Source organism: Haematobia irritans, chromosome 1 (genome assembly GCF_050003625.1).
Source record: "Haematobia irritans isolate KBUSLIRL chromosome 1, ASM5000362v1, whole genome shotgun sequence".
In the NCBI taxonomy this organism is placed as follows: domain Eukaryota; kingdom Metazoa; phylum Arthropoda; class Insecta; order Diptera; family Muscidae; genus Haematobia; species Haematobia irritans.
The window spans coordinates 177,937,977-178,417,219 of NC_134397.1; the positions used below are offsets into that span (position 1 = coordinate 177,937,977).

Genomic DNA, 479,243 nt, shown 5'->3' on the forward strand with positions numbered 1-479,243 from the left:
AATGTGCAAAATTTCATCGAAATCGGTTTAGATTTAGATATAGTTTCCATATATATGTATCGGCCGATTTTCCCAAATTTGGCCATAAGTCCCTTATTTATCAACCGATCTTACTCAAAGTTGGCCAAATCTAATTTTCTATAGTACTTACTAAAAAATCATCGGTCCAGTTTTATCTATAGCTCCCATAAAATTACCCCAAGGTAATCTCCTGTAATATCAACCAAACCTGCAAAATATCATCCAAATCGGTTCAGATTTAGATATAGCTCCCATATATATCGCTCGATTTTCCCAAATTTTGCCATAATACTCTTATTTATTAACCAATGCTACTCAAATTTCAAAGTTTTATGTATTATCCAATCGTATTTAGACTTACATGTAACTCTTACATAATAATATTGCCCGATTTTCATGAATTTTTATTTATTAATTAATGGAGCGATTTTCTCTTTTTAAAAATGGACTCTATATTAGTTATATACTAACTCTGTAGGAGCAAAATCAACTATAGCTACAACTATATATAATATCAGACATTTCTGTTCAGATTGTGTCCACACTCCCATAAAAATGTACACGCAAAGAAAAAAAAAACGTTTGGAAAACGTGTACCGAAAACGTTTTTCTTTTGTAAGAGTTTTTTGAATTGCTTCGAAAATTTTAAACTTTTATCACCAAAAAAATTCGTTTGTTACAAAATTTTTATTTTTTTAATAAAAAAAGTTATTTTTGAAACAACAACACAGTCCATTTCGTTTATATCAAACACTGTTCTTTTCTGACTTTAGGTCTTTAATAAGACACATTTTACAGTTCAAAATTTAATATACTACAATGTAATGTTGAAAATTTTTTCGGAATCTTCCGAACATATCTGGAATATATGTAAAAAAAAAAAACAAGTATAAACGGCCGTAAGTTCGGCCAGGCCGAATCTTATGTCCCTCCACCATGGATTGCATTGAAACTTGTACTAAAGACTGGCATCCACAATCGAATTACTTGGGTTGCGGTAACACTAACCGAAGGCAAGGTTTCTTAAAACTTCTTAACACCGTTTACTCAATTGTAAGTTAGTCCATACGGAGTATATATTAAACAAAAAAGGTCGATTAAATACTATATAATTCAGTTTGACAAAATTTTCTATAGAAATAAAATTTTGACAAAATTTTCTATAGAAATAAAATTTTTACATAATTTTCTATAGAAATAAAATTTTGACAAAAATTTCTATAGTAATAAAATTTTGACAAAAATTTCTATAGACATAAAATTTTAACACAATTTTGTATCGAAATAAAATGTTGACAAAATTTTCTATAGTAATAAAATTTTGACAAAATTTTCTATAGAAATAAAATTTTGCTAGATTATTTTTGGGGATCGGCTATATATAACTATAGACGGCTATGGACCAATTTTGGCATGGTTGTTAGCGGCCATATACTGCACAATGTACAAAATTTCACCACGTACCAAATCTTAACCGGATCCGATGAATTTTGGTCCTCTAAGAGCTCTGGAGGTCAAATCTGGGGATTGGTTTAAATGGGGGTTGTATAATTAAGACCGGCATGGACCAATTTTTGCATATACTAACACCACGTACCAAATTTCAACCGGATTGGGTGAATTTTGCTCTTCCAAGGGGCTCCGGAGGTCAAATCTGGGGATCGGTTTATATGGGGGCTATATATAATTATGGACTGATATGTACGGTCTTCTAAATTCATGCATGGTTGTTGGATACCATATACTAACATCACATACCAAATTTCAACCGAATCCGATGAATTTTGCTCTTCCAAGGGGCTCCGGAGGTCAAATCTGGGGATCATTTTATATGGGGGCTATATATAATTATTATTATTATTTCGACCAATTTTTGCATAGTGGTTAGAGACCATATACTAACACCATGTACCAAATTTCAGCCGGATCATGTGAAATTTTCTTCTCTTAGAGGCTCAGCAAGCCAAATCTGGGGATCGGTTTATATGGGGGCTATATATGATTATGGACCGATATGGACCAATTTTTGCATGGTTGTTGGAGACCATATACTAACACCATGTACCAAATTTCAGCCGGATCGGATGAAATTTGCTTCTCTTAGAGGCCTCGCAAGCCAAATCGGGGGATCGGTTTATATGGGGGCTATATATAATTATGGACCGATATGGACCAATTTTTGCATGGTTGTTAGAGACCATATACTAACACCATGTACCAAATTTCAGCCGGATCGGATGAAACTTGCTTCTCTTAGAGGCCTCGTAAGCCAAATCGGGGGGTCGGTTTATATGGGGGCTATATATAATTATTAACCGATGTCGACCAATTTTTGCATGGTTGTTAGAGACCATATACTAACACCATGTACCAAATTTCAGCCGGATCGGATGAAATTTGCTTCTCTTAGAGGCCTCGCAAGCCAAATCGGGGGATCCGTTTATATGGGGGCTATACGTAAAAGTGGACCGATATGGCCCATGTGCAATACCATCCGACCTACATTAATAACAACTACTTGTGCCAAGTTTCAAGTCGATAGCTTGTTTCGTTCGGAAGTTAGCGAGATTTCAACAGACGGACGGACGGACGGACGGACGGACATGCTCAGATCGACTCAGAATTTCACCACGACCCAGAATATATATACTTCATGGGGTCTTAGAGCGATATTTCGATGTGTTACAAACGGAATGACAAAGTTAATATACCCCCCATCCTATGGTGGAGGGTATAAAAAACTTTGGTCGAAGCAGGAATCGAACCCACGACCCTTGGCATGCAAGTCGGACGTAGCAACCACTGCTCCACGGTGCCAAACTAAATGTTTGTTTCTGTTAAATAAACTTTGTTTATTCGGTTCGTGGGCGCCGCAAGTTATGCTATATAAATATAACTTATATGGATATTTATCTATTGATGACCATAACAGGTACATAGCTCAGTGGTTAGTGTGTTGGCTTACAAAGTGCATGGTCCGCGGTTCGATTCTCCGTCCAGGCGAAAGGTAAAAAAAAATTTAAAAATTTATAAAATCGTATAATTTCTTCTACATTGTTGGTATTACAGGAAAAGGTGTTGAGAACTAAAAAAACCTCGTGGATGTGAGAAAGATGTCAGGGAAAATGCAATTAGCAAGAAAACAATGTTTTTTTTGAGTTTGTCTTTATGAAATTGTTTTTACATCCTGGAAAAGAATAAACGTTTATCACAAAATTTATATACTTTTCTTCCAAATACACTTCCTTACAGCGAAAAGCAAATGAGAAACGAACTTTGTTTGTCTAAAATTTCGTTTGGGAGGAAACAATTATTTTTTTGCGTGTACCCCTTAATGTTCTTAAATGTGGAAATGTGGTTTATCTCTCAAACTTATACCAACGTTACCCCACAAATGCTTATGTTTACTAATTCAGTAGGGGTGGTTTAGGGTATGATAATTTAATTAATTTACTTTTTTCTAAACTGCTTCTAATCAAAATTTAATAACGAAAATGGTGTTGTTATATAGTCGGTCCATAATTATATATAGCCGCCATATGAACCGATCCCCAGATTTGGCTTGCGGAGCCTGAAAGAGAAGCAAATTTCATCCGATCCGGCCCCATATGAACCGATCCCCAGATTTGGCTTGCGGAGCCTCAAAGAGAAGCAAATTTCATCCGATCCGGTTGAAATTTGGAACATGGTGTTGATATATAGTCTCTAACAACTATGCAAAAATTGGTCCACATGGGTTCATAATTATATATAGCCGCCATTATAGACCGATCCCCAAATTTGGTTTGCGGAGCCTCTAAGAGAAGCAAATTTCATCCGATCCGGTTGAAATTTGGTACGTGGTGTTAGTATATGGTCTCTAACATCCATGCCAGAATTGGTCCATATCGGTCCATAATTATATATAGCCCTTATATAAACCGATCTCCATATTTGACCTCCGGAGCCTTTTGGAGGAGCAAAATTCGTCCGATCCGGTTGAAACTTAGTACGAGGTGTTAGTATATGGTGTCTAACAACCATGCAAAAATTGGTCCATATCGGTTCATAATTATATATAGCTCCCATATAAACTAATCCCCATATTCTACCTCCGGACCCTCGTGAAGGAGCAAAATTCATCCGATCCGGTTGAAATTTGGTACATTTCGCTAGTGTATGGCCGATAACAACCATGCCAAAATTGGTCCGTTTCGATCTATATTATATATAGCCCCCAAATAAAACGATTCCCAATTACAGAAAAATCACGATTGCCATAGAAAATGTTGTCAAAATTGTATATTTCTAGAGAAAATTTTGTCAAAATTTTATTTCTATAAAAAAATTTGTCAACATTTTATGTCTTTACGAAATTTTGTCAAAATATAATTTCTATACAAAATTTTGTCAAAATTTTATTTCTATAGAAAATTTTGTCTACATTTTATTTCTATAGAAAATTTTGTCAAAATTTTATTTCTATAGAAAATTTTGTCAAAATTTTATTTCTATAGAAAATTTTGTCAACAATAACGATTGAAGATTGAAGAGAAGCCAACAATAACAAACAAAACGAACATTTTATTTCTATAGCAAATTTTGTCAGACTTTTATTTCTATAGAAAATTTTGTCCGAATTTTATTTCTGTAGAAAATTTTGTCAAAATGTTATTTTTATAGAAAATTTATGAAGTTGGAGAAAAATAAATCTTCCAATATATCAAGAATTCTACCAGTCTACCAATTAGCAAAAAGTCTGCCATTTTTGGTAGACATATTTCAATTCTGGCTATATAATTACCGCACAAAAGATCATATCGGTTCGTAATTGTTTCTTCCCTATATATACCGGTCAAAAACTGAATATATACGTATTTCATACATATTTCGACCTTTCTTTTGTCTAATATATATCCCGCATGGACTAACTTACAATTTAGAAGATGATGTTAAGAAGTTTTAAAATGCCTTGCCATTGGCCGCAACCCAAGTAATTCAATTGTGGATGACCGTCTTTAGTAGAAGTTTTTATGCAATCCATAGTGAAAAGTACATAAGATTCGGCCTGGCCGAACTTACGGCCGTATATACTTGTTATATGCCGACATGTTCAGTGTAGTGGCAATTTTTATCAATGGTGCATACGACATTCTTGTATTCTGGTGGTACTCAAATGTTGGCGCTTCCATTCATTGGTAATGAATATCATGTATGGGGGCACTCCTTCAAAAAGTACTGTCACTTGCCCATACCGTTATGTAGAACTTTGGATTCGTTGTTTGTACCACAAATTCCTTTCTAATTGGTTATGTCGTTAGGAATTACCAATTGAGAATAATAATTGAGCTAAGCTAAAGAGTGATACAAATGTTTATTTGTTAGTTTGTTTTATTTGAAGTTTAATGGTAGAAAAGTAAAACATTAAAAAACTATGAACTTTATTTTAATTATATTTTCTTAAAAAATATAAAATGAATTTTTACTCTACAGTTTTCAAAATTTTTCGAATAATATATAATGCACTTTGATTTGGAACCGCACACTGAAAAAAATATTGTCGTGAGGTTAAAGATTTCATGTCTTTAAATAAGGTCAACTTGACTTTAATAATTCAGAAAAATTCTTTAAATTTAATGAAATTTGTTGTCTTTTTGCATATTGACTAACAGGTTGGCTGATAAGTCCCCGGTCTGGCACATAGATGGCGTCGCTAGTATTAAATGCATATTATTTTTATATAGTACCAACCTTCAAATGATTCGTGTCAAAATTTGACGTCTGTAAGTCAATTAGTTTGTGAGATAGAGCGTCTTTTGTGAAACAACTTTTGTTATTGTGAAAAAAATGGAAAAAAGGAATTTCGTGTTTTGATAAAATACAGTTTTCTGAAGGGAAAATATACGGTGGAAGCAAAAACTTAGCTTGATAATGAGTTTCCGGCCTCTGCCCCAGGGAAATCAATAATAATTGATTGGTATGCAAAATTCAAGCGTGGTGAAATGAGCACGGAGGACGGTGAACGCAGTGGTTACCGACGAAAACATAAAAAAATCCACAAAAGGATTTTGAATGACCGTAAAATGAAGTTGATCGAGATAGCAGAGGCCTTAAAGATAACAGCAAAAAAAAATTGGAAGTTCTTCTCAAGACACAACTTTAAAAGAACTTCCAAGAATGTCCTCCCAAAGATGTTCTTTATTTTAAATGCACAGGAAGTTCATTTGAGTAAATTTTTTATAACTCTCTTTTTTCATATTTTTAATGGAAAATTAATTTTTTTTTTATTTCAAATAGGTTAAAAACAGATTAAGAATTATTAAAATGGTACAAAATATTTAAATTTAGCCGAAAAAAATGTTAAATCCTTTCTAGAAAAATTGCGAATTTTTGAAAATATTTGATGGCAAACGTTCCAGATAAGCGTTATAATGCATTAGAAATCATAAAAAATTTTAAAAATGATGATTTGTCAAAATGTCACAAAATTTCTTAATTCACATCCAAAATACTGAATTCACCTCACACCTTAAGAAGTGATGCAAATTCAGTGCAGCGGCTGTTGAAATGGTGGACATCCGTCTTATGACAAGCCCATGTTAAATTCATCGCTTCTGCGTCAATTTGGCACCACTTCCGGATCCAAATAAAACATGTTCATTACTTTTTTGGCGACGCTTTTTTTGCTGGGATATCAAAGGAACGTGTTGGTCATATCATTCATCAATATTTGGATATGCGGAAGCTCTGTGCAAAATGGGTGCCGCGCGAGCTCACATTTGACCAAAAACAACAACGTGTTGATGATTCTGAGCGGTGTTTGCAGCTGTTAACTCGTAATACACCCGAGTTTTCCCGTCGATATGTGACAATGGATGAAACACGGCTCCATCACTACACTCCTGAGTCCAATCGACAGTCGGCTGAGTGGACAGCGACCGGTGAACCGTCTCCGAAGCGTGGAAAGACTCAAAAGTCCGCTGGCAAAGTAATGGCCTCTGATTTTTGGGATGCGCATGGAATTTTTATCGATTATCTTGATAAGGGAAAAACCATCAACAGTGACTATTATATGGCGTTATTGGAGCGTTTGAAGGTCGAAATCGCGGCAAAACGGCCCCATATGAAGAAGAACAAGTATATACGGCCGTAAGTTCGGCCAGGCCGAATCTTATGTACCCTCCACCATGGATTGCGTAGGAACTTCTACTAAAGGCTGTCATCCACAAACGAATTACTTGGGTTGCGATAACACTTGCCGATGGCAAGGTATCGTAAAACTTTTTAACACTGTCTGCTAAATTGTAAGTTAGTCCATAAGGGGTATATATTAAACAAAAAAAAAGGCCGATTAAATACGTATATAATTCAGTTTGACAAAATTTTCTATAGAAATAAAATTTTGACAAAATTTTCTATAGAAATAAAAACTTGACAAAATTTTCTATAGAAATATAATGTTGACAAAATTTTCTATGGAAGTAAAATGTTGACAAAATTTTCTATAGCAATAAAATTTTGACAAAATTTTCTATAGAAATAAAATGTTGACAAAATTTTCTATAGAAATAAAATGTTGACAAAATGTTCTATAGAAATAAAATGTTGACAAAATTGTCTATAGAAATAAAATGTTGACAAAATTTTCTACAGAAATAAATTTTTTACAAAATTTTCTATAGAAATAAAATTTTGACAAAATTTTCTATTGAAATAAAATGTTGACAAACATTGCTATAGAAATAAACTTTTTACAAAACTTTCTATAGAAATGAAATTTTGACAAAACTTTCTATAGTAATAAAATTTGACAATTTTTACATGGCTGTTAGAGGCCATATACTAACGAAATGTACCAAATTTCAACCGCATCGGATGACTTTTGCTCCTCCAGGAGGCTCCGGAGGTCAAATCTGGGGATCAGTTTATATGGGAGCTATATATAATTATGGACCGATATGGACCAATTTTTGCATGGTTGTTAGAGACCATATACTAACACCACGTACTAAATTTCAATTGGATCGGATGAATTTTGCTCATCCAAGAGGCTCCAGAGTTCAAATCTGGGGATCGGTTTATATGGGAGCTATATATAATTATGGACCGATATGGACCAATTTTTGCATGCTTGTTGGAGACCGTATACTAACATCAGGTACCCAATTTCAAACGGATCGGATGAATTTTGCCCCTCCAAGAGGCTCCGGAGGTCAAATCTGGGGATCGGTTTATATGGGGGCTATATATAATTATGGACCGATATGGACCAATTTTTGCATGGTTGTTAGAGACCGTATACTAACATTAGGTACCAAATTTCAACCGGATCGGATGAATTTTGCCCCTCCAAGAGGCTCCGGAGGTCAAATCTGGGGATCGGTTTATATGGGGGCTATATATAATTATGGACCGATATGGACCAATTTTTGCATGGTTGTTAGAGACCATATACTTAGACCACGTACCAAATTTCAACCGGATCGGATGAATTTTGCTGCTCCGGAAGGCTCCGCAAGCCAAATTTGGGGATCGGTTTATATGGGGGCTATACGTAAACGTGGGCCGATATGGCCCATTTTCAATACCATCCGACCTACATCAATAGCAACTACTTGTGCCAAGTTTCAAGTCGATAGCTAGTTTCGTTCGGAAGTTAGCGTGATTTCCACAGACGGACGGACAGCCGGACAGACGGACAGACGGACGGACGGACGGACATGCTTAGATCGACTCAGAATTTCACCACGACCCAGAATATATATACTTTATGGGGTCTTAGAGCAATATTTCGATGTGTTACAAACGGAATGACAAAGTTAATATACCCCCATCCTATGGTGGAGGGTATAAAAAAGTGTTGTTCCGCCAAGACAACGCACCGTGCCACAAGTCATTGAGAACGATGGCAAAAATTCATGAATTGGGCTTCGAATTGCTTCCCCACCCACCGTATTCTCCAGATCTGGCCCCTAGCGACTTTTTCTTGTTCTCAGACCTCAAAAGAATGCTCGCAGGGAAAAAATTTAGCTGCAATGAAGAGGTGATCGCCGAAACTGAGGCCTATTTTGAGGCAAAACCGAAGGAGTACTACCAAAATGGTATCAAAAAATTGGAAGGTCGTTATAATCGTTGTATCGCTCTTGAAGGGAACTATGTTGAATAATAAAAACGAATTTTGACAAAAAAATGTGTTTTTCTTTGTTAGACCGGGGACTTATCAGCCAACCTGTTACTTGTATTCTCCGCTTCTTTGGCTCGGAATCAATACCAAATTTTTTTAAAGTTAAGACAAAATCTTTGGAACCGGGCGTGCTTTTTTCAGTGCATAGTAATAAAGATTATATCATATGTCTGCATCTATTGTTCCCTAGATGAGGTAGTAGCATTAAGAAAATTCTTAGTTTTATTATTGTTAGTGACTTAACTTTAAAAATTATCTCCAACTTGAATATAAATTCAACCAGACAACCTCATTGGCCACACAACTAAACGATGCATTCTCATTCTATTGACCACAAACTGCAGTATTTTTATGGTTTATTTCAGTTTGAAGGCCATGAAACTATTAAAGAGCCGGGTGATTTCTGCATAAACATGAGGAAAAAAAAACGAATATTCTCAAGTGTTGAGTTTTTAATAACTCGTCGATGTTGTTGTTCAATTATTCCCTATTGCTGTTGTTGTGTTAAAGTTCAAAAACCTTCAAAGAATCTCTAATGAAAATTGCACTTTTATGAGGCCATTCTTCCCTAAGATGTAAATTAATGCCTTCTGGATTGGTGAAGTATGCACCATGCATTCCTGGAGGTAATAAAAGGGCATGGAAACTATTTTTAAATGCTAACCATAAACACAAGAGATTTAGCTGCAATGAAATTGCCATTTGAGATGGAGATGGCTGGCTATTGGAATTGATTCTAGTTGTGTTATTATGTTATAAAACTTCAACGGCTATATCCTCTCAAACATTAAAATGCATTAAATATTCAGAGGAAAAGGAAGGAATAGAAGCGAAGAGATCCATAAAGTTGCACACGCACAATAGGATGAAAAAATATTCTATGATCCCACATCATTAAAGTTGATTGGAATTAGCAAAATATATCAAAAATCCATGAGAGAGTGAAAAAATACTCAGCAAAAAAAACCTACCAAAAATAGTTTTGATCCCTAACATGTGAAACTGAATACACCGAAAAAAAATTCGTAGTTAAACTAACGCTAAATTTAACTTTTTTTTATTTTACAAAAATATTTGTTTGTAGTTAAATTTTATTATTATTTTCGAAGTTTTCCACAGCACAATGGAATTTTCCTTAAAGTACCTCTAGATTTCAAATTTCAAGCAAATCGGGTAAACATTGGGGCTTCCATGCCGACAATAAGTTAAATCGGGGGTCGGTCCATACGGAGGCTATGTCGAAACATGGCCCATCTTCGAACTTGACCTGCTTGGAGACAAAAAACCGAGTTTGTTCAAAAATTCTGCAATATAGCTAAAGTTGTAGCGTGATTACAACAGACATCCATACCGACAGACGGTCATTGTTATATCAGAGTAGCACTTTTGCCTCTGTGGGCATATTAGTCCAAATCGGGCGAATGATATATATGGGAGCTATATCTAAATCTGAACCGACTTCAACTAAATTTTGCACAATTAACGATACTATAAAACGTACTCCTTGTGCAAAATTTCAAGCAACTGAGGGCAAAACTCTGGCTTTTGAGGCCATATAAATCCAAATCGGACGAAAGATATATATGGGAGCTATATCTAAATCTGAACCGATTTCAACTAAATTTGGCACAATTAACGATACTATTAAACGTACTCCTGGTACAAAATTTTAATCAAATCAGGGCAAAACTCTGGTTTTTGAAGCCATATAAGTCAAAATCGGACGAAAGATATATAGGGGAGCTATATCTAAATCTGATCCGATTTCAACTAAATTTGGCACAATTAACGATACTATTAAACGTACTCGTTGTGCAAAATTTGAAGCAAATCAGGGCAAAACTCTCGCTTTTGGGGCCATATAAATCCAAATAAATCTGAACCGATTTAGCTGATATTTGGTAGTTTTGACGGGACTGACAAAACATTCAGATGTACAAAATTTGAAGAACGTCGGTTCATAAATACGTGAATTATGATCAAATCGGTGATAACTATATATGACAGCTATATCTAAATCTGAACTGATTTTTTCCAAAATCAATAGCGATTGTCTTCTACCCGAAGAAAGACGTTATGTCAAATTTGAGGAAGATCGGGCTTAAACTGCGACCTGTACTTTGTGCACAAAATTACATATACAGACAGACGGACGGACAGACAGACTGACATCGCTAAATCGACTTAGAATTTAATTCTAAGCCGATCGGTATACTAAAAGATGGGTCTATGACGATTATTTCTTGGCGTTACATACAAATGCACAAACTTATTATACCCTGTACCACAGTAGTGGTTAAGGGTATAAAAATAAAATAATTAACGCATCTTCAAATCTAACCAGCAGGCAATTTTTATTAAATATTGTGTTAAAAGATTTTTTAATTTATTATTTTCGCTACACCGAAAAAAAGTAAACTATTTTCTAGGAAGAATAAATTAACTCCTGTGAAACCGTTATTAAAGCCAGGGAAATTTAATATCTTGCTGTACTTTTTAACTGCAGTTCACAAAATTAGACCCTCTCACAGAAGAAACAAGTAAGGAAAGTCTAAAGTCGGGCGGGGCCGACTATATTATACCCTGCACCACTTTGCAGATACCCTGCGCCACACTGTGGAACAGGGTATTATAAGTTAGTGCATATGTTTGTAACACCCAGAAGGAGACGAGATAGACACATGGTGTCTTTGGCAATAATGCTCAAGGTGGGTCCCTGAGTCAATATAACCATGTCCGTCTGTCCGTCCGTCCGTCTGTCTGTGAACACATTTTTGTGATCAAAGTCTAGGTCGCAATTTAAGTCCAATCGCCTTCAAATTTGGCACATGTTCCTAATTTGCGTCAAAATAGAACCCTATTGATTTTGGAAGAAATCGGTTCAGATTTAGATATAGCTCCCATATATATCTTTCGCCCGATATGCACTAATATGGACCCAGCAGCCAGAGTTTTCTACCGATTTACTTGAAATTTTGTACAAACATAACACTTAGTCGTATAGTCAAGTGTGCAAAATTTGATTGAAATCGGTTCAGATTTAGATATAGCTCCCAGATTTAGATATAGCGCCCGATATGGACTAATATGGTCCTAAAATCCAGAGTTTTGGCCCAATTTGGTTGAAATTTTGCACAGGGAGTAGATTTAGCATTGTAGCCATGCGTGCCAAATTTGGTTGAAATCGACCCAGAAGCCAGAGTTTTATCCCGATTAGCTTGACATTTTGCACAAGGAGTAAAATTGGTAGTATAGTCATGTGTGCCAAATTTGATTGAAATCGGTTCAGATTTAGATATAGCTTCCATATATATTTTTCGCCCGATATGGACTTATATGGCCCCAGAAGCCAGAGTTTTGGCCCAATTTGATTGACATTTTGCACTAGGAGTACAATTAGTAATATAGTCATGTGTGCCAAATTTGATTGAAATCGGTTCAGATTTAGATATAGCTCCCATATATATGTTTTTCTGATTTCGACAAAAATGGTCAAAATACCAACATTTTCCTTGTTAAATCGCCACTGCTTCGTCGAAAAGTTGTAAAAATGACTCTAATTTACCTAAACTTCTAATACATATATATCGAGCGATAAATCATAAATAAACTTTTGCGAAGTTTCCATAAAATTGCTTCAGATTTAAATGTTTCCCATATTTATACCCTTCACCACTACTGTGGTACAGGGTATAATAAGTTTGTGCATTTGTATGTAACGCCAAGAAGGAAAAGTCTGAGACCCATCGTTTAGTATACCGATCGTCATAGAATTAAATTCTGAGTCGATTTAGCGATGTCCGTCTGTCTGTCTGTTGATGTATTTTTGTGTGCAAAGTACAGCTCGCAGTTTTAGTCCGATTGTCCTAAAATTTGGTATAGGGTCCTGTTTCGGCTCAAAGACGATCCCTATTGATTTTGATCGGTTCAGATTTAAATATAGCTGCCATATATATTTTTCACCGATCTGGTCATAATTGGCGTGTATATTAACCGATCTTCCTCAAATTCCGTACATCCAAATATTTTATGAGTCTCGAAAAACTTGCAAAATATCACCCAAATCGGTTCAGATTTAGATATAGCTCCCATATATAGCTTTCGCCCGATTTACACTCATTTGCCCACAGAGGCCAATTTTTTGCTCCGATTTAGTTGAAATTTTGCTCAGGGAGTAGAATTAGCATTGTAGCTATGCGTGTCAAATTTGGTTGAAATCGGTTCAGATTTAGATATAGCTCCCATATATAGCTTTCGCCCGATTTACACTCAAATGACCACAGAGGCCAATTTTTTGCTCCGATTTAGTTGAAATTTTGCACAGGGAGTAGAATTAGCATTGTAGCTATGCGTGCCAAATTTGGTTGAAATCGGTTCAGATTTAGATATAGCTCCCATATATAGCTTTCGCCCGATTTACACTCATATGACCACAGAGGCCAATTTTTTGCTCCGATTTAGTTGAAATTTTGCACAGGGAGTAGAATTAGCATTGTAGCTGTAAGTGCCAAGTTTGGCTGAAATCGGTTCAGATTTAGATATATCTCCCATATATAGCTTTCGCCCGATTTACACTCATATGACCACAGAGGCCAATTTTTAACTCCGATTTAGTTGAAATTTTGCACAGGGAGTAGAATTAGCATTGTAGCTATGCGTGCCAAATTTGGTTGACATCGGTTCAGATTTAGATTTAGCTCCCATATATATGTTTTTCTGATTTCGACAAAAATGGTCAAAATACCAACATTTTCCTTGTTAAATCGCCACTGCTTAGTCGAAAAGTTGTAAAAATGACGCTAATTTTCCTAAACTTCTAATACATATATATCGAGCGATAAATCATAAATAAACTTTTGCGAAGTTTTCATAAAATTGCTTCAGATTTAAATGTTTCCCATATTTATACCCTTCACCACTACTGTGGTACAGGGTATAATAAGTTTGTGCATTTGTATGTAACGCCAAGAAGGAAAAGTCTGAGACCCATCGTTTAGTATACCGATCGTCATAGAATTAAATTCTGAGTCGATTTAGCGATGTCCGTCTGTCTGTCTGTCTGTCTGTTGATGTATTTTTGTGTGCAAAGTACAGTTCGCAGTTTTAGTCCGATTGTCCTAAAATTTGGTATAGGGTCCTGTTTCGGCTCAAAGACGATCCCTATTGATTTTGATCGGTTCAGATTTAGATATAGCTGCCATATATATTTTTCACCGATCTGGTCATAATTGGCGTGTATATTAACCGATCTTCCTCAAATTCCGTACATCCAAATATTTTATGAGTCTCGAAAAACTTGCAAAATATCACCCAAATCGGTTCAGATTTAGATATAGCTCCCATATATAGCTTTCGCCCGATTTACACTCATTTGCCCACAGAGGCCAATTTTTTGCTCCGATTTAGTTGAAATTTTGCTCAGGGAGTAGAATTAGCATTGTAGCTATGCGTGTCAAATTTGGTTGAAATCGGTTCAGATTTAGATATAGCTCCCATATATAGCTTTCGCCCGATTTACACTCAAATGACCACAGAGGCCAATTTTTTGCTCCGATTTAGTTGAAATTTTGCACAGGGAGTAGAATTAGCATTGTAGCTATGCGTGCCAAATTTGGTTGAAATCGGTTCAGATTTAGATATAGCTCCCATATATAGCTTTCGCCCGATTTACACTCAAATGACCACAGAGGCCAATTTTTTGCTCCGATTTAGTTGAAATTTTGCACAGGGAGTAGAATTAGCATTGTAGCTATGCGTGCCAAATTTGGTTGAAATCGGTTCAGATTTAGATATAGCTCCCATATATAGCTTTCGCCCGATTTACACTCATATGACCACAGAGGCCAATTTTTTGCTCCGATTTAGTTGAAATTTTGTACAGGGAGTAGAATTAGCATTGTAGCTGTAAGTGCCAAGTTTGGCTGAAATCGGTTCAGATTTAGATATATATCCCATATATAGCTTTCGCCCGATTTACACTCATATGACCACAGAGGCCAATTTTTAACTCCGATTTAGTTGAAATTTTGCACAGGGAGTAGAATTAGCATTGTAGCTATGCGTGCCAAATTTGGTTGACATCGGTTCAGATTTAGATTTAGCTCCCATATATATGTTTTTCTGATTTCGACAAAAATGGTCAAAATACCAACATTTTCCTTGTTAAATCGCCACTGCTTAGTCGAAAAGTTGTAAAAATGACGCTAATTTTCCTAAACTTCTAATACATATATATCGATCGATAAATCATAAATAAACTTTTGCGAAGTTTCCATAAAATTGGTTCAGATTTAAATGTTTCCCATATTTTTTTACTAAAATTGTGTTCCACCCTAGTGCATTAGCCAACTTAAATTTTGAGTCTATAGATTTTGTAAAAGTCTATCAAATTCTGTCCAAATCGAGTGATATTTAAATGTATGTATTTGGCACAAACCTTTATATATAGCCCCCAACACATTTGACGGATGTGATATGATATCGAAAATTTAGATCTACAAAGTGGTGCAGGGTATAATATAGTCGGCCCCGCCCCGACTTTAGACTTTCCTTACTTGTTATGTTTTATGTTTATGTTTAACCTAACCTAACCATAAACAATTGAAACGATCACAGCAAATAGTCTACATAACTGTTAAGGGTCAACAGTGACTATGAGTACATTTTTATTCACAACAAATATCCAATCTGTCAATCTTGGATTATACATCTTCAATTGGCGTAAAAAAGTTTGAACATTGTTGTCCCTGGTACACACAAAAGTTTGTTTTTCTGATTCAATCACGAAATTAATTGATCCAATTAATTTTTTAATTGAAATGTCTTCAATCACGAAAATGATAGTATCAATCACAGTTTTAATTGGTCATAGAAAAAATTCTTGATTAAAATATTAATTGATTTCATTAGCAAATTTCAATTAATTTTTTAATTGATTCAATTAAAAATTTAATTGATGTTGATAGCCAAACTCAATTAATTTTTTAATTAAGAAATGTAACTATTTTCAATTATTTTCTGAATTGGTTTTTATTTGGATTAACAATTGATTGTTTGAAATACGTTTTTAATTAAAAATTAAAAAATATTCATCACTTTCTTTAACTGACTTAGTCTTCCGAATTTGATTAAAAAGTTAATTGTATCAATTAATGTTTTAATTAAAAAATTTTTAAATTTTCAATCATCGACTTAATTGACTTAATATTTCTATCTTGATTAAAAAGTTAATTGTATCAATTAATTTATTAATTGAACATTTTTTCAACTTCAATTAACTTTTTAATTGGAAATATTTTGGTGATATTTTTTTCTGTGTACAAAAACTGCCTAGCTAACATTGAGGATTTTACTGGTTGACATAAGATAGGTTTTTCAAATTCTTGTGTGCTAGAATGTGAAGTTTTATAAAAAATTGCATACTCATCGAAGGTGTCACTCAAGTAAATACTTGACCTATACTTGGCCATGGCAATTGGAATGCTTATGGTCACCATGATTATGTCAATAGTGATTTTCTATAAGCCTTTTGAAGTTTATAAAATTATGTTTTTTTTTTTTAAATTTATTGGAAAATTTCTCCTGTCACCCAATACTCTGTCATCTTGCCTAGAGTAAGTAACATGTCATCTTGAGGTTTCTGTTGTTCAAAATATGAAATGTAAGAAAAATTATGGTTGTGTGGCTAACTTCAAGCTGATAATCATAGATGAAGAAATATGTCTATGTAAAGTTCGAAGATCTATTGGATGGGATAAAAGAGTCAGCTGTCCCCTTAGTATATGGAATAGTTTCTAGTTGAACGAACATCTGTCGCATTTGATTGTGGCCACAAACCACATGAAAAGATATGTTATAATGAAATGGAGCAGGACCAATTTGTTGTAGTCTGATTTAGGTTTTTGACTTAAAATGAAAGTAAACGAGTGGGTATTGTATGAATTTTACATTACTAGGGGAACGAGGGTGTACACACAATTGGCAAATATTCGATTGTTAATTAATCACTTTAGGCAATAATAAATGAGCCAGAGTTGTTAGGCTTACCACCTCTTTTCTATTTTATTATTATGTTATTTTAAGCATATCTTGTGTACACTGAAAAATTCGATTCCAAAAATGTATCTATCTAATATAGGTGTTCATCCTTTAGCAACAAAACAAAAATTATTCTCTGCCGCTCCATAATTAGATAGATCCTAATTTTTACTCTTCAGTGTCCTGAAGACATATTTTTGGTTTTATCAACATGATTTACGATAACTTTTTCCAGTACATAATTTCAACATTTAAATCAATTAGGAATTTCGATTTTGCTTTAATTTAATCTCAGTTCGGATGCTCTATTTCGGTTTATCTTTCATAGATACTTTCATTTTGAACATGTCGCACATCTGCAGTGTGTCGGTAATTCAATACCAATTGGATGACGCCGACTCCTAATGACAGCGGTTAAAAGTCAACACCAAAGGGCTGCGGGTTAGTGCTCTGAGATAATATTTCCTTGCATGTAAATTGGATACATCAATCTATGTTCATGTGTAAAGCAGTTTAAGACATTTCATGTCATCGAACTTTGATTATACAACATCATGTTATGGAAACCATTAACGCTTCTTTGAAAATTAGATTTAATAATTAATGAGCATAAGCGCATTTATACAAACACGTGACAGGGCGAGGGAGTCTTGTTATAGATTAATTTGTGCTAAAATTTATACACTGACAAGGCTGTTACAAAGAAACTTTAAAAGCAGGTATATACAGCCGAAAGATCGAGGTTGAATCTTAAACTGAAAAAATATTGTCGTAAGTCCAAAGATTTCTTGTCCTTAAATTTTGCAACCAAAGAACAGAAAAAACAAAAACAAAAAAAATTAAAAGAGAATTGTATCTTAATAGTATCCTTATTTCAATTCCACCCTTCTTTGGCTTGGATTCAATGCCAAAATCATTAGTGTAAAGACAAAATGGGGGCTATATATAATTATGGTCCGATACAGACCAATTTTTGGTTGGATGTTAGAGAGCAAATGCTACCAGTACGTACCAAATTTCAACGGGGTTAGATATTTCGATGCGTTATATACAAAGTGGCCAAATTAGTAAACTCACTATCGAATACTCTGGCAGTAGCCATACGAGTAAAGAGTTACATCATATACTCCTTTCAGTTAGAAAGTAAATTTTTTCCTTCAACTAGCTCCGGAAGTCAAATCTCGGGATCGGTTTTATTATGGACATATATTGACCAATTGTTACATGGTTGTTAGAAAACATATTCTGATATCACGTACCAAATTTCAACTGGATCGGATGAAATTTGATCCTTCTAGATGAACTGGGGGTCGTTTATATGGGGAGTCGGTTTACGGACCGATATAGAAAAAATTTCGGATGGTTTTTATAGAGCAAATGCTAACATTACGTACCAAATTCCAAAGGGGTCGGACGAAACAAATATTTTGATAAGTTAGATTGATAAATCCCCTATCGCATACTTTTGCAGTTGCCATAAAAAGATTTACATCATATTGTCATTTCAATTAAAAAGTCAAATTTGATCAAACCCACAAGCCGATTGGATAATATTAAAAGTCGATTTGAGGCGATATTAAAAAATATCAAGAATCGATTAGCCAAATTTGAAGATAATCAAAAGTCGACATCAAAAGGCGATTTGACGATTTTTGTGTTTTGCATCCATATATACGATCACATAGTGAGTCATTTTTTTTTTGGCGAAATAGAAGACCAAAAATCAATTTTCTTTCGTTTGGAATACGAAAGAAAGCTTTCGTTCGATATACAGGAACAGGCCATAAAAACGAATACATTAAAATTTGTTTCCTAAAATCAAGTACGCAAAACTCATGTTTAAAATTGTATCTCAATGGTATCCTTACTACAATTCTCCGCTTCTTTGGTTCGAAATCAATACCGAAATCGTTAGTGTAAAAACAAGTGGGAACAAACTATTTATTAAAACAACGCCACATTCAGACCTTGCAAAAAAAAAAAAAAAAAAAAAAACAAGTATATACGGCCGTAAGTTCGGCAAGGCCGAATCTTATGTACCCACCACCATAGATTGTGTAGAAACTTCTACGAAAGACTGTCAACCACAATCGAATTACTTGGGTTGTGGTATCTTAAAACTTCTTAACATCGTTTTCTAAATTGTGAGTTAGTCCATACGTGGTATATATTAGACAAAAAGGTATGTATAGGTAAGTCTACAAATAATTACGAATCGATATGGTCTTTTGCACGGTACGTAGAGAGTCAGAATTGATGGGGACTATATACAATTATGAACTTGATATGGACCAATTATTGTGTGATTGGGGATCGATTTATCTGAGGGCTATATATAACTATAGACCGATATGGACCTAGTTAGGCATGGTTGTTAACGGCCATATACTAGCACAATGTACCAAATTTCAAATGACTCGGATGAAATTTGCTCTTCCAAGAGGCTCCAAAACCAAATCTCGGGATCGTTTTATAGGGGGGCTATATATGATTATGGACTGATATCGACCACTTTTGGCATGGGTGTTAGATATCATATACTACCACCACATACCAAATTTCAACCAGATCGGATGAACTTTGCTTCTCCAAAAGGCATCGGAGGTCAAATCTGGGGATCGGCTTATATGGGGGCTATATATAATTATGGACTGATATGAACCAATTCCTACATGGTGGATGGATACTGTATACTAACATCACGTACCAAATTTCAACCGAATCGGATGAATTTTGCTCTTCCAAGGGGCTCCGGAGATCAAATCTGGGGATCGGTTTATATGGGGGCTATATATAATTATGGACCGATTTCGACCAATTTTTGCATGGGTGTATGGGGCCATATATTAACACCACGTACCAAATTTCAACTGAATCAGATGAATTTTGGTCTTCCAAGAGGCTCCGGAGGTCAAATCTGGTGATCGGGAATCAGTTTATATGGGGGCTATATATAATTGTTGACCGATCAATTTTTGCATAGCTGTTAGAGACCATATACTTACACCATTTACCAAATTTCAGCCGGATCGGATGAAATTTGCTTCTCTTAGAGGCTCCGCAAGCCAAATCGCGGGATCGGTTGATATGGGGTCTATATATAATTATGGACCGATGTGAACCAATTTTCGCATGGTTGTTAGAGACCATATACTAACACCATGTACCAAATTTCAGCCCGATCGATCAATTTTGCATTTCAAAAACCTGAACACCCCTCATTTTGAAGGTGTGTGTGTAGAATGTTGCTCCTATTTTGATTTTGGAATTCACTCTTCAGTTGTCAAAATGCCGTCCAAGCAAGAAGAGCAGTGTATCAAAATTTAGCTCGCGCATCGCGAAAATCCGAGCTACTCGCACGCAAAGCTGGCAAAATCGCTAAAAGTTGCCAAATCAACCGTTACAAATGTAATTAAAGTGTTTGGGGAACGTTTCGTCGACAGCCAGGAAGTCAGGATCGGGGGGAAATCGAAAACCGGAAGCCGCTGAGACGACAAAGAGAGTTGCCGGTAGCTTCAAGCGAAACCCTAACCTCTCTCTCCGAGATGCCGCAAATAAGCTGGGTGTATCGTCTACAACCGTGCATCGAGCCAAAAAACGAGCCGGACTATCGACTTACAAGAAGGTAGTGACTCCAAATCGCGATGATAAACAAAATACGACGGCCAAAGCGCGATCCCGGAGGCTGTACACGACGACGCTGACGTGGTAATGGACGACGAAACCTACGTCAAAGCCGACTACAACCAGCTTCCGGCACAGGAGTTTTATACGGCAAAAGGAAGGGGAAAGGTAGCAGATATTTTCAAGCACATAAAACTGACAAAGTTCGCAAAGAAATATCTGGTTTGGCAAGCCATCTGTACCTGTGGCTTGAAAAGCAGCATTTTCATAGCTTCCGGGACTGTCAACCAAGAAATTTACGTGAAAGAGTGTTTGAATAAACACGGTTGTTCCGTACTGTTTTGGCCGGATTTGGCATCTTGCCATTACGGTAAAAAGGCCATGGAGTGGTACGCCGCAAACAACGTGCAGGTGGTTCCCAAGGACAAGAACCCTCTCAACACGCCAGAGCTCCGCCCAATTGAGAAATACTGGGCTATTGTCAAGCGGAACCTAAAGAAGACCAAAAAACTGCTAAGGACGAGCAGCAGTTCAAGGCAAACTGGCTTTCTGCGGCGAAGAAGGTGTACAAGGTGGCTGTACAAAATCTGATGGCAGGTGTCAAGCGTGAGGCCCGGCAATTCGGATTTGGAAAAGCGAAAGCCTAACTGAATATTTTACCTGAATTTTATACTAATTGAACTTGAAAAAGAAATTTAATTTGATTTTTTTAAATAAACGATTTCACCGATTTACACGCATTTTCCCTTGACCAAATTTTGACCGTATCACCCTTTATATATAACAGATTGGCTGATAAATCCCTGGTCTAACAAAGAAAAACACATTTTTTTTGTCAAAATTCGTTTTTATTATTCAACATAGTTCCCTTCAAGAGCGATACAAGGATTATAACGTCCTTCGAATGTTTGGTACCATTTTGGTAGTACTCCTTCGGTTGTGCCTCAAAATAGGCCTCAGTTTCGGCGAACACCTCTTCATTGCAGCCAAATTTTTTCCCTGCGAGCATCCTTTTGAGGTCTGAGAACAAGAAAAAGTCGCTGGGGCCAGATCTGGAGAATACGGTGGGTGGGGAAGCAATTCGAAGCCCAATTCATGAATTTTTGCTATCGTACGCAATGACTTGTGGCACGGTGCGTTGTCTTGGTGGAACAACACTTTTTTCTTCTTCATATGGGGCTGTTTTGCCGCGATTTCGACTTTCAAACGCTCCAATAACGCTATAAAATAGTCACTGTTGATGGTTTTTCCCTTCTCAAGATAATCGATAAAAATTATTCCATGCACATCCCAATAAACAGAGCGGACTTTTGAGTCTTTCCACGCTTCGGAGACGGTTCATCGGTCGCTGTCCACTCAGCAGTCTGTCGATTGGACTCAGGAGTGTAGTGATGGAGCCATGTTTTTTCCATTGTCACATATCGACGGAAAAACTCGGGTGTATTACGAGTTAACAGCTGCAAACACCGCTCAGAATCATCAACACGTTGTTTTTGGTCAAATGTGAGCTCGCGCGGCACCCATTTTGCACAGAGCTTCCGCATATCCAAATATTGATGAATGATATAACCAACACGTTCCTTTGATATCTTTAAGGCCTCTTCTATCTCGATCAACTTCATTTTACGGTCATTCAAAATCCTTTTGTGGATTTTTTTGATGTTTTCGCCTCTTTCGGGCGTCCACTGCGTTCAGCGTCCTCCGTGCTCATTTCACCACGCTTGAATTTTGCATACCAATCTATTATTGTTGATTTCCCTGGGGTAGAGTCCGGAAACTCATTATCAAGCCAAGTGTTTGCTTTCACCGTATTTTTCCCCTTCAGAAAACAGTATTTTATAAAAACACGAAATTCCTTTTTTTCCATTTTTTATCACTATAACAAAAGTTGTTTCACAAAAGACGCTCTATCTCACAAACTAATTGACTTACAGACGTCAAATTTTGACACGAATCATTTGAAGGTTGGTACTATATAAAAATAATATGCATTTAATACTAGCGGCGCCATCTATGTGTCAGACCGGGAACTTATCAGCCAACCTGTTACTTTATGGGGTCTTAGAGCAATATTTCGATGTGTTACAAACGAAATGACAAAGTTAGTATACCCCCATCCTATTGTGGAGGGTATAACAAAATGTTTGGAACTGGATAGGGTTTCTCTAAGTATATGGACACCAAGGGCTAGATCACCGCAGCAGGTGATTCTAAGTTGATCAGTTTATATAATGTGTGATCTACAACTAATATCAAATCAAAAACTAAAACTAAAATGTCGTTCTCAAGTTCTTATTTGATTTGAGGTGTTTGCTTTTGCATGTGCATAAAAACATACACTTGTACTAATATGTATGTAAATAGACTTAAACTTTATTCTGCAAAAAAAAAAAAAAAACAATAAAATTAATGAACTAATGAAATCATCGATTTGTAAATTCGTTTTGCTAGCTAACTACCATTACTTTTGTAACTTGGCCTTGAGGGTGCCATAGTTTCCAGAACATTGGTACAGGTGTGATTAAGAGCGAGCATAATCTTTGTAGCCCGTACCCTTGCATAGTACAACCAACAATGTGATGGAGCTTTGGTGCTAGCAAATATGCAGCATCTTTGTATCTAATGATCAATTGTCTGTAATTGTCTACTGAGAATTTTATTATACCGCAAAAGGTGTCGTTGAAGTAAGGTGGAGTTTTGAACATAATATCTAGGAGTTTGTATTCTATGAGAATACAAATTTATGAATTTCAAATTGCATTCCTTTTTGGTAAATGTTAATTTTAAATAATAAAAAAAAACTATTCGGAGTACATGTACATACATGTGAAGTTTGCATTCATAATACTCCAAGTCCCTCCTTGTGCCACTTAATTTTCCATTTCGAGAGTAAACAATAAAGTTGTTAAAGTTAGCTTTAGGCGGGCTATTTTTAAAGTTTTAACCAATTTCGCACAATGGAACAAAACAATGACACTATCACTAACAAATTGTTAGTGACACTATCACTAACAAATTGTGATGTATGCTGAAGTTAGTGTTGAATGTCAATTAGTTTGGTAATCACAACATCTCTTGGAAGAGAATGAATTCGATCAATTTTTTCAGATTAGATTAGTTCTACAATAAATCCTAGAATAAGAACTTGCGTGTACTCAATTTTCATCAAACATGTTTCAAGAGCAAAATGTTATTTTTGGACGGTGAGCATGGAACATTTTTGACGCAAAAAGTGCAAAATTTTCGACAAAATAACATTTTTGCGACAAACATATTACATGTTTCCCGTCCAAAAATAACATTTTGCTTTTGAAACATGATTGAAGTTATTATATTCCTTCTCTGGATGTAATATTAGGTGTAATTCGAGGACGAAGTGATTACTTAATTTTGCTGAAGCTTACCTATAATTATATCTGGTAATAGGAGTTTTTGCTGGGAAAGAAAAAAATGTAAATATTTTTTTTTACATTATGAAAAATATATGTGAACCTCACACATATACTCTAGAGATATTGTGTTACAATACAATTTCGTAAATGTCAGCTTACGTCGTCATTACTCTTTGAAAAGACAAGCGTTAAAAGAAAAGTGAAGAATTATAAGAACTAAGCGCTAGACATATGAGAATTTTTCAAATCTAATTATAGGTTTTTAACTTTTGACGCAACATTCACTCACCAACGGTTAATATTTAATTGTCGGTTGGTTCATGGGCGTTCAGTTTCGTGGGACAAATGGGGGTAACATTTGAAAGATCTACATCGATGTCCTGCTGAAAGAGGGCATAATTGCACCCTCACTGATGACAGTAACTGTCATTGCACTATGGCCGGAAATTGGAAATTTGTTGCAAAAATTATTTACAATCAATCTAGTATCTCCAAACATCGATATTTCTTATCAAAATCAGATGTTATCAACAAAAAGAGGGGTCTACTATAGAGGGGTCTGAATTATAATCCCACTAAGAATACCACAGAATGTAATCATATACACGCAAAAAAATAATTCTTTCCTCCCAAACGAAATTTTAGACAAACAAAGTTCGTTTCTCATTTGCTTTTCGCTGTAAGGAAGTGTATTTGGAAGAAAAGTATATACTTTTTGTGATAAACGTTTATTCTTTTCCAGGATGTAAAAACAATTTCATAAAGACTAACTCAAAAAAAAATTTTTTCTGGCTAATTGCATTTTCCCTCACATCTTTCTCATTTCAACGACGATTTTTAGTTCTTAGCACCTTTTTCTGTAATACAAACAATGTAGAAGAAATTATACGATTTTATAAATTTTTAAAATTTTTTTACCTTTCGCCTGGACGGAGAATCGAACCGCGGACCATGCACTTTGTAAGCCAACACACTAACCACTGAGCTATGTACCTGTTATGGTCATCAATAGATAAATATCCATATAAGTTATATTTATATAGCATAGCTTGCGGCGGCCACGAACTGAATAAACAAAGTTTATTTAACAGAAACAAACATTTAGTTTGGCACCGTGGAGCAGTGGTTGCTACGCCTGACTCTCATGCCAAGGGTCGTGGGTTCGATCCCTGCTTCGACCAAAGTTTTTTTTTTTTTTTTACATACATTCTACATATGTTCGGAAGATTCCGAAAAAAATGTTCAACATTACATTGTACTATATTAAATTTTGAACTGTAAAATGTGTTTTATTAAAGACCAAAAGTCAGAAAAGAACAGTGTTTGATATAAACGAAATGGACGTTGTTGTTTTTTCAAAAATAACTTTTTTTATTGAAAAAATAAAAAAATTGTAACAAACGAATTTTTTTGTTGATAAAAGTTTAAAATTTTCGAAGCAATTCAAAAAACTCTAACAAAAGAAAAACGTTTTCGGTACACGTTTTCCAAACGTTTTTTTTCTTTGCGTGTATGGAGTTTAATTAATGCTGGCCTATTTATAGCCTGCGCCACACTGTGGAACAGGGTATTATAAATTAGTGCATATGTTTGCAACACCCAGAGACGAGATAGACACATGGTGTCTTTGGCACAAATGCTCAGGGTGGGCTCCTGAGTCGATATAGCCATGTCTGTCTGTCCGTGAACACATTTTTGTCATCAAAGTCTAGGTCGCAGTTTCAGTGCAATCGACTTCAAATTTGGCACAAGTATGTTTTTGGCTCAGAATAGAATCCTATTGATTTTGGAAGAAATCGGTTCAGATTTAGATATTGCTCCCATATATATTTCGCCCGATATGGACTTATATGGCCCGAGAAGCCAGAGTTTTGCCCTACTTTGCTTAAAATTTTGCACAAGAAGAACAATTAGTACTATAGTCAAGTGTGCCAAATATTATTGAAAACGGTTCAGATTTAGATATAGCTCCCATATATATCTTTCTCCCGATATGGACTAATACGGTCCCAGAAGCCAGAGTTTTACCCCAATTTGGTTGAAATTTTGCACTAGAAGTACAATTAATAGTGTCGGTTAGATTAGGTGGCAGCCCGATGTATCAGCCGCACTTAGGCTATTCAGTCCATTGGTGAACTTCTCTCTTATCACTGAGTGCTGCCCGATTCCATGTTAAGCTCAATGACAAAGGACCTCCTTTTTATAGCCGAGTCCGAACGGCGTTCCACATTGCAGTGAAACCACTTAGAGAAGTTTTGAAACCCTCAAAAATGTCACCAGCATTACTGAGGTGGGATAATCCACCGCTGAAAAACTTTTTGGTGTTCGGTCGAAGCAGGAATCGAACCCACGACCTTGTGTATGCAAGGCGGGCATGCTAAGCAATGCACCACGGTGGCTTTAGTAGTGTAGTCATGTGTGCCAAATTTTTTTGAAATCGGTTCAGATTTAGATATAGCTCCCATATATATCATTCGCCCGATTTACACTCATATGACCACAGTGGCCTATCTTTTACTCCGATTTAATTGAAATTTTGCACAGGGAGTAGAATTAGCATTGTAGCTATGCGTGCCAAATTTGGTTGAAATCGGTTCAGATTTAGATATATCTCCCATATATAGCTTTCGCCCGATTTACACTCATATGACCACAGAGGCCAATTTTTAACTCCGATTTAGTTGAAATTTTGCACAGGGAGTAGAATTAGCATTGTAGCTATGCGTGCCAAATTTGGTTGAAATCGGTTCAGATTTAGATATAGCTCACATATAAATGTTTTTCTGATTTCGACAAAAATGGTCAAAACACCAACATTTTCCTTGTAAAATCGCCACTGCTTAGTCGAAAAGTTGTAAAAATTACTCTAATTTTCCTAGACTTCTAATACATATATATCGAGCGATAAATCATAAATAAACTTTTGCGAAGTTTCCTTAAAATTGCTTCAGATTTAAATGTTTCCCATATTTTTTTACTAACATTGTGTTCCACCCTAGTGCATTAGCCAACTTAAATTTTGAGTCTATAGATTTTGTAAAAGTCTATCAAATTCTGTCCAAATCGGGTGATATTTAAATGTATGTATTTGGGACAAACCTTTATATAGCCCCCAACACATTTGACGGATGTGATAACATATGGTATCGAAAATTAAGATCTACAAAGTGGTGCAGGGTATAATATAGTCGGCCCCGCCCGACTTTAGACTTTTCTTACTTGTTTTAACGTGCTGTAGAATTTTTTTTTAATTGGTAGGAATTGTTTTTTAATTGAGCTGTTCTATACGATCATTGAACTTTATATCACACTTAGATCATAACATTTTGGAAATATACTTGGTATAAGGAAAATTGCATGCAATCTATAAACTTCACTAAAAATTAGTTAAAATTAACGATGAACTCTTTTTTTCTGTGTACTCATTCAGAATTTTACAGACAATTACATAAACTGAAGAGCACCCTTTTGTATATCACATTTTATCAATGAGTGATGACATACCCCTTGTAAATGAAATCGACTATCGAATCCTCTTGCTAAAAACGCTACTGTTCTGTTTCCAAAAGCCCCTGGCGTCTGTGCAATTATTGAACTTCTGTATGGCTATGGAAGCCATAGAAATAATTCATATTTACATGCACATGTAAATATGAAAATATATCCATACTCGTATACTATAACATACCTTGGAATTTCTCTTTGATTCATCAGCGTCAGAATTTTTTTGTCTTGAAGGGATATTAAATATAAGCGATATAACCTCATTACATGATTTGCTCTTGGAACAGCCAGAATATATAATCATATAATTGTAGAATATATTTTAAAGGTTTACTGTGTGACAAATTTGAATTTGATATCTATATATATAAAATTCAATTTATGTTTGTTTATTTGTTTGTTTGTTTGTTTGTATGTACCGAGTTGGCTCCGAAACGGCTGAACCGATTTACTTGAAACTTTCAGAGATCGTAGGGGGCGTTCATGTGGTGAAAATAGGGTACCTCATTTTTTGACACCTGGTCGCGGAGGGGGACCTCCCCTTTGACGGACTTTGTGAAAATTGGACCAAAGTTGACCGATTTGGTTGAAATTTTCGTTGAAGATTGGGGTTGGCATCTAGACGAAGATCCGCTACTTTTTATTTCGATATTTGGTGGCGGAGGGGGGCCTCTCCTTTGTTCGACTTTTTTAAAGTACAGTGAAAAAACTAAAATTCTCTAAATTATCTGAGATTTACAGAGAACATGTGGTGCGGTTATGGAATTAATATGGGGTACCCGATGATTTCATATGTGGATGGTGAGACGGACCTCCCCCTTGCCCTACTTTTTGAAACATATGCGATTTGCTTGAAATTTTCATTGAATGTTGGGGTTGGCATGTAGACAAAAATCCGCTACATTATTTTTCGTTATTTGGTCGGGGAGGGGGACCACCTCTTTGCCCAAATTTTGTTTTTTTTTTTGAAAGTTCAAACAAAACTAAACTCCCCCGACTGAAATTTTACAGAAAAAATGGGTTACGAAATTTATATCAGGTTCCTGATTTTTTAATAAAAATAAGAGGGCATAGGGAGACATCCGCTTCTCTTAAGTACATACAGAGAAACAATTAAACTTTACCGAGTTACTTGAAATTTACAGAGGACTGGGGAGAGATCGTAACCTCCGTCAACCGTAATAGTTGATACCTGATTTTGTGATATTTGGACGGAAGAGAGGCCGCCCCTTTAGGCTTATAATTTGCTTGACATTTTCTGGGACGTTTACAAAAGATACGCTTTTCGACATTTGGTCGGGGAGGAGGTCCTCCTCTAAAACTACAAAAAAAAATTAAGTTTTCTTGAAATTTACAAAAGCAGTGGGGGAAGGTTATGAACGAAGAGGCAACCTTCCTTGCCCCACACTTGAAGGAAAGTTTCAAGAATTTTCAGGGAAGGTTAGGTGTGTCGATATTGTATCGGGGAAAGTGACGTCCCTTTAAAACAATAGAGCAAAATTTAAACATCTCCGATCTACTTGAAATTTACAGGGACGTGGTAGGAGGTGATTAAATGTATACATAATTTTTAAATTAGTATATGATTTTTCGATATCTGGTTGGGGAAGGGGAAAATTGAAATAAACTTTATCGATTTACTTCGATAGAATTTATAGGGACCATTGAGCAGTTGCGAAATTAATATAGGGTACGTGATAGTCCGATATCAGGTCGGAGTGGAGCGAAGGTGGGGAGAGGGTTCCCTTTTGTCCGTTTTTTTTTCTTAAATTGAAAGTAGAGGGTTGTCCGTAAATGGGAACTCGGTACATAATTTTATGATTTTTGTACAGGCTTCTGCCAGACTTCTTTCTAGTAAAGAATTTAAATTTAAATGAAATTGGCAGCCAACGTAGAGGGTGCATCATTTTCCAACATTTTAGCAAATGTTAATGTGGTAAATTTTTTTACTACTTTTGCTTTTTCCGATTTATTGGATGGGAAACAGTAATTCTTTGTATGTATTATAATATAGTGCTTAATTTTCAGATATGTTGAGGAGAAGGATACCTTTCCTTGACAATCCCCACTTAAAATTCACAAGAAATATAGAAGATTGTCCAACTACTTGAATACAGACCATTATTAAAAAAATTTGAAGGAAAGGGTACACCCTCTCTCGCCGTATTTGTACCTGTAAACGAAAAATCAAGTAGTCCGATTTGTTTAAAAGAATTGAAATCTTTTAGTTGACTAAGTTAATGCCAAATGTTCCTCCAAATACGCTTCGGAAGGCGCAGCTAAGCGGCCGGGTTACGCTAGTAATAATATAATAGCAAAATGTTATTATTCGATTCCATAAATATATTGGCCCTTTTAGTAAAATAGTTATATATGTACATCTCCAGCAAAAAAATTTGGAAGTTCTTCTAAAGGCACAACTTTAAAAGCACTTCCAAAAATGTTCTCCCATAGATGTTCTTTATTTTAACTGCACAGGAAGTTCATTTGAGTCAATTTTTATAAGTCGCTTTTTTCATATTTTTAATGGGAAATTTAATTTTGTTTTGTCTCAAATAGGTTAAACACAGATTAAGAATTAATAAAATGATACAAATTATTTAAATTATGCCGAAAAAATGTTAAATCCATTCTAGAAAACTCGCAAATTTTTGAAAATATTTGATGTCAAACAAGCGTTATCATAAATCATAAAAAAAATTTAAAATTTATTTATTTGTCGAAATATTACATATTTTCTTAATTCATGAATTTGCATCACTTCTTAAGGTATGGTGCGAATCCAGTGTTTTGGATGTCAATTAAGAAATTTTGTGATTTTTTGACGAATAAATAATTTTTAAAATATTTTTATGATTTTTAATGCATTATAACGCTTATCTGGAACGTGTGACATGAAATATTTTCAAAAATTCGCAATTTTTTTAGAAAGGATTTAGCATTGTTTTCGGCAAAATTTAAATAATTTGCACTATTTTATTAGTTCTTAATCTGTTGTTAACCTATTTTAAACAATACAATTTTAAATTTCCCATTAAAAATATGAAAAACGCGAGTTATAAAAAATTAACTCTAATGAATTTCCTGTGCAGTTAAAATAAATAACATCTTTGTAGGACATTTTTGGAAGTGCTTTTAAAGTGTTGCATTTAAAAAAAACTTCAATTTTTTTGCTGGGAGGTTATGACCATTCTATGCTTGCACTTGTGCTAAAAAATTGGGTCACAAAAATATATTTTTTACACCGAAACATATGAACAATTACTTTCTTTGTCTTCGGGGGAACAGCAAAAAAAAATCCGATATCTCCACAAATGGGCTAGCCATAAAAAGAAATATTAAGGAATATATTTAAATTACAAGGAGGGAATAACCAAAAAGTCCAGAATTAAAACAAAAATCGAGACAATAGTTGACCCATGAGAAACAGAGCAAAATCAATTGAAGATAATCGCAGAGAAGGAATATAATCACCTCAAACATGTTTCAAGATTCTAGCGGTATTTTTAGACAGGTAACATGGAACATTTTTTGGGCGAAAATATTTCTTGTTGTCAAACATAAACGTGGTTGCGAAAACACGTAATTTTCGAAAAAAAAATAACAGAGTTGCGATAAACATATTATATGTTCCGCAAACAATAACATTATTCTTTTTAAGCATGTTTGAGGTGATCATGGTTAGGTTAGGTTAGGTGGCAGCCCGATGTATCAGGCTCACTTAGACTATTCAGTCCATTGTGATACCACATTGGTGAACTTCTCTCTTATCACTGAGTGCTGCCCGATTCCATGTTAAACTCAATGACAAGGGACCTCCTTTTTATAGCCGAGTCCGAACGGCGTTCCACATTGCAGTGAAACCACTTAGAGAAGCTTTGAAACCCTCAGAAATGTCACCAGCATTACTGAGGTGGAATAATCCACCGCTGAACATCTTTTTGGTGTTCGGTCGAAGCAGGAATCGAACCCACGACCTTGTGTATGCAAGGCGGGCATGCCAACCATTGCACCACGGTGGCTGAGGTGATCATATTCCTTCTGTGGGCCATGGGTACATATTTCGATATATTGCATTCAGAAAGAAAGTTTTTCGTGATGGAATTCAAGCATGATAGTGAGATTGCTTCATATTTGACTAGAAACTCACAAGTGGCTATCGTTTGAGCACTTCAGCATTTAAATGCGAAATTGCTTTTTTCTCGTACCATTGCTAATTATCGTGATACTAGTAGTGTTGCATCACGTCAAAAAAGTTGATGACAGAACGGTTATAACACCAGAAATGATCCGAAAATTAAAGTCCAGATTTGATCAAAATCCACGCTGTAGTGGAAGAAAATTTGCTCGTGAGATGAACTATGGCGAGAACGTATGCAACGCATATGAGCAGATGAGCTAGCACTATAGCCATTGAAGTTCCATAAAGTGCAAAAAACTAAGACTGACAAGTGAAACTCCTCGCTTCTCCTGCACAAAAGTGGCCAGTTACCGAAGTTGTGGACGAAGAAAATGGACCCAATCATACGTGCCAAAGAAAATGTTCACCTTCGATTGGTCACCAGAACTCAAGCCCCACCGATGGAAATGGTATGGGCCGCTGCAACGGCCCATGGTCGCCCCTCGCTCGTATTCATCGAACGTGGGGTCTAAATAAATATCGAATATTATTAGGAAAATGTCCTAAAGAGAGTATTAAATCAGTAAGGGAAGGATCTCCAGATGACGCTTCCCTGGGAATCGGACAAAATACCACGGAGCCACTTTCGTTCAGTATGTGATGGCTTTGTCGACCGTTTGAAGGCCACAATCAATGCCGGATGTAGTCAATTCGAGCAAATCTAAACTGATTCTAAAATTTGATGCTATTTCCGACATCTTTGGTTTTTTAGCTTCCCTGTAACACAATGAAAAGACAAAAGTCCACGTCTGCTGTTGTTCCTTCACTGAAAAAAATATATTGTCCTGAGGTCAAAGATTTGAAGTCCGTAAAATATGAATGCATTTGTGCTTAGCATATAAGACGCATTTCTCTGATATAAAGTTGTTTTCTTGTCCAAAAGTCGATAAACTTTTCAATGAATTAGTTTTGTCCTTATAGTTAAGTGATTCGACTTAAATATGGGTATCTTTACATGAAAGGAAATGTTTGAATAAGGTCAACTTGATTTTAATAATTGAGAAAAATTCTTCAAAATTAATTAAATCGTCTTTAAATTTGTTGACTTATTGTATTTTGACTATAAAGCAAAAAATCATTTAGAACTAGGAGATGTGTTTCATTTCTTTATTTTAAAGACTTTTTGGACTTGAAACTTAGTATAATTTTTATTTGAAGAGTTTGAATTTGAAAATTTAACCCTACCTCAATTATTTATAAAGCTATATGAGTTTGTTCTGAAAACTTAATTCTTGAATTGTGACCAAATGGTCATACGAAACTAAACGCTATTTGGCCTGTAGCATCTGTTGAAGTGTTGGAAAAAAATAAAAAATGAATCTGAAATAATATCGGCTATAATTTTTATAACAGGTTGGCTGATAAGTCCCCGGTCTAACAAAGAAAAACACATTTTTGGGGGTTATATTAACTTTGTCATTCCGTTTGTAACACATCGAAATATTGCTCTAAGACCCCATAAAGTATATATATTCTGGGTCGAGTTGAAATTCTGAGTCGATCTGAGCATGTCCGTCCGTCCGTCCGTTTGTTGAAATCACGCTAACTTCCGAACGAAACAAGCTATCGACTTGAAACTTGGCACAAGTAGTTGTTATTGATGTAGGTCAGATGGTATTGCAAATATGGCATATCGGTCCACTTTTACGTATAGGCCCCATATAAACGGACTCCCAAATTTGGCTTGCAGAGCCTATATCAGAGAAGCATAGTTCATCCGATCTGGCTAAAATTTGGTACATGGTGTTGGTATATGGTCTCTGACACCCATGCAAAAATTGGTCCACATCGGTCCATAAATATATATAGCCCCCATATCAACCGATCCCCACATGTGGCTTGCGGAGCCTTAAAGAGAAGCAAATTTCATCCGATATGGCTGAAATTTAGTACATGGTATTAGCACATGGTCTCTAACAACCATGCAAAAAATGGGTCCATATCGGTCCATAATTATATATAGCCCCCATATAAACCAATCCCCAGATTTGAACTCCGGAGCCTCTTAGAGGAGCAAAATTCATCCGATCCGGTTTGGTACGTGCTATTAGTGTATAGGCTCTAAGAACCATTAAAAAATTGGTCCATATCGGTCCATAATTATATATAGCCCCCATATAAACCGATTCCCAGATTTGGTATGCGGATCCTCTAAGAGAAGCAAATTTCATCCGATCCGGCTGAAATTTGGTACATGGTATTAGTAAATAGTCTCTAAGAACCATTCAAAAATTTGTCCATATCAGTCCATAATTATATATAGCCACCATATAAACCAATCCCCAGATTTGAACTCCGTAGCCTCTTGGACGAGCACAATTCATCCGATCCGGTTGAAATTTGCAACGTGGTGTTAGTATATGCTAATAATCATGCCAAAATCGGTCTATAATTATATATAGCCGATCCCAAATCACACAAAAATTGGTCCATATCGGTTCATAATCATGGTTGCCACTCGAGCCAAAATTAATCTAGCAAAATTTTATTTCTATAGAAAATTTTGTCAAAATTTTATTTCTATAGAAAATTTTGTCAAAATTTTATTCCTATAGAAAATTTTGTCAAATTTTATTTCTATAGAAAATTTTGCAAAATTTTATTTCTATAGCAAATGTTGTAAAAAAATTAATTCTATAGAGAATGTTGTCAAAATTTTAAATCTTTTGAAAATTTTGTAAACATTTTATTTCTATAGAAAATTTTGTCAAAATGTTATTTCTATAGAAAATTTTGTTAAAATCGTATTTCTATAGAAAATTTTGTCCAAATTTTACTTCTATAGAAAATGTTGTCAAAATTTTATTTTGTCGAAATTTTATTTCTATAGAAACTTTTGTCAAAATTTTATTTCTATAGAAAAAATTCGAATTTTTGCCATCGTTCTCAATGACTTGTGGCACGGTGCGTTATCTTGGTGGAACAACACTTCTTCTTCATATGGGACCGTTTTGCCGCGATTTCGACCTTCAAACGCTCCAATAGCGCCATATAATAGTCACTGTTGATGGTTTTTCCCTTCTCAAGATAATCGATACAAATTATTCCATGCGCATCCCAAAAAACAGAGGCCATTACTTTGCCAGCGGACTTTTGAGTCTCCACGCTCGGAGACGGTTCACCGGTCGCTGTCCACTCAGCCGACTGTCGATTGGACTCAGGAGTGTAGTGATGGAGCCATGTTTCATCCATTGTTACATATCGACGGAAAAACTCGGGTGTATTACGAGTTAACAGCTGCAAACACCGCTCAGAATCATCAACACGTTGTTGTTTTTGGTCAAATGTGAGCTCGCGCGGCACCCATTTTGCACAGAGCTTCTGCATATCCAAATATTGATGAATGATATGACCAACACGTTCCTTTGATATCTTTATGGCCTCTGCTATCTCGATCAACTTCATTTTACGGTCATTCAAAATCATTTTGTGGATTTTTTTGATGTTTTCGTCGGTAACCACCTCTTTCGGGCGTCCACTGCGTTCACCGTCCTCCGTGCTCATTTCACCACGCTTGAATTTTGCATACCAACTAATTATTGTTGATTTCCCTGGGACAGAGTTCGGAAACTCATTATCAAGCCAAGTTTTTGATTCCACCGTATTTTTCCCCTTCAGAAAACAGTATTTTATCAAAACACGAAATTCCCTTTTTTTCCATTTTTTCACAATAACAAAAGTTGCTTCACAAAGGACGCTCTATCTCACAAACTAATTGACTTACAGACGTCAAATTTTGACACGAATCATTTGAAGGTTGGTACTATATAAAAATAATATGCATTTAATACTAGCGACGCCATCTACGTGTCAGACCGAGGACTTATCAGCCAACCTGTTATGAATATCCATTTATTAGAGACGTATACTCGTAGTAGAAAATGGTCTCAAAATTGTGTACCTGTGTGTTTATTGTTAAGAAATGTTATAAAAATACATTTTAGTGCCAGTAATATGAACAATATTTATAGCTTATCTAGATAAGGACCTCTACTTTAAAATAACATTGAGAAATAAATCGAAACTAAGTGGGGAGTTAGAGTTTGGTCTTGTTTTCGAATGTCCTCTGTAGTGGGCATCGGTAGTCAAAGGGTTAATTTGTTCTTAAAAGTTTTTACAGAAATATAATAGAATTTGAAGAAAAAAGCTGGAAAGACGAATAAATTATCATTTGTTTCCTAGAATCAAGTACACAAAACTCAAATTTAAAAGAGAATTGTGTCTTAAATGCGTTATTACTTCAATTTTTTTTCTTTGGCTCGGAATCAATACCACAATCATTAGTGTAAAGACAAAATCTTTGGAAAATATTTTTATAATTTTTTACCCTTCGGCGCAAATCTCGCATTTATTGAGGTCAAACTCATATTATTTCAACTTTTTTAGAAGCAGAAGAAGAACCTAGTAATAGAATTAAACGACGTGTTCATTGTATGTCGAAGTTTTGTCTTGTTAAAGAGTGTACGGAAGAATTTATTTATATTATTTAATACATTGGTGCACCGTGATCGAGTTTAGCCTTGGTTTCATTATAGGAGTTTTTCTTTAAACGAGATTTTGATTACTACCCAGCAAAAAAAGTGTCGCCAAAAAAGTAATGAATATGTTCTTTTTGGATCCGGAAGTGGTGCAAAATTGACGCAGAAGCGATGAATTTAACATGGGCTTGTCATAGGACGGAAGTCCTCCACTTCAACAGCCGTTGCACTGAATTTGCATCACTTCTTTAGGTGTAATCCGAATTCAATGTTTTGGATGTAAATTAAAAAATTCTGTGATATTTTGTCAAATAAATAATTTTTATAAATTTTAATGGATTCTAACGCTTGTCGGAAACGTTTGACCTCAAATATTTTCAAAAATTCACAATTTTTTCAGATTGGATTTAGCATTTTTTTTCGACAAAAATTAAATGATTTGTATCATTTTATGAATTCTTACTCTATTTTTAACATATTTGAAAAAAAAAGTTAAAATTACCCATTGAAAGTATGAAAAAACCAAGTTATAAAAAATTGAATCAAAAGAACTTCCTGATTTAAATATAGAACAGTTAAAATAAAGAACATCATTGGGAGTGCATATTTTGGAAGTGCTTTTAAAGTTGTGCCTTTGGAAGAACTTCCAAATTTTTTTACTAGGTAGTTTATATTTAATATGAAATTTTATTCGATTTTTTGCGAAGTTCTTATATTCAATTTGCATATTTCCGGTACCTGAAATACTAGGCTGATACATGTAACCTCACCTATATACTTTTGATTTTTCTGATTTTTTGGCAAATTTTTGTTGTTGATCCTATGACCTCTACATGCAAGGCGGTTACGCCTCACGAACGAGCTTATTTTTTTTCTTAGATTTGGAAAAAGTTTTTAATTTATTTCCCATAACCCATACTACATATGTTGTAAACTAACTACACACCGTCGAAATCAATCATCATACCGCCAAGAGTGAGTGCTATACCATATAGTCTGACAATTAAAATAAAATGTTTTTGCGGAAATTGTGTAGCATTTATGTTTTTAACGCTTGCGTGTTAATAATAGCTTTAATTATTCGTATTATCATCAAATGTGAATAGACTAAATAGCAGGAGATCTACGACTATGTGATAGATGTCCATGGTGCAGGTACATATATGTGCTCCATTTCACACCGTATGAGAGATTTTAGCGGTTATGCAATATTAAAACACCTCAAAGACATTTATGGAATGAAACTGAAATGTACCTTCGTACAATAATTGCTAATGAATGGATTTACGAAGAAAATTGTGAAATAAAGTTTTATCTTTTGACGCTGGATATCTGACAAGTTCTAGTTGAGTACTAATGCAAATGGTTTCAGAAGTATTGCAATATCCATTGGCTTAAAACAAAAAAAATATTTTTATTTCAATATGGTAATTCAAATAAGACAATGAGTGCGAAATCCGAGGTTCTGGACAGGATATTCGTCCAGAACCACGAATCAAAAGCAAACCTGAAGACAAACCCTTAAGCTTCGTGGGAATTAAGTGTGAGACGTCGTCATGTTGAGAACAAGATTCCCCAATTACGAAACATAGCAATGTTGTCAAGGCTGCATGTTCTAGATAATTTTCTCTGTACGAGGGTTGTCTTTTATATTACAGGATTAGAGAACAAAAACCAATATTAATCATCGAAAATAGCTTTATGGTTTTTTTCAAAATATTCTCCTATACACCGTGGTGCAATGATTAGCATGCCCACCTTACATACATAGGGTCCCCCACAGTTTCGACCGAGCACCAAAAAATTTTTTGGATTATCCCCCCTAGTGACATTTCTGAGTGTTTCAAAGCTTCTCCAAGTGGTTTTACTGTAATTTGGAACGCCCTTCGGACTCGGGCAATAAAAAGTAGGTCCCTTTTAGAGGTGTGCACGTGAGTAGTAGTTTACTCACGCTCACGCAAACTCACGAGAGAAAAATCATACTCACGCACAATATTTTTTGGTAGGACTCACGCTCACGCACACTCACGAAAAGAAAATTTGTATTCACGCACACTCACGCACGAAAACGTCGTGACTCACAAAAAAATACCGTGACTCACGAAAAATATCGTGACTCACGAATAATTTTATAATTAATTTACCTTACCGAAGTGTCTGAAAACATGAGCATTATTAAAATCGAGTGTTATTAAACTCGTAATATATCAGGTGTCACTAGAATTGTAATTGAATTTAACTCTTAAGCGTTTTATGTTGGTGAGCAGGAATATTGTCGTGAGTGTAATTCGTTACTCACGCACACTCACGAAGATATTATTTTCGTGACTCACGCTCACGCACGACATTTTGGTTTGTTAATCACGTTCACGCACACTCACGCTGTTATCATGAGCGTGACTCACGCACGAATCACGAAAATTTTCGTGAGTCACGACAATTTCGTGTCACGTGCACACCTCTAGTCCCTTTACATCGAACTCAACTAATAATCGAGCAGCACACAGTGATAAGAGAAGTTCTCCACTGTGGTATTACAATGGATTGAATATTCTAAGTGAGCCTGAAATATCGGGCTGCCACTATACCTAATCTAGGACCTATACACCAGAGAACGGCTGCGATCTACCGCAACCGACCAGTGTATTTAGTAAACACCAATATTTGAAATCTTAAAACACCAATTGGTAAACAAACTTTCAACCACCAATATCCAATGCAACCGACGACTGTCGGTGTTTGTTAGTATGAGTGTTGGTCTCTCCAAAACACCGTAGTAAAGCAATCACACAAATTGGTTACCATATCTCAGCAGTTTGGTATTCTCTTATTTGGTACTCTCTCAATTCTCTTGAGCTAATGCCAACTGTTGGTAATTGTTGTTGTTGAGTGCAATCGCACTTAAGTGCCACACTCGTTTTTTGTTTACCGAGCGTTGTTACGATATCGATTGGTTTAAGATTGCAAGACACTGCATACGAACATTGTTATATACCAGCGGTGTTTTTATTCTTACATTTGTATCAATGTAAAAGATCGCATGGTAATTGGTGTCTTACTCACTGCCACCGACATTTTGTGGGTAGGTTAGGTTAGGTGGCAGCCCGATGTATCAGGCTCACTTAGACTATTCAGTCCATTGTGATACCACATTGGTGAACTTCTCTTTTATCACTGAGTGCTGCCCGATTCTATGTTAAGCTCAACAACAAGGGACCTCCTTTTTTTATAGCCGAGTCCGTACGGCGTTCCAAATTGCACTGAAACCACTTAGAGAAGCTTTGAAACCCTCAGAAATGTCACCAGCATTACTGAGGTGGGATAATCCACCGCTGAAAAATTTTTGGTGTTCGGTCGAAGCAGGAATCGAATCCACGACCTTGTGTATGCAAGGCGGGCATGCTAACCATTGCACCACGGTGGTATTGCAATCTTTGTGGGTAAGATTGCAAGACGAAAGCCACCGGTTGCAGTTCTCTGCTATATACTTTTGTATGCATTTGAACCAATTGTCAAAGCTCTTTTGCCTTTCTGATTGAGGTATCATCAAAACATGCATTCTGAACGCATCAACCTTTATTCAGATGTCGAATATAAGAATAAATAAATACGGAAATAAAAAGATATCATTCGGTGCCAAGTCAGGACTATACGACGAATAACAGTTTAAGTCCACGTCGTCAGCAAGACGATAACATCCCTACGGGAAATGGATCAACTACAGGATCGGTACCGGACTAGTCCCTGGTGTTTATGGACCAGTCCCAGTTCTGGTCAAAACGTATGGAAGGGACCAGTCACTTTAACATGGTTTTGTCATTGACGGGGTAAATTTCCACTTTTGGACACGTCTTGGGACAATTTAGCAGGAGCAGGTCCTCAGGAACCAGTCCCGGACAAACTCTTAGAAATCTGTTTCATTTTGGACAACCGAATCGCATCCGAAATAAAATACTTTTGAAATATGTCGAACAATAGGTTACATTGATAACTTTATTTCACTAAATGTGTAGATCCAATAAGATTTTAATATCAAGCGAGTACGGAAATCAATAAATTACGACTATTTAAAAATTGCAACTAACTGGAGCACCGGTACCAGTTCTGTGATAGGTCCGTCAGTGGCAATTTGCACCAAATTCCCGTAGAGATTTAACTGTATAAACCATCTGAAACGAAGGTCTCATCAGCAGTTCCCAACTAGCTATTAATCGACAAATAAACAAGTTCCCGATCAAATACAAATCGACGAATACTTGACTTCCCAAACAATAACGAATCGAAGTACGAGCAAACATCTACATATCAACGAATGAAATAGTCTCCGTTCACCTACGAACCGAAGTTCTCATAAATTACCGAGCTACAAACCGATATTCCCATAAACTTTCGATCATCAACATTTCCTACATTCCCATAAATTTTCGATCATCAACAAATCGAAGTCTTCATCAAATACCGATCATGAACGAATCCGATGATCTTATCGATTACCAATCAGACGGACATTCAGTATCGATCATCAATGAACCGGAATTTTTCATCGAGTACCGGTTATCAACGAACCGAATTTCTCTCAAACTACCGAAACTCGACGTTATCATCCACTATCGATCATCAATGAATCGAATTCTCATCAACTACCGATCATCAAGGAACCGACGTACTCATCAACGAACCCAACATCTCATTAAATACCGATCATTAAGCAACTGACCAACGGAATTTATTACAACCTTCCAATTACCTACGAACCGAACTCCTCCTTCATCTCAGCGAAGATACCATTTCCCATTTATCCACAAATCGATGACATCCCGAATGTCTGCTCCCATGAGGTTTTGATCATATTAGAGAGATTATTATATATCACACAAGTATATTATAAAATAGTTTTAATCAATAACACCAAATTAATTAACATTTTACTTGAGAGAGATAAACACTTGTGTTCTCATTCTGAAAGTGGGTCCTTACGGAGACTCTGGAGGCGACTCAGTCAACGAGAATACTACGTTACATAGGGCAAATAAAATGCTGACTTTACGAGTTCCAGAATCCAGACTTCACAGCGGACGAAGACCTGAAGGCGACTGAGAATATATAGGGCAAATGGAATCCTTAGTTTCAGGGTTCGACAATCCGAAAACGACTAACGCTTTCTTTCAGAGAGCGGAGGTGTATATTAGGCGCCTGATATGGATTCTGACACCAAAATTAGGAATTTCCGTAGACATTCCAGGACAACAAAAACTGATGATATGGCTGTAGCAACCTGCAACCTCTTGTTGCGTGATTCCCCATGCGAAGCCACTAAACCCTCTTAACTCTATATAGATTAGATGAAAACTCTATCGCATTAGTTCCTCAATAGACATTTATGAATTGCTACACAAAATCTGTTTGACTGGACCGGAAATAACGCCTCAAGTATCTCATTTCGCCGTAAGTGTAATTATCATTTCACCGGCACTTGTCTCATTTTCCCTTTGTGGCCGCAACAATTAACATTTCATTACAAAGACGAAGACGACACCCAGCTCCGTAGACTTCACAGCGGACATGGTTAACACTAACCAAAAGGCAACTAAACACAAAAGTGTTTGTCGCCCCATTCTTTTTTTTCTGCATTGACAGACATGACAATGAGGTGAATGAAATGCAAAGCAATCCGAAGCTCAATTAATTTACATTCTCTCGAGTACACTTGAATTTATGTCAGTTTTTAGTTTTGGGGATTTTCTGCTGTTTCTGCTTTGGGCCTCGAGTTTCTTGGTGACTTTTGTTTTGTTTTGGTTTTAAGGTCATCACACCATTGGTCGTCACATCATCACTTCACTTTCTTGTAAGAAATGTGCACGTTCAGATTCGTACTTGTGCCGACTGGCTGGCATGTCACAAACTCTCGATGAAAGCGAACATGGGGTATATGGACATTGGGTTGGGATGGAGGTTTCAACGTGATTCTTTAAAAAGTTCAATGATAAATATGGATAATACGAAGATTTGAAACAAAAGGTGGCCGAGGACTATCACTTCATAACCGCTTCTTCGCTCATAGACCCTTTTCGATCACTCTGGGGATTGGGGATGTGGAACAACTTTTATTAGAAGCAGGGAATTTTTGTTGAGGTATCGTCCCCACTACGGGACCAAATATAGTGTGTAGAAGCAGTTAAAGGGGTAACTGCGATATATATCGACACACCTTTAGGTCACTTTAGGACAGTCTGACCATAGAACCCTAGTATTACTTATCGAACCGATTGTTACAAAAATCAAATGCAATAATATAACGGTACCCATAGGATGGAAAGTTCGACTTTTATATGGCCTTGGAGCCACCGTGGTGCAATGGTTAGCATGCCCGCCTTGGATACACAAGGTCGTGGGTTCTATTCCTGCTTCGAGCGAACACCAAAAAGTTTTTCAGCGGTGGATTATCCCACCTCAGTAATGCTGGTGACATTACTGAGGGTTTCAAAGCTTCTCTAAGTGGTTCCATTGCAATGTGGAACGCCGTTCGGACTCGGCTATAAAAAGGAGGTCCCTTGTCATTGAGCTTAACATGGAATCGGGCAGCACTCAGTGATAAGAGAGAAGTTCACCAATGTGGTATCAGTCTAAGTGAGCCTGATATATCTGGCTGCCACCTAACCTAACCTATGGCCTTGGGATGACAGTTGCAGGGCACTAAAAGCGATACTTGGAAAGATTCCATTATGGAGTGAGATATTGCATATTCTAAATGGAAGACCTTTGGAATACCTTAAGTTCTAGAAGAATAATCGATCGGCGAGAAGAACAGCGAACAAATGCTTAAATGCGGTGAAGACAGAATTTTATACTGCTCGTTTCAACTCAGGCGGTCCAATATACCTGTCTTTCCTACGGACATATACTTTTATCATACAAGTTAGGTTAGGTTAGGTGGCAGCCGGATGTATCAGTCTCACTTAGACTATTCAGTCCATTGTGATACCACATTGGTGGACTTCTCTCTTATCACTGAGTGCTGCCCGATTCCATGTTAAGCTCAATGACAAGGGACCCCTTTTTATATCCGAGTCCAAACGCCGTTCCACATTGAAGTGAAACCACTTAGGGAATCTTTGAAACACTCAGAAATATCACCAGCATTACTGAAGTGGGATAATCCATCGCTGCAAAAACTTTTTGGTGTTCGGTCGAAGCAGGATTCGAACCCACGACATTGTGTATGCAAGGCGGGCATGCTAACCGTTGCACCACGGTGACTCCCATATAGATAATAGTTTAGGAGAAAACTTATCTGACAAAAACAATTTCAAGTTCAGATGCGTTACCCATCATGAAGTCATAAAGATTAGGAGAGAGAGGACTGGATGATATTGATTCCAGGTTTATCTATTCACATATTTATATTCTGAAGCATACCATAATACCATATGAAAGCATGCAAAGATTAATCCTATACCGAAATCCAATTTTGAGTCTCGGCAAATTGTTATATTGTCAAAGGGTTTCGAAAAGAGTCGACATAAACAGATACACGATTACATTCTACGTAGCCACATGTTACCTGAAAGGCAAACCAGTTTCCCTAAGGATCCCATACATGCGGCCATTTTTCATGTAGTCCCGTTAGCCTTTAATAGGCTATAGCAAAAAGTAAATTGCAAATATCTTCTCTTCAGTTAACTTCAACTGAAAAATTTTCAACAATTATGTTAAGATCCTAACTGGCAGATAAAATGTGTAGGCAAGATGACATATATGTTGGCTGTTTTCCGGATTCACGGCATATTGAAATATACAGAGAAAACATCATATTTCCAAGCATATTACAGCACACCCTAATATATTAAGTATGCTCATACATACGGCCCCCTAAGTATATGTTTATGTCTTAAAGATTACTATCGTTCCGCATTTGCCGGTGTTGTTGGCGGTAAAAACTCTCAATGCCGGACACTTAAAATTCTATCGACATTTTTAAGGAAACATCAAGTGACAAACGCGTGACTAGCGAAAGTTGTTTCTCTGTCATTTGCAATGATTACTTCTTTATGGTTCTTTACACTTAAGCTGAATTTTGAGCCAATCTGGAAGACCTGTCGAATGACATACTTTAAAAATTTGTGAATTCTAAAAATCTAAAAATGTGTATTTATATAGCTCTGAAAGTAAACACTAATAAAAACGATGAGATTGGTAAAAATTAAGTAAATTTTTGTTTTCTAAAAGTTAGATTTTCTTCTTTTGCGGCAACTGCAACGACTCAAAATTTGGAGAAAATTTTACCAAAAAACTACCAAATAAAAACTTATTTTGCAAAATTGTATTTCTATAGAAAATTTTGCCAAAATTTCTAATTCTATTAAAAAAAATTATCAAAATTTATAATTCTATAGAAAATTTTGAAAAATTTTCAATTCTAAAGAAAATATTGTCAAAATTTTATTTCTATAGAAAATTTTGTTAAAATTTATATTTCTATAGAAAATTTTGTCAAAATTTTATTTCTATAGAAATTTTTATCAAAACTTTATTTCTATAGAACATTTTGTCAAAATTATATTTCTATAGAAAATTTTGTCCAAATTTTATTTCTATAGAAAATTTTGTCAACATTTGATTCATATAGAAAATTATGTCAAAATTTTATTTCTAAAGAAAATTTTATCGAAATTTTATTTCTAAAGAAAATTTTGATAAAAAATTTCTATAGAAAATTTTGTCAAAAATTTATTTTTATAGAAAAATTTTGCCAAAATTTTATTTCTATAGAAAATTTTGTCAACATTTTATTTCTATAGAAAATTTTGTCAAAATTTTATTTCTATAGAAAATTTTGTCAACATTTTATTTCTATAGAAAATTTTGTCAAAATTTTATTTCTATAGAAAATTTTGTCAAAATTTTATTTCTATAGAAAATTTTGTCAAAATTTTATTTCTATAGAAAATTTTGTCAAAATTTTATTTCTATAGAAAATTTTGTCAAAATTTTATTTCTATAGAAAATTTTGTCAAAATTTTATTTCTATAGAAAATTTTGTCAAAATTTTATTTCTACAGAAAATTTTGTCAAAGTTTTATTTCTAAAGAAAATTTTGTCAATATTTTATTTTTATAGAACAATTTTGTCAAAATTTTATTTCTATAGAAAATTTTGTCAAAATTTTATTTCTATAGAAAATTTTGCCAAAATTTCTAATTCTGCAAAAAAAAATTGTCAAAATTTCTAATTCTATAGAAAATTTTGTAAAAATTTCTATTTCTATAGAAAATTTTTTCAAAATTTCTATTTCTATAGAAAATTTTGTCAAAATTTTATTTCTATAGAAAATTTTGTCAAAATTTTATTTCTAAAGAAAATTTTGTTAAAATTTTATTTCTATAGAAAATTTTGTCAACATTTTATTTCTATAGAAAATTTTGTCAACATTTTATTTCTATTGAAAATTTTGTCAAAATTTTATATCTATAGAAAATTTTGTCAAAATTTTATTTTTATATATTTTATTTCTATAGAAAATTTTGTCAACATTTTATTTCTATAGAAAATTTTGTCTTTTTATTTTATTATTATATTATTATAGACAAATTTGTCCACATTTTTTTCTATAGAAAATTTTGTCAAAATTTTATTTCTACAGATAATTTTGTCAAAATTTTATTCCTATAGAAAATTTTGTCAAAATTTTATTTCTATAGAAAATTTTTTTCAAAATTTTATTTCTATAGAAAATGTTATCCAAATTTTGTTCTATAGATAATTTTGTCAAAATTTTATTTCTATAGAAAATTTTGTCAAAATTTTATCAAAATTTTATTTCTATAGAAAATTTTGCCCAAATTTTATTTGTATAGAAAATCTTGTCAAAATTGTATTTCTATAAAAATTTTGTCAAAATTTTATTTTTATAGAAAAATTTTGTCAAAATTTTATTTTTATAGAAAAATTTTGTCAAAATTTTATTTCTATAGAAAATTTTGTCAAAATTTTATTTCTATAGAAAATTTTGTCAAAATTTTATTTCTACAGAAAATTTTGTCAAAATTTTATTTCTAAAGAAAATTTTGTCAATATTTTATTTTTATAGAAAAATTTTGTCAAAATTTTATTTCTATAGAAAATTTTGTCAAAATTTTATTTCTATAGAAAATTTTGCCAAAATTTCTAATTCTGCAAAAAAAATTTGTCAAAATTTCTAATTCTATAGAAAATTTTGTAAAAATTTCTATTTCTATAGAAAATTTTTTCAAAATTTCTATTTCTATAGAAAATTTTGTCAAAATTTTATTTCTATAGAAAATTTTGTCAAAATTTTATTTCTAGAGAAAATTTTGTTAAAATTTTATTTCTATAGAAAATTTTGTCAACATTTTATTTCTATAGGAAATTTTGTCAACATTTTATTTCTATTGAAAATTTTGTAAAAATTTTATATCTATAGAAAATTTTGTCAAAATTTTATTTTTATATATTTTATTTCTATAGAAAATTTTGTCAACATTTTATTTCTATAGAAAATTTTGTCTTTTTATTTTATTATTATATTATTATAGACAAATTTGTCCACATTTTTTTCTATAGAAAATTTTGTCAAAATTTTATTTCTACAGATAATTTTGTCAAAATTTTATTCCTATAGAAAATTTTGTCAAAATTTTATTTCTATAGAAAATTTTTTTTCAAAATTTTATTTCTATAGAAAATGTTATCCAAATTTTGTTCTATAGATAATTTTGTCAAAATTTTATTTCTATAGAAAATTTTGTCAAAATTTTATCAAAATTTTATTTCTATAGAAAATTTTGCCCAAATTTTATTTGTATAGAAAATCTTGTCAAAATTGTATTTCTATAAAAATTTTGTCAAAATTTTATTTTTATAGAAGAATTTTGTCAAAATTTTATTTTTATAGAAAAATTTTGTCAAAATTTTATTTTTATAGAAAAATTTTTGCAAAATTTTATTTCTATAGAAATTTTTATAAAAACTTTATTTCTGTAGAACATTTTGTCAAAATTTTATGTCTGTAGAAAATTTTGTCAAAATTTTATTCATATAGAAAATTTTGTGAAAATTGTATTTCTAAAGAAAATTTTGTCGAAATTGTATTTCTAAAGAAAATTTTGATAAAAATTTTTTTCTATAAAAAATTTTTTTATAGAAGCACATTTTTTTCTATAAAAAAATTTTGTTAAAAATTTTTATTTCTATAGAAAATTTTGTCAAAATTTTTTTCTATAAAAAAATTTTGTTAAAAATTATTTTTCTATAGAAAATTTTGTCAAAATTTTGTTCTATAAAAAAATTTTGTTAAAAATTATTTTTCTATAGAAAATTTTGTCAAATTTTTTTTCTATAAAAAAATTTTGTTAAAAATTATTTTTCTATAGAAAATTTTGTCAATCTTGTCAAAATTGTATTTCTATAAAAATTTTGTCAAAATTTTATTTTTATAGAAAAATTTTGTCAAAATTTTATTTCTATAGAAATTTTTATAAAAATTTTATTTCTGTAGAACATTTTGTCAAAATTTTATGTCTGTAGAAAATTTTGTCAAAATTTTATTCATATAGAAAATTTTGTGAAAATTGTATTTCTAAAGAAAATTTGGATACAAATTTCTATAGAAAATTTTGTCAAATTTTTATTTCTATAGAAAATTTTGTCAAAATTTTTTTCTGTAAAAAAATTTTGTTAAAAATTATTTTTCTACAGAAAATTTTGTCAAAATTTTTTTCTATAAAAAAAATTTGTTAAAAACTTTTATTTCTATACAAAATTTTGTCAAAATTTTTTTCTATAAAAAAATTTTGTTAAAAATTATTTTTCTATAGAAAATTTTGTCAAAATTTTTTTCTATAAAAAAATTTTGTTAAAAATTATTTTTCTATAGAAAATTTTGTCAATCTTGTCAAAAGTGTATTTCTATAAAAATTTTGTCAAAATTTTATTTTTATAGAAAAATTTTGTCAAAATTTTATTTCTATAGAAATTTTTATAAAAATTTTATTTCTGTAGAACATTTTGTCAAAATTTTATGTCTGTAGAAAATTTTGTCAAAATTTTATTCATATAGAAAATTTTGTGAAAATTGTATTTCTAAAGAAAATTTTGATAAAAATTTCTATAGAAAATTTTGTCAAATTTTTATTTCTATAGAAAATTTTGTCAAAATTTTTTTCTATAAAAAAATTTTGTTAAAAATTATTTTTCTATAGAAAATTTTGTCAAAATTTTTTTCTATAAAAAAAATTTTTTAAAAATTTTTATTTCTATAGAAAATTTTGTCAACATTTTTTTCTATAAAAAAATTTTGTTAAAAATTATTTTTCTATAGAAAATTTTGTCAAAATTTTTTTCTATAAAAAAATTTTGTTAAAAATTATTTTTCTATAGAAAATTTTGTCAAAATTTTTTTCTATAAAAAAATTTTGTTAAAAATTATTTTTCTATAGAAAATTTTGTCAAAATGTTATTTCTATAGAAAATTTTGTCAGAAGTTTAGTTCTTTAGAAAATTTGGTAAAAAGTATAGTTCTACAGAAAATTTTGTCAACATTTTATTTCTATAGAAATTTTTGTCATAATTTTAGTTCCCCGAGTAAAAATAGAGAGATCTAATTTGATACGATTAGATATAAGCAGATCCAAAAAATGGTAAGATCTAATCATATCTAATTACTATGGAATTAGATCTGATCAGATCTCAATATTGGCCTAGATCTAATGTCTTAGATATAATCATATCTATCCTTACATATAGTTGGATCTTATGTTAGATCTCGTCACATATGGAATTATATATAATTATATCTTATTCTGTCTCATCATATCTGGGTAAATCTACTTAGATCTAAAGAGGCCAATTTTGAGATCTAATCATATCTAATTAGATCCACCAATTTTTACACGGGTCTACAGAAAATTTGGTCAATTTTATTTCTATAGAAAATTTTGTCATAATTTTATTTCTATAGAAAATTTTGTAATAATTTTATTTTTATTTAGTTGGAGAGGAATATTTTGTAAAATCCATTAAAACAATAAGAATTCAACCAATCTACCAAACAGTTAAAAAATCTACCATTTTTAGTAGATTTCTTTCAGTTGTGGCAACCGAAATTTTTTTTATTTTTCCCTCAAAAAATTCACCTTTCTTCAAGATAGGCAATTGTCCGACCGCATCCTTTTATCTGGGATGGGGAAATGTTCCTGTATTTTTTTAGCAAATTAATTGTTGAAAAGTACGTTGTCAAAACTTCTTCATCCCTGCTATAGATTCAGCAGCACTTGCATAAAGTGTCTCACAATTAACATTAATCGAAATTTGGAAGTGTAAACACTTGGCAGAACCATCTGGATCCTTGAGTGGGACACCAGCTGTGTTATTGAAAACACGTTTGCAAAACAAGAAAAAGGAATATGTGCTAATTAAAAAAAAACAAACGAGAAACTCTTTGATTTATAAATTAGGGTAAGTCAGGAATCCTAAGAAGAATTAGAGTGCCATTAACATGACCAATACTCCTCAATACAAATTTGGATATTTTTCTCTAGAGTTTAGTACAACCATAAGAAATTGTAGAGTTTTGAGTACTCCCATTTGTTGGGAAAGTATATTGCGGGGATCATGCTGCTCAACTGCTTGGATATGTGCACTTATACACAGAGTAGATATTTGCATATGCATGGGGTTGCCATGTTCTCTCCATTCATTCATTCATTCATGCATTGATTCATGTATTCTTCACTCAGACACATTTCAATTATTAATTGCTTCGAGAATGCAGTAAATTTCAATGAAAACGAAAGCAGAGGCAAACAAAAAGAAACCCATTAAGACTTTTCAACGACTTTCTTTGTCGCCACGCGAGCACACTCTTTCACTCCTCCCACATGCGTTGTAGCGCGGTTGGCATGCCGTGGTCATAGCCTATCTCTGTGGAAATGTATGAGCAGCGAAAGAATACAACCCCCTCAATGTCGTGGGCCTACAGTTAGATGCGCCTCATACCCGAAAAGACATATCAACCTTCTTCGTTTTCTCCATTGGTCTACCAATCTGTCTAAGTCTGTCATACCGGCACTTTTACCGACTGATGGGGCGTTGGTGGCTCTGTATTTTAGGAGGCATTCTTAATCAGCCATCCAGCCATCCATCCATACCAGCCCAGCACATAATAAATGAAGCCAAACATTTGGGTGGTGGTGGTGATGGACATCAGTGGGTTTTTTTGTAGTATGAATAAAAATCCCTTGTCACCGTTCACTCTCAAAAATGTCCCAGCTGCAGCTCCACCATGATACCATAGCGAAAATCTTTCCATGTCCGTCCATAGCGGCATAGATTTTTAAGTGCATACAAGTTGCGATGGCTTGAATACTTACTCGTCGTCATCGGGTTAAATTGCATGAGCTTATTTAATGGGTGCACCATATGGGGTGATAACATGGACGAATACTGGCATATTATGATCCTTAAGCCTGTGAAAAAATCGGTCCAAAACACACAAAAAAAAAAAACAAATTTTCTGATGAAATTAATTGATCCAATTAATTTTTTAATTGAAATGTCTTCAATCATAGAAATGATAGTATCAATTAAAAAAAATAATTGAAAGCCAATTAAAAAATTAATTGATCCAATTAAAAAATTAATTGATACTATTAATTTTTGTGATTAATTTTTGTTTCAATTAAAAAATTTGTTGAATCAATTAAATGTTTAATTGAACATTTTTTAAAACTTAATTAAAAAAACTTAATTTTAGCGAAAATTTTTTCTGTGAATGGGGGTCCCAAAAAATTAACCCCTCGAGTTTGCGTGAACACAAGTAATTCTAAAATTTCGTGATCACCTATCACACATATATAGGGTGGCTGGCATGTATTTCAACCAACTTTAGTTTGAAATACATGTCAACATTCAACCATTGAACAGAACAGACGTGTTTTTTAATATCGGATTATTTAAATTTTTTCGTAATAAGTACTTATTACGAATTTCAAGTGTAGTGGTGCATCAAGCCACCATGCAGTGAAATTCAAAGACATCCACTGGACTGCTAACTTCAAGGCCCAGTGGTCGGGTTTCGACTGAATTTACAAATTTGGACAAAAACCAAGAGTTAGGCCCAGCAAAGCAATTCCTTAATATGGATGCACGGAGTTCTTGAAGCTGGAAAAAGGGAACGATCGCCGGATGAACTGCCATCTTCCAAAAGCGATCAAAGATCGTTTGCCTCAGTTGCAAAGAACAGTCTTGTGATGGCTATTGTTAACGGGGGAGCAGTGGACGGTTTGGTCCCAAAGGACAAATTGAGAATGCTTTGGCTGGCGTCTACTCATAGGTGTTGGAAGTTTCCCGGCTCAGATCCTCGACTCCAAGAGGCTGGTTGGTATCAATGGCGATTTAAATTAATCGCATTTGACGACCAGAGGTCAAAGCTGTAAAGCTGTTTTGCTACTAATTGGTGAAGTTTAGGAAGGAGCTGCTCTAGAGTTAGCCGAGAAGAAATACATACCGGATAGACCTAGAACACATGCATGGATACCTGCAAACCCTCCTGATCCTGAATCTATTTTAAATAGACTGAAACAATCCTTTGTTTCTTATACCTTTACTCGTTTCCGTGATACTCGAAATCGAAATCTTCGCCGCATTGGTAGAAAACTTGCTCGTGAGCTGAATATATTGCGAATACGGATGCAAGACATATTGAAAAATGAACTTGGATGAATGACATTGAAGTGCACAAAACAGTTCGACTGGAAAGAGCCAAGTAGTTGCATCGCTTACAAGAATGTGGCCAGTTACCGAATTTCGAGTTCTCCGATGGGAAGCCATTCCAAATTGAGCAGTTTCCAAAGAGGTTAATTGCAAATTTACTCTTTCGATTGGTCACCAGATTTCAAGCGCTGTCGATGGTAATGATGTGAGTCACCGTAACGGCCAATGGCCGCTACCGCCCGTATTCATCGAAAATGTCCCAAAGACAGTAATGATTCCCTGGACAGACAAATATTTCGGTCGCAGTTCATGGACATTCCAACATGTCTCAGCACGCGTCAGCCAAGAATATTTTATGCTTTTCTCGTTTCTCATTTCTTCCGGAAAATGGCCAACAAAACCTTCGAATTTCAATCTGTTGGACTTTTGCGCCCGGAGCATTTTGGAGCGTAAGGTTGGCACTAACAAATACCAATGTATCGATCATCTCAAGACCGTGCTAAGCCGGGAATGGGCCAAGATACCGCAGAACCCCTTTGCATTACATATGAGCCCTGTACCGAAATACTGTTAATGGCAACTTTCCAAAGCAGACGCGATAGAACTCCTCCTTGGGATAGCGCCTCTGTTCGTCCAAATCTTCTAATATTTACTTGACCTAGAGTGGCTAATGTTTTCACTAGAATTAGACAGGAATGTTCCCTCAGTTTCCTTTAACCAGTTATCATTTGAAGGTTGGTACTATATAAAAATAATATGCATTTAATACTAGCGACGCCATCTATGTGTCCGACCGGGGACAACAACGTGTTGATGATTCTGAGCGGTGTTTGCAGCTGTTAACTCGTAGTACACCCGAGTTTTTCCGTCGATATGTGACAATGGATGAAACATGGCTCCATCACTACACTCCTGAGTCCAATCGACAGTCGGCTGAGTGGACAGCGACCGGTGAGCCGTCTCCGAAGCGTGGAAAGACTCAAAAGTCTGCTGGCAAAGTAATGACCTATGTTGTTTGGGATGCGCATGAAATGACTATTATATGTCGAAATCGCGGCAAAACGGCCCATATGAAGAAGAAAAAAGTGTTGTTCCACCACCAAGACAATGCACCGTGCCACAAGTCATTGAGAACGATGGCAAAAATTCATGAATTGGGCTTCGAATTGCTTCCCCACCCACCGTATTCTCCAGATCTGGCCCCAGCGACTTTTTCTTGTTCTCAGACCTCAAAAGGATGCTCGCAGGGAAAAAATTTGGCTGCAATGAAGAGGTGATCGCCGAAACTGAGGCCTATTTTGAGGCAAAACCGAAGGAGTACTACCAAAATGGTATCAAAAAATTGGAAGGTCGTTATAATCGTTTTATCGCTCTTGAAGAGAACTATGTTGAATAATAAAAACGAATTTTGACAAAAAAAATGTGTTTTTCTTTGTTAGACCGGGGACTTATCAGCCAACCTTGTTTAAAGAGAAGAGAAGAAGTTCAATAACGCCATGAAAATTCTAAGTGGTCAAAGGAAACTGAGGGAACATTCCTGTCTAATTCTAGTGAAAACATTAGCCACTCTAGGTCAAGTAAATATTAGAAGATTTGGACGAACAGAGGCGCTATCCCAAGGAGGAGTTATATCGCCTTATCAGCCAACCTGTTAAAATCAGGTTCAGTATGAGTTCCCCCTTGATTTTCTTGTCGTCCTTCCAACCATCCATACTGCGCTACACTCTTATATGTGAGCTCTGCGCCGAGAACTCTATCGACGTAGCCTTCCCTAAGTTCACATTGTCATTCCTTGTATCGCCAGATTGTTGGCTGTTTCGTTTCTCTTTATTCCGGTATTTTTTCGCACTCCAATAATGCTCATCCTATCGGCCTCATTCACGTTCTATTGTAGCTCGAACTTCCGTCTGCAACTGACCTCTGGTCCTGCATGAGGGAATGAAATCTTAATGTGTATATCTCTCATTGTTACCCGCAATTCATTTTTTTCTTGTGTCGTTCCACTCTTCAATTGAGTTAGAAATAGTCTCTGAAGTTTTATTGGCTTTGATTCGGGGTTGAAGTTCAGCACCAGCGTCCTCATAAGTTCCATTCACATCTGACGGTAATGTTGTCTGATCTCGAGAATCTCGTTTGTAATGTTCAAACTCTTTACTGGGCGGATATACTTCTATTCTCTGGGAGCCACCGTGGTGTAATGGTTAGCATGTCCACCTTGCATACATAGGGTCGTGGGTTCAAACCCACGAAAAATGAAGTTTCGACCAAGCATCGAAAAGTTTTTCAGCGGTGTATTATCCCACCTCAGTAATGCTGGTGATGTTTCTGAGTGTTTCAAAGCTTCTCTAATTGGCTTCACTGCTATGTAGAACGCCATTCGGACTAGGCTATAAAAAAGATGTCCCTTGTCATTGAGCTTAACGTAGAATCGGGCAGCACTCAAGGATAAGAGAGAAGTTCATCACTGTGGTATTACAATGGAGTGAATAGCCTAAGTGAGCCTGAAATATCGGGCTGGCACTATACCTAACCTACTCTCTGGCGAGCTATATCTACATATAAGTTGAGCCATGTTTCGCACCACCCCTATATCATACTAATCTTGGTATCCTTATTATCATTACCCCAAAGCATACGTCAAGAGCATAATGTAGGTTTTTCACGGCGAACATATAACATGGTTATCGCAACGTAGTTGTTTTCTCGGGGTTCTAAAACTGATTACGACAATTTTTATGTTTGTTTAGAAAATATTCCATGTTGCCTGTGTTTGGGGTGATCATATTCCACCTTTGGATGTACTTCATCTTCCGTTGTTACTATTATTGTATATACTGTCATGAGCTCAACACTAAGTGCCGGATCATGATTCCCCCGAAAGTTCCTGACAGTTGTCCAGTTTCTGCAGTTTCCAGGACTTCTTTATGCTTTGGTTACTCATTGTTCATACCTATACAATCCCAATTTGGTCGAATACCAAAAACTTGTTCATCATGTGATTTATTTAGTACCCAGTACTTTTTTCTATAATACAAACAAGGTGTGAGTGAATATTCGATTTTATAATTTTTTCGAATTTTACATTTCGTCCAGAAGGAGAATCGAACCGTGAACCATGCAGTTTGAAAAGAAATACACTATCAACTAGGGCATGTAGTTTTTTATGTCACCAAAACACACAATTATCGCTGTAGCCATTAAGGCACAAGAAACGCATACAGTCAAGCTGTTGTTGCTGTTCACACACAAACCGATTTAGAGAAACTTTAGTTAAGGAAAACAAATCACTTTAGTTCACTTTCACTTTCTTACAAAATCCAATAATTATGTAACAAACATTTTTTTGATGATAAAAGTTTGAAGTTTTCGAAGAAATTCACAAAAACGGTGACAAAAGAACAACATTTGCAATAACCAAACGATTTTTCTTTACGTATAATTTATTTCTTTACAGTAATGCTGGTTATCAAAAGGATTCATCATTAAGCTAAACATGGATTCTGTCACCACTCTTTAATAGGAGAGAAGTTCACCACAACTGACTCAATAACTCTCCGATGGGTAACAAGGTCCCAGTGGACTTTTTGAATTTTTATTCATGCATGCTATAGCCAAACGTTTCTTCTTTGCGTGTAGTTTATTTCTTCTCAGTAATGCTGGTGGTTTTTCAAAAGCTTCTCTCCGTGGTTTCGCAATTAATGCGACAGGTCGTCCGGACTCGGCTATAAAAAGAAAGTCGCTTGTCATTAAGTTAAACATGGTTTCGGTCACCATTCTTTAAGATTAAGCGATAAGAGAGTTCTCCACAATTGACTCGCCAGCAGCGTTGCCACAATGAATTTTTATTTTGGACCAACATTTTTCCAAAATTGGACCAAAATTCGTACTAGCGGACCATTTTTCAAAATTAAGTTAATACCATTTACAAATTAAAATTTTTTCTCGATAGAAAATTGTGTCAATTTTTTATTTCTATTCAAAATTTTTATTTGTATAGAAATATTAACAAAATTTTATTTCTATAGAATTTGTTTTCAAAATTTTATTTCTATAGAAAATTTTGTCAACATTTTTATTTCTATTGAAAATGGTTTAAAAATTTTATTTCTACACTCAAAAAAAGTTTACTTGGATCCAAAGATTTTGGCCTTCCCTTAAGGATTTTGGTATTGATTCCGAGCCAAAGATGCGGCTTCTTTAAAATAAAGACATTTTTTACGGACCTCCCTGGCTTTAAATCTAGGATCAAATAAATTAAAATTGGACACAGATCTCATCCATCGAGTTTTTATTTTCTTTTTGCGATATATTAATAAAGATATTTATGTACAAACAAATTCCATTTTCAAAATCCAAATTATGCCAGGTACTTCAAAGTAAAAACAGTTTTCTTAATGCTAAAAAACTTTAAACCAAAGATGCAAATCATAAAAAAATACGTCTTAGCCTATATTTGAAGCTTTTTTATCTTAAATTTAAAAATTCAAATATGTCAGTTAAATTAAAGACGATTTCTTTAAATTAAAAATGTTTTTCTTTATTTTAAGGAAAATTTACTTTACTTCAAATATCTACAACTTCAGCAGAGAGACGCAAAATTTCAAGATTAGTGTTCTAAATTTAATGAAAAAAATTTTTGAAGCGAGGATTATAAACTTTCTCTTAATTAAAATGTCATTGTTTTGAAGAATTTTGTCCTTAGCATTGCGTAAATTTTGAGTCCTAAAATTTACGTTGCATAATCTTCCATATTAGGTCAATATTTTTTTCAGTGTAGTATTGAAAGTTTTGTAAAAATTTTATTTCTATTGAAAATTTTGTAAAATTTTTTTTTTTAGGAAATTTTGTCAAATTTCATTCCTATAGAAAATTTAGTCAAACTTTTATTTCTATAGAAAATTTTTTCAATATTTTATATCTATAGAAAATTGTGTACAAATTTGTATTTCTTTAGAAAATATTGTCCAAATATTATTTCTATAGAATTTTTTGTCAAAATTTTATTTCTTTTGAAAATTTTGTAAAAAATTTATTTCTATTTATAGAAAATTAGGCAAAATTTTATTTGTATAGAAAATTTTGGCAATATTTTATATCAATAGAAAAATTTGTCAAACCTTTATTTCTATAGAAAATTATCGCAAAATTTTATTTTTATTAAAATTTTTACAAAATTTTCTTCCTATACAAAATTTTTCCATAATTTTTTATCTGTACAATTTTTTGAAATTTTTTTTTTCTATACAAAATTTTGCCAATTTGTATTTCTACAGAAAATTTTGTCAAAATTTTATTTCTGCAGAAAATTTTGTCAATTTTTTTTTCTGCTGAAAATTTTGTCAAAATTTTATTTCTATAGAAAATTTTGAAAAATTACCGATTTGGCGAAAATGGACCAAACTCAATCAAATTCCATTTGGTCCGACCATCGGACCAAATTTAAAAATGTATAATTTTTTGGACCAATTTTGGTCCGATCGGACCTCGCCAGTCCAATTAATTCTACTAACCCTCCAAATTTTTATACCCTCCATCATAGGATGGGGGTATATTAACTTTGTCATTCCGTTTGTAACACATCGAAATATTGCTCTAAGACCCCATAAAGTATATATATTCTGGTCGTGGTCTGGTCGTGGTGAAATTCTGAGTCGATCTAAGCATGTCCGTCCGTCCGTCCGTCTGTTGAAATCACGCTAACTTCCGAACGAAACAAGCTATCGACTTGAAACTTGGCACAAGTAGTTGTTATCGATGTAGGTCGGATGGTATTGAAAATGGGCCATATCGGTCCACTTTTACGTATAGCCCCCATATAAAGGGACCCTCAGATTTGGCTTGTGGAGCCTCTAACAGAAGCATATTTCATCCGATCCGGCTGAAATTTGGTATATGGTGTTGGTATATGGTCTCTAACAACCATGTAACAATTGGTCCACATCGGTCCATAATTATATATAGCCCCCATATAAACCGATCCTCAGATTTGGCTTGCGGAGCCTAAAAGAGAAGCAAATTTCATCCGATCCGGCTGAAATTTGGTGCATGCTGTTGGTATATAGTCTCTAACAACCGTGCAAAAATTGGTTCATATCGGTCCATAATTATATATAGCCCCCATATAAACCGATCCCCAGATTTGGCTTGCGGAGCCTAAAAGAGAAGCAAATTTCATCCGATCCGGCTGAAATTTGGTACATGGTGTTGGTATATGGTCTCTAACAACCATGCAAAAATTGGTCCCCATCGGTCCATAATTATATATAGCCCCCATATAAACCGATCCCCAGATTTGGCTTGCGGAGCCTAAAAGAGAAGCAAATTTCATCCGATCCGGCTGAAATTTGGTACATGGTGTTAGTATATGATCTTTAACAACCGTGCCAGAATTGGTCCATATCGGTCCATAATTATATATAGCCCCCATATAAAATATTCTCCAGATTTGAACTCCGGAGCCTCTTGGAGGAGCAAAATTCATCCGATCCGGTTCAAATTAGGCACGTGGTGTTCAGGGTGATTCTTTTGAGGTTAGGATTTTCATGCATTAGTATTTGACAGATCACGTGGGATTTCAGACATGGTGTCAAAGAGAAAAATGCTCAGTATGCTTTGACATTTCATCATGAATAGACTTACTAACGAGCAACGCTTGCAAATCATTGAATTTTATTACCAAAATCAGTGTTCGGTTCGAAATGTGTTTCGCGCTTTACGTCCGATTTATGGTCTACATAATCGACCAAGTGAGCAAACAATTAATGCGATTGTGACCAAGTTTCGCACTCAGTTTACTTTATTGGACATTAAACCAACCACACGAATGCGTACAGTGCGTACAGAAGAGAATATTGCGTCTGTTTCTGAGAGTGTTGCTGAAGACCGTGAAATGTCGATGAATGAAATGTCGCAGCAATTGGGTTTGTGTTATTCGACCACATGGAAGATTTTACGCAAAGATCTTGGTGTAAAACCGTATAAAATACAGCTCGTGCAAGAACTGAAGCCGAACGATCTGCCACAACGTCGAATTTTCAGTGAATGGGCCCTAGAAAAGTTGGCAGAAAATCCGCTTTTTTATCGACAAATTTTGTTCAGCGATGAGGCTCATTTCTGGTTGAATGGCTACGTAAATAAGCAAAATTGCCGCATTTGGAGTGAAGAGCAACCAGAAGCGGTTCAAGAACTGCCCATGCATCCCGAAAAATGCACTGTTTGGTGTGGTTTGTACGCTGGTGGAATCATTGGACCGTATTTTTTCAAAGATGCTGTTGGACGCAACGTTACGGTGAATGGCGATCGCTATCGTTCGATGCTAACAAACTTTTTGTTGCCAAAAATGGAAGAACTGAACTTGGTTGACATGTGGTTTCAACAAGATGGCGCTACATGCCACACAGCTCGCGATTCTATGGCCATTTTGAGGGAAAACTTCGGAGAACAATTCATCTCAAGAAATGGACCGGTAAGTTGGCCACCAAGATCATGCGATTTGACGCCTTTAGACTATTTTTTGTGGGGCTACGTCAAGTCTAAAGTCTACAGAAATAAGCCAGCAACTATTCCAGCTTTGGAAGACAACATTTCCGAAGAAATTCGGGCTATTCCGGCCGAAATGCTCGAAAAAGTTGCCCAAAATTGGACTTTCCGAATGGACCACCTAAGACGCAGCCGCGGTCAACATTTAAATGAAATTATCTTCAAAAAGTAAATGTCATGGACCAATCTAACGTTTCAAATAAAGAACCGATGAGATTTTGCAAATTTTATGCGTTTTTTTTTAAAAAAAGTTATCAAGCTCTTAACAAATCACCCTTTATATGGTCGCTAACAACCATACCAAAATTGGTCCAATCACACAAAAATTGGTCCATATCGGTTCATAATCATGGTTGCCACTAGAGCCAAAAATAATCTACCAAAATTTTATTTCTAAAGAAAATTTTGTCAAAATTTTATTTCTATAGAAAATTTTGTTCAAATTTTATTCGGTTCATAATCATGGTTGCCACTCGAGCCAAAAATAATCTACCAAGATTTTATTTCTATAGAAAATTTTGTCAAAATTTTATTTCTATAGAAAATTTTGTTAAAATTTTATTTCTGTAGAAATTTTTGTCAAAATTTTCTTCCTATAGAAAATTTTGTCAAAATTTTTATTTCTATAGAAAATTTTGTGAAAATTTTATTTCTATAGAAAATTTTGTTTAAATTTTATTTCTGTAGAAAATTTTATCAAAATTTTATATCTACTTTGTCAAACTGAATTATATACGTATTGGATCGATCTTTTTTGATTTAATATATACCACGTATGGACTTACATACAATTTAGAAGATGGTGTTAGGAGGTTTTAAGATACCTTGCCATCGGCAATCGTTACCGCAACTTAAGTAATTCGATTGTGGGTGGCAGTGGTTAGAAGAAGTTTCTACGCAATCCATGATGGAGGGTACATAAGCTTCGGCCTGGCCGAACTTACGGCCGTATATACTTGTTTTAAAGTTTTTTTTCTATACAAAATTTTGCCAAATTGTATTTCTATAGAAAATTTTGTCAACATTTTATTTCTACAGAAAATTTTGTCAAAATTTTATTTCTGCAGAAAATTTTGTCAAAAATTTTTTTTCTGCAGAAAATTTTGTCAAAATTTTATTTCTATAGAAAGTTTTGAAAAATTACCGATTTGGCGAAAATGGACCAAACTCAATTAAATTCCATTTGGTCAGACCATCGGACCAAATTTAAAAATGTATAATTTTTTGGACCAATTTTGGTCCGATCGGACCTCGCCAGTCCAATTAAGTCTACTAACCCTCCGATGGGTGACAAGGTCCCTGTGGACTCTTTGGACTTTTATTCATGCATAACTCTGTATTTTACCTGATCTCAACTCTGATATTTGTGCCAATTAGTAAAGGAAGTGATAAACCATCACATTTGAGATCATATATGCATGAATAAAAGTCCAAAATGTCCCCAGGGACCATATCAGCCATAGGAGGGTTATACGAATGTGGTTCAATGACGAATGAGAACTTCAGGAAAAACTCCTCAGATATAGCCAATTAAGGGTCAGATACATTAACCTGTAAATCAGTGAAGATGATACCATATTTGAATGAATCACATGAAGAATCATTGGACTAAGAAACAGGCATGTGGATTTTTGAGCACCTGAAGAGAGACACAGTATCCCACCATGTGGGACAACCTCTACCATTTGAAAATATTATAATAGACCAGTAAATCGAATAAAATCTCAATGAATTTCTACAAATTCTAAATGATGTTCAGCCTTAGGCTAAGAAAACCCAAGAAGCTGGTAAACACCTTCATACAATAGTTTCTGAATCTTGTAAACATTAATGTGGTCATGGGTCACTCATCACTAAATATCCATACTACGAAGCATTTCTATTGTACAGCCCGGCACCAAAGTAAAAGTGTGAATAAATTTACATGAGAATAGTCTACAACGAAATCAAAAGTGTGTCACCATGAAGGGAGGAGTAGTCATCCACATGTTTCTGTTATTTTTTGGTAGCTGGAACCAATGAAATTTATGGATGACGGTCACAATGCCTGAATGCCTATTCCATCAATCCAAAGTGAAAATACCCTATCTATCTATTCGGAGAGGTTAAATGTACAAACATTTTGTTATTGGGGCTTGTGTCAAATCCTCTAGGGGAGGAAGATAATTGTCAAACGACACAATGAAATCAATGCGGAAAGAAGCCAAAAATTGCTCGACAAAATCGTATACCGAGGATAGATGGATTTGGTGGAGGGGGATATACAATGCGAAAGAGAATGGAAAGACGGACGGATGGATATGTATGGCCGGAGCAAATATAAAAATTGTCAAGTTGTGTCGAAGTCTACAGTGTTGTTGCCTTCTTGGTATCTATCACTCATCGGGATGACTTGGCTGGTATTATTGTTGGACTCTTGTTTTTCGGCAGACTTATTCTTCCGGACATTGTAAAGGAGACTCAATGGAGACCAAGAAGTTTTTATGAACTTTTGTCGGCATTTGTCTTGCGTTTCTTTCATTTTCATGCGGCACAAACGAAAATGCTGCATGCATGCATGTTCCGCATGGCCCAAATTGCAAGGGATAAGATGAGATGGGTTGGGATGACATGGCACGGCACGGGTGCCTGGTCAGATTCACATGGATGTATTAACTCTTACAAGAAGATAGAGAGCAATAGACAACCATTGACACATCTGCTGGTTTATAGCCAACCTCCTTCCCTACCCTACCCAAAAACCGGGAGTGCAATACACATGGATATGAACATTTTGGCCTTGTGCCAAAAACTTCACAAATTCAAATGCCAAATGGAAAATGCAGAATGAAGAAAAAAACGCTTGAAACCATTCAGCTTTTCTCTTGAAAAGCCTCTCGATTGAAGCCATTTGGTTTGGTTTAACAAACGATTTGGTCACAAATGAATATTGTCGATATGTCAATATATCCATCGGCGATGATTCCCAGCTATGTATGCACGCAAAAGGCTTTCAAACCCACACCTGGTTTAATTGAATCTGAATAATTTATGGAGTTGGTTAAATTCAAATGTCTGCAGTGCTTGAGGCCAAATGAGAATATTATGGTCAATATGCAATTATCATCAATGGCTTCCATACACACAAAAAGAATAGAAAGTTCGAATTTGGATTGATTTCTTTGTTTGCATATTTTCTTATCACTCTAATGTGGCATTATACTTTGAGGTCGTGTTTTACTTTAGGAAGTTTTCATAGAAGGACTGTCCTCTGAGCGAGTTAGGTTAGGTTAGGTTAGTGGCATTCCCATATTTCAGGCTCACTTAGACTATGCAGTCTATTGTGATACTACAGTGGTGAACTACTCTCTTATCACTGAGTGATGTCAAATTCTTTTTTATAGCTGAATCCGAACGGCATGCATTGCGGTGAAATCACTTATAGAAACTTTGAAACGCTCAGTAATGTAACCAGCATTATAATCCACTGCTGAGAAACATTTTGGTGTTTGGTCGAAACTGCTATTGAGCCCATGACCTAGCATGTCCGCTAACCATTGGACCACGGTAACTCCGATGAGTGTATTAAAGGTTTTCTAAGTGTTTTCAGCGTGAAGTGAAAAACCGTCCCGACTCGGATATAAAAAAGCATGTCCTTATCATTGACCTAAACATGGAATCGGACAATGTCTAAGTGAGTCTTAAATAACGGGCTGCTACTATGCCTTACCTAACCTAAGACTCTAGAAAGCTTCATAGACAGCCATCTAAAACCCAGCCAAGCAACATGCTTGCTCGGAGGGCAGGTCTACTGAGACTGATTTGCAAGAACTTATCGGCTTTACTGAAGGTTTGCTTTCAGTCGGTGAACTTTAGCTTTTGTAGCCATTGAAGGAGCATTCAATAACGTCCATTCGAGTTCAATAAACAATTCATTGTGAACTCAACTCTAAATGAAGAGACGCATTTAAGCCACTATAGAGCACGCAAACATTTAAAGGTAACAGGTTGGCTGATAAGTCCCCGGTCTGACACATAGATGGCGTCGCTAGTATTAAATGCATATTTTTTATACAGTACCAACCTTCAAATGATTAGTGTCAAAATTTGACGTCTGTAAGTCACTTAGTTTGTGAGATAGAGCATCTTTTGTGAAGCAACTTTTGTTATTGTGAAAAAAATTAAAAAAAAGGAATTTCGTGTTTTGTTTTCTGAAGGGAAAAAATACAGTGGAAAAAAAACTTGGCTTGATAATGAGTTTCCGGACTCTGCCCCAGGGAAATCAACAATAATTGATTGGTATGCAAAATTCAAGCGTGGTGAAATGAGCACGGAGGACGGTGAACGCAGTGGACGCCCGAAAGAGGTGGTTACCGACGAAAACATCAAAAAAATCCACAAAATGATTTTGAATGACCGTAAAATGAAGTTGATCGAGATAGCAGAGGCCTTAAAGGTATCAAAGGAACGTGTTAGGTTAGGTTAGGTTAGGTTAGGTTATGTGGCAGCCCGATGTATCAGGCTCACTTAGACTATTCAGTCTATTGTGATACCACAGCGGTGAACTTCTCTCTTATCACTGAGTGCTGCCCGATTCCATGTTAAGCTCAATGACAAGGGAACTCCTTTTTATAGCCGAGTCCGAACGGCGTTCCACATTGCAGTGAAACCACTTAGAGAAGCTTTGAAACCCTCAGAAATGTCACCAGCATTACTGAAGTGGGATAATCCACCGCTGAAAAACTTTTTGGTGTTCGGTCGAAGCAGGAATCGAACCCACGACCTTGTGTATGCAAGGCGGGCATGCTAACCATTGCACCACTGTGGCTCCCAAAGGAACGTGTTGGTCATATCATTCATCAATATTTGGAATTCGGAAGCGCTGTGCAAAATGGGTGCAGCGTGAGCTCACATTTGACCAAAAACAACAACGTGTTGATGATTCTGAGCGGTGTTTGCAGCTGTTAACTCGTAATACACCCGAATTTTTCCGTTGATATGTGACAATGGATGAAACATGGCTCCATCACTACACTCCTGAGTCCAATCGACAGTCGGCTGAGTGGACAGCGACCGGTGAACCGTCTCCGAAGCGTCGAAAGACTCAAAAGTCCGCTGGCAAAGTAATGGCCTCTGTTGTTTGGGATGCGCATGGAATAATTTTTTATCGATTATCTTGAGAAGGGAAAAACCATCAACAGTTGCTATTATATGGCGTTATTGGAGCGTTTGAAGGTCGAAATCGTGGCAAAACGGTCCCATATGAAGAAGAAAAAAGTGTTGAGAATGATGGCAAAAATTCATGAATTGGACTTCGAATTGCTTCCCCACCCACTGTATTCTCCAGATCTGGCCCCCAGCGACTTTTTCTTGTTCTCAGACCTCAAAAGGATGCTCGCAGAGAAAAAATTTGGCTGCAATGAAGAGGTGATCGCCGAAACTGAGGCCTAGTTTGAGGCAAATCCGAAGGAGTACTACCAAAATGGTATCAAAAAATTGGAAGGTCGTTATAATCGTTGTATCGCTCTTGAAGGGAACTATGTTGAATAATAACAAGTATATACGGCCGTAAGTTCGGCCAGGCCGAAGCTTATGTACCCTCCATCATGGATTGCGTAGAAACTTCTTCTAAACACTGCCATCCACAATCGAATTACTTAAGTTGCGGTAACGCTTGCCGATGGCAAGGTATCTTAAAACCTCCTAACACCATCTTCTAAATTGTATGTAAGTCCATACGTGGTATATATTAAATCAAAAAAGATCGATCCAATACGTATATAATTCAGTTTGACAAAGTAGACATAAAATTTTGACAAAATGTTCTACAGAAATAAAATTTTAACAAAATTTTCTATAGAAATAAAATTTTCACAAAATTTTCTATAGAAATAAAAATTTTCTATAGAAAAAAAATTGACAAAAATTTCTACAGAAATAAAATATTAACAAATTTTGCTATAGAAATAAACTTTTGACAAAATATTCTATAGAAATAAAATCTTGGTAGATTATTTTTGGCTCGAGTGGCAACCATGATTATGAACCGAATAAAATTTGAACAAAATTTTCTATAGAAATAAAATTTTGACAAAATTTTCTATAGAAATAAAATTTTGACAAAAATTTTGACAAAATTTTCTATATAAATAAAATTTTGGTAGATTATTTTTTGCTCTAGTGGCAACCATGATTATGAATCGATATGGACCAATTTTTGTGTGATTGGCCCAATTTTGGTATGGTTGTTAGCGACCATATACTAACACCACGTTCCTAATTTGGACCGGATCGGATGAATTTTGCTCCTCCAAGAGGCTCCGGAGGTCAAATCTGGAGAACGTTTTATATGGGGGCTATATATAATTATGGACCGATATGGAACAATTCTGGCACGGTTGTTAAAGATCATATACTAACACCATGTTCAAAATTACAACCGGATTGGATGAAATTTGTTTCTCTGGGAGACTTCGCAAGCCAAATCTGGGGATCGGCTTATATGGGGGCTATATATAATTATGAACCGATGTGGACCAATTTTTGCATGGTTATTACAGACCATACAACAATATCATGTACCAAATTTCAGGCGGATCGGATGAAATTTGCTTCTCCTTGAGGCTCTGATACCCTAATCTGGGGATCGGTTTATATGGACGCTATATATAATTATGGACCGATGTGGACCAATTTTTGCACGGTTGTTAGAGACCATATACCAATACCATGTACCAAATGTCAGCCGGATCGGATGCAATTTGCTTCTCTTTGAGGCTTCTCAAGCCAAATCTGGAGATCGGTTTATATGGGGTCTATATATAATTATGGACCGATGTGGACCAATTTTTGCATGGTTGTTATAGACCATATACCAACATCATGTACCAAATTTCAGCCGGATCGGATGCAATTTGCTTCTCTTTGAGGCTTCGCAAGCTAAATCTGGAGATCGGTTTATATGGGGTCTATATATAATTATGGACCGATGTGGACCAATTTTTGCATGATTGTTAGAGACCATATACCAACACCATGTACCATATTTCAGCCGGATCGGATGAAATATGCTTATCTTAGAGGCTCCACAAGCCAAATCTGGGGATCGGTTTATATGGGGGCTATATATAATTAAGGACCGATATGGACCAATTTTTGCATGGTTGTTAGAGACCATATACCAACATCATTTACCAAATTTCAGCCGGATCGGATGAAATTTGCTTCTCCTTGAGGCTCCGCAAGCCAAATCTGGGGATCGGTTTATATGGGGGCTATATATAATTATGGACAGATGTGGACCAATTTTTGCATGGTTATTAAAGACCATATACCAACACCATGTACCAAATTTCAGGCGGATCGGATGAAATTTGCTTCTCTTTGAGGCTCCGCAACCCAAATCTGGGGATCGGTTTATATGGGGGCTATATATAATTATGGACCGATGTGGACCAATTGTTACATGGTTGTTAGAGACCATATACCAACACCATATACCAAATTTCAGCCGGATCGGATGAAATAGGCTTCTGTTAGAGGCTCCACAAGCCAAATCTGAGGGTCCCTTTATATGGGGGCTATACGTAAAAGTGGACCGATATGACCCATTTTCAATACCATCCGACCTACATATTTCGATGTGTTACAAACGGAATGACAAAGTTAATATACCCCCATCCTATGATGGAGGGTATAAAAACGAATTTTGACAAAAACAATGTGTTTTTCTTTGTCAGACCGGGGACTTATCAGCCAACCTGTTATGTGAAACAAACGACAAGAACCTAATGGGGGGGACCCAAAACGAGATCTGAACGAAGGAGAGTTAATGAGCATCGGTACAATCATTATAATTCTGACCCTGTACATAGAGTTGAAGTCAGTTTTTGTCCAAATGAAACTGAACTGAAAAGCGATGGAGAATGTAGGATGTGCACTAACTTTAGAGCAGGGATTTGAGAAAACTTAGAAAATATGTTGAGCAGTATGAAGTTATTCAACAAGTAGAGTAAAACAGAAAGATATTATTAGAGCCAAAAGCAGGCTTATGTACAAGGCCACTGAAATGTAATGCAATAAAGTAAAGAGCTAATTTTTTTATACCCACCAGAAGGGAAAAACCATCAACAGTGACTATTATATGGCGTTATTGGAGCGTTTGAAGGTCGAAATCGCGCCAAAACGGCCCCATACGAAGAAGAAAAAAGTGTTGTTCCACCAAGACAACGCACCGTGCCACAAGTCATTGAGAACGTTGGCAAAAATTCATGAATTAGGCTTCGTATTGCTTCCCCACCCACGGTATTCTCCAGATCTGTCCAAAGTGAGTTTTTCTTGTTTTGAGAAATAAAAAGGATGATGGAAGGGAAAAAATTTGGCTGAAATGAAGAGGTGATCGCCGAAACTGAGGCCTATTTTGAGGCAAAACCGAAGGAGTACAACCAAAATGGTATCAAAAAATTGGAAGGTCGTTATAATCGTTGTATCGCTCTTGAAGGGAATTATGTTGAATAATAAAAACGAATTTTGACAAAAAAATGTGTTTTTCTTCGTTAGACCGGGGACTTATCAGCCAACCTGTTATGTCAGCTGTCAGACAAGCGCTTTGGAAAAGAGTGCCACCTTAATTGGTTACAATACATATCAGCCACCCTGTATATGTCTGTCAACATAATGGGAAGGAGATCCAACACATTTAGCCTAAACTATATTCTACAAAAATGGATGTGCACAAAAATTTTTATTGGTAAAATGGGAAAGTCCCCTAACTTGTAATAAGCAGTGACCACTTGTAATGAGCACTCATACGACACAAAATAGGATCAGTATATCTTTTTCTTCCTTAAATTAACTGGAATATGGTCCTTTTTGGAATTACGAAAACTCACTTTGAAGTATCCGTTATTATTTGGATTTTTAATCTTGCATTAGGTTGTATGTGAATATTAATACACCGCGAAAGGAGAATGAAAATTCGATAAATGAAATCTCTATATCCTAATTGTAATTTTATTTATCCTAGATTTTAAGCCATTGTCATTGAGCTTAACATGGAATCGGACAGCACTCAGTGATAGGAGAGAAGTTCACCAATGTGGTATCACAATGGACTGAATAGTCTAAGTGAGCCTGAAATATTGGGCTGCCACCTAACCTAGATTTTAAGCCACATTGGTCGCTAACACAAATGTCTTTATTTTAAAGATGCTCGGAATCAATACCAAAATCCTTAAGGGAAGGCCAAAATCTTTGGATCCAAGTAAACTTTTTTCTGAGTGTAAAGTTTGTTATTCTATTTATTATTATAGACATGGTCTAGGGATATTCGGACGAAATGATCTTTTTATTCCATACACCACATTGATTAGAGCCGACACTGCAAGACTTTTTTCGTCCTTGATTGCATTGAATTATCAAACTACAATGCTATCTTAAAATTAATTACACTGTGTACTCTTTTTTTAATTTGTCCCAAAATATTTGCACTAGAAAGTCTCATGTATTATTCCTAGTTGACTTTGCGACATAGAATCAAATGGTTTTTGACTCAGCCAGTGCCTAGAGTGTCATATGACATTCTATTTCTTAAGCAAATATTTAAACTGCCAAAATATAAAGGAGAAGAATAACAATCTCTCCTATGCACCTTTGGTTGCAAGAATAAAAACAGGAAACTAAATGTCATCACTAACAACTAACGCTACCTTCCAGTCATGCTGGGGGGTATACTCACAGTAATGAACATTTCCTAGATGTCATCAATGTCGAAAGAGGACAATTGTATGAGTAACCCCCTCTTGAGGCAGTGTTGCCAATTTGGTGCTTTTAGCACCAAATTTAGTGCTTTTTGATTTCTAAAAAGCACCAAATTGCCTTTTTGGTGCCTTTTCAAAAAAAGCACCAACTTGGTGCTTTCTGGCATTTTCATTTAGTGCTTTTGGTGCTTTTTTTATTTTAAACAGTATTAAGTTTAATTGATACAAAAATTTTGATTAGGCTTTCAAGAGCCGAAGAAACTCAAATTTATTGCCAAATATAGAATTTGATTGTTATGAAGTTGGTATTGATTATTTTTTAATTAATATTGTTATTTAGGGTATTCTGTAGGAAAGTCCAGCGATGAGTATCGAATTTTTGAATTTGGTAAAGATGTCATTAAACACGTTTGTATTAAATTCACAAAAGCACGCACAACTGAAATAAGCAATAGACTCCTTCCATATATTAATATTTTGAAAGTTGAAAAACATCACTGATCAAAATGAATTGGACGAAAGCATTAAAACCGATCAAAGTGTATACTTGAATAGCGGTTCATAATGGTGAGTACTAAGTTCGAGTTTTGCCGCTAAAGTGAAAACTATATCAGTAAAAAAGGCATAAAATTATGCATATTTGCTGCAAATTTTATTATAACTTGATGGGGAATAGCCAAAAGCAAATTTTCACAAAGTTTGTATTCCTTAAAATGAATTATTAAAGAAGTTGTAATTGTGAAAAAAATGACTATTTTAGCAGCTAAACTCGATCTCAATACCCACCTTAACTTCTTAAAATTCAATTCACAAAAGTTCTATAGAACATCTTTGGAAGTTTTTTTTTTTTTTTTTTTTTTTTTTAGTAGAGCATTTAATTTTCGATTTTGTGGTGGAAGGTGGTATGTTAGAATTCATAATATATTTTTGGTGCTTTTTGGCCTTGGGGAGTTGGCAACACTGTCTTGAGGTATTGAAATAAACAAATCTCATTCTCTCTCTCTTAAATCTGCAAGAAATCACTGTGATACTCTTAGTTGGTGCATTGTAAACAGCAACTCCGCACAACCGGCCTCCTATGCTACCGGCAACACAATGAAAACAATATACACACATTCACTCACACTTAGGCGGCATAATTTTGTTTACATTTTCGAGTTGGGGGGTTCTCTTTTACTTTCAATCAGTGTTGTAGTTTTAGCGTTTATTGGATTTCCACAAAAAATTACTCAACTGACGTATATGATTGGAAATATGAAAATTTTGTATCTAAATTGCATATTAAACATAGACCCATTTCTTGGAATTTTAGATTTTAATTATATTGAGATATTATTCATTTATTTATTAAAAATTTATCAATAAAAAGCCGTAGAAATCCCTGTATTACAAAATTAAATTGAGGTAAAAATGCTTACCAAGAGGATGTGTGTCTAACGATTTACAGTAGATGACGGATATAAGAGTGAGAAAACACGAATTTTTTCTTCAGTTTCATTTAAGCATAGATATGGACACATGGAAATTCTTTCTTAAGGGAATGTATTAAAAAAATCCGTTTTGCAGAGAAAGAATTCTCGTTTTATAATGAGAAAATATTTTTTTAATTCTGCATAAAATAAAATGAAAACAAGTATATACGGCCGTAAGTTCGGCCAGGCCGAATCTTATGTACCCTCTATCATGGATTGCGTAGAAACTTCTACGAAGGACTGTCATCCACAATCGAATTACTTGGGTTGTGGTATCATAAAACTTCTTAACATCGTTTTCTAAAGTGTGAGTTAGTCCATACGTGGTGGAGAGCTAGTATTGAAATATGGGGTTCGCTTATATGGGGCCTATATACAATTATGAACTTTATATGGACCAATTTTTTGTGATATGACCGATATGGACCTGGTTAGGCATGGTTGTTAACGGCCATATACTACCACCACGTACCAAATTTCAACCAGATCGGATGAATTTTGCTTCTCCAAAAGGCACCGGAGGTCAAATCTGGGGATCAGTTTATATGGGGGCTATATATAATTATGGACCGATTTCGACCAATTTTTGCATGGGTGTTTGAGGCCATATATTAACAACACGTACCAAATTTCAACTGAATCAGATGGATTTTGGTCTTCCAAGAGGCTCCGCAAGCCAAATCGGGGGATCGGTTTATATGGGGGCTATATATAATTATTGGCCGATGTGGACCAATTTTTTCATGGTTGTTAGAGATCATATGCTGACACCATGTACCAAATTTCAGCCGGATCGGATAAAATTAGCTTCTCTTAGAGTACCGCAAGCCAAATTTGGGGGTCCGTTTATATGGTGGCTATACGTAAAAGTGGACCGATATGGCCCATTTGCAATACCATCCGACCTACATCAATAACAACTTGTGCCAAGTTTCAAGTCGATAGCTTGTTTCGTTCGAAAGTTAGCGTGATTTCAACAGACGGAAGGACGGACATGCTCAGATCGACTCAGAATTTCACCACGACCCAGAATATATATACTTTATGGGGTCTTAGAGCAATATTTCGATGTGTTACAAACGGAATGACAAAGTTAATATACCCCCAATTCTATGGTGGAGGGTATAAAAAGTTTAGAAATCAAGCTAAACTTTTCCAAAGATGCTTAGTTTCGTTAGGTATTCTTAGTTCGTTGTATCAATTTCTTATTGTTCAGCAGAATATCATCATGAGCAAATTATCTATCTATCAATCAAAGGCTTCGGTATTGTCGTTAGGAATTTTCCCGATAATATTCGACATTTATTTTGACCCCACGATTGATGAATATGATCAAGAAGCGATCATTGGCCCACAATATTATCATCGGGGGCGCTTGAGTTCTGGTGACCAATCGATGGTGTAAACTTGCTGCTGATCTCATTGTGGTGTGAATTTCGATCAACTCTGGCTTTTATTGAACAATTTCTGGTGTTGTTACTGTTTCTTACTATTCATTGGATGCGATGTAAGTCTGCCAGTATCACGGTAACGAGCAATGACACGAGAAATAAAAATATTATTCACTGGCTTTCCAGCCAAATATAAATCAAACATACTATCACGTTTGAATTCGACCACGTATAACGTTATTTCTGAATGCAATAGATCAAAATGCTTTTGTACTAACAAGAATAAATCGTCAAATTATAGCAACCGGAAGAAGCCACCTGTGTGATGTTCGACATATCTACATCACGGTTGATAAAGTTGACACTTTTGTTCTTTTTTTGGTACTTTTCGAGTAAACAAGTACCTCAATATCCCCACAATCAATTGTTACAATTTTTGTTAAATGCTTAAATTAAATTATGAACTCCAGTATGTTCTTCCTTCTTCAAAAGTTGAAGTTGTATTACCAAAATGCTGAGTAAACAGTTGATTCTGAGCAGTAGTCTAAGAGTTGGTCTTGTAAGTATTTTACTAAAATCGGAATCAAACACATTCGGCTAGAATCCCCATCCCTGATTCATATTCCAGTCAAATGTGTTTTATTCCGATTTAAAAAAAAAAAAACAAATTCTTAAAGAGCAACTCTTAAACTATTGCTCAGAATCAGCTGTTTTCTCAGCATTTTGGTAATACAACTTCTTTTTTTTGAAGAAGGAAGAATGGAGAGAGTCGAAAAGATCTTTTCGATTTATGCTTTTCTCACTCGCAATACTCCAGAGGCCAGAGTAACATAATTTGGACATTTTATAAATTACAGCATTATTCCAGGAAATACCGATGTCATAATTTAACCCATCACAATCTGTATATACATATAAGAAATTGCTTACTGAAACGAAATTTCCAAGCTGAGCTGGAAACCATGTTTTGGTTTGGCAAAACCACTTGATTATGGTTATTCTCTTTCATATACAAAAGGATCATACGTTTTTAAGTTTTAGGCAAGAAAGTACCTTTTGGCTTAAAAAAAGTACTTTTTTGAATTCGATTTTGTACTATTTTAACTAGAATATAGATCATCCCTGATCTTCCTATTCCTTTTCTTGTTTTACACTTATAACAAAAGATGTGTAAGAATTCATTATGGTAAGGCCGTTGAAAAAGAATATTGAATAGTTGCTGAGGCATAACCAAATTTTCTTATAGGAGTTATATTTGTAATAGAATTGTAATCTCGCGTGATTGCCAAATGGTTTTTATACCATCCACCATAGGATGGGGGGTATATTAACTTTGTCATTCCGTTTGTAACACATCGAAATATTGCTCTAAGACCCGATAAAGTATATATATTCTGGGTCGTGGTGAAATTCTGAGTCGATCTGAGCATGTCCGTCCGTCCGTCTGTTGAAATCACGCTAACTTCCGAACGAAACAAGCTATCGACTTGAAACTTGGCACAAGTAGGTGTTATTGATGTAGGTCAGATGGTATTGCAAATGGGCCATATCGGTCTACTTTTACGTATAGCCCCCATATAAACGGACCCCCAAATTTGGCTTGCGAGGCCTCTAAGAGACGCAAATTTCATCCGATCCGGCTGAAATTTGGTACGTGGTGTTAGTAAATGGTTCCAACAACCATGCAAAAATTGGGTGACATCGCTCCATAATTACATATAGCCCCATATAAACCGACCCCCCGATTTGGCTTGCGATTCCTCTAAGAGAAGCAAATTTTATCCGATCCGCCTGAAATTTGGTACATGGTGTTAGTATATGGTCTCTAACAACCATGCAAAAATTGGTCCACATCGGTCCATAATTATATATAGCCCCCATATAAACCGATCCCCCGATTTGGCTTGCGGAGCCTCTAAGAAAAGCAAATTTTATCCGATCCGGCTGAAATTTGGTACATGATATTAGTATTTGGTCTCTAATGGCCATGACAAAATTGGTCCACATTGGTCCATAATTATATATAGCCCCCATATAAACATATCACCAGATTTGACCTCTGAAGCCTCTTGGAAGACCAAAATTCATCTGATTCAGTTGAAATTTGGTACGTGGTGTTAATATATGGCCACAAACTCCCATGCAAAAATTGGTCGATATCGGTCAATAATTATATAAAGGCCCCATATAAACCGATTCCCAGATTTGACCTCCGGAGCCCCTTGGAAGAGCAAACTTCTTCCCATTCGGTTGAAATTTGGTACGTGATATTAGTATATGGTATCCAACAACCATGCAGGAATTGGTTCCTATCAGTCCATAATTATAAATAGCTCCCATATAAACCGATCCCCAGATTTGACCTCCGGTGCCTTTTGGAGAAGCAAAATTCATCCGATCTGGTTGAAATTTGGTACGTGGTGGTAGTATATGATATTTAACAACCATGCCAAAAGTGGTGCATAGCAGTTCATAATCATATATAGCCCCCATATAAACCGATCCCGTGATTTGGTTTTGGAGGAGCAAATTTCATCCGAGGGAGTTGAAATTTGGTACATTGTGCTAGTATATGGCCGTTAACAACGATCCCCAATCACACAAAAATTGGTCCATATCAAGTTCATAATTTTATATAGCCCCCATATAAGCGACCCCAATTTTCAATTCTGGCTCTCTACGTACCGTGCAAAAAGTCCATATCGATTCGTAATTATTTGTAGACTTAACTATACATAACTTTTTGTATAATATATACCACGTATGGACTAACTCACAATTTAGAAAACGATGTTAAGAAGGTTTAAGATACCACAACCCAAGTAATTCGATTGTGAATGACAGTCTTTCGTAGAAGTTTCTACGCAATCCATGGTGGAGGGTACATAAGATTCGGTCTGGCCGAACTTACGGCCGTACATACTTATTTATCACTGGTCTTCTTCTAAAAGCTTTTCGTATACAAAATATTTTTCCTATCAAAAAACACTAAAAAGGCATGGTGCTTCGTTAAAATTTCTTATATACGTTTTATTCTTATATGAATGTGTTTATATCCGTTACTTATTGTATCAATGTGAAATATTGAACCAATAATAGTTCCCATATTAAATAAAAACAAATACAAATTTAATATCCCTCAGACACCTAACCCAAAGTGAACGTCTAAAAAACTCTAAATTGGCAACACAGCCCCAACTAATTGGTTCTCTTTACGAATTGTATACTGGGGCCGAAATAACGGTGTTTATCTCTTTTATACTCAGAGCATACTAAACAAAATGAACCTTGCCTGCCACCCAATGAACGAATGAACGCTTCAAATGAATATCAATAAGCAAAACAAAACCAGAAAACGCAACAAAAACAACAACAAAATAAACAAGCCACTATTGCTGCATTCGGTTAAGGTGGGCTCAGTTCACTCATCCATCAGTTAGCATTGGGCTCTCGTGCGGTTTGGTAGTGACGACGCGGTAAAAACAGAATTGTTGTTAAAGCGTTTGATGCGGTTTGTTTGACAACGACGACAGTGAATAGAAAAAAGGCAAGCTATAATAAAAAAAGATACGTGCACCGAAACACCAATGGGCAGCATACGAATGCAGCGGATGTTTTTAAGGTGTTTCGTCCAATTCTGTGGAGAATGAATATCGAAATCGGAAAGAAGAGTGCATAAATTCATGAAGTAAAGAAAAATAAAAACAAAAAGATATCCCCACCAACGATAAAAAAAGAAAATACAACAACAGCAAATACAACTCAAGTGGAGTATCACAATATAATAATAACAACAACAACAAAAGCAGAAAAGATAAATATACAAATTTGTGCATATCTGCCTGTCTGTCAGTCAGTCAGTCTGAATGTTAGTGAATATTTGTGTGCGTGTATGTGAGTGAAGTGTATGCATTTTTGTGTGAAAACGAATAAAAAAGTGCCCAAAGAAAAAGGAGCCAAAATACTAACAAAACAACAACAACAACAAATATACGAATTTCTATCTGTTATGTAGAGCGCCTGATGCGTGTGAGTGCATATTAAAATTGTTTGAAAGTTAATGGTGACTACCTCCCTCCCCTAAGAGAGTGTAAATGAGTGGAGTGCATCCAACAGATTAATCGCTGCGTGGGTGTGTGCACCAATCATCATAATCTTCTCGAAGCAAGAAACAAAAACATCAACAACTATAGCCACAGCTGATACGAAATTAAGTGAAAATATCGAGAAAAAATTGTAAGCAAAAAATTTAAAGTTTTGTGTTTTTTGTTGAATTTTTTTTCAATTTTTTCTATAAAATGGAATTAATAGAATATTGAGAAGTGCGAAACAAATAGTGTAACCCATTTCTTGGAATTGTAATATGTCCATCTATGAATAATTGTGGTATTTCCAATTAGCCGGAAAACGTTAAAATACATAGTTGATGGGGCCACTACAGTTGTATGCTTTAGCAGTGAGAATGGACAATTATTGCCGGCATACAGACTCCATGTATTCATCCGTTCTCTTTGAGTTTTTTTTTTGTTTGTACGAGGGTGAAATGGTGGTGGATTACTTTAAGGAAGTGAAGATGTTTGTAAGTGGAATGAAATTGAAGATTGATTGCCAAAAGATAGGCACTTTTGGCAATATGAATTGGTTCCCATCTAAAATAGAGGGCGTCGTCTCTTTAATGAAAGAAAACATGAAAAGGCATAAGGAAAGTAAGGAAAGAATTCTTTTGACCTCTTCTATAGGATGACGAGTATACACCCAGAAAAAATGGGCTCTAATGCCAGTTGAACTTTATTTTAGTTTAGTTCATGAAGATTAGTTGATTTTAGTTAAATTTTGCACAATATGAGTAAATATTCCTTATTTGAATAATGTTTTGCTAACTTTAATGACGTGAACTAAAAATAAGAAAAATAGTTGTATACAAATATAGTGCACAATTTTACTACAAAATAAATTAGTTTATATTTTCCTAAAATGGCAGAAGTTTGCTTAAATTGAGTTCATAAGTCTCTAAAATGAGTAAATTTTACAAAAATTGTATCTGTCTAGAAATTCGTACAGCGCTAAAGACATTTTAACAATTTTTAAATCCAATTTTTTCTTTCAACATATGAAATTTTCTTAAACAACAGAAAAAATTAATTATTTAAAAAAAAAAATTCTTCAGTTTGACAAAAAGTATTAACTTATTTATAACATGTTGCAATTAGAAAACTATTTAAGTTAAAAATTTCTAAAATAAACCTAAATTTTCTTCCACGGTGGCTTCACTTTTTTTTGGGTGTAGTAACCATATTTGTATGGGGCCGTAGAAAGTATGTGTAATTAAAATTGAGCCAACGAAAAAATTTCGTAAAAATAATGAAAATGTTCTTTATTACTACACGCTCACAAAAAATCGCTTCTGTAACATATACTCCCAAACATATTTTGCTTCAAGCATATATATTTTTGGGTATTGCCCAAACATTTATATGTTTGATCTCTTCCAATATATAATATGTTTGAAAGCATATTGATCTAAACAATATATGTTTGGGTAGTCTAAGTTCCAAACATTTTGTATTTTTGCATCCAAATTCAATAATGTTGTCTTCCAAAAAACAATATGTTATTATGTGAACATATAATATGTTTGGAAGCATTTTGCACCCAAAAATATTATATGCTTAAAAAAAATTCTCCCAAACAATATTGTGCTCAAAATTTTATTTATTTATTTATATATTTACAATCATAATGAATTATGAAAATAAACAGGTAATATAGGTGCTAACAACATAGGTTTTCGACCTGAATGCTCAAAATTTTGTTTTTGCCCAATTGTATATTCCCCGACATCTTTCTCACTTCCACGAGATTTTTTAGTTTTTAGCACCTTTTTCTGTAATACAAACATTGTAGAAGAAACTATTCAATTTTATGATTTTTTTTATTTTAATTTTACCTTTTGTCGGACGGGGATTCGAACAGCGGACCACACAGTTTGTAAGGATCAAAGAAGTAGCTGATCAATTGCCCAAGGAAAAATAAAATGTTAATTTTGTAATAACAAGCAACAACCACCAACTTAATTCAATATCGCTCCCTGTTAAATAGCGCTCCAAGCTACTAAACACATATATGTTTATAGGCTATTTCTAAATTAATATATGTTTGCATCCAAGCATATTATATTTACAAACATTTTATGTCCCAAACATAATATGTTCTAACATATTAACATATATGTCCCAAACATGTTATGCTAGTTTATGAACATTATATGCTTGCACTCAAAAACATTGTGTTTAAAAAATTGTGTTCCAAACATATAATGTTTATAGCCAAACATATGAAAAACAGTCTTTTTCAACCGTGTATATACAGTAAAACCTCTCAACTTTGGACACTCTGAAATCCGGACATCGTTCAAATGTGTACAATTTTGGTGGAATTTTAGAACTCAAATTTTTTAACACAATATTTTTAAGTGCAAGCATATAATGTTCATAAATGAGCATAACATATTTGGGACATATATGTTACTATGTTAGAACATAAAATGTTTGTAAATATAATATGCTTGGATGCAAACAAATGTTAATTTAGAAATAGCCTATAAACATATATGTGTTTAGAAAGAGCATACTTACGGGAGCCATCGTGGTGCAATGGATAGGATGCCCGCCTTGCATACACAAGGTCGTGGGTTCGATTCCGGCTACGACCGAATACCAAAAATTTTTCAGCGGTGGATTATCCCACCTCAGTAATGCTGGTGACATTTCTGAGGGTTTCAAAGCTTCTCTAAGTGGTTTCACTGGAATGTGGAACGCCGTTCGGACCCGGCTATAAAAAGGAGGTCCCTTGTCATTGAGCTTAACATGGAATCGGGCAGCACTCAGTGATAAGAGAGAAGTTCACCACTGTGGTATCACAATGGACTGAATAGTCTAAGTGAGCCTGATACATCGGGCTGCCACATAACCTAACCTAACCTAAGAGCATACTCTCTAAGTCATGCTGCAAGTAAAATAATGGAAGCAACCAATTGGCGCCTTTAAAAATATATCCACATAAAGAAAATTTCATTAAATTTTTTTCAACCAGAGTATGCCTTAAGGTGAAACATAATATGCTTGAACAATACAATTTTTTTTGACCAATCCTGAAAATATATATGTTTGGAGCAAAATGTGTTTGGGTTATATGTTACAGAAGCGATTTTTTTAGGGTGTCGACAAAATATAGGTGTGCGTGAGTGTTCAAGTTTGAGAGGTTTCACTGTAATATAATTTTTTTGTGTCAATTTCATACCATTAATAAAAATGTTCATTGTTTTTGTGAAAAAGTTTCGTTATATCAATGAAAAATATCGTTAGCTAACTTTTAATTAAATTTTCACACGATCTAATTGTGTCCATCCGTTTGTCTTACAGTGATTCTAAATCCCTTTTTTTAATAATTCTGCAATTTTTGAATGGTTAAAGATATCAACATGGAAATAACATAAATTCAGAATAGTTTAGATTTATTCGAATTGGCTACGTTTGGCACGAAAAATGGCCTCAAAACGGCCGATAAAGCCATCATATGCTACACTTTTTTGTTCTGCAGTATTTTGGCAGATTACCTGTGATCATCTCAAGACGGCAGTCTTGGGGATTTTTGATGCCCCAGGCGCAAAAGTCCAACGGATTGAGATCTGGAGGTTTTGGTGGCTATTGTGCGGTGGAAATGAGGCGAGGAAACTCCTTTTTAAGCCATTCTTGCTTGACGCGTTACAAGTTCTATTGGAATGCCCATTGTTCTTAGGGTTTCAATAATGTCTTTCGAACAATTTCCAGATATTACTCGGCTTTTATTTTGATCGATGAATACGAGAGGGGAGCGAGAAATCGGCCGTTTCTGGTGGCCTTTGTGTTCATGTAGCCAATCGAAGCTGACCTCTTGATACGTATAGCATCCGCTCTCGCAATATATTCAGCTCACGAGCAAGTTTTCTACGAATGCCACGTGGATTTCGATCAAGCCAACCCTCGGCTTTCGATAAGCCAACCCAGCCCCTATCGAGAGGCAAAAAAAAAAAATAGTAATAGGGTGTGATCACGAATGTACGAATTTAGATTATATCCCCCTAGGACACTGTTTGGGAGATATGAGTAAAATAAGTTTTTCATATAAAAATTTAGATTTTTTCAGGATTTTATGGCAGTGATCACGAATCGTTCTTATCGTCCAGCAAAATAAGTTCTTCATATAAAATGTTTCTATATTTTCAGAAATGGAGGTGATTAAGATCTTATTGACAGAACGCCGATTGAAGGTGCGCAAGATAGCGAATATGATAGGTATTTAAAATGATCGCGTGTGTTCTATTCTGCATAGTTACAGTGCGATCATTTCAAAGCAATGTTTGACCGTATTGAATATGCCTTTCATATAACAAGTATATTTGTACAAAATATCTATGTCTGAAGAGAATTTTATAATGTGTTCATCCCTTAAGATTTGTGTTCGATACTTTAAAAATCAATAAAAATGTCACCTATCACATAAATTGTTTGCTGCATCAACTATAAATTGTAGTGAGTTCAATATATATATGATATTTTCTCGAAAAGATAGATGGCGACATTATTATACAATAAAATTGTAATTTGAATGGCGCCCAAACGCAATACGAGTATCTGTAACGTTACGTGGCAAGTGACAATACACGGTCTCGGGAGGAGCCAGGGAACAGTAAAACCAATAAAATGCACCGTTTTCTGGGATTCCTCAGATGTGATCCATTTAAACGATCCGGAGAATGGTAAAAAGAAAAATTAACTTTCGTCCACCTCTCTCTAAGCCACAGTTTCCACCGAAATATTTTCTTTTGTTTGTATGTTAAATAACTTTCGGACCATCCTAGTAGAATTCCCAATGGAAAGATCTAACCTAATTCTCCAGTTCATTGATAGTGCCAATTTTAAATGTGCTTCCACTCCTGTCATTTCATCATAATACGAGTATATTGTAAACTGATTTTATAGCCATAATTCCCTAAATGGTGGCATACGGCCTATAGCAGGAATCTTTCTTTCTTGCTGATGCTTGTATTGCCAAGTATTACAAATGCTTGCCCAGATGTATGACAAAGACAAACTCGTGAAAAGAACTTTTAAATAAAAAAAATATTTTTTTATGACTCATACGTGGTTTTTTGTATTGCCAATTTATTATTCATAAAGGTTTTTTTTTCACCATACAGGGGACAGTAGTTGATGGTGATGGCAAGACATTTCCAATGGAATGGTGGAATCGCATAGAGCATCTGTCAAGTTCTGCGGCACAACTTCATGCATAGATTTTTCCGCAAAATATTTGTAGGCCACACTAAGCTATTCAAAATTCTGATTCATCATCTTCGTCTCTATTCATTGCGATGTGGTTGTGCTGCTAATTGAACGATAAATGATTTTAATTAACAGATTTGCTCCATAAATACAAAGTGGAGATGGGACCGGATTGAATTATATTAGTGAGACGATGTGAAGAAATTGTTGTGCGTTTTTTTTTTTTGAGAGTGGATACATTTACATTTCTATCGGTAATGGAATTTAATTGAAAATCTATGAGTTTTAAATATAATAGAAAATAGTTGGAGCTTTGAATCCAAGATTAAATATGGAAAATACATTGTGCCAATAACATTATGTTGTTGGGCTTGAACTCATTAATTTTTCACCACGACAAGTTCGCAGACAAAAATATCACCAAAATATTTCCAAGTTAAAAAGTTGATTCAAATTGAAAACGTAATCAATTTAAAAATTAACAAACTTTTAAAACAAATTTTAAAATAAATTCAATAATTTTTTTTTAGTTTTTATATTTTCAAAATTTAATTATACCTATTAACATTCTTATTAATTAAAAATATTTCCAATGAAAAAATAATAATAAATTGTATTCGGAAATATTTGCTTTATACTATACATAGGTCCATTCAATTTCCAATCGGAAATTTCATTTAAAATTTTAAGAATTTTTTTCCTTTGAAGGAAAATTGCAAGTAAAAAAAATTAATTGGATCAATTAACTTCGAGATTTAACCATAAAAGCATTCTTTTTGGTGTTTTCGCATTTTCGAAGATGTTATGAAATTATTAAAATATTTTTTTTTTTCAAAGAACATGGTCACCATCTACACACTCACAAAAAATCGCTTCTGTAACATATACTCCCAAACATATTTTGTTTCAAGCATATACATTTTTGGGTATTGCCCAAACATTTATATGTTTGATCTCTTCCAATATATAATATGTTTGAAAGCATATTGGTCTAAACAATATATGTTTGGGTAGTCTAAGTTTCAAACATTTTGTATTTTTCCATCCAAATTCAATAATGTTGTCTTCCAAAAAACAATATGTTATTATGTGAGCATATAATATGTTTGGAAGCATTTTGCACCCAAAAATATTATATGCTTAAAAAAATTCTCCCAAACAATATTGTGCTCAAAATTTTATTTATTTATTTATATATTTACAATCATAATGAATTATGAACATAAACAGGTAATATAGGTGCTAACTACATAGGTTTTCGACCTGAATTCTCAAAATTTTGTTTCTGCCCAATTGTATATTCCCCCACATCTTTCTCACTTCCATGAGATTTTTTAGTTCTTAGCACCTTTTTCTGTAATACAAACATTGTAGAAGAAATTATTCAATTTTATGATTTTTTTTATTTTAATTTTACCTTTTGCCGGACGGGGATTCGAACAGCGGACCACACAGTTTGTAAGGATCTAAGAAGTAGCTGATCAATTGCCCAAGGAAAAATAAAATGTTAATTTTGTAATAACAAGCAACAACCACCAACTTAATTCAATATCGCTCCCTGTTAAATAGCGCTCCAAGCAACTAAACACATATATGTTTATAGGCTATTTCGAAATTAATATATGTTTGCATCCAAGCATATTATATTTACAAACATTTTATGTCCCAAACATAATATGTTCTAAAATATTAACATATATGTCCCAAACAAGTTATGCTAGTTTATGAACATTATATGCTTGCAATCAAAAATATTGTGTTTAAAAATTTGTGTTCCAAACATATAATGTTTATAGCCAAACATATGAAAAACAGTCTTTTTCATCCGTGTAGAGTTATGATCTTTAAGAAAATAGTGTTTTCTTAATTACAAGAACAAATAAAATTCTATTATATTAAAAAAAACTTTTTCGTACGCATAAAAAAACATAATTATAAAGCAGAGTAAGAATTAATAAAATGCTAGAAATATGTTAAATGAAGTCGAAAAAAATATAGTTAAATTGTAAATAAATTGCGAATTTTTGAAATATTTGTGGTCAAATTTAAAAAAAATTACCCTACGGGAAATTGGTGCAAATTGCCACTGACGGCTATCACAGGACTTGTACCGGTGATCCAGTTTGTCGCAGTTTTTAAATAGTCATAATTTAATGATTTCCATACTCGCTTGATATAAAAATCTTATTGGATCTACACATTTAGTGAAGTAGAATTACCAGAATAACCTATTGTTCAATATATTTCAAACGTTTTTCATTTCTGGTACGATTCGGATAACCAAACTGAAACAGATTCCTAAGAATTTGTCAGAGACTGGTTCATGAGGACCTGTCTATGGATTGCTACTACTAAAATTTCCCCGGGACGTGTCCTAAAGAACGAGTCCAAGACGTGTCCTAAAGTGTAAATTTACCCCGTTAATGACAAACCCATGTTAAAGTGACCAGTCCCTTCCATAAGTCTTGACCAGAACTAGGACTGGTCCATGCACACCAGAGACTAGTCCTGTACCTGTACCATTTCCCGTAGCGTAATTACACAAAATTTTTCAATTCACATCCCAAACGCTGAATTCAGATCAAGCCTTAAGCCTTCAGATATTGTTCTTCGAATTCTGCTGGCCGTCTGCTTTGAGGCGTATCTTCAGGATCATATGTCCGAAGAGGCTCCTTTTTGACTTGAGGTTGAAAATGCTGATTCTTTCCTCCTGAAAAATTACATACAACAGAATAGAAACTTTTTTCAAGTGACTATATATAATGACTTTCAAAAAGGCAAAGCCCTATAGACTGCAAGATGGTTGGATGTACAGCTGTTTCGGAATTACCACATTCCTCATCAGCATCCTCTACTTGCAGCAAAACCATCAACCAATTATCAGAATAAATTCGGGTAATTCACTCAACCCAAAGTGAACTACACTTGAACCTTCCGAAAAAAGGTTTGATAGTCGGCTACTGCCTAAACAAATTTGCAAGCATATCTTTCCTTTGCCAAACTCAAATCATGTGGTATCACAATGGACTGAATAGTCTTAGTGAGCTTGATACATCGGGCTGCCTCCTAACCTAACCTAACAAATTTTGACAAAATTTTATATAAAAAAAATCTGTACAAAAATTTCTATAAAAATAAAATTTTGACAAAATTTTCTATAAAATTAAAATGTTGACAAAACTTACTATAAAAATGAAAGTTTGCGAAAATTTACTATTGAAATAAAACTAAAATATCTGTAGAAATAAAATACTGACAAAATTCTTATAGAAATAAAATTTTAATAAAATACAATTTTCTTTGATAGTTTTTTTTTTGTAAAATTTTCTCCAAATTTTGGTAGATTATTTTTAGCTCGAGTGGCAACCGTGGATAAGACCCCTTTTTTTTGCAGTCCATAATCTGACGATGATAGCGACATAAAATCCGACCCGGCCTATTGTGATGTATTTCATTTGATGATATAAATCCATCCATACTCCAGAAAAAAATATTCAAGCGAGAATTATTCTTCCATCCGTAGTTAACTTAGCATAAAGTATCGAAACCAATTTTCCAATTGAATACGAATCGAATTTTTGTGAAATGTCGAAAATTAATTTATGGGGCCATAATTTAATTTGGGCTTTCTTCGATAAAATGCTTCTTCCATTTTAAAAAATTGTAATTATTTTTATCTCCAGGCGAATTGATGATGCATTCCAGAAAGCTTAGCATACCACCATAACCTTTTTCCAAACAGTTCAACTAATCATTATCAATTTGTTATTAATACATTTAAGCAATCAACAAATATCCCCTATTCGAAAAAGAAGTTCTAAAAGCACCATCTGTGAAAACAAATGAAACCAATTTTCATCCATATGGTTATGGTGTTCTTTTTTCTGCCATTCAAAACGGGAACAGTTCACACGTTAAGTGGGTCAATTAAAAACGTTTTATCAGACGGAAAGAAATGCTCGATTACAAAATTTTCGAAATGCGTCGACAGATTGCATTGCTCACAGATCATATCTGGATGAAACAATCACTAATGTTTTCTAATCTAAACATGTGTGCATTTCTTCATTGGCCATGGATGACTTCTAACATACAGTACAAATGAAAGCTAAATTAAATTTTCTGTTTGGTTAGTCTTTTGAACAAGAAGTCATATTATGTTTACCCTAGGAATGATCGATGAGTTGTAATAGAAAAATAAAGCGGATGAATACAAGTACACAAATATTGTTTTTTTTTACCTAATACGAAACACAATTTAATGTTTAGGATACAAAATTTATACAATATTATATACAAATGTCTTTAAAATAAAGAAATTTTAACTAAAATGAAAGAAAAACAAAATTTTGATTAGGTTAGATTAGGTGGTAGCCCGATGTATCAGGTTCACTTAGACTATTCAGTCCATTGTGATACCACATTGGTGAACTTCTCTCTTATCACTGAGTACTGCCCGATTCCATGTTAAGCTCAATGACAAGGGAGCTCCTTTTTATAGCCGTGTCCGAACGGCGTTCCACATTGCAGTGAAACCACTTAGAGAAGCTTTGAAACCCTCAGAAATGTCACCAGCATTACTGAGGTGGGAGGTTAGGTTAGGTGGCAGCCCGATGTATCAGGCTCACTTAGACTATTCAGTCCATTGTGATACCACATTGGTGAACTTCTCTCTTATCACTGAGTACTGCCCGATTCCATGTTAAGCTCAATGACAAGGGACCTCCTTTTTATAGCCGAGTCCGAACGGCGTTCCATATTGCAGAGAAGCTTTGAAACCCGCAGGAATGTAACCAGCATTACTGAGGTGGGATAATCCACCGCTGAAAAACTTTTTGGTCTTCGGTCGAAGCAGGAATCGAACCCACGACCTTGTGTATGCTAGGCGGGCATGCTAACCATTGCACCACGGTGGCTCCCTCATTACAACCGTATGAAATTTGCTCCTCCAATAGCATCCGCAAGCAAAGTACGGGGATCGGTTTATATGGGGGCTATATATAATTACGAACCGACATGAACCATTTTTTACGCGGTAATTAGAGAGCCAGACTTGAATTATGGGGATCGGTTTATATGGGGGTTATATACAATTATGGTCCGATATGGACCAAATTTTGTGTGATTAGCAGTGTTACCAGTATTTTCCGAGCTCTTGTCCCCAAAATGGATCGCTTTTATCCCCAAAAATCCCCAATTTAATTTAAAATTCCCCATAAAAATCCCCAAGAAATTTTTGGCAAGTTTTTTGAAAAAAAAAGTAAACGAATAGACTCTGCTGTAGAAAATCCGTACAAAATTAAAAATAAAAAACATTTTAAGTAAAATAAAAAAGTGGCAATTGAATGAAGATTTCAAAACACAAAGCCAGGAGACGGGTGCTCAAAATATCATCCGATACCAGCCCCCATCAGAGTTAATTAAAGAGTCATCGAGTCATCTTATGGAAATCCTCGCTCGAGAAATAAAAATGGGAGTTCGGTCAACATATAGTCAAGAAATAAAATTGACTTATCGATCAAAATGCGTTGCTGTCCGATATGAACTCTACTCTTTATGTGCGGGATATGGGATACATGTTCAAAATCAGTGATGTACGCATATGAGTCCTTATGAAATAATTTCACAATAGTAAAAAATTTCTTAGGAAAAAGAGTAAATTGTAAAGAAGCTCTTGGGCCACCCAAATAAATTCCGTGGAATAAAGAGGAGGAAAGTTTTTTTTTATATTTTTGAGAATCTCTGTACTTCATTAAGCCTTTTTTTAAGCATGTAAAGAATTTCATATAAACAATAGTTCTTACTGCGATAATTACTCGTATACTGAACAAATATCGAAAATTCCCCACAAAAATCCCCAAATTTGTGGAAATTCCCCACCAAATCCCCAAGTCCCCAACTCAAAAATTTTGTCCCCATCCACGAAAAAATATCCCCGATTTGGGGAAAAATCCCCAATACTGGCAACACTGGTGATTAGTACAAAATGCTAGCAAGATCAAATGAAATTTGCTTATCCAGTAGGCTCAATAAGTAAAATCTGAGGCTCGGTTTATCTGAGGGCATGGTTGTTAGTGGCCATATACTAACACAACGTACAAAATTTCAACCGAATCGGATGAAATTTGGTCCGCAAACAAAATCTGGGGATTAGTTTATATGCACTGAAAAAAGCATACACGGTTCCAAAGATTTTGTCTTTACTTTAAAAATTTTGGTATTGATTCCGAGCCAAAGAAGCGGAGAATACAAGTAAGGATACTTTTAAGACAAATTTCTCTTTTAAATTTGGGTTTTATGTACTTGCTTCTAGGAAGCAAATTTTAATTTTTCGCCTTTTCAGTTTTGTTTCTTCATACGCCATCAAAATCCTTTAAAAACGAGTTAACGACAACTTTATTTTCAAAATTAAGACTCGACTTCCAGTAGAAATTATGTCTTGTTTCAAATAAAAAACGTCTTTAAAATGAAGTGTTGAAAAACATGTCTTATATTTGAACGGTTTTTTGCTTTGTAGTCAAGATGCAAAAAGACAACAAATTCAAAGACAATTTCATTAAATTTAAAGAATTTTTCTGAATTAATAAAGTCAAGTTGACCTTAGTCCAAACACTTTTTCTTTAATGTTATGGTACCCATTTTTAAGTGAAATCACTTAATTATAACGACAATATGACTTCATTGAAAAGTTTATCGACTTCTGGACAAAGAAAAAAACTTTATATTAGAGAAATGCGTCTTCTGTGCTAAACAAAATTTGCATTCGTATTTTAAAGACATGAAATCTTTGACCTCACGGCAATATTTTTTTTCAGTGTGGGCGCTATATATTTAAGGACCGATATTGACAAATTTTTGCATGGATGTTAGAGGCCATATATTCGCACCATGTACCAATATTTCGATGTGTTACAAACGGAATGACAACACACAAAAATTTTTTTTCTGATTCAATCACGAAATTAATTGATCCAATTAATTTTTTAATTGAAATGTCTTCAATCACGAAAATGATAGTATCAATCACAGTTTTAATTGGGCATAGAAAAAAATCTTGATTAAAAAATTAATTGATTTCATTACCAAATTTCAATTAATTTTTTAATTGATTCAATTAAAAATTTAATTGATGTTGATTGCAAAACTCAATTAATTTATTAATTAAAAAAAAGGTAACTATTTTCAATTACCTTATTTGGATTAACAATTGATTGTTTGAAAAAAAAATTTAATTAAAAATTTAAAAAAAAATGTTAATCACTTTTTTAACTGACTTAGTCTTCCGAATATGATTAAAAGTTTATTGTATCAATTAACTTTTTAATTTAAAATTTTAAAATTTTCAATCATTGACTTAATTAACTTAATGTTTCTATCTTGATTAAAAAGTTAATTGTACCAATTAATTTATTAATTGAAAAAAAATTCAACTTCAATTAACTTTTTAATTGGAAATATTTTGGTGATATTTTTTTCTGTGAAAGTAAATATGGGGGATCTTATGGTGGATGGAATAAAATAATGATAATTGCGTCTTAATTGTATCCTTACTTCAAATCTACGCTTCTTTGACTCGGAATCAATACCAATCTCATTAGTGTAAAGACAACATCTTTGGAACCCGGTAAGCTTTTTTTCAGTACAGGTATTGGTTTATGGTATAAAAACCGGACTAGCTCATCGACGTATACATATATATAGGCGATTTTTGCATGAATTAGAATATGAATTAATTTTATTACTCGTTTGTTATCGTTCTCGGAATGTAAATATTGTATTTGATTATATGGAAAACCTGAATCAATAAAATACTTCTATTTGACCTTCTACAGACGGAGGGATGTTAGTCACCAGCTTCTGAGACTAAATTCAACAAAATCAATTCGAATAAACAAAACTTGGAAAAATAGCAAACGACAACACTGGATAATAGAGTTTCCCAATGAAAACAAAATAAACAAATCAACAAACATATGAAAGCATATATAGACATATATATTCTCCTGCTCCATCTCTCAGATATATTTGCATTAAACCATGCACACAAGACACGCATTAACATCTGGACTGAATCTCATTCACTTACTCTACTCTCCATTCACACATAGGCACGCATACATACACTCCCCATATGGACAATTGAAATCCATAGCCATACAAATGGCTCCTATTCAAGCAACAGATCTCCCTTTCATATATGTGCGAATGAACGAACGATCGTATGCATATTGAATGAATTATATTGTTGTTGCTGTTGTTTTTATTATTCGATTAACAACATCTTGAAGAATGACTTTAGAAACACTTTCCAAATTATAGTAACAATAACAATAACAACAACAACATCGACCCATAGGCAACAATCGCAAAGAGTGAAAGAAGAAAGATAATCAAACATCTGAATCTTTCCAACACTAATACCATCAACGCATATTATCGTCGTGAGTGTGCCGACCACATTTCGGAGGTATATTTGGAGATAGCGGAATTGAGATTTACTAAAGCGTCATAATCACAACAAAGTAAACCAATGAAAGAAAATTAGAGAAGGCACCTACTTATCTGGTTTTAATATGAACCGCGGCATCTTAAACAACAACAACAATTGAATCGCCTTAAGGCAAACATAGACAGTTGATTAAAACGAATTGAAAACATGTGTCTAAGTTATAGAGCGAAATTTGTATGGGATAATAAAGGAGAGATACGTTTATATAAGGGAATTCCTATTTTAATATTAAATGGTTGATAAAAATTACTTTAAAATATAGTCATAAATCTACTTTGCTAAAGGAAATTTGTTGTAAACAAACTTTGTATTATTTTATGAATATCGGCAGAGATCTGTAATTCTGTTGAAAAATTTTACTTTCAAATATCCGCTTTAGATTTTCTCGTCTAAAGGTGGTTATTGAGTTCGAGTTTAGCCGCTAAAATCGAATATATATCTATATAAGAGGAACAAAATTATAATTTTTTTCGCAAATTTTATTACAACTTGTTTGGGAATCTTCTGAAGTAGCTATTCAAAAGGTTTATTTGCTTTAAAATAAACTGTTAAAGGAAGTAACCGTGAAAAAATTGCTATTTTAGCGCGATAATGCGAACTTTATACCAACCAGTGAAAGAAAATAGGATGCAATAAAGCCTTTCATTATATCACGCAATTCGGATACAAAGTGGGGCTTATTTGTCTCAATAAGTCAAATTGGTAGATCAGGTTACATGGGCACTATACCAGGAGAATATGAACCGATAAAATCATATTAGGAATAACCCTGTGTGGATTCGACATACGTCAAAACTTCAAGAAAATTGGGTAAAAGTTGCGTCTGATATATCCCGATAATTTGATTTCTAACTGGCATAGATAGTTAGAAATCAAATTATCGGGATATATCAGAATATGAACAAATATTTACCATATTCAGCACCCCTATTTGTGGTCCTACAATACCTATATCTATTATTTTCAATCGTGTAAAAATTGTGTTGTCTAAATGCCCAATGTATATACACTGAAAGAAGAGTTTTTCTTTTTTGACGAACGAAATTCTAGACAAAAAAGTTTTCTTTTGGCTCTAAAAAATACCCAGCAAAAAAGCGTCGCCAAAAAAGTAATGAAAATGTTCTTTTTGGATCCGGAAGTAGTGCAAAATTGTCGCCGAAGCGATGAATTTAACATGGGCTTGTCATAGGACGGAAGTCCTCCATTTCAACAGTCGTTGCACTGAATTTGCATCAATTCTTTAGGTATGATCCGAATTCAATGGTTTGGATGTAAATTAAAAAATCCACCCAAAAAAAAAAATTAAAGTTTTATATGAAAAACTTATTTTGCACATATCTCCTAAACTAAGTGTCCTAGAGCGAAAAGGACTTTAATTCGTGCCACCCCCAAAAAATTGAAAAATCCACCCAAAAGCTAAAAAAAATAAATTTTTATATGAAAAACTTATTTTGTCCATATCTCCTAAACTAAGTGTCCTAGAGCGAAAATTGAATAATCCGCCCAAAACCTAAAAAAATTGAAATTTTTATATGAAAAACTTCTTTTGCCCATATTTCCTTAAATATGCGTCCTAGAGCGAAAAGGACGATAATTCGTGACCACCCTCAAAAAATTGAAAAATCCTCCCAAATCCTAAAAAAATTGAATTTTTTATATGAAAAACTTCTGTTGCTCATATCTCCTAAACTAAGCGTCCTAGAGCGAAAAGGACGATTATTCGTGACCACCCTCAAAAAATTGAAAAATCCACCCAAAACCTAAAAAAATTGAAATTTTTATATGAAAAACTTCTTTTGCCCATATTTCCTTAAATATGCGTCCTAGAGCGAAAAGGACGGTAATTCGTGATCACCCTCAAAAAATTTAAAAATCCTCCCAAAACCTAAAAAAAAAATTAATTTTTATATGAAAAACTTCTTTTGCCCATATCTCCTAAACTAAGCGTTCTAGAGCAAACAAGACTTTAATTCGTGCCACCCCCAAAAAATTGAAAAATCCACCCAAAACCTAAAAAAATTGAAATTTTTATATGAAAAACTTATTTTGCCCATATCTCCTAAACTAAGTGTCCTAGAGCGAAAAGGACTTTAATTCGTGACCACCCCGAAAAATTGAAAAATCCACCCAAAACCTAAAAAAATTTAAATTTTTATATGAAAAACTTCTTTTGCCCATATCTCCTAAACTAAGCGTCCTAGAGCGAAAAGGACTTTAATTCATGACCACCCCCAAAAAATTGACAAATCCACCATAAACCTAAAAAAATTTAAATTTTTATATAAAAAACTTCTTTTGCCTATATCTTCTAAACTAAGCGTTCTAGAGCGAAAAGGACTTTAATTCGTGACTACATCCAAAAAATTGAAAAATTCACCCAAAAACTAAAAAATTTAAATTTTTATATGAAAAACTTCTTTTGCCCATATCTTCTAAACTAAGCGTCCTAGAGCGAAAAGGACTTTAATTCATGACCACCCCCAAAAAATTGACAAAATCCACCATAAACCTAAAAAAATTTAAATTTGTATATGAAAAACTTCTTTTGCCTATATCTCCTAAACTAAGCGTCCTAGAGCGAAAAGGACTTTAGTTCGTGACTACACCCAAAAAATTGAAAAATTCACCCAAAACCTACAAAAATTGAAATTTTTATATGAAAGACTTATTTTGCTCATATCTCCTAAACTAAGCGTCCTGAGCGAAAAGGACTTTAATTCATGACCATAAATAATAAATAATTTTTACATTTTTTTATAATTGTTAATGGTTTCTAACGCTTGTCGGAAACGTTTGACCTCAAATATTTTCAAAAATTCACAATTTTTTCAGATTGGATTAAGCATTTTTTTCGAAAAAATTTAAATGATTTGTACCATTTTATGAATTATTACTCTGTTTTTAACCTATTTGAAACAAAAAAAGTTAAAATTACCCATTAAAAGTATGAAAAGCCCAAGGTTTAAAAAATTGAATTAAAATAACTTCCTGGGTAGTTAAAATAAAGAACATCATTGGGAGTGCATCTTCTGGAAGTGCTTTTAAAGTTGTGCCTTTGGAAGAACTTCCAAATTTTTTTGCTGGGTATTCATCATGGAGCCACCGTGGTGCAATGGTTAGCATGCCCGCCTTGCATACACAAGGTCGTGGGTTCGATTCCTGCTACGACCGAACACCAAAAAGTTTTTCAGCGGTGGATTATCCTACCTCAGTAATGCTGGTGACATTTCTGAAGGTTTCAAAGCTTCTCTAAGTGGTTTCACTGGAATGTGGAACGCCGTTCGGACTCGGCTATAAAAAGGAGGTCCCTTGTCATTGAGCATAACATGGAATCGGGCAGCACTCAATGATAAGAGAGAAGTTCACCACTGTGGTATCACAATGGACTGAATAGTCTAAGTGAGCCTGATTCATCGGGCTGCCACATAACCTAACCTAACCTAACCATCTAGAACTTATTTGTACGGTGATAAAAGTAAGCTGTGGAAAATTTCGAATAAATTAAATTTTGCGTTAGTTTAACTACCGAATTTTTTTCTGTGCATGTAGTGTCAAACGACGACGGCAATCGGATAACGATAGAAAGACACCACGCGTTTTATAAAAAAATCCTCTACCGTGACTCGAACATGGATTGCCTGCTCCATACGCATTAACAGTCGCCTTAGCACATTGCATTAGGCGAAACCGTGAACATTCCGTTTTGATTTTTCGTGAAAGTTTCTTTTCATTTTGTTACCGTCCTTTCACGAGCTCAGAACTTAGTTATTTCTAATAGTGTATGAATTTACAATATCTCAAAATTTCTAATCGCAGGCAAATCGGATAAAAATTGCGGCTACTATGTCCTTAACAAATATTTGTCCAGTGTGTCTATACTGCACAGAAAAAATTTTCACGAAAAATTTTCCAATTAAAATTTTAATTGAGTTTTAAAAAATATTCAATTAAAAATTTGATTGAATCAAAAAATTTTTTAATTGGAACAAAAATCAATCACAAAAATTAATAGTATCAATCAATTTTTTAATTGGATCAATTAATTTTTAATTGACCGTCAATTAATTTTTTAATTGATACTATCATTTCTGTGATTGAAGACATTCCAATTAAAAAATTAATTGGATCAATTAATTTCGTGATTGAATCAGAAAAAAATTGTTTGTGTGTGGGCAAATATTTATTTGACAGAAATCGAAAAAGATTTCAAGGCCACAGTCAAACCAATAAAAATTTTTAGCTAATAATGGGTACGTTGCATGGCGGTAAGAATATTTGTCAAAAACTGTATGCCGACATTTCAAAAGTGCTTCTCGAATAAAGTTTGACATGGATCGATACACACCATGTTCGGTATACCTATTTATAAACCTAATCTGTAGATCGATCGGCTAGATAAAAACATGGACCTATTCTTCTAGTTATCTTAAAATACTTCTAGTTATCGAATTTCAGGCAATTCGGATAAAAATTGTGGTGTTTAAACCTTTAAAAAAGTCAGATCGAGAGATCGGCTCATATTCGGCACACATACTTGTAGTCCCAAAATACCTCTACATTTCCAATTTCAAGCAAATCGGATAAAAAGTATGATATCTAAAAGCAAAAGAAGTCAAATCGGTCTATATGGCGGCTATACCAAAACATGGACCGATACACACCATATTCGGCACATCTATTTATGGTCCTAAAATACCTCTAGGTATCAATTTTCAGGAAAATCATATAAAAAATGCGGCTTCTAGAAGTTAAAGAAATCAAATTTGTAAATCGTTATATATGGGGGCTATACTAATACATGGACCGATACCCATTATATTCCGCGCAGCTATTTGTGCGTCTAAAACACCTCTAGATTTCCAATTTCAGGCAAGTCGTATAAAGATTACGCTTTCTTTAAGCCCAATACCTCAAATTGTGGTGTCAGTTTATATGGGGGCTATATCAAAACCAACACAGAAAAAAATGTCCGTAGTTAAACTAACGCTAAATTTAACTTATTTTTATTGGAAAAAAATTATTTGCTTGTAGTTAAATTTTATTATTTTTATCGAAATTTTCCAAAGCTTAATGAAATCTTACTTTTTTTAAGTATGTCTCAAAAAGTTTATGAACTCAACGTGAGTATAAAGTTCAATGACCGTACACATAAGTTCAATATGAACTAAAGCAAAAGAAGATTTTCTTACGATTCCCAAAAATAGTGAGAATGAACTACTGTATGGTTAAAATGGTCATGATTTGGCGCCAATGATTTTCTTCTTTACTTTTAGTTAATTTTTTCTTCTATGAGATGATGTAATTACGTGAACTGCAGTTAAAAAGTACAACAGGGCATTAAAATTTCCTGGTTTTTACAACGCTTTGTGGAAGTCTCAAAATGTGGAGTAAAATTTAGTTCAATTTTCGTGCGAGGTAGTTCATTCTTCCTATGAAACAGTTCACTTTTTTTCGGTGAATGTAGCCCAATTTCGAACTTGGCCTGTCTGCAAACAAAGCATGAATCTGTGTCAAATTTCAGAACGATAACGCCATTATTGAAGAATGTAGTGTGATTACAACAGACAGACAGGCAGACGGACATTGTTATATCGTCTTAGAATTTCTCCCTGATGCAGAATATATGTACTTTATATAGTCGGAAATCGATATTTTGATGTCTTACAAACGGAATGGCACACTTATTATACTCCCATCATAAAGCGTCTAAAAGTTAAATCGAGAGATCGGCCATATGGGGGCTATATACAAATGTGGACCGATACACATCATATTCGGCAGACATATTTGCGATCCTAAATACCTCTCCATTTCGAATTACGCTTTTAAGTATGATTTTTACAAGCCCCAATTCGGGAGATCGGTCTATATAAGGGATTCACATTTAAAAGAGAATTTTGTTTTAACGTCATCCTTACTTCAATTCTCCGATTCTTTGGCATGGATATCAATATCAAAATTATTAGTGTAAAGACAAATTTTAATTAAAAAATTAAGTAGATTCATTAATTTCGTGTTGGTATCAGGCATTTTTTTCTGTGTATAGACAAAGTTTTTTCTCTGAAACGATTTTATATAACACTTTCATTAATATTAGCAATATTTTTCAACCATAACATACTACCATATACCAAAATAAGTAGTAGTTATTATGGTGCCCAATTATCTATGTGACCCCAATTGCCAATTGACCTCCAAAGCAATTTGATATTTTGCCATTAAGCAATGCTATAACCTTTAACAGGTGCCAAAGAACAAATCTCAGAAACAATGAGAAAAACACTGCGCAAATGTGCATCACCTTTCGTTTAGAGACTCTCATATAATTGTGCTCTTCTGTTTTCTCTTCTTTTTAGATCAATGAAAACGAGTTAAACGCCTGAGTAACCAGTCAACGTCACAACTGGGACAATAAACGCCAAAAAGTAAGTCAGCATCTAAGAACCGATAGACCAAAAGGAGACCAGACCAGATCAACATTTCCACAAAAAAAAACGCAGGATTTCAGCCCCTTCCCCAGTCTCCAATCTAGCCATACGGAAGAATTCAGGACGGAGGGAGATCTGATTGAGCGAATGAATTTATTTGCGGGTCTTTGCAAGAAGAAATATACCAAACGAAACAGACAAAGAAACGGGCATTAAGCTAAGTGCTGAGTTGAGCTAGTTGAGAATGGCATAAAAAAAGCCAAGTTGTGGTCTAAATTTTGCGGCCAGTGTGAGCAAAGCAGCTAAAGCTACAATGAAACAAGTTTCTGTGGAGGCCTTTGTGTCAGCACTAACAACAACAACAGCAGCAGCTCTCACAGCGTTTTTGTATGTCTTCGCCTGCAACGAAAATCGTATGCTAAACAGAAACTGAAAAAAAGCAAAACAAAACAGAATCCCCTTCCCAAACAAAAAAAACGAAAACTCCAAAAACACCTCATTCAGGGGAGTCAGCCAGTGATCCAACCAACCAACCAACCATCCAGCCATCTAGCTAGCTAGCCAGCTAGTCATCCCGCCAGCCAGCCAGTCTGTCAATTAGCCAGTTTTCAGCCAAAACTAGAGAGATAACCAGCCATAATAAGACGAGAGTGTTTGGGGAGACAGCCTACCAGCCAGCCATTCATCCATTGTAGAAGTGACCTACAAAGACAGGTTTCTGATTTGGTTACTTTGGCACGTTACTACGAGTTGCTGTGCTGCTGTGATTGTGGTAAGCAACAAGAATCGTTTCCATCAGAGATCCACTTGAGGAGACCAAACAAATAAAACTACTCAGCTAACACAGTTATAGGAGAGAGTATCTAGCAAGGGGTAAGAAGAACAACGGCCTTATCATGGCAACCACAACATTTACAACAATGATACCTACCCCCTCAAAAAATCCAGCAGCCAAAAGACCTGGACCACCAGTGCCACCAAGACCACAACAGTCGAGTTTGTTGAGAACCCAAAGAGACTCTGGTGCACCACAACGTTCCACTAGCAAAGTGGGTCTAGAATCAACATCTCATGTTCTCAAAAAACCTGCTCCTACTCCTCTGGCGGGTACAGCAAGTGCTGGTAATGTTAGTGGTGCTGCTGCTGGCGGTGGTCGCACGGTTATCTATAAATCTCCATCTATGAATTTGCCAAAGCGCCAAGAAGAAACGCGTGAGAAACGCGTTGGCGATGCCCCAGTAACAAGTGTGGGTATTCCAAATCTTAATCCGCCAACAACAAAAGCAAATGCCATTACCCAAACAACAACAACGGCGGCCAGTAAATTGACAATGAATGGCACACAAGCCCCTAAACCCCCATTGAAATTAAGGAAAGCTCCTGATGTGCCCACATCTAAGGTGCGCACGCAACCAACAGTAACGGAAACTGCAGTTACTGCCAGCACCGCCACCACCAAGATTGGTTCTGAAAATCAGGAGGTTAATAGTGTTGTCATTGTCCAATCTTCACAGGGAGCAGTGACACTTAATCGCCATCACTCGATGAATACCCCTTCGCATAACAAACCCCCTGTTGGAAATCTTAAAGACAGCAGACTAAGTTTGGGCCGAGCAGACTTTGAAAGGGTGGGTCATAAAATCAATCTCAGCCAATTACAGCCCACAACTCAGCCCTTGCCAAGGCCAAGAAAAATTGTCAAAATCCCTGTGGCTACTTTGGATTTGGATGATACCAATTCGAATTGTACCAATAACTCCACATCATCATCAAATTCCCAAGGGTCTTTGTCCACCAACGCAACCACAAGCACATCCTCCTCCTCTTCTACTGGACTGGCTGTAAATCTTTTCAAACGTTCTAAGACAACACTGGATAATTTTACCTCACGTTCACACATCACCACAGTGACTACGGGCCAGACAACGGGCAGTTACCTCAGTGGCAAAACGGTGGAAATCAAAAATAATCTAAAGAATGCCGCCGAACGTCTATTTTCAGAAATTATGGTCAATCAACAGAAACATGGTCATGGCGGTAGCACCGATATGCATGGTCTGGCCAATATGGTGATAACCAAACATGAAAGAGCCATACAACATCAGACAGTAGGAATGATGGAAACTGGTCGCGATCATGGTCCAGCCCAACGTAATAATGTGACAGTGGTTACCACCTCAAATGCCAATGAGGATGCTTCATTGCAATTGCAAGACAATTGTACACGCATTAACATCACAACAACAGCACCATCTCCCAGGGTGGATGCAAAGCCACCCTCTCAGATACCAACAAGCCGTAGTGGTCTTATGCCCCATCCTGCGGTACAAAGGCATGCGGTATCGGCATTCAATTCCCCCGAGAAGAAATCTGCAGCCTTTCATGAAATGCTAATCTCTGAGTTGGCGGCAATGCGTACCAGATCATGTTCTATGGAAAATTTGCAAACAAAGACAAAAACCCAAATGACACATCAACCTCAACAGCCGCCGCCACCTCAGTTCCAATTAGAATTCAGCTCTAACCAGGCAAAGACAGCGAACAACGAGGAAAATCGCACCTCTTTGACAAAACCCCAAAAGCAACAGCAGCAAGATGACGATCACTCAAACCCTGAGGATGATATTGATGCCGATAATATTGAGGATGCCGATGGTGATGCCGATGACAGTCAGGACATTGATAATGTACTCAAAAAATCGTTGAATGAATCGTCCTCAAAGAACTCTCCCCGAAAACGTACTCCCTCTGGATGTTCTTCGGACAGTTCACCCTATGGCACAGAACGTTCATCTCGTATACGTACATCAGATTGGATAGAGGTGGGCGATAATGGCAAACAGGTAACATTGACCAGTTGTCATATTAGTTTGGAGGATTCTGGTTTGGAAGATGAGGAACGCATGGATGAGATGTCATCTTCGGGTGTAGGAGACTCATGGGATAGTGTTAAGGAGGCAGAACAACAGCAGCACCATGAACATCAACATCATCAGCAACAACATCAACAGGCTAAACGTAGTCGCAGTGTTAAAAGGTAAGGATTTCTAAAGATAAGCTTCCATAGTAAAGTCCTCGAAGATTCCTTTAGACCAGTTGTCAAGTAAATTCAGGCTCGTCGATCATGTCGAGATTTCTAGTTAAGGACAGTGACAGAGCGTCCTCTTCGCGCCAAGCCCAAACTTCACTATCATACTTTTCACCAATTCCTCAACTTCATGTGTCATGTCTGAATTGTCATGATTTTACTAATCGTCGTAAAACTCCTCCTTAAACTGGTCTTCTCCTCTTTGTCGTCCCCTCTGTATTAAACCCAGGTCTTCCCCGTTCATAACATAACATAAAATAACATTCACCATGTTTATCTCTTATAGCGCCATGACTTTTGGCTCTGTATTATCGATGTATTCCCTAAAATCCCACCAATCAATCCATGTTGTCAAAGATGTTCAGACTCGGTATCATACTTTCTCCCAAATGGAGCCTGTCTCCATTCCGTACCGCCATGTAATGGCTTTTATTGGCTTCATCGCGGCGAGGATTTTTTACTCGACCGCTACATGTGCCCAGCGAGTGACTCTTTTGATTTTGGAAATAAACAGAAAGGGTTTGGAAAATTCGATAGATGTGACAATAGATCTTAGCCGAAGTCGACAAATATGAACATGGCGACGTAGAATGTATGTATGCGCCGATGCATTATCATGGTGAAAGGATTTGGTTTTCTTCCTGAATTGGGGTCGATTCTTCTACAATTCAACGTCTAATTAGCCAAATAACCACGGTTGCCACACTTGGTAGAAGTCTACCATTTTCTATAGAAATAAAAATTTGTGAAAACTTCTTACAGAAATAAAATTTTGACAAAAAATTTCTAGAGAAATAAAATTTTGATAATAATTTCTATAGAAAAAAATTTTGACAAAATTTTCTATAGAAATAAAATTTTGACAAAATTTTCTACAGAAATAAAATTTTGACAAAATTTTCTATAGAAATAAAATTTTGACAAAATTTTCTATAGAAATAAAATTTTGACAAAATTTTCTATAGAAATAAAATTTTGTCAAACTTTTCTATAGAAATAAAATTTTGACAAAATTTTCTATAGAAATAACATTTTGACAAAATTTTTTAAAGAAATAACATTTTGACAAAATTTTCTATAGAAATAAAATTTTGTCAAAATTTTCTATAGAATAAAATTTTTACAAAAATTTTTTATAGAAATAACATTTTGACAAAATTTTCTAGAGAAATAAAATTTTGACAAAATTTTCTATAGAATAAAATTTTTACAAAAATTTTTTTATAGAAATAACATTTTGACAAAATTTTCTAGAGAAATAAAATTTTGACAAAATTTTCTATAGAATAAAATTTTGACAAAAATTTTATTATAGAAATAACATTTTGACAAAATTTTCTAGAGAAATAAAATTTCGACAAAATTTTCTATAGAATCAAATTTTGACAAAAATTTTTTTATAGAAATAACATTTTGACAAAATTTTCAATAGAAATAAAATTTTGAAAACATTTTCTATAGGAATACAATTTTGACAAAATTTTCTATAGGAATAAAATTTTGACAAAATTATACATAGAAAAAAATTTACAAAATTGTCTATAGGAATAAAATTTTGACAAAATTTTCTATAGGAATAAAATTGTGACAAAATTTTCTATAGAAATAAAATTTTGACAAAATTTTCTATGGAAATAAAATTTTGTCAAAATTTTCTAGAGAAATAAAATTTTGACAAAATTTTCTATAGAAATAAAATTTTGTCAAACTTTTCTATAGAAATAAAAATTTGACAAAATTTTCTATAGAAATAAAATTTTGTCAAACTTTTCTATGGAAATAAAATTTTGACAAAATTTTCTATAGAAATAACATTTTGACAAAATTTTTTAAAGAAATAACATTTTGACAAAATTTTCTATGGAAATAAAATTTTGTCAAAATTTTCTATAGAATAAAACATTTTTTTGTTTTGTTTTTGACAAACATTTTTTTATAGAAATAACATTTTGACAAAATTTTCTATAGAATAAAATTTTTACAAAAAATTTTTTGTAGAAATAACATTTTGAAAAAATTTTCTAGAGAAATAAAATTTTGACAAAATTTTCTATAGAATAAAATTTTGACAAAAATTTTATTATAGAAATAACATTTTGACAAAATTTTCTATAGAATAAAATTTTGACAAAAATTTTTTTATTGAAATAACATTTTGACAAAATTTTCAATAGAAATAACATTTTGAAAACATTTTCTATAGGAATACAATTTTGACAAAATTTTCTATAGGAATAAAATTTTGACAAAATTATACATAGAAAAATATTTACAAAATTTTCTATAGGAATAAAATTTTGACAAAATTTTCTATAGGAATAAAATTGTGATAAAATTTTCTATAGAAATAAAATTTTGACAAAATTTTCTATGGAAATAAAATTTTGTCAAAATTTTCTAGAGAAATAAAATTTTGACAAAATTTTCTATAGAAATAAAATTTTGTCAAACTTTTCTATAGAAATAAAATTTTGACAAAATTTTCTGTAGAAATAAAATTTTGACAAAAAATTTTTATAGAAATAACATTTTGACCAAATTTTTTATAGAAATTAAATTTTGACAAAATTTTCTATAGAAATAAAATTGTGACAAAATTTTGTATAGAAATAAAATGTTGACAAAATTTTGTATAGAAATAAAATTTTGACAAAATTTTCTAAAGAAATAACATTTTGACAAAATTTTCTAACGAAATAACATTTTGACAAAATTTTCTATAGAAATAAAATTTTGACAAAATTTTCTATAGAAATAAAATTTTGACAAAATTTTCTATAGAAATAAAATTTTGACAAAATTTTCTATAGAAATAAAATTTTGACAAAATTTTCTATAGAAATAAAATTTTGACAAAATTTTCTATAGAAATAAAATTTTGACAAAATTTTCTATAGAAATAAAATTTTGACAAAATTTTCTATAGAAATAAAATGTTGTCAAAATTTTTTAGAGAAATAACATTTTGACAAAATTTTCTATAGAAATAAAATTTTGACAAAAATTTTTTATAGAAATAACATTTTGACAAAATTTTCTATAGAAATAAAATTTTGACAAAAATTTTTTATAGAAATAACATTTTGACAAAATTTTCTATAGAAATAAAATTTGGACAAAATTTTCTATAAAAGTAAAATTTTGACAAAATTTTCTATAGAAATAAAATTTTTACCAAATTGACGTGACTCACCCAAAACCAATGTCCGACCACTTTGAAATAGGCCATATCAACTTTAACGGTAGCAATCATAGGAGAATATTCAACTCTTTGATTTACAGTTGTCGGTATTGCTCTTTTCTTTCTGTTTATGTAGAATAGAACAGAACAGGAGTTCGATTGATACTCAAAAACCTATCGCCCTATATATCTTTGGATTCGGGCCTCATGGGCTTAGTACTTAGTATCAGTGTGCTTTTTCTATAATTTCCTTGATGTTTTATTCGTGTCCAAAGATACTCATCGGTATTTCACGTTGTCAGTTACTCATATTGTTCCTGGGCTGGTTCCGAAGTTTTCTGACCAATGTTCATTTACTTCTCGATCACATTTGAAACTCTGTGTTTCCCTACATATATGCTGTCCCTGGGAGTCGCGCTGCTTTTGTTTTTTTTTTTTTATTGATCATTTGGATCAGGTGCCTTTAAAAAGGTTTCAAATTATTCGTCAGTCGGAGGCCACTCTGGATCGTATGGGCACTCAATGTTACGATGAACATTTAGAGGAATACTACCACCGCCAATCATCTCTTTACTAGCTTGTCCTTAAACTACACCACCTTTTGCGTAATCCTGCTTTTCGCCATTGTGTCTTCAGCATGAAAGCTGGTAGGCAGTCTTATAAATATTGAAGTCTTCGTAGTCGCAAAAATCATCTGTCAAGCTTTGAAACATGTGGAGCAGGCATGTCATAGCAAATAATCGTGGGGCATGGGTTATATGCTCATTTTGCAAACAGTCATGGGTTATTCTCAGGATTCATGAATATTTTTCCAGGAAGTGCAGTCACTACCTATATTCACTTACAAAGATTTTCGCAATGATACCTTCAGCAAGAGTCAAATCGACCTTGTCGATCTGTCGGTCTTCGAAGTTCCAGAACTCACCTTTACTGATATAGCCATGAATATCAACCTTGTTTATTGCCGAATATTTTATGGGTCTCTGAAGTAGGTATGCTAAGCGGTATGAGACCATGCAGTCCTATATGATGGTACTGTGTAGAGCTTCATTCTCTTTATAAGACGGTGGCTCATTTTGACAATAACGCGCCAGTGAAAATCAGTGTAATATCTTTATTGATATCTTTCACCTCTGTCTATATTTGAATATAGGGATTTGGACAGATATGCCTCCATTTCGGACATTTCATTAAACCTATCATGCTTAATATAATATGAAATGTTTTGAAAATTCTCCAGTTTTAAGGTTAAAATGTCAAGTCCTTAATGTACTAGATTTTGTAGTTGGATGAAAGGATAACTAAGAAAGGATAACTTTACATTTGTTTATCCCCGAAAAAACCTTTCGAATGAACTTCAGTTTAAAATTTCTTTCAGTTTAAATATTTGGCAGACGCATAGACGCATAATGTTTTTGCGGTACAGTAACAAAAAGACAACAACAGTGAATTTATCAAAAAAAAAATTTTTCCTCAATTTGTTTCACATGACATTCGAACACAGTGAATTGTGTATTATAATTATGGGAATTTAACAAGGAAAAAATTCTCATTGCGAGTGAAACGTGGGCGTGCGATTGTATAAAAATCATAGTACTGCAATTTTACAAACTTTCGAACGAACTTACGTACAACAATGACAACAACTCTTGCCACTTTTGTTGACAAAGATCTAAAAATGTAATTTTTATCTGTAATTAAAGTGCAAAACACATCAAAAATATAAACAAACGTTTGAGCGTAATGCATTTGATGCTGAAAAGCTTACCGTGGGTTTTAGAGAATGCACAGTAGGCCAAAGACAAAACTTCGTTCATGGAATTGTATTAAAGCATATATAAGTCCGATTGTATTCTATAAGGTACCAGTATACGTTATAGAGGTCTATTTCCTGTAGCACCCTGTGTCTTATACCAATCTTCTTATGAAATTCTTTAAGGTAGTTGCATGGGTAGAAAGCTTGACTTTAAGCTCAACATCAAAAAAAGGTGAAAAAAAAGTCATAAAGGGTGATTCTTTTGAGGTTAGGATTTTCATGCATTAGTATTTGACAGATCACGTGGGATTTCAGACATGGTGTCAAAGAGAAAGATGCTCAGTATGCTTTGACATTTCATCATGAATAGACTTACGATCTGCCACAACGTCGAATTTTCAGTGAATGGGCCCTAGAAAAGTTGGCAGAAAATCCGCTTTTTTATCGACAAATTTTGTTCAGCGATGAGGCTCATTTCTGGTTGAATGGCTACGTAAATAAGCAAAATTGCCGCATTTGGAGTGAAGAGCAACCAGAAGCCGTTCAAGAACTGCCCATGCATCCCGAAAAATGCACTGTTTGGTGTGGTTTGTACGCTGGTGGAATCATTGGACCGTATTTTTTCAAAGATGCTGTTGGACGCAACGTTACGGTGAATGGCGATCGCTATCGTTCGATGCTAACAAACTTTTTGTTGCCAAAAATGGAAGAACTGAACTTGGTTGACATGTGGTTTCAACAAGATGGCGCTACATGCCACACAGCTCGCGATTCTATGGCCATTTTGAGGGAAAACTTCGGAGAACAATTCATCTCAAGAAATGGACCGGTAAGTTGGCCACCAAGATCATGCGATTTGACGCCTTTAGACTATTTTTTGTGGGGCTACGTCAAGTCTAAAGTCTACAGAAATAAGCCAGCAACTATTCCAGCTTTGGAAGACAACATTTCCGAAGAAATTCGGGCTATTCCGGCCGCAATGCTCGAAAAAGTTGCCCAAAATTGGACTTTCCGAATGGACCACCTAAGACGCAGCCGCGGTCAACATTTAAATGAAATTATCTTCAAAAAGTAAATGTCATGGACCAATCTAACGTTTCAAATAAAGAACCGATGAGATTTTGCAAATTTTATGCGTTTTTTTTAAAAAAAAAGTTATCAAGCTCTTAACAAATCACCCTTTAGTACCACAGTACAAGGACTTGCACTTGCAAAAGGGCGAAAAAATGTAAAAAATAACCAAAAATTTTACATTGGATTTTGGTAGACAGTAACAACTATAGTGAGACTACGCGAGCTATTGGTGGGGCCAGAGTATGGCTCTCCATATAATTCCATATATGACACACATAGTTGTTTACATTCTGGGGATCTCATAGAAATTACATTTTGGACACCTAGAAAATAATGATACAACTACATACCGATAGTTCCAAATTGCACGGGCAAGTAAGTTGATATTTTCAGACATTGAACCTAGAATCAAATCCCTAGATTCTGATTTTGTAATCTCGCTATTGCCGCTAATCTATGAACAAGATGGCTAAGCAGTTCAATATGACGAGAGTTGCCTTTTATATGCCGTCATTCAGTAACCTTTGTGTTGTAATCTGGAACTGACACCTCCATCGTAAAGCTTGACTTTCTTGACAATGCGATGTGAGAGAGCACTCACAACGCCTCGAACAACTGAGTACTCAAACATCGATTTGATGGGACAACCGCCGTATAGTCCTGACTTGGACCCAAATTACTACCTTTTATTCCCATAGGTAAACAATAAAATTATAGCTCAACGTTTTTTGATATCTGAAGAAGTGGATGAAGCGTCAGAATCACGGTTGCCACTCGTGCCAAAAATACACTACCAAAATTTGACGAAAATTTTACCAAAAATCTACAAAACTTAAAAATAAATCTTTTTTAAATGTTCTTGGTTACAAAATTCTATAGAAAATTTTGTCAAAATTTTATTTCTATAGAAAATTTTGTTAAAATTTTATTTCTATAGAAAATTTTGTGAAAATTTTACTTCTATAGAAAATTTTGTGAAAATTTTATTTCTATATAAAATTTTGTTAAAATTTTATTTCTCTAGAAAAATTTGTCAAATTTTTATTTCTATAGAAAAATTTGTCAACATTTTATTGCTATAAAATATTTTGTCAAGTCTTTATTTCTATAGAAAATGTCAAAATATTATTTCTAGAGAAATTTTTGTCAAAATTTTATTTCTATAGAAAAATTTGTCAAAATTTTATTTTTTTAGAAAAATTTGTCAATATTTTATTGCTATAGAAGATTTTGTGAAAATTTTATTTCTATAAAAAATTTTGTGAAAATTTTATTTCTGTAGAAAGTTTTGTCAAAATTTTATTTCTATCGAAAATTTTCACAAAATTGTATTTCTATAGAAAATTTTGTCAAAAGTGTATTTCTATAGAAAATTTTGTCAATAGTGTATTTCTATAGAATATTTTGTCAAAATTGTATTTCTATAGAAAACTTTGTCAAAATTTTATTTCTGTAAAAAATTTTGTCAAGATTTTATTTTCATAGAAATTTTTGTCAAAATTTTATTTTTATAGAAAATTTTGTCAATTTTGTTTTTCTATAGAAAATTTTGTCTAAATTTTATTTCTATAGAAAATTTTCTCAATGTTTTATTTCTATCGAAAATTTTGTGAAAATTTTATTCAAAAATTTATTTCTATACGAAATTTTGTCAAAATTTTATTTCTCTAAAAATTTTTGTCAAAATTTAATTTTTATAGAAAAATTTGTCAAAATTTTATTGCTATAGAAGATTTTGTAAAAATTTTATTTCTATAGGAAATTTTGTCAAAATTTTATTTCTATCGAAAATTTTTACAAAATTGTATTTCTATGGAAAATTTTCACAAAAATTTATTTCTTTACAAAATTTTGTCAAAATTTTAGTTCTATTGAAAATTTTATTAAAATTTTATTTCTATAGAAAATTGTGTCAAAATTTTATTGCAATAGAAAATTTTGTGAAAATTTTACTTCTATAGAAAATTTTGTCAAAAATTTTATTTCTATAGGAAATTTTCACAAAATTTTATTTCTATAGAAAATTTTCACAAAATTTAATTTCTATAGAAAATTTTGTGAAAATTTTACTTCTATAGAAAATTTTGTCAAAAATTTTATTTCTATAGGAAATTTTCACAGAATTTTATTTCTATAGAAAATTTTGTCAAAATTTTATTTCTGTAGAAAATTTTTTCAAAATTTTTTTCTATAGAAAATTTTGTAAAAATGTTATTTGTATAGAAAATTTTGTCAACAATTTATTTCTATAGGAAATTTTGTCAAAATTTTATTTATATACAAAATTTTCACAAAATTGTATTTCTATAGTAAATTTTGTCAAAATTTTGATTCTATAGAAAATTTTGTCAAAATTTTGATTCCATAGAAAATTTTGTCATAATTTTATTTCTATAGAAAATTTTGTCAAAATTTTATGTCTATAGAAAATTTTGTCAAAATTTTATGTCTATAGAAAAATTTCACAAAATTTTGTCAAAATTCTATTTCTATAGAAAATTTCACAAAATTTTGTTGCCATTGACAATTTTGTCAAAATTTTATTTCTTTAGAAAATTTTGCCTAAATTTTATTTAATGATGGCTGAGCAGTTCCACACCACAAAATTATCTAACTTATTGGATAATAATATGCATCCATCTTTCGGCAATCTCATTCGTTTGTTATATCCTTAATGAGATTGATGCAAGTTTTAGTTATTTTTATTATATAATAATATTGCAATTCTTAATAATTCATAATTGCTAAAACACTATGGGACTTCTTAAATTCATGTCTAATTGAAAAAATTAGCAAATTTCAAATTTTCTTAAGCAATCTATTGAAGTCACCGAGTATTATGGAAATATGCAATGCAATTTTATGACGTATACACTATTATCCATATCTAACAAAACATTCACTTAACGTTTGTGAGTCTCTAATGCCTAGACATAAGCGAGTATGTGAGATGTAATTGCCAAGTAATATGTGGAAATATTCGAGTTTTATCATCAACATTTTTTTTCTTCCTATTTGGGTTTGATTGTTCGATGAAGAAAGAAATAATCTGCGGTTTTTTGTTTTGTATTTGCAATTTGTTGTCAGCTCATTGACACATTGTTGGATGGAAAATAAATAATATAAATATATTTTGAAAGAAACAAGCATATATTGCCGAGAGTTTAGTGGGGTCGAATAGTAGGTACCTTTTATAATGGGGTTTTCGTTAAATTCAGGATTTTTATCTTTGACATTTGTGTGCCTTCTATACAGTCGTATGTTTTTGATTTGAGGTAAATTTGCCTCAATAAAAACGATAACATTTTGGATTTAAAGAAAGACATTGTTTAGAATATGGGTATATGCACTTAAAAAAATGTGACCTAATATAAATATGGACATGCATTTTAAACAATCTTAGGCACAATTTTCTTTAAACTAAAAAAAAATCATAATTTTTACTTAAATTTTGTTTCATTAAATTTAGGATAAAATCATTGAAATTTACATCCCTACATTGAAATCTTTAAACAAAGGCAATTTTTCCCTGAATTGAAAAAATCTATGTTTTAATTAAATATTTAAATTAACTGAGATATTGCATCTTTGAATTAAAGATATAGGCTTAGAGGTATTTTGAGAATTTTGTATTTTTGGTTTTTGGTCTTTTTTGAAATTAAAAAAAATCACTTTATATTAATAGATAATTTGGATTCTTAAACCGGTATTTATTGGCGCGTGAATAATTTTCTTAACAGATCGCACAAAAAGAGTGAAAATCCTAATTTTAATTTTATACAGCCTAGAATAAAAGCTAGTTAATTTCCTAAAACAAAGCCGTATTTTTAAGGGATCTTTGGATCCAAGTAAACTTTGTTTTCAGTGGGAGTTCAATCCAATTTTGGAAAAAATCGAATTTTCAAATTTAAAATTTGAAATATTAGACTAATCGACTATTGATTTTTTTCTGAAAATTGAGTCAAATCGACTAATCAAACTTTGAAATTGGTTGTAATCGATTTTTAATTGTGACCAAAATCGTCTAAATGACTTTGTAAAATAAACTAAAATTCGAATTTGAATTGAAAGACGAAAGTGAATTAGATCATTTGTGGTGACAACTTCTGGATTTTTTCACAATTTATAAAAGTAGATTTTTGAACATTTCTAAAATTTTAAAAGGTCTAATTTTCGACTATTTCAAAATTGAAAAAGTCGATTTTTGGCTATTTCTAAAATTTTCAAAGTTTTTTAAAATTTGACAAAGTGAACTTCCTTCAAATCTTAATATTCGACTTAAGTTTAATTTTTACCAAAAATTTAAATTCAATGAAGTCGACAATTCGAACTTTGATAATGGCAACAATTGACTTTTTATAGTCACCAAAATGGACTAATAGACTTTTAACGAAAAAAATCGAAAATTCAATTTTGAATTTGTAGCAAACACACAAAAAAAAATATTTGTTCTGATTCAATCACGAAATTAATTGATCCAATTAATTTTTTAATTGAAATGTCTTCAATCACAGAAACGATAGTATCAATTAACAGTCAAATAATAAATTAATTGATACTATTAATTTGTGTGATTGTACTATTAAATTGTGTGATTTTTATTTCAATTATAAAATCTGTTGAATCAATTAAATTTTTAATTGTATATTTTTTAAAACTCAATTAAGATTTTAATTGGAAAACTGTTCTTGAATTTTTTTTTCTGTGAAGGGAAAAGTGTGGTGATAACTCATAACAATTTGCAACAGTCGACTTTTTACAAATATGGAAAATATTTGAATTTCTTATGATTCGCCATAAAATCATCTAAATCACGTTTCCCCTTCAATTAAAACTTTTGATTATTTCGTTAAAAAAAATGTTTGTAGATATTGATACCTAGGTACACAGAAAAAAATTTCACCAAAAAAATTTCCAATTAAAACTTTAATTGAGTTTTAAAAAATATTCAATAAAAAATTTAATTGATTAAAAAAAAATTTAATTGACACAAAAATTAATAGTATCAATTAATTTGTTTAATTGACCTCCAATTAATTTTTTAATTGACCTCCAATAAATTTTTTAATTGATACTATCATTTCTGTGATTGAAGATATTTCAATTAAAAAATTAATTGGATCAATTAATTTCATGATTGAATCAAAAAATAAAAATTTTTTTTGTGTAGGTTAGGTTAAATCAATCTAAAAAACCCAAAAAGTTAATAAGTCGATTTTTTTTGTTAGAAAGCCGACTTTTTTAAAAATTCAAAAAAAATGGATTTTAAATAGTTTAGAAATAGTCCAATTTTATACCCTAAACCACATAGTGGTCAGGGGATAATAACTTTGATCGGCCAAAAAATGTGCCCACCAGAAATATTGATTTTAGACCCTATAAAATATATACCGATCGACTCAGAATCACCTGCTGAGTCGATCTAGCGCTTGGTGTCCGTCTGTTCATGTATTTGTTGTTCACAGGATTCGGGTCGCAATTATTAACCGATTTGGATGAAATTTGGTACATGGTGTTTTTTGGGCACAAGGACGAACGCTATTGAATTTGGAAGAAATCGGATCAAATTTAGATATAGCTCCCGCATATATGTATCGCCCGATTTCGACAAATGGAATCACTTTGCGCTTTTTTACAAACCGATCGTCATCAAATTTTGCACATAGTAAACTTTTTCATCACCATTTAAGTTTGCAAAATTTCATTGAAATCGGTTCAAATTTAGATATAGCTCCCATATATATGTATCGCCCGATTTTGAAAAATTTGCCCCTAATAACCTTATTTTTGACCATAGGGGCCTCATTTATCAACTGATCGTACTCAAATTTTACACAAGGTAACCTTCTGTGGTATAAATCATACCTGCAAAATATTATACAAATTGGTTCAGATTTAGATATAGGTCCCATATATATACATCGCTCGATTTTGTCATATTTGGCCATAATACTCTTATTTATTAACCTATGTTATTCAAATTTTGATGTACTAGCTGATCGTATTTAGACTTAGATCTAGCTCTTACATAACAATATTGCCCGATTTTTACAAATTTGGATTTATCACCCACAACCAATTGACCGATTTCCTCTTTTTTAATAATGGGCTCAATATTAGTGGCATACTAACTCTTTAGGTGCAAAATAAACGATAGCTCCTAATATTAGACATTTCTGTTCACATTGTGACAAGACTCCCATAAACATGTACCCCCTTTATGTTCTTAAATATGGAAATCTCCAAAACCTGTACCAATGATATCCTAAAACCTATACCAATGATATCACATGCCTATGTTTACTAATTCAGTAGGGATGGTTTAGGGTATGATATAGTCGGCCTCGCCCGACTTTCTTCTCTACTCACTTGTTAAATTTAGAAAATGTAAAAAAAATTTTCAAATTTTACAAAAATCGAAAAATCGATCTTTGCAAATTTGGAATTGGTTCTACCAGTAGACTTTTTCAAATTTTAACAAGTATATACGGCCGTAAGTTCGGCCAGGCCGAATCTTATGTACCCTCCACCATGGATGGCGTAGAAACTTCTACGAAAGACTGTCATCCACAATCGAATTACTTGGGTTGTGGTATCTCAAAACTTCTTAACATCGTTTTCTAAATTGTGACTTAGGCCATACGTGGTAGAGAGCCAGAATTTAAATATGAGGATCGCTTATATGGGGGATATATACAATTATGAACATGATTTGGACCAATTTTTGTGTGATTGGGGATCGATTTATCTGAGAGCTATATATAACTATAGACCGATATGGAGAATGTACCAAATTTCAACTGACTCGGATGAAATATGCTCCTCCAAGTGGCTCCAAAACCAAATATCGGGGTCGGTTTATATGGGGTCTATATATGATTATGGACTGATATCGACCATTTTTGGCATGGCTGTTAAATACAATACACTACTACCACGTACCAAATTTCAACCAGATCGGATGAATTTTGCTTCTCCAAAAGGCACCGGAGGTCAAATCTGGGGATCGGTTTATATGGGGGCTATATATAATTATGGACTGATATGAACCAATTCCTGCATGGTTGTTGGATACCACATACTAACATCACGTACCAAATTTCAAACGATTCGGATGAATTTTGCTCTTCCAAGGGGCTCCGGAGGTCAAATCTGGGGATCGGTTTATATGGGGGCTATATATAATTATGGACTGATATGAACCAATTCCTGCATGGTTGTTGGATACCACATACTAACATCACGTACCAAATTTCAAACGATTCGGATGAATTTTGCTCTTCCAAGGGGCTCCGGAGGTCAAATCTGGTGATCGGTTTATATGGGGGCTATATATAATTATGGACCGATGTGGACCAATTTTTGCATGGTTGTTAGAGACCATATACTAACAACATGTACCAAATTTCAGCCAGATCGGATGAAATTTGCTTCTCTTTGAGGCCTCGCAAGCCAAATCGGGGGATCGGTTTATATGGGGGCTATATGTAATTATGGACCGATGTAGACCAATTTTTGCATGGATGTTAGAGACCATGTACCAAATTTCAGCCGGATCGGATGAAATTTGCTTCTCTTAGAGGCCTCGCAAGCCAAATCGGGGGATCGGTTTATATGGGGGCTATATGTAATTATGGACCGATGTAGACCAATTTTTGCATGGATGTTAGAGACCATATACTAACACCATGTACCAAATTTCAGCCGGATTGGATGAAATTTGCTTCTCTTAGAGGCCTCGCAAGCCAAATTTGGGGGTCCGTTTATATGGGGGCTATACGTAAAAGTGGACCGATATGGCCCATTTGCAATACCATCCGACCTACATCAATAACAACTACGTGTGCCAAGTTTCAAGTCGATAGCTTTTTTCGTTCGGAAGTTAGCGTGCTTTCAACGGACGGACATGCTTAGATCGACTCAGAATTTCACCACGACCCAGAATATATATACTTTATGGGGTTTTAGAGCAATATTTCGATGTGTTACAAACGGAATGACAAAGTTAATATACCCCCATCCTATGGTGGAGGGTATAAAAAAATTAATATTGTTTAAATGTTGTGCCCAAAGAATTGGTTACATAATCGTTCATATTAGATCAATATTTTATTTTTCGATTATTGCTTTAAAAATTGGTCGATTTTGGTCAATATTAAAATCGATTGTGGCAAACAAAAAGGAGACAAGCTGAATCACAATTACAACCCGATCAAAACGATATTGTCTCTATGGGATCGCTGGCTAATATTTCAATAAATTGTAAACAGAATGCTAAAGCTGGTATACTCCCATTCTATGGTGGAGGGTATAATGCCAAAGCAAAAAATTAAATAGTGCAGGGAAAAAAGAAACAACATTCAATGAAATAAAAAATTATGCAAATATTGTTTTTTTTTTTTCAGCAAGATTGTTTACTTGCTTTTTTGTTTTATTTTTTTTTCTTTCTCAATTTATGAATAATAATTACATTTGCGCCCAACTATGCGCACCATTGTGTATAGAATATTGTGTAATTAAGCCGCACACAAAATGTAAGACAAATGGGGAAAAGATAAAAAATGCAAAACAAACAAAAAAAAAATCGTTACATAGCCACTACAAAATAAGCCAAGATATTATTAAAGCTAAACCCAATAATCTTAGTTGCATTGACGGTTTCTTTGGTACATGACATATTTTTGCATTACTCGCCTCATTTCATTCACAAAGAAGGACATAAGCGATCGATCAGAAACAGGTAAGTCAGTTAAACATGAAAGATTTCTGGTGACAGGGCTTAAGATCTAAATTTGTTAAATTTTTTTTGTAATACATTCCCTCTGTAAGATGTTACAATGTTGTAGAGTAATACGAGCATCAGTTTTTTTGATATTTTGTTTGTAACATGAAGGTCTTGTACAGGTTTACAATTAGTTTTTATTTTTTTTATTTATATAAAAAATACAGATCTTCAATTTCATATGACATCATGAAATTGAAGATCTTTACTTTAATTTGTTTTATACATCGCTACAAAAAACCATTTTTATATTGTGGAATGTGGGATTACTTGATAAATATGGAGTACCGGAATAGTTGAGATTTTCTCAATACCATATAGTTAATTACAATTAGTAATTACATTAATAGAATTTTTAAATTTAAATGCAATAATTAATATTCCGAAGGGCTATTATATATACATATATGAATGCTAAAGTTATATTAGAAGGCTACTGCCTTTGGAGAATGAGTCACATGACTTTGGAAAGCTGAGGCATAGTTCATTTGAGCTCTGGAAAAAACTGGTCTTATTTGATCTTTGTGATCACCAAATTGAAAAATAAAATAAAGACTTAACATGAATGATTCTGTAAGATAATTTTCTCTGTTATTTAGCTAAACAGTGAATCGGAACATCACTCATTGATAAAAGAGAAGTTCACCAGTTAACATATGGTATCGCAATGGACTGAATAGTCTAAGTGAGCTTCACTATACCTAACCTAACCTAAGTTTTAGAATATGCAATTTAAATAATAAATAAATGCATTTTAATCATAAATACTAAATGAAAGATGATGCACAGTGGTGGTGTAAAATGGTTTAAATTGGGAAGACTAAAGGCTACGATAACCCTTTGACTACCGATGTCCACTTAGGAGGACATTCGTAAACGACCCAAACTCTATTTTCCCACTTAGTCCCGATTTATTCCTCGATGTTATTATAAGGTTGAGGTTTTATTCTAAATAAGCTACAAAATATTTTCCATATTGGTGAACTGGTGAAATGTATTTTTATAAACTTCTTTAAAAATAAACGAAAAATAACAGGTTGGCTGATAAGTCCCTGGTCTAACAAAGAAAAACAATTTTTTTTTGTCAAAATTCGTTTTTATTATTCAACATAGTTCCCTTCAAGAGCGATACAACGATTATAACGACCTTCCAAGTTTTTGATACCGTTTTGGTAGTACTCCTTCGATTTTGCCTCAAAATAGGCCTCAGTTTCGGCGATCACCTCTTCGTTGCAGCCAAATTTTTTCCCTGCGAGCATCCTTTTGAGGTCTGAGAACAAGAAAAAGTCGTTGGGGGCCAGATCTGGAGAATACGGTGGGTGGGGAAGCAATTCGAATCCCAATTCATGAATTTTTGCCATCGTTCTCAATGACTTGTGGCACGGTGCGTTGTCTTGGTGAAACAACACTTGTTTCTTCTTCATATGGGGCCGTTTTGCCGCGATTTCGACCTTCAAACGCTCCAATAACCCCATATAATAGTCACTGTTGATGGTTTTTCCCTTCTCAAGATAATCGATAAAAATTATTCCATGCGCATCCCAAAAAACAGAGGCCATTACTTTGCTAGCGGACTTTTGAGTCTTTCCACGCTTCGGAGCCGACTGTCGATTGGACTCAGGAGTGTAGTAATGGAGCCATGTTTCATCCATTGTCACATATCGACGGAAAAACTCGGGTGTATTACCAGTTAACAGCGGCAAACACCGCTCAGAATCATTAACACGTTGTTGTTTTTGGTCAAATGTGAGCTCGCGCGGCACCCATTTTGCACAGAGCTTCCGCATATCCAAATATTGATGAATGATATAACCAACACGTTCCATTGATATCTTTAAGGCCTCTGCTAAAGGGTGATTTGTTAAGAGCTTGATAACTTTTTTTTAAAAAAAAACGCATAAAATTTGCAAAATCTCATCGGTTCTTTATTTGAAACGTTAGATTGGTCCATGACATTTACTTTTTGAAGATAATTTCATTTAAATGTTGACCGCGGCTGCGTCTTAGGTGGTCCATTCGGAAAGTCCAATTTTGGGCAACTTTTTCGAGCATTTCGGCCGGAATAGCCTGAATTTCTTCGGAAATGTTGTCTTCCAAAGCTGGAATAGTTGCTGGCTTATTTCTGTAGACTTTAGACTTGACGTAGCCCCACAAAAAATAGTCTAAAGGCGTCAAATCGCATGATCTTGGTGGCCAACTTACCGGTCCATTTCTTGAGATGAATTGTTCTCCGAAGTTTTCCCTCAAAATGGCCATAGAATCGCGAGCTGTGTGGCATGTAGCGCCATCTTGTTGAAACCACATGTCAACCAAGTTCAGTTCTTCCATTTTTGGCAACAAAAAGTTTGTTAGCATCGAACGATAGCGATCGCCATTCACCGTAACGTTGCGTCCAACAGCATCTTTGAAAAAATACGGTCCAATGATTCCACCAGCGTACAAACCACACCAAACAGTGCATTTTTCGGGATGCATGGGCAGTTCTTGAACGGCTTCTGGTTGCTCTTCACTCCAAATGCGGCAATTTTGCTTATTTACGTAGCCATTCAACCAGAAATGAGCCTCATCGCTGAACAAAATTTGTCGATAAAAAAGCGGATTTTCTGCCAACTTTTCTAGGGCCCATTCACTGAAAATTCGACGTTGTGGCAGATCGTTCGTCTATTCATGATGAAATGTCAAAGCATACTGAGCATCTTTCTCTTTGACACCATGTCTGAAATCCCACGTGATCTGTCAAATACTAATGCATGAAAATCCTAACCTCAAAAGAATCACCCTTTATCTCGATCAACTTCATTTTACGGTCATTCAAAATCATTTTGTGGATATTTTTGATGTTTTCGTCGGTAAGCACCTCTTTTGGGCGTCCACTGCGTTCACTGTCCTCCGTGCTCATTTCACCACGCTTGAATTTTGCATACCAATCAATTATTGTTGATTTCCCTGGGACAGAGTCCGGAAACTCTTTATCAAGCCAAGTTTTTGCTTCCACCGTATTTTTTCCCTTCAGAAAACAGTATTTTATCAAAACACGAAAATCCTTTTTTTCCATTTTTTCACAATAACAAAAGTTGCTTCACAAAAGACGCTCTATCTCACAAACTAATTGACTTACAGACGTCAAATTTTGACACGAATCATTTGAAGGTTGGTACTATATAAAAATAATATGCATTTAATACTAGCGACGCCATCTATGTGTCAGACCGGGGATTTATCAGCCAACCTGTTACGAAATTTTGAGATCATTTTGCTACTGTATGTTTCTAGTAAAAATACATTTACAAAAACTATAGCTCATATTGTTCGTTTTTGTATTTTTTCCCACACTTCATAAAATATTATATGCCAAATAGCATTTATTTTCATAAGGCGATTCAAGAATCAAATTTTCAGAACAAACTCATATAGCTCTTGAAGTACTCAATATAGGTCCTCAAAATTACAATTTTTGTTCTACATTCTGTTAGTACAAGAAGAAACTTACAAAAGAAAAATTAAAGTTTTTGTCATTAGGTTAATTTCGGTAGTGTAAGGGTTAAAAAAACAGTGAACCCACGAGAAGGAAAATTTTAATAAATTAAAAAAAAAAAAATTGGCTAATTTTAGAAAATTTTAACTAAACACAGATAACACGCCTATTTCACAAAAATAAGAAAATATTTTTGGACATTCAATTTAAGAAAATTTATTGGTCATAACTATTTTTTTTTTCACTTGCTTTTTCTTTAATTATGTTGGAGTTTAAAATTGCACAAATGTCTGTCTAGTGTCATACGAAGTTGAAGATGGGTGCATAATTGGTAAAATTTTGTGAAATTCTGAACTAGTTTGTAGGAGACGCGAATTTAGTAAATCGTTATGCTTTAGTTCTATATAATTGTCTCCTTTTTTAGTTAACATACGCAAAAAAATGATTAAAGTCAATGAAAATTTATCAAAACATAATAACTCCATAAACTAAAATAGAATTAAATTGGCTTTATTTTTTTATTCTGGCTGAGTGTATGAAAATTCGAATTAGTGTATAGAAATTCGAATTAGCCAGCGATGAAACATGTGTACGAGTATATTCAGGCATGTGTAGATGGGTATCGGAAATTTTTCTTTTCAATAACTTAATAGTATCAATTCCCTTAATCTTCTTGTCTAATACTCGTAGGTTATGACTTATTTTGTGTATTTTGCATCTTTGGTTTAAAGATTTCTTTTTCAAAACAAAACATTTTTTTTAATTTGAAGTATCTGTTATAGTTAATTTGAATCTTTATATGAGGGTTACGGATTGGACAATTAAATAACAGCTCGCCCATTTCAAAACGATCCGTTCATGAAAGTGAATCAACACTCCGGATATTTTAAGACTTTTCTTGGTCAAAGACGAACAAAAGCCGTTCATGAAATCGTGAACGCCCATGGACGAAACCGTGAGCATTCCGTTTTGATTTTTCGTAAACGTTTCTCGTTTCATTTTGTTACCGTCCGTTCACAATTTTGAAACGTAATTTTTTCTATTGGTGTTAAAATAATCATTTCGCCCAAGAAATGGAACTAAATCGTGAACATTTTCGTGTGATTATTTTTTACTACTTTCGCCGGTGATTAACTCAACAATAATGCATCGATAAACATAATTTAATTTTTAGCGATGAAGCTTCAACAAGGGCCTGTATTAATGGATGGTATGGTGAATTAAACCGAGGTCGTAGTTCCCGGAAACTATTGACAAAATCGTATTAGTCGAAACAGTATACATTCAATGTTACATGAACATTTTACCGTCAAAGAAATTTGTTTGCGTTAAATCCCACACATATTGTCAATCACTCAAAAAAGGCTCGTGACAATTGCTCGAAAGAAATACTCTAAAAATACGATCGTGATCCCGAAAAGTTGCTTTCGCACAAAGCACTTCTAAGCAAATCGCCTTTTTTCGGAAAAACTGAACATGTCGCATTCGTACAACTAGCGCAACACTGAAAAAAATAATGTCTTGAGGTCAAAGATTTCATGTCATTAAAATACGAATGCAAATTTTGCTTAGCATAGAAGACGCATTTCTCTAATATTGATAAATGTCGATTAATTCACTTAATGACTCTTGAAAATCGAAGAACATATTTATCGCAAGTTTTCTTGTTTAAAATAATCTCTGGTTTTATTGATTGTGCTCAACTTCTTGAGTTAATTTCATTTAATGTACCCGCAAGATCTTTGCGTAGTAGAGCTTTATTTTATACTTGTATACACAAAAGTAATTATTCAGCAAATGAGCCTATTTCTCGTGCCTTAAATGAATTTAATAATATCTCCAATTGTTATGAACTTGATTTTAGTTTAAGTTTATCAAAGTATTTAGAAATTCTAGAATTCATATATTTTTGATTTTGATATATGTATAATTTTTAAGTTTTTTGTCTGTAAGGAATTCTTGTAACCTAAAGACAATGAATAAATAAATAAATAATAAAGTTTTTTTTCCTTGTCCAAAAGTCGATAAACTTTTCAATGAAGTCGTGTTGTCCTTATAATTAAGTGATTCCACTTAAAAATTGGTATCATAACATGAACGAAAAAATGTTTGGGCAAAGGTCAAGTTGACTTTAATAATTCAGAAAAATTCTTTAAATTTAATGAAATTGTCTTTAAATTTGTTGTCTTTTTGCATCTTGACTATAAAGCAAAAAATCGTTCAAATATAGGACATGTTTTTCAAAACTTTATTTTAAAGAAGTTTTTTACTTGAAACATAGCATAATTTCTACTGGGAGTCGAGTCTTAATTTGGAAAATAAAGTTGTCGTTAACTCGTGTTTAAAGGTCTTTGATAGCATATGAAGTAAAAATGATGAGAAAGCGAAAAACCCAAATTTAAAAGAGAATTGTGTCTTAAAAGTATCCTTACTTGTATTCTCCGCTTCTTTGGCTCGGAATCAATACCAAATTTTTTAAAGGAAAGACAAAATCTTTGGAACCGGGCATGCTTTTTTGTCAGTGTAGAAATAAAATTTTGACAAAATCTTGACAAAATATTGTATAGTAATAATATTTTGACAAAATTTACTATAGAAATAAAATTTTGGTAGATTATTTTTGGGGATCGGCTATATATAACTATAGACCGATATGGACTAATTTTGGCATGGTTGTTAGCGGCCATATACTAGCGCAAATTACCAAATTTCACCACGTACCAAACTTCAACCGGATCGGGTGAATTTTGCTCCTCCAAGGGGCTCCGGAGTTCATATCTGGGGATCGGTTTATATGGGGGCTACATATAATTATGGACCGATATAGAGCAATTCCTGCATGTTTGTTAGGGACCATATACTAACACCACGTACCAAATTTCAACCGGATCGGGTGAATTTTGCTCTTCCAAGGGGCTCCGGAGTTCAAATCTGGGGATCGGTTTATATGGGGGCTATATATAATTATGGACCGATGAGGACCAATTTTTGCATGGTTGTTAGAGACTGGAAGTCGAGTCTGAATTTGGAAAATACAGGACTTTGATAGCATAGGAAGAAAAAAATGCCAAATGTGCCAAACGTAGTGGATTATACTCTGGCGAAACCACTTTTTGACAAAGAGTTTGAAACTCTAATTCCCAACAGTGAGGCGTGGTGTACACGGACCCCGGGGAATAAAAGATATAACATATAGATTTCTACACTGATGGCTTCAAATTGGATGGACAAGTGCGTTTCGGAGTATATTCTAAAGATCTGGAACTTCGAATAGCGAAAAGATTACCTGATCACTGTAGTTTTTTCAGGCTGAAATATTAGCAATAAGAGAATTGGTGAATTGGCTGAGAAGTAATGCTCCAAGCAATATTGGCATTAATATATACTCAGACAGTCAACCTGCAATAAAATACTTTGACTCTGTGTTCCTCAACTCGAAAACGGCCATCGACTGCCGCAAATCTCTCAATGAGATGGCTGAGCAGCACAATATTCACCTAATATGGGTGCATGGCTATAGAAACATACCGGGGAACTGCGAAACAGGTGATCTAACAAGGCTAGGAACTACCTTACATATTCCAGGGGAACTAGAATCTGTTGGTATGCCTCTGGCTACCTGCAAGCTCTTACTGCGTGAGAAGGCTGTCATGATGGCAAATGTTCGATGGGAGAATTGCAAGGGTTGTAACGACACCAAGAAAATATGGCCCCATTTAAACTTAAACCGCACACTAGATATGCTAGTGTTCGCGAGACGCCAGATATCACTCCTGATATCTGCTATAACGGGTCGCTGCCTGATAGGCGAATTTGCAAAAACTATTGGTGCGAAGTATAATAACTATTGTCATGCTGTCATGATGCGAAGGGAAAAGGAATCAATAAAACACCTCTTGTGTGTGTGTCCTACATTTTGTGTAAGGCGTAAGCAAATTTTAGGGGCAAATAGCTTCAGATTACTGGCGGACCTGGAAAACGTTAACTTAAGCAGTTTGCAAATGTTTTTGGAACAATCTGGTTGGTTCAACAGAAGAAAATAATCGAAAAGGTTCAGCGGTTAAAACTAGAAGTACCCATATGTAAAAGGTACTTTTAGTAAATGTGGTATCACAATGGACTGAATAGTCTAATGAGCCTGAATCTTATTCGGGCTGCCAATATAACCTACCCTTACCATAGGAAGAAAAAAAGCTGAAAAAACGAAAAATTAAAATTTGCTGCTTAGAAGCAAGTACACAAAACCCAAATTTAAAAGAGAATTGTGTCTTAAGTGTATCCTTACTTGTATTGTCCGCTTCTTTGGCTCGGAATCAATACCAAAATTTTTAAAGTAAAGACAAAATCTTTGGAACCGGGCATGCTTTTTTCAGTATGGTCCACCCGCCATATACTCCTAACATTTCACCGGATGATTTCTTTTTATTCCCGTCCTTAAAAAGTAAAATGAGTGGTCAACGTTTTTCGACGCCTGTAGAAGCGGTAGAGGCGTTCAGATTTCGTGTTTTGGAGAACGGAGAACATGGAACATGTTTGTCCCAAAAATCTTATTTTCTCGCCAAAAATATACATGGTTGCCGAAATCAGATACATAATTTCTGAGAAAATAACATGGTTGCGACAAACATGGTACATGTTCCCCGTCCAAAAATAACATTTTGCTCTTGAAACTATTTTTGAGGTGATCATATTCCTTCTCTGGGTGTAATCCCTAAACATAGCTGAGTTATTATAGAACATGTACACCATACTCTCGTTATAACCCAAAATCAACTTTTCGATCTTTACTTTAAAAGTCGATTATCCGATAATTCGTTAATATATCTCACATGTAATTTCTTCAAATCGCAATTTGTTTTTACTAATTCCATTCGTTCTCGTCTGAACATGAGTTGTCAAAAGAGTGTGAGCGTCAAGAAACTTTCTCGCGAGTATAAATTTTCCATCGTGACTGTGCGTGAGTCATATAACGCTCACGTACACACCTCTATAATACATGACTTTATTGAACATTTTTGGTGACATTTTAACAACACTCACAAGCAAAATAATACAAAATTAAGAAAAATAGCATTTTTTTGCAAATTAATTTGTTGCGCATATTTAACTGACCACAAGCAAAGCAGGTACATACAAATGGAGTGGAATGTAGGTTTATGGCATTTTTCGTCATTTCGGACATACCGGTAGATTGTTTACCTTATCTGTGTCTCAGCACCAATACCTCGTTCTTTTAAACACAAACCAAGATACCAATCATTCTCCATATTGAAAACTTTATTTTATAATATGCTAAGTCGATTTAGTATGTTTATACAAATGCATGAATTTGTTAAAGGCTTCAAGTCTATCTGCAGTCCAAGAATGAAGTAAAACAGAATAATCCGATCAGCAAACAACATACAATTTGTGATTTAAGTTATAATGGAATTTCAAGCAAATTAAAAATTACGACATTAAATTAAATTTTTTCTTATGAAAAAAAACATTGAATATCGACTTGGTATACTACAGTTTGAAGGCAGCGATATGTAAAGCTTCCGTGACAGATTATAAAACTGGGAAAAAATAACTACTTGCTTTGTTTTCAAATTCGATATTTCTTCAAATATCATTTTATTCGTCACTTTGTTGATTTTGTTTTGACTTTGTGATTGTGATTCATGCAAATACTTCACTGAAAGCATTGCCAAACTCTTTGCAAAAAAAATTTAATTTTAAATTAAAATGACAATAAAAGCCTAGCTTTTTTATTTATCTTAGCTGTTGTTTGCTTAATTTTACTTTCGTGCTTATTACACATTACGATCGTCAATTTTTAATTCGCGCATTCACATCGAATCAATTCGAGCGTAGCTTTTTCTTTGTATCTGAGACTTTGGTTACCCCCCGTGGTATTTAGGGTACAGTAGGAAATTTTTAATAGTATTATTTGAGTATAAACCGCACACTGAAAAAAATACTGACCTAATATAAAGGAAAACACAACCTCAATTTTAGAACACACAATTTTCATAATATTAAGGGTAAATGTCTTTCAAATAAAGAAATTTTAATTAAAAGAAAATTCAAAACCTTTGCTTTATATTGTTCTTCATTAAGATTGGACACAGTTGCTACAGTTGGTAGAATTCTATTAAAAATGGTAGATTTTGTTTGATAGATTTGAAGAATTCTTGATGTTTTGGTAGATTTTGCAAATTATTCCTCTCCAACAAAGAGGTACTTCATTTGTTTATAAAATAAAATTTTGAAGTTTTAAATAGAAATGAAATTTTCAAAATTTTCTTTAATTTCTACAATTATGTAAAATATTTCTCTAGAATTAAAATGTTTACAAAATTTTTTAGACAAATAAAATATTTACAAAATTTTTTAGACAAATAAAAATTTGGCAAAATTTTCTATAGAAAGAAAATTTTGACAAAATTTTCTATAGAAATATAGAATTTTTACAAAATTTTCTATAGAAAGAAAATTTTGACAAAATTTTCTATACAAATAAAATTTTGACAAAATTTTCTATAGAAAGAAAATTTTGACAAAATTTTCTTTAGAAATAAAATTGTGACAAAATTTTCTATAGAAATAAAATTTTGACAAAATTTTCTATTAGAAATAAAATTTTGACAAAAGTTTCTAAAGAAATAAAATTTTGGCAAATTCTATGGATATAACATTTTGACAAAATTTTCTATAGAAATAAAATTTCGGCAAAAATAAAAATAAAATTTTGAAAAAATTTTCTACAGAAATAAAATTTTGACGAAATTTTCTATATAAATAAAATCTTAAGAACATTTTCTATAGAAAAAAAATTTTGACAAAATTTTCTATAGAAATAAAATTTTGACAAAATTTTCTATAGAAGTACAATTTTGACAAAATTTTCTATTAGAAATAAAATTTTGATAAATTTTTCTAAAGAAATAATCTAGCAAAAATTTTCTATTGAAATAAAATTTTGACAAAATTTTCTATAGAAATAAAATTTTGAAAAAATATTCTATAGAAATAAAATTTTGACAACATTTTCTATAGAAATAAAATTTTGACAATAGTTTCTATAGAAATAAAATTTTGACAACATTTTCTATAGAAATAAAATTGTGACAAAATTTTCTATAGAAATAAAATTTCGGCAAACATTTTCCATAGTAATACAATTTTGACAAAATTTTCTATAGAAATAAAATTTTGACCAAATTTTCTATACAAATAAAATTTTGACCAAATTTTCTATAGAAATAAAATTTTGATAAAATTTTCTATAGAAATAAAATTTTGACAATAGTTTCTATAGGAATAAAATTTTAAGAACATTTTCTATAGAAATAAAATTTTGACAAAATTTTCTATAGAAATAAAATTTTAAGAACATTTTCTATAGAAATAAGCTTTTGACAAAATTTTCTATAAAAACAAAATTGCGACAAAATTTTCGATAGAAATAAAAGTTTGGGAAAATTTTCTATAGAAGTACAATTTTGACAAAATTTTCTATAGAAATAAAATTTTGACAAAATTTTCTATAGAAATAAAATTTTGAAAAAATTTTCTAAATTTTGACAAAATTTTCTATAGAAATAAAATTTTGGCAAATTCAATGGAAATAACATTTTGACAAAATTTTCTATAGAAATAAAATTTCGCCAAAAATAAAAATAAAATTTTGACAAAATTTTGTATAGAAATAAAATTTTGACAAAATTTTCTATAGAAATAAAATTGTGACAAAATTTTCTATAAAAATTAAATTTTGACAAAATTTTCTATAGAAATAAAATTTTGACAAAATTTTCTATAGAAATAAAATTTTGACCAAATTTTCTATACAAATAAAATTTTGACCAAATTTTCTATAGAAATAAAATTTTGATAAAATTTTCTATAGAAATAAAATTTTGACAATAGTTTCTATAGGAATAAAATTTTAAGAACATTTTCTATAGAAATAAAATTTTGACAAAATTTTCTATAGAAATAAAATTTTAAGAACATTTTCTATAGAAATAAGCTTTTGACAAAATTTTCTATAAAAACAAAATTGCGACAAAATTTTCGATAGAAATAAAAGTTTGGGAAAATTTTCTATAGAAGTACAATTTTGACAAAATTTTCTATAGAAATAAAATTTTGACCAAATTTTCTATAGAAATAAAATTTTGAAAAAATTTTCTAAATTTTGACAAAATTTTCTATAGAAATAAAATTTTGGCAAATTCTATGGAAATAACATTTTGACAAAATTTTCTATAGAAATAAAATTTCGCTAAAAATAAAAATAAAATTTTGACAAAATTTTGTATAGAAATAAAATTTTGACAAAATTTTCTATAGAAATAAAATTTTGACAAAATTTTCTATAGAAATAAAATTTTGACAAAATTTTCTATAGAAATAAAATTTTGAAAAAATTTTCTAAATTTTGACAAAATTTTCTATAGAAATAAAATTTTGGCAAATTCAATGGAAATAACATTTTGACAAAATTTTCTATAGAAATAAAATTTCGCCAAAAATAAAAATAAAATTTTGACAAAATTTTGTATAGAAATAAAATTTTGACAAAATTTTCTATAGAAATAAAATTGTGACAAAATTTTCTATAAAAATTAAATTTTGACAAAATTTTCTATAGAAATAAAATTTTGACAAAATTTTCTATAGAAATAAAATTTTGACCAAATTTTCTATACAAATAAAATTTTGACCAAATTTTCTATAGAAATAAAATTTTGATAAAATTTTCTATAGAAATAAAATTTTGACAATAGTTTCTATAGGAATAAAATTTTAAGAACATTTTCTATAGAAATAAAATTTTGACAAAATTTTCTATAGAAATAAAATTTTAAGAACATTTTCTATAGAAATAAGCTTTTGACAAAATTTTCTATAAAAACAAAATTGCGACAAAATTTTCGATAGAAATAAAAGTTTGGGAAAATTTTCTATAGAAGTACAATTTTGACAAAATTTTCTATAGAAATAAAATTTTGACCAAATTTTCTATAGAAATAAAATTTTGAAAAAATGTTCTAAATTTTGACAAAATTTTCTATAGAAATAAAATTTTGGCAAATTCTATGGAAATAACATTTTGACAAAATTTTCTATAGAAATAAAATTTCGCTAAAAATAAAAATAAAATTTTGACAAAATTTTGTATAGAAATAAAATTTTGACAAAATTTTCTATAGAAATAAAATTTTGACAAAATTTTCTATAGCAATAAAATTTTGACAAAATTTTCTATAGCAATAACATTTTGACAAAAATATTCTATAGAAATAAAATTTTGACAAAATTTTCTATAGCAATAAAATTTTGACAAAATTTTCTATAGAAATAAAATTCTGGAAAAATTTTCTATAGAAATAAAATTGTGACAAAATTTTCTATAGAAGTAAAATTTTGACAAAATTTTCTATTAGAAATAACATTTTGACAAAATTTTGTATAGAAATAGAATTTTGACGAAATTTTCTATAAAAATTAAATTTTGACAAAATTTTCTATAGAAATAAAATGTTGACAAAATTTCCTATAGAAATAAAATTTTGACAAAATTTTCTATAGAAATAAATTTTTGACAAAATTTTCTATAGAAATAAAATTTTGACAAAATTTTCTATAGAAATAAAATTTTGACAAAATTTTCTATTCGAAATAAAATTTTGACAAAATTTTCTATAGAAATAAAATTTTAAAAAAATTTTATATAGAAATAAAATTTTGACAAAATTTTCTATAGAAATAGAATTTTGACAAAATTTTCTATAAAAATTAAATTTTGACAAAATTTTCTATAGAAATAAAATTTTTACAAAATTTTCTATAGAAATAACATTTTCACAAAATTGTCTATAGAAATAAAATTTTGACAAAATTTTCTATAGAAATAAAATTTTGACAAAACTTCTATAGAAATAAAATTTTGACAAAATTTTCTATAGAAATAAAATTTTGATAAAATTTTCTATAGAAATAAAAGTTTGACAAAATTTTCTATAGTAATAAAATTTTGACAAAATTGTCTATAGCAATAAAATTTTGACAAAATTTTTTATAGCAATAAAATTTTGACAAAATTTTCTATAGAAATAAAATTTTGGCAAATTTGTCTGTAGAAGTAAAATTTTGACAGAATTTTCTAAAAAAAATTGACAATAGTTTGATCAAAAACTTTTAAATAAAATGTCTATATATGTTTTTTTTTACTTCGAAAAATTTTAATTTTAAAACTGGAAATAAACTTGATTTTATTTCTTTTGTCTTTTTTTTTTTCTATATTCTAGTCCTTAGAAACCATTTTTTCCCAAATTTAGACTTCAAGTACAAAAAATTTGCTATGTTTCAAGAAACATCGTCTTTAAACTAAAGTTATGGAAGACATCTCCTATTTTTTGATATTCTTTTGCTGTATAGTCAAGATGCAAAACAACTAGAAATTTAAACACAATTTCATTAATTTTGAAGAATTTTTCAAAATTATTAAAGCCAAGTTGACATGGATCGAACACATCTATGAGGTCTATGTTTTAGGACGAATCACCTAACTATAAGGATGGAACGACTTCATTGAAAAATTTATCAACTATTGGACAAGGAAAAAAATTTATGCTAAGCAAAACTCGTCTCACGAAAATATCTTTTGAACTGATTGAACTTCAAAGAAAAAGTCTCTTTTTATGCCGAAAGTTCTCTAATGGTCGAAAGTCACAACGACAAAAGTCGAATTTAAAATTTTGAAAAAAGAAAAAATCTTGAAAAAGTTGAAAAGTGGATTTTTATTACAACCCCATGGTAAGATTGCATTATCTACTTATTAAGCTATTAATTTTTAGCGTAAATCAGAAAAAATCGCTATTATTCCAATGCCCCTATGCAAAACAATTTATTGACAGTTTATCGAAGGAATTTATATGGTAAAGGAACGCCTGACGCACTATCACACTTTATATCCACGTATGTCTTTCTCAAATTGCGTTTTTCTCATTGTATTTGGGGGTACTAATCTTTAGCTACGTGTTGATTGTAATCGCCATTGTCAACGCCTGAGATATCCAACATTTTTCATTCATTTTATACGAAATTATATGTACATAGATTACCAGAGATTAGGTCAAGTTTCAATTAAGGGCGCAATGGAACATCTCTTTCAATTGTCCATATGAGAATACAACTGATTTTATTTTATTATTTGCTTTCTTCAGTTTCCATATTCAATTGTAAGCTAAGATAAATTAGAGTAAATTCTGTTCAATAAATACACAAAAAACAATCCAATTATTTGTAGTAAACTAAATTAATTTAAATTAAATTAAAATAAATGAATAAATTAAATTAATATAATTTTGCAATTTATGGGAAGGAAGAATATGTTCCCAATTGTTACTTCATTGAATTTGGTTTAATTAATTAAATTAATTTAATACAATACAATTTAAATTAATTTGTTTTATTTTAGTTTAGAGTGTTTCTCTTACAAGTCAATGCGATTAAATTTCTTTAGTCAATTATAATTAAATTTATGAATGCCCCCTGAGTTATTATCGATTTATATGCCACAATTATTAATTAATTAAATACATTCTTTTTTCATTTCAGGTATGTTAACTAAATTGGTTTTAAAGGATTTTCGCTATGAAGGTAATTACACATAATAATATACCTCATGTAGTTCTTTCAGACTTAAATCAGTTTGAAGCAAAAACAATTGAATATTTTTTTGAAGGGAAGGCATTAATTGATGAACCGATCATAATTAATATTTATAAGTTTGCTCTTGAAACATGTTTGGCGTGATCATATTCCTTTTTTGTGTGCAAGAATTATGATTCGTTTTTAACCAATATTTCGGCCAAACAAAATCCATGTTTACCCCGTACTATAGGTTAGGATACACATACAAAACAATGCATTAAAATCTTTGCAATAGAGCAAAGACTAGACTTCACAAACGAATAATGATATTTTTAATAATTGAACGCTTGAATTATGTATAACGCGATTACGTTATTCATGCTTTAATTTGAGTTTCCTGTTGTTACGCATTTTAAAGCCTATTGTGCAAACTCAGCTCAATCAAAAACTCTGAATTGGCCAGTTACTCACTATCATACAAAACTGCTTTAATTCTATTTAAAGTGTTTAGTCGAAAAAAAAAAAAACAATCTTAAAAACAATCTATTGGTAGATTATATCGACTAGTTCAAGCTTTCTTTTCACCTTGAAATTTTATTTTAGACTCTGTATATTGCTAAGAGATTAGTTATCTATAACTTGAAATGTAACGGACCAGAATTAAACGGAAATAGAAAAGAAACTCCATACTCTCGCACATGTTCCATTATGAAACTCATAACATTCAAGCAATGACAAAAAAAAACGAACACAAATCTGTTAAGAAAAATCTGTGGAATTATGTGATAAATAAATAAAAATTTCATAACAAATTCAGACAATAACAAAAAGCAATCGAAGAAATAAAGCATTTATCTGCACGTATGAATGACTACGTTTAACGTTAACCTCCATAAGTTTTCAGTTCAGATATTCCATCGATTTCCGTTTCTTGTTTGTATATTGAAGTGGAAATGGCCTCAGGGGAGGCATGAGAAGGCATCATGTGAGGTGATGGTTTTATGCTTTCTTTTGTGTTAGAACATCTCGGTCGATCTTTGACTGCAAATACTGGCTGCAGTTTTTAGACACATCAATAATAATTCAAAGAGAAAAACAGAAGAAAAATGAAAAACAGTATAACCAACTTTTGAGCTATGACTTCTACGATTGAATTCAGTCAAAAGAATTCCCAATCGGGGATTTATTTGTTATTCAATTTTTAAAAGCACATATACTATTCATTTTGCAATGATTTACTGACCTATAATGAAATCGGCATGATATGAAATTAGTCTAAAATTCATACAGAATCCCAAATCAGCAAGAAAGTTTTGATAAAGTAGTTTGGTAAGGGGATCTTAGTGTATTAGTTCTTAGAAAAACTCAAATAAAACTGATTTTCCATAATCTTCTCATTCGTTCAATCTAATTTTCATTTATTTATTTATTTATTGTTGTATTACATAGGGGAACAAAATTGAACAAATTTTGTTCCCCTTTGTAATACTTCTTGGAAAATTCAAAAACAATGTAAAGATGGCTTAAAGAGAATATTGTTTGGGATTTTCGGATTTTTTTTTAATTTTTTATATGGTGAACCGTTTTCAAGTTATTCCAAAATATGTAGCGGAAGTTCCTTAATTTTGAACATAACGGTATATAACGGAAAAGTCGAGCTGATAGAAAAAAAAAACCAAGTGCAGATTTGAATTCAGCATCTCAAATAACCTTAAAAACAATATTCAGTTCCAAAACGTTTTTCAGCGGTGGATTATCTCACCTCAGTAATGCTGGTGACATTTCTGAGGATTTCAAAGCTTCTCTAAGTGGTTTCACTGCAATGTGGAACGCCGTTCGGACTCGGCTATAAAAAGGAGGACCTACTTTGTCCTTGTCATTGAGCTTAAAATGGAATCCGGCAGCACTCAGTGATAAGAGAGAAGTTCACCAATGTGGTATCACAATGGACTGAATAGTCTAAGTGAGCATGATACATCGGTCTGCCACCTAACCTAACCTAACCTAATATTCAGTTCTTAATAAACAGAACCACTGTTCCCTTGTGTTATTATTAACCGACTCAAATTTAATAACTGACTTAACGAAGAGAATTCTTTCGGTGTATACGCGCACCAAATTTCAATCGGATCGGATGAAATTTGCTCTTCCAAGACCGATCCATGTTTATGGACCGATATAGCCCATTTGCAATACCATTCGACCTACATCAATAACAACTACTCAATAACTACTTTCAAGTCGATAACTTGTTTCGGTTCAACAGACGGACGGACATCGCTAGATCGACTCCAAATTTCACCAAGAACCAGAATATATACCTACTATATGGGGTTTGCGATCAATATTTCGATGTGTTACAAACGGAATGACAAAGTTAGTACAACTCCATCTCATGATGGAGGATAATATGTTAAAAATTTGAGTTTCAAACATATAATTTTCACACCGAAATATATGAAAATCAATTTTTTTTTTTCGTGCGTGTACCCAATCTTAACTTCATAACCTTCACCAAGTCATCTGTGAATTTCACCTACATCGAAGAAGTTTATTTTTTCCCTGTAGTTTAAAAATGAACTTGGGCAAAAAGGAGGTTCACCTGCCCGACAAAATATCGAAAAATTAATTAGCAGATCTTTGTCTAGACGCCACTTCTAACATTCCCTAAAAATTTGAAGCAAATCGGAGTACTTTGGTCCATGGGAGCCGCCGTGGTGCAATGGTTAGCATACCCCCTTGCATACTCAAGATCGTGGGTTCGATTCCTGCTTCGACCGAACACCAAATAGTTTTCCGCGGTGGATTATCCCACCTCAGTAATGCTGATGACATTTCTGAGGGTTTCAAACAGCGTTGCCACAATGAATTTTTATTTTGGACCAACATTTTTCCAAAATTGGACCAAAATTCGTACCAGCAGACCATTTTTCCAAATTAAATTAATATCATTTAAAAGTTAAAATTTTTCCAAAATTTTACTTCTATAGAAAATTTAGTCAAAATTTTTATTCTATAGAAAATTTTGTCAAAATTTTTTTTCTATAAAAAATTTTGTCAAAATTTTATTTCTATAAAAAAAATTTGCCAAAGTTTTATTTCTATACACAAGTTTTTCAAAATTTTATTTCTTAGAAAATTTTCTGAAAATTTTATTTCTATAGAAAATTTTGTCAAAGTTTTATTCTACAAAAAATTTTATCAAGCTACTTCTCCTCTGTTGGCTAAGCTACACTTGTGGTTTAACATAGTCAATGCATGGTTTTAAGCTGAGATCAAAAACAAAAATAATGATTGAAGAGAAACCAACAATAACAAACAAAACGAAAATTTTTATTTCTATAAAAATTTTATCAAAATTTTATTTCTATAGAAAATTTTGTGAAAATTTTATTTCTATACAAAACTGTGTCACAATTTTACTTCTACAGAAAATGTCGTCAAAATTTTATTTCTGTAGAATATTTTGTCAAAATTTCATTTCTATAGAAAATTTTGCCAAAATTTTATTTCTATCGAAAATTTTGTCAATATTTTATTTCTATAGAAAATTTGTCAAACTTTTATTTCTGTAGAAAGATATCGCAAAACATTATTTCTATATAAAATTTTCACAAAATTGTCTTCCTATACAAAATTTTTGCTTAAGACCTACGTTTTATAGCCGAGTCCGAACGGCGTTCCACATTGCTGTGAAACCACTTAGAGAAGCTTTGAATCTCTCAAAAATGCCACCAGCATTACTGAGGTGGGATAATCCACAGCTGAATAGTCTAAGTGAACCTGAAATATCGGGCTGCCACCAGGGCTGTGGATTCGAGTCAATTTCACTCGACTACGGCTCCGACTCCAGCATTTCTTATTAGCCTCGACTCCGATTCCGGAGTCGACTCTAGGTGGTGTACCTAAATCTCATTTTAACACTATTCCAATTGTAATTTTAGGTGTAGTGTTCCAAAAATAGACCGATATAAAGGGTGATACGTTCGAAATTTGGTCAAGGGAAAACGCGTGTAAATCGGTGAAATCGTTTATTTAAAAAATCAAATTAAATTTCTTTTTCAAGTTCAATTAGTATAAAATTCAGGAAAAATATTCAGTTAGGCTTTCGCTTTTCCAAATCCGAATTGCCGGGCCTCATGCTTGACACCTGCCATCAGATTTTGTACAGCCACCTTGTCCACCTTCTTCGCCGCAGAAAGCCAGTTTGCCTTAAACTGCTAAGGACGAGCAGTTTGGTCCTCTTTAGGTTCCGCTTGACAATGGCCCAGTATTTCTCAATTGGGCGGTGCTCTGGCGTGTTGGGAGGGTTCTTGTCCTTGGGAACCACCTGCACGTTGTTGGCGGCGTACCACTCCATGGCCTTTTTACCGTAATGGCAAGATGCCAAATCCTGCCAAAACAGTACGGAACAACCGTGTTTCTTCAGGAAAGGCAGCAGACGTTTATTCAAACACTCTTTCACGTAAATTTCTTGGTTGACAGTCCCGGAAGCTATGAAAATGCTGCTTTTCAAGCCACATGTACAGCTGGCTTGCCAAACCAGATATTTCTTTGCGAACTTTGACAGTTTTATGTGCTTGAAAATATCTGCTACCCTTCCCCTTCCCTTTGCCGTATAAAACTCCTGTCCCGGAAGCTGCTTGTAGTCGGCTTTGACGTAGGTGTCGTCGTCCATTACCACGTAGTCAAACTTCATCAGCATCGTCGTGTACAGCCTCCGGGATCGCGCTTTGGCCGTCGTATTTTGTTTATCATCGCGATTTGGAGTCACTACCTTCTTGTAAGTCGATAGTCCGGCTCGTTTTTTGGCTCGATGCACGGTTGTAGACGATACACCCAGCTTATTTGCGGCATCTCGGAGAGAGAGGTTAGGGTTTCGCTTGAAACTACCGGCAACTCTCTTTGTCGTCTCAGCGGCTTTCGGTTTTCGATTTCCCCCCGATCCAGACTTCCTGGCTGTCGACAAACGTTCCCCAAACACTTTAATTATATTTGTAACGGTTGATTTGGCAACTTTTAGCGATTTTGCCAGCTTTGCGTGCGAGTAGCTCGGATTTTCGCAATGCGCGAGCAAAATTTTGATACGCTGCTCTTCTTGCTTGGACGGCATTTTGACAACTGAATAGTGAATTCCAAAATCAAAATAGGAGCAACATTCTACACACACACACACCTTCAAAATGAGGGGTGTTCAGGTTTTTAAAATGCAAAATTGAAAGAAATACGTCAAGTTTATATTGACCAAATTTTGACCGTATCACCCTTTAAGTACTCTATTTTATCATATGTGTTTATATGTCCAAAAGAACTCTAATTTTGAATTTTGATACGACTAGACAGACAAAGTAATTTTGTAGGGCTATCTCAAAATATGGGAAATTTCCGTATTTATTTATGGATCTCAAATAACTCTACATTCGAAATTTCTGACAAATATTATGAAAATTTTAGACTGGGAAAAACAAATCGGAGATGGGTTTATATGTAGGTGCTATATCACAAAATTGTCCGGTATGACCCATCTTCGAACTCGACATACCTGCCAAAAATTCAGAATGTTAGGTTCTACTGCTATATTGCCTTAAAATTTTACCTTTATCAAGAGCATATATAGGATTAAAAGTCGATAGTTTAATATGTTCAAAATGGACTATACAATTGATCAATTCAGCCATTATTCTAATATAACCTACTCTTTATATCACCATGAAATTTCACCCATATAAATACACTTCGAATGGCCTGAAATCCAGTACTTCGTTTTTTGTTTTTCGATTACAAACCCTAGTTGAATCTAATTTGTCGAAATATTTCTTTAGTTACAAAGATATGAAGTGTTTTTCAAATTTTGTTTCGCCGGAGTCGGAGTCGAGTAAAATTTCTACGACTCCGGCTCCGACTCTGATTCCAGCAAAATCTTCAAACTCCGACTCCAAGACTCCACAGCCCTGGCTGCCACTATATCTAACCTAACCTACTATACATATTTCCATTAGTTTTGTTGAGATCTTCCCAGTTCTCATTTACATGTTCGCAGATCGTACCAATCAATCCTCCAGAGCTCAGTGAACTTCATCTTGCTAAAGAGTTTACTGAAGGATTTCCTACATGCACTCATAATAATTGGCTGGTGATTACACTACCTATAATAATGGTGCGTAGAAGAATTAAAAACTTCAGCCACAGCGAATATAAATGTATTACCTTCGATGAGGGTGTAAACATCACTTAGGAAATACTCTATTACAATCATGTTATGGTAGTTCATGTTAGTGACCTTTGAATCTGTGGTCATACCAATTACAATTTCATCTGCCATGTCGAAGTGGTAATAAAATTTTTATTTGAGTTGTTGCACTTTGTTCGCTTGGAGTTGCTTTTATGTCCAAAACTAGTATTGTTGTTGTTATGATTGTTATGGTGTTGTTTTTGTTTCTTTTTGTTGTGTATTTACAACAAATTAACATGCAACTTCTCTCTCAACCATAACTCCGCCCAAAGTTTATCCGGGGTTCAGTTTAATTAACAATACGAACTGTGCGTATTCATTCATTTCATTCGGCATAAGAAAAAACTATGAAGTCCGGCCGCTAGCCATCATTTGTAGATTTATGGAAAAATGTAAAGTTTTTGTTGTTATTGTTGAATTTCCATGTCTAAATTATGACAATGGTCATTAATGGAGAATATTTTAACGTGTAACCGTTACAATTGTTATAGCCACTGACATTTCTTCTTTTGTTAGTTTGACAACTGATTGATGGTATTTTGAATAGGAGGGAAAATTGAAATCGATTTTGAAATCTTCGTGTGTGTTGATGTTGGATGGGGGTATTTGCAATGCTTTTTATAACCTCCACTATAGGATGGAGGATATAGGTACATTGTCAAAAAAAAAAAATCATGCAAACTTTTTTTTTGCAGCGGATATATATCTACTAAAAATATTTGAAGAAATTCTTCTTATTGCTTTAAGTCAAAATTGATTGCAAATGGACTTATACGTCCGTATTAATCGTGAAGATGAAATTTCAACAACTTGAACAAACATAGTAGGCACCATAATTAGGTACCAATCAACTCCCTGAAAATTTGTCATGAATTAATTATTTATTAATAACTCAATAAAAAAAGCGTCGCCAAAAAAGTAGTGAAAATATTCTTTTTGGATCCGGAAGTAGTGCAAAATTGGCGCAGAAGCGATGAATTTAACACGGGCTTGTCATAGGACAGATGTCCACCATTTCAACAGCCGTTGAACTGAATTTGCATCAATTCTTACCCTGTTATACAAATTCAGTGAATTAAAAAATTTTGTCATATTTTGACAAATAAATAATTTTTATACTTTTTATGATATTTAATGCATTCTAACGCTTGTCCGAAACGTTTGAATTAAAATATTTTGAAAAATTCGAAATATTTCTTCAATGGTTTTTGAATTTTTTTCGACAAAATTTCAATAATTTGTACCATTTTATTAAAGCTTACCCTATTTTTAACCTTTTTGAAACAAAAAAAAAAAAAAAAAAAATAATATTTACTTATTAAAAATAAGAAAAAAGCGATTTATAAATAATTGAATTAAAAGAACTTCCTGTGTAGTTGAAATAAAGAACATCTTTGGGAGTACATCTTTTGGAAGTGCTTTGGAAGTTGTGCCTTTGGAAGAACTTCCAAATTTTTTTGCTGGGTAAATTAAGAATTATGTTCTATTTACTTATCTCCTATACTAAAGCTTTCTTTCATAATTTAATATTTATTTTAAGCTGCAAAATTTTCACTTAGTGTTAGCGTATAAACTAGGGAAGCTAGACAAAGGAGCTTAGGCGTAGCTGAGATTCTCTGAGCCCATTATGGGAGTGGACTAAACTGGGCGGATAAGAACTTCAATTAGAGAAGAGGGATTTCAAAATTTAAACACTGTACAGCATATAATACGAGCGTAAAAGAAAATAAAAGAGTATTAGAGTTAGAGTTTACAATGGGTTTTAATGAGAGGATTTATGTGCCCATCGTTGTATGTTCTGGATATAAGTGGTCAAATTATAATTCTCTCACTTGTCACGAATTATCTTAGATTTTAATTAATAATTCACAATAGGACACATTAATTTAATTAGTCAAAATTAGTCAAGTATTATTAGTATCGCATACGATATTAAAACAAGTATATACGGCCGTAAGTTCGGCAAGGCCGAATCTCATGTACCCTCCACCATGGATTGCCTAGTAACTTCTTCTAAACACTGCCATCCACAATCGAATTACTTGGGTTGCGGTAAGCTTGCCGATGGCAATGTACCTTAAAACCTCCTAACACCGTCTTCTAAATTATAAGTAAGTCCATACGTGGTATATGTTAAATTAAACAAGTATATACGGCCGTAAGTTCTGCCAGGCCGAAGCTTATGTACCCTCCATCATGGATTGCGTAGAAACTTCTTCTAAACACTGCCATCCACAATAGAATTACTTAAGTTGCGGTAACGCTTGCCGATGGCAAGGTATCTTAAAACCTCCTAACACCATCTTCTAAATTGTATGTAAGTCCATACGTGGTATATATTAAATCAAAAAAGATCGATCCAATACGTATATAATTCAGTTTGACAAAGTAGACATAAAATTTTGACAAAATTTTCTACAGAAATAAAATTTTAACAAAATTTTCTATAGAAATAAGATTTTCACAAAATTTTCTATAGAAATAAAAATTTTGACAAAATTTTCTAAGAAAGAAAATTTTGACAAATATTTCTACAGAAATAAAATTTTAACAAAATTTTCTATAGAAACAAACTTTTGAAAACATATTCTATAGAAATAAAATCTTGGTAGATTATTTTTGGCTCGAGTGGCAACCATGATTATGAACCGAATAAAATTTGAACAAAATTTTCTATAGAAATAAAATTTTGACAAAATTTTCTATAGAAATAAAATTTTGACAATGATGAAAATTTTATTATGAACCGAATAAAATTTTAACAAAATTTTCTCTAGAAATAAAATTTTGACAAAATTTTCTATAGAAATAAAATTTTGACAAAATTTTCTATATAACTAAAATTTGGTAGATTATTTTTGGCTCTAGTGGCAACCATGATTATGAACCGATATGGACCAATTTTTGTGTGATTGGACCAATTTTGGTATCGTTGCTAGCGACCACGTTCCTAATTTGAACCGGATCGGATGAATTTTGCTCCTCCAAGAGGCTCCGGAGGTCAAATCTGGAGAACGTTTTATATGGGGGCTATATATAATTATGGACCGATATGGACCAATTCTGGCACGGTTGTTAAAGATCATATACTAACACCATGTTCAAAATTACAACCGGATTGGGTGAAATTTGCTTCTCTTGGAGACTTCGCAAGCCAAATCTGGGGATCGGCTTATATGGGGTCTATATATAATTATGGACTGATGTGGACCAATTTTTGCATGGTTGTTAGAGACCATATACCAACACCATACACCAAATTTCAGCCGGATCGGATGAAATATGCTTCTGTTAGAGGCTCCGCAAGGCAAATCTGGGGATCGGTTTATATGGGGGCTATATATAATTATGGACCGATGTGGACCAATTTTTGCATGGTTATTAAAGACTATATACCAACACCATGTACCAAATTTCAGCCGGATCGGATGAAATTTGCTTCTCTTTGAGGCTCCGCAAGCCAAATCTGGGGATCGGTTTATATGGGGGCTATATATAATTATGGACCGATGTGGACCAATATTTGCATGGTTGTTAGAGACCATATACCAACACCATACACCAAATTTCAGCCGGATCGGATGAAATATGCTTCTGTTAGAGGCTCCACAAGCCAAATCTGGGGATCGGTTTATATGGGGGCTATATATAATTATGGACCGATGTGGACCAATTTTTGCATGGTTATTAAAGACCATATACCAACACCATGTACCAAATTTCAGGCGGATCGGATGAAATTTGCTTCTCTTTGAGGCTCCGCAACCCAAATCTGGGGATCGGTTTATATGGGGGCTATATATAATTATGGACCGATGTGGACCAATTTTTGCATGGTTGTTAGAGACCATATACCAACACCATACACCAAATTTCAGCCGGATCGGATGAAATATGCTTCTGTTAGAGGCTCCACAAGCCAAATCTGGGGATCGGTTTATATGGGGGCTATATATAATTATGGACCGATGTGGACCAATTTTTGCATGGTTGTTAGAGACCATATACCAACACCATATACCAAATTTCAGCCGGATCGGATGAAATATGCTTCTGTTAGAGGCTCCACAAGCCAAATCTGAGGGTCCCTTTATATGGGGCTATACGTAAAAGTAGACCGATATGCCCATTTTCAATACCATCCGACCTACATCGATAACAACTACTTGTGCCAAGTTTCAAGTCGATAGCTTGTTTCGTTCGGAAGTTAGCGTGATTTCAACAGACGGACGGACGGACGGACGGACATTCTTAGGTCGACTCAGAATTTCACCACGACCCAGAATATATTTATATACTTTATGGGGTCTTAGAGCAATATTTCGATGTGTTACAAACGGAATGACAAAGTTGGAGGGTATAAAAATACCGATTACATACGTATATAGTTCAGTTTAACAAAATTTTCTATAGAAATAAAATTTTAACAAAATTTTCTATAGAAATAAAATTTTGACAAAATTTTATATAGAAATAAAGTTTTGACAAAATTTTCTATAGACATGAAATTTTAACAAAATTTTCTATAGAAATAAAATTTTGACAAAATTTTCTATAGAAATAAAATTTTGGTAGATTATTTTTGGCTCGAGTCTACGTCGTGGATTTCATCGAATTCGAACTAGCACCCGTCGAACCATCTCATGTGTTCTTGCAGTTAAATTGTTCCACCACCATGACGTTTGCCAACGTTATTAGTATCATTATATGGTGGGATACAAAAACAATTGTTTCACTTTGACGTTGACTACTATAAGAGTAGTTCTCCTTATGAAAATATTGTTGTTAATAGAACACAATTTTATGGCAATATTACGATCTCTATTTTCGAACATAAACACTTTTCGTTTGCTTTATTCCATTGGCTACATTTTTTTTTTGAATGGCTTTACAATTTAAACTCATTTAGAAAAAGATGTTAATACCCTCACTCCAATCTTTTCTTTTAACAAAAGAATTATGTTGTTTCATATTGTTTTTCCTCATTATATTTTCAAAATAAATCACATAAACTTTCTAATGAACTTCACTTGACTTTTAGCCCATTAACCGAAACTACAACAGGTGGTTTCAAAACTCTTCCCATCTAGAATTTTGGGAAATATCGAAAATCGAAAAGTCATTGATAATTACAACCATCAATCCAATCATCAAATGCGGTTTTGTTTATGTTCTTGGCTTTTCCTCATGTACTCTATACTTTATGAACATTAAAGCCTTAGACAACTTCCCAGGGAAGTACGTATAAGAAAAATCAAAGTGAGCTTTTGTTTAATCTCAGTTTACCACAAAGCAAAGCAAGCCAAACCAAGTGAAGGCATCAACTGTGGTTACTACAATGTTCCTTTGTTCTATTTTCCTCTTGTCTATGAAAGAAACATCATTATTCCCTGCATTGTGGCTGTCCATGAAAAATATACTTTTTTTTTGTGGAATTTGGCTTGAGTTGGTTGTTGGTTAGCTGAAGTTGCTGGAATAGAAATAACCTTAAGCGCGAGAACCGTTAAAGGCCATAAGTATACAAAAGCCTAGTAGCAATTGAATGCCCTAAGAGCCGTAATAGAAAACCAGAGAGGAGGAAGAGAAAACACCATGGCATAATCATCCATAAATGATGATAATGCAAAGATTTCTTCCCAATTAGACCAGTAGCGATAACTTAACGGAAGGCCTTTGATGCTGGGATCAGATCGATTTTATTTGCCATGAATAAGAATTGGCTTTTAACCACCTAAAATATTTAGTGATGGATGTTTATATGTATTTCTTTCCATTGGGGTCACGGTCTAAATTAAATTAAATATTTCACCGAAATACTTAACGAGGTTATTGAAATACTATCTTAAGGACCGTGTTTTGATATACAAAGAAGAATGGAAGTGACCTCTGGTGTTGAACGGGTCTTAATCCTTGGACCAGATCTCTGGAATGCCACATATGACGAAATGCTGATCAGACGATAAGGGCGAGAAATACTTATGAGGCTCCGTCAAACCATGATACGCTCGAAAGACTGGTTAGACTCGCATGGCCATGAAAAAGACCGAATTGTTATTACTAACAAGACAGCATCTACCTCTAGAAATATAAATGCCCTTGGACGACATGGTAATCCCAACAAGGCAGTCAATCAAGTACTTCAAACTATGGCTGGACTCGACACTAACGTACTCCAAGCAGATGGAGTACGCAACGGATAAAGCTGCTATGATAACGTCTGGAACACAGAACGGCTGCGATCTACCGCAACCGACCAGTGTATTTAGTAAACACCAATATTTGCAATCTTAAAACACCAATTGGTAAAAAAAAAATTCAACCACCAATATCCAATGCAACCGACGATCGTCGGTGTTTGTTAGTATGAGTGTTGATCTCTCGAAAACAACGTAGTAAAGCAATCACACAAATTGGTTACCCATATCTCAGCAGTTTGGTATTCTCTTATTTGGTACTCTCTCAATTCTCTTGAGCTAATGTCAACTGCTGGTAATTGTTGTTGTTGACTGCATTCACACTTAAGTGCCACACTCGTTTTTTGTTTACCGAGCGTTGTTACGATGTCGATTGGTTTAAGATTGCAAGGTGTTTTTATTCTCGTATTTGTATCAATGTAAAAGATCGCATGGTAATTGGTGTCTTACTCACTGCCACCGACATTTTGTGGGTAAGATTGCAATACGAAAAAAAGCCACCGGTTGCAGTTCTCTGGTCTCGAATGAGCAGACTGACGGCTAACATAGGAGGCCCTCTTCCAAACAGAAGAAGGATACTCGTGGATATGACTAACGGTATACTCCTCTATAAGGGATGTAAAAGCTAGTACAATTGTACTAAATTTGATACATTCCACTTCGCAAAAGTACAATTGTACTATACTGTCCTATTCGGTACAATTTGAAATATTCATAATCTGGAAAATGCTCTAGAGGCATAAAAAATCTACCAAAAATGGTAGATTTTTTACTGTTTGGTGGAATTCTCGATGTTTTGGTAGATTTTGCAGATTATTCCTCTCCAACTAAGAGGTACTTCACAAATTTTCTATAGCAATAACATTTTCTATAGCAGTAAAATTTGACAAAACTTTCTATAGAAACAAAATTTTGACAAAATTTTCCATAGAAGTAAAATTGTGACAAAATTCAATCCATACACCCAGAGAAGGAATATGATCACCTCAAACATGTTTCAAGAGCAAAATGTCATTTTTGGATGGTGAACATATAACATTTTTGTCGCAATCATGTTGTTGTGTCGGCAATTATATACGCGATTTCGGCAAGCATGTATATGTTTATTGAGAAAATAACATTTTTGCGGCAAAAATGTTCCGTATTCACCGTCCAAAAATAACATTTTGCTCTTGAAACAGGTTTGGGGTGATCACATTCCTTCTCTGCGCGTAGAAGTAAAATTTTGACAAAATTCTCTATGGAAGTAAAATTTTAACAAATTTTTCTATAGAAATAAAATTTGGACAAAATTATCCAAGAAATAAAATTTTGCAAAATTATTTTTTGTTTGGTATACCAACCTATAGGTTTTTGGTAAAATGTTCTCCAAATTTTGGTAGATTGTTTTGGAATCGAGTGGCAGTGAAACGAAATTTTGTACAAACGAAGTGTTATTTAATTTGTCGACTCTTTAATATGTCGTTGTTATTGGTACACGTTGCCATCGTTGTTTCCAACGAATTTTGTTTAAACTGAAAGAAACTACTCCAACAACAAAAGAAAACTTCGTTGGTCTAAAATTCCGTTTATCAGAAATTAAATTAAAATTTATGTGCGGTACCTTGATAGTGAAGTTATTCAACTCAAATTTCAAAAATATTGACAGTAAGCATTTTAGACCAACGATCCTATTGGCAAATTGCATCATCCATATATCTCCTTCATGATTCCAATGATTTTACTTTTCGGTTACTATATTTTTTTATTTTTATTCCCGTTGATACAATTTAAAAAAATTGACTTTTCATCGCTGTCCTTTATGTATATGAGATCTGGGCGTCGAACCTACACAGACGGACTAGAGCGAAAAAGCTGCTTTCAGTGCAGAGAAATGCAGCTCTGAGAATCACTTTAGCATACCGCATGGTATCGGGGGAAACCGCATTAGTAATAGCAGGAACGATCCCAATAGACCTCCAAGCGATTGAACGGCAAAAGGGTTTCGAGGCTAAACAACACGGCGCGATGGACTTTATACCTAACATTCAACCATGGAGGAACAACACAAAGGGCAGATGGACACACCGACTTATAACTGACTTATAGTTATGGCGAGAGAGAATATATGGGGAAGTGACGTATTACATGGCTCACATGCTCTCTGGCCATGGTTACTTTCGAAAGTATCTGCACCGTATGGGGAAATGCAGCTCAGAGAACTGTATTTACGAAGAAGAAGAGGTTACGAACGATGCCGAAAATGCATTCTTTATATGCAGCCGGTGGACAGAACGACGGACAGCTCTAAAAGACGAAATTAGACATGCCTCTCCGAGAAATATAATCGAGAAGATGGTACAGAGTGGGAGGAACTGGGAAGCCATAGGGCGATTTGTAACATACGTCCTCCGCAGGAAGAAGGTTCAAAATGACACTACGACATGAGTAATGTTAGCTTGAATCTGGATGTGGACTAAAAGGAGAGGTCACGGACGACGTGGGGTCCACCTTGAAGTAATGCAAAAGCGGTTCCGAGGTGGTAATCATATCTCGAGGGAAGAGGAATTGATTTTTAGCCGGTTAGCAATTGTCCAGCACATGGGTGTATAAAGCATTTTCCTACCTTTACCCGCAAAAAAAAAAAAATTAGATGAAATTGAACCAAATCTCTAGCATCTTTAAAGGCCCCACATTCTTAAACCCTTTATTGCCAGCCAGCAGCAAAAGCACAAATATTCACACTTTGGCTTATGAACTTCGGGAATCTTTGAATACCATGAATAGAAGAACAAACATAAAAGAATCACAGACTACAACGTCAAAACAAATTATGATACCAATACAAAGGAAAAAATTATTAACAGACAAATGGGCATTACAAACTAGAATTTATAACCCACTTGCCGCCTGAGAACTAAAACAAACAAAAATTTTAGAACATTACCACAGATGGAAAGTCTAACATTAGAGTGAATGAGTCGAGCCCAAAGGTAAAATACCAGCATTATTACCGTAAACGGTTACGTCCATTAAATGCTCATGTTGCCTGTGTGATAGGGTCTAGCTGACAGGCAGACGAAGTAACTGACAATCAAGTACTTATGTTAAGAACGAATTAATTAGAATCGTCAACAGTGTCTTTAACGGTTCCCAATGTAAGCTTCAGTGGGTTATGTCAGAGTCTGAGATAAAGGCAGAGGCAGTCAAAGCATTAGCGATAGACCAAGAAAATTGCTTGTAATGTGACCGACCATTATATGGTCATGCTTGATTTCATTCAAAAGTAGACATTTCGTTCCCACTATCATTATTCGATAAATGCTGCTTGAAATAGTCGTCATAATAAGAAATTTGAATTAATATAATGTGAAGAAGAAATATGGGCGGAACCGTTAAGAGTAATAGATGCCTAAGGAGGCATTACTATATTATAAAGACTTTTAGAAAATTTTAGAATTTAACTTTAGAATTTCGTGTTGCAAAACTTTGATATAAGCTTTCGGCCGGGATTTATGACCTTTCCTATGAACAGAGTCCAATGTGGGCTAGTGCAAATCCACAACTGTAATGTAAACTAAGTTTGCTTTGGGCTGATTTTCATACTACATTTTCAGGGGCTATATATGATTATGGACTGATATGGATCACTTTTGGTATGGTTGTTAAATATCATATACCAAAAAAATAAATATAAATATCATGTACCAAATTTCAACCAGATCGGATGAAGTTTGCTTCTCCAAAAGGCACCGGAGGTCAAATCTGGGGATTGGTTTATATGGGAGCTATACATAATTATAGACTGATATGGACAAATTCATGCATTGTTGTTGGATACCATATACTAACATCACGTACCAAATTTCAACCGAATCGGATGAATTTTGCTCTTCCAAGGGGCCCCGGAGGTCAAATCGGGGGATCGGTTTATATGGGGGCTATATATAATTATGGACCGATTTCAACCAATTTTTGCATGGGTATTTGAGACCATATATTAACACCACGTACCAAATATAAACTGAGGCAGATGAATTTTGGTCTTCCAAGAGGCTCCGTAGGTCAAATCTGGTGATCGGTTTATATGGGGCTATATATGTATGCACTGATGTGGACCAATTTGTGCATGGTCATTAGAGATCATATTCTGACACCATGTACCAAATTGCAGCCAGATCGGATGAAATTTGCTTCTCTTAGAGGCTCCGTAAGCCAAATCTGGGGATCGGTTTATATGGGGGCTATATATATAGTTATGGACCGGTATGGACCAATTTTTGCATGGTTGTTAAAGACCATATACTAACACCATGTACCAAATTTCAACCGGATCGGATGAAATTTGCTTCGGTTTATATGGGGGCTATATATAATGGGGGCTATATATAATGGGGGCTATATATAATTATCGACCGATGTGGACCAATTTTTGCATGGTGGTTAGAGACCATATACTAACACCATGTACCAAATTTCAGCCAGATCGGATGAAATTTGCTTCTCTTAGAGCAATCGCAAGCCAAATTTGGGGGTCCGTTTATAAGGGGGCTATATATAATTATAGACCGATGTAGACCAATTTTTGCATGGTTGTTAAAGACCATACACTAACACCATGTACCAAATTTGAGCCGGATCGGATGAAATTTGCTTCTCTTAGAGGCACCGCAAGCCAAATCTGGGGATCGGTTTATATGGGTGCTATATATAATTATGGACCGATGTGGACCAATTTTTGCATGGTTGTTAAAGACCATATACTAACACCATGTACCAAATTTCAACCGGATCGGATGAAATTTGCTTCTCTTAGAGGCTCCGAAAGCCAAATCGGGGGATCGGTTTATATGAGGGCTATATATAATTATTGACCGATATGGACCAATTTTTGCGTGGTTGTTAGATACTATATACTAACTCCATATACCAAATTTCAGCCGGATCGGATGAAATTTGCTTCTCTCAGAGGCTCCGTAAGCCAAATCTGGGGATCGGTTTATATGGGGGCTATATATATAGTTATGGACCGGTATGGACCAATTTTTGCATGGTTGTTAAAGACCATATACTAACACCATGTACCAAATTTCAACCGGATCGGATGAAATTTGCTTCGGTTTATATGGGGGCTATATATAATGGGGGCTATATATAATTATCGACCGATGTGGACCAATTTTTGCATGGTGGTTAGAGACCATATACTAACACCATGTACCAAATTTCAGCCAGATCGGATGAAATTTGCTTCTCTTAGAGCAATCGCAAGCCAAATTTGGGGGTCCGTTTATAAGGGGGCTATACGTAAAAGTGGACCTATATAGCCCATTTGCAGTACCGTCCGACCTACATCAATAACAATTACTTGTGCCAAGTTTCAAGTCGATAGCTTGTTTTGTTCGGAAGTTAGCGTGATTTCAACAGACGGACGGACATGCTCAGATCGACTCAGAATTCCACCACGGCCCAGTATATATATACTTTATGGGGTCTTAGAGCAATATTTCGCTGTGTTACAAACGGAATGACAAAGTTAATATACCCCCATCCTATGGTGGAGGGTATAAAAATGCGTCGTTTGTTGCATAGTGTAATCAACCTTGTAATTTTGCAATTGAAGATGAGTGCAAAATGAAGCCCCCATGCACAACTACACTTTTGGAAACCTTCCCTTTGAATAAACACTTTTGCGGAGGGGGAAAACGTTCTCAGGTTATGATAGTTTCATTAATTTATTCATTAATAAATTCGAGAGCAATAGATAAAATGACTTTATTTTCGAATTTGTCAATGTGGGAAGCATTGAATGAGACGGCGACATCGACGACATCAATAAAATAAAACTATGGAATTCCGCATAACAAAAAAATTTTAATAAAAAAAAAAAAAAAAAAACAATGAAGAAACAATAGATGGTGCGATCGCCACCTACACAATATTGTGTTCAAATCATCTTGAATTGAAATAGTATATAATCAAACGATAAAAATCGATCGCAACGCCTAAATATGTGGGACATTTGAAAAGAAATACTTTAGGGTGAAACAAACTCAACATTAAGGCAATTTATAATTGTACGATTCGATTAAGATGCATATTGAGATTAATGGAATTTATGATAAATTTGCAATTTATGATAAAATTTTGTGAGTCCATGCAAAGTTCAATATATATAGGAAAAAAAAACAAATACAAGTTGATATTGTATTTCAAGTGGCAAAATAGCAATTCAAAAATTTTCATAATAGCAATTAAATATTGCTTGACTATTATATGTTATTTACACCGAAGAAGAAACAAACCACAACAAACAGTGGTTTGAAATTTGTCCGTCTAAGTATTGGTTATTCGGAAGTTTGAGTTTGTAATTATTAACCGATTTTAATTAGGACGAGGACGTTGGGAAGACGCGTGCAAACACTGTTCTTTTGTTCCCATACATATGGTATGCATCATTCGTTTATCACAAATATTAAAATGTTCCGCATAATAATTTGTTGCGATATCACCTAAACCTGCAAAATATCAGACATATTTTTGTGAAAGAAAGTGCAAAGTAAGTTTTTGTTTTTGGTATATGAAAACGTGTTCTATTCTAATTATTCTCAAATGAATTTAATTAATTTGGTAGTGAAAGTCACGTCTTTAATTTTAACTTATTTTCATTTCATTGCTTTCTCAATATACGGAAATCGGTACTTAGACATATTTTTGCTATGAGTATTTGGTGAAGGTAAAATTCTTCTTCCACGATTAATTTAATTGCATAACTCTTTATAAAAAAAAACTTAAAGTTCTTGGCTTACATGTAAAAGTAAACGGGGAAGTGCATAGTTAGTTGTTTTCTCAGTTTTTCTTTTTGAACAACGTGATATGCTGGAATCATTCAACAAAATTTTGACGTAATCTTTTACTCCCACAATCGGTATGGTAAGATATCGTACACTAATAAGAAGATATATTTTGTCGTTCTCATTTACACTTTCTAGACGATTTCAATAATACACGTATTGTCAACTTAAAGTGTCAATCGGGAGAAATGTAATTTTGTTGGGGGTTCTATCACGTCTTTACATAGAGGTAGAAATAAAATTAGGTGTAGCACATTAGGCCCAAGCTAAGAGAATTCCCTCTACGAAAATGACTTTTGAGGTATACATGTTGAAAAATTTCAATTGATTTCTATTAGCTTTAAGGGCGTAGATTACTATTCTGAAGATTCCATGGGTGTAGCTGGGTTTTAAGTCTGAGAGGGGTCAATTATATTTAGATCCAATTGGAGGGTAAATTTTCGGGCATTTCTGGGAGGAGTTAAAACGCAAAATTGGGTATAGCATATTAGTCCCAAGCTAGGAGAATCCCTTTTACCAAATGCCAGAGGCGTAGGTCAGTTAACGAGGTCTAGTTAATGAGACAAATAGGGGGACATTAATGTATTTTCTAACAGCTAGGACTGAAAACTAATTTTTTAATTTTTTGTTTTCAAATAAAATCCAAAATACTGAAATAGCATCAAAAACTGATTGGTGGAGCATAGTTTTTGAAAAATTTCAATTGATTCTTTAATTAGCCTTAAGGGCGTAGATAACTATTCTGAAGATTCCATGGGTGTAGCTGGGTTATAAGGGTGTCAGTTATAATTAGATCCAATTGGTGGGTCAATTTTCACGCCTTTCTAGAAAGAGTTAAAACGCAAATGTGGGTATAGCATAATAGCCCCAAGTTAGGAAAATCCTATGATAAGCTCAAGCAAACTATTTTCGCTGGGATATTGTACTAACAGTGAATGGTAATTTCCTAAATGAAATTTGAAATATGATCTAGAGTTTCTCACTTCGCAATTAAGTACAGGTCAACCAATCTCCTTAAGTGGCATTGATATAATATTGGATTCATAGAAGACAAGTAGCTTGAAGCTAAGATCAATATTGAAGAACTTAATGATCAGAGAGAAGTACATCATCACTTTGGTATCACAAGAGACTAAGTGAGCCTGAAATAACGGCCTTCCCCTTTAATTGACCCAACCTAACCAAATATTCCAACAAACGTTGCCATAGATGTATACTCAGAAAGACAATGAAATCGTTAGAAATGGTGTTCCTCCACTCGAAAACGGTTATAGACTCGTGCAACTCTCTCATCGAAATAACCAGGCTGTTCAAATTTCACGAATTGCAAACTGGTTGGGTTTCAACGAATTGGATACAAAGTCGACTCATCGACTTTTTGAAATCTTCCAGTTCGTCCAATCGACCTTTAATTCCTCGAAAAATCGACTACAACCTCAAAACAAATCCCAAACATATTTTGCTTCAAGCATATGTTGTTCAAACATACTGTGTTTCACCCTAGGCCAGTGTTGCCAGTATTGCGGATTTTCTCCCAAATTGGGAATATTTTTTGGTGAATGGGGACGAAATTTTTGAGTTGGAGACTTCGGGATTTGGTAGGAAATTTCCACAAATATGGGTTTTTTTCGAGAAATCGGTTTAATCTTTTTTAACAAAAATTTATTTCTAAAGGAAATTTTTGCAAAATTCTATTTCTATAGAAGATTTTGCCAAAATTTTATTTATAGAAAGTTTTGTTAAAATTGCATTTCTATAGAAAATTTTGTCAAAATTTTATTTCCATAGAAGATTTTGTCAAAATTTTATTTCTATAGCAAATTTTGTCACAATTTTATTCCTAAAGAAAATTTTGTCAAAATTTTATTCCTATAGAATTTTTTTTTCAAAATTTTATTTCTATACTATATTTTGTCACAATTTTATTTCTATAGAAAATTTTGTCAAAATTTTATTCCTATAGAAAATTTTGTCAAAATTTTATTTCTATAGAAAGTTTTGTAAACATTTTATTTCTATAGAAAATTTTGTCAAAATTTTATTCCTATAGAAAATTTTGTCAAAATTTTATTTCTATAGAAAATTTTGTCAAAATTTTATTTCTATAGAAAGTTTTGTAAACATTTTATTTCTATAGAAAATTTTGTCAAAATTGTATTCCTATAGAAAATTTTGTCAAAATTTTATTTCTATAGAAAGTTTTGTAAACATTTTATTTCTATAGAAAATTTTTGTCAAAATTTTATTTCTATAGAAGATTTTGTCACAATTTTATTTCTATTGAAAATTTCGTCACAATTTTATTCCAAAAGAAAATTTTGTAAATTTTTTTCTATGTATAATTTTGTCAAAATTTTATTCCTATAGAAAATTTTGTCAAAATGATATTCCTATAGAATTTTTTTTTCAAAATTTTATTTCTATACTAAATTTTGTCACAATTTTATTTCTATAGAAAATTTTGTCAAAATTTTATTCTTATAGAAAATTTTGTCAAAATTTTATTCTTATAGAAAATTTTGTCAAAATTTTATTTCTATAGAACGTTTTGTAAACATTTTATTTCTATAGAAAATTTTGTCAAAATTTTATTTCTATAGAAGATTTTGTCAAAATGTTATTTCTATAGAAAATTTCGTCACAATTTTATTCCTAAAGAAAATTTTGTAAATTTTTTTCTAAAAATTTACAATTTTGTCAAAATTTTATTCCTACACAGAAAAAAATTTCACGAAAATTTTTCCAATTAAAATCTTAATTGAGTTTTAAAAAATATTCAATTAAAAATTTAATTGAATCAACAAATTTTTTAATTGAAATAAAAATCAATCACACAAATGAATAGTATCAATTAATTTTTTAATTGGATCAATTAATTTTTTAATTGACTGTCAATTAATTTTTTAATTGATACTATCATTTCTGTGATTGAAGACATTTCAATTAAAAAATTAATTGGATCAATTAATTTCGTGATTGATTCAGAAAAAATTTTTTTTTGTGTGTATAGAAAATTTTGTCAAAACTGTATTCCTATAGAAATTGTTTTCAAAATTTTATTTCTATATAGAAAATTTTTCCAAAATTTTATTTCTGTATAGACAATTTTATCAAAAGTTTTATTTCTATAGACAATTTTGTCAAAATGTTATTTTTATATAGAAAATTTTGTCAAAATTTTATTTGTATAGAGAAAATTTGGTCAACATTTTATTTCTATATAGACAATTTTGTCAAAATTTTTTCTATATAGGAAATTTTGTCGAAATTGTATTTTGTCAAAAAAATTTTTTTTTTCTATAAAGAAAATTTTCTTAATTTTTTTCCTATATAGCAAATTTGTCAACTCAACTCTTGAAATTTGGCATCGAATTTTAACGAAATAATGGAAAGACACTCTCCTTTTTTAGATGTTATAGTAATAGAGTAATGCATCGAATTTTAACGAAAAAAATTGAAAATTTGACATTGGATTAAATAAAAAATATAATGTAGGTTAGGTTAGGTTAGGTTAAAGTGGCAGCCCGATTAAATTTCAGGCTCACTTAGACTATTCAGTCCATTGTGATACCACATTTAACTAAAAGTAGTAAAATATAATGTAAATATTTCTTTTTAATTTTTTTCTAAAAATTTACAATTTTGTCAAAATTTTATTCCTATAAAAATTTTGTCAAAACTGTATTCCTATAGAAAATGTTTTCAAAATTTTATTTCTATAGAAAATTTTGTCGCAATTTTATTTCTATAGAAAATTTTGTCAAAATTTTATTCGTATAGAAGATTTTGTCAAAATTTTATTCCTATAAAAAATTTTGTCAAAATTTTAGTTCTATAAAAAATTTTGTAACAATTTTATTTCTATAGAAAATATTGTCAAAATTTTATTCCTATAAACAATTTTGTATTTTTTTTTGTTAATAGAAAGTTTTGTCAAAATTATATTTTTATAGACGATTTTATCAAAATGTTATTTCTATATAGAAAATTTTTCCAAAATTTTATTTCTGTATAGACAATTTTATCAAAAGTTTTATTTCTATAGACAATTTTGTCAAAATATTATTTTTATATATAAAATTTTGTAATGCATCGAATTTTAACGAAAAAAGTTGAAAATTTGACATTAGATTAAATAAAAAATATAATGTAAATATTTCTTTCGTAGCTCGGAGAAAAATATAGGTCATATATAATAATTTAAAAGGGATACGTATGCACAGATATACAACAGGTCAAAAATGCTTAATTTAAGGCGCCACTTGGTTACTTCCATTTTTTACTGGCAGCTTACTCTCTTGGTCTCTCTTATAGGACACATAACATATATGTTTATAGGGATTTCTATATATATATATATATATATATATATATATATATATATATATATATATATATATATATATATATATATATATTTGCATCCACACATATTATATTTCAAAAAATTTTATGTCCCAAACATAATACAGTAATCCCTCCATTTACGTCGTGAGTGGTTCGGGAATTTGACGAAATCACGAAATCACGAAAATGTTTCCAATTAAAATTTTAATTAAGTTTTAAAAAATATTCAATTAAAAATTTAATTGATTCAACATTTTTTCAATTGATACAAAAATGAATCACAAAAATAATAGTATCAATTATTTTATTAATTAACTTTCAATTAATTTTTTAATTGATACTATCATTTCTGTGATTGAAGACATTTCAATTAAAAAATTAATTGTATCACTTAATTTCGTGATTGAATCAGAATTTTTGTGTGCGTGTGTACTTCTTTTGTATACAACTTTTTCTCAATAAGGAAATCTTTCTCTCGTTTTTCAAAATTTAATAAAATTGACTTATTTTCATGAAGTAAACTAAAAGTTGGCTGTAGACATTTTCGTTGAGGTTTTTACGATTGAATTACTGCAAAAAAAAAAAGATTCCATACATAAAAACACACAAAAAATTGATTCCATATTAGCTTTAAGGCTATCGCTAAAATTGCATTCCAAAAAAAAAAAAACAGTGAAACCACCAGGAAGGACAATTTTGGTTAATTTTAGAAAATTTTAACTAAACTGTATTAAAAAAGCAGATGTCACACGGATTTCACAAAAATTTGTAAATATTTTCCTACAAATTCTATATAAGTTATTAGACATACTTATTTTTGTTTTTTTTAATTTGTTGAAGAAAATTGCGAAGTTTGAAAAAAACTTCGCAATTGCAAAATTCATGATAAGCGCATTATTGGTAAAATTTACAAATTTTAAGAAATTTTAAACTATTTTGTGGGAAACACGAATTTAGTAAATCTTATGCTTCATATGTGTATCATTGTCCCCCCTTTTTCAGTTCATTTAATTAACGTACACAATATTTAATTAAAATTAAGAAATTTTTCTAAAAACATAATTCCATGAATTAAAATAGAAAATGGCTTCACTTGTTTTGACTGTACTTATGCTCTCCTCCATATCATGCTTACAATGTGTTCCTCTCATGTGATTTAAAGCCAATTGAATAATCTGCCAAAAAATGCAATCATTTCCTATTTAATGTTCTCAAATTTACACCATGTGAGATTGACTTTACTGCTGTAAGAGATGTAAACATTGAACAAAATATTTTCGATTCCAAAACACTGTGCAACACTAAGAGACGCGTGATATGCACGTATGAATATTTCAACAAGACAAACACAAACGAACACATTTAGTTTATTGTTCCATCCGTTGCTTAAATAAAATTATGTGCAACATATAATTTGATCCAAATACAATAACACATTTCAAAAGTCGTAAACAGAAAATGTTGCAACACATCATCAACATGCAATTGTTGCACATGCGCTCTGCCGCAAATTTCAACGCATTCACTCTTACTGCTAGTGAGCATTGGCAAATAATAGCCGCCTATTTACCAGCTGCTGCTCTATTCGGAGACAATTAATTCGCTTCGACTGTAATCGCTGTTATCAAATTTCAAACTTCGATTCGTGTTTATAATTGGCAAACTCATTTATTTTACCAATATAATTTCTAGGAATTATCCCACTAAGGTGGAGTAACACTTGTTGATTTTTAGTTTTGTTTTCAGAAAATTCCTGTTATCAGAAATGAAAACACCAGCAATCATTGAAAGACATGGAATTGGAGTTGATCATCGCAAAGATCATTGAACTATGCTGGAGTTAAGTTGGCCAATATTCAAAGCAAAACATTTGTTTTGAAGTTTTTTCTGTATTTTCCAAGTTGGGACTATTTTTTGTTTTTTGTTACTATGTCTAAATTGGAAAGTTGTTGGCACTTGTAAATTTTCTATAAACTCCATTGAATGTTGGCGAAATTGTTGCTTAGTAGTTTATGAAGTGCGGATGAAGAGATCAACAGTGAGATCGAGTTTGTTTTCGTTTTATTATATCCATGATTTAATATGGGGAAAAAAGTGATACTCATAGAGTAGGTAGGTAGAGAGTATTAGGACACGGAAAAACTACAACAATATAAGCTTCATTGAGGAAAATTTACCAAAAATGATCTCGCATAAAAAAATATTTCCAATGTTTGAAAACAAACTTTTAAATTAACTAAATTCCTTATTATCACACACTAACAACAAAATGATGTATTCCAGACTGATCAATCGAAGTACTTTTTCCCATCTTTTTGGCAACATACGAATACAGCTACGAAAAACGACTCATCTTTTCACTCAAACCGCGAATCGACCACATTTTTTGCTTCTTCATAAGAACGAACATACTGACCAGTCTTGGCTATACGGTGGGTGGTATAGGACTTCCCATTTGAGTATAGTTTTTAGGGTTAGCCTTATGATTTTTGTTTCGCTTGGGATTGTCGTAATGGATCAACTTTCCAGCAAAAAAAGCGTCGCCAAAAAAGTGGTGCAAAATTGACGCAGAAGCGATGAATTTAACATTGTCTTGTCATAGTACGGAATTGCTCCATTTCAACAGCCGTTGCACTGAATTTGCATCACTTCTTTAGGTGTGATCCGAATTCAATGTTTTCGATGTAAATTAAAAAATTCTGTGATATTTTGTCAAATAAATAATTTTTATTCCACTTTTCATTCCTTTGCTCCTTTTAAAATTCCTTATGTGACCGCTGCCCTCACATATCATATAAAGCGGACAATTGTAACGACTGAAAATATGATTGAGGCCTCAAAATTTATAAAATCCAATTATTCATATTTTTATACCCTTCAACACTAACATACTGTTGTACAGGGTATAATAAGTTTGTGCATTTGTATGTAACGTCAAGAAGGAAGTCTGAGACCCATCGTTTAGTATACCGATCGTCTTAGAATTAAATTCTGAGTCGATTTAGCGATGTCCGTCTGTCTGTCTGTATATGTAATGTGTGCAAAATACAGCTCGCAGTGGTTCTCAAATTCGCTATTGATTTTGAGAAATCGGTTCAGATTTAGATATAGCTGTCATATATATTTATCACCGATCTTGTCATAATTGACGTATTTATTAAGGTATTTTTTTAAATTTTCGGACAGCCAAATGCTTTGGGGCTCTCGTAAAATATGCAAAATATCAGCCAAATCGGTTCAAATTTAGATATATCTCCCATATATATATATATATATTTCGTCCGATTCGCACTAATATAGCCTCAACAGTCAGAGTTTTGCTAAGATTTACTTCAAATTTTGCACAAGGAGTGCGTTTAATGCTATCGCCACGTGTGCCAAATTTGGTTAAAATCGGTTTAGATTTAGATATAGCTCCAACATATAACAGGTTGGCTGATAAGTCCCCGGTCTGACACATAGATGGCGTCGCTAGTATTAAATGCATATTATTTTTGGTGGAAGCAAAAACTTGGCTTGTTAATGAGTTTCCGGACTCTGCCCCAGGGAAATCAACAATAATTGATTGGTATGCAAAATTCAAGCGTGGTGAAATGAGCACGGAGGAAAGAGGTGGTTACCGACGAAAACATAAAAAAAAATCCACAAAATGATTTTGAATGACCGTAAAATGAAGTTGGTCGAGATAGCAGAGGCCTTAAAGATATCAAAGGAAGCTCTGTTCAAAATTGGTGCCGCGCGAGCTCACATTTGACAAAAAACAACAACGTGTTGATGATTCTGAGCGGTGTTTGCAGCTGTTAACTCGTAATACACCCGAGTTTTTCCGTCGATATGTGACGATGATACACTCCTGAGTCCAATCGACAGTCGGCTGAGTGGACAGCGACTGGTGAACCATCTTAGAAGCGTAGAAAGACTCAAAAGTCCGTTGGCAAAGTAATGGCCTCTGGTTTTTGTGATGCGCATGGAATAATTTTTATCGATTATCTTGGCAAGGGATAAACCATCAACAGTGACTATTATATGGCGTTTTTGGAGCGTTTGAAGGTTGAAATCGCGGCAAAACGGCCCCTACGAAGAAGAAAAAAGTGTTGTTCCACCAAGACAACGCACCGTGCCACAAGTCATTGAGAATGACGGCAAAAATTCTTGAATTGGGCTTAGAATTGCTTCTCCAGATCTGGCCCCCAGTGACTTCTTCTTGTTCTCAGACCTCAAAAGGATGCTCGCAGGGCTGCAATGAAGAGGTGATCGCCGAAACTGAGGCCTATTTTGAGGCAAAACCGAAGGAGTACTACCAAAATGGTATCAAAAAATTGGAAGGTCGTTATAATCGTTGTATCGCTCTTGAAGGGAACTATGTTGAATAATAAAAACGAATTTTGACAAAAAAAATGTGTTTTTCTTTGTTAGACCGGGGATTTATCAGCCAACCTGTTATTTTTCGTCTGATTTGCACTTATATGGACTCAAAAGCCAGAGTTTTGCCCTGATTTGCTTCAAATTTTGCACAAGGAGTACGTTTAATAGTACCATTAAATATGCCAAATTTTGTTGAAATCGGTTCAGATTTAGATATAGCTCTCATATAGATATTTTGCCCAATTAACAATTATATGACCACGGAGGCCAAAGTTATTCTCCCATTTACGTGAAATTTTGCAGAGATATGAAAATTACTATTCTAACTATACATGTCAAATTTGGTCAAAATCGGTTCAAATTTAGATATAGCTCCCATATATATATATATCTACGCCAGAGTTGGGGAAATATGGTAGAATGTTTCATAGTTTAGCCCGATTAATGGGATTTCCCTCCAATAGACTCTATAGTCTTCACAGAGAATATATTTAATGCCAGACTTCCTGCAGAACGGCTGAGTTTTAAATAAGGCTCCGACTTGTGGAAATATCGCCCGATTTGGACAAATAATATATAACAACCTACAATTGACCACTATTATTTTATTTATTTATTTATTTAAACATATCCTGTACACGCAAAGAAAAAAAAAACGTTTGGAAAACGTTTATCGAAAACGTTTTTCTTTTGTTAGAGTTTTTTGAATTGCTTCGAAAAGAATACACTTTTATCACCAAAAAAATTCGTTTGTTACAAAATTTTTATTTTTTCAATAAAAAAAGTTATTATTGAACCAACAACACAGTCCATTTCGTTTATATCAAACTCTGTTCTTTTCTGACTTTAGGTCTTTAATAAGACTCATTTTACAGTTCATAGTAAAAATTTAATATAGTAGAATGTTGAACATTTTTTTCGGGATCCTACGACCATATCTGCAATATATGTAAAAAAAAACTTTGGTCGAAGCAGGGATCGAACCCACGACCCTTGGCATGTAAGTCGGACGTAGCAGCCACTGCTCCACGGTGCCCAACTAAATGTATTTTTCTGTTAAATAAACTTTGTTTAATCGGCTCGTGGGCGCCGCAAGCTATGCTATATAAATATATCTTATATGGGTAATTGTCTATTGATGACAATAACGGCTACATGGCTCAGTGGATAGTGTGTTGGCTTACAAATTGCATGGTCCGCGGTTCGATTCTCCGTCCAGGCGAAAGGTAAAAAAAAAATTTAAAAATTTATAAAATCGTATAATTTCTTCTACATTGTTTGTGTTACAGAAAAAGGTGCTAAGAACTAAAAAACCTCGTGGAAGTGAGAAAGATGTGAGGGAAAATGCAATTAGTCAGAAATAAATTTTTTTGAGTTAGTCTTTATGAAATTGTTTTTACATCCTGGAAAAGAATAAACGTTTATCACAAAAAAGTATATACTTTTCTTCCAAATATACTTCCTTTCAAGGAAAAGCAAATGAGAAACGAACTTTGTCTAAAATTTCGTTTGGGAGGAAAGAATTATTTTTGTTGCGTGTACAACAAGATTAAAGTCTTATAATTAAAGTATAGGAATTTTAATAAAAAACAATATCCGTTATAAATGTAAAAAGCAAAAATGAATTATTTTTGCTTGTTTTAGGAATTCCGAACGTTAAAGCTGTTGCTAAACGATATTGCTTCAATTTTTTCTTGAATTGGTGACGAACGAGTGCAGTGTCATGATGAAAAAAACATGGCCCATAATTCTATTTTTGAGAATAATTGTTTCAACGTTTAATTTTTAATGCACCACACCACGAAAACTTTAAATTTGAACATTTCTTCCATAAGAATATATATAAAATTGGTTAACATTGAACTCCCGGCTTTATGTATTTGTTTGAAAATATATTTCTGTATAGCGTATATTTCCTTAAACCATAGACTGGCCGATTTATAGATTGGTAAGTGTCCCAGCGTTAAGGCAAAATTTGCACAAAAAAAACAATCGTTTTGAATATAACGACGACAACACTCTATCCTCATTAAGAGTTTAACAATACTCGCAAAAAAGGTAAACTCTTAAGTAACTGCATGAGCACACTTTTGCCAACGAATTTTGCAACAAAAAATCACCGTAGCAGTGTTGCCAACTCCCCAAGGCCAAAAAGCACCAAAAATATATTATAAATTCTAACATCACAAAATCGAAAATTAAATGCTCTGCTAAAAAAAAAACTTCCGAAGATGTATTATAGAACTTTTGTGAATTGAATTTTATGAAGTTAAGCTGCACCCTCACAAAAAATCGCTTCTGTAACATATACTCCCAAACATATTTTGCTTCAAGCATATACATTTTTGGGTATTTCCCAAACATTTATATGTTTGATCTCTACCAATATATAATATGTTTGAAAGCATATTGGTCTAAACAATATATGTTTGGGTAGTCTAAGTTCCAAACATTTTGTATTTTTGCATCCAAATTCAATAATGTTGTCTTCCAAAAAACAATATGTTATTTTGTGAACATATAATATGTTTGGAAGCATTTTGCACCCAAAAATATTATATGCTTAAAAAAAATTCTCCCAAACAATATTGTGCTCAAAATTTTATTTATTTATTTATATATTTACAATCATAATGAATTATGAAAATAAACAGGTAATATAGGTGCTAACAACATAGGTTTTCGACCTGAATGCTCAAAATTTTGTTTCTGCCTAATTGTATATTCCCCCACATCTTTCTGACTTCCACGAGATTTTTTAGTTCTTAGCACCTTTTTCTGTAATACAAACATTGTAGAAGAAATTATTCAATTGTATGATTTTTTTTTATTTTAATTTTACCTTTTGCCGGACGGGGATTCGAACAGCGGACCACACAGTTTGTAAGGATCAAAGAAGTAGCTGATCAATTGCCCAAGGAAAAATAAAATGTTAATTTTGTAATAACAAGCAACAACCACCAACTTAATTCAATATCGCTCCCTGTTAAATAGCGCTCCAAGCTACTAAACACATATATGTTTATAGGCTATTTCTAAACTTATATATGTTTGCATCCAAGCATATTATATTTACAAACATTTTATGTCCCAAACATAATATGTTCTAACATATTAACATATATGTCCCAAACATGTTATGCTAGTTTATGAACATTATATGCTTGCACTCAAAAATATTGTGTTTAAAAATTTGTGTTCCAAACATATAATGTTTATAGCCAAACATATGAAAAACAGTCTTTTTCATCCGTGTGGGTATTAAGATCGAGTTTAGCTGCTAAAATAGTAATTTTTTCACAATTACTATTCTTTAATAATTCATTTTAAGGAATACAAACTTTGTGAAAATTTGCTTTTGGCTATACCCCATCAAGTTATAATAAAATTTGCAGCAAATATGCATAATTTTATGCCTTTTTTACTGATATAGTTTTCACTTTAGCGGCAAAACTCAAACTTAGTACTCACCATTATGAACCGCTATTCAAGTATACACCTTGATCAGTTTTAATGCTTTCGTCCAATTCATTTTGATCAGTGATGTTTTTCATCTTTCAAAATATTAATATATGGAAGGAGTCTATTGCTTATTTCAGTTGTGCGTGCTTTTGTGAATTTAATACAAACGTTCTTAATGACATCTTTACCAAATTCAAAAATTCGGCACTCATCGTTCGACTTTCCTACAGAATACCCTAAATAACAATATTAATTAAAAAATAATCAATACCAACTTCATAACAATCAAATTCTATATTTGGCAATAAATTTGAGTTTATTCAGCTCTTGAAAGTCTAACTAAAATTTTTGTATCAATTACTTAATACTGTTCAAAATAAAAAAAGCACCAAAAGCACTAAATGAAAATGCCAGAAAGCACCAAGTTGGTGCTTTTTTTGAAAAGGCACCAAAAAGGCAATTTGGTGCTTTTTAGAAATCAAAAAGCACTAAATTTGGTGCTAAAAGCACCAAATTGGCAACACTGCACCGTAGGCAAACTCAATTTGTTACACTTGTTGCTGACAACTTGAAAGTATTCCTGGAACTGGAATGGCACATGTGCCAGTTAACATTACATACACTTATCCAACTGCCATACATACCGACTAGTGTTATGACTGCAATGAACTACATTGGATTTTATGAAATAAATTTTTGATTTAGTTTTCCTACAAAAAAAAAATGCCAGGTGATCCACTCTACGTTTATCGGTTACGTGTGATAATTATTTCGTTTTTACCTATCCATCGTATCTGACTGGTGAGTGCCTACACGGACTCTGGCGAAGAAAAACAAACGCTTTTCTGTTCCCATAACAATTGATGTAACAAAGTGACTCCTCCATTTATCCACAATATGTGGAGGCTGTATATGCATGCCACTGTCATTTCCTTGATTTCGATTTGTGTCACAAAGTTCACTTTGTAGCGGATGTAAGAAAATTTAGGGAATGCCACGAAGATAATTAAATGAAAATTTAGACCAAACAAAATCTGTTGCTATAAAGAGTTTTACAAAACGGGTTTTTGATGTTTTGGTAGATTTATAGAAATAAAATTTAAAATTTTCTATAAAAATACAATTTTGAGAACAATTTTTATAGAAATAAAATTTTGAGAAAATTTTTTATAGAAATAAAATTTTGAGAAAAATTTTTATAGATATAAAATTTTGACACAATTTTCTATAGAAATAAAATTTTGACAAAATTTTCAATAGATATAAAATTTTGAGAAAATTTTCTATAGAAATAACATTTTGAGAAAATTTTCTATAGAAATAAAATTTTGACAAAATTTTCTATAGAAAAAAAAATTTAGAAAAAATTTTCGATAGAAAAAAATTTAGAGAAAATTTTCTATAGAAAAAAAATTTAGAGAAAATTTTCTATAGAAATAAAATTTTGACATAATTTTCTATAGAAAAAATTTTCTATAGAAATAAAATTTTGTCAAAATTTTCTATAGAAATAAAATTTTGACAAAATTTTCTATAGAAATAAAATTTTGACAAAATTTTCTATAGAAATAAAATTTTGACAAAATTTTCTATAGAAATAAAATTTTGACAAAATTTTCTATAGAAATAAAATTTTGCCAAATTTTCTATAGAAATAAAATGATGACAAAATATTCTGTAGAAATAAAGTTATGACAAAATTTTCTAAAGAAATAAAATTTTGACAAAATTTTCTATAAAAATAAAATTTTGACAATATTTTCTATAGAAATAAAATTCTGGCAAAATCTTATATAGAAATAAAATTCTGGCAAAATTTTATATAGAAATAAAATTTTGCCAAATTTTCTATAGAAATAAAATGATGACAAAATATTCTGTAGAAATAAAGTTATGACAAAACTTTCTAAAGAAATAAAATTTTGACAAAATTTTCTATAAAAATAAAATTTTGACAATATTTTCTATAGAAATAAAATTCTGGCAAAATCTTATATAGAAATAAAATTCTGGCAAAATTTTATATAGAAATAAAATTTTGGCAAAATTTTCCATAGAAATAAAATTTTGACAAAATATTTTATAGATATAAAATTTTGACAAACTTTTCTATAGAAATAAAATTTTGATAAAATTTTCAATAGAAATAAAAATTTTAACAACATTTTATAGATGTAAATTTTTAACAAAATCTTATAGATATAAAATTTGGTCAAAATTTTCTATAGAACAAATTTGGACAAAATTTTTTATAGAAATAAAATTTTAACAAAATTTTATGGATGTAAATTTTTGACAAAAATTTATAGATGTAAATTTTTGACAAAAATTTATAGATATAAAATTTTGAGAAAATTTTCTATAGAAATAAAATTTTATAGATATACAATTTGGACAAAATTTTGTATTTACTATAGAAATAATATTTTGAGAAAATTTTCTATAGAAACAAAATTTTGACAAAATTTTATGGATGTAAATTTTTGACAAAAATTTATAGATATAAAATTTTAACAAAATTTCCTATAGAAATAAAATTTTAACAAAATTTCCTATAGAAATAAAATTTGGACAAAATTTTCTATAGAAATAAAATTTTGACAAAATTTTCCATAGAAATAAAATTTTGATAAAATCTTCAGTAGAAATAAAAATTTTAACAAAATTTTATAGATGTAAATTTTTAACACAATCTTATAGATATAAAATTTCGTCAAAATTTTCTATAGAACAAATTTGGACAAAATTTTCTATAGAAATAAAATTTTGACAAAATTTTTTATAGAAATAAAATTTTAACAAAATTTTATGGATGTAAATTTTTGACAAAAATTTATAGATATAAAATTTTGAGAAAATTTTCTACAGAAATACAATTTTATAGATATAAAATTTGGACAAAATTTTCTATAGATATAAAATTTGGACCACATTTTCTATAGAAATAAAATTTAGACAAAATTTTTTGTAGAAATAAAATGTTGAGAAATTTTTCTAAATAAATAAAATTTTGACAAAATTTTCTATAGAAATAATATTGTGACAAAATTTTCTATAGAAAAAACATTTTGATAAAATTTTCTATAGAAACAAAATTTTGAGAAAATTTTCTATAGAAGCAAAATTTTGACAAAATTTTCTACATTAATCAAATTTTGAAAAAAAAAAATCTATAGGAATAAAATTTTGACAAAATTTTCTTTAGCAATAAAATTTTGACAAAATTTTCTATGGGTACAAAATTTTTTTTATTTGGTAGTTTTTATGTAAAATTTTCTTCAACGTGTGGTAGATTATTTTTGAGCGAGTGGCAACCGTGATCGCAACACCGTTCATCTCAAACGAGTTGTGTTTACCCTTAATAATAACTTCTTCTAGTGTCAAAAAGAATAGTCTTTATATACTAAAGTCTTGTGTGTCTTAAACAACTATTTCTTGGAGCCACAAAAGAATTTTGTTTTTCCCCAAATTTTGTTTCAGGTAACAGAAAAAATTGTTTACATAGTTAATTCAAACTCCTTGATTTCCTGAGTTCTTGACAATGTTATGGATTAATGTCCATATTCATAATAACTTTTTGACAGATCATCGATGGAATTTACGCCGTGAAATTAGGTTTAAAGTTTCATGTAACTTTTTTTTAGAATATTGAGATAAGTCATTTGAACTCATTTACCATAAACCTATATTTGAACTAAAGATGCCCACAAAACATTTATGAATTTTTCCCTAGCTTTGAATTCCCTAATGCGAACTCATGCATAAAGATTTGAGAGTGATTTTTTATCCTTTGCTTAATATAAACTATTGGTGAACTGTTTTCATTTTGTTACTTTTATTTTTGGAAGAAAAAAAAAAACACTTTTGTTGAAAGCATACGAATACTTATTGATATGGGAAAACTTCCGGTGTGGGACCATTTACCACTTTTTGAGTTGAAATTGTTCAGCGGAGCTATTCATTAGTGTGTTGTATGGGGTATGGAATATTTGAGGTTCACACACATTTGACAGTGAATAATTTCCTTGCTTTAACCAATATTGATGGCTTTCGTTCGATATAAATACTGGTTTACAAAATACAGAAATAAAAATGCTTTTATTTGCAGTTGTCGAAATCTAAACTAAATCTTATACTTCGATATACACGCAAAAAAATACGCTTTCTTCCCAAACGAAATTTTGGACAGACGAGGGCGGTTCGGAAACTTCTTTGCCTATCAACGAAAGAGAATAGTTAGTTTTTCAAAAATATTTTTATTTTTCAATATAATCTCCTGAAACTTCAATACACTTAGTCCAACGCTATTCTAGCAATTCTATCCCTTGATTAAAATAGTTTTCCTCAAGGTCTTCTAAATAGTGGTTTACAACTGTAATTGCATCTTCATTTGAGGTAAAACGCTTGCCAGCAAGGATTTTTTTTAGATTTGTGAACAAGTAAAAGTCACTGGGAGCTACATCAGGAGAATAAGGTGGGTGGTCAAGCAAAATCAAAAAAACCTCAGAAACATGGTAGACGTGAGACATATACAGAGAATAGTTTTTATTTCAATCACAAATTTGATTGATCCAATTACATTTTAATTGTAATTGCTTCAATCACATAAACTATAATATCAATCACCGATCTCAACTAAACATTTCTTGAGTCATTTAAATATTTTATTGGTTTAATTAATTTATGGGATTGGTTTTTGGATTGGTAAAAAAACTAATTGAGTAAATTATTTATTTTGTTTATCGACTATTTTTACAATTATAATGAAGATTTATTGTGGATATACTATTACAATGCTAATTTAATCTTTTATATTGTTATTTCAGGTAATTTTCTGCACAATGTTTGGTTCTATATAAGTAATCTTGTTAAATAATCTTGTGTGGTAAGTAAAATGGTTCAGATTAAACTCGTAAAACTTCATCTTATGGTATCCAAAATTATAATCACAATTTTTAATTGTTTACCTTACCACAATATACAATAGATGAATGCTTCTAAGTGCCGAAGAATTGTTTCTTAAATGTGTAGTTACTTCAATTCTTCTTTTCTTTGTTTGGAATCAATACCAAATACGTTGGAACCGGACAAGTTTTTTTCAATGTAGGGAACTACGTTTTATATGATTCAAAAACTTTCCATCTAATGCATGCAAATATACATAATTTTCAACAGCTACTTATAAGAAAATTTTACAATTGACAGCATTGATACTTTAGAAGTATATATTTTCGAGATTTGGATACCTGAGACAATAGTGGTTATTTTTTGGTACATCTACGAATAACTGATTAGGTTAGGTTAGGTGGCAGCCCGATGTATCAGGCTCAACTAGACTATTCAGTCCATTGTGATACCACGACCTTGTGTATGCAAGGCGGGCATAACTGATTGCACATTATTTCATGGCCGAAGGTATGCTTGGGTTGAAGTACTTTCCTTCTAGGACATGCATATACACCATAAATGTAATCCGGAGCGATGCCAATTAATAAATGGTTATTACTTTTACATTACCTACGTATTACCGGGTAAGGAACGTTTTTTCTGGATATTTTAACAACCTTTGTAAATGTGTGATTAGCCAAAAATCTTCCAGGATTCGAACCCGGTCCCGAAGATGCGATGTGTTTCGTAATCGCCGACTGGTAATCGATAATTATTGTGAATGGTAACCCATTATTTTTAGAACTTTGGTAATGCTGAGAGTAGTACGATTTTGATTACTGGTGATGCCAAAGGAATGACTTTTGGTCTATACAGGTAAATTATTAATACTGGAGGCTTCATCTGTGGTTACCCATTTTTTCTGAGAACAAAAATGATTTTTTAATTCGACCTTTCTTAATTTCTTAATTAACCTTTGTAAACATGTGATTAGCCTAAAATCTGCCAGGATTCGAACCCGGTCCCGAAGATGCGATGTGTTTCGTAATCGCCGACTGGTAATCGATAATTATTGTGAATGGTAACCCATTATTTTTAGAACTGTGGTAATGCTGAGAGTAGTACGATTTTGATTACTGGTGATGCCAAAGGAATGACTTTTGGTCTATACAGGTAAATTATTAATACTGGAGGCTTCATCTGTGGTTACCCATTTTTTCTGAGAACAAAAATGATTTTTTAATTCGACCTTTCTTAATTTCTTAATTAACCTTTGTAAACATGTGATTAGCCTAAAATCTGCCAGGATTCGAACCCGGTCCCGAAGATGCGATGTGTTTCGTAATCGCCGACTGGTAATCGATAATTATTGTGAATGGTAACCCATTATTTTTAGAACTGTGGTAATGCTGAGAGTAGTACGATTTTGATTACTGGTGATGCCAAAGGAATGACTTTTGGTCTATACAGGTAAATTATTATTTTTTGAAACCCCGGTAACACTGGAGGAATCATTTGTGGTTAGTCATTATTTTATACCCACCACCATAGAATGGTGACAGGGGTATAATAAGTTTGTCATTCCGTTTGTAACACATCAAAATATCGATTTCCGATCATATAAAGTATATATATTCTTGATCAGGGAGAAATTCTAACCATGTCCATCTGTGTCTGTCTAGCTGTCTGTTGTAATCACGCTACAGTCTTCAATAATGAAGCAATCGTGCTGAAATTTGGCACAAACTCGTCTTTTGTCTGCAGGCAGGTCAAGTTCAAAGATGGGCTATATCGGTCCATATTTTGATATAGCCCCATATAAACCGACCTCCCGATTTGGGGTCTTGGGCTTATAGAAACCGTAGTTTTTATCCAATTCGCCTGAAATTGGAAATCTGGATGTATTTTGGGACCATAAAGAGGTGTGCCAAAAATGTTGAGAATCGGTCCATGTTTTGGTATAGCTGCTATATAGACCGATCTCACGATTTTACTTCTTGGGCTTATTGAAACCGTAGTTTTTATCCAATTTGCCTGAAATTGGCAATCTGGAGGTATTTTAGAACCATAAAGAGGTGTGCCAAAAATGGTGAGTATTGGTCGATGTTTTGGTGTAGCACCCATATAGACCGATCACCCGATTTTACTTCTTGGGTTTCTAGAAACTGTATTTACTATCCGATTTGTTTCAAATTGAAAATCTAGACGTATTTTAAGACCATAAAGAGGTGTGCCAAAAATGTTGAGAATCGGTCCATGTTTTGGTATAGCTGCTATATAGACCGATCTCACGATTTTATTTCTTGGGCTTATTGAACCCGTAGTTTTTATCCAATTTGCCTGAAATTGGCAATCTGGAGGTATTTTAGAACCATAAAGAGGTGTGCCAAAAATGGTGGGTATGGGTTCATGTTTTGGTAAAGCTGATATATAGACCGATCTCACGATTTTACTTCTTGGGCTTATAGAAACCGTAGCTTTTATCCAATTTGCCTGAAATTGGCAATCTAGAGGTATTTTAGAACTAGAGGTCTGCACAATTGCATTTGTAAATGCAGAGTACACGTGTACTTGCTACATGAGTACATCTATTTGAGAGAGTCGCAAAACAATTGGTACACATTTTAATGAACATCAAAAGCCACGAGTAACTTCTTGTTGCTACTCTGATGTCTTCACTACCAACAAACACATATTCCTCTTTCTCTCTTATTGAAGTGTACTCAGATTGATCACGTCGAGTATGTTGCGAGAACAAAACTTCATAGAGTACTCCATGTACCACGTGAAGTTTCAGAAATACAAGAAAACAGTTACTCTCCATAATATATGTTTTCGGTTTGATATAAAGAACGGAAAACGTTAAGGTAAGTGTGTGACATACATAAATATATGAAATATGTGACATACATACATATCTATGATTAATAATAATGGAAAGTTTTGCTTCGCACATAGCTAAGCAATACTTGTGGTACCACGTGAAGTGAAGAGAATCCATGTTGTACTTTTTCTCAAGTACTTACATTTTTATTGTTCCTTTTTTTCGGAACACATATTGTTTCGGATAAGTACTTGGTGGTATTTGACAAGCAAGCGTTCTCTTCACTTCACTACTTGCGCTCTGAGAGAAAGACAGTGTATGTACTATATTCGACAGCGAATTGCATACATGTAGTGAAAAGTTATTCGATGCAGACCTCTATTTAGAACCATAAAGAGGTGTGCCAAAAATGGTGAGTATCGGTCGATGTTTTGGTATAGCACCTATATAGACCGATCTCCCGATTTTACTTCTTGGGTTTCTAGAAACTGTATTTACTATCTGATTTGTTTCAAATTGAAAATCTAGACTATTTTAAGACCATAAAGAGGTGTGCCAAAAATGTTGAGTATCGGTCCATGTTTTGGTATAGCTGCTATATAGACCGATCTCACGATTTTACTTCTTGGGCTTATTGAAACCGTAGTTTTTATCCAATTTGCCTGAAATTGGCAATCTGGAGGTATTTTAGAACCATAAAGAGGTGTGCCAAAAATGGTGAGTATCGGTCGATGTTTTGGTATAGCACATATAGACCGATCTCCCGATTTTACTTCTTGGGTTTCTAGAAACTGCATTTACTATCCGATTTGTTTCAAATTGAAAATCTAGACGTATTTTAAGACCATAAAGAGGTGTGCCAAAAATGTTGAGTATCGGTCCATGTTTTGGTATAGCACCCATATAGACCGATCTTCCGATTTTACTTCTTGGGCTTCTAGAAATCGTAGTTTTTATCCAATTTGCCTGAATTTGGATATCTAGAGGTATCTTAGGGCCACAAAAAGGTGTGCGAAAAATTATGAGTATGGGTCCATATTTTGGTATATCCCCCATATAGACCGATATCCCGATTTTAGTTCTTGGGATTATAGAAATCGTAGTTGTTATCCAATTTGCCTGAAATTGGAAATCTAGAGGTATTGTAGGACCATAAAGAGGTGCACCGAAAATGGTGAGTATCGGTCAATCTTTTAGTATCGCCCCATCTCCCGATTTTACTTTTTGGGCTTATAGAAACCGTATTTTTTATCCGATTTGCCTGAAATTGTAAATATACTGGAATATTAGACTCAAACAAGTATATACGGCCGTAAGTTCGGCCAGGCCGAATCTTATGTACCCTCCACCATGGATTGCGTAAAAACTTCTACGAAAGGCTGTCATCCACAATCCAATTACTTGAGTGGTGGTATCTTAAAACTTCTTAACATCGTTTTCTAAATTGTGAGTTAGTCCATACGTGGTAGAGAGCCAGAATTGAAATATGGGCGTCGCTTATATGGGGGCTATATACAATTATGAACTTGATATGGACCAATTTTTTGTGATTGGGAGTCGATTTATCTGAGACTTATATATAGACCTATATGGACCTAGTTAGGCAAGGTTGTTAAGGGCCATATACTAGCACAATGTACCAAAATTCAACTGACTCGGATGAAAATTGCTCCTCCAAGAGGCTCCAAAACCAAATCTCGGGATCGGTTTATATGGGGGCTATATATGATTATGGACTGATATGAACCACTTTTGGCATGGCTGTTAAATATCATATACTACTACCACGTACCAAATTTCAACCAGATCGGATGAATTTTGCTTCTCCAAAAGGCTCCGAAGGTCAAATCTGGAGATCGGTTTATATGGGGGCTATATATAATTATGGACTGATATGAACCAATTCCTGCATGGTTATTGGATAACATATACTAACATCACGTACCAAATTTCAACCGAATCAGATGAATTTTGCCCTTCCAAGGGGGCTCCGGAGGTCAAATCTGGGGATCGGTTTATATGGGGGCTATATAATTATGGACCTATTTCGACCAATTTTTTTATGGGTGTTTGAGGTCATATATTAACACCACGTACCAAATTTCAACTGAATCAGATAAATATTGGTATTCCAAGAGGCTCCGGAGGTCAAATCTGGTGATCGGTTTATATGGGGGCTATATATAATTATGGACCGATATGGACCATTTTTTGCATGGGCATTAGAGACCATATACTAACACCATGTACCAAATTTCAGCTGGATCGGATGAAATTTGCTTCTCTTAGAGGCTTCGCAAGCCAAATCGGGGGATCGGTTTATATGGGGGATATATATAATTATGGACCGATGTGGACCAATTTTTGCATAGTTGTTAGAGACCATATAATAACACCATGTACCAAATTTCAGCCGGATCGGATGAAATTTGCTTCTCTTAGAGCAATCGCAAGCCAAATTTGGGGGTCCGTTTATATGGGGGCTATACGTAAAAGTGGTCCGATATGGCCCATTTGCAATACCATCCGACCTACATCAATAACAACTAATTGTGCCAAGTTTCAAGTCGATAGCTTGTTTCGTTCGGAAGTTAGCGTGATTTCAACAGACGGACGGACATGCTCAGATCGACTCAGAATTTCACCACGACCCAGAATATATATACTTTATGGGGTCTTAGAGCAATATTTCGATGTGTTACAAACGGAATGTCAAAGTTAATATACCCCCATCCTATGGTGGAAGGTATAAAAACTTGTATCGGATTTAGTTTTTATCGGTCCATTTGAAAAGGCCTCCATATAGGCCGATTTCACTTCTTGAGGGTATAGAAGGCGCACTGGTCATGAAAATTGCTTGAAACTGAATGTACAATTTCCAGATTTTACTTCTCGTAATCATTTAAATAATGGGGATGAAAATCTACAGATTTTAGATTTCAAATCAAGGCGTAATTTCATCAATACCTTGTACAATTACAAGAAATATTAATGATTTCTCTAAAACTCAAACAAAAATGGTTCTTATAAATCCAGAATCTTGTATAGTCTTAATAGGTAAAATCTTTAACTTCATCTTCGGGAAGTGTACTGGTTGAACTGCTCTGCTTGGTATAATATCTCTCTATCAAACCCCCCCCCCCTGAAATTTCAAAGGAAACCATAATATTTGATTAATGGTGGTGTGTTATTAAACGAACTTACTGCTTTATATACTTGTTCTGAGAACAAAAAGGATTTCTTAATTCGATGGCTTCTATGTACACAAAAAAATATAAACTGTTTTATAAGAAGAATGAACTACTTCGTGCGAAAATTGAACTAAATTGTATTCCACATTTTGAGATTTTCACAAAGCGTAGTTAAAACCAGGAAAATTTAATGCCCTTTTTATTTGCACTTCACTTCGAAATTACATTCTCTCATAGAAGAAAAAATGAACTGGAAGCAAAGAAAAAAGCATTGACGCCAACACAGAAAAAATATCACCAAAATATTCCCAATTAAAACGTTGATTGAAGTTGAAAACTTTCTCAATTAAAAAATTAATTGATACTATTAATTTTTTTAAGCAAACTAGAAACATTGAGTCAACTAAGTCAATGATTGAAACTTTTAAAATTTTCAATTAAATAAAAATTAATAAAATTAACTTTTCAGAAGAGTAAGACAGTTAAAAAATTATGGATATTTTTTCAAAATTCTTAATTAATTTGTTTTGAAGCTATAAATTTTTGAATCAAACTAAAAAGGATTAAAAATAGTTATGGAAAGTGTTTGAAATATGGTATAGCGATTAAAAATAGTTTCGTTTTTAATAAAAGTTTTGCAATCGACATCAATTAATAAACATTTAATTGAAATTTGCTCATGAAATCAATTAATTTTTTAATCAACTATTTTTTTTTATTCTTAATTAAAACTGTGATTGATACTATTATTTTCATGATTGATTTCAATTAAAAACTTAATTTTGTGATTGAATCTGAAAAAATTTTTTTTGTGTAAAGTCATAACCATTTTAACCACACACACGCAAATGTTTTTTCTGATTCAATCACGAAATTAATTGATTAAATTAAGTTTTTTAATTAACATATCTTCAATCACAGAAATGATAGTATCAATTAAAAAAGTAAAGTAGAAAGTCGAGCGGAGCCGACTGTATCATACCCTAAACCACTCCCAGTGAATTAGTAAACATAAGCATTTGGGGGGTATCATTGGTATAGGTTTGGGAGATGAACCGCATTTCCATATTTATGAAAATTAAGGATTAATTAAACCTTTCACTACGGATGTCCACTACAGAGGACATTCAAAAACGACTCCAAACTCTAACTCCCCACTTAGTTTTGATTTATTTCTCCGTGATATTTTAAAGTGGAGGCTCTTATCTAAATAAGCTATAAATATTTTCTATATTGCTGGGCCCTAAAATGTATTTTCATAACATTTCTTGACAATAAACAAAATAACAAACAACAAAAATACGTCTCTAATAAATCGATATTCATATAAAAACTATAGCCCATATTATTTCAGATTCGTTTTTGATTTTTTTCCATTACTTCAACAGATATTACAGGCCAAATAGGCCAATTAGTTTCGTATGATCAGTTGGTCACAATTCAAGAATTAAATTTTCAGAACAAACACATATAGATATATATAAATAAATAATTGAGGCAGGCCTTCCAAATTGCAATACTTTTTCTACTTGCTGTTAGTACAAGTAGAAACAGAGGAAAAATGAAAGTTTTTAACATGAGGTTTAATTCGGTAGTGAAAGGGTTAAGGAAACTCGAGCGCGGCCTAGCAGGTTCGATTGACACCTTGTGGTAAATTTGAGTAAGACCGGTTAATAAATAAGACCACTATGGTCAAAATTAAGGTTATTAGGGGAAAATTTTTAAAAATTGGGCGATACATATATGTGGGAGCTATATTTAAATCTGAAGCGACTTGGATGATATTTTGCAGGTTTGGTTGATATTACAGTAGATTATTCTTAGCTGAATTTAAGTAAGATCGGTTAATAAATGAGGCCACTATGGTCAAAAATAAGATTATTAGGGGGACATTTTTTCTACATACATATGAGAGCTATATCTAAATCTTAACCGATTTGGATGATATTTTGCAGGTTTAGTTGATACCATAGAAGGCTACCTTGTGTCAAATTTTAGTAAGATCGGTTGATAAATAAGGGTTCTATGGCCAAATTTAGGAAAATCGGGCTATACATATATATGGGAGCTGTTGCTAAATATGAACCGATTTTGATAAAATTTTGCAGACTTGAAGAGTGATGAAAAATAAGTGTTTTATGTACAAATTTGGGAAAATCGGGCGATACATATATATGGGAGCTATAGCTAAATCTGAACTGATATCGATGTTTTTATGCAAATATTGCTAGTATTATAAAATATTATAGTAAGCCCAGTTTTAGTAAGATCGGTTGATAAATAAGGGTTTTATGGCCAAATTTGGGAAAATCGGGAGATACATATATATGGGAGCTATAGCTAAATATGAATCGATTTGGATGATATTTTGCAGACTTGGAGAGTGATGAAAAATATTACTTTGTGCCGAATTTGACGACGATCGGAGAGTAATAAAGCGCAACGTTACCCCATTTATCGAAATCGGGCAATACATATATATGGAGGCTATATCTAAATTTGGTCCGATTTCTTCCAAATTCAATAGCGTTCGTCCTTGTGCCCAAAAAAACACTGTACCAACTTTCATCAAAATTATTTAATAATTGCGACCGGAATCCTGCAGACGGACAGACGGACACCAAGCTCTAGATCGACTCAGGAGGTGATTCTGAGTCGATCGGTCTATATTTTATGGGGTCTAAAATAAATACTCCTGCTAGGCACATTTTTTGGCAGATCAAAGTTATTATACCCTGACCACTATGTGGTTTAGGGTTTAATTAATTGATACTATCAATTTTTGTCATTGATTTTTGTATCAATTAAAAAATTGAATCAATTAAATTTTTTAAGTGAATATTGTTTAAAACTCAATTAAGACTTTAATTGGAAAAATGTTCGTGACATTTTTTTCTGTGCATACATTAGTTAATTCTTAATATTTCTTGGGAATCCTATGTACGGTCATTGATTGATACCCACGTTTAGTTCATAAAATGTTTGAGACATACACAGAAACACATTTCAGGAACATTTTTCCAATTAAAATTTTAATAGAGTTTTAAAAAATATTCAATTAAAAATTAATTGATTCAACAAATTTTTTAATTGAAACAAAAATTATTCACAAAAATAATAGTATCAATTAATTTTTTAATTGACTTTCAATTATTTTTTGAGTTGATACTATCATTTCTGTGATTGAAGACATTTCAATTAAAAAATTAATTGGATCAAATAATTTCGTGATTGAATCAGAAATTGTTTTTTTTTGTGTACTTAAAAAAAATGAAACTTTCATTGGGCGGTGGAAAATTTCGCAAAAAAAAATAATATTTAAATAAAAACAAATAATACTTTTGTAATAAAAATAAGTTAAATTTATCGTTAGTTTAACTGTAGACTTTTTTCGGTGTATATAACTGAAATCCAGTATCAGGGACAAAAAAAAAAAACAACCGGCTCTTTACACACAAAAAAATATCAATTAATTTGATTGTCAATACAATTAAAATTGTGTTTAAATTTGAGCTAACAACGTATTTTGTAAATACAATTACGATTTTAGTCACTTTAGCAACTAATTTTGTTATATCAACAAACATTTTGTTATATCAACAAAAATTTAGTTGAACTTCAAAATTTTCTGTAACAACAATTTATTGTTAGCTCAAAAATTATAATATTTTTTTGTGTGTATCCAATATCAGTTCCAAAAAAAATTTCTTTGATTTCGCAACCTATTTACCATACAACACCAAGAATCGAAGCCACGACTTTTATAGCCCTTTATCTAAAGGGTGGTTAAAATTTCAAGGGCCGATGTTGATTTTGAATAAAACACAAACTATTTAGGAAATTATTGTAATTTTATTTTATTATGATATATTGGTATTACTCAATTATGTATGGGACAAAATATTGGCCAAATGGGCGCTGCGACCTCGGTGGCACACTTTCATCCGATGGTCCAAATTTTCGATGACGCTGAGGCATAATGGAGGTTAATGTGCCGAATTATCTCATCCTTTAGCTCTTGAATTGTTGCTGGCTTATCGACGTACACCTTTTCTTTCAAATAACCCCAAAGAAAAAAGTCCAACGGTGTCAAATCACATGATCTTGGCGGCCAATTGACATCGCCCATACGTGAGATAACACGGCCATTGAATTTGTTGCGCAAAAGAGCCAGTGTTTCGTTAGCTGTGTGGCAAGTGGCACCGTCCTGCTGAAACCACATATCGTCCACATCCATATCTTCCAATTCGGGCCATAAAAAGTTCGTTATCATCTCACGATAGCGAACACCATTCACAGTAACTGCCTGACCGGCCTCATTTTGGAAAAAATACGGCCCGATGATGCCGCCAGCCCATAAACCGCACCAAACAGTCACTCTTTGTGGGTGCATTGGTTTTTCGACAATCACTCTTGGATTCTCATTCGTCCAAATGCGGCAATTCTGTTTATTGACGAATCCACTTAGGTGAAAATGTGCCTCATCACTGAAGATGATTTTCTTCGAAAATTGATCATCCACTGTTGCCATTTCTTGGAACCATTCTGCCCATTCACGACGTCCATGGTTCAAATTGAGTAAGTCTGAAATAGAGAAATGCCAAATAAAATTCGGAAAAAAACTTGGAGTTTAGGTGTGGTTCACATTCAACATTGGCCCTTACAATTAAACCACCCTTTAGTTTATTTTAGAATCCACAGAATCCACACAAAAATATAGAAATTGAGTCGCAGTCTTATTCATCAACCCATGGCTTTTAGTTTAAAAAATTATTTATAAATATATTTTTGCGACTTTAAATCCAGACATTTTTCTTGGTGCTATTATTAAATTATTTGCTAACCATATTACGCAAGAAATATTTACAAACGAAGATTTGAATCAATGCTACTTTTCACTAAAATCGATTTGATTTATGTTTTGTATAACTTTCTTTAGCCATAATAAAAAAAATATTCTCCTACTCCACAATGAAGTGGGGGTCCTAATCTACACAAACCATGTCAGAAACACAATTCAAGGTTAATATCAACCTATTATTGGTTTTTTGGAGTTTTGGTTTTTTATTTAATGAGAAATGTGAAATCTGTTTCATTTTCTTGGATTTGTTTTCTTTATTTTTTTTCATTAGACTACGAATATCACTTTTACTATTTAAATCAAAACTTTCGCTTTTTTGGTTTATTATTGAATAGAAGTAGAAATTAACAATCAGTCCATTATTAATCGTATCGAAAACCACGTTTCCTCGTAACAAATACTACTCACCATCACCCCAGTCTAGGGCGCGAGTTTAGTGAGGGTCACAAAGAGGCAGTCATTTAAATATTCACCAAGCATGACAATCATTTTAAGTTCTGATACTAGCCTCTGATCAACACATTATGGCGGTACATATCTATCTTGACCAAATGAAAATTTCCCTTTCATTTTGGCTTTCTAGTCGCACATTTGGCCAATCATTTGGTCGATCGATCGCTATGCCATGTGGAAGCAATGCGGCACGGGTTGACCGGCCAAGACAGTCAATAAAAAGAAAATACCTTTTTTGTATAGAAATCACTGTAAAAGATATGCATATTTAATAAAATATTTTTTTTTCTCGAGTGAAATGGCATTTAATGTCTTGCGTGTGTTAGTGTGTATAAAAAATTTATTGTAAACCGTAAACTTTTTTTGTTTTTTGTAATTTTTTTCTAGAGAAAGAAAAAGTTTTTTGAAGAAAAAAAAATTAAGAAGAAAAATTATATCAAGATTAAATGTATCTTATATGCGTATACATTTTTTTTAAGAATTTGAATATTAAACTAAACAATCAGTAAATAAGTTTTTGCTGTTGGAAACTAATATGCTTAATGGATTGACTACTATCTATAATTAGGATAGTTTAGAAAGTTATTGGGAAAAAAAGTTATTAATTTGATTTATTATTTTATCAATGAATTTATTAAATAAATAAATAATAAATAAATAAGTGATTTAAAAAACTATTTATTAATCACTAAAAGTGACGAAGGTCGAATACACCTACTACTAATATCACTTAATTTTAGTTATTTTAATTAGATTTAATGTAATTGAATTTATAACTTAATTTTTTTAGTCAACAACACTGAGGATCGGTCATTATTAAGCTCGCATTTATTAATATTAACAAATTTACTTCAATTTACGATAATTCGTGACCACCCCATATCTCCTAAACTAAGCATCCTAGAGCGAAAAGGACGATAATTTTTGACCACCCCCAAAAAGTTGAAAAATCCACCCAAAACCTAAAAAATTGAAATTTTTATATGAAAAACTTCTTTTGCCCATATCTCCTAAACTAAGCGTCCTAGAGCGAAAAGGACGATAATTTGTGACCACCCCCAAAAAGTTGAAAAAGGGCTTCAAGCGAAAAGGACTTCAATTCGTGACCACCCCCAAAAAGTTGAAAAATCAACCCAAAACCTAAAAAAAGTTTAAATTTGTATATGAAAAACTTCTTTTGCCCATATCTCCTAAACTAAGCATCCTAGAGCGAAAAGGACGATAATTTGTGACCACCCCCAAAAAGTTGAAGAATCCACCCAAAACCTAAAAAAATTGAAATTTTTATATGAAAAACTTCTTTTGTCCATATCTCCTAAACTAAGCGTCCTAAGCGAAAAGGACGATAATTCGTGACAAATTACTTCATATATTTTTTCGGTGAAATATCATTTAAAATGTATGTATAGCGTTGTATAAGTCCGTTAGGGTTCCGATCGAAAAATGTTGCATATTTTCCCTCTGCTAGTATCTGTCTTTGAGTCTTACAGACAAAATATTTTCAATCACAAAATTAATTGATATATTTAAATTTTAATTGATATTGATTTAATCACAGAATATTCAATGCACAGAAAAAAAATATCGCCAAAACATTTCCAATTCAAAAGTTGATTAACTTAAACAAAATTAATTGATCCAATTGATTTTGATTAATAAACTCAATTAATTTCTAGAATTAAAAGCGTGACTATCAATTCAATTACTTTTTTATGTGACTTTATGTTTTTAGTTTGATTAAAAAATTGATTGTTTGAAATAAATTTGTATTTAAAAATTAAAACAACTTCCGAGTTTGATTAAAAAGTTAATTGTATCGAATTTTTTAATTAAAAATTTAAAAATGTTCAATCAGTGACTTAATTAATTATTTATTCCAACTTGAATAAAAAGTTAATTGTATCAATAAATTGAAACAATTTTCAACTTCAACCAACTTGTTAATTGGAAATATTTTGGTGATATTTTTTTTCTGTGCATAAATATATAATTTAAGAAATTAGTACCCCAAAAAACGAATTCCTCCCCACAGTCAATACAGCAAACATTTTTAACTCAAAAAAACTGTACCCAGATATTTCCAAAATGTTTCTGGACAAAAGTTTGACACTCATTTTAGTCAAATATTTGTCTAATGTAACCATACCGTTACTGATTTTGTACAGAAAAGAATATTTCTTTTTTTCTTAAAAAAATGTATTGGGGATTTTTTTTGGAGAATTTGCAACTCTGGAGCTTTTGCACTATTTGGAGCTCCAATTTGGAGCTCTCATGACCAAGGTTTCTAGCACGTGGAATTCAATTAAATCTGGCTTATACCTTTCGTATCATTTCAAAAAGAGTTATTTACATTTAAATGATGGAGGACTCTAACTAGCCACATATAAAACATACTTGAATCTAACTAGCCACATATAAAACAATCACACTTGAATTCCATCACGAATAACTTTATTTTTGAATGCAAGAGATCAAAATTATTTTGTAAGCTTGTAAACAATAAAATGAACTGTGACGGGAATAAATGTTTCAGCTGTCAGACGAGAGGTTAAGAAATTATAGAAACCTGAAGTTGGTTCTAATACAAATCAGGCGCACTGTAAATCTAAGCAACTTTCATGGGAGTCTGCAAACACCACGAGTCACTATTGCGAGTTAATATTTCGAGCATCTTGCCGAAGTATAATCCGCTTCTGTCGGAATATCTGTCATTATTTATGAAACTGTCTTTTTTCCGAGCAAAGAGATAGCTCGAGTAGCATTAACGCCTTGCAAGACAAGATGAATTAAATGTATCCTTACTTCAATTCTCCGCTTCTTTGGCAATCAATCCGAATCAATACCAAAAACATTTAGTAGGTGAGGGTAAAGGGGCAGCCCGATTAAGTTTCAGGCTCACTTAGACTATTCAGTCTATTGTGATACCATATTAACTAAAAGTACCTATTAATTTTAATTTAATTTTAATTCTTTTTATTCATAATCGATAAGCCAACATTGGCCAAAATGATTACACAGTAAAATACTTCATGACACTACCAAATATTGAATTCAAATAACTTATTCTATAACAACCTACATTTTATATCTAATAAACTTATAACTAAACTGACTATAACAATCGCACTGCATCTCACTTACTCTAACAATCGAACTGCCCCTTACAGGAAAAGGATTTCAAGTATCTTCTATATATGCTAAAGGATTATAATAATAATAAAAATTATACATGAGCAAGCAATAATGATTTAAATTCGTTTGGAGAATAGGAAAATTTTCTTTCATTGTAAGGCACAATAGTATTCCAAAGCCTGCAAACGCGAACTACAAAAGAATGCTGCATTAGAAGCGTTGAGAAACGAGGGCATATTAAAGAGTGAGCTCTAGACGATGCTGAAAAAGAAAAACTTGATGTGAGATACCGTGGAACTCCGCTCTTCATAGCCCTATAAAATAACAACAAAGTCCGGATATTGACGAAATCGATGAAAGAACATCCTAAAAAATCGATTACATAGGAGGAAACGTGGTCATGTATGTGCAACCCATAAACGAACCGAATAATTCTATTGAAACAACGATTTAATCTTTGAAAATGGGTACCAGTAGTTCCAGCAAAAAGTTCAATACCGTAAATTATGTGTTCAACCGTTCAACCTTCTCGGTTATTTTCTTCTGTCGAACCAACCAGATTGCTCCAAAAACATTAGCAGACTGCCTAAGATACTGTTTTCCAGGTCCGCCAGAAATCTAAAGCTATATGCCCCTAAAATTCGCTTGCGCCTTACTCATACAAGAGGTGCTTAATTGATTCCTTTTCCTCCGAATCATGACAGCTCATACAATAGTCATTACTTCGTGCCAACAGTTTTTGGAAAATCTCCTAGGAGTGATTACTGACGTCTTGAGAACTCTAGCATATCTAGTCTGCGGTTTAATTTTAAATGGGACCATATTTGCTTGGCGTCGTTACAATCCTTGCAATTCTCCCATCGAACATTTGCCATCATAACAGCCTTCTCACGCCGTATGAGCTTGCAGGTAGTCAGAGGCATAGCAAAAGATTCTAGTTCCCTAGGAATATGTAAGGTAGCTCCTAGCCTTGCTAACGCATCCACTTTGCAGTTCCCCGGTATGTTCCTATGGCCAGGCACCCATATTACGTGAATATTGTACTGCTCAGCCATCTCGTTGAGAAATTTGCGGCAGTCGAGTTAAGGAACACAGAGTCCAAGGATGTTATTGTAGGATGACTGTCTGTGTATATATTAAGGCCAACATCTTTTGGAACATTACTTCTCAGCCAATTCGCCACCTCTCTTATTGCTAATATTTCAGCCTTAAAAACACTACAGTGATTAGGTAATATTTTCGCTATTCGAAGTTCCAGATCTTTAGAATAGACTCCGAAACCCACTTGTCCATCCAATTTTGAGCCATCAGTGTTGAAATCTATATATCATTTATTTCCTGGGGTCCCTCCCTCACTGTTCGAAATTAGAGTTTCAAACTTTTTGTCGAAAAGTGGTTTCGCAAAGTGTAATCCATTAGGCACATCTGGAATTATTTTGAGGACCGAACTGTGACTGTACCTCTTTTCCTACCATAGCTCGCGCAACCGCACAGCCGTTGTTATAGCTGACTGTTGGTCCCAAATATCTAAAGGCAATAGATGCAGCATGACATTAAGGGAATTTGTTCCTGTCTTACTGAATGCACCTGAGATACACAAGCACGCCATACGATGAACTATGTATGTCTAAACTTTCCGGCTGCTAAAGTGCCGGCCACCAGACTACAACACCATATAGCATTATAGGTCTTACTACTGCCGTGTATCAGGGATGGAAAATACAATTTTTAAGAATGTATAAAAAGGTACTTTTGTTTTTTGTTTTGAGCGAAGACTATTGTCAAGATTATTGGAAGATTATTGTCAAGAGCTCCTTTAGACAGAATTTTAAAGAAAATACAATTTTGTTTTCTTTAAATATTTTTGTTTTATATCCGTTTACAAAGACTACCGTAGTATTATAATCACGGTTGTCACAGTTGGTAGAATTCTACTGTTTGGTAGAATTTATAAATTTTCTGTAGATAAATATAAATAAATTTTTGACAAAATGTTCTATAGAAATACAATTTTGACAAAATTTTCTATATCAATAAAATTTTGACAAAATCTATATATATAAAATTCAATCTATGTTTGTTTATTTGTTTGTTTGTATGTTCCGAGTTGGCTCCGAAACGGCTGAACAGATTTACTTGAAACTTGCAGAGATCGTAGGGGGCGTCCATGTGGTGAAAATAGGGTACCTCATTTTTTTGACACCTGGTCGCGGAGGGGGACCTCCCCTTTGAAAATTGGATCAAAGTTGACCAAGTTGCTTGAAATTTTCATTGAAGGTTGGGGTTGGCATCTACACAAAGATCCGCTACTTTAAGTTACGATATTTTGTGGCGGAGGGGACCTCCCCTTTGTTCGACTTTTTTTTAAGTACAGTGAAAAAACTAAAATTCTCTAAATTATCTGAGATTTACAGAGAACATGCAGTGAGGTTATGGAATTAATATGGGGTACTTGATGATTTCATATATGGACGGGGAGGGGACCTCCCCTTTGCCCTACCTTTTGAAACTTGTAAAAAAATTATGCGACTTGCTTGAAATTTTCATTGAATGTTGGGGTTGGCATCTAGACAAAAATCCGCTACATTATTTTTCGATATTTGGTCGGGGAGGGGGACCACCCCTTTGCACGACTTTTTTAAAGGTACAGTGAAAACAAAACTAAACTCCCCCGAATGAAATTTTACGGAAAAAATGGGTGAGATTATGAAATTTATATCAGGTTCCTAATTTTTTAATAAAAATAAAAGGGCATAGGGAGACATCCGCTTCTCTTAAGTACATACAGAGAAACAATTAAACTTTACCGAGTTACTTGAAATTTACAGAGGACTGGAGAGAGGTTACGATATTAATAGTTGATACCTGATTTTGCGATATTTGGACGGAAGAGAGGCCGCCCCCTTTAGGCTTATAATTTGCTTGACATTTTCTGAGATACGCTACATCACTTTTCGATATTTGGTCGGGGAGGAGGTCCTCCTCTAAAACTGCAAAAAAAAATTTTAAGTTTTCTTAAAATTTACAAAGGCAATGGGGGAAGGTTATGAACGAAGAGGCAACTTTCCTTGCCCAACACTTGAAGGAAAGTTTCAAGAATTTTCAGGGAAGGTTAGGGGTGCTATTATCTACGGTGTTTGTCGATATTGTATCGGGGAAAGTGACGTCCCTTTAAAAAAATAGAGCAAAATTTAAACATCTCCGATCTACTTGAAATTTACAGGGAACGTGGGAGGAGGTGATTAAATTTATACATGATTTTTAAATTAGTATATGATTTTTCGATACCTGGTTGGGGAAGGGGAAATTGAAATAAACTTTGTCGATTTACTTCGATAGAATTTATAGGGACCATTGAGTAGTTGTGAAATTAATATAGGGTACGTGATAGTCCGATATCAGGTAGGAGTGGAGCAAAGGTGGGCAGAGGTTTCCCTTTTGTTCGTTTTTTTTTTCTTAAATTGAAAGTAGAGGGTTGTCCATAAATAAGAACTCGGTACATAATTTTATGTATTTTTCACAGGCTTCTGCCAGACTTCTTTTTAGTAAAGAACTTAAATTTACATGAAATTGGCAGCCAACGTAGAGGGTGCATAATTTTCCAACATTTTAGCAAATGTTAAAATGGTAAAATTTTTTACTACTTTTGCTTTTTCCGATTTATTGGATGGAAAACAATAATTCTTTGTATGTTACTATAATATAGTGCTTAACTTTCAGTTATGTTGAGGAGAAGGATGGATACCTTTCCTTGACAAGCCACTTTTCGATTTTTTTTTAGCACGAAGGATATGGTTCCCTAAGTTAACGCAAAATATTCCTACAAATACACTTCGCAAGGCGCAGCGAAGCGGGCCGGGTTACGCTAGTATTCTATAGAAATAAAATTGTAACAAAATTTTCTAAGAAATAAAATTTTGACAAAATTTTCTATAGAAATAAAATTTTGACAAAATTTTCTATAGAAATAAAATTTTGACAAAATCTTCTATAGAAACAAAATTTTGACAACATTTTCTATAGAAATAAAATTTTGACAAAATTTTCTATAGAAACAAAATTTTGACAAAATTTTCTATAGAAATAAAATTTTGACAAATCTTCTATAGAAATTTTCTATAGAAATAAAATTTTGACGAAATTTTCTATAGAAATAAAGTTTTGACAAAATATTTTATATAGATAAAATTTTGACAAAATTTTCTATAGAAATAAGATTTTGACAAGATTTTCTATATAAATAAAATTTTGACAAAATTTTCTATAGAAATAAAATTTTGACGAAATTTTCTATAGAAATAAAATTTTGACAAAATATTTTATAGAGATAAAATATTGACAAAATTTTCTATATAAATAAAATTTTGACAAAATGTTCTATAGAAATTTTCTATAGAAATAAAATTTTGACAAAATTTTCTATAGAAATAAAATTTTGAGAAAATCTTCTATAGAAATAAAATTTTGACAAAATTTTCTATTGAAATAAAATGTTGACAAAATTTTCTATAGAAATAAAAGTTTGACGAAATTTTCTATAGAAATAAAATTTTGACAAATGTTTCTATGGAAATAAAATTTTGACAAAGTGTTTTATATAGATAAAATTTTGACAAAATTTTCTATAGAAATAAAATTTTGACACAATTTTCTATAGAAATAAAATTTTGACAAAATTTTCTATAGAAATAAAATTTTGACAAATGTTTCTATGGAAATAAAATTTTGACAAAATTTTTTATATGAATAAAATTTTGACAAAATTTTCTACAGAAAAAAATGTTGACAAAATTTTCTATAGAAATAAAATTTTGACAATATTTTCTATAGAAATAACATTTTGACAAAATCTTCTATAGAAATAAATTTTTGACAAAATTTTCTATATAGATAAATTTTTGACAAAATTTTCTATATAGATAAATTTTTGACAAAATTTTCTATATAGATAAATTTTTGACAAAATTTTCTATAGAAATAAAATTTTGACAAAATCTTCTATAGAAATAAAATTTTGACAAAATCTTCCATAGAAATAAAATGTAGACGAAATCTTCTATAGAAATAAAATGTAGACGAAATTTTTTATAGAAATACAATTTTAACGAAATTTTCTATGGAAATAAAATTGTGACAAAATTTTTTATATAGATAAAATTTTGACACAATTTTCTATAGAAATAAAATGTTGACCAAATTTTCTATAGAAATAAAATTTTGACAAAATCTTCTATAGAAATAAAATGTTGACAAAATTGTCTATATCAATAAAATTTTGACAAAATCTTCTATAGAAATAAAATTGTAACAATATTTTCTGAGAAATAAAATTTTGACAAAATTTTCTATAGAAATACAATTTAGACAACATTTTCTATAGAAATAAAATTTTGACAAAATTTTCTATAGAAATAAAATTTTGACAAAATTTTCTTTAGAAATAAAATTTTGACACAATTTTCTATAGAAACAAAATTTTGACCAAATGTTTTCGTTTCGTTTTCGTTCTTCGACAGATAAAAAGCGTTCAAAAAAGCGAACTAGACCCGATTTCCAGGAAACCATGTGTCAACGATAATGTCAACACACTATTCTTGGACTAACTAATCTTCGAGCAATATTTACTTTTTCAGATGTTCCAACTATTATCCTAACTGCAGTTTTATTTGCTAATTTCTATATGCATATTTATTAAGATAAAACACCACAGATAAGAAAAAACTATAACCAACATAGACTTCTCTTTATTTCTGTTTACTTTTCAGCATTTTTTTCTTTTAGTTTTTTATTTTGTGTGGTTTCAACCCAACCATGCAATTTACTCCGGTAATCTGCTACGCAAATAAATGGCCATTGAACTTTTCCCTATAGTATTGCCAATGGAATTTGTTTACGAATCGAGAGAGGGAAGTCATACAATACAAATGACCCATATCTTTGGAGACGACAATGCAAAGCAAGACATACTACACCTCTGTAGCTTTTTTTTCTCCAAATCATTGCTGAAATGTATTTTTCTTTTGATTCAATATTTTTCCAATATTCAATATTGGTTCGTGAACATTATGACCTTCATGCATTTAGTTAGAGTGACAGAGAGACATCCATACAAAAAAAGTGTTAATCCTACCAGCAGAGTCATTTAATGCATTAACAATAATATTATTTATTTATTTATTATTATTATTTTTTTTTATTTTTTTTTTGTTTTGTTAATGTTTTTTGTTATTATTTTGTTGCGGTTTTCCTTCAACTCTATATCGTCGTCATTATTATCGCTACAATTGAGACCCAGTAAAAATGCAGGCAATTATTTTTCGTTGCCACCAAACTCTACCATACTTCTCTTTGGCTTTGTTTGTTTATTTGTTTTTTGAAAAACCCCTCCCATCATTATCATCACAGTAAAATTTAATATTGGTTTTGAATTGCTTATGACAGTAGTGGACCTGTTTCGACTGAAGTTAGCCTTAATTATATTCAATTGGTAGTTCATTGACAGTTGATGTTATGATTGCTAATGAATTTGGTATTTTACTTCGATATTTTGATATTGAAACTGTTGGAAAAATTCATATGTAGACTTTGCATTTTCTAATTCCATTACAAAAAGTCGTTTATACTGACCCCAATTGAAGCAGACGTAAGTTGTCAAGTACATATTTATTTTTCTTACTATGCTAATTTGACTAAGAAAATATCTTTCAAAAATAGTTGCTATACAATGACAATGAATGTGTTCTGAATTGTTAATGGGCAAATTGCATCCATTCACAAATTAAGGAATATAAAGTAAATTGGGATTGAGATTTTCGACTAAACGGCTTTTTATCAAAAAAATGGCAAAAATTTGAGAAACAATCAAAAATGTAACTTAAATAGATGAGCAAAAGCGAAAAGTTGAACGGGCGGCCAATGTAAAGCCACATAACAGTTTGGCAGATAAGTCCCCGGTCTGACACATAGATGGCGTCGCTACACACAAAAACATTTTTTTCTTATTCAATCACGAAATTAATTGATCCAATTAATTTTTAATTGAAATGTCTTCAATCACAGAAATTATAGTATCCATTAAAAATTAATTGAAGGTCAATTAAAAAGTTAATTGATCCAATTAAAAAGTTAACTGATACTATTATTTTTGTGATTGATTTTAGTTTCAATTACAAAATTTGTTGAATCAATTAAATTTTTAATTGAATATTTTTTAAACCTTAATTAAAATTTTAATTTCGTGAAATTTTTTTGTGTGTAGTATTAAATGCATATTATTTTTATATAGTACCAACCTTCAAATGATTCGTGTCAAAATTTGACGTCTGTAAGTCAATTAGTTTGTGAGAGAGAGCGTCTTTTGTTATTGCGAAAAAAATGAAAAAAAGGAATTTCGTGTTTTGATAAAATACTGTTTTCTGAAGGGGAAAAAATACGGTGGAAGCAGCGTTGCCGTTTTGGTCCGATCGGAACAAAATTGGTCCAAAAAATGTCTAATTTTTAAATTTGGTCCGATGGGCGGACCAAACGGAATTTGGTCCAAAAGATTTTTAATTTTTCAATTTATGAAATAAATTTGATAAAATTTATAAATATTGTCGTGAGGCCAAAGATTTCATGTGCTTAAAATACGAATGCGAAGTTTGACTAGCATAGAAGACATATTTCTCTAAAATAAAGTTTTTTTCTCTAAAAAAATGCTGGTGGCTTTTCTGAGAGTTCCAAAGCTTCTCTAAGTGGTTACACTGCAATGTGGAACGCCGTTCGCACTCGGCTATAAAAAGGAGGTAAGAGAGAGGTTCACCAATGTGGTATCACAATGGACTGAAAAGCCTAAGTGAGTCTGATACATCGGGCTGCCACCTAACCTAACCTTGTACTAAAGTCTATAAATTTTTGCAATGAAGTCGGTTTGTCCTTATTGGACATAAAATTGGGTATCCTAACATGAAAGAAAATTTCCTTGTACTAAAGTCTATAAATTTTTGCAATGAAGTCGGTTTGTCCTTATTGGACATAAAATTGGGTATCCTAACATGAAAGAAAATTTCCTTTTTCCTAAAGTCAAAATGGCTTTAATATTTCTGAAAATTTTTTCAATTAATTACATCGTCTTTAATATTATTGACAGTTTAGTAAAAGATATTTGTGACGTCAATGTGTCCTCACTTCAATTTTCTGCTTCTTTGGTTGGAAATCAATATCAAATCATTGAGGACATACGATTAATAATGCAAATTAGAACAGAAACAACAATTTTAAATGGCAACAGGTTCAATAACAATGGGTCAAAAATGTGTTCGCTGTGCAACACGCAAGAGAACGAAAATGTTCAGCACTTTATAGGCAGATGTCCAATTTTGAGGGAAATAAGAAAAACCTATTTTAAAAAAGAGATTTTATCAGATGATTGATGTCAACAAAAATTGACAACTAAAATTGACTTTAAAATTAGACCATTTCAAAAAGTCAATTTTTTCATATCAATCCTTTCTGATTTACTTAATTTTTTTAATAAAATCACTATGTACAACAATAAAATATTTTTTAAAGCAGGTTTCTTCGAAATTGGAAATTTGGTCCGCTGGAGGGAATTTTGGTCCGATTATGGAAAAATGTTGGTCCAAAATAAAAATTCGTAGTGGCAACGCTGGGTGGAAGCAAAAACTTGGCTTGATAATGAGTTTCCGGACTCTGTCCCAGAGAAATCAACAATAATTGATTGGTATGCAAAATTCAAGCGTGGTGAAATGAGCACGGAGGACAGTGAACGCAGTGGACGCCCGAAAGAGGTGGTTACCGACGAAAACATCAAAAAAATCCACAAAATGATTTTGAATGACCGTAAAATGAAGTTGATCGAGATAGCAGAGGCCTTAAATATATCAATGGAACGTGTTAGTCATATCATTCATCAATATTTGGATATGCGGAAGCTCTGTTCAAAATGGGTGCCGCGCGAGCTCACATTTGACCAAAAACAACAACGTGTTGATGATTCTGAGCGGTGTTTGCAGCTGTTAACTCGTAATACACCCGAGTTTTTCCGTCGATATGTGACAATGAATGAAACATGGCCCCATCACTACACTCCTGAGTCCAATCGACAGTCGGCTGAATGGACAGCGACCGCTGAACCGTCTCCGAAGCGTGGAAGGACTCAAAAGTCCGCTGGCAAAGTAATGGCATTTGTTTTTTGGGATGCGCATGGAATAATTTTTATCGATTATCTTGAGAAGGGAAAAATCATCAACAGTGACTATTATATGGCGTTATTGGAGCGTTTGAAGATCGAAATCGCGGCAAAACGGCCCCATATGAAAAAGAAAAAAGTGTTGTTCCACCAAGACAACGCACCGTGCCACAAGTCATTGAGAACGATGGCAAAAATTCATGAATTGGGCTTCGAATTGCTTCCCCACCCACCGTATTCTCCAGATCTGGCCCCCAGCGACTTTTGCTTGTTCTCAGACCTCAAAAGGATGCTCGCAGGGAAAAAATTTGGCTGCAATGAAGAGGTGATCGCCGAAACTGAGGCCTATTTTGAGGCAAAAACCGAAGGAGTACTACCAAAATGGTATCAAAAAATTGGAAGGTCGTTGTAATCGTTGTATCGTTCTTGAAGGGAACTATGTTGAATAATAAAACCAAATTTTGACAAAAAAAAATGTGTTTTTCTTTGTTAGACCGGGGACTTATCAGCCAACCTTTTACAGTGGTGAGCAAAACCGAGTGCATGTTTTCAATTTTTGCAATGTTTATTAAATAGAAAATCTTTAGTAAGGCCCACAAAGATTGGGTCGTTGATGACTGGTAACGACCTCCGAACATTACCGGTAATGACAAAGTCTCCAAAAACACCAGATCAAACAAACCGTAAAACATAGAGGGGGAAGCTTCATGGTATGGGGATGTTGACACACATGACTGTTGGTTAGTGATAAGGAATTATGCAAAAAGGAGACTACCTTATAATTGTGCAATTAAATTTGCCTGATTTTGTGGAGGTTTGTGCCAACCTTGAGGATCCAGTTGTTTTTCAAAAAGACGCCAAACCCAAGATTCACTCGGTTTTGCTCCCCACTGTATATACATGCAAGTAGCAAACAACCAGTTTTTACAAGAACATCAAGACTGATGTTCTTGTAAAAACGTTGCAAACATCACACGATTTCACAACAAATCCTCATATTCCATATATTCAATCAATACTCTTTGAAAACGTATTGGATTCAAATGTTTTTTTAAGCTTCTGCTATTAGATGTGTGTCATTTACAAGCTCATTTTAAATAACTCAAGTAAGGAAAATTTAAAGTGGGGTTCCAAATCTATTATACCTTGCACCCCTCTGTAGATCTCCACTCACAGAAAAAGTTTACTTGGATCCAAAGATTTTGACCTTCCCTTTAAGGTTGTTTGGTATTGATTCCGAACCAAAGATGCACACAGAAAAAAAATTCTGATTCATTCACAAAATTAATTGATCCAATTAATTTTTTAATTGAAATGTCTTCAATTACGAAAATGATAGATAGTATCAATGACAGTTTTAATTGGTCATTAAAAAAATACATGATTAAAAAATGAATTGATTTCATTAACAATTTTTTAATTGATTCAATTAAATGTTTAATTGATATTAATTGAAAAATTCAATTATTTTTTTTAATTAAAAGCGTAACTATTTTTAATCACTATACTATCAATCACTTTCTATAACTATTTTTAATCAATTTTTAGTTTGATTAAAAACTTGATTTTTTTCAAATAAAATTTTAATTAAAAAAACTTAATTTTTTAACTGACTTAGTCTTTCAAGTTTGATTAAAAAATTAATTGTATCAATTAATGTTTTAATTGAAAATTTAAAAATGTTCAATCATTGACGTAATTGAATTAATGTTTCTAGTTTGAGTAAAAGGTTAATAGTATCAATTATTTTTTTTTTTTTTAATAAAAAAGTTTTCGACTTCAATCAACTTTTTATTTAGGAATATTTTCGTGATATTTTGTTCTGTGTTCGGCTTTTTTTAAAATAAAGACATTTTTAGTGATTTATCTGGCTTTAAATCTAGGATCAATAAAATTTAAATTAGAATGCAGATCTCATTTATCGAATTTTCATTCTCTTTTCGCGGTATATTTGCAAAGCTATTCACGTATAAATAAATGCCAGTTTAAAAAAAAAAATCCAAACTACTGTAAGGGATACCTCAAAGTAAAAGATGGTTTCTTAATTCCACAAAAAGGGAAGGGAGAGCCATCCCCCTAGAGGTCTTTCTACGCTTATGATTACAACCATGATTGGACAATTTTAAATTGACTCATGGGACATGCCGCCGCTATCGAATGCAAAACATGTGTTATATACCGCTATTCCCAGTCAAGTGTTCTTTTTTTAATGGCCAGCATACATCAAAACATATTCAATGCATACCTCACACGCATAGTCCGCGCGATTTTATTTTTATAAATTTTTATTGATATTTTTATTTAAATTTTTCCGATATTTTGTGTCAAACACAAAATTTTATTTTCGACATTGAAACTATTTTTTCGAAATTAGTTCACACTATTTGTAAAAATATCTAAATTCATATCTAAACTAATCTGTCTTCTCCTCATTAATCTAAAGGTCATTTGGTAGCCCAGCCATAGAGAAAGGAGAAGACCCAACAACGCACACACTGCGCGCCCAGCGGTTTGCCATTAGTCCCCCCCTACCAAGAATTTATGAAAAGTTTATAGCCTATTTTTCACTGATGTGTCTCTTCGACCCACCATGGTTTCATTTTGGTTTATATGTCTATTTTATCGAGATACATTTCGTGTTGTGTTTCTAGATTGTTTTCATTTCAATGTTTGTATGATGTTTTCCTGTGACTTTCTTTGTTTTATTCTTTTGAAGTGCGAAGAAATGTTTCTTTTCTCTTCTAGACCAACCGAACCGAACAGTGTTGCCAGGATAACAGGTTCAACGAGATATGATGAGTTAGGTCCTATAATGAAAGGAGTCAGATATCGTATAAGAATGACATTCACTTCTTCTACCAAACAGGAAGAACTTACTCATAATGGACTTTAATAGTATGGCCTAACACGATAATTAAATTAATTTTAGAAAAATGTAAAATTTTGTCAAAATTTTATTTCTATAGAAAATTTTGTCAAAATTTTATTTCTATAGAAAATTTTGTCAAAATTTTATTTCTATAGAAAATTTTGTCAAAATTTTATTTCTATAGAAAATTTTGTCAAAATTTTATTTCTATAGAAAATTTTGTCAAAATTTTATTTCTATAGAAAATTTTGTCAAAATTTTATTTCTATAGAAAATTTTGTCAAAAGTTTATATCTATAGAAAATTTTGTCAAAATTTTATTTCTATAGAAAATTTTGTCAAAAGTTTATATCTATAGAAAATTTTGTCAAAATTTTATTTCTATAGAAAATTTTGTCAACATTTTATTTCTATAGAAAATTTTGTCAAAATTTTATTTCTATAGAAAATTTTGTCAAAATTTTATTTCTATAGAAAATTTTATTTCTATAGAAAATTTTGTCAAAATTTTATTTCTATAGAAAATTTTGTCAAAATTTTATTTCTATAGAAAATTTTGTCAAAATTTTATTTCTATAGAAAATTTTGTCAAAATTTTATTTCTATAGAAAATTTTGTCAAAATTTTATTTCTATAGAAAATTTTGTCAAAATTTTATTTCTATAGAAAATTTTGTCAAAAGTTTATATCTATAGAAAATTTTGTCAAAATTTTATTTCTATAGAAAATTTTGTCAAAATTTTATTTCTATAGAAAATTTTATTTCTATAGAAAATTTTATCAAAATTTTATTTCTATAGAAAATTTTGTCAAAATTTTATTTATATTGAAAATGTTGCCAAAATTTTATTTTTATTGAAAATTTTGTCAAAATGGTATAGAAAATGTTCTCAAAATTTTATTTCTATAAACATTTTTTCAAAATTTTATTTCTATATAAAATTTTTACAAAATTTTTATTTCCATATAAAAATTTTTCAAAATTTTATTTCTGTAGAAAATTTTTTTCAAAAATTTTATTTCTATTGAAAATTTTGTCAAAATTTTATTTCTATAGAAAATTTTGTCAATATTTTATTTCTATAGAAAATTTTGTCAAAATTTTATTTCCATAGAAAATTTTGTCAACATTTGATTTCTATAGAAAATTTTGTCAAAATTTTATTTATATAGAAAGTTTTGACAAAATTTTATATAGATATAAAAATTTTGACAAAACTTTCTATAGAAAATTTTGTCAAAATTTTATTTCTATAGAAAATTTGGCAAAATTTTATTTCTATAGAAAAGCTTGTCAAAAATTTATTTCTATAGAAAAATTTGTTAAAATTTTATTTCTAGAAAATTTTGTCAAAATTTTATTTCTATAGAAAATTTTGTCAAAATTTTATTTCTATAGAAAATTTTGTCGACATTTAATTTCTATAGAAAATTTTGTCAAAATTTTATTTCTATAGAATATTTTGTCAAAATTTTATTTCTATAGAATTTTTTTCAAAAATTTTATTTCTATAGAAAATTTTGTCAAAATTTTATTTCTACAAAAATTGTTGTCAAAATTTTATCTCTATAGAAAATTTTTTCAAAATTTTATTTCTGTAGGAAAATTTTGTTAAAACTTTATTTCTGTAAAAATTTTGTCAACATTTTATTTCTATACAAATTTTGGTCAAAAAAAATTTTATTTATATGGAATATTTTCTCAAAGTTTTATTTCTATAGAAAATTTTGTCAAAATTTTACTTCTATGTAAAATTTTGTCACAATTTTATTTCTATATAAAATGTAGGCAAAATGTCATTTCTATAGAAAATTTTGTCAAAATTTTATTTCTACATAAAATTTTGTTTAAATTGTATTTCTAGAAAATTTTGTACAAATTTTATATCTACAGAAAATTTCGTCAAATTTTTATTTCTATAGATAATTTTGTCAACATTTTATTTCTATAGAAAATTTTGTCAAAATTTTATTTCTAAAGAAAATTTTGTCAAAATTTTATTTCTATAGAAAATTTTGTCAAAATGTTATTTCTATAGAAAATTTTGTCAAAATTTTATTTCTATACAATTTTTTTTCAAAAATTTTATTTCTATAGAAAATTTTGTCAAAATTTTATTTCTACAAAAATTTTTGTCAAAATTTTATCTCTATAGAAAATTTTTTCAAAATTTTATTTCTATAGAAAAAATTTTCAACATTTGATTTCTATAGGAAAATTTTGTTAAAACTTTATTTCTGTAAAAAATTTTGTCAAAATTTTATTTCAATAGAAAATTTTGTCAAAATTTTATTTCTATAGAAAATTTTGTCAAAATTGTATGTCTGTGATTGAGATCAGGAGATTTTGTTAACCATTGTGCGGTAGCAATGAAGTGAGGAACCTCGTGTTAAGCCATTCTTTGTTGACGTGTACTAAATGCGATGGTGCTGAGAACTATTGGAGTGTTCATGGTCTGCGGCCGAAATGTTTGATTGCCCAATACTGTCTTTAGGACGTTTGCCCGATAATATTCGGTATTTAGTTTGACCCTACGGTCTATGAATACGAGTAGGGGCGATCATCGACCATGGTGGGCAATTGAAGATGTAAATTTTCAGCTGAATTCGTTGGCAAGTAACACGATCATTTTGTTTCTTCACGAGCTGCTCAATTTGGAATGTCTTCTGGTCACTTTCGTGCAAGCGAATTGTAATTGGAGAGCTCTTGCAATTTTTGAAAATCAATGACTTTAGTCCAAACTTTTTCTTTCGATATGTGTTGCATCCGTTCTCGCGATATGTTCAGCCCACGAGCAAGTTTTCTACCACTGCAGTGTGGATCTCGAGCAATACCTGGTCTTCGCTTTTGGGATCAGTGTTATTACCGGTGTTTTCCTAGTCGAACAAAAGCATTCGTTTCGGATATGAAAAGTTAGACATTATTTTCTAGGGCATCCTCTATTTTTCGCGAACTTCAATGCTGTCGTCTTTCATATTCCAAACAAAGACGAAAATACATACATAATTTGTCATCTTTTTCTTCAGATGTTAATGATCTCAGGTTGTCATACTCATACAGTTAATGACATCCACAAAATGGAACAAAAATATCATCTCTCATCTTCTATGAAATATTGCAGCAGCGGGTGCATTCGAACTCATATGACCCTATTACCTGTTGGACTATCTGGCAGCTCTGGTAATCAGAGAGCAAAAATTAATCGAGTACAAGAGAAAATAATTTCGAAAATTTCTTTGTCATGGGGTGGGGTGGGAGATCCCCAAACGTCAACACTAGGCCAAAATAAAAGGGGTGGAGAAAAAAACATACACACACACACACACATACGCATCATTTTCTTCTCAAAACATGATTTTCCACCTTATGTTTTTTGTTGTTGTAGTTGTTGGTGCTCTTCATAATTTCATTGTGCCTAATAAAAACTCAACAACGTCATAATGATAGTGGCTTGTCATGGCATGGCACGTCGTCTACAACGAGCGAAACGTGTATTTATTCTATAAATACCATTCGCAACAGGGTGTCATCGGCCGATGTCTTCTGGTCAGTTATCAGACGAGTGTCTTCTGTAAGAAAAATTTGTGACTTTGCAAGATATACGGAATTTTCATTTCCGTGGAACCCTCTGTTCATAAATCGGCGTGAAATTGAAATATCAAAAGAGGATTCATTAAGGCCTTGATGCTGAAAATAAGGCTACCAATTTTTAAGTGCACATTTTGGAAACGCAAACCCATACAATTTAAGAAGAGCGCTCCTGTAAACTACAGTAAGCACAAAATTGTCTTAATTTTTTTTAACAAAGAAAATAATGCAGCATAGCATAACTCATACACGCAAACATGTTTCAAGAGCAAAATGTTATTTTTGTATGGTGACCATGTAACATGTTTGCCACTAAAATGTTATTTTCTCGTCAAATATAACCTGCTTGCCGAAATCAGATACATGATAATAACATGGTTGCGAAACCTCTTACATGGTCACCACCCAAAAATAACATTTTGCTCTTAAAACATGTTTGATGTAATCATATTCCTTCTCTGGGTGTAGCCATTGTAAACAGATTAAAAAATCGACCTTTAGGTCTTTCAATTTGGAAAATTCTACCTTTCCAATATTCCGATATTTGGAAAAGTCGACTTTTCGATCTTTTGTAAGCAAAAAAAAAAACACTCCTCCCAAACGATATTGTAGACCAACGAACTTCGTTTGCAAATTTCTTTTCGCTGTAAAAAAACATTGTTTGTAAGAATAACATTTTTGTGATAAATGTTGATGTTCTTTTACCGTATATTAAACATTTTCATAAATAATAGATCAAAACACAAATTTGCTGGCTAATTTTTTATTTCCTATATTTCCATCATTTCTTTAATACAAAGAATGTAGTAGCAAATATGAAATTTCATAAATTACTTTTACATTTTACCTTTTGTCCAGACGGAAAATAGAATCACAAACCATTCGGACCATTTAGCTCTTCTTCTCACCAACATAAAAATCTAGCTATAGTAATCGGCACACCTATGTATAGAACAGTGTGTAATGCACACACAAACGCATTTAAGCAAACTTCGTTTAAAGCAAACAAGTAGCTGTAATTATATACCTCCGATGATCCATTTCTTACAAAAGAACAAGTTGCGTGTGATTTTTTTTAGATTTGGAAAACTCAATTTTTTCGACTCTTCGGAAATTTGGAATTATCCCCTCTCAGTAATGCTGGTGACATTTCTGAGTTTTTATACCCTCCACCATAGGATGGGGGGTATATTAAATTTTGTCATTTCGTTTGTAACACATCGAAATATTGCTCTAAGACCCCATAAAGTATATATATTCTGGGTCGTAGTGAAATTCTGAGTCGATCTGAGCATGTCCGTCCGTCCGTCCGTCTGTTGAAATCTCGCTAACTTCCGAACGAAACAAGCTATCGACTTGAAACATTGCACAAGTAGTTGTTATTGATGTAGGTCAGATGGTATTGCAAATGGGCCATATCGGTCCACTTTTACGTATAGCCCCCATATAAACGGACCCCCAAATTTGGCTTGCGAATCCTCTAAGAGAAGCAAATTTCATCCGATCCGGCTGAAATTTGGTACATGGTGTTAGTATATGGTCTATAACAACCATGCAAAAATTGGTCCACAAATTTCATCCGATCCGGCTGAAATTTGGTACATGGTGTTAATATTTGGTCTTTAATGACCATGCAAAAATTGGTCCACATCGGTCCATAATTATATATAGCCCCCATATAAACCGATCACCAGATTTGACCTCCGGAGCCTCTTGGAAGACCAAAATTCATCTGATTCAGTTGAAATTTGGTACGTGGTGTTAATATATGGCCTCAAACACGCATGCAAAAATTGGTCGAAATCGGTCCATAATTATATATAGGCCCTATATCAACCGATCCCCAGATTTGACCTCCGGAACCTCTTGGAAGAGAAAAATTCATCCGATTCGGTTGAAATTTGGTACCTGAAGTTAGTATATGGTATCCGACAACAATGCAGGAATTGGTTCATATCAGTCCATAATTATATATATAGCCCCCATATAAACCGATCCCCAGATTTGACCTCCGGTGCCTTTTGAGAAGCAAAATTCATCCGGTCATGGCTGAAATTTGGTACGTGGTGGTAGTATATGATATTTAACAACTATGCCAAAAGTGGTCCATATCAGTCCATAATCATATATAGCCCCCATATAAACCGATCCCGAGATTTGGTTTTGGAGCCTCTTGGAGGAGCAAATTTCATACGAGTCAGTTGAAATTTGGTACATTGTGTGCTAGTATATGGTCGTTAACAACCATGCCTAACTAGGTCCATATCGGTCTATAGTTATATATAGCCATCAGATAAATCGATCACCAATCACACAAAAATTGGTCCATATCAAGTTCATAATTGAATGTAGCCCCCATATAAGCGACCCCCATATATCAATTCTGGCTCTCTACGTATTGTCTAATACATACCACGTATGGACTAACTCACAATTTAGAAAACAATGTTAAGAAGTTTTAAGATACCACAACCCAAGTAATTCGATTGTCGATGACAGTTTTGCGTAGAAGTTTCTACGCAATCCATGGTGGAGGGTACATAAGATTCGGCCTGGCCGAACTTACGGCCGTATATACTTGTTCAAACCTCATCTAGGTGGTTTCAATGCAATGTGGAACGCAGTTCGGACTCAACTATAAAAAGTAGGTCGCTTATCATTGATCGTAAGATAGAATCGAACATCACTCAGTGATATGAGAGAAGTTCACCACTTGTGGTATCACAACGGGCTGAATACTCTAAGTGAACCTGATATATCGGGCTGCCACTATACCTAACTTAACAAATAAAAGTTGCTCGCATACGAAGCACTTCCAACCAAATCAACGCCTGTTTTTTCGGAAAAACTGTGCTAATCATACCCCTAGAGCTCTCACTCATCGTCTCGAACAACTGCATTTTTAAACACTCAAAACACGCATTTGATAGATCATCCGCCGTTTAGTCTTGACTTGGTACCCAATGATTTATTCCCGTACGTAAGACATAAAATGAAAGGTCAACGTTTTTCGACACATGAAGAAGCAGTGGATACGTTCAGAAAGCATTTTTGGAGATACCTCAATCCGAATAGCAAAAGTGCTTCGACAGTTGGTTCAAACGCATGCATAAGTATATAGATCCTAATGGAGAATATTTTGAAAAACAATAAAGTGATCTTCGATCATAATATTTGTCTTTGTTCTCTAATCCCGAAATATAAAAAAACAATCCTAGTTAACTAGGAGCCACTGTGGTGCAATAGTTAGCATGTCCGCTTTGCATACAGAGGGTCGTGAGTTCACTTTCGACCAAACACTAAAAAGTTTTTCAGCGGTGGATTATCCCACCTCAGTAACGCTGGTGACATTTCTAAGTGTTTCAAAGCTTCTCTAAGTGGCAATATGGAACGCCGTTCGGACTCGGCTATATGTCTCTTGTAATTGAGCTTAACATAGAATCGGGCAGCACTCAGTGATAAGGGAGAAGTTCAAAACTGTGGTATCACAATGGACTGAATAGTCTAAGTGAGCCTGAAATATCGGGCTGCCACTATACCTAACCTAATAAACTGTTTGTGATAAGTGTTAAGTCTTTTAAAGGGTGTCTGAGAACCATCGGGATATCATCTCAAAGAAGCACTCACTATTCACAGTTACGTTCGCATCATCTTTGAAGAGGTAACAATCATGCCACCAGCCAATAAACTGCACCAAACTGTGGCGGTTTCTGCATTGGTGGCTTTCGCAATGCTTCTGACTGATCATCACTCCCAAATCGACAATTCTGCTATTTCAAGGTTAAATTATAGACCAAACTGAAGATATTTGACAGTGAAACAAAACACTGAAACGTGCGTCAGCTTTTTAAACAGTGTTGTCAAAAAGATAAAAGCTAATAAATAACCCTTTGTATTAAATTTTAACAACGAAATAAGATGAGTCATATTTGCGGAGCAAAACTATTCGTTCTTCAAAAAAAGAAGGAAAAACTTGGAGTTAGAAATTTATACGATAGTCAAGACTGAAACAGTTAAAATACCATTTACTCATTGTAGAGAAATATGAACTATTGTGTACGTCATTTATATATTTTTTTCATTTTATTAAAATAAGCTAAAACTAATTAAAATAAGAAAATTTTTTCTCGCATTTTTGGATGTCGGGATCTAAAATAAATTTAAATCGGCTATTGAAATTTTCATTGGCTTTTTTCTGACGGTTCGATTTAAGGCCCTTTACAGCATTTGTGTAGCCCTTCTTTTCGCAAATGTGAACGTAACAAACAAACACACACACACACACACTCCCAAACTCTTGCCCATTATATTAACCCAAATACACAAAAAAATTATCGGAAGGAGAAACAAAACCAAAGAAACACAAAAAATACGTTTTTGCCAAAATATTTATTTTGTTAGCATTTTTTTTCCTTTAGTTGATTGTTAACCATCGACATATTCTTGTAGCAAAGAACAGTCTCTAGCTCTCAATATCGAACGACCGACCGTTTTTCTTCTTCAGCCAACGGGTTTCTAGCGATAAGTTCCGCGTGTCTCCACAATGTTTTGACAAGAATTTTAGTGAAATGTTTTACAGTTTTTTTTTTGTTCTTTCAAATTCATTCATGCAAAGCCTGCATTTTTAATTCATAATGCCAAAATGAAATTGCATTATAATAGTCAATATTTGAGTTAATTTTAGTAATAGTTTAGCTACGGTTTGCAGTATTGTTTTTGTGGGCCTTCGTTGGGCACCCCAGAACCCAGGTGAATATGAGTGAATGAGTGATTTTTTTTATTCCAATCTATCAACGATAAGTAGTAATTAACGAAATACAAAAAAAAAACAAAAATTAAATGAATTTACAAAAAAAATCCAATTTAAATTAAAATATCCGGTATCGATCATTTCCGAAACAAGCATCAATAATTAAGTGTTGTTTTTTTTAAGTACTACCACTTACGAAAAATAAAAATAATCGAAATAGTTTTCAACAATAAATTGAAACCTATCCCACGAAATTTATATTTCTACAATGAGTAAAGTTCTTATGTTCCCATAACGTGAATGTGTCTGTGTAATTGAAATACCAAAAATGTTTCACTCATCATTATAGTGCACTTGCCGAGCTTTTCACCCAAATTGTGTGTGCTGGCATACACATAATCAACAAAGAGTACCAGAAATCATTGAAATTCCATTGTTTTAATGAACCCAAAAAGTAAGTGCCCGGGGATAGTTGACACATTAAACAAAGCAAGTGATCTAAGCCCAATTTCACAATTTTTAACAAATCGACTTTTTCAAAATTTTAAAATTTCGAAAAGCCGAATAGTCGACGATAATTCGATTTATTACAATTTTTAATAAGTCCATTTTCGAAAAATTCAACATTTGACTTTTCTTTTTTCATTAAATGTCTATTTCTATAGAAATAAAATTTTGACAAATTTTTCTATAGAAATAAAATTTTGAGAAAATTTTCTATAGAAATAAAATTATGACAAAATCTTCTATAGAAATAAAATCTTGATAAAATTTTCTATAGAAATAAAATTTTGAGAAATTTTTCTATAGAAATATAATTTTGAGAAAATTTTCTATAGAAATATAATTTTGAGAAACTTTTCTATAGAAATAAAATTTTGACGAAATTTACTATAGAAATAAAATTTTCACAAAATTTTCTATGGAAATAAAATTTTTAAAAAATTTTATATAGAAATAAAATTTTGACAAATTTTTCTATAGAAATAACATTTTTCCAAAATTTTATATAGAAATAAAATTTTGACAAAATTTTCTATAGGTTAGGTTAAAGTGGCAGCCCGATTAAATTTCAGGCTCACTTAGACTATTCAGTCCATTGTGATACCACATTTAACTAAAAGTACCTATTACATATGGGCACTTCTAGTCTTAACCACTGAACCTTCTCTATTATTTACTTTTGTGGAACCAACCAGATTGTTCCAAAAACATTAACAAACTGCTTAAGTTAACGTTTTCCAGGTCAGCCAGTAATCTAAAGCTATATGCTCCTAAAATTCTCTTACGCCTTACACAAAAATTTTCTATAGAAATAAAATTTTGACAAAATTTTCTATAGAAATAAAATTTTGACAAAATTTTCTATAGAAATATCATTTTGCCAAAATTTTATATATAAATAAAATTTTGACAAAATTTTCTATAGAAATAACATTTTGCCAAAATTTTATATATAAATAAAATTTTGACAACATTTTTTATAGTAGTTGACAAAATTTTCTATCCAAATAAAATTTTGACAAAATTTTCTATAGAAATAAAATTATGACAAAATTTTCTATAGAAATAAAATTTTGACAAAAATTTCGATAGAAGTAAAATTTTGAGAAATTTTTCTATAGAAATAAAATTTTGACAAAATTTTCTATAGAAATAAAATTGTGACAAAATTTTGTATAGAAATAAAATTAAACAAGTATATACAGCACTAAGTTCGGCCGGGCCGAATCTTAAATACCCACCACCATGAACCAAATATTAGGGTTTCCTTTGAAATTTCAGGTTGGCTTGAGGACTTGAGGACACTTCCCTAAGATACATTTAAAGATTTCACCTATGAGGACTATATCAGATTCTGGATTTATAAGAACCATTTTTGTTTGAGTTTTAGAGGAATCATTAACATCTCTTGTAAGTGTGCAAGAAAATTATAAAATAACGTCTTGATTTGAAATCTTAAATCTGTAGAAGTAAAATCTTAAATTTTACATTGAGTTTCAAGCAATTTTCATGATCAGTGCGCCTTCTACACCCTCAAGAAGTAAAGTCGGTCTATATGGAGGCATTACCAAATGGACCGATAAAAACTTACTACGATACACGTTTTTGTGAGCCTAAAATACCAGAATATTTACAATTTCTGGCAAATCAGATAAAAACTACGGTTTCTAGAAACCCAAGGAGTTAAATCGGGAGATCGTTCTTATGGGGGCTAAAATATGGACCGATACTCACTGTTTTCGGCACACCTCTTTATGACCCGAAAATACCTCTATATTTCCACTTTCAGGCAAATAGGATAAAAACTTCGGATTCTAGAAGCCCAAGAAGTAAAATCGGGAAATCGGTCTATATGGGGGCTATACCAAAATATGGACCGATACTCACCATTTTCGGCACACCTCTTTATGGTCCTAAAATACCTCTAGATTTCCAATTTCACACAAATTGGATAAAAACTACGGTTTCTATAAGCCCAAGACCCCAAATCGGGAGGTCGCTTTATATGGGGACCGTACCAAAACATGGACCGATACTCACAATTTTTGGCACACGTATTTGTGGTCCTACAATACCTCTAGATATCCAATTTCAGGTAAATGAAATAAAAACTGCGGTTTCTATAAGCCCAAGAAGTAAAATCGGGAGATCGGTCTATATGGGGGCTATACTCAAACATGGACCGATACTCACCATTTTTGGCACACCTCTTTATGGTCATAAAATACCTCTAGATTTCAAATTACAGGCAAATTGGATAAAAACTTCGATTTCTATAAGCCCAAGACCCCAAATCGGGAGGTCGGTTTATATGGGGACTATATCAAAACCTTGGCCGATATAGCCCATCTTCGAACGTGACCTGCCTGCAGACAAAAGACGAGTTTGTGCAAAATTTCAGCACGATTGCTTAACTGTAGCGTGATTACAACAGACAGACAGACGGACATCGTTATATCGTCTTAGAACTTCTCCCTGATCAAGAATATATATACTTTATATAGTCGGAAATCGATACTTCGATGTGTTACAAACAGAATGACTAACTTATTATACCCCCGTCACCATTCTATGGTGGTGGGTATAAAAAATCTATAGGAATAAAATTTTGACAAAATTGTCTATAAGAATAAAATTTTGACAAAATTTTCTATAGAATTTTTTAGAAAATTTTCTAAAGAAATGAGAAAATTGTCTATAAAAACTAAATTTTGAAAAAAATTACTATAGAAATAAATTTTTGAGAAAATTTTCTATAAAAACTAAATTTTGACAAAATTTTCTATCGAAATAAAATTTTGACAAAGTTTTTCTATAAAACTAAAATTTTGACAAAATTTTCTATAGAACTAAAATTTTGACAAAATTTTCTATAGAAATAAAATTTTGACAAATTTTTCTATAAAAATAACATTTTGGCAAAATTTTATATAGAAATAAAATTTTGACAAAATTTTCTATAGAAATAAAATTTTGACCAAATTTTCTATAGAAATAAAATTTTGACCAAATTTTCTATAGAAATAAAATTTTGACAAAATTTGCTATGGAAATAAAATGTTGACCAAATTTTCTGTAGAAATAAAATTTTGACGAATTTTTCTATAGAAATAAAATTTTGACGAATTTTTCTATAGAAATAAAATTTTGATAAAATTCTTTATAGAAATAAAATTTTGACAAAATTTTCTATAGAACTAAAAAAAACAAAATTTTCTATAAAAACAAAATTTTGACAAGATTTTCTATAGAAATACAATTTTGACGAATTTGTCTATAGAAATAAAATTTTGACGTATTTTTCTATAGAAATAAAATTTTATTGTTGTTTTTTTTTGTTTTTTGATCTCAGCTTAAAGCCATGCATTGACTAAACTACAAGTGTAGCTTAACCAACAGAGGAAAAGTATGCTTGTCAAATTTATTTGGGCAAAGCCCTATAGACTGCAAGATGGTTGGATGTACAGCTGTTTCGGAATTACCACATTCCTCATCAGCATCCTCTACTTGCAGCAAAACTATCAACCAATTATCAGAATAAATTCGGGTAATTCACTCAACCCAACGTGAACTACACTTGAACCTCCCGAAAAAGGGTTTGATAGTCGACTACTGCCTAAACAAATTTGCCAGCAAATCTCTTTTCCTTTGCCAAACTCAAATCATCGATTTGTATGTATTTGGCTGGGTTTGTTTTTGAGCGTGCTTCCTCTATCTTCATTCGTTTTGTTTGTTATTTTTGGCTTCTCTTCAATCGTTATTGTTGTTTTTTGATAAAATTCTCTACAGAAGTAAATTTTTGACAAAATTTTCTATAGAAATAAAGTTTTAACAAAATTTTCTATAGAACTAAAATTTTGACAAAATTGTCTATAGAAATAACATATTGACAAAATTTTTCTATAAAAATAAAATTTTGACAAAAGTTTCTATAGAAATAAAATTTTGATAAAATTTTCTATAGAAATAAAATTTTGACATAATTTTCTATAGAAATGAAATGTTGACAACATTTTCTATAGAAATAACATTTTGAGAAAAATTTCTATAGAAATAAAATTTTGAGAAATTATTCTATAGAAATAAAATGTTGACAAAATTTTCTATAGAAATAAAATATTTTGACAAAATTTTTTTATAGAAATAAAATTTTGACAAAATTTTCTGTGGAAATAAAATTTTGAAAAATTTTTCTATAGAAATAACATTTTGGCAAAATTTTTTATAGAAATAAAATTTTGACAAAATTTTCTATAAAAATACAATTTTGACAAAATTTTCTATAGAAATAAAATTTTGACATAATTTTCTATAGAAATGAAATGTTGACAACATTTTCTATAGAAATAACATTTTGAGAAAATTTTCTATAGAAATAAAATTTTGACAAAATTTTCTATAGAAATAAAATTTTGACAATTTTTTTAATAAAATTTTGTCAATTTTTTTTATTAATAAAATTTTGACAAAATTTTCGATAGATATAAAATTTTGTCAAAATATTATTTCTATAGAGAATTTTATCAAAGTTTTATTTCTCTAGAAAATTTTTTCAAAATTTTATTTCTATAGAAATAAAATTTTGACAAAATTTTCTATAGAAATAAATTTTTTACAAAATTTTCTATAGGAATAAAATTTTGACAAAATTTTCGATAGAAATAAAATTTTGACAATTTTTTTTTTTAAATAAAATTTTGAAAATTTTTTTTATTAATAAAATTTTGACAAAATTTTCTATAGATATAAAATTTTGACAAAATTTTCTAAAGAAATAAAATTTTTAAGAAATTTTCTGTGGAAATAAAATTTTGACAAAATTTTCTATAGATATAAAATTTTGACAACATTTTCTAAAGAAATAAAATTTTTAAGAAATTTTCTGTGGAAATAAAATTTTGACAAAATTTTCTATAGAAATAAAATTTTGACAAAATTTTCTATAGAAATAAAATTTTGACAACATTTTCTATAGAAATAAAATTTTGACAAAATTTTTTATAGAATTAAAATTTTGACAAAATTTTTTATAGAATTAAAATGTTGACTAAATCTTTAATAGAAGTAAAAATTTTAACCAAAATTTCTATAAAAGTTAAATTTTGACAAGAATTTCTACAGAAGCAGAAAGTATTGTGAAAAATTTCTACAGATTCAATATCTTTATCGCACTATTAAAATTCATTGTAGGTTCCCCCTTGTTGGTACAAGGTAAAATCGTTGTAACATTTGAAATTCGAGGGATATTTATACACTCAAAAAATTATCGATAATAGGAGAGATAAAAGTATGTGATATTGAAAATACTGAAATAAACTTCTACAATAAACTAATGAAACTTTCATTCGAAGAAAAAAACTTTTTCATACTAACCACAAAAATTTGATGAAAAACTTCAAAAAAAAAGATTTTTGGTGACATTTTCTTAAAATTCGTGGTGGCAACCGTTTCCCTAAGTCGATCTAGCCATATATGGTCTGCGGCCAGAATGTTTGCCTTCCCAAAGCTGCAATATTGGTTTTGGTATATTTTCCCGATAATATTTGGCATTTATTTTGACCCCACGGTCGATGAATACCAATGGGGAGTGACCATAGACCGTTACGGCTGTAAATTTTCAGCTAACCTCTTTGGCAAGTAAACTCTATAATTTTGTTTGTTCACAAACAGCTCCAGAGGGACGCAAATTTCAATAACTCATGCCCTAGATTTAATGACAAATATTTTGAAATCAAAGACTACAAACATTCTTTTAATAAAAATTTCCTTATTTTAAAGAATTTTTTGGTAGACACATTTTGATTCCTCACTGACCACTTTATGATCTAGGGTAAAAATCCGTGTTTGGTATAGTAGTGTCAAATAAAGCCAATTTTTTGAAACCACATCAAGAAAAATATTCACATTACTCCATTTCACACAATTCGGGCACATTTCACAGAAATCTGTCGCCTTCCATAAACATTTTATTTCAGGGTATTATTCCGCATCAATTGGGAAAAAAATAAAATTACATTACATGCATTTGTCCAAATGGAAATAAACAAACAAAACTCTTTGAAGAAATATTTTCAAATGTTAGCGTCACAACGAAAATGGTAGGGAGACTCAGCATTCAAATAGCCATGATCTCGTATCGTAGTTTAAATAAATAATAATGGCATCATTGCATCATGTGTTTGGCCGGGTGTCCAAAATAAACTAAGTAATTGAGATCATTTTTTTTTTTTTTGTTTGGTTGGTTTAATTGGAATTGTGTAGGCGGCTGGCGAGTTGGGTTATCAAAATCCATAACGTGCAACAAACGCAATTGACTTGCTTTTGTTTATTTGAAATTTTGAAAAATTCAATTTAATTACTTGCTTCTGAGGATAGAAGGCAGTGGAGGATGGTAAATACGCAGACCTTGCAAAAGTTCAAAATTATAATTACTGCTTGTCTTTGTTAATTTTTTCTTTTCATTTATTTGTTTTTTTTTTTTTTTAATTCAAACGCTTAAATATTTGCTTTATATTAAACAAGCACATATTTGCGGAACATTTTTTTAATATCTCTTGGCATTTCGATAAACCAAACACACCTTTGCCCCTTCTTAGAGTTAGACTTGATTGGGTTTTTGCTATATTTCAACTTCCATTATATTATAAGTTTCTGTTTGTGCAATTCAACTGTATTAACATTTGTGCACAAGCGTAAAAAATGAACTGCAATCATTATTTAAAGTTTGAAATTAACATGATCCACATTGTGAGATGTTAATATCCACATATTATTTAGCTTACATAGACAAATACGAGGTATGTATGTATGGTTTTAAAAGAATTTCAATAAATTTTTTAATACATCTTCTATACATATAAAATTCAAAGTACACAAAAAAATATTGTTTGTCTTCAATCACGAAATTAATTGATCCAATTAATTTTTAATTGAAATGTCTTCAATAACAGAAATGATAGTATCAACCACCAAAGTCAATTAAAAAATTAATTGTTCCAATTATAAATTTAATTGATGCAATACATTTTTGTGATTGATTTTTGTTTCAATTTAAACATTTGTTGAACAAATTAAATTTTTAATTGAATATTTTTTTAAAATTCAATCAAAATTTTAATTGGAAAAATGTTAGTGATATTTTTTTCTGTGTATCTTGTTTATTTGTATGTTCCGTGTTAGCTCAGAAACGACTGATCCGATTTACTTTAAATTTGCGGAGAACGTAGAGGGTGATCATATAGTGAAATTAGATTACCTCATTTTTTGATATCTGCACGCAGAGAAGGAATATGATCACCTCAAACATGTTTCAAGAGCAAAATGTTATTTTTGTATGGTGACCATGTAACATGTATGTCACTAAAATGTTATTTTATCGTCAAATATAAACTGCTTGCCGAAATCAGATACATGATTTCCGAGAAAATAACATGGTTGCGAAAACCATGTTACATGGTCACCACCCAAAAATAACATTTTGCTCTTAAAACATGTTTGAGGTGATCATATTCCTTCTCTGGGTGTGGTTGGGGAGGAGACCACCTCCTTGTCCGACTTTTTCAAAATTGTTCTCCGATTTGAGTGAAATGTTCAAGGAAAGTTCGAGGTGATATCTAGACAACGATCCGCTATTTTATTTTTCCATATTTATTCTGGGAAGGCGACCTCCCTTTTCTCCGACTTTTTTACAGTGAAAAAAAATAAAATTCTCTGATTTACTTGAGATTTACAGAGATCAAGCGGTGAGGTTATGAAATTAATATCGGGTATCTGATTTTTATACCCTCCACCATACGGTATATTAACGTTGTCATTCCGTTTGTAACACATCGAAATATTGCTCTAAAACCCCATAAAGTATATATTCTGGTTCGTGGTGTAATTCTGAGTCGATCTAAACATGTCTGTCCGTCCGTCTGTCTGTTGAAATCACGCTAACTTCCGAATGAATCAAGTTATCGACTTGAAACTTGGCATCAGTAGTTGTTATTGATGTAGGTCGGATGGTATTGCCAATGGGCCATAATGGACCACTTTTACGTATAGCCCCATATAAACCGATCCTCAGATTTGACTTGCGGAGCCTCTTAGAGAAGCAAATTTCGTCCGATCCGGTTGAAATTTGGTACGTGCTGTTGGTATATGGTCTCGAACAACTATGCACAAATTGGTTCATATCGGACCATACTTATATATAGCCCCCATATAAACCGATCCCCAGATTTGTACTCCGGAGCCTCTTGGAGGAGCAAAGTTAACATAAAAGAGCCAAATTGAATCAAAAATTTTCAGGAAAAAATTTCCAATTAAAATCTAAGCATGTCTGTCCGTCCGTCCGTCTGTTGAAACCACGCTAACTTCCGAACGAAACAAGCCATCGACTTGAAACTTGGCATAAGTAGTTGTTATTGATGTAGGTCGGATGGTATTGCAAATGGGCCATATTGGACCACTTTTACGTGTAGCCCCCATATAAACCGATCTACAGATTTGGCTTGCGGAGCCTCTTAGAGAAGCAAATTTCATCCGATCAGGATGAAATTTGGTACGTGGTGTTGGTATATGGTCTCTAACAACTATGTACAAATTGGTTCATATCGGTCCATACTTATATATAGCCCCCATATAAAACGATCCCCAGATTTGAACTCCAGAGCCTCTTAGAGAAGCAAATTTCATCCGATCTTTGTATGTAGTGGAAAAAACGATTCTTCATGTCCAGGTATGTTGAGGAGAAGAATACCTACCTTTGACAAACCACGCTTTAAATTCACAGGAAATGTAGAGGTGGGTCCAACGACTTGAATACAAAATATAATTTAAACAAGTAAGGAAAGTCTAAAGTCGGGCGGGACCGACTATATTATACCCTACACCACTTTGTAGATCTAAATTTTCGATACCAAATCACATCCGTCAAATGTGTTGGGTGCTATATATAAAGGTTTGTCCCAAATACATACATTTAAATATTACTCGATTTGGACAGAATTTGAAAGACTTTTACAAAATCTATAGACTCAACATTTAAGCTGGCTAATGCACTAGGGTGGAACACAATTTTAGTAAAAAAAAAATATGGGAAACATTTAAATCTGAAGCAATTTTAAGGAAAATTCCCACAAGTTTATTTATGATTTATCGCTCGATATATATGTATTAGAAGTTTAGGAAAATTAGAGTCATTTTTACAACTTTTCGACTAAGCAGTGGCGATTTTTCAAGGAAAATGTTGGTATTTTGACCATTTTTGTCGAAATCAGAAAAACATATATATGGGAGCTATATCTAAATCTGAACCGATTTCAACCAAATTTGGCACGCATAGCTACAATGCTAATTCTACTCCCTGTGCAAAATGTCAACTAAATCGGAATTAAAAATTGGCCTCTGTGGTCATATGAGTGTAAATCGGGCGAAAGCTATATATGGGAGATATATCTAAATCTGAACCGATTTCAACCAAATTTGGCACGCATAGCTACAATGCTAATTCTACTCCCTGCGCACAATTTTAATTAAATCGAAGTAAAAGATTGGCCACTCTGGTCATATGAGTGCAAATGGGCGAACGATATATATGGGAGCTTGGGAGCCACCGTGGTGCAATGGTTAGCATGCCCGCCTTGCATATACAAGCTTGTGGGTTCGATTCCTGCTTCGACCGAACACCAAAAAGTTTTTCAGCGGTGGATTATCCCACCTCAGTAATGCTGGTGACATTTCTGAGGGTTTCAAAGCTTCTCTAAGTGGTTTCACTGCAATGTGGAACGCCGTTCGGACTCGGCTATAAAAAGGAGGTCCCATGTCATTGAGCTTAACATGGAATCGGGCAGCATTCAGTGATAAGAGAGAAGTTCACCGATGTGGTATCACAATGGACTGAATAGTCTAAGTGTGCCTGATTCATCAGGCTACCACCTAACCTAACCTATATGGGAGCTATATCTAAATCTGAACCGATTTCAATAAAATTTGGCACACTTGACTATAGTACTAATTGTTCTTCTTGTGCAACATTTTAAGCAAATTAGGGTAAAACTCTGGCTTCTGGGACCGTATTAGTCCATATCGGGCGAAAGATATATATGGGAGCTATATCTAAATCTGAGGGATTTCAATAAAATTTGGCACACTTGACTATAGTACTAATTGTTTTTCTTGTGCAAAATTTTAAGCAAATTATGGTAACATTCTGGCTTCTGGGGCCATAGAAGTCCATATCGGGCGAAATATATATATATGGGAGCTATATCTAAATTTGAACCGATTTCTTCCAAAATCAATAGGGTTATATTCTGTAAAGTCGATTGGACTAAAACTGCGACCTAGACTTTGATTACAAAAATGTGTTCACGGACAGACGGACATGGCTATATCGACTCAAGAACCCACCCTGAGCATTTTTGCCAAAGACACCATGTGTCTAACTCGTCTCGTTCAAGTCTCTTCGAAATTGTTTTCAATTCGAAGGACATGATAACATAAAAGACCCAAATTGAAACAAAAAACTTCAGGAAAATTTTTCCAATTAAAATCTTAATTGAATTTTAAAAAATATTCAATTAAAAATTTAATTGATTCAACTAATTTTTTAATTGAAACAAAAACCAATCACACAAATTAATAGTATCTATTAATTATTTAATTGTATTAAATAATTTTTTAATTGACTGTCAATTAATTTTTTTAATTGATACTATAATTTCTGTGATCGAAGACATTTCAATTAAAAAATTAATTGAATCAATTAATTTCGTGATTGAATCAGAAAAATTTTATTTTGTGTGCGGTCAGATCTCAATAAAGACTATGGAAATATGTATTAGCCAATACTGAAACATATGTATAGTTAAGCTTGTGGTTAGGTTAGGTGGCAGCCCGATGTATCAGGCTCACTTATTCAGTCCATTGTGATACCACATTGGTGAACTTCTCTATTATCACTGAGTGCTGCCCGATTCCATGTTAAGCTCAATGACAAGGGAGCTCCTTTTTATAGCCGAGTCCGAACGGCGTTACACATTGCAGTGAAACCACTTAGAGAAGTTTTGAAACCCTCAGAAATGTCACCAGCATTACTGAGGTGGGATAATCCACCGCTGAAAAACTTTTTGGTGTTCGGTCGAAGCAGGAATCGAACCCACGACCTTGTGTATGCAAGGCGGGCATGCTAACCATTGCACCACGGTGGCTCCCTAGGCTTGTCAGATTTGTATCTGGCATTTTCTTTTCAGTAACATAATAGTATCAATTCCAATAAGCTCAAATGAATAATATGTAGTGGACCTTTTGTTTATCCTATGGTAGATTTATTTAATTACAAGGAAAAAGCCCACTTTTGTTGGGTTTAGTTTACAGTGTAATTGTTGCCAAATTTTTCAAATAACCTTCGTACACATATTTCTATGGGCATACATATCAAACATTGATTTGTTTTCAATCTGGTTTACCAAAATGAAATCTAGTTTTTATTACTGCCACAATATCGGAGAGTATGGACGCACGGAGGGGTGCGTCTATATTCTCCTCAAATCCACTTTAGATGTCGCTTACATAGAGAGGCATGTGCTGAAAACTTTTTTTTCTTATTGTAAACGAGAATGAGTAAACTTTTGCTGACTGGGCTTATAAAATAATCTAATGTCTTAACCAATCTATTGTCTGAGACTGCTGCTGCCGCTTGCTGCTCTTTTATATCTATACGATTTGTTGTTGTTGTTGTTATTTCTATGCTTTGGTATCTCCAGTGCTGTTGCTATAGCCAGAAGTTGTTGATTATTAGCGTCACGACATTTTAACATTGCAACATAAATTAGAGTTGCTTCATGTTTAAAATGTTGCTGTTGCCAACCATCGTAGCGGTTGTATGTAGCTACGTTGACGTTGCAATTCTTTTTTTTTTGTTTCTTTAAGTTGCTGTTGACGCGACTTGTCCTATGTTAGATTTAGAGGTTTTCTCTGTAGCATTGTTTGTCATACCTATGGCTTGGTTAGTTGGTTGCTCCTCTGTTGGCAATTCTTCTGGCTTTGGAGTGTTATTATGACCCAGAAATCACGTTCAACTAGCATGATATTGATTACAATTTATGACATTTTTTTCAGTTCTCCTCACTACCTTCAACCCCTCGGTATAGTTCGTGATGATTATTCTTTAAGACATGGCTATGTCAGAGAATTGCTCACTTAGATTTCTAGAGGGGTTTTGTTTTGTTTTCTAGAGCAAATCTAATGATCGAAATAATAAAGTGGAAAACTTAGTCTTGGATAGAATCATTAGAGTCGAATAAACAAACTGCTGGGTTAACAATAATCTTCTTTTGTTTCGATGTATTATTATGAAATTTAGGTTTGATGTTGCAAAGAATAAAGAATTTATGTCTTAAATGTGTTGTTTTTTTTACTCAACTTATAAGGAAATGTATGCAATTAATTGAAAATTTTTAAGTCTAACAAAGAGAAAAATAATTGGCTTTTTACACATATATATATTGTTTAAATTAAGAGAAAGAAACTGTGGCATAGGATCCGTCTATGGTATATGGGAACTGTGTTATATAAATTTAGGAGTAAGCTGTTTATTTGGTCTATAAAACAAAAACAATTTTTGTTATATATCCTTTTTAAAGCATGGGAGAATTGTCCAGTTGAAGAAATTATACAGGCTCGCCTATCTTCCCATTTAAATTATTTAAAATTATATTGATGGCTTCATTCAAAAGTGAATTTTATAGGAAACAAGTTCAAAGTTTTTTTTTTTTTGGAATTTCTCAAAAACCATATAAGATAGAAATTCCCTTTTTTCGGTCTTAAAATCATGTTTATTATAGATTTTTTTTATTATGTACGAACTCAAAATAGTGACAATATAACATGGCTAAAAATAACTTAGACCACCGAACAAAGCTTTTTGTCCTTTTTTGATTGGACATTTTTTAAAAGTTTAGTCACAGGCTAAGTACAATATTAACCATAACTTTAGATAGAAGTGTCCAATAAATTCGGAATTTTGAGAGGACGTAATTCACATAAATCCGAATAAAACATAGCGAACTCCATCAAAACACCCTAAGTCGACTTAGCGTACTCTGGAATGAGGGCATCGATATGTTTATTTACCTCTTTAATGTAATTAGTAATGTATGAAGAAATGCCTCACATGGATAATTACCCAAAAAGGTGGACACCAGATTTTATACCCTCCATACAGAAAAAAATCCTTCTTGTAAGTCGAGAGTCTTCAATCACGAAATTAATTGATTCAATTAATTTTTAATTGAAATGTCTTCAACCAACAATCTTTAATAGAAGTTTGTACGTAGCCGTGCGTACCTAAGATTCGGCCTGACCAAACTTTCAGTCATATGTATTTCCTTTTATACCCTCCACTATGGGGTGGGGAGTATATTAACTTTGTCATTCCGTCTGTAACACATCAAAATATTACTCTAAGACCCCATAAAGTATATATATATATATATATATATATATATATATATATATATATATATATATATATATATATATATATATATATATATATATATATATATATATATATATATATATATATATATATATATATATATATATATATATATATATATATATATATATATATATATATATATATATATATATATATATATATATATATATATATATATATATATATATATATATATATATATATATATATATATATATATATATATATATATATATATATATATATATATATATATATATATATATATATATATATATATATATATATATATATATATATATATATATATATATATTCTGGGTCGTTGTGAAATTCAGAATCGATCTAAGCATGACGGTCCGTCTGTTGAAATCGCGCTAACTTCCGAACGAAACAAGCTATCGACTTGAAACTTGACACAGGTAGTTGTTATTGATATAGGTCGGATGGTATTGCAAATGGCCATATTGGACCACTTTTACGTATAGCCCCCCAATAAACCGATCCCAAATTTGACCTCCGGAGCCTCTTGGAGGAGCAAGGTTCATCCGATCCGGTTGAAATTTTGTACGTGGGGTTAATATAAGGTCTCTAATCGGTCCATATCGGTTCATAATTATACATAGCCCCCATATAAACCGATCCCCAGATTTGACCTCCGGAGCCTCTTGGAGGAGCAAAATTCATCCGATCCGGTTGAAATTTGGTACGTGGTCTTACTATATGGTCTTTAATAACCACGGAAAAATTGGTTCATATCGGTCCATAATTATATATAGCCCCCATATAAACCGATCACCATATTTGACCTTCGGAACCTCTAGGAGGAACAAAATTCATCCGATCCGGTTGACATTTTGTACGTGATGTTAGTATATGGTCTTTAACAGCCATGCAAAATTTGGTTCATATTGGTCCATAATTATATATAGCCCTCATATAAGCCGATCCCCAGATTTGACCTCCGGAGCCTCTTGGAGGAACACAATTCATCCGATCCGGTTGAAATTACGTACGTGGTCTTACTATATGGTCTTCAACAATCATGCAAAAATTGGTCCATATCGATGCATAATTATATATAGCCCCCATATAAACCGATCCCCAGATTTGAACTTCGGGGCCTCTTGGAGGAGCAAAATTCATCCGATCCGGTTGAAATTAGGTACGTGGTCTTACTATATGGTCTTTAATAACCATGCAAAGATTTGTCCATATCGATGCATAATTATATATAGCCCCCATATAAACCGATCACCAGATTTGGTTTTCGGAACCTCTAGGAGGAACAAAATTCATCCGATCCGGTTGAAATTTGATACGTGGTGTTAGTATAGGTTCTCTAACAACTACGCAAAAATTGGTCCATATCGGTCTATAATTATGTATAGCCTCCATATAAACCGATCACCAGATTTGGCCTACGGGGCCTCTAGGAGGAGCAAAATTTATCCGATCCGGTTGAAATTTGATACGTGGTGTTGTTATATGGTCTCTAACAACCATGCTCATATTGGTCCATAATTATATAGTATATAGCCCCCATATAAACCGATCCTCAGATTTGACCTCCGGATCCTCTCGGAGGAGCAAACTTCAACCGATTTCCCATATAAACCGATCACCAGATTTGGTCTTCGGAACCTCTAGGACGAACAAAATTCATCCGATCCGGTTGAAATTTGATACGTGGTATTAGTATAGGGTCTCTAACAACTACGCAAAAATTGGTCCATATCGGTCTATAATTATGTATAGCCCCCCATACAAACCGATCACCAGATTTGGCCTACGGGGCCTCTAGGAGGAACAAAATTTATCCGATGCGGTTGAAATTTTATACGTGGTGTTATTTTATGGTCTCTAACAACCATGCTCATATTGGTCCCTAATTATATAGTATATAACCCCCATATAAACCGATCCTCAGATTTGACCTCCGCATCCTCTTGGAGGAGCAAACTTCATCCGATTCGGTTGAAATTTCGTACATTGTGTTAGTATGTGGCCGCTAACAACCATGCCAAAATTGGTCATTATCGGTCGATAGTTAAGGGATAAACCGATCCCCAAAATCACACAAAAATTGATCATAATTGTATATAGCCCCCATATTTCAATTCTGGCTCTCTAATTACCACGCAAAAGTTCATATCGGTTCATAATTATTTGCAGGCTTCCCTATATATACACAGAAAAAAATATTTACATGATATTAAAGATTACGCAACCTAAATTTTAGGAGGCGAGATTTACAAAATATTGAGGATAAATTTCTTTAAAATAATGAAATTTTAATTAAAATAAAGTTTATAATCATTGTTTCAAAAATTTTTTTCATTAAATTTAGGACACAAATTTTGTAAATTTGCTTCCCTCCGTTAAAGTCGCATGTCTTTGAACTAAGGCTAATTTTCCTTAAAGTAAATTAAATTAACTGAAATATTGAAACTTTACATTTAAGATAAAAACGCTTCAAATATAGGCTAAGACTTATTTTGAGATTTAGCGTATTTGGTTTAAAGTTGTTTTGGAATTAAGAAAACATTTTTTACTTTGAAGTATCCGTTACAATTTGGATTTTTAAACTAGCATTTGTTTGTACGTGAGTACCTTTATTTATAAACTGCGAAAAGAGAATGCAAATTTGATAAATGAGATCTGTATCCTAATTTTAATGCTATTGGTCCTAGATTTAAAGCCATATAGGTCGCTAAAAAAATTCTTTCCAGATAGGTCGCTAAAAAATTTCTTTATTTTAAAGAAGCCGCATCTTTGGCTCGGAATCAATACATCCTTAAGGGAAGATCAAAATCTTTGGATCCAAGTAAACTTTTTTGAGTGTACCTTTTTTTCCTTATATATACCACAAATGGACTAACTTACAATTTACACTGAAAAAAATATTGTCGTGAGGTCAAAGATTTCAAGTCTTTAAAATACGAATGCAAATTTAGCTTAGCATAGAAGACGCATTCTCTTAGTATAAAGTTGTTTTCCTTGACCAAAGGTCGATAAACTTTTCAATGAAGTCGTATTGTCCTTATAATTAAGTGATTTGATTGAAAAATGGATATCATAACATGAAAGAAAAAATGTTTGGGCTAAGGTCAACTTGACTTTAATAATTTAGAAAAAATCTTTAAATTTAATGAAATTGTCTTTAAATTTGTTGTCTTTTTGCATCTTGACTACAAAGAAAAAAATCGTTCAAATATAGGACATGTTTTTCAACACTTTATTTTAAAGACGTTTTTACTTGAAACACAGCATAATAATAATTAAAATAAAGTTTATAATCATTGTTTCAAAAATTTTTTTCATTAAATTTAGGACACAAATTTTGTAAATTTGCTTCCCTCCGTTAAAGTCGCATGTCTTTGAACTAAGGCTAATTTTCCTTAAAGTAAAGAAACACATTTTTGGTTTAATGAAATTGTCCTTAAATTAACTGAAATATTGAAACTTTACATTTAAGATAAAAACGCTTCAAATATAGGCTAAGACTTATTTTGAGATTTAGCGTATTTGGTTTAAAGTTGTTTTGGAATTAAGAAAACATTTTTTACTTTGAAGTATCCGTTACAATTTGGATTTTTAAACTAGCATTTGTTTGTACGTGAGTACCTTTATTTATAAACTGCGAAAAGAGAATGCAAATTTGATAAATGAGATCTGTATCCTAATTTTAATGCTATTGGTCCTAGATTTAAAGCCATATAGGTCGCTAAAAAAATTCTTTCCAGATAGGTCGCTAAAAAATTTCTTTATTTTAAAGAAGCCGCATCTTTGGCTCGGAATCAATACTTCCTTAAGGGAAGATCAAAATCTTTGGATCCAAGTAAACTTTTTTTGAGTGTACCTTTTTTTCCTTATATATACCACAAATGGACTAACTTACAATTTACACTGAAAAAAATATTGTCGTGAGGTCAAAGATTTCAAGTCTTTAAAATACGAATGCAAATTTTGCTTAGCATAGAAGACGCATTTCTCTAGTATAAAGTTGTTTTCCTTGACCAAAGGTCGATAAACTTTTCAATGAAGTCGTATTGTCCTTATAATTAAGTGATTTGATTGAAAAATGGATATCATAACATGAAAGAAAAAATGTTTGGGCTAAGGTCAACTTGACTTTAATAATTTAGAAAAAATCTTTAAATTTAATGAAATTGTCTTTAAATTTGTTGTCTTTTTGCATCTTGACTACAAAGAAAAAAATCGTTCAAATATAGGACATGTTTTTCAACACTTTATTTTAAAGACGTTTTTACTTGAAACACAGCATAATTTCTACTATAAGTCGAGTCTTAATTTGGAAAATAAAGTCATCGTTAACTTGTTTTTAAAGGACTTTGATAGCATATGAAGAAAAAAAGCTGAAAAAGCGAAAAATTAAAATTTGCTTCCTAGAAGCAAGTACACAAAATCCGATTTTAAAAGAGAACTGTGTCTTAAAAGTATCCTTACTTGTATTCTCCGCTTCTTTGGCTCGGAATCAATCCCAAATTTTTTAAAGTAAAGACAAAATCTTTGGAACCGAGTATGCTTTTTTTTCAGTGTAGAAGACGGTGTTAAGAAGTTTTAAGATACCTGGCCATCGGTGAGCATTACCACAATCACAATCTTTAGTAGATGTTTCCACGCAATCCATGGTGAAGGGTACATAAGATTCGGCCTAGCCGACCTTATGGCCGTATATACACCTAGACCTCGCTTTGCGTCGATTCGTTTTGCGTTGTTTCAAAGTTGCGTCGCTGCTGAATCCGTACTAGTTTTCACCTTGCATCGTTAGATTTTCGAAGTTGCGTTGTTATCGTTGTTATCTATCTCCAATCTTTGCATAATTTGCCACAAAAACTCATACCTCACTTTGCGTCGTTTTTTTTTTTTTTGGAACGTATCTGCGACGCAAAGCGAGGTCTAGGTGTACTTGTTTTTAATTTTTTTAATTCAAAGTTCTCTAAAATATTTCTAATTATTGCTTGTATTAATCTTCTTCTTTCTCGTTTTTTTCAGAATTATGTCCATCAATGATTTGCCACCCTTGCCGAAAAGTTTAAGCGGCATTAATAAAATGCTTGCATCCGATTCCGGCCTTATAAGTGATGTGGACACCGAAATGGCTAGAAATGCCAAAAATAATGAATTCAAACAAATGGAAAGCCAAAAAGAAAATAACAACAACAACAATGCCAACAGCAATAATAACAGTAACAACAATAACATTAAGGATACTACCACTAGTGACAAGCTAAGCAACACAACAGCGTCAGGGGCATCTACAACCAACACTGCATCCGTTTCCGCTAACGTAACAGAAACAACAACGACAACACCTCTAAAAGAGTTAAATGGCAATGAGACCATTTCAGAAATTCCGCCCGCGATACCGGGCAGTAAATTGGACAATCAAATAGCAACGTTGCGTAAAGAAATGGTAAGTTCCCATCCAACTCCTCCTCCTACTTCACCGAAAGCGGTATTCTTTCTTTGTTTTTCATTTCTTGATTTATGGATAACTTCCCTTGGAGATGACGAAAACTTCCACTTTCATGGATTAATAATTAAACACTATTTTACTAGCAAAATATTTGAACTTTAAACTATCAACAGAGCAAAAGGTCTGCAAAAGATCTCTTTTTGTTTATGATTTTGACATTTCCATACACATTGTCAGTGTGGCATGGAACTGGAAGACTAAGTCTTCCTACTTCACAGCGTTGTTTATTACCAGAGATTGTTTGTGGTTTTGTTTTTGTTTTCTTTTTTTTACAATCGCACAAATTTTCAATTGTGTTGATAGTAGTGGAAATATTGTCTTTCTGCTAAATGCCATTTTTATTTTTGAATACAATGGTAACAGTGATTTTAAACTTAAAAATAAATAACTCTAAGACTAAATTAGATGATTATGCAAAGTCTAAGACCAGGAATAAACCACCCACCCCCCCCCCCCCCCCCCCATTTTAATAAGTCCCTTAATTTTTAGAGCGTATCTTTTAGATGAATTCATTGTTAGTAAGCAAACTACTGAAATTTATCACAATGGATTGGATGCATTACTTTAATCATTATTTAAAGTCACAGGAAACATTATTCATTTTTAATCTTTGGATCCCATTTAAGGTATCATACCAATTATCGGATCGGTCCAGTAGTTTAAAGGGTGATCTTTTAAGAGCTATAGAAAATTAAAAAAAACACAGCAAATTCATAAAAATGCACGATGCCTATATTTGAATCGATACTATTTCTTGCAAATGCTAACCTCGTCTGCGCCTCAAATGTCCGATTCGCGTAGTCCAATTTTGGCTTACCCTTTGCAACATTTCGGCCGGTATTTCACGAATAAATACTTTAATGTTGTTTTCCAATGCATCAATGTATAGACATGAGCTTTAACATATCATCACCAAAAATTATGTAAAGGCGTTAAATCGCACGATCTAGGGGCCATTTTAACAAGGAGAACTGAGGCCAAAACTATCTTATATTTTTACAAAAAAAAATATTTGTTTTAGTTTATTTTAAAATTTTTTTGCAATAATGACTATTGGGCACTTCGAACCAGTGTTGCCAGTATTGGGGATTTTTCCCCAAATTGGGGATCAAAATTTTATTTCTATATAGAAAATTTTGTCAAAATTTTATTTTTATAGAAGTTTTTATTAAAATTTTATTTTTGTAGAAAATTTCGTCAAAATTTTATTTTTGTAGAAGATTTTGTCAACATTTTATTTTTATAGAAAATTTTGTCAAAATTTCGTTTTTATAGAAAATTTTGTCAAAATTGTATTTTATGTCAAACTTTTAGTTTTATAGAAATTTTTCTCAAAAAAAAATTATATAGAAAATTTCATTAACATTTTATTTATATAAAAAAATTTTGTCAACATATTGTTTCTAAGAAAATTTTGTCAAAATTTTATTTCTATAGAAAATTTTATTAAAAATTTATTACTATAGAAAATTTTGTCAAAATTTTATTTCTATATAAAAAATTTTGTCAAAATGTTCTTTTTACAGAAATTTTTGTCAAAATTTCGTTTTTATGGAAGATTTTGTCAAAATTTTATTTCTATCGAAAAATTTTGCCAAAATTTTATTTCTATAGAAAATTTTGATAATATTTTATTTCTATGGAAAATTTTGTGAACATTTTATTTCTATGGAAAATTTTATTTCTGTAGAAAATTTTGCCAAAATGTTCTTTTTACAGAAATTTTTGTCAAAATTTTATTTTTATAGAAGATTTTATCAAAATTTTATTTGTTTGGAAGATTTTATCAAAATTTTATTTCTATAGAAAAATTGTGTCAAAATTTTATTTCTATAGAAAATTTTGTTAAAATTTTATTTCTATGGAAAATTTTGTGAAAATCTTATTTCTATAGAAAATTTTGTCAAAATTTTATTTCTATAGAACATTTTATTAAAATGTTATTACTATAGAAAAGTTTATTACTATAGAAAATTTTGTCAAAATTTTATTTCTATAGAAAATTTTGCCAAAATTTTATTTCTATATAGAAAATTTTGTTAAAATGTTCTTTTTACAGAAATTTTTGTCAAAATTTTATTTTTATGGAAAATTTTGTCAAAATTTTATTTTTATGGAAAATTTTGTCAAAATTTTATTTTTATGGAAGTTTTTATCAAAATTTTATTTCTATAGAAAAATTTTGTCAAAATGTTATTTCTATAGAAAATTTTGTTAATATTTTATTTCTATGGAAAATTTTGTGAAAATTTTATTTCTATAGAAAATTTTGTCAAAATTTTATTTCTATAGAACATTTTATTAAAATTTTATTACTATAGAAAATATTATTGGCAAAATTATTGTTTTATTTTGGCAAAATTTTCCTATAGAAAATTTTGCCAAAATTTTATTTCTATATAGAAAATTTTGTTAAAATGTTCTTTTTACAGAAATTTTTGTCAAAATTTTATTTTTATGGAAAATTTTGTCAAAATTTTATTTTTATGGAAGTTTTTATCAAAATTTTATTTCTATAGAAAAATTTTGTCAAAATTTTATTTCTATAGAAAATGTTATTAAAATTTTATTACTATAGAACATTTTGTCAAAATTTTATTTCTATAGAAAATTTTGTCAAAATTTTATTTCTATAGAACATTTTATTAAAATTTTATTACTATAGAAAATTTTGTTAAAATTTTATTACTATCGAAAATTTTGTCAAAATTTTATTCCTATAGAAAATTTTGCCAAAATTGTATTTCTATATAGAAAATGTTGTTAAAATGTTCTTTTTACAGAAATTGTTGTCAAAATTTTATTTTTATGGAAAATTTTGTCAAAATTTTATTTTTATGGAAGTTTTTATAAAAATTTTATTTCTAATCATACACTTATTTTTCGAGCTTTATGGACAGATATAGATTAAGGAACATGGTTAATAGAGCCATTGAAAAGAAAACGCCAGATACAAATCTATACACGCCTGGACTGTACATGTTTCGGTTCGGGCGAATGAACCTTTCCACAGCCTTTAGTATAGATCTGGCTGGGAGAGATAACTCAATTTTGGGCCCTTTATGCTAATTCCTTATGGAGAAAACATTTGGGAAATTTCCTCTTACAAATTGAATCATCTTTTCTCCCACTGTACGTCATCTTTTCATATAACTTACAAGGAAAAACAGGACTAATGTACGCGTTAGAATTGTTGTTGTATCCTGGAAACCAGTTTCTGTAAGTTGTCACATGTTGTTGTAGTTGACTGTAGAAACAATAAGCATTGTTCGACTGTTCACCACTTAGGTTGTTGCATTACTATGTAACAAAACGAAATAAAAATAAGATTAAGGGACTTGTAAGTTATATGAAAAGATGATGTACAGTGGGAGAAAAGATGATTCAATTTGTAAGAGGAAATTTCCCAAATGTTTTCTCAATAAGGAATTAGCATAAAGGGCCCAAAATTGAGTTATCTCTCCCAGCCAGATCTATACTAAAGGCTGTGGAAAGGTTCATTCGCCCGAACCGAAACATGTACAGTCCAGGCGTGTATAGATTTGTATCTGGCGTTTTCTTTTCAATGGCTCTATTAACCATGTTCCTTAATCTATATCTGTCCATAAAGCTCGAAAAATAATTGTATGATTAGATATAATGCATTTGGACGTCAATTGCCTGTTTCGGTATCAGGCTAACATGATATATAAAATTTTATTTCTATAGAAAAATGTTGTCAAAATTTTATATCTATAGAAAATTTTGTTAAAATTTTATTTCTATGGAAAATTTTGTGAAAATTTTATTTCTATGGTAAATTTTGTGAAAATTTTATTTCTATAGAATATTTCATTAAAATTTGACTACTATAGAACATTTTGTCAAAATGTTATTACTATAGAAAATTTTGCCAAAATGTTCTTTTTGTAGAAATTTTTGTCAAAATTTTATTTTTATAGAAGATTTTATCAAAATTTTATTTTTGTAGAAAATGTTGTCAAGTCTTTTATAGAAGATTTTATCAACATTTTATTTCTATAGAAAATTTTGTCAAAATTTTTTTTCTATAGAAAATTTTGTCAATATTTTATTTCTAGAGAAAATTTTGTCAAAATTTTATTTCTATAGAAAATTTTGTCAAAATTTTATTTCTATAGAAAATTTTGTCAAAATTTTATTTCTATAGAAAATTTTGTCAAAATTTTATTTCTATAGAAAATTTTGTCAAAATTTTATTTCTATAGAAAATTTTGTCTATAGAACATTTTGTCAAAATTTTATTTTGGGGGATTTTTGTGAGGAATTTAAATTTAAATTCGGGATTTTTGGAAACGAAAACATCATAATTTGGGGACAAGAGCTTAGAACGAAATATAAGTCGTCTCAATATTTTTCCGGTATTGTTGTATATTTGTTTGTTCCCTACAACCATTTGGCGAAAATTCCAAAAAAATTTTTATTGTGTGTTGCAAGATAAATAGTTGTGGCAACCAAATGTCTCTTCTTTGAAAAATATTTCCTGACATCGGTAGATACGACCTACCGTAAAGCAATTTCTCAACTCTAATTTAGTAATCATCACTCAAATTTGGTAACCACAACCGAATTCGATTGGAATAATTTGTCAAATTGTCATCATTGTTTCCATTCACATTAGGCTCGAAATCTACTAAAAGTAGATTTGAAATCCATTTTTATACCCTCCATCATAGGATGGGGGGTATATTAACTTTGTCATTCCGTTTGTAACACATCGAAATATTGCTCTAAGACCCCATAAAGTATATATATTCTGGGTCGTGGTGAAATTCTGAGTCGATCTAAGCATGTCCGTCCGTCCGTCTGTTGAAATCACGCTAACTTCCGAACGAAACAAGCCATCGACTTGAAACTTGGCACAAGTAGTTGTTATCGATGTAGGTCGGATGGTATTGAAAATGGGCCATATCGGTTCACTTTTACGTATAGCCCCCATATAAAGGGACCCTCAGATTTGGCTTGTGGAGCCTCTAACAGAACCATATTTCATCCGATCCGGCTGAAATTTGGTATATGGTGTTGGTATATGGTCTCTAATAACCATGCAAAAATTGGTCCACATCGGTCCATAATTATATATAGCCCCCATATAAACCGATCCCCAGATTTGGCTTGCGGAGCCTCAAAGAGAAGCAAATTTCATCCGATCCGGCTGAAATTTGGTACATGATGTTGGTATATGGTCTCTAACAACCATGCAAAAAGGTCCATATCGGTCCTTAATTATATATATCCCCCATATAAACCGATCCCCAGATTTGGTTTGTGGAGCCTCTAAGAGAAGCATATTTCATCCGATCCGGCTGAAATTTGGTACATGGTGTTGGTATATGGTCTCTAACAATCATGCAAAAATTGGTCCACATCGGTCCATAATTATATATAGCGCCCATATAAACCGATTCCCAGATTTGGGTTGCGGAGCCTCCAAGAGAAGCAAATTTCATCCAATCCGGTTGTAATTTTGAACATTGTGTTAGTATATGATCTTTAACAACCGTGCCAGAATTGGTCCATATCGGTCCATAATTATATATAGCCCCCATATAAAACGTTCTCCAGATTTGACCTCCGGAGCCTCTTGGGGGAGCAAAATTCATCAGATCCTGTTCAAATTAGGAACGTGGTGTTAGTATATGGTCCATAACAACCATACCAAAATTGGTCCAATCACACAAAAATTGGTCCATATCGGTTCATAATCATGGTTGCCACTAGAGCCAAAAATAATCTACCAAAATTTTATTTATATAGAAAATTTTATCAAAATTTTATTTATATAGAAAATTTTGTCAAAATTTTATTTCTATAGAAAATTTTGTTCAAATTTTATTCGGTTCATAATCATGGTTGCCACTCGAGCCAAAAATAATCTACCAAGATTTTATTTCTATAGAATATTTTGTCAAAAGTTTATTTCTATAGAAAATTTTGTTAAAATTTTATTTCTGTAGAAATTTTTGTCAAAATTTTCTTTCTATAGAAAATTTTGTCAAAATTTTATTTCTATAGAAAATTTTGTTAAAATTTTATTTCTGTAGAAAATTTTGTCAAAATTGTATGTCTACTTTATCAAAGTGAATTATATACGTATTGGATCGATCTTTTTTGATTTAATATATACCACGTATGGACTTACATACAATTTAGAAGATGGTGTTAGAAGGTTTTAAGATACCTTACCATCGGCAAGCGTTACCGCAACTTAAGTAATTCGATTGTGGATGGCAGTGTTTAGAAGAAGTTTCTACGCAATCCATGATGGAGGGTACATAAGCTTCGGCCTGGCCGAACTTACAGCCGTATATGCTTGTTTTTTTTTTTTTTTTTATAACAAACCACGATGGTTTGTAGCTGAACTGTTTATGCTTAAGGACACGAAATAAAATTCGGAATTTCAGGGATCTATGAAATTATCAAAAATACAGCCTGAGGAATTCAAGTTAAATTTCCAACCGCATACTACGGTGGGTTATGGGCGCTAACCTTGTCAGTTGGTTCGGATTTTATTTTGAAGAAGACGTTTGTTAAAGCTACATCATTCGTTGAACTGTTCATCAAACTTTTCATTGAGGAGGTTCTTGAGTTAAGGGTAATGTTGAAAAATCAAAGATTTTCATTCGCAGATTTCAATCTGCTGGACCGACTATGCGGTCTAAAATCATTTTTTGGGCATCTATATTTTGCTCTAAATGTATTTAAATAAAAATATAACTTATAATGTGCAATTTAATTAAATATATCTATATTTAAATTTGATTGGGGTTATCAATATAGTTGGCTAGGTTAGGTTAGATTATGTGGCAGTCCGATGTATCAGGCTCACGTAGACTGTTCAGTGAAAAACTTTTTGGTGTTCGGTCGTAGCAGGAATCGAACCCACGACCTTGTGTATGCAAGCGGGCATGCTAACCATTGCACCACGGTGGCTCCCATTGGGTAGTACAATCGAATAATGAAGGCACCCATAACCTATTTCGTCGGCTGAAGTTGGGTTAGTTGCATCTTCCGATTGAGTCGACCGAATTAGACAGGTGACACAACTGGCAACAGATATTTGCTGCAACTCCCAAAATGAGGTTGTCAATAAATTCGATTATCACAACCAATCTGTATTATCTGTGTACCAAGAAATCCAATGTCATCATTATGAAATATTTTTTAGAAATTCCAAGTAAAATTCAAAAAATTTAAATCTATTGCAAGATCGGGGCAAAACAAATAAGTTTCACATATTGGCTCAAAAGAACTTCTTGAGAAAAGAAAATAAAGCCTATCCCCAGAAGAAGTACATTAAAACTAATGACTTGGAAGGAACTTCCATTTTTGTATTGGGATCATATGTGAATACATAAGACGTTGCATTTTGCAAAATGGAAAATTTAAATATTTCCATTTCTAAATCTTTGGTATTTAACCTCGCCTTCCGAAATAGAACTTAGAATATAAAATAAAATCTTGTTTTTATTATATATAAAAAAAGATATCATTCTTCATTACCATGACCATTTGATTTAGAGCTTCAATGCACAATTCCCATGTATCACGGAATCGTATTTTCTCACTCATTGTCCGTGATCATTTCATGGCTATAAATTAAAGCAAAAGAGCATGATCTCATCTCATCGTATCTTGCAAAACATTGCTGTCACCACTCTAAACTTCTTCATGATAGCTTTGGGGGGTCTATTACAAGCAATGTACGCTTGTTTGACTTTCATGGAAGTTGCAAATAGAGGAACCTTTATCTGAAACCCGGTGGCCTTTGAAAGGTGGTCAAGTGTTGGCTGGCTTATGTTGAACCACCATAATCAGCACCAAACGAAGTGGTGACATTAACTGGCAATGAGATGACCTGTTAAAAGAAAGTTAATAAACAATTTACAATTTTTAATCTTCATCTAATCTCTTTTTATTAACTTCGTTTTTTGTTTGTTTGTGATTCATATTAATTATTATTCTTTGATGGGCAGTGAAGGTGGTAGCGTTGATAGTGTTGATGTCAGTGGGCACGGGTTTCCGTAGCTCTCGGAGGCCAGCCAGTTAGCAGTGAACCTACCCAAACATCAAGCAAGTTGGATACAATTCCTGCTGCTACCTACCGCTCCGTTTGTCCAATCTAAGATGAAACGAGTTTTTAACCTTTCACTTTTACACAAAACGTCAGCAGCCGCAGCAGCATAGCTAAATAGAAACCATGTTGCACTATTAGCATTTTTTGTTTAATTTTTCCCCCTTTTGATTTAATTTTTCTTGTTAGAAATATTTGCTGTTTATTAGAGTTACGAGTAGAAAAGGTCTTGTTTTTTTCTTTGTCTTTTGTTTAAATAAAGAACCTGTTTCAAATTTTAAATAAAATAGAGTTAAGCATAAATAAATGAAATACACGACCAAATCTAGAAATGTCAAGAGTGGTAGGTAGGTGTCTGTTTGGCTAAGTTGTGGTGGCTTACAAATATTGAAACTATGGCTTTTACATGGTTAAATGAGGAGCGGTTCTCGTTTTAAACAAACTCAATGTGTTTCCTTCATCATATCACCACCCACCCCTCCCAAACTTCAGTTTGTCGATGCACTTCATGTTTGATAAATCGTGTTTTTGAAGTACTCGTATATTTTTCTATTCTTTTTACAATAAAAAAAAAATTTAATACAATTAACAACTTGTTTTTCTTCGATTGTAACAGTGCACATTAAAAACTAAGAACGTTAAAAATATCAGATTTTGTATTTATTTATTTATAATACTTATAACCATAATAAATTATGAATATAAATAATGATAGAAAGTAGGGTATCCGATTTTTTTCTATAGACCACCATTGGTAGGTGATGGTGTTATAATAGCCCAGCAAAAAAAAGAGCTTCCAAACAAGTAGTTTGGATCCCCAATCTGTGATCCGTCTGTCTAGCTGTCTGTCTGTTGTACACAGAAAAAAATATCACCAAAATATTTCCAATTAAAAAGTTAATTGAAGTTGAAATTTTTTTCAATTAATAAATTAATTGGTACAATTAACATTTTAATCAAGATAGAAACATTAAGTTAATTAAGTCAATGATTGAACATTTTAAAATTTTTAATAAAAAAGTTAATTGATACAATTAACTTTTAATCAAATTCGGAAGACTAAGTCAGTTTATAATGATGAACATTTTTTTTAAATTTTTAATTAAAATTTTTTTTCAAACAATCAATTGTTAATCCAAATAAAAATTCTAAGCCAATTCAGAATGTAATTGAAAATAGTTACCTTTTTTTAATTAATAAATAAATTGAGTTTTGCAATCAACATCAATTAAATTTTTAATTGAATCAATTAAAAAATTAATTGAAATTTGGCAATGAAATCAATTAATTTTTTAATCAAAAATTTTTTCTATGCCCAATTAAAACTGTGATTGATACTATCATTTTCGTGATTGAAGACATTTCAATTAAAAAATTAATTGGATCAATTAATTTCGTGATTGAATCAGAAAAAAATTTTTTTGTGTGTAATCATGCTACAGTCTTCAATAATGAAGCAACCGTGCTGAAATTTTGCACAAACTCGTCTTTTGTCTGCAGGCAGGTCAAGTTCGAAGATGGGCTATATCGGTCCAGGTTTTGATATAGTCCCCATATAAACCGACCTCCCGATTTGGGGTCTTGGGCTTATAGAAATCGTAGTTTTTATCCAATTTGCAATTTGAAATCTAGAGGTATTTTATGACCATAAAGAGGTGTGCCAAAAATTGTGAGTATCGGTCCATATTTTGGTATAGACCCCATATAGAACGATCTCCCGATTTTACTTCTTGGGCTTATAGAAATCGCAGTTTTTATTCAATTTACCTGAAATTGAAAATCTAGAGGTATTGTAGGACTACAAATACGTGTGCCAAAAATTGTTGGTATCAGTCCATGTTTTGGTATGGTCCCCATATAGAACGACCTCCTGATTTGGGGTCTTAGGCTTATAGAAACCGTAGTTTTTATCCAATTTGTCTGAAATTGGAAATCTAGAGGTATTTTAAGGCCATAAAGAGGTGTGCCGAAAATGGTGAGTATCGGTCCATATTTTGGTATAGCTCCCATATAGACCGATTTCCCGATTTTACTTCTTGGGCTTCTAGAATCCGAAGATTTTACCCTATTTGCCTGAAATTGGAAATCGGCTCATAAAGAGGTGTGCCGAAAACGGTGAGTATCGGTCCATATTTTAGCAAAGCCATTGTTAAGTTAGGTGGCAGCCCGATGTATCAGGCTCACATAGACTATTCAGTCCATTGTTATACCACATTGGTGAACTTATCATTATCACTGAGTGCTGCCCGATTCCATGTTAGGCTCAATGACATGGGGCCTCCTTTTTTCAGCCGAGTCCGAACGGCGTTACACATTGCAGTGAAACCACTTAGAGAAGCTTTGAAACACTCAGAAATGTCACCAGCATAACTGAGGTGGGAATAATCCACCGCTGAAAAATTTGTTTGGTTTTCGGTCGAAACAGGAATCGAACCCACGACCTTGTGTATGCAAGGCGGACATGCTAACCATTGCACCACGCTGGCTCCCATCATACGATGCATGAAAGTGATTCTGCGGTATTTTGGCCCATTTTCGTCGAAGAACCGCTTTGAGGTGATCGAGATGGCACAAGCGTAAAAGTTGAACGGATTGAGATCCGGTGATATTGGTTTACACTGTGCGATAGAAATAAAGAGAGGAACTTCATAGTCTGCCAGGGTTTCAATACTGTCATAAAGACAATTTTACGATTTTATTTCGACTCAATGGTCGATGTACACGAGGGGAGAGCGACCAAAGGCCGTTACGACGGCCCACACCATTACCATCGGCGGTGCAGGAGTTCTGGTGCAAATTGAAGGTATACAATTTCAAACAAAAAATTTATTTTTTTGCTCAATTTGGGATGGTTTCTCTTTGGAGAACACACAAATGTAACACTTCTGTTCTCGTTTTTGGAGCATCGGTTAGCTCTTGCACTTATTGGAACTTCAATGGCTTATTTTGCAATATTTTTCTAACTCTGCGGCATGGATTTCGATCAAATCTGGGCTTCACTTCTCGGATCACTTCACTGATATTTCTAATTTCTGAATTCAATAAATCAAAATGTTTTTGTAACTTTGTAAACAATAAAATGAACTATTACTAGAATAAATCCGTCAGATATCGAACGACAGATTTAGAAATGGTAACAACTTGAAATTAGTTACAATACAAATCAATCACCCTATATATGCAATTTGGTAATAATACGATAATAATACTAATACATCATATAACATTTCACATTCAGCAGATTGAAGGAGGTTATTTTATAGTCAACTCAAGATAACTTTCATCATTTTCTCACTCTTCAGTTCTGGGGATTTTCACATTTCATATTAAGATGTTAACAAGAGATTTTTATGTATCATATTTATCCTTGTTTCAATTCAAGAAAAATATGCTATCTCAATTGCCTTTTTTGTGGACATTTTTTTTCTTTAAATGTACTTCCAATGAGATTTCTGTTATGGAATTTTTGTTCTATTCTTTGGTTTTATGACCTCAAGTGCACATATATTGAATCGTGTTCTTCACATTCTATTCACCATATTATTTTAGAAACAGCTACAACTTTATGTGATTTGGTATTTCATAAAATTTATAACAAGTGTCAATTGGAAAGTGATGGGAGAAATATGTAAATAGGCATCATTAATGGTAAACAAAGTTAATAATATACTTGTTCAATATCAAGTTTCAGTTAATAAAAATAAAACCAATTACTTTCTAATTGCCAATAATGGTTTAAATGGTTTCATGTGACAGAATAGGAATAGTAATTAAACAGATTATCGTTAATTATGCTAGAATCTATACCCTATTTTGTGTGCATTCATCTATAATTAGTCCTTAAAGTAAGAGCAATTTTGTTTAAAGTAAAGAAACCCATTTTTAATTTGAAGAGATAATCTTTAAAGTAATTAAGATATTGAATCTTTGTATTAAAGATAACAATCTTCAAATATAGGGTAAGATTTATTTTTAGGATTTTGTATTATTGGTTTAAAGTTTTTTTTTTTTTTTTTTTTTTTTTTAACAAGTACGGAAATTCTAAAGTCGGCGGGGCTGACTATATTATACCCTGCACCACTTTGTAGATCTAAATTTTCGATACCATATCACATCCGTCAAATGTGTTGGGTGCTATATATAAAGGTTTGTCCCAAATACATACATTTAAATATCACTCGATCTGGACAGAATTTGTTGACTTCCACAAAATCTATAGACTCAAAATTTAAGTCGGCTAATGCACTACACTGAAAAAAACAGTGAACCCGCCAGGAAGAAAATTTTCGGTTAATTTTAGAAATTTTTGAATATTTGTAGAAAATTTTAGCTAAACAGTATTACAAACGTAGGCATCACGCCGATGTCATAAAAATAAGTAAATATTTTTCGACAAATTGAAGAAAATTTATTAGACATAATTAAGTTTTTTCACTTGTTAAAGAAAATTTTGTAGTTTGAAAGAAAAACTTATAGTTCAAAATTGCAAGAATGTCTTTAGTGACATACGAAGTTCATGATGGATGAATTTTTGGTAAAATTTACAAATTTAAAGAAATTCTGAACTATTTTGTGGAAGACACGAATTTAGTTAATCTTTATACTTCATTTGAGTATATTTTTTCCTCGGGTTTAGTTAATTTAACTCACGTACACAAAAAATTATTAGAGGAAAGAAAACTTTCTCCAAACATAATAATTCTATGAACTAAAATAAAGTTAAATTGGCTTTAGTGAAATAGAGAGTTCACTTTTTTTTGAGTGTAGGGTGGAACACAATGTTTGTAAAAAAATATGGGAAACATTTAAATCTGAAGCATTTTTAAGGAAACTTCGCAAAAGTTTATTTATGATTTATCGCTCGATATATATGTATTAGAAGTTTAGGAAAATTAGAGTCATTTTTAAACTTTTCGACTAAGCAGTGACGATTTTACAAGGAAAATGTTGGTATTTTGACCATTTTTGTCGAAATCAGAAAAACAATATATATGGGAGCTATATCTAAATCTGAACCGATTTCAACCAAATTTGGCACGCATAGCTACAATGCTATTTCTACTCCATGTGCAAAATTTCAATTAAATCGGAGTAAAAGATTGGCCTCTGTGGTCATATGAGTATAAATCGGGCGAAAGCTATATATGGGAGCTATACCTAAATCTGAACCGATTTCAACCAAATTTGGCACACTTTACTATAGTACTAATTGTTTCTCTTGTGCAAAATTTTGAGCAAATTAGTATAAAACTCTGGCTTCTGGGGCCATATAAGTGCATATCGGGCGAAATATATATATGGGAGCTATATCTAAATCTGAACCGATTTCTTCCAAAATCAATAGGGTTCTATTCTGAGCCAAAACACATACTTCTGCCAAATTTGAAGTCGATTGGACTAAAACTGCGACCTAGACTTTGATTACAAAAATGTGTTCACGGACAGACGGACATGGCTATATTGACTCAGGAGCCCACCCTGAGCATTTTTGCCAAAGACACCATGTGTCTATCTCGTCTCCTTCTGGGTGTTGCAAACATATGCACTAACTTATAATATCCACAGTGTGGCGCAGGGTATAAAAAGCCGTATCTATGGCTCTGAATCAATACAAAAATTTTTAAGGTGTCAAAATCTTTAGATCTGAAACCTAGACAACTTATCTACGTCTAAGAAACGTATGCGTTTTTTTAGTTTTTCGCTCTCCGTCATGAAAATGAGTTCCGAAAATGTGATTTTTTTTGTTACACAATAAATAAAAGTTTAGCCAAAAACGTGTTTAAATGATAAGAATTTGTATAAGGAACTGGTATAAATACAAAAATTTAAAACAAAAATCCACAAATTTTGTCCACATAATGAAAAACTATGATACGTTCCACAGACGTATGTTTATCTTATCCGTGACTTTCAGTAGGTTAAACATCGCTGGGCAAGGAGTTGAACTACAACAATTTATATAACTTAACGTTTTCTTTTTGTTAGATGCTTATTCTGTGGACCATGACAGTATGTTTTTTTATTAACCACTTATAAATCAGGTTTAAAAATATTCTGCATTTTTGTCGATATAAGTTATACAACATAACATTTACTTTTACAAAAAACAGCATTGTATAACCCTAACAACAATGATGATAACAGTGATTGTTAAATAAAATATAAATACCATACCATTCGCGATTTACAAAGACAATTATAGCCATTATTCATAGTCTATAAGTGTGGAGACTATGTTAGCTTGTCAATTTATCACTCACTCATTCTTACTCATAGAAACTAAATATTCTTGTGGCCAAGACTGAATTTAAATTCTTTCGTAATTGAAGCAATTACTTTTCGCTGTAGTTGTAAATATTTGGTTTCATGTTTGTTAGGGTAAATTGAGGATATGTATAATAAAACTTCGATCAAAGGGCAAAATTTTTTGCAAAAAACTGAAACTGGCTTAGCACTCTTCCCTAATGTTAATGCCGAGTTTGTTAAATCCGACTTTGTTTTCATATAAAAAAAAATTTCAAATTAAAACTGCCTTTGTCTGCGTACACTCAAAAAAAAGGTTACTTGGATCCAAAGATTTTGACCTTCCCTTAAGGATTTTGGTATTGATTCCGAGCCAAAGATCCGGCTTCTTTAAAATAAAGACATCTTTGACGGACCTCCCTGGCTTTAAATCTAGGATAAATAAAATTAAAATTAGATACAGATCTCATTCATCGAATTTGTATCCTCTTTTTGCGATATATTAATAAAGGTATGTAACAGGTTGGCTGATAAGTCCCCGGTCTGACACATAGATGGCGTCGCTAGTATTAAATGCATATTATTTTTATATAGTACCAACCTTCAAATGATTCGTGTCAAAATTTAACGTCTGTAAGTCAATTAATTTGTGAGATAGAGCGTCTTTTGTGAAGCAACGTTTGTTATTGTGAAAACATGAAAAAAAACAGGAATTTTGTGTTTTGATAAAATACTGTTTTCTGAAGGAGGAAAATACGGTGGAAGCAAAAACTTGACTTGATAATGAGTTTCCGGACTCTGTCCCAGGGAAATCAACAATAATTGATTGGTATGTTATGAGCACGGAGGACGGTGAAAGCAGTGGACGCCCGAAAGAGGTGGTTACCGACGAAAACATCAAAAAAAATCAACAAAATTATTTTGAATGACCGTAAAATGAAGTTGATCGAGATAGCAGAGGCCTTAGAGATATCAAAGGAACGTGTTGGTCATATCATTCATCAATATTTGGATATGCGGAAACTCTGTGCAAAATGGGTGCCGCGCGAGCTCACATTTGACCAAAAACAACAACGTGTTGATGATTCTGAGCGGTGTTTGCAGCTGTTAACTCGTAATACACCCGAGTTTTTCCGTCGATATATGACAATGGATGAAACATGGCTCCATCACTACACTCCTGAGTCCAATCGACAGTCTGCAGAGTGGACAGCGACCAGTGAACCATCTCCGAAGCGTGGAAAGACTCAAAAGTCCGCTGGCAAAGTAATGGCCTCTGTTTTTTGGGATGCGAATGGAATAATTTTTATCGATTATCTTGAGAAGGAAAAAACCATCAACAGTGACTATTATATGGCGTTATTGGAGCGTTTGAAGGTCGAAATCGCGGCAAAACGGCCGCATATCAAGAAGAAAAAAGTGGTGTTGAGAACGATTGCAAAAATTCATGAATTGGGCTTCGAATTGCTTTCCCACCCACAGTATTCTCCAGATCTGGCCCAGCGACTTTTTCTTGTTCTCAGACCTCAAAAGGATGCTCGCAGGGAAAAAATTTGGCAGCAATGAAGAGGTGATCGCCGAAACTGAGGCCTATTTTGAGGCAAAACGGAAGGAGTACTACCAAAATGGTATCAAAAATATGAAAGGTCGTTATAATCGTTGTATCACTCTTGAAGGGAACTATGTTGAATAATAAAAACGAATTTTTACAAAAAAATGTGTTTTTCTTTGTTAGACCGGGGAAAAAAATTAAAGCAAGGATTATAAACTTTCATTTAATTAAAATGTCATTATTTTAAAGAATTTTGTCCTTAATTTTGGGTAAATTTCGATTCCTAAAATTTAAGTTGCATAATCTTCCATATTAGGTCAATATTTTTTTCAGTGTAGAAATTCATATACCCTTCGTTATAATTTCGAATGAATAGGCTCCACTGTTAGAAAATCATTTGCCATAAAAAATTTACCAACTAAGTTTTTAAACTTAGACATGACAGTTTACCTATCTCCACTGAAAAAGATATTTACATGATATTAAAGATTACGCAACCTATATTTTAGGATGAGCAATTTACAAAATATTAAGGACAAATATCTTTGAAATAATGAAATTTTAATTGAAATAAAGATTACAATCTTTCCTTTCAAAATTATTTTCATCAAATTTAGGACACACATTTTGTAAATTTGCGTCCCTCCATTAAAATCGCATGTCTTTGAACTAAGACAAATTTTCCTTAAAGAAACACATTTATTATTTTAAAGAAATAGTCCTTAAATTAACTGAAATATTGAAACTTTAGATTTAAGATAAAAACGTTTCAAATATAAGCTAATACTTATTTTGAGGATTTAGCGTCTTTGGTTAAAAGTTGTTTTGAAATAAGGAAAGCATTTTTTACATTGCAGTATCCGTTATAATTTTGATTTTTAAGCTGGCATCAAGTACAAACAGTACTTGAATAGCTTTATTATTTTATTTATATATAGAATAAAAATTTGATAAATGAGATGCTATATTGATAATTGACCGATATAATTTAGGGAAATTGGACAAAAAACTGCGAGCACTAGATGCGCAGATTACCAGACTAACTGCCAAGTCGTTCGGTAACTGAAAAAGGAATGAATATTTCGGCAAGGTGAAGATTTACTTTACAACAAAGACTTTACTTTTTACTCGACGCGCAAATCTATTTTTATACCCACCACCATAGAATGGTGATGGGGGGTATAATAACTTTGACATTCCGTTTGTTGAAACATCGATTTCCGACTACATAAAGTATATATTCTTGATCAGGGAGAAATTCTAAGACGATATAAAGATGTCCGTCTGTCTGTTGTAATCACGCTACAGCCTTCAATATCTATCTTGCTAAATTTTTGCACACTCTTTTTTTGTCTCGAAAATGGGCTATAGCGGTCCATGCTTTGGTATAGCCCTCATATAAACCGACCCCCCCTATTTGGGGTCTTGGACTTCTAGAAACCGTATTTTCTATCCGATTTGCCTGAAATTCGAAATCTAGAGGTATTTTAGGACCATAAATAAGTGTACCGAAAATGGTTTCTATCGGTCCATGTTTTGGTATAACCCCTATATAGACCGATATCCCAATTTTACTTCTTGAGCTTCTAGAAACCGTATTTTTAATCCGATTTTCCTGAAATTGGAAACCTATAGATATTTTAGGACCAAAAATATGTGTGTCGAAAATGAGGTGTATCGGTCCAATGTTTTGGTATAGCCCCCATATAAACCGATCCCCCAATTTGGGGTCTTGGGCTTCTAGAAACCTTATTTTCTATCCAAATTTATTTAAGGGAATGTACTATGCCACAGTAAATTGTTCTTGTGATAGTCTTGCAGCAGGCAGTGTGGCTAAGTGCATACATATCAGACCTCATTCATGTCGTTTGCGAAATTTGTGTTCTTCCGTTAAAGTGGAAGTAAGGCAAAGTGAGAGCCACCTTATTTAGAAATTGTAAAGAGAATCAAGATCAAGTTTACTTTCCCACAAAATTTAACATGACAACTTTTCGATTTTTTTTTTTAATTTAATAAGGTCGACTTTACGAATTTGACTTTCGACTTTTTCATAAATTTTCGACATAAAAACATCTAAATCACACACCCATTTAAATTCGACTTTTTCCCTAAATTTCTATTGGTCGATTTTGGCCACTGTGAAAAGTGAACTAATTTAAAAAAAATCGATTAGTCGATTTTGAACATAACAAGATGTCATTATTGACATTTCGACGTTTGGCAAATAGTCGATTAGTCTAAAAGTCGACTTTCGACTTTTGTATCCCTAACCGTGGTGCAATGTTTACCGCCCACCTGGCATAAATTGGTGATGAGTTCAGTCCAAATTTCAAACGAACAGACAAAAAGTTTGTCATCGTCAGTGCTGCCGCTACTACTTCAATCGAAGTATTTTGCTTCATTTTCACAAAATTTACTTCGTCACTCCTTCTTCCAAAAATCTGCTTCACTTTTTGTTCTGCTTCAAATTTTTAAATTTTTCCCCATATTACCTAATTGTTTTTCCTATTCCTTTAATTACGATGAACATAGCGGTTTTAATCATTGAATTATTAACCGATGTGGACCAATTTTTGCATAGGTGTTAGAGACCATATACTTACACCATGTACCAAATTTCAGCTGGATCGGATGAAATTTGCTTCTCTTAGAGTCCCCGCAAGCCAAATTTGGGGGTCAGTTCATATGGGGGCTATACGTAAAAGTGGACCGATATGACCCATTTGCAATACCATCCGACCTACATCAATAACAACTACTTGTGTCAAGTTTCAAGTCGATAGCTTCTTTCGTTCGGAAGTTAGCGTGATTTCAACAGACGCACGGACGGACGGACATGCTCAGACCGACTCTGAATTTCACCACGACCCAGAATATATATACTTTATGGGGTCTTAGAGCAATATTTCGATGTGTTACAAACGGAATGACAAAGTTAATATACCCCCATCCTACGGTGGAGGATATAATAAAATGAATTCTATTGTTTTGTTTTCAAAAATGTATGCTACTTCAATTTTATTCAATCTACTCCACTTTTTTCCAAAATCTACTTCACTCAATTTTTCACTAGCGGCAGCACTGGTCATGGTGTAGTAGTTCATCCTCTCAATTATGTTTTAGTTAAGAGTTCCTCTACTATGAGCGAGTTTCCTTCATGTTAGCAAATTTTTGTGAAAAAATGAAGCATACAATTTTACAAAATTCGGATTTCCGACAAAATAGTTAAGAATTTCCCAAACTGTTTTTAATTTTACCTCGAATTTCGTATGGCGCTAAACACATATTTGCATTTTCTAAATCAAAGTTTTTCCTTAAAAATACGAAATTTGCTTATGCTAGTGACACAAATTAATTCAGTCCAATAGAAGGAAAACTTGATTTTGTTGAGAAATACCCAGCAAAAAAATTTGGAAGTGCTTCTAAAGGCACAACTTTAAAAACACTTCCAAAAAAGTCCTCCCAAAGAAGTTCTTTATTTTAGCTGCACAGGAAGTTCATTTAAGTCAATTTTTTATAATTTTTTTAATGGAACATTTTAAATTTTATGTTTCAAATAGGTTAAAAATAGATTAAGAATTAATAAAATGGTAACAATTATTTAAATTTTGCCGGAAAAAAATGCTAAACCCATTCTAGAAAAATTGCAAATTTTTGAAAATATTGGTCAAACGTTCCACACAAGCGTAAGAATGCATTAAAACTCATAAAAAAATTTTAAAATTATTTATTTGTCAAAATATCACAAAATTTCTTAATTCACACTCAAAACACTGAATTCGCATGACACCTTAAGAAGTGATGCAAATTCAGTGCAACGGCTGTTAAAATGGTGGACATCCATGCTATGACAAGCCCATGCTAAGTTCATCGCTTCTGGGCCAATTTTGCACCACTTCCGGATCCACAAATAACATTTTCCCTACTTTTTTGTCGAGGCTTATTTTGCTGGGTATTTACTTATTTTTGCCACATCGGCGTTTGAAATATTTCATTGATGAAAAGTTTTTTTGTTTTCTTTGTGAATAAGTCGATAAACTTTTCAATGAAGTCGTTTTGTCTTTATAGTTAAGTGATTCAACTTAAAACTAGATATCTTCACATGAAAGAAGATTTGTTTGACAAAGGTCAATGTGGCTTTAATAATTCTGAAAACAAGTGTTCATAATTAATGAAAATATTAAATTAATTAAATTTGTTGACTTTTTGTATCTTGATTGCAAAGCAAAAAAACGTTCAAAAAATAGGAGATGTTTTTTAACTCTTTATTTCAAAGATATTTTTTACTTAAAACATACAATAATTTCTACTTGAAGTCGAGTTTGAAGTTGGTCATTTAAATTGTCCTTAACTCGATTTTAAAGAACTTTAAACGCCCATGAAGAAAAAACCTGAAAAAACAAATAAATTAAAATTTGTTTCTTAGAATCAAGTAAGCAAAACTCAGAGAATTGTGTCTTAAATTTGCCCTTACTTCAATTCTCCGCTCTTAACTCCCTTTTAATGTTACCCTCCCTATTACACATAGTAGACAATCTATTCGAATTATTTTGAACATATGTATAATACAAGTAAGCTTAAAGCCAATACATAGTAATCGTACTACTCTACTTAGTCTCGTGTCTATGAACCAGTTTCATTATACCAATTACCACAATAAAATAAAACAAAAACCTAAAATAAATTTAAAAAAAATGAAAACATTGCGAAAAAAAACTAAAAATCTATTGCAATTGCTGTGGTTGGCGGTTAATCTGGTCGGTCGATTTGAATTGACTAAACTTAACTAACTATAGAAAAAAAAAACACACAGACAGACAGACAAACGCTTCGAGCGAATAAAGTAATCTTAGGTTTTTACAATAAAATGAAATAAAACCTTGGCAGAAAAAAGGCGAAATTAAAACGAAACGGATATTTGTTGTGGCGGTTATATCGTAATATGTACTGGGGCGCTATATATGTAGAGTAATTTATAAGCATGTCTCTCTATATTAAATAAATACATATACTATATATATATGTACTAGTGATCTTTGTACATTGATACACATTTTCTAAAATTTTTTTCTGAAAATTATATTTAGTTACGTGATTAAATTCATTTGAAGTCGTTTTTGATAATTACATTTATTCATTTGGAGTTTTTATTAAGAATTCTGTCATAAGTATTACAAAATAAAATTATGTATCATATCTGAGCATGTTTAAAAATGTTGTTAAAATTTTACTTCTATAGAAAATCTTGTTAAAATTTTATTTCTATAGAAAATTTAGTAAAAAATGTATTTCTATAGAAAATTTTGTGAAAATTTTATTTCTATAAAAAATTTTGTCAAAATTCTATTTCTATAGAAAATGTTGTTAAAATGCTACCTCTATAAAAAAAATTTATTTCTTTAGAAAATTTTGACAACATTTTATTTCTATAGAAAATTTTGACAACATTTTGAAAAAATTTTATTTCTATAGAAAATTTTGAAAAAAAATTTATTTCTATAGAAAATTTTGAAAAAATTTTATTACTATAGAAAATTTTAACAAAATTTGTCATAACTTTACTTCAATAGAAAATGTCGTAGAAATTTTACTTCTATAAAAAATTTTGCCAAAATTTTATTCCTATACAATATCTTTGCATTATCTTGTTAAAGTTTATTTCTAAAGAAAATTTTGACAAAACTTTATTTTTATTGAAAATTTTGTTAAAATTTGTTTTCTATATAAATTTTTGTCGAAATTTTTTTTCTACAGAAAATTAAAAAAAAAATACCAATGTGAACATTTTATTTCTATAGAAAATTTTGACATTTTGAAAAAAATGTATTTCTATAGAAAATTTTGAAAAAAAAAATTATTTCTATAGAAAATTTTGAAAAAAAATTATTTCTATAGAAAATTTTAACAAAATTTTATTTCTATGGGAAATTTTGTCATAACTTTACTTCAATAGAAAATGTCGTACAAATTTTACTTCTATAAAAAATGTTGCCAAAATTGTATTCCTATACAATATCTTTGCATTATTTCGTTATTTTATTTCTATTGAAAATTTTGTTAAATTTTTTTTTTTCTATATAAATTTTTGTCGAATTTTTTCTACAGAAAATTAAAACAAAACTACCGATGTGAACATTTTATTTCTATAGAAAATTTTGACAACATTTTATTTCTGTAGAAAATTTTGACAACATTTTGAAAAAATTTTATTTCTATAGAAAATTTTGAAAAAAAATTTATTTCTATAGAAATTTTTGAAAAAATTTTATTTCTATAGAAAATTTTAACAAAATTTGTCATAACTTTACTTCAATAGAAAATGTAAAAATTTTACTTCTATAAAAAATTTTGCCAAAATGTTATTCCTATACAATATCTTTGCATTATTTTCTTAAAGTTTATTTCTAAAGAAAATTTGGACAAAACTTTAATTCTATTGAAAATTTTGTTAAATTTTTTTTCTATATAAATTTTTGTCGAATTTTTTTTTCTACAGAAAATTAAAAAAAAATACCGATGTGAACATTTTATTTCTATAGAAAATTTTGACAACATTTTATTTCTATGGAAAATTTTGACATTTTGAAAAAAATTTATTTCTATAGAAAATTTTGAAAAATTTTTATTTTGATAGAAAATTTTAACAAAATTGTATTTCTAAAATTTTAACAAAATTTTATTTCCTATACAATATCTTTGCATTATTTTGCTAAAGTTTATTTCTAAAGAAAATTTGGACAAAATTTTATCTCTATTGAAAATTTTGTTAAAATTTGTTTTCTATATAAATTTTTGTCGAATTTTTTTTTCTATAGAAAATTAAAAAAAAATACCGATGTGAAGTAAATGGACCCAAATTAACCAAATTCTATTTGGTTCGACCATCGGACCAAATTTAAAAATTAATAATTTTGGTCCGATCGGACCAAAATAACAACCCTGTTGGATATAGTCTCTGCTGTGATTTTATATCTCTTATAAATAATTTCTTAGATAATGTGTGTGGTATTATTTATTAGCAATGGAACAAGTATTCACGACTTGAAATAAGTATTTCAATTACCTGCCAAAACGAGATTTCACCAAAATTAATTCAATGAACTAGGATTTCTTTTTTGAGATCACACTACACAAAAAAAAATATCTGATTCAATTACGAAATTAATTGATCCAATTAATTCTTTAATTGAAATGTCTTCAATCGCAGAAATGATAGTATCAATTAAAAAATTAATTGGTCCAATAAAAAAATTAATTGATACAATTAAAAATTAATAGATACAATTAATTTTTATTTCAATTTAAAAATTTTGTTGAATCAATGAAATGTTTAATTAATTTTTGTTTTTTAAACTCAATTAAGACTTTAATGGGAAAATTTTTTGTGAAATTTTTTTTTTCTGTATATGTTATGTCCGTGCTAGGGTGTCCAAAACCGACTCCGGTTAACCGGATTCAACTACCGAAACCGGATAATAAATAAATTGGCAATTTCGGTTAACCTCGAAACCCGGATTTTGACCATTGGTTAACCGGTTTTCTGTATTTCAATGGAATTTCAATATATTTTTCATGTGTTTTTTTTCCGAACTCCAACTTTTTTTAGAGAGATACAGACTACTTACAACACTTTTACCACAAAATAATCATATTAAAATAAAGGGTGATACGGTCAAAATTTGGTCAAGGGAAAACGCGTGTAAATCGGTGAAATCAAATTAAATTTATTTTTCAAGTTCAATTAGTATAAAATTCAGGAAAAATATTCAGTTAGGCTTTCGCTTTTCCAAATCCGAATTGCCGGGCCTCACGCTTGACACCTGCCATCAGATTTTGTACAGCCACCTTGTCCACCTTCTTCGCCGCAGAAAGCCAGTTTGCCTTGAACTGCTGCTCGTCCTTAGCAGTTTTTTGGTCTTCTTTAGGTTCCGCTTTACAATAGCTCAGCATTTCTCAATTGGGCGGAGCTCTGGCGTGTTGGGAGGGTTCTTGTCCTTGGGAACCACCTGCACGTTGTTGGCGGCGTACCACTCCATGGCCTTTTTACCGTAATGGCAAGATGCCAAATCCGGCCAAAACAATACGGAACAACCGTACTGTTTTGGCCGGAAAGGCAGCAGACGTTTATTCAAACACTCTTTCACGTAAATTTCTTGGTTGACAGTCCCGAAAGCTATGAAAATGCTGCTTTTCAAGCCACAGGTTCTGATGGCTTGCCAAACCAGATATTTCTTTGCGAACTTTGACAGTTTTATGTGCTTGAAAATATCTGCTACGTTTCCCCTTCCTTTTGCCGTATAAAACTCCTGTCCCGGAAGCTGCTTGTAGTCGGCTTTGACGTAGGCTTCGTCGTCCATTAGCACGCAGTCAAACTTCGTCAGCATCGTCGTGTACAGCCTCCGGGATCGCGCTTTGGCCGTCGTATTTTGTTTATCATCGCGGTTTGGAGTCACTACCTTCTTGTAAGTCGATAGTCCGGCTCGTTTTTTGGCTTGATGCACGGTTGTAAACGATACACCCAGCTTATTTGCGGCATCTCGGAGAGAGAGGTTAGGGTTTCGCTTGAAACTACCGGCAACTCTCTTTGTCGTCTCAGTGGCTTCCGGTTTTCGATTTCCCCCCGATCCAGACTTCCTGGCTATCGACAAACGTTCCCCAAACACTTTAATTACATTTGTAATGGTTGATTTGGCAACTTTTAGCGATTTTGCCAGCTTTGCGTGCGAGTAGCTCGGATTTTCGCGATGCGCGAGCAAAATTTTTATACGCTGCTCTTCTTGCTTGGACGGCATTTTGACAACTGAAGAGTGAATTCCAAAATCAAAATAGGAGCAACATTCTACACACACACACACCTTCAAAATGAGGGGTGTTCAGGTTTTTTAAATGCAAAATTTAAAGAAATACGTCAAGTTTATATTGACCAAATTTGGACCTTTCTTTCGCCTCTTTCGCCAAAACACAAAAAAAAAAAACATTTTCCTTTGGAACGAAATGTTAGTCAAACGAAATTCCGCTTTTTTTAAGAGTAAATAAACCCGAATTTTGTTAGAAGCAGTAAGAATTTTGGATCTTTGGTTTAAAGTTTTTTTTTTGGAATTAAGTTTAATTTAGTCAATGCATGGTTTTAAGCTGAGATTAAAAACACCAATAATGATTGAGGAAGAAACCGACTATAACAAACAAAACGAAAGGAATTGAGAAAATACTTTTTACTTTGGATAAAATGGCACGTGCTTGTCCGTGAATTGCTTTAGTAATATATAGCAAAGTAATATATAGCGAAAATATAATGAAAACTCAATAAATGAGTTCTGTATCCCAATTTTATTTTATTGGTACAAGATTTAAACCATATATGTCGCAAACAAATTTCGTTATTTTTAAGAAGTCGCATCTTTGGCTCGTAATCAAAACCAAAGTCCTTAGCTCAAAATCTTTGGATCCATTTTTTTTTTTTTTTTTTTGAGTTTAAAAAAAATAAAAATATTTTCTTCCTTTCGATACAGCAATTCTGCCAATATATGAAAACATATTAAAGCAAATTTATCATTTAGTGGTTTATGGATCGGAATGTGTTTATTGATTGAAACTGAAACTGATTAGACTGGTTGGTAATGTTTTTTTTTTTTTCTTAATTCAAGTATTTCCAAATATATGTAATTAGTATTTTTTAATGCAATAAAAAAATAATGATTATGTATAATATGTTCAATGTACAAACCATATGGAAGTATGTCAATATAAATTGATGTAATTAACATACTATATCGCTAACCACAAATACAAATGCAAATGCGATTCGAGTTTTATACACCAATAATCTTTTTACTATGCTCATATTAGCCATTTTATATTTTTTCCATTTCATATGCTCTACTCCATTGAGAGGAATTGAACATGAATACTATGATTTCTCTACACATTAGCTTTGTTTTTTTTTTTTCTTCTTCTCCAAAAGTTCATTCAACCAAATCCAGTGTCTGTAAGAACAATAATAATCACATTAATTTCAAGTAGAAACAAAACTCATTGTCTGCTCAGCTGCACATTATGGATTACCTTAGTCCAAAGAGTCCAATAGCAGCTAACGAAAAGAGTAAATGATGGACACAAGAAAACAACTTCATCAACTCTATTCTATCCACTTTTGCTTGCAATTAACTTGTAACACATTGGAGTTTTTAGTGGGTTTATTAAATTAGCACACAGGGTGGCAGACATACAAGACGTTTGTTACTACTTGGTTTTTTACTAATTAGCGTGGCCATAAAGAATAGCCTTTTAATAATAACTTTGTTCTGTTTTTTGCGATTTGGCCAACTTTTGTTTGAAACAAAAATAAAAACAGATTTTGGAACAAAGCAAAAAAGACATTAATTTAAAGCCACTAGCGACCACAAAAGAATAGTTATATAGAATACCTCCTATGGTTTGTCGTACTTGTTATTATCTCCACATTTAGTAGACCACATGATCATTATTGTGTAATAAAACCCAAAGTTATGGCAACTTTAAACCAATAAAGGTTCGAAATGAAGATTTCAATTGATCTTGGTAAGAGGAAACTTACGTTAAAATTTAAGACCTTTCCGATAGATACATAAAATTGTAAATGTAATGGGCTTGAACTGATTGTTTTGTAAGAGTGGTGATATTAAGTCTAATGAAAATAATTTCACTTTGATGTTGAGAGTCTCTGTACGATGGCAGTGTTGTTACTCTTCATGCTAATCTCAAAATAAGCGATTTACGTTCAAATGCCTGATTTTATTTATAATCATTAAAAATTGTTGTTGTAGGTTGTTTTACATTATTAAAGGAAAGTTTGTTTCTTAAGTCTTTTGATTTTAAATACAGGATATAGACCAAAAAAGAAAATCACAAACTAGAACATATATTTTTTGACTTGATTTACCACGTACCACTGAGTTTATTCAAAACGAAAGTGAGACGTTGTCTACACTCAAAAAAAACGGGACACTAAGTCAATTTAACTTCATTTTAGTTCATGAAAATTATTATTTATTAGTCCCATTCTTGTTTAAACGTATGCAAGTAACAGATCACTTTAACATGGTTTTACCATAGAAGTGGTAAATTAATACTTTATGACATAATGAGTCCCAGCCAGCATTTCAAAGTGTCCTGAAATGAGGTTTGCCATTTCTATTTCGGGATTAGAAAACCAAAACAAATATTAATTATCGAAAATCGCTTTATTATTTTTCAAAATATTCCCTATTAACGTGGATGGATTAAATTGTTAATTGACTTTCAATTATCAATTTTAATTGATACTATCATTTCTGTGATTGAAGACATTTCAATTAAAAAATTAATTTGATCAATTAATTTCGTGACTCAATCAGAAAAAAAAATTTGTGTTTACACCCTCAAAAAAATCACTTCTGTAACATATACCCCAAACATTTTTTTGCTTCAAGCATATATATTTTCAGGATTGGTCCAAACAAAATATTGTTTATATTGTTCAAATATACTGTTGCCAGTATTGCCGATTTTCTCCCAAATTGGGGATATTTTTTCGTGAATGGGGACGAAATTTTTAAGTAGGGGACTTCGGGATTTAGTAGGGAAATTCCACAAATATAGGGTTTTTTGTGGGATTTTTTTTTCGAGAAATCGGTTTAATCTTTTTTAAGAAAAATTTATCTCTAAAGGAAATTTTGCCAAAATTATATTTCTATAGACAATTTTTATTTTATTTTATTTTAAATTTTATTTATAGAAAGTTTTGTCAAAATTTTATTTCTATAGAAAATTTTGTCAACATTTTAATTCTATAGGAGATTTAGTCAAAATTTTATTCCTATAGAAAATTTTGTCAAAATTTTATTTCTATAGAAGATTTTGTCAAAATTTTATTTCCATAGTAAATTTTGTCACAATTTTATTTCTATAGAAAATTTTGTCAAAATTTTATTTCTATAGAAAATTTTGTCACAATTTTATTTCTATAGACAATTTTGTCAAAATGTTATTTCTATAGAAAGTTTTGCAAAAATTCTATTTCTATAGACAATTTTGCCAAAATTTTATTTATAGAAAGTTTTGTCAAAATTTTATTTCTATAGAAGGTTTTGTCAAAATTTTATTTCTATCGAAAATTTTGTCAAAATTTTATTTCTATAGAAGATTTTGTCAACAATTTATTTCTATAGAAAATTTTATCACAATTTTATTCCTATAAAAAATTTTGTCAAAATTTTATTTTTTTTCTATGTATAATTTTGTCAAAATTTTATTCCTATAGATTTTTTTTAAATTTTATTTCTATAGAAAATTTTGTCACAATTTTATTACTATAGAAAATTTTGTCAAAATTTTATTCCTACAGAAAATGTTGTCAAAATTTTATTTCTATAGACAATTTTGTCAAAATTTTATTTCTATAGAAAGATTTGTCAAAATTTTATTTCTATAGAAAGATTTGTCAACATTTTATTTCTATAGAAAATTTTGTCTTCTATAGAAGATTTTGTCAAAATTTTATTGCGATAGAAAATTTTGTCAAAATTTTATAACAATTTTATATCTATAGAAAATGTTGTCACAATTTCATTCCATTTTTTCCAATAGAAAATTTTGTCAACAATTTATTTCTATAGACAATTTTGTCAAAGTTTTACTTCTATATAGAAAATGTTGTCAAAGTTTTATTTCTATATAGACAATTTTGTCAAAATTTTATTTCTATATAGACAATTTTGTCATAATTGTATTTCCATATAGACCATTTTGTCACAAATTTATTTTCTATATAGAAAACTTTCTTAATTTTTTTTATATAGGAAATTTTGTCAAAATTTTATTTCTATATATAAAATTTTATCAAAATCTTATTTCTTTATTCATTCACAGTATATGCCTAGGGCAGTGTTGCCAGTATTTTTCTAGCTCTTGTCCCCAAATTATGATGTTTTCGTCCCCAAAAATCCCCACATAAAATGGAAAATCCTCACAAAAATCCCCAATACATTTTTGAAAATTTTGGTGATCATCTTCCAAATGCTGGAGTTATGAAAATGGGAGTTCGGAGTTCCTTGTATTTATCAAGGTTGATTGAGGACGACCATCACGGAATTCGTCTTGGAGTGAATTACGAACTCGGTAGTATCGCCAAAAATTCATATTGAGTTAATGTCGAAAGTTGTAAAAAATCGCAAGAAAATCTTTACAGTTTGATTCCATTTTTGGGCGCGATGAATATTTTAAGTTTCTGTAAACAACACAACGCATACACGCAAAAAAATAATTCTTTCCTCCCAAACGAAATTTTAGACAAACAAAGTTCGTTTCTCATTTGCTTTTCACTGTAAGGAAGTGTATTTGGAATAAAAGTATATACTTTTTATACCCACCACCATAGAATGGTGACGGGGGTATAATAAGTTTGTCATTCCGTTTGTAACGCATCGAAATATCGATTTCCGACTATATAAAGTATATATATTCTTGATCAGGGAGAAATTCTAAGACGATATAACGATGTCCGTCTGTCCGTCTGTCTGTCTGTCTGTCTGTCTGTCTGTCTGTTGTAATCACGCTACAGTCTTCAATAATGAAGCAATCGTGCTGAAACTTTGCACAAACTCGTCTTTTGTCTGCAGGCAGGTCAAGTTCGAAGATGGGCTGTATCGGTCCAGGTTTTGATATAGTCCCCATATAAACCGACCTCCCGATTTGGGGTCTTGGGCTTATAGAAACCGTAGTTTTTATCCAATTTGCCTGAAATTTGAAATCTGGAGGTATTTTGTGACCGTAAAGAGGTGTGCCAAAAATGGTGAGTATCGGTCCACGTTTTGGCATAGCCCCCATATAGACCGATCTCCCGATTTTACTTCTTGGGCTTATAGAAACCGCAGTTTTTATTCAATTTACCTGAAATTGGAAATCTAGAGGTATTGTAGGACCACAAATACGTGTGCCAAAAATTGTGAGTATCGGTCCATATTTTGGTATAGCCCCCATATAAACCGATCTCCCGATTTTACTTCTTGGGCTTATAGAAACCGCAGTTTTTATTCAATTTACCTGAAATTGGAAATCTAGAGGTATTGTAGGACCACAAATACGTGTGCCAAAAATTGTGAGTATCGGTCCATATTTTGGTATAGCCCCCATATAAACCGATCTCCCGATTTTACTTCTTTGGCTTATAGAAATCGCAGTTTTTATTCAATTTACCGGAAATTGGAAATCTAGAGGTATTGTAGGACCACAAATACGTGTGCCAAAAATTGTGAGTATCGGTCCATGTTTTGGTATGTTCCCCATATAAAACGACCTCCCGATTTGGGGTCTTGGGCTTCTAGAAACCTTATTTTTTATCCAATTTGTCTGAAATTGGAAATCTAGAGGTATTTTAGGACCATAAAGAAGTGTGCCGAAAATGGTGAGGATCGGTCCATATTTTGGTATAGCCCCCATATAGACCGATTTCCCGATTTTACTTCTTGGGCTTCTAGAATCCGAAGTTTTTATCCTATTTGCCTGAAATTGGAAATCTAGAGGTATTTTCGGGTCATAAAGAGGTGTGCCGAAAACGGTGAGTATCGGTCAATATTTTAGTATAGCCCCCATAAGAACGATCTTCCGATTTAACTCCTTGGGTTTCTAGAAACCGTAGTTTTTATCTGATTTGCCGGAAATTGTAAATATTCTGGTATTTTAGGCTCACAAAAACGTGTATCGGATTAAGTTTTTATCGGTCCTTTTGGTAATGCCTCCATATAGACCGACTTCACTTCTTGAGGGTGTAGAAGGCGCACTGATCATGAAAATTGCTTGAAACTCAATGTAAAATTTCCAGATTTTACTTCTACAGATTTAAGATTTCAAATCAAGACGTTATTTTATAATTTTCTTGCCCACTTACAAGAGATGTTAATGATTCCTCTTAAACTCAAACAAAAATGGTTCTTATAAATCCAGAATCTGATATAGTCCTCATGGATGAAATCTTTAAATTTATCTTCGGGAAGTGTCCTCAAGTCCTCAAGCCCTCCTGAAATTTCAAAGGATACCCTAATATTTGGTTCATGGTGGTGGGTATTTAAGATTCGGCCCGGCCGAACTTACTGCTGTATATACTTGTTGTGATAAACGTTTATTCTTTTCCAGGATGTAAAAACAATTTCATAAAGACTAACTCAAAAAAACACATTGTTTTCTTGCTAATTGCATTTTCCCTCACATCTTTCTCACATCCACGAGGTTTTTTAGTTCTTAACACCTTTTCCTGTAATACCAACAATGTAGAAGAAATTATATGATTTTATAAATTTTTAAAATTTTTTTTACCTTTCGCCTGGACGGAGAGTCGAACCGCGGACCATGCACTTTGTAAGCCAAAACACTAACCACTGAGCTATATACCTGTTATGGTCATCAATAGATAATTATCCATATAAGTTATATTAATATAGCATAGCTTGCGGCGCCCACGAACCGAATAACCAAAGTTTAGTTAACAGAAACAAACATTTAGTTTGGCACCGTGGAGCAGTGGTTGCTACGTACTATATTAAATTTTGAACTGTAAAATGTGTCTTATTAAAGACCTAAAGTCAAAGATCGAGCATTCGAAACGTTACCAGAAAAAAATATTCGGCAGTAGATAATTCTATTTATTAAAAAAATAAAAATTTAGATAAACTGCACAGAAAAAAATTTTCCAATTAAAATTTTAATTGAGCTTTAAAAATATTAATTTAAAAATTTAATTGATTCAACAAATTTTTTATTGAAACAAAAATTAATAATATCAATTAATTTTTCAATTGACCTTCAATTAATTTTTTAATTGATACTATCATTTCTGTGAGTGAAGACATTTCAATTATAAAATTAATTAGATCAATTAATTTCGTGATTGAATCAGAAAAAATTCTTTTTGTTTGTAGAGCTACCAGTCCTTTATCGTCAGTGACAATTTGCCATATTTACAATGACAAAATAAAAGTTTGTTTCTTAAATCTTTTGATTTATACCCTGTGTATAAGAAACTATTTCAACTAAAATGTTTGTAGCATATGACATTTTGATGAGCATATGTATGTTTTTCCCTGAGCATATGTATGTTTTTTCCCTACTGTCTATTTAATAAAACGTTTCCTAATTCCAAAAATAAATCGGGTTTTATTCCACTGTGTTCTAAACAAGATTTCAACTTAAAATGGATTTTATTCCCACCAAACGAGGCATCATCTTAAGTTCACATGATTTTCAAACTACTGACAGCATTCCATTCTCAATACATCAATTCAATGTTTAGAACTAAGTTAACAGTAAGCGCTAATAAAAGCATGGCCCAAAATAAATGGCGATTTATACGAAACGCTAATGATTTCTTTGTCAACTTAATTCGATCACAAGACTAAACGTCAATTAGAATGTTTGCAGTGATAATTTAGTAGAACTCGTTAGTGGTTGTGACGGACGGCCTTGGATACTTTAACAATAACTTTTAAAAGAACGTTCTCCTACACAGAAAGAAAAGTCAATTGTTCAAAATGATGCTACATTTTGATTATTTTTATTGCAAACAAAATTATTTAATTTTAGTTTAATATTATTTTTTTCGAAATTGGGTCTAAAAATGTCATCTTTTGTTTATTCCCTCATTGATTTTCTTATCCTGTTGATTTGATATCATCCCATTGCTTTAAAATGTACTACATTATATATTATACTGCGCTTTAATTTTTCTTTTCGTAAACATTGTATGTTATAGCATTACTATTACCTTGAAAAAATCAAAAATCCCACAAAAACTTATTACATGAATGAACTACGAACACACTCATTTCACGCAAGTGATGATGATAATTTTTGTTACAAAAAAAATGTGAGCTATCACACCAAATAATTTACCTAAATTACCTTGGATGTCTCAATAAGGAGTTGGTAAAATGATATTTTCATTTGTTTTTATACGCGCTGTTAGAAAAAAATGATATCTGTAATTCATATGATGAGGTACCATTTACGTTTTTTTTGGCTTAGGTTTGGTTTCGGCACCTGTTGTATAAGTCTAGTGACGCTTGTTACCACCACACCGCACGACACCACCAAGTACGTGGCACATTTAATTTTTGAAGAGGCCAATGTGTTTGAGATATGTTTTTCTTTTTTGCTATTTTCAGGTATTACATAATAATAATACATGAGGCTTCCCCTGAAGCCCATGTATGATGTGTATGCCCCATTAAATAGTCTGCAAGCTTGAGTATTGACATTTTCTCATTTGTGTTCATTTGTAAGATTCAATGAGCATGTGCTACTGGTGAAAAACTCATTGGTGGTGGCCTATGTTGGCTTATCTAAATAAATTTCGGAAAATTGTGCGTATGAAAAACCTGTTGTTGTACATGCTTGATTACCTAAGTTGAACATCTATGGCATATTGAGGCAAGGAAATACCACCCTACAGTCCATAGATTGCGTCTTAGTCTATGGATCAGTTGTAATAAATCAGTTTCAAGACATAGCTGTATTGTGGGAGCCACAATGATGTAAGATCCTATGCGGATCAATAACCAGAAGTGGGTCATGAGTTTAATCCAATACAAGAGCGTAGAAAAAACATATTTTGCTATATTTTCAAAATCAATAAAAATTACAGTTTTTGTGTATTGTTGTGCCGCTTTAGTGGCAAATTTAACATATTGTTCATGCAAGTATTCTAATAATTTTATATTTTCCCCTCCTTATTGTCGCCTTGTACAGCTTTCTATTTAATTCCTACTAAATTGTAATATTTTCCCTTACCTCACCCCCAATGCAAACATTTCAATGCAAATTTCTATAGTAGAAAAACTGAGGGTAGCTCAGAGTTACTTTTGTGCCACTTTTTTCCAAATGTGGTACTTTTGTGCTACTTTTTATACCGTAAACCACATAGTGCTCAGGGTATAATAACTTTTATCTGCCAAAAAAATGTGCCTACCAGAAATATTGATTTTAGACCCCATTAAATATATACCGATCGACTCAGAATCACCTCCTGAGTCGATCTAGCGCTTGGTGTCCGTCCGTCCGTCTGTCCATGTGTTTGTTGTTCACATGATTCCGGTCGCAATTTTTAACCGATTTTGATAAAATTTGGTACTGGGCACAGGGACGAACGCTCTTGAATTTGGAAGAAATCGGGTCAAATTTAGATATAGCTCCCATATAAATATATATATCGCCCGATTTCGACCAAAGGGGTCACGTTGCACTTTTTTACAAACCGATCGACGTCAAATTTGGCACAAAGTAATATTTTTCATCACCCTTTAAGTCTGCAAAATTTAATCGAAATTGGTTCAGATTTAGATATAGCTCTCATATATATGCATCGCCCGATTTTGCCAAATTAGGCCATAAAACCTTTATTTATTCCGATCTTACTCATATTATTTATCAACCAATGTAGGGGTGGTTTAGGGTATGATATAGTCGGCCCCGCCCGACTTTCTACTTTACTCACTTCTTTTTTATTATGCCATTAACTGCCATACTTTTTACCTTTTTGTGCCACTTTTTTGTTTGAATTATATTTTTGCAAATTTTGGTCTCAAACCTGTTAGGATTAAGGATGTATTGGTTTCCGATCTTACAAGGTTAGGTTAGGTTAAAGTGGCAGCCCGATTAAATTTCAGGCTCACTTAGACTATTCAGTCCATTGTAATACCACATTTAACTAAAAGTACCTATTACATATGGGCACTTCTAGTCTTAACCACTGAACCTTCTCTATTATTTACTTTTGTGGAACCAACCAGATTGCTCCAAAAACATTAACAAACTGCTTAAGTTAACGTTTTCCAGGTCCGCCAATAATATAAAGCTATATGCTCCTAAAATTCGCTTACGCCTTACACAAAAAGCAGGACACTCACACAAGAGGTGTTTAATTGATTCCTTTTCCTCCACATCATGACAGCTTATTCAATAGTCATTATACTTCGCACCTATAGTTTTTGCAAATTCGCCTATCAGGCAGCGACCCGTTATGGCAGATATCAGGAGTGCTATCTGACGCCTTGAGAACACTAGCATATCTAGAGTGCGCTTTTAGTTTAAATGGGGCCATATTTGCTTGGTGTCGTTACAACCCTTGCAATTCTCCCATCGAATATTGGCCATCATAACAGCCTTCTCACGCAGTAAGAGCTTGCAGGTGGCCAGAGGCATACCAACAGATTCTAGTTCCCCTGGAATATGTAAGGTAGTTCCTAGCCTTGTTAGATCACCTGTTTCGCAGTTCCCCGGTATGTTCCTATGGCCAGACACCCATATAAGGTGAATATTGTACTGCTCAGTCATCTCGTTGAGAGATTTGCGGAAGGCTATGGCCGTTTTCGAGTTAAGGAACACAGAGTCCAAGGATTTTATTGCAGGTTGACTGTCTGAGTATATATTAATGCCAATATTTGTTGGAACATTACTTCTCAACCAATTCACCACCTCTCTTATTGCCAATATTTCAGCCTGAAAAACACTACAGTGATTAGGTAATCTTTTCGCTATTCGAATTTCCAGATCTTTAGAATATACTCCGAACCCCACTTGTCCATTCAATTTGGAGCCATCAGTATAGAAATCTATATATCTTTTATTCCCCGGGGTCTGTGTACACCACGCCTCACTGTTGGGAATTAAAGTTTCAAACTTTTTGTCGAAAAGTGGTTTTGCCAGGGTGTAATCCACTACGTTAGGCACATCTGGCATTACTTTGAGGACCGAACTATGACCGTAAATTTTTTCCGACCACAGCCATAGCTCGCGCAACCGCACAGCCGTTGTTGCAGCTGACTGTTTGCCAAAATGCCTAAAGACAATAGATTTAGCATGACATTAAGGGAGTCTGTTCCTGTCTTATTAAATGCGCCTGATCTTACAAGCCAAATACAAAATTTACGAGCACTCTTCCCTTATATCATAAATTATTCAGTAGTGCCTGAAAGTATGGCGAGGACATTTTTTCTTAAAATAAGTACTCTAGATTACTCCCTTAAATTGTCAATTACGAGGAGTGATGCAATTAATTCGTAAATTTACTTTATACAAAGTGTGCCAATTTTTAAATATTAGTATGCAACCTATTATTACGAGTGACACTTTTTGTGCCACTTTCAGGATATGTTAGTTTAGGTGGCAGCCCGATGTATCAGGCTCACTTAGACTATTCAGTCCATTGTGATACCGCAGTTTTGAACTTCTCTCTTATCACTGAGTGCTGTCCGATTCCATGTTAAGCTCAATGACAAGGGACCTCCTTTTTATAGCCGAGCCCGAACGGCGTTCCATATTGCAGTGAAACCACTTAGAGAGGCTTTGAAACCCTCAGAAATGTCACCAGCATTACTGAGGTGGGATAATCCATCGCTGAAAAACTTTTTGGTGTTCGGTCGAAGCAGGAATCGAACCCACGACCTTGTGTATATAAGGCGGGCATGCTAACCATTGCACCACGGTGGCTCCCCACTTTCAGAATAATTTCAAAGCTAATGCTAGAGTAGCCCAGTCATTATAACTCAGTGTTTTTCAATGAAATGAATTTCACAGTTCAATATAAAAAACATGCTTTTAATTCATAATTTGCATTAAACGAAAGTGTGCCATACAGAGATGGTCTGTATCAAGCTTTTTTAGGTTTGCAACAGTGGCAAAGTTGTAAACGTCGTAAACGTCACATACGCGTCGTAAATGTAGAAAAAGTAGCAAACGTCGCAAACGCAAAATACTTCAGTCCCTTCAGCTAGGAAGTGAATGATATCCAAGATGTTGATATGTGCGAAGAAGTTTAAATTCTCAGGAATGTTAATAAAGTTATTAACGCGTTAAAAAAAATTGGAATAGAGTTATTTCAATTGGAGGCTCCAAACCAAAATTACTATGAACTACTTGGCGGCGCAGAGACGTAATTAAAATTTTTCAAAATTGGCTTGGGTGGACATTATGGACCACGCAAACCAAGAATAGTTTGAAGTTGCGAATGAGTGATGTAAAACTAGTAGAGTTTGTATAAATACAGGATAAAGTATTTTTTGTATCCCTTTTATAGGGGAAATTAAATTAAAAAATATTCACAATTTCTTTAATTCAAAATTAGGCTTTTTACATTAGGTTTACGACTTTTACGACATACGTATTAACCGTCGTAAACGTAGGTTAGGTGGCAGTCCGATGTATCAGGCTCACTTAGACTATTCAGTCCATTGTGATACCACATTGGTGAACTTCTCTCTTATCACTGAGTGCTCTCTTATCACTGAGTTAGAAGGAGACGAGATAGACACATGGTGTCTTTGGCAATAATACTTAGGGTGGGCTCCTGAGTCGATATAGCCATATCTGTCTGTCCGTGAACACATTTTTGTAATCAAAGTCTAGGTCGCAGTTTTAGTCCAATCGACTTCAAATTTAGTGTTTCGGGTCAGAATAGAACCCGAAGTATGTGTTTCGGGTCAGAATAGAACCCTATTGTTTTTGGAAGAAATCGGTTCAGATTTAGATAAAGCTTCCATATCTATCTTTCTCCCGACATGCACTTACTATAGGAATTGGAATTGGAGAATTTAGCTACTTGCAAGCTTATAATTTCGGAAGAAAGTATTTCAGTGGTCCACCCTCACAATTTCACACCGGTCCAATAACCCCCATTAGTTCATTAAAATATACAAAAATTTGCTGCTTCAACTACTTGGAGTAGGGTACCATAGCTGATGTATAGATTTATCGACGACATCGTCAATAGTCTCGATTAGCATACATGTTTTTCCTGTGTTTATTTTTTTTCTACATTTTCAGGTAATTAAAAATGTTAGTGGGTTTATAGGAAAACGCTTGCATAAATATGGGTTTTGTGGTCAGTCATTAATTCGGCCATCGAAATTTTCTCGAGATCTTAGTGGTTAGGTTTTCATTTTTCTATCCATTTACTTTCGTAAACGGAGTGTTTTTGCACGCTTATATAAATCATAACGTGTTATAAAAAAAAACTCACAAGTAGAAGAAGACCAAACTAGCATGAAGAGAAATGAACATAGGAAGAAATTAGCAGAAACTTTCATTAACCGTTTACATTGGATATGCAGAACTAAAAGCGGCTTTACTTCGTTTTTGTCTAAATACAAATGTGTTTCGTTGGATCAGCCACTACCCACATTTCATTAAAAACGACATCTTCGCTGTAGCCAAACCATGGTCAATGTCTAGCTGACAATGGGAATCGTTGGGCCATTGAGTTTAGGTAGGTGGATGACGCCACTTTTCGAATTTCACGATGACTCTTCCAAACATGACTTATTTTAAATTTCTTTACTTTTCTTTTTCACCTTTCTTCTTCTCCTTCTTTTTTTTTTGTTTTAGCAAAATGCGTAGTTTGCGTATCGGCATTCTTGATAATTTCTTGGCATTTACAACTTTTATGGTACCGTGCGTTTATGCTTTAGCATAACAAATTTTAATTGAAATTCATATCATATGGCTTCGTTGATTCGGTATATGGATGAATAGAAGAGTGAGTTCTATCATCTCCCCAATGGATATTAAAACTACAATGGTCTCATGTATTCACAGATGGCACACCTAGTTTTCATGCCGTTAATGTGTTATGTGATTTCATTCTTATGCTCTAGGTGAAGTAATATCGCAGTACTTTGCGTAAAATATTTACCAAATGGTGAAATCCATTTGATATGCTCATATTTTACTTCGAGAGTAAACACAGCCGCTATTAAATAAATTATTTTACTGGATACCGTTGTCATATCACGTGGAGTGATAATTGCTATTGTCATTTAATTTGAATTTAATGTATGACTCAAAAAGAAAGATACTAACTGAAAGAAGGAGGTACAACTCATGTATATTTCCCAAGGACTGATGGCAATTTCTTACTTCTTTGGCGCCACTTACACTGGAAAAAAAAGCATGCCCGGTTCCAAAGATTTTGTCTTTATTTTAACAATTTTGGTATTGATTCCGAGCCAAAAAAAGCTGAGAATAGAAGTAAGGCTACTTTTAAGACACAATTCTCTTTTAAATTTGGGTTTTCTGTTCTTGCTTCTAGGAAGTAAATTGTATTATTTGGGTTTTCAGCTTTTTTTCTTCATATGCTATCAAAGTCCTTTAAAAACGAGTTAACAACAATCTTTATTTTCCAAATTCAGACTCGACTTCCAGTAGAAATTATGATATGCTTCAAGTAAAAAACGTCTTTAAACAAAAGCGTCGAAAAACATGTCCTATTTTTGAACGATTTTTTGCTTTGAAGTCAAGATGCAAAAAGACAACAATTTTAAAGACCATTTCATTAATTTTAAAGAATTTTTCTGAATTATTAAAGTCAAGATGACCGTACCCCAAAAATTTTTTCTTTCATATTATGGTACCGATTTGTAAGTCAAATCACTTAATTATTAGGGCAATACGACTTCATAGAAAAGTTTATCGACTTTTAGTCAAACTTTTAGAAAAACTTTATATTAAAGAAATGTGTCTTCTATGCTAAATAAAATTTTGTATTCGTATTTTAAGGACATGAAATCTTTGGCCTCACGACAATATTTTGTTCAGTGTATAGAGAAACTTTTCCGAGGCTTAAATACTCAGAGATAATGACAGCACTACTGAAGGAATGTTTTGTTGTATTATCTAAAGCATGACTTTTGTGTGAGATCTGATGTGTTTCATTTGAAGGTTTGTGGCTCCCTAGGAGATCCTTCAGCTGGCCTATAGGCTTCAAGAGTTTATGGGGTTACCAATGTACACTGAAAAAATATTTACGTGGTATTGGAGATTTCGCAACCTACACTCAAAAAAAAGGTGAACTCTGTATTTCACTAAAGCCAATATAACTTTTTTTTAGTTCATGGAATTATTATTTTTGGAGAAAGTATCCTTTTTTTGTAGAAAGTATTTTGGAGAAAGTATCCTTAATAATTTTTTGCATACGTTAGTTAAATGAACTAAAAAACGGGAAAAATTGTACACAAATTAAGCATAAAGATTTACTAAATTCGTATTTCTCACAAAATAGTTCATTATTTCTTTAAATTTGTAAATTTTACTAAAAATGCGTTCATCATGAACTTCGTATGTCACTAAAGACAATTTTACAATTTTGAACTCCAATTTTTTCCTTCAAACTACAAAATTTTCTTTAGCAAGTGAAAAAATTACAATTGGTCGCAACGTCTACATATGGGAGCCACCGTGGTGCAATGGTTAGCATGCCCGCCTTGCATACACAAGGTCGTGGGTTCGATTCCTGCTTTGACCGAACACCAAAAATTTTTCAGCGGTGGATTATCCCACCTCAGTAATGCTGGTGACATTTCTGAGGGTTTCAAAGCTTCTCTAAGTGGTTTCACTGCAATGTGGAACGCCGTTCGGACTCGGCTATAAAAAGGAGGTCCCTTGTCATTGAGCTTAACATGGAATCGGGCAACACTCAGTTATAAGAGAGAAGTTCACCAATGTGGTATCACAATCGACTGAATAGTCTAAGTGAGCCCGATACATCGGGCTGCCACCTAACCTAACCTAACCAAACGTCTACATAGCATGTGTTACAGCGTTGTGATCAGAGATGGTCTGTATCAAACTTTTTTAGGTTTGCGACTGTCGCAAAGTTGTAAACGTTGTAAACGTCACATACGCGTCGTAAATGTAGAAAAAGTAACAAAAGTCGCAAACTGAAAATACTTTCGTCGCGTCAGCTAGGCAGCGAATTCGATGATATCCAAGACGATGTTATGTGCGAAGAAGTTTCAATTCTTAGGAATGTTCACAATTTTCGGTTTTAGTCCCCACATTTTCCATATTGCCTTTTGCACGAGTACAGGGTAACCGCGGATTTTCTCGTCCTTTCTTAGCTTTAAGTTCAGTCTCCTGTCCAATATAACCCCAAGGTATTTTGCACACTCACCAACGGGTATTTCGATACCACCTAAGAAAATAGGCTTGACCATGGGAAAACTTTCAGAAATTTCTGCAGAAACTCACAGCGAATGCTGTCAAACTAAATTAAAAAATGTTCAGGATTTCTTCTATTCAAAATTTGGTTTTCTACTGTAGGTTTACGACTTTTGTGACATACGTATTATACCGTCGCAAATGTATGTCGCAAAAGTCACAGTTTGTGACAGGCCAACCCTGGTTGTGATAGTTCATACCACAATAATACCGGATGTAAATGATTTGATACAAAGTGGTACCAAAATTAAAAGGTAACGTGAATCAATTTATTAATACCAAACGTTAATGGCCACATACCACCTTTTTTCTATCAGTGTGTTTCTTTAAAATAATGGAATTTTAATTAAAATAAAGTTTACAATCTTTGTTTCAAAAATGTTTTTCTTAATTTAGGACACAAATTTTGGAAATTTGCTTGCCTCCGTTAAAGCCGTATGTCTTTGAACTAAGGCAAATTTTCCTTAAAGCAACGAAACTCATTTTTCATTTAAAGATATCGTCCTTAAATTGAATCTTTAGATTTACGATAAAAACGCTTTAAATATAGGCTCATACATATAAGACATATGTTAAGACTTTGGGGATTTAGCATCTCTGGTTTTAAGTATTCTTTGGAATTAAGAAAACATTTTGTACTTTGAAGTATCCGTTATAATTTGGATTTTTTAAATTGGCATTTATTTCTGCGTGAATAGCTTTATTAACATACCGCGAAAAGAGAATGAAAATTCCATAAATGAGATCTGTATCCTAATTTTAATTTTATTGACCCGAGATAAGTCGCTAAAATCTGTCCTTATTTTAAAGAAGCTGCATCTTTGGCTCGGAATCAATGCCGCAATCCTTAAGGGAAGGTCAAAATTTTTGGATCCTTTGGATAAGCTTTTTTTTTTAGTTTAGTGACTTAAAAAAAAAAGACCAAATTTAAGCAAATCTTTCGTAAATTTTATTTGTCCTCTTTTACTTCGACTTTATTTGCTTCATTTTAGAGAGCTTAAAATTGATACGTTTTAAGCTTCATATTGTCAATTTTGTCTACATGGTATATGAGTTCATCTCATTCAGAAAATTGGCAATTTTGTTTAAGAAATAAATTTTGTTTTGATAAATTCTCATATGGCAAAGCACCGATTGCCAAGCTAACTGCAAACAATTTTAACATACTAGCGGTAAACAACTAAGAAATATCCAAATTAGGTTTTTTAACATATTTTGCACACTTTGGGGATTTTTTATACTAATTTTGGGAATGGTTTATCCAGTAGTAGTTCTTAATATTTGTTCCCCTATATGGAATGCTGTTAAGAAAAAAACAAAAATCTGTTCATTACTACGAATTGGACAGCTCAAACAAAATTTCACACACCCCAGGTGACCAAGATTCAAGTCCTATAGCCCAGCCCGGGGATTCAGTTGGGACTCTCAATTTTTTAAATCTACTTACAATTTTTTTAATCTACTTACATTCTAATTGCCAACAATATTTTCCAGACCAAAAAACAACTGAACGAATAGCAACTGTAATAAAATAGCACAGACTAGCTTTTTATCGGCTTTAAAACAAAAGATTTAAGACACAAACTCCGTTTATATTACCAGTCTTCAAACATACACACAAGCCTTATAATAACCATTTGTACAGGTTATATAGTTTATATGGATTTAAAAAATAAAATATGCGATTATATTTACTAATATGTATTTACACTGAAAAAAAAATATTGTCGCCGAGGCCAATGATTTCAATAGGAATGCGAATTTTGCTTAGCACAGAAGACGCATTTCTCTGATATAAAGTTTTTCTTCGTTGTCCAAAAGTCGATAAACTTTTCTATGAAGTAATTTTGTCCTTATATATAAAGACTATAGTTAAGTGATTCGAGTTAGATATCTTAACTTGGGAGAAAAGTTTGTTTGACTAAGATTAACTTGGTTTTAATAATTCTAAAACAATCTTCACAATTAATGAAATTGTCGTTAAATTGGTTGACTTTTTGTGTCTTAACCAAAAAGTAAAAAAGTTTCAAAACTAAGAAAGGAATTTTAATACTTTCTATTAAAGGCGTTAGTTTCTACATGAATTTAGAAATTTAAGTTGTCATTAATACTTTTGTAAATAAATGACTTTGGTAGCACATGGAAAATGCTAAAAAAATAAATTAAAATTTGTTTCATAGACTCAAGTACACAAAACTTAAATTTAACGTAGATTTGTGTCTTAGATCTTGTGTCTTACCTGAATTCTCCGCATAAAGACAAAGTCTTTGGAACCGGCCATACGTTTTTCGTTCAATATAAGTATTAATCCCAGAAAAATTTCCAAATATTGTTTCATCTTAATACTACCCACAAACAAAATATCTACATCACGGCATATTTTATAAAATTCCAATGTCATGTGAACCAATAATTTTCTTTTGACATCAAAATCCCACCTAATATTCAAATGCTTGCCTAGGTCATGACTCAGACCGGGGAAAGAAAATATTTAAAAATACAACAGTGTATGCTTCAACATTGGTATAAACGAAGTACTGGTAGTGTTTATGTGTTTGCCATAATTTTGGGTAAACATTGTATCTCATTGAAGGATTGAAGCTAAACTCACACTACCAGTATACGTTGTATATGCCGGCTAAAATATGGAAATTATATGTTGCAAGTAAAGACATGGAAGCAATGCTTGGTGATTATTGTTTGTTGGCTTGCTTGCAGCTTGTTGCAATTGCTGATATTGCCGTTGCATTGTCATCAAAAATCATTTAACTTTCACTCAACTATGGTGGTGGTGTTGCAAGGAAGGCATAAAACCATGCAATGAACCTAGGCTATCATATTTCCAAATATTTTTTCAAAGCGTGAATATATAAAGGTCTACCCGTCTATTTATTATTACTACACAAAATGTAATAATACTCACTATTTTTCGGAGATTCCAATAAATGTAAATAGAATTTTCATTTACGGTTAAAGGAAATAAATATGCCGTAAACAAGGTTGCCCCAGTTGGTAGAATTCTACCAAGGAATAGGTTCTTGAATTACTTTTGACCAATTTCTGTACAAATAAATATCCTTAATTATCGAAATATTGAGTTAACGTTTGTATTAGCTCAGTTTGCTCGTCACGTATTTTGCAAAATTTTATTTCTATAGAAAATTTTGTCGAAATTTTATTTCTATAGAAAAGTTTGTCGAAATTTTATTTCTATAGAAAAATTTTTCAACAGTTTATTTCATAAAAAAAATTCAAAATTGTAGTTCTAAAGAAAATTTTCTCAAAATTTTTCTTCTATTGAAAATTTTTTCAAAATTTTACTTCTACATATAAAATTGGCAAAATTTTTAATTCTATAGAAAATTTTCTCAAAATTTTATTTATACAGAAAATTTTGTCAAAATTTTATTTCTATAGAAAATTTTGTCAAAATTGTATTTCTATAAAAAATTTTGTCAAATTTTTAGTTCTATAGAAAATTTTGTCAAAATGTTATTCCTATAGAAAATTGTGTCAAAAATTTTATTTCTAAAAAAAATTTTGTCAAATTTTTAGTTCTATAGAAATTTTTGTCAACATTTTATTTCTGTAGAAAATTTTGTCAAAATTTTACTTCTATAGAAAATTTTGACAAACTTTTATTTCTATAGAAAATTTTCTCAAAATTTTATTTCTATAGAAAATTTTGTCAAAAATTTTATTTTATTGAAAATTTTGTCAAAATTTTATTTTATAGAAAATTTTGTCAAAATTTTATTTCATAGAAAATTTTGTCAAAATTTTACTTCTATAGAAAGTTTTGTCAAAATTTTATTTCTATAGAAAATTTTGTAAAAATTGTATTCATATAGAAAATGTTGTCCACATTTTTAATTCTATAGAAAATTTTGTCAAAATTTTACTTCTATAGAAGATTTTATCAAAATTTTACTACTATAAACAATTTTGTAAAAATTTTACTTCTATAGAAAATTTTGTCAAAATTTAATTTCTATAGACAATTTTGTCCACATTTTTAATTCTATAGAAAATTTTGTCAAAATTTTACTTCTATAGAAAATTTTCTCAAAATTGTATTTTTATAGAAAATTTTGTCAAAATTTTACTTCTATAGAAAATTTTGTCAAAATTTTATTTCTATAGAAAATTTTGTCAAAATATTATTTCTGTAAAAAAATTTGTCAAATTTTTAGTTCTATAGAAAATTTTGTCAACATTTTATTTCTGTAGAAAATTTTGTCAACATTTTACTTCTATAGAAAATATTGTCTACATTTTACTTCTATAGAAAATTTTGACAAACTTTTATTTATATAGAAAATTTTCTCAAATTTTTATTTCTATAGAAAATCTTGTCAAAAATTTTATTTTATTGAAAATTTTGTCAAAATTTTATTTTATAGAAAATTTTGTCAAAATTTTATTTTATAGAAAATTTTGTCAAAATTTTACTTCTATAGAAAGTTTTGTCAAAATTTTATTTCTATAGAAAATTTTGTCAAAATTGTATTCATATAGAAAATGTTGTCCACATTTTTAATTCTATAGAAAATTTTGTCAAAATTTTACTTCTATAGAAAATTTTATCAAAATTTTACTACTATAGACAATTTTGTGAAAATTTTACTTCTATAGAACATTTTCTCAAAATTTTATTTTTATAGAAAATTTTGTCAAAATTTTACTACTATAGAAAATTTTGTCAAAATTTTACTACTATAGAAAATTTTGTCAAAATTTTACTACTATAGAAAATTTTGTCAAAATTTTACTACTATAGAAAATTTTGTCAAAATTTTACTTCTATAAAAAATATTGTCAAAATTTTATTTCTATAGAAAATTTTCTCAAAATTTTATTTCTATAGGAAATTTCGTCAACATTTTATTTCTACAGAAAATTTTATCAAAATCTTATTCCTGTAGGAAATTTTGTCAAAATTTTATTTCAATAGAAAAATTTGTCAAAATTTTATTTCAATAGAAAAATTTGTCAAAATTTTATTTAGTTGGAGAGGAATATTTTGGAAATCTACCGAAACATCAAGAATTCTACCAAACAGTAAATAATCTACCTTTTTTTGGTACAATTGTACCAATTGTGGCAACCGTACGTTTAATAGAGACACAGACTATCAAAATCGATTATATTTCTCCGTTTCTGTCTTTTGCTATCTCAACTTTCAAGATTTCGATACATTTACAATTGAATTATTATTTATTTACTTTTTAATATTTAATTTTTAACTTAGTTAAGTAGGAAGAATTATAAATTTTCGAAATGTTTGTAATGACAATAAAATATTTCTTTGAAAGCAGTCAATTTTTCCATAACTACGACCAACATTGGATGGAACTGCTCAAAATGGCATTTGTTTTAATTTGGTATATTTTTGGCAGATTTTTTAATGTTGGTAGGTCATCTCATACTCGAATGCCAACCATGGTTGTAAGTCGAGGGAGTATTGTCCTAAGCCAGTTCAATATAAATAAAATCAAGAATAGTGAAAACTATATACAAGTTATTAATTTATTCATAGGCGTCATAATTTCTAAACATTTATCATTTACAAAATAGATCTTTATGGGATTCTCTCTAGAATAGATAGGTAGAATTATTTAATAGCGTTGTTTAATATGACCCTAATCGAGTTTTTAATACAAATATATGATTTTTCAAAATATCATTAACAATTTTTTAATTTGAAAAATAAACTTAGAGCAACGAATATACTATTTTTGGAAATATATTTAATATGACATATTGGTTGTGTTTTTATAAAATTCGTATGTAATTTTTGGAGAGCATTAATAAATCAAAGGCATATAATTGTATCATATCATGTATTATCAATCAAATATGAATAGCAATCATTATAAGGAAAGCCACTATTATTTAACAGTATCGATTACCCTAGAGCAAATATGTTTAATCTTAATGAATCTTAAATAATCTTAATGAATTTCAAATTTCTCCATTTTCTAACAACCGACAGACGACATTGTTAATCCGAATTTATGTTACATACAATGAAAAATGTGTTCACTTTCAAAGAACAAAAAAGGGGGAACTTCAAATTTTGACAAAATTCTCAATAGAAATAAAATGTTGACAAAATTTTCTATAAAAATAAAAAATTTTGAAAAAAAATTTTCTATAGAAATAAAAATTTTGACAACATTTTCTATAGAAATAAAATTTGAGAACATTTTCTACAGAAATAAAATTTTGAGAAAATTTTCTATAGAAATAAAATTTTAAAAACATTTTCTATAGAAAAACAATTTTGACAAAATTTTCTATAGAAAAAAATTTTGACAAAATTTCTTTAGAAATAAAATTTTGACAAAAATTCCTATAAAATTAAAATTTTGACAAAAGTTTTGTATAAATTTTGACAAAACTTTATATAAAAATAAAATTTAGAAATTATTTTCTATAGAAACAAAATGTTGACAAAACTTTATATAAAAATAAAATTTGAGAAAATTTTCTATAGAAATAAAATTTTGACAAAATTTTCTATAGAAATAAAATTTAAAAAAATTTTCTATAGAAATAAAATTTTGACAAAAAATTTCTATAGAACTAAAATTTTAACAAAATTTTCTATAGAAATTCAATTTTGAGAAAAATTTTTATAGGAATAATATTTTGACCAAATTCTCTTATAGAAATAAAATTTGAAAATATTTTCATTATTTTATATAGAAATAAAATTTTGACAAAAATTTTCTATAAAATTAAAATTTTGACAAAACTTTTCTATAGAAATAAAATGTTGACAAAATTTTTTATAAAAATAAAATTTTGACATTATTTTCTATAGAAATACAATTTTGACAACATTTTCTATAGAAATAAAAGTTTGACAAAATTTTAATAGAAATAAAATTTTGACAATATTTTCTATAGAAATAAAATTTTGATAAAAAATTTTTTAAGAAATAAAATTTTGACAAAAATTTGTATAGAAATAAAATTTTGAAATAAAATTTTGACAAGATTTTCTATTGAAAGAAAATTTGAAAAATTTGAAGAAAATAGAAATAAAATTTTGACAACATTTTCTATAGAAATAAAATTTTGACAAAATTTTGTATAGAAGTAAAATTTTTACAAAATTTTCTATACAAATTAAATTTTGACAAAATTTGTATAGAAATAAACTTTTGACAAAATTTTGTATAGAAATAAAATATTGACAAAATTTTCTATAGATATAACATTTTGAGATTTCTATAGAAAATTTGAAAAATTTTAAAAAATTTGAAAAATTTTGAAAAATTTGAAAAAAAATAGAAATAAAATTTTGACACAATTTTCTATAGAAATAAAATTTTGACAAAATTTTGTATAGAAGAAAAATTTTCACAGAATTTTCTATACAAATTAAATTTTGTATAGAAATAAAATATTGACAAAATTTTCTATAGAAATAAAATTTTGACAAAATTTTTTATAAAAATAAAATTTTTATTTCTATAGAAAATTTTGTAAAAAAATGTATTTCTATAGAAAATTTTGTCAAAATTTTATTTCCATTGAAAAATGTTTAAACAATTTATTTCTATAGAAAATTTTGTAAAAACTTTAATTTCTATAGAAATCTAAAAATGTTATATCTATAGAAAATTTTGTCAATATTTTATTTCTATACAAAATTTAATTTGTATAGAAAATTCTGTGAAAATTTTTCTTCTATACAAAATTTTGTCAAAATTTTATTTCTATAGAAAATTGTGTCAAAATTTTATTTCTATTTTTTTTCAAATTTTTCAAAATTTTTCAAATTTTTCAAAATTTCTATAGAAATCTCAAAATGTTATATCTATAGAAAATTTTGTCAATATTTTATTTCTATACAAAATTTTGTCAAAAGTTTATTTCTATACAAATTTTGTCAAAATTACTTAACCAAATTTTCTATAGAAATAAAATTTTGACAAAATTTTTTATAAAAATAAAATTTTGGCAAAATATTCTATAGAAATAAATTTTTGACAAATTTTTGTATAGAAATAAAATGTTCACAAAATTTTCTATAGAAAAAAAAAACTTTGGAAACATTTTCTATAGAAACAAAATTTTGACAAAAAATTTCTATAGAAATGAAATTTTGACAAAATTTTAATAGAAATAAAATTTTGACAAAATTTTCTATAGAAATTAAATTTTGAGAAAATTTTTAATAGGAATAATATTTTGACCAAATAAAATTTGAAAATATTTTCATTATTTTATATAGAAATAAAATTTTGACATTATTTGATATAGTAATAACATTTTGACAAACATTTTCTATAAAATTAAAATTTTGATAAAAATTTTCTATAGAAAAAAAATTTGAAAAAATTTTTTATAAAAATAAAATTTTGACATTATTTTCTATAGAAATAAAATTTTGACAAAATTTTCTATAGAAATGAAATTTTGACAAAATTTTCTATAGAAATGAAATTTTGACAAAATTTTAATAGAAATAAAATTTGTACAATATTTTCTATAGAAATAAAATTATGACAAAAATTTTTTAAGAAATAAAATTTTGACAAAGGTTTCTATTGAAACAAAAATTTTTGAAAAATTTGAAAAAATAGTAATAAAAATTTGACAAAATTTTCTATAGAACTAACATTTTGACAAAATTTTGCATAGAAGTAAAATTTTCACAAAATTTTCTATACAAATTAAATTTTGACAAAATTTGTATAGAAATAAACTTTTGACAAAATTTTGTATAGAAATAAAATATTGACAACATTTGCTATAGATATAACATTTTGAGCTTTTTATAGAAATTAAAGTTTTTACAAAATTTTCAATAGAAACAAATTTTTTTATACATTTTTCTATGGAAATAAAATTTTGACAAAATTTTCTATAGAAATAAATTTTTTACAAAATTTTCTATAGAAATAAATTTTTTTACAAAATTTTCTATAGAAATAAAATTTTGACCAAATTTTCTAAAGAAAAAAAATTTTGAGAAATTTTTTTATAAAAATTAAATTTCGACAAAATGTTCTATAGAAATAAATTTTTGAGAAAAAAACCGGTAAATGTGAAAAGAATTCCCTAAATTAAATATGAAGAGAATTCCCTGGGAACAACTTTTTGGAAGTGCTTTTAAAGTTGTGCCTTTATATAATTTTTTTTTTTTTGCTGGTTCATTTTTCTCATACTTTCTAAAACCGTCGAGAACGTCATTTATAAGAGGTTAAGATATACAAGTGATGATTACCAGCGGCTGGTAGATCTGTCAATCCTTCATGAATAAAATCTATGCTTGTATTTTCACTTATTTTACCTAAAAGCGTGTGATTTTCCCGCAACTTTATCCCAGCATAAGAGTTTTCTATAATAAAACGCCTAAGGCCGCATCAGTGTGAAAAATGCAAATTCATTGTCAGAAAAAAAGTAGTAGCTAATAAGCCAACGGCATATGTTTTATACCAACAATTGTTGATAGGTTAGTACTCCAAACATGAGCGACTCACCAAGTTGCCACAATTGTTATTACCGCTCCATGAACTACAAGTAGTTAACATGTTACAAAGCGGGCACATGATCATTATATGACTAAACTTTGATGTGACTCCAGTATGTTTTGGAGTTTACGAGTAATGGACTTCCTCAGTCGAAAACAAATTGGGAATGGGGGTAAAATACTCGGTGACTTTATTCATGGAAACTACCTAACCAACTACACTTGCTTGATGAATGGAGGCATTGTGTCAGCGGGTATTGTTTAATATGCAAGCATTGGACAGAAACGAGCGGATGAATAAACAAAAGCAGGTTACCCACACTTCTTTTTGTCATCGCCCTTTTGATTTTTATGGTGTTTTTTAAACCGAATTAGTAATATGGGTATCAGAACTCACGTTAGATTAAATTTTGGTATACAATTATTTCAATGGTGTACACGTCGCACCAATAAAAAGGGAATTTTGCTAAATTAATTCTGTTGGTATTGTCCACATTGCTTTTGCCTTTGACCATGAGAAGTAACAAAATTTAGAGCAATTCATGGGAAACAACAATATTAGAACCAAAGTCATGAAATACAGAGGTTTTACAATGAGCCGTAGCCAAAAACTGTTATAATACCCAATTATGTGTAGTATAAGAAGCGAAATTGTCAACATATGTAATAGAAAAAAAAACAAGAAAATGAAGAAAAATCTATTAATATTAACCCTTTGGCGCCAAATTCTATTTCTCTCCATAGTTTCGATTTATTTATCAATGCTATTTTAAAGTAGAGACCTTAATCTAAATAAGCTATAAATATTTTTCATATTGGTGAATACATAATTGCATTTTTTATAAAATTCTTTAACAATAAACGAAAAATGCGAAATTTTGAAACCATTTTTCTACTGTACGTCTCTAGTAAATGGGCATTCATACAAAAACTATAGTTGACATATTTGGGAATCTTTTTTGCATTTTTTTATCACACTTCGATTGATGTTATAGGCCATATACCGCTTATTTTCATAACGCGATTTGATCACAATATGTTACAAGATTCAAGTTTTCTGAACAACCTAATATAACAGGTTGGCTGATAAGTCCCCGGTCTGACATATAGATGGCGTCGCTAGTATTAAATGCATATTATTTTTATATAGTACCAACCTTCAAATGATTCGTGTCAAAATTTGACGTCTGTAAGTCAATTAGTTTGTGAGATAGAGCGTCTTTTGTGAAGCAACTTTTGTTATTGTGAAAAAATGGAAAAAAAGAAATTTCGTGTTTTGATGAAATACTGTTTTCTGAAGGGAAAAAATACGGTGGAAGCAAAAACTTGGCTTGATAATGAATTTCCGGACTCTGACCCAGGGAAATCAACAATAATTGATTGATATGCAAAATTCAAGCGTGGTGAAATGAGCACGGAGGACGGTGAACGCAGTGGACGCCCGAAAGAGGTGGTTATAGACGAACACATCAAAAAAAATCCACAAAATGATTTTGAATGACCGTAAAATGAAGTTGATCGAGATAGCAGAGGCCTTAAAGATATCAAAGGCACGTGTTGGTCATATCATTCATCAATATTTGGATATGCGGAAGCTCTGTTTGACCAAAAACAACAACGTGTTGATGATTCTGAGCGGTGTTTGCAGCTGTTAACTCGTAATACACCCCGAGTTTTTCCGTAGATATGTGACAATGCATGAAACATGGCTCCATCACTATACTCCTGAGTCCAATCGACAGTCGGCTGAGTGGACGGCGACCGGTGAACCGTCTCCGAAGCGTGGAAAGACTCAAAAGTCCGCTGGCAATGTAATGGCCTCTGTTTTTTGGGATGCGCATGGAATAATTTTTATCGATTATCATGAGAAGGGAAAAAACCATCAATAGTGACTATTATATGGTGTTATTGGAGCGTTTGAAGATCGAAATCGCGGCAAAACGGCCCCATATGAAAAAGAAAAAAGTGTTGTTCCACCAAGACAACGCACCGTGCCACAAGTCATTGAGAACGATGGCAAAAATTCATGAATTGGGCTTCGAATTGCTTCCCCACCCACCGTATTCTCCAGATCTGGCCCCCAGTGACTTTTTCTTGTTCTCAGACCTCAAAAGGATGCTTGCAGGGAAAAAATTTGGCTGCAATGAAGAGGTGATCGCCGAAACTGAAGCCTATTTTGAGGCAAAACCGAAGGAGTACTACCAAAGTGGTATCAAAAAATTGGTAGGTCGTTATAATCGTTGTATCGCTCTTGAGGGAACTATGTTGAATAATAAAAAATAATGAATTTTGACAAAAAAATATGTTTTTCTTTGTTAGACCGGGGGCTTATCAGCCAACCTGTTACCTTTTGAACTAATTAGGATAGGTCCTCAAAATTACAAGTTTTGTTTTTGTTTGAAAAAAAATTAAAGTTTTTAACATTAGGTTTATTTCGGTAGTGAAAGGGTTAATAAGAAAAGTCAATAAAGTTGAACCGAGGAATATTGCGAGAGTTACCAAGATCTGTAAAGAGGACATTCTTGGTGACTCAATCGAAACGGCTGATGTGACGGTGGTTGAAAATCTTGATGGTTCTTCGGTTCCTCCAGATAAACCTTCACCGCTGTAAGGCTGTTTGTGCTGCCTTAAAAGCCCTCCTTATCAAAGGGAGCATATTATTCAAGATCCACATGTATATAAGGAAAAATCTGTGAACTCCGAGTTTCAAACTATTGCACTATACTTCAGTCTACTAGGGAGATACTTCCATGTGTCGTTAGACCTTGGTTGAGGTGTCATTGAGAAGAAAGACAAAACTCATCATGGGATATGATGTGAATTATGATATATGGGGAAATAGTGATATTAATTAAATAAGAAACTCACTACTAGGGTTTATTTTGCATATCGTGGTAATTTAGAATAAGGGGCTGCACCAACCTTCGTCACAGAACACAGGCAAGAGGATTTGGACGTCACCTTGTCCTCTCAGGAACTGCTTGATAATGCGTCGTTCACACTATAAGTTTATTCGGACGAAATGTTTGTGTTTGTAAAGAATCTTGTAGTGTGGCGGCGAAGTAGTAAGAATTGTCGGCGATCAGTAAAATATCGATAAATGTTTTATCGATATGCCTCGAATAGTTCTCGTACAAATAAACTTTTAAGCGACCATAGCTTATCGCTATATCAGTTTGAAATTGACTGTTCGTACTTCAAATTAGAGGAATTCTGATTGAATAAGTACAAAGATATGATGACCAGAGACAAATAAGATCACTGTGCAGGATATCAAACACACGGTGGAGGGGGAATTATAAAGGCCTTCAACATCTCACTGAAAACTGCATGCCCTATAGAAAAACCAAGAAAACTCGGTCGCCATGGTGGTCTAAGGAGTTAGGCCACAAACTCCTTAGACCGCCACTTAAACCTAACCTAACTATGCTTCATTAATATTGAACTGCTCAGCTATTTTATTGGCAGATTTTTGGCGGTTTGGTGAAATTTTCGAGGAACAATAAGGCCAAGGATTTGACTGATATTTGACAGTCTATATATAAAATAGGTCAGCCAGTAGATATAAAAACTGGATTGATCCCAGGTTTAACTTCATCTCAGCTTAGAAACCAATCATTTGGGAAGGGGTCTATCTACAAACCGTTTTCTTAAATTTCTGTCAAAGAGAGAAATGTAATTCACTATATCATCTATGAGACCTTAATGGTACTAATCTTTGACCGTGCTCTATTTTTCAAAAACAATAGATGCAATATGGCATATTTACACACTAAAAATATTTTTTTTCTTCAATTACAAAATTAATTGATCCAATCAATTTTTAATTGAAATGTCTTCAATCACAGAATTGGGAAATAATTGAAAATATGTTTATAAATTTTTTCCGGTGTAGGTCAAGGTTTGGAAGTAGATGTCAATACTGTCCTTATACTGTGAGCAAGGAAAACACATCGGTTCTCCATTATGTTTGTGATTCAAACGTCCTCACACGAATCTCAGATAATTGACGTCAATTCTGCACTGAAACAAATATTCACCTAATATGAAAATTTACACTATATACAAATTTGAGTTGCTTCCACAAAATATTTTAAAGAAGCCAAGTCCATGGCTTTCTATAAATATCTAAATGCTTGGATTCAAGTAAACTTGTTTTAGTGTGCTCATCAAAGATTTGACATGTATTGCTTCCAAATAATCACTCACGTGATTAACTAGAAGTCGGTTTATACAGAGTAACTAATTACAATAGCGAAAACCAATTATTCACCTCAAAAAAGCTTACAAAATCGATTTTTAGTTGAATATTGATGTTCCATAATTTTCAGAATGCATAAAATATAATCTGGATACCTGCCTAATTTAATTTATTGTACTTATCTTGTGTTGCAAATTTGTTTCTATAGTTTTTTTTTCATAGGTTCATTATTTCAAGTACCAACACAATTTGTGTGTGTACATATGTTTTTACCTCATTCTATTATCGTCCTCACAGGTTTGTTGCACATGACTTGATGACTTCATGGCAATGATGAGCATTTTCTTTGTTTCAATGTGAAATACTGCTGACTGGTGTCATATCTTGTTAACATATATAAATTACGGTTCAAATGGGAACACCACCAAACATCACTATAATGTAGGTAGTGGGTGTATCACCCATTCATGAACATGTCACAAATGCATTTGTGGAGCATGTAACCCCAAATTTATATACAAGTAATTTGTGCAAAATATATAACATACCTAGATTTAATCCAATAAAAGATAAAGATGAAAAAAAGTACGTTGATTTTACCTTTTGGGATTTTTGTTTGCAATTGATATAAATACCCAGCAAAAAAAGCGTTGCCAAAAAAGTAATGAAAATGTGCCTTTTGGATCCGGAAGTGGTGCAAAATTGGCGCAGAAGCGATGACTTGTCATAGGACGGATGTCCACTATTTCCACAGCCGTTGCACTGAATTTGCATCACTTTTTAAGGTGTGATACCAATTAAGTGTTTTGGATATGAATTTAAAAAATTATATTTTACCAACTAAATAATTTTTTATAATTTTTTTATGATTTTTAAAGCATTCTAACGCTTGCCTGAAACATTTGACCTCAAATATTTCCACACATTCGCAATTTTTATAGAATGGATTTAGCATTTTTTCGACAAAATTTAAATAATTTGTACCATTTTATTAACTCTTACTCTGTTTTTAACATATTTGAACAAAATAAAAAAATAAACTTACCCTTTAAAAATATGAAAAAAACGAGCTATATATATAAAATAAATTGAATTAAAAGAACTTCCTGAGTAGTTAAAATAAAGAACATCTTTGGAGGACCTTTTTTTGAAGTGCTTTTAAAATTGTGCTCTTAGAAGTACTTCCATTTTTTTTGCTGGATATTTAAACTCATTTAATTTAACATAATTTTACTAGTTTCACATAAATTTATTAAATTTTATACGGCCTAAAGCAAGTAAATTTTAACTTTACCCTCAGGAAAAAAGCGAACTAAAATATCAAATTTCACGTTTTATTAATTAAAATATAATTTAGTTGAATAAAAAATTAATTTAAAGTAGTCATATTAATAAATTGACGATAAATTAAATAAAAATGTTTTTTTTAATTAAAATTGATTAAATTAAATTAAAAATTCGAACGCAATTAAAGTCGACACAATTTCGTTAAATTTATGTCGATTGTCATTGAAAAGTTTATTGACTTTTGGCTAAGGAAACAAACTTTATATCAGAGAAATGCTTCTTCTAGAGTGAAATTTTCGGGAAAATTTTCGGTTTACCCTACAAGGACAAGAAAACTTCCCTACTTTCCCCTACATTCCCAAAAAATTTTCCCCACAATTTCCACTACAATATTTTTCGTTAAATTTAAACAAAAATTTTCAATCCAAAAATGGTTCTATGGTTCTAAATAAAATTTTGACAAAATTTTCTATAGAAATATAATTTTGACAAAATTTTCTATAGAAATATAATTTTGACAAAATTTTCCATAGAAATAGAATTTAGACAAAATTGTCTATAGAAGTACAATTTTGACAAAATGTTCTATAGGAATAAATTTATGACAAGATTTTCTATAGGAATAACTTTATTCCTATTACTTTCAATTAGAAATAAAATTATGACAACATTTTCTATGGAATTAAAATTTTGAAAAAATTTTCTATAGAAATAAAATATGGAGAAAATTTAATTTTCCCGAAATAGAATTTTGACAAAATTTTCTATAGAAATAAAATATTGAGAAAATTTAATTTTCCCGAAATAAAATTTTGACAAAATTTTCTATAGAAATAAAATATTGAGAAAATTCAATTTTCCCGAAATAAAATTTTGACAAAATTTTCTATCGAAATAAAATTTTGACAAAATTTTCTATCGAAATAAAATTTTAACAAAATTTTGTGTGGAAATAAAATTTTGACAAGATTTCCTATAGAAATATAATTTTGACAAAATTTTCCATAGAAATAGAATTTTGACAAAATTTTCTATAGAAATAATATTTTGACAAAATTTTCTATAGAATTAAAATTTTGAAAAAATGTTCTATAGAAATATAATTTTGGGAAAATTGTCTATAGAAATAAAATTTTGAGAAAATTTAATTTTCCTGAAATACAATTTTGACAAAATTTTCTATCTAAATAAAATTTTGACAAAATTTTCTATAGAAATATAATTTTGACAAAATTTTCTATAGAAATATAATTTTAACAAAATTTTCCATAGAAATAGAATTTATACAAAATTGTCTATAGAAGTGCAGTTTTGACAAAATTTTCTATAGGAATAAATTTATGACAAGATTTTCTATAGGAATAAAGTTATGACATTTTCTATTAGAAATAAAATTATTACATTTTCTTAGGATTAAAATTTCTATAGAAATTAAATTTTGAAAAAATTTTCTATAGAAATAAAATTTTGAAAAAATTTTCTATAGAAATAAAATTTTGAAAAAATTTTCTATAGAAATAAAATATTGAGAAAATTTAATTTTCCAGAAATACAATTTTGACAAAATTTTCTATCTAAATAAAATTTTCTATAGAAATATAATTTTGACAAAAATTTCCATAGAAATAGAATTTAGACAAAATTGTCTATAGAAGTACAATTTTGACAAAATGTTCTATAGGAATAAATTTATGACAAGATTTTCTATAGGAATAAAGTTATGACATTTTCTATTAGAAATAAAATTATGACAACATTTTCTATAAAATTACAATTTTGGGAAAATTGTCTATAGAAATAAAATTTTGAGAAAATTTTCTATAGAAATAAAATATTGAGAAAATTTAATTTTCTTGAATAAAATTTTGACAAAATTTTCTATAGAAATATAATTTTGACAAAATTATCCATAGAAATAGAATTTAGACAAAATTGTCTAAGTAGTACAATTTTGACAAAATTTTCTATAGGAATAAATTTATGACAAGATTTTCTATAGGAATAAAGTTACGACATTTTCTATTAGAAATAAAATTATGACAACATTTTCTTAGAATTAAAATTTTGAAAATTTTTTCTATAGAAATAAAATGTTGAGAAAATTTTCTATAGAAATAAAATTTTCTATTGAAATAAAATATTGAGAAAATTTAAGTTTCCAGAAATACAATTTTGACAAAATTTTCTATCTAAATAAAATTTTGACAAAATTTTCTATAGAAATATAATTTTGACAAAATTTTCTATAGAAATATAATTTTGACAAAATTTTCCATAGAAATATAATTTAGACAAAATTGTCTATAGAAGTACAATGTTGGCAAAATTTTCTATAGGATAAAATTTATGACAAGATTTTCTATAGGAATAAAGTTATGACATTTTCTATTAGAAATAAAATTATGACATCTTCTATAGAATTAAAATTTTGAAAAAAATTTCTATAGAAATAAAATTTTGGGAAAATTGTCTACAGAAATAAAATTTTGAGAAAAGTTTCTATAGAAATAAAATTTTGAGTTTCTATAGAAAAAAAATCTAACAAATTTAAAAAATAATATTTTGAACAGTTCTATCAAATGTTGGTGGTTGTTATGGTGAAAAATGGATTTATTTTAAAGAAATATTTTATTGTTATTACAAACATTAACTAAAACTAAAATAAAAATAATTAAAAATCAATAAATAATATTTGAAATGTAAATTTATGGAATTTTCTAAAGTTGTACAAAAAACGGACAGTTACTCGTTACAGTTATAATACAGAGAAGTTACTATGAGGAATTACAATGGAAGCAAAAAGTCAACATAAAGACGGTTTCATTAATTTTAAACAATTGTGCGGAATTATTAAAGCCAAGTTGACCTTAGTCAAATATAATTTTCTTTCATGTAAAGATACAAAGTTTTAAGTCGAATCACGATTTCATAGAAATGTTTATTGTCCAAAAGAAGAAAAAAACTTAATATCAGAGAAATTCATCTTCTATGCTAAGCAAAATTGGCATTCGTATTTGAAGGACATGAAATCTTGGTCTCACGACAAGATTTTTTTTTCAGTGTAACCTATAAACGTAAATTAAAATAAAGTTAATAAAATTATATTTTATCAATTTAATTTAACACATTTTATTTTAAGTTAGCATCCAATGAATTTACTTTCATTATTATTTAATATTAGAGGGTTTGTCATACAAATATATTCATATAATTGAAACAAAACGGTATCGGATTATATAAATCTTTTGTTCACACAAATCGGAAAGTAGTTTTTAAATTATTAGAGCATCGCCAATATGACATAAATGGAATTAGGCGTTATGCCTAAATCGATTTGTGACATAAAAACCTTTTACTTTTGCCAAATGAAAAAGTTTTTTTGTTTTTTATTATATTAAAATGATCAGACTCTAAACAAACAATACAGTACAGTCAGTGTCACAATGACCCCATCTAAAACAATTGGCATTTTGTGTCACCGTTGACATTTGCATAAACTTTTCAAGCATTCAATCAAGCGTATAAAACAACAATGAATGTTATTTGTTATACCAAAAGGTGAAACAACAGAAAAAAAAAAAACAAATAAACGTGGTGGAAGAAACATGAAATCCCTCCAAACCACCATGTAAATACAGTGGCACCTATTTACTACCTATACTACCACCTTGTGGTATTGGCCTAGCAGGTACTTGCGTATTTTGTGGAAGTGGTCCAAATGTAAAACAACTAGATTTGCAATGGAATTAGTGCCATTTGAACACTTAAAACCAATTCAATGAACACCAGAGCAAACATACAAAAAAAATACAAAGCTTTTGTAGAAAACATTTGGAGCACTAGCATAAGATTTGTCAATCGATAGACCAAAATGATACGTATTGTATGGTCCAATTGTTAATTTACCCTCAGATAACATGTAGAATTGGAAGTTGGATATAAAGATAGGGTTCATGCATCATTGAGAGAGATTTTGCCTTGAAGCATATGTAGTCATTGCTGGTGTTTTACTAAATTGTTCGATATCAATTGAGCAATTTAGTAATCAGGAAATACTGACATTAATTTTTTTGCAGAAACGAGGGTAGTACAATAAGGTAGGGAATGATTGTAGTTGAATTCAGAAAATTTCGAAAATTATTCACGAGGATCGCAATTTCTATGAATAGCAATCGCAAAAAAAAATATTCCATCCAAAACTAAATTTTATACAAAAACACATTGTGTGGAAATTTCTTTTTACAGTAAAACTTGAAAACTAAAAAAAAAAATATTTTATGGATGTTTGCATCTTCCTCATATTTTTACTTAGCTCTTACCACCTTTAGCAGACTGTAATACAAGAATGTAGAATCAAATATCAGATTTCATAGATTTTCCCGTACACTGAAAAGAATACTGTCATAAGGCCAAAGATTTCATGTCCTTAAAATACGAATGGAAATTTTGCTTCGCATAGAAGACGCATTTCTCTAATATAGAGTTTTTTTCCTTGTCCAAAAGTCGATAAAATATTCAATGAAGTCGTATTGTCCTTATAATTAAGTGATTCCACTTAAAAATGGGTATCATAACATGAAAGAAAAAATGTTTGGGCAAAGGTCAACTTGACTTTAATAATTCAGAAAAACTTAACTTGAAATTGTCTAAAAATTTTTTGTCTTTTTGCATCTTGACTACAAAGCAAAAAATCGTTCAAATATAGGACATGTTTTTCAAAACTGTATTTTAAAGACGTTTTTTACTTGAAACATAGCATAATTTTTACTCGAATTCGAGTCTTAATTTGGAAAATAAAGTTAACTCGTTTTTAAAGGACTTTGATAGCATATGAAGAAAAAAAGATGAAAAAACGAAAAAACGAAAAATTAAAATTTGCTTCCTAGAAGCAAGTACACAAAACCCAAATTTAAAAGAGAATTGTTTCTTAAAAGTATCCTTACTTGTATTCTTCTTTGGCTCGGAATCAATACCAAAATTTTTAAAGTAAAGACCAAATCTTTAGAAACGGGCATGCTTTTTTTTCAGTTTACTTTATAAATTTTCTATAGAAATACAATTTTGACAAAATTTTCTATGGAATAGAAATAAAATTTTGCAAAAATTTTCTATAGAAATAAAATTTTGCAAAAATTTTCTATAGAAATAAGATTTTGCAAAAATTTCCTATAGAAATAAAATGTTGACAAAATTTTCTATAGAAATAAAATTTTCCAAAAATTTTCTATAGAAATAAGATTTTGCAAAAATTTCCTATAGAAATAAAAGTTTGACGAAATTTTCTATAGAAATAAAATTTTGACAAATGTGTCTATGGAAATAAAATTTTGACAAAGTTTTTTATATAGATAAAATTTTGACAAAATTTTCTATAGAAATAAAATTTTTACACAATTTTCTATAGAAATAAAATTTTGACAAAATTTTGTATAGAAATAAAATGTTGACAAAATTTTCTATAGAAATAAAATTTTGACAAAATTTTCTATAGAAATAAAATGTTGACAAAATTTTCTATAGAAATAAAATTTTGACAAAAATTTCTACAGAAATAAAATTTTGACAAAATTTTCTATAGAAATAAAATTTTGCAAAAATTTTCTATAGAAATAAGATTTTGCAAAAATTTCCTATAGAAATCCAAGTTTGACGAAATTTTCTACAGAAATAAAATTTTGACAAATGTGTCTATGGAAATAAAATTTTGACAAAGTTTTTTATATAGATAAAATTTTGACAAAATTTTCTATAGAAATAAAATTTTGACAAGAGTGTTTTTAAAAATTGCAATACATTGAGGTATTTATGACAATATTTGGGATATTTCTTTTTTGAATTTAGACATGTTACCAATCATTTGTATATTATTAGGGAGGTTGTTCCAAAGACTAATGGTAGATATGTAAAATTGCCTTTCAGATATTAAGCTTTTATATCGGAACTGGATTATACGATTACCACGATTTGATTGGACAAACTGAAGTCTCTCGAAGAGATAATAGGGCTCTCGGCTATAGATTATTTTATGTAAAAATATCATAGATTTAAACTTCAAAAGATTCTCAAAGCTCATGTTAAAAATTTTATGTGCAGATTCTGATATTCGTTCGCTGGGCTTTATCAGGAATATATACCTTGCGATGTTATTGAAGGCGACTTTAAGTTTATGGAAGTCAGCAGCACTACAGTTTGCATATATTTCAGAGCCATATAGCAGAACTGGGATAATATAAGTTTTAGCTAAAAGTGTACGAATATTTTGGGGTGTGGAGTCTTTGACAGCCCGTAAGTTCCTAAGCATTTCGTTAACTCTTCCGACTATATTATTAATATGGTTGCTCCACGTTAGCTCCTTGTGGAACGTTATTTCAAGGTTTAGTACAGTATCAACTCGCTTTAAAACCGTATCATTAATTATAAATTATGACAAATTTTGTTTTCTATAGAAATAAAATTTTGACAAAATTTTCTATGGAAATAGAATTTTGCAAAAATTTTCTATAGAAATAAAATTTTGCAAAAATTTTCTATAGAAATAAAATTTTGACAAGATTTTCTATAGAAATAAAATTTTGCAAAAATTTTCTATAGCAATAAAATTTTGCAAAAATTTTCTATAGAAATAAAATTTTGACAACATTATCTATAGAAATAAAATTTTGCAAAAATTTTCTATAGAAATAAACTTTTTACAAAATTTTCTATAGAAATAAAGTTTTGACAAAATTTTCTATAGAAATAAAATTTTCACAAAATTTTCTATAGAAATAAAATTTTCACAAAATTTTCTATGGAAATAAAATTTTGACAAAATTTTCTATAGAAACAAAATTTTCTATAGAAACAAAATTTTCTATAGAAACAAAATTTTGCAAAAATGTTCTATAGAAGTAAAATTTTGACAAAATTTTCTATAGAAATAAAATTTTGACAAAATTTTCTTTAGAAATAAAAGTTTGCAAAAATTTTCTATAGAAATAAAATTTTGCAAAAATTTTCTATAGAAATAAAATTGTGACGAAATTTTCTATAGAAATAAAATTTTGACAAAATTTTCTATAGAAATAAAATGTTCACAAAATTTTCAATAGAAATAAAATTGTGACAAAATTTTCTATGGAAATAAAATTGTGACAAAATAAAATAAAATTTTGACAACATTTTCTATAGAAACAAAATTTTGACAAAATTTTCTATTGAAATAAAATTTTGACAAAATTTTCTATAGAAATAAAATTTAGACAAAATTTTCTATAGAAACAAAATTTTGCAAAAATGTTCTATAGAAGTAAAATTTTGACAAAATTTTCTATAGATATAAAATTTTGATAAAATTTTCTATAGAAACAAAATTTTCTATAGAAATAAAATGTTGACAACATTTTCTACAGAAATAAAATTTTGACAAAATTTTCTATAGAAACAAATTTTTCTATAGAAACAAAATTTTGCAAAAATGTTCTATAGAAGTAAAATTTTGACAAAATTTTCTATAGAAATAAAATTTTGACAAAATTTTCTGTAGAAATAAAAGTTTGCAAAAATATTTCTATAGAAATAAAATTTTGCAAAAATTTTCTATAGAAATAAAATTGTGACGAAATTTTCTATAGAAATAAAATTTTGGCAAAATTTTCTATAGAAATAAAATGTTCACAAAATTTTCAATAGAAATAAAATTGTGACAAAATTTTCTATGGAAATAAAATTTTGACAAAATAAAATAAAATTTTGACAACATTTTCTATAGAAATAAGATTTTGACAAAATTTTCTATAGAAATAAATTTTGACAAAATTTTCTATAGAAACAAAATTTTGCAAAAATGTTCTATAGAAGTAAAATTTTGACAAAATTTTCTATAGATATAAAATTTTGACAAAATTTTCTATAGAAATGAAATTTTGCAAAAATTTTCTATAGAAATGAAATTTTGCAAAAATTTTCTGTAGAAATAAAATTTTGACTAAATTTTCTATAGAAATCAAATTTTTACAAAATTTTCTATAGAAATAATATTTTTCAAAATAAGATTTACTTATTTAGTAGTTTTTTGATAAACATTTTCTCCCAATTTTGGTAGATTATTTTTTGTTCGAGTGGAATCCGTGGTTATAATACGTAACAAGATTTCGTGTTCTTGTATCATTGCTTTTCATATATTCCTCGTAGCAATGTATGAGCTGATTTGACATCAAAATCACATTAGATCTGCATGTAAAAGAATACTATGTACTTTGTGGTTAAAAGGAAAAAATCTTAATCTTCCTGTAAATGACAAGCAACCGAAATGAGTTTTAAATGGTCTCTTAATAAAGAAAACATTAGTCTCTCTGTTGCATGCGACAAATGCTGTCGCATTGACTTCTTTGCTGCCACATTCATAGTCTCAGCCGTTTATTGCGTGCATCCAAGAAATGTTGCAAAAAATAAAAAATGAAAGACAAGCCACAATCACTCGAGTGGCACTTAGCCACAGGCACGCGGCGATTTATGCCTCAACGGGCCTCATGGAAACAGTCAAGAACAAATAATTCAGTCGTTTGTTGGTGTACTGCCTTAAGATTACTATTTGCTCCATTAGCAAGTCACCTAGGAGTAAGTTCATCGTGAAAATAATCCCTCTGTTTTTTTTTTCTAGTCTTACATAGTCTTTTGTTTCTTTTCTTCTTTATCTTTCTTTTTTATGCTTTTGTTTAATCGACCAGCCTCCTGGAAGGGTATTTGGGTATGGTATCGCATGACCTCCGCAATTAACCCCATGGTCTTTGATTACGAAATTGTATTCACATATGTGGATGTATATGAGAATAGGTCGAAACAGAGGGAATTAATGCACTGTCTTGTTTATTCATAGTACACCGAAAAATATATTTGGGTTAAAAGAGAATTTTTTTAATGAAGAAATTTTACAAACCATTTTCCTCAATGCAACTTCACTTCACTTGGATCAAAATATTTCGAATTTCGTTTCAAGATTCTGATATTGATTCTGACTGGGTTGCTATAAAAATAAGATTTTATCCTACACTGAAAAAAAGCAAGCTCGGTTCCAAAGACAAAAGTCTTTTCTTTAAAAATTTTGGTATTGATTCCGAGCCAAAGAAGTGGAGAATACAAATAAGGATACTTTTAAGACACAATTCTCTTTTAAATTTGGGTTTTGTGTACTTGCTTCTAGAAAGCAAATTTTAATTTTTCGCTTTCTCAGCTTTTTTTTCTTCATATGCTATCAAAGTCCTTTAAAAACGAGTTAACAACAACTTTATTTTCCAAATTCAGGCACGATTTCCAGTAGTAATTAGGCTATGTTTCAAGTAAAAAACGTCTTTAAAATAAAGTGTTGAAAGACATGTCCTATATTTGAACGATTTTTTGCTTTGTAGTCAAGATGCAAAAAGACAACAAATTTAAAGATAATTTGAATAATTTTAAAGAATTTTTCTGAATTATTAAAGTCAAGTTGACCTTAGCCCAAAATTTTTTTTCTTTCATGATGAAACCCATTTTTAAGTCAAATCACTTAATTATAAGGACAATACGACTTCATTGAAAAGTTTATCGACTTTTGGACAAGGAAAAAAACTTTATAATAGAGAAATGCGTCTTCCATACTAAGCAAAATTTGCATTCATATTTTAAAGACATCAAATCTTTGACCTCACGACAATATTTTTTTCAGTGTACATATACCAAAAAGTCAATGTAAACTTTAAAGCTACTCTTCCCATATAAATTCAAAATATGAAATTTTGAAGTGAAAATTATTTTTTTAAATATTCTTCAATTCTATAAGAAGTACATATTATGTTGCAATTATTAAAATAATTTATTTAAATTTTCTAAAATAAAGCTACATTTTCCACCTATGAACCCACCATGCGGTTCCCCTTTGTCGCTTTATATTTACACCGAAAACCTATTTACGTGATATTAAAAATTATGCAACCTAAATTTTAGGAAGCGCAATTTACAAAATATTAAGGACAAATTTCTTTAAAATAATGAAATTTTAATTAAAATAAGGTTTATAATCTTTGCTTCAAAAAAAATTTTTTTTTTAATTTGTAGGACAAAAATTTTAGAAATTTGCGTTCCTCTGTTAAAGTCGCATGTCTTTGAACTAAGGCTGATTTTCTTTAGAATAAAGAAATACATTTTTGATCTAAAGAAATCGTCCTTAAATTAACTGAACTATTGAATCTTTAGATTTAAGATTAAAACGCTTCAAATATAGGCTAAGACTTATTTAGAGGATTTTGCATTTTCAGCTTAAAGTTTTTTTTGTAATTAAGAAAATATTTTTAATTTGAAATACCCGTTATAATTTCGATATTTAAACTGTATTTTTTCACGTTAATAGCTTTTTTAATACACTGCGAAAAGAGAATAAAAATTCGATAAACAAGATCTACATCCTAATATTAATTTTATGTAACCACAAAAAGCCATATAGGCCACATCTTTGGCTCGGAGTCAATACCAAAATCCTTAGGGGAAGGTCAAAATCTTTGTATCCAAGTAAACTTTTTTTGAGTGTACACTCAATATAATCATAATACAGATCTCATTTATCGAATTTTCATTAAATTTTTGCTATATTTTAACAAAGCTATTCACGGACAAAAAATGTAAAATATGTTACCTTAATTTTAAAAACCTTACCCAAAGATGCAAAAACCTCAAAATAAGCCCTAGCCTATACTCAAAAAATGTGAACCCTATATTTCACTAAAGCCGATTTAATTCTATTTTAATTCATGGTATTATTACGTTTTAAGAAAGTTTCCATGACATTAATTAGTTTTTGTCTTCGATTATTTTGCCTTTTTGCCTAAGTTAATTTAACTAAAACAAGTATATACGGCCGTAAGTTGGGATTGCGTAGAAACTTCTTCTAAACACTGCCATCCACAATCGAATTACTTGAGTTGCGGTAACGCTTGCCGATGGCAAGGTATCTTAAAATCTGCTAACAACGTCTTCTAAATTGTAAGTAAGTCCATACGTGGTATATATTAAATCAAAAAAGTCAGATTAAATACGTGTACAATTCAGTTTGACAAAGTTTTCTACAGAAATAAAATTTAGACAAAATTTTCTATAGAAATGAAATTTTAAAAAAATTTTCTATAGAAATAAAATTTTAACAAAATTTTCTATAGAAATAAAAATTTGACAAAATTTTCTATAAAAATAAAATTTTGACACAATTTTCTATAGAAATAATAATGAATTTTGCTCCACCAAGAGGCTCCGGAGGTCAAATCTGGAGAACGGTTTATATGGGGGCTATATATAATTATAGACCGATATGGACCAATTCTGGCACGATTGTTAGAGACAATATAAACAAAATTTTCTATAAAAATAAAATTTTGACACAATTTTCTATAGAAATAATAATGAATTTTGCTCCACCAAGAGGCTCCGGAGGTCAAATCTGGAGAACGGTTTATATGGGGGCTATATATAATTATAGACCGATATGGACCAATTCTGGCACGATTGTTAGAGACAATATACTAACACCATGTTCCAAATTTCAGCCGGATCGGATGAAATTTGCTTCTCTTAGAGGCTCCGCAAGCCAAATTTGGCGATCGGTTTATATGGGGGCTATATATAATTATGAACCGATGTGGCCCAATTTTTGCATGGTTGTTAAGACCATATACTAACACCATGTTCCAAATTTCAGCCGGATCGGATGAAATTTGCTTCTCTTAGAGGCTCCGCAAGCCAAATCGTGGGATCGGTTTATATGGGGGCTATATATAATTATGGACCGATGTGGACCAATTTTAGCATGGTTATTAGAGACCCTATGCCAGCACCACGTACCAAATTTCAGCCGAATCGGATGAAATTTGTTTCTCTTTAAGGCTCCGCAAGCCAAATCTGAGGGTCCGTTTATATGGGGGCTATACGCACAAGTGGACCGATATGGCCCATTTGCAATACCAATCGACCTACATCAATAACAACTACATGTGCCAAGTTTCAAGTCGATAGCTTGTTTCGTTCGGAAGTTAGCGTTATTTCAACAGACGAACGGACGGACAAGCTTAAATCGACTCAGAATTTCACCATGACCCAGAATATATATACTTTATGGGGTCTTAGAGCAATATTTCGATGTGTTACAAACGGAATGACAAAGTTAATATACCCCCCATCCTATGGTGCAGGGTATAAAAAGGATAACATTTTACAGAAGTGAAGTATAAAGATGAACTAGTTTCGTGTCTCCCAATAGTGCGCCCATCATGAACTTCGTATGGCACTACACTCAAAAAAAAGTGAACTCTCTATTGCACTAAAGCCAATTTAACTTTATTTTAGTTCATGGAGTTATTATGTTTGGAGAAAGTTTCCTCTACTCGAATAATTTTTTGTGTACGTTAGTTAAATTAACTAAAACCGAGGAAAAAATATACACAAATGAAAGATAAAGATTAACTAAATTCGTGTCTTCCACAAAATAGTTCAATATTTATAAATTTTGCTACAAATGCGTTCATCATGAATTTCGTATGTCAAGACATTCTTGAAATTTTGAACTCCAATTTTTTCCTTCAAACTACAAAATTTTCTTTAACAAATGAAAAAACTTAATTATGTCTAATAAATTTTCTTGAATTTGTCGAAAAATATTTACTTATTTTTATGGCATCGGTGTGATGCCAGCGTTTGTTATACTGTTTAGTTAACATTTTCTAAAAATATTCACAATTTTCTAAAATTAACCGAAATTTTTCTTACTGGTGGGTTCACTGTTTTTTCAGTGTAAAGACATTTTTACAATTTTGAATTCCAATTTTTTCCTTCGAGCTACGAAATTTTCTTTAATAACTGAAAAATAATAATTTTTTCGAATTTGTCGAAAATTATTTACTTATTTTTGTGAAATTGGCGTGACATCCGGGTTTCTAGTACAGTTCAGTTAAAATTTTCTAAAAATAATCTAATTTTTCTCAAAATGAAATAAAAATTTCTTTCCTGGTGGGTTCACTGTTTTTTTTTTTTTTTCAGTGTATATTTGAAGCCTTTTATCTTTAATACAAAGATATCTCAGTTAATTTAAAAATTAGTTCTTAAAACAAAAATGTTTCCTTTAATTTAAAGAAAATGTGTACGTTACTTCAAAGATAAACGACTTGAATGGAAGGATGAAATTTCCTATGATTCGTGTCTTTAAATTAATAAAAAAAATATACATTTAAAGCAAAGATTATGAACTTATTATATTTCATGTTTGCCTGTTACCGAAACAGGCAATTAACGTCCAAATGTATTATATCTAATTTTACAATTATTGATTGAGCTTTATGGACAGATTTAGATTAAGGAACATGATTAATAGAGTCATTGAAAAGAAAACTCCAGATACAAATCTATACACGCCTGGACTGTACATGTTTCGATTCGGGCGAATGAATCATTCCACAGCCTTTAGTATAGATCTGGCTGGGAGAGATAACTCAATTTTGGGCCCTTTATGCTAACTCCTTATGGAGAAAACATTTGGGAATTTTCCTCTTACAAATTGAATCATCTTTTCTCCCACTGTACATCATCTTTTCACTACAGGCGCGTATAGATTTGTATCTGGCGTTTTCTTTTCAATGAGTCTATTAATCATGTTCCTTAATCTAATTGTAAAAATTAGATTATGACTTTCTTTCAATTAAAGTTTCTTTATTTTAAGCAATTTTGTCCTTATTATTGTGTAAGTTACGTGCCATTACATTTTTTCCAGTGTATAAAGGGAAATTTCCAAATTAATTTATAATCGTTTCAATCTTTGTACTCGAAAAATAAATAATCCTCCAAAATTACTCTTTAGACATATAAACAAACATGTATGTCCGACCCACCTGAATACCCACGTTGCATTGCTTGCACACTGCATACATTGGGGCTAGCTTAAGGTTATCCTCGACATTGTATTACTGAAGTAATTGATGTAATTCTCTCTGACAGAATATTTTTACTAAGCTTTTATAATAGCTGCCTAGACTCATGGTTGAATTGCTTTTGTAGAACACTTATACCACGATTGAGGATTGTTCAAATGAATCAAACGACATTTGAGACAAAATAATAAAAAAAATGGAAAAATGTTGCAAACACACATTTCTTTCGAAATTATAGGCAATTTAATAAATCCATTTATTCTAAGTTTATAGAAAAATTTTGAAGATTTTTAATCGACCAGGCTACCACAAAAACCTAACCATAAATAACGGCACAAGATTCGCCGGGACCTTATTTTAAAAACCTGCTAAATCTTCATTTATAATACCACTTTAGTCCCCAACGAACTTTATTTGACTCAAAATCAACAACTTTAGCAATAAAAGAAAACTTCGTTTCTGAGAAAAGAAATTACTGTTTTTGTTTTTCAAAAAATATATATGCGGCACATATAAGTATTTAAAATTTTTGTAAACATTTTTGAAGCAAATCACGGCAAAACTCTGGCTTTTGTAGCCATATAAGTTCAAATCGGACGAAAGATATATATGGGAGCTATATCTAAATTTGAACCGATTTCAATCAAATTGACCAAGCATTGGTAGAATGTCAATTCTACCCTCTGTGCAAAATTTCACGAAGATCGGTTGTAAATTTTGGCCTCTGTGGTCACACTGAAAAAAATATTGTCGTGAGGTCAAAGATTTCATGTCTTTAAAATACGAATGCAAATTTTTCTTAGCATAGAAGACGCATTTCTCTAATATAAAGTTTTTTCCTTGTCCAAAAGTCGATAAACTTTTCAATGAAGTCGTATTGTCCTTATAATTAAGCGATTTCGCTTAAAAATGAGTATCATAACATGAAAGAAAAAATGTTTGGGCTAAGGTCAACTTGACTTTAGTAATTCAGAAAAAATCTTTAAAATTAATGAAATTGTCTTTAAATTTGTTGTTTTTTTTTTTGCATCTTGACTATAAAGCAAAAAATCGTTCAAATATAGGACATGTTTTTCAACACTTTATTTTAAAGACGTTTTTTACGTGAAACATAGCCTAATTACTACTGGAAGTCGAGTCTTAATGTGGAAAATAAAGTTGTCGTTAACTCGTTTTTAAAGGACTTTGATAGCATATGAAGAAAAATAGCTGAAAAAGCGAAAACATAAAATTTGCTTCCTAGAAGCAAGTACACAAAACCTAAATTTAAAAGAGAATTGTGTCTTAAAAGTATCCTTACTTGTATTCCGCTTCTTTGGCTCGGAATCAATACCAAAATTTTTAAAGTAAAGACAAAATCTTTGGAACCGGGCATGTTTTTTTTTCAGTGCATATGAGTCTAAATCGGACGAAAGATATATATGGGAGCTATATCTAAATCTTAACCGATTAGGCTGATATTTTGTAAGATTTTCGAGATTCATAAAATATTTAGATGTACGGCATTTCAAGAAAATCGGTTGATAAACACGCTAACTATGATCAAATCGGGGATAAATATATATAGCAGCTATATCTAAATCTGAACGGATTTTTTTCAAAACCAATAGCGATTGTCTCTGCCCCAAGAAACGGCCCTATGCCAAATTTGAGGACGAGCGGACTTCAATTGCTAGCTGTACTTTGTGCACAAAATTACATATACAGACAGACGGACGGACAGACGGACGGACAGACGGACATCGCTAAATCGACTCAGAATTTAATTCTAAGTCGATCGGTATACTAAAAGATGGGTCTATGACCACTATTTCTTGGCGTTACATACAAATGCACAAACTTATTATACCCTGTACCACAGTAGTGGTGAAGGGTATAAAAATTACCATTCAAACTAATGTGGGCTTCAATTTTTGTTGATATACAACATAATCCGATTATCATATTCGCCAGTGACAAGTTCATAATTTTGGGTGTAATTTCAATCAAAATCAAACATAAGAATCATGTAAATTGTGATTTATAGTCTCATTTTTTTATTCACACGAAGGTGTTTATGACACGTGGACAAAGAAGGTGAAACAAATTATTTAACACCTTAAAATGACCATATCGAAATGCCATAAAAAAAAACTAACAATTAATCAAATCTCTTACAAAAGAAAAGAATCAGTTCTATGAATATGACCTCACCTATCACAACATTGAAATTCACTTGCCTCTCTTTTTCTTGGACCTTTATTGTATGTTAAATAATCAAACCAACAAAATTATATAATCATATTAAGTATGGCCGTTTTCGAAGTGATATTGAAATATTCTGTGGACAGTTACCATAATAAAAAGGAACGGAACAAAGATAGTATTGAATCGTACCTATTAAAACTACCTTGAAATTTCAAAGCAAAACAACACGTAGTTCTTGTCATACTATTGGCAATAACAATTAAAGAGATCAAGAAAACAGCGAAATGCGAAAAAAATCAATGAAAGCTAATCAAATATATAATTTCAAAAAAAAATGTTGGCCGTTTTTGGGCGTGTTCTTAAGTTGGTTTACGGATGCCTTTGTAGAATGTTGGAAAACTAGAAAAATACGATACCATCTCAAATCCTTGAAATTGGTTTGGTTCTATACACTGAAAAAACAGTGAGCCCACCAGGAAGAAAACTTTCGCTTAATTTTAGAAAATTTTGGATATTTGTAGAAAATTTTGGATATTTGTAGAAAATTTTAACTAAACAGTATTACGAACGTTGGCATCACGCCGATTTCATAAAAATAAGTAAATATTTTTCGACAAATTCAAGAAAATTTATTAGGCATAACTAAGTTTTTTCACTTGTTAAAGAAAATTTTGTAGTTTGAAGGAAAAACTTGGAGTTCAAAATTGCAAGAATGTCTTTAGTGACTACGAAGTTCATGATGGACGCATTTTTGGTAAAATTTACAAATTTCAAGAAATTCTGAACTATTTTGTGGAAGACCCGAATTTAGTTAATCTTTATGCTTCATTTGAGTATATTTTTTTCCTCGGTTTTAGTTAATTTAACTAACGTACACAAAAAATTATTAGAGTAAAGGACACTTCTACAAACATAATAATTCCATGAACTAAAATAAAGTTAAATTGGCTTTAGTGAAATAGAGAGTTCGCTTTTTTTTGAGTGTATACACACTCAAAAAAAAGTTTACTTGGATCCAAAGTTTTTGACCTTCCCTTAAGGATTTTGGTATTGATTCCGAGCCAAAGATGCGGCTTCTTTAAAATAAAGATATTTTTTACGGACCTCCCTGGATTTAAATCTAGAATCAATAAAATTAAAATTGGATACAGATCTCATTCATCGAGTTTTTATTACCATTTTGCGATATATTAATAAAGGCATTTATGTACAAACAAATTTCAATTTCAAAATCCAAATTATGCCAGGTACTTCAAAGTAACAACAGTTTTCCTAATGCTAAAAAACTTTAAACCAAAGATGCAAATCCTTAAAATAAGTCGTAGCCTATATTTGAAGCGTTTTTATCTTAAATTTAAAAATTTAATATGTCAGTTGAGTTATAGACGATTTCTTTAAATTAAAAATGTTTTTCTTTATTTTAAGGAAAATTTGCCTTACTTCAAAAATCTACAACTTCAGCAGAGAGGCGCAAAATTTCAAGATTTGTGTCCTAAATTTAATGAAACAAATTTTTGAAGCAAGGATTATAAACTTTGTTTTAATTAAAATGTCATTGTTTTAAAGAAGTTTGTCCTTAGCATTGCGTAAATTTTGAGTCCTAAAATTAAAGTTGCATAATCCAATAATCCATATTAGGTCAATATTTTTTTTCAGTGCAGCCGTAAGTTAGGCCAGGTCGAATCTTATGTACCCTCCACCATGGATTGCGTAGAAACTTCTAATAAAGACTGTTATCAACAATCGAATTACTTGGATTGTGGTAATATATCCGATTGCAAGGTATCTTAAGTCCATACGTAGTATATATTAGACCAAGAAAAGCAGAATACGTATATAATTCAATTCTTGACCGGTATATATAGGGAAGTCTAGAAATAATTACAATCCGATATGAACTTTTGCACGGTAATTAGAGAGCCAGAATTAAAATATGGGGTCGCTTTATACGGTGGCTATATACACTAATGAATCGATATGGACCAATTTTTGTGTGATTGGGGATCGGTTTATCTGGGGGCTATATATAACTATAGACCGATTTGGACCAATTTTGGCATGGTTGTTAGTGGGGCCATATACAGGCACATTGTACCAAATTTTAACCGGATCGGATGAAATTTCCTCCTCCAAGAGGCTCCGGAGGTCAAATCTGGGGATCGGTTTATATGGGGGCTATATATATTTATGGACCAATTTTTGGTTGTTAAAGACCACATACTAACACCACGTACCAAATTTCAACCGGATCGGATAAAATTTGCTCCTGCAAGAGGCTCCAGAGATCAAATCTTGGGATCGGACTATATTGGGACTCTATATAATTATGAACCGATTTTTGCACGGTTGTTAGAGGTCATATACTAACAACACTCGCCAAATTTCAACCGTATCGGATGTATTTTGCTCCTCCCAGCGGCTCCGGAGGTCAAATCTGGGGATCGGTTTATATGGGGGCTATATATATTTATGGACCGATATGAATAAATTTTTGCATGGTTGTTAGAGATCATGTACTAATATCATATATCGGATGAATTTCGTTCCTCCAATAGGCTCCGGAGGTCAAATCTGGAGATCGGTTTATATGGGGGCTATACGTAAACGTTCGACCTACATCAGTAACAACTACTTGTGCCAAGTTTCAAGTCGATAGCTTGTTGTTCGGAAGATAGCGTGATATCCACAGACGGACTTACAGCCGGACAGACGGACGGACGGACGGACAGACGGACGGACGGACGGACGGACGGACAGACGGACGGACGGACGGACAGCCGGGCGGACATGCTTAGATCGACTCAAAATTTCACCACGACCCAGAATGTATATACTTTATGGGGTCTTAGACCAATATTTCGATTTGTTACAAACGGAATGACTAAGTTCCTATGGCGGAGGGTATAAAAAAACAAGTAAGAAAAGTCTAAAGTCGGGCGCGGCCTGCACCGCTTTGTAGATCCACATTTTCGATGCCATATCAAATCCGTCCAATGTGTTGGGTTTATGTTCCCATACACATATATTTAAATCTGACCATATCTGGACAGAGTTCTACAATATTTATAGACTTTAAATTTAATTCGGCTAATGCCCTGGGGTGGAACACAATGTTAGGAACAAAATATGGGAAACATTTAAATATGAACCAATTTTGAAGCAACTGCGCAAGAGTGTATTTATGATTTATCGATCGATAGATATGTATTAGAAATAAAGGAAAATTTGAGTCACTTTTACAAGTTTTCGACTTAGCAGTGGCGATTTTACAAGGAAAATGTAGGTATTTTGGTCTTTTATTTTCCGAAACCGGAAAAAAATCTGAACCGATTTCAACCAAATTTGACATGCATAGTTACTATGTTAATTCTACTCCCTGTGCAAAATTTCACGTTAGACCGATTTACTTTGATCTCTGTGGTCATATGAGGGAAAATCGGGCGAAATATATATATGGTAGCTATATTTAAATCTGAACCGATTTCAATAAAATTTAACACACTTGACTACACTACTAATTGAACTCCTAGTGCAAAATTTCAATCAAATTGGGCTAAAACTCTGGCTTCTGTGGCCATATAAGTCCATATCGGGCGAAAGATATATATATATATGGGAGCTATAGCTAAATCTGAACCGATTTAACTGAATTTAGCACGCATAGTAAGAATGTAAATTCTACGCCCTGTGCAAAATTTCACGAAGTTCGGAGTAAAATTTTGACCACTGTGGCCATACGAGTCTAAATCGGCCGAAAGATATATATGTGGGAGCTATATCTTAATCTCAACCGATTTCAATAAAATTTGGTACACTTGACTACACGACCAATTGTTATATTTGTGCAAATTTTCAAATTTTCGGGTAAAACTTTAGCTTCTGGGTCTATATAAGTGCATATCGGGCGAAAGATATATACGGGAGCTATATCTAAATCTGAACCGATTTCTTCCAAAATCAATAGGGTTCTATTCTGACCCAAAACAGAAACTTGTGCCAAATTTGAAGTCGTTTGGACTAAAACTGCGACCTAAACTTTGATCAGAAAAATGTGTTCACAGACAGACGGACGGACGGACATGGCTAGATCGACTCAGGGACCCACCCTGAGCATTACTGCCAAAGACACCATGTGTCTATCTCGTCTCCTTCTGGGCTTTGCTTATACAGGCAAAAATATCACGAAAATTTTTCCAATTAAATTTTTAATTGAGTTTTAAAAAATATTCTATTAACAATTTAATTGATTCAACAAATTTTTTAATTGAAACAAAAATCAATCACAAAAATTAGTTGTAGGTTAGGTTAGGTTAGGTGGCAGCCCGATGTATCAGGCTCACTTAGACTATTCAGTCCATTGTGTTACCACATTGGTGAACTTCTCTCTTATCACTGAGTGCTGCCCGATTCCATGTTAAGCTCAATGACAAGGGACCTCCTTTGTATAGCCGAGTCCGAACGGCGTTCCACATTGCAGTGAAACCACTTAGAGAAGCTTTGAAACCCTCACAAATGTCACCAGCATTACTGAGGTGGGATAATCCACCGCTGAAAAATTTTTGGTGTTCGGTCGAAGCAGGAATCGAACCCGCGACCTTGTGCATGCAAGGCGGGCATGCTAACCATTGCACCACGGTGGCTCCCAAAAAAAAAATTAATTAACTTAGGTGATTGATATTATCATTTCTGTGATTGAAGACATTTCAATTAAAAATTAATTGGAACAATTATTTTCGTGATTGAAGATTGTGCACACAAAAATATCACCAAAATATTCCCAATTAACAAATTGATTGAAGCTGAAAACTTTTTCAATTAAAAAATTAATTAATACTATAAACCTTTAAAACAAATTAGAACAATGATTGAAATTTTATAAATTTTCAATTAAAAAATTAATTGATACAATTAACTTTTCTTTAGTTTTTAATTAAAAATTTATTTGAAAAATCAAATTTTAAATCAAACCAAAAAGTGATTCAAAATATTTAGAGAAAGTGATTGAAAGATAGTATAGTTACGTTTTAATTAAAAAGTTAATTGAATTCTGCAATTAAACATCAATTAAAAATTTAATTGAACTTTTTAAAATAATAATTGAAATTTTTTAATCAATTAATTTGTTAATCAAGTATTTTTTGATGCCCAATTAAAACCTTGATTGATCATTTTATCAAATAAATCAAATAAAAAATTAATTCGATCAATTAATTTTGTGATTGAATCAGAAACAAGTATATACGGCCGTAAGTTCGGCCAGGCCGAAGCTTATGTACCCTCCATCATGGATTGCGTAGAAACTTCATCTAAACACTGCCATCCACAATCGAATCACTTAAGTTGCGGTAACGCTTGCCGATGGCAAGGTATCTTAAAACCTCCTAACACCATCTTCTAAATTGTATGTAAGTCCATACGTGGTATATATTAAATCAAAAAAGATCGATCCAATACGTATATAATTCATTTTGACAAAGTAGACATAAAATTTTGACAAAATTTTCTACAGAAATAAAATTTTAACAAAATTTTCTACAGAAATAAAAATTTAACAAAATTTTCTATAGAAATAAAATTTTCACAAAATTTTCTACAGAAATAAAAATTTTGACAAAATTTTCTATAGAAAGAAAATTTTGACAAAAATTTCTACAGAAATAAAATCTTCGTAGATTATTTTTGGCTCGCATAGTAAGAATGTAAATTCTACACCCTGTGCAAAATTTCACGAAGTTCGGAGTAAAATTTCGACCACTGTGGCCATACGAGTCTAAATCGGCCGAAAGATATATATGTGGGAGCTATATCTTAATCTCAACCGATTTCAATAAAATTTGGTACACTTGACTACACGACCAATTGTTATATTTGTGCAAATTTTCAAATTTTCGGGAAAAACTTTAGCTTCTGGGTCCATATAAGGGCATATCGGGCGAAAGATATATACGGGAGCTATATCTAAATCTGAACCGATTTCTTCCAAAGTCAATAGGATTCTATTCGAACTTAAAACATAAACTTATGCCAAATTTGAAGTCGATTGGACTAAACGTCGACCTATACTTTGATCAGAAAAATGTGTTCACAGACGGACGGACATGGCTAGATCGAATCAGGGACCCACCCTGAGCATTATTGCCAAAGACACCATGTATCTATCTCGTCTCCTTCTGGGTTTTGCTTACACAGACTTATAGTATAATATAAGAATAATATTACAATAGTAGCATTGGCTACAGAGGCCATCAGCTAACTAACATAAAATTAATTGTAATTATTTTATATGATCACTTTGGATTGCGAAATGAAATTGAATATTTTAGTTTTAAAAAATATTCTATTAACAATTTAATTGATGCAACAAATTTTTTAATTGAAACAAAAATCAATCACAAAAATTAGTTGTAGCAATTAATTTTTTTAGTTAACTTTGGTGATTGATATTATCATTTCTGTGATTGAAGACATTTCAATTAAAAATTAATTGGAGCAATTAATTTGGTGATTGAAGACCAAAAATATTTTTGTGTGCACACAAAAATATCACCAAAATATTCCCAATTAAAAAGTTGATTGAAGCGGAAGACTTTTTCAATTAAAAAATTAATTAATACTACTAACCTTTTATATCACCAAAATATTCCCAATTAACAAATTGATTGAAGCTGAAAACTTTTTCAATTAAAAAATTAATTAATACTATAAACCTTTAAAACAAATTAGAAACAATGATTGAAATTTTTTTCAATTTTCAATTAAAAAAATAATTGATACAATTAATTTTTTAATCAAACTCGGAAGACTAAGTAAATTAAAAAAAAGTATGGATTTCTTTAGTTTTTAATTAAAAATTCATTTGAAAAATCAAATTTTCAATCAAACTAAAAAGTGATTAAAACTAGTTACAGAAATTGATTGAAATATAGTATAGTTACGTTTTAATTAAAAAATTAATTGAATTCTGCAATTAAACATCAATTAAAAATTTAGTTGAATCTTTTAAAATAATAATTGAAATTTGTTAATCAATTAATTTGTTAATCAAGTATTTTTTGATGCCCAATTAAAACTGTAATTGATCATTTGATCAAATAAAATAAAAATCAAATAAAAAATTAATTGGATCAATTTATTTTTGTGATTGAATCAGAAAAAAATTGGTATGTACATATGCACTAACCGGGTTTTTCTACGTTTTTTTATTTGATAAAATAACCGGCATAATCGGTTTTTATAGCAACACGTACTTTTGAAAAGAATATCTAATTTTATTGTCATGAAAAATCAAAGAAAAAATAATTCGACACATTTTTGTTTTTTGATTCAAATGTACGTTGAACCTATATGGCACACTTTTTATTCGTAGTTATTAAAATACCCACAAGATTCCCTATGTTAGGTTAAAGTGGCAGCCCGATTAAGTTTCAGGCTCCCTTAGACTATTCAGTCCATTGTGATACCACATTAACTAAAAGTACCTATTACATACTCGTATGGGCACTTCTAGTTTGTTGTAATTCCCTATATTTGGCCTTAAATTGGCAATTCTACATTGAAAATATGAAAACCGAATATTGTTATTATTGTAAAACACCGGTTCTACCGGTTTACCAAAAATGGGACTTTCATCAAAACCGACAATCGGAAGATAAACCCATTCACCGGTTTTCATTCACCTGTTTTGATCACTCTACTTGTGACCGTGAGTGTTATCTATGATTTGGCATATTTTTCATTTCCAATGTCATATTTCCTTTACTTCAATTGGGTATATTAAAATGAATTATACAGCTTTATTGATTTATTAGCTACATGGTCTGCCTAGAATCAAAATTAATTACAACTTTTACAAATCAACACGATGAATTTCAATTAAAGTTGTAATTTGCCAATCACTAACACTTTCGTAACCTCTGGACATTTGAAACGCAATGTTTTTGCGGATTCTACGCTACGCATGCGTTTCTTCATGATGGTGAAATGCCCACATGAGGTGTATCCAAGTATATACATTGCTCTGGGCGTTTTGCGGCATTCTGGTCTTTGTTTTCACAACATTTGTCTTTGCTGCGCCATTACCACTTCCAAGTTTATCTTAAGAATCTGTGTTCTTCAGTGCCATTTAATGTTTGCTTGCTTTAATTAAATTACAATGACTTCGACATTGTTGGTGCTATTGCTGGGCTGGCGGTCTGACTTAATGTTCTTCATTCGACGTTTGTTTGTCTCTGTAGCGAGGTTGCAAAATTAAGCATATTACAACATGTCTTCCGCATTCATATAATTGACCCCCCAACTAGAGATGTGAAAGTGATACAAAACTATTGGGACTCACGCATGGGTTCAAATACCTAGTTTTACGTGAGCATAAACTAAAAAATATTTACGTGGTATCAAAGATAACGCAACCAAAATTTCAGGAGGCGCAATTTACATATTTATCAGGTTGGCTGATAAGTCCCGGTCGAACAAAGAAAAACACATTTTTTGTAAAAATTCGTTTATATTATTCAACATAGTTCCCTTCAAGAGCGATACAACGATTATAACGACCTTCCAATTTTTTGATACCATTTTGGTAGTACTCCTTGGGTTTTGCCTCAAAATAGGCCTCAGTTTCGGCGATCACCTCTTCATCGCAGGCAAATTTTTTCCCTGTGAACATCCTTTTGAGGTCTGAGAACAAGAAAAAGTCGCTGGGGGCCAGATCTGGAGAATACGATGGGTGGGGAAGCAATTCGAAGCCCAGATCTGGCCCCCAGCGACTTTTTTTTGTTCTCAGGCCTCAAAAGGATGCTCACAGGGGAAAAATTTGGCTGCAATGAAGAGGTGATCGCCGAAACTGAGGCCTATTTTGAGGCAAAACCGAAGGAGTACTACCAAAATGATATCAAAAAATTGGAAGGTCGTTATAATCGTTGAAGGGAACTATGTTAATAATAGGTGAGTTCCTTTACTTTACTCGTAGTAAAAAGTAGTAAAAGAGAGAAATATTGAAAATCCTCTCAGATTTCTATATTTATTAAATGTACAGGAACGAAAATATAGTAAAAATTGCAAAAATGTCAAATAAAAAACAAAAGAAGCATTGTGATTTGAATAAATATTTTCAAAACATGTAGGTAAATTAAACACTTTTATATCGAAATTTTTTTGACAAATGGCAGATTTTTTGCAGGAAACTTTGAAATCCTTATTACGATAGAAAGAAGCTATGGTTTTTACTTTGTTATAAAAAGTACTCCTTTTGCAAAATTTTTAATCAAAGTAAAACTCTGGCTTCTGGGCTATAAAGTAGAGTAATAGCGCATATTATCAGTATCTTATAAGGTGGGGTTTTTCATTCCATTTGTAACACACAAATAACGAATTCTGACTATAGAAAGTATATATAGTCTTGATCAGGGAGAAATTGTAAGACGATGTCTCTCTGTCTGGCTATCTGTTGTAATCAGGCTACTTCCTTCAATAATGAACCTATAGTGCTGAAATTTTACCAGACACGTTTTTCTTCTACATGCAGGTCAATTTTGAAGATGGGACTACTTCGGCCTAAGTTTCGATTTTGCTTCCATATGAACCGACCCCCCAATTGGGGTCTTCATGACACAGACATTAAAACTTTTATCCGATTTGCATGAAATTCAAAACGTAGAGGTACTTTTGGTCCATTAAAGGGTGTTCCGAATTTGGTGTGAGACGGTCAATGTTTTGGTACTTTTTTCGAAACAAGTGGTATTGGTTTGGCATTGTTTTGAAATTCCAAATTGTGGAGTCCACACGTTAAATCTAAAGCACAAAGGTGCACAAAATTTTCCTCCAGAATACGTAGAATTTTATAAGGAATGTAGTCCTTCTAGACTCAAAATACAGACCCCACTTTGTTCAAATTTTGCAAAAAAAATAAATTGTAAGGCCCTATCTCGTAAATATTAGATATATTCGCACACATACACAACCTTTTTATGGTAGTTTATAAGTTCTATCCAGCAAAACAAAAATCATGAAAATCGGTGCATAATTGCGCGTTTGCCAAGTAACACTAAATTTCATACATCCGAGGTGTCCAACTTCCAACGTCTATAGGCCAGCCCGTGAATCCACTAGGGACCTACAAAGGGACCTCTAAATATAGAGAAAAACATTTCAGCTTTGACACAAAGAAAAAATTATGATGATATCTTAATCCATTAAAAAGTTACAGAATTATTTCCAAAAAAAAAACGATTTGGAACTACTTTAGTTTCGAAAATTTGAAAACAAATAATTATTTTTGTCATGACATATCTACAACCTTTACTCGAAAAAATTTGTCGAGTAACTTGTAGTAAAAAAATTTTAAAAGAGACATGCATTGTGACATTGTTCTCTTAAAATTGTTTACTACTTTTACTATTTTTTGGGGTTGAGGAATGGTCTCTAGTAAAAACTGGTAAAAGTAGTAACTAGTAGTACGTAAAGGAACACAACTAATAAAAACGAATTTTGACAAAAAAAAATGTGTTTTTCTTTGTTAGACCGGGGACTTATCAGCCAACCTGTTATAGATCCATACAAGCCTATACTGTACATGTTTCTGTTCGGGCGAATGAACATTTCCACAGCCTTTTAGTATAGATCTAGCTGGGTGAGATAACTCAATTTTGTTTCCTTTATGCTAACTTCTTATGGAGAAAACATTTGGGAATTTTCTTCTTACAAATTGAATCATCTTAACTCTCTTATCACTGAGTGCTGCCCAATTACATGTTTAGCTCAATGACAAGGGACCTATTTTTTATAGCCGAGTCCGAACCGTTCCACATTGCAGTGAAACCACTTAGAGAAGCTTTGAAACCCTCAGAAATGTCATCAGCATTACTGAGGTGGGATAATCCACCGCTGAGAAATTTTTTGGTGTTCGGTCGAAGCAGGAATCAAACCCACGACCTTGGGTATGCAAGGCGGGCATGCTAACCATTGCACCACGGTGGTTTATAGAATGGTGGAGGGTATAACATTATCGGTCCCGGTAAACTTTAGATTTTCCATAGATGTTTTATGTTAACCGATTTAAGTCCACAAGTTCACAAAATAATCCAATATAAACGATCAAATTTACTGCATGATAATGCGTGAGTAAGAATTTTCCACCATAAAGGTGAAATATGTCACACTCACATCTTCGATTGGCTAAGTTTTTCTCCCCAACATTTACCATAAGTTTTTCGTTTGCCTTTCTTTAATGTTATATGTCCTCACCACATCACATCTTTCTTTGGTTTGGAAAATTGTCGGCACCATCGAACACCAGTATCGTATTGGAGATGTAAATGAAAACTTCAATTTGCGGTCAAAAAAGTGATAGAATTCATCAGAGTAGATGTTGTCATAAACATTTCGAATGGTGGTGAGAGAAAGATCAATAAGGAGGAACAGTCATAGCTTACCATGCAACCTGATACCATTCCCTATTGTCATTTGCTTGACGTTATGCGACACGGAATGCTGCGCAATCGCTCTGATCTATAGTGTCGTTGATTTGACATTTGTGAAATTTAAGTGTTGCAAATCAATCAACATGGGTTTGTCATTCAAATTGATGTTGATTTCCTTCAAGTTCTTCCAATGCTAATAAAAAGTATTACATTGTTATGAAAGTTAATTTTCGTGTGAAACAATGTTCTGCAATATAAATTAGCAAGATTATAAAATAAAGTTATAATGAAACCAAAAATATTATTAATAGCACAAGAATTTTTGCTAATGAATTTTTCACCATAACCCAAATTTTTCATATTTCGTTCACCCTTAGGTGTTTTTCAGTCCGTTTAATTGTCCCCTGCTTCCTACTCGTTTTATACCCACCACCATAGAATGGTGACGGGGGTGTAATAAGTTTGCCATTCCGTTTGTAACACATCGAAATGTCGATTTCCGACTATATATAGTACATATATTCTTGATCAGGGAGAAATTCTAAGACGATATAACCATGTCCGTCTGTCTGTCTGTTGTAATTACGCTACAGTCTTCAATAATGGAGCAATCGTGCTGAAATTTTGCACAAACTCGTCTTTTGTCTGCAGGGTTTGATATAGTCCCCATATAAACTGACCTCCCGATTTGGGGTCTTGGGCTTATAGAAATCGTAGTTTTTGTCCAATTTGCCTGAAATTTGAGATCTACAGGTATTGTATGACCATAAAGAGGTGTGCCAAAAATGGTGAGTGTCGGTCAATGTTTTGGTATAGCCCCCATGTAGACCGATCTCCCGATTTTACTTCTTGGGTTTATAGAAACTGCAGTTTTTATTCAATTTACCTGAAATTGGAAATCTAGAGGTATTGTAGGACCACAAATACGTGTGCCAAAAATTGTGAGTATCGGTCCATATTTTGGTATAGCCCCCATATAGACCGATCTCCCGATTTTACTTCTTGGGCTTATAGAAACCGCAGTTTTTATCCAATTTACCTGAAATTGGATATCGAGAGGTACTTTAGAACCGTAAAGAGGTGTGCCAAAAATGGTGAGCATCGGTCCATGTTTTGGTATGGTCCCCATATAAACCGACCTCCCGATTTGGGGTCTTGGGCTTATAGAAACCGTAGTTTTTATCCAATTTGCCTGAAATTGGAAATCTAGATGTATTTTAGGACCATAAATATGTGTGCCGAAAATGGTGAGTATCGGTCCATATTTTGGTATAGCCTCCATATAGACCGATTTCCCCATTTTATTTCTTGGGCTTCTATAATCCGAAGTTTTTATCCTATTTGCCTTAAATTGGAAATCTAGAGGTATTTTCGAGCCATAAAGAGGTGTGCCGAAAACGGTGAGTATCGGTCCATATATTAATATAGCCCCCATAAGAACAATCTCCCGATTTAACTCCTTGGGTTTCTAGAAACCGTAGTTTTTATCCGATTTGCCGGAAATAGTAAATATTCTGGTATTTTAGGCTCACAAAAACGTGTATCGGATTAGTTTTTTTTTATCGGTTTGGTAATGCCCCCATATAGACCGATTTCACTTCTTGAGGGTATAGAAGGCGCACTGATCACGAAAATTGCTTGAAACTCAATGTAAAATTTCCAGATTTTACTTCAAATCAAGACGTTATTTTATAATTTTCTTGCACACTTACTAGAGATGTTAATGATTCCTCTAAAACTCAAACAAAAATGGTTCTTATAAATCCAGAATCTGATATAGTCTTCATAGGTAAAATCTTGAAATTTATCTTGGGGAAGTGTACTAGTTGATCTGCTCTGCTTGCGAGAATATCTGTCATCAAACCCACCTGAAATTTCAAAGGAAACCCTATTATATACGGCCGTAAGTTCGGCCAGGCCGAATCTTATGTACCCTCTACCATTGATTGCGTAGAAACTTCTACGAAAGACTGTCTTCCACAATCGAATTACTTGGGTTGTGGTATCTTAAAACTTCTTAACATCGTCTTCTACATTGTGAGTTAGTCCATACCAGAATTGAAATATGGGTTCGCTTATATGGGGGCTATATATACAATTATGAAATTGATATGGACCAATTTTTGTGCGATTGGGGATCGATTTATCTGAGGGCTATATATAACTATAGACCGATATGGACCTAGTTAGGCATGATTGTTAACTTAGAGTCCCCGCAAGCCAAATTTGGTGGTCCGTTTATATGGGGGCTATACGTAAACGTGGACCGATATGGCCCATTTGCAATACCATCCGACCTACATCAATAACAACTACTTGTGCCAAGTTTCAAGTCGATAGCTTGTTTCTTTCAGAAGTTAGCGTGTTTTCAACAGAAGGACGGACGGACATGCTCAGATCGACTCAGAATTTCACCACAATCCAGAATATATATACTTTATGGGGCCTTAGAGCAATATTTCGATGTGATGGTGGAGGGTATAAAAAAGTAACTGATACAATTAACTTATTAATCAGAAATAATGTCAATTTAGAAATTGTTTCAAAAAGATTTTAAGTAAAATATTAATTATTCCAATTAATATTTTAATTTAATAAAAAATAGTTGAAAATTTTATTCGGCAATTTACAATTAATTACACATGGGATCAAAATTTAACTTTTTTTGGGTTAATTTGAAATTTATAGCAAATTTTTAGTAATTTGAGGTCACTGAATCCAAATCCGGAAATGGTGCCAAATTGACGCAGAAGCGATGAATTTAACATGGGCTTGTCATAGGAGGGATGTCCAATATTTCAACAGCCGCTGGAATTTGCATCACTTCTTAAGGTGTGAGGTGAATTCAGTGTTTTGGTTGTGAATTAAGATATTTTGTGATATTTTGATAAATAATTTTTACAATTTTTTTTATGATTTTTAATGCATTTAATGCATTTTAATACTTATCTGGAACGTTTGACATCAAATATTTTCAAAAATTCGCAATTTTTCTAGAATGGATTTAGCATTTTATACGGCAAAATATAAATAATTTGTACCATTTTATTAATTCTTAATCTGCTTTTAGCCTATTTGAAACAAAAAATTTAATTTTCCCATCAAAAATATGAAAAACAGAGAATTATAAAAAATTGGCACAAATGAACTTCCTATGCAGTTAAAATAATGAACATCTTTGGGAGGACGTTTTTGGAAGTGCTTTTAAAGTTGTGCCTTTAGAATAACTTCAAAATTTTTTTGCTGGGATAGTTTTGGGCGCCCACGAGTCGATGTAAAGAAACTTTAATTAACAGAAACATACATTTAGTTGGTCACCGTGGAGCAATGGTTAGCATGCCCGCCTTTGGTACAAGTTGTCAGGTTCTTCACATATAATATCTACACAGAAAGAAGTGTTTTCTTTTCTGAGGAATGAAATTTTAGACAAAAAAAGTTTTCTTCTGCAGCAAAAAAATGTTATTTAAAAGCAAATAAAAAATTAGAGACAATCGTTGCATTTATTGTTATTAATTCGACTTTATTTGCTCTTAAAGAAAATGTTTTTCATTAAAGTGGAATTACGTGTGGCAAAACTTAGGTTCCGGAAGAAAGTACTTTTTCTTTAGGTGTAATAATTTGCTTATTGGGTATCTATTGTGAGAACTTACTGTAAGTTCTCTTTTTTATACCCACCACCATAGGTTAGGTTAGGTTAGGTTATGTGGCAGCCCGATATATCAGGCTCACTTAGACTATTCAGTCCATTGTGATACCACAGTGGTGAACTTCTCTCTTATCACTGAGTGCTGCCCGATTCCATGTTAAGCTCAATGACAAGGGACCTCCTTTTTATAGCCGAGCCCGAACGGCGTTCCACATTCTAGTGAAACCACTTAGAGAAGCTTTGAAACCCTCAGAAATGTCACCAGCATTACTGAGGTGGGATAATCCACCGCTGAAAAACTTTTTGGTGTTCGGTCGTAGTAGGAATCGAACCCACGACCTTGTGTATGCAAGGCGGGCATGCTAACCATTGCACCACGGTGGTGGGGAGCCACCCACCACCATACACCGAAAGAATTCTCTTCGTTAATTTTACGAAGAATTCTTCATTAACTATTCTTCCTGAATTCTTCATTAAAATAACGAAATTTTCATTCATTTTCGTAAATTTTACGAAGAACATTTTACGAATATACGAAACTTCTACGAAACATTCTACATTAACTTTTCTTCGTAAAAAGTTCGTACTTTTAACGAAACTTTCTTCACATTTCATGAATTTTGTGAAGAAGTTTTTACGAATATTTTACGAAACATTCTGCGTTAAAATTTCTTCATAAAAAGTACGAAACATTTTCTTTGAAATAACGAAGAAGTTTCATTGAAGTTGTAAAATTTCCGTTCGCGGCATTAAATTGTCTTTTATAATGTGCTTGAGTGTATTCCTTTATTCTATTTTTTTATGCAAGTCTATGCTACTTCTCATTTGGGTGATAGCGCGCTATGAATAAAAGTGAAGCAATAAAACTAAAAATTATTCAAAAACTTAAGATGTAAAGTAGTGATGTCATTTTTCACACTTGCAACTACAACCAAATGCACTTTCGACTATAAATTTTTTTCCTAAAAGTTCGAACATTTTTCAGAAAAAAGTACGAAAGTTTTTCATAAAAAGTACGAACATATTTCATAAAAACTACGAAAATTTTTCATAAAAAGTACGAAACATTTTCATAAAAAGAACGAAATTGTTTCATAAAAAGTACGAAGATTTTCTATAAAAAGTACGAAGATTCTTCATAAAAAGTACGAATTTTTTTCATACAAACTACGAAAATTTTGGAAGAACTTTTCTTCGTAAAAAGTACGAAATATTTCGTACTTTTAATGAAAAGTTTCTTTGGTTGTAAAACAATGACAAATTTCGTACTTTTAACGAAATTTTTCGTTCTTTTTACGAAGAAAATTCTTTCGGTGTAGAATGGTGACGGGGGAATAATAAGTTTGTCATTCCGTTTTTAACACATCGAAATATCGATTTCCGACTATATAAAGTATATATATTCTTGATCAGGGAGAAATTATAAGACGATATATACATGTCCGTCCGTCTGTCTGTCTGGCTGTCTGTCTGTTGTACAGTCTTCAATAATAAAGCAATCGTGCTGAAATTTCGCACAAACTCGTCTTTTGTCTGCAGGCAGGTCAAGTTCGAAGTATGCTATATCGCTCCAGGGTTTGATATAGTCCCCATATAAACTGACCTCCCGATTTGGGGTCTTGGGCTTATAAAAACCTTAGTTTCTACCCAATTTGCCTGTAATTGGAAATCTAGAGGTATTTTATGACCATAAAGAGGTGTGCCAAAAATGGTGAGTATCGGTCCATGGTTTGGTATAGCCTCCATATAGACCGATCTCCCGATTATATTTCTAGGGCTTCTAGAATCGATAGTTTCTATCCAATTCGCCTGAAATTGAAAATCTAGAGGTATTTTAGCACCATAAAGAGATGTGCCAAAAATGGTGACTATCGATTGATGTTTAGGTATATCCCCCATATAGACGGATTTCCCGATTTTACTTCTCGGGCTTCTAGAATCCGTAGTTATTATCCAATTTGGTTGAAATTTGAAATCTAGAGGTATTTTAGGACCGTAAAGAGGTGTGCTAAAAATGGTGAGTATCGGTCCAAGTTTTGATATAGACCCCATATAAACCGACCTCCCGATTTGGGTCTTGGGCTTATAAAAACCTTAGTTTCTATCCAATTTGTCTGAAATTGGAAATCTAGAGGTACTTTATGACCACAAAGAGGTGTGCCAAATGATGATGAGTATCGGTCCATGTTTTAGTATAGCCCCCATATAGACCGATCTCCAGTTTTTACTTCTTGGGCGTCTAAAATCTGTAGTTTTTATCAAATTTGCCTGAAATTAGAAATCTAGAGGTATTTTAAAACCCTAAAGAGGTGTGCTGAAAATGATGAGTATCGGACCATGTTTTTATATAGGCCCTATATAGACCGATCTCTTCTTATCCAACTTGCCACAAATTGGAAATCTAGAGGTATTTTAGGACCATAAAAAGGTATACCGAAAATGGTGAGTTTGTTTTGATATAGACATCAGGTTTTTAGGAATACAAATAGGTGTGCAAGAAATGCTTCTAGAATACGTAGCTTTTATCCAATTTGCCTGAAATGAGAAATCTACAGGTATTTTAGGACCTTAAATATGAGAGCCGAAAATGGCGTGTATTGGTCCATGTTTTGGTTTATCTCCCAAATAGACCGATGTCCCGATTTTACTTCTTGGCCTTTTAGAAACCATAGTTTTTATCAAATTTGCATGAAATTTTAAATCTAGAAGTATTTTAGGAACATAAAGAGGTGTGCCGAAAATGGTGAATATCGGTCCATGTGCACTGATAATGAAAATTGCTTGAAACTGAATTATAGTTTCCAGATTTTACTTCGGGTAATCATTTAAATAATGAGGGTAAAAATCTACAGATATTAGATTTTAAATCAAGGCGTTATTTCATTTTCATTTCATTTTCTTGCACACGATGTTTATGATTCCCCTAAAATTCAAACAAATATGGTCCTTATAAATCCAGAATCTGATCTAGTCTTCATAGGTAAAATCTTTGAATTTATCTTCGGGAAGTGTACTGGTTTAACTGATCTGCTTGTCACCAAATCCCCCTGAAATTTTCACAGCAAACTATAATATTTGATTCATGGTGGTGGGTATTTAAGATTCGGCCCGGCCGAACTTACTGCTTTATATACTTGTTTGTAGAAGTAGTAACATCCCTGTGTTGACGCAAGCTTAAATCATTTAAATCGATATATTTACAATTCAAGAAAATTTTGTACATCAAAAAAATAGTTTCTATTAGTAGTAATAATTTCTGTCAATAAATGTTTAAATTTTCCTGATCATAACCTTCGAAATGAGATTTTTTTTAAATTTCAAAAATTTTGGTAGAAATTTCTTAAAATGTTGGTAGTTTTTTTACTGCAATGACAACACTGATTGCAATACCTATGTTATAGGATTCTTTATAATTTATAAATTATGTTAAGTTCTAATAAATTATAAATTAGCTTTATAAATTGTTGTAGTTAATTTATCTCATATATTTTTTTAATAGTCTTACTCACTATATCTCCGTTTTTTCTTTTTTTTTTTGTCATTACAGTTTGGACTTCGCCAATTGGATCTCACCCTACTCTCACAATTGTGGGCCCTCAATGATTCTATCCAAGAATTTCGTACCATGATACAAGAGAATGAACAAGAAGACGATGAAACCTATTCCACCCATTCACGGTCACCCTCACCCTACGATTCCGTATCCTCCGATGGGGATGATGAGATATCAGCACTTAAGGGTAAAAAACTTATGGAAATGCAAAATGCCAATACCAATGTTATTACAAGTCAACCGAAATTAACCAAAACCTATTCTCCAGAGAATGCCGAACAAACGAACAACAAACTCTCATACTCACGATCAACATCGTCCGGTGATACGGCATCATCGTACACAGATCAAAAAACTCAATTGATTAAGCCCCCATTGCCAAAGCCATTGGATGTGAAACCAGTGCCACGCATGCGTAGTGCACCACCACCACCGCCAACGCATCGCAAAAGTCAAAATGCACCGCCTCGTCCCACATGATGTTACCTGTCCGACTTCTTAGCCGAAGTCAAGATGGTCATGTGCAAAGTGATTGTGGGCGATAATGCAACATCGGGGGCCAATAATAAAATCGAAGCCAAAAGGAATTCGGAATTTTATGTTAGCAGCAATCACGAGGCCATTGTCCATCAGCTGGCATTCAAGAATTCCATGTGTGATGACCATCCCTAATACAGGCGACATTTATTACTACACCAACAGCAACATCAATCGATATTTTATATTTATAATTATGAGCAAAAGGATCGGAAACAGCAGCAGCAGCCGAAGCAACAACAACATCATTACAACCTCAAGCAATCAGGACGAAAGGAAACAGTCAGGCATTATCGGGTAATGCCTAAAGTTTCCATATGACAAATGGATGAATGTTTAGGAGTTATGGCTTAGAATTCAATTCAATTTTACAGATGGAGTGCAAGATGAGTCCAGGACGAGTTAAATAAATGCTGGTGAATTGAAAGGCTTTAGAGTTTCTATTGTGGTATTCTATTATGTGTGTAGTATGTATGTATCAAAAGTAAATAGGTTATGATTGAGTGTGATTATATTATGTTAATTATTATTATTACTATTGATTATGCTAATTATTATTATTATTACCAATAATATTGTTAAGTTTAATTTTCTGTTTTTCCTTTTCTTCTTATTCTTTTTTACCCTAATACGGATATATTTTTATTTAAAAATCTTTTATTTTTTAATTTAAAAATTTTTTACTTTTACTATTCTAAATATATTGCGTTTTTTAATTAACTTGGTTTCAGGATATACAGGGTGTCTATTATTATTATTTTTATTTTTTTTTTATATAAATGTATATCGTCCTTTTTATTCCTTTATCTTAATCCATATATCCTAAGACATTTTTGCCTTTTACTTTATTTTATGCCATTTTCTTTTTAGTTATATAATTTTTCAAATTTCTCTTAACAAAACAAAAACATTTTATTTTTATTGAATGATATAGTTGATAGATGTTACTCCATACCATGGATAAGAGTTATACAAGGTTATTATTATGAACTAATTAATTGAAAAGCTGATGCTGAGGAAGACAATTAGAGATGGATAAAATCCATGAATGCTTTCAATTATCCAATACATATAATTGGTATAAATAATTGAACTCATATTTTGTAAATATATCTTAACAATTAACGTTAATGAAAATAACAAAAAATTATAATAATGATAATAATAAATAAAGCTTGGAAAAATTCATCTGCTTCAACTTTTATACTTTTGGCTAAACATAATAATAAACGTTTAATAAATAAAAATAAATTATATACACATAATATCAGTGGTTAAATTTTATTTGTATGTTTGAGAATATAAGAAACGGGGAAAATCTCATCCCAGACGGATGTCTAAGGAGTTAAGTTGTTCAAGTCTACAAAAAAAAACTATTTCATAACGAAATTAATTGATCCAATTATTTTTTTAATTGATATAGCTTCAATCACAAAAATGATAGCATCACTCACAGTTTTAATTGGCCATAAAAAAACTGTTGATTAAAAAATTAATTGATTTCATTAGTAAAATTTCGATTCTTGTGTTTCGGTTGCTACCAAAAATTAATAGAAATGCATTCTAGTGTTGTCGTTGAAAAGAAACAATGAAAAGTGCTGGCTAATAACAAAATGTGCTTATACACACAAAAATTTATTTTACTGATTCAATCACGAAATTAATTGATGCAATTAATTATACCCTCCACCATAGGATGGGGGTATATTAACTTTGTCATTCCATTTGTAACACATCGAAATATTGCTCTAAGACCCCATAAGGTGTGTATATATATATATATATATATATATATATATATATATATATATATATATATATATATATATATATATATATATATATATATATATATATATATATATATATATATATATATATATATATATATATATATATATAATATATATATATATATATATATATATATATATATATATATATATATTCTGGGTCGTTGTGAAATTCTGAGTCGATCTGTCCGTACCAAAACATGATATGGGGACCACACCATGTTTTGGTATGGTCCCCATATAAACCGACCTCCCGATTTAGGGTATTGGGCTTATAGAAACCGTAGCTTTTATCCAATTTGCCTGAAATTGGAAATCTAGAGGTATTTTAGGACCATAAATAGGCGTGCCGAAAATAGTGAGTATCGGTCCATGTTTTGGTATAGCCCCCATATGGTCCGATTTCCCCATTTTACCTCTTGGGCTTCTAGAATCCGAAGTTTTTATCCAATTTGCCTGAAATTGGAAATCTAAAGGTATTTTAGGACCATAAATAGGCGTGCCGAAAATGGTGAGTATCGGTCCATGTTTTGGTATGGTCCCCATATAAACCGACCTCCCGATTTGGGGTATTAGGCTTATAGAAACCGTAGCTTTTATCCAATTTGCCTGAAATTGGAAATCTAGAGGTATTTTAGGACCATAAATAGGCGTGCCGAAAATGGTGAGTATCGGTCCATGTTTTGGTATAGCCCCCATATGGACCGATTTCCCGATTTTACTTCTTGGGCTTCTAGAATCCGAAGTTTTTATACAATTTGCCTGAAATTTGACTTCTTGAGGGTATAGAAGGCGCACCGATCATGAAAATTGCTTGAAACTCAATGTAAAACTTCCAGATTTTACTGCTCGGATGAAAATCTACAGATTTAAGATTTCAAATCAAGACGTTATTTTATAATTTTCTTGCACACTTATAAGAGATTGTAATGATTCCTCTAAAACTCAAACAAAAATGGTTCTTACAAATCCAGAATCTGATATAGTCTTCATATGTAACATCTTTAAATTTATCTTCGGGAAGTGTACTGGTTGAACTGTTCTGCTTGATTTGTCCTCAAACCCCCCTGAAATTTCAAAGGAAACCCTAATATTGGATTCATGGTGGTGGGCATTTAAGATTCGGCCTGGCCGAACTTACGGCCGTATATACTTGTTTCTTTTATGAGATGTTTTTTTTATCCGTTACCTACTGTAGAGGATTCTATAAATAATTTTGAACCTATCTGAACCAATTTTCGGATGGTAAGTACACGGACGAAAAAGACTGTTTTTCATGTTTCGGTGTAAAAATTATATAAATTATATAATTCAAATTTTGAACACATTATATTTAAGTGCAATTATATTTAAGTCATAAACTAGCACAACATGTTTGCGACATATATGTTAATATGTTAGAACATATTATGTTTGGGACATAACATTTTTTTTAAATATAATATATAACCTATATTAATTTATACATTGTCTATAAACATATATGTGTTTTGAAACACACAAAAAATGTTTTTCTGATTCAAACACGTAATTACTTGATCCAATAATTTTTTTTATTGAATTGTCTTCAATCGCAGAAATAATAGTATCAATTACAAACAAATGCCAGTTTAAAAATCAAAATTGTAACGGATACTTCAAAGTAAACAATGTTTTCTTAATTCCAAAAAAAAACTTTAAACCAAAGACGCTAAATCCTCAAAATAAGTCTTAGCTTATATTTGAAGCGTTTTGTCTTAAATCTAAAGTGTCAATATTTCAGTTAATTTAAGGATAATTTTATTAAATCAAAAATGTGTTTATTTACTTTAAGGAAAGTTAGCCTTAGTTCAAAGACATGCGACTTTAACGGAGTGACGCAAATTTACAAAATGTGTGTCCTAAATTTAATGAAAAAAAATTTTGAAGCAAAGATTATAAACTTTATTTTAATTAAAATTTCATTATTTTAAAGAAATTTATCCTTAATATTTTGTAAATTTCGCAACCTAAACTTTAGGTTGCGTAATCATTAATATCACGTAAATATTTTTTCAGTATAGATGGTACAATTAAAAAAATTGTTACAATTTAGCAAGAAAGTAACCATGAAAACACCTCACGAATGGTATTTTAGTCTTAGCAATTAGCATACCTTGAGGGTGAACAAAAATAACATTTCTATCACGATCCTAAAAGTAGGCACGTCTTTAAGAAAATAGCTGCCATAGCTAGAAATGTCCAAGAAGTTAAAATTACCATTTTCCAATTTTGAAAGTTGGAATGTTCTGCTGAATTGGGCTAAATTTGTATCGATTTGTGCAGCAATTTTTTTCAAAATCGTATAAAATGACCCAGGTATTATTGAATTGATATTACGTTTCCAGATATAGGCAAATATGCTTTACAATTACTTTCGCTAACCTTTTCAAATGCTATATGCATTACTAAAATTTTGGGGGTTTTTTAGAATGATATAGAACAATCACCTGGCAACACTGTTCACAACTTTTAAATAGCACTTCCAATTTCTTGGACTTGACTTTATGACATAAGTCACTAATGGTATTTTGTTCATTGTACATGCATACATTTTGAATGAACGAAAATCACAAGCCTAAAAGTAGACTGCGACTTTCAGGGAACTATAACTACCATACGTAGTTTCATTGCTACTAAAACTATTCTACATAAGGCAAATTCATTATAGTTATAATGTAACTGATATTTCACACAAGATATGTACTAGCGAATTTTATTATGGGGAAATCTTTAAGTTTTGTATAGCATTCCATATTTTTTATTTAATTTTTTTAATAACATATAATAGTTTTTCTAAATTTTGACACGAAATCATCCCGTAACAAAATTATTCATTTTAATCTTATGAAATAATTTTTGATTTGATCAAAACATTATTTAGTTACTTTATTCAACCGTTTTATAAAAATTGTAACGAAATGCTTTTAAAATTAATTAAAATGAATTGATGTAATATACTTGAATTAATATATGAATGTGAATAAAATATGTTTAGCCACGTTTTTAACTTACCTTCGATCTCAACATAAAATATTTCTAATATATGACGATGATTGCTGCTGCTGTTGACATAAAATGTCAAAACAAATCGTTTTATATGAGCTTGACTGGACAACATCCATTGAAGAGAATTTGGTGATACACACATTTCCTGCACAGAGAAAAAAAATCTATCGTTAAACTGATGTTAAATTTAAAATATATGTTTGTCGTAAAAATGACTTTGTTTAAGGTTTTATATTATATATATATTTTTTTTTTAATTGGCCGCATTACCATATTAACTTCATCGTAGTTAATCCCTTCCGGTTCAAATTTGGCACTCTAATAACACTAGTTTACAAAAAAAAAATTCATGTACACTTGATGGGAGGCAACTTTTCTTATGTATTTTGATCTGCTCAATTAAAAAAAAAATTATGGAACAGTTTTTGAGATATCCCGTTATTTTTAGTTGTTCACTCGTTTTTCATCTTTATAATTGGATCTGTGGTAAGTTAAGTGGTTCCAAAAATATCGATGCGAAAAGGCCAAATTTTCAAAAACAATCGCATTTTACCGTGGACTTTTCCGCCAGAAATATATACACTATTATTCGTCATCTTAATACCTTTAATTTACCAAGTACCAACAACGATATAATCGTACATTTCTAACTCGAGATATAATTTGTTTAGCGAAAAAAGAGCAAAAAACTAAAAATAACGGGATATCTCAAAAACTGTTCCATAAAAAATGTTTAAACATTTTTTTTCAAGTTCAGCAGTTCAAAATACATAAGAGCAGTCGACTCTCATCAAGTGTACATTTTCAGTGTAAACTAGTGTAATCATGCGACAATTAGTTCATTCACTAAAGTGGCTTATATAGGTATTAAATGTGCCTTTTTATACCCACCACCATAGAATGGTGATGGGGGTATAATAACCCAGCAAAAAAAATTGGAAGTTCTTCCAAAGGCACAACTTTAAAAGCACTTCCAGAAGAAGTACTCCCAATGATGTTCTTTATTTTAACTACACAGGAAGTTCTTTTCATTCAATTTTTTATAACATGCTTTTCTCATATTTTTAATGGGTAATTTTAACTTTTTTTGTTTCAAATTGGTTAAAAACAGTTTAAGAATTCATAAAATGGTACAAATTATTTAAATTTTGTCGACAAAAATGCTAAATCCAATCTGAAAAAATTGTGAATTTTTGAAAATATTTGAGGTCAAACGTTTCAGACAAGCGTTAGAATTCATTAAAAATTACAAAAAAATTATAAAAATTATTTATTTGACAAAATATCACAGAATTTTTTCATTTACATCCAAAACATTGGATCACACCTAAAGAAGTGTTGCAAATTTAGTGCAACTGCTGTTGAAATAGAGGACTTCCGTCCTATGACAAGCCCATGTTAAATTCATCGCTTCTGCGTCAATTTTGCACCACTTCCGGATCCAAAAAAAAAAAAACATTTTCATTACTTTTTTGGCGACGCTTTTTTTGCTGAGAAGTTTGTCATTGCGTTTGCAACACATCGAAATATAGATTTCCGACTACATAAAGTATATATATTCTTGATCGCATAATTTAAGACGATATAACCATGTCCGTCTGTCTGACTGCTACAGTTTTCAATAATGAATCTATCGTGCTGACATTTTGCATAATCTCGAATTTTGTTCGAAGATCTTGAGCGTCTAGTCAACCCAATTTTTATCCGTTTTGCCTGAATTTCAAAATCTAGAGGTATTTTAGGTGTATAAATAAGTGTGCCGAATATGGTGTGATTCGGTCCACATTATGATATAGCCACCATATGGCCACCATCTACTGATTTGACTTCTTGATCTTCTAGACAACACAATTCTCATCGGATTTGCTAAAATTCAAAATCTAGAGGTATTTTGGGTCTACAAATAAATACGTCGAATATGGTTTTTGATATACAATTTTTTATAGAATTAAAATGTTGACAAAATTTTCTATAGAAATGGGAGCCACCGTGGTGCAATGGTTAGCATGCCCGCTTCTCTAAGTGGTTTCACTGCAATGTGGAACGCCGTTCGGACTCGGCTATAAAAAGGAGGTCACTTATCACTGAGCTTAACATGGAATCGGGCAGCACTCAGTGATAAGAGAGAAGTTCACCAATGTGGTATCACAATGGACTGAATAGTCTAAGTGAGCCTGATACATCGGGCTGCCACCTAACCTACCCTAACATAATAATAGAAATAAAATAGAAATAAATTTTTGAAATAGAAATAGAAATAAAATTTTTATAAAATTTTTAATAGACATAAAATTAGAAAAAAAAATCTATAGAAATAAAATTTAGACAAATTTTTTTAAGAAATAAACTTTTGACAAAATTTTCTACAGAAATAAACTTTTGACAAAATTTTCTATAAAAATAAAATTTTGACAAAATTTTCTATAGCAATAAAATTTTGACAATAATTTCTATAAAAATAAAATTTGAGAATATTTTCTATAGAAATAAAATTTTGACAAAATTTTCTATAGAAATAAAATTTTGACAAAATTTTCTATAGAAATAAAATTTTGACAAAATTTTCTATAGAAATAAAATTTTGACAAAATTTTCTATAGAAATAAATTTTTGACAAAATTGTCTATAGAAATAAAATTTTGACAAAATTTTCTATAGAAATAAAATTTTGACAAAATTTTCTGTAGAACTAAAATTTTGAGAAAATTTTCTATAGAAATAAAATTTTAACAAAATTTTCTATAGAAATAAAATTTTAACAAAATTTTCTATAGAAATAAATTTTTAACAACATTTTCTATAGAAATAAAATTTTGACAAAATTTTCTCTAGAAATAAAATTTTGACAAAATTTTCTATAGAAATAAAATTTTGACAAAATTTTCTATAGAAATAAAATTTTGACAAAGTTATCTATAGAAATAAAATTTTGACAAAATGTTCTTAGAAATAAAATTTTGACAAATTTTATACAGAACTAAGATTTTGACAAATTTTCTACAGAACTAAAATTTTGACAAAATTTTCTATAGAAATAAAATTTTGACAAAATTTTTTATAGAAATAAATTTTTGACAAAATTTTCTATAGAAATAAAATTTTGACAAAATTTTCTATAGAAACAAAATTTTGCCAAATTTTCTATAGAAACAAAATTTTGTGTAGAAATAAAATTTTCTATAGAAATAAAATTTTGACAAAATTTTCTATAGAAATAAATTTTTGACAAAATTTTCTATAGAAATAAAATTTTGACAAAATTTTCTATAGAAATAAAGTTTTGACAAAATTGTCGATAGAAATAAAATTTTGACAAAATTGTCTATAGAAATAAAATTTTGACACAATTGTCTACAGAAATAAAATTTTGACAAAATTTTCTATAGAAATAAAATTTTGACAAAATTTTCTATAGAAACAAAATTTTGACAAAAAAAATTCTATAGAAATAAAATGTTGACAAAATTTTCTATAGAAATAAAATTTTGACAAAATTTTCTATAGAAATAAAATTTTGACAAAATTTTCTATAGAAATAAAATTTTGACAAAATTTTCTATAGAAATAAACTTTTGACAAAATTTTCTATAGAAACAAAATTTTGACAAAATTTTCTATAGAAATAAAATGTTGACAAAATTTTCTATAGAAATAAAATTTTGACAAAAATTTCTATAAAAATAAAATTTTGACAAAATTTTCTATAGAAATAAAATTTTGACAACATTTTTTATAGAAAAAAAATTTTGACAAAATTTACTATGGAAAACAAATTTTGGCAACATTTTCTATAGAAATAAAATTTTGACAACATTTTCTATAGAAATAAATGTTTGACAAAATTTTCTATAGAAATAAAATTTTGTTAAATTTTTTTATAGAAATAAAATTTGGAGAAAATTTTCTATAGAAATAAAATTTGGAGAACATTTTCTATAGAAATAAAATTTGAAGAAAATTTTCTATAGAAACAAAATTTTGCTAAATTTTCCATAGAAACAAAATGTATATAAATAAAATTTTGACAAAATTTTCTATAGAGATAAAATTTTGACAAAATGTTCTATATATATATTTTGACAAAATTTTCTATAGAAATAAAATGTTGACAAAATTTTCTATAGAAATAAAATTTTGACAAAATTTTCTACAGAAATAAAATTTTGACAAAATTTTCTATAGAAACAAAATTTTGACAAAATTTTCTATAGAAATAAAATTTTGACAAAATTTTCTACAGAAATAAAATTTTTACAAAATTTTCTACAGAAATATAATTTTTACAAAATTTTCTATAGAAATAAAATTTTGACAAAATTGTCTATAGAAATAAAATTTTGACAAAATTTTCTACAGAAATAAAATTTTTACAAAATTTTCTACAGAAATATAATTGTTACAAATATCATTGAGCTTAACATGGAATCGGGCAGCACTCAGTGATAAGAGAGAAGTTCACCAATGTGGTATCACAATGGACTGAATAGTCTAAGTGAGCCTGATACATCGGGCTGCCACATAACCTAACCTAACCTAATTGTTACAAAATTTTCTATAGAAATAAAATTTTTGTTTTTCATTGTGGGTTTGTACTTCAATCATATTTGTTGTTTTGTCTCAGCTTTAAAACCATTGTGTTGACTAAACTACAAGAGTAGCTTAACCAATAGAGGAAAATAATGTTTGTCAAATTTATTTGGGCAAAGCCCTACAGACTGCAAGATGGTTGGATGGACGCACTTTTGGAATTACAACATTCCTCGTCAGCATCCTCTACTTGCAGCTTTTTTCGGATGGTTTAAGTGTGGTTCACCATGGGTTTAGGGAACTGCCTGAATTTATTTGGTAATTGGTTGATAGTTTTCCTGCAAGTATAGGATGCTGATGAGGAATGTGGTAATTCCGCTGAGATCAAAACAACAAATAGAAACAAAATTTTGACAAAATTTTCTATAAAAGTTAAATTTTGTTTTCTTTTGAAAAAACACATTTTTTTCATACTAACCACAAACTTCAAAATAAAATGTTTTAAATTTGGTAGATTTATGGTAAAATTTTCTTAAAATTTTGGTAGATTATTTTTGGCCGGAGTGGGAACCGTGCATATAGCCCGATCTCCCGATTTGATGAAAATAATTGTTCATCAAGACAACGCACCAGCGCACAAGAGTGTTTTAACAATGGCTAAAATCAACGAATTAAAGTACGAGTTGCTGGACCACCCTCCTTATTCTCCTGATTTAGCTCCCAGTGACTTTTACTTGTTCCCAAATTCCTTGCTGGCAAGCGTTTTACCTCAAATGAAGATGGAATTACAGTTGTAAACCACTATTTTGAAGACCTTGAGGAAAACTATTTTAATCAAGGGATATAATTGCTAGAAAAGCGTTGGACTAAATGTATTGAAGTTTCAGGAGATTATATTGAAAAATAAAAATATTTTTGAAAAACTAACTATTCTCTTTCATTGATAGGCTAAGAAGTTTCCGAACCGCCCTCGTATATGTTTGCTTAGCAGAGTTTCTGTCATCAAATCAACCTGAAATTATATATATTTTCATGTAACGCGACGAAAAGTTTTCGGCCTGGCCTAACTTAAATCCATATATACTTGTTTTATCTAACATGGACTACATGTGGATTGACTTACAATTTAGAAGACAATGGCATGGATAACCGTTACCACAGCCCAGGTTAGAGGGGTTTTAGACGATGCAATTGGTTGCGTGCAATTTTTTGTATTCTCTTTTAAAGTTGCTTCTTAAAAACTTCAGCATTTATACGTTGAAATTTTTCATGCAATCGCTTGAAATTTCAAGTTTCAGAAATGTCAAAAAATTGCAAGAGGAACGGAAAACATGAAATTTTTTCTACCCCCTTTGCTTCTCTACCCCGTTTGCCAACAAACAAGAATTGCGTGCAATTATTGCATGCAATTATTGCATCGTCTAAAACCCTTCTTATTCAATTATGGATTAAGAGCTTTCGTACAACTATATACGAAATCCATGGTGAAGGGTACACAAGATTCGGCCGAATTTTCGCCGTATGGGAGCCACCGTGGTGCAATGCTTAGCATGCCCGCCTTGCATACACAAAGTCGTGGGTTCGATTCCTGCTTCAACCGAACACGAAAAAGTTTTTCCGTTTTCGGTGGTTTTCGGTGCTGGTGACATTTCTGAGGGTTTCAAAGCTTCTCTAAGTGGTTTCACTGCAATGTGGAAATCCGTTCGGACTCGGCTATAAAAAAGAGGTCCCTTGTCATTGAGCTTAACATGGAATCGGGCAGCACTCAGTGATAAGAGAGAAGATCACCAATGTGGTATCGCAATGTACTGAATAGTCTAAGTGAGCCTGATACATCGGCTGCTAGGTGGCAGCCTTCGGCAGTATATATTTATTTTAAATAAAATAATTAGTTTTTTTTTTTCAATATTTGTCTATTTGCTAAATATTTTTGTTTTGTAAGAAAACTTAACTTAAACTAAAATCATTTTGATTCAATTAAAAAATTTACATTTATTTATGGGATTCATGAAACTACCCATAGGACACTGGAACTCTTTGGAAAATTCTTCAAAATTTGTTAAAGGGACAAATGCACGCATTTCGCTAGGAGCATGAATGTGCATTGTTGCAATTCGTTGACGTTCCATATCCAAAGTATCAGCACACCATAGTTGCGAATAGCCAATGAAAAATAATTGAGACTGAGTATAATTTAATGGAACCAACAACAATTGATCATCCGTAGAATCTTTGTTATCATTATGCCATTTTCGATAAGCTTCATAGGCCAAAACAATTCCAGCATTATCAGCTAAATTTTCATCCTGTTGATTGCGACGGGGTAAACGGAATCCACCATACATGTATTTGTTATATTGTTGGCGAAAACATTTACGACGTTCGGCATACTCGTAGTCGGTAATGGGATGGGACCATTTAAAATAATTTCCAAACTTATTGTAATTCCAACCGGATCCACTAAAACCATGTAACATTTCATGGGCTAAACAAAATCCCAAACGACCAAAATTGATGGCATTCGCTTTTGAAGGGGACCATAGAAAATCGGAGGCTAATACAGATACAGGGAGGACAATTGTATTTGAGGATATCATATAGACTGGCGATTCTAAGAAGAGGGCTATATCAGAATCGTCGGAATGTTTATAAAGGGAAGCTCTTTTCTTCATTGCCTTAAAAGATTTTATTGATTTCAGATTTTCAATAAAATCCCAGCGATTAATTTTTAAAATCTCATAATCTTTATTAAAGGAGTTATCTTCATAGGAAGCCACATATAATTTCATAAAATCCAATTTTTCCAAAGCATATTTTCGTGAAATCCCATCAAACCAAGTCAGATGATGATTTGAAGATAACATTCCCCGGAGAGTAGATTTCAAGTATTTCCATAGATTTTCCACACTTGTCTTTTTCCCTTCCAACCGATAATGACCATAGAACATGGAACTGAGAATTTCAGGAAAATAATGTTTAGTTGCCTTTAAACATGATTTCCAATGTCCTGGTTGGCCATGTCGCCAAACTTCTGTCCAAAACTGATGGAGTAATCGGATTTTTATATAATTCATTACAATTTCTTTGGGTGTTGAATCAATCAACTGAACAAGATTCTCCATATAACCAGGATTTTCGATCCATAGCGTTGTAATGGGTGTGCTGACATCATCAAAAGCTATCTTCAAGAATTTTCCTATATTGAGTATACCCAAAAATTCTTCATGCTCATTTTGCAAATTTATTCTTTGAGGATTTTTTAAGTTGTAACGACTAGCATTCCATAAATCAGCTTCAAAATCTCCTATATTCTCTGCTAAATCCTTGGCCACATTTGGTGATATATCCAAGAATTCAATCATCATCATTTGGCAATCATTTTGAAATTCCCGAAAATGTGGAGTAAGGCGAGGATTTGTCAACAGTAAATTGTGTATCGTATGATTCTTTGCATCAGGTTTAATGGAATAGCCCATAATAAGGTTTATGCCATATCTATAAGAGATCTGAGCTACCAATTCTATCCAATCATAACCTTCACCTTCATTCCAGAGCATATCATCAATCTCTTTAGCAATTTCCTTAAATTTATCTTTCATATAAAATGAATCCCCTGATGGCGATGTATTAATGCAGGATATATAGAAATCTTTAACCTTCTTCTCCGATTCGCTATCATTTCCATTCATTTGTGAATGCAAAAGCTCGTAAAGTTTACGATCAAACTCTTTGGTCACCACATCAAATGCCCGAGTTTGTTTCTCTTGGCTATTGGCCGGATGATGCGTACTCCAGTTGCCACAAGCAAATGTATAAAAGCTCTCACAAGGAGAGGCCGCCTCATTCATATATTTTTGAATATCCAACGATTTTTCAGTTTGTAACGAAGTTATTGTTTCCTTTCGTTCTATCGGTGGGTAATACAGAGTCCATAGTGTAAATCCCAATGTAGCACATAAAAGCAAAAATATTATAAGCGTTAGCCACCACCTCAGAATGTTTGCACCTTTATCTTGATTCTCGGATACAGTACTACCCATTTGTAAAGCAAAATATTGACTGAGTTTAAAATAAAAATAAATATCATATAATAAAAATTATCTAAACTGTCGTCATACGTAAATATAATGCGGTCTCTCATATATTTCAAAGTACCTCAGTTCCAAAGAATAATGACTAAGTACGTCGTCATTCTTTTCATAACATCACAAAAAATGTTTATTAATTTGTTTCAAATCGTCAAAATAGAAACAAACAATTTATAAAACATAAAGGTGCATGTTTCAGAATTTTTTTTAAAGATTTCATTTTTTTTATTATAAACTCCCCGAAGATAGTATATGCAGCAGAAACGAAATGTGATGATATCAAAATGATATAATTGGAAACTTTTTTACAGGAAGCATAATTCCAGATAAAGACAAGTACACCCTCATAAAAAATCGCTTCTGTAACATATACTCCCAAACATATTTTTGGGTATTGCCCAAACATTTATATGTTTGATCTCTTCCAATATATAATATGTTTGAAAGCATATTGGTCTAAACAATATATGTTTGGTTAGTCTAAGTTCCAAACATTTTGTATTTTTGCATCCAAATTCAATAATGTTGTCTTCCAAAAAACAATATGTTATTTTGTGAACATATAATATGTTTGGAAGCATTTTGCACCCAAAAATATTATATGCTTAAAAAAATTCTCCCAGACAATATTGTGCTCAAAATTGTATTTATTTATTTATTTATATATTTACAATCATAATGAATTATGAAAATAAACAGGTAATATAGGTGCTAACAACATAGGTTTTCGACCTGAATGCTCAAAATTTTGTTTCTGCCCAATTGTATATTCCCTCACATCTTTCTCACTTCCACGAGATTTTTTAGTTCTTAGCACCTTTTTCTGTAATACAAACATTGTAGAAGAAATTATTCAATTTTATGATTTTTTTTATTTTAATTTTACCTTTTGCCGGACGGGGATTCGAACAGCGGACCACACAGTTTGTAAGGATCAAAGAAGTAGCTGATCAATTGCCCAAGGGAAAATAAAACGTTAATTTTGTAATAACAAGCAACAACCACCAACTTAATTCAATATCGCTCCGTGTTAAATAGCGCTCCAAGCTACTAAACACATATATGTTTATAGGCTATTTCTAAATTAATATATGTTTGCATCCAAGCATATTATATTTACAAACATTTTATGTCCCAAACATAATGTTCTAACATATTAACATATATGTCCCAAACATGTTATGCTAGTTTATGAACATTATATGCTTGCACTCAAAAATATTGTGTTTAAAAATTTGTGTTTCAAACATATAATGTTTATAGCCAAACATATGAAAAACAGTCTTTTTCATCCGTGTAGAAATAAAATTTTGGTAGATTGTTTTTGGCAATATGGACCAATTTTTGTGTGACTGGCGATCAGCTATATATAACTATAGACCGATATGGACCAATTTTTGCATGCCTCTTAGCGGCCATATACTAGCGCAATGTACAAAATTTCAACCGAATGGGATGAATTTTGCTTCTCAAAGAGGTTCCAGAGGTCCTCCAATTTTTGCATGGTTGTTAGAGACCATATACTAACACCACATACCAAATTTCAACCGGATCGGATGAATTTTTCTCCTCGAGGAAACTTTGGAAGTTAAATCTGGGGATCCGTTTATATGGAGGCTATATATAATTATGAACCGATATGGACCATTTGGTTGTTAGAGATCATATGCTGACACCATGTACCAAATTTCAGCTGGATCGGATAAAATTTGCTTCTTTTAGAGTTCCCCCAAGCCAAATTTGGGGGTCCGTTTATATGGGGGCTATACGTAAAAGTGGACCGATATGGCCCATTTGCAATACCATCCGTCCTACATCAATAACAACTACTTGTGCCAAGTTTCAAGTCGATAGCTTGTTTCGTTCGGAAGTTAGCGTGATTTCAACAGTCGGACGGACATGCTTAGATCGACTCAGAATTTCACCACGACCCAGAATATATACTTTATGGGGGCTTAGAGCAATATTTCCATGTGTTACAAACGGAATGGCGAAGTTAAAACGGCCTAATTCCGTACTTTGTAAGACTTGTCCGGAAGTGGAAAATATTGACAGGGGATCCCGGGATACGCTTTAAAAGAAATGTTTGTGGACTTGTGCAAAAGGACTGCATCGGAAGTGGAAAAAAATTGATGGGGTATTCTGGGATGCGCTTTAAAAGAAATGTTTGTGGAACAACTTTAAATTTTTTTTTGCTGGGATGTTATCTGTTGATGGGGAAATGGAAAAATTTTCTCGCCAGACATAAAATAATTGTCGAAATACATTATATCCACGATTTCATCAGCCGTTGCACTGAACTTTGGATGTGAATTAAAAAAATTGTGTTATTTTTCCAAATAAATAATTTTTATAATTTTTTATGATTTTTCAAGCATTCTAACGCTTGTCTAAAATGTTTGACCTTAAATATTTTCATTTTTTTTCGACAAAATTTAAATAATCTGTTCCATTTTATTAATTCTTACTTTGTTTTTAAACTATGTTATTTGCAATAAAAAAGTTAAAATTACCCATAAAAATTATGAACAAAATTGAATGTAAAGAACTTCCTATGTAATTAAAATAAAGAACATCTTTGGAAGGACATTTTTGGAAGAGCTTTATATTAATATCACAGCAAAAAAATTTAGAAGTTCTTCCAAAGGCACAACTTTAAAAGCACTTCCAAAAGATGTACTCCCAAAAATGTTCTTTATTTCAACTACACAGGAAGTTCTTTTAATTTAGTTATTTATAACTCGCTTTTATCTTATTTAGAATGGTTAAATTTAATTTTTTTGCTTTAAAATTCTTTATTTGTTATAATATGACAACATTTTTATTTTACATCCAAAACACTGAATTTGAATCACAGAGTAAGAAGTGATGCAAATTCAGTGTAACGGATGTTGAAATGGTGGACATCCGTCCTATGACCAGAGATGGTCTGTATCAAACATTTTTAGGTTTGCGACTGTCGCAAAGTTGTAAACGTCGTAAACGTCACATACGCGTCGTAAATGTAGAAAAAGTAACAAAAGTCGCAAACTCAAAGTACTTTAGTCGCGTCAGCTAGGCAGCGAATTCGATGATAGCCAAGACGATGGTATGTGCGAAGAAGTTGCAGTTCTTAGGAATGTTAACAATTTTCGGTTTTAGTCCTCACATTTTCCCTATTGCCTTTTGCACGAGTACAGGGTAACCGTGGATTTTCTCGTCCTTTCTTAGCTTTAAGTTCAGTCTCCAGTCCAATACAACCCCAAGGTATTTTGCACCCTCACCAACGGGAATTTCGATACCACCTAAGAAAATAGGCTTGACCATGGGAAAACTTTCACAAATTTCTGCAGAAACTCACAGCGAATGCTGTTAATCTAAATTAAAAAATTTTCAGGATTTCTTCTATTCAAAATTTGGTTTTCTACAGTAGGTTTACGACTTTTGCGACATACGTATTATACCGTCGCAAATGTATGTCGCAAAAGTCACAGTTTGTGACAGGCCAACCCTGCCTATGACAAGCCCGTGTTAAATTCATCGCTTCTGCGCCAATTTTGCACAACTTCCGGATCCAAAAAGAACATTTTCACTACTTTTTTGGCGACGCTTTTTTTACTGGGATGTTCGAACGCATTATGTTTGGGACAACATATATAAATTATATAAAAATTATGGGACAAGTACTCCGTTTTTGGATCCTTTGCATTGCTTTAGAAGTTGTGCCCTGGAAGTTAATTTGAATGAAGAAATTTAAAAAGCGAAAAAAAAAACAATTTTTTTTCAACCAATTTCACTTTTTTCATCCATATGTTTTATTACAATATTATTTTCCTATTATCTATTTTTTACAATTTGAAAAATTTGTTCGCTCCGACCAGGGGTTGACCTGGGTTTGCTGGCACCATAACAGAACTCCTTAGCACACACAGCCACAAACGCCATTGAACATAAGGCGTCGAAAGGCCAATTCAAATGTTTGTGATATGATCGTAAAACGACACCAAGAAATAACATTATAATTGCTTCTCGAGATGTTCTTTATTAATATGAACGAAAAAATAAGAAACGCAGGTTCAAATCTCACCAGCGGCATTTTTTTATCAAATATTTTTCTAAAAAATTATTTTTTTATGTCATGCATCGTTTTTATTTTTTATTTATCAACAAAAAAATTAAAAATTCTCGTAATTTGCAAAACGTTCTCAAAAGAACTTCCATGGAAGCGAAAAAGTCAAACGGCACAGGTTCAAATCCCAGCGGGGATGAAATTTATTTTTTTTTTATTATTTTTTTTTTACTTTTTTATTAATTTCTATTTTTTAGTTTTTTTTATTAGTTTTTTATTTTTTTTTTAATCTAATTGTACAAAATTTGCACTTAAAATAGCCTGATTGCTTTCTTTCTAATACTTGTCCACAAGGACTGCATCGGAAGTAGAAAAAAATCTTTGGGGGATCCGAAGATGTGCTTTAGAAGAAGTGTTTGTGCACTTGTCCAAAAGGACTGCATCGGAAGTGGAAAAAAATTATTTGGGGATCCCACGATGCGCTTTAGAAGAAATGTTTGTGGACTTGTCCAAAAGGACTGCATCGGAAGTTGAAAAAACTCGATGGGGGATTCTGGGATGGGCTTTAGAAGAAATGTTTGTGGAACAACTTCCAATTTTTTTTTGCTGGGTCCAGCAATAAAAGCGTCGCCAAAAAACTAGTGAAAATGTTCTTTTTGGATCCGGAAGTATTTCAAAATTGACGCAGAAGCGATGAATTTAACATGAACTTGTCATAGGACGGATGTCCACCATTTCAACAGCCGTTGCACTAAATTTGCATCACTTCTTAAGGTGTGATGCGAATCCAGTGTTTTGTATGTGAATTAAGAGATTTTTTGATATTTTGACGAATAAATAATTTTTAAAATTTTTTATGATTTTTAATGCATTATAACGCTTGTTTGGAACATTTGACATCAAGTATTTTCAAAAAATCGCAATTTTTGTAGAAAGGATTTAGCATTTTTTCGGCAAAATTTAAATAATTTGCACTACTTTATTAATTCTTAATCTGTTTTTAACCTATTTGAAACAATAAAATTTTAAATTTCCCATTAAAAATATGAAAAAAGCGAGTTATACAAAAATTGACTCAAATAAATTTCCTGTTCAGTTAAATAAAGAGCATCTTTGGAAGGACATTTTTGGAAGTGCTTTTAAAGTTATGCCTGTAGAAGAACTTCCAAATTTTTTGCTGGGTTTTTGATGGCGTTTACTATCCCAGCAAAAAAAGTGTCACCAAAAAAGTAATGAAAATGTTCTTTTTGGATCCGGAAGTGGTGCAAAATTGACGCAGAAGCGATGAATTTAACATGGGCTTGTCATAGGACGGAAGTCCTCCATTTCAACAGCCGTTGCACTGAATTTGCATCACTTCTTTAGGTGTGATCCGAATTCAATGTTTTGGATGTAAATTTAAAAATTCTGCGATATTTTGTCAAATAAATAATTTTTATAATTTTTTATAATTTTTAATGGATTCTAAGGCTTCCCGGAAACGTTTGACTTCAAATATTTTCAAAAATTCACAATTTTTTCAGATTGAATTTAGCATGTTTCTCGACAAAATTTAAATGATTTGTACCATTTACGTATTCGTACTCTATTTTTAACCTATTTGAAACAAACAAAGTTAAAATTACCCATTAAAAATATGGAAAAATCATGTTATAAAAAATTTAATTAAAAGAACTTCCTGCGTAGTTCAAATAAAGAACATCATTGGGAGTACATCTTTTGGAAGTGCTGTTAAAGTTGTGCCTTTGGAAGAACTTCCAAATTTTTTTGCTGGGATCCAGCGTTTTATCCAGCAAAGATCATCGAAATTGGTTCATAATTGCGGATTTGAAAGCAAAAACAAAATTTCACACCCCCGATGTGACCAAGTATCAACGCCTACAGGTCAGCCCACTTCAGACTTAGGGAAACGACTCAGCTTTCACAAAGATATTTATATCTTTATCCGTTCAAAAGTTGCAGAATTATTTCCAAAATTAGGAACCACTGTGCAGAGTGTAGTAGCTTTAACGGCCATTTGAAGACCATAATTCGTGAAGCAGATCCGGTGGTATATTAGCATTATCCTCTAACAACCATGCAAAATTGTTTCATATCTGTCCATAATTGTATATAGCTTAAGCCTCATGGAGGAGCAAATTTCACTTGTACCAATGTGTTTGTTTTTGGAATTAATGTGCGAAAATGAAAGATTTATCGACGGAGCATTATGCAAGATTTCGTGTTTTTGTTCTTCAAAACTTGTTTAATTAATAATTAAAAAAAGTAAAAGTGATGATAAGAGCAAATACTTATTTCTATATGGATACATTTTGTATGCGAAATGAAGGTAAAAACAAGATTGGCATTCGATAAATTTACGAGTTTTAGTGACATTTGATAGAATTTTGCGGGAACTCCCGACAGTTTTGAAATAATGCCAAAATAATTTAAGTAAAGACAAAATCCTCTCAGGTTTCTATATTTGTTAAATATACAGGAACGAAAATATAGTAAAAATTGTAAAAATGTCAAATAAAAAACAAAAGAAGCATTGTGATTTGAATAAATATTTTCAATATTTTCAAATATTTTCAATACTTTTATATCGAAATTTTTTTGACAAATGGCAGATTTTTTGCAGGAAACTTTGAAATCCTTATTACGATAGAAAGAAGCTATGGTTTTTACTTTGTTATAAAAAGTACTTTTTTTGCAAAATTTTTAATCAAAGTAAAACTCTGGCTTCTGAGCTATAAAGTAGAGTAATAGCGCATATTATCAATATCTTATAAGGTGGGGTTTTTCATTCCGTTTGTAACACATACAAATAACGAATTCTGACTATAGAAAGTATATATAGTCTTGATCAGGGAGAAATTATAAGACGATGTCTCTCTGTCTGGCTATCTGTTGTAATCAGGCTACTTCCTTCAATAATGAACCTATAGTGCTGAAATTTTACCAGACACGTTTTTCTTCTACATGCAGCTCAATTTTGAAGACGGGACTACTTCGGCCTAAGTTTCGATTTTGCTTCCATATGAACCGACCCCCCAATTGGGGTCTTCATGACATAGACATTAAAACTTTTATCCGATTTGCATGAAATTCAAAACGTAGAGGTACTTTTGGTCCATTAAAGGGTGTGCCGAATTTGGTGTGAGTCGGTCAATGTTTTGGTACTTTTTTCGAAACAAGTGGTATTGGTTCGGCATTGTTTTGAAATTCCAAATTGTGGAGTCCACACGTTAAATCTAAAGCACAGAGGTGCACAAAATTTTCCTCCAGAATACGTAGAATTTTATAAGGAAACAAACATTTTGTATTTTTGCATCCAAATTCAATAATGTTGTCTTCCAAAAAACAATATGTTATTATGTGAACATATAATATGTTTGGAAGCATTTTGCACCCAAAAATATTATATGTTTAACAAAAATTCTCCCAAACAATATTGTGCTCAAAATTTTATTTATTTATTTATATATTTACAATCATAATGAATTATGAAAATAAACAGGTAATATAGGTGCTAACAACATAGGTTTTCGACCTGAATGCTCAAAATTTTGTTTCTGCCTAATTGTATATTCCCTCACATCTTTCTCACTTCCACGAGATTTTTTAGTTCTTAGCACATTTTTCTGTAATACAAACATTGTAGAAGAAATTATTCAATTTTATGATTTTTTTATTTTAATTTTACCTTTTGTCGGACAGGGATTCGAACAGCGGACCACACAGTTTGTAAGGATCAAAGAAGTAGCTGATCAATTGCCCAAGGGAAAATAAAATGTTAATTTTGTAATAACAAGCAACCACCACCAACTTAATTCAATATCGCTACCCTGTTAAATAGCGCTCCAAGCTACTCAACACATATATGTTTATAGGCTATTTCTAAATTAATATATGTTTGCATCCAAGCATATTATATTTACAAACATTTTATGTCCCAAACATGATATGTTCTAACATATTAATACAGTTGTTCGCTTTGTATATATGGTGCGTCGGAGGGAACATATTTCTGGGTACGTTAGGAAGTTTTTGAATTGTTCTTTTAGTGACTTTGTGAATACTCGTTTACTTAGACTATTTCATTGTACTATGAAAAGTGGAATTCCTGCAGCACTTTGCCGTAGCTTTACTTTCGGTAGATCTACACGTAATCCCCAAATATTTATTCCGAGAATTCGGAATTCAATCTATGATAAATCTTTTATTGTAAGAATTGCGAGATGCTGGAACTTTTTACCGCTTTCTCTACGGGTTTTTTCCCATACGAATAATGTTTTCCGTCTTAAATTAGTTGAACATTTTAATACGTCTTCATCATAATATATTAGGATATCTACGCACGAACTATCTGGACCATTTATTCTAATTCTTGTGGATTCATGTCTAGAAATTTTAGATACTGTTACTTGTTTGATTTTGGTTGGGGAACCAATACTAAAGTTATCACTGATTTATTTATATATAAATTTAAAGACATATATTTTTTGTTATATATATATACATTTTTTTCTGTCATACAAAGAATTATTTTATATTACTTAGGTATGATGTTGCTTTGTAATACGTTATTGGCCAATAGGCTTTTGTATTATAATTTATGAATAAATGAAATATATGTCCCAAACATGTTATGCTAGTTTATGAACATTATATGCTTGCACTCAAAAATATTGTGTTTAAAAATTTGTGTTCCAAACATATAATGTTTATAGCCAAACATATGAAAAACAGTCTTTTTCATCCGTGTGTTTATCCAAGGCATATTTAGTACGTTAGTTTCATGCTAAAGGGTGATTCTTTTGAGGTTAGGATTTTCATGCATTAGTATTTGACAGATCACGTGGGATTTCAGACATGGTGTCAAAGAGAAAGATGCTCAGTATGCTTTGACATTTCATCATGAATAGACTTACTAACGAGCAACGCTTGCAAATCATTGAATTTTATTACCAAAATCAGTGGCAGAAAATCCGCTTTTTTATCGACAAATTTTGTTCAGCGATGAGGCTCATTTCTGGTTGAATGGCTACGTAAATAAGCAAAATTGCCGCATTTGGAGTGAAGAGCAACCAGAAGCCGTTCAAGAACTGCCCATGCATCCCGAAAAATGCACTGTTTGGTGTGGTTTGTACGCTGGTGGAATCATTGGACCGTATTTTTTCAAAGATGCTGTTGGACGCAACGTTACGGTGAATGGCGATCGCTATCGTTCGATGCTAACAAACTTTTTGTTGCCAAAAATGGAAGAACTGAACTTGGTTGACATGTGGTTTCAACAAGATGGCGCTACATGCCACACAGCTCGCGATTCTATGGCCATTTTGAGGGAAAACTTCGGAGAACAATTCATCTCAAGAAATGGACCGGTAAGTTGGCCACCAAGATCATGCGATTTGACGCCTTTAGACTATTTTTTGTGGGGCTACGTCAAGTCTAAAGTCTACAGAAATAAGCCAGCAACTATTCCAGCTTTGGAAGACAACATTTCCGAAGAAATTCGGGCTATTCCGGCCGAAATGCTCGAAAAAGTTGCCCAAAATTGGACTTTCCGAATGGACCACCTAAGACGCAGCCGCGGTCAACATTTAAATGAAATTATCTTCAAAAAGTAAATGTCATGGACCAATCTAACGTTTCAAATAAAGAACCGATGAGATTTTGCAAATTTTATGCGTTTTTTTTTTTTTTAAAGTTATCAAGCTCTTAACAAATCACCCTTTAGCAGGCGATTGCAATTTTTTCATTTGAACAGAACTTCGATTTTCGGCATTTGCTTAATCACATAGGCATAGCTAAAGGGGTTTTATGGGTTTGTCATCTCCCCCTACCAAATGCCATGCATTATTTCTTCAAACTATGATTACACAGAGGAACAAAATTGAACTTTTTTTGTGTTGATTTGAAATTTATAGCAAATTTTTACTTCCATTCTTTTCCGAAGACGATGAATTTGTTTATTGTTCAGATGCTCCTGGTTTAGTAACAGCGATGGGATTAGAGGAGTATGATCCAAATGATGAAATTGTATCTCTAAAACTACTTGGAAAATTGAAAAACAATGTAAGCACGGCTTAAATAGAATATTTAATTTAATATGGTGAACCGTTTTCAAAGTATTTCAATATATGTAGCGGAAGTGCCTTAATTTTGAACAGATGCAGATCTGGATTCAATAACATTAAAAACGATATTCAGTTCATAATCAACAGAACCATTGTTCCCTTGTGTTATATATCATTGAATTAAATATTCTGGTTTCTTCCCATCTACACGAATTAATTGTATCTCTTTTTGAAGTATCTTACCAATGAACACACATTACCCAGCAAAAAACTTGATGAATTTTCATCGCAATTGTAAAGGAGAATTGTCGGAGGCGGCGCTTGCCAAAGCGGTGAATTTAACAAGAAATGTCTCGCGAAAATGCGCTTACTTTATGCATACTTAGAAGCTCATAAACTAGTGCAGTTTTTGAAACTTTACAAAAGCTTCTATAATTTCCGAAAATCGTACATAAAAAATGTCTCTGCTGAAGCGCTTTTTCCTCGCCTCCTTGTTTAATATTGAGGGGAAATATCATTCCATTTATTGCTTTCATTTTACATTTTTTAAGTACATAAAAAAATTAACATTTAATTCAGTAATTATGATATTTGCAAGGAACTATGATACTTATACGATAGAAGTAAAAATGCAAGCGCCTTCTGCATTATTGTTACTATTTCGCTTTAAAGGTTGGGTTTTGTACACTGTTAGAAAAATATGTTTTTCATATGTTCCGATATAAACAAAATGTGTTTCGGGCGCAATTTTAAAACACAATATATTTAAGTGCAAACATGTAATGTTCTTAAACTAACACTAAATGTTTGGGACATCTATATTAATATGTTAGAATATATTATGTTTGGGGCATGAATGTTTCATAGAAATCATATGTGTGAATGCAAACATATATAAATTTACAAATTTCGACTAAACATACATATGTTGTGATATTTTATTCAAAGCGACAGAGAGAGTATAGAGAAAGAAATAGAGATGGAAACCGGGAAAGTTGACGAAAGATATCAACATAACACAGCAAAAGAATCAAAGAGAACAATTTCTGTGAAACCGCTTGTATCTTGTTTCGGAGAACTGTTTTATGATAAGGCCAAAAATTTGATATGCTTAAGTCTAAATATTATTTAATTTGAATAAAGAGAATAGACGATCGGAACCAAGAGAATAGACATTCAGAACCAAGAGAATTTCGCATTGAGAGCAGCATTTTATGTAGTTGTGGACATGTGTTTTGTTTATCATTTTGGCATTATGGGCACAATTTGTTTCTTGGATCGTTAAAAGAAATCAGGGGTCTTCATAAAAATAACGAAAGGTCACTATACTCTTTTTAGAGTTGGGACAGTAAAATGAAATAAGGAGGAAATGGTGAAAAATTACACAGTAAAATGAATAAAAACAAAGTTTAGTTCATTTTTATTAATAAGTAGTCCACGAGGAGTTGACGGACACCTTCAAGTATAAAAGCGGGCATTAAGTTCGAGTTTTGCAGCTAAAACAATTTAAAAAGTTTATTTTCTTTAAAATGAATTATTAAAGAAAAATAAAAGGCATTTTAGAGCGATAGTGTTAAATGCTTGTAAAAAACTGTTCACGCCTAAATAAATTTATGTTTATATTATAAAATTATGTATGTATGTTTATACTCGACTCCACGTTCTTCTTTTGTTAGAGTTTTTGAATGCCTTCAAAATTTTAAAGTTTTAAAGTTAAATTAAAAAAAAAAAAACAAAAAACAAAAAAAAGTGTTCTGTCGGAGCAGGGATTGAACCCACGACCCCATGCTAAACACTGCTCCACGTGGCAAACAAATGTATGTTTCTGTTAAATAACGTTATGTTTGCATGGGCTCGTGGGCGCTGCAAACTATGCTATATAAATGTATCTTATAACGATAATTATCTACTGGTGACTATAACAGCTACGTAGCCCAGTGGATAGTGTGTTGGCTTACAAACTGTATGGTCCTCGGTTCGATTCTCCATGCAGCGAAAGGTAAAATTTAAAAAATTTATAAAAGTGAATAATTTCTTCAACATTATTTGTATTACAGAAAAAGGTGCCAAGAACTAAAAAATTTCGTGGAAGTGAAAATTGCGAGTATGTTAGGAAATGAGCACAATCATCTTTTGGAAAAATTCTTCCAAGCATATAATATTTTTGGGCTCAAAATGCTTCCAAACATATAATATGTTCACATAAAACAAACATATTAATGTTTCGGCAGTATCCAATAATATATGTGCTTCCTGCAAAATATGTTTGGAACATATGTTAAAGAAGCGATTTTTTTTGAGGGTGTAGTGTAGATTTTTACCCAGCAAAAAAAGAGCTTCCAAAAAAGTAGTTTGGATTCCCAATTTGTGATCCGGAAGTAGTGCAAACTTGGATCATCTCCAGTGAATTTTACATGAGCTTGTCATAGGACGGAAGTACTCCATTGTTGGATCCTTTGCATTGCTTTAGAAGTTGTGCCTTGGAAGTTCATTTGGATGAAGAAATTTTAAAAACTAAAAAACAAAATTTTTTTCCCAATCTCACTTTTTTTCACTATTTTTTCTTACACTTTTATTATCTTATTATCTAATTTTTACAAATTGAAAAACTTCTTCGATTCCACCGGGAGTTTAACCTGGGTCTGTTGGCACCATAACAGAACGCCTTCGCACAAATACCATTGTGACATGAAACTAATATGACACCACGGCATGACATTCATTTAATAAGAAAGCTTTTAGTAAAACACACCTTAAGACAACAAAAATTGGCAAAATAAAAAGAAAACTTATTTGAAACTATTCAAGAGGCTTTGCAGCATATGCTGAATTTTGCGGTATAAATTTTTCTTGCTCAGTTCTCTTGCTTTTGTGTCGTTACCATTGAAAATTTAATCAGCTGGCAAAAAAATTGGGGCATTAGAGGGTTAAATATTTTTTCTACAAATTTATTTTTTTATGTTATACATCGTTTTGTTTTGTGTTTTTTTTCGGCATATATTTTTGTACAATTTTTTCCATTAAAAATCAAAAAAAAAAATAAATTATCGCAATTTGCAAAACCTTCTCAAAAGAACTTCCATGGAAGTGAAAAAGTCTAACGGCACAGGTTCAAATCCCAGCGGCGATGATTTTTTTATTATTTTTATTTTGTAATTGATTTTCTATTCTTCTGTCCATATTCTGTCCAAAACTTAAATTTTCACTTAAAACAACCTAATTCCGTACTTTCTAAGACTTGTCCAAAAGGATTGCATCAGAAGTGAAAAAAACTCGATAGGTGATCCCGGGATGTGATTTAAAAGAAATGTTGGTGGACTTGTCCAAAAGGACTGCATCGGAAGTGGAAAAAACTTGATGGGGGATTCCAGGGTGTGCTTTAAAAGAAGTGTTTGTGGACTTGTCCCAGAGGACTATATCGGAAAGTGGTAAAAACTTGATGGGGGATTCCGGAATGCGCTTTAAAAGAAATGTTTGTGGAACAGCTTCCAATTTTTTTTGCTGGGTATAATAACATTTTATATAAACATTTATAACATTTTAGATAAGGACAATTTTATTTTTCTTAGAACTATGTTCACTGAGCCAACATGGTTGCAGGCGAAAATGCTACATGGTCGCCGCAAAAATAGCTCCTATCATATTATTTTGCTCTTCGAATATGATCGTGATAATCATGTTTCTTCTCTGCGTGAAGAGGCTATTGATGCATCCATATTAAAATACTTATTGCAAATACCAATTTTCATTCGTGAACAGTATTTCTTTTAACGATTCGGCAAAGAAAAATATAACATTTAAAAATAGCTTGCTTTAACAAACTAATAAGCTGCTGATTTAACTAAGTATCATAATTTGAATAAATTAATCAACTCAATTTTGTTATCTCATTTGAATATTTGCATAGTTTTATGCAACAATTCAAAAAATTCTTGAATTAAATAATTTATATACGTAACTATATATAGCCATTTATTTCAAATCGATATTTATCTCAAAAGATGTTCATATTGACTTCTCCAACTATGGCATGACATTCGTGAAATCATCGATATCATGGTATACCGAATCCATATAATTAACTTAATTAATTTTACCTACCAATTAACACTACACTCAAAAAAGTTTACTTGGATCCAAAAGTTTTGACCGTCCCTTAAGGATTTTGGTATTGATTCCGAGCCAAAGATGTGGCTTCTTTAAAATAAAGAAGTTTTTAGCGACATATCTGCCTTTAAATCTACACGCAGAGAAGACATGATTGTCAGAATCACATTCGAAGAGCAAAATAATATGGTAGGAACTATTTTTGCGGCCACCATATAACATTTTCACCTGCAACCATGTTGGCTCAGTGAACATGGTTCTAAGAAAAATAAAATTGTCCTCATCTGAAATGTTATTATATTGATAAAAGGAATTTTGTTTGAATTAAAAGACAATGGTCACGATCTAAAATGTTATGGTATTCGTAAAAAATGGGTTTCTTCCAGTTAAAAGAACATGATCACAATCTAAAATGTTTTGATCTTTATGAAAAACCTTTTTTCGTCGTCGAAAAAAGGACGCCATTTGAGAAAATAAAACACAAAATTAACTTTATTTATTGGTTTTTATTTAAATTAAATCCTTGTTTATTTGTATTTATAATGTCGTGCAAGCAAACATCATATATTTTTACACACTCTATTTTGGTTCAATTTCAACAATAAATAATCATTCCAATTTACTTCGTGCCCATCAAATGTACCAACGCAAATAAAAGTAAATTATACCATAACAGGTTGGCTGATAAGTCCCCGGTCTAGTATTAAATGCATATTAGTTTTATATAGTACCAACCTTCAAATGATTCGTGTCAAAATTTGACGTCTGTAAGTCAATTAGTTTGTGAGATAGAGCGTCTTTTGTGAAGCAACTTTTGTTATTGTGAACAAATGGAGAAAAAAAGGAATTTCGTGTTTTGATAAAATACTGTTTTCTGAAGGGAAAAAATACGGTGGAAGCAAAAACTTGGCTTGATAATGAGTTTCCAGACTCTGCCCCAGGGAAATCAACAATAATTGATTGATATGCAAAATTCAAGCGTGGTGAAATGAGCACGGAGGACGGTGAACGCTGTGGACGCCCGAAAGAGGTGATTACCGGCGAAAACATCAAAAAAATCCACAAAATGAATTTGAATGACCAAAAAATGAAGTTGATCGAGTTAGCAGAGGCCTTAAAGATATCAAAGGGACGTGTTGGTCATATCATTCCTCAATATTTGGATATGCGGAAGCTCTGTGCAAAATGGGTGCCGCACGAGCTCACATTTGACCTAAAACAACAACGTGTTGATGATTCTGAGCGGTGTTTGCAGCTGTTAACTCGTAATACACCCGAGTTTTTGCGTCGATATGTGACAATGGATGAAACATGGATCCATCACTACACTCCTAAGTCCAATCGACAGTCGGCTGAGTGGACAGCGACCGGTGAACCGTCTCCGAAGCATGGAAAGACTCAAAAGTCCGCTGGCAAAGTAATGTCCTCTGGTTTTTGGGATGCGCATGGAATAATTTTTATCGATTATCATGAGAAGGGAAAAACCATCAACAGTGACTATTATATGGCGTTATTGCAGCGTTTGAAGGTCGAAATCGCGGCAAAACGGTCCCATATGAAGAAGAAAAAAGTGTTGTTCCACCAAGACAACACACCGTGCCACAAGTCATTGAGAACGATGGCAAAAATTCATGAATTGGGCTTCGAATTGCTTCCCCACCCACCGTATTCTCCAGATCTGGCCCCCAGCGACTTTTTCTTGTTCTCAGACCTCAAAAGGATGCTCGCAGGGAAAAAATTTGGCTGCAATGAAGAGGTGATCGCCGAAGCTGAGGTCTATTTTGAGGCAAAACCGAAGGTATCAAAAAATTGGAAGGTCGTTATAATCGTTGTATCGCTCTTGAAGGGAACTATGTTGAATAATAAAAACGAATTTTGAAAAAAAAAATGTGTTTTTCTTTGTTAGACCGGGGACTTATCAGCCAACCTGTTACTTGTTTGTATTTATAATCTCGTGCATATTTTTACACACTCTATTTTGGTTCAATTTCAACAATAAATAATGATTCCATATTTACTTCGTGTCTATCAAATGTACACAGAAAAAAATATCACCAAAATATTTCCAATTAAAAAGTTAATTGAAGTTGAAAAATTTTTCAATTAATAAATTAATTGATACAATTAACTTTTTAATCATGATAGAAACATTAAGTTAATTAAGTCAATGATTGAAATTTTTAACATGTTTAATTAAAAAATTAATTGATACAATTAACTTTTTAATCAAATTCGGAAGACTAATTCAGTTAGTGCTGATTTTTTTTACTTTTTTAATTAAAAATGTATTTCAAACAATCATTTGTTAACCCAAATAAAAACTCTAAGCCAATCTAACTAAGTAATTAAAAATAGTTACCTTTTTTAATTAATAAATTAATTGCGTTTTGCAATCAACATCAATTAAATTTTTAATTGAATCAATTAAAAAATTAATTGAATTTTGCTGAAAAAATCAATTAATTTTTTAATCAAGAATTTTTTCTACACGCTCACAAAAAATCGCTTCTGTGACATATACTCCCAAACATATTTTGCTTCAAGCATATACATTTTTGGGTATTGCCCAAACATTTATATGTTTGATCTCTTCCAATATATAATATGTTTGAAAGCATATTGGTCTAAACAATATATGTTTGGGTAGTCTAAGTTCCAAACATTTTGTATTTTTGCATCCAAATTCAATAATGTTGTCTTCCAAAAAACAATATGTTATTATGTGAACATATAATATGTTTGGAAGCATTTTGCACCCAAAAATATTATATGCTTAAAAAAAATCTCCCAAACAATATTGTGCTCAAAATTTTATTTATTTATTTATATATTTACAATCATAATGAATTATGAAAATAAACAGGTAATATAGGTGCTAACAACATAGGTTTTCGACCTGAATGCTCAAAATTTTGTTTCTGCCCAATTGTATATTCCCCCACATCTTTCTCACTTCCACGAGATTTTTTAGTTCTTAGCACCTTTTTCTGTAAAACAAACATTGTAGAAGAAACTATTCAATTGTATGATTTTTTTTTATTTTAATTTTACCTTTTGCCGGACGGGGATTCGAACAGCGGACCACACAGTTTGTAAGGATCAAAGAAGTAGCTGATCAATTGCCCAAGGAAAACTAAAATGTTAATTTTGTAATAACAAGCAACAACCATCAACTTAATTCAATATCGCTCCCTGTTAAATAGCGCTCCAAGCTACTAAACACATATATGTTTATAGGCTATTTCTAAATTAATATATGTTTTCATCCAAGCATACACGGATGTACACGGATGAAAAAGACTGTTTTTCATATGTTTCATCCGTGTACACGGATGAAAAATACTGTTTTTCATATGTTTGGCTATAAACATTATATGTTTGGAACACAAATTTTTAAACACAATATTTTTGAGTGCAAGCAAATAATGTTCATAACATGTTTGGGACATATATGTTAATATGTTAGAACATATTATGCAAACATATATTAATTTAGAAATAGCCTATAAATATATATGTGTTTAGTAGCTTGGAGCGCTATTTAACAGGGAGCGATATTGAATTAAGTTGGTGGTTGTTGCTTGTTAATACAAAATTAACATTTTATTTTTCCTTGGGCAATTGATCAGCTACTTCTTTGATCCTTACAAACTGTGTGGTCCGCTGTTCGAATCCCCGTCCGGCAAAATGTAAAATTAAAATAAAAAAAAAATCATAAAATTGAATAATTTCTTCTACAGTGTTTGCATTACAGAAAAAGGTGCTAAGAACTAAAAAATCTCGTGGAAGTGAGAAAGATGTGGGGGAATATACAATTGGGCAGAAACAAAATTTTGAGCATTCAGGTCGAAAACCTATGTTGTTAGCACCTATATTACCTGTTAATTTTAATAATTCGTTATGATTGTAAATATATAAATAAATAAATAACATTTTGAGCACAATATTGTTTGGGAGAATTTTTTTTAAGCATATAATATTTTTGGGTGCAAAATGCTTCCAAACATATTATATGTTCACATAATAACATATTGTTTTTTGGAAGACAACATTATTGAATTTGGATGCAAAAATACAAAATGTTTGGAACTTAGACTACCCAAACATATATTGTTTAGACCAATATGCTTTCAAACATATTATATATTGGAAGAGATCAAACATATAAATGTTTGGGCAATACCCAAAAATGTATATGCTTGAAGCAAAATATGTTTGGGAGTATATGTTACAGAAGCGATTTTTTGTGAGCGTGTATATATCATATTGCCAGCATATATTTTTATCCTCTCGAAAATTATTTTTACAAAGACAAAATACATGGTTTTCGAGACAATTACATGCTCTAGATAAGCATTAAATGGATGCGGCATCCATGTCCAAACATGGTCTTTCTGTGCGTGCAGGAACAATAAAATTAAAATTAGGATAAAGATCTCATTCATCAAATTGTCATTCTCTTTTCGCGGTTTATTAATAAAGATACTCACGTAACATACAAACAAATGCCAGTTTAAATATCCAAATTATAACGGATACTGCAAAGTAAAAAATGTTTTCTTAATTCCAAAAAAACGTTAAACCAAAGACGCTAAATCCTCAAAAGAAGTTTTAGCCTATTTTAGAAGCCTTTTTATCTTAAATCTACAGTTTCAATAATTAAGTTAATTTAAGGACAATTTCTTTAAATCAAAAATGTGTTTCTTTACTTTAAGGAAAATTAGTCTTAGTTCAAAGACATGCGACTTTAACGGAGGGACGCAATTTTATAAAATTTGTGATCTAAATTGAATGAAACATTTTCTAAGCAAAGATTATAAACTTTATTTTAATTAAAGGTCTGTTTCTGTATGTCGAACGAGCTCTATCGATTGACTGAAATGCATAGAAACAGCTGTTTTTTGGTTATAAATTCAGCTGTTTGTTTCCATTTAAGTCGATCGACAGAGCTTGTTCGACATACAGAAACAGGCTATAAAATTTCATTGTTTTAAAGAAATTTGTCCTTAATATTTTGTAAATTTCGCATCCTAAAATTTAAGTTGCGTAATCTATAATAACACTTAGATATTTTTTCAGTGTATCAATAACAAATAAATCATTTTAATAATTTCAACTTCATCATAATGATCTCCGATATAGTTATGATTAATGGTATACATATCTATCAAAAATGATTCTATAATGGAGTACATATGATTAATATTAACCAGAATCCGCATAGTTATGACGTTAGTTTGCTCCTTTTCGGGGATTATGGTGGGTTTTTTTTCTTTATTTCTATTGTTCTAAGATAGATGGGAACCCGTTTTTCTGACTATTGGAAAAATTCGCATGAAACTCATTAAATTCATTGGATAGATATGGATGAATCTAATTCCCTGAGAAATTCGCATGCGCACAATGGTATTTTGAATTTAAATATCGGTTTAATATACCGCCTAAAACTAACCATGATAAATAACTGGTAGATCGACCGGTTATGGTATTTTCAACTTTTATTTACCTTTGTTTTCTCGCCTTATGCTTTCTTGGTTGTTTGTTAGTTAATGGTATTAACTAAAATTGTTAAGAAACATTAATGAAACAGGCACAAAGCTTGAATTGGCTGCAAAATTTAAGAATCTTGCAAAGTTTATTTTATGACTGGAATCTCTAAAGCAAAGCTAGATGGTAACTATAAGTTATATTCATGTATTAGTCGTACTCGTGATCTTCATTCTAAACGTTGTTTAAAAAAATGGCATCTTCAAAATTGGTGAGTCGCCGAAGAATATAAAATAAAAATAAGAAAATTTATAAAAATAGAAAAAACCAGCCTGCCTTGATATAAGGCTAACATAAAAATAAAAATTTTATTTAAATAAAAATTGTAGTGAAAAAAAAATATTTTGAAATAATAATATAAAATATTATGACTCTTCGAATATTATCATCTATCCCGAAAATAGGAACGTTCATATAAATACTTGAGACATTTTTGGGATTTATATGAAAAGTACTTTACAAATCTTCTTGTGAAAATAAATGTAAATTAAACAAGTGAAAAAGAGCTAAAGGTGGAACCGAATATGTGATACCCTATGGAAGCCCTTGTTATATTTGAAATGTTATATGTATATGAATACTTTGCGCCCAAATAATTATTATCAAGGAAAGTGTTATTTACAAAATCTCATCTGGAAACTATATCTAAATCAGATCCTAGATAGCTGGTACAAAGAAAAAATTAAACTGTTTAATAGGAAAACTTAAATATCTCGTGCGAAAATTGAACTGAATTGTATTCCATTTTTTAGAGATTTCCATAATGTGTTGTTAAAATAATGAACATTTTTGGATTTCTTATTACCATGTACGAAATGTTTCCTTCTCATAAAAGCCGAAATGAACAAATAGTTATAAATTATAGTTAGCATTGGCGCCAATCATTATTATGTTAACCATGATGTAGTTCGCTCTATATGAGAATTATACACCGAAAAAAATATTGATCTAATATGGAAGATTATACAACCTAAATTTTAGGACACGCAATTTACTTAATATTAAGGACAAATTTCTATCACAATAGACTGAATAGTCTAAGTCAGGCTGAAACTTAATCGGGCTGCCACTTTAAACTAAGGACAAATTTCTTTAAAATTAGGATACATATCTTGAAAATTTTTGTCTTTTAATTAAAATGTCAATATTTTAAAGAAATTTGTCCTTAGGTTAAAGTGGTAGCCCGATTAAATTTCAGGCTCACTTACACTATTCTGTCCATTGTGATACCCAGGGCTGTGGAGTCGAGACAATTTTGATCGACTCCGGCTCCGACTCCGACTCCAGGATTTCTTATTAGCCTCGACTCAAACTCCGACTCCGGAGTCGACTCCAGGTGGTGTACCTAAATCTCATTTTAACAGTATTCCAATTGTAATTTTAAGGTGTAGTGTTCCAAAAATAGACCGATATAAGTATTCTATTTTGCCATATGTGTTTATATGTCCAAAAGAACTCTAATTTGAATTTTTGATACGACTCGACGACAAATCTCAGCATTTTAGGAATGTAAAGAACACTACATTTTAATTTCAGGCCAATAAATTAAAATACGGCACAAGACTATATAGATATCACATCAAAATATGGGTAGATAACAACAATCTCCAGAATATGAATTTATAAAAATACAAATTTTCAAAAAATAATTAGGCTTCCAGATGTTTAAGAAGTAAAATCCTGATATTGGTCTATATAGGCATTTTATAAAAAATAAATCTATATAAAACAGAAAAATACACAAAAATCAAAATGACAGGCTAATCAGATAGAAAGTTTAGATGTTAAAAAATGTAATGTGTCGGAAAAATAAAACAAACATAAACTGTCATAAATTAGGACGGGCGGAATTTTAAATAACTACAATAGATGACAGGAATAGCTGGACAGTTACGAATATTGTTTCTATAGAAGTAAAATGGTGAAACATCGATTTATAAATGGTCTATCAGTTATGGACATTAGAGGCCATTAATTTAATGTAAAGAATTTCGAGTGACATTGATGAAACAAACTTTCTCCCAAAAGTCCGCGTCAGATGGCAGAGGTTTAATTTAAAATTACAGCTTCCAAGGACATCGGGTATACATGGAGATTTCTCAAATAATTATCTCCATACACAAAATCTGGGACGACGGGAAATTTCCGCATTTATTAATGGATCTCAAATAACACAAAATTTCTGACAAATCGTATGCAAATTTTAGACTGGGAAAAATTTCTTAAAAGAAATCGGAGATGGGTTTATATGTAGGTGCTATATCACAAAATTGTTCGGTATGACCCATCTTCGAACTGAACATGTCTGCCACAATTTCAGAACGTTAGGCTCTACTGCTATATTGCCTTAAAATTGTACCTTCATCAAGAGTATATATAGGCTTAAAAATGTATGGTTTAATATGTTAAAAATGGACTATACAACTGATCAATTCAGCCCATATTCTAGTAAAACCTACTCTTTATATCACCGTGAAATTTCACCCATGGCCTGAAATTCAGTACTTCGTTGTTCGATTAAAAACTCCAATCGAATCTAATTTGTCGAAATATTTCTTTTGTTACAAAGATATGAAGTGTTTTTCAAATTTTGTTTCGTCGGAGTCGGAGTCGAGCAAAATGTATACGACTCCGGTTCCGACTCCGACTCCAGCAAAATCTTCAGACTCCGACTCCGGCTCCGACTCCACAGCCCTGGTGATACCACGTTTAACTAAAAGTACCTATTACATATGGGCACTTCTAGTTTTAACCACTGAGCCTTCTATACTATTTTCTTTTGTTGAACCAACCAGATTGTTCCAAAAACATAAACAGACTGCTTAAGTTACCGTTTTCCAGGTCCGCCAGCAATATAAAATTCCTAAAACGCCTTACACAAAATGCCGGACACTCACACAAGAGGTCTTTAATTGATTCCTGTTCCTCCGCATCATAACAGCTCATACATTAGCTATTATACTTCGCACCAATAGTTTTTGCAAATTCGCCTATCAGGCAGCGACCCTTTGTAGCAGATATCAGGAGTAATATCTGACGTCTTGAGAACACTATCATATCCCAGCAAAAAAATTGGAAGTTCTTCTCAAGGCACAACTTTAAAAGAACTTCAAAAAATGCTCTCCCAAAGATGTTCTTTATTTTAGCTACACAGCAAGTTCATTTGAGTCAATTTCTTTATAACACGCTTTTTTTATATTTTTAATGGGAAATTAATTTTTTTGTGTGTTTCAAATAGGTTAAAAACAGATTAAGAATTAATAAAATGGTACAAATTATTTAAATTTAGCCGAAAAAAATGCTAAATCCTTTGTAGAAAAATTTCGAATTTTTTAAAATATTTGATCACAAAAGTTCCAGACAAGCGTTATAATGCATTAAAAATTATAAAAAATTTTAAAAATTATTTATTTGTCAAAATATCAAAACAATTTCTTTATTCACACCCAAAACACTGAATTCGCCTTACACCTAAGAAGTGATGCAAATTCAGTGCAGCGGCTATTGAAATGGTGGACATCCGTCCTATGACAAGCCCATGTTAAATTCACTGCTTCTGCGTCAATTTGGCACTACTTCCGGATCCAAAAGGAACATTTTCACTACTTTTTTGGCGACTTTTTTTTTGCTGGGATCAGTGTGCGGTTTAAGTTTAAATGGGGCCATATTTGCTTGGAGTCGTTATAACCCTTGCAATTCTCCCATCGAACATTGGCCATCATAACAGCCTTCTCACGCAGTAAGAGCTTTCAAATAGCCAGAAGCATACCAACAGATTCTAGTTCCCCTGGAATATGTAAGGTAGTTCCTAGTCTTGTTAACTCATCTGCTTCTCAGTTCCCGGTATGTTCCTATGGCCAGGCACACATATTAGGTGAATATTTTACTACTCAACCATCTCATTGAGAGATTTGCGACAGTCGATGGCCGTTTTCGAGTTAAGGAACAAAGAGTCCAAGGATTTTATTGCAGGTTGACTGTCTGAGTAAATATTAATAATATTTATTGGAACATTACTTCTCAGCCAATTCACCACCTCTCTTATTGCAAATATTTCAGCCTGAAAAACACTACAGTGAAACTTTTCGCTATTCGAATTTCCAGATCTTTAGAATATACTCCGACACCCACTTGTCCATCCAACTTGGAGCCATCAGTGGAGAAATCTATATATCGTTTATTCCCCGGGGTCTGTGTACACCACGCCTCACTGTTGGGAATTAGAGTTTCAAACTTTTTGTCGAAAAATGGTTTCGCCAGAGTGTAATCCACTACGTTAGCACATCTAGCATTATTTTGAGGACCGAACTGTGACCGTATATTTTTTCCGACCACAGCGATAGCTCGCGCAAGCCGTTGTTGCAGCTGACTGTTTGGCCAAAATGTCTAAAGGCAATAGATGCAGCACGACATTTAGGGAATCTGTTCCTGTCTTACTGAATGCGCCTTAGATACACAAGCACGCCATACGCTGAACTTTATCTAAATCTGTCGGTCTGAAGTGCCGGCCACCAGACTACAACACCATATAGCATTATAGGTCTAACCACAGCCACGTATAGCCAATGCACAATTTTTGGTTTTAGTCCCCACTTTTTTTCCTATTGCCTTTTTGAACGAGTACAAAGCTACCATGGCTTTTCTCGCCCTTTCTTCCCTCTGTAAAAGTCGTAGGTCTTTGAAGTAAGGAAATTTTCCCTAAAATAAAGAAAAATAGTTTTAATTTAGAAAAATACTCTTTAAATTAACTGATATATTGAATCTATAATATCGATATTAAAAATATTTCGGCAGGTAAGAAGACAAAACGAATGATGCAGAAATTGTTCTTTTTGGGTATAATTTCACATACTGTTCTCAGAATTGAGTTGGCAATCAACGAACTGAAAAATGTTGTACTGTGTAAGTAGTCACTTTCGTGCCAGCAAAGCAACCACGGTTGCCACAAATGGTAGATTTTTTACTGTTTGGTAGATTGGTAGAATTCTTGATGTTTTGGTAGATTTTGCAAGTTATTCCTCTCCAAATAAGATAAAAATAAAATTTTCACAAAATTTTTTATAGAAATACATTTTTCACATAATTTTCTGGAGAAATAAAATTTTCAAAAAATTTTTTATAGAAATAAAATGTTCACAAAATTTTCTATAGAAATTTTGAATATTTTCTATAGAAATAAAATTTTGACAAATTTGTCCATTGATAAAATTTTTGACAGAATCTTCTATAGAAATAAAATGTTGACAACATTTTCTATAGAAATAAAATCTTGACATAATTTTCTATAGAAATAAAATTTTGACAAAATTTTCGATAGAAATAAAATTGGACAAAATTTTCGATAGAAATAAATTTGGACAAATTTTTATATAAATAAAAAAAATATAATAAATAAAATTTTGACAAATTTTCTATAGAAATAAAATTTTGACAAAATGTTCTATAGAAATAAAGTTTTGACAAAATTTTCTATAGAAATAAATTTTTGACAAAATTTTCTGTAGAAATAAAATTTTGACAAAATTTTCTATAGAAATAAAATTTTGACAAAATTTTCTATAGAAATAAAATTTTGACAAATTTTTCTATAGAAATAAAAATTTGACAAAATTTTCTATAGAATAAAATTTTGACAAAATTTTCTATCGAAATAAAATTTTCAAAAATATTTTTTATAGAAAAAAAAAATTCCTATAGAAATAAAATTTTGAGAAAATTTTCTATACAAATAAAATTTTGACAAATTTGTCTATAGAAATAAAATTTTAAGAAAATTTTCTATAGAAATAAAATTTTCTATAGAAATAAAATTTTACCAAATAAGAATTTTTTATTTGGTAGATTTTTTGGTAAAATGTTCTCCAAATTTGGTAGATTATTTTGGGTTGCCACTCGAAACCGTGAAATCAACTCCTTTCAAGTCTAACTTTTTTTGTGCATCCGTGAAATTATGCACTTTTTGGAACATTAGTGGTTTAGACCAAGCTCATTTTTCAATATGTTTCGCATCTTATATTGAGATATGTTCAGCTCACGATAAAGCTCTTCAATTAATTTTTAATAAAAAAAATCTGCAATCAAGAAAATTGATAGTATCAGAAAATAAATTGATTGATTAGTTGAAAAAATTAATTAATTTTTGAATTGAGGATACCAATTATTTATTGTATTTTTAATTATTTATTTATAATTATTTAACATTTTATGCTTTCTTATGAGATTTCCGATTATAATTACCGTTGGATTTTTTTGTGTACTCCGGATGTCAAATCTGAAGATCGCTTTCTATGAGGGCTATATCTGAAAGTGGCCAATTGCAGCACTATCCGATTTACTTCAATAACAACAGACGGACGGACGGACATGACTAGACCGGCTCAGAATTTCGCTACGACCCAGAATATATTCTGAGACAAATATTTCGATGTGTTGAAAATGGAGTGACAACTTTAGTATATTGCCGAAAAAGTTCTCAAAGCTCTTGGTACCAATTTGGCGCCAGTTTGATAAAAATTTTAAAACCGAATCAAAACTCAGGCGATTTTCAAACGAAACTACACTCAAAAACAAGTTTACTTGTATCCAAAGACTTTTACCTTCCCTTAAGGATTTTGGTATTGATTTCAAGCCAATGATGCGGCTTCTTTAAAATAAAGACATTTTTTAGCGACCTATCTGACTTTAAATCTAGGATCAATAAAATTAAAATTAGGATCAAATTTTCATTATCTTTTCGCAGTTTATTAATAAAGGTACTAACGTACAAACAAATGTCAGTTTAAAAATCCAAATTATAACGGATACTTCAAAGTAAAAAAATGTTTTCATAATTCCAAAAAAAACTTTAAAAACGCTAAATCCTCAAAATAAGTCTTAGTCTATATTTGAAGCGTTCTTATCTTAAATCTAAAATTTCAATATTTCAGTTAATTTAAGGATAATTTCTTTAAATCAAAAATTTGTTTATTTACTTTAAGGAAAATTAGCGTTAGTGCAAAGACATGCGACTTTAACGGAGGGACGCAAATTTACAAAATTTGTGTCCTAATTTTAAAGAAAAAACAATTTTGAAGCAAAGATTGTAAACTTTATTTTAATTAAAATTTCATTATTTTAAAGAAATTTGTCCTAAAATTTTGGTTGCGTAATCTTTAATATCGCATAAATATTTTTTTTAGTGTACAATTGTTATTTTATTATTATACTATTGTTTGAAATATAAATTAATCAATTACATTGTATTTAATTATTCTGAATTTCATTTCTTTAATCATTATAGATCTTGGTTTGCGCCGTATTGGCTGCCCTATCGGTATCAGCTTCTGCTGGTATTTTGGATGCCATTTTCCCAACCATTATGCAAGAACATTACAGCTTTGCTCCAAGCAAGGAAGGCTATCGTTTCAAGTGAGTGATCTTTATGAAAAGATATTTAACGTATACAGGGTAGATGACACGAAATGCTACCTATTATGTGAAAATAATTTTTAGTGGTACAAATAATAGAAATATGTATGTGGTAGTCATCGTAATTTCAAAATCCATGGCTTTAAAATGCAAACCATAGGCAATAACAGGTTGGCTGATAAGTCCCCGGTCTGACACATAGATGGTGTCGCTAGTATTAAATGCATATTATTTTTATATAGTACCAACCTTCAAATGATTCGTGTCAAAATTTGACGTCTGTAAGTCAATTAGTTTGTGAGATAGAGCGTCTTTTGTGAAACAACTTTTGTTATTGTGAAAAAATGGAAAAAAGGAATTTCGTGTTTTGATAAAATACTGTTTTCTGAAGGGAAAAAATACGGTGGAAGCAAAAACTTGGCTTGATAATGAGTTTCCGGACTCTGCCCCAGGGAAATCAACAATAATTGATTGGTATGCAAAATTCAAGCGTGGTGAAAGAACACGGAGGACGGTGAACGCAGTGGACGCCCGAAAGAGGTGGTTACCGACGAAAACATCAAAAAAATCCACAAAATGATTTTGAATGACCGTAAAATGAAGTTGATCGAGATAGCAGAGGCCTTAAAGATATCAAAGGAACGTGTTGGTCATATCATTCATCAATATATTGAATATGCGGAAGCTCTGTGCTAAATGGGTGCCGCGCGAGCTCACATTTGACCAAAAACAACAACGTATTGATGATTCTGAGCGGTGTTTGCAGCTGTTAACTCGTAATACACCCGAGTTTTTCCGTCGATATGTGACAATAGATGAAACATGGCTCCATCACTACACTCCTGAGTCCAATCGACAGTCGGCTGAGTGGACAGCGACCGGTGAACCGTCTCCGTGGAAAGACTTAAAAGTCCGCTGGCAAAGTAATAGCCTCTGTTTTTTGGGATGCGCATGGAATAATTTTTATCGATTATCATGAGAAGGGAAAAACCATCAACAGTGACTATTATATGGCGTTATTGGAGCGTTTGAAGGTCGACATCGCGGCAAAACGGCCCCATATGAAGAAGAAAAAAGTGTTGTTCCACCAAGACAACGCACCGTGCCACAAGTCATTGAGAACGATGGCAAAAATTCATGACTTGGGCTTCGAATTGGTTCCCCACCCACCGTATTCTCCAGATCTAGCCCCCAGCGACTTTTTCTTGTTCTCAGACCTCAAAAGGGTGCTCGCAGGGAAAAAATTTGGCTGCAATGAAGAGGTGATCGCCGAAACTGAGGCCTATTTTGAGGCAAAACCGAAGGAGTACTACCAAAATGGTACCAAAAAATTGGAAGGTCGTTATAATCGTTCTATCGCTCTTGAAGGGAACTATGTTGAATAATAAAAACGAATTTTGACAAAAAAAATGTGTTTTTCTTTGTTAGACCGGGACTTATCAGCCAACCGTTAAGGAAGAGAAGATGGGTAATTGGGGGTACCTCATACGAAATTTTAAAGAAATTTCCCTCCGGCCCAACGTGGGTATAAAAATCTATGACCGTACAAATAAATTCCATGCAAACTAAAGCAGAAGAATATTTTCGCACAATTCTCAAAAATAGTAGGTATAAGCTTCGGGGTGATTTATACCAATGACGGGGTTTTTATATATAGTTAATTTTTACTTTTATGAATTACATACATACGAGGACCTAAATGGTAGTTCATTTTTCCCATAAAACTTTTTTCTGTGTAGATCCATATCCCATATTAAAAGCATTATCATTAGTTATAAGAAAAATTATTGTGTATAATGATTTTTTAAACCTATTTCCTGTTTCTTTCTTTTTTACTACGCAGTTTGGACGAACCCAATGGCAGCAAACGTGAAGAAGTCGGTATGATCATGAACCCCGGTACACCCGAGGAGGAATTGGTTGTCATGGGTACCTATACCGTGTATGATGAGAAGACTGATACCGAAACCATTACTATGTACACAGCTGACAAAGATGGTTACAAATCTCGTTACATGTTGAAGAATCGTAAATTGGCCCCTGGTTCATTGAAATCATTAGCTGGTTAGAAATATGCATGAATTGAAACATTAGTATTTTCTTTTCCTATTTCTTTCTTCTCTTTTATGTTGATGAGATTGTTACATGTGAATAAACTTTAGTTTTTTTTTATCATATTTTAAATTATGATTTGTTTTTATTCTAACTCTGCCAGTTTAAATTTTCATTCAAAACTGGTTTCATTTTCTATTTCTTGGTAGTAAAGCAATAGATTACGATAAATTAACACCTGTCCACCCAAAGATCCATGGGCCATCGAAAACAACATGGAAATATATTTGTTGATGCCGACTTCAAATTAGAATGAAGAAGATCGTAAATGATCATCATTGAGAAGGTCAATGTCATCGGTCGTCTTCTATTCATTGATCTCATCGTCCAAAAAAATCTCTACTACTTTCCCATTATGTCGTTCTGCGTACCTCATCTTTAGCCCCCTAGACTAGGCAAAACTAGATTCGATGTTATTTATGTGATTATTATTTTTATTAGTGGGAATTTGCAAAGCAAAGTTATATAAGAATGATATAATTTGTCTGTGAATCTGGTTTTTGCATGCGATTGTTTTTCTGAAGTCCACCCAACTGTACATACTATGGATTTTGACATAATCCACATTTAAGGCCATTTAGTTTTTGAAAATTGTGATTGGCAATTATCACTAGCTGTTGTTTCGCAGTTGTAAATTGGGAACGTCTAATTCTAGCCATCAGCATTAAAACGTGTCTATAATTCGTTTAACCTTAACTTTGAGTGCTTATGAATGACATCATCATCATCGTCATGGTGTATCAGAAAACAGGCTATATATCGGATATCTCATCGAATGTTTGGCCAGTCCGAATCGTATGACTCAACGTTGTTAAAATGTTAGGTTAGGTGGCATCCCGATGTATCGGGCTCACTTAGACTATTCAGTCCTTTGTGATACCACAGTGGTGAACTTCTCTCTTATCACTGAGTGCTGCCCGATTCCTTGTTAAGCTCAATGACAAGGGACCTCCTTTTTATAGCCGAGTCCGAACGGCGTCCCACATTCCAGTGAAACCACTTAGAGAAGCTTTGAAACCCTCAGAAATGTCACCAGCATTACTGAGGTGGGATAATCCACCGCTGAAATACTTTTTGGTGTTCGGTCGAAGCAGGAATCGAACCCACGACCTTGTGTATGCAAGGCGGGCATGCTAACCATTACACCACGGTGGCTCCCTTGTTAAAATGTTACTTCTATAGAAACTTTTGTAAACATTTTATATCTATAGAAGAATTTGTCTAATTTTTATTTCTATGGAAGATTTTCTTTAAATATTTTGCAAAATATTCCACTCCCACTAAGAGGTACTTCATAAACTTTTTTAGAAATAATTTTCTATAGAAATGAAATGTTGACAAAATTTTCTACGAAATAAAATTTTAACAAAATTTTGTATAAAAATAAAATTTTAACAAAATTTTATATAGAAATAAAAGTTTGACAACATATTCTATAGAAATAAAATTTTGACAAAATTTTTATAGAAATAATATAGAATTATATAGAAATAAAAATGTATATACACGCAAAAAAATAATTCTTTCCTCCCAAACGAAATTTTAGACAAACAAAGTTCGTTTCTCATTTGCTTTTCGCTGTAAGGAAGTGTATTTGGAAGAAAAGTATATACTTTTTGCGATAAACGTTTATTCTTTTCCAGGATGTAAAAACAATTTCATAAAGACAAACTAAAAAAAAAACATTGTTTTCTTGCTAATTGCATTTTCCCTCACATCTTTCTCACATCCACGAGGTTTTTTAGTTCTTAACACTTTTTCCTGTAATGCCAACAATGTAGAAGAAATTATACGATTTTATAAATTTTTAAAATTTTTTACCTTTCGCCTGGACGGAGAATCGAACCGCGGACCATACACGTTGTAAGCCAACACACTAACCACTGAGCTATGTACCTGTTATGGCCATCAATAGATAAATATCCATATAAGTTATATTTATATAGCATAGCTTACGGCGCCCACGAACCGAATAAACATAGTTTATTTAACAGAAACAAACATTTAGTTTGGCACCGTGGAGCAGTGGTTGCTACGTCCGACTCTCATGCCAAGGGTCGTGGGTTCGATCCCTGCTTCGACCAAAGTATTTTTTTTTGCATTTATTCCAGATATGTTCGGAAGATTCCGAAAAAATTTTTCAACATTACATTGTAGTATATTAAATTTTTAACTGTAAAATGTGTCTTATTAAAGACCTAAAGTCAGAAAAGAACAGTGTTTGATATAAACGAAATGGACTGTGTTGTTCTTTCAAAAATAACTTTTTTATTGAAGAAATAAAAATTGTGTAACAAACGATTTTTTTGGTGATAAAAGTTTAAAATTTTCGAAGCAATTCAAAAAACTCTAACAAAAGAAAAACGTTTTTTTTTCTTTGCGTGTAGAAAAAAAAAAATTACAAAATTTTCTATAGAAATAAAATGTTGACAAAAGTTTCTATAGAATTGACATTTTAACAAAATTTTTCAAAGAAATAAAATTTTGACAAAAATTTTGACAAAAATTTCTTACAAATAAAAACTTTACACAAAAAACTCTATAGAAATAAAATTTTGACAAAATTTTCTATAGAAATAAAATTTTGACCAAATTTTCTATAGAAATAAAATTTTGACAAATTTTTCTATAGATATAAATTTTTGACTAAATTGTTTATAGAAATAATGGTTTTCACAAAATTTTCCATAGAAATAAAATTTTGACAAAAATTTCTATAAAAATAAAAGTTTGACAACATTTTCCATTGAAATAAATTTTGACAAAAAAATTTTGTCAAAATTTTCTATAGAAATAAAAGTTTGACAAAATTTTATAGAAATAAAATTTTAAGAAATATTATAGAAAAAAAATTTTGACAAAATTTTTTATAGAAATAAAATTTTTACAAAATTTTTTATAGAAATAAAATTTTGACAAAATTTTCTATAGAAATACAATTTTGACAAAATTTTCTATAGAAATTAAATTTTTGGCGAAATTTTGTATAGTAATAAAATTTTGACAAACTTTTCTATAGAAATAAAAGTTTGGCAAAAATTTCTATAGAAATAAAATTTTGACAAAATTTTCTATAGAAATAAAATGTTGACAAAATTTTCTATAGAAATAAAATTTTGACCAAATTTTCTATAGAATTTTGACAAAATTTTCTATAGATATAAAATTTTGACTAAATTGTAATTAGAAATAAGGGTTTTCACAAAATTGTCCATAGAAATAAAATTTTGACAAAAATTTCTATAAAAATAAAAGTTTGACAACATTTTCCATTGAAATAAATTTTGACAAAATCTTTTATAGAAATGACAAAATTTTCTATAGAAATAAAATTTTGTCAAAATTTTCTATAGAAATAAAAGTTTGACAAAATTTTCTATAGAAATAAAAGTTTGACAAAATTTTCAATAGAAATAAAAATTTGACAAAATTTTCAATAGAAATAAAATTTTGACAATATTTCATAGAAATAAAATTTTTACAAAATATTGTAGAAAAAAAATTTTGACAAAATTTTTTATAGAAATAAAATTTTTACGAAATTTTTTATAGAAATAAAATTTTTACAAAATTTTTTATAGAAATAAAATTTTGACAAAATTTTCTATAGAAATAAAATTTTGACAAAATTTTCTATAGAAATTGAATTTTTGGCAAAATTTTGTATAGTAATAAAATTTTGACAAAACTTTTTATAAAAATAAAATTTTGACAACATTTTCTATAGAAATAAAAGTTTGGCAAAATTTTCTATAGAAATAAAATTTTGACAAAATTTTCTATAGAAATTAAATGTTGACAAAATTTTCTATAGAAACAAAAATTTGACAAAATTTTCTGTAGAAATAAAATTTTGACAAAATTTTCTGTAGAAATAAAATTTTGACAAAATTTTCTATAAAATAAAATTTTGACAAAATTTTATATAGATACAACATTTTGACTAATTTGTCTATAGAAATAAGGGTTTCACAAAATTTTCCATAGAAATAAAATTTTGACAAAAATTTCTATACAAAATAAAAGTTTGACAACATTTTTCATAGAAACAAATTTTGACAAAATTTTTTATAGAAATAAAATTTTGACAAACATTTTTATAGAAATAAAATTTTGACAAAATTTTCTATAGAAATAAAATTTTGACAAAATTTTCTATAGAAATAAAAGTTTGACAAAATTTTCTATAGAAATAAAAGTTTGACAAATTTTTCTATAGAAATAAAAGTTTGAAAAAAATTTGAATAGAAATAAAATGTTGACAAAATTTTTATAGAAATAAAATTTTGACAAAATTTTATAGAAAAAAATTTTGACAAAACTTCCTATAGAAATAAAATTTTGACAAAACTTCGTATAGAAATAAAATCTTGACAAAATTTTCTATAGAAATAAAATTCGGACAAAATTTTCTATAGAAATAAAATTTTGACAAAATTTTTTATAGAAATAAAATTTCGACAAAATTTTCTATAGAAATTAGATTTTGACAAAATTTTCTATAGAAATAAAATTTTGGCAACATTTTGTATAGTAATAAATTTTTGACAAAACTTTTTATAAAAAAAAAAATTTGACAAAATTTTCTATAGAAATAAAAGTTTGGAAAGATTTTCTATAGAAATAAAATTTTGACAAAATTTTCTATAGAAATAAAATTTTGACAAAATTTTCTATAGAAACAAAATTTTGACAAAATTTTCTGTAGACATGAAATTTTGACAAAATTTTCTGTAGAAATAAAATTTTGACAAAATTTTCTATAGAAATAAAATTTTGACAAAATTTTATATAGATATAACATTTTGACTAAATTGTCTATAGAAATAAGGGTTTCACAAAGTTTTCCATAGAAATAAAATTTTGACAAAAAATTTCTATAAAAATAAAAGTTTCACAACATTTTCCATAGAAATAAATTTTGACAAAATTTTTTATAAAAATAAAATTTTGACAAAATTTTTTTATAGAAACAATATTTTGACAAAATTTTCTATAGAAATAAAATTTTGACAAAATTTTCTATAGAAATAAAATTTTGACAAAATTTGAATAGAAATAAAATTTTGACAAAAATTTTTATAGAAATAAAATTTTGACATAATTTTTTATAGAAATAAAATTTTGACAAAATTTTATAGAAAAAAAAATTGACAAAATTTTTTATAGAAATAAAATTTTGACAAAATTTTCTATAGAAATAAAATTTTGACAAAATTTTCTATAGAAATAAAATTCGGACAAAATTTTCTATAGAAATAAAATTTTGACAAAATTTTCTATAGAAATAAAATTTTGAAAAAAGATCTATAGAAATAAAATTTGAAAGATTTGATCATCTCAAGACGGGGCTTTGCCAGGTATGGGCCAAAATACCACCCCCAAAATACTACAAACTTATTAACATTATTGAAGTAAGATTCACTCATTTCAAAAAATATAAACTATTTTGTGCGAATTTTGAATTTAGTGAAATTGTGTACTTCGCTTCTTTCAAAGCATAATTCAAAAAAAATATGCTTCTAGCACTGACGTCGAATTGTTTCACACAACAAGCTGAGTTTTATGGAAAGTTCATGTTAATCTTCTGTGTTTACAATATGGTAATCGCTTCTTTGTGGTTACACATGCAATTAAAATCAAAATAGTAAAATTGCATCAACGTCATACCCAAGTCTTTTCGAATATTCGCATATTCATTAAACATTCAATAGTCAATGTTAATTCAAACAGATGCATTTTGAAAATCAATCAATAAAATCAAGTTTTTGGTATCTGGTTTTCAATTATTCATTACACAAAGAAAAAATAAGTTAACTACTTTTCGTTAAAAAAAAATATTTATATTAATAAATAAATTAATTAATAATACACTCTTGACGTCTTACATTGAAGGAAGAGTTTTCTTTTCTGAGGAATGAAATTTTAGTCAAAGTTTTCTTTTGATGATAAAAAAAAATATTCTTTAAAAATTAAAAAAATTTACAGACAATCGTTGGTTCATTTGTCATAAATTTATTTTCTTTTGCATAAAATTCCCCTTGCAAAGAGGAATTGTCTAACATTTCGTTCATGAGGAACGATCCCACACTTTTTAATCTGGAATACAAATAATGTTGAACAGCAAATATCCGATTTCATATGTTTTCATTTAAATTTTCCTTTTACAAAGAGACATGGGTTCAGTTCCATTTTCGACTAAACACCAAAAAAGTATTTCAGCGGTTCATTATCCCCTCTCAGGGATGCTGGTGACATTTCTGGGTATATCAGTGCTTCTCGAAGTGATTTCGCCAAATTGTGAAAGGCCGCTCGGCTATAAAAAGGAGGTATCTTAACTCTTTCACTGCCGAAATAAAATTAATATTAAAAACATTAATTTTTCTTCTGTTTTTACTTGTACTAACAGCATGTAGAACAAAAATTGGAATTTTGAGGACCTACCACAATTATTTCACGAGCTATATGAGCTTGTTCTGTAAACTTGATTCTTGAATTGTGACCAAATGGCCTTACGAATTTAAGCGCTATTTGGCTTATAATATCTTCCGAAGTGTGAGAAAAAATGCAAAAAAGAATGCGAAAAAATATTAGCAATAGTTTTTGTATGAATGAGCATTTTTCGTTTATTGTTAAAGTAGTGTATAAAAATGCATTTTTGTGCTCACCAATATGGAAAATATTTATAGATTATTTAGATTAAAGCCTCTACTTTGCAATAACATCGAGAAATGAATAGAAACTAAGTAGAAAAATAGAGTTAGGCATCGTTTTCGAATGTCCTCCTAGGTGGACATCGGTAGTCAAAGGGTTAACATTGCTTATAATAGAATCGTGGAGCACTCACTGATAAGAGAGAAACTTCACCAGTTTTGGTATCACAATGGTCTGAACAGTGAGTCTGAAAATATATCGGGGCTACTTTACCTAACCTAATCTATCCTAAAAAAATCAGTATAAATACCCTTTGGATTACAATTGTGTAGAATTTCAAATGTTTTAACTATTTTAGCTTGCGCCAACGAGGGAAAGTTACCACTTCTACAAAACAAGGAGAGCTTACTTACCAGGGGACTTTGATAGTATGACCTAACACAAAATTTAAAATATTGAATTTAAAGAAAATTTTATTTCTATAGAAAAGATTGTCAACATTTTATATCTACAGAAAATTTTGTCAACATTTTATTTCTATAGAAAATTTTTTCAAAATTTTATTTCTATAGAAAATTTTGTCAAAATTTTATTTTAATAGAAAAATTTGTCAAAATTTTATTTCTATAGAAAATGTTGTCAAAATTTTATTTCTATAGAAAATGTTGTCAAAATTTTATTTCTATAGAAAATGTTGTCAAAAGTTTATTTCTATAGAAAATTTTGTCAAAGTTTTATTTCCATAGAAAATTTTGTCAAAATTTTATTTCTATAGAAAATGCTGTCAAAATTTTATTTCTATAGAAAATGTTGTCAACATTTTATTTCTATATAAAATTTTTTCAAAATTGTATTTCTATAGAAAATTTTGTCAAAATTTTATTTCTATAGAAAATGTTGTCAAAATTTTATTTCTATAGAAAATTTTGTCAAAATTTTATTTCTATAGAAAATTTTGTCAAAATTTTATTTCTATAGAAAATTTTGTCAAAATTTTATTTTTATAGAAAATTTTGTCAAAATTTTATTTCTATAGAAAATTTTGTCAAAATTTTATTTCTATAGAAAATTTTGACAAAATTTTATTTCTATAGAAAATTTTGTCAAAATTTTATTTCTATCGAAAATTTTGTTAAAATTTTATTTCTATAGAAAAATTTGTCAAAATTTTATTTCTATAGAAAATTTTGTCAAAATTTTATTTCTATAGAAAATTTTGTCAAAATTTTATTTCTATCGAAAATTTTGTTAAAAATTTATTTCTATAGAAAATTTTGTCAAAAATTTATTTCTATAAAAAATTTTCTCAAAATTTTATTTTTATAGAAAAAGTTGTCAAAATTTTATTTCTATAGAAAATTTTGTCAAAATTTTATTTCTATAGAAAATTTTGTCAAAATTTTATTTTTATAGAAAATTTTGTCAAAATTTTATTTCTATAGAAAATTTTGTCAAAATTTTATTTCTATAGAAAATTTTGTCAAAATTTTATTTCTATAGAAAATTTTGTCAAAATTTTATTTCTATAGAAAATTTTGTCAAAATGTTATTTCTATAGAAAATTTTGTCAAATGAGGAATGTGGTAATTCCGAAACGTGCGTCCACCCAACCGTCTTGCAGTCTATAGGGCTTTGCCCAAATAAATTTGACAAACATTCGTTTTCTCTGTTGGTTAAGCTACTCCTGTAGTTTAGTCAACGCAATGGTTTTAACCCTCTAATGCCCAATGTCTTCTTTAGACGGGCTTCATTAAATAAGGAAGCGTTTTGTAATATACACCTTAAGACAACAATAATTGAAACTGTTCAAGAAGCTTTGCAGCATATACTGAATTTTACCGTATACAATTTTCTCGTTTAGTTTTCTTGCTTTTGTGTCGTTAACATTAAATATTTAATCAGCTGGCCAAAAAATTGGGGCATTCGAGGGTTAAAGCTGAGATCAAAACAATAAAAATTTTATTTCTATAGAAATTTTTCTGAAAATTTTATTTCTATAGAAAATTTTGTTAAAATTTTATTTCTATAGAAAATTTTGTCAAAATTTTATTTCTATAGAAAATTTTGTAAAAATTTTATTTCTATAGAAAATTTTTTCAAAATTTTATTTCTATAGAAAATTTTGTCAAAATTTTATTTCTATAGAAAATTTTGTCAAAATTTTATTTCTATAGAAAATGTTGTCAAAATTTTATTTCTATAGAAAATGTTGTCAAAAGTTTATTTCTATAGAAAATTTTGTCAAAGTTTTATTTCCATAGAAAATTTTGTCAAAATTTTATTTCTATAGAAAATGCTGTCAAAATTTTATTTCTATAGAAAATGTTGTCAACATTTTATTTCTATATAAAATTTTTTCAAAATTGTATTTCTATAGAAAATTTTGTCAAAATTTTATTTCTATAGAAAATGTTGTCAAAATTTTATTTCTATAGAAAATTTTGTCAAAATTTTATTTCTATAGAAAATTTTGTCAAAATTTTATTTCTATAGAAAATTTTGTCAAAATTTTATTTTTATAGAAAATTTTGTCAAAATTTTATTTCTATAGAAAATTTTGTCAAAATTTTATTTCTATAGAAAATTTTGACAAAATTTTATTTCTATAGAAAATTTTGTCAAAATTTTATTTCTATCGAAAATTTTGTTAAAATTTTATTTCTATAGAAAAATTTGTCAAAATTTTATTTCTATAGAAAATTTTGTCAAAATTTTATTTCTATAGAAAATTTTGTCAAAATTTTATTTCTATCGAAAATTTTGTTAAAAATTTATTTCTATAGAAAATTTTGTCAAAAATTTATTTCTATAAAAAATTTTCTCAAAATTTTATTTTTATAGAAAAAGTTGTCAAAATTTTATTTCTATAGAAAATTTTGTCAAAATTTTATTTCTATAGAAAATTTTGTCAAAATTTTATTTTTATAGAAAATTTTGTCAAAATTTTATTTCTATAGAAAATTTTGTCAAAATTTTATTTCTATAGAAAATTTTGTCAAAATTTTATTTCTATAGAAAATTTTGTCAAAATTTTATTTCTATAGAAAATTTTGTCAAAATGTTATTTCTATAGAAAATTTTGTCAAATGAGGAATGTGGTAATTCCGAAACGTGCGTCCACCCAACCGTCTTGCAGTCTATAGGGCTTTGCCCAAATAAATTTGACAAACATTCGTTTTCTCTGTTGGTTAAGCTACTCCTGTAGTTTAGTCAACGCAATGGTTTTAACCCTCTAATGCCCAATGTCTTCTTTAGACGGGCTTCATTAAATAAGGAAGCGTTTTGTAATATACACCTTAAGACAACAATAATTGAAACTGTTCAAGAAGCTTTGCAGCATATACTGAATTTTACCGTATACAATTTTCTCGTTTAGTTTTCTTGCTTTTGTGTCGTTAACATTAAATATTTAATCAGCTGGCCAAAAAATTGGGGCATTCGAGGGTTAAAGCTGAGATCAAAACAATAAAAATTTTATTTCTATAGAAATTTTTCTGAAAATTTTATTTCTATAGAAAATTTTGTTAAAATTTTATTTCTATAGAAAATTTTGTCAAAATTTTATTTCTATAGAAAATTTTGTAAAAATTTTATTTCTATAGAAAATTTTTTCAAAATTTTATTTCTATAGAAAATTTTGTCAAAATTTTATTTCTATAGAAAATTTTGTCAAAATTTTATTTCTATAGAAAATTTTGTTTCTATAGAAAATTTTGTCAAATTTTTATTTCTATAGAAAATTTTGTCAAAATTGTATTTCTATAGAAAATTTTGTCAAAATTTTATTTCTATAAAATATTTTATCAAAATTTTATTTCTATAGAAAATTTTGTCAAATGAGGAATGTGGTAATTCCGAAACGTGCGTCCATCCAACCGTCTTGCAGTCTATAGGGCTTTGCCCAAATAAATTTGACAAACATTATTTTTCTCTGTTGGTTAAGCTACTCTTGTAGTGTAGTCAACGCAATGGTTTTAAACCTCTAATGCCCAATGCCGCCTTTAGACGGGCTTCATTATATAAGGAAGCTTTTAGTAAAATGCACCTTAAGACAATAAAAATTGAAACTGTTCAACAGGCTTTGCAACATATACTGAATTTTACCGTATAGAATTTTCTCGTTTAGTTTTCTTGCTTTTGTGTTGTTAACATTAAATATTTAATCAACTGGCCAAAAAATTGGGGCATTAGAGGGTTAAAGCTGAGATCAAAACAATAAAAATTTTATTTCTATAGAAATTTTTCTGAAAATTTTATTTCTATAGAAAATTTTGTTAAAATTTTATTTCTATAGAAATTTTTGTCAAAATTTTATATCTATAGAAACTTCTATAGAAACTTCTATAGAAACTTTTGTCAAAATTTTATATCTATAGAAAAATTTTTCAAAATTTTATTTCTATAGAAGATTTTGCCAAAATTTTATTTCTATAGAAAATTTAGTCAAAATTTTATTTCAATAGAAAATTTTGACAAAATTTTATTTCTATAGAAAATTTAGTCAAAATTTTATTTCTATAGAAAATTTTGTATAGAAAATTTTGTCAAAGTTTTATTTCTATAGAAAAGTTTGTCAACATTTTATGTCTATAGAAAATTTTGTCACAATTTTATTTCTATAGCAAATTTTGTCAAAATTTTATTTTTATAGAAAATTTTGTCAAATTTTTATTTCTATAGAAAAATATTATCAAAATTTACCATTTTTGGTAGAATTCTACCAACTGTAGAAACCGTGATTTGTTTACATTACATTGGTAAAAGATATTTATCAATTTTTTAAAATGTTGAAGAGTAAAATTAAAACAACAGCGCTTTACTTGAATGCATTACATATCAGCCATCCTGTATATCGTTTCTGTAGGAGTGACACTACCCATCTAAATTTATCATCAATACATAACTGAGAAATAGTATAAGAGCACGGTAACCCTGCGCGTTTGACAAACAGCTGACTATCTTATGATAGTTTAATGACAGTTCTAAAGATAGTCTGTCATTTGTTGTTGTGTTATACACTTATTTGTTGATGAATAATATTTTTGCAAGGCAATCGCTCCAGACGGTGCATATTTCTTTGAAGAAAAAAAGCAAAGCAAATAATTCATTACAAAAGATAAGAGAATTAAAATATATCGTAGAACTACACAAACGATAAATTGTTGTAAGATTGGATTGTGGGATTCGTTTCCATATTGCTTTGCATGCAAAAAGGCAAGTTAATAATCTCTAGTAATGGACAGCCAGGTGAGTGGAGGCGGAGATGTTGTTGTTACGCAGTTAGATAGAAATGAATATGGAATACTATATAAAAAGAGAAGTTGTAGAAGTATGGTAGTTTAGACAATCCAAGGCCAAAATTAATCGCTAAGTACTAAGACAGTGGGAGAACAATATTGTTTTGTTTTTTTTTTTTTGGAGAGATAACTCAAAGCCGAACAGTCATTAATAGCTTAATTAATTGCAGATGACCCTATAATTATGTCATGTTTTTAATATACGTATATATATTTTTGTTGACAAACAAATCCCAGTGTAGCCAATTTTGAGGAAAATAAATATTTATTTAGACCATTCATCGTTTAATACAACATTTGTTTTTCAAGCAGTAAATTTTTCTTATATTTGTTCATTCAGATCATGTAATTCTAAGCCTAGTTGGCCAAAATAAAGTAATTACAATGGACTACTCTCTAGATTTTCATACAATATTCATATACAATAATACATGATGTGTAAGTAAAAAACGTTAATATCATAATCCCTGATTTTTGAATTCGAATAAACCTCATTTAATGGCGTTCAACATCGAAGCTTTTTCGTTGTTTACCTAATCGAACCGCTTTAATATTTTACATATTGGAACTCCTAATACATGTATACTTAAGTATTGTAATACAATTCGTTGTAAGACTTGACTATCCGCAGAAACAAAGTTTTCTTCGCCATGTAGAGTTCATTTCAGCTTCATTGCAGCCGATGATGGTGGAAACTATAATCATCACTTCTCATTCATTGATGAAAATGAATGGATGTTGGTTGAATTTCGCACTATTCTTCACTATAGGTGCTGTAATTTTGTCTCCAAGAACATTCCCCCATTCCGCAATTAGCCAGAACGCTTCCTAAATAATGTCTCTAATTATACATTACAAATTTCCTCCTAACTATTAGTACAATGTCATCAACGCTTCCCTACACATGTATCCTTTGTTTTTCTATGGGAAACCAATATTGTTTCTAGCATCTGAGGAGGTTATAGAACTACTTCTTAGGTAGCTTTGCCTTGCTAGAGTGGCTAAATTGCATTTTGAAATGCCATTTCATTGTCAAGTATGTGTATTCAATAAAGCTATCTAGGCTAAGGCAGTCTCAATAGACATTCCGTTGGAAGAGGCACCTGGTCATTGAATCAATATACTGGCTCCGGACTCTAAAATATTGTTAATGAACGTTCCAAAAAAATCTTTATTTGCACGCTTTAGATAGAAAACAACCTTATATACAGCACATAGTAAATCCATCATGTTCGTGGTACTTATAGCTTCATGAGGGCTGTAAATACCCACTTTATTCTGGATACCCTGATATAATTTCCCTGGTAGAAGATGACTGTTGAGTCTTCATCTTTCAAAGTCTTCTCACTGAGGGATATTGAAGCTTCCTTATCATTAATACACATTTTGATCGTATCTCTATTTTCGCTCTCCTAATATTTTTAATAACTATTAGCGACTGTTATATTGTAGCATTTCTATGTAAATATGTCGATATAACAGGGCAGAATTCCCAAAACGCAAAATTTTGTATGGCCAAAAAATAGAGAATGGGTCCATGGTTTTTCTTTTTTTTTTTTTTTTGTTTAAGTTTTTTTTTCAGATTGAACTTCTTTGTCCATTAGAATATTTCTTTAAAATTGAAATGCCTTTTTTAACTCTAATTATATGGAGGTTGTTGTTGTAACTGTTTGTTATGTGGTTTCATCCATTTTATGTTATACGCTTAGATACTTCAGCTTGTGTCTAGATCAAGGAACTCTGCAACAAGGATGGGGTGTGTCCAGATTGATCTTGTGGTGAGTCGGGTAGGTTTGGCAGAGCAAACGAAAAGGTGACGAGTGACATGTGGTCCATGGATACAGATGGGACATATGCTCAGAAAAAAAAATTCGCGAAAATTAATCCAATTAAAATCTTAATTGAGTTTTAAAAAATATTCAATTAAAATTTTAATTGATTCAATTTTTTTTTAATTTAAACAAAAATCAATCAAAAAATTAATAGTATCAATTATTTTTTTAATTGGATCAATTAATGTTTTAATTGATTTTCAATTATTTTTTTAATTGATACTATCATTTCTATAATTTTTGTGTGTGTTAGCTAGGAATTGAGGCGACAGCTCTTGCCTGATCTTAGTTGGACCAAAATCACTGTATTTTGCGTTTTGCGAATTCGTACACCACAACGGTTGTCCGCAGAATCTTTTTAAAATTATCGCGATTTGTGGTGCTCCGATTTTTTAAAATGGGCATCATTTGATATCAACTTGTTTAAATATATTCAATCTCAAAAGTCCGACATATTTTAATGTTCGAGCAAAGACAATGCATTGAAATAATTTTGCCAATTTTATTACTTAATACTTTCACATTCACTGTTCACCAATTATCTTTTAGGGTAATATTGGAAAAAAGTAACCCCTTTGTGATAACATCCAAATCTACATACATACGTTTTGTTTTGTGATTGTTCTTGTTGTTTTTTTATAATTATTTCATTTTTCTGATAAACAATGGTTCTCACAAATAGAGTTTTCTGTTTGGCAACGTTGAGAATTAATTCTATACAGGCAATGAATGATATTAGATAAAATTTTTAAAAATTATATGAGTATGTAGTTGTATTCAAATATATGGGGCTTAAAGCAACAATGTATAACAAATGCTTATTAACACCTATCCCTGAAATTACGTCAATTGTTTGTTTTTTAACAATCCACACTAACTAATGGCCTCAATAAATTTTAGATATTGATATAATTCAATAGTTCAGATATAATTGTTTAACTATAACTTGGTTCGTCGTTAATTTGTGATTTCCATAGGCTCCAGCTGATGGACACTTATTAGATATTGTCGATAATAAGTGGCGAGAAGAAGAATTACCTTTTGATCAGATATTGGTACCAGCTGATAAATTACCCGATCCAGAAGCAGATGGTGGTGATTCACACTTGACCTTAAGTGAACAGGTAAAAACAATATAGGCGTTTTTTTTTTCTTTAAAAATTCTAATAAACGTAATTATCTTTTAGGAACAAAAATGGACTGATTTAGCATTGGGTTCCTTGGCACCAGAATCATCCTTAAATGATCAATTAAATCTCACAACTTTCTAAATAGCGAATATATAAAAGCAATCCCAAAAAATATATATAAACGAAATACTCTCCTAGAACGAAAAAACAAAAAATAAACACTGACATTATGAGCCAAAATCAGAATCTACATTCAATGACAAAACTCACAGAGTTTGTGCGAGACTTTGAAGATGAACCTGACACATTGTTTGGACGTTTTGTAAATAAAATACAAAATGCCTATAATCAAAGCTATAATACCGTAAACGATCTATCCAGCGCTACGCAACAAAGTTCATCGGCGAACAAGTCAGTCTTCTATGCTGATATAAAAAATGACAATAACTCTGGAATTACCCGTGATAGCTCTTCTTCCAGCGTCAGTTCTTCGGCCATGAAGTCATCTGTGGCCACTAGTAATGCAGATAGTGAAAGTGGTTCCATAGTAAACGAAGAGAGTAATGTTAACATGAAGACTGATGTATTACCTGCTGATGCAAATGAAGGTCGCTCAATGATTAATGTTTTGAAACGCATACGTACAATGATGGCCTCAAAAAATAATGTTAGTATGCTCCATTCGTTTTCCCCATATAAAACAGACCGTTAAGAAAATAAATTCTTTTTAGGATTTAAGAAATTACAAGGACACCGATTTACAAAGTTTTTGGATGCCCGATTCTAAAGCTAAGGAATGTTATGATTGTGCCCAAAAGTTTTCAACATTTAGGCGAAAACATCATTGTCGTTTGTGTGGTCAGATTTTCTGTTCGAAATGTTGTAATCAAGTTGTTCCCGGCAAAATCATTATGTGCTCGGGTAAATTTGCCACTGAACGCATACGAAAAAGCCATGTTGTTTACTATTTTTGTATTTGTAGGTGATTTAAAAGTCTGCAACTATTGTTCCAAAATAGTTTTAGGCTATCTACGCTCCACAAATATAACCAAAGACTTGAATGCTGATTTACAAGCCTTGCAACAGGACTTGAGCAATAAATTGGAAACAATTAATGAAAGTGAACCTAAAGTGTCGACCGTTGAACCTGCACGTTCCCAATTGCAAAGAAAAATTTCTGTGGGTTATCAGGAGGAACGGTTTGCTGGCCATCAACCTCATATTAGCTTGACTATGGACGATCGCAAACATATATTACAGCAATCGAATTCTTTGATAACACTTCACGAGGAAATGCGTAAAATGTTACCAACGCAAAATTGTGGCACAGATCTTATAGAGTTCCTAAACAGCAATCATAAATCTTCCAATAGAGTGCAAGCTATAGCAATCTTGAATGCCATGTTGGACGCTGGATTTATACAAGCTATTGTTCAAGATTCAGAAGAGACGGAATTTGACGAGAATTTGCACTATAGATTTGTTAATTTGCCCAGGTAAAAAAGTATTTAAAAAAATTATAATAAAACTCCGAATTTACTTGGATTTGTTTTGCAGACAAGCTTTGGAAGCCTATGTAGAATTGAATCAACCATTGGATAGTTGTAATCCTCAATACGAACAATTAGCGATTGAACCTCATCCACCAAAATCATTGGATGCTTCCTTTAGTGTGATGGCTAATCGAGATGTTGAATTGGATAATGCTATGCACACAACTACATCTAAACTTTTAGAATCGTACTGTGATCATGAAGAGCAGCTACTTACACAAATGCTACGCACCTATAATCTAGATCTACAGTGGGCGAATGTCCTGAATCCATTATGCTGCCGTGCGGCTAATCACTTTAAACCTGAATATTGTACAAACGATTCCATGGACATACGTAACTATGTTAACTTCAAAAAGGTTCCTGGAGGCAAACGTTTGGAGAGTACTATTGTTGGTGGTGTAGTATTTTCAAAGAACGTAGCCCACAAGGACATGGCAACGCGAGTAGAACGCCCTCAAATTCTTCTCTTACAATGTCCCATTGTCTATGAACGAATTGAGGGTAAATTTGTGAGCCTCTCCACAGTATTGCTACAAGAAAAGGAATACTTGAGACATGTATGTGCCCGCATTATGAGTTTTAAACCAAATGTTGTGTTGGTTCACAAAAATGTTGCAGGAGTTGCAAAGGATATACTAAGATCAAATGGTATAACATTGGTCATAGATGTCAAGCTATCAGTTATGGATCGTTTGGCTAGAGCTCTTCAATGTGATTTACTAACGACAATAGAAGGTAATTTAGAACAACCGAAATTGGGAAAATGTGATGCTTTCTATATACGTAATTATCATGATGAGAGCGGTGCCACGAAAACATTGATGTTTTTTGAAAAACTCCAAAGTCCTCGTGGATATACATGCCTATTGAGAGGTGGAAGTAATAAGGAATTGGCAAAAGTAAAAAAGATTGCATCATTTTTGGTATACGCCCGTTACAATTGGCGTTTGGAAATGTCATTTCTATTGGACGAGCATGCAGAAGCTCTAGCCCAAAAGCCTCCGATTTTTGATTCCAAAGAACCAAGCCCAGGTGATGAGAATGCCAACATAACGCAACATAAAAAGTCGGAAAACGATGAGGAAATAAGCGAAGAGGGGGAGGAAGTACCACAACTACGATCCATAGGTCCCAAACGGAATTTAACTGAAAGAAAATCTGAAGAGAAAATTATGACTACCACCACGGATGTTTCGGCTGATTTCAGTGATCCATTACGCTCAACCGATACTAAAGCAGCTATAGACGATAATTCACAAAAGCTAGAACTTGCCGTTGAACATCGCTATGACAATCGCTTTCGAAGTGCTTTGAGTTCCACAATTTTATCGGTCAGTCCCTTTCTCACATTTCCTCTGCCTTATTTGGAAACAGAGCAAGGTCGTAAGTGTGCATTACGAGCTCTATTTCCAGCTGAACTATATTACTCGAAATTATGGTCGAATTCAAAGTCTTCGTCGTCAGTAAACTCAAACTCTCATAATCTAGAGCGTTTGGAGAGCACTGATATTCTAACCACAGATATGGAACAACTAGAATTGAATCCCTCACATGAATTTCTTAAAATGAAAATTACAGCTCCTATTGACAACAAAGAGATACAAACTCTGCTGGCAGAGTTTCGAGCCTATGGTGGACGATATCCCAAGAGATCCAAGAGTAAGGGCCACATATCGTATATACTCATTTTTCATATTTTTATCATGTGTCTTCTTTGTGATTACAGTGTTTAAATTCCTTAAACCCAGAGTTGAAAAGAAAACCCAAATCGCTAATAAACTATCCGATGGAAATGTTTATAAGGATGCTTTAGACATATGGAATCATCAGCGTTTGCCAGTGCTTTTCTGTAGTTTCATCTTTAACCCGAAGGGAGCTTCGTCATTTTGTGCTACACCTACACTCTTAGATATGAAATTCTATGGCCAACATGATATTATGCTGGGGGCTTTCTTGCAGCGTTATTGTTGTCGGCGTTCTTCTATGTGTGCTCGCTGTAATTTGCCCATGTTGGGCCATACACGGCGTTATGTACACTCCATGGGATGCGTTAAAGTCTTTCTTAGCGAGGACAATAGCAATTCCGATCCAAATAACATATACTTTTCAGCATGGTGTACCATATGCAACGAGGTCACACCTAGTGTTCCTCTATCGGAAGCTACAAAGTGTTTATCATTGGCTAAATATTTGGAGTTACGTTTTCATGGTCATGCCTACCGAAAACGAACTTCGAGTGATGAGGTTCTCAATGGCACAAAAGTTACATGCCAGCATTCATTACATCGTGATTATGTGCATCTTTTCCTTTACCGTGGTGTTGTAGCAAAATTCCATTACACACCTATTGATACATGGGAAATTGCTTTACCAGTACTTACCCTTGATCTACATCCGCCAAAGGTCTTTAATAGATTTGAAGTACTCGAAGATGTTAAAAATTTTTCCATGAAAGGTCATGATATTTACACTCGAATACATGAGCGCATTGCCGATTTAGCGACCGAGGATGAAAATTCACCTTTAGTGGCAAATTTGAAGACAATTTTGAACAAAGACCAATTTGCATTTAAACAAAAGGTGGAAATAGTTCAGACATTACTAACGGAAAATAAAGCCAGCCCGTATGATATAAATGATGCCTTGCTAATGGCCAAGCGAGTATTGGCCGAGTGTATCGAACAATGGACTCCTCGGCTACACGAAATGATTGTGGCACAAAAAATAGCCTCAAAACAAGCCCAAGAAGCGGGACATCATGCTGTTGATGCTGTTACAATTTGCACTGAAGATTTGCGTTCAGAGCACTCGGAACACTCACCTACAATCAGTGCAACAAACATTCAACCGACATCAACGGCCGTGTATGAAGATTCGATTGAAAATAACGAGACACCAACAAGTGCGGATAAGAGTGTTACTGATTCTCATTTTCCTGTGCCACCAATACCACCGGCATCGACCTCGGATAAGAAAACCATTAAGAAAATGCTAACACAACTGTTACCTTCGACGGGTCCCGTTAATCTCTTACCCTCGCCATTCAGTCCTCTAGAGCATCATACATTGCCACTAGGTGCCTTTCCCATGGTTGTTCATGATCACGATTTCAGCTCGATTATAGCTTATAGTTTAACTTCCTCGGAATATAAAAAAGTATTAAGTGCTATGGCCACTCAACAGTATATCACAGATACCACATCAATTTCTAGCAATTCCGGAATTAGCGCAAATCCTAGTCCCCATGTGAAAAGAAAATCCCAAGAAAGGTAAGTCTGTAAGCCGGTATTTGGACATAGGACAGTATAGATTTAACTGGTACCCATTATTTCAGTAACAGTCATGATGTGGAAGACAAGGATTCCAAGGATAATAATACACCACCACCCAATACCAGCTCAGAAGAAGAACGAAACAAACCAAAGGCGAATCATTCTCATGTGGAGATAACATTCCATGACAACAATACTCAATTCACATGTAAAATCTATTTTGCCAACGAATTTGACCAAATGAGGGCGAAAACACTTAAATCACCGAAATTGGATAAGTCATTCTACAAAGAAATCGAAAGGATCAAAAATCGTGAAGAACTGAAGGTAACACAAAGTAAGAATGGTCCCGAAATTGAATTGGTAAGGAAGCCCAGTGATGTTGGTCAACACCAACAACCAGCCGACTTTAAATGGGAAACTAATTCCAACCAAAAAGAAGATAATACAAATAACCACATAGATCCTACGGAAGAGTGTAGATGCTTCTTTGCCCGATCATTAAGTACTAGTGTACAGTGGGAAGCCAAAGGCGGTAAATCAGGATCAAGATTTTGTAAAACATCAGGTAATGTATACCGTAGCTTCTCAAATAAAGTTCACAAAGCATCTGTGTAAATAAAATACTTTACTTGATTTCCAGATGACCGTTTCGTTTTAAAGGAAATGAATAAAAGTGATATTAGCATTTTTGAACATTTTGCCCCCAACTACTTTGATTACCTCAGTAAATGTCAACAGAAAAATCAACCAACTTTGTTGGCTAAAATATTTGGTGTGTTTAAGGTTACAATCAAAAAGAAGGAGTAAGTGGATCATTAAAAAATGAAATTCGATTCATGTTATTTAAAAATATCGTTTCAGTTCTGTTATCGAAAAAGCTTTATTGGTTATGGAAAATCTGTTCTATGAATGTGATATTAAAAATAAATTCGACTTAAAAGGTTCTGAACGTAATCGTTTAGTTGACCAAAATCAACAACAAGGCGACACTGTTCTCTTGGATGAAAATTTCGTACAAAGTAAAATAAATGAAGGCATTTTTTTTGATTATTTCACTAAAATTGTTATATCTTGTAGTGTCCTGGATGAAACCCTTATACATTCTTACACATAGCAAAGTTGTTCTGAAGGATGCCATACACCGTGATGCAAGTTTCTTAGAAAAGAATCAAGTTATGGACTATTCGCTGTTAGTGGGGCTCGATAAGAATGGTGTCTTAGTTTTGGGAATTATAGGTATAAAATATTTTCTATCTAAACATTTATTTACGTATATCCTGTCCGCCTATGTTAAATGAAATTTTACACGAAACAATGGCATCTTTGAACATTTTTGTCATTTTGATTTGGAATTCCAAACCAAAGGTTTCGTTCGATATAGGCGAACATGCCGCTCATTAGTAAACATGATCTGTAACTTCCTATTGTTTATTTTAGATTACATACGTACTTTTACATTTGACAAAAAAGTTGAATCATTCGTCAAACAAACTGGAATATTGGGAGGCATGGGTAAATTACCAACAATTATTCCTCCAGAACGTTACAGAATGCGTTTTGCTGATGCTATGGACCGTTACTTTTACACAGTTCCTGACCGTTGGGAAGGACTTTCGAAAATTTGATATTTAAATATTTATTAGAAGAAATAATTCCACCATTACTTTACTTACCACAAAACTATAGTGTTAATCGATTTGAAGAGTTATTTTGTTTTAATATACATACGTTATTTTAATTGTAAAATAATGTACGTTTGGTACATATGCTGGAATATTGTTATTAAATGTCAGTGTTTATATCAGAACTAAAATATCACGTATTAATATCAAAATAAATTAATAGCACATTTTTAATGCCGAATCTTTGTTTTTTTTTTTTCTTATAAGCTGGATATACACAACTAGCAAAAACTTTGCTAAAACACTACAGAAACTTCGCAAAACGGCATACCGGAAAATAATGAAAGCCAGATGTAAACAATCGATAATAAAGTATCGTCGAAATTTCCCAGTAATACAGTTTTACCATTTAATTCAAATAGGATTAAAATGTAAACTATCGATAATAACGTCCCACGGAATTTTCGCGCCCATTTATAAAGCTGACATTATTTGTACTGACGCACTTATTTACAAATTGTTTTAAATTAATGGATATCAGAAATAGAGCGCCATTTTAGCACTGAACATATATGTTCTGGATATTTCATATAACTGTTTCATCCAATATGTACTAAAAATCAAATCAGTGTTGCCAAGTGAATGACGGTGACCTAATTTTGTCAACGGCGGCTGTTACCAAATTTTTAGGGTCAACGGCGACATTGTTATGCTATCGTTATTTATTGGAAATAACATGAAAAGAGTATGAATATTTGCCTCCGGCGTCGGCAGCTTATCCATTTGACGGCGGAATTACTCATTATAACGTCAAACGGTTACGAGATTAGATAATCTTACAATCAAATTAACATTTCATCCATATCTTCTGAGCAGAGAATGAAGCCGCCGAGTCGCGTCGCCGATAATTTTTTGCTAGTCGTCGCCATCTCGACGAAAATGTAGCCGCCAATTATGTGCTTTACAGACGACAGTAATTCTGGATGACAGTGATCGTGTCGTACATATCCCATATATTGTGCACATTATATGTTAAGTCCGAAGGCATAATCGATACTGCTGCATGTTTATGGGATCGATAACACATTTAACGACTATTTAGTCATCGCTGACAAGTCGTATCGATCCGACACACTGTAAGATTCTTTACAAACACCGACATTCCGTCCGGAATAACTGATAGTCTCTAAAGCGCATTAATCAAAAATATCGTTTTAATTCAGAAAAATGTATTAATAATTGTCGTATTTTTTGTCAAAATTTTGAACTTTTCCTCCACAACAGAGAATGAAGCCGCCGAGTCGCGACGCTGATTTCAGTTGGCGCCGACCAGTTTTTGTCAGTCGCAGCTGCCGCCGAATTAATCAATTTAATTATCAAAAATATCGATTTAAATCAGAAAAATGTATTAACAGCTGTTGTATTTTATGCCAAAATTTTAAACCTACCACACACAATCAATTAATTTCAAGCCGCTATAACAGTTTTGCAAAAATGTAGCTCAGGAAATTTGAACGAAATTTAAATTAGATTGTAAGATTGGTTGTACAACTAATCTCACTACCATTCGCATAATGCGCTTTACAGACTATCAGTTATTCCGGACGACAGTGCCCGTGTCGAACATATCCCATATATTGTGCACATTATAAGTTAAGTCCGAAGGCATAATCGATACTGCTGCATGTTTATGGGATCGATAACACATTTACCGATTATTTAGTCATCGCCGACAAGTCGTATCGATCCGACACACTGTAAGATTCTTTACAAACACCGACATTCCGTCCGGAATAACTGATAGTCTGTAAAGCGCATAACTTCAAATTGATTCTATAACAGAGAATGAAGCCGCCGAGTCGCGCCGCCGATTTTAGCCGTCGCCGACCCGTTTTTAGCAGTCGACGCCGCCGCCGAATATGTCGACTCATCTCCACTCAAATTTAGCCGCCAATTAATCTAAAATATTGATTTATATCAGAAAAATTTAATAATATTTGTTATAGTTTTTGCCTAAATTTTGAACTTTCCACTTTCAATCAATTAGTATCAAGTTGCTATAATAGTTTTACAAAATTTTAGCTCAAAAAAATTGAACGAAATGTAAATTTGATTGTAAGATTGGTTGTACAACTAATCTCATTACAATTCGGAAAACTTCAAATTGATTTTATAAAAGATAATTTTGCGCCGCCGAAGAGACAATTTTTTTATCGGCTTAGCCGTCAAGCCGCCGCCGCCGGAGGCAAAAATGTAGGGTTAGCCGCCGCCGACAAAAATGGGTCGGCTTCATTCTCTGTTCTATAAAGGATAATTGTGCGCCGCCGCCGGAGGCAAAAATTTAGTTGTTGTTGTTGTAACAGTTTTTATTGTAGTTTCATCCATTTTGTTCTATGCTTGTGTAGTTTAGCTGGTAGTCAGATCAAGGAACTCTGCGACAAGGATGGCGTGTGTCCAGAGTGATCTGGTTGTGAGGCGGGTAGGCTTAGCTGGGCAAGCAAACAGGTGACGAGTGTCATGTGGCCCTTGATTACAGATGGGACACACGTCAGCTACGCTGCTATCAATCACTGATAAGTATGAATTGAGGCGGCTGCACTTGCCTGATCTTAGTTGGGCCAAAACTACCCTTGTCTGGCGTGGAAGGTCTCTCTCCTCCAGTGCTATGGGCGACGGTCGGACTCCGAGAACAGGATTAACCTTGTAGCTTCTCACCACTTCAGCGACAGTATCCTCATGAATCCTTTTCAGACCTGTCTGGTATGCTGCCTTATCTAAAGGCTCTCTTTTGTAACGCTGGATCTCGGGCTCTAGAAGGTGAAGATCAACCCTTACATTCCTGGGTGGAGGTTGTCTATCCACAAGATGGTGATTCGGATGACAACTTCGATGGCAACCCAAGAGGTACTGCTTTGACACCATGTAGTTGTGTCGAAGCTCTGGGATGATCTTGGTCTCCGCATAAAGGTGATCCAGAGGTGTACTGCGGAGACATCCTGTTGCGGTTCTAAGGGCAGCGTTCTGACAGGTCTGTATGTTATTCCACTGCGTATCGCTTATTTGAGGTGTCCACACTGGCGCTGCGTAGTTTACCACTGACCGGCCAATTGCCTTATATATAGTTAGGTTAGGTTAGGTAAGATGGCAGCCCGATGTATCAGGCTCACTTAGACTATTCAGTCCATTGTGATACCACATAGTTAACAAGGTTTCTTTGTCCGCACCCCAAGTGCTGCCGGCAAACGACTTGAGGACCTTGTTTCTACCGCGGAGCTTATCACAAATTGCAGTGGCATGGGCGGACGACTTAAAAAGGCTGTCGAATGTGACCCGAGAATCTTGGGGTAATTTGTTGTCGGAATTGTTTCGCCATCGACACTGACATTCAACTGTCTGCGTACTTCCGCCGTCCATGTAGTGAATAGTGTGGATGAGGATTTGGTGGGAGAAATCCTCAAATTTCTTGCAGTAAAATAACTGGTAAGATCAGCGAGGTAGACATTCAATCGATCGCAAATGTCATTAACAATGGGCCCGTAACAATGGACGGCGCAACTTCGCGTCTTCATTCCAAATTAGAATTAAAATTACATTGCATTCAAATTTTTTGAGCTAAATTTTGAAAGTAACTGGATACTGATTGAAAGTTAAATATTTTTAACACATTTTTCTGATTTAAATCAAAATTTTTGATTAATTGGCAGCGCGAATCGGCGGCTTCATTCTCCGATCTAAATGTGATTGGTTGTACAATAAATCTCATAACCGTTTGGATAACTTCAATTTTAATAATTTAATTCCCCGCAGCAGAATATACAATTTTGTAGCGGCCAAAATTTTGTGTCAATGGGTCAGCTTCATCTCTAAAGCCGCGTAGCACAATACATTTATTTGCTCAATATGGCCTAAAAAATGAATCTGAACCGAACATAGCATACCACTTGCTGTTTTCTTAGGCTTGATTTCACTAAACACTTGAAATTGTATTTGAAAGAGGGTTGAATTTAAGCATTTTTGCGTTGTTTGTTTTTATTGTGATGAGCCAATTTGCCAAGTACTATTTGATATACAATAGTACTTTTTCATTACCATTCCTGCTGGAAGTTTTAGTCTACCATCCCTGTCGTGAATAAGTGCTTACTTCGCTTGCAGTTTTCATAATTGCTTAAGTTTTGTTTAAAAATATAAAAATTAGACATTCTTCGTTGAGCCTTTGCTGTGTAGACATCGTTCCTTGCTTGTGAAGAGAAACCTTTTTGATTTTGTATTCAGTTCTAACTGTGTGCATTGATTTGAATACTGTTGGACAATTTCATTGTCTTGTTGGTGGTTGTTATTTTGTGTATCTGGTGTGAGTGGTTGTGCAAAATTAACCGCTGGCCTTAGTGGTGGCCATGGAAAGTGGTGTGGAGGAGAAGGCTGGGCCTTCTAAGTCCATGATTGTTTGTCATATTGATACTGACAAAAAATGTGACAATAAAAAGAAACTGACGAAACCTATAAAAGGCAGAAATGTTAGACCTGCGATTATTAATAATTGTGAAGTAGCTGAAACGGGGGTTGACGAGGCTATGAATGTTGATGTGATTGTTAATGATGGTGATGGTGGTATTGCGGCGAAAAATGCGAGACCGCGAGAAGAAATGGTGGTACATGAAAGCAAAAAAAGAAGAGTGAATGATTCGTTGGTGAGATATTCGAATAATCATAAAGGTGAGCCACACGTATTGGTAGACACCTCTGAGGTAGATAATGGTACTAACAAAAAAGTTAAAAATGGTCTCTATTTTGTACAGAAAATAAGAGACATTAAGTCTGACGAGTTTGACAAGATCAAGAAGATCGATGCAATTGGTGTTACGTTATATAAATTAACGTTTGAGGATGTTGAATCAGCCAATAAATTTTTAGACAATGAAGAGTTGAGGAAAAGAAAGTTGAGGGCCTTTGTCCCCAGAAACTTTGTTGAAACTTTCGGTGTCATTAGAAATGTGCCTTTATGCTATAGTGAACAAGAGATTTTAGAAAATGCAACTTCAAGTATCAATATTACTTCTGTTAAACGTTTTACCAGGCGCGATGAAAAAGAGGTGGGTGTTTTTCATCCAACTGAAACAGTCAAAATTGGCTTTGCGGGTGATGATCACCCTAGTTGGATAGTGTTTGAAAAGTCTGTTCTGGTTGTCAGCACATACTATCCTGCTATCAGACAGTGTTACAACTGTGGTCGCTTGGGCCATACTAAACTGGGTTGTCGGTCGAAGAAACGATGTATAAAATGTGGTGCTGATAGTGAAGTCTGCAATGGCCAATGTGGTGGTAAAAAATGCATTCTGTGTAAGGCTGAAGGCCATCTTGCTAGTGACAAGGAAATTTGTCCGAGCTGGATAAAAGAAATAGAAACCAACAAGATTATGACGCGTAAAAAGATGTCAAAACGTGAGGTACTTCAGAAATACAACAACCAAAATCGTTTTGATCTTTTAGCTGATGATGACAGTTTTCCGGAATTATCTAATGGAAGGAATAGAAAGAAGACTGCCCCAGTGAGGGAGGATATGAGAGACAGAGATGTTAATCAAATTTTAACCCCATACACTTATAGCTCTGTGGCTAAGAGGCAGAGAAAAGAATATGTTCATCGCACCGGTGTGCAAACTCATCCGAGGATGTTTCCGGAAACGCAGCCCTCATCGCCTGTTTATATGACAAGTGAGCTGAGAGTCAGTGAACTCGAGAAAGTCACCAGTGAGATGCTGGCTTTCATGATGGACTTTTTCAAGATGTCTGGTAACACTGTTGCTATAGATGCTGCTAATCATTTTAATTCGCGCCTGGTAAAATGTGGTTTGGTGCCTCAATCTTCTAATTCTAGTCTTTTATCTAATTCTTCATTTTATGGTAAAGATACTACAGTATAATGTGCAGTCGTTTACAAAAAACAAGAATTATCTAGAATTTTATGCGAATAACTACAACTTTGACATTTTAGTGCTGTCTGAAATTTTTTCTGAAAACAGAGATAATAGAAATAGAATGATTAATTTCAATCTTGTTCAGAAATTCAGACCTGATGGCTATGGGGGTGTAGCCATTGCTCTGAGGAAATATATAAAATTTTCCAGAATCGTATTTGAAACTGAATTTGACATAATAATTGTCAAAACCAGTAATCTTCATACAAATTTTACAATTGCGTCGGTTTACTTCCCTCCGTCTATGCCATTGTATATTCTGGCTGGTGAAGTAGGAAGACTATGCAATTTTTTAGATAGACATGAGAATGTTATTCTGATGGGAGACTTCAATGCTCGTAACACTGTTTGGGGAGATAATATCTCCAATAGAAAAGGGAAAGAACTGGAAACCATTTTTAGCTACTCTAGATTAAAATGCATCAATTCCAATAACATCACTTTCAGAAGGAATGACGAGTCTGATGGTTCGGTGCTCGATCTCACTTTCATTAGTACATGTTTGGAGGGAACATGGACTGTGAGCGACTGTTATCTTGGTGGCAGCAGACACTTTCCCATTACGGTTGTCATAGATTCAAGGAAAAAATCAAAGATGAAATTTCTATCCAAAAATAAACTTCTGATGTCGCTTTCGAAGTTGGAGCTTGAGCCGGATTTGGATAGTATACAAAAGTCTATGAAAGATGAAGTTGAGTATGCCTCATATGTTGTTCCAGATGGACGTAGCCCAAAGTTTTGGTGGAGTGAGGAACTCAAGGTTGGGTTTCGCAGGCAGTGGGCGGCTGCTAAGAAAGCCAGGCTTTTTCCCTCGTATAACAATCTTGAAGATGCTAGAAAAGCGACTGAGCACTGGAAGAATATGGTGGCTGAGGCCAAGAAAAAGTGTTATCTTGCCAAACTAGATGAAATCAACAAGTCTCCCAACACTAAAAATGCCTGGAAGTTTATTAATAACATCCGTGGAAGAAATAATCCTACTAGATCTATTTGGAATGATGAAAATAATGCTGTATACTTGGAGCACCTTAAAAATCAAGTTACTGGTGAGAATGTGATTATTGATTTTCCTTTGGTTAATCACTTCATTGAACCATTTGATTTTGAAGAGTTTATTTTGTGTCTATCTGGAAAAAGGTCTCAGTCGGCTGGAGGACATGATGGAATAACGTATAATATGATTAAATCTCTCTCGGGCATTTCCAAACGCGCTTTGTTAACAGCTATGAACAATGCTTTTTTGACTAACACCATTCGAGATGATTGGAGAATTATAAAAATTGTGCCTATACCAAAACCGAAAAAGAATCATAATGACCCTAAAAACTTTCGGCCAATATCATTGATATCGGTGTTTCTAAAATGTATTAATTTAATGGTGAAAGAAAGAATCTCAGTACACTTTGACAGTGTGGATATTATACCCAGAAGATCATTTGCATACAAAAAGAATTCTTCCACAAGTACATGTATTAATGAACTCTTGCATAGAGTTGCCTTGCTTAAGGCCAACAACTTCAAGGTTGTTATTCTGTCTCTTGATATATGTGATGCTTATAATTGTGTCAAGATTGATATGCTACAGAGAAAACTCATCCTTTCAGGTTTGGATACTGCGTACTGTAACTGGATCATTAATTTTCTCTCTCACAGAATACTGAAGTTGAGTAATTCGGAGGTGTCTGTGTACAATGGGTTGCCACAAGGTAGTTGTCTGTCGCCACTGCTGTTTAACTTATACACTGCCAGTCTTCATACCCTTGAGGATGGCAATACAACTATTTTTCAATATGCAGATGACTTCATCATAATGTCGTATCACCGTGATTTTGCTGAGGCTAGATCGAACCTTATTGACAAGGTAAGAGAATTCATGGACACCTGTAGAAATCTTAATTTATCCTTTAATCCATCCAAATCGAACACAATGTATTTTGCTAAAAATGGTTTTAAAAATATTGATATGGTTATCGATGGTACTAGAGTTGAGCAGACGAAAAAACTGCGATTTCTAGGCAGAATTGTCACGAATTCCTTGTCGATAAAGGACCATTATGATTCTATTTCAAAGGAGACGCAGAATCGTGTAAACATGCTTAAGTGCCTCACTTCTATTCGAGGGGGTTTGCATCCCAATGTTGCGTTGAATGTGTATAAAAGCATTGTTAGATCAAAGATAGAATATGTGAGAACCACAGCGGCAGATGCCCCGAAGAGTATTAATAAAAGAGTGGAAAGATTACAGACTGACATGTTAAGGAGAAGTCTAGGTGTTGCCAGATCTTCCCCCACACATATTGTTTATGCATTGGCTCATGAACTCCCCCCAGAGTTTAGAGCAGTGTACCTGACAGCGAAAGAACTCATTAAGGTGCAATCCAGAGATAAGGTGCTGTATGATCTAGTGTCTGATAATCCAAAAGTCAACTCCAGCTACAGTTACGTATATTATGAATTTCCTCAAATTTTTGATAGTATTGAGCACATTTCTAACTCCTTGACATCTAGAAAAGTTACTGTCAGACTCAACCTATTGCCTAATGGGAAGAATAACTATCCCATAGATATATTAAAGTCCATCTACCTCAGCGAAATTGATGGCTATAAAAATTTTAATTTTACTATTTTTGCTACTGATGCTTCTGTTTCTACTAACTCTATTGGCTGTGGTATTGTCAATGTATCCACAAATCAACGATTTCTTTTCAGAATTGGTTTTGCTGCCTCATCCACTTTTGGGGAACTATGGGCATTAGTCAAGGCTCTGGAGATTGCCATTGAACATGAAGATGACAAGTGTGTACTGTTCACGGATAGCCTTGCTGCATGCAAGATTATTGCCAGTGAAAACACCAACAACTACATTGCCGCTACATTTCATCAAAAACTTCAAGATTCTAACATCAATAAATGCCATATTGTCTGGATTCCTGGTCATAGAGGACTGAACATAAATGAGTTAGCAGATGAAACAGCCAAACTTGCTGCAGAGTGTGGGGCACCCCTTAACCCTAAACTCACTCCTGAAGAAGGCCTAAACAAAATCCGAACAGCTCTATGGAATAATTGGAATTTAGAATTCAAGAAAATTTCTCTCTGCAAAAGCATCAAAGCCAGCAAATTATTTGAAGATGTTAGAATAAAGCCGTGGTTTTCGAAGTATATGTTCAACCCCCAAGAAACCAAAATCATCAATCGATTGCACACAGCCCGTACGTATGACAAACCTTTTCTTTTAAAAATTGGAGCTATCAGCTCAGATGTCTGCAACGAATGTTTGGATGCGGAATCAACACATCATACAATTTTTGATTGTACAAAATTCGATGCTCTAAGACTGAAATACAATTTAACTAATCGTTTTACTGATGTTTATGACATCCTGGCTACAAAGGACATAGATTTATATAAATCTCTCGTTAATTTTATTATTGAAACTAACGTTTCAATTTAATTACTTGATTGAATCAACAAGACTGATATGGAATTCATCTGTGATATTTTATGGCTTACGCCTAATCGATTTAAACTAACAACAAACCTAACCTGTGATATTTATAAGCCTGATACATTTATGCCGTCGTCACATTTACAATAATAATTGACTAATTGACTATCATTTATATTTTGAATAACTGATCCTAAACTTTTGTCATGGCGAAACATATGCACTATTTATACCACTCACACCTGATAATTAGAGTCTACTCATATCGGGTTCGATAGCTTCTAATCGGGGCTTTTTTGGCTCAACGAAAGTGTTCATTTGTTTATTTCCGGTGTAGTTTGGGTCTACATCGATCGGTGTATATAACCTGGCCTTTTAATGTCGAAGAGACATTGCCATTAATTAATCAAAACCCAAAAAAAAAAAAAAAAAAAAATAAAAATTAGATGTAAATATAAGCTAAACTACATTGAATTGTTTTCTAAAAACGACATATTATAAAAGTTATCAATAATCGGTTACCAGTGACACCAAGAAGATTACGAAAAATTACATATATTTCGCAAGCTATTGCTAAAACATACCAATGAATGAATTGATCCAAGGACCCATTTGTCAAAAGCAATAAAAGCAGAACGCCAACACTGGTGTTAATAGAGAAGACAACAACAACAACGCTGGTTGCGACGCTGCCACTAGAGGAAGAAACAAAACAAAAGCAACTAAAAACGCAGCGCAGTAGCTGTGTCTTTAATGGCAGGTGTTTGGTGTTGACGTTGGTGGTATCGCTTAGATTAACAAACAATAATTAAAAATTAAAAAAAAAAAAACTACACAGCAATAGTTATTAACCAGTAACTAGAAGAAAATTGAAAATCTAAATGCTTAATTGGGGCGAAAAGAGATAGTTACATGGTTCCTTGCAATTGTTCCAACGTCATGAAGAATGAGCTCATCCATAGCAACTGCTAATACGGGTCCTGTTGTTGCAATGACTTCTATAGGTCCTAATAACATATTGCCCAGTGTGAACGGAAATCGGACTGGTCCAACAGCAACGAATCCCATTCCAACAATGGCAGCACAATTTCGAGAAATTCACAAGAACACTTGGCTCAAGAGACTAACAGCGGAGGGCAAAAAGGTTTTTGTGGGTCCCAAAGTAAGAAACTTTAGGATATGTAGAGCAACATGAAAAAAACATATATTTTTTCTTTTTAGAAATCGGAACGCAGTTGGGTTGTTTTTTGTGTGCATGATGACACCGAAGCTCTTTTGGAAGGCTATGCAGAGCCAAGGCAGGCTCCCTCACACAATCCGGAATGGGTCGTTTCAATGCAGGACACATTGCACATTTCTCACGCACTAATTCCAAACTCACATGAATTCGAATTCGTTGTCACGCTTAGTTCAGAAGTGGTTCGTTTTCATGCCATGTCATGGTATGTTAAAATTCCTTAGCGGATACCATACACCTAGTTTTATTTCATTACATTAGCTGGTGAAGATATGTAGACATTCAACTGTAATTCATATTTGTGTGTAGAAAAATTTCTTTTATTACTTATTAATTTGCCATCATATTGTTTTGTTAGCTTGAGCTAGCATTGCTATGCTACGCATCCACATTATCTTTCGTTTTCCTTTAGTGTTAAACTAACTTTGAGAAAAAAACGTTGTATGTTTTCCATCACTAGACTGTTCGTTCCATTCCGTAGTTAATTAGGAATTTTCGGTTGCCAAATTATTTATAGTAAAGTGTTTTTTTTATTGTTTTTAATTTTCATTATTAATTTTTTCTCATACAGGGATATTATGCAAGAATGGGTTGAGACATTACGTTCGAAACTTAGAGAAATGAAAATACTTTCACCGCGGGAAAACTTATATACAAAATTACCCGAAGTACGACTTCCTTTGTTACCAACAAGAGATCCTACTTCTCCACTGCCAGCTCCACCACCAGTTCCAGCAGCTATTGTACCTGGAGTGGAAAGAGTTATTCCTCCAAGTGTTCAGCAGCAGCAACAACACCAGAATAACCCAATTGCCAATGACTTAAGTACATCAAATGAATTTTCCAGTGATGGTGAAAACTCTGCTGTAGCAATGAATGATACCTCTACAACTTCCACAAACGATACTTCGATTAATGCATCTTCCACAATCAACAACACTCCGTCCACTACAGTTATAACAGCTGCTTCATGTGTCACTACCGCATATACAACACAAACGACATCATCGTCCTCAGCTCCCCTACTTACATCCATGTCAAATACATTAACTCAAAATTTATTGAACATGTTGTCGGATCCCATTAGTGCTTATAGTGAACAAATCAATGATGCTAATTCTTCATCGTCATCTAATGATCCTGATTATTTGCCAAATACTGCAACAACATTAGCTCTTAGTTTTGAAAGGGATTTGCAATTCAGTGATATTCAGACCGCAGAAGAGGAATCTGTTGGGCCTCTTCTAAGAAAATCAAGTGTTAATAATAGTGATATAAATGGCATTACAAACCATAACAGTGTTCGTTTGGATGTACTAGCGGCTCATAGGGCATCTGCAGGTAGATATTAAGAGCTTTCGTATTCCATGATTGGTATTAACATTATTGTCTATTACAGATCATATCAGAAATGTGGAGAGTTTATTGCAACTGGACAGACGTATACCGCGGTAAGTTTACCATTATATATTTTGAATTTTTATTTAAATTCCCAACTCGCAACATCTTTTGACATCTTTGTCAAAGACTTTCAAAATGTTCTGTTTTAGATTTTTTTATTAAGAGTCTATAGATTAACATGAATCCTTACATACTAAATAATAATGTTATGTTGTATATATACATACAATTTTTATAGATTGATCATTTGTTTATAGTTTGACTATAGATTCAAATGATCACAAAACCACAAATTAAAAAGATGCTTCAAAAGCGTCCTGGGAAATTGAGTACATTATTTCGAACATGACCAACATTTTTAAATTGTTTGATTGATTTTTAAGGGAATAAATTTGTTATTAAAACAAGTATATACAGCAATAAGTTCGGCCGGGCCGAATCTTAAATACCTACCACCATGAATCAAATATTATAGTTTCCTTTGAAAATGTCAGGGGGGTTTGATGACAGATATTTTCTCGAGCAGATCAGTTCAACCAGTACGCTAGATAAATGTAAAGATTTTACCTATGAAGACTAGATCAGATTCTGAATTTATAAGAACCATTAGAGGAATCATAAACATCTCTTGTAAGTGTGCAAGAAAATGATGAAATAACGCCTTGATTTGACATCTAAAATCTGTGGATTTTCATCCCAATTATTTAAATGACTACGAGAAGTAAAATCTGGAAATTTTGCATTCAGTTTCAAGCAATTTTCATGATCAGTGCGCCTTCTATACCCTCAATAAGTGGAATCGGTCTAATTGGATCAATTAATTTCGTGAGCTACACAATTTTAATTTAGTCGATAAATCTTGCAGCGATTTCGATTGAAATAAAAGGTGCAACATTCTCGAAATTGGTTGAAGTACACTGTCATACTTTTTAGATACAGGATCCATCGCAATATTATCAATTACCAAGAACTTTGTTATGACACTTCAATTGCGGCGAAAATACTAAGAAGGTAAAAGTAGTATAACACTACGGTACTAGGCACATTTTTCCGAAACGAAATCGCCCTTAATGTTGCCTTCAAATATATAATGATTTATCCCAGTTAACTGCTAGTCGATATACGAATAAATCCCTTCCTGTGGCAATTGATAAACTCTTGTGAAATCCATATAAAAGATAGGTCTAAATCTGAAGTGATTTTTTCTATAATCTTTAATCAGCAAAAAATTACGTATTAACACTAAGGATAGTCACAGAGAAACAAATAATATATTTTATAAAGTAATCGATTTAATTATACACATAGCAATAAATACAATATGCATTTGAAGTAATGATTGGAAAATCAAACAAAATATACGAATCATTGTGTATTCCTTTTTAAATATTTTATATATAGAAAAAATAATATTGTAAAAAATAAATAATAACATAAAATATATAATTTTAGTCAAATATATACCAGGCTATGTTAGCTAATTAGTATTTGCAATCTTATCATATTTCTCCTCTAAAATATTCAAAATTTCCATCATTTCCACTTGTTTATAGTCATAGGTGCGTATAAATGTTTGCCTAAGCTCAGAAATACATTTCAATTTGGCTAATTTCAATTGTAGCTTCTGTGTAATGTATTGCATAGTTAAACGTCTTTCATATTTGCGACGCAAATTAGACTTCTTTTTCAGAAATTTACGATAAAATTGGCGTTTCATTAGACCTTTGAATTTACCAAACTGGAATTCTAAATATTTACCAATTATGTCTTGAAAATCCATGTCAAATTTCCTCATCATATGAATAAATACCAAGTCATCGGAATAAACTTTGAATATGGATTCGAAAAGTTGTATTTTTTCAATAGCTAAACCATTGTTTCTTAATTGCATAAGTTTTTCCCGAATACCATTTAAACTATTAACTTTCATATTGTATATAATTGTGCCTTTTTCTTCAATTTCTTTGTTATACTTTTCCATAATATCTTTCAATTTCTCGTTTTCAAGATCTTTTTCGCTAACTTGTAAACGTAAATTATTTAATTCGCGTTCCAATTCTATTGTATCCACGCTTTCTTTAGACTGATGATATTTCTCGCAATTTTCCAACGGTGATATTTCACAAAGATTTTCTTTAGGAGAACTATGGGATGATATACTCCCGGTTTTAAGGCACTTTTGAGTTTCTGTATCCAATTCTGTGAGAAGTCGTTCCAAATTTTGATTACAATTATTTAGATTTGTAAAAGGCTCTGTCAAACAACCAGATTCTTTAAGTTGATACTGCATTAGAGTACATAAACAATTTCGAGCCAATTTTTCGTCTTTTGAAGTACAATTGAAAACTTTTAACCATTTACGGCATAGTTCAATGTCGTTAGCATCAGCAAGTTTTAGAACCAAGTCACGTAACTTTCTAACATGATCCCTATAGATTTCATCCAAAGATTCCAATTGTATTATTGAACCGTTACTTTCATTGCTCTCTTCCATTTCGAATATGACAAAAATTGAAAAATGTGTGATTTAAAAAAAAAAAAAAAACAAACTAATATTGTGTTTACAGAATAGACATAATGTTATGTCAAGATCATATTTTCCAGAGACGTTTAGTTTGAACTTCAACCACTATTTGACTATTTGGATATAGAATAAGTACAAGTGTTTGTTTTTCGAGAAAATCTTTTGCCCTCCTTTTATTTTAATAGTCATTCCAAATCTTTGGCAGAGCAGTGAACGTTGGATGTGGTCGATTAGTCAAATTTGAAAATTAAAATAAATATAAGCCATAATTCTGCAAAAGATACGGTACAGATCTCTTCACAGCTTCATAGTCTGCAGGGGTTTTATTAAAACAATACCTTACAAAAATGGCCTTCAAAATATCCATTAACGGGTCTGAGGAATATACGAATGTAATTTCAGCAAAATGGGATAATTGCGGACTGTATGAGTAGCGGACTACTAGTAGATCGTTTCAAGGGACGCCAGATACCGAATTTTTGACCGGATTAAATATATACTCTATGAAAAACAAATACCAGCAATTGTTCGGCGAGTAAACAAAATTCATGCTAAAGTAAATGCGAATTGTTATCGGGAAAACATTTTGGGTTCTGGTTTGGAGCCGTAGTAACGCTAAACTTTCGAATACCATGGACGTGCCAAGAAGACGGCACCCAAGTTTAAAAAAGAATGGCTAACAAATCATGTTCCGCATTTCTTTTCGTTCACACAGTAGCTTTCCAATTCATCTACAGTGTTGTCAGGTGATTTTTGAACCTCACCTCTTTCAGCATTTATTTTGTCAATTTGTCAAAACTTTGTTTCTATAGAGAATTTTGTCAAAATTTTATTTCCATAGAAAATTTTGTGAAAATTTTATTTCTTTAGAAAATTTTGTCAAAATTTTATTTCTATAGAAAATTTTGTCAAAATTTTATTTCTATAGAAAATTTTGTCAAAATTTTATTTCTATAGAAAATTTTGTCAAAATTTTATTTCTATAGAAAATTTTGTCAAAATTTTATTTCTATAGAAAATTTTGTCAACATTTTATTGCTATAGAAAATTTTGTTAAAATTTTATTTCTATAGAAAACTTTGTCAAACTTTTATTTCTATAGAAAATTTTGTCAAAATTTTATTTCTATAGAAAATTATGTCAAAATTTTATTTCTATAGATAATTTTGTCAAAATTTTATTTCCATAGATAATTTTGTCAAAATTGTATTTCTATAGAAAATTTTGTCAAAATTTTATTTCTATAGAAAATTTTGACAAAATTTTAATTCGTTGTTTTAATTAGTTGACCTTTAAACTTTTAATTATATTTGCTTACGGCGTTTTCTTTTCTTGTAAAAAATGCACACTTTTTTTGCATTTTGCCCGGAAAATGTACTCTTTAGGTTCTTTTCTAAAAAAACAGGCAAAAGTGCGAAAAGGCTTCGAATTCTGTTGTGAAAATAGCGCCACGCATAGAGGCAAATTACGGGCATTTTCAGCACTGCCAACAAACGAGAATGCTGCCATTGCCCTGTTTCCTTCTTTGAATTCTTTTCTGCCCGCTGAAATGATAGCATTTTTTTAGGTTGCTGGTAACATTTTAAAAATGCGCATTCTGTACAGACAAAATAAAGGCAAAGCACTTTTTTCAGAAAAGAAAACACCATTAGTTCGGCTTGAGGTCATGTGAATAAAAACAGATGTTGTTGTTTTTTTTTTGAGTTTTTTTGAGAAATATAAAAATACAACTCAAAAAACAACAACATCTGTTTTTATTCACATGACCTCAAGCCGAACTATTTTGTCAATTTGTCAAAACTTTGTTTCTATAGAGAATTTTGTCAAAATTTTATTTCCATAGAAAATTTTGTGAAAATTTTATTTCTTTAGAAAATTTTGTCAAAATTTTATTTCTATAGAAAATTTTGTCAAAATTTTATTTCTATAGAAAATTTTGTCAAAATTTTATTTCTATAGAAAATTTTGTCAAAATTTTATTTCTATAGAAAATTTTGTCAAAATTTTATTTCTATAGAAAATTTTGTCAACATTTTATTGCTATAGAAAATTTTGTCAAAATGTTATTTCTATAGAAAATTTTGTCAATATTTTATTGCTATAGAAAATTTTGTTAAAATTTTATTTCTATAGAAAATTTTGTCAAACTTTTATTTCTATAGAAAATTTTGTCAAAATTTTATTTCTATAGAAAATTATGTCAAAATTTTATTTCTATAGATAATTTTGTCAAAATTTTATTTCTATAGATAATTTTGTCAAAATTGTTTTCTATAGAAAATTTTGTCAAAATTTTATTTCTATAGAAAATTTTGACAACATTTTAATTCTATAGATAATTTTGTCAAAATTTTATTTCTATAGTAGATTTTGTCAAAATTTTATTTCTATAGAAATTTTTGTCAAAATTTTATTTCTATAGAAAATTTTGTCAAAATTTTATTACTATAGAAAATTTTGTCAAAATTTTATTTCTATAGAAAATTTTGTCAAAATTTTATTTCTATAGAAAATTTTGCAAAATTTTATTTCTATAGTAAATTTTGTCAAAATTTTATTTCTATAAAAAATTTTGTCAAAATTGTCAACATTTTATTTCTATAGAAAATTTTGTTAAAATTTTATTTCTATAGAAAATTTTGTTAAAATTTTATTTCTATAGAAAATTTTGTTAAAATTTTATTTCTATAGAAAATTTTGTCAAAATTTTATTTCTATATAAAATGTTGTCAAAAGTTTATTTCTATAGAGAATTTTGTCAAAATTTTATTTCTATAGAAAATTTTGTCAAAATTTTATTTCTATAAAAAATGTCTAATTTGCCTGAAAGTGGAAATCTGAAGTTATTTTAAGTCTAGATTAATTTTAGATTCAAAGATAAGTGTGCCGAATATGGTGTATATCGGTTCAAGTTTTGGAGTAGAGCAAATTAGGCCGATCTCCCTATTTGAAGTCTTGAAGTCTCGTGGCTCACATCTAGAAATCTAGAGTTATTTAAGGTTCAACGAGATCTGTGTCGAATGTCATCCGATATGGTGTATATCGGTTCAAGTTTTGGAGTAGAGCAAATTAGGCCGATCTCCCGATTTGAAGTCTTGAAGTCTCGTGGCTCACATCTAGAAATCTAGAGTTATTTAAGGTTCAACGAGATCTGTGTCGAATGTCATCCGATTTGCCTGAATTGGAAATCTCGTCGTATATAAAATTTCCTTACTGACGTCTGATTATTTACATTGCCCCAATAATGATTTATTTATTATTTTATTCATGAATATATAGACCACATACCTCTCGGTCGCTATCGGCCGGAGCAGTAGAAAAATCTATTAAAAGTTCCATAAATGAAACACAACCAACGGATATTGGACTTAAGGCAGATATTCCACAATCACTAGTCGTATCAAATGCAAGTTGTAGGGGAAATAATATAACAGAGTTGGAAGTTAATGCCGAGATTGAAACAAAACCAACACAATCGAATTCCACAGAGTCGAAAACTAATATTACAATAATACAAGTATCCACAACTGCAGTAAATGGTGATAAAAAATCCTCTAACGATAATGACTATGAACCTCCAAAATTACCGCATAAGTCATCAAATGCCGAAATATTTACATTTGCCGAAGCCCAATCGTTGATACCGTCAATTAGAAATATCAAACAGCATGAATACAAGAGTAATGTACAAATCATTCCGTCCAGTAATAATAGTAGTAGTAGTAGTCATAATCATAATCATAATGGCAGCACAATTCAGGTAATGGGCAATACAGTGAATCAACAACCAACACTGGCCATTGGTAATCAATACACCACACCGGTAAAGAAGACGGTATCAACAACATCGTCCGATGACCATAATAAGGTAACAACTGTCCATGTGGCAGGAACCGATAATACATATGGCACATGCTTTACACCAACATCATCATCATCATCATCATCTGTGGTTTCAACAACTCCAACATCTGTCACATCCACACCCAAATTACCCAAGAAGATTATCCTATCGGCAAATACATCAGGCATTACAAATATTTCTGTAAATAATACCACCAGTGATTCAGGGCTATTTCCCATCAGAAGAGGATCGGTGAAAAATGATAAAGAGAAACTAGGTAACCCAGGCAGGAGTAATTTATTGCATTACGAGAAAGTTTTTCTGTCCACAACATCCACAGAACCATCCTCATCGATAACGTCCAATACTGCTGCAACTGAAAGCATTGTGATACATCCAACAACATCATCGTCTCATCAAATGGATATCACTCCACTGTCACCTAAATGGAGTTCTCCCCATAAGCATATGGCTCTAAATAAATCAAAAGTAGATTTAGGACCCTTATCACCTACACCAAAAGCAGCAGTTAATGACATTATGGATAAAAAACAAAAGCCACAAGTTACCAAACAGGCGGGAAGTCGTCCAAAAGCAACACCAAGTACTTCTCATGCAAACCCAACGTTGAGCGATAAGGTTTCAACATCACCGAAAATTGGAAGCCCTGCACTTCAAAGGCGAAGAATTGTTTCGCCATCTAACAATCAAACCAGTGGACAAAACCCAAGGCCCCCTTTCATACTTACACGTGGAGTTACAGAAGCCGTTATTTCGGCCAGACCCAGTCGCAGAGATTTTCATTTCCTTAATAGGATGTCTTCCTCAAAGCCAAAATCATCTCAACAAACGTCGGCAATATCAAATGCCAATAACAAACCCAGTTCTTCAAATGGCAATAACAATGGCGATGTTGCGGGACCTTCAGCGACAACACAAACACCAACACATGTGGCTATTAGTCGAGCTGCCTCCGATGCCGTTGAGCAACGCAGGCGTAGTTCTTCTACTTCGGATGCCCAAGCTCAGCGGAATTCACGAGGTGCCAATAACAACGAGTTTCCAAATCGACCCAATGGCACAAATGCTGGTCTTCGACAACCGCCTCAACCATTTCGTACAAGTGACAATTTATTAGTTGGCAGTCCTATTGGCATTCACAACAGCACAGCTTCGCCATCTAAAAGAATGACATTGCGTGAGCAACAAGTAATGCAATTAAGAAGAGAAATTATGCATCCTGGTGGTGTTCGTTTACAGTTACGACGCAAAGATTGTGTCGGTTCTATAGCTTGGGTAGATTCTTTTGGAGCCGTATGGTGAGTAGAGGTTTCTATTGACTTATTTATGGTGCTACTACATCTAGTAATTTCTTCCATTTTCAGGGTTGCTGGCTGGAAACAAAAAGAGCATCCAGTATTATACAATGCCCTACACATTGGTGATCAACTGCTTTCTATAGCTGGTGTTACAATAAGTTCAGCTGCAGAAGCAAATAAAATTATAAGAAATACTAATACGCTCTTTGTAAGTTTCAAGGGCTTGCAATGTCATGAGTTGGGCTTGTATAAATTTATTTTCGCTATTTTATTTTAGGTGGAAGTTCTAGTACGTCGAATTCCATTTGGTAGAGGTTATGCCATACGCCGGGAAAGAGAAGGACAATGTTTGGGTTTAATTCGTGATGGCAATACTGCTACAATTGTCGATGTTGTACCGAATAGTTTGGCAGCTAGGCATGGGCTTCCTCCAAAGGTATGTTTTGCTAATCATGCATGTTAATCAAAAATGCTTTAGTAATAGGAAATCCAATGAAAAAACAGTCAAGCGTTCCACAATAGCGCATTCAGATAAGTGTGTTTAAACGTTTTTTTTTTATCTTTCGGCTTGTCTACAGTGTTTCAATATCAATAATAGGTAAAAACAAATGGTCACTTATCTCTCGCGTTGTCTGAGTTACATCGGGTTCCGCTAAAAGGCGTTAGAAATATGTCTAAAAAAAAGCTACAGTTTTTACAGTTTTGTTTAAGCGTGCCGCAAAGATGACCACAAGTAATGAGAAAATACGCAATATTTTACAGTTTTCTTCCATAAGGTCGAAAATGCAATACAGTCGGCTGAAAATATAAATAGCGTTATGTAACAGTTCATCACGTGCAATTTTGGGTTACTCGGTTCCGTTCCGATAATTTCCAGTCGATAAAAACGTAAACATTGTTCGACCGTCATGTAAGCACTGTTTCGTTTGCGGAAAAATAGCTTGATATATCTGTGCAACATGTGTTAACGTAAAAATATCTCATGGATCTAATTTCATCTCCGGATCGCTGCAACAAAATGGACCCTTTACAACAACGCCAAGTGAAAACGTTCGTAGTAGAAAATCGTTGATGCACGGTAGAACAAAACTGAATCCACCAATAAAAATGACGGAAAAGCGGTGTGATGGCAAGTGATCCGAAAAGATGCGCTGGATTTTTATATCAACAGTTTTACGAGCATCCCAGGAGTGATAGAGCGAAAAGGAGAGCGATTCGTTGCATTCATGGTCACAGGGAGCCACCGTGGTGCAATGGTTAGCATGCCCGCCTTGCATACACAAGGTCATGGGTTCGATTCCTGCTACGACCGAACACCAAAAAGTTTTTCAGCGGTGGATTATCCCACCTCAGTAATGCTGGTGACATTTCTGAGGGTTTCAAAGCTTCTATAAGTGGTTTCACTGCAATGTGGAACGCCGTACGGACTCGGCTATAAAAAGGAGGTCCCTTGTCATCGAGCTTAACATGAAATCGGGCAGCACTCAGTGATAAGAGAGAAGTTCACCAATGTGGTATCACAATGGACTGAATAGTCTAAGTGAGCCTCGTACATTGGGCTGCCACATAACCTAACCTAACCTAACCATGGTCACTGAGCCAGCGTCGCGGTTACCAATGTCATCAACAGCGCAAAACAATCCAATGAGCTGGGCCACGAATTTTTATGCTAATGCCGAAGCATTTGGGAATACAAGGAGTTGAGTACCTGGCCAGACCCCTCAATTTCTCCTTGGAATCGGTCATTATATCCGATGTCTGGAAAATGGGTAGGGTGATTCTACTACAGAAGCCAGGCAAAGACTCGAGCAAGTGTGAATCGTTCAGACCGAATTTCCATCTCATGCCAGTAGCCAAAATACTTGGGGCTCCACTCTCCTCCAGCCTTGTGGATAATTTTGAAGCTGCCAACCATTCCGCAAAGTACATATCACCACAATAGCTTTGTATGCCATTTCAGCATATATAAATAGAGGACTCGATCCCCTTGCGGTTGGTTCTTTGCAGCGGATGGATCCTACCCATCGGCCAGCAGCCATGTCAGTGTACGTGTTATTTCGTTCGTCTTTTTGTGTTGAAGGAAGTGAATCCCGGAGAGCCTTCTCAACTTGCTTTTAGTCCGAGTCGGGATAGAGAGAAACACCGGACTAATGTACTGTGCAGTCTGCCGATACCAGATTCACCACAATTCGGTTTCGGTCAGGTGTAACTGGTGCTTGGAATGGGTGCTTTTACGGAAATCTTGCGGCTTAACATCGCTGCGGGAGTATAGTCATACTGACCATGTGGCAGGATGCTGTTAACGATACGGTTACCTTGCCGGACTATTCGATGACATCGAGAACACGTCCCTACGGCAGGAACCAAGCGTTGGTTAACTAACTATCTGTGTGGGCGCCAGTCGTAAATGAATTTTAGGGATAGGAAGTCAAGACCCCGTAGAGTGAAACAGGGAGTTCCCCAGTCTCCTATTCCACCCCCTTCTGTCGACGTCGAGATTGTATCATATACAGGCGATGTACAATATTGGCATCCGGGCCCAATGTTGATAACATCTGCGATCCATTAAAAGTTGCTGATCTTACCAGTTGTTTCACTGCTGGACCGCCTCCAAATCTTCACCCACAATATTCACTACATGAACGGCAGAAGTACGCAGGCAGTTGAATATTAGTGTCGACGTTAAATTCCGACCATAAATTCCCCCAAAGTCCTCAAGTCACTTGCCGGTTGCACTAATCTTTCTTATGGTGGCTTACGACAATATTTCAAGGCGATTTATTATTCGACGAATTTTCCTTCTTAAATATCGTTTTTAAAATTTGTACAAAATTGAGTTTTCTATTCGAGTCATTTTAGAGATAAGATGGGGACAAAAAAATATCGTTTTTTGGACATGTAGCAATTGTGGTCATATTAAGCAGCAGTTAATGGATTATTTTCAGACAAAAATTATGGTTGCTAAAATTGGTTGTACGTCGTGTCAGTTGTCCTATAAACTTATTAATTACTTCCCGTAAAAAATCAAATTTCCAAAGTAGAGAAGCCTTTATATTTATTTTCTCTAATCATAGATAATTGATAGGTTTCTAAAAAAATAATTTTCTTAAAGGAATTACCTGAATATGCTTACTATGTTATTTGGAACCAATTTATTTTAGGCTCAATCATGTGATGGTACAACACTGACCTTTTGGGTCCTAACTGAGATAAATGGTCGGCCCTTAAATTTATTTTTTAAAGACAATGAAATACGCGATCGTTTGAATTCAGTGGGACGTGATATTTCTATTCTGGTGCAGCCTTCCGATTTAATAACAAAACTTAAAAAGCAATTGAAGTCTTTACGCGGCTATAAGGATTATTTGGTGCAATAACCTTAATTTAGTTAAGCTAAAAGCTTAGAAAAGTCTTAAAAGACAACAGAAAATAACAAGACATACATTTATATGTAGATCACAAAATATACTCACATAAATTCTATTTACATAATGTATTGCGTTTTAGGACTCTATAAGATCTTAAAACGAAACTTTGTTCATTCCAAATTGTAATTGTCTCAAGAAAATCTATAAATAATAATAAAAACAATGTATTATGAAACATATAGTCAGTATATACATAGACATACATTTTACACGAACACATATATATTGTCCTTGTAATTCATTGAATTTTTTCTGCAAATATACATTTTACATAAATTTAAACAAAAAAAAATTATATACATATATATTTAGATCAAACTGAAAGAAGTCATCCATATAGATATGTAACCATCCACATATATACATAAATATATATTTTTGCAATCGAATATTTTATATACAACATATAACTTTTAAGATTATATACCTACATATATAAAGATTTCAAATTTAGGTAATCATTATCTAATTCTAAAAAAAAAACAAACAAACAAATACTCACAAAATACATACACATAAAAAAAAGGTTTTGGCATATGTATTTTAAGCAAAACAGAACTAAGTTATAGACAAAATTGTTACTTTTTTAACTCAAAATTCTAACAAAATTAATCTCCTTACTCACAAAGAGTTTGTTAAATTGCATATCCAATTTTAAAATCTCTATTATAATGGTTTATATTATGCACAATGGGCATTATATGTAACGAATATTAGCTACAGTTGTTCTGTGACGAAATTAATATTTAGCCAAATTTTACAAATAAATATTTTTGGTTTGGCCCCCAAAATTCTAACTGAAACAATTTCAATTTTAGTTTATATCAAACAATAAACAAATATTTCGCTTTATATTTATAATGCCCAGTACATATATATTAACTGATTTTATCTCTTTATTTTGATAAATCTGACGCAATATTATAGTGCCTATTTTTAATTTAATATAACGTTATAATTGATAACGCACTTTTAAGTTTCTTTTGTGTTATATAATTGAACAAATTGACTTTGTAAACGTGATATAATGTCTTATTTCCATTAGATTAAGTAAACAAATTCCCATGTTTTTTTATTTAATTATGCAAATAATATATGAAACTCTTTTTCAAATTAAATTAAATCGAGCAAGAAAAACTCTTGCATTATATTTACTATGATAGTATGCCAACGAAAAAGGTAAGTTGTGAGTATTGATGTCTGTTGATAAATAATCATTTATGGTCAAAACTCAACAAAAATGAGACAAAGCAAATTCGAATCGTTTAAATTCCATAAGTAATGAAAATCAGTGTTGAAATTCTAAAAAATATTACGTTTCTCGTCTCACAGATGAGCTACGACCATGGGGCTGGGGTATGCTCCATATAAAATTTTGTCAAAATTTTATTTCTATCGAAAATTTTTGCAAAATTTTATTTCAATCGAAAATTTTGTCAATTTTTTATTTCTATAGAAAATTTTGTCAAAATTTTATTTCTATAGAAAATTTTGTCAAAATTTTAATTCTATAGAAAATTTTGTTAAAATTTTATTTTTATAGAAAATTTTGTCAAAATTTTAATTCTATAGAAAATTTTGTCAAAATTTTATTTCTATAGAAAATTTTGTCAAAATTTTATTTCTATAGAAAATTTTGTCATAATTTTATTTATTTATTTATTTATTTTATTTTCATTATGTAATTTGAAGCCACATAGCGGCCAATTTATGTAAATTACAATGGACTACTAACCAAAATTTTGTCAAAATTTTATTTCTATAGAAAATTTTGTCAACATTTTATTTCTATAGAAAATTTTGTCAACATTTTATTTCTATAGACAATTTTGTTAAAATTTTATTTCTAAAGAAAATTTTGTTAAAAATTTATTTCTATAGAAAATTTTATCAAAATTTTAATTCTATAGAAAATTTTCTTTCTATAGAAAATGTTGTCAAAATTTTATTTCTATAGAAAATTTTGTCAAAATTTTATTTCTATGGAAAATTTTGTCAAAATTTTATTTTCACAAAATTGAATTAGAAAATGTCCAATTTTTATTCTATAGGAAATTTTGTCAAAATTTCTATAGGAAAAATTTTATTCTTATAGAAAATGTCAAATTTTATTTTTTATAGAAAATTTTGTCAATATTTTATTTCGATATAGAAAATTTTGTCAAAATTTTATTTCAATCGAAAATTTTGTCAAAATTTTATTTCTATAGAAAATTTTGTCAAAATTTTATTTCTATATAGAAATCTTTGTCAAAATTTTATTTCTATAGAAAATTTTGTCAAAATTTTATTTTATAGAAAATTTTGTCAAAATTTTATTTTATAGAAAATTTTGTCAAAATTTTATTTCTATAGAAAATTTTGTAAAAATTTTATTTCTATAAAAAATTTTGTCAAAATTTTATTTCTATGGAAAATTTTGACAAAATTGAATTAGAAAATGTCCAATTTTTATTCTATAGGAAATTTTGTCAACATTTCTATAGGAAAAATTGTATTCTTATAGAAAATGTTTTTAAAATTTTATTTCCATAGAAAATTTTGTCAAAATTTTATTTCCAAAAAAAGTTTGTCAAAATTTTATTTTTTATAGAAAATTTTGTAAAAATTTTATTCCCAAAAGTTTGTCAAAATATTATTTTTTATAGAAAATTTTGTCAAAATTTTATTTCTATCGAAAATTTTGTCAAAATTTTATTTTTATAGAAAATTTTGTCAAAATTTTATTTCTATAGAAAATTTTGTCAAAATTGAATTTCTATAGAAAATTTTGTCAGAATTGAATTTCTATAGAAAATCTTGTCAACATTTTATTTCTATAGAAAATTTTGTCAAAATTTTATTTTTATAGAAAATTTTGTCAAATTTTTATTTATGTAGAAAATATAGAAAATTATATCAAAATTGTATTTCTATAGAAAATTTTCGTACACATTTTATTTCTATAGAAAATTTTCGTCAACAGTTTATTTCTATAGAAAATTTTGTCAAAACTTTATTTCTATAGAAAATATTTATATTTTGTCAAAATTTTATTTCTATAGAAATTTTTTTCAAAATTTTATTTCTATAGAAAATTTTGTCAAAATTTTATTTCTATAGAAAATTGTGTCAAAATTTTATTTCTTTAGAAAATTTTGCCAAAATTTTATTTCTATAGAAAATTTTGTCAAAATTTTATTTCTATAGAAAATGTCAACATTTTATTTCTATAGAAAATTTTGTCAACATTTTATTTTGACAAAATTGAATTAGAAAATGTCCAATTTTTATTCTATAGGAAATTTTGTCAACATTTCTATAGGAAAAATTTTATTCTTATAGAAAATGTTGTTAAAATTTTATTTCCATAGAAAATTTTGTCAAAATTTTATTTCCAAAAAAAGTTTGTCAAAATTTTATTTTTTATAGAAAATTTTGTAAAAATTCTATTCCCAAAAGTTTGTCAAAATATTATTTTTTATAGAAAATTTTGTCAACATTTTATTTCAATCGAAAATTTTGTCAAAATTTTATTTCTATAGAAAATTTTGTCAAAATGGAATTTCTATAGAAAATTTTGTCAGAATTGAATTTCTATAGAAAATCTTGTCAACATTTTATTTCTATAGAAAATTTTGTCAAAATTTTATTTCTATAGAAAATTTTGTCAAATTTTTATTTATGTAGAAAATATAGAAAATTATATCAAAATTGTATTTCTATAGAAAATTTTGCCAATATTTTATTTCTATAGAAAATTTTCGTACACATTTTATTTCTATAGAAAATTTTCGTCGACTGTTTATTTCTATAGAAAATTTTGTCAAAACTTTATTTCTATAGAAAATATTTATATTATGTCAAAATTTTATTTCTATAGAAAATTTTGTCAAAATTTTATTTCTATAGAAAATTTTGCCAAAACTTTATTTCTATAGAAAATCTTGTCAACATTTTATTTCTATAGAAAATTTTCGTCAACATTTTATTTCTATAAACAATTTTCGTAATATTTTATTTCTATAGAAAAATTTGGGAAACTTTTATTTTATTTCTATAGAAAATTTTGTCAAACTTTTTTTATTTCTATAGAAAATTTTGTCAAAGATTCTATAGGAAATATTTTAATTTTGTCAAAATGTTATTTTTATAGAATAGTTTGTCAAATTTTTATTTTTATAACAAATTTTGTCAAACTTTTTTTATAGAAAATTTTGTCAAAATTTTATTTCTATTGAAAATTTTGTCAAAAGTTTGTTTCTATAGAAAATGTTGTCAAAATTTTATTTCTATAGAAAATTTTTAAAATTTTTTTTCTATAGAAAATGTTTGCAAAATTTTATTTCTATAGAAAATTTTGTCAAAATTTTATTTTTTCAGAAAATTTTTGCAAAATTTTATATTTATAGAATTTTTAGTCAAATTTTTTTTCTATAGAAAATTTGTGCAAAATTTTATATCTATAGAATATTTAGTCAAATTTTTTTCTATAGAAAATTTTTGCAAAATTTTATCAAAATTTTATTTCTTTAGAAAAATGTTGCAAAATTTTAACCGTAGCTTCGGTTTCGGTTAATCGGCCTCTTGTTGCCAAAGGTCGATTGGTGGCCGATTATCTATTTTGGCCAAATGTCAAAGCCGATTCTTCGATCGAGCTTAAGGAGGAGTAGTATCTAGGCTACTTCCGAGAGAACGGAGATCGGTCTTGCTCGAGTTTTTGCCTTGCTTCAGTAGTGCAATTACAATACCTATTTTCCAGACATCGGGTATAATGAGTGATTTCCAGATGCTTCAACATTAGGGTAGAAATTCCATCGGAGCCCGGCACTTTTGATGACATTGGGTGTCCATCTCATAATACTTTGTAATTTAGGTCAACTCGAAGATTCGATTTTGAAGAATATGAAAAGTCGAAATTGCAACATTGCTTTTCTGCTAATTATTTCTCAAATAAAACATCATTAATAGAAAGTGGAATGTGGTGTATTTTTTATTATATAAATATGTTTAATATTGAAATACAAAATTCTACTAATATACGCTGTCCTCATGAATACTTAACAAATCCCTACGATTAACCAGCGAACTATTAATTATTCGAACTCTCCCATGATCAAATATATATTGGAGATCGTAGAATTGTCCACCAATTCCGATTATAATCAAGCACATACAGTATTAGCAATTGCCGCTGCTGTGTTTTGTTTCCAAACTCGGAAGTTATAGATATTAGTATCCAATGTAGAATATATGAATATAGGCATAGAATTCGTCATCACCCACATGGTACCCTCATCATCAATCTAAAAATGGTCTTAGTTATAATCACGAAAGTACATTAACTGATGTTTCTTACCGTCAAGTCACTTGGATATATCATACGCTGTTCGTCCTGGGCAACAGTTCCCTGATTGCCTGGTGTAAAAGGTTTTCGGCCATTCCAGCAACCTACACCATTTTGCTGAATTTCAGCATAAAATACAACACCTGTGCGAGGATCATATTCGTGGATAGTGGACTGACGGCCAGAACCTCGAGAACCCATTAAAATAAAATCTCTACCGTGATCGGAACGTCTAGCATTAGCTGGATTTTGCAATACCTCATTGGAAACAGCAAATTCATTAAAACTAGCCATAGCGTGGAATAATATATTGCGGGATCCATCCTTTCCTTTGGGCGTTAATGTGGTCGAAAATATTCCATCATCCCAACTAAATGACTGGCCTCCGATATTGAAATCCCCAGCAATGGGATCAAAGTTAAAGTAGTTGTGCTGGAAACTCCACATTGTATTTTGTTCATAACTGTAAACATAAAAATTTTGAAGGTAAAACATTATTTAACATAATTCCACAAAAGAACAAAAAGACTCAAAGAACAACAAGAAAAACTTTCCTATATTCAAAAATGTAAATTGGAACTATATATAATTATGGAACAATTTTTTCAGGTGGTATGAAAATAGGCCCCAGTATAATGGGCCCAAAAACCCTAATGAAACAGGGTCTCAAAATTGGGGAGACGCTTCGTAATGAATGTAAGCCCCGGCAGAATGTAACTGAAGCATGAAAATTAAAAAATGGAGCAAAATTAGAAAATGGAAAATGAAATATGTGTTACTGAGTACGAAGGCAATACAAATTTTTGTTACGTCATTAATTATGTATTATATTCCTTGTCCAAAAGTCGATAAACTTTTCAATCAAGTCGTTTTGTTTTTGTAAGTAGGTGGTTCGACATAAAAAATGGAAGGAAAATTTTGAAAATCTGTGAATCGGTTTATATGCGGGGTATACCTAAATGTAGTCCAATATTATCCATTTGCAGTACAATCCGATCTACATCAATAACAAATACTTGTACCAAATTTCAAGTCGGTGGTTTGTTTTCTTCAGAAATTAGCGTGAATTCAACAGACGGACGGACGAACATACCTAGATCGACTCAGAAGCACGGTTGTCACAGTTGATAGAATTCTGCCAAAATGGTAGCTGTTTATTGTTTGGTAGATTGGTAGAATTCTTGACGTTTTGGTAGATCATGCAATTAGAAATAAATATTTTGACAAAATTGTCTATAGAAATAAAATTTTGACAAAATTTTCTATAGAAATAAAATTTTGACAAAATGTTCTATAGAAATAAAATTTTGACAAAATTTTTTATAGAAATAAAATTTTGACAAAATTGTCTATGGAAATAAAATTTTGAAAAAAATTTCTATAGAAATAAAATTTTGAAAAAATTTTCTATAGAAAAAATTTTTTGCAGAAATAAAATTTTGACAAAATCTTCTATAGAAATAAAATTTTGACAAAGTTTTCTATAGAAATAAAATTCTGACAAAATTTTCTACAGAAATAAAATTTTGACAAAATTTTCTATAGAAACAAAATTTTCTATAGAAATAAAATTTTCTATAGAAATAAAATTTTGACAAAATTTTCTATAGAAATAAAATATTGACAAAATTTTCTATAGAAATAAAATTTTGACAATATTTTCTATAGAAATAAAATTTTGACAAAAAATTCTATTCAAATAAAATTTTGACAAAAAATTCTATAGAAATAAAATGTTGAAAAAAATTTCTATAGAGATAAAATTAAAAAAAAATTTCTATAGAAATAAAAAAATTTTCTATAGAAATTAAATTTTGAAAAATTTTCTATAGAAAAAATGTTCTATAGAAATAAAATTTTGACAAAATTTTTTATAGAAATAAAATTTTGAAAAAAAATTCTATAGAAATAAAATTTTGAAAAAAATTTCTATAGAAAATATTTTCTGCAGAAATAAAATTTTGATAAAATTTTCTATAGAAATAAAATTTTGACAAAATTTTCTATAGAAATAAAATTTTGACAAAATTTTCTATAGAAATAAAATTTTGACAAAATTTGCTATAGAAATAAAATCTTGACAAAATTTTCTATAGAAATAAAATTGTAACAAAATTTTCTATAGAAATAAAATTTTGACAAAATTTTCTATAGAAATAAAATTTTGACAAAAAATTCTATTGAAATAAAATTTTGACAAAAAATTTTATAGAACTAAAATTTTGAAAAAATTTTCTATAGAGATAAAATTAAAAAAAAAAAAAATTATAGAAATAACATTTTGAAAAAATTTTCTATAGAAATAAAATTTTGAATTTTTTTTTTGAAAAAATGTTCTATAGAAATAAAATTTTGACAAAATGTTCTAAAGAAATAAAATTTTCTATAGAAATAAAAATTTGACAAAATTATCTATAGAAATAAATGTGACAATATTTTCTATAGAAATAAACTTTTGACAAAATTTTCTATAGAAATAAAATTTTGACAAAATTATCTATGGAAATAAAATTTTGACAAAAAATTTCTATAGAAATAAAATTTTGAAAAAATTTTGACAAAATCTTCTATAGAAATAAAATGTTGACAAAATTTTCTATATAAATAACATTTTGACAAAATTTTCTATAGAAACAAAATTGTCTATAGAAATAAAATTTTGACAAAATGTTCTATCGAAATAAAATTTTGACAAAATTTGCTATAGAAATAAAATGTTGACAAAAGTTTCTATAGAAATAAAATGTTGCAAACATTTTCTATAGAAATAAAATTTCGACAATATTTTCTATAGAAATTAAATTTTGACAAAATTTTCTATAGAAATTAAATTTTGACAAAAAATTCTATTGAAATCAAATTTTGACATAAAATTCTATAGAAATAAAATTTTGAAAAAATTTTGTATAGAGATAAATTTTTAAAAAAAAAATCTGTAGAAATAAAATTTTGAAAAAATTTTCTATAGAAATAAAACTTTGACAAAAAATTTTATAGAAATACAATTCTATAAATATAAAATTTTGACAAAATTTTCTATATAAATAACATTTTGACAAAATTTTCTATAGAAATAAAATTTTCTATAGAAATAATATTTTGACAAAATTGTCTATAGAAATAAAATTTGCAAAATAATTTTTAGGTAATTTTGGTACATTACATGTGGCTCGAGTGGCAATCGTGCTCAGAAGGCTGAGCCGAATATTTCAAAGTGTTACAAACGGAATGATAAAGTTAGTATATCCCAAACCCATGGTAGAGGGTAGAAAAACTGAACTTTGGGTTATGTTAAGTGACTTGGGTTATGTTAACTGATTGCCACAAAAGTTGTGTGAAGCCTATAGAATTGATCCCGAGCCGAAGATGAGGTTTTTTAAATAACGACAGTTTTTAGGAAGCTACCTAGCATTGAATCTAAGTTCTATAAAATTAAAATTAGGATACAGATCTCATTCATCGATATATCACTAAAGCTATTGATTTAAAAATAAATTTCATTTTAAAAATCCAAATTATAGCACATACTTCAAATTAAAAATATTTTCTTAATTAAAAATAAAACTTTGAACCAAAGATGCAAAATCCTCAAAATTAAATTATATTTGAAGCTGAAGCCATTAATCCAAATATTAAATATCTGAGTTATTTTAAAGATTATTTCTTCGAATCAAAAATTTTTTTCTTTACTTTAATTTGCATTACTGAAACATACGTCCTTAACGGAGTAACGCAAATTTCAAAGATCAATCTTTCACATTAGGTCAATATTTCTTTTCAGCTTTGGATTGTTAAGAGGAGAGAGTTAATCATCCCAGAAAAATAATAATTCCCTTTTCGAAAACGCGTTGCTCTATATACTTTATAGTGTCAAATAATGTGGATATTCCACTATAATCTCACCTATAGACATACAGTTGCGTATGAACCAAGTCTGGTAAATAAGCAAATGTTTTATCGCAACCTTTGTCCGTATCAACGGTAATGCTGGCCAATCCTCGACCCTCAGTTACAATAGATTCTGGTATTTCAAAACGCCGAATAACTTGATCTGTTCTTAAATCCATTACCCAAATCGAAGGTCTTTGGACTTGCATGCGATTGTCTTAAAGTGAAAAGGATTTAAAAAATATATTATTTAAAAAAAAAAAAAAAATATATATATATATATATATATATATATATATATATATATATATATATATATATATATATATATATATATATATATATATATATATATATATATATATATATATATATATATATATATATATATATATATATATATATATATATATATATATATATATATATATATATATATATATATATATATATATATATATATATATATATATATATAATATATATGTATTACTCACTTGGATATTCCAACATGCCCGTATCGATGAACCAAAATCGTCCACATGAATCAACTGTAGTACGATAGACAGATACCAATCGGCCAGCTCCTGCCTAAATAATTATTTCGTAAATTTCTTAATTTTTTTGCTTTTAAGTTGTTTTACTCACCGTGAATTGATTTGTTTCGAAATCAGGATATGCCCGTAGTTTTGGACTCTTCTCTTTTCCATCTTTGCTCATATCAATATAATTTAAAGTCGAAGGTATTCCAACTCTTCTGCGTGGCATCGTTATGAAAAGACGACCCTTATAATGAGTTACCCCCATGGGTACATTATTGTAGGGTATATAAGATTCATTATTACTATTAGCAACTGCTTGACGTCTGCTCCTAAATCCATGATATTGGCCCGGAAAATATATAACTCCTAGAAAGAAAAATGAATGACTTATTCGGATTCAATGTTATAACAAGATTTCCATTATCACCATTATAGGGTTACAAAAGTTGAAAATCGACCTTAAATGCGACTAAACGCATTTTGATGTTTTTGAAAATCAACCAAAATTGGCAAAAAGATTATTTCTTTTTGCCAATTTTGGATGCGAATTTCAAGATACGTTTCCTAAATTTAATGAAGAAACATCCAAAGCTAAGATTACAAACATTCTTTAAAGTAAATTAAAATTGTAATCTAATTAAAAAATAAAAACAATAAAAACAAGTATATACAGAAGTAAGTTCGGCCGGGCCGAATCTTAAATACCCACCACCATGAACCAAATATTAGGGTTTCCTTTGAAATTTCAGGAGTGCTTGAGGACTTGAGGACACTTCCCGAAGATAAATTTAAAGATTTCACCTATGAGGACTATATCAGATTCTGGATTTATAAGAACCATTTTTGTTTGAGTTTTAGAGGAATCATTAACATCCCTTGTAAGTGTGCAAGAAAATTATAAAATAACATCTTGATTTGAAATCTTAAATCTGTAGAAGTAAAATCTGGAAATTTTACATTGAGTTTCAAGCAATTTTCATGATCAGTGCGCCTTCTACACCCTCAAGAAGAAGAAGAAGAAGTCGGTCTATATGGAGGCATTACCAAATGGACCGATAAAAACTTAAACCGATACTCGTTTTTGTAAGCCTAAAATACCAGAATATTTACAATTTCAGATAAATCAGATATGGGGGCTATACTAAAATATGGACCGATACTCACCGTTTTCGGCACACCTCTTTATGACCCGAAAATACCTCTAGATTTCCAATTTCAGGCAAATAGGATAAAAACTTCGGATTCTAGAAGCCCACGAAGTAAAATCGGGAAATCGGTCTATATGGGGGCTATACCAAAATATGGACCGATACTCACCATTTTTGGCACACCTCTTTATGGTCCTAAAATACCTCTAGATTTCCAATTTCAGATAAATTGAATAAAAACTGCGGTTTCTATAAGCCCAAGAAGTAAACTCGGGAGATCGGTCTATATGCGGACTATACCAAAACATGGACCGATACTCACCATTTTTGGCACACCTCTTTATGGTCATAAAATACCTCTAGATTTCAAATTTCAGGCAAATTGGATAAAAACTACGATTTCTATAAGCCCAAGACCCCAAATCGGGAGGTCGGTTTATATGGGGACTATATCAAAACCTGGATCGATATAGCCCATCTTCGAACTTGACCTGCCTGCAGACAAAAGACAATAATGAAGCACGATTGCTTCATTATTGAAGACTGTAGCGTGATTACAACAGACAGACAGACGGACATCGTTATATCGTCTTAGAATTTCTCCCTGATCAAGAGTATATATACTTTATATAGTCGGAAATCGATATTTGGATGTGCTACAAACGGAATGAAGTTTTTTATCAAAAAATATTAATTATCTCAATTACTCTAGTTTCAAGCAAATCGGATAAAAATCCCAAGACCCCAAATGGGGGATCGGTTTATATGGGGGCTATATCAAAACCGATGTGGACCAATAAAGCCCACCTGCCATTTTTCACGTTTACTTTTCGTTAATAATGCACATTAAAGAAAATAAACTTTTTAAATTTTTGCTTTGGATGACTCCCCATCAGGTTATAAAAAATTTGACCAAAGTTATAATTTTATTCTGCTTTTACAGATTTATTTTTGATTTTAGCGGCTAAACTCGAACTTAATACCCACCTTAAAGGTGAAAAATTACATTTTTTAATGAATCATTAAGAAAAAAACATATTTAAGACAAGTGAAGCTCTATAAATAATGGATGAATAATTGATTGATTAAAAAATAAATTGTGAATATAATTTTTGTGATTGAAGCCATTTCAATTAAACAATTAATTGGGATCGGAACATTTTTTTTTCCAACAAGACAATTTTTTCTGAATGAAATAAGCACATTTACTCAAAAGAACAAAAATATATAAAAATATGTTTACTATAATTCAAATTAAAAATAAAATATGATTAATAATAAAAATCGAGATAAACGGAGATATGACCGAAAGTATACCTATTTCCAAAGGAGACAGGCCGGGGTGTATACTGTCTCCATGGCTTTTTAATATTTATTCCGAACAAATATTTCGAGAATGGGTCAATAGTTTTCGAAATGGTATTGCTGTAAGTGGATCAATTTTAAACAACATTAGATATGCTGACGACACCACATTAATGGCACATAGCATATCTGAACTTCAGAATCTTGTGGATACAATCGCTTCTTGCAGTGAAAAATATGACCTAAAAATTAATATCCAAAAAACGAAGTTTATGATTATAAGCAAAAAACAAGACCACAACGACGCGGCATTAAAAATACACAATTCAAACGTAGAGAGAGAGGTAAGAGTTTTAAATATCTCGGAGCTACAATTACTGAGCAATGGGACTCCTCGAAAGAGATAAAATGCAGAATAGAATTGGCGAGAGATTCATTTTTAAAGTACAAGAAAATTTTTACAAGCCATGACATCAATCTTGAAACGAAAATTCGATTTGTCGAAGCATATGTCTGGTCAGTACTTCTGTATTAAGTATTAAGGAAAATGCACTGGGAAAGAGAACTCATCACAGCCATAATAGGAGAAAAACTGCGTATTTGAGACATATTATGAGGAATCAAAAATATAAACTATTACAAAACATAACCCGCATAAAAGTTGAACGAAAATCTATTACAGGAAGAAAAAGAGTTAACATAACTTGACAACATCACGGAATGGACTTACATACGAGATATCACTAATCTATTGAGCATGGTGAGAGACAGAAATGGATTTGCGGATCTGCTGAACACTTTGTGAAAGAAGAAATATATATATATATGTGTTTGAAATGTAACTAAATAATTGTATTGGTCGCAAATATTCGGAAATCGAATTTGCAAATACAGGAGACAGAAGAATAAAAACAAGTATATACGGCCGTAAGTTCGGCCAGGCCGAAGCTTATGTACCTTCCACCATGGATTGCGTAGAAACTTCTTCTAAACACTGCAATCGAATTACTTAAATTGCGGTAACGCTTGCCGATGGCAAGGTATATTAAAACCTCCTAACACAGTCTTCTAAATTGTATGTAAGTCCATACGTGGTATATATTAAATCATTATGAACCGATGTGGACCAATTTCTGCATGGGTGTTAGAGGCCATATACCAACATCATGTACCAAATTTCAAGCGGATCGGATGAAATTAGCTTCTCTTTGAGGCTCCGCAAGCCAAATCTGGGAATCGGTTTATATGGGGGCTATATATATTTATGGACCGATGTGGACCAATTTTTGCATGATTTTTAGAGACATATACCAACACCATGTACCAAATTTCAGTAAAATCGGATGAAATTTGCTTCTCTTTGAGGCTCCGCAAGCCAAATCTGGGGATCGGTTTATATGGGGGCTATATATAATTATGGACCGATGTGGACCAATTTTTGCATGGTTGTTAGAGACCATATACCAACACCATGTACCGAATTTCAGTCGGATCGGATGAACTATGCGTAAAAGTAGAAATATGGCCCATTTGCAATACCATCCGACCTACATCAATAACAACTACTTGTGCCAAGTTTCAAGTCGATAGCTTGTTTCGTTCGGAAGTTAGCGTGATTTCAACAGACGGACGGACGGACGGACATGCTTAGATCGACTCAGAATTTCACCACGACCCAGAATATATATACTTTATGGGGTCTTAGAGCAATATTTCGATGTGTAACAAACGGAATGACAAAGTTAATATACCCCCATCCTATGGTGGAGGGTATAAAAATTATCTCAAGTTCTATCAACTGTCAGTTAAACTTCGCTTAAACTCTTCTCCAAAAACAGGGGAGCCACCGTCGCGCAATGGTTAGCATGCCCGTCTTGCATACACAAGGTCGTGGGTTCGATTCCTGCTTCCATCTAACACCAAAAAGTTTTTCACCGGTGGATTTTCCCACCTCAGTAATGCTGGTGACATTTCTGAGTGGTTCAAAGCTTCTCTAAGTGGTTTCACTACAATGTGGAACGCCGTTCGGAATCGGCTATAAAAAGTAGGTCCCTTGCCATTTGGAGAAGGTTAGGTTAGGTAGCAGCCCGATGTATCAGGCTCACTTAGACTGTTCAGTCCATTGTGATACCACAGTGGTGAACTTCTCTCTTATCACTGAGTGCTGCCCGATTCCATGTTAAGCTCAATGACAAGGGACCTCCTTTTTATAGCCGAGTCCGAACGGCGTTCCACATTGTAGTGAAACCACTTAGAGAAGCTTTGAACCACACAGAAATGTCACCAGCATTACTGAGGTGGGATAATCCACCGCTGAAAAACTTTTTGGTGTTCGGTCGTAGCAGGAATCGAACCCACGACCTTGTGTATGCAAGGCGGGCATGCTAACCATTGCACCACGGTGGCTCAAATTTTTATTTCTATGGAAAATTTTGACAAATCTTTATTTCTATAGAAAATTTTGTCAAAGTTTTTTCTATAGAAACTTTTTTCAAAAATTTTTTTTCTACAGAAAAATTTGTTAAAATTTTATTTCTATAGAAATTCTTGTCAAAATTTTATTTCTATAGAAATTATTGTCAAAATTGTATTCTATAGAAAATTTTGTCAAAATTTTATTTCAATAGAAAATTTTGTCAAAATTTTATTTCTATAGAAAATTTTGTCACAATTCTATTTCTATAGAATTTTTTTTTCAAAATTTTATTTCTATAGAAAAATTTTTCAAAATTTTCTTTCTTTAGATATTTTTGTCAAAATTTTATTTCTATCGATAATTTTGTTAAAATTTGATTTTTATACAAAAGTGTTGTAAAATTTTCATTTCTATATAAATTTTTTTTTTAATTTTTTATTTTTATAGAAAATTTTGTCAAAATTTTATTTCTATGGAAAATTTTGTCTAAACTTTATATCTATAGAAAATTTTGGCAACATTTTTTTCTATAGAAACATTTTTCAAAAATTTTTTTCTATAGAAAAATTTGTTAGAATTTTATTTCTATAGAAATTCTTGTCCAAATTGTATTCTATAGTTTGTCAAAATTTTATTTCTATAGAAAATGTTGTCAAAATATTATTTCTATATGTCCAAATTTTATTTCAATAGAAAATTGTGCCAAAATTTTATTTCTATAGAAAATTTTGTCACAATTTTATTTCTATAGAAATTTTTGTCAAAATTTTAATTCTATAGAAATTTTGTCTAAATGTTATTTCTATAGAAAATTTTATCAAAATTTTATTTCTCTAGAAATTTTTGTCAAAATTTTATTTCTATCCAAAAATGTTGTAAAATTTCTCATTTCAATAGAACATTTTTTCAAAATTTTATTTCAATAGAAAATTTTGTCAAAATTTTATTTCTACAAAAAATGTTGTCAAAATTTTATTTCTATAGAAAATGTTGTAAAATTTCTCATTTCTATAGACATTTTTTTCAAAATTTTATTTCTATAGAAAATGTTGTCAAATTTTTATTTCTATAGAAAATTTTGTCAATAATTTTGTAAATTTTTTTTCTATAGAAAATTTTGTCAAAATTTTATTTCTATAACAATTCTTGTCACAATTTTATTTCTATAGAAATTCTTGTCAAAATTTTATTTCTATAGTCCCTTGCCTTGCTAACTCATCCGCTTCGCAGTTCCCCGGTATGTTCCTATGGCTAGGCACTCATATTAGGTGAATATTGTGATGCTCAGCCATCTCGTTGAAAGATTTGCGGCAGTCGATGGCCGTTTAAGGAACACAGAGTCCAAGGATTTTATTGTAGGTTGACTGTCTGTTCTCAGCCAATTCGCCACCTCTCTTATTGCTAATATTTCAGCCTAAAAAACACTACAGTGATTAAACTTTTCGCTATTCAAAGTTCCAGATCTTTAGAATATACTCCGAAACCCACTTGTCCATCCAATTTTGAGCCATCAGTGTAAAAAACTACATCGTTTATTCCCCGGGGTCTGTGTTCACCACGCCTCACTGATGGGTATTAGAGTTTCAAACTTTTTGTCGAAAAGTGGTTTCGCCAGAGTGTAATCCACTACGTTTTGCACATCTGTTATTATTTTGAGGACCGAACTGTGATCGTACCTTTTTTCTGACCACAGCGATAGCTCGCGCAACCTCACAGCCGCTGTTGCAGCTGACTGTTTGGTCAAAATGTCTAAAGGTAATAGATGCAGCATGTCTTACTGAACACGCCATACGTTGAACTTTGTCTAAACTTGAATACAACACCACATAGCATTATAGGTCTAACCACTGCCGTGTACAGCCAATACACAATTTTCGGTTTTAGTCCACACTTATTTCTTATTGCCTTTTTGCACAAATACAAAGCTACCGTGGCTTTTCTCGCCCTATCTTCAATATTAAGCTTAAAGTTCAGCCTCCTGTCCAAAATAACACCATGGTATTTTGCACACTCACCAAAGGGAATTTCAATACCGCCTAAGGATATGGACTTAAGCGTGGGTGTTTTGCGATCTTTGCAGTACATGACTAGATCTGTCTTTGCAGGAATTACCCCAAGAACATTCTCTTTCGCCCATTTCTCAGTCATCCAGAGGGCTCTCTGTATAATATCTCTGATTGTGGATGGACATTTTCCCCTGACTGCTAGAGCCACATCAACTGCGTATGCCACCACTTTTATCTTTTCTTTTTCTAGGGAAACCAGAAGGTTGTTTATAGCAACATTCCAAAGAAGAGGTGATAGAACTCCTCTTTGGGGAGTGCCTCTGTTCATATTTTTTATTTAGTAGTTTTTTGGTAAAATTTTCTTCAAATTTTAATAGATTATTTTTGGCTCGAGTGCAACCGTGCCCCAAATCCCAAACATGATATCAATTCGATCTGGATTTTTCAGTCTAACCGTTTACGAGAATGTGCCGCATGACATACAACTTTATCATAATCAATTTACCTACTCTAGCATAAATGCATTGCTGTGTTAGAACATACATACCCGTAGTTTTTACATGTCCCATTGCGGGCGTTGTTGATGGTGACATCTGAGGATTACTTCCCCTATTATAATAGTCGATTTGTTTCCATTTAAAAACCTCAACTAATCCGTCAGCCTTCACGTGTGGCCACAAACATTGTATTCCCACCACAAGTATTAACAAAAACTCGAATCTCATCTTCGAAATTAAGATCATGTAGTCAATTGTTGATTATCCGTTAAATATTTACAAAACACCTTTCAATATTCTCAAGTCAAGTGATGAATACTAACTAATGTCTCAAATCGAAATCGAAAATCAGTTTTGGGGGGAAACACCAAGAGATGACGTACAAATATTCTGACATACATATAAATATATTTGTATAAATAATAATTGTTTTAATATATTTGTTTTTTTGTTTATAATCTGGCTAGATTTTTTTTGTTGTTGGAATATTTTGCATTAAAATTTCATGGATTCATATTTTGAATTGTACAATAATCCAAAATAGAGATGCCAGTATCAAATCCAAAAGTCTTACTTGCACTAAAATAAGTATCTGAACTAAAATTTGTTATAATGACCTTGCATATACTATGTTTTACCACTAATCAGAAAAAAGCAAGTAAGGAAAATCTAAAGTCGGGCGGGGACTATATTATACCCTGCACCACTTTGTAGATCTAAATTTTCGATACCATATCACATCCGTCAAAGGTTTGTCCCAAATACATACATTTAAATATTACTCGATCTGGAATTTGATAGACTTCTACAAAATCTATAGACTCAAAATTTAAGTCGGCTAATGCACTAGGGTGGAACACAATGTTAGTAAAAAAAACAAGTATATAAGGCCGTAAGTTCGGCCAGGCCGATGCTTATGTACCCTCCATCATGGATTGCGTAGAAACTTCTTCTAAACACTGCCACCCACAATCGAATTACTTAAGTTGAGGTAACGCTTGCCGATGGCAAGGTATCTTAAAACCTCCTAACACCATCTTCTAAATTGTATGTAAGTCCATACGTGGTATATATTAAATCAAAAAAGATCGATCCAATACGTATATAATTCAGTTTGACAAAGTAGACATAAAATTTTGACAAAATTTTCTACAGAAATAAAATTTTAACAAAATTTTCTATAGAAATAAAATTTTCACAAAATTTTCTATAGAAATAAAAATTTTCACAAAATTTTCTATAGAAAGAAAATTTTGACAAAAATGTCTACAGAAATAAAATTTTAACAAAATTTTCTATAAAAATAAACTTTTGACAAAATTTTCTATAGAAATAAAATCTTTGTTGTTTATTTTTGGCTCGAGTGGCAACCATGATTACGAACCGAATAAAATTTGAACTAAATTTTCTATAGAAATAAAATTTTGACAATGATGAAAATTTTATTTGAACCGAATAAAATTTTAACAAAATTTTATCTAGAAATAAAATTTTGACAACATTTTCTATAGAAATAAAATTTTGACAAAATTTTCTATAGAAATAAAATTTTGGTAGATTATTTTTAGCTCTAGTGGCAACCATGATTATGAACCGATATGGACCAATTTTTGTGTGATTGGACCAATTTTGGTATGGTTGTTAGCGACCATATACTAACACCACGTTCCTAATTTGAACCGGATTGGATGAAATTTGCTTCTCTTAGAGGCTCCGCAACCCAAATCTGGGGATCGGTTTATATGTGCGCTATATATAATTATGGACCGATGTGGACCAAATTTTGCACGGTTGCTAGAGACCATATACCAATACCATGTACCAAATTTCAGCCGGATCGGATGCAATTTGCTTCTCTTTGAGGCTTCGCAAGCCAAATCTGGAGATCGGTTTATATGGGGGCTATATATAATTATGGACCGATGTGGACCAATTTTTGCATGGTTGTTAGAGACCATATACCAACACCATGTACCAAATTTCAGCCGGATCGGATGAAATATGCTTCTCTTAGAGGCTCCACAAGCCAAATCTGGGGATCGGTTTATATGGGGGCTATTATAATTAAGGACCGATATCGACCAATTTTTGCATGATTGTTAGAGACCATATACTCACACCATGTACCAAATTTCAGCCGGATCGGATGAAATATGCTTCTCTTAGAGGCTCCACAAGTCAAATCTGGGGATCGGTTTATATGGGGGCTATATATAATTATGGACCGATGTGGACCAATTTCTGCATGGTTATTAGAGACCATATACCAACACCATGTACCAAATTTCAGCCGGATCGGATGAAATATGCTTCTGTTAGAGGCTCCACAAGCCAAATCTGAGGGTCCCTTTATATGGGGGCTATACGTAAAAGTGGGCCGATTTCAATACCATCCGACCTACATCGATAACAACTACTTGTGCCAAGTTTCAAGTCGATAGCTTATTTCGTTCGGAAGTTAGCGTGATTTCAACAGACGGACGGACGGACGGACGGACATGCTCAGATCGACTCAGAATTTCACCACGACCCAGAATATATATACTTTATGGGGTCTTAGAGCAATATTTCGATGTGTTACAAACGGAATGACATAGTTAATATACCCCCATCCTATGATGGAGGGTATAAAAATATGGGAAACATTTAAATCTGAAGCAATTTTAAGGAAACTTCGCAAAAGTTTATTTATGATTTATGGCTCGATATATATGTATTAGAAGTTTAGGAAAATTAGAGTCATTTTTACAACTTTTCGACTAAGCAGTGGCGATTTTACAAGGAAAATGTTGGTATTTGACCATTTTTGTCGAAATCAGAAAAACATATATATGGGAGCTATATCTAAAACTGTACCGATTCCAACAAAATTTGGCACGCACAGCTACAATACTAATTCTACTCTCTGTGCAAAATTTAAATTAAATCGGAGTAAAAGATTGGCCACTGTGGTCATATGAGTGCAAATCGGGCGAACGATATATATGGGAGCTATATCTAAATCTGAACCGATTTCAATAAAATTTGGCACACTTGACTACACTACTAATTGTACTCCTAGTGCAAAATTTCAACCAAATTGGGGTAAAACTCTGGCTTCTGGGACCGTATTAGTCCATATCGGGCGAAAGATATATATGGGAGCTATATCTAATTTTGAACCGATTTCAATAAAATTTGGCACACTTGACTATAGTACTAATTGTTCTTCTTGTGCAAAATTCTTCTTGGGCCATATAAGTCCATTGAAGAACCGATTTCTTCAAAAATCCATAGGGTTCTATTCTGAGCCAAAACACATACTTGTGCCAAATTTGAAGTCAATTGGACTAAAACTGCGACCTAGACTTTGATTATAAAAATGTGTTCACGAAGCATTTTTGCCAAAGTCACCATGTGTCTATCTCGTCTCCTTCTGGGTGTTGCAAACATATGCACTATCTTATAATACCCTGTTCCACAGTGTGGCGCAGGGTATAAAAACGGCTAAGCAAAACTAGCCGCCTTTGCTTGCTAGTTTTTTAAACTCAATTGCCCAGTTTTCCCATTGCAAACCAACAAACCCTATATTTCGCTAAAGCCGATTTAATTTTATTTTAGTTCATGGAATTATACCGTTTTAAAAAAAAAATCATAATTTTTTTGCTTACGTTATTTAAATTAACTAAAACGCAGGAACAAATATTACACAAATGATTAACTAAATTCGTGTCTCCCACAAAATAGTTCAGAATTTATAAAAATTTTTAAAATTTTTCCAATAATGTGCCCATCTTGAATGGCCATCTTCATATGGCACTAAAGACATTTTTGCAATTTTGAACTCCAATTATTTCTTTCAAACTACGATTTTTCTTTTGTTTAGTGAAAAGTAATAATTTTGCTATTTAATTTTGTCTAATAAATCAACGTGAAATCTGCGTTTCTAATACAGTTTAGTTAAAATTTCCTAAAATTGATATAATTTTTCTAAAATGAACTAAATTGTTTTTCTCTGGTGGATTCACTCTTTTTCAGTGTGGGAATTGTTTTTTGTTTCCTCGCAAAATATTGCTTTTTTCTCGTTACTTCTGGATCATTAACTAATATTGTTTTCTTTCCTGGTTAAAAATGCTAACTTTTTTGCATTTTGCCCGAAAAATGAACTTTTTAGGTTCTTTTCTAAAAAAAAACAGGCAAAAGTGCGAAAAGACTTCGAATTCGGTTGTGAAAATAGTGACACGCATAGAGGCAAATTGCGGTCATTTTCAGCAGTGCCGACAAAAGATAGTACTGCGATTGTCCTGTTTGCTCCTTTGAGTTCTTTTCTCCCCCCTTAAATAATAGCATTTTTTTAGGTTTCTGGCAACATTATAAATATGCGCATTCTGTACAAATTAAATGAAGGCAAAGCATTTTTTTCAGAAAAGAAAACACTATAAAACTACCTATTGGACATAAGTACATTGTGCTCATGAAACATATTTGGGGTGGTCATATTCCTTCTCTGCGTGTATATTCGGTTTTTGTGCCGAAAACCAGCTAATTTGTACGGTTACTTGTTTATACCCACATATTGGTGATGGCGGTCATACCGCTTGTAACACATCGAATTATTAAGTTTCGATTATTTTAAGTATAGTATATATTCTTGAACAGGGAGAAAGTCGATATAACCTGTTATCACGCCACAGCTATCAATAATGATGCAATCGTACTGAAATTTGGCATTCGTTGTTTGTCTGCACGTAGGTCAAATTCTAGGGTGGACAATATCGTTCCATGTTGTGAAATGGGGTGGTCGGTTGATGGGGCTTACAATACAACCGACCAACCCTGAAATTCAAACTCTAGAACAGTGTTGATAAAGTTGACACTTTTGTGCTTTTTTTGATACATTTCGACTGCCAAAAGCACCGTGGCACGACCGCGAGCCATTTAGTACTTTTCCATCACAATTACTCTATATAGAGTTATTCTGCCTTAAATGCACAGAAAAAAAAGTGTCTCGTAAAATTAAGAAGATTTTTACAATAATTTATTACAAGAATTTTCCAGAATTTTAGTTCATTTTTCGTATCTTGAACGAAAATTAACTACTCGAAAGGAAATTTTACAAATTCTAAGTAGCAATCGTTTAGTTCATGGCCTACAAAATACGATGGAAATTTCCTTAAAAAATTTCTTAACTGGTAGTTAAAAATTCGTTTGTCATGCTATAAAACTACTTGTGAAATGTAAAGTATTTTCTAAATAATAAGTGCAATTTACTATAAGATTTTTTTGTATGAGAAAATATTTTTTTACGAAAAATGAACTTGAAAGTGGATAGAAATTTCTTACTGACTATTCCTATAGTTAATAATTGTTGGTAAAAAATTACACAATGAAATATTTTTAGTTCACATGTAATTAAATTTATAGACATTTTCGTCAAAAATGGTAGATAACATTTCATGAAAATTTTGCAAATTTTTTGTTAAACGTTTCATCGCTCATAAACTGGTGTGCCTTTACGAATATTATTCTTAGAGTAAATTGTCAGCAGATGCGATGAACTAATGCATAGTACAGAGATCTTTATCGGAATGGTGGAATGTGATTAATGTAAAGATGATGTTACTTGAGTATTGTTGTGTATACATGAGCGTGGGGTTGTTTTTATTTTTGTTCATTTAGTGGCTTGTGTGTGTGTTTGTTATTCGTTGATGGTTTTTGGCTGGATGAGGTGTTGTTTTCAATAAAGGCACATGTGTTTTTGTTGTTGTAGGTATGTTTTGGCTTTGCTTGGTTTTGTTTGGCATGCTTCAGTTGTATAGTTGGCGTTGGCGTGGGCTGTTGCATCTTTTAAGTAGGTATGCAACAAGGGAATATAAAGGCATGGAATATTTTGGATTTTTGAGTCATATATTGGTGTTTGTTTATTAAACCTTTTAAATGAAAGTTATTAATATTTTGTCGGTAGTTTAGAAAAAAGTTATTAAGAATATTTAGTAAAATATGTTGAAATTGAAAGTGTATTGAAATTTTCATTATTCAATGTAAAAAATTAATATTCAATTCCAGATGAATTTGGAAATTTTTTGTAATATCTCAGCGTATAGTTTATTCATAAATTGGTAAGTATTTTTTTAATATGGCTTTCTTTTGAAAAGAATATTTTTTATGTATATTATTATTTGTTAATTATTTTTTTTTTTTTTTTGGAAACCAGTTTAATGTTTTTCTTTGTTGTAAAAGCGATATTTAATTTCAGAGCAACTCCAGACGGATTCAAACAAATTTAAAAAGGTAGAGAATTGGTAAGTTTTCTTTTAAAAATTGGCTTTCTTTCAACTAGAATATTTACGTTTTTATGACCTTTTTATCATCAAAATTACAGGTTTTTAATACCTTATTTTAGTATTTCTTTAATTATTTTTTTTGGAAACTAATGTAATATTTTTAATGTAAAAATAAATATTTAATTTCAGAATAACCCCTTAAAATTTGGACAAATTTTTAGTACTCCTTTGCCTGTAATTTAATAGTGAATTGGTAAGTTTTCTTTAACTTTCTTTTAACCCTGGATAGCCATCCTTATTTTTTGTACATTAACGTCATCCTTCGTCATTTTGACTACGGCTGATTTCAAGACGATATAATTTTCATCGTGAGCGAAAAAGTGAACCAAACTTGCATTTATTTTCTTATTCAATTTGGTTTTAAGTAGTATAAAACAAAAATTCATAAAACGGTCGAATTAGTATAACTTAAATTTACCATTTCCCAATAGACTAAAATGCATTTTAAATCGAAAATAAAATTACGTGTCGTCATTTTGATGACTGTCTAGGAATATCAAGAATATTTGGTTTTTTATGCATATTATTATTTTTTTCATTAGATTTTTTTAAAAGTTATTTAATAATTTTATTTAATATTTAATTTCACAGTAACCCAAATAAATTTGGACAACTTTTTATATTTCCCCTCAGCGTACAATTTAATAGAGAATTGGTAAGTTTTATATTAAAACTTTGGCTTTCTTTCAACTAGAATATTTATTTTATTATATCTTTCACATCGATAACAACACAGTTTTATGAGTTTATTTAGAATACTTCATTATTTCTCTAATTGTTTCAGGTACAAATTTTATGAGATACGTTTTCCAAAGAAAAGTTGAATTCCTTACACCATTTGATAAAATGCCCCAAATATGGTAAGTTACAAGCTAAAATGAAGAATTAAAAATTATATTTCATTACATGGTATTAATTTTTATTAATTTTCATTATTGTTTTCATTTTTCCAGCAAGATATGAGAAAAAATTACCTACGATGAATAAAAAAAGGATAAGTCAAAATGACCAAACAGCGGGTTCAAATGAACTACTCTCTTTTCCATGTGGTCATAATTTTTATTCACAAAAAACATTGTATTAAGAACTTTCATCATAAGTTTTTATAATAAAGTACTTTTGCTTAAAGATAGTTTAATTTTAATGTATGAAAATTCTCATAATAGTAAAACGGTTTGTTGTTCCTTTAATTATTTAATTTCTCTATACTGTGGAATGATTGATTTAAAAATAGTCTAGTCGTCGACATTTTAAAGAGACTGTTAACCAATTTTTATTATCGGGTTTCCCACAAAATAAGCAAGTAAACCAAAATAATACTGACTTTTTAACTTGGTAGGTGTATATAAATCTTATGGTGTTGTAAAAATGAACTAAACTACAATGTTATAGATGAACTAAAATTTAAGAAAATTATAAACTAGACAAGTTGAAAAAAATCTTAAGGGCTAAATCATGGTCAATATTACTACAGTTTAGTTCATTTTGCAATGGAAAAGGGTTCACTGTTTTTTCAGTGTGTGAACGTTTCTCAGATATCAACTCAACTCTAAAAATTATGAATAGCGGACATTGAAGAAATAAACATATTGCAAAATGAGGGTATTTTAGTTTTGATTACAGGGTCTCAAAATTTTTGAGAGGAATATTATCTATACCGCATTCGTCCGCAAATGTGAAACGTGAAATGTGTTTTTTTCCGCTACTATGAGGAACAGTCTATTGTGAGATAGTGTATATATTTGAAACGCCAAGAAGGAGACAAACTACATACATGGTGTCTTTTGCAATAATGCTTAGCTGGTTGACACTCTTGGTAGAATTCTACAAAAAATGGCAAAATTTGTACTGTTTTGTAGATTGGTAGAATTCTTGATTTTGGTAGATTTTGCAAAGAGGTACTTCTTCATAAATTTTCTATTGCAATAAACTTTTCACACAATTTTCTATAAGAATAAAATTTTTCCTATAGAAATTTTGACAAAATTTCCTATAGAATAAAAATTGGACAACATTTTCTTCAATTCAATTTTTTCAAAATAAAATTTTGGCAAAATTTTCTATAGAAATAAAATTTTGACAAAATCTTCTATAGAAATAAAATTTTGACAAAATTTTTTAAAGAAATAAAATTTTGAGAAAACTTTCTATAGAAATAAAATTTTGACAAAATTTTCTATGGAAATAAAATCTTGACAAAATTGTCTATTGAAATAAAATAAAATTTTGACAAAATTTTCTATAAGAATAAAATTTTGACAAAATTTTCGATAGCAATAAAATTTTGACAAAATTTTCTATAGAAATAAAATTTTGACAAAATTTCCTATATAATTTTGCAAAATAAGGTTTTTTAGAAAATCTGAAAAAAAATGTCCAAAGCGATTTAGATTTAAATATACTTTTACAATAGTCTTTAAATTTTATATTATGTAGTTTTACATCTTTTAGCTTCAAAAAGTACATGTTTAATACATTTTTAGTACTTTTCCGTAAACATCATTTATCATCCCTGCTCTTGAAGTACTTTGTGTCCATAAATATACTTCCTTCAGCACTTTCAATTAATTGTTTAATCAATTAATTATTTATTGAACTTCACTTTTTTAAATTAATTTTTTTAATGATCCATTAAAAATTTAATTTTTTCACCTTTACATTATATATCCATCAATAATTGTGCTATCGTTCTGAAATTTGGCACAGATTCTTTTTTTTTGTGAGTTGGCACGTCAAGTTCGAAGATGGGCTATATCGGTCTAGATTTTGATATAGACCCCATACAAACCGACCCCACCGATTTGGTATCTTGAGAAGCTCACAACCCAAGTTTTATCCAATATGCCTGAATTTCAAAATCCAAAGGTACTTTGGGTGCATAAATAAGTGTGCCGAATATAGTGTGAATCGGACCACGTTTTGGTATAGCCCCCATTTAAGCTGATCTCCAGATTTGACCTATCAAATGCACCTGAAATTCTATATATTTTCAAGAAATCCGCTACGACGAGGAGTTTTCAAAGGACGCTGTCATATTTGATTCATGGTGGTGGGTATTTAAGATTCTTAGAGCTGGGGAATTTAAAACAAGTATATACGGCCGTAAGTTCGGCCAGGCCGAATCTTATGTACCCTACACCATGGATTGCGTAGAAACTTCTACGAAAGACTGTCATCCACAATCGAATTACTTGGGTTGTGGTATCTTAAATCGTTTTCTAAATTGTGAGTTAGCCCATACGTGGTATATATTAGACAAAAACGTTATGTATAAGTAAGTCCACAAATAATTACGAATCGATATGGACTTTTGCACGGTACGTAGAGAGCCAGAATTGATTGGGGGTCGCTTATATGGGTGCTATATACAATTATGAACTTGATATGGACCAATTTTTGTGTGATTGGGGATCGATTTATCTGAGAGCTATATATAACTATAGATCGATATGGACCTAGTTAGGCATGGCTACTAACGCCCATATACTAGCACAATGTACCAAATTACAACTGACTCGGATGAAATTTGCTCCTCCAAAACCAAATCTCGGGATCGGTTTATATAGGGCTATATATGATTATGGACTGATATGGACCACTTTTGGCATGATTGTTAAATATCATACACTACCAACACGTACCACATTTCAACCATATCGGATGAATTTTGTTTCTCCAAAAGGCACCGGAGGTCAAATCTGGGGATCGGTTTATATGGGAGCTATATATAATTATGGGCTGATAGGAACCAATTCCTGCATGGTTGTTGGATACCATATACTAACTCCTCCAAAACCAAATCTCGGGATCGGTTTATATGGGACTATATATGATTATGGACTGATATGGACCACTTTTGGCATGGTTGTTAAATATCATATACGATCACCACGTACCAAATTTCGTCCGAATGGGAAGAATTTTGCTCTTCCAAGGGGCTCTGGAGGTCAAATCTGGGGATCGGTTTATATGGGGCCTATATATAATTATGGACCGATTTCGACCAATTTTTGCATGGGAGTTTGAGGCCATATATTAACACCACGTACCAAATTTCAACTGAATCAGATGAATTTTGGTCTTCCAAGAGGCTCCGGATGTCAAATCTGGTGATTGGTTTATATGGGGGCTATAATAATTATGGACCGATGTGGACCACTTTATGCATGGTTGTTAGAGACCATATACTAACACCATGTACCAAATTTCAGCCGGACCGGATGAAATTTGCTTCTCTTAGAGGCCTCTCAATCCAAATCGGGGATCGGTTTATATGGGGGCTATATATAATTATGGACTGATGTGGACCAATTTTTGCATGGTTGTTAGAGACCATATACTAACACCATGTACCAAATTTCAGCCGGATCGTATGAAATTTGCTTCTCTTAGAGGCCTCGCAAGCCAAATTTGGGGGTCTGTTTATATGGGGACTGTACGTAAAAGTGGACCGATATGGCCCATTTTCAATACCATCCGACCTACATCAATAACGACTACTTGTGCCAAGTTTCAAGGCGATAGCTTGTTTCGTTCGGAAGTTAGCGTGGTTTCAACAGACGGACGGACGGACATGCTCAGATCGACTCAGAATTTCACCACGACCCAGAATATATATACTTCATGGGGTCTTAGAGCAATATTTCGATGTGTTACAAACGGAATGACAAAGTTAATATACCCCCCATCCTATGGTGGAGGGTATAAAAAGAGTGTCCATAAAGCTCGAAAAATAATTGTATAATTAGATATAATGCATTTGGACGTCAATTGCCTGTTTCGGTATCAGGCTAACATGAAATATAAGTTATCGAAATGTTGTATTACTACCAGCCAGTATCTCTAAGTCGCATGCACTTTTTCTTCGACTTAAATGCTATCACACTGAAAAAAAGCATATCCGGTTTCAATGATTTTGTCTTTACTTTAAAAATTTTGGTATTAATACCGAGCCAAAGAAGAGGAGAATAAAAGTAAGGATACTTTTAAGACACAATTCTCGTTAAATTTGGGTTTTGTGTATTTGCTTCCAGGAAGCAAATTTTAATTTTTCGTTTTTTCAGCTTCATATGCTTTCAAAGACCTTAAAAAAACGAGTTAACGACAACTTTATTTTCCAAATTAAGACTCGACTTCTAGTAGAAATTATGCTATGTTTCATGTCCTATATTTGAGTGATTTTTTGCTTTGAAGTCAAGATGCAAAAAGACAACATACTTAAAGATAATTTCATTAAATTTAAACAATTTTTCTGAATTATTAAAGTAAAGTTGACTTTAGTCCAAACATTTTTTCTTTCATGTTATGTTACCCATTTGTAAGTGAAATCACTTACTTATAAGGACAATACGACTTCATTGGACAAGGAAAAAAACTTTATATTGGAGAAATGCGTCTTCTATGCTAAGCAAAATTTGCATTCGTATTTTAAAGACATGAAATCTTTGACCTCACGACAACATTTTTTTCAGTGCATATAACAAAAGCCAACAAACAATTATTAAAGTGAAGGAAACTTTTTCATATTGGGGAAATTTTAATTACAATATAATAAATTCCGTAAATTAAAATAAAGTTAAGATAGACAATAAGCCAACTTTATAAAAGTTTTTCCTCAATCGAAATCCCTACCTTTCTACGCGTGCATGAACTCTACCAACAGATGTACAAGTACAAATGCCTTCTTTGATAAGAGTAGTCTAAAAAACTGAGCAGACTAACAAAATTTATAAGATTGGCTGTTGTTTCTTCAAATTGTGCTGGAATCGGGATATATTAATAAAAAAATGCCATCACCAAATTCTAATTGTTATTGTATACGTTTCACGAGAGAGAGCCATGTATAGAGATTTTTATTAAAATGCATCTATAAACGGCCCATTATTCAAACCTAGGAAAGGTTTGCAGAATAACTACCGCCAAGTTCTAAAAATTTGTGAAATAAGTCTTGTAGAAAAAAAAATAATATTAGTATTTGGGAGATTGATGGACATTCCAATACTACACTCAAACAAAAGTGAACCCACCAGGAAGTAAAATGTGGCTTAATTTCAGAAAACTTTAGCTAAACTGTATTACAAACGCCGCTATCGCAAATAAATATATATCACTAAGGTTCTTGATCGTTTTTTATATAAGAGTCTATGAATAATTATGAACCGATATGACCCAATTTTCGAGCGGCAATTTGAGAAAGCCAAATTTCAACCGGATCGGATGAAATTTGTTCCTCCATGAGGTTCTAAAAGTCCAATCTTGGGGGTCGATTTATATGGGGGCTATTGAAAAACAGATTTATTCTTGAAGTCGAGTTTATATTGCAATTTTAAGTTGCGGCTAACACGTTTATAAAGGGTATTGGGTATTGCATTACGAAAAAAAACGAATAAATTAAGATTTGTGTCCTAGTATTAAGTACGCAAAACCTTAATTCAAATGTGAATTGCGTTTAAATGTATCCTTAGAGCAATTCCTCACTTCGATGACTCGGAATCAATATCAACTCAATTTAAGTACACTGAGAAAAACATTGACTTCATATGAAAGTTTATGCAACCTACATTTTAGAAGACGCAATTTACACAGTTTTGAGACACATACATATATTTAAAATAAAGTAAGTATAATTAATCAATTTAAAAAAAAATAATCTTTACTTTATGTATAAAATGAGAAATTTTACTTAAATTATGCCTGTCTAAAACTTTATATAAGCAACAGAAAAAATATATTTTTTAAGTAAATTTTCTTCAATTTAACAATATGTATTATTTTGCAATTAGTACTTTAATTTAGTTGATTTTTTCTAAAATAAACCTACGTTTTCTTTAATAAGGGCTTCGCTTTTTTTAGATTTTTAAACTGGTAATTATTTATACGAGAAAAGTTTTATTAATATATCGCAGCAAGAGAATGAATTGATTTAATTTTTAAGAGCCTAACATACACTCAAAAAATGGATCCAATGATTTTGACCTTCCCTTAGGGATTCCGACACAAAGATGCGGCTTCTTTAACCCTGGAAAGTCATTCATATTTCTTATACACCAACACTATCCTTCGTCATTTTGACTACGGCTAATTTTAATGCGTTTTAATCGCATCATGAGCAAAAACTTAGAATAACTTAAATGTTTCATTCGTCAATCGACCAAAATTGAAAATAAAACTAAGCGTCGTAATTTTGACGAAGTACACTGAAAAAAATATTTACGTAATATTAAAGATTACGCAACCTAAATTTTAGGATGCGCAATTTACAAATTACTAAGGACAAATTTCTTTAAAATAATGAAATTTTAATTAAGATAAAGTTTATAATCTTTGCTTCAAAATTTTTTTTTTATTAAATTTAGGACACCAATTTTTGAAATTTGCGTCCCTCCGTTAAAGTCGTATATCTTTGGACTAAGGCCAATTTTCCTTAAAGTAAAGAAACACATTTTTTTATTTAAAGAAATCGTTTTTCAATTAACTTTTGGAATTAAGAAAACATTTTGTTCGTTGATGTATCCGTTATAATTTGGGTTTTTAAAGTGTAATTTGTTTGTACGTGAACAGCTTTATGAATATGCCGCGAAAAGAGAATGAAAATTCGATAAATGGAATTTCTATCTTAATTTTAATTTTATTGATTCTAGATTTAAAGCAACATAGGTCGCTTAAAAATGTCTTTATTTTAAAGAAGCCGCATCTTTGGCTCGGAATCAATACCAAAATCCTTAAAGGAAGGTTAAAATCTTTGGATCCAAATAATTTTTTTGAGCATATTTTTTTAAACAGCATATATTTTCTTTTAGCGTATATGATGTGGGAGACACTTCAAAAATGTTCTTCTCTATATGATTTGAGGGTCATCAAATAATTAAATTAATATTTAGTTTACACATTTTAGATTTTGTGAATATCAGCGAGTGTAAAATATTTTTGTTATAAAAATTAGGTTATTTTATTATCACTCAATAATTAAGTTTTTCCTTCGTAGTGAGTATAGAATCACGTCATTAAATGCACCTAGTCAACCTCAAGCTGCATATATCGACATACATTGTGTCTTCAATAAAGAGGACTGATTAATGCAAAGCAATACTTGAGTGCCTTTTAAAATTTATAGAATTATTTTATTGGATTCCATAATAAGGAGTGCAGGATGCAGGATCCAGTAATGTTGTTTTATATTTTATTTTTATTAAGCTAAATTTAAAATAATATAGCACACATCATACCACGATTTGAATTGCCCGCTGGCGTAGATGTATATTTGTTCGTTGATATTACAGGTTGCTGATTACATGTTCCTCGTTCATAATAATCGATTTGTTTCCACGAAAATACTTCAATCAATCCATCCGCCTTTATACTTGTAAATAAACACTGAATTACGACCCATAACACAGGAATATCAGAATATTTCATAGTGAATCTATAACGCGTCGAGCTTTAACACTATTCGCACAAAGGATTCCTACCAACTAAAGGCGAACTGTTGCAAATGATCTTTTTGTTAAAGCGAGAATGCTTTGTAGTTTCGATTGTTTCTATAATAATGCTCGTTAAGCTCTGTCTGCTACAACGCTTCATGCACATTGGTACATGCATATATTTCAGTAATTTCGCTGAAAGTCATCTTTATTATTACAAGAAAGCTATATACTGCGGCTAATTTAAACAGATATACTGAGGTGTTTACTAGAGGTGTGCGCGTGAGGGAGTTTTCACGCACGCTCACGCACGCTCACAAATTCAAAATGTCATTCACGCACAATCACGCACGCCTGTTTTAGAATTGCTCACACTCACGCACGCTCACGAATGAATTCGTAACATTCACGCACGATCACGCACGCCCGTTTTTGAATTGCTCACACTCACGCACGCTCACGAATGAATTCGTAACATTCACGCACGATCACGCACGCCCGTTTTGGAATTGCTCACACTCACTCACGCTCACGAATGAATTCGTAACATTCACGCACGAAGGTTTTTATTGATTCACGCTCACTCACGTTCACGAACCAAAATCCTGCAAAGATAAACACTCACGATTGCAGAATAGTGACTACCGCACGCTCACGACGGGATATATCAACTCACGCACGTTCACGAACAACAAACTTATTCACGCACACTCACGATTCGAAAAAACTACTCACGCACGTTCACGAACAATGAAACGTACTTCCACACACTCACGATTCATAAAAAAACTATTCACGCACGCTCACGATGTAAAATGCAACTCACGCACGTTCACGACTATTATACTTACAAAACAAACGAAAAAATGTAATTCACGAATGAGTACGAACTTAAAAACTTACTCACTCTCGCTCGTGATACAAATGAGCTACCCACACAAATTCGCCAAAATATTTCTAATTAAAAATCTGAAGTTGAAAACGTACTCAATTAAAAAATTAACAGATACAATTAACATTTTAATCAAATCAAAATATAAATTCAATTAAAATTTGGATTGATTTTGGCCGAAAAACTTAATTAATTTTTAATTGAGGCAATCAATGATTTATAGTGTTATTGTTTACTTATTTTATTTTTTATTATATTATAATTACATATATTATAATTATACTATATAGAATTATTTTTTTTACATCTAAGCCAAAATTTAATGAACCAATGAAACCAATTATTTCCGAAAATTATTAATTTTTTATTTGGAAGTATGTTTTCAATTTAAAAATGTAAAAATGTTCAATCATTATTATACCCTTCACCACTTCTGTGGTACAGGGTATAATAAGTTTGTGCATTTGTATGTAACGCCAAGAAGGAAAAGTCTGAGACCCATCGTTTAGTATACCGATCGTCTTAGAATTAAATTCTGAGTCGATTTAGCGATGTCTGTCTGTCTGTCTGTCCGTCTGTCTGTCTGTTGATGTATTTTTGTGTGCAAAGTACAGCTCGCAGTTTTAGTCCGATTGTCCTAGAATTTGGTATAGGGTCCTGTTTCGGCTCAAAGACGATCCCTATTGATTTTGGAAAAAATAGGTTCAGATTTAGATATAGCTGCCATATATATTTTTCACCGATCTGGTCATAATTGGCGTGTATATCAACCGATCTTCCTCAAATACCGTACATCCGAACATTTTATGAGTCTCGAAAAACTTGCCAAATATCAGCCAAATCGGTTCAGATTTAGATATAGCTCCCATATATAGCTTTCGCCCGATTTACACTTATTTTCCCACAGAGGCCAATTTTTTGCTCCGATTTAGTTGAAATTTTGCATAGGGAGTAGAATTAGCATTGTAACTATGCGTGCCAAATTTGGTTGAAATCGGTTCAGATTTAGATACAGCTCCCATATATAGCTTTCGCCCGATATGAACTTATATGGCCCCAGAAGCCAGAGTTTTACCCCACTTTGCTTAACATTTTGCACAAGAAGAACGTGACTTTCATCGTGAGCGTGAATTTTTCGTGAATGTGAGTTTCTTCGTGAGCGTGAATTTTCTCGTGAGCGTGAATTTTTCGTGAACGTGAATTTTTTCGTGAACGTGAATGTCATCGTGTGTGTGAAGTTTTCGTGAATGTGAATTTCTTCGTGAACGTGAATTTCTTCGTGAGCGTGAATTTTGTCGTGAGCGTGAATTGTTCGTGAATGTGAAGTTTTTCGTGAACGTGAAATTTGTCGTGAGCGTGATTTTGAAAAAAAAAATTACTCACGCACATTCACGAACAGAATTTGATGTTCACGCACGATCACGCACGACACATTTTTGTTCAGTCCCATTCACGCACATTCACGTGATTTGGTCAAAATTTCATTCACGAATCACGTGACTCACGCGTGAATCACGCGTGTCACGAAAATTTCGTGTCACGCGCACACCTCTAGTGTTTACAACAGTGTTTGCAAAACCAAGGGAGAAATATCAAGTCAGAGGGATCTGATTATATACACTCAAAAATTTCTTTATTCACACTCAAAAAAAAGTTTACTTGGATTTTGGTATTGATTCCGAGCCAAAGATGCGGCTTCTTTAAAATAAAGACATTTTTTAGCGAGCTATCTTGCTTTAAATCTAGTATCAATAAAATTAAAAATAAGATAGAGATTCAATTAATCGGGTATTCATTCTCCTTTCGCGGTATAACAGGTTGGCTGATAAGTCCCCGGTCTAACACATAGACGGCGTCGCTAATATTATTTTTATATAGTACCAACCTTCAAATGATTCGTGGCAAAAATTTGACGTCTGTAAGTCAATTAGTTTGTGAGATAGAGCGTCTTTTGTGAAGCAACTTTTGTTATTGTGAAAAAAAATGGAGGAAAAAAAAGGAATTTCGTGTTTTGATAAAATACTGTTTTCTGAAGGGAAAAAATACGGTGGAAGCAAAAACTTGGCTTGATAATGAGTTTCCGGATTTTGCCCTAGGGAAATCAACAAAAATTGATTGGTACACTGTTAGAAAAATATGTTTTTCATATGTTCCGATATAAACAAAATGTATTTCGGGCACAATTTTTAAACACAATATATTTAAGTGCAAACATGTAATGTTCCTAAACTAACTCAAAATGTTTGGGACACATATGTTAATATGTTAGAATATATTATGTTTGGGGCATGAATGTTTCATAAAAATAATATGCGTGAATGTAAACAAATATAAATTTACAAATTTCGAGTAAACATATATATGTTGTGATACTTTATTCAGAGAGCGACAAAGAGAGAGAGTTAGTATAGAGAAAGAAATAGAGATGGAAACCCGTAGGGTTGAATAAAAAGAACATAACTCAGCGAGAGAATGAAATGAGAGCAATTTCTGTGAAACCGCTTTGGTATGCTTAAGTCTAAATATTATTTAATTTGAATAGTAGATTGAGTATTCGGAATAAAGAGAATAGACATTCGGAACCAAGAAAATAGACATTTGAAAAAAAAAAACAGCATATTTGTATTACAGAAAAAGATGCGAAGAACTCAAAAATTTCGTGGAAGTTAAAAATATGTGAGGGAATGAACACAATCTTCTTTGGGGAATTATTCCAAGCATATACTATTTTTGGACTCAAAATGCTTCCAAACATATAATATGCTCACATAAAACAAACATATTAATGTTTCGGCGGTATCCAATAATATATGTGCTTCCTGCAAAATATGTTTGGAACATATGTTAGAGAAGCGATTTTTTTTGAGGGTGTATGCAAAATTCAAGCGTGGTGAAATGAGCACGGCGTACGGTGAACGCAGTGGACGCCCGAAAGAGGTGGTTACCGACGAAAACACCAAAAAAAATCCACAAAATGATTTCGAATGACCGTAAAATGAAGTTGATCGAGATATCCGAGGCCTTAAAGATATCAAAGGAACATGTTGGTCATATAATTCATCAATATTTGGATATGCGGAAGCTCTGTGCAAAATGGGTACCGCGCGTGCTCACATTTGACCAAAAACAACAACGTGTTGATGATTCTGAGCGGTGTTTGCTGCTGTTAACTCGTAATACACCCGAGTTTTTCCGTCGATATGTGACAATGGATGAAACATGGCTCCATCACTACACTTCTGAGTCCAATCGACAGTCGACTGTGGACAGCGACCGGTGAACCGTCTCCGAAGCGTGGAAAGACTCAAAAGTCCGCTGGCAAAGTAATGGCCTCAGTTTTTTTGGATGCGCATGGAATAAATTTTATCGATTATCTTGAGAAGGGAAAAACCATCAACAGTGACTATTATATGGCGTTATTGGTGCGTTTGAAGGTCGAAATCGCGGCAAAACGGCCCCATATGAAAAAGAAAAAAGTGTTGTTCCACCAAGACAACGCACCGTGCCACAAGTCATTGAGAACGATGGCAAATTCATGAATTGGGCTTCGAATTGCTTCCCCACCCACCGTATTCTCCAGATCTGGCCCCAGCGACTTTTTCTTGTTCTCAGACCTCAAAAGAATGCTCGCAGGGAAAAAATTTGGCTGCAATGAAGAGGTGATCACCGAAACTGAGGTCTATTTTGAGGCAAAACCGAAGGAGTACTACCAAAATGGTATCAAAAAATTGGAAAGTCGTTATAATCGTTGTATCGCTCTTGAAAGGAACTATGTTGAATAATAAAAACGAATTTGGACAAAAAAAAATGTGTTTTCCTTTGTTAGACCGGGGACTTATCAGCCAACCTGTTAAACTTTTTTCGAGTGTAACAAAATCTCTAGATCTCAATCCAAATTTGTATATGAAAAACTTTTTTTGGCCATATCTCCTTAAATATGCGACTTAGAGCCACAAGGACGTTAATTTATGGTCACCCCCAAACAATTTAAAATTCAATCCAAATCCTGAAAAAAATACATTTTTTTATGCAAAACATCTTTCGGCCATATCTCCTAAACTAAGCGTCCTAGAGCCAAAAGGACGTTAATTCGTGATTACCCCCAAAAAATTTAAAATTCCATCGAAATCCAAAACAAAAAATCAAATTTTTATATGAAAAACTTATTTTGACCATATCGACTTAAATATGCGTTCTAGAGCGAAAACGACGTTAATTTGTGATCACCCCCAAAAAATTGAAAATTCTATCCAAATCCTAAAAAAATTCAAATATTTCTACTAATAACTTCTTTTTGGCCATACATCCTAAACTAAGCGACCTAGAGCCAAAAAGAAGTTAATTCGTGATCACCCAAAAAATTGAAAATTCCATCCAAATCCCAAAATTTTTATATGAAAAACTTCTTTTTGCCATATCTCCTATACTAAGCGACCTAGAGCCAAAAGGACGTTAATTCGTGATAAACCTCCAAAAATTGAAAATTCCGCCCAAATCCTAAAAAAAATAAATTTTTTATGAATTTATTTTTGCTAGTCTAAATGAACAACTTCATGTGATAAAATAATTATGGTGAGATATTAAAAACTAGTATTTTTATCATGGTGTTAAAGCTTTTTGTTTGTCTTACGTATGTCCATAACAAATTACCACCTGGATGTTTGGCAACTTTAATGAAAACTACATCTAAAGAAATTCGTTAGCACAAAAGTGTGCTAAAACAGCAAAACGTCTGCTGAAAAAGGGGAAGCAGTCACTGTTTGCTGAAATAGCAAAAATTGTCTGCTATTGTTTAAGCTCGAATATACTAAAACTCGAGCAAAAAAAATCTACAAAAAATTAAGAGCAAATTTTACCAAAAACTACCAAACAAAAAAATCAAAATTTTATTTCAATAGAAAATATTGTCAAAACTTTATTTCAATTTTATTTCTATAGAATTTTTTTTTTTCAAAATTTTATTTCTATATAAAATTTTGCCAAACACTTTATTACTATAGAAAAATTGTCAAAATTTAATTTCCATAGGAAAATTTTGTCAAAATTTTATTTCTATAGAAAATTTTGTCAAAATTTTATTTCTACAGAAAATTTTTTAAAAATTTTATTTCTATAGAAAATTTTTTAAAAATTTTATTTCTAGTTATTTCGGCATAAGCCGGCTATCATGTAAAATCTTTTTTCGGAAGGTTAAAGAGTTGTTCATTGTTGGGTTTAATGAACTGTCTGAATTTATTCAGATAATTGGTTGATAGTTTTGCTGCAAGTAGAGGATGCTGATGAGGAATGTGGTAATTCCGAAACGTGCGTCCATCCAACCATCTTGCAGTCTATAGGGTTTTGCCCAAGTAAATTTGACAAACATTCTTTTCCTCTGGTAGTTAAGCTACACTTGTAGTTTAGTCAATGCATGGTTTAAGCTGAAATCAAAAACAACAACAAAATGTTATTTCTAATTTTGTCAAAATTTTATTTCTGTAGAAAATTTTGTCAACATTTTATTTCTATAGAAAATTTTGTTAAAATTTTATTTCTATAGAAAATTTTGTCAAAATTTTATTTCTATAGAAAATTTTGTCAACATTTTATTACGGTAAGAAATAAGACCAACTAGAATTTTTGTTTTGGTGAGTGGCTCATATTTGCATGATTTGACATGGGATTTGTTCACTCAATTGCACTCATATGAGTGCAAATCAGTTAAAGATAGTTATATATGGGAGCTATATCTAAATCTGAACCGATTTCAAACAATAATAATAATCTTTCTTCTATCTTCTTCTATATATATACAAATGAATGTGTGTTTGTTTGTCCTCGATGCGCTCCTAAACCACTGATCAGATTATGATGAAACTTTGGTAGGGTCTTCTCAGGACGTCCGAGGTGGTTTATGGCTCAAAAAATATTTGCTCGGACAAAGCGGTGTGGTACCTCCCATACAAATCGCAAATAAAAACTCAATTATTTCGCTTCCTATTGCCTCTATTTCAACAAAATTTAGTTTGTCGCTTTGGTGTGAAATTTCGAAGTTATGCTGCAAATATGGGCGGGATTGTACAAAGGGGCGTGGTACCTATTATACAAATCTATATATCTATATATAAAATTCAATCTATGTTTGTTTGTATGTTCCGAGTTGGCTCCGAAACGGCTGAACCGATTTACTTGAAACTTTCAGAGATTGTAGTGGGCGTGAAAATAGGGTACCTCATTTTTTGACACCTGGTCTCAGAGGGGAGACCGACCTCCCCTTTGTCGGACTTTTTGAAAATTGGACCAAAGTTGACCGATTTGCTTGAAAAAAAAAATTTTCATTGAAGGTTGGGGTGGCATCTAGACAAAGATCCGCTACTTTATATTTCGATATTTGGTGGCGGAGGGGGACCTCCCCGTTGAAATTATTATAAATTATCTGAGATTTACAGAGAACATGCGGTGAGGTTATGGAATTAATATGGGGTACCTCATGATTTCATATGTGGACGGGGAGGGGGACCTCCCCCTTGTCCTACTTTTTGAAAGTTGGAACAAAATTATGCGATTTTCTTGAAATTTTCGTTGGGGTTGGCATCTAGACAAAAATCCGCTACATTATTTTTCAATATTTGGTCGGGGAGGGGGACCACCCCTTTGCCCGACTTTTTTTTAAGTACAGTGAAAACAAAACTAAACTCCCCCGACTGAAATTTTACGGAAAAATGGATGAGGTTATGAAATTTATATCAGGTTCCTGATTTTTTAATAAAAAGAAAAGGACATAGGGAGACATCCGCTTATCTTAAGTACATACAGAGAAACAATTAAACTTTACCGAGTTACTTGAAATTCACAGAGGACTGGGGAGAGGTTACGATATTAATAGTTGATACCTGATTTTTTGATATTTGGACGGAAGAGAGGCCGCCCCTTTAGGCTTATAATTTGCTTGACATTTTCTGGGACGTTTACAAAAGATACGCTACATCACTTTTCTATATTTGGTCGGGGAGGAGGTCCTCCTCTAAAACTGCAAAAAAAAATCTTAAGTTTTCTTGAAATTTACAAAAGCAGTGGGGGAAGGTTATGAACGAAGAGGCAACCTTCCTTGCCTCACACTTCAGGGAAGGTAAGGGGTGCTATTCACTACGGTGTTTGTCGATATTTTAACGGGGAAAGTGACGTCCCTTTAAAACAATAGAGCAAAATTTAAACATCTCCGATCTACTTGAAATTTACAGGGAACGTGGGGGGAGGTGATTAAATTTATACTTAATTTTTTAATTAGTATACAATTTTTCGATATCTGGTTGGGGAAGGGGAAAATTGAAATAAACTTTGTCGATTTACTTCAATAGAATTTATAGGGACCATTGAGTAGTTGTGAAATTAATATAGGATACGTGATAGTCCGATATCAGGTCGTAGTAGAGCGAAGGTGGGGAGAGGGTTCCCTTCTGTCCGTTTTTTCTTTTCTTAAATTGAAAGTAGAAGGTTGTAAATGGGAACTCGGTACATAATTTTATGATTTTTGCACAGGCTTCTACCAGACTTCTTTTTAGTAAAGAACTTAAATTTACATGAAATTGACAGCCAACGTAGAGGGTGCATCATTTTCCAACATTTTAGCAAATGTTAATGTGATAAAATTGTTTAGAACTTTTGCTTTTTCCGATTTATTGGGTGGAAAACAGTAATTCTTTGTATGTTATTATAATATAGTGCTTAATTTTCAGATATGTTGAGGAGAAGGATACCTTTCCTTGACAAACCACACTTAAAATTCACAAGAATTATAGAAGATTGTCCAACTACTTGAATACAGAACATTATTTAAAAAATTTGGAGGAAAGTGTACACCCTCTGCCCGACATTTTTTAAGACGAACCGTTTTACATATACATATCCGCCGTATTTGTACCTATAAACGAAAAAGCAAGTAGTCCGATTTGTTTGAAAGAATTCAAATCTTTTTTGTTTTCAGCACGAAGGATATGGTTGACTAAGTTAACGCAAAATGTTCCTACAAATACCCTTCGAAAGGCGCAGCGAAGTGGGTCGGGTTATGCTAGTATTTAATATAAATTTAAATTCGTAAAAAATGTTTTTTTTTTCTTAAAACGAGCCTCAAGCCGAAATAAGAGGAAAATAAATAAAGAAAATAACAAGTCAACTATTCGAAGGAGTAGAATTAGTAGAAGTCAAGCATTTTGCCAGGCCAGTTAACGATAGGGAGCACAAATTGATATGCAATTGCATTTGAAAAACGTTCATCCCTGTGTTATTGAATCTTATAACTTTCGTTTACATTCGAGTATTCTTAACAATTGTATACTTAGAACTATATTTGTCTTATTCTAATACATGTTGTCACGCTACTTCCGATGTTTGAAAGAATGATATGTTAATAAACGTACATAATGAGCGCGAGAATAAGGCTTACTCGAGGCCTTAACTGAGACCTGACTAGGGATGCCAGACGTGCTCTTTTAAAGAGCACATGTGCTCTTTTTTACAAAATGTGCTCTTAAAACAAGACAGGTCAAAAGAGCACGCAAAAGTGCTCTTTTTTTGCATCACAGCAAATATTAATCAAACGCGATTCAATAAATGGTAAAAGTAAACTGAAAATACGTAAATGTCGCACTAATAGATTTTCCTAGCCGTTATTTTCTAATTAAATAGTGTTTTACTTTATATATCAGAGTCGTATAAGATGTTGCTTGTTCACTTTGTACTCTGTTCTAAATGTAAACAAACTTCTTCAATAACGTTTTTCACAAAAACACCAAAAAATGACTTACAAAGTGTAGAAGGAGGGAATAGCTCCTTTGGAGGAAGAAGGTATTCACCCTTCTCAAATTATATTTTTTTTATAATAATATTTTTTATGTACTCTAGTTAGGATTAGCTGGATTAGAGTAATATTAATATATTTTAATAAGGTAACTCCAAACCAGACGATCAACGTCTAAAGGGCACCTTATACGGTCGGATAAACCCTGCGACACAACACGTTGCGGCGACAAATCCGATTGTATAAGGTCGTGTTCGGCTGTCGCGGGGACGTGTTGGCATAAAATCAAAACAACTTTGATTTTTTCTGGTTGGGTGGTACAAATCATTGAGTGTAAGGGGATGTTCGACAAACATTATCAAAAACAAATTTATTTTTACATTAAAAACAGGCATTTCTGCAATGAAATTAATGATGGATCGTCAATTCTGGTTGAAAATTAAAGAAATATATAAATCTAAACCAGTATTGTGGCAAAAACGTGGAAAAATTCCACTTCCAATCAATGGGAAACCAGGCGACAAGTATTTTAAATTCATCAAGTAATTTGTAATATATTAAACGTGGATTACTTCAGGAATCATTGTTTTGACACATATACCAGGATTTTTTTTATTATTTTCTTCCATTTTTTCAGTAAAAAATGGTTTCACCCATAAATCTTCGTACAACTTCATTGTTTGTTTATGATTCTTCTTATTTTTTCATGTTGTCATCACATTTGTTCGTGCAGTGTAAGGGCAAAACTTGAACGAACACACAAGAAATCGGCGAACCTCTGTCGGAGTGTTTATCCGACCGTCTAAGGTCCGCTTAAGATGGACAATACCAATTTTAGTTTTTGTATTTTTCCGATTAAAGGCCGGTATGCACCTCTAGCGAAATTTTCGGTAGCAAAAATTTATTTAAGTCTACAACAAAAAAACAGGGCTGTGTAAACAAATTTTAAACCAGCTAATCGCTTTTAAAAATTGTGAATATATGTTCTAAATATTCCTCAAATAAATTGTTTATTATTTACAGACCTTTTAAAACTTTTACGCACACACTGATTGTAATAAATTAAATGTTTGCTGCCAAAATATGCCTTCGACAACCCTGTTATTTTCATTAGAGGTGCGTACCAGCTTACGAAATTGAACGCTACCGAAAATTTCGTTAGCATAAATAGCAATGCATTTCTTATGGGAATGAAATTTTTCGCTAGAGGTGCATACCGGCCTTAAAGGAAAAAACAAGGTTCCGCTTAAAGTTTAATTTTTAATCTTTATTCATCGACAGTTACAGCAGAATGAATACAAATTATAAATGATTGTTTCTTTTATGTGATTTTACAATGAGTGAAAATAAAAATCATACTAATTCAATGCGAGAGAACAAATGGTTCAGTTATGTTGTCGAGTTAAAGAGAGTAATGATAGTTATTATGAGTGATATTATTAAGAGCAAATTGAGTAAAATTATTATAAAACGATAGTGATTTGAAATGAATGGTCATTTACAGTTGATGATAAAAGTGAGGGAATTTATATAACAAATGATGAAATTATTAATCATAAAAATAAAATAATTGCAAAATATCAAATAATTTCGTAGAATGCACAATAATACTTGTATAAACAATAAATATAATAAAAAATGTATAATCATAGAAAACGTCCACTACAAAAGTATTGTAAGAAAATTAGCTTGAGTTGAAAGTGGGTTATTTTATGTTTATGGTATGAACCTTTTTGCTATGTTTAAATGAATTATATTTCAATAAATTGGAATTAAATGTTTTTATTCTATTTGAAAAAGTGTGCTCTATTCCTTTCGTATGTGCGTTTTTATTATAAGCTGAATGTGCTCTTTTTGCCTCTTCAAAATCTGGCATCCCTAGACCTGACAGCATAAGCGTAGGAAGGCCTCTGGGGAGGGGGCTTAGACCCCCCAGAAAAATTTTAGCCCCCCCCCCAGAATTTGAAAACCTATTTACGATTTTACATTTTTATAAAAATTAAACAAGTATATACTCGTACAACGCACAAAGTTCCACTAAAGACTTTCATGTACAATCGAATTACTTGGGTTGTGGTAGAAGTCTGATATTTATGAAATAAAGCTGTGGTTGAACTTATGATTTAGTTGAATAAAAAATAGTAATTGATATTAAAACTATTCTTTCATAAATTAATATCTTAATAATGCTGCAAAAAAGCGTCGCCAAAAAGAAGTGAAAATGTTCTTTTTGGGTCTGGAAGTGGTACAAAATTGGCGGAGAAGCGATGCATGTAATATGAACTTGTCATAGAACGAATGTCCACCGTTTCAACAACCGTTGCAATGAATTTGCATCACTTCTTAAGGTGTGATCCGAATTCAGTGCTTTGAATGTAAATTAAAAATTTTGTGATATTTTCCCAAATAAATAATTTGTATACTTTTTTATGATTTTTAATGCATTCTAACGCTTGTTTGAAACGTTTTTTCAAATATTATCGAATTTTCTATAATGGATTTAGAATTTTTGTGGCAAAATTTGAATAATTTGTACCAATTTATTTATTCTTACTCTTTTTTTAACTATTTGAAAAAAGAAAACAAAAAATTACGCATTAAAATATAAAAAAATGAAGTAAAAAAACTTCCTGTGTAGTTAAAATAGTTAACTTCTTGTGAAGACATTTTTGGAAGTGCTTTTAAAGTTGTGCCTTTAGAACAACTCCTAATTTTTTGCTGGGAAAAAGTGTGGAACTACCCTACGGGAAATGGATCAACCACAGAACTGGTACAGGACTAGTCCCTGGTGTGTATGGACCAGTCCCAGTTCTGATCAAAACGTATGGAAGGGACCGTCATTGACGGAGTAAACTTACATTTTAGGACGCGTCTTGGACTCATCCCAAAGGACACGTCCTGGGACAATTTAGCAGGAGCAACCCATAAACAGGTCCTCAGGAACCAGTATCGGACAAACTCTTAGAAATATCTTTCAATTTGGGCTCCTAATCGAACCCGAAATGAAAAAAAAAACTTTTGAAATATGTCGAACAAAAGGTTATTCTGATAATTTTATTGCACTAAATGTGAAAATTGCAACTAACTGGAGCACAGGTACCAGTTCTGTGATAGGTCCGTCAGTGGCAATTTGCACCAATTTCCCGTAGGGTACTTTTAGTTGCTTTATTATAAATTGATTGTCGAGTTATTTTGATATCTATTTTTTTATTCAATTTTATGAAATAAAACAGTAGTTGAACCTATAAGTTCAGTCTATAAAGTTTTAGCTAGGGGGGCTATAGCCCCCCCCCCTAGGAAAATTGTCTAGCTACGCTAATGCCTGACAGGCGTTGAGAGCTGTCAAAATAAAATAAATAGCAAACTTAACGAAACAAAATAACGAGAGCAAACGAAGGGTGAGTAAAGGTGGGCTTGATGCTGTTGAAAGTCTACAAAACACACCTATTGTTCGATTCCTCGCTTTCGCATCGATTTTAATTAGAATTATTTCGATAAAACAAAATAAATCGATTTTCGATAACGCGAAAAATCCTATCGCTATATTATTGTGTATCAATAATCGGAATATTCCAAAACTTTTTTTGTGTGAATTTGTGAAACAAGCAGGAAAATCCAGGAATAAACTCTAATCAACGCCTTCAAAGGAACCATTTTAATTCATAATTCGCTAAATGAATTTTTGAAAACAGTTTTTTTCACATTTTTTCCATTACATAGCCTCAAACAATTATGTCCTCGGAACAGCCCACGACTTCAAAGGAATCATTTGATGAATTCTACACAGAAGTAAGTGATATTGTTTCATTGAGCAATGGCGCCATGAATAAGTCTGGTGAAATTTTGGTGACTTTCCACAACGAAGACAGGTATAGGTTTAAGACCACACCAACATTTGCGATGCTGGATATACTTTTTCCCATTCAAAGCATTTCCCTGCCGAGAGATGTTTTCCACACAGAAAACCTTTGGCTTTATAAAACACAAAACACTGAGAAAAATCCAAGAAGATTGATAATTATACAATACCTACTGCTGGTCGCTGGCTAGACATTAGGAATTGTAGACACGTACTTTTCATAGCAACCATCCTATGAGCGAGTTTTCGGTGGAATGGACAGTATTTACACAAAAGTTTGGAATATCTCTTAGACGCAATAGTCGAACTGGAACCTGACCGAAACTCTTGATCCAAAGGAGGTTTATAGCAATCAAACAAAGCCATTGGGACTCTGGTGCTTGCATGACACGGCATTGTAACACAGAAGAAACTATTCGAGTTTCCCTCAATCCAGACAATTTTAATGCTAAATTTGTTTGAGATTATAAAGTTTAGGGTCACTGGATTCATACTCAAGGTCAATAGGCATGATTGGACAATGTCAAAAGACTTTGTAGAGATAACTTACTATAGCGTCTCATTGGGAAAATATTTGACAGAAATAAAAAAATTATACATGAACGTAGAATTAGATCATATTAAATATATAACAAGTAAGGAAAGTCTAAAAATTTAAAGCAAATTAAGGCAAAACTCTGGCTTCTGAGGCCATATAAGTTCATATCGGGCGAAAGATATATATCTAAATCTGAACCTATTTCAACAAAATTCGGCACCCTTTACCACACTATCAATTGCACTCCTTGTGCAAAATTTAAAGTAAATCAGGCTGAAATTCTGGCTTCTGGGACCATATAAGTAGATATCGGGTTTTATTCTGAACCAAATTTGAAGTCGATTGGACTAAAATTGTGACCTAGACTTTGATTACAAAAATGTTTTCACACACAGACGGACATTGATAGATCGACTCAGGGGCCGGTCCTGAGCAATATTGCCAAAGACACCATATGTCTACCCCGTCTCCTTGTGGGTGTTGGAAACATATGCACTAACTTATAATAACCTGTTCCACAGTGTGGCGCAGGGTATAACAACACAATAGGTGAATTTCTCAAAAACTGTATTGATATTTCGCTGACACTATTGGAAAAAAGTTTGACACTCTTTCGGGCAAATATTTGCTCTCCCTGTTAGATAGGAAGCAATGAGACTATTCTCAATCACAAAGGGGTCGAATGAACATTAACTATTTATTCATCCAATCTAGACTATTTCTTTTTCTAGCTAATTCTGGAGTTTGCATTGAATGGGAATGTTTAAATTTCATCAGACTTATACTGGCACCCCACTTCAATAGATTATCAATGGAACAGCAATAAAACACCAAACCATTAGTGCCAAATACTTTGATTCCAATAATTTTATTATATGAAATTGCTAAAAATATTTTGCCCTACTGTTCGCAGGTTAAAGAAATTGAAAAACGTGATTCCGTTTTAACATCTACTCAACAAATTGATCGTTTACTTCGTCCAGGTTCAACATACTTCAATCTCAACCCATTCGAAGTGCTGCAGATTGAACCCGATTTGCCAATTGATCAAATCAAAAAGCGCTATCGTCAACTTTCGATATTAGTACATCCGGATAAAAATCAAGATGACCTTGACAGAGCCCAACGTGCTTTTGAGATCGTAAATCGTGCGTGGAAGATTTTAGAAAATGACTTGACACGCAAGAAATGTTTGGATGTCTATGAAGAGGCCAAAGAAAGAACGGATCATATGGTAAGACTTTGTTTAAAATTTCTATTTTGAAACTGCTGAAATTCATACACATTTCCATAGTATTGAGATTTGAAATTTTGCATGAATGCTTTTGACATCTTTAGGATTGTGCCTTATCAGATAATATTTAGATATAGCATCTTTATAAGCCGATCTGGAGACTTACAATTTTTCGGCGCCTAGATTTCGTCCGATATCTATTTTGATCGTTTAAAATCTTCCGATTTCCTTATAATTAGGAAAGTTGATATATGGCCTCATACAGGTTTCATAAAAATCAGACTCAATATGTCATCCATAAGGCTTAATCACAATGGAATTTTTATCACAATGGACTGAATATTCTAAGTGAGCCTGAATTTTAATCGAGCTGCCACTTTAACCTAAACCTAAGGCTTAAATTTGATCTGGTCAAACAAAATTAAAAATTGGAAGGTATGAGAGTGTATAAAAAAGAGAAAATTTATTTTAGAATTTATCGGCACAGCAAAATTTTCGAGATATCAACCTCTGAAAATTTGTATTTTCCTTTCTATTTTCAATAAAAATGGATAAAATAAATAGTGTATTTTAAAGTGAAAATAAGTAAATATATAATTTTAAATATATATTAATGTATTGGCCTTGTAGGCTTTGTACTCAGCTTTAATATGATTACCATATTGCTTATATGGAAAGGGGTCCACACCCATCCGGACCCAGTACTCCTCCGGAACCATGCGTATAAGTTCTGTTTTAACTTAATTCTCTATATATATCCCTCATTACCTTTTATTTCCATTCAATATTCATTATATTTGGGTAGATTTTGTACGTTGGATACCAAACATGGTTGCCACCGTTGGTAGAATTCTACCAAAAATGGTAGAATTACTGTTTGGTAGATTGGTAGAATTATTGATGTTTTAATAGATTTTGCAAAATATTCCTCTTCAACAAAGATAAATCAAATGTTGACAAAATTTTCTATAGAAATAAAATTTTGACAAAAATATTCTATAGACATAAGATTTTGACACAATTTTCTATAGACATAAATTTTTGAAAAATATTCTATAGAAATAAAATGTTGACAAAATTTTCTATAGAAATAAAATTTTGAAAAAATTTCTATAGGAATAAAATTTTGACAAAATTTTCTATAGAAATAAAATTTATGCAAAATATCTATAGAAATAAAATTTTGACGAAATTTTCTATAAAAAAATAAAATTTTGAAAAAATTTCTATAGAAATAAAATTTTGAAAAAATTTCTATAGACATAAAATTTTGACAAAATTTTCTATTGAAATAAAATTTTGACAAAATTTTCTATTGAAATAAAATTTTGACAAAATTTTCTATTGAAATAAAATTTTGACAAAATTTTCTATAGAAATTAAAATTTGACAAAATTTTCTATAGAAATAAAATTTTGACAAAATTTTCTATAGAAATAAAATTTTGACAAAATTTTCTATAGAAATAAAATTTTGGCAAAATTTTCAATAGAAATAAAATTTTGACAAAATTTTCTATAGAAATAACATTTTGACAAAATTTTCTATAGATATAAAATTTTGACAAAATTTTCTATAAAAATAAAATTTTGACAAAATATTCTATAGAAATAAAATTTTGACAAAATTTTCTATAGAAATAAAATTTTGACAAAATTTTCTATAGAAATTAAAATTTGAAAAATTTTTCTATAAAAAATAAAATTTTGACAAAACTTTCTATAAAAAATAAAATTTTGACAAAATTTCTATAGAAATAAAATTTTGAAAAAATTTCTATAGACATAAAATTTTGACAAAATTTTCTATGAAATAAAATTTTGACAAAATTTTCTATTGAAATAAAATTTTGACAAAATTTTCTATAGAAATTAAAATTTGACAAAATTTTCTATAGAAATAAAATTTTCTATAGAAATAAAATTTTGGCAAAATTTTCAATAGAAATAAAATTTTGACAAAATTTTCTATAGAAATAACATTTTGACAAAATTTTCTATAGATATAAATTTTGACAAAATTTTCTATAAAAATAAAATTTTGACAAAATATTCTTTAGAAATAAAATTTTGACAAAATTTTCTATAGAAATAAAATTTTGACAAAATTTTCTATAGAAATTAAAATTTGAAAATTTTTTCTATAAAAAATAAAATTTTGACAAAATTTTCTATAAAAAATAAAATTTTGACAAAATTTTCTATAGAAATAAAATGTTGAAAAAAATTTATAGAAAAAAATTTTTGCAAAATAAGATTTTTTTGTAGTGTTTTGGTAAACTTTTCTTCAATTTTGTAAATTTTTTTTTTGGCTCGTGTGGCAACCGTGATACCAAATCCCATATAAGCTATAAACTTCAAAGATCCTTGACTCCGACAATAGGCTTTTCCGAAAAAAATTCAAAATTTGGAAAATCAAAATTTGCAAAGATTTACTTTCCATTTAATTGAATTTCGCAAATTTTTAATAAATCGAATGTCGTTGTTTTAGACACGATAGTAGGATTACTTATTCTTCGGAGTTTGTATAAAAACATCGCCATAAAATTCTCTAAAGCCGACTTTTCAATAATTAGTATTGTAAGAGCGGAAAAAAACAAAAACTCCATATAGCCCCCACTACATCCCCCATATAAATAGATTTTCCACTGTCTTACGTCCACAGATCAAATCGTCTACTAAGGTCCATAACATCACAGGCATACATAATCCGCCATAGGTAGCTATTGTCTTAAGCAAAATTTCATGTTTTTTGACCACGTCGATCTTTTGACCGTATTATTTATTCATTCATTCAATTTTGTAATGAATATATAAATGCTATTACAGATTGCTGAAAAGCGGAGAAAGATTAAAAAGGAAAACCGCTTTGAAACTATACCAGAAGATGATCCTGTCAAATACAAACATGCTGTATATGTTATGGTTATGAAACTCTTTGCCGATATGGAGCGTCGAAGGCAGCAACTGGATCAACGTGACCAAGAGGAACGTAAACGCAAGCGTGAAGCTGAAATCGAAGAAGAGGAAAAGCTTAAAGCTGACAAGGAATGGCAAAAGAATTTCGAAGAATCCCGACAGAGTCGTGTAAACAGTTGGCATGATTTTCAATCGGGTAAATCAAAAAAAGCAAAGAAACAAAAACGTATGCAAGGCCTCATGGTACCACCGAAATTTAAGCCTGAATCCCGATAAATCTAGTACAGAAGAATGCATAAACTTTTGGTTTTAAATGCAACGGAGTATCTTTGTTGTCGGTCAGCGTCTTCTGTTTTGTTATATAGATTTTATACTTCTTTTAGGGAAAACAAAAACAAACAAAAAAAAAACAATTTCCTGACTACAAATTTTTTTCGTAACTCTTACATTTATATAATTTTAAATTTATATACTTTCTTAAGTAACGTACACGCATACATATACCTTACAACGTACTATATAGATAAGTCATATTGAGATGTAATGATACGTTTTCTAATGAAATGTTTCACACGATTGTCCGAAACATCTCATAACATTCGTGAAAAGAAATATGATGAATGTCGATTCATTTTATTTTAAATGGAATGAAATAAACACTTTAATACCACGTTTTAAAATTTTGCTTACTAATTGATGGATAAACAAAAATTTCACCACCAATAAAGGTTAAAATGGCGATCTTGCAAGTAGACAATGCTGGATTCTACTCCAAACAAAAATAGCCTCAGTAATGATTGGATCATACATTTGTCTTAAAATTTGGGTACACTTGTTCAAAATCCAGAACTATTTAGAGGGAAGTAGTTTTTATACTAAAGCCAAAAAATAATCTCGCAAATGTTCATGGGACTACAATTCAATAGGCTTGGTCTCATTAATATGGAAAACTTATCGACCTGTATCTGTGTTATCTACCAAATTTTTATTTCTATAGAAAATGTCATACTTTTATTTCCATAGAAAATTTTGCCAAAATTTTTTCAATAGAAAGTTTTGTCAAAATGTTATTTCTATAGAAAATTTTGTAAAAATTTTATTTCTATAGAAAATCTTGTCAAAATTTTATTTCTATAGAAAATTTTGTCAAAATTTTATTTCTATAGAAAATTTTGTCAAAATGTTATTTCTATAGAAAATTTTCGTACACATTTTATTTCTATAGAAAAATTTCGCCAAAATTTTATTTCTATAGAAAATTGTGTCAACATTTTATTTCTATAGCAAATTTTGTCAAAATTTTATTTCTATAGAAAATTTTGTCAAAATTTTATTTCTATAGAAATTTTTGTCAAAATTTTATTTCTGTAGAAAATTTTGTCAAAATTTTATTTCTATAGAAAATTTTGTCAACATTTTATGTCTATAGACAATTTTCGTACACATTTTATTTCTATAGATAATTTTGTCAAAATTTTATTTCTATAGAAAATTGTGTCAACATTTTATTTCTATAGCAAATTTTGTCAAAATTTTATTTCTATAGAAATTTTTGTCAAAATTTTATTTCTATAAAAAATTTGTGAAAATGTTATTTCTATAGAAAATTTTCTCAATGTTTTATTTCTATAGAAAATTTTGTCAAAATGTTATTTCTATAGAAAATTTTCTCAACATTTTATTTCTATAGAAAATTTTCATACACATTTTATCTCTATAGAAAATTTTCGTACACATTTTATTTCTATATAAAATTTTGTCAAAATTTTATTTCTATAGAAAAAATTTTCTAAATTTTATTTCTATAGAAAATTTTGTCAAAATTTTATTTCTATAGAAAATTTTGTCAAAATTTTATTTCTATCAAAAATTTTGTCTAAATTTTATTTCTATAGAAAAATTTGTCAAAATTTTATTTCTATAGAAAATTTTGTCAAAATTTTATTTTTATAGAAAATTTTCGTACACATTTTATTTCTATAGAAAATTTTGTCAAAATTTTATTTCTATAGAAAACTTTGTCAAAATTTTATTTCTATAGAAAATTTTTTCAAAATTTTATTTCTATAGAAAATTTTGTCAAAATTTTATTTCTACCGAAAGTTTTGTCAAAATTTTATTTCTATAGAAAATTTTGCCAAAGTTTTATTTCTATGGACAATTTTCTCAAAATTTTATTTCTATAGAAAATTTTCTCAAAATTTGTCAAAAGTTTGTTTCTATAGAAAATTCAGTCAAAATTTTATTTCTATCGAAAATTTTGTCAAAATTTTATTTCTATAGAAAATTTTGTCAAAATTTTATTTCTAAAGAAAATTTTGTCAAAATTTTATTTCTATAGAAAATTTTGTCAAAATTTTATTTCTATAGAAAATGTTGTCAACATTTTTTTTTGTAGAGAAAATTTAGTCAAAATTTTATTTCTATAAAAAATTTGTCAAAATTTTATTTCTATAGAAAATTTGTCAAAATTTTATTTCTATAGAAAATTTTGTCAAAATTTTATTTCTATAGAAAATTTTGTCAAAATTTTTTTGTAGAGAAAATTTTGTCAAAATTTTATTTCTAGAAAATTTTGTCAAAATTTTATTTCCATAGAAAATTTTGTCAAAATTTTATTTCGATAGGAAGTTTTGTCAAACAAAAGTCTTCTGTTTTTTCGAGCTTGAGATCGGTATATATTTATGTATTATTTTCTTTCAATATTTCGCAATTTCTTTGAATTGCTTCTTCAGGAAATATGTATCTATAATAAGTATATTATAATAAATTAAATTAATAGTATAAACTATTGATAACAAACTTTTTTTATATTAAATACATTAACAACATAAATAATTAACATCTCAACATAACACATTGTACTAGGCTAACATAAAAAGTAGGTGGATACAACATTCTTTTCACTTACATCGTCTACAATAACTCAACATTTATTCTTATTGGAGTCAGCGAAACATCACTGCTCTCGTCAGGTTTCATTATTGCACTGAATGTTGCTCTGCAAATTGCTCGTCGTATATTCTAGTTTTGTTTCTGCATACCATTTGTCTGTATATGTGAGCGATGTTGTCCGTGTCTGTTTTGTAATTTATTCTCCTCGTCGTTGGTACGTTGTTTATGTGTAACATTTCTAAGGTGTATCTCTTGTTTATGTTGCTCTCTCGTTGTAACACACGAACTCTATCAAAGTTTGGATGGTGGTTAGTTGCTGCACAGTGGGTCGCTAACGCAGTTTTTTGTATTTTGTTGTTATTACGTGTTTTGATGTCAGATTTGTGTCCGGATAACCTTGTTTTTAATTTGTTTTTGGTGGTCCCAATGTATATTTTTTGGCAATTTTCTTCTGAGTTTCCATCACACGGAATCTCATAAATTACATTTGGTGTTTCGGATAAGGGGATACGGTCTTTTGTATTACTAAACAATTTTTTCGCCGTATTGTTGGATTTATGTGCCAAGCTGTATTGATTTTTATCAAAAATATCGGATTTTGATATCCTTTCTGATATAGTTGGTACATATGTCAAGGATCTAAATGTTTTTTTGTCGTTTTCATCGTCCCTCTTTTTTGATGATGGTTTATACTCGGCTATTAAACTTTTTATAAGATTTGAGGGAAAATTATTATTTTCCAAGATATCTTGAAGTTTTTTCTTGTTTTTTTGTTGAAATTGATGGTCACTAATGGATAATACTCTATGGATCAAATTTTTAGCTGTATTTATTATTATACGTTTCGGATGGTTTGAGAAGTAGTTCATAATTCGTCCAGAAGCTGTGTTTTTTTGGTACCAGTCCATTTTAAGTTTTCCTTCGTCCTTGGTTATTAGTAAATCTAAATATGGTAATTTTTGGTTTTGTTCAAGTTCCATAGTGAAGCGGATATTATTGTGGAAACTGTTGAGTGTTGCCAGCGTTTTTTCTATTTCCGTTTCCCTGATAATTGCAAAGAGGTCATCTACATACTTCGTTATGAACTTTGGTCTTTTTTCCAGTTTTTGCATACAGCTGTCCAGTAGTCTCTCCATTAATATATCCGCGATAATTGGTGAAGCTGGTGATCCCATTGGCAAACCTTTTTTCTGTTTATATATCTTGTCGTCAAATTTAAAGTACCTGTTGTCTATTATACAAAATTTTAATATCTTTATGAATAAGGGCTTTGTCATGTTTGTGTGTGTTTCTATTTCGTCCCATCGTTCTTCTATAATCCTGAGGGCTACGTCCACGGGTACGCTTGGGAATAGTGACACCACGTCAAAAGATATAAGTTTTTCATCCGGATTTATAGTTAAGTCTTTGATTTTATTTCTAAATTGTGTCGAGTCACTTATATTGTATTTAGATCCTGTGGTAAGTTTTCTTAATATATTTACCAGAAATTTACTCATTTCTGCTGAGGGGGCATTGATTGATGAGCATATAGGTCTTAATGGGAAATTTTCTTTATGTATTTTTGGTACACCGTAAATTCTAGGGGCCATTGCAACTTCCGTCTTCATTCTTCGTTTTTCCGCTTCTGAAATGATGTTGTTTTTGAATAGTTCGTCAACTATTTCGTTATTTTTCTTTTGTAAAACTTGTGTTGGGTCCTTATTTAATCTTTGGTAGGACATCATTACGATAAAAAATTTCTATAGAAAATTTTGTCAAAATTTTATTTTCTAGAAAATTTCGTCAAAATTTCTATGTAAATTTTGTCAAAATTTTATTTGTATAGAAAATTTTCTCAAAATTTTATTTTCTAGAAAATTTTATTTCTATAGAATATTTTTGTCAAAATTTTATTTCTATAAAAAATTTTGTCAAAATTTTATTTCTATTAAAAATTTTGTCAAAATTTTATTTCTATTAAAAATTTTGTCAAAATTTTATTTCTATAAAAATTTTGTCAAAATTTTATTTCTATAGAAAATTTTAACCAAATTTTATTTCAATAGAAAATTTTGTCAAAATTTTATTTCAATAGAAAATTTTCTCAAATTTTTATTTTCTAGAAAATTTTCTCAAAATTTTAGTTCTATAGAAAATTTTTGTCAAAATTTTATTTCTATAGAAAAATTTCTCAAAATTTTATTTCTATAGAAAATTCTGTCAAAATTTTATTTCTATAAAAAAATTTGTCGAAATTTTATTTCTATAGAAAATGTCAAAATTTTATACAAATTACTAGTTTTTTTATTTGTAGAAGAAAAGATACATGACACAAACAAAATCAAAATTTCATTGAGTAAATGTACACATTTGTTTATAAAATATATGTATTGACATTATGATTCCAAACTATGGAATTTTTGCGTATGGGCGCCATCTATTGGTTGGTAATCGCTCCTCAGTTTAGGAACAAAGACTAGAACAAAACAAACAATGATTGTTATTCTCAAAGACAATAAACTCTAGGAAGATAGGAAATTGGCTACTGAGGAGATCAAACCATTTACCGTGTTAGTTTCATACTTTTCGTTTATCGAACCAAACGCGTATACGACAAGTATTGACATAGCATTAAAATGCAAGAGAAATTAAGCGCACGAAATAAATTTCCATAAAGGGGAAAATGTAATTTTTTGTTGTTGCCTAAAATTTAATATGTTTCATTAAGAAAATTAAGAAAAATTAATAAAAACGAAAAACAAATAAAAAAATTACAAACATGTATGGAACTAACATGGTAAATGCAACATTTGGTATGACGCAAGCTAATTTCCTATCCTCCTAGAGTTTATTGTCTTTGGTTATTCTCTTTTACAGCAGACTTTTTTCTATTTTAGTATTCTTAAATGATATGGCTAGAAAATTTTCTTCGAGAGTAAAATTTGTACCAATCTAAAAAATATTATTCCTCCTTTACTTAAAAAAAAAAAAATAATTTATTAAATCAAGTATAAAATATACATATCATATCTTGCAATAGGTTAAAATGTTTCATAAGATAGTTGAGGCAGTTAAAATGTTGTATACAAACTAGCCGTAAAGACAATGTCACGTTTGATGGCATTGGATGCCTCTTCCATTTTGCTTTGCAATGCAGGATTTCCTATGCGTATGGCAGCAGTCTTTACATCGCGGATTGTTTCATCCAGTTGTTGAATACAACGAACAATTATACCCTCTTGGACTTCCGTCAATTTCATGATTTCGGCAAAAGGCTGAAAAAAAACATTTATAAAAGGCGGAACATTGAAGAGATTACAATTGAAACAAACCTTATTGTTAGCCCATTCATAGACGACCTCAATTAAACCGAAATTCAGGCGTTCTTCGGATGGTGCAATAGCATGGTGACGTAATTCAACAGCCAAAATGTTATCATTAATTTCTTCAAACTCTTTTACATACTGGAAAATTAAAAAATCCATATTTTACAGGTGAATTGAGGTAGACTTTGAAAAATAAAGGGGCATGTTATGAGTATCATATGGGAAAGTAATAAAAAATTATAAAAAAATTAATTGATCTAATTATTTTTTAATTGGAATGTATTCATTCACGCAAATGATAGTATCAATCACCAAAGTCCATTAAAACTTTAATTGATCCAATAAAAAAATTAATTGATACATTTAAAAAAAATAATTGATACAATTAACTTGTGATTGATTTTAGTTTCAATTAAAAAATTTGTCGAATCAATGAAAATTTTAATTGGAAAAATTAGTTTTTCCTGTGCAGAAACAATATTCCAATTTCCCATAAAACGACAAGAGTTTATTTGGGACGTCAAAACTTCACAGGTGATACGCATAACATCCCCAAACAATTAAACCTTTTTCAGTTTCTCCGGTATTACGGGCTCCCCTTGTATTTTAGCTTGGAACACCAAACTTGATAGTAGAGCAGCAATTTCAGCTGGCTCAAGATTGTTAAACATGTTGCACAATATTAGCTCGGTAACCAGCAATTCATTTTGACCCATTTCACAGGCAACTTTCCCCTTTAAAGTAACTGTGGCAAATTTTTAAATTATAAGCAATATCCAAAAAAGCGATTGCCTTACCTTCATCCAAGTCATCTATGTACTTCAATTCTCTTAGTACTTCCAATTTATTACAATAATCAGGATACAAGGACAGATTTTTTGTAGAATTTTTAAATTTCAATTCCTCTATACGATGTTCCAAAACTTTACGTTCATAAACAGTTTCAAATTCTTGTTCAAATCCGGCTCTATTTGTGTGTGGCAAAATCTCCTGTAATTGCTTGGACAAATGTTCCAAGTAACGAATTTGTGCCATTTCTGTGTCCGTATTTAAATTGATTTCCTTCGATAGGTTGAGGAATTTTATTGAGTCACTGTTTTGTATATAATTTTCATTGATTTGATGCAACTCAGATACGGCCTTCACTACAGTCGCTCCGGGAGGAGAATCTCGGAATCTTTCAATTTGCCTTTGTTCCCAATTGCGTATGATAACATCGGCATCTACTTTAAGAGATGTCTTTGTAATCTCCACAATATCACCTGGCTGCAAATCTAAAATGGTATGACCTCCAATGCCTTCGGGATGAAAGAATTTAAACTGTGGCGTTAACGCTACCATTTTATAATAATTGTCTCCCCTATAAAAACCATCCTAAAAAGATATATATAAAATAATAAAGCAATAATCCAAACAGTTGCAAGACATTTCGAGAATACTTTTTCATTGGCTTTGAATTGATGGTCCAATACTAGCACTCGATATAAAGTGTCTTTACCAGCTACAGATTTCATGGATAATAGGACTCCAAGTTTATTATAATGTTTGCCCTTATTTACCAATACCACACGACCCACTTTTAGTTCTTTTACAATTTTTGGTTGAGATAGTAAAAATTTCTAAAATTGTCAAAGAAACCAGATTAGGATCGAAATGTGCTTTCGTTTCGGTGGAAAAACTTCTTACCATCAATCTTTGCTTTTCTATTATATATTCCGCAGCCAAATCATAAAACTTACATAGTGGCTGTAGATGATCACCTAACTCAGGCATTTGAGAGAATTTACTTTGAGCCATTTCCAATTGCTTTTGTTGTGCTGGTAGCTGTAGCTTTTGATTGAACTCCTTAAAGGTGAATAGCATAATGTCTTCGACCTTAATACTCTCAATACGAAGACATGTTAATATTACGGCATATCGTAATATAAAATGGGATTCCAATTTTTCGGGTTTACCCAAAATCATAGAGCGCAAGTCTTGAGCCGGTGGTACATTCGCCTTACACATAAGAATTACACGACCATGTTCATCATGACCTCTACGACCGGCACGACCTGCCATTTGTATATATTCACCAGGTTTGAGATTCCTCAATTCCATACCATCATATTTACGATGACTGTCGAACACAACAGTTCTCGCTGGCATATTAACGCCCATAGCAAAAGTTTCGGTAGCAAAAAGCAATTTTACCAGACCAGATTGAAAAAGCATTTCAACAATTTCCTTCAGTATGGGTAATATACCGCTGTGATGTACTCCAATACCACGAACTAGAGAATCCTTCATTTGCAAAACTTGGGGCAATTCACGATCTGGGGGTTTTAATTTCGACAAACACTGTTGGAAGAACATTTCCACCGACCCTCTTTCTCTTGCAGTGTTCAGGTCAAGGGAGCCTAGAGCCTAAATACAAATTCGATATTTGACTTGAGAAGAAATTTTTATCGTACATGCAGTCCAAGTTACCTGAGCATTCCTGTCACAACGATTTCGTGAAAATGTAAATGCCACTACAGGCATTAGGTCGTTACGTTTCAAAAAGTCTATCAAACCTATCCAAGTATTTTGATCTTGTTTATGTGTAGTCATTTGATTCCTGGGTCCTGTTGCTCCAGCTTGTTTGGATTTACTTTGCGCGGCATTTTTCTTCTCCACCGCCTTTTCATAATTCTGTTGCAAGAAACGGCCTTGGTCGTCGACCAGTACGAAGCAGTCATCTTTACTTTTACCACCCGAACCCGTATACAAATAATGTAGAAGTGGAACTGGTCTCTTCAAAGTACTAATCACATAAACTTTACGCTTCTTTGTACTGCCCACCCAATCTGCCAATTCCATTGTATTGGGAACAGTGGCTGATAACATAATGATATTTACATGATCCGGTAATAGGATAATAACTTCTTCCCAGACGTGACCCCTCTCAGGGTTGTTAATATAATGCACCTCATCGAATATTACATATTCCAAATCACGAGTTATATCACTGCCACAATAGAGCATGGACCGTAAAATTTCTGTAGTCATTATAAGACACGTAGCGGTAGGTTCTATTTGTAGATCTCCCGTTATAAGACCGACATCTTTGAACGTTTTCTTGAAATCTCGGTATTTTTGATTGGACAATGCCTTTATGGGTGAAGTGTATATGGTTCGCGTTAAATCTCTCTGCGATAGGGCAATTGCATATTCAGCAACCACCGTCTTTCCAGCAGACGTGTGGGCGGCCACAAAAACATATTGACGTTCTTCGAGTTTAATGATGGCCTGCTTTTGAAATGTATCTAATTCGAAGGGATAATCCATGGCCGGACAGGGTACTTTTTCTTTAAAATCTGTTATGGGTTGCGTTACGTCTAACATTTCTGCCCATTCCGTTTGCAGCTTGGTGTCTTTCGCTGAACTTATTTCCAAGACTGGCTTTAACTCGGTAGCCATTATATGATCATCTACATCTTTGAATTCGTGCAATGGGCTATGAGTTTTGCCTTCATTGTCGCCATCCCTTGATTCCTCTTGTGTTATTTTCATCCATTCCTTAACATCCAAATCATCTTCAAGATTTAACAACAGATTCACATTCTCTTCTATCTTTTGCTTGAATGATTTCATTGTGTCGCCTTTGAAGTCATCATGCTTCGAGAAATCATAACCTGCCCTGAAACCTGGAGGTGTGGTTAATAAATCTCCCTCTATTTCGAAGTCATCCAGTTCCAGACGTTTGATTTCCTTTGGTGGTTCATCGAAACCACCAGGCCAGAAGGGAAAGTTCATGGCATTACCACGTGCTGCCTCGTCCAATTGACCAGGTTCACGTCGCATTGAAGTAGAGTTAATAGCTGTTGCACCTACATCTTCTATGTCGACCTCAACAAAAGCCAAAATCTTGCCGGTAAGATAATCTCTTTTGGGCACCAATTTTGTACTTGCCGGTCCTCGCGGCAAATGTATTAGCTTTTCCTCATTGTACTTGCGTGGTATAATATCTGGCAAAGGGTCATGAATGGATAATTCTGGAGATAAAATGTAATTCCTTAATTTGTTATTATTTTCCTCGAATTGTGTCGTCATATTTCAATCGATCCAACATGTACTACTCCCACGGAAGCAGATTGTTTTTCTTTGAATCTTCTTTATACCTTGTCGTAAGAGTTCCTTCCCACTTAAGAATTCATTCGTAAAATAATAGTTCTGTTCCCTTATTTTATTTATTTAACTCATTTTACAACCAAGCCAAAATGGCCATATACGGTTACTCATCACAAAGAAAAAACTTTAACGGGCATTTTCATGTATCTCAGTTAGACTTTAACTCCCAGTTAACAGAAAGTAAAATCGAAATATCTTCTCTCCGGTTAACTTTAACAGAAAAATTTTTAGCAGTTAAGTTCCTAACTGGCGTATGGAATATATAGGCAAGATGACAAGCATGTCCATAGTGCGGTTTAAAAGTTCGTTAGCTAACGTAGCACTAACGGAGCTTCCAGAAAATGGGGGTAAATTTACTTTAAAATAAAATACAAAATATAATAATTAGGACACAATCGAGGACTTCAAAAAAATTGTCTTATAGTTAAACTTTATTACTACTTACATTTCTTGATTAAGTAGAGTTGGAAACTACTATATGTAGATTTCATTACAAACAGAGATACTCATCATAAAGAAGATACTTTAAATTTACTTTTAAAAAATGCAAAAAATAATAATTAGGACTACAATCGAGGACTTCAAAAAATTGTCTTATAGTTAAACTTTAATACTACATTTCATTAGATTTCATTACAAAAACAATTTGATATAAGAAATTATATATAAAGGCTGTTTTCTTTTAGCACTGGATACGCTAAGCCGTGAAGGACTAAAAGAAAACAGAGTTCTCGTTTATCCAGGACATCTCCAAAAATATGCAACACTGTCATCAGCTGTTTAAAAACAAGCACAGAAAAGAGGTGAAATCTTGCATTTTTAATGTATGAAGTGCTCAAATAGTAATAAATATTTACTGCTGCGATTATTTATGACACTGTGCCACTTTGAATTTCATGTTTTTCGATAATTTAGTCACAATAAATTGCTATTGTGAATCGAAGAAGCGTCAATTTATCAAAATATAATCTGGCAACATCGGCGCAACTTGCACTGATGAGATGTTCTGGATAGAACACCAGTGCAACGATGTTCTGGATAGCCCATACAAAAGTTTCATCCAGTGCTAAAAGAAAACAACCCTATATATAATTATAGTCAGTTTAATTATAATTAAACTGACTACTGATATTATGAATATAATTTTTTTTAGGAATTGATTACTACTCTCAACCCTGCCAACATTTTTTGAATTTGGGGGCGCTTCTGAGAATCCCCACTACGTCGAAAACAGTCGTATACGATATCCAAAACTCCTCGGAAAAGCGCCGTCACTATTGAGAAGTTGTACCACGCCAAGTTACTACAAAAAAGTATCGCATGAGTGCAATTATTAGGTGCCTTTTTTAATAAATTTAGAACGACGCCAATAAGAGCCCCTTCAAACAATCAGAAAAAGTGAATTTTAAGATAGTTGTAAAAGGATCATTGTGGTCAAGTAAAACCCGATTGTTTAGATGATTATTAATTTTATTAAACATTTATAAATTCTCATAAATATAACATTTATGCGCTTTACAGACTATCATTTATTCCGGACGGAATGTCGGAGTTTGTTAAGAATCTTACAGTGTGTCGGATCGATACGACTTGTTGGCGATGACTAAATAATCTGTAAATGTATTATCGATCCCATAAACATGCAGCAGTATCGATTATGCCTTCGGACTTAACTTATATTGTGCACAATATATGGGATATGTTCGACACGAGCGCTGTCGTCCGGAATAACTGATAGTCTGTAAAGCGCATTATACGACTATCACATCACATTTAACATATTTTTATGCATTAATAAAAGATTGATGTTGAGTTACAAGTTGCAAGTTACATGTTGTAGCGTCTATCAGCCAGTGCTTTTATTCCCAATGGAGGCAGCGTGTCTGGAAAAATATTTGAAAAACTATCACTTTATTCCATTTGGAAAGTCAAAAATTGTTCACCAATATAGCTTTCACAATTTTAAGCGAAATAACTATGTTTTTAGCACTTCATTATCATTTTTATTTAAATAAAATATAAGAAGCTAGTTGTGCTTGGTGTTTCACAAAATATAAAATGGCTCTTGTAACAATAGTGATGGCAAAATACTTCCATGTACATTTTGTACTTTTTGATATATTTACCCCATCACAGTTGGCGATAGTTGCAGTGTCACTTACGAGTCTGTGATAGCGATGAGGATGAAATGGAACGTTGAAATGCTGGCAGGGAAATGACTACTAACGCAAATTTGTTTAGCATAAGGTTTTAAATTAGGGCTGTCACCCGGGATAAATCCCGTCCGGGGATTTTCGGGACTGGATTAGTCCCGAATGCCGGAATTTTCATTTTGAATCCAGGGATTTTTCGGGATCCTGCAAAACTAATTCAAATTTGTTAAATTTGTTGCTTTTTAGCATTATTTATTAATTAAGTGGAGTCTTCATTCAGTGCAAACGGCTCTTAGATTTCAAAAACGACAACTTGATTTAATAAACACTTATGGTACACCTTGCGTAAGTATTTATAATACATGAGGTATACTATAAAAAGCACAATTTCATCGAAAATCGAAGTAAACGATAAGGTCCTCAAGCAAAAATAAAAGGTCCGTCGGCAATACGACAAGAACGCTTTCATCTGATTAAAATTTGGATGCATTGATATTTTTAAGAATTTACTTAGAACCAATGAAATACAAAAGGATTAACACAAGTGTACGAAAATATACTTAATCCAATCCAAATCATTAAAATGTTTTGCTGAATAAGATAGCGATATGAAATTGCTTTATTTGTCATAATTTTTAATTTTTCTTTTCTTGTTGAGTTGGACTAGGCGTTCGTTAAGTATTATAGCTATTTGAAATTGCTTTTTAATTTACTTTTATATTGTTTTTTGTCTTTTTTTTTTAAATAAAATTAAATTAAACTAAATTAAATGTGCAACAATTTTTGTGCGCTGTAGATTGTCATTATTTAAAAAAATCCCGGCATCTCTAATGACAGCCCTATTTTAAATATTCCCTGCCAACATTTTTTGAATTTGGGGACTCTTTTGAGAATCCCCACTACGTCGAAAACAATCATATACGACATCAAAAACTCGTCGGAAAAGCGCCGCCACTATTGAGAAGTTGTAATTATTAGGTGCCTTTATAGATCAATTTAGAACGACGCCAATAAGGGACCCTCCAAACAATCAGAAAAAGTGCATTTTAAGATAGTTGTAAAAGAATCATTTTGTTCGAGTAAAACACGTTTGTTTAGATATTTATTAATTTGATTAAACATTTACAAATTCTTAAAAATATAACATTTATACCACTATCACATTACATTTAACATAATTTTTGGCATTAATGATGATGTTGAGTTACAAGTAGCGAGTTACATGTTGCTGCGTCTATCAGCCAGTGTTTTTATTCCATGGAGGCAGCGTGTCTGTAAAATATCTGAAAAACAATCACTTTATTCCATTTGGAAAATCACCAAATTGTTCACCAATATACCTTTCACAATTTTAAGCGTATAATCTATGTTTTCAGAACTTTATTTTCGTTTTTATTTAATTAAAATATAACAAGCTGGTTGCGCTTGGCGTTTCACAAAAAATGGCTTTTTTAACAGTAGGGATGGCAAATTACTTGCATGTACTTTTTGATGTACCTTTTCATGATGGTTGAAGTGACATTTACGAGTCTGTGGTAACGATGAGGTTGAAATGGAACTTTGAAATGCTGGCAGGGTCCATGTACCACGTGCAGTTTCATAAATTCGGATTAATATAAAGAACGGCAAACGTTAAGGTAAGTGTGTGACATACATAAATATATGAAATATGTGACATACATACATATCTATGATTAATAATAATGGAAAGTTTTGCTTCGCACATAACTGAGCAATACTTGTGGTACCACGTGAAGTGAAGAGAATCCATGTTGTACTTTTTCTCAAGTACTTACATTTTTATTGTTCCTTTTTTTCGGAACACATATTGTTTCGGATAAGTACTTGGTGGTATTTGACAAGCAAGTGTTCTCTTCACTTCACTACTTGCGCTCTGAGAGAAAGACAGTGTATGTACTATATTCGACAGCGAATTGCATACATGTAGTGAAAAGTTATTCGATGCAGACCTCTATTTGAATTCCACTTAGTTAGTAGATTTCAAGCCTAATGTGAATGAAGTTTTAGAATGTGAACGCACCTAAATATATGTACAAAATATATGTCAAAATATTGAAATAAGTTTCATAGAAAAAAAGGAATAAACAAAGGCTTTTAAGAACATGGACAAGTGAAAATAACATTAATTTTTTTCCCTTTGCGCTCGCGGTAATTATTTGGACATACGTTGTGAATTTCGAGTAAATGTGAATTTCTAGTTTCCATGGTAACTGTCAAACTAAAATATCTCAATCCGGTGTGAACGGTGGAATGTTTTGGAAAAACGAATCAGGAACGAAGGAGGAGTTGTTGCGAGGGTCCTGGGAAAAAAAAAAAAGGAGAAATTAATTTTTTTTTAAATTTTTTTTTTGATAGGTACATAGATGCATACAAGTACAGGCCACATGATGATTACAAGTGCGGCTGCAAGATTATTTGAAAGGCAACTTGCTCAGAATCGAATTCTGAGCAACTTACTCACGTCCGTCCGTGCCCCGTATAAATCTTGTCCGAGAATTGGTATACATTTTTGTTCGCACTGGCATCCCTATTTTCGTTGCTCTTAACATATACCAGGTAATGCCGTGCGTGTTATTTTTATTGACCCATACTTATGGGAATGAATCCTTATGGTCTGTGGATAATGACGCTTTGTTTCGCCATGGAATGCAAATTTCCTTTACGGAGCATCCTAAGGCAAACGTGGCAGGCGTGGGCGTTAGATGCGGCCAAAATGTGGAGTAATTTTTTTATTGTGCAGGTGGACCAACACACTTTTGTGGCACAAGTTTTTTTTTGTTTGGTTCAGGGCCTATGTGGTGCTGGCCAATTGTTTTTTTATTTAATGTTTGGTTCAGGGCCTATGTGGTGGCGGCCAATCGTGTTGTTATGTTTTTAGGATTAATGCAGCTTAGGCAAATAATTAATGTAGATTTTAATGCCTAAATCTTGCTGCAAATCAATAATTTCAAGTTTTAGTGTGGTTTTGCTTGCGGCGTGGTTGGTGGTGGAGTGTCAGCTGGTTAGATAGATGACAGGTTAACAAGTAGTAAGAGGGCGTTGTTACACAGTAGCCATAGGGTTGCTCGTAGTCCATAAATTCATTCATGAAATCCCACGAAGCATGGGGAATGAAGACTATGAAACAGAAAAAATGGTAAAAGCAAAAAAATAAATAAAAATGTAATAAAAGCGGAATTTAAACTTGGTTTTAGGAGAAAGGGACAGATATTAGTCTAAAATATGGCGTAGAAGCGCTTGGCTTGATGAAATCAGGGGTATAAATAGAGCAAAAGACGTCAAAAGTTGCCATTTTAGCAAAGTGTATTTTAAAGTGTTTGTTTGAAACGTTTGGCGGTTAACATAAATAGAAACATAATTAAATAAAGTATGTGGTGATAGTAGTGTCGTAGAGCAGTGAATTTGAAATATTTCGTTTTTTTTAGAGACTATAGAGTGAATATATAAAAACGGAAAATTGAGAGAAAGTTCATTCTGGCAAATTTTGGGTTTGCAATTATTAATATTGAAAATAATAAAGTAAGTTAATCAAGTGATGGTAATCTGAAGGAGTATGAATTTAATAAAATGTTTTTGTTAGGTCTGGAATAGCCTCCTGTATGATCAGGAGGCGCTATACTTTTTATGCAAAAATTCGTTTTTTTCTGGAGAAATTAACTGGTGAGGATTATTTTTTGTTGCCACCATCCTGGAGAGGTTCACCTCATAGTGCTAGTTCCAGTGGAAGCAATTGACTGAACAACGATCGGAGAATCACCAGGGAAGAAAACAAATTAATAAAATATCAAGGTAGGAGTATCAATAAGTAAGTGGGTGGAGTAATATAAGCCCACGAAAACGTCAAATATGCTTACCTGTGAAAACCAAATGGAAAACTAACTCCTAGAAATACCAATGAAGATATCCGCCAACGTCCGATATTAAAATCCACTTTGTTTTAAAAATCCCATAATCCCAAAAAATTTTGTGGGCAATGCCCAAATGAAAATCCAAGGGCATCCCAGTGTAACAGTTTTAATAACACTATAAGGCGGAGGGAGAATGCCCGGAGAAAAGAAAACTGCTTTTAACACCCTATGAACATATGCGTTTATTCTATTACAAAAATTTGATCTAAACGACTGTTATTGAACTTACATTTTTTTATTAATATTTTAGTATAAGTGTATATTTGCCTTTTCCATTCCCATATTTAGTTTCCATTGTCAAGGGCCATACAAAGTCACCTGAATAATTTCATTTGTTTTCTTTAGTGGGTTATTGTTTTGATATTTAATCCCCAATATTTTCCACTTAACTGAGCTCAATTAGGTAGGAAGTCAGAGTAAAAATAAATCCCCATTGGATTATGCAATTTTAAGGCTTTGTAGGTTCCATATTCATAGTCATTAAAAAGGATAAAAAAGATGTTTAGTTATAGTAAATGGTAAAGTTTCCGTGTTTTCATGTTCTATTAAATGATAAGAAATTTAGTTTTATTTTGTTAATTTTAATTATTGACTAGGAAAATGAAAAATAAAAATGTATCTTGATTTTAATATTTGTAACGGAATTATGTGCTAAATTTTGATTTGTTGAGGGGGAATATGTGAAGGTAAAAGGAGTGAAGGAAGGTTTTATGGGGTTCATAAAAATTGATGAAACGGTATCTGTGAACCATGGTTGGGAGGGCAGAGTGGGAGGTTTGTCCATCAAAAGCCTCATTCAACGTGTGTGTCCCTTTGTGTTTGTAAGTGTGTTATCGACAGTTGTAAGTTCCTTTTTTTTCATGTTATACCTCGGGCTAGGTTTCGGCGGGTTGAGGACCGTCCTGAGAGAGGTTGAGTATGCCGGAGGGCTAAGCCTAGTGCTATATGGGGTCATAACAGAAATGGCGCCCAATCAGAATTATCGACTTCTATCATTGGAAGTGGAAAATGATAGGTACAAACCACCTAAGTACCTGGCAATAGAAATCTAGTTTGTGCAATAGCCCGGATCGAATCTAGTTACGACTAGAAATGTCTTATTTGTATTGCAACCGGACTTACAGGTTTAAGTTATTGATGTGCAATATTAAATATAGGTATTTTTAGAAGTTATACTAGGTTTAAGATAATATTGAGGGTCAGATGCAATATCTTGTTAGTTTGAGTGTAACAATGAATGTTTTGTGATCGGCCTGTGATAATGTTCCATTTTTTTGTTCATGTCCAATCAAATTGGTTTTATGTTTTGGAAAATTTGAATAATCGATATAATTGTTAGCCGTTGTGAATAGTGATTCGCAAGTCAGATGTAATAATTATATTGTAACATAATTCTGAGATCTGTTTTCGATTATGATAGAAAATTTTTTTTTTTAATTTTTCAAAATTTTTACTTAATTGTTGTAAGTTGTCTAGGATATATACGTTGAAGGCTCGTAAGAGAACACTCTAATGTTTTGTTAATTCTAATGTGTTGTGTACAATTATACACTGTTGAAAAAAAAAATCTTAAATACGGTTGAATTGTTTGTCTGTGATTTGATATGTTCGACTTGTGGGAGAATTATAAAAAATGAAAAAAAAAAAAAACAGAACAATAGGATAACTTGGTATTCACTCCTGAAAATACTCTCACATATTCCCCTTAAATATTATGATCGTTCAATAATTTAATACAATTGATTTTTGGTTTTATGTGTGATTATTAAAATTGTGTTTACATTTTGATGATATTTAAGCTTTTAATGAAGTTAACGAATTATAATAATAAAAATAAATTACTTATAAATTATACATTGTGAAAAACGAAAAAAGGAAGAGAAAACATTTTTTTTGGTATTTGTTTAGTTGCGGGAAATTTGGCATGAATACAAGGTCCCGATCTAAGACCAAAAGAGATAGGCCAGAATCATTTGATCTTAATAATACGATTACTCATATTGACCCGAAAAGATCTAGGATGACAGATCCAGAGAACCGGCTCAATCCCGACGATGGAAGGATTCGGGATATGTCCGAATCAATCATTGTTCGCAATAATGTCGTTCAAGGACCAAATGCATCAACACAACCACCACTGGTGGAGGATCAAATGCGACAAAATTACGTTAGTGGCGCTGGTGCAGCACCAAAATCGAAGGGGGATAAATCTCTCGAGGATAAGATGAAGGCAATGATGTGTAGTGAGTTGACAGATGTCAGGAGTACCATAGAATCAGTAGCCAGGACCGTAAGGGAATTGTCCGTTGTGGTAGGTCAAGTTCAGGCCTCTTCAAGGGCCTCATCAACTTCTAGTAATAATTCGATTGGGAATGGCAACTTAGGATTGGGTACTACTCCAACTTCTGCATCTTCTATGCCATCAGTAAATAGCCACAGCTCGTACCCAAATTCTGTAATGCAAGATCAAATAAGAATTAGAGTAGATAAATTTGGTATAAATTTTGATGGAAACGTACAAAAATTAACTGTTGAAGAATTCATTTTTCGTCTTGAATGTTTGCAGTCCCAATATGCTATTCCGTGGGAGGAAATTTTGCGCGATTTTCGACTTTTGATTTCCGGACCAGCTTTAGAGTGGTTTTGGAACGCGCAAAAGTTAAGGCATTTTGAAAATTGGCCCCATCTGAAAGAGGCTTTATTGTGCCAATTTAGATCGTCAAAATCTGCTTTTGAGGCGATGAGGGAGTTAGTCGACAGGAAACAAATGCATAATGAACCAATTGACGTATATTTCCACAATATGGCCCAACTTCGTGCTAGATTGGTACAACCCATAAGTGACCTAGATATGGTAAATATACTAAAGGTTAATGTAAGGGAGAATATAAAAGTGATTGTATATCCCATGTCAATTTCAACGGTCGAAATGCTTCGCACTGAATGCAAAGAGGCAGAGCGAAATTTTCCAAGGCGAGACACAAGATCCGTCCACATGAATCCACGTCCTGCGAGACATGTAAACGAAATGTATATTGATGATTATTGGGGAATGGAAACCGAAAATCAGCCAGAGATGGATGAAGTGGCTGCAATTAGATTTAATCAACAACAAAATAGGCAATTAGTTTGTTGGAACTGTCGGGAAGTTGGCCATGCCTTTATGGATTGTCCTTCACCTGACAGAGCCCTATTTTGTTATAGATGTGGTAAACCAAATACTATTACACCCAAATGCCCTAATTGCCAACAGGGAAACCACAAGAGGGGCGTGGAGAAAACCGGGGAACCGCGTCCGTCGGAAAATCCCGGCAAGTAGACCCAGTTGGTATATTACCCCGTGAAAATAATAATCATAAATGCGACAAAGAGATACCCAAAGTTGACTTGACAGATGGAAACATGTTTCGTAAGAGACGGCATTACCTACCGGTGGAAATAAGGCAAAGGAATTATGAAGAAGTTCGTGGTAGAATTTTCGGGGAGGAGGTTATGAAGAAACCAGTTTCAAACCGAATTGTAAAAATTCGCCAGAAAACCGCTGAAAGAAGGAAAAATAAACGACTTTTAGTGGAGTCGATAAATCGGGCAATGACGAGAAATGGTGACCCAAGGGTCTACGCTGAAATTCAAATAGAAAATAAATTTTTGAAAGGCTTATTAGATACAGGGGCAAGTGTTAGTATAATGGGAAAAGGATGCAGGGAGTTTGTTGAAAATTTGTCAGTCGATATAGTGCCCATTTTTAATAATGTATCAACGGCCAGTGGAGATAATTATCGAATCATTGGTAAAATTTCGTGCGAAATAAAGTATAATGAGTTGGTTAAGGAACTGACTTTGTATCTTTGTCCCGATTTAGAACAAGAGTTGTATTTAGGAATTGATTTTTGGCGAAGTTTTGAACTTGCACCGGATATATTAGGAGTGGCCGAAATAAATGCGGAAAAGATTTATAATGATTTTTCACAGAGCCAATTGGAATACAAATTGAAGCCTCACGAATTGTCTAATGAGCAGAAATCCAAACTTAAAGAAGCTATTGAAATGTTTGATACTTTTGAGAAAAAAGGATTAGGTTGTACGAAACTTGAAAAGCACATAATAAAGTTAATAGATGGCGCTGAACCTGTAAAGGATCGGTATTATCCAATATCGCCAGCCGTACAACAAATAACGTATGATGAAATTGATAAAATGTTAGAATTGAACGTAATTGAATTGAGTGAAAGTCCTTGGAGTAACCGGACAACTATTGTAAGAAAACCGGGTAAAAACCGATTTTGTCTGGACGCAAGAAAACTTAACAAATTAACGGAAAAAGACGCCTATCCGCTCCAAAACATAGATGGTATTCTTAGTAGGATAGATGAAACTTATTACATTAGTAGCGTTGATCTAAAATTCGCATTCTGGCAAATCGAATTAGATGAGGAAAGCAAAAAGTATACGGCATTTACAGTGGCCGGACGACCATTGTATCAATTTCGTGTTATGCCTTTTGGGCTTTGCAACGCGGCTCAAAGATTATGCAGACTAATGGACAAGGTCGTCCCCAGTAGACTGAAGGAAAATGTATTCGTCTATCTTGACGATTTGCTGGTGATTTCTTCCGATTTTGAAGAACATATTGGCCTTTTGAAAGAAGTGGCCCAATGTTTAAGAAACGCTGGACTCACGATTGGTCTGAAGAAATCACAATTTTGTTTCAGGGAACTTAAATACCTAGGTTTTATTATTGGTGATGGAATGTTAAGAACTGACCCCGATAAAGTGGAGTCGATAAGGAAAATACCAATACCGAAAAATCCACGAGAAGTTCGTAGATTTCTTGGTACTGCAGGGTGGTACCGCAGATTTATAAGAAATTTTGCTACTATATCTGCCCCTTTAACAGATACCCTCAGGAAAGCCAAAAAGTTTACCATGACTCCGGAGTCGATAAAAGCGTTCGAAAGTTTGAAAAAGGCACTAACTTCGGCCCCTGTTTTACGACATGCTGATTTTACTAGGAAATTTTTTATTCAGTGCGACGCTTCGGAATATGGTATTGGGGCAGTTTTGTTTCAATTAAATGATAAAGGGGAGGAACATCCGATTGCGTTTTATTCGCAGAAACTGAATCAATGTCAGCGGAATTACAGTGTGACGGAGAAGGAATGTCTTGCTGCAGTAATGTCAGTAAGAAAATTCCGACCATATGTGGAGCTAATGGATTTCACCGTCATTACTGACCACGCAAGCCTGCAATGGTTGATGAACCTTAAAGATTTGAGCGGAAGACTTGCCCGGTGGTCATTACAATTACAAGCTTACCGTTTTGACATAGAACATCGTAAAGGTAAAGACAATATAGTTGCGGATATGTTATCCAGATTACCCACTGTAGCCGAATTAGATTTGAATCGATTTTTAGATTTTGATACCAATGAATTTGATTGTGAAGAGTATCAAGAGCTCAGGGAAACAATAGAGAAAAATAATGATAAACTACCAGATTTGAAAGTGGAAGATGGACTGATTTTTAAAAGAATGTGCAATGGAAATGGTGAAGAACTTGAAGAGCATGAGTGGAAACTTTGGGTTCCTCAGGGAATAACCCATGAGTTAATCCGAAAGGCCCATGATGAGCCTACTTCAGCTCATGGAGGAATTTCGAAGACGATACATCGTCTCAAACAAAAATTTTATTGGCCAAACATGACATCACAAGTTCGACAGTATATTTCTAATTGTGTAGTTTGCAAAGAAACCAAATCTGTAAATTACCAGACAAGACCGACGATAGGTAATGAAGTATTAACTGAAAGACCATTTCAGAAATTATATGTTGACTTCCTGGGGAAGTATCCTCGTTCGAAAAGTGGAAACGCATATATATTTATAGTGGTTGATCATTTTTCAAAGTTCACTTTTCTGAAAGCAATGAGAGATGCCACTGCTACTAATGTAGTAAAGTTTTTGGTGGAGGAGATTTTTCGTAAATTTGGAACCCCTGAAACGATCCACAGTGACAATGGAGCTCAATTCATTTCCAACCATTTTAAGCAAATGATAAAGGCGTATGGCATTAATCATTTACAAACAGCCCCATATTCACCCCAATCTAATGCCTCTGAAAGGGTGAACCAATCAGTTCTCGCTGCTATTAGGGCATATTTGGAAAAGGATCACCGGGATTGGGATCTCTACCTTTCAGAAATTGAGTGTGCACTCAGATCTTCGGTCCATAGTACAACTGGTGTTACCCCATTTTTTGCCATATTTGGATACCACATGTATTCAAATGGGAGTGATTATAAGTTGGCAAGAAAACTGAAATCGCTAACGGATCACGAGATTTTAAATTTGGACAAATCTGACCGAATGTCAGTGATAAGGGAAAAAATTAAAGCGAATATGCATAAGGCCTATGAAGTTAGCTCCAAGCGATACAACCAAAGAGCTCGGTTGACAAAATTTCATCCCGGACAGGAAATCTACAGACGGAATCATATGTTAAGCGATTTTGGAAAGAATTTCAATTCAAAATTTGCTCGAAAATTTTCCAAGTGTAGGATTTCCAAAATGGTTGGGAACAATATGTATGAACTTGAAGATTTGCAAGGAAAGCCACTAGGCTTAGCTCATGCAAAAGATCTGAAAGTTTAGGCATTTGCGTGTGATATTTCCCATTGAGATGACATAAATTAACACCTGGTCATGAAATTGAATCTGTGATACGATGTGCAATATACTCGCTGTGATACTAGGATAAACTACGTGCAATATGGGATTAAGTAAATGTCATTGTAAAGTCCTGCATGTTAGTAAGTGTCCTTAAATTATTTTGTTTTTAAATTATACATACTCAGCGAGAAATTATTGAAACTGATTTGTATCATGGATGATTCTGTCCCATTAATTGACGATCCTGAAAAGAAGATTAAACCCATCAGAAAGTAACTTCATTATCGTTAGGCGAATTGTATTGACTTCCCTAATGTTTGCTTTCAGTGTATTACGAACGATAGCCCGGCGTATGAGACGTCAGGGTGTGGGAGTTCCCCACGTTGAGTCCTCGGTAAAGTAGACCTGCTCAGTCCTAAACGTAGACCAATTTTACAATGTATTTTTTTTTTCGAATTGGCGAACCAAAGATGGTGTGACCTCTCGCACACCGTTCATTCTTACGCCTGCTCAGAATACCCGGAGTTTTGTTGCGAGGGTCCTGGGAAAAAAAAAAAAGGAGAAATTAATTTTTTTTTAAATTTTTTTTTTGATAGGTACATAGATGCATACAAGTACAGGCCACATGATGATTACAAGTGCGGCTGCAAGATTATTTGAAAGGCAACTTGCTCAGAATCGAATTCTGAGCAACTTACTCACGTCCGTCCGTGCTCCGTATAAATCTTGTCCGAGAATTGGTATACATTTTTGTTCGCACTGGCATCCCTATTTTCGTTGCTCTTAACATATACCAGGTAATGCCGTGCGTGTTATTTTTATTGACCCATACTTATGGGAATGAATCCTTATGGTCTGTGGATAATGACGCTTTGTTTCGCCATGGAATGCAAATTTCCTTTACGGAGCATCCTAAGGCAAACGTGGCAGGCGTGGGCGTTAGATGCGGCCAAAATGTGGAGTAATTTTTTTATTGTGCAGGTGGACCAACACACTTTTGTGGCACAAGTTTTTTTTTGTTTGGTTCAGGGCCTATGTGGTGCTGGCCAATTGTTTTTTTATTTAATGTTTGGTTCAGGGCCTATGTGGTGGCGGCCAATCGTGTTGTTATGTTTTTAGGATTAATGCAGCTTAGGCAAATAATTAATGTAGATTTTAATGCCTAAATCTTGCTGCAAATCAATAATTTCAAGTTTTAGTGTGGTTTTGCTTGCGGCGTGGTTGGTGGTGGAGTGTCAGCTGGTTAGATAGATGACAGGTTAACAAGTAGTAAGAGGGCGTTGTTACACAGTAGCCATAGGGTTGCTCGTAGTCCATAAATTCATTCATGAAATCCCACGAAGCATGGGGAATGAAGACTATGAAACAGAAAAAATGGTAAAAGCAAAAAAATAAATAAAAATGTAATAAAAGCGGAATTTAAACTTGGTTTTAGGAGAAAGGGACAGATATTAGTCTAAAATATGGCGTAGAAGCGCTTGGCTTGATGAAATCAGGGGTATAAATAGAGCAGAAGACGTCAAAAGTTGCCATTTTAGCAAAGTGTATTTTAAAGTGTTTGTTTGAAACGTTTGGCGGTTAACATAAATAGAAACATAATTAAATAAAGTATGTGGTGATAGTAGTGTCGTAGAGCAGTGAATTTGAAATATTTCGTTTTTTTTAGAGACTATAGAGTGAATATATAAAAACGGAAAATTGAGAGAAAGTTCATTCTGGCAAATTTTGGGTTTGCAATTATTAATATTGAAAATAATAAAGTAAGTTAATCAAGTGATGGTAATCTGAAGGAGTATGAATTTAATAAAATGTTTTTGTTAGGTCTGGAATAGCCTCCTGTATGATCAGGAGGCGCTATACTTTTTATGCAAAAATTCGTTTTTTTCTGGAGAAATTAACTGGTGAGGATTATTTTTTGTTGCCACCATCCTGGAGAGGTTCACCTCATAGTGCTAGTTCCAGTGGAAGCAATTGACTGAACAACGATCGGAGAATCACCAGGGAAGAAAACAAATTAATAAAATATCAAGGTAGGAGTATCAATAAGTAAGTGGGTGGAGTAATATAAGCCCACGAAAACGTCAAATATGCTTACCTGTGAAAACCAAATGGAAAACTAACTCCTAGAAATACCAATGAAGATATCCGCCAACGTCCGATATTAAAATCCACTTTGTTTTAAAAATCCCATAATCCCAAAAAATTTTGTGGGCAATGCCCAAATGAAAATCCAAGGGCATCCCAGTGTAACAGTTTTAATAACACTATAAGGCGGAGGGAGAATGCCCGGAGAAAAGAAAACTGCTTTTAACACCCTATGAACATATGCGTTTATTCTATTACAAAAATTTGATCTAAACGACTGTTATTGAACTTACATTTTTTTATTAATATTTTAGTATAAGTGTATATTTGCCTTTTCCATTCCCATATTTAGTTTCCATTGTCAAGGGCCATACAAAGTCACCTGAATAATTTCATTTGTTTTCTTTAGTGGGTTATTGTTTTGATATTTAATCCCCAATATTTTCCACTTAACTGAGCTCAATTAGGTAGGAAGTCAGAGTAAAAATAAATCCCCATTGGATTATGCAATTTTAAGGCTTTGTAGGTTCCATATTCATAGTCATTAAAAAGGATAAAAAAGATGTTTAGTTATAGTAAATGGTAAAGTTTCCGTGTTTTCATGTTCTATTAAATGATAAGAAATTTAGTTTTATTTTGTTAATTTTAATTATTGACTAGGAAAATGAAAAATAAAAATGTATCTTGATTTTAATATTTGTAACGGAATTATGTGCTAAATTTTGATTTGTTGAGGGGGAATATGTGAAGGTAAAAGGAGTGAAGGAAGGTTTTATGGGGTTCATAAAAATTGATGAAACGGTATCTGTGAACCATGGTTGGGAGGGCAGAGTGGGAGGTTTGTCCATCAAAAGCCTCATTCAACGTGTGTGTCCCTTTGTGTTTGTAAGTGTGTTATCGACAGTTGTAAGTTCCTTTTTTTTCATGTTATACCTCGGGCTAGGTTTCGGCGGGTTGAGGACCGTCCTGAGAGAGGTTGAGTATGCCGGAGGGCTAAGCCTAGTGCTATATGGGGTCATAACAGAGTTGGTGGGAACATTGCATTAGACTGGTCTACTACCAAGTATAAATCAATTACTGGAAAAGTACGTGAACAGACCTATTTTACAAATACTTTTTGATTGCAAGAAAAAATTCGATTTATATTATTTGAGAAATCGGCGGATCATTTTTATAATTTTGAACATTACATGTTTTATTTGAACACAAATTTTTGTCTGCGTAGAGAAACTTAACCATTTAAATGGGACAAAAAAAAAGAGGATTTTGCAAAATGTTATCTCATGGCAACACTATCGTACAATCAGCTGTCAATTTGTTGTTTATCCCGTTTCGTAACAAGGTTGTTGAATTTTGTGCACGATTTTTGTATTAAAAAGTTTAAACATGATACTAAAACATATTCCACCTGCCATTCTACAACAAATAAGACATATTTCATCTGCATCAACAGCAGTTACAAGATTGCATCGATCGGTGTACGCACGTCAGTATCCTACAGTAGTTGTTTTACCTGATGGATCCACGATTAACGTAAGATATGGAGAACCAAGGAAGATTATAAAGGTAAATATATTTATATTTTGAATTAAGAATATTTTTATAACTACCAATTGTGCTTGTTTATAACTTTTTACTGAGTTTTTTGGAGGCATGTTAGGGAGATTTAGGAGAATGGATATAGTCTGAAAAAAATATGGCATTCATTCGGAAATTAACTGCTTCTAAAATTGCCTAACAATTTCACAAATTCAATGACACTCGTAAGCGTAGAAAGGACTATGGGTGCAGGGTTAGACCTCTCCAGAAAATTTTAGCTCGCCCCAAGCATTTGAAAACCTTGTTTTACTTGTTTCCACTATATATGTAGTGTATTTTAGATAGGGGGCTTTAGCCCTCGCCCCCCGCTGCAGACTGATATTTGTATAGATACGCTAATGATGACACCAGTATCAAATGCCTAGGCTCACTGAAGTTCAAATTATGAAAAAAGTTTGGTTTGAAAAATAGAGCAGATGGACTCTATCGTCCCCAATATTAAAAATGTAGACATATAATACGGAATCTTTATAGAAGGTACTTGCCGGTCCCCCATTTTATTTAATGCATATCTTGCAAATGCAGCTATTATCCAATTCACAAGAAAAATAAATTTAATTTAGACTCAATAAGCGATGTGCTAAATATTTTTTCTATTTGCCTAAAATTTGGAATTTGGACGCCTTAAGGGGGTTCTTTGCTAACTCAAATATATACATGTTCAGAATAATTTAAAATGTTCAATTGCCACGGTTTTAATGCTTTTCCTTTTGTTTTACTTATAGCTACCATTGGATCTAAGTACACTCACCGAAGCTGAACGCAAAGCACGTTTAGAAGCTCGCAAACCTCGTAGAAAGATAAACATTGTCGAAGAAGTCGAGGATAATTTCAATGCAAAGAAATATATGAAATATATAAAAAAGAAATAGACCAAATACATTTAAGTGAATAAAAATAAATTATTTCATATTTATAATAATACCAATGGTTTCGGATTAAAAGAATGTTTAGAAATTAATTATTATTTCATTTCGTTCGGATTTTCAGTTCAACAAGATATAAATATTATAAATTTTGTACTAAATTTACATTGTTATAAAATTACAATTATTATTATTATTATTAATTTACGTATAACTTTATCCATACTACTCATTTAGTGTTCCTTAATGTGCATATCGCGCGTATCCAGTATACATTTATTCATTTAAAAACAAGTAAGGAAAGTCTAAAGTCGGGCGGGGCCGACTATATTATACCCTGCACCACTTTGTAGATCTAAATTTTCGATACCATATCACATCGTCAAATGTGTTGGGTGCTATATATAAAGGTTTGTCCCAAATACATACATTTAAATATCACTCGATTTGGACAGAATTTGATAGACTTCTACAAAATCTATAGACTGAAAATTTAAGTTGGCTAATGCACTAGGGTGGAACATAATTTTAGTAAAAAAATATGGGAAACATTTAAATCTGAAGCAATTTTAAGGAAACTTCGCCAAAGTTTATTTATGATTTATCGCTCGATATATAGGTATTAGAAGTTTAGGAAAATTAGAGTCATTTTTACAACTTTTCGACTAAGCAGTGGCGATTTAACAAGGAAAATGTTGGTATTTTGACCATTTTTGTCGAAATCAGAAAAACATATATATGGGAGCTATATCTAAATCTGAACCGATGTCAACCAAATTTGGCACGCATAGCTACAATGCTAATTCTACTCCCTGTCTCAAAATCTCAAACTAAATCGGAGTTAAAAATTGGCCTCTGTGGTCATATGAGTGTAAATCGGGCGAAAGCTATATAAGGGAGATATATCCAAATCTAAACCGATTTCAATAAAATTTGGCACGCATAGTTACAATGCTAATTCTACTCCCTATGCAAAATTTCAACTAAATCGGAGCAAAAAATTGGCCTCTGTGGGCAATTGAGTGTAAATCGGGCGAAAGCTATATATGGGAGCTATATCTAAATCTGAACCGATTTGGCTGATATTTTGCAAGTTTTTCGAGACTCATAAAATATTCGGATGTACGGAATTTGAGGGATCGTCTTTGAGCCGAAACAGGCCCCTATACCAAATTTTAGGAAAATCGGTCTAAAACTGCGAGCTGTACTTTGCACACAAAAATACATCAACAGACAGACAGACGAACAGACAGACATACGGACGGACATCGCTAAATCGACTCAGAATTTAATTCTAAGCCGATCCGTATACTACAAGATTGGTCTATGATTACTCCTTCTTGGCGTTACATTCAAATGCACAAACTTATTATACCCTGTACCACAGTAGTGGACTAAAATGGTTTGAAATATAAAACGATACAATTAACAGGTCTAAATAACATCCAGAGTTAAATTTCAATTTATGTTAAAAAATTACAATTGGTTGATCTGTAATATCATTGAATATAAGATCTGACAAACCTTATTCAAAACGTCAAGTTTCGGGACTTCAAAAAACCCCTTGTGATGGGCACCTAAATCAATCAATCGAATTTTAGCAAAAAAAAAATCGCAAAAGTCGACCTTGATTTAAAAGAGAAATATTGTAGCTCTTCATCATACTTTCAGTTTTCAATATACGAAAAATTATACATTTAAAATTTTTGAAAAACTCGAATTTTCAAATATTGTAAAGGTTAAAAAAGGTTAAAGGTTAAATTCTCCTTCCAATTCCTAGCATCTCTAATGCTTAATAAAAAAAATCGGCATAAAATATCGCTTAAGAATTGAATAAAAGGGTTCGGAGTCATAAAAATTAAAAATGATTTTGACCAAAAATGTTTTTTTTTATTTAATTGATGGATACGAACTATCCGGGGAAACCCATTATTCCAGAGCATCCACATCAAAATACTAAAATTGTTAAGCGAGAACGCGTTCTACATGACATCAAAGGCCGTTTTACAGGTGGAAATAAAATGTAAAAATGTAAAATAAATTATGAAAAATATAATAAAGAGAACACTTTTCTGTGTAAAACTGAACATAACTTTGAGAAAATAATCTGTAGTAAAAAGGTTTGGTTTCAATCTAGTGCATAGTAATGAAAAGTAACTGAAAATGTTTAATATCTTAAAATCTGAAACACAATCACAGCATATACAGTGAAACAACTGGAAAGTAGACACCCGCGATCGCTTAATTTTATCCACCTTTGAGAGGTGTCTAGCTATGTAAGGTTAATTTTAATATGCTAATATAGCAAACGTCTCAAGACATCTGTCCACTTTTGGGAGTTGTCGCGTTTTCACAGTGTCCAAGTTTGAGAGGTTTCACACTTCACTTTTACACGAATCATTCTTGTACCACATAAGTATGTAATTAACTGCCTGTTCATGAAACACAAAATCGAACAGCGATGCAATTGGGATTCCACAGACTCTGGGGATTTTTGACGAATCGTTCGTCTCGAGGCAAACGAAAATTCCACGAACAGGCAGTAAATCTTTCGTTTAATAATTCGAGTATATAAATGGTCTAAAACAATTTCAGGCAGAAGAACGGACTTCGTATGGTCATCCTATGTCGTCTTTAGTCCAATTCATTGTTTTATAAAATTAAAATAATTGAAAATTTACGGATTTACGATTATTGATATTTATCTTCAGTAATTCAATTCTTTTTTGGGCCATCTCTTTGCACATATTACTGAAATTCGAAAGAAGTAAGTATATTTTTATACTCGTTTTCCACTTTCGTTTTTTATTACAATCATCAAAATTTATACACATTATAATAAAGAATAGACACGTTATCATAAATATACATTTTATAATTAAAAAAAAAGGAAAATAAATTATCAAATT

The 479,243-nt window shown here is 32.0% G+C and overlaps 12 protein-coding genes and 1 long non-coding RNA gene across 17 annotated transcripts; 8 read left to right on the plus strand and 5 right to left on the minus strand.

The window, feature by feature from the left end:
* Positions 1 to 75,715: 75,715 nt before the first annotated feature.
* On the plus strand, positions 75,716 to 312,592 carry LOC142222168 (uncharacterized). Of its 2 annotated transcripts, XM_075292169.1 has the most exons (5): positions 75,716 to 76,503; positions 96,456 to 99,564; positions 219,724 to 220,144; positions 310,785 to 310,977; positions 311,059 to 312,592. In XM_075292169.1, the coding sequence occupies exons 2-5, from the start codon at positions 97,424 to 97,426 to the stop codon at positions 311,268 to 311,270; spliced, it is 2,967 nt and encodes a 988-aa protein (XP_075148284.1). In that variant the 5' UTR covers positions 75,716 to 76,503; positions 96,456 to 97,423; the 3' UTR covers positions 311,271 to 312,592. The 2 variants fall into 2 exon arrangements, with proteins under 2 accessions (XP_075148284.1, XP_075148283.1); XM_075292168.1 differs by having other exon boundaries at positions 310,785 to 312,592.
* A 9,943-nt stretch (positions 312,593 to 322,535) lies between these two features.
* Positions 322,536 to 324,717, minus strand: LOC142222169 (neprilysin-21-like). The gene has a single exon (XM_075292171.1). It carries the CDS (start codon positions 324,712 to 324,714, stop codon positions 322,648 to 322,650), a length of 2,067 nt encoding a protein of 688 aa, XP_075148286.1. The 5' UTR covers positions 324,715 to 324,717; the 3' UTR covers positions 322,536 to 322,647.
* A 19,868-nt stretch (positions 324,718 to 344,585) lies between these two features.
* LOC142242922 (uncharacterized) lies at positions 344,586 to 354,120 on the plus strand. The gene is made up of 3 exons (XM_075314404.1): positions 344,586 to 344,740; positions 351,809 to 351,936; positions 353,780 to 354,120. Exons 1-3 carry the CDS (start codon positions 344,723 to 344,725, stop codon positions 354,003 to 354,005), a joined length of 372 nt encoding a protein of 123 aa, XP_075170519.1. The 5' UTR covers positions 344,586 to 344,722; the 3' UTR covers positions 354,006 to 354,120.
* An 11,590-nt stretch (positions 354,121 to 365,710) lies between these two features.
* Positions 365,711 to 369,157, plus strand: LOC142222171 (anaphase-promoting complex subunit 13). The gene is made up of 3 exons (XM_075292173.1): positions 365,711 to 365,949; positions 368,809 to 368,955; positions 369,019 to 369,157. The coding sequence occupies exons 1-3, from the start codon at positions 365,938 to 365,940 to the stop codon at positions 369,100 to 369,102; spliced, it is 243 nt and encodes an 80-aa protein (XP_075148288.1). The 5' UTR covers positions 365,711 to 365,937; the 3' UTR covers positions 369,103 to 369,157.
* Positions 369,158 to 369,190: 33 nt separating this feature from the next.
* Positions 369,191 to 375,655, plus strand: fab1 (1-phosphatidylinositol 3-phosphate 5-kinase fab1). The gene is made up of 10 exons (XM_075292172.1): positions 369,191 to 369,628; positions 369,693 to 369,882; positions 369,944 to 370,457; positions 370,519 to 372,176; positions 372,244 to 373,786; positions 373,852 to 374,357; positions 374,433 to 374,595; positions 374,654 to 374,811; positions 374,870 to 375,028; positions 375,230 to 375,655. The coding sequence occupies exons 1-10, from the start codon at positions 369,191 to 369,193 to the stop codon at positions 375,415 to 375,417; spliced, it is 5,517 nt and encodes a 1,838-aa protein (XP_075148287.1). The 3' UTR covers positions 375,418 to 375,655.
* Positions 375,656 to 379,990: 4,335 nt separating this feature from the next.
* Positions 379,991 to 385,279, plus strand: LOC142222173 (uncharacterized). Of its 3 annotated transcripts, none has more exons than XM_075292175.1 (2): positions 379,991 to 380,127; positions 381,837 to 385,279. In XM_075292175.1, the coding sequence occupies exon 2, from the start codon at positions 381,985 to 381,987 to the stop codon at positions 384,841 to 384,843; it is 2,859 nt and encodes a 952-aa protein (XP_075148290.1). In that variant the 5' UTR covers positions 379,991 to 380,127; positions 381,837 to 381,984; the 3' UTR covers positions 384,844 to 385,279. The 3 variants fall into 3 exon arrangements, with proteins under 3 accessions (XP_075148290.1, XP_075148291.1, XP_075148292.1); XM_075292176.1 differs by having other exon boundaries at positions 380,025 to 380,127; positions 381,840 to 385,279; XM_075292177.1 differs by lacking the exon at positions 379,991 to 380,127 and having other exon boundaries at positions 381,451 to 382,435; positions 382,994 to 385,279.
* A 1-nt stretch (position 385,280) lies between these two features.
* LOC142222172 (uncharacterized) lies at positions 385,281 to 398,571 on the plus strand. The gene is made up of 8 exons (XM_075292174.1): positions 385,281 to 385,999; positions 386,059 to 386,279; positions 386,646 to 387,415; positions 387,474 to 387,525; positions 393,279 to 395,162; positions 395,229 to 395,370; positions 395,440 to 395,598; positions 398,324 to 398,571. The coding sequence occupies exons 1-8, from the start codon at positions 385,784 to 385,786 to the stop codon at positions 398,537 to 398,539; spliced, it is 3,660 nt and encodes a 1,219-aa protein (XP_075148289.1). The 5' UTR covers positions 385,281 to 385,783; the 3' UTR covers positions 398,540 to 398,571.
* A 4,966-nt stretch (positions 398,572 to 403,537) lies between these two features.
* Positions 403,538 to 430,561, minus strand: LOC142222177 (L-dopachrome tautomerase yellow-f2-like). Of its 2 annotated transcripts, none has more exons than XM_075292181.1 (6): positions 430,267 to 430,561; positions 408,453 to 408,712; positions 408,302 to 408,395; positions 407,820 to 408,021; positions 403,929 to 404,379; positions 403,538 to 403,875 (listed from the first exon to the last, which is right to left on the minus strand). In XM_075292181.1, the coding sequence occupies exons 1-6, from the start codon at positions 430,454 to 430,456 to the stop codon at positions 403,735 to 403,737; spliced, it is 1,338 nt and encodes a 445-aa protein (XP_075148296.1). In that variant the 5' UTR covers positions 430,457 to 430,561; the 3' UTR covers positions 403,538 to 403,734. The 2 variants fall into 2 exon arrangements, with proteins under 2 accessions (XP_075148296.1, XP_075148295.1); XM_075292180.1 differs by lacking the exon at positions 430,267 to 430,561 and adding an exon at positions 415,769 to 416,020.
* Positions 430,562 to 443,681: 13,120 nt separating this feature from the next.
* Positions 443,682 to 449,358, plus strand: LOC142222174 (dnaJ homolog subfamily C member 8). The gene is made up of 3 exons (XM_075292178.1): positions 443,682 to 443,918; positions 445,440 to 445,760; positions 448,589 to 449,358. Exons 1-3 carry the CDS (start codon positions 443,862 to 443,864, stop codon positions 448,952 to 448,954), a joined length of 744 nt encoding a protein of 247 aa, XP_075148293.1. The 5' UTR covers positions 443,682 to 443,861; the 3' UTR covers positions 448,955 to 449,358.
* A 2,344-nt stretch (positions 449,359 to 451,702) lies between these two features.
* On the minus strand, positions 451,703 to 453,300 carry LOC142233335 (uncharacterized). Its single transcript, XM_075304237.1, has 2 exons — positions 452,059 to 453,300; positions 451,703 to 451,861 (listed from the first exon to the last, which is right to left on the minus strand). The coding sequence occupies exons 1-2, from the start codon at positions 453,298 to 453,300 to the stop codon at positions 451,703 to 451,705; spliced, it is 1,401 nt and encodes a 466-aa protein (XP_075160352.1).
* Positions 453,301 to 454,540: 1,240 nt separating this feature from the next.
* tst (superkiller complex helicase subunit twister) lies at positions 454,541 to 459,024 on the minus strand. Its single transcript, XM_075292179.1, has 7 exons — positions 457,351 to 459,024; positions 456,568 to 457,287; positions 456,321 to 456,500; positions 455,679 to 456,255; positions 455,448 to 455,626; positions 454,888 to 455,019; positions 454,541 to 454,830 (listed from the first exon to the last, which is right to left on the minus strand). The coding sequence occupies exons 1-7, from the start codon at positions 458,953 to 458,955 to the stop codon at positions 454,627 to 454,629; spliced, it is 3,597 nt and encodes a 1,198-aa protein (XP_075148294.1). The 5' UTR covers positions 458,956 to 459,024; the 3' UTR covers positions 454,541 to 454,626.
* A 3,231-nt stretch (positions 459,025 to 462,255) lies between these two features.
* On the minus strand, positions 462,256 to 464,218 carry LOC142222178 (uncharacterized). Its single transcript, XR_012718269.1, has 3 exons — positions 463,579 to 464,218; positions 462,527 to 463,507; positions 462,256 to 462,469 (listed from the first exon to the last, which is right to left on the minus strand). It is a non-coding gene; the product is annotated as an uncharacterized LOC142222178 (long non-coding RNA).
* A 10,955-nt stretch (positions 464,219 to 475,173) lies between these two features.
* On the plus strand, positions 475,174 to 476,429 carry mRpL55 (mitochondrial ribosomal protein L55). Its single transcript, XM_075292183.1, has 2 exons — positions 475,174 to 475,435; positions 476,194 to 476,429. Exons 1-2 carry the CDS (start codon positions 475,256 to 475,258, stop codon positions 476,338 to 476,340), a joined length of 327 nt encoding a protein of 108 aa, XP_075148298.1. The 5' UTR covers positions 475,174 to 475,255; the 3' UTR covers positions 476,341 to 476,429.
* The last annotated feature ends 2,814 nt before the right edge of the window (positions 476,430 to 479,243 follow it).

Bases quoted from the DNA above. Each gene is read 5' to 3' on its own strand.
- LOC142222177 (XM_075292180.1), bottom strand. From the start codon at position 415,964: ATGATCTTAATTTCGAAGATGAGATTCGAGTTTTTGTTAATACTTGTG. The intron at 408,022-408,301 runs GTGAGTAATACA...TTTCACTTTAAG, and splicing joins GGGCATGTTGGAATATCCAA to ACAATCGCATGCAAGTCCAA. The intron at 404,380-407,819 runs GTGAGATTATAG...TTATGTTTACAG, and splicing joins ACGCAACTGTATGTCTATAG to TTATGAACAAAATACAATGT.
- LOC142222169 (XM_075292171.1), bottom strand. From the start codon at position 324,714: ATGGGTAGTACTGTATCCGAGAATCAAGATAAAGGTGCAAACATTCTG.
- fab1 (XM_075292172.1), top strand. From the start codon at position 369,191: ATGAGCCAAAATCAGAATCTACATTCAATGACAAAACTCACAGAGTTT. The intron at 372,177-372,243 runs GTAAGGGCCACA...TTGTGATTACAG, and splicing joins ATATCCCAAGAGATCCAAGA to TGTTTAAATTCCTTAAACCC. The intron at 374,358-374,432 runs GTAATGTATACC...CTTGATTTCCAG, and splicing joins AAGATTTTGTAAAACATCAG to ATGACCGTTTCGTTTTAAAG.
- LOC142222168 (XM_075292168.1), top strand. From the start codon at position 97,424: ATGGCAACCACAACATTTACAACAATGATACCTACCCCCTCAAAAAAT. The intron at 99,565-219,723 runs GTAAGGATTTCT...CGTTTTTTTCAG, and splicing joins CGTAGTCGCAGTGTTAAAAG to AATTATGTCCATCAATGATT. The intron at 220,145-310,784 runs GTAAGTTCCCAT...TTGTCATTACAG, and splicing joins CAACGTTGCGTAAAGAAATG to TTTGGACTTCGCCAATTGGA.
- LOC142242922 (XM_075314404.1), top strand. The intron at 351,937-353,779 runs GTGAGTGATCTT...TTTACTACGCAG, and splicing joins AAGGAAGGCTATCGTTTCAA to TTTGGACGAACCCAATGGCA.
- LOC142222174 (XM_075292178.1), top strand. From the start codon at position 443,862: ATGTCCTCGGAACAGCCCACGACTTCAAAGGAATCATTTGATGAATTC. The intron at 443,919-445,439 runs GTAAGTGATATT...TACTGTTCGCAG, and splicing joins TTGATGAATTCTACACAGAA to GTTAAAGAAATTGAAAAACG. The intron at 445,761-448,588 runs GTAAGACTTTGT...ATGCTATTACAG, and splicing joins AAGAAAGAACGGATCATATG to ATTGCTGAAAAGCGGAGAAA.
- LOC142222172 (XM_075292174.1), top strand. From the start codon at position 385,784: ATGAGCTCATCCATAGCAACTGCTAATACGGGTCCTGTTGTTGCAATG. The intron at 386,280-386,645 runs GTATGTTAAAAT...TTTCTCATACAG, and splicing joins CGTTTTCATGCCATGTCATG to GGATATTATGCAAGAATGGG. The intron at 395,163-395,228 runs GTGAGTAGAGGT...TTCCATTTTCAG, and splicing joins GATTCTTTTGGAGCCGTATG to GGTTGCTGGCTGGAAACAAA.
- mRpL55 (XM_075292183.1), top strand. From the start codon at position 475,256: ATGATACTAAAACATATTCCACCTGCCATTCTACAACAAATAAGACAT. The intron at 475,436-476,193 runs GTAAATATATTT...TTTTACTTATAG, and splicing joins AACCAAGGAAGATTATAAAG to CTACCATTGGATCTAAGTAC.
- LOC142222173 (XM_075292175.1), top strand. From the start codon at position 381,985: ATGAAATTTCTATCCAAAAATAAACTTCTGATGTCGCTTTCGAAGTTG.
- tst (XM_075292179.1), bottom strand. From the start codon at position 458,955: ATGACGACACAATTCGAGGAAAATAATAACAAATTAAGGAATTACATT. The intron at 456,501-456,567 runs GTAAGAAGTTTT...TGACAATTTTAG, and splicing joins TAGAAAAGCAAAGATTGATG to AAATTTTTACTATCTCAACC. The intron at 455,627-455,678 runs GTAAGGCAATCG...AATTTGCCACAG, and splicing joins CATAGATGACTTGGATGAAG to TTACTTTAAAGGGGAAAGTT.
- LOC142233335 (XM_075304237.1), bottom strand. From the start codon at position 453,300: ATGATGTCCTACCAAAGATTAAATAAGGACCCAACACAAGTTTTACAA. The intron at 451,862-452,058 runs GTAATTTATGAG...AAACTTTGATAG, and splicing joins CCTTATCCGAAACACCAAAT to AGTTCGTGTGTTACAACGAG.
- LOC142222171 (XM_075292173.1), top strand. The intron at 368,956-369,018 runs GTAAAAACAATA...ATTATCTTTTAG, and splicing joins ACTTGACCTTAAGTGAACAG to GAACAAAAATGGACTGATTT.